This window comes from Manacus candei, unplaced genomic scaffold (genome assembly GCF_025592945.1).
Source record: "Manacus candei isolate 608988 ecotype Guabito, Panama unplaced genomic scaffold, ASM2559294v1 h1tg000008l, whole genome shotgun sequence".
Lineage (NCBI taxonomy): Eukaryota > Metazoa > Chordata > Aves > Passeriformes > Pipridae > Manacus > Manacus candei.
Genome location: NW_026138056.1, coordinates 6666071 through 7242786, shown reverse-complemented (window position 1 = coordinate 7242786; position 576716 = coordinate 6666071). Strand labels below are relative to the sequence as shown.

The 576716-nt window shown below is 37.7% G+C and overlaps 2 protein-coding genes across 10 annotated transcripts in view; both read left to right on the top strand.

Moving 5' to 3' along the window:
* Positions 1-1524, top strand: part of LRRC30 (leucine rich repeat containing 30) — a 3104-nt gene extending 1580 nt beyond the window's left edge. Inside the window, exon 1 of the mRNA XM_051773888.1 lies at positions 1-1524. This exon is cut by the window's left edge and continues 1580 nt beyond it. The gene's annotated coding sequence lies outside the window, so the exon portion shown is untranslated.
* A 97581-nt stretch (positions 1525-99105) lies between these two features.
* On the top strand, positions 99106-552395 carry PTPRM (protein tyrosine phosphatase receptor type M). 9 transcript variants are annotated; one of them, XM_051772685.1, is made up of 34 exons: positions 99106-99334; positions 201180-201302; positions 236297-236562; positions 248442-248520; positions 252085-252200; positions 265721-265895; positions 276148-276441; positions 332100-332408; positions 335140-335249; positions 339648-339849; positions 344256-344358; positions 372547-372820; positions 373952-373988; positions 379668-379742; positions 396755-396887; positions 403853-403882; positions 455253-455404; positions 457905-457979; positions 458207-458233; positions 463041-463228; positions 491978-492065; positions 498144-498220; positions 500992-501028; positions 518330-518427; positions 530942-531058; positions 535615-535769; positions 536085-536220; positions 536800-536949; positions 537422-537595; positions 539820-539951; positions 543018-543143; positions 544881-545044; positions 547065-547200; positions 551499-552395. In XM_051772685.1, exons 1-34 carry the CDS (start codon positions 99262-99264, stop codon positions 551550-551552), a joined length of 4485 nt encoding a protein of 1494 aa, XP_051628645.1. In that variant the 5' UTR covers positions 99106-99261; the 3' UTR covers positions 551553-552395. The 9 variants fall into 9 exon arrangements, with proteins under 9 accessions (XP_051628645.1, XP_051628676.1, XP_051628663.1 ...); XM_051772716.1 differs by lacking the exon at positions 379668-379742; XM_051772703.1 differs by lacking the exon at positions 403853-403882.
* Positions 552396-576716: the final 24321 nt, after the last annotated feature.

Below are 576716 nucleotides of genomic sequence, written 5' to 3'. Positions count from 1 at the left end.
TTACTATATGTGATTGCAATTGCATTTTTATTCCTGCTCACTTCTTCATACACAGGTAGACCACTACATAAACAAACACTGTCATCTAAGTGAATCTCAAGGAAAATGTTTGCTTTTGGCAGTGAATACATCCTGAGCTATATTAGCTCACAGACAATATATTACTGGTAATAATATTTGTTGCTTACCATTTGTTGTTTACCCCACAGCTGTGCTCTGGCCTCTATAAATTACAGGTAAAGATTGCTGTTGATGAGGTGATATTTCCCAGTTCTTTGGAAGAAGATGTCAAACTTCGCAAAGCAGAGAAAAGACGGTGGGCTCTTCCCTCAAACGAAGGATAGAGTTGCTCATTGCTAGATGTACAACTGCTCCCCATTCCCTTTTCCACCTCCCTTTAATCAGAGCTGTGGAGTAACTTTACTCAGGAGGCAGTACATCTCCTAAAGGTGAAATATTTCTTTCAGTAAAAGCAGCATCAAACCAGTCATCACCTTAAGTAAGAGCTTCAAAAACAAGTAGTTATTTCTGTGATTTTCCGTATAAGCCAGTACCATAAAGTCAGGTCTTATGTGGTTTCTCATATTGATCTTCTGTGAATGTCCTTCATCAAAGTTTTATCTGGTAATAAAGAGGTAGTATGAAAGAGTTGTTAACAATTTATGCAACCTGGGTTTTTTTGTTCCCTGACACCAGTGTAAAACAGAAGCAGCTCTGTTGAAATCAGTTGAGATAAATGTTTGTAATAGCAGCATAGAAGAGGAATGAGACTGTAATTCTTGAGCTAATTAAGAGTATTCAAAGCCATTTTTAAAGTGCTTCCTATGTCAAATCTCAGGATTCAATGATTACTTTCTAAAATATAATTTGCTTAAAATTATGGAAGGCTGTGAAAAGCTGATCCTGCTTCTAGTGAAGTTAAAGGACAAGCCCTGGCTGAGGGAAAAGCTCCTCAGCAGAGATAAGAACAGCCTGATAACAGCAGAAAATTATGTAATTCACAGGTCCATGCAAATAAACACAGCACCTTTGGCAATGCTAACATTATGGGTTGGATATTGAATGCTAGCAATGAAGAATGCTCACAGAATATTCCATTCGGGGTCTGCCTACCCTGATACTTTGTTGTGTTGGACTGTTTTTTGTATGGTCTGTCATTTTAATTGAGAATTTCAGTGTTAGGCTCAGGAATCACAGTATCCACATGTGCAGTCAAGAACAAATCTCATGTTTCTAGCACACATAAAACCTTTTTGAAGGGCACATTTGTTCAAGCATTAAGCAAACAAAGCAAGAAAACAAATACCGCAGCACAGTTATTTTATGACTTTTTATTTAATGTATGTTTCAAATGTAAAGATATTTTATGTGTAGCTTTACATGTATATATTTCACCCATGTGATGAGATTTAAAGCAAAGTTCCAAGTTCTTAGTGAACAATGCATTTAATAAATTAATATGTGATTTCACTAGCGACAAGAAATAAAGCTGCAATTATTTATAGAAATACCAACAGATAATTCTTGGAGAGGATTAGGCACAGATTATTAACTTTTCTAAATGTCCATTTCATATCCCTAAGTCTGGCATTCACATAAACACTGCGATATTGCTTTGCAGGAAAATGAGATGCCTATGGCATTAATCACCTGAAAAGATTTTCCACATATCAGTATCCAGGATTATATGACGCTAGATAGCCTCTGATGTGATCTGACTAGGAGAGGTATGCACAGTAATTTACATGGAAGATGTGAAGCTGGACTGTGTGTTCATTAGGATACCACTACAAGGGTGAGAAAGAGTACAGAGTGAGAAAGAAAATGGTCTCCAAACAGGGGATTAAAAGGCAAATTTGACATAATCAAATGCATCCGGAAAAGCAGTTATAATATGAAGTGCAATACCAACAATTTAAAATTCAATTATTCAATTGAATAATAATAACCTTTTACTCAAGCTAATTAACCTCTGTAAGCATACAAAACACATAAAAGTGACTGTCATTCTAAACAGAATAATAAAATTGATTGAATAAATGGTACTTTAATGTATAATTCAGATTTTACCATTAGGAAAATAATTTCTACTGATCTGGTTTAATTTTTCTTTCATTCCTCAATCAAGACTCTCATAAACACCTTTCTCAGAGATACAGAAAATGATCTCACAGGACTGAAGGTAGTGTTCTGAATTCTTCTTGTAAAAAGAAAAGACTGTGTATCACTGTTAAAGTATAGAAATACGCAAAAAAGGCAAATAAAGATATAGGTATTTGCATCTGAGAGGGATCAACATAGAAAAAGCAAGCAAGGGCACAAGAGGGGGATAAAATGCATTATGTCAAATGCTGGCTCTAGTTTTGAGCAGGGCATTAGAAAGGAATTGGTGGATCTCAGAGTTGTCATCTGCTATTAGTTGCGCAGATGACAGGGAAAAAAGGAACTGAAACACTGCAGGAACTGTGGTCATATCTCATAATATATGACAACAGTACCATTTCTATATATATCAAATTACATGAGTTTAATTTTATAATCTTTCAGAGAACTGTATGCCAAACATTACATTTGTTTCTAGTGCACACTGAAGTTGACTCATCCTAAGTCTTAGAGCAGCACAATTTTTGAGGCATCTATTATTTTTTTGGTGGTGGTACTCTTAGAGGAATGGAAAAAGTGGGATCCACTCATGGAAAGGATACTTTTTAGGCAGGGTGACTTTTCTATGGCTTTCACTCAGAGAAGCTCTGAAAGTGCTTAGAAAAAGTCTCGATGTGAATGAAACAAAGGGCAAAACCAAGAACAAACTAGAAAGAACACAGTCAGGGGTCAAATGGTTGGGATAAATGTAATACACAATAGGGCTATACGATTTGTTGCTCAGTTCTCATCAAATACACTGGTGGTACATTTGAAAAGAAAGCCTTTGAAAACTGGAAGGTCAGGCTTTTGGTCTAACCCAAGTTAGTGTTTCAACCTTTGACTGAAAGAAAAACATTTTCATCTGAAGTATTGCTGTAATACCTCAAAGGAAGTTAAAGCTGAAATGTGTTGTACCTACTTCTCTGGGGCTACTGGGCAACTCTGGCACATTGGCAAATTTCTTCATGCCACTTGTGACTGGTAACTTCCCCAAATCCATTGCCATGTCCCAGCAGCCCGGTGGGACACCTGAGGGCATGTAACTTGGCCAGGAACACCAGCCCATTACATGAACAAAGCATCAAGAACCTACAAAGACCAATTTCCAAGATATGGAAAATTTCCAAGATGTGAACTGAAGAGGCATTTCAAAACAGAGCTTTTCAGATTCCAGCTGAAACCTCTTGCAATTCAGATTTAAAAAGTTTATGATTATTAATTTGGTTGAAAAATATGTTTAATTTTTTTGCCAACTTGCCAATATTTTCTCCATACTTTTTTTTTAATTTTCATCAAAATTCTTCTGCTTTTTGTCAACCCCAAAAACAGTTTCTAGGGGTTTTTTACTGTAAGAATATACATTCTGCAATTTAAACTTTTTAGTATACAAATGAATAAATTTCCTATTACTACACTATAGCTTCAGGAAACCATGTCTTTCAGTTAATATTTTTAAGTCATCATTTCAGTGAAGGAGGATGGACCTAAAAAATATTGCATTGATTCTGGAGAGACTTGGATTAATTATTTACTTTGCTAGGCCAGCACATTACTTGAAAAAACATGCCACAGCACATAATTTCTGCAAGTAGAAAAATCATTGATGTTTCAGCTTATTTCTTTAAACAATGAAAAAAAAAAGCCTCAAAGGTCTTCACCACGTGAGAGATAAATAAAAGTAAATAAGGAGTGATAAAGAAAGCAAGCAAAGAAAATGAACTAATCATCTGCTCAGTATGGTTTCACTAAATTTCAAGGATAAATTTGCTGCACAGTCTTCAGACAGCAGTTCTTGAGTGATTCAAGGAGCGTTTCAGACTGCCTTGCACAGTTCTACAGAGTATAATTAATATGCATGAAAATAATTCTATGAAAATAACGATATATATAATAATTTGTAAAATGTTAAGAAAATAAGCATATTATTATGTCACATGTGCTTCTGCAGTTCTCACATGTGGGAGCTGATATCCTGAAATAGTTACAGCTGAAGGCAAACTTCTGGCTGTAGAAGGGCCTTCATTTATATGAGAATATATACTTTTCTCATTTTATATGTGGCAAAACCAAGATTTAAAAACTCAGTAGATGTTTAAATTTGCATAAGGCTTCAGATGTATTCGTACAGAGGTACACTTAAATACTCACATGTGGAGTAAGTCTGAAAATCTTTTTATAAAATTGCATGATTCTTCCTCTGTACAAGTAAGAGGTAGAATAACAATTATAAAAGATTCCCCTCCCCCACTGATTCCATGCATTTATCTGTGGTGTAACAAGAACCAACCAACCTTCAAAACCCATCCCTTATTGCTGGCTTCTGCAGCCCAGCAGTACCGACAGCATCCTGCACCAGTACAGCCACTTACAGTATGGGATTACTTTGCAGGGTTTAATGACAAAACCTAAAATTTGTACTCCAATATATGTGGAGTCACATCATGCATGGCTAAAAAGGTGGTTTCCAGTGAAGCAGGAAGTGTATCAACAGCTTCAGAAAAGGTCACTGCAAATTATGTTGCCTCATAAAGTAAGCTTATCCAGGCAGACTGAAAAGAAGACCAAAGGGCAGAGCTTTATGTTTTCCTAGGGCTCAAGGGAGTTTCAGATACCATAAATTCATTGGTGGATAGCCTGTTTTTAATTTCCACTTCCCAGACATTAAAAAAAAAAAAAAAAAAAGTTGCTCTTTTGATACAACCCTTTGAGGGAAATAGGTATTGCTCCATTTTCTTCCTGATCTTCCTGATCTCAGCCTTTGCTCCATCGACGTATCCACAGAAGTAACTAATCGCTTTTCTCCTTCTGCAAAGGCAGCGTTGCCAGGTGTGGGTGGGCATGAAAATTTATGGAGAGTCCTATCTCTCACCTTTCATGCAAGGAGTGCAGAACAGAGGAGGCTGGCAGGCTCCACAACTACTGGTCATAGGGTGAGTAACCTGCCCAAAACAGGTGTCGTGCTCACAACACCAGCTTTATGCACCTGCCTTGGAGGTATCAGACAGAGGTTAGTCCCAGGGTACTGTTTCCATGGTTGACAGAGATGGATGCAGTCCTCCTTAGAGGCACTGGGAAAGGAGAAGTACTTGCTGAAGTACCATGCTGTCCTGCAGTCTCTTCCCTCTGGCCTGAGAGAGCTCCAGGATATCTACAGGCTTATTTAGGCATCTGAAATAAGGTCAGCGAAGCTGTAGGGTACAAATGCCTTCCTTTGCCTGGCCTTCCTTCCCTCAGCAGCGTGTGTGCAGAGGGCACGAAGTATTATCTCTCAATACAGTGTAGCATTCAGATTTACTAAGATGTATCACAGAAACACCAACACACCTTCAATGCTCTGTGCCAAATGCTTCGGATGTCAGAAAACCCTTTCTCCCTCACTATTAAAATGTTCCACTTCAAAACAGGGGTAAGCAGGACACATTTAAAAGAAATCCCTGTATTTTTTTAGAAACAACATTCCAAAATCAGCTAAAAGAAATTACCAAGTGAGTAACAGCAAAACTATTACAGTAAAAAATTGCTTTGTCCTAGAAAACATGGTCATTTTCGTTATACTTTCCTTGCTTGTTCTTTGTCCTTTTTGTTCTTAAAAATGTAATGGAAGTGTCTGTATGTATATATGGGGTTTTGTATTGGTCCATGCATGTATACATATTTTCACTATTCATATAGGGAACAACAGACGCTATTAGTGGTTCCTAAACTGTTTGCCTGTGTAAGCAGAGAAGTCTCTCTGGCATAGAGTAATACAGTGCCCTGTCAATGGCACTGATAGAAGCGCTGAAGAATACAAAAGAATAAAACCTTCACTTTGGGAAATTTGTTCAATTGAGTGTGACTTGGTTAAGATAATGCCTTTCCACAGCCATTTCTGTGCACAAGGGTCTTGTATATCTTTCAGCATACTTACCTTCTCTTTCCAGTTGGAAAATAACACTGTGAAGAATGGCATTTGTGTGTTCTGTCTACATACAAATGAAGCCACAAAGATACTAACCTTGAATTCAATTCATTAAATAAAATGAACACGTGTGTGTGTGCACCTTTGCGTGTGTGTAATTTTGGAGTTTTGCAATGTAGTATCTGAGGAATATGTGTGAGCCAACTGAAAAGTAGCATCTTCTGCTGCAAATGAAATGCTGGTAATTTAGTGTCAAAACAGGACTTAAAACGTGTGATGGTAAATTATGTTGCTTTTGAATTACTTGTGTGTCAGTTCTTTTGCGTGTTTTTAGTGTTAGATATCACAAAGTTCTTTAGCATTTTTATCAGGCTATGTGGGGATTTAAAATATGGAAGAATTCACATTTGGTCTTTTTTTTATTGATCAATAATCATATCAGCAGACACATTCATTTTCTGTATGTGGAAAGTCACCAGAGACTCAGAAATCTCCCTGGTGTCTCAGGTGTCGATTAGAGAGGCTATTTAATGTTCTTTAGTAAGGCTAATATGTTGCAAAGCAGCGACATTTCAAGACTTCTCCATGAAGCTAATAGCTTTTCTCACTAAGTCATTTTCACATTTACATCAATTTAATATAGACTAGATTTGGATAAAGATAAGCACTGCTTTTCTCTTGCCAGTGTTGCCAGGGTGATAATCACCAAACTGTCCCAACAGTCTGCAACAGTCTGTCCTCTCATGTATGCCCCAAACCCACAGCTGGCTATTCTGGAGGACCTAGGCTTGTGAGCATATTCAATAAAAAATGCACAGTAGAAATGCCCCACAGTTGCCTTGATGCAGTTCATTCTAGCAACAGAATATTTTAAAATATCAGATAATTAGTAAATATAGGGTGGGACAAAGGGGAAAGGATTACTACTTAGAGGCTGCTGGCAGACATGTTGTCACTTTAGTAAGAAACCAGAACAACTGATGTACTTAAGTTTCTTCTATACTAGCTATCTGCATTTTCCCATTAATTCTGTTGCTTTTTCCTTTGATTTGTCCTTCATCCTTTTTTTATTATGCTCTCTCTTTCCTATTGCTAGCCACTCTCCTTCCTTCTTTTGTTTTAGTCTCTTTGTTGCTTATTAACAATTTTTTAACATTTTTAATTAAAGTTGACTGCTTCACTGATGCCAGTTCAACCCTCCTTTTCTGAATTTGCCATCCAAAACAAGTTAATCATTAGTAGAGGTCTCTCTTCATCAACTACACAGAAGGCTAGCAAAAAAAAAAAAAAAAAAGGCAGAAGAAAAAAACCAACTAGAATAAGTAAAAATTGGAGAACAAGCCTCAGAAAGCAGCATCTAGCCTGAGGAGCAGAATATACTTTGGACTTATCAGCATTTTTCTGTGTCCCTGTAGCTCATCAATCCTCCATTTCCAGTATGATTCCAGATGGACATTTATGTTAACCAGCTCCTGAAGGGCTATTGCAAATGTTAAAGACATAGGAAAGAGTTCCATGTGCCCGGTGTTCTCCAGAGATTCCCTCCTGTTTCCAGTGAAGCTCCACATAAACTCACTGCCTCTCTTATCTGTATTTTGGATGTGAGGGATTTTGGTCCCCTTGTTGTCATATTGGCACAGAAGGATTTAGAAACATATTTAGAAACACAGAACATAACATTCTATTGTCTAGCCCTAGATTTTTCCATGTGCTGTAGACAGTGAGATTTATGTCTAGTTCTCCTTTTCTGCTGTAAAAACAGGCTGCCTCGCTCCCTTTCACCTGTGTCTAATGCTCCTACTCTTTGGTGTTGGTCCTGTAAAAGGGAAGCTGCAGGTTGAAACAGGAGCAATGACGCGTAGCCACAACTACAGAGCAGTGGCAATTACATTGTTCACAGAGAGGCACTCCCTTTAATTTCAGGGCAGGAGGAAAAAATGTAGAATAAAGAAAGGGAAGGCAACAGGATCCAGTAAAGAAGCACAAACTTTCTTCTTGGTTTGGACAGACCTAGCTGATGTGCATGTGTGGTGTGAAGCTCAGCACTGCTCTGTCATGACTGTAAGGTGTTTTTTTCTTTCTGGGAGGGGGTCTCCTTTCATGAGGTACTCACCCCAGCAAAGCAGGACCAAGGGAATAGCTCCAACCAGCTTCACCCCCCGCTGAATACAGTGGGAGCTGTAGGCATACAGCAATGAAGAGAGATGGACCCTGAAGTCCTGGAATTCTTCCTAGTTCTGGAAGGAATCAGTCAGGGCTGAAAATAGTGTTCTTGCTTACTGCTGGGTGCCTGAAGGTGCATCCAGCTCCATGGAAGGTGGTGCTGCATCAGTTTTACATTTAAGGGAAGGACACAAAAACTCTTCTGCCTCCAAGGAGAACCTCCTGTTTCAGAACCCGTAGAAACTCAGAGACAGATCAGAACTGGCTATGACAATCAGTTTTAAAGTCCCTTTCAACCTGACACTGCAAAATATTAATCAAACCACTGTATGGTATCACTGAACAAATGCAGTTAGAGTCCTATCACATAAAAGCAGGCAAATAATATGACTAGAAGGACATTTTAATAGATTATACTTGTTACATGGTAGTTTGATGTCAAATACATGAAATATTAAGCAAAATATAATAATCCCTCTAGTAATGTAAAAATGTTCATTTTTAATCTAGAGATCTCACTGATAAGGCATGATTGTTCAACATCCTAGAAGGCAGCTTTCTAAATTATGCTACTCCCTGTGGCAAGTGCAGGACAGATCACAGACTTAATGGAAAGAGCATTTTCATTTTCCCTGTTGCACAATGGGATTTACATTTCAGCCCTCCAGCAAGCAGAGTTACTCATGATACCTTCTAAATTAGTACCACCTCGTAAGTTGCACCCAGGGTACCTCCTAAATTAACAAGCAGTGCATTTAGGAATCCCTGAAAGGCTTATTATCTCCTTATATATCATTAGCACTGTATATAATTTCTGACACAATGTGCCAACCCCCTTTTCTAGTGAAAGATTCCCATAGGTTAAATAGGGCATTGTAGAGGTCCATTTCTGGCTTCCCATTATACTTCTGTATCTGCAGAGGAATTAAGGCTAACTGCAAAAGAATCATTCCTCTGGCATTTCAGTCTATATGCTTTTATAGCTGCAGAACAACTGCAGAAGTGACGGTCCATTATGTTATCATTTTTATTTGGCAGTATAAAAGTAAATGCTATATTCATAACCCTATCTTCAGAGGAAAGAGAGCTGTCGTTCCAAGGTGAGGATATCTGCTTCCATATCCCAAGGCCTCCTGGCTGTTTTAGATACCTATGCTGCTGCAGTCATCTTTGAGCGGCCTGTGCACCTCTATGTTACCACTCATGATAGCAGCAGGAAACAACACAGGGAGAAGAAATGCTGATATAACAGTTCCCGTTGGGAAGTAGCTACTCATTAATATGTTCACAGGCTGTCACACTTTGAGATATTGGTCAAAGGTGTTTGCAAGAAATCAAGAAATATTCTTCCGCCTTGTCTGTGCTAAGAATTTAACTCATTGCTGACAGAACACAGCAGTTGGAGCAGGTCCCACGAGTGTAGCCAGAGCATGGAGAGATTGCTAACAGCATAATACATCCCCCCCAACCCTCATCTGAGTTCCTCCCACTGTTGCTTCTAACCCAGAGCATGCCTGTGGCACCGAGATCTGATTGCTTCAAAGGGCTTTGCTCACTAAACATCAGTGTCAGATGCCTTCATCCCACATAGAGGGTTGCCAGCAGCACAAAACTGTTTCTAGGCCAACTGGATCCCTGCAGACATGTGCTGTGACAAAGGCACCTGAGACTGGGCCTGGCTCTCCACGGCTTGCAGGAGTTATAACCATTCCTCGCTTCCCAGAGTTAGTTCCCACAGCCATGCCTTGCTGAAGTTCAGTTCTACTCTCCCCAGCAGATGTTAGGCAGAGCAAATGTTGAAATTCCTGACTTCAGAGGGAACATCCATCACTTTATTTAGATTTTATTGTGCTAGTTGGAATAACTTGCATCTGTGAACTTTTAATAATGTTCTTAATGTAGCTTATAAGCACTGACACAAAGATGTCCATCACCTTCTTGGAAACAGGCAGCCAAGAGTTTACACAATAGAAGGGTAGGGTTTTCTTCCGACTCACAAGAAGACGTGTTTCTTCCTCGAGAAATCTTCCAGCTGCCCAGTGAGGTAACAAAGAAATAAATCCATCTACAGACTCTCTGTTACTTCTTTTTGTGAATAGCCACCATTTGCATTATAAACATTTTAACAAAGACACATTGAGCTAATTTTAACCCTATGACTTTGATGAGTTTAGTCCATTGACTTTGTGGAGGAAAATACAGAGCTGAGTCTTGTTTTCGATTAAGCTCATTAGTACAAAGAACTCTCTCAAAAATTGCCACTGTGGGACCTCAGCCAGCAGAGGTCCATAACCAAATAATGGGAACTTGTTATCACCCTTTGATTATAAGTATCTGTTGGCTAAATATGCAAAAAATGAGTGTCTCTTATTTATAACAGATAACCTCGTTGCATCTATTTTTTGAAGAACGAAGTCTCTGTTCTCCATTTTTGAAGGTCTCGATAACTAACTTAAATATGGGATATTGGATTCCAGAATGAATAAATTTGATTTGCAACAAGAAACAGATCAAGAGATTTTTCTTATCTCAATGCAAATGTTGCTCATCTGTGTGAATTAGGAGTCTCAGTCAACTCTGTGTTGATTCTCACAAACTTCTAGAATTCAATTTCCTGAGCAGGAGACAATATAGATTAGTTTGATTTCTAATAAATTTCAACCCTCCCAAAGTAGCTACTGCCAGAAGTGCCTCCTTTTTCAGAGCTGTAGATCTTAAAATATAGGAGTCAGATACTGAGGTTAATAATTAATGTGAAGCCTCTAGATCTTATAGCTATTCCAATCTAAAGTAATCATATAAAGTTCTAAGAAGCCAAGGAAGAATCAGTCAGAAGAAATGCATCCTTGATGCAGCCTGTGTGTGCTGAGGCAGAGATTCAGGTACTTTAGCAATGGAGTATGTGTTCATTCATTACCATTAGAGACTGGGATTCATATTTGAACCCATGCATGAGCTGACTTCAGTTCTTGGAAGTCATCTCTCATTATAGCAAACGCTTCATCACAAGTTTTACCCCTTTCTGAAATTCAAATTTAAATCCTTGATTGTGAAGATCAGGTCTGAAACATGAAGCATCTCTGAGTTACCACAGAGCATCTGTTGCCCCAGAATCCCACACTGTCTAATTCCAAAAGCCTCGCCTCCACACGTCGTTAATGAGTCTAGGAACACCAGCAGAGGACATAGAGGACAGCTTGAAAGTCTGCAAATTAACAGAAAACTGAAGCTGAAAACCCACAGCAAATGAATTGCAGGGATTCTGCAGCACATGTACAAAAAGAATAGGTGCCTGAGAAATGGTCTAATGAGGAAAATTAGTAGATGTTGGAATATGTCAAGAATAGCCTTTTGCCTACAAACATTTTTGAAGCAGAATGGTCCTAGTAGGGGGGATTTTTTTAATGGAACCTCTTAAGTACAACACCTCCTAGGCTAATGAGGTTAGACTATCCATCCTGCAAAATGTCCTTAAGGAATAGGTTAAACATCCAGGAGGTCACACGTAAGGGAATCATTTTATCAAAACTCCATTCCTACTCTGTCCTGGATATGGTTTTGGGGAACTCTTTAAAAAAAGGAAGGACGTTGAGTAAAGGCTAAAAGATATATAAACATGATATATAAAAGATATATAAGGCTAAAAGATATATAAACATGAATATATGGATTACAGACTTAAATCCATCAGAACTGTGCATGGAGTGGCTACACCTGTATTTTATGAGTTCTGTCAGGTTTAATATTTAGCAATAAGTTTGTAGAGCTGTGATGCAAGGCATTATAAAAATTCATAATATTAACTTTTCTATTATAATTACTTCAGATAATTTAATATATAAAGGCATTTAGAGGTGTAATGAACACTGGGAAAAGGACTGTGTATAAAAATATGGATTGAAAGTGACACCACATTTGCAGAAGTAACTGAAAGCCCTTTTAGAAGGTGATAGAAATACATCATAGGAAAGGGATTGGACAGCAGCTGTTTGGTTGCTTACACATTCACAATGCATGTCTTGCTGATGGACAGCTTTATAGAGGGCTGATCCTTCAAAAGTGTCTGAGCATGGGGTCCTGCTATACTGAGAGAGAGAAAATCTTTTTTCTTTTTTTTTTTTTTCTAAATGGGCAATGTCTCTGACAAGGACAGTCCAGAAATGTTTTTTTTTCAGGAAGCCTGTATAAACAGTTGGGTACAAAGGCTGGGACAGAGGGAAGGATGGGTTTCATCTTGTCCCCCTCAGCTCGGTTCTACATGCGAGCTTTCAGATTTGCTGCCACCACTGCAGCAGAGCAGGAGAGCTAAAATCATCTGGCTTCCGTAAGGGAGTATGCAGCAGATGGCACTGTTGCTTTAGCAGTCCTGACTCAGTCTCTTTTTCCTTTTGTAGGAAGTCCCAGGTATGTTTTTCCTTCCTACTCTCTCTTTCTGTGGGATATTACCCCATTTTCTGTGATCAGGTCCATCCACACCCGAGTGCGATGCTGCAGCATTAGGATCCCTAGGTGGGAGCATCACCTCTTGGGCAGTCCCGTATCCATCCTGCTCATTGCTTGACACCCCACCAACTCTTAGGCTTTGCTTTATGAGAGAGAACCTTGCATTTGCATAATAATATCTTCCCACTGGTTGCCTTGCATGACCAATTTAATTAGTTTGTAGCATTTCGGTAGTTTTTTCTCTCAGACGGTAATAGCCTGTTGGGGACTCTGACCACATTTCTGCCATGTCTTTTCACTTGAAGTGCACATTGACTTTTATCTCTTTCCATAACTTTGTCTCAGTGATTTTTTTTTTCATTTGGTTTTTCATCCTAGATGGCTTGATGTTTATCTCCATTCCTTTTACAATTCTTATGCCAAACAATTTTTAAAACACTAATATTTCTGGGTTTTCCTTACCTCTTTATAACCTGTCATTTAGATGCTAAATTAGTTTAGACTTTCCTAGATGTGTTTTAATTAGATACATACTTGTTTATTTACCACTAGCTGCATATGCATGAGCTGGCTTTTTAATACAGTCCTATCCTGAAAGCTGCTGAAAGCTTCAATGAAAATCAACCAGCATCAAGGCAATGGAATCTTATTGAAGATAAAGTCATTAAAAAAAAAAGGAATTTCAACTACTTTATGCCTGCCCTGGCTAATGTTTACCCAAACAGGACTCTGTCCTATAAAAAACCATAGTCTTGGTACCAAAATGTGTATTCCTGAGGTGCCTGGCCACCTGTATGGAAACTGAAACCCACTAGTTCACACCATTCTTGTAGAAACAATGGTTTGATGTTTCAGATCAGGGAGATGAGCGTCCCACAAGGAGAATGGAAGGTACCTAGTGCAGCTTATAGGAAACCCTGGGCACAGAGGGGTGTCTGAATCACACTCCACAGCTCAGATTCTGTGTCCTGAACCAAAGCTGCAGGCAAGATCTGTTGTGTCCCTGGATACAACAGGTAGAACTACTGTCTGAGGGTAGTGACCCATATACCTTCTTTCTTTGAGCTGGACATAGAGCACTGTTTCATTTTGGAACAGGAGAGGAAACATGGGACGTGTGGGTACTGGCATACAGCTCTTATTTGTCTAAGTAGTAGGAAACCTGTTACCAGACTGAGATTTCTCATGCCTATTTTTACCTTTTCCTGTGGAAGTAGGGGAACAGTAAAGAAATAAAAGTGACCTTCATGGAAGATACAATTCAAAGCAAGCCTGACTTGAGATCTTGAATGTTAGCATTCCCTCAGGTGGTTGAGGTATTGCTTTTCTTTGCGCCTCAGCTTCCCAGCATGTCAGGCCACAAAGAAGGTACTCAGTAAAGGTGTCAGCAGGATTGACTTCTGAGTGCCAGGGAGGGCCACAGTTATAGTTTTGAAATTAGGCATGAATCCTCTTTTGGTAACCAAAGTTATATCTATGCTGTGAAAGTCACAAGTTCTTCCCACTTTCTGTTCTTGATGAAAACCATAATCATGCAGTGCTGCCAGTTTCAGAAAAATTATGCTGTCCATCATCCTTTTGAGGGTCCCTTTGTGCCCTGAGTTTCATGCAGGGTGATGCAGTGTAATTCAGCATATCGCAGCCTAGATCTGGTGGGCATGAGGATTACTGAAAGTACTACCTCCCTCATCACTTTTGCCTTGTAGACTTGATCTAGAAGCATAATTGAGCCCCAACAATTTAAGACAGATTTTTGTGTCTGTCTGAAGCCCACACATCTTCCAGAACTCTAAATCTCAATGAGCGTTAAGCCATGATAAAACCTTGAGGATGCACATGGGAGCAATGGACTGGCTGAATGGGGAACGCCCATGATTGTGAGCGCAGGAGCTTCCTGGCTGCTGGAACAATGGAAAGTATAGGAACTACTAATTTGGCATGAAATTCTAAAAGTCTGTGCTGCCCTTTTTGACTCCCTGTAAATGTTTGGTCCTTTTGTTTGTTACAGGAGTTAATTGACAGTAAGGGATTTAGAAAATGGAGACCTATGGTTAGTTCTTCCCTTCAGTTTCCCTGGAAGTCCAGGATTGTCCCTCACAGCATAGAAATGTTTATCCTCTTTAGGTAAAACGTTTTGCTCTTTAGGTTTGTTTCTAGCTGCATTTAGCTTAAAAAATAATCTTACTATAAAAGCAATCTCAAGAAAACACTGTATGTGTGTTTTCTAGGAGAATGAACATGGAAGAAAAATCAGGCAAAACAAAGTAAAATAGATGCAAAATCTGTAGATTGAATTATGTAATCCTTACTCACATGAATATTAACTGGAACTATCCACATGAGTAGATGTTGAAAAAGCAAATTAGTATCTCATAGGCTTTCTTTTGTTTGAAGACAGCTGGAAAACAATGTATTCTTTAATGACATATGCATGTTAATACAAATTGTATACTCTCCACTAATCTAATACTCATGCAATGAGCACATCCATCACGGAAATTAAAGTATAACTTCTTACTTGAACAAATTCTGCAATGAATAAGTAACAAAAATAATTAAGAATGAATGTCAATTGGTTAGAACTTTATAGTAAGAGAATGGTCTCCATTTGTGAGATTAAAAAAGCCCAAGACAAATCATGGACAGTTATAAAATCAAATCCCAGGCACAATTTAGCAAACTATGAGACATATTTTTTGACAATATTTTATTATATTGATATTGCTTTTATTAAATCAATTTATTGAAGGTTTCTTTAGACAGCTGAGTTATAATGGTCTTCTGTAACATTTTGGAAAATCCGGATCTTGATTAGCTAAAAGAACATTATTTTTCTTCTACCCAATAGTCAGCTCTATCAATAACATAATAATTTCTTATTAATGTGCTATATATATTTGAAAAGGAAGGCTATCCTATTTCTTTATATAGTTAATTAGACATTACAAGACATGCTTTGAATACATTACCACCCACTCATTTCTTCAGCAATGTCCATAAGAAAGGAATAAAAGAAGTATTTTCAAGCATCAAAAAACCTCTTGCTTATGTTTGATTTCAAATACATGAAGAGATAGGTTTGGTTCTTATTTAATCTCAAGCTTTTCCTTGGGGCAGAAAATATTGATATTTTCATTCCTCTTAGGTATACTGGATTTTGCCATATTTTCTTCATATTGGCTGCCTCATCTTCTGCATCGCAAAGACAGGCAATGTTCTGCAAAAATACAAAATGCCTAACAGCCTCTGGGAATCTGCTCAGAGCTGGAAGCCAGCATTTAACTCCCAATTCTGCCAAGACTTATGTATGTTTCCTAGTAGTTCCCAGCCTTTGTTTTAGACATGCAGCTGCCATTCTAGGAAGCTATCAGATTTTACAAATAATTTAAGACAGAAGTTGCACAGATTTACTTCACATAGAGATGGAGCCACAAATCTGCTTTCAAATTGTTGAAAGATCTGATGTGATCAGAAAGTCTAACACCATGTGGAAGTCAGAGTTCTGGCTATGAGAAACACAAGTTCATTTCTCTGCTGTATCCTGTGAAAATCAAGTTCTTGTTTTTCATATCACAGAAAATCCTGCTACATGTTCAATTTAAGCTGATTGCCTGAAGTAGCTAAGGAGAAGCAAAGCTGGAAAGCCTTAGCACTTCTTGGTGAAGACATTTCATGCTGAACAAGAGTTTTGCACACCTGTGAGAGCTATTAGCAAGAAACTTACTTACCTCACTTATAGATGACCATGTAGGTCTTCTGCCTCTATGGGTGGGATCTTTTGTGCTCACTTTTCATGCCCTCATTTCTTTTTATGTGTGGTGGAATTGCTTCAACAGCAAGTATATGGGTACCTTCCACCTCTGATTAGTTTATGAACTAGGTCAGTCATTCCTTTATAAGGGTCACAACAGAGGAGAAAACTGAACCTCAGTTTCTAATTTTCAAGGCAAGAGTTTCCAGCCTTAAGTATGTCATAGAATCGTAGAATATCCCCAGCTGGAAGGGACCCACAGGAATCATTGAATTCTAACTCCTGGGCCTGCACAGGACAGTCCTAAGAATCACACCATGTGGCTGAGAGTATTGTCCAAATGCTTCTTGAACTCTGGTAGGCTTGGTGCCATGACCACTTCCCTGAGGAGCCTGTTCCAGTGGCCAGCCACTCTCTGGGTGAAAAACCTTTTTCTAATAGCCAATCTAAACCTCCCCTGACACAGCTTTGAGATGTTCTCTTGGGTTCTGTCACTGGTCACCAGAGAGACCAGCACTTTCCTCTCCACTTCACCTCATGAGGAAGTTGTAGACTGTGATCAGGTCTCCCCTCAGTCTCCTCCAATGTCAGCTGCTCCTCATATGGCTTCCCCTCAAGACCCGTCACCATCTTCATAACCCTCCTTTCACAGAATTGCAGAATATGCTGGAAGGGACCAACAAGGATCATAGAGTCCAACTCTTAGCCCTGCACAGGCCCATCCCCAAGAGTCACACCGTGTGCCTGAGAGTATCACTCATCCAAACTCTTCTTGAACTCTGTCAGGCTTGGTGCTGTGACCGCTTTCCTGGGGAGCCTGTTCCAGTGCCCAGTGACCCTCTGGGTGAAGAGCCTTTTTCTAATATCCAACCTAAACCTCCCCTGGCACAACTTCAGGCCATTCCCTCAGATCCAGTCACCAACACTTTCTTATAGCTTTGTATCTTTCTTATATTGTGGTGCCCAAAATTGCGCACACTATTCAAGGTGAGGCTGCACCAGTGCAGAGCAGAGCAGGACAATCCCCTCCCTCAACTGGCTGGTGATGCTTTGCCTGATGCCCCCCAGGACACGGTTGGCCCTCCTGGCTTCCAGGGCACTGCTGACTCATATTCAACTTGCCATCGACCAGGACCCCCATATACCAAACACATACATATATATACGGTGGAAAGGAATTAGCATAATGTCTGTTAAGGAGAACTAGTGAGTACTCTAGGTTGTGTAGACAGGCAGCACTGGCTAATGACAACTGGTGCTTTCAGAGACCATCGACTGCATCAAGCTCCTCACACATGGGGAGCTGGTAGGAACAAGTCCCAGCAGCTTGCAGAGTTTTGATGTCTTGGAGATCTGACGAAGGTAAGGCCCTGCTAATTACTATCAGAACTTATATCCAAGATGCTTAGAACCAAGCTGAAGCAATTATTTCCTTCTCCAGACGTTGCAAATTGATGTTGCAATCTGATTGATGATATAAATGCCATTACCAATAAGGATTTTTGGTTTGAGTGGGTTTTTTTAGATAGCACTGACAGTTGTACACAATGAATTATTTGACTCATTATTTTTACTTTGACATTGTCATTAACTGTAGCTATAAAAAACGCATTTTACCTGTTTTAGACCTAACCTTGCTTTCATGTAAGATAATGGCTAAATTGCTATTGACTGTGGTGGGAAGAACTCTATGCCCTATATATTAAACTGCTGTAAAGTAGTTGCTTCACTGTATGGATCAGTGTTTGTAATACAGGATTTAAGTTAATAATCTTTTTTATATTGCTATATATGTGAAAAGCAAACTTATAATACAGAAATAATATAGTCAGTGTTGTCAATATGAAAGATTAAATCATAGAAGTTACATTTTCCATAATAAACATGCAGATTCTAACTAGAATTAGAACTAAAGTGAGCACTGTCTATGGATTTATCTTACTTCACAAGGATTATCTTCTGCTTTATCATATGAATGCAGATTTTGTACATTTAAAAGAAATAATGAACTTTCGGGTTGATTGAAGCTGACAGAGTAACTAGGGCAAGTTACAGCTTGAAACCCATTGGTGAAGCAGGTTTTACAAATATATTCTTGCTTAACTTACATTCTGCCTCTTTTGATAGACTTAGGGCTTCACCTCTGTGAAGAAAAAGATGTGGTACATCATGTTTTGAAGAACATAAGCAGATTTGCTAAAAGTCTGGAAATAAGGACCTACTTTCATGAAAATGCAAATTTAAGACTGCATGGATTTCACTCCTATCTCTTAAGCAAGCACTTTAGACCATTTTCTTTTGGAAAAAAAACCAAACTAATTGCAGGTAAGTTCACTGTTAGCAGTTTAGATTTTGAGTTTTCTTGAAGCAATAAATACTCACAAATTTCTAACAAGCATGTGAAATATTTGGTAATGTTGCACAAGGGGCAAATCAATATTATTTGTGTAGTCAGACCAAGCAGGTATTTGATATCACAAATCTGAGATAATTTATTATTGAGGTCATAGGGCATTAGTAGATGAAATGTGTGGTAACAGAGACAATATTTCTCTGTTTAGTTTCCTACATAAGTAAATATGTTGTAGATAAAGTAGAATGAGACTATAATTTAGTCAACACTGGAGCTAGGTATGTAGAAACTTACATATATAAAACTACCATTTCATGAGAAGGAACTAGCTCTGGTTTATGTTGCCACTGCCAAAATAGAAGACAGCCACACAACACTAAACTACTCATTTATATCATCAGCACAGGCAGCAGTTTCCCCAGCAGAGAAACTCTAGCACGTATTTACTAGGGAATATCAGGAGCTATTACTCCCACCCCTTTTCTGTAGCACAGTCACTACTTCCTTGTTCAATCAGTGCTGCAGTTTGCCTTGTGGTCTGCACTGGGGAATACACCTGAAGAAGCAACCATGAAGAAAAAATTTGGCTGTACTTGTGAAACGAATGACCTCCTCCTCTTGCCCCTCGTATAAATGAGAATGTGAAGGTGCCATGGGATCACGCAAGGATGAAGTTGATGAATCTGCAAAATGCTTCCTGCATACTTGAGCTTGGGGATGCTGGTTTCTGTGAACATCCTTCTTAAAAGTGAAACACATCTTTAATGCTCTTTGGCTTGCATATGTGTCCTTGAGTAAGTAATTACCCAGTCAAAAACTGACAAGAGCCACAGAACCAGCCTTTATTAGAAGTATGTATGTATAATTGCAAAACATAAGGCTCTGAGATGTGACCCAACTCTCTCCCTTTAAAATAAAAATAAATTATTGTATTCTCATCAGTTGAAGAGCTCTCAGAACAGAGTTGGGAATGCCTCCCTTTCAGTTCTCCACTCTCACCAATTAGCAAATGTCCTGAGATATAAGACACTCTTCAAGTTAGGGGGTGGGAGGGAGTGTATTGCTTTTGAGCAAACTTTTGCTTCCACAAAGAGGTCACTAACTGCTGCTAACATATAAAGAGACAAATCAGTATCCTCTGCCTTGCCTAGCTCTTTCAGAAACAAAGTCTGTCCATACCCACTTCCAGCTGCTGTCAGGCTGTAAACCCTGTGAGAAGAGAGGAATATGAGTGTTCTTTATCCACTTCTCCTGTCTCAAGAACCATAGACCAGAAAACTCTGCTTTGTCTCTTGGCATAGGCAGCTCTCTTCTCAGATCCCAGATTCACATGCTTATTCCACTGAGAGCCTAAAGGCAACTCCTCCCTGTATTTCAAAGACTAAGGTGGAATTAGGGCTCAAATTTTTCATGCCCCAAGTCAAACTGTCAGGATGCAAACCTGCACTCAGACACAGCATTTAATCAATCTCCAGAGACTGAAAGGGCAGAAAACACAGATGTTCCCTGTCTCCTGGTGCCTGGCCTGACCCACACCATACAGTTGCATTAAACTTCCTTTCTGGATCTGGATCATTATCTACTAGTCTTTGGGGTGCTTGCATTAGCTAAATTAGATATAGGGATACGATTAAGGAGTTTAGGGCAGTGATATAGAAACAGTTTTCTAATTCTAATTAGTCCTGCTCAGTTTTATAGGATTTTGTAAACTTTTGCTTTTCTTTCTTCCTGGTCAGATAAATTCCCCATGTAAATAAATAATTTCAAAGAAGTGTACTATCATAGAAAGGTTCTATCAGAAGGGACTTTTGGAGGTCAACCTGTCCAACTTCTTGCTACAAAGCAGAAGTGATTTCCAAGTCAGATTACGGTTGCTCAGGGCCTTTACCTGTCAAGCTTTAAAATCCTCAGTGGTGGAATTTCCACGAACTTACTTGGCTCCAAGACTTAAATATCTTTTCTGCAAAGAAAAATTTTTTTAATATCCAGTCCAAATTTCCCTGGATGCAACTTGTTATTCTATTTTCCTTTGTGCCTCTGAGAAGGGTTTGGTTTGCCTTCTCTGTAACTCCTCCTTAGGCAGTGGAAAGTAGTTATCTCTCCACTTCCTCTTCTGCAACAAAGCAACCCCAACTCCCCTTCCTCATGTATCGTGTCCTCAAGCTGTCAAGTATCTTGATGGCCCTTCTCTGAACTTGGTCCCACTTGTCCACCTCTCTCTTGAAGTAGATGGTTCTGGAATGAGTACAGTATTTCCTTTGCAGCCCCTCCAGTACCACGTAGAGGGGAATAATTATGTCTCCCAGCTTGCTGGCTATGCCTGTGCTGAAGTAGCCCAACAAGAGGTCCACCTGCACTGATGCAAGGGTACATTGCTGCCTCCTGTGCAATTTGCTGTCACCAAGGTCTCAAGACATTTTCTGCAGAAATGCCTTTTTGCCAGTCCCAAGCCTCTGCTACAGCACAGGAATCTTGGGGAAGGACTTTGCATCTTCCTTTGAACTTCAGGATGTTCCTCTCAACCTATTTCTCCTGCTTGTGTAGCCTTGTATGAGTGTATCAACCCCATCCTTCAGTGCATTGATGTGTCAGCAGCATATGCTTATGCACATTTTGGTGCCTTCCAAGAAAATAAGCATAAAAGTTCCCTCCTGACTAGAATGGAACATGAAGCATTTGTGGAGGAAAAGGCATTCAGTAGAGGTAGCTAAAATCTGACAACTCCTTTCCACCTGCCTTATCTATTGAGATTGCAGCAGTAGGGTTAGTTGTATACTGCATTTTTTTGTGTATTTCTAATTCATTCTGCAAGCACACATACATGCATGCATCCATACACGCAAGAGCACGTGTGCTCAGACTTCTTTCTCCTTGTCTCCCTCCCCCTATATTTTCTCCTTCTTCTAACAGCCTTTAAATATGCTGAATTGTAAAAATTATTCATTCGCTCTGTTCAATGGAAAACTACTTTTCACTTAGTCTTTCTAGTCCATTCAAACCTTTCAGGTATGGATACAGAGGGATTTTGAGTTTAGTTGATTTTTTTCAGTGTTTTGTTGGTTAGGAGGGAAAAAGTTTCTTAGAAGCTACCATTTTCAGCTATTAACTATATAAGAATAATAATAAAGTTTACTTATTAAAAATCAAAAGCCTAAAGCTTTCTTCTGATTTTGCATAAAATAAGCTTACTGCTTTCTTCTCCCTCACAAAGTACAATTGAAGGACTCCAAAAGTAAGCTCAGCTGATATTGTTCTTGTTTTCAGATTTCCTCATTGAAAACCATTTACATCTGCAGACTTCAGCATCTTTATCACCCACATTTCAGAAAATCTTACTGTTGTCTCTAGGGGTTGTCCCCATTCTCACTGTGTGAGAGTTAAAAGGTATTAGAAATCATACACCATTAGCAACAATGCAAACTCGTTTGCTGAACACTTAGATGACTGAGGAGGAGGAGGATGCTGCTCTCAGATGTTTCTGTAGATACCCAAAAGAAGAAGAGAATTGCTCAGTGCAGGCTGCGTTCTTTGTGCACTGATCACATTGAGTGTACTAGGGCAGTGTGCAAGGCTTCATTTCCCACTTTTTATCACTCTGTGCAATACATGGCTTAAGGGTTTGTTTGTTTATTTGTTTCCAGGAGCAGGTTCAAGATCTTTGCTAAACTGGTAAAGTCAACAAGATTTCTAGGCAAAGATCTCCAACAACAAGTCCTGAGTACTGGCTGCTGACTATAACTGTCTTGGAGCCTCAGAGTTCCTCAACAGCTGCCTCTTCCCAGTAGACGTGGATTCCTACTCTTTCCTAGTGCAGAAACGTGGCTTTTGCAACATTGAGAGAACTAAGTTACCCCTCCTCCTCTTGCCTCACTTAAGGGAATTTCACAATGACGTATTTGAAAGCTGAGTGACACTCTCGTAACCTAGTGAACTGATTTTTGTAGTGGTTTTAGTCTTTCAGATTGCTTTTGCAACGGAAAAGGCTGATGCTATTTTAGACTGAAAGATGAGACTTTCCAGTGTACCTTCAAACCGAGTGTGAGTGGTGTAGTCAGTGGGTTCAAGGGCATCATGAATGCTAGCAGTAAAAAGATGGCATGCAACAAGTTTTTATAACCTCCAAAATCCTACCTTCTTTTCTATTTGCGTTCAGTTTACTAAGAATGGAAAAACATTACTGCTGTTCTAGTAAACACACATCAGTCAAACCATAAGGGCAAAACATCATTAAGTTAAAATACATCAAATTAAAAATTAAATAAATTATGTTGCTCCCCTGAAGTCATAGCAAAGGTTGCACACTAAAAGAAACACCCCAAATGACAAAACACCCCTTTCCCAACAAACCAGCACTGTCCAAGCAAGTTTGCTGTTAGAACTGCTGTAGATACATGTGTTACTGCTCCATTTGACTTACACATGGGACTGCAGCAAATTGAAAGGAAAATCGCATCAGGTTATGCCAAGTCAACCAGAGAAATGTATTGTGTCTCCTTAAATGCATCCTTTCTCCCTATTTCAGTTGAATAGTACCACAGCTGTTCCTGTGCTGTTGGCAGTGCTATATATGTGTTATACTTTGACTTCTGCGAGGTGTGTTACCTCGGAGGAGCTGCCCTCAGCCATGCTGATCTGTTGCTAAATACCGAGCCCCTCAAGGCACTTCTAAGTGATTGCCCTGAAGGTGGGAGACAAAACTGCAATAAGTTCTGGAAATTCAGGGCAAGTATAGCACTGTCAAACTAGAGAGATTTGGCCAATTTAAAAGTATTAACTTGCCATATGTTTTGTGAGTGTATAAAGTAGTATCATTAGCACTAATAAAACTGTCATGGTTAAAACATTTGTGATTATTTGCTATATGTGGTATTCATTTATGTGCATTCTGGAGAGGTGTGGGAGTGTTTACAAAAGGATTCAGATATTACCAGCAGTGACAGTTACACTAAAAATTGTCTATTATCAGATCCAAGTTTTCATTTGCTTTTAACTCTTTGATATTTTCATGGGTTTTTATGCCTGAAGCTTGATTTTGGGGGTGGGAGGGAACAAATATCTTTGTTACTGAGCTCAGCTAATGACAAGGGAGATTTCTTTGCCCTAATTAAAGCAATTTTTAAAATGAGTTAATCTATTCAGAAAATAATAATTCTCTGGAGTATTCAAGGTTCAGACTGAGCAACACATAGGAGCATCAAATGAAGGGCTGGATAAGAAAGATGCATTGAATATTTATCCACTGGGTGGCCTTCCTTCAGCTGCCTTCACTGAGTCAAGGAACCAAAGGGAAATGAGAGAATGCTTTTGTTAAAAACCCCTACCATGACAAAGAAGAGTTGTGCTAAGCAGCAGTTTGCTCACAGACTATCAGGTAACGGAGAAGCCGGTGCATTGCTCCCCATATGCCATGAATATACAGTAGCCAACCATCAACATTGCAACAACAATCAGCAAGAGGAAGAAACAGGAGTTGTGTGGTTAATAAAAAATTAAATTCTCCATTGCTTTCAGACACACACACAGAGGAATCCCAAGTCCTTGAAATATCTTGGTCAATGATATGTCAAACAATCACTGCTTCCAGAGGAGGGAATTGGCAATTGTGTATTCTCTAAAAGATGTTGTCCTTTGCTCTTGGTCTCTTGCATTTTTCAGTGCTTTCTCTTTTTATGTTCCTTTCAGTGTGTTACTTGCCTAATAGCATTTCAGTCTTCAAAACTCAGTTGAAATATGACCCTACAAATGCCAGCATTTTCTGTAGTGACCTAAATGTCGTGTGTCCTTTTGTTGCCTTCTGATTGCAAGAGGTTAAGCTGTAATTAAATAACTATGCCTTCACAACATCTCCAGGTGGTTGCTTTTGTTTCCTCCGAGCCTCCACTGCAGTTGGAAGAATCTTCTCAAATCTTTTCTTAGCCCCATTAACTGGTGAGTGATAAAAAGCTATGCTCTGAAATATAATTTCTTACTTCATGAATGCTAAGTTCTTTCAGAAGCAGATGGAGGTTAGTTCTCTGGGGAAAAAAAATAAACAAAAAAACCCACCAGCAATTTTGTGATGCTCAATGTAACAATTCTTGGAAGAAGCCTCCTTTCATATTTAAAATCATTTGCTATTTAAACAAGCTCGTTCATTTAGAATCACCCAACCAATGATGAACCACTTATCTGGAGGTTCTGACTGCTTCTCAGACTGCCTGCTCCCTAAGCACACATAGCAGAGTCCTTGGCAAAATCTGTTAATATAAATTTACCTCTTTGCCAGAAAAAATGCTAATCCAGTCCTAGGAGCTCTATTAACTTTTGCTTCAGCTATAATATTGTCGATTTAAAAGGTGGTGGATTTTGGATCTCATAAGAAATCACATTGGATGGAGCATGAAATCTGGAAATCCAAGGATTTAAAAAAAATTGGTTATAAAAAATTCACTTTGCTTTTTTTCTAAGGTATGTTAGCCTTCTGGGCAGCTGACATGAGCAAAAAAGCAATCCGATAATGCTGTGAAAGGTAAAACTGTGTTCAAGTAGTAATGTTGCATTTTCTACACTTGGTACCCATTACTGTCCATGATACATATGTTTGCAATGTTTTCTGATTTCATTTACCCCAATGTAAACTCCAGAGTAAATGTGTTATGAACATGATTATTTTGGCTTTGTCCCAAAGTAAGTGAAAAAAGGATTTATCCTGCTATCTATTTTGCCCCTGTAACGACAACAAGGATTACTACTATAAAATGATGGAGTGCAATGTTCCTGATTATGCTAATAATAAACCCAAAAGAAATCCTTCAATCTTACATGCACATAAACAGCAGAACAAATTTTCTTGTATGCATGTTGAACAGCAGTTTACTCGCTTTCTTTTCCAGACAAGTTTAGAAGGTAAGCTGATACAAGAAAATGACAGCTGAATTAGTAAAATCTCTGACAAGGTTCTCATCTACTGCAGCAATAGGTACCTAGGATGTATTGCTGTGTTCTTAATATTGTTGGTTTCATTACTTATCCAGTATGAAAAACATGCTTAATACTCTCATAAAAAACAAACCAGGATGTGATTCCAGCCCAAATATAGATAACTTATAACTACATACTAGGGATGAACAAAATTCTTCTTTCATGTTCACGCAGGAACTATTCTTGCACAAGTAGCAATGAATGTGCTTTAAGCTGGTCATCTCAAATACTTTAACTAGCAATAATTTATTTTATACTGGATTTTAACACAGCGTACCACTGCTGGGCCATAGCATTCCCCATCACATTCCTCAGTCTTTGCATAAGCAATTACAAACATATCAGACAATGCTCTAATGATACGTTGTGCAGGAAGGACTAGTTATTCATATACCTTTCCTGTGTACAAATGTGATAGAACAAAATTAAATTCAATCCTGCAGTTAAATCTTAATGCAGCTTGGTTTTTTCCTCTTTTTTTTTTTTCACCCTTTAGGAATGATGCCTCAGGCAAAGCACATTTCGGTAAGGAAAAGGATTAACATTTTCTAAAATTTCCAGTGTTTTTATCTACTACCTTTTCCTAAATTGCTAATGCTTCTTCAACTATTAAAGCTGCAATGCCTTCTGTAAACCCACTTTCTGATTATGTGAGTTAAGCTATGCATTTGGGACCAAAAAATAAAAAAGCCTGAGTGAGTTATGTCACAAATTGCCTTTAATGCTTCAAATTTAGACTATCAAATACACAGGCACATTGTTAGGATTGTTCCAGCATTAAAATAAATAGTAGTCTGAGGCCTTTAGAGCTGTAAATGAATTACAATCTTTTTGCAGGTGAGATAAGATTTGTGAGTGCGAGCAGCATTTTTTATTAGACCAACCCCTATAGTCGGAAAAAGTAGACAGGAAGGGCTTGTACGCCAGGAAGATTATCTCCTTTTTCCCATTGTATTACTTTTTCCAGTAAAGACCTGCAAATTTTAGCTCATCCATGTCCTTTGACCGTCACAGTTAAAACCATAGCAACCTGCAAACTAAAAATAAATAAAAATAGAAAAAAAGCTAGAGGACATCTTCAGCCTGCAAAGTTTTTGAATTTTTTCAGCTTTGGTAGGTACACTGAGGTTACAGTAGGACTATTCAGAACAAGTCTTCATAAATTAAGGCCCATGTACTGCACTGCCAAGAACAAAAAAAAAGCACCTTTTTTCCAGGTTTTCTTCTTCTAGTAACACCAGAGGACAGGAGGGGAGAAAACTGGTCTCTGCAGAGCAGGCTTCTCTGAGGCTGCCTGCATACTTTTGCCCTGGATGGATGGATCTTTTTAGGAAAGCCAATGTTGGCAGACATTTATATACCCTTCATGCTTCTGTACAGGATTTAGAAAGTATTCATTGTTCGTACATGTCATGCACGGTATTTGACAATAAGGTTTTTCCATTACAAGTTAAGAAGCTGCACTATATCCTTAATTTCTTCTACATTGCTGTGTTCTTTCTTTAACTCTGTTTTTCTTTTTCTAGTCTCTCTCTCCAGTTTTCACAATTTTTGCTGCTTTCCCATGAGTAAAGTTGCTGCTGTATTGGTTAATATACCTTCAAAAGCGTCAGGGATTCTTGTCTCCAGGACCATCTTCTCATTTCTCCTGAATATATTTTGCCTTTTGTCCCAGAAGCATAGAAAGTAAAACAAAATTGAAGTGCAGTGGCATAATTAGGCCAAAATTTTATTAATAAAAACCATCTGGGAACAACTGTTAATAGCTTGTGCAGGATAGGTCACAGTCTCTTCCCTAATTGTTTTCACCTGCTGGAGGGCTGTTTCCTCCTTCCCTTCCATCCTACTCCCTGCCATCTCCCTGCCGCGCAGAGATCTCCTCCCTTGCTCCTTTCTATAGCTACTCCCCCACCCAGTGTTGGGGCTCTCTGATCATACAAGGACTGAGGCCTAGGAAAGGTAGATTTTTCTCTTTTATTGTTCTCTGACGTGATTTGGCTTTATCAAGCAAGGTATGAGGTTGTCATCAGACAAGTGCCTGAAGCAGCTTTCTGTTGCCTCCCGAAATGGGCCAGTCTGAATTTACTCTGAAGTAACTGAGCCAGGTTCCTGGGAAAAGCAGAAAAATTCACCTTGCCTCAATCAATCCAGTGATGGAGGAAAATTACCCAAGGCCTCAAGATGTGGTAATGATTGCAGCAGGCTAAAAACCTGTCTGGGTACAAATCCCAGTGTAACCTAGGCACGAGGGGCCTTCACAACTACGCTGTTTTCTACCTTCCTTGTAACTCTTCCACCACATTCCTGTTTGAGTTATGTCGGAGCCAAGTAAGCAGTGTTTTCTTGGAGTCAGGTGAGGGAACTCCCCTCTTGGTTGTGGTGAGGTAAGCCCAGGACAGGGAAGTAGCTTAGGGAGGAGTAGGCACCAGCTGCTGCCAGCAGCTCTTTCCAGCTGCCCAGCATCCCTGTCTACACACATCTTGCTGCAGCCACAGCTCTGTAGGAAAGAGGAAGTGGACTCAAACCCCAGAAAATTACTTTTTCTCAGAACAAAAATATACGGTTTCAGCAGCTGATGTTCTGAATCCTCATCCCTAAAAAAGCCCCAACAAGCCCCATGACAACATAGGACTGGTGAGGTTAATGAGAGAGAAAGCTTGCCTGGTTTTGTAAATATGCCCTTTCTTAGATGGAATTGCACTGTGCTACAGTCTGTGCAAATTAATATGGAAAGCTTGCAACTTAAGTAGCAAGAACAGGGGGAGAGAAATGTGAGAAAAAAGCAGTTTGACCAAAGTTGTGTAGGCAGCCAGTGGCAGAGCAAGAACTAATACCCTCAGAATCCTAATTCCCAGTCCTTTTCTCCTGTCATCTGAAAATGCTTTATTTCAGGCACTTGCTATTTGCTGGTCTCAATGGGTCAAATTGGACCAGAAAATTTCAATGAAAAACAATCATTTTTATGTTCCAAGAATCACACTGAACAATCTTGCAGCTGAGGTTTCTTAGGTAATATGTAGCTGTTATATGGAATGAAAGTTTGCTGTAAGTGCTTGCTGCTGAAATGTAAGAGTGAAAGATGACTTTGGAGAGCCTCAGGAGTAGCTCAGGCAATGTATGTCCTCCCACAGATAGAACAAGGAAATTACATAGTCAGGGACAAGGCAAAAATCATAACTGTTTTTTATTGGGCTCTCTCCTCTATTTGTTAGGATTATTGCCTTCACTGTCGTCAAACCGTAAATTTGTTTTTTCTCCTTTACACTGTAATTACAATCTTGTTTGGAGAAGTAATATTGTTGGGGCTGAAAAAATATCCTCAAACCCTCACAGTACCACTAGCTTAAAGGGAAGAGATACCTTCTTTAACTAACCTTAATAATATATTTTGCTCCTAATAATATAGCACAGCAGAACAATCTAAAATGTATGGCTGCAGTCTTTCTGTAATAAAAACAGGAGATTTAATTGAACATCTATCCTGGAGCATTCTTTCATTCTCTGATAGAACATTACATGTAAAAATACCAGGATGCTATTTCAATAACAAGATGATGTTTCATTCAGGCTGTGGGGTTTTCTCCATGCTGTATGTATTCCAAGGTCTGCAAATGCTGGCATGATTGTAAAACTATCATTATGATGAACAGATTGTGTTAACTGGTATTAAAGAATATTTATGCTGGATTGACTAAGTTAAAAACTGTAATTGGTCAGAGACACTTGGGTGATGACACCCAGGGAGTCCTATTAGCACTGAATTGATGGAGTAGCTTATCCTTGCAGTTGATAGCAATCCCCATAGTAAAGAAAGCTGAGAGATAAAACTCCCACTTTGGATTTATGATCCTAAGCAGTACAAGCCACACTCAATTCTGCATGGTCTGAATTACAGATCTCTATTTAACAGGACAACATAGACCTGCTGTTACAATTGTGTCTATGATTACAACGCTCTGGAGCGTGCATTGCATTGTAACGCAGTGATTTATGCCATACCTTTTTGCTTAAGGCAATAACAGATCAGTACATATATGAAAGTCAAAGGAAACTGTTGTGTATTATTACTTGAGAGAACTTTCCTTAAGAGATGCAAGTGAAACTCAGAGAAGTTTCTCTCTACAATCATTCAGTGGTAACTTGCATGCCAATCTTCAGAGAAGTTTTTCTTTGGGCAGAATGTGTTATTCCTGCACTAGGTAGTTCTGTGCTATTCAGTATCTCTGGAATCTTCAACCACGCTTAGGAGCACATAGCTTCAAACTGCACCAAGCAGCAGAGTAAATTGCATCTCACAGAGACTGGGTAGTGCAACCACCTTGAACACTGCTTCCTTCTTGGCACTCCTCTAGTCCAGGTTTATGTAGATCTGGGTTTATAAATACAGTCTCACACATGCTGAAGCACTACACATTCCATTAAGAGCCCTTTGCCCCTGTCCTTCCCTCAGATATGTCCAGCAGCAACAAGTGCTGGGGCTATGGAAGGGCTGTGGAGCGATAGAATTTTCAATATATTTCCGGAGTCTTTCCAGGGGAGACTTTTCAAAAGCAGAACACGTGCCCCACACTTTCTGAAAATAAATACATAAATGGCATCTGAGTCCTTTGGTTACCTTAGGAAAGTTACCATAAAAGTCAACTTACCCTTCCACAGCACTGAGTAACTTCCTTTACAGATGACCTCTACCATTATAAGCCAGGTGACACTGAAAGCTACAGGGCTCTCAGGACAGACGCTCAGCCACCATTTCCCACACTGTTTCTCTCAATACCTCAGCAGCTAAAAGCTGCTAGTTCGATATGACTGTTGGCAAGAATTATTTGTTCAGCCTCTGTTGTGCTGGCTTGCCTTTTGCTGAATACAAGACCAGACATCTTGGGAACACTACACCAATTCCCACCATTGGCAGTCATGTCGAAGCGTGGAAAGATTATTAGGCTGCACCAATCTAGGTTGGATGGACATTTGCAGGACATGAGGTGGCCCTACTACTGACACCTTAAATGAATACACTATACAGGATTGCCAAATTTCTCTGCAAGGTTATTCCATCTTGGTCACTACAGAAGTGTTTGGCAATATTTTGCTAAAATATAACAAAGGAAATTTTGTTTTAAAATTGCTTTATTCGCTGCTAATATCTCATTAACTCTGGCCAAAAGCAGAGTTCCTTGTTTCCTTGTTATATTTGACAAAAGCAGCTGCAGGATACCTCCTCAAGTCCACTCATGCTTATCATCACTGTTAGGACTATTAATTCACTGTAGAATACTTTAATGTACTATAACATTTAGAAATGGCATTTGGATGTGCAGTAATACTATTTTGCACAATTAACCTCTGCTTCCCTTCCATATAAGCCTGTTCTAAAGAAATATCAGTTATGCTGTGTTATTTTCAAATTACATTGGGTTTTGTGCCTTTTTCCTAATAGGTTGCCCTTTCCTTAGAGAGTAGTAGCACACATTGAATTGTAATAACACTTTATTGTCCTTGCAACAAAACAGTGTAAATCACAGAGATAAAAGGAGATGAACCCATTCCCCAGCCCTAGATCAGACGACTCCTGACCACAGTTTTTAAAATCCAGTTCTGGATCCACATATTAGTTTTGCAAAAAACAAAACAAGACAATATAAAGAAAGAAATATTTCTCCTTGAAAATGAAAAAAATTCTAAATAATTCCACCTTAAAACCTGTGCCAAAGACCAAATCATTCAATTCAGGGTCATTGTAAAACAGAACTATGTTTCATTTTTGTTGCTCAAGAAATGGGAACTAGAAGGTTCAGTCAGAGTGTAGAACAGAGGAAAAGTACGCAAGACATTTGATAAGTTTAATCTTGAGTTATTGAAAATTTTTCTAGAATAGATACTTTTCTAGAGACTTATAGGACTAGAAAAGTATGGGATGGTTTAAAAATCTTAGAGAAACAAGCTTTTTTAAATTTCATAAGAATAGAGACGTGTCACTAGAACAGTAAACTCCAGCTCCATTACAGAGGGGTGGAGGCCAGCACTTAAACGTAAGAAATTTTCAGAGGAGGAACATACCATTTTATTTTATTCAAGGTATGGTGGGTGAAAATTTTAATCTCATTTGCTAATCTCACTAGTATGGAGCAGCAACAGAGCCACATACCAATTTTAGCTGATCTCACAGATTCATCCTTCTGGTGGAGTCAACAAGAAAAAGTAGTTTTTGAGACCTCTTTGATGACTTACTGTTTTGTAGTCAAAATGCACAAAACACTTTACATAGGTAGGAATTTAATTTTTTTAACATAGATGTTAATGTTTCCTTTGAAGAGCCAGCACCCCATCAAGAAGGAGAAACTCTGTATTAGACTCTACAAAAAACAGCTCTAATTCTGCTCTTTTTTGCTAGCATATTTTTAAATTAGAATAACATAACTGGCTGTGCTATTATCTCAATTATAATAATGCATCTGTGATCAGAGTTTAGCCCAACTTATTTTTCCAATGTTTTATGCTACTAAAAAGTATGGATTTGGTTTAGTCAAATTATGCATTCTGTTGTTTCATGCACAGCTTCAACTGAAAACTGTCAGAGCTGTATTTGTGCATCTCATTGCAGAATTTGGCCCAAGGGTTTAGAGCTCCTAATATTTACAAAACAGACTATGTACAATTTGCTGACACAAATATATAGCTTTAATACTGCAAGGCTTTAAAAATTTATATTCATGCCTAGATGCAGGATAAGAGTGGAAATGAAATGAGTAAAATCTTTTTACGTTGCTTATTTTGTGGTAGAATGATAAAATTCGGCAAACTGGTCTCATCTGGTTACCTCATTGCCTTGACTTTCATCCAAAGTTATGAAGTTTTTCATGAGGCCATGGTCTTAATCCCCCCTGCTTCTTGCTAGATTTTCTAATCTTGGACTGTTATATTCAATCACATGTGAACACATTTCTCTGGCATTTGAGCTGCACAAAATCTTTTGTGTGTGGTTTCAAACAAGCTTTAATGCGCCGCCAAGTTGTTCAGCTTATTCAGTATTTCCAAATGGTGAAAAAGAAGTTTATGAAGCAAGGAAGAAGTGTTCCAAGGGGATCGTTTATAGCAAAAGACAGAGGTTCAAAAAATTATCAACAAAGTTTTGCCCTCTGATATACCTAGGAGAACATTTGGATTTGCCTCAAGTAACCAAGAGAAGAACCTGGGCTAATAAATTCAACCATGATTAAGAAAGCTGTCTAAGGTTTTGATTTTGCAGAGCACAGATGTGAACTGCTGCACAAAGGCAAGGTTAAAAGAAATGCATAGGATGGTCAACATGGGAGAACTCAGTCCAGTAGGAGAGGATGTATGCTGGATGGCTGCCATGCCCCTGTTGCCTAGCAGGAAAACTATGAGCACCTTTGTTATACTGACCAGCGGACTGGAGCTCACGTGGCATTATAAATACCCATTGCTTGCCCATTCATATGATTTCAGCCCTCAGTACTCCTGAATGAAAGCAACAGGGGATGGAAAGGCTTACTTTGTTTTCTCATGTGGGACATTGCACAGCAGCTCACTCGGGTCCTTCCGACCATCTGCTCACATGAAGACAGGGCAACTTTGTGCGCCACATGGCTCTGGGAGAGGAAGGCTGTTCTTGAGGTTCAGACTCAGAAATGGGGCTTGAGAAATTGGGTGAAGGCTGCACCATGGGCATGGTGGACAGCCTTGGGCAGGATACTTTGTGCAGTTATCTACTTCACCACAAAGCAGATATTGCCTGATGCTGAACCCCACAGGCAGTGTTTCACACTGATGCAGATGAGGACATGCAGTACAAGATGGCAGCAAGGGGAAACCCTAACTGCTTTGAGGCTTCAGTACCTGTTCTCTGTAATGGCATCATAAATTCACACAGATATGGAAAATAACATCCTAACAGCTGGATAATGTGAATTCCAGAGTAATATAGTCCATTCAAATAGATGCATTTTTTTTCTCTGGACTCATCCACAGGAAAAGAGAAAAAAAAAAAGTCTGGCATCTTTTCATTCCCTAAAACTCTCTTTGTATTAATTTTTTTTCCAAGGCTCATTAGAGCTACTTCTCTCTCTTATTCCCCTCCCCCCTTACTCACCCTTTTATCACCCACTCTACCCACCTATCTTGCTTTTCACATTCCTCTTCCATTTTCAGACATCCTCTCTTCCCGTGGCTTTGGCTATCACTTCTGAAGAGGCTGGAGTGTGTCCCTGGGGCTGGCTTCTGAGCAGTGAGCTCCAGTACTTCAGTAAAGTGACCTGCCAGTAGTTTTAGGCTTGATTGGAAAATGAGCAAGTAACATGAACATGATAAGATTTTTGCTTTGCACCTTTATACACACGCTCTGGGACTTGAATCCTTGGTGGTAATGCAACACAAATATTGAGTGCATGTGCAGAGGAAAACAGAGAATTTATCTTCAGATACATTAACCCACACAGAAGAAATAAACACAACTTTTGTGCTATTTTCTGGAAAAAAATAGACTGAAAAGAAAATCAACACAAAAGAGATGAGTTAGGCACAGAGAATAATCTGTGGACTTTGTTGCAACTATGGAGCTGAGCTCAGTTGGCTTATTGGAAAGAAAGAAGAAGGAAAAAAATAGAATTTGTTCTGGTATAGAAGAGTCTCTCATGCTGCTAATCAATTCGGTAGCCAAATTTGCTATTGTGATCTGATGGTTTAGCTCTGCCAACTCTTGTAATTATCTCTATTCCCAATCTCCATTAGTGGCCTTTTCAAAGGATATGAGTTTTCACAGTGTCAGACTATGCCATGCAGTGAATACCACACCATCAGTGCGTTACAAACATAGTACAGCATAAATGATTTACAAATATAGCCTCTTGCGACAGTAGGTGGAACACAGCGGCTATGTGTTCCTAGGCCTCGGGGTTGTGGTTTCCTAATGGGTGACCTTTCCTCCCTTCATACTGTCTCCCTTACAGATTATGGTGTGGCAGTTCCATTCTATCTCATTAGCTATGGGAAAATTAGAGCATACGAAAAGATGAGGAGGTCATTCAGAAATCTAGAGCTGACAGGTAGCACAAAAGTGCTGGAATAGCCAGGGGACTCCGGCCAAGCATTCACTACGCTTACTATTCCCTCAAACACCATTTCACAAGGTGCTGTTGCAGAGAAGGGCATCACAGCAGCCCACAAGCACACCACAGACTTTGGTATGGGTCTAACAAGTGCTACCACATAGGAGCAATATTTTCAGATGTAAACAAAACTTACAGAAGCTGCATGACAGGGCTGTTGAAAGAGCTGCTGTGGCTGAGGGTGAGCAGGTGCTATAATGATTGAAGGCAAAATGAATTGTCTGCTTTGACTAAAGGGATATGTGCTGTTTTCCCAGGAACTAAAATGTGGCTCGGAGACCTTTTAAGTGGATGCACACTTGCCAAGAACAGTGTTTAAGAAATGCAACATCACATATAATATTAAATAATTAAGCATAACATTTGAGAAAATAAGAAACACCACACTAAAAATTCAAAGCAACTTCTTTTTTAAAAAAAGAAACACAAGACTGAACGACCAGATGATACCCAAGAGAATCTGATGATTAAATGGCTAAATCAGGACATCTGCAGGATGTAAGAATAATAGAAGGAAGCGGGAGTTTTGGCTACCACTTTTATAATTAGCAATTGTAATGATCTTAGCGGTGTCCTCCTGAAAGAACTTGAATATTCATGTTGAGGCACAGCATTCTGTTTCAGCGCTTTTGGTAACTGTAGCCACTTGCACAGAGTCAAGCACACACTCAAATCAGGAAGTCAAAATAAGTGCTCCAAATACTTTCTGTCGGAAATTGTAAGGAAAGCTGTTATTTGCATGCAGTAAGATGGAGAAGAGAAGCATAGCATCCAAGAGCTCCCTTAGCATTTTCAGTTTCCTAAATAATCATTCTTTTTTTTCCTCCTGCAGATTAAATTCAGACTTGACCCAAGAAAATGCAAAATACATCTCAATCTGTAAAGTTATATTTGATAATGTCAGGCCAGACAGAAGCCAAAGGCACCCAAAGTAGCCGTTACTATCTATAGAAAGCCAGGCATCCATTCACTCTTCCTGAATGGGTGCTAAAATTTCATAACAACCTAAGCTGAGCCTGTAGGTCATACAGGGTTCTTTGCGGTCATACTTAATTAGTAGTTCAGTAGATACTCTGACTGCTTCTCAGTTTTATCACCTTCTTGAATAAATTAGATACATGCCTGACCAATTTCCTCTATTTTTTCTTTATGTTCATGACACAAAGGAACAAAGACGTATGAGATGCCTCATCTTTGCAGAGAACCATTTAGATCAGTCACCTCTCTGAGAAGTCGTAGAAATAGGGACCCCTATCTGTCCGCTGATTGATTTGGAACCCTCTAAAGATTGCATATGTCCAGGCAAATTGGGGTGATCTGAGGAGAAATCACTTTCTTTGCTTTGTTTAGTAACTGGGATATGAAAGCTCAAACAGGCTCGTGTCCATTTGAGTGTGTGCACCTGTGTGCTTTGACTGTGGGCACTAGGCAAAATGAGCAAACCCCAGTTAATGACTGACTCACACTAACAAGCATCATTACGCTTGTGAATTGCTCTTGGGCAACTGAACCATTTAGGTCTATCCAGGACAAGAAGGAATTAATTAGCAGACATCCAAAAGGCAGTGATCCAGGTGCATCCCACGTCCAGACAAGTGGGCTAGCAGCTGCAGTGTGGTATCTAGGGCAGAACCAGCTTGCTAGGCTGCCTCCTAGAGAGCTTTGTAGGCTGGTCAGGTCAGATCCAGGCTTTCTATCAGTCAGGGATTAAACTGATTTATCTTCCTGTGCTCAAGCAATACAGTGGCTACCCACAGAAAGGCTCTTATTATCATCAAAATCCTACATTGACAATGAATATATACTTTTTCTTTTCCTCTGCCTAATATGAAACTATGTGGGCATACAGCTTCTCCCGGGACTCCATTTTTCACTTCATCTATGGTTTTTGTTGGTTCCTTGCACATGAAATTGTTTCAGATAGAATGCATTCTTCAGATAGCACCATGCCATATGAGGTGCACTTTGAGGAGACAGGTCAGCTTTCAAACACAGCAAAGATTTCCATGGATGCATGTTTCCGTGGGTGCATGTTTCTTGTCCAAGCATCTGTTTGCCAGACTGGAAGTGGCACTGCTGATGGTTTGTCTTCACAAACAATTTGAGTTGTGACGCAGTTGGCTCCAGCCATGCTCTGAACTTTGGATAGCTGTTGCATTAATTTAACCGCTTGTCTCCGCTTCAGCTTTCAGTCTAGGGTTCATTTCCATCACTGTCAAGATGCTCCTCAAGTTCCATCAGTGTGAAGTTCAAGTACCTAGAGGTCCCACTCTTACCCTGGGCTGGCCTCCAAATCTTCCAGGTGCTGAAATGCTTTAATGCCAGTACACGACATGTCTTTTCAAAATTCCTCTATCCGGATCAAGGGAGTGCTTTAGTAGCACAGCAAATACCACTGATGGTCTTCTCTCATTTGTGCACCCAGCATATTATACTGGGTTCATTTAGCAGAGCATTTAAAATCAGCCTATGTAGCCAAATACACCCAAAGTAAAGAAAGCTTACCATGTATTCTAAAAAGTTAATATAAACAGGACAGAAGTACACTCAGTAAGTTCAAAAAATTAATGCTGTATTGAAGGCTTTCACATCACAAGCCACTGCAGACCATTCTTCATATCAAGATCACAAGAACCCTTTTGGGCCCTGGCATGTGTACCTGTATGTATGAAGTCTAGCTAAGGTGCCTTGCCTGGCAGGGAAAAGAGTCTTTGCTTTAGTTCCTTAATCTTTGGCATCAATGCTGTTGAATTTTGGACAAAACTTTTACAGATAATGACTCATTATCTACGTTTATTAGCTGTTTATGCTGCAACTCAACACTCAGCCTCAAAAATCTACTTTTTAAAGTCCAGACACATGTGCGAAGAGGAAATGTATGCAAAACAGACGAATGTCAGAGAAACTGCATGAAAATCCCTTTTCCAAGCATATTAAACCCCAAATTTTTATTTGCTCATATTTTCAGATGCACACTTTTCATTTTTTGTTTGTTGAAGACTTGGTTTTAATTATACAGTAAATGGAGTTTAATGTTTAGGTCTAACTTGTACATTTTGGACTGCATTCATCTACACATATTTGCAAACAGCAGCAGTTGGACTCCTGAATACTGATGTGCTGATAGTGGAAAAACTAGCTCAGGGACCACATTGCCAGTTCCTGTATTACATGACAGTCAATGAATAAACAAATTAGCACGAAGGGGGGTTGTTAGTTTTTTGGTTTTTGTTTTTATTTTTTTTGGCAGGGTGGAGTTTAGTTTTTTTGGGTTTGTTGTTATTTTTTTAAACTGAATATTTATGCAGAGAAGGAAATAATCCAGAATTTGCATGGATGGCAAAAAACCTATGAAATAGCCTACTTGCTTTTAGATGGACTATGAAGGCCATCTGAACAGCAACCACAATATTCACTGAGGCTTCTTGTCCCCAGACAGCTGCTGGCTTGGAGATCAGAGGGAAGGAAAAGGAGGAGCATCCTGTCTGCACACATTTCCCCAGAAGAGAAGGTTTGCTGGCAAAGCCAGGAAAGATGCTTTTCAGTGATAGCTCCAGTGTTTATTTTTTCGTACAATATGGCCAGGCTTCTGGAAAGCAATATCTAGGTAGAACGGTATTGTCTTACAGCAGTGGACAATGAATGGATCTGAGCTGACAAATGGCTTTTCCTTTGTGTAGGAAGATGAAATAATTCCCAGAATACGCTCCCCAATAACATCTTTATGCATTGAATACTTGCAAGAAGATTGTGTTATAAAGCTGCAACAAAGTGCCACCAGTCTCTCGGATTATTTAATTTGGGAATGCTGGGGATGTTCACAATTCCACACATGTAAAGAGGCAGCAAGCAAAGACTGATGTTTAGAAGGTAGCTCTCCAAATAATAAGGTACTATCAGTTTTTAGTACAGCACTTTGCTGCAGAATTTTTTTGTATAGCTATTTGTCTGCTCTCCTCTTAGCTCAAATATTACAAGACAAAAAAAGCAAGAGAAGTGACAGTAAAGACAGATTTTTGTAAGTGTTATGACACTGATTCATGAACAATCCTGATATCACACAGCTCATGGGAAGACATATAGGCAAGGGAGACATAAGCCCTGAATCTGAATTTCAATAGAGAGTTACTATTACATGTAAGGTATTGATAATGTAAAAAAGGAAAAAAAGCCAAGGGATATGATAGGATTACTATACTTATGCACCAAAAAGGATATGGGGTGACCCAAAATATAACAAGATTCCTCAACCCACTTACAGCTCATGGTGTAAAAAATATAAGCAAGCTGATCAAACAGTCCCTTATCTGAACAACTGCTCTCAGATCTCAAGGCACATAAAGTGAGCTTATCTCCTACTGCAGGGCCACCCGAATTACTGGGGACCTCTGCCTCAGCCCAGAGCTGCCATGAGGGTTAAGGTGAGGGTTCAGAGACCCAGAAAGGCTACAGCTCCTGGGACACTGGGGTAGCACAAGTCATGCCAAGGACAGCATGGCACTACACCAGCATTGTTCCATCCACACATAACTCATCTGGGCCAAAGATGGTTTCAGGGACACCAGCATATGTAGGGTAGGCTGGTACAGAGGACATCAGGTTTATGTTAGGACACAGGGACACTCCCTCGACACATTTCACATCTGGGTAAACCATGATACTGAGGATCTTAGCCTCAGAATTAAGGTGCCATTAGAGTTTGGGTTAGGGTTCAGAGACCCCCAAAGCCAGTTTCTCCAGATTTGGGGCTAAAAAAGGCATACCAAGGGGAGCATGGCACTGCACCAACATTACTGCCTCCACACCTTTCTAATCTGGGCCACCTGTGGTGCTGGGGACCTCAGCTGCAGCCCAGAGTTGCTATTAGGATTAGGATGAGGGTAAGAGAGCCACAAAGCCTACAGCTCCTGGGACACTGGCTCTATAAACACATGCTGAAGGGAATGCTGTACCAATGTTTTTCCTTCTGTACCATTCTCCTATGGGCCAAACCTGATGCTTGCTTGGCTTGCACTGCTTCCAGCCATGCCATTTGGTGTTCCATAATCCTGGAAATTACCATTCCTGTTGTAGAACACGGGATTTTTTTTTTGTTGTCTTCTTTTTTCTAAAAAAAACCCAAACATGATCTGAAGAGTTCTTTAAACCCCTTGCTGCTTGATGAATGCTTTTCCCCTTTCCTTGTATGTATAGTATCTTTCTCTGTGAGTCATCTCACCTATTCCAATGCCTGCTGGCATTTTGACCTCTTTAAGATACAGCTTTCTTGATTCTCTCACTATGATTCCTGTCTTTTACACCTGTTTCTCAGTCAGCACTGCCAAGCAGGGAAAGCAAATGACTTGCCTGATTGCCCAAAGCAGCCTGGCATCCCTTCCCTTATCTCACTAAAAGGTCTGCAGTGCTGGTCCCTTAGCCTCCTTTTCTCCAGGAGGACTTTTCTAGATTGTGTCTGCCTTGAGGTCACCAAGCATGAGCTGGCTCCTCTCCACTGCAGCTGGCAGATGGACTGGTGCTCCCCAGGACCTCCAGCAGTACACTCCCTTGCATCGTCTCGGGGAGCCTACCCAATTAAACAGTGTCTCTAAGTGCATATTAAATGGCCCAAACTGCATGACCAAGCTGCTGAACAACCTGCAAGGTTTCTTATTTCTTATACTGGACTTTCCCCTTCTCTCCCAGGAGAGGAATAAAGCAGTGCTGGCTCATCTGGGGATTGCCTTTTTTCCCACTGACTGTTTCATAAACCTTCTTCCGTAGGAAAAGACTGTTTTTTTCTTACTGGTGACCACTCTAGTAAATTGTATTGGGTTTGCGTGGCCAGGTTTTGGTAATGGCAGGGGCAGTCTACAGGGGTGGTTTCTCTGAGAAACTGCCAGAAACTTTCTCAATGTCCAGTAGAGCCTATGACAGCCAGCTCCAAGACAGACATGCTGATGGCCAAGGCTGGGCCAAACAGAAATGGTGGTAACATATTTAAGAAGGAAAAAAAAGTTACAGAGCAGAACAAGTGAGAACATGAGAGAGGAACAACCCTGCAGACCCCAAGGTCAGTGAAGAAGGAGGAGTAGGAGGGGTTCCAAGCCCTGGAGAAGAGACATTCCCCATGCCTCTGTATCACTGGCAGAGGAGAAGTTAGAGATTGGGAAGGAGGGAGGAGAGAAGGGAATGTGTTCTTAAGATTTATTTTACTTCTCTTATTAATAAATTCATTTAACACCTCAAGTTTGAGTCTGTTTTGCCTGCAACAGTATTTCATGAATGATCTCTCCTGGACCTTATCTCAACTCATGAACCATTGTTATATTTTCTCTCTCCTGCCCTACTGAGAAAGGGAGTGATAGAGTGGCTTTGGTGGGTGTCAGGTATTCAGGCAGGATCAACCCACTACGTACATACAGCTGCTTCCTTGTAATGTCTTGATAAAGGGTATTTTAACTCTGGGAATGTTCATTTACCGGAGCAGAAATACCAATAAGTCATCACCTTGGGTAATGATCATAGCAATATAGGTCAGTGGGTGAAGCAAGAATACTTCTGGATAATTTAACTCCCTATATGGGCATACTTTGGCCAGGTAGTGAAAGAGTACTTTAACTAAGGAGAGTCCATTGACTCTAAGGTAGTTTTCTGCACAGACAAGCAGAAGATTGACATGCCAGGGTCACTGGAATAATCTTTTGCTCCTCAAATTGGCATAATTTAAGAGCAAGGGAATGCTAAGGGAAAGCATCATGCTGACAGTAACTTATCTAAGAACACAGCTGGGACAATATATTTTTTCAATGCATTTCCTCTTTTCCATTTGGAAATTGTCTGTAAACAAGTCCATTTGTCATTCAGAATGATTTAGATTGAGTGAAACTTAAGTTTAGGCCCATTCACAGGCAGCTTATTGTAGGTTTTCAAAAAAAGAAATTCAGTCTGATCCAATTTAACACAGAGATCACAAGGCGTGTCTTCTTGTCTCAATTGGATAATTCTTTGATTTAGTTTTTTGATGTGAATATCAATTATTCATTTGAATATTAACATTCTAGTAGTATTTGATGCTATTATGGTAGTATATACTGTTTCTGCAAATATTTCTGTACTGATATTACTTGTGAGAAAATTTATGGTGTGAAAATTAAAACCAAGGAAATGCAGTGTTCCTTTCAAAATACAGATGAATATTCATATAAGCATTACAGTGTTTGCCTCTCTCTGATGTTTAGTGTTGTTCATTCATCCAGAGTTGGAAGGATATAAGCTGAGACATGATACTTCAAGTGAGCAGTTAAATGAGGAACTGGGGAGACTAAGTTATAAGATGATTGTAAAACTCCTGGACATTTTGGGGCCGCAAAGCCTTTTTCAAAACAGAGAATATACTACTGGGTGTAACGCAAGCAAAATGTAGAAAACTAACTCAAAAAACAGGACATTCAGATGCAAATTACTTAAAGATCCCTAGTCCAAAAGTGCCTTGCAAACAGCAGTATATGGAGCATACTGAGATAACAGAAATTTCAGTGAGCCTAATTTTTCATCAGCTGTGAGGGCCTACTTCTAAGGTGACAACATGCAGAAGTCTACATCGGAGTCTGATACAACAATGGATGGGCCAAATGCTTTATAGGTAAAAAAATTTTGGGGAGAAAACGATATGTCCAAATCTCCCAGTATACTGCTTTCACTTAGAGGTGATTAAGTTGACCAACCAGGAGCATAGTCCTAATGGCAAAGCCACTCAAGAATGTATTGACCTTAATGTTTTGAAGTATTTGGTGTTTTTCTGGTCGCTGATTTTTGTTTTGCTCTTCTTTGTTTTCTTCTGTCCAGGATAAATTGTTTGGGGCAGTCTCACAAATGCAAAGGGGTTATGTGAATCCCATAGAAAACTGAAGGGGTTTAACAAAGTCAAATGCAATAAGACTTTACCAGGGTTGCACTCTAGAATTGTCAGCATTTTGAACCCCAAGTGATAAAGGCGAAATAACTGTGTAATTAAACACTTCGTTAAACACCTTTGAAATCAGCAGCTAGACAAATGTCTAATCACAGTTCTCCACTTCCATATAGTTGCAAGAAAACCAGTGGGTGGCTCTGATTTCTCTTACATATGGGGGAATAGATACCATAGCATTTTCACCTCTACACCCTAAAGATGGAGCACAGGCGGGCAGGACCAGAGACGCCTCACCCCTTGTTCTGCTGGAAATTTTATGTATCTGCAGGAGAAACTGCTGCAAGGACAGAGATGCTCAAAAAAAGGAAGCAAACAACAGACTAACAAAGAATATATATGACAGGTATAGAAGGACGGGTAGAACAGCTTCAGAGAAAAAGCCCTGAGAACTTTTGTGTTGGGTGCTAGTTCAAAGAGATTAATTTCTCACTGCCCTGTGCCTTTTGTTGTTGTTGTTGTTTGAATCCTGCTGTAGCCAGGGAAAGTAGATTAGAATGCATAACAGCTATCTAGTTTCAACACGAATTTCCATTCCTACCAAACAGCACTTCAGTTGATCATTTGGATGAGCATGTAAGTTAACCTCTTTGGAAATTCAGGGAATTGCAACTGCTGTCTTCCACAGAAAAGAACCATAAGAAGCCATTACTCTCCTTTATGTAACCAGGCAGGTGATATGAAAATTTCCAGATGGTGTGTTTGGACTGCACTGAATTTAGGACGAAAGTGCCCCAGGCCTCTTGTTCACTCGGTGTTTCATCAGCTGACATTTTGCTAACTGCTTTTTCACCACACTGAGTTAAATTTTCAATAAACTAGTCATTCTTCAGGAGATCAGACACATTAAAAATAAAAATAAGGATCTTCTGAGATCCAAAGATGTAGGCATTTTTTTCATCCTATGGATTTGTACCTGCATCTCTTCTCTGTCCTTTTCCTGAGGTTTCTATTTCTCATCCCTCTATTTAAGTCTGAGGGGTGCAGGGAAAGCTACCTCTTCATATTGTCTCTTCACACAAAAAACACTGGATGAAGTTCATACTGCAAATGTTGGCAGTAGAAGCTCTCCCTCCCCTGCAAAAGAGATTAAAAGTGTCTCTTGGCACATCCCATCAGGGGACTTCTTTTATCTCTTGCATCAACAGAAGCTTTGGATCAAGTAAAAGAACGGAAGCAGGTGTCTCTTTTACCTCATGCCAATCTATTCTACTCTCCATCTCCAGAAAATTGTTCTTTAGCTCTCTGAAGGGTAGTCGGCACTTGGGTAACCATTTGTTTCTGCTTTATCTTGACAATACAAACCAGAATAACAACAACCCTGGGATGCAGAAGAACTCAAAACCACCTATGCTTTTATTATTATTATTTTCATATACATGATATATTGTATTAAAAATCCACATGCTATGTCATGTTATCAGATATGAAGCAGTACCTTTCTTCAAGGTTATGTTTAGCACCTCTAAAATGCAGCTTTTAATCAGAAAATTCTGGCTGTCCAGAAAAAAATACCTCTTTGGTAGATACTCTCTTATCTTTACAGAAGGTCTTTCTTCAACCATAGTTTCACACATACTCTAGGACTTGAAAGAGTGCTTTAACCTTCTGTCCCTTCCCACAGTTGCTCATTTACACTTGTTACACTTTCAAGCCTATGTTGGTAGGGCTGTTTGGGGATTTTTCACTGAACTAGAAAGCACACAACAGAACTGTTTTTTCATTAGCAGTGCTAACTGCTCAAATTGTACACGGGATTATGGCTACAGTATATTTCCTTGGGCTGACATAAAGACAAAATTGTAGCTTGCTCCTGCCACGCTCTAGTCTTATCTGACATGAATAAGCACTGCTCCAAACCCATATGTTGCTCCCACATTAATGTTATCCTGTTGAAAGACAGGATATGGGATCTGTACTGCTGCAGAGTGGGAGTAGTTCCTCTGGTTTTTGGGTTTTGTTTTTTTTTTTTTTTAAAAAACTTTTGTGGAGCAAAGCAGCAATTACCTGCCCTACTCTCCCAAAAGAGAGGCCTTTGAAGCAGCAAAGAGCTGGCTGTTGTCCCAGATTTGTGCTCTCCCCTTTTTTTTGTTTCTCTTTCACTTACGTGTTTTTCTTCCTGTTCCCTAACCTGTCATAACCTACTTCCACACTTCTGCAATCTCTTAAGAAAGAGCAATCACTCTCCCACTCCTACCCAGTGACTACCTCACCAACATGTTGCTGGAATCTCAAATCTTCAAGCATTAAAAGAGGAGAGGCTTTTTTGTCCCAGCTAAATTAACACCAATCTGCTCTTGTTAGCTTGATGTTCTCCTGAGAGCAGCCATACAACCTCTTCATTTCATTTCCCCTTCTCTTGCTGCTTAAGAAGTAGCACATCCTCACACCAGAGACACTTGCATGAATCAATTTACAGTGACCAGCTTAAATGTCTCCTGGGTCACTCAAGCTTCTTTCATTTGGAGCTGTACAGTGAAGAAGAAATAGCTACCCTGTAACGGCTGTAAAGGAAACCTGACAAGGGACAGAGGTGAAGTGCTTGTGTTGGTGTACCGTGCTTGCTCCTCAAGTCAGCTCCAACAGCCTCAGTGGGAGCATCAGCAGCTCTGCTAAGCATGTCTAAAACATTAGTCTTTTATATGATCCTTTCAGTTTTTGCAGTATTCGTTGGACATTTGGGCACTTGTGTAGAAAAGCGGTCTGATTCTTTCCCTCGGGATCAGTTTCATGCCAGTAATCCTTGTCAAACTTGACACAAGCAATGGGTGAAATCCTGGCCCAGCTAAAGTCGATAGCAAATCTCCCACGAGAGAGAGAGTCCAGATCATACTGTCAGCTTTTTGCACAAGAACCAGCCTTCGCATGCCTGCTTGTGTGTGGGGATGTCTGTCGAAAGAGATATTCCTCTCTCATGGAGAAGAAAGCTGGAAGGCAAGTAAAACAAGCCCCGCGTGGAGAGGATCTTAAATGTGATGTTAGGGCTTTTAAAGATGGTCTTTCTTGCTCTTTGAAAAGTGTGTTATAAACATAGCTGACAGGTGTGAAGCTTCCCCAGGTATTCTTATCACCCCTAGAATGACAAAAAATGCCGTAAAAAGCAATGCACGCATTTTCTCCCTCTGCCTTCTGTTCTGAAAATCACACCTACAGGGTAGGAGCTATCTAACCTCCTGGGTGATTATTCTTAAAAAAAAAAAAAAAAAAAAAAAAAGAAGCTTTTTTGGTTTTTTTAACTGCAGTGTTCATGGATAAAGCAGCTCCAGACTGACCTTACTGTCAAGCTGCTGCACCAGCAGCTATCAAATTACGCACTAAATGTCTGCAAATAGTTTGGTCTTTAGAGGTGATTTGCAGTAGGTTGCAGACTCCAAGTTACTACATCTTGCTGGAAAAATAAAGGTCTTTGTTACCATAGTTTTGCTGACTCTTTTCATCATTGAGTTTTGTCATTTCATTACACCCCAAAGATGCAAGTAAAACACAAAATAACATCTTCTAACTTTTAGTATCTTCTAGGCTCTAAAATATCCTGAGGGCAGGGGAAGGGGAACCTCAATTTAGTCACAGTAGCCTTGTCAGTATAGAAACTATGGCGGTTGTAAAAGCAATAAAGAAGGTCAATGCTGCTAGTAACATTGATCTTTACTTGCAGCTTTGAGTGAGCTGAAGACACTGTCCTATGGGTGGACAATCCTCTACATTCCCAGAGAAGTTAATAGGGAGCATGAGATTTCCTCATTCTGGTAGGAATAAACAGTAAGTAGCTGTTTCCTTGTTCTTTGTCTAGGCTATGCAATCACATCCAAAAAGCTTATACACTCTGCATTTGCTGTAATTTAAGCTTCTGGGGCTGCTGGTTTTGTTTGAAGCCACATATTCCCACTAACTGTAATCAGAAATATATCCGCTATCAAAGGCAGAATATTCCCCTCCATGTCCAGCAGATTGGTTTACTGCATGAAAACTACCTACACAAGCAAATATTCCAGACATGTCAGACTTCTAACAGAGCTATGAATTCTCGTAACAGTCAGAGGTAGAACATTAATAACCAGAACCATAAAACAAATCTAAAAAATGCAGAATAATAATAAAAGAGATATTTATAGAGGCAAAGCAGGAGATGCAACAGTAAAAGAGCCTCCCTTTGGATCATCAATTCATGAGTTCTGTGATCCTGAATAATGGGCATGCTTCCAAACGATAAAATAAAACACATCAACTATTCAAAAATCACTAACTTTCCTCTTGCGTTCCTTAAAGGTGAATTGCGGCAAATGTATAAATTTTAGTGTGCTGTAACTTGTGTGCCTTTTATTACCATAGGAAGTGAATTTCACAGTATTTATTGGAAATCATTATCCTCCTCTGCTTTTTAAAATTTAATTTAAAATTTGTCACAGCAGGAGCAAAGCTGACACAGCCTAATACTTGTGATAGTGATAGTCTCTGAAAGAACTCCATGGGAAGATCTGCCATGATTTGCCAATAACAGCATACACAATGATATTTGCTTATCAAAAATCAGTAGAGTGTCCAAAATAAAATAATTAAATATTTGTGTCTAAAAATTATTTATGGACAGGGATCATGAGATCATGACCAATAACAGAAGACCTTTAGCTGCTTTAAGCAGCAACATCAAAAAAATCAAGCCTCCTTGGAAGCAAAATACTCTGCCCTATTTAAGTCCTTATTGGTTAATTAATTCTTTAATTCTTTATAATAATTTCACTTGGGACTCTAAGAGCAGATGTAACCACTTGCTCAATTATGGAGTGTTTCACAGCTGCTCTACCCAGACAGAAGAGGCAAGCAAGTGAAAATCAAGCTTCTGCCTATTCTAATCAAAGCACTTTTTTGACAGAACGAGCGTTTTTTATTGTTCCAAAACACTCCTGCAGGCAAAAATCCATCACCATATTAAGTAATACATATGTAACTTAGTGTGGGGGAATCAAGCCTTTACTGTTAGAACTGCATCAAACACCTAAGGGTCACAACTGTAATGTATTATATATAAACTCAGGATGTAATTGATTAAAAGAAAACTAACAATAAAAAAGGAATGTAGTCAAATGCACATGAAATATAAATCTGAGGTTTTGGGTATGCACATGTGTTTACTCATTTCATTGTAGGTGGATAGGCAAATATCAAGTGTTTTTATTTGACCATCATTAACCAACAGATTTTCAGTAGATGTTGTGATAGAAATACTTATTAATAAGTTGAATACCATTTTCAGCCTGAGGAGTGGTGAGGTTTTTCTTTTCTGACCTCTTTCATATGATCTCATGCTGATTTGAGTAAATAGAATTTCACCATGAGTTTCATGAGGTCCCTAATATCTTTCTAGGGGCTTTCTGACGAGTGCTTCTTTTGATGTTATCAGATCTGTCTCCTGCAATCCACGTCTGGTTAGGGGTTAAGTTCACCAGGGAATTGATTATTACTTCATACATGCTTAATGAAAAGGGCTGGATTCAAACACTATGTATTTGCAGTGCCTTCAGATCAGGGTTTAGGACTGTGGACCTCTGACATAACTGCAAATAAAATTAAGGAAAAGCCAAAAAATAATGCTATTAAATGCAGGAAAACTTCAAAAACAGCAACATATGGTACATATGTAACTACTAAGTACCTACCAAGAAATCCTTGGTCTAGCACCATAAATCCTTAATCCAGAGATACCCCTGAAAGAGAGCCCCTAAATAACCTTGTAATAAGAACCACACACTAAGGACTGGGTTCTACAGTCTCTAATCCATTTGAAGCCTTTTTCAGTGTTCGCTTCTAGCTACCAGGAGCAGTAAGACACAGTTCCAAACTGTATATGCAACTGTTTAGCCTCTTAAAATCTTTAAGCGTTAATGGCACCACAATTAACAAATAGTGGCATTCAGCCTCAGATCCAGGCAGATAAGACTGAATGTGATCTAGTTTAGACAGCTTACTTGTATGTTCATATCCAATGTATAAGTATCCCCATCTATGATTTTCCACAAGAACGAGTAAAAGGCAAGCTATGTCTGCTGAGTTGTCATAGTTTGTGTTTTAAGGAAGTAGACATAGGTTAGACATCTAACAGAGGAAATGAAAGACTATTTATCATTTGATGTTTTATAAACTATTCTATAACAACCTGTAAAACTGTCAAACACAGAAAACCCTTCATTTGGCATTTCCTTGCTGTGCTCTTGTGAGGAATCCAACTCAGCAGGGGCTTAAGCCTGACACCTTTAGATCCCCCAAGTTTTGGCTCCCTCTATTACCACAAAAGAAGGAGCACAGCCAGTTAATGTAGAAAGTGTTGTCATTTTTTCAAACATCAGACCTTAAGAAAGAAAAGATCATAACAACCTCCCCCAGTTCCTAACTAGAACAGCAAAATATGTGAACCCCTTTGTGTGTTTCATGCAGGTTATTTCTTCAGGGCTCCAAAAGCTGTTTCCTTCCTTTGGTTTATTTAACATGAACACTACAATTTTGTAAGCAAGCGTTCATGTGTAAAATAAAAGGGTAGCACAGGCCCTTGCTTTGCTGCTGAAACTGGTGAGAAACAGTAATAGGAGTGTCAGATTCCATAACAAGTATCAAATGTATTTCACTACAAAAAAAAAAATATTGGCTTCCCTTTAATTGTGGGTGACCATAGAGCCTACATGATGGTGTCCCAAGAATTTCACCAAACACTTAAAGTCCCTAAAGCGCTCTACAGAGATGCGTTGGGTAGGGGTTTTGTTTATTGTGGGAAGGTTACAGAAGTAGTACACAAAGTTTTTTTGCAGATGGGTTCAAAGTAGCAAAGTGATTTCACTGCTGGAATGTTTTTTTCTGTGTATGTATCTTAAGTACCTCAACTTTCCTTTCAAAGACAGAATTTGTTTATTTCAGGCAAAAAACCAGAACTTCTTCAAGAAGAGTAAAAGATAAGAACATTAATTTTTTAAAATTGTGCTTTTACTTTTAGAAATTATGTCATCTGAAAGCAGCTGTCTGCTGCCTTGCTTTATATAAAGGTGCCTGTCCCACCCTTTAACTGATGTAAACTGGCTTTGAGTCAGACTACCACAAAGGGGTGTACAGAGAGACATTTTCAGAAGCAAAGATGGTCACAGGACATCTGTACCTGGGATGGAGAAACCCTGGATGTACGTACAGACTAGGGAATGACAGGCTGGAGAGTCGTGCCACGAAAAGGAACCTGGGGGTCCTGGTGAACAGTGTACTGAATATGAGTCAGCAGTGCCCTGGCAGCCAGGAGGGCCAACCATGTCCTGGGGGGCATCAGGCAAAGCATCGTCAGCCGGCTGAGGGAGATGATTGTCCCGCTCTGCTCTGCACTGGTGCGGCCTCACCTTGAGTCCTGTGTGCAGTTTTGGGCACCTCAGTGTAAGAAATACATAAAGTTATTAGAAAGCATCCAAAGGAGGGCAACGAAGACAGTGAATGGCTTGGAGGGGAAGGAGTGGCTGAGGTCACTTGTCTTGTTCAGCCTGGAGAAGAGGAGACCTTATCACAGTCTACAACTTCCTCATGAAGGGAAAGTGGAGAGGCAGGCACTGATCTCTTCTCTCAGGTGACCAGTGACAGGACTGGAGGGAACGGCATGAAACTGTGTCAGGGGAGGTTAAGTTTAGATATTAGGAAAAGGTTTTTCACCCAGAGGGTGGTTGAGTGCTAGAACAGGCTCCCCTGGGAAGTGGTCACGGCACCAAGCCTGCCAGAGTTCAAACAGCATTTGGACAATGCTCTTAGGCACATTGTTGGGGCTGTCCTGTGCAGGGCCAGGAGTTGGACTTAATGATTCTAGTGGGTCCCTTCCAACTCAGAATATTCTGTGATTTTCAAGCATGCCAAATTGGGTGGGAAATTATTTCCACTATGGCTGCCAGTTTCGTCTCATTCCACTCCTGACAGGAAACCCAAAAAGTGACATGGCCGATCTCCACAGCTTGTGAAAATGCAGGTACTTTCAATATGAGTCACCTGAATTGATGGCTCAAGCACTTCCAGCTGCTCAGCTGCTTAGTATGCCATTAGGCAGCTTATTACCCCAGCAGGCCCACCTAGAGAGCCTGCCTGCAGGCATTTTTGCAGGCTGCTCCTGAGATCTCCTGTCAAATGGGATGGGATAGGGACACATCAGTCTTCCAGCCCCTGTGGAGACTGCTGCCTTAAAAGCGAGGGTGGACTCAGACAACAATTCACATTGAGGGAAATGGAGGGAAAGCATCAAAAATACTTGTTGTCTTGCTATAATAAGAGAACCTTGAAAATTTGCCAGTTCTAGCCTAACAGTGCTGCTGTCAAGTCTACTGCATCTGTTGGCTAATGAAACACCATACTCCAATGGGAAACAAGGGATGCCAAACCAAACCTACTTACGTAGGTAACCTCTGCCTAAGGTTACTTTGAAATTTTCCCAGAGGACGGCTCTGGGTCTTATTTGCATCCTGTTTATTTTGGGTCATGGAAAGAAACGAGCTTAGAATTTGTTATTTGGATCTAGAAACCTGCCAAATGCTGCAGAGGAGAATCAGACCTCTGAAACAGTGCTGCAAACACCACAGGTATCAGGTACTAACTAGAACCTCAGTCTGAGCAGCAAAAGAATAGAGGAATAATAGGAATCCTATTTTGTTTTGTCCTCTTCCCCCAAAAAATTTAAAGAATAATTTTCAAAGGTTATCTGCCATGGAAATCACATGGCAATCCCCTGAGGGTTGGCTTGGGAGGCTACCCAGGATATGGTGATCATTAATTATCTGCATTTGAAGCTTACTAGAGTAAGGCTACACTAACACAAGCATGATGATGTGCAGCAACTAACCTTTTTCAATGTTTGGCTCTTGAATATCTAAGTTTCTCTACACTTTCCAACATCTTGATTCAGTTCTAGCTTTGGTCTTAGTCACTTCAATGTATACATAAATACAGCTGTTGAGCTATGACTCTAAGGAATTTAACTGAATTATGCAATATTGTTAACCAAGTTATGAAATTCCTTTCCAAAAGTTTGTGTGGTGTTAACCTCTCCTTTAGATGGTTATTCTCTATTAAAGCTGTGCCATGAACTAACTTTTATGATAGCCAGTTGTAAATACCGTAATGGATTCTTTTGTGAGCTTAGCAGCCCAAATACCCCAGAAATAAAACCAGAAGGCACTGCAGTTTGCTCTCACATAATTGTGTTTAACTAATTTTAAGTCTTGTATCTAATTAAATAATGCAAAGCAGTTATCCCAATAAATAACACTATCTCTCCTGTTCTACCCTACATGTATAGGGTACTTATACAGGATGAGGAGTAGAAACTCTTCTTGTAAAGACAGATACAGAACCTGACTGAGTAGCCCTGTATAAAATGAGGAATTTGATGCTACCTACTTGTCCTTCAGAGCACTGGATAAATGTATTAAACTGGACTTCAGCATCCTCCTTAATAGTATTCCTGTTGCTAGGAAACAGTTATCAGGACCCCATCCATAAGCCTTGTCTTTGGGACTGCTTTCATACTTTACTCAAAGCCCTAGCTCTGACATCCTTGAAATTGTGTTTTCATTTTTCATTGTCTTTTCTGATACTTTTCTCCATTTGTTTCTGCTTACAAAATCCAGTTGTGCAAATGTGCAGATACATATCATGTAACTAACCAGCTGTGTAAAACAGAGATCTCCTTCAAATTGTATCTTCTTGGTATACACCAAAACTATTCCTGGAGTAGCTTTACCCTCACTATTTGCCCCGGGATAAGTGTTAGTGTGGATGGGATTACTCATGGAAAATCATCACTTTACAAGTATTTACTGAAACTCTGTATTTCTGCATAAAATGCAAAGCTTTCTTTTCCTTCATTGGTGAGGTATTTATTGCACCCACCTACTGCAAGATTATGCTTAATTAGAAGTCTTGTTGTTTTGTTTGATGCTCCTTTATATGATTTCATTCTGCATATGAGGCTTCCCATGGATTTACTAGAAGGAAAGGGCACTAGGTCCTCCTGCTTATCAAGCTTATAAATAGGTTGCACAGTTTATCTTTCAAAAATCCTAGCAAAGCCAAAATGATAATTATAGCTGTATAATTATTAAAATGTGTTCCTAGCTGAGCTTGTTATCGCCTCTCAAGAATCAATGAAGGAAAAGATGCCATGGATTTGATGATAGGGTTGTTTTAGTGGTTCTTATTTTACAAAGCACAAATAAGGAGGTGGTGAAAAGGTCACAGAAGGTGGCAAAAAGGGTGAATTCAGCATTCTGCTACAGAAGGCACTCTTTAGTATCCTCCAAGGATGTTTCTAAAAAGCTAGTCTGAGATATAAAAAAGCCCAAAGCTTCTAGACTTACCCTATTTAACCTTTTACATATCCCTGATTCAACACAATCTTCAGATATACATTGCCAGGACACTTTCCCCTTAGTGTATCAAACTTCTGACCTTGCAGCTGTTGTAAGTCAGTCACAGCAACACGTCCTGCTTGTACCATGTTATAAATAAAGGTAACTTGCTCATCAAATGCCAAAGACCAGCCAGTGCTATACAGCCTGATCCTGCAGTTCTCACAAAGGCAAGACTGTCACTGAATTAAGACTGTATTTATACCACTGATGGCCTCAACTCCCTTTTATTCATAGAGGTATAAATACCTAAATTAAATTCTGGGTTTAGACAGGAAATCTAGTATGAGTGGAGTGCCAAAAGGACAAATTCCTGTATGCAGTAATCCTTCAGGGTTCAGTGCAATCCTTGAAACCTTGCTCCATGGAGAGCATGTCCCCCCCAGCTACCTGAACCCACTGGGAACCTTGTCTCTGTGGAAAGTTTTACTTCAAGGATACTGAGAATAATTTCTGAATAATTTTCAGTGCTCATTTCCTACACTGCCCTCTTATGGAGTTGGGTTGCTTTAGCCAGGCTGTAAGGTCTTCCTTTTGCTTCTCGCATACAGCAGTGTATTGCAAAGGCTCTCATTTAGCCCTGCTACTTTGAATTTCCAAACAGAAATTCAGCTGCAAAACAGAGAAAAAAAAAAAAGTTGGAGTTGGAGACAAGGTGCTGCAAGAATCATCTTGTTGTGCTGAAAGGGGGATTCTGATTTTCCCTTTTCTGGTTATGAGCCTCAGATTTGCCATTAATAATATGTTGGAACACTTGATTTATATCACTAATAAGTGATATAAAATTTGTCTTGCTGCCAATGCAGGCTGCTCAGAATGCAGGATACGAAATGATAAACACATACTGTAGATCACAGTGAGACCAGAAGAGAGACAACATTGTAAAACAAATCCTTCCTACATAGCACAGTCTTGCCATGCAAATCCCAGTATTGGCGATAACTACCCCTCAGTGAATTCAGAAATTGCCCAGTGAATCTCTAGCATCAAAAAGACACTGATAGTGTCCTTGGGTTTTACGTCCAAATCACAGCACCCACTGAAAGCCCTGATTTCAGAAAAACAAATTGTTCCAGTTTTAAGGCTGCCTTTGGATGAGGTTGTTGATAGGACAATATATTTATAGTCCAAACTAAATACAGGTTTAGCCAAAATCTTGTTTTAGTGTGGAAGACCTGATTACAGCTTCATCACTTGAATTTGCCTCACTGTCATTCATTAAAATATGAGTACCAGCTATTTCACTCCAGGCCCAGTGACAAGGCTAAATAGTGCTACAGTAAAGATATGCTCCAGCTGTCCCCTACAACTCCTCCATCCTAAATATATCTCTTCAGTGGTTTGGCTGGCTTAGTTTCCAGGAAGACTAGCAAAGGTTTAGCTTTACATATGGCTCAAAAGCTGAATGGGCAATAAATAAAACAGGGTTTCTGGGGAAAGGTTTGTTCTCACAATGCAACACAGAGTACAAGACTCAAAGAGTAGCTTTGCTGTCCCTGTGTTTTGTTTTAAAAAGAAATTTTGAAAAAGCATGATTATCTAGAATATGGTTCTTGTTTTATTTTGTATTATCCTCTTTCAAAACCTGAGTAAAGCTCTCCTTTTTCAACATACCTAAGAACAGCATCTATCACACCAATGGGGAAGGTCTTACTGCCTCCTTACACTCCCCTTCTCCATCTGCTGCCTAATACACAGCATTTATAGCTCTTGTGGTAGGGAGATGTCTCGCTGTTGTGGGTTTGAGCAGGAGGTGCTGGGGAGGAATAGCCTTCAGGAAGTCAAAACTGTACCTTTATCTGCTTTGGAAGACTGCAAGTAAGACTCTGAGAAAGAAAGCAAGCTGGACAGAGGGTGTTGGTCAGACACATGAGAAAATTGATTTGATTCCCTAGGGTATGTCAGGAATTATAAGACAACTTTGGGATCTCATCGTCTTCATAATGACGAAAGTCTTTGGGCTGATGGCTCTGAGGCCTCAGGCTTTAAGGACCCCTCTAGGCAGGAGAATTCAGACAACACCTGTCAGAGGAGACGTACACCTAAGCCATTTTCATAGTCATGGTGGATTGAAACTAGGGAGCTTAGCATGATTTGCATGTATTGCAACCCTGCCTCTCACTAAGATTTGCTATTATAAATTTTCCCACCCCCGGCACTTCCTTCTCACTTTGCAGAGGAGCTGGAGCAGGGCTGAGTCTGCTTTTCAGCCATTCCTGCAGGTGTTTGTGTGCCACTGTCAGCATAGCAGGGCCAAGGGAGTCTTGCCTGTGGATCTGCACCTCCCATCACTTTTGCATGCTGGTTTTTTGGACTTGATGTCCTGAGAAGCACAGTGTCTGCTGGGCACTTTGCCACAAATCCTCACTCATGAAAACACAGGTGGAAGGCAGCAATGAATTCTGCTCAGCAGAACACTCATTTAGGCAGCACGGCTGCTGGGATGATCACTGAAGAGGAGGGCACTTTTTTATGCTGTCCCTCGAGGCCAGAAAAGCCCCAAGTCATCTGTGATAGTCCTGAAGTAGATATGTTGAAATAGCTGGTTGAAAAAGATATTTTTTTTTTCCTGATTCCCTTCCCCTATTGAGCATTCAGGTCAACAAGGGGAAGCTCATTCAACTGTGGGAGCAGAGGTGGCCTCTGGACTCCTGTGAGCTTCTTCTGCCCAAATGAACTTGTTTAGTGAGACAGCTTCCCAAACCTGAAACTTATTCCCTTGAACTTCTGCACTTTGTTGGCTAGTAATTAAAGATATTAAAGGGAGAGGTTGAGGGAGGGCACAATTGCTTCATTTTGTTTGCTTGGTTGTTTGCTTGGAGTTCAGCCATTGGAAGTGTGACACCTCTGATGTTTAAAAGAAATAAGGCAATAAAATATCTTATTGCTTTTTTCTCTTGGCTTTCTCGGTTGCAAAGCATATTACTCAGCAGGAGAAAAGGAAGCCATGGCTTTTATCTTGGCATCTAGCTGCTGGCACTTATGCTTATGTAATCAGCCTTTAGGAGAGACTATTGCATTTTAACCATTTTCCCGATTGCTCAATTATCAATCTGTCATTTCATCCAAATTTCAGGGGGACTTGACCAGCTCTGTTTTCACCACAGATTCAAAGCTGATTACCTCTCTGGGATCCTTACAAACTCCATCTCTGAACCTAGTGTTTTCCTGCAGAATGGTCTTGGGTTTGTGTTTGTTTTTTTTTTTTTTTCTTGGAGGCCCTTTGTCTGTGGTTATTACTTTGGCTGCCTTAATAAGTAAGAGCCATCTGGAGGCATGGTTGACCGAGTTTGCACCTGCGTCTACATCTGCACTGTCTGGCCACGTCAGGTGGATGTTCACTTAAAAGATCCATCTCAGTGTGAGAAAAAGGAAAAGAAAAGGGAGGGAGGGTGTAAAACTGTTATTCCTGCCTCACTGTAACAGCAGGTGCACCAGATGGCTCACAAAGTAATTAGGGTGAAGAAACAGTGTCAAGACTTCATGTGGTGTGGTCTGTAAATGATCATCAAATCAAATTCTTTATCAAAGACGGCGTTTTCTCTCTCCCCATTGGCAAATCGATACACATTTGAACCAGCACATGTAATCTGCTTCCTTACATGCAGGCACCTGGAATGCAGACAGAGAAACCTGGTCAAGAGACCATTCTTGTTAAGCAGCCATCTGTCCTAGCAGACTGTCCCAAAGCATTCCCAGCCTGTTGAGTAGTTATGCTTTGCTTTATTTGAAGACAATCTTTCCTAAAAAATATTTTTCTTCACCTCCTTAAGTGGTCATCTAGAAGAAATTTTGCCAGGCAGTATGTAAGGTAAACAGCACAAAGCTTCCTGGTAGAGTTATGCTTTGGAAGCAGAACAAGGACCTTGCACTGGTCTCATCTACAGATATAATTATTTCTAAAGCTTCTTGTATTTTCCCCCTTTTCTTAACTTTTCACTGTGTTAGCTCTCTTACGCACAGGGAGATGCTGATTTCTGCCTGAGTCTGCTGGATAATTCTACTACAATTACGATTAGCATGTTGGATATCTATTAGCATATGATAACCTACTATCCCTGTGTCTCAGCTAGAGTGCCTCAGTAGAGGACCACTGCTTCCCTGCACAGTCTACCATTTTGAAAAGGGCTACTGCTGCACAGCTGTCTGCTGCCCTTCCCTTCACCTAGCCCCTTTCTAACTCATCTGAAATAACCACTCTAACTACCAGTGAGTTCTCTCCTATTTTTCATGTGTTTGTCCCCCATTTCAAATCCCTCATTGTGTCCATGGAACTCTGCACCATCCTGACACCCATGGGAGCAACACTGATAGAGACCACAACCATTGGTGAGCAGTTTAATGACAAACCTGTCATTAAATTAAAAGTAAATACTTTTACAAAGGTGTTTCTGTTTATGTTCTGAAACACATCTCTTTGTCACACACAGCATTTCATCAAATAATTGCAGTAAAGCAATACCACATGAAAAAGGAGAAACCTAATACTGAGCTTTCAGCTGGCTTCTCAGATAATCACAGAGCAGTGAGGGAGCAGCTGTACAAGGCTTAGATACTCCAGGATAAATTCTGTAGAAAAGCTTACACATAGAAAGAAGTTTTAACAATGTGCATAACACTAGCCTAGAATGCGAGTCTAAGAAAGGCTGCCTGTTGTCCTGCTGGTATTTACTACAAACTGATTTATTTTGATTTGACTGTCAGCATGTTTGGGATTTCTTTCCAAATTATATGCTTAAAATTGACAGATTTACCTTTCCAAATTTGATTTTTTTTTTTTTTTGAAAGCCAGCCGGTAGCTGAATGTTCTCTGTTAAAGGAAGTTATGACAGAATTAAAGGGACACAGAGTCCCTGTGGCAAACATGTGTCACATGCAGAAGAAACCTCATGCGGGTTGCAGTGCAGGGGATTGTAGTGGACTCCTGTACTGTAGTGGCTTGTAATCTGGCAGTACACTGCAAAACATGGGGTGCTGAACCCAAGGAAGCTCTCCACAACTGCATTTGCAGTGTTTACGTATATAAATCTGAAACTATGATTTTTTATTTTTTAAACACACTCAGCAGCTAGCCATCTAACTGGCTGAAAGCAGGTACCTGCTCAGGATTCTCTGGGCAAGCTGGGTGTTAGTTTCTCCTCAGTGAACTGAGTGTTTTCTGTTTTGGGCAGAGCAGGGCCTAATTTTTGGACTTACAAATATTTTTTACTTCTAACTCTCAGTAATATAGAGTTGGCAGTTCAGCTTTTTTGATTTCTGCACTCTGTTCAAACCTAGATAACAATCTATCCCTGTAATTACAGTGGTGAGCAGTGTGTCAGCACCCTAAATGTGCATTCTTGGTTACTCTTCTCCACACTTTTCTTCTCCACTCTAGCAAAAGAGAGCCAAATTTCCCCACTGGTATTGCTAAAATCACCTTTGCAACTCAAACCCAAGCAAATATAGCAGATCTTGTATATTCATTCTGACCTTACCTGTTTCCAGAGCAGATAAAGTATTCTGGATCACTTTAGCACAAATCTGGAGTTTACCCTATCAAATATGTCTTCACTGAAATGTGAAAAAAAAAACCAACCTGTTTGTAAAATGCCTAGGTCTTTATTTTCCTGTAAGAGGCAGTCTAGCAGCTGTCCACAGTTTGCATTTTCACCTTTGTTTCTGTAATATTTTCATATGTACCAGAAAATGCAGTTAATTTCCCTACTGCTTTTGATTACTCCTGATTGGCAAACAATGAAGATTAATTGTTTTCTGATGCAGCAGAAGCAAACATGACTCTTATTCATAAGTAACCTTGGCAGTGTCAAGAGGAGCACACACAGCTCTGGGAACAATGTTCTTAGCCAGCTGCACTTACAGAGGCACAAAGCAAGCTCATTTTGTTGCTATTGGTTAGACAGATAAAACTATGGCAGAAAACTAAGATACAATCCAAGTCTCATATTCAAATTAATAGGTAATTAAGATGAAATGCATTTTAAAATTTATTTCCCTGTGTTTTTTAAAATATATTTCCTTATTTCAAAGCTCTTAATTGTTCATGGAACATTTGAGGCTCTGCTTGTTTTCCTGTTGTATCACCTTAGCTTCCATATCTTGATGAAAGACCTGTGGCAGGAACATGAAAGCAGTGATGGGACTGCTCTTGGGGTAGGCTTGCATGGAAAAGAAGAATAGGAAGCAGCCCAGCCCTATCACAGTCTGGGTCCCAGCCCAGTTGCTGAGAGGGGAGGTTTTCTTTGTGTAGGTACAGTGCTGTGTTTTAGAACTTCCTTTGCTTCCACTTTTTTTAGTAGCAGGGCTCTGTATAGCAGTGTATGGACATAAAAACTGGAATGAAACCTACCTCAGGCATCATGCTGTATCCTTATGCCAAACACAAACATGCCTTTAGTGATGAGTAGAAGAGGGGGTATGTAAATCTTAAGGTAGATATCTTTTTTCACAGAAGTGTATAAGGAGTCAGAGTAATTTAAGTGCTTATAAAATGAAGTAAATGGATATATTTGCACTGGTAGATGATGGAATAAAAAAATGTTATCATTCTACAAATGGTATCTTTTATATCTTTGCAAACAGAGAAAGAAAATAAATAGCAAAATTATACCATTAATCTATTCATTTTGCTCTGTGTTAATGTTTCCTCAAATTAAATTATTCCATAATGACCTATTCAGTGTTTTGCATTATCTTTGAAACAAATAGTCTATTATTTTGGTACTTCTCTGGCCCTTAAAAATGTGTCTCAGCTCTTCAAACATTGATGTAGGAAAGTAATATTTATTTCTGATTCACGATTAGGAAACAGGTACTGTGATTGTAAAAATCTTAGTTACTAGTGGGAGTGGTCCCAATGAATTTCTGTGCATTGTTTTGCCATGGCAGAACCTAAGAGGGAACCAAGATCAAACAAAAATTAGGAGAAGACTCTGACTGAGGCTCAAGTCACATTGAGCTCACACTGCGATCACCTCACACTAAATTTGGACTATTCTTCCTTAGTTGCAGGAGTTTTGCCTAAATAAGAACTAGAAAATTAGGTCTCTGCATGTTAACAATTTAATAAAATTTCTGCTCATAAAAGTCAAATTTTCAGTGTGTACTAGTGTAATATACCTGTGGTCCACTTGAGTCCAAACAGCCTTTCAGTCACCTAATTCTGCACTGTGAGGATGCCATGCCAAAATATTGATCTTGTTCTGATCAAAAAGCCAACTGTGCTCAGTTCAAGTCTGTACTGAAAACATTCTAGGACTAAACCTTCTGTGGCAGCTATAACATTAGAATTAAGAGACACAGTAGAATATTTTACAGCTTTTCTAATTAAAATAATAATTATGTAGTGTCTATCAGCATGGAATTACAAATGTGAGCCTCAGGGTCCAATGGCTTAGAAAAATGAAATTCTGTTCCCCTCTGTAGGAAAAAAAAGCAGATGAGGCATTTCTGGGCAGTTCCATGTACATAAACTACAAATACTGTTTATTAATAATACCATCTACTGTGTTCTGCTCTTCATAAATCAAAAAAAATTATTTCTTATGCACCACAATAGCATGCACCTCTGAACTGGTACATAACTCTCATCAACAGGTAGTGATTTTATGTTTGATAATACAGTAGAGAGAGGTGGTTTAAAGGGTGAATGCTATTTTTATGTGCACAGATTGTGTTTGCTGGTCTGGTGTTCTTCAGTATGGCAGGTAAAGCTCATATAACCTGGTTAGTTTTGGGACTGAAGAGAACACATAGTCAATATAGTGAGGAGGCCTTTTTGGGAAGACAATATGAAACCTGCAGAAGTAGAATTGAAATCACAGAACTGAGCCCAGTTAGCTGCACATCAGAGTAGATGTTGGTGATTTTCCTTGAACTGAAGCTGCATGGTGGAGAATCAATCAATCAATTTATGAACACCTCGAGGGTAATAATAGTCTAGAGAATGTGAATTTGTCAAGGACAAATTGTATCAAACCAATCTAATTTCTTTCTTTGACAGGTTAAGTGAATAAGGGGGAAGCAGTAGATGTGATATATCTTGACTTGAGTAAGGCTCCTGAGTCTCCTACAGAGCCTTCTCGTAAGCAAATTAAGGTATATGATTAAATCACTGCAGAGAAGGCTCACGGCTGGTTGAGAAAACAAAATCAAAGAGAAACTATCACTGGTTTGTTGTCAAACTGGGAGGACATTTAAAATGGTGTATTTCTGAGCCCAGTTCTATTCAATCCTTTGCTGATCAATGATCTGGATGATGAAATTATGAGGATGCTTTTAAATTTTGAAGGAGTTCCAGAAACTAGAAAGGTGTTTAAAAATCAGCTGATGGAAATTTGATAGAGACACATGCAATTGCAATAGAAGTGCTTTGCGTATATAAAATGAGGAAAACAGAGTTAGGAAGCAGTACAAGGCAGAGAAGAAGTTAGGGGGACAACGACAGTGGCAACAGCGTGACACTATGTTAAAAAAGGTTCTTCTTTTTCTTGGATATATTAATTTTCATTTGTAAAGGGTAAGAGGATCTAGGTGGCTCTAAGTGACCTTGCTTGAGCAGGGAAGTTGAACCAGATGACCTCCAGAGGTTCTCTCCAGCCTCAACCCCTCCATGTTTGTCAATCAACCTAGCTATTGAGACCAGTGATACCTCAGTTAGAGTGCAGTTTCAGGCTTCAGACTATGGGAAAGACGTAAGCAAACACTGAAAGGGCAAAAGGAAGATAAGATAAATGATAGAGGCTTGAAAAACTTGACATCTGAAACAGGCTGAAATTGAAGCAGACCATCTCTGTGTCATATGTTGCACTGGGCAGCAAATGTTGTCCAACTTCTTAGTGTCATTAAAACACATAACTAACATTTGAAAGCTTGGGCTTCAACAGACTTTTAATGCATGCTTGATTTTGTGTCATTTTGTTGTGTATTTAAAAGAGTAGATGTTCTTTATTTCTTTCTCTCCAATTGAAAATCCTCATGTTTATCAAGTTTTTCTTGTTTGCCTTTTTGATGCTTTTTTTGTGTTTAGAAATATCCCTAGACAGATGAAACTCTGTTCTTGATGTTGGCAATCAAGGTTTACAGAAAAAATATAATTTCAGGTCTGTGTATTTAGGGCTTTGTAAATTTTATAGTATTATACCACTTTCTTCTGCATCTCTGTTGTACTGATTGGAGCAATACAGGTGAAGTAAATGAGTAATGTTAGTCAAGAAAACACTGTGGCTTTATAGAGTAACTATTCATGAAGAAAAAGCCTTGAAACATTTCCAGAACTGGAGGCAGAGAATTTATTGTTCCTCCTGGAACCCAGAGTAACTACTGCTTTGTGTCATCATTTTATAATCCTTGTCTGTCAATAAACATAACTGTAGCTAGCAATAAAAATGATACAGGCTCAGCCAGGCAACGCTACCCTGGTAAAACAAATTTATGAGCCAGTTAATATTTTTAATCCTGTTACAGAGATGACCTCAAAACCCAGACCATTTATCTAAGCCTCTATCCCCTAAAGGAGCACATGTGGATGTCAGATAAATGAAACCTGCTTTTGAATCATGTTGATCTTGGGCTGAGGTTGGGCAACAAGAGGGAGAAAGGGTGGAATGGTAGACATCTGTCTGCAAAAACAAACCAGTCCCATTAGTGTCTGTCTCCTGCCCAGTGCAGAGTTGGTCAAACACTCTTGCAGACTCAAATGAAGCCATTCATCTGATAATACAAAATTCAGTATGTTGTATTTTTCCCTTCTTCATATCAGTTACATGCCAGCGATTATTCCAGTTCTACCATTGATCCAAGATGACTTATCACAACAGGGAGTCGTTCTGTTTACACTGCTTCAGAAATCTCTAAGATGCTATTTGATCTACAGCATCCATTAGACACACAGAATACATTTCCTTCTCTATTGTTTCATCTTATTAGCAAGATATGGCAATGACACTGTCTGCTAATTGCTATCCAAGTAGTGCTTTCTGCCTTGTTAATTTTGACTAAGACTCTTTTCCTGCATAGCACAGTGCAGATATTAGCAACAGGAGAAAGACAGGTAGTGTCTTGAGTGTTACACAGACAAATGAAAAATTGACTGATAATCAGTTTTTCTCTGATAGAAGGGTCAGCTCTTGTCACTAGTTTCTACATTGTCCTTTCTCTCTATGCTGCAATGCATAGAGTTGTATGCTTGTAGTGGCTACCAGAAGAATATATGCTGCTGTCCATGACTTATAATGAATTAATATGAGGAATAGTCACTTTTTAAACCTTGGTCAGGTGAAAGTGAAAGCCAAGGAGAGTCCTAGATCCCAGTGTATTTTTGCACTGATTATCTGAATTTCCTGGAAAGTCTGCAACATACTGAGGCAAGACACCTGGTCTTAACTACACAGTTACAGGTTATATCCACCAAATATAAAGTGAGAGGGGCTATAAAGATATGCATAGTTCTTGTTCAGGGAAGTCAGATGAGTCAGCCTGGTAACAAAGGTTCTACTTCTAGTTCTAATCTGTCATATAAGGGAGGAATTTTTGATGGCTCCAGACAATGATCTTTTGAGTCCCAAAAGAAAATAAGTGAAAGTGCAAGGAAAAGATTCCTCTCTCACGCAAGCTGATTACAAATTCTCTTTTTTCTTGGACTCAGACTCAAACCCAAACCTTCTGCACTGCCTCATCAAAAATACAGGTTGATGTTTCACTTCCTATGTCTTGTGTATGCCAATGTTCTCTACTGCACACACAGACATATATTTCAAGCAAAACAAATGATGGCCTCTTGTAGAGTGTGAGCTAATTGTTGAGATAGGTGGACAGAAAAAACATTCAAATATAGTACAACAGGAGATAACAGAAGCTTTCTGGTCTGGTCTTGTAGAAAAGATGGATTGCATGTAAGTTACCTTTCTGCAAGTTGGTGGTTTGTAGAGAATTGGTGTTCTGCGGCCCACACTAAAGGCAGAACTGTGAGTATGCAGTATCTCTGAAATAATGCCAAAACTTTTATATATATATGCCTGCATTAAAGACAAATTCGGTAACCATGTGGAATGCTACATATCATATTCAGTGTCTGTCTATTCACTAAAAAAGGTTTACTTGTGAGAAAATGTTCTGGTTTCGCAGCTAATTTTATTCAAATTTCTGTATCTGAAGATCCGCGTTTAGACAAATAAGCAGTAGCAGTTGAAAACAAACCCTAGCAAGACTATAGCATCAATTAATTTCTTAGACATTGGAATGGCTCTCTGGATAACAATCAGAAGCTGCCAGACAAGAAAAATCAAGTAGCGAGTGCAACAGAAATGCCCACTAAATTTAATACAGACTGGTGACAGTCAAACTCTAGATATATCTTCCTACAGAACTGCAAGAAGGCTACAAGTGATATTAATCAGGTGCAATGATATGGATGAGCACAGATCAGCACAGCACCTTTGCACTCTTGATTCTGCCTAACGTGCCAGTGCTCCAGCACACAGAAGCAGATGAGTGCCAAATTCTCAACCACTGTCTGAATTTACAGACATTATCAATTTAAAAATAACACCCCCATTGGAAAATATTTTACCTATATTGTTATAATAAAACCCATGATTAGAGAGGGAGAAAAAGAAACCTATCTCTTCTCTCATGGTTTTGGTTTTTTGTGTATTTGAAAGCAATCTGTATGTTGTCTGTCTCAATGTTTGCTCAGTCTAATCACTCTATTCTGTTATTCTGGGGGCAGGGAGCTAAGGGAGGGGCTGGAGAAGGAGAGAGACAAACATCACATAGCAAAAAAAGAAATAGAATAATATGATTTTTAAATCTGAAAAAAAAGAAATTTACACAGGCTTTTGTGGATGCATCTAGAGAAGGATAGGGAAAGCGTATTAATTGACTAAATTTTGAGCTTGGAGAAAGGAAGGGCTGTGTCAATATTCTCCCTGCAGGGAAGGCAGAGAGAGCAGGGGAAGAAAAACAGTTGAGAATCCTCCACCCTCCTGTGGCTGCCATTCTGTGCCTGTTTTGAGATGTGCATGTGTTACACACAGCCTGGGCAAAAGGACTGATGTACTTCTCTCACAAGTCTGTCTATGAAAGAGCAAACATTCTCCCAATCAGTTCGCTTCTCCTCTGTGTCTCAGTGCAATTGTCAAGTTTGAAAATTAGAGACATTGCATGTGCTTAAGGAATTGCTAACTCACCCTCCTGATTTCCTCCTTCCCTTCTTTTCACTGGGTGGGCAGTTTTCATTTTTCACATTCAATATCACTCCTTGTTTTCTCCTTTCAAATCTAACAGTGACGCAGGAAGAAAAAATAAAGACGTCAATAATATAAAGAATATCTCATTAGTTTTGATTTATTACTTTTTCCCTTCCCTTGCAGAGAAAACTGTAGATTTAATTTGAGGAGGACCCAACTGGTAAACTGCAACTGAGCAGGAATTCAGCTGGAGAAAAATGCAACTCAACATGAGCGGTTTTGATAAGCTTACTTAAATCCCTTATACATGAGCTCTTTCTTTTCCTCTCCTACACAATGTGTGTCACATTGGCTCTTGTAATTCTGACTACCCTAAAAGGCCACCTTGAAATTAATTTCACAAAATATCATTTCCAAAACATGTTTTCAAAACTTTATTTATGATTAAAGAGGGGAGCTGAAAATTTAACCTTTGATCTAGACTAAATAACTTTTTGCCAGTTCACCCTGAACTGTCATTTCCACTGAATGGACTAAAAGAGGCAGAATATCTGAGAATCAAAAATCTGTTTTCTGAAAATGTAACGGTTCTGCCAGTGTCTCACAGAGAAATTGGAACTAGTCTATATGAAACTGCTTTAAAAAATATTTGTACAATTGCAATATTTCTTATTTGAAAATAGATAATTTAATGATGGATTTATAAGTGATGGAGGCTGCCACTCCCCCACTCCCTTTGCCACCATGTGCAGGAGCCTTTACCCATTGCTATATCTAGGCAGAAATGATTCCAGATATCTGTTTAGCCCTTGATATGGCCAAAGGGGTTTTCTACTCATCACGCAACCAGAGGGGACTGATCCCACAGTCTGCTGTTAATCCCCATTCCATTTGCAAAGGATTTGGGTCTTTTCAAAACTCAGATGCTGAGGCAAATTTTAGTTTCCTAAAACTAAATATGTGTTCTGATTTTCCAAGTGACTAGAGAGGTACAACAGTCCAGGGAAACAGGAACAGGGGGAAAGGAGGGAGAGGAAGGAGTGGCAGGTTTGGTCACTGTGTCTAAAATTGACACTGACATGTGGGATTGAGGCCTGGCTTGCCCTATATCTCTGTAAAGTGCTTAGTACCTTTTGGACCCTGAGAGATGTTGCATTAATAATGACCTTGGCTCACACATAACAAACAGCCTTAAGATCAGTCCAGTCAATATTTAACTTGGGTTGTGAGGGAAAAGAAGGTGGCACCCCAAGTACCATCCATCTGAGTTCCCAAGCTGCAAGGTAAAGCTCTCAGCTGTCAGGCAGATGTTCATATTATGTTCACGCCTGATGCTACTTTTTTTCATCAGCACTGAAATGGTTAACAGTGAAAATTATCTAAAATACTGTCTTTGGCTCCTGATCTTTTCTTCGTTGTTCTCTGTAGACCCAGGTCAATACCAAATTCTTGTTTATGGCAAGAGTATGGCATAAGTGTGGCAAAAAGGGACAGCACCTCTTTGTAACAGAGAAACTCAAGATCATTTGGGCCATATATGTCAAAACTATATGCTATTTAATGAGGTGCTGTTAATCTGACATACATTTCATTTAATGGAAGAAGTTATTCAAGAAAAATAATACCAAAAAAAGAATAAAATTAAGTCCAAAATAGTAATCTGTATTCTGGGCTTTTACACTGCTAACGTGAAGTCATAGGAAAAGGATATGATGATATACAGACTTTATGAGCCACCGGAAACAATGTGAAATGGTGCAATAATGCTAGCAAAAACAACTTGGGTCTTTGCAGTGTTCACTGCAAAAAGATCATAGAAAAAGAATGTTTTACAGTTTAACAATCAATGATCTCTAAAATGTAATACTCCTGAGAGAGTTTTTCCTGAGAGGATTTTACCCATGATGGCAGACAAGAAGGGAGAGAGAAATTCTCTGTATTAGTTTTACGTTTGTAAAGCAGTTTCCACTTTTCAAGGAAAATGCTACTGAAATTTAAAAAAAAAAGAGTAACATTTATTCACCATTTTGTAATTATTAAATACAGATGCATCATAAGAACAAAAAATCTTTAATTTCTAATTATAAAATGTATGAGTTATAAATATGTTAAGCTCCTTTGTTGTTATGGGTCAGCACTGACTAAAGAAACCTGATTGCTAAACAAGCTGTAGTCAATATTTACTTTTGTACTACCAAAATTTTTGGCCAATGATTACACATTTGTGAATATGCATTTTGAAATTTATTTCTGCTAGCAAATCCTGTTTCTACAAATAAAGATTATTTAGTTCCTCTTTAGAGAGAAAGTCCAGACAAATAGAGCCATGTAAGAAGGTTTGGGGAGCATTTGTTGGGGGGAGGCTGTGTTTGGAGAGGGGGAGTGAACGTGTAAGGCAGTTGTGAGTACCAACTAAAAGCAAAATGTTTCTAAAGAGACTTCATTTATGTTTTTTTTTTTCCTGTAGTGAGAAAACTTTCTAATGAAGGAAATGTCCTTTAAATTAAATGCTAAGTGATAGACTGAAGTGCGCATTATAGCACCAATTTATAAGACTAACAAGTCCTTTAACTTCTGTTAAAAGATAAACCACAATTTTTTTTTGTTTGAGAGTGGTGGTGTTAGTGGGTGCTTGTTTACAGTTGGAATCCTTAAGGAAAGAAAACTTTAACCTTGACACAATGATAGAAGCTGAAAAATAGGTGATTGGCTGAACAAGTCCATTTCCTTTCAAGGGCCCGGTGCAGCTGCACAAGACATCATCCGGTGTGATATGCATACCCTTTAACAATAGCACATGTGGAAAACTCTTTAATTTTTTAAAAATAGTTAGTGATGAATTTCTGGAACAATGAATGTTCAGATCTAACTTCCTTCAGCCTTCTCACTCCCTGCTCCTCATCACCTCAGTAAATTTATATAAGATCTTTATATCAGGTGGAGATTCAGCATTTATAAAATAAATTCATAATATGACGAATTAAGTGGCAATAGGAACATGAAGGGTTGGTGGGGAGGTTAGAGATTTTGTTTATTTCAAGTAATTTTGCTTAATGGCACAAACTAGTTGATGAAAATAAATCTCTAGTGTGTGCCTTTTCCTGGTAACAAAGTTTTGCAGAACAAGGAGAACTGAAACAGCTGAAGAACTGAGTCTTCTCTCTCTCTCCACCACCTCAGTCACCATAAAACTTATAGCTATAGTTTGGTGACAGAAAGTCCACCTATATTTTTGTTGTTGGTTGGGTTGTTTTTTCCCAGTAAGTTAACATGAGTCTGCAGCACTGCAGTAAAAGCTGAAGTTAGTGATAATTTCCTTGGGTCATATCCATTGCACGGTGTTTTCGAAGAGCATGGAAGTGATGTAGGGGCTCGGTTATGCTTTTCATTTTTACACAAACTGCTGCTGAAAACAATATTGAGTGAGGAAAGCAAGACTGTGCCCCAGAGCATGAAGAGCACATCCTACTTCCACTGACCACACGTAGATGACGAAGGAAACAGGATTTGACTGAAATGGCACAGCTAGTAACTACAGCAATACAAATACCTATAACAGCAGTATGGTTAACACATAAAGCCACGTTTTGGTACTACTGAGAGTGAAGGGCACTGGTCTCTTCTACTGTGCCTGCAGCAAGAGGACTGGAGGAAACGGCCTTATGCTGAGATAGGGAAGATTCAGATTAGATATTAGAAAATACTTTTTCACTGTCAGGGTGGTCAGGCATTGGAACAGGTTTTCCTGTGGAGGTGGTGCAGTCATCATCCCTGGTGGTTTTTGAGAGGTGTCTGGATCTGGGTGATATGGCGCTGGATGATGTGGTTTAGTGGTTACGGTGATAATGCTGGGTTGACAGCTGGACTTGATGATCTTAAAGGTCTCTTACAACCTTGATGATTTTATGATTTTAAGGATTTCCCAAACAGGAATATCAGCTGATCAACCTGAGAGCTACGTCAGTTCAATGTTCAGTGTTTTGCATGATTGCCTTAGTTTTTCATTTTAAAAGGAAAAGGAGTAAAACATTTCTTGTGGGCCATGTTTTTCTCTTAAACCATTCTAATAAAAATGCATGGAAATGTTTTTCCTTAAAGTCTAAGAACAGAAGAGCTGTTAGCTGAGGTTTTGCCTGTTTCCAGTTACACCTCCGTTTTTTGTGTTTCCTGCAATGGCTGTACCTCTTTAAGATTGTGTAGTGAAGCTAAAACGTTCCTTTGCAATTTGTGACCTCCACGACTTTTCTAAACAAGGGCATGGGATGCTTCAGAGGCAGCAAGTTTGGAGTTCCTGTATGTTAATTGACTCATTAGCTTTCACAAAAACAATGACCTCTAATAACATCTCCTTTAACATGGCCCTCTTCAAACTGAATTCTTCCTCTGACCTGACGGGTTACTTCATCCAGTGTACGTCAGTATGCTTCCTCCCTAATTACTTCTTTAATTCCCATTTGATGCTGAGCATGGACTAGATTTCTATTCAACTCTTTAGTCTGCTCTCTTCTGGTTTTCCAGGTCTTCTTGTTTGTTCTGGGCCATCTTTTGCTTTCTGTGCCTCTGCAGCTTCTGTTCTTTTTAGAAATATCACTGGAGTGACAGCGGTTAACACAAACACTTCACAGAAATTCTTGATGCCAGAATTATGAAAATCTCCTCTTGATGGTATTTTTCCATTATTCACTACACAAAGTGCTGAAGCAATACCTCAAGGAATGTTGTTTCTTTATTTTTCCTTGCATCATTCCCAGTTTCAGCTGATCATTGATTTCTTCTGAGCTGGGATTCAAATATGCTGGACTCTGTTCCTTCTGGCTCCTGCAGATCTTTTGACTGCCATCTGACCAGGGCCCCCATGGCTTTCATCTGTTTTCACTCCAAATCCTTCTTCTAAAATGTAAAATGATGGCCTCTAGCCAGCATGTTGCCTTTTACTTTTCCTGTGGTCCAGACCTCAGTTAAAGATTTAACAAAAGCAAAAAAGCTCTGTTTCAAGCCAAATAAAGGAATAAAATCTAAAAGTTTTTCCAGATGAGAATGTTCAACATTTCACAGGCCTCTCACATGCTCTTTTGCAACTAAAATCTAGCACAAGCTTTGCTCACATAATACAAAATGGGGGGAGGGTTATACAAACTATTTCTGGAGCTTCCAATTGTTGCCTTTTTCTTTTAATATCTCTTATTTTATAAAATCTACATGAAAGATGAATGCAAGTGAAACTTTGCATTTGTGGAGGCAGACTTCCAGGGTTATCTCCTCTGGTACTGTGCCAGAAGTGCAGGGCAACAACAGCTGCTTGTACTTCAGTGGCCATCATTCTATGCAGCTCCCATTTGCTGCAGGTAATCAGTCCCAAAAGAGTACACAGCACTGTCCTGAGTTTTTCCATACCTGTGGATGACCCCATTTTTGCAAGGACTGACAAGCCCAGTGGCTGAGTCTTGTAGATTATGAATATACCTGTAGAACAGCATTGGTCCTTGAACACCAACAGCAGAGCCCCCATTTTAGCAAAGCATTCTGACCAAACTCTGCTATGCTGAGGGGATCCTGCTATTTAAAATCCAGTGGAAGTGGGGGCATTGAAAGCTGATTATCTTCATGGTTATTGCACTGTGAGCTTTTGCTTGCTATTGAAATGACTTTACAAAGAGAAATGCAAATCAGGGTTGGGTTGGAGGAGAGGATAAACTCCTTCCTTCCCACTTTCCAAATGACAGGCCTGCTGCAATGGAGTTACACATCATATTATGCTAAGCTTTTTCACAATACAAAGTACTACTCAAACACAAAGTGTGATTACTAAATTTCCCCTCTTTGGTTCACATATATTATATCTGTAGGCATCTCTTAATTTGCTGTTTGTGTTTCTAAGTGCTGGACAGGATTTTTCCTGTGCCGTTTATGTTCCCAGCAGAATTTCTTGTTGCTGTTCAGTTCTCCTCAGTGCAGCAAGAGTGTATGTGTGGGTTGGGGCAACCCAAACAAGCTGGGCTGCTCTCAGCCTGCTGGGGAAGATAATCCTGGATGTACTACTGGAAGAGATGATTCAGAAAGATTCATGACATTAAAACACTTCCGACCAAATATATGACGTGTTTGGAATGTGTGACACTCAAAACCAATCCAGCTGGAGAGTGATTTTAAACAGAAGATGGTGAATCTTCTATTTCTCAGATGTTTTTGAGAGAGAGAATAGATTTTCTCCTCTCAAACCAGACTTGCTTTCCTTTCTCTTTAATTCTCAGAACATCTGACTCTGCATAGGTGTTTGTGAGACAGTGGTGCAAAACTAAGTTTAGCTCATGAAAACAAAATCCCAACAATTACTAGTTATATTTTAAGACTTAGTTTCACATAGCAAAGCAAATGCAGCAGGTTTTTTTTTTCCTGTTCCATACATTTTACCTTTAACTTATTACAATTAATGAAAAAAATATTATTTCTCTTTTTCTGGGGTGTTGTTTTGTAAGGGTTCTGGTAGGTAATTTGGAAGTCTTAGCACCAGCAGCATTAATGCACTGAATTTTATCAAAAAATTCTCTTGCTGTTCCAAGCACAGCTAGAGTCCTGAGGTTCCAAATACAAATATTTCCTGTGAACATAAAGGGTTGTCTTTAATTAAGCAGAAAAAAAGGCTGCCAGCTGCTGCTTGAAGCCTAATATTGCAATGGCAGGTAAGAAAGAAAGTGCATGTGCAGGTAGCTTTCAAAAGTGGTGGTGAGACAGAAGGGTGAAAAAGTGAGGGATGTAGAGATGAGCTAAAAGAGGGAGACAGGTAGAAATATAGAGGCACCAATGTGAAATATACAAGACAAAAGGATTAAGAGGAAGATGGAACCAAGAAAAAAATGAAAAGGCACTGTGAAAGAAGAATTCTTCTTACAAAGGAAGCATAGGTGATGTGGCATGCACAGCTTCGCCAAATGAAGACTGTGTGCATCTTGTTGTCTGCGTTTTTTTTGTAAGGATGCACACCAACAGGAGAAGAGAGTTTCTTAACTAAAGGGCTGAACTTACCTAAGAGGGAGAAAATTAATTATGGTTAAAATCAGAGTGGCAACTGGATTTCTGTTTCTAAGAAAAGGAGGTTTCCTAACAATTATACTCTGTGGGATCTCTTAGGTAAAGTCGCCACCTTTGTTAAAGGTGGTACTGGATGACTCGATGGAAGCAATTATATGGCATGAATCTTCCCAGGCCCCTGTTTCTACAATATATGAAATCTACACACACATAGGTATAGAACTAGATGAAACATGAAATGAGCAATCTGAAAGTTTATATGACCTTCATTGGTGTTATTGTGGAAACTGTGAGAGTACCACCACAGCAGTAAATGCTCATTTCATTTGCGTTAGGGGAATTCGTTTTTTGAAAACATTTATTGTCATAGTGTATTTCACCTAAGACATTTTCAATAAGAAACAAAATGTTCTCTAAGCAGAATGGCTTTAATAGAGCATTTCTCTCTGAAACTGAAACACCTTAGAAAAGATTGTTTCTATAGTAATGAGTTGCACAAGAAAAAATGGCCTGAGAATGTTGGGGGAAGAGGAAGCAGGAGTTGCTGTTAGGTTTCCTAGCCAAATTCACTGAGCGGCTGAGTGGTGTTGACATGGAAATTAATGGATTGAATATTGTTTTTTTACAAGATATATTCATAAATATGAGAAACTCTCTGCAAGTGGAAGTCTCTGGTCTCTACATATGCCAGTGACTGTCTCTTTTATGTTTCACTGAACGAATTAGAGATGCTTCCCCGGGTTTTGGAAACAATTCCAGAATTTTGGCAACTTCACCATTAGAACAGTGTAGCATGTTGGGACAAACAAAAACTAATTCAAATAATAAAGATTTCATTTGTACTGTGGTCAATTTACCTTCCTGCTCTTTATTTTTGTTCTCTTCATTCTCTGATTCATTATTCTGACATTACTCCTTTCCTCTATAAGACATTAATTTTCATTGTCTTGGAGACTAGCATATGCTGTCTTACTTTCTGCTCCAGCTCTGCTGTGTTATTCTTGTACAGCTTATTTAAAATTGGCTGCACTAAGAGGAGTCCTGAACTTAGTGAGGAGAGCAGGGGAAGCAGCAAACACTGTATAAAAAGGCCTTAACAACAACATTACTAATCTTTCCCTAACTTGGACAGCACATGAAACACATATAAAAAGTTTATGACAAGTAAAATGAAATAAAAAAAAAAAAACAACAAACAAAAACCAACAAAGAAACAGCAGCTTTAGAAAAAGAGGACTGCTTAGGACAGTCATGGCAAAATAAATGTAGTTTTAAAAACAGATACATTTTGTACTCATCAAGGGAAATGGTAAAATAAATACTTTTCAAAGTGTTTCAACAGTTTCTTACAGTTAGTCTTCCCAGTGTTTTAAAGCTTCTCTCTCCCCTCCACAGATAAGTAGAAAAGTATCTCTAATGCCTTGTCTTTGTGAACAAAAATTAATATGTCTTAGATAGCTAGACCTTTCAAATATCATGAATAAGCACTTAAAAATGTCTCACCAGCTGAGAAGAAAGAAAAGTAACCTAGATTAGGAATGGATCATTTTCAGAAGTTGTAGTGATTAACACCATAGTAAATCTTAAGAAAAACATCTGTGAGAAAGAGTCTGCCACCTTTATTCAAGATTAATAATAACTTACTCTAAAAAATCCCAACTGGAATTTAGTGAAGAAAGATACTTTGCAGAGTGTTTGAGTGTGTCCAAGCCTGAGCCAATAGTAGCAGAACTTCTGAGATGCTATTTTTGGCTATCTTAAATATTCATTCAGTTTGGAAGAGAACAATTTAATAAGCATGAGTCATCGTGGATTTGTGAAAGGTAAATCGTCTCAGACAAATTATAGTACTTAATGAAATAACTGTTGGTATAGACAGAGCCAGCAGCTTTAACATATTTGGATTTTCACAAACCTGTAGTTAACTTTAGACATGATGGATTATTGTGTCATGATCTTTTCATATATAGGACAGGTAATAAAGTAAAACAAAATAAAGTAGCTATGGAACATCAGGGAGGTGGAAAGCAAATGGCTGAGATTACAAAGGCCTTAGCATTTTCAGAAAAGCAAGGACCCAGAGGCATCTCTACTGAGATCACTGCCTTTTAATACTAGCTTACATAATATTTAAAAACTGATGTCTTCTCATGGAAGTTCATTAGATTTCTGCCAATAGCTTTAGGTTGTGTTCTGATCTCATAATCAATTTATAGAGTATATGAAATTACATCTTATCTGTTTTAGGATGATCTTACAGGTATGGCCAAACCAGAAAGAGATGAAAAGAAACTTAATGTGTAAAATTACGCATTTGGATAGAAATGAGGCATTTGAAGTAATATTCACATTTGCTAATATGATTGAGACAAAGGCTTCATGTTTGATAGCACAGCAAGTATTTCCAGGCATACATGTATACAAGAGCAGCTGCAACAGCCAAGAGGATTTGCTTTAGCCATCCATATGTGCACTGTCACTTTTCAGTGCTGTTACCTGTGCTTGAGGGTGTAAAGGCAATTCCTTTCAGAACTGTGAACAGAATGGTGGTGATGGAAAAGGCCCTTTGGAAGAAAACTAATTTACAACTTAAGTCTGAATATTTCTAAGACCTCCAGCATGAGGTTCACACTGTATATTTTTAGCTGCAGGTGACCTGAATGTCTGCTGACATCTGTAGTATAGAGATGCTGGACTGCTCTACTCAACATGCTCTGTACTGCATGAAATAGATAGTATGAACAACTCTTTAGACCATTCAATGTTGATTAGTAGGAAAATTAAGATTCCTAAAGTGATATGAAAGTAGAACATATATCCAGTAAATAAAATGAAATTTGATTGTAGAGATTTTTAGACAAATAAAAACTTGAGACAGTTTCTATAAATTCAGAAGAAAGACATGTAGAAAATACTTCCATGAGCTGTGGTATTTTACTATTGCTGATGCACTGAAATCAGGAAATTTTAGCATGCTTTAAAAGACATTATTTATTAATTGTAATACTTTAAAAATGTACTGATCAATCTATCATCTTGTAAATTTAATCATTAAGTTATTTTGCTTTGATTGATTTCAGTAGGTAAGTAATTAAATTGTCTGCATTTACATATCAAGTTCTTAGATTTTTTTTTCTTTAGGATAGTCACCACTTAACCTGTTTTTAACAATGAGGGTGGTAAAACACTGGAAAAGGTTGCCCAGAGGTGTGGTGGATGCCCCATCCCTGGAATCATTCAAGGTCAGGTTGGACAGGGCTCTGAGCAATGTAATCTAGTTGAAGATGTCTCTGCCCATGGCAGGAGAGTTGGACTAGGTGACCTTTAAAGGTTCCTTCCAACTCAATGACTCTGTGATATTTTGGCTGGTAGAAATTTGCTTTCTCTTGAAAAGTTTCATCTTTTAAAATTTGATGATGGCATATCATACAACAAGACTTATAGTATCACCTTACATTACAAACATTTAGGTATTGATGGTATTATACTGGTAAATTTTTTACAGGGTTCTTTCTTGGTTGTTTTTTTTTTTTTTCTTTAAGATTAAATACTGTTCTGCACAGTTCCACACCGACCTGTTCCACACAGCTCCCATGAACTTTTTACAGTTAATACGGCAGGATTCTGGATAGCACATCAGGCCCACAACTCAAAAAGGGAATGTGCATAATTAATGTATTTAACTCTGTTTACTAGGATAGGACAACAAGCATAAAACTCCATTTTTAAGTGTGGTATTTTGTTTAAATTCAAGATCTATAAAAACGTGTCTATCAAACACTGTTTGTGTGATATTTCACAGGAAATGTCAATAAACATCAACTTACGGGAATTTTCCTCAAAATCTTGCCTCTAGGAATCCCACAGTTACTACAGGGTAAAAGTCAGACTAAGTGGACAAGATCTGTGTATGCCTGAAGGAGAGCAAACTTGCACTTCGATCAATTTATAGCAGGGTCATCAACTATAAACACTCTTTCCTCTGCTGCAGATTCTGTGTATGGACTCCCCCATCAAAAGCAGGTATCTGAGCTGCAGTCCTGGCACACTGGGAGAGGCTGTGCTTTTCCTGCAGTTTTACTGTGGGGGCACTGAAGTTCCAGAGAGCAACATGCACTTCAAGCTGCCTAGCAAATAGTCAGGGCTGCCAGATGCTGACTCCTCCTGTGATCAGCGGACAACAGTTGTGATGCCTGTGTTAGCTATTTGTATGGTTTAAATATATTTGGGTTGCAGACAGGACACAAACAAGCTCTTTTCACACTCCAAGCTCTACTTCAAATCACACTTCGTGCAACTGTGCCTGATACAATTGTGCTGAGACTGTCCACAATGCCTGCTGATTTTCAGAGTCTGTAAAGAATTAATAATTGATAATGGGAGAACCTAAATCTATAAATGCTAGAAAAGTATAAATCCGTCTACTTATGTAAGTAGACAAAGTAGCTACAAAAATAAGTAATAAGCATCAGAGGTAGGCAACACTGAATATGAATTTTCTGCTAATTTCTGTCAGTATTTTACAATTGGACAATAACTCATTCAAGAAACATTCTACTACCACACTACTTCCTTTTGCTTTCTGCATTTATGTTTTCAAACTTACACTTGGAAACAGCTAATCATCATTTTTCACTGGTGTGTCTCTCTAAGGAAAACTTTCACTGTTTGCAGCAGTTAGCATTGATTCTTTGAGTCCTCTGGAGATTTGTATTCATTTCCCCAGTAAAACCTTATGCTGTCAATATTGCCCCTTGGTTCTTTAGAAAAATTCGCCTAGAATGTTCCTATTTGTTTATAGTGAATATTTGACTATGTTGTAATTTCCTAATATAGTCTTCTGCTAGGAATAAATCTGGGTTATATTGGCTCTATTTCTTATGATTTTGTGGGTAATATCTTTCCTACAGTCTAAGAAAACAAACCAAACCAAAACACAATTCATATTTTTCTTACAATTCTCTGAAATATTTTAGCCACTTCACACATATTTAATCTTTTACTCGTATTTTTTTGATTTCTTTTCTGAAATTAGTATATGGAGGATGAAAATTGTGATAAAGACAAGACAGATACTGGACTTACTTCAATTATTTTTGAGCACATTCAATGAATTTGTTTTATTCATTATCCTATATATGCTATAGAATTTGTTGGTGAGAACAGATGAGGAATATGGAACAACCACTTCAGATACATCCTCAAGCTACTTAAGGAAAGGTATAGTAAAAGAAACAAATGAAAAGAAAATTAATTCATATATTTGCAGGTACTAAAACACATTACTGCTTCAATTCTAATATATTGCTTTGCACATCTACTGCCTTTTTCTATATTTATATATAAAAAATGTTGCTAAGATGGTTTTCTTTAAAAAATAACAAAACTACTGTTTTATTTTTTGAAATATCTACATTCAGAGAAATAATCCATTAATCTAACTTCGGTGATGATTGAAATGCAGCACTGCTCCCTCTGCTTTGAACATAAAGCATGCTCATTATGGTGTAACCGCTTTTCAAATAGCTTTATCTCTTATTATACTTTGAATGAAATACACCAGTTTTAATTCACAAAAACATTTCATTATCTGATTATAGATCTTGCTGCTTCAGGGGAGAAATTGAGAGGTGCGCTTCTCTACAGCTCCACCATAGAGACTAGGCAACATTTCAAGTCTTACTCTTCCACGTGCAAGCCGCTCAGAGGAGAGGTACATTGCCACCTCTGTATTAAAGACAAGTTTTCTATCTAGTCCTTTTAAATGACGAAACTAACGGGATCTTAGCAGTTTACTCCCTGCCGTTGCGAAAAGTTGTACTCACATTTAGATTGCTAGGTAGATGCAAAACACCTACTCAGGTATACTCTCCAGGCAGCTGGTGAGCGCAGGCCTGCAGAGATGACTCTCAGTAGTCCTTTTGTAACGCCAAACAGAACACATGTTTAATTCCACAAGTTAGATCAGACATTCAGATCAGTGAACAAGAGATCAGAGGTAGCAGAACAGGGGCAGCCCCAAGAGGCCTTGAGTGTTACAGGTATCTCTTGATGATGCAGTTCTTACTCTGTAGACATGTACTGGCATGCAGTAGCTGAAGTCAATCACTGTCTCTCTGAATACTGGTACTGTCACACTTGCATCAAGGCAAGACTCAAAAAGCCTAGGCAGAAGTAGAGGAGATGTTGCCCTTTTCACTTCTCACCTAGATGATGTTCCCTAGATGCTACAGATCCTAGATCTGCCCTAGGAACCATATCCAACTTAAGCCATGTGTAGCATTCAGATCACTGCAGAGTCCAGCTTTCAGTATGATCTGTTGGTTAAGGAGCTGACAAAACTAGCTTAACACATCAGTGTCATGAAGAGAGTCAGGATTACTCTTGTTCATTTTCTGTTCCATGACTCCAGATGAGGATGCAACTTTAAGAGAAGAAACTGCAAGTAAAGGAGCAGATCTTTTAGTTTTGTGTAATCAAAGCTGATTTATAACACTGTTTAAAATTATCAGTTCTATTTAAAACTTCCTTCCTGATATACACTAAAAGCTGGAAGACGCTTGCTTACATAAATCCATTATGTCAGAGGAATTGTATCTGTTTGATGAGAGGAGAATATCATCTTTTGGTTATTTGGTATCTTAGTGAAATAAACTAGATGAAAATGCATGGGTTTTTTCCTCCCTCTTTTTTAGAGCCAAACCATTTTAAAAGTGGAATAAATTCTTGTTAGTTGCATCTTAGAGGCAGTCATGTTGAAGTAAATTGTTATGACCTTGAAAAAAGTTCAATGAAACCACAAGGAGTCAGACTATTCATTCTATTTCAGTTCCCAGAAAAACACCATCCAAATATTGCTGCACTAAACAAATGAAAAAAATAAATATTGAACAGAAGGCAAAACTTGAACTAGCCAAAAGTTAAGCACAGAGCTTATCCCATGCAAATAAGTACCAACTATTGTTTATTGAACCTGAATCAAATAAGGACTTCTTTTGTATGTCTCATGCCAAGAGTTAAATAGGATTCTCTCTGCCACAGGGTCCCATAGGCATAGTCCCACGGAAATGCTTTTGTTCACAAAAAAAGGGACAGTCTGGTTTAAACTCTGAATACATGATGAAAAGAAGCTCTTGGGGAAAAAAAGAATATACACAGAATAGACATTAGGCTTAACTTCTCTTAAACAAACTGTAGAATAAAATGCTAGTAATTAAGGATGGAGACCAGTGGTTACATATGATAAATTATGTGGCAGTCATTACTTGCTTTAAAATATATCCCCTTATGGGGAAATTTATTATTCTTGAAAGCTCATCTAGGAAAAAAGGGAAACTCTGGATGCAGTAAATGAAACAACTTGCTAAATGATTTACTATGTAAAACTTGTGTACAACTTTAAATGTGCACAGTTACATCAATTTTGCAAAGCAATTGCTCTGTGCCGTTTTTTTTTTCACTGTTACTTTTTAGTTATGACTAAATAATTTTAACTTCACCATTTCTATTTTTTAAAGCAGACTGACACTACATAGAGTGGAGGAATTTTTCATAATAACAAAAATAAGGAAAAAATCAGATTAATTTTTTGGCTACCTGTTAATGAAATTTGGCATGCTTTGGAACTAAGTCAGCATTGACACATGAAGCAGTCCAGTTAACTCATATTCAGCTGCCAAAATGGTCCACCTATTGAGCTGATACCTGGCATTCGTAACACACCAGAAGCACTTCTTTTTATCTAACAACAAACAGTATTCTACTTAAAAAAGCATATCAAAGGTTGCCTTTTTTATTGATATTGCAAAGAAAACTTGTAGAACTTGGGAATGAAAATTATCTAAAGTTCAGAACAACTTCTTAACAGACATAGCCCTACATTTTTTCCTTCCCTGCACCAATCCCACAATTCTTGAGAAAATTGTGTCACAGTGAGTGCAGAATCAGTCATTTGAAGAGAAATTATTTACTTGTTATTACTTAACATACAGAGGCTCAGACTAGCCTTTCCATAGGCCTTCTTGACTGACAGCAGCCTTGCTTGCACTCCTTCCATGATAGTTAGAGCAGAAGCCAGCTAAGCTAGTAGCTGGCTGAAGCAGGTACGGTAATCCTAAGATTTTAGGAAGAGAACAAAAAAGGATGTAACTCCATCTGCTATACTAAAAATAGTTAAATTAAAAAATATTTCTCCAGTGTTGTACTCCGTTCAAGACATGACACGGTTTTAACAGCAGAATGAAACCCAAATGGCTTTCAAATTATTTTACCATATCTGGGAATGCAGATGTTGCCTTAATTCTCCTCTGAAACACATTAGTGAGATCAACTTCCAAGCAAGCTCTCACAGGCTCTTAATAGCCCATGATTTCCTTCTTCATGTTTGCTTACCACAGAATGGTGGCAACACAGATCACTGAAAGTGTTTGTCTCTGTATATGTCTTTGGAATTTGAGTAAGTGTGAGCTGTAGATTTTGGGGGACAAGACATCCTACTTTTTTTTTCACAATAGGGGTTAATTTCCTTACTGAATAAAATTTTTACCATTTTCTCTCACCGTAAAATATTGTTTAGTGACAGGTCTGAACTCATATTCTCTAGGTCTGTTAAGGCTTCTTGCAAAACAAATATAAACTCCTAGAAATCTGAATTTGAAATCTGTGAGTCATTTCAAACATTCTGTTATTGACTGAAGTAAAAAGAATAATCTTCTACTCTCCTTCTGGAAGAAGAACAATAAGTGTTTATGATCTTTAAAATACAACAATGCAGCCATGCTGATTTTACAAGTAAGGAAGCTGTAGGGAAGAATTAAACACCAAAACAGTTTTTACTTAAAATAGTCTGTTTATGGAACAGACTTTTTTTTTTTTTTAAGGAAAACTAATGAATTGTTGAAATGTCTACTTTCAACTTTTTATAGAAGAAAAATCTCTAAATCCCTATGGTAAAATTGCTTGTAAAAAAGAGAGAGAAAATAGGAAAAGGATCATTTGATAAGCTAGTTATTAGGGTATTTTTTTAACCTACAGCAAATTTGGGTTCCAATCCTTTCTCCACAAAATGTCTAAAGATGAAATACTGATAAATATGGGAATTGCAGATGTCAGGATTCGCTTTTGCTGGCTCAATTTACTTGTTTCTCTAGATGACTATGTAAAGCTTTCTTTGAAGTCCCTTGAGAGGTTGTGTTTAAATCCAAAGATTAGTCTTGGCTCTGAGGGCAAGTTAATGTCCTCTTTATTTGTCTTTTCTTCATGTTATTTTAAAAAAAGTGAAAAAGCGAACCAATTGGCAGAATAGCATTAATGTCCATAAAAGTGCTTTAGATGCAAGTTCCTTAAATGCAGACATCTAATTAGCATATTATACATCCTATGATGATTCTTTTATTGGTTTTCCTCTCAGTAGCAGAAAAAGAAGAACAGCTGCTAATTATTTTTCCAATAGATGAAATAACCTGTTTCTTTGTTGGTTAAACTGGATTCTCCCCCAACTGCAGTGATATATTTATTTTTACAAAATATACATAAAAAGGGGTACATATCAAGTCACATGTTATAACTATGTACCTGTGTAACAATATACCAAGCAAAGTAAGTCTTTACTTAAGTCAAGACTTAGGTAAATGATGATACTTCTACAAAAGTGCAGAAAAACACCAGTATTTTAGGTCTTTCAATGTTCAGGATAATAGGTGGCTTCTGTCTTTTCTCTGTGGTTTTCTCTTACTTCCAAACCGTGACCAGCTTGCTGTGTAATGGGTAGTAACACACACTGTATACTAACAGAATATGACTATCCCATTAGCATTACACTTTAGGTGACCTTTTAAACTCCCACCTTGCATGTGTGTTCAGAAGAGGTTCAGAGGAGATGAATCTCAAGGAGTGTTAAAAATGTCAGCAGTGGCTTGCTGGCACTTGGGTTCTAAGCCAAATGGAGTTGAGCTCATTTAGGAAATAGTGGGATGCTATTAGAAACCTTTTCTTAGAGAAGACAGAATCACAGCTACAAGAAGTGAAGAGAGAGCAAAATGAGATGACAGGGTAAGGAGGAAAGAAAGCTAATGAAAAAGTCAAGTTAATATAATCTTAATGCTATAGCCTTAAAGAAAGTTAATATAGCCTTACATAAAGTAGCCTTTCGGACAAAAAGATGGAAAGTGAGTGGTCTTTCTGGTTATGTCTAAACTGCTGGTCTCATGAGCATGTGCATCATCCTGTTCTGTCATGTGAGCCCCAGTCATAATCACTCACTAGCTGTGCACTTTTCCTACCAAAATAAGAAAAGTTTGTATAGGCAGAAATGGCATTGTATCACACCCTGGTTTGCTGCTGAGGGACCAAGAGGCCAGAGCATGTCATGACCTCACTGTTCAGCAAGTTTTGTCCTATTACAAATTATACACACCTGGAGAGATAAAAGGTATTGCACATTCCTACACATTATTTATGTGGTGGCAGTAGACAGCAAGATAACCTACCCATCCCCACTATCAAAAAGTAATGTACTGCAACAGTACTAGAGATATTAAAAGAAAAATAGATCCAAAGACTGTTGATGTTGATTGAACTGGAAAACAAGCCCCAAAATGTAAAATCTTATTATCCCTATCACGAAGAGTGGTTCAGTGCTGTGAGTCATCATGACTCTAGAGCAATTCTTTTAACATTTCTGACAATGGTGTTTTGTCTCTGAAAGAGCAGAACGGGAGAAAATAAACTATTTTTAGTTTCTGACCTGAGAACAGTTGGGACAAAAAGAAGGTGCATCTCATAGAAGCCCTTTCGTGTTTTTTTTCCTACAGTTGGAGAGGTCAATCCTCTCTTAATGTGGCAGTGGTTCCCCTCCCTGACCAGCTATTCCTACAGGAATGTATGAAGCTCCTTTCAAGTGCTAGCATAGCGTACCAAGAGGCTAAAGACAGATTTCTTTATCTAAGGCTGGAGCTGAATGTTTAATCTGTGATCTTCAGGACTTCCCAAAACATAAGTTTTTATAAACATAGCTGTTAGAAAGCCCTTTGTACGTTGATTGGTTAAATAAAACACCAAGACTCCATTACTAAAAATGCCAAACAGAAAAAGGCTTAATCCTAACTTTTGCCCTGCTCCTAATAAAAACCAGCCAGTTCTGATCAGAGGATGATTCCTTGGTTCCCCTATTAATGCCCAATTTGGAGGGAGGGGAAGGAACCATGCTTCCAAAAGCACAGCAGAGAGCCAAGGGTGCAGCTGGAGGTAGACATGGGTGCAAGGTCTGCAAGAGACAAAACAGCCTGGCAGAGTACTACAGTCCAACAGGTACACGGAAATTTAGCAAATACTCAAATGGTCCAACTACTTTGGCCCTGTGAACCCTGACAAACAAAATAGCCAAAACACATCTAGAAAGAGTAAAGAAGCCCCCGGTTTCACAAGTGCCACTTTCATACTAGCAGAGGAGTGCATGTGAGATCCTGCCAGCCTGGTCCTGGGGATGAATATTGCTACTGGAGTTCCCACTCCTTTAGCAGTCAGATCCCCAACATCGTATCCTGCCTAGCGCCTCTGTAAAAACAGTGAGCTCCTTTCAGTGTACCACTGTTGCTAAATATTCAAGCTGTGACACACAATGAGCTTGTTCCACCAATCACACTGAAACAGACACTTGGCCTATGGAGCTGGGGGCTAGATGGCCATTTAAAGGAAAGTATGCATAATTAAATTCTCTCCCATTTTATGCCTTATCCTCCCTCTCCCCTTTTATCTTCAGCTACCATTAACAGGCTCCTTTTCATTTTCCCCTTCTTATCCTTTTTTCCTTCTTTCCCTTTCATCCTTGTTTATGTCTTTTTCATTTTCCCTTACTTTAATTTTTTTTCCAAATCCTTTTGATCATTTGCCTCCTCAGGTCCCCAGTTCTTTACCCAGTGTGTTCATGGGCTTTTCATTTATATCAGCTTCTCATTCTCTTTTTCTTACTATGTTCTTACTTCTTCAGTTGAATGAAACCTTACTCCAGCGAGCCCAGGACCTGATCTTCGGCATTGTGTGTAACAAATGTTAGTCACTGTTACTTAACAAGCAGATTTGGATGGAAAAAAAGCATATGGCTAGAAGGAACAACGTGAAAATGAGGTGATAAAATCAGCAGTATGAAAATGAATTTAATTACATTATTCTTATCACTGTATCATCCAAATGCTCATTTGCTTGACAATAATTTCTGTTCAGTATGTATGACATTTTAGCCATATATTTAATGTATAGCATTGTCTCTCATTTGTTATTAAAAAGCTGTGAAAGGTTTGTCTAAATGAAATTAGATCTGCATTCTACCAGCAGAAATGTAATCTTTGGAACAAATGATCTTTCCAAGAATGTCTGTGCAGGTCTTGCATATATATATCTATTTTAATTATTCCCATATAAATATGCTTGTTTTCTGTAGCCATACATAAACACATACACAGAGCAAGGTAGACCAGAACATGGTGTAAATTATCCAGTTACAAATTAACCCAATTATCCGTTAAACTGGTGCAAATAGAGTAACTCATTCACTTTCACATGCTTTCAGGCAAAGTGGCTCTGCTTCAAGTCCTCTTGTAGTTTCTCAGGTGTCTAGTTTGAAATTAACACTCTTGAACTAAAGATTTTTTTTGTCTAGCAGTCTAGCATCCCTTTTTTTTCTTTTTTGTTAAAAAAAAAGTGATTCTCCTCTGGTCTTTACTGCAGCATCTACACAGTCCTAAGCCCTCTGGTCATGCACTGTGACAGAATGATTTGCACAGCAAGTTGATATCCTTCAGACTCCACATGCCAGAAAAATCTGGAATTCAAGTTTGGGAAAGAAATCCCTTTGAGTTTACCTTAGGAGATTCTCTGAAATCTGCAGGTGCTTTGGTACACTTCCTCCTAAGCTAAACTGATCTCTTCTATAAATCTAGGTGCTTTTTGGTTTTGCTTCTGTTTGGTTGGTTTTTTGTTTTGGTTTTGGTTTTTTTGTCAGCAACTGAGGCTGATAAGTCTCCTCTTTCCTCCCCGATCTCTTCTTATGCAACAACGTCCTCTCTTCTGCAGAGCTGAATCCCACATGAACCTCTCTCAGTTCAATGATGATGAAAACATCACCACTCACACTAATCTATCATTCTTCCACTTAAACCTGTCCAGAACTGCTCCTTGAGGGTGAACCAGAAGTCCCATGTCAAGTAAAGTTATTAGTCAGAACTGGTGGTTCTTGGTACTGTTTTGTTTCTTAACTGCACCTTTCCTTTCTTTGTTTCTTTGCTATCCTTCGTCTCCTTTCCTTCCCCCGACTTTTGTGTTTTTCCTAGAGTCTCTGCTTTGAAACTGAATCACATGGAATAATTAAGAAAAGTGAGAAAAATTGTTCTTAAGGCCATCAGGAGCAGCCCAGAAATGTTTGCTTCTCAGTAAAGCCTAAGATATACAGTGAATATGAGAGACATTTTCACTTACATCTGCTATTAGTGAAGAAAATCTTGTGACCAAGTGAGCTGCAAAAGAAGTTGCAGCACGTTTATGTCAAAACGGTATTTATAAAGGTCAAAATATAACTTAGGGTGATTGGAGATTTAAGCACTGGTTTTGGAGAAAGTAACCTTAAGTGGGCAAAAATACTGTTATTACAAGAGGAATTCTATGTAATTCTTGGTTCTTTTTTTTTTTTTTTTTGCAACATGCAGAGTAACAGCTTTCTAACAATCATTATGAGCGTTACAAATCTGTGACATTGTTTACATTATCTTCTTGTGCAATCACCGTTTTTAATATTAACAGAAATATTGACATGCCACGGAAGTTAGATTAATGTCATTCGTCTTTACAATTTCAATCCCTCCCAACACCTGTAAGATTTAATTTTTAAATCAAATTTATTATTTTACCAGTGCACTTGGTGACTCTTAGCAGAACCAAACACACAAAGTTCAAAATTAGACCAAGAAAAACGCAAGAATAAAACCAGCTATTTCCTTCTGGCATCTTTAACAGCTACCTCTGTGCTATCGTGTAAGAGCATCTTCAGAGGCAGCCTTAAGGCCAAATGCACTGTAAAGACCACTCATGCTGAATAACTTCACATTTTCAGACTATTAACCCCCAAACTCGTGACAGAATAATGCAAAAAGCTTCCCAGAGAACATAGCTTCCAGATCATCCCCTAACAGAGAACATAATCCATGGTACGACAAATCCACTCTACTGCAGCTGCAGGAATACTGCTCACTCTACATTGATCCAAGTCTCCCCAGACATCCTCCTTGGGTCAAGGTTTACACAACCTGGCTTTGTATCATTAGCCAAAGCCAATAACAGCTTCAGTCCTGCCAGGCAGAGGACCTACTCTTGACAGGGACATGCCTTTGCCCATACCATCAAATACAAATTAATAAGAGAACTCTTCTGACGAACCCCTCTGGGGTTCAATTTAAGGTCCAGTTCTCTTCAATTTCTTAGTAAATGACTTGGACACAGGACTTGAGGGTATAATAAATAAGTTTAAAAATTATACAACATTTGGAGGAGGTATTGACTCCCTTGAAGGCAGGGAGGCCCTGCAGAGAGACCTCAACAAATTAGAGGACTGGCAATCATGAAACATATGAAGTTAAACAAAGACAAGTGCCAGATTCTGCACCTGGGAAGGGATACACTGGATGTACGTACAGACTGGGGAATGAGATGCTGGAAAGCAGTGCCACTGAAAGGGACCTGGGGGTCCTGGTGAACAGCATATTGAATATGATTCAGCAGTGCCCTGGCAGCCAGGAGGGCCAACCCTGTCCTGAGGGGCATCAGGTAAAGCATCACCAGCCAGCTGAGGGAGGGGATTGTCCCTCTCTGCTCTGCACTGGTGCAGCCTCACCTTGAATATTGTCTGCAGGTTTGGGCATCACAATGTAAGAAAAGATATTAAGCTATTAGAAAGTGACCAAAGGAGGGCAATGAAGATAGTGAAGGGCCTTGAGGGGAAGCCATATGAGGAATGGTTGAGGTAATTTGGCTTGTTCAGCCTGAAGAAAAGGTGATTGAGGGGGGTTAACACAGCAGTCTACCTCACAGCAGTCTACAGTTGCCTCATGAGGGGAAGTGGAGGGGCAGGCGCTGATCCCTTCCCTCTGGCAACCAGTCACAGGACCTGAAGGAATGGCATGATGTTGTGTCAGGGGAGGTTTAGGTTGGATATAACGAAAAGGTTCTTCACCCAGAGGGTGGCTGGGCACTGGAACTGGATCCACTGGGAAGCAGTCATGGCAACAAATCTGAGAGAGTTCAAGTGTTCAGACAACGCTATCAGGCACATGGTGTGATTCTCGGGGCTGTCCTGTGCAGGGCCAAGAGCTGGACTTTCAATAATCCCTTCAGGATATTCTATGATTCTATGAAGCCTTCATGGATGCTGCTGAAGGATGGGAAACAAGACCCAGAGAATTTCTTTCTTGGACTTCTATTCCAAAACAACCAGAATAGACCATAGCAAGGTATCTTCTGTGGTTCAGCTGCACAATTCTGAGGCTGAAGGGAGACAAAAGAAAGTAGAAATAAGAAGGTACAGGGGCTGCTGAAAGGGAGACCTATGACTATCACAGTAGCTAGCATGCACACTCCCTCACTTTAACCCTGTTCATTGCTGGAGACCACTTTTCACAACTATGTTTTCTTCTCAAAGTGACTCTAGAATAACAGAATCACCAGACATTTGCCCTGTGAATCTGCCTTGTGATCTTTTGCATTTAAGCCCAGGATGCTTCCAGCTGGACTTATCTGTGGACCAGTGGTCCAATGCAGTCTCCACTGCTTCCTCTAGTCTAACCTGTCTCCTAAGTCCTCTTTCTAGCACAGGGGAGGTCAGTAAAAAACAGGCGTTATTTCCTTGTCTTTTCAAGCTAGGGTGTAAAAATACAAAGCTAGGTCTATTTAAAAAAGCTTGGTGGTTTCTTTTTTTGAATATAACGCATTCCTGTCTGTCAGGATGGAACACCAATGGCTTCTTTCTCTCAAGCACCCTCTTTCCATACAGCGTCACCCCATACAGGCATGCTGCAGCATCTGCCAGCATCTGCTATGACACAGACATTTCCAGATTTGCTTTATAATTTTGCTGGGATTTCCTTCACATCCACAGCAAGTTCAGAGTGAGCACTACTGGGAACCAACTGGTTGAGATGGAGCTGTAAAGTGCCCAGGCAGTGCCGTTCATACTAGCAAATATTGTCCTAGGCACAATTATTCTGGGAGATTCTTAAGTGAGATCAAAGGAGAAACAGCTCTCCTAAAAGAAGTCCTGCTATTGGTAAAAGGTACACATGAAAAGTCACACAATGGCACTTTCTCAAAGTGACATGCTAGAAAATGCTTTTTCTCTAGTTAGGAGACAACACACACTACTCAGTAGGGAGTGTTTCTTCCCCTGTTCAAACTTGGTGGGAATAAAAATCCAGGACTAATGAATGTTTATCAAAATGGGAGACAGGAGAACAATTTTTCTGGAGATCGGTCAGGAACCTACAGCATTAACAAGCATATTCCTGGAATTGTGGCAACAAACAATCAAACAAAAACCATGGCCCTTCTAACAGTGAACTATGACACAAAGATATTTGAATGAATATTGCCACCATCATCCATTAGTGGATATCCATGGTTTGGGGAATGACCTTAGGACAGAGCCATGCCTTTTAGTGTTCATAACTGGGCAGCCTATTGCTCCATATTCACATCTGGATGTTCAACCAAAGCACACTGGTTATCTACTTCAGGTAGCTTCTTGGTCACCAAAGTGTGATGGTTCCCATGAGTCATGATGCTGAACTCACACATTCAGGAGTCCCATGTGTTCTCCATATGAAGAGAACAAATAGGCCTCACTCTTGCCTTTCACTGTTGTCTGAGCCTCATCTCTGCACAGCTGCATAGCAGAATCAGTATGGACAACGGGGAGCTGTCACAAGGATAGGATGGTGCTGTAGTATCTGAAGTGCAGCATAAGTACTGAGGGAGAGACTCTGCTACTACTGGTTTCACTGGGAACAGGACTGCTGTTCAAAAAGCAACAGCACTACTAGTGAGAGTGCAAAAGCAGATAAAATCAGCCACAAGCTTGTTCTTCTACTAGTGTGATCATGAAAATGCAGAAGTATTTCAATTTCTCCTTTTTTTTCCACAGTTACTCTGTTCCAGAAGGTGCATGTCCCTGGTTTTGAGGCATTTCAGAGATTTCAGTATTTAATTCCAATAACAGAAGAAGTTACTTTCAGTTATGATAGGGATTATTCCAAAGCATTTGGTGCTTAGAAGGGAGGAATTCTAATCCAGGAAACTTTTAGCACATATCTCCAATGCTTGTGACCACAAAGTTTACTGTACTTCATTCATTCAGAGCTCTGTCAATTCATTGTTTGTACCTGAACTTTTGATCTTGGAAGAGGTATAGCTCTGATGTTACAGAATTGTTTTAATCTAGGTGTTTTATAACTTGTTGTGCTTCATCTTAAGTAGTATTCCTTTAATATTTTTTGTTTGTACTGTAAAAATAATAGGGATTTTTGATGAAAACTTACTGCCTCTGATTTACATCTGCGTCTCCAGAAACAACACACCATTGGTTTATAGCTCCACACAATGTCTGATCAGTTCCTCAACATGAAAATTTTCCTCAGCAATGCTCACATCTGATCGTTTCGTAGGAGACGGGAGAGAACAACATTTCCTCATTTGCCACAGATTCACCTTTTTGAGACCTGTAACTGATACTACTGTGTAGCCCTTTGAATATGACTAGACTTTTTTTATATGGGTAATGGTTCTGCCCCAAACCACACCTGTAATTCCCATTAATAGTGGTGTGAGAGTAAAAAAAACCCCAGAACTTCCACAATGCAGCCTTCCTGTGCATATAATTCCCATTAACTTTAATCTAAGCTCTGCACAATAAGCAACAGCAGGATCAGTACTGATTTTGAAAGATTAAGTAATATGTAATGACTCACCACATCTGCAAAGCTTTTCTGACTTTTACTTATCATGCTTTTATTTTATTTTATCACTCTTGTCTCATCAGAATGGTTATTTAACTTGTGAGAGGAATCCATTTCAGCATTATGTTTTAGCACACATTTGTATCCATCATAATTCTTAATTTATATTTAATAAAATAATTTAACAGTATAAAATAAAATATTACAAAATTGATTTTTTAGCACAATACTGTATGAAGCAGGACAATGAATAGCATCCATGGCCACACCAAATTTCAAGTTATCATTCCCAATGCTTTTGACAAATCAACGGGTAGTTGAATTCCTACTCATTTTATTATGTGTAACATGCTAAAAAATTACACGGCATGCAAATAAAGTCATTCTTTGACTGAATACATTTCTGCTCTTATTCTCTTCTGTGCTTGCTCCCCACTTTGTCTCCTCAGGGCTACGCTATTTAAATAAGCTCCCATTATTTTCAGTGGAACGACTTCCTAAAGGGAAATATTTGTGTCCCTTCACTGGACATCTGCTGTTGGTATGAAAGCAACCAAGAGGAAAAAATGATGGTATGAAGCACATTTAACTTTCACGCCTCTTCATCATTCTGCACAAGTGAACACCAACAAGAATTCAATCATAAGTATATAAAAATATATTCCTCCCCTTTCTAAAAAAGCAGAAATATTTAAAAAAAGAAAATAAAGAATAAGAAAAAACTACTAAATAAGAATAGATTCTACACATGAACCTCTCTAATTTGTAGTACCACCCCTGCCCCTCTATTATCATTTAAAAAAAAAAAATTCAAATACTTCCAAATACACAAACACAAATATAAAATAAATTCTACAAATGACTAACACAAACGGTGTAGTTTACAGATATCATAATTATAACATATAATTTACTTATCAGCAACTTTTAAACATATTAAGGTAAAAACCTCCAGTCAGCACAGATGGTGGTGTGAGAGGTGGTACTTACATCTATGCTCATATGCTGCCTCTCTGATGGATTCTGCATCACTGACTACTGTGCCTGCCTGCTCAGAATTGCCTCTGATGAGAAGGGACCACAGTGTTTTGCAACACTATAAATTGTTGTTAAAGTAGATTTCAGAGGAAAAAAAAAATAAATTTGTTGTTGAAAGACAAGATTTAAGGTGCATGTCCTTCTGTTCAACTACAACTGTAGGAAAATAAGAATCTTAACTTCATGTTCCAATAGGATCCAATTTAATAACGTCTCATGCATCTCATGTGACAATTGCATGAAATAGTAGGGAGTTGTCTAGAGGTGCTGCTGACAACATGAATGCTACATTGCTAAATCAGAGTTAGTAATAAAGAGGTAGAAGGAACTCTAATTCCATCCATCAATGACTGTTTTTGCAAGAGCTACAAAAAGAAATAAAGAGGCTGCACAGTTCGCTTCCTCTGTTTCACAAACTCCTAATTAACTGTAAAAGAACTTTTGGAAAAGTTATCTTATGCCAAGGCACAGCTCCTCTTATCTGATGCTAATTCAGAGCCATTGAAGAAAAATGAGAAAAATATATGTGATTGAAGAAACTCAAGAGAAGTTCACAAGCAGAAAGAAAACTAACCTTATATTGAATGTGGGTTTTCAGTTGGCTTTTGCTTTTATGCATATTTGATGGAATGCACCCAAGAAGTCAGAAATACGTTTTCCTAACTGTAAACACCATCTGAAGGGCCCTCACAGATATGATTTGCCAGTGTTAGCACTGATGGCATCAGACATAGTATTTTAGTTGTCTGCTTCAGTTTTTCCTTTAAAGAAAACATCTGAAAACCAAACTTTTGTCAAGCATTTCTAGGGATTACTCCTAAAGGGAATGTTCCATCTAACGGGAGCCTGCAGAAAAACCACCCCTAGAAAAGGTTTTATCTGTGGAGAGGGGTGGACTAGAATATTTTTAGCAGAAAAAATAAAACGCTATAGCTCTGCTGGTGAAACTCAATGTATGTTCCTTCTATTATGTAATAAGGACTAATTTATTTTGGAACAATTACTCTGGCTTGGAAGACTAAGAAGTTAGCTTACTTCACAGTGCTCATCTAAATTTCAATTCTTTTGGTCTATCTCCTTGACACGGTTGATTATAGGAGTACTGAATAGAAAGAATAGCAACTTGAAGTTCAAATGAGTAGGGAGAGGTGGAACAGTACAGAACTTTGAAGACAATGAAATTAAGCCTAAATTTGTAATAGAAAAGGATGTTAGCCCAGATGAATGACAAGATCAAAGCAACGAGTGACAGAGATGATATTACAGTCTGTATTTGTACAGACTTTGAAGACTGAATATATGAATATTTGCAAGTATTTGCATTTGATCAATTCAGTGTTTCTGTTTCTTTCTGCTCCTGACCAATCCCATTCAACCTTACAAAAATCTGAAGGTTGTACACTCTCGGTAGGTGTTCGTTTAACAGTATTAGGCATTTGGACTATTTTGCTCTTGTCTCCCGTATGTACCTCCTGAAAATGTGGACAGAGACACAGCTAAGGACATACACATTTCAGGAAAAGCTAAGAACAAGTAGTAAAAGAAAATCAGTGTATATACTTTCCTTTACAAGGTATGGGAATTATTAAAAATTATTAAAAGCCATGTAATATATTTGAAGATGAAAAGGGGGAAGTGAGGTGATTTTGAGTTCAGTAATGACTCTAATCAGCCTCACTTAGGGCCCTCACCCACACCCTCTGCCCCACAAGCATCATAGTCCCATAAGTACCATTTCAGCTCACTCTGGGGCCTTCAGTCTCTGCTGGAGCTATGGTGTAGGAACACTGGTCTCCACATATCTGGTCACAGGCCCTGCTGACCCAGGCCCCAACCTGTGGGTTCACTTCTGGGCTTGATCTTGGACTTGTCTTATCACAGTGGAACAACAGAGTTTTTGATCATGAAGCCGCCTCCTGAGAGATGTTTTTCGGTTCTGGGCTTACCTGACCAAAAGAGTGCGTAACCAGCACCATGTTCTCTGAGGCTGCCTTCCTCGTGAAGACGAACTTCGCTGAGAGCAGCAATGTCGATGTTGAGACGTGACAGTTCATGGGCAACGAGGGCAGACCAGTGCTCAGGACGTCCACTATCTGCAGAATCGAGCATGGTTCTAATGTTCCAGCATGCTAGAGTTAATTTGGGTGCACCTTTGGAGGCAGGTGTATATGCCTTTGTCTTTTGATCTTTGTGTGACTGCATTTGTAGAAGATCAATATCGCAGTGGACCTGCTTGGTGATCACCAAACATGACCCTAATCCTGATCTGCAGATCGTCTTCCTGGCTTCCTCTCGGACCCACCTCATCACTGTGACCTTACTTCATGATTTGGAGCCTTGGCTGAATGTGGCCATGCTCTCTCAGACTGCCCTACTTACCTTGCTGGGGCTGGTAGATCAGATCCCTGGCCCCTCTCCTGCTGAAAGATGCTACTGCACTCAATTCTTGGCTCCCCATCCCTTAGGAAATAGCTGACCCTTTCCGTTCCCTGACAGAAAGCTCTAGTTTGAAGAGGCCTGCTTCTTACATATACTATAAGGAGCAATATACTTCTAAGAGTAGAGGTAAAAGCCACAAAGGTTTTAAGTCTTTGTTGATCGTTAAAAACAATAGTTTTCTGATAAAATGCTGACAATCAGAATGCAAGACAGAATTTGGATTGAAGACAAGACATGAAAATACACCGAACACAATCTGGCATGAAGCACATGCTCTTCCTTGTCCGTACAAACCACATGAGTGGTTGAAGGAGACTGTGTTGATCATGGCAATAAAAACTTTGCTTCCAGCAGAAGAGACAGCACTGTACATAGAGTTAAATTTTTTATGAGTTTACAAGCTTCTACCTGCCTAGGCAACACTCTCTTATACATCTTATGACAACAAATATCAGAATACCTTATGAAATAGATGTACTTCCACAATGAAGCTATTTTTTGTTCTTCGTCTTGAACTAGCAGTAACCATATCTGCTGTTTTTTTAATAGCTGAAAACAAAGAGGACTTTAGTTTTTATTACCACAAACTTCAGAGTGATCAAGTGAATAAGGCAAGATGTCCTTAGAAAAAATGCTTGCACAAATCATTAGTAATGAAAAAAAAAAAAGAAAAAAAAAGACCAAAACAGGCAGTCACATTACACATGACAATATCTGATAGGGAGCAGCTACAGTGATTAGAGCATCTCAGTGCCAAATGAATGATCAGGGATAAGTTCCAGTGCCAGCAAGCCCCAGCAGCAATAAGCAGGAAAGATGATGAGCCTCTACTAAAGATGGAACATTTTGTATGCAGCAACTTTTGCAGCTGCTTTAGACTGACCTTAGATTCCAAGGAGTTCTTTGTTGTTCCTTGGAGGCAAGGAAATATGGGGTATGGGGTGGATGTGATCTTTTAAGGACACTACTACATTCTCACTCTACCCCTCAACAAAAGGCAGAAGGATGCATACCTGACTTTTTGACTAAACACCAGAAGATTTATTCAGAACATTACATTCATCACTGAAATAGCTCTTCAGGAACAAATGAAACCTTTACAGCATCTATGGATACAGATATATTCAACATTATGAAAGAGAATATAATTGTGTATAATGTAATCAATAAATCCTGGCACATAGATAAGAACACCCTTTTTTAAAAAAGCTTTCGACAAAAATGAGCAGTGAAAAGGTGAAGAATATCAGTAAAAAACTAGGTGAGAAGAGAAAGCTACCTAAAGATAAGTGAACATTAGCAAAGGAGAAGAGGTTGCTCTGTATTTAAGAAGAGCCTTAAATGAAATAAAAAATCACCCATTTTTCAGTTGGGCATATTTCTCCTTGACCTACAGAAATGATGTGATTTTTCTTAGGTGGTCCGAATTTCACTGTAGCAGAGAAGCAGCTTTGATAAAAACAGAGAATGTGAATCATTGTCTTCTGACAAAGCACATCATACTTTCGCTTATTAGCTGTACTTAACTAAGAAAATGTGCCGCTGTCCTGTGAAGAAAATTAACTTTCATCATATTTAAACGGTAGTGTCATTGAAAGATTCATGAAGCTTGTCTGTCTGAGCTTTAAAACAAGATAGAGTGGGCTAGCAAAAATCACTTGTCTGACTATTTTACAGTGCAAAAAATAGCTTTGAGCTGTAAGTGATGTTATCTGCTACTGAACCAAAAGATCAGGTGACAGCCGTGTAGCCCACATTCTTGGCCACTTAATCAGCATTGTCACAGGCCAAAAAAAGGCAGGATGTTTGGGCCTTCCTCCAGTATTTGAATACTAGTCTTTGCTTTTCTATTTCTGCTGTAACATGAGCAGGAGAGTGTTCCTGCTCTGTATCATTATAGGAAGGGTGACTTCATGCTACAGATTATGCAGGATGGCCTCGATGCCTTATGGAATTTGAGATATGTTTACTTAATCTTGCACCAGCAACACAGAATTAACAGCACTGAGTATCATTAGCATCTTAAAGGAAAGCTAACAGCTAAATAGATAAACACAATACATAACTAATTCTTAAGCCCATATGTAGGTATTTTCTAAGAATTTATCCTTGACACAAGTCGTCTTGTTTCCACATGATGATAAGTACTTGGACCTCAGACCTCTCTAACCAGTAATACAGTTCTCAGTCAGTTTGAAATTTTCAAAAATCATTTGCCAGAAGTAGCTCAGAGATCTGGAATATTGGAAATTATTCAGCAAGAGAATGATTAGCAGGCAGAGAGCAGCTGTGCCAGAGAAGTTTCTGTAATAAACAGTGTAATTATTCATAATTTATCATCAAGTTGTTTAATTTCCCCCCAGTGGAACATATACAAATTCCATATTTTAAAATAAAAAAAAAAAAATCTTTGCAATGAAAGCTGTTTATGTGCATTTCCTATTGCTGTACATTAAAATTTAGAAATTAGTTATGACAATTCCAGATTTCCTCCTTATTCTACATGTCTTACTGTCTCATTCTTTGACTCTTTTCCGCAGGAATAATTTTATTTGTGATATTTATGACACGGCTAACAATTCCCGATCAGCCATGCATGACCTGTGTTTCCATTGTTCTTGTTGGTTTAGGTATTCCCTGGAGCTTAACTGTTTCTTACATTTGCCGTAAGTAAAGCGGAATATTTGTGTCTTTGAAGGTCACGCACTTAGTCCTACTGTAACTGACCAAACACTCTTACATGTTCTTCTGTAATCCTCAGAATTCAGTGACTTTCTATCTCATCTTCACTAAGCTAAGGCCAGATAGCTGTGGATATAGACACGGAATTTTTTATTTTCTGTGAAAAAGTTGGGGTTGAGAGTTACTCTGTTGGGATTGACAGTGGCTGACCAGACACACAATTTTATGTGTGTCTGGGAATCCTGAACCGAGAAAGGTCATCATTAGCATAAGCATTGGTGTAACTGTTCATTTTTTGATTTTTAGTACAGAGCTACTGGAAGACACATTTTAAAGTTTAATTTACTGCTAGTTATTTACGAGATTTGAATTTTTAAAGATTTTTAGTTACAAAGGTAGCACTTGCAAGACTAGCTAGAGTTTCTAATTTCTAGAAACTATAACCGCAGCTTTTAAAGAACATACAAAATACATAAGTTATGTAACAAGGAAAAAAATTAAAATTAAAATAAAAAAAAAACTTGTATTACAAAATACCCCTGGGTTACCAGGGCTTTGGGGAATTAAGGGAACTTTTTCGTGGGCCAAAAGGGAAGACTGTGAAGGTCCAGGCAAACAATAAACTAAGAGAAGCCTCACGATTCAAAATTCTGACGTCAGGAAACACAACAATTAATGCTATTCTGCCCCCTTGTGTTAACTTTTGAGGCAGCTGCCGTACCCTCACACATCTCAAAGTTCATGTCCCGTCGCAAAGATTGCGTCACGTAACAGATGCATTACCCAAAACATAATAGAACAGCGTCCCGAAAACAGCATGGTTGGGCGATCCCTGGAAATGACACAGCTGTGTGCGTAAGTTTGAAGATAATGTGTTGTATGTAAAAATAATATAAAATATGCAGAAATCATTAATATGCTGTAACTCGCACGACCATGCGGGGGATGGGTGGACTTTTGACTTCAAGTGAAGCAGGAATGAAGTACGCTAACTATATATAAAAGCAGCATGGAAAACAGAGGACTCGTGCTGGAGATAAATGAGAACCTAGAACATCAAACCCTTAATTCTAGCATTATCTAGATTCTTGGTTTTACTGTTTTATTAATAACCCACATGGAATAGGCAAGGTATTGAATTTGGCCACAGTTGCACTTGAAAGAAAAAGCTTTCATAGAAAGCGAGAGCCAACAAAAATATTTCCACCTCTAGAGCTACACTTTAGAAAGAAGTGGTTTAAAACCAGCAAACACATCCTTGCAGTGCCATGGACACCAGGAGCCAAAGCCCCAGTGTGAGGACGACTGTCAAGCGGCAGTGTTTCATACGTGATGTGGAGATCAATGCCAAAAGTCACACGCTGCAAATAATGAAAGATAACTGCCATTTTAATGTGATTTATTTCCATCGTTCACTCTCTAACCCTGCCAATTCCTGACGTTATTCTCACTTGCAGAAGCAGGAGCTGCCCCCGTGTCTTGAGCTGGGGGCGGGGGTGGGCGATCTCCAGAAGTCCCTTCCCGGAGCGCTCCGGAGAGGCCAAGGGTCGCTGTTACCGAGAGCTAAGCAAGGCGCTCAAGTTTTATGAGCAGCACCCGAATGCAAAGCATTTAATTTACAAGACACTGCCTCTCCTTTCCAGCCCGGAGAGCCCGTTTACATCTTAATTTTCTCTCGGCATTAGCCGAGCGCTGTGCGGGCAGGGCTCTTACGCTTGCGGTTCCCGCGGAAGGCTGAGCGGTGGCCTCCAACTAGTTCTTCAGACAGAGTCCAGACCGCCTGTACAAACAAACCGAAGCGGTGATGGAAAGCCAGCGCTCTCCCCCCCTCCTGCGTTTCCCGTTCCCTGTCCGGGTGCCCGGAGCAGCGCCAGAGCGGCGGGGCGGGGGCGAGGTCGCTGCCCCGGGGCCGCGCTGCTCGTCCCTTCGGGGCCCCGTCCCGGCGGGTCAAGTACCCACGGCGGTCACAACTCCAGCGTCGGCGGCTCCGGCCGGGGCCGGCCCGCGGCAAAGTTACCGAGACGCCTGGCTGAAATTTTTCTTTTCCTTTTTTTTTTTTTTCTGTTGTTCCCCTTTCCCTCTCCTCCCTCCGCTATCCACGAACTTTCGACATCGCCCTGCCCGGCACGGCGCCACCTCTGCACGGAGAGCCGCGCTCGGGGCAGCGGGGCGGGAAGGAGACCCAAGCGCTTCCCCCCTCGGGCGACGGCCGCCCCCGAGCTGCTGTCGGCGGCGGGTTCCGGCCGCCTCGCCCTCTAGCGGGAGAGAGCGGCGGCGCCGGCGGCTGGGCGTGACTTTCCGCGCTCCCTTCAGCCCGCCCGCCCGCCGCGGGGGACCGCGAGTCAGTCAGGGAGCCGAGCTGAACCGGGACTAGCGGCGGCGCCGGCCGAGGAGGCTCCGGGATTAAGGGTGCCCCCCCGGGCACCGGGGGAGGCGAGCGGCGCCCACCGGGGCAGCGGCGTGGCCGGAGGAAGGCAGACGGGCGGGCGGCCCGCGGCCACTTCGCACCCTCTTCCCCTGCCCTTAAGAGCGGACGGAGAGCAAGGAAGGGAAAGCAGCCCGCGAGGCACCAAGTGCGGGAGTCCGGCTGCCCCCTCCTCGCCTGCCCCACGGACTGGAGGGGGGCGAGAGGGGCGCCTCCTACTTTGGCAAACACTTTGGCACTTTGCTGGACCCGGAGCAGGAAGGGGTGGAAATATGGGGAAAGTTGGAACTTGCCTGGTTACTTTGGCCGGAGTTTTGCTGGCAGCGGGAGCGCAGACGTTCACAGGTAAGGAGTCGCCTTACCCCCAGGCAGCCCTCCCGCGGGCCAGGCGGCGAAGGGGCAGGGGGGAATCGCTGCCACTTCGCAGTCGGTGGGGGTCTGGTTTGGTTTTTTGTTTGCTTCTGCCTTTTTTTTTTTTTTTTCTCCCCCTCCTCCTGACGGGGTTGACACTTCGAAACCATTGCGTCCCTGGGGTGGAAAAAGTGTCCGGAGACGGCGGCGGTGCCGGGATGCCGTTCGGCTTGCGCCTCGATGGAAGGGCGACAGGCTGGCGGAGCTCGGGCAGCTCCAGGGCAGAGCTGGAGGGATGGGCGGGATTCGGGCTCTCCGGCGTTTCTCCGCCGTCGACTTCCCGAAAGTTTCCCGCTGCCCCGGCGCAGGGGGCGGAGGGGCGAGGTGAGCCGCCGCCGGCCCCCGGCGCTCCGTCCGCAGCCCTGGCTGGCCACGGGGGCAGGAGGGCTGGCGGTGCTCCCGGAGGGGCCGGCGGTGCCTGCCCTGCCTGCCCGCCGGTGCCTCCGCGCTGGCCCCCGGCGCTCCCCGCCCTCGGCGCTGCCCGGGGGTGCGGCCGTGAAACGCCGGCAGAGCCGGAGGTAGAGCCCTGGCCCCCCGCTTTCTGCAGCTCCCCCAGATCGTCACCTGAGAGGGCAGGGCAGAAGCTGCCCTCGCCTAAGCGGTACCGGGATGCACTACCCGGGGAAGAGCACGGCGAAGTGCCCCATCAGCAGCGTTCCTCTTGTTCCCCGAAGCCCCGGACCTGCAGATGGTTATGTTGGTCTCGAGCGCCTTGCCTACACCCCTGTCCTATTTATATGTTGGAGAAACGCGTAATTTTAGACAAAAATTTGGATTGTGAAATAGTTCTGTGCACTTCACTGCAAAGAGTAACTTCAGATTTTTTTGGTTTGTTTTGTTCCTAACATGAAGTTAGTGCAACTGAAAAGCACTTTAAATTGAAGACATCTGGTCTTCAGCTCATGTGAAGTGTGCTTTCATCTGGTGGGAAGTAATATTTCTGACTCCTTGTTGCTCAGGCTGCAGAGTAGTTTATATTTTGTACATTACATGTTGTTTCTATGCAGCACTGTAGCTAAACCAAGTTTTATGGGTAGGAATTGGTTGCCTGTTTTAAAACTTTTTAAAAAAATTAAAAATTCTGAGTTTTATTTGGTTCCAAGGACCTTTTGTGTACATAGCTGCATTTCCCCTAGTTTCTTGCCAAGATTTTTATTGCAGACGAGACAGAAGATCTCTGAGCAGAAAAATGTTTTGTTCCAAGGTGATATATAACAATGATGAAATATTTTCCAAACACTTCTGTTAGGATGAAGCTGTGCTCTGCAGTGAATTATGGAACTGGACTCAGTTATATTAGCCCTATAACTCATTAATGTTGGGAGTCTAGTGTCCAGACTTCAATGGGAGCTCTTGCTTTATTAAGATAAATCCGTAACTCATTGCTGACTTGAGTGAACTGTCTTTCTTCTTGTTTAAAGTTAAGCTGGGGCAGCTCTTCTGTTTCTGGATATTTAAATGGCTTGTGCATGTGATGTGCTGGTACTATACTAGAGTCAGCACTGAAGTGCTGTTCATGTTGCTGAAGAACAATCCCACGTTAGTGTTTGATTTGTATTCATTTCCTTGATACACACAGTGGAGAGAACTGTGCTGAAAACCACAAACAATTCACAGATGACTCGTGCATATAGGTTTTTCAAAGGTGCGATTCCAGACCTTCTGAAGTACTGTATAACAGAGGCTGCAATTCACACGAGGTTGCAAAGGGTGGCATGGGATGCAGAATCTGCCCTGTTTTCTCCCCATGTATGCATATGTACATGTATGTTAAATATTGAATGTGAAGATTATTGTGAAGATGCACGTAGAGAATTCTTTTTAAAAATATTTATTCTTGGCACTCAGAACAAAATTGATGAAATTTCCATTTTTATACTTTACCATATGAAGCGTGTGCCTGGGTGTCATTTTGGCTTGGGGGGAAAAAACGCTGTTCCTTTTGTTAAAACCTTGATGCAGCAGTGCCATAGAAATTAAATGACAGAAAAACCCAACCTTGAGTTGGGTAGTTATCTTTTGTAATAGCTGTCCCCTATTGCAGACAGGAGTTATATGACTACCCTATAAAAAAAGTTAAATAGCAAACAAAGAAAAAAGAAACAAAACCAACTCCACACATGTTCTAAGCAAAGAATAGCAGTGTGAGTTAGGTAATCTTTGGCATTTATAATTCCATTTTTATTTTTACCCTTTTCTAAACTGACGGATTTGTTTTACGAAGATTAGTTCTAACATTACATTCAGCTATTGTTTTATTTGAGTTTCTTATTTAGAAAATAATCTTACTGAAAGATCAGATCTTGGCTTTTTAAGGCCTGGGAGATTTCAAGTAATCTTTTGAAAGCAGCTTAACAGTAAATAACAATGAGATTTTCTCTGAGTCCTTAAATAAAGATTTTAAAATTCTGGATTCATCAGTTCAAGAAGCAAATGATCTCATGAATTTGAATTCAAGAGATGTTACTGAAAACATTGTCTTAAATGGACAATGATGCTTACCCTAAGTTTTTAAAAGTAGCTGGGATCTTTCTGCAAGATTTGTTTTGCGTTTGGGGTTTTTTACTATCTTTTAATTTCTTTCTGAGAAACTGTACCACACCTCATTTATCTGGTTTTTGTTTATAATTTTAGCATAAATGTTATTAAGTGGTTCTGTGTGAAGATTGAATGCTAATGTTACAGAAGTCTCTGAAATGTGGTATTCTGTCATAGAAGATGCCACCTGACTCCACAGTGTTCCTTCTTCCACCTACTTGGTAGATTATTCAGGCTAGGGGAAGCACTTCGCTCCTGGAAGGGATTTAGGTCAAACATAAAAATGTGGGAAGTTAGAAGGGACATTGTAAACTTAAATATTTGGCCTTGCATAAAATGAAGGGTCTGAATGGGATGAGTTCTGTCAAATACCAAAATGGGGAGCTGAAAATGAAGGCAAGGAAATGTGTCATAGAACTCAGACGCTGTGTTTATGAAGTCATCATGTTCAGATATAGATGTAAATTTGCACAGAGCCTGAATTGTGAAATTGGTGCTTCTTGCTTACAACCAAAATCTGACTCAGGGAGGACTATTATTAGTCTGTTATATTCTCTTTTGCCATGAAAAGCATTAAGGGTGTATATTATCTTTTTACAATAATGGTTTAAAAAGTTTTAGTTTTTCTTTGAGAAGGCATGAGTCCTGTTGCAATGAGAGGGATGGATGGACTGACTGAAAGTGCTTTTGTAATGAACTTTGCACCAGGACTAGGGGCAATTATGAAGAAAGGAACAGGAGGAAGAGTGCTGCACAAAACTTGAAAGTTACTTTTCTTAGTGTCTAGTAAAGGTTTTACATAGAGAATAGTAATTCTCAAGCTGTTTCATGGATTAAAATTAAAAATACGAAAACTTGCATTCTGAATAGAAGTTGTGCCTTAGATTCATCTGTTTCATTTTTGGGTGTAGGCACTCTAAAAAGAAGGATCACATTTTCCAGAAAAGAGATGTAAGGAGAAGTTTGACGTGCTGAAGTTGAAACTTACTGTGATCACATTGATGTTTGGTGACTGCAGAGAAGAAAAATGAAAAGAAAGAATATAGGTTAAGTCTTCATAGGTCCTATTGTAGCTGAAATGAAGCTCCTGCCAATGTCTAGGAAATAAGAAGTTTTTGGTATAATTAACTGTGTTTAAAGAGATTTCTCTGTTTGAAAGCCTTTAATAGCTATTCTGATCATTTCAGCAGCAAAGATCTCCAAGTGTTGTTATATCTCATTTTAACGAATTCTGCTTTTGTTTGCATCGTTTATTTCACCTGCTTTTCTTTCTTTCCACCCATCCATCAAGTCTGTATGCCTGCACTTCCTAAGGGGAGTAACATATGGTAGTGAAAATGCAGGTTTATTAGTGGCTGACGCAGTTGTCAGCTCATCCAGAAAACTGTTCCAGCTAAAGTTATAGCATGGACTTGGCCTTGCTAAACAGTGAGAGCTGTGGGAGAAGATTTTTAAACTAAACTTCCTGCTGTTAGAGATTTTTGCTGTTCTATTACAGCTGTTAGGTGAATAGGTGAATGGCATCTAAGACTATTCATATTCAAAATAGTCCAGCAAATTAATGGAAGCATTTTGAAGAGTCAGCTTCTAAATGTGGTGGGTTTTAACTTTTTACAGTTAAATGAAATGAAGTTTCTCTTCCTCTGTAAATTGGCATGTACTTTAGAATGCTTCAGGTAAAAATGAGTCTGGGCTTTGGAAGTGGCACAGTTTGTTGAAAAAGAAACTGTGTGGTGGGTATGTGGGTTGGTTTTCTAGATTTATTTTATTTAACTGTTCTGAATGTTAGTTATGAACAGCTAAATAAATAATAATGAAGTTAGTAATGAAACCTCATCAGAAATTAAAAATAAATCCTACAAAATATTGCAAGAATGTAATAACACAGGGGGAAAAAATGCCGTGGTGTTTATTTGGTCTCACAGTTTAGCAGTCATGAGAATTAATAAGGAAAACAAATCACAGTATCCTGAAACAATATAACAGCATATAATGTATGAAAAAATAATATATTTAGTGCTCACAGAAGTTGTTAGATTGACAGCTAGAGAGAACAAATCTTCAGGCAAATCACAAAATATGTTTGGATTTGGTGAGCAAGCTCCTGAACTCCATCTCACTAATGTCATTTGAGTCTGACCTGAAGATGTGTGGAGGTGGTTTGTTTCTCCTGTGCAGTGGTCAGTGAATATGTCAAACAGCCTCGTTGCTGGTGGCCAGGGAAGTTTTACATGTTACTGCTGAGACCATCTGTTCAATTTACATCGTTGGATTCAGCCGGTGGAAGATAATAGGTGTAGATTTGGTGGAACAAAGTCCAGTGATATTGTGGGGTCAGGACCTGTGAACTGAACCTGTATTTTACCTGTTGCAACTTTATGCTAAAGGAAGTGCTGTTTTGAGAGGGGTATCTCTTGTTTTTCAAACTTGTTAGTATCACTGTCAAACACTTCATGTGAGGTAGCTAAATCACTAAGTTTTGAAGATGTTCCCCCAGGAAATGACATGTAATTATGAACCTTTCAGCTCACATTTATGAATCTTGTGTAAAGAAGTAGTAGTTCTGAAAATTTTCACAACAGGAACAAACTGTTTGTAAATGTGTGAATGCAGCTGAATTCTGCTCATTTTTTTGGGGAAAAAAATGAGTCTCCTCTTTATTTAATTTGATTTTGCTGATAACTTCCAGTTCTGTATTTCTGATGTATAATGCTATAAATGTGTTAAAGAGGATTTCAAGAAAGCAAAACAAATTTTGAGCATATGGTTATATATTTAGGAAAAAAAATAAAAATCTAGCAGTAAATTTTCCTGTGTCACTCTGTTCACCCAACTGTGTTCAGAGACTTCTGCAGTGTTTTTCAGTTTTGCCTGCTGTGACCTGCTGCTGATCACTAGGTGTAGCTGCATCTCTAAATCCACTTCTTTAAGCATAGAAAGAGGAAGGACTATAAACTGGGCTTTGTAAGAATGTAGGTGTATTTGGAGCTGGGGAAGTGTGAAAATAGATGATGGATTTTTGTGACCTAGAGAATTTTAATCCATTGGTGGCTTGTTTGCATCAGTTTGATTATAATACAAATGAACTTTTAATTACTGGTAAAAAGGCTGATTTCAGTATTCATCAGAAAGACGAATGAATGCTCTAATATGGCAAAAGTACATAATAAAATGCAGAAAACTACAAAGATATTGTCAGTACTTCCCTAGTGTTTTAAATGCAAGGGTTATTGCTGCAGAGATCTGATAAGCTTTTTTTTAACGATCAATCAAGATGGTTAAGATACAACCTTAAATGTTGTGTTAGCCTTCTCACAACCTATTAAGAACCTTTCTGTTCCATTCAGAATAGTAATCTTCAGCTCTGATGTTGCTGTCAGTGGAATTCTCTTCTACTTTTGGCATAAGGTGTGTTGTTTTTTAAGCCATGTGGCTTCCATTAATGTTATGAGGAGGTACAGAGGGTAGGGTCCCACATATGCTTTAAAAATGTAGGAAAGACGTGTTTGTGCCCAGATTTCTGAGAGTAAAAATTAAGGTGTATTTATGCCTTTAACACATACTCATGCTCAATAGCCACAGGGAATAGGAAAGAAGCTCTCAGCCAGAAGGGTTTGACTCAACAGTGACCCTTTGCCGCATAAAATGAAATGGTAGGAGGGGAAAAAAAAGTAATGACCACAGTTGTTCAGACAAAACAGTGGCAGTATTAACAGGAAGGAGTTTTGAAAAAAGGTTAGATTTAGGTGTTGGGGGGGAAAGATGGGAAGGAAGGTATAACATTTGCTGGAAGAATGGAAGAGATGAACCTTACTGGAAAAAAACCCCAAAAAAGTAAAGTCAAAAATGAAGCTAAATTACATTTGGAAACCAAAAATGCATTTATAATTGTTCACATTTTCTTATTTTTTATCTTAAACACATTTGTTTTTAATAATATATTCAAGGCTCGAATATGCCTTCTGACAACTTTACATAGCAATAGTTGATTATCTTTACACATATGATTAAATGTAATGATGTTAATGACTCTAATTTTTTTCTGTGGAATGATGTAAACCCAAGATTTTGCTTATGAATGTGTTTGTTTTTCCCCTCCCCACCCCCCACATGTAATGTACCCTGATTTAGAGATCAGTAAGTTTTGGTTACAGTAGGGTTTTCTGTGGGGTAGATTAGCTTTTTTATACCTCCTCCCCCCCTTTTTCTTTTTAATCTTCTTCAATGTTAAGCTATTATAAATATCTCTTAAAACATTTTTTTGTTAATCACTAGAAATGTGTTTTTGCTCTGGAATAACTAACAGCTAATTACCTCTTTCATCACTTTAGCTCTTCATCTTCTAGGAGAATGAAATAGAGCATCACACGCCTGTATTAGAGCAGGGTTTTTATTTGACACCCTCCCCCCCGGTATTTGTTTGGGGTTGGTTGTTTATTGTTTTGTTATTTGAGTTTTTTTTTTAATGTTTAAGGCACAGTTATTTTGAGGAAGTTTTCAGGAAGATGGTGCTTTATTATCTTGAATCCTATCACATCTTTTATCCTTAACTTGAAAATCAAATATTGTTTAAACTCTCTAGAATATTTTGTCAGTGGCCCTTTAATTATGTAGAGCATAAAGGTAGGCTGATTAGGTGAAAAAACTGTTTAGTTGTGCTGATAAGATGCTAACATAAGATTGAGGAGGATACTACAGGACTTTCTGTGCATTTCCAGGTGGATGGATAGTGGACCAGTAACATAATGCTTAAGGTTTTCTTAATGGAGTTGTTATAGGTAAAAGAATAGGGTGGCTATTCACATTTGTTCTTCTGGTGAATATACACTAGACTGAGTAAATAATTTCCATCCATGATACCTGCTCCTGTGTACTTGTGTATATACCTGTAATCTATGCAGTTTGTATGTCTGTGTCTTAAAGTTGATGAATTAATTACCCATTAGCAGACTCTGGCATTTTTCCTGGTGTACTTGCACCATAGGTAGTTGCAGGGGAGGTACATTTTTTTTCCTTCTTTTCCCACTATGGTCAAACAATTCCTTATTTTGAGAGCTGATGCTTCATAATTCTGCCATGGCTGATACAGTAATTTGTGACCAAGACTTCTTGGTCATCTACATCCACTTTTTAAAGTTTTGGTTACCAAGTTTACATAGTTTCTGAGTGTAGAGTTTCTCTAGTTTCTGAGAAAAGGGATCCCCAGTTTTGAAAAAAAAAATGTTACCAGCTTCTGTCTCAAGCAAAGGCTGAGGTTTCCTAAAGGGAAATTATTTTCTCTCAGTGGATCTTTCTGAGCCTGGAGATTTTTCTGTTTCCACACTGGGATGACATAGCCTAACGTGAATCACGCCCCTGGAGCACAGCATGAAGACAAAGATATATATTTTAACTCCTGTTGTAATAGTTGCTTAGTGATCAGAACTCCCACAGAGGTGTGGGAGACCCAGATTTAAATCTGTGCTCTGGAATTTGACTGTGACATGGGTGAGGATCTTCGTGGCCAAACTTTCCTTTCTGTTCATTCTATGGGGTTTTTGTTTAGTTTGAACCGGTAGGAATTTCTTCCTCTCCTGCCCCCCCATAGCTGATAAATCTACTAAATTTCCATTTAAAAAAAAAAATAAAAAAAAAGGAGGCTGACAGTTCAGAACCCCCCGAAATAGTTAGAGAAAATCTACAACTGTCATTTGTCACCACCTGTAACTTCAGTTTTCCCTTGAAACTCAACGAAGTACTTAAATACTGTCACATGTTTAGGAGATGGAGACAGTTGTGGACATTTCCAGGAACCATAGGTCTCAGTGGGGTAGTTCTTATGTTAATGACTGAAAATTGCTATAGCCTTTTTTCCTTTAATGTTACCTTTTCTGAATTCTGCAGAGTAGATGATTATTTTACAAAGCATGGCATTTAACACTTTATTATAAGCACTTTACATAACACATCACTTAAGCTGTTTTTCTTTTTGACTTCTGCAGATACATCTTGATACTGAAGTAATTTCTCAGTTATGTAAGACAAATTGTTGTCCTGGTAATAATTCTAAGGCACTGTGCCACTGATGCCCTTTTTACCGTGTCTGAGAGATGTCGTCGTCTTGATTCAGTGCTAGCTCAGAAGAACAAGCAACTTTCTAAATAGGAAAGAAATCTTTTGGGGTTAGGTCTGTGAGTGTCACAGACCTTTGGTTGAGAAACCAACAAAACCAAAACACAATTAAAGTTAATATTTATTTAAAACCTTAGAGGTTGAAAATACCGGGTGGAAGCCTGTATGTTGCCCAACACTACTACCTCCTGTTTATAGTGACAGCAAAAGCACGTGGATTGAAGATCGCATATAAAGTTCATGAGGTGTGTTTTATTTATTTTTACTTCAGGAGTTGTTGTTAGAATTGCCTACATAAATCTAGGCTAGTAAGGGATTTATGTGAATTAGCCTAGAATTTTCATTTGAGGGTTTGGAAAACGCTGGGGTTTGTTAGGAGTGTTTGAGACAAGCACATGCAGTTTAGAGCAAATATGCATTGAAATTGCATAGGGCTTGGGAGCCTGAGACTAGTTGAAATGCACTCTTGACAGATAAAAACCTGACTTCTGCAGCAGCCATGCACCAACAGCAGATGTGGATTGGGGTTTTTAAATGAGTCTTGCAGAAGCTTCAGAGCTGGATGTACAATTGCTCTTCAGAAAGTTTGCTAAAATCTGTTACTTCTTTGCATCCTGAATATCGGGCAGTTAAATGTTACCCTTGTTAAAAACTTAACATGGCCACAAAAAGGTGTATACATAAAAAGCCTTAAAATGTTTGTTTAAATTGTAGCCCAGTATCTAGAATAAGATTATCCATGCAGGGAAATGACATGGAAATAACCACCTAAGAATAATATTGCTCAGCTACTTCTATTTTCAGTTGTAGATAAACATGCTGTGGTGCTTGTGGATTGATTGACTGGCAGATAATTGCTGAATGTGGAATTCAGCCTTATTCAGTACCTTCCTCTGTCCTATAGTGGACTTGGAGTGTTGAAGAGCAAATAGTAATTCTGGCTAGTAGGAGTGAAGCATATGTTCAGACTGAGAAGTTCAGATAAAGACCGTCTGGGCTTTATCTAGCTGAATGGCCAAGGTCACTTCAAGGGGAATGCAGGAATGTAAATAATGCATGCATGGTCTGCTGCATTTGAAATTTTTTCTCTGATTTTTACAGAGAAACAGGTACAGCCTTTGGAAGTCTAAATTTTTATTTTGGAAGATCTCTATAATGACTTGGTGACAAGTGGAAATGGAAAACAGAAGCAATGGAGTCATTATGGCTTCAGTCAGAAACTACTTTGGAGGTTCTTGTTACATGTGATGGATGCAGTTTAGACTGCAACATGGAAATTTGTGTTTTTAAAGATATAGCTTGCCTGTCACTTCCATTGCATTCACTGCAAAAAATGGAGTCAGTTTCTTATGTGTAGCCCAAACTCAAAGACTTTGCAATGAAAACTGTGTTTTTGAAGATTCCGATTTCAAAATGAATACAAACTGGTGGTTTCATGAATTGGTTCACAGTAAATCTCCTCGAGTCAAGGAGTATCTCACAGGCTTGTTTGCTTCAAATCAGTGCACTGCACATACTGGGTGGATCACAGTTTCACAAGCACAGTTTGGGAACCATTCACTCTCTGTGAGTGAGAAATCTCACTTTTCCGGAACTCACTCTGTTAAAGTCTTCACAAACTGCAGAGTGTCACACTAGGTTTGCAGCAGTGAAAAATTAATTCCTGCTTGTACGCCAGACTTAGATGATGTGTATTTCTGGACCTTTGGGAGCGGAACTGCAAAAAAATTGGATCTGTATGCTTCAAACTGGCATTGAGCAAATACGTGACATTCAGCAGCAGCCACATTTCCGTTGTTTCAGTGCTTTGACTCTGCCCAGTGGTCTAGCAATAGAAGAAAGAATTAGTCAATTATAGTAATTTGCTAGAGCTGTGTACTGTGGAATTTTGTGCAGAGGAAGAGGGAGGGTTCTTACCTGCTCACAATTATAAAATTGCACTTTAGTAGCATCTATTCCAGAGCAAATATCATACATATTTAACAAAGCTGATAACCACCAGGCCACCTTCAAAAATATATTGCTTACCTGCCACCTCCTGTGCTATCTCCACCTCCTTTTCTCTGTTGATTTCAGCTCCTCATCACTATGTTCCACAAATAGAATCATAGAATGGTGTGGGTTGGAAGAGGCCTTAAAGATCATCTTGTTCCAACCCCCCTGCCATGGACAGGGAGCCTTCCACTAGACCAGGTTGCTCAGAGCCCCATCCGACTTGGCCTTCCACCTACTCTTTCAGTTTGAATCCGTTCCCCCTTGTCCTGTCACTGCAGTTCCTTATGAAGAGTCCCTCTCTGGCATCCTTGTAGGCCCCATTCAGATACTGAAAAGCTCCTATGATGTCTCCATGCAACCTTCTCTTCTCCTCTCCTCAAATCATTTGTGTCTTCCTCTGCCAACTCCATCCTTTGGGCAGCTCAGACTGAGCTGAGGAGAGAGCTGAGCCTGCAGGCTGGTAGCTCTGATGTGGATATTCTGTGGATATAGGCCACTTGGCCTTACAGTTTGGAGACCTACTTGCATGTTTTGAGAAAGCCCTAGACCCTCTGGGGGGCTGTGGTAAAAGCTTGGGGATACAATTCCTGACTGCCTAAGTCAGGGCAAGTTAGGGGGTTTTGCCTCTTTTTTTTTTTTTTTTGATTGAGACAAATAAGACCAAAGTGGTCCCATGCACGGGCTAACACACATGCCAGCAAAGCATGTGCTTATGAGAAAGTTCTGGGAACGAGTGAAGTTCAAGTCTTGCTTTGCACTGAATGGATTCACACTGAACACTTGATAGGAACAGCAGGCAGTGCAGGTGGGGAATGAGATACAGCAGCCAGATCTAGATTTCAGACCAGATGGACATTGTTCATAATATTATTTGGGTGTGAATGGTTTTTACTAGAGTGTGAAGTAAACTGATGAAGATTTTGTTTGTTTGTTTTTCAGGCTAAAAAGAACTAGCAATGCTGGCCCTAATTATACAAACACAGGCTCAAACCGCAAGATGAATACAGTCCGTTTTGGGCATACTGTGAAAGTAATTACAAAAAGCTCCTGTTGACATAATAATTGCAAGTAAATCAGGTGTTAACACAAGTCAGCATGAACACACCAATATTGGCATTTTGTAGAAATGTAGTTACACATATAGTTTTCTGTAAGTTACAGCACTTTTCAGACACAGCAATTGAAATTTTAGCTCCTTGTAGTAAGTAGAGTGGGGCTTTTGCCTTTTTAGCCTACCTCTGAAAATTCATCTGGAATATTTTTTCTGTGTGAAAATGTGCCATTATGTAGTAGGCAAGAGATATCAGTTATTTTCTAAATTTTTTGGGCCCTTTTGTGGGAGAAGATGATGAAGTATCTTTTATTACATGTGTTCATTCTTAATAGATACAGAATAAATGTTGTATGCAAAGATTTGGATAACAGTTGTTTCTTTATTAAAATATTGCAGTTAAATGTTGTAATTTTAATATCCATAACTTGGGTTAACCTGTGTTTTGTCCATGCTGACATTTTAATTTTGGCCCTTGTTTTTATGTGCACATCTAATTCATATGCAGTCTATTCTGTACTATCAGTACATATTTTTACCAGCTAAAGTTATGCTTTAAGATGAACTCAATACAAATTATTATCATGGTTCCCATTGATGAAAATTCAGTATATGAGAGGGTGCTGACCATGCTCATATCATTCTGTACAGTGCAATATATGTTCACATTAGTAGAAGCTGAAGTGGTCTATTAAAACATTCAAGTTCTCGCTCTGTACTGAGAGTAGAAGATTCCTTCTTAATCCTCATATGGCTGATGTCTCTGCTGGAGTGTTAATATATAGTCTAATTTGTGAGCTAAATTACTAATTGTATTATGAGCCTAAACCTTATTAAGCCTTTTGTGTAGAATTAGATCACAGAGCTTTGGGAAGCTGAATGCTGGTTGGGTTTTGTCTCTTCTCTTTAATGACAGGAGCAAGTTTTACTGGTGTCTTTTCTTCAGTTACATAGCTCTGAGACTGCAGCTGATTTCTTTTGCTGGCTTCTACAGTATCAACAGAATCATAAGTTTGAAAAGCAGGATGACTTTGAGCGTAGGTCAAGGTTTCCAGTCACGGGCCCGGATATCTTAAAGAAGTAAGATTCTGTGTTTAGCTGAGGTGAGGCTGTGATTGGCGCTAGAAAAGGATTACCCTGATCTTGTGTACACACACTGTGCAGGTGTGGGAATTGTTGAAATGTTTCAAAAGCTTTAAAATGGCTCTAGTTATATAACAGGATAATGAATTTAGTAGAGGTGTGTTCCTGTAATGTGGATGAACTCTTAACTTCAACAAATCACTTGAGTTAGATTTTTATTTCCAAAGATGCTCACTACCCACCTAGAGATAGAGATACTTCCTTTATTACTCAGCTATATGATAGATTTCATGAGCACTCCTCAATTTGTTTCTGTCTGCAAATCTGTTTTTTTCAGGGGTGGTTTATGTTCCCCATTCTGACTTTGCACTGGAGTCAGCCTGCTAATGCATCCTGGTTAGGGATGGAGCTAATTGCCTCCAGCAATGGATCAGTAATAAACAAACAACATGGGACTTAATGGATTTTGACATCCCTTGCGATAAAATTTTATGTTAATGTGGAAGGTAACTGTAAACTACTGAACCTTGATACAGGAATATTGCACCCAGGGCAATTAATTTTCTTTAAGAGTAAATATTTACAGCTATTCCATACATTTTCCTGTGTATACATGAGATAAGAGTTGCAATGGCATCGAGTTTTACTCTATACACTTTACTCTGTGCACAATAGAACTCTAAGCTGTTGTGAGAAACTAGTCTGTTTTACACCTGAAACTATCAGAGCCCTCTATGTACTTAATGACTTTGTAAATTAATGCCATTTGAAAAGCATGGATAATAAATGAAAATAATAGGCTGTAAATCTTATCTTTTTAAAGAGCTTTTTCTGTTTCTATTTCTGCATCACATTTAGTAATGTGCTTTGTGGAGTATATTAATAAAAAAATTGATGTCTGTCCTAACAGAGAAAAATCAGAGGTTTCTGCGTTGTATTGTTCCATGTACGTTGGTTTTCTCAGCCTACATACTGTGTATTACGTTGTGGCAAGTAGAGCAACCAAAAGTCATTGCCAAAAGCTAATTGTCTTCAGGTGTGTTCTGTAGAAGCCTGAATTTGTTAGGCGTTTCTGTGTAGCTCCTGAATTTATTTGCTTATTGAAATATTTTGGTAGATGAATAGTTTTTGAGAGAGTTTTTGTATGTTTTACAAAAGAAAAAAAACCTAGCATTTACTTAATCAAATACAGTATATCTTGACACAAAGCTTAAGAGCACTAGATCCTAAATTTCTGCTGAAGAGGGGATATCAGGCTGAAACTCACAATTGACCTTACCTCCCTTTTGGTAGCAAATGCAACTTGCACTGACTTAGATTTGCAGGTGAAATAATTTTGGGATCCAGGAACTGGCAGAACTTCAAGGTTTTTGCATACTTTGTCAGAGGCATGGCTAGGAATACAGTGACTATACCAAATCAGGCTGCTGCTTCTGTAGAAGAGAATAATGCAGGTCATTGAGGCACACACTTTATCAGAAAGGCTGAACTAATGTTACAAACCCCAAAGGCCTAATCTGATGTATTTAGCAAGTGAATTCCTTCATCTCTAGACTCTGTACTTAAAAAGTACTTTATGAAGTGTGCCTTTTTATTCTGATTTTTGTGAAATAATCTTGGTAGTTTTCTTAGTCTGGTTTTGTTTTTTTCCTTAGGATGAAGAGTGGTAACTGAACATTGGTAACACTCTTGTGGTGGTTTTCTTTGTGTTGTTTTTGTACAAGAGGCTGGGATCATATAGAAAATAGTTTGGGTTTTGAATAGATTCTGTGAGGTTCTTTTTGTTTCCTTTATTTTCCCTGTAAATAAACTTTTCTGATTATGAGAGAGGGATGGGTAGATAGTTGTGAGATAACTACCTGCTTTACAGTGCTAATTATGGTATATATTACATATTAACAGGGAACTTTCTGCTGCCACAGGCAAAATCTCCCAGTGGGAGGTACAGGAGAAAGCTGTTTCAGAAGCAGAGAGCGATGGAGAAACCTGGCTCTGCTCTTGTGTGTGGCAGCACGGGAGTTTGTATTGTTCACTGAACCTGGGGGGGCTGCTCTGACAAACCTTTGCCATGGAAGAAGCTTGTGCTGTACTGGCTCAGAGAGAACTGTGCTCTGAGCTACACAATTTGTTCCAGAAGTTTTCAAGGGATTACTACCACTGTCACTGCGTGAAATGTAGGGACAGTTTGTGCATGGACACGAAGCTTTATGAAAGCATTGCAAACTAAGAGCTTTTCAAGGTACATTTAGTTGCAGTGCTTTTCTGCTTAGATTGTTTATGGTCTCCTATATTGCATTTATGCCGTGGGAGTTTGAGAGCTGTGGCCTTAGTGTTTATTCCTAAAGGAGGGAGCACTTGTATATTAAAAATAAAAGGGAAGAAAAAAGCATAACTGTGTGGTTGTTACGTTAAGTGAATTTTAAAGCTGGTGAGAAGAGGCATTCAGAGATGAGAATGCTTGGGGGAAGAAATGAAAGCACATTGAAGCTGTTTCCCCCCGAGGGCTTTAGGCAGGATTGAGAAGAAGTGGTGCATACTGAAACCTTGTTTATAGTCTTTCACTTACTGTTAATAAAACAGGGATGTTCTAAAAGGTTTCCATAATTAAAATGCAGTCCTTGAGTATAGTGCATTTTCAAAGTGGTCTAAAATCCTGATGCCTCTCAGACTGTTTAAATCATTCTTTATAAAAAACGCTGCAGTGGACTTAGTGTTTTGAAGTTGTTTTCAATCAGAATGATGTTAGAAATGTTGGGTATTGAATAAATGAAAATAGAACTTATGGGGAAGCTGATAAGTGTACAAATTGACTGGTTAGTAACTAATTACCAGTAAAGAGATTGTTTTTGCTTTTTTTTTTCTTATTTGGCTGAATGTTAATAAACCAGGTTTATTTCTGGAAAACAGCAAGTTTTAATGGTCTGGCAGAAATTAATAATAAAAAAGCTAAAGAATTAGCATAATAAATAATTATTGCTTCCAGGTTTTTTATTGTTAAGATAATAAAATGTTAAAAAGCAAACCACTTGAGTAGAAAGTAATTGCACTGACAAGCACCACACAGCTAGCATTCACAATAAAGTAAACCTTCTCTCAATGTCAACCTGATTTGCTATCCACATAAATGCTTCCTCACATTATGGAAATGTGCTTTTTCTATCAACAGAAAAGAATAAAACTCTAGGCATCTAATTAATCTTGTCTGACATTTGATTTCATACTCAGGTTAAAACATGAGGCAGGTGGGTCTATTTTTTCCCCCCCTCTATGTGCATGACCACAGGCAAATCTCTCCATTAATGTCATGCTGCATCTGTGTGTCTGTGCCTCTGCCACATGTCAGTCATTAATGCATTAGTGTTGTTTGGATTTGGTTCACATGCACCAGTATTCTTGTCTGGAGGGCTTGGTAATTAGGGAACTGCAAGGCTTCAGCTCTACATCACAAGCATTTCACCTTGACCCTCCCTGTAAAGGAAGAGGGACTCTACTGTGTGGGAGAAGGATTAGAAGTGGTAATTTGTAGCATTGGGAGTTTCTGAGTTGGTATGATCAAGAAGAAAGAAGAAAAACCGATTTGGCTTTGAGATTTTTATTGATTAAGCGTGCTCTTGTTAAAGACAAGGAACTTTTAATAATGCCTAAACGTATTACCTGCAGTAGTTTAGACTTGTTGATGGCAGGATTGTTTTTCTAAAGTGCACCAAAAAACTCAACAAAACTAGTTGGATGCATTATGGGTATTTTATTTTCTGAAGTTCCAGCTAATGGTTTCTGCCAGAGGCAATGTGCTGCACTTGAAAACGTGGTGGGTTTGACCTTGTGTGCTAAAACCTGTGTACCTCCGTTGTATTTTTACATACTTAGGCAGTACAAACATTTCAAAGGACAGTTAAGAACTTAGGTCCAAGTAGAAAACTCTGTTCTTAGAAATAAAAATGATAATAGGTGAGCCATTTCATAATTAAAAGAAAGTTAGTAAACTGAAAGATGTCTTTATTAACATAGTTTATGTATTAAAATATTTTCCTATAGTGTTTGCATGCAAAATCCCATGGCACTGGGAATTAACTATTTGCTTATGAAGTCAGAAAGTATTAGGAAAAATCAGTTTTGTTTTGCTGGCTAAATGCAAAAAGTAACAACGTCACTGGCGAAGAATGTCTGATTCTGTTTTTTTATTTGTATTTTTTGAAAGTTAAGTTTTAAGCTTGAGATTTTGTTTCTAATGTCTGTCTCCTACATAGTAAGTGTGAGTGAAGCGGTTTCTCTCTGTATCTGCTGGGCTGGATGCTGTTGGAAGAAGGAGTGTACTGCATCTCCTAGCCATAGCTGTATTAGCAGCCCATTTTCTAAATCACTTACTAAAGGTGCTGAAGAATCCTTAAAAAAAGTGTACTAGATCAAACAAAAATGTATATACATATACAACTTTGATGTTTATGCCAAATTGGTTTGTATGAATAGTGTGTTACCGGAAGTTACTAGACAAAAATTGCAAATGAGCTGTGTTGTCATTATGATGAGCATTGCATTGAGGAGATAGCTCTTTCACTCATCACCTGCTTTTGAGCAGTGACAGGTAGAATTTGACGCCAGAGGAATTAGCATTTAGACCTAAAAAGAGATTGACTTTTGGCAACTATGGCTTTCACTCTTTATTGTGTTTTGACTGTCTTCCTATAATCTTGAAAGGCAGCCTCACCAGATGGAGATAGAAGATGGAGCCAGAAAATGCCACTACCTGCTAAATGAGGCTTGACTGTGAGGTTTTTGCTGTCGGCTTTTTCCTGGATATTTCTTGACAGACTTTGCCTTCAAGAAGCAGGTCTAGAAACCAAGAGGAGGAGAAGTAACACAGCTTTGGTCCACACTTAATAGATTTCTCTACCTCAAAGAATGAATATTGCTGTTCTAAACAGCTTTCCAGAGACTGTGAAATGTAGATGTGGAGTTGGAGAAATGCCTTTCCACTCAATACCCTGCCTAGGTAGAAGCAGCAATTTTTTTTAAGCCATCAGTTGTAATACTTTCCATTTATGTGCAGCAGTTCCTTTTCAGTTGCTTTTGGAAGGGTTTGGAGTCAGAGAAAATGAAAACAGGAAGAGTCCTCTGTGGCTTGTCCAGCTCATCCCCTGCTGGGTGTTGCGAGAGTTAACTTCAAAGCTAAATAGTGTTGCTCAGGTTGTCCAGTTGAGTTCTGAGTTCTTCAAGGATGGAAGGAGGTTCTACAACCTTGTATTATATGAACTTGTAAAACAAAATATGAGCTCTAAAAATTTCTCAGTAAGTTAGAGTAGTGCTTTCGCACAAGGAAAAATATTCCGGCACATATTAAAACATAAAAGGTAAAAGTTACAGAATTTCTGTAGGCTTCTGAATGCACTGTATTTGAAATACATCTGTCAGGAATGTTTTTCTATATACTTTTCCATACTGTTGACAAATACTTGTAAGGGTGTCAGTAATATTAACTCCTGTTGTTTTCTGTCCTGGTTTGTTCAGAATGAATGTGGTTGTACCAGCTTCAGATTGTGTTATTTTTTCAAATAATAAAATGATGACCTATATCAAGTAAGAGAGTTGCTCCAGAAAACATTTTAATTTGGTTTCCAAATTCATGTAACTTAAAAGCATAGGCAGCTACTTTCATAGCAGAAATTTTCGTTGTATTGTACCAGCATTCCTGTTTAGTAACAGAGAATACTGGAGCTCTCCCTGATGGTATTTTTTCTCATTAAAAACTTCAGCAAAGAGAAAATACAGGACAATACTAAACAGAAAACAAATTGCAGAACCAACAAAATGAGTAAAATGTATTTGAAAAAAAATCCCAGTGGAGGGAAATTGGTAGTTGAGGATGAGAACTACAGATTGGTAACTGAGTTTTGTCCCAGATAACACTGGCAGGGAAAGAAATGTTGTTACTTGTAACCGTGAGACTCTGTGGGGAGTTTTAAAACAGTGGAAGGAAGAGTGAGTGATGCCTCTAGAGAAGTTAGTGAAAGAAACAACAAGCACAAACATGTTTTCCTGATGTAGAGGAACTAGAGGTTATTATACTATGTCCAAAGATTCTTTCCTTTACTTTTTTTATTTCTTAATTCATTTAACTATCACTGGCTGCCATTTCAGTAGGGTTCTGTTAATTCCAAGTGCTGTAGAAACCTGAATCTTTCATTTTGTTTGGAGAACAAATAAAAAAAAGACTCAGAGAAATGGGCCTGACTAGACATGCTTAGATCCCCTTAGATCCCAGGCATGCTGCTATCCACTGCTGTTGTTTTTCTTTATTTGTCCTTTCGACAATAAATTTTGTTCCTGCCAGAAATGTGCTAAGTAATGAGATGACACATAATGGTCATTTCCAGGGGATTAGAGTTCATGTGTTCAGAGAATTCTAGAGTTTATAGTCACAGTAAAAACATCTTGCTAGTAATCACTGAACAGCGATAAGGTTATAGGTTATTCCATGTTTAAATTAATTATGGTGTCAGACTTCTAATTAGGAGTTGGTGTATTATAGCTGAGGTTTCACAAATGACTAAAATAAATTTCTTTCTTTCTTTTTGTGTTTCAAGAATCTCCACAGGCTCTGAGTCAACATCAAATCTAGATTCCAGATGCAATTCTTACACTGTTTAAAATGCATAGTGGGTGTAGGACTTTTTTTAAGTTCTTTAAAACATTGCAAAGGCCTTCTTTGTTCTTTTTATTTGGTTACTGCTGGTTTAGGTAACAGCATGCTGATTTTGTCTTATCAGGGGATAAAACGCAGAAGACTAAGTAGCATGCTTCTGCATTTAGTCACGTAGCTGCTATTATTTGAATCTGTGTGTCCATGCATATGGACACATAAATGCCAATTTTAAGAACTGTCAGTTCAAAGCAAGACAAATATAAATAGTTAAAAAAACCCCACCACTTTACACTTGCAGATCAATAGACTTGTGAATATTGGAGTTAGTGTACATAAAAGATATCTGTGAACATTTCTCCAGAGCAAACATTTGACTTAGACCAACAGGGAAATAAAAAAACCCCACAAACAAACCTCTGAAATGTAGATTTTCTTTTTTTTTTTCATTTGCCATCTCATTATTTGGCACTACCAGAACACAACATGCTACTTTTAGTCTCTTTTTTTCAGCACTGATATACCATCATTTTACTCTAGTAGTAATTGTGGCTGTTTGTTTAAGTATTGCTTGCTGTTGGGAGGAGGGCATTTTGAACAGCAGCTAATGCTGCCGCAACTTGAAGCTTCAAATTCTGGCTAATTTTACAGTGGCTTTTTTATGCCACTGACTGTTACTTGTTGTAAGAGTGACTTTTACCCCTGCATGGGAGAAACAGAGTGAGCAATGAATGGTGGTTTGCATTTCCATTTTACTTTTCCTTTTGTTTCATGTCAGTAGTTGACGACTGGAACATCTTCACAGAAATCTCGGTACAGTGGTTTGTGCATGTGGTAACGACCTTGGTTTTTTGGTACTCGGTAGAGAAGTAAGCTTTAGACTGGGGAAAACTGTTACCAGCACAGATGCATGACTCTCTCCAGTCGTTGTCAACAGCAGTTCCACGTATTTGTGGCTATACTTATCTTGTATTAGAATATTTTAAATGAATTTGTCTGATTATCATGGTGTGGTGCTGTATTTGAAACGTGGAGAGAGGTGGAGGGTATGAACAGAACCAGAAAAAGAAAGGGAATGGAAAAACACGGGTAGAGAATTCTGCAAAGCTGAAGAGCAAGAAATTATTGGGTACAGAGGCAGAGAAAAGAGAAAGGCAAAAAAAATGAGTGAGGGATGTGGAACATACGGAAGTATTTATTTCATGTGTAGGGAAGGGAAGAATGAAATGAAACGAAAGCCAGCAACAAACTCAAAGCTTTCAGTTTATTTAATGAGAACTAGTTACAGTATGTTGTAGCTAAACAAATTACATATTGTCTGAAGAGCTTGCTTTTTTTTGTGTGTACCTGATGGCACATGCATTTTTCACTCCTGCAGGTAGATTTGGTTCCGTAACAGATGTCAAGTTATTTTTTCAAGTTCTTGTATGCATTTCAGCCATAAGTATGTATTGAGTTGTTTCTTTCTTTGCAATGATAGTTTGCCCTTACAAAAATCTTTAAAATTAGAAAACTTTAAAAAAAAAAAAGTTTCCACACTCTTCTCAGTCTGGGCAACCCACTGTGTTTTTAATTGAGCATGAAATTAAAATAGATCTGTTTACTGACTTAGTTGGTTTTATCCGACCTGTCAATACTCACAAAACTGCATTGGGGCAAAGTTTGAGGCTAATGTGTTGCTCTTCATTTCTTTTTGACATCCTTTGGAAGGCATAGTCTTTATAACTTAAAAACCAAAGCAAACAAAACCCAAATGAATAAACACACCCCACATGGTCAGTTAAAAAAATATAATTATTTGATGCTCAATCCATTTATAAGGCAAGCTGATCGCACGAAGCAAATAACTGATGTTTTGAAATAGTCTGGTAGATCTGTGTATGGGATTATGTGGGTCGTCACTTATAAAACACATGATATATATATATATATAATGAAAGATATACTATTGAACTTAAGCTAATATGTTCTCATACCTATTTTATTGAATTATAACATGTATATACGTTATTAAACTGAATTGCTACAGCTATAATTAGGTGTTTGAGTTCATCAGGCAAACGTGGGAGAATGCTTTGATCTTGCACAACTGTCACTTCATCAGTGAAAAATATTTCTATGGTATATGTAAGTTTAGTGATTGAAATGCGATTTTGGATTTTATCTGCGTAATTGTACAACGTAACTTGTTTAATCACTCTTTTGGGTTTTTATTATTATTACTTCTGATTGAACAGGTGGTTTTCCGCTGGTGTTGCACATAGTCTTTTATGGGTACATTTATGTGGAATGAATTATTTAAAATAAAATTGTGCCTTTTGCAGAAAATGCCCCTATATATGATGACTAAATTATCTTTTGACTTTAAATATTTATTAAGTAAGTAGTGGAATTCCAGTAGTTAATTGGTTTTACTGCAAATGCGTAACATAATGTGTTTTAAGGCTAGATGGAACTGTTAGATCATGATCTCCCCTGATCTCTGGGGCATAGATCAAGAACTGCTGCTGAATGAAGAATAAGTAATGCCACACCTATGAGCATCAGAAGAGGAGTGCTCAGGAATTAGTGTGTGAGGTCAGATGGCACTAATTCCCTTTTGAATAGACATTGACAATGTGGCTAACAATTTGAAAAACACGGTAAATTATCTTGCTTTTAGGATTTGCGTACCGGTAAATTTACTGTGCACCAGGTTAAGGTGTGGATTTACATTGTACTGGCAGTTCTTTACTACCTGTGGAGAGGGAGTTCTCTAGAGGCTCTGCATGCAAAATAGTGGCATAAACCACCAGTGCTTGCAAAGCAGAGCTGGCAGCCCAGCTTGAAGGTATTCCAGCTGCACTATGAAAAGTATCTATGTAATCGTTATAGTGCTTTATACTGTAAATTCCTTTTCTTGGGATTTTTTTTTGTGTGTAACTTGTGTCATATTTTAATGGAAGAAAGTTCTGATTTCATTCTGCTCCATGTTTATTACATTCGATTCCACTCTTATTTCTTCTGGAGTAGTTTCAAAGGAATCTTTTGAGTTGGTCAAAAGATGATGATTATTGTAAAAGATCTCCCCCTCCTCCTCTGTGTTTGTTACTGGGTGGCTTGCAGTAGCTGTTCCTGAAGCTGGCATCTTACTAACTTGAAGAAACAAGAATAAAAGCCCGAGAGACAGTGTAAGAGACATAAACACGGAGATGGGAATTTGTTACTGTTGGTGTGAGTTTACATTGCCACAGCTGTTCAAAGTTAGATAAGCGTGCAAAAATACGACAGCTATTGTGACTGTTTAATTTTTTCTATTTTTTTTAATTAAACATTAAAAAAAAAATTCACCTTCAGTGATTATTTTTCCCTCTTTGGGGTATTATACAGTCCACTTCTGCTTAGGGCTGTAATAGGTACTCTTACAATGATTTATTCTCACTTCGCACCAAGGGGTTTCTGAAGAGTGAATTGATGAGTAATACAGAAGTGAGGCAGTGTTCTTTATTTACTTGTTCAACAGATCTCAAAGCAAAAATACTAACTGTACCACATCATCTACCTCTATTCAAAGCTTGTGTCTAAATTGTAAATAGAGCTCAGACTTTTTGTCCCCAAATAGTAGTGTAATACCAATCCATACGGTTATGATTGTGTATATTTTAAATAGAGTCTATAACATTCACCCCTCTTTTTATTTTGTGTTCTCAGACATTTCAAAAACTTAGATTAATTAGATCTCACATAATTTTCTCTTGTGCAGTTGCTGCTTCATGGGCATAGTGCTTGTTGTATGCTTCATTGCTGGTATAATTGAAATATTTCTTTATTCCTTCTAAAGTTATGCTGGTTGCAGTGGGAAAACCAGGTTCTCAGTCAGGGTGATATGGGAAAAATAGAATCACCTTAGGGATGGCTACAAATACTGGTTTGTAATGTTTAGAGAAACAAGTTTTAATTATATTGACTTCGCTAATACCTGCAACTGAACTGCTGCTTTCTGAACGTTTCTTAAATTATGACAATAATCTAAGACGGGAAGAATGATGTCCTGGTGATTTTCCCAGTTTTCAGATGTTTTAGTCATATTGTTCTAGTTTAGACAGAATTCTGTATGCACGTGCAAAATATTTATAACTTTAATATAGAAAAGCTTTGGAATAAGCAAATACTACACAGTATAGATTAGAGTGCTTATCTGCTGTGTGTAGATGGGAGTGATCTTGGGAGATAGCAGAAAAAATTAGCTTAATTTTTGTTTTAATTAGAAAAAGACATATCAGTTATGAAGCTCCTTATGCAAATAATGTTCTGCTTAAGTATATTTTACCAGTCTCATTTAAACTATCATGTTCAATATCACTGTCTTGTAATGCAACTACTGTGACTTACTAATTTGCCACTAATTCTTTATTAACATAATAGCAGGAACTTATAATAAAATCAGTTGAGCTGATATTAATAATTTGCTACGGTTTGGTACTCTGTGTTGGGTATAGAAAGTTGTGCTCACTTTCTGATACACAGCTTTCTGAGCGTATGTTTTCAGTTTTCCAAAAACTGTGTACAGATAAACTCAGCCACTTCTTTGGAAATAATTTCTAGAAAGTTTAGTTAAGTGACTCACAGTTGGTTTTAATTATAATTGGGTTATATGTAGAGATTTCTATGCCAGACTGGTAATGTGTTTTAGCAAAGTTTTATCCGTGATCTGCTTCAGAATAAAAACTCTTTGTTATTTTTACTCTTCGTCTGAAAGTGTTTCAGCTAGGTAAAAACAGTAAACAAACCTCACTTATTTCTATGCAAAAAAGTCTTCAAAATTCTTGCTGTTGTGAGTACTTGTGTTGACTTAAAGAGGGACAGAGATAGGAGTGTACTGAAACTACCCAAAGATGGGAATACCTGCAATGCAGTTAACCTAGATGAAGCATGATGGTTTGCAGTGAAACTGGTTATGAAACGGTTTTGACGCAACTGGTTTTGGGTTGGTGTTTTTCTTTCCTGTAGAAGTCTGTGTGAGTTGACACATAACCCATGAGTCGCTACTGCGCTTTCAAAAAATAATTGTTGTAAATGTTCTAAAAACTGGAAAATATTTGGTCTCTTTACTGTATGGACCTTTATTTTACTTTAAGTTTTCATAACAAATAAAGATTTCAATTCTTTTTTTAGCTGTGGCAGCCTTAATGGAGAAGCAGCGTAATTATTGATAATTTACAAGGGTGGTACACTGGCTAAATTTCACCCATGTAAATCTACTGCTGCCTTAGCAACAGCTACAGTGTATCATTTAGTGCTTAGGCTGTTTGTGGACTGTACAATATCATAATTATAGAAAGGAATATACAGATGTAGGGGCGTGAATATAGATGAGTTGTGCCTTGTTGAGTTTTTTAGGAGCAATACATGTGATGTATAGTGCATCTAACCCTCAAGATTCTTGTCCCCTAAGTCAGTAGTGTAAAGGAGCAGTTGGTTATTATTTAGGAATACTAAACCACAATACACAAAAAAAGGAGCATGGAAGCAGATATAAAGCAAGATATTGTGAGTAGCAGGATGGTTCTTCAGAACCAAATGGGCATCATGGCCAGCACTGTGTAAGCAGAGGAGTAGATGCTTTTGGCCCAGGAGAAACCTACAAGCTGCAGATAAGGGACAAGGTCGACAATGCAGAGAACAAAACATTGATCACGGCAGCTTTATTAGAACAATTTCTTAAGAAAACAACTATCTAGCTAAGATTCTGGTTAGCTTTATCCCCTATTTGTAAGGTGGCAGATATCTCTGTCTAGCAGTAACCTTTGTAAAATTATGAGTGACACATAAAAGTGTGTCAAGACTGATGCTATTAAGTGGCTGGTTGTTTACCAAGAGACTTTTTGTTTGCTTTTGTACTCTGTACTTGACTACTGTGTGTGAAATTTTTATTAAACTTTGTGATGTTTTTAATGAAGCTAAATAGAGATGGTAAAGTATGGAACAAATGTACAAAACCTTGCCAATCTACCTAAGAAATATCATTAAGATAATTCACTCTCCATCATGACCTTCGTTTTCCATCTCCATTTGAATGAAGGAGTTTACTGTACACATTTATTGTTTTTATTGTGCACTTAGTTTACCACTCTTTTCCATTAGAATAGAGTTTTGCTAACAAGCAAGCTCCTCAGCAGAGCAGCTTTTCTCAGGAAGAATAACAAGAAACTTGAAATATGCTAAATAGGTTGAAGTTTCAAAATATTTACTTTAGCATCGGTCCACCTAGGTCCTCATTTGAGCTTCTTTATGCACATGGATGAGATGACATATTATTAGTTATATTTTGTTCTCTTCAAAAGATAGTAATTTAGTGCACTACTGTATTCAAATATCATTGTAGGGGAATCGTAGGTTAGAACAGAGCCATGAGTTAGAAAGGAAAAAGAATGATGTTTTTAATGCCAAATTGTTTTTAGATGTTTCTAAAGAGTTGATGTAAAAGAAAAGTAACAACTATTAAGATACTGCCTTTTAATCTGCTGCTCCAGTCATAATGCTTTCAGCAGTGCTTTAGTATTGCGTTAAGCACAACCAAGGCATCTGTAGAGACTTGACATGGCAAAAAAGCGTAGAAGTAATATAAAGGCTGTACTGTGCCCATTTCCTTAAGCAGTACAGAGCAGAAAAGGGAATTTATTATTTAAATGTTTATGAAAAGAACAAGAAGTTTTAATGTGTGAATGTGCAGGAAAAAGAAGAAAGCCTAATTGAATGGTGGGGAAAGCTGCAGCTTTCAAAGCTAGTAGTGGCTTTTTCTTGCTGCTTAAATTAAGCTAGGAAGTCTTTCTTTTCCGTTAAATAGCGTAGGTAGCCTTACAGTAACTGTCTGGGTGTCTTCAAGGCTCATGTTTGTTTTCATGACCTCCTTGTTTACTTGCAGGAAGTATTATTAAAATGAATAACGGGCTTTGCTCACTAAGGTGTGTGTGATAAACCCACTAGAAAGTGGAGTATGATAAATGATGCATGGTATAAAAATGGTTTGGGAGTTTTGTTTTTGACTTCTAGCTTAAGCATTAAAGTTCAAGGTTCTGATTTTTAGGTTTAGCTTTCCCAGTGATTAGTTGTCCCCTGTCAGTTAAATATATGAATCTTGTTTTTGCTTCTTGGTAATAAAGGGCTAATTGTCAAAAAAGTCCTCTGACATATAGGGCCCCCTATGGAGGGGCATCAGGCAAAGCATCACCAGCTGGTTGAGGGAGGTGATTGTCCTGCTCTACTCTGCACTGTTGTGGCCTCACTTTGAACATTGTGTGCAGTTTTGGACACCACAGTATAAAAAAGACATTAAGCTATTAGAGAGTGTTCAGTGGAGGGGCAGCAAGGATGGTGAAGGGCCTTGAGGGGAAGCTGTATGAGGAGCGGCTGAGGTCACTTGGTCTGTTGAGCCTGGAGAGGAGGAGGCTGAGGGGTGACCTCATTGCAGTCCACAACTTCCTGAGGGGAAGAGGAGGGAAGATGCTGATCTCTTCTCTGGTGACCAGTGAAAGGACCTGAGGTAATGGTCTGAAGTTGTGTCAAGGGAGGTTTAGATTGGATATTAGAAAAAGGTTCTTCACCCAGAGGGTGGCTGAGCACTGGAACAGGCTTCCCAGGGAAGTGGCCACAGCACTAAGCCTGACAGAGTTCAAGATGCGTTTGAACAATGCTCTCAGGCACATGGTGTGACTTGGAGTTGTCCTATGCAGGGCTAAGATTCGATAGTCCTTATGGATCCCTTCCAAATCAGCTTATTTTGTGATTCCGTGATTGTGTGAACTGTATAAATTATTTTGGACTTATCTGTTGTACTATATGTAAGTGTAACTTTTGCCCTACTGTATATTAAGTCCAAATCCATGAAATTTAATGAGAGATCTGGATTTAATCTTTGGTTTCTAATGTCTAATGAATTGTCCACGGCTTTCATTTTAAAGTATGAATTTCTTTTGTCCGTTTAAATGAAAATTCCTCCTCTATTTAATATTAGCCCTTGTTTTGTCTCCAAATGAGATTGCAGTCTGACTAAATGCTTGTGAAAGGTTGTCTGCTCTTTGCAGGTCTTTATTGTTTGGGTTTTTTCGTCCCAATTTAAAAAAATATTAATTGGGATAATACACTGACTTCTCTATAATCCTTCTGTCGCTTACATTCTTAGGGAACACTTACGTTTATGTTATATTTTGAGTCAGGTATGTACCTCCGAAATGAACTCTGGAATTGCCTGGGTTTTTGCATCTGAGTTTGCACTGTCACACTATTTTGGAGCTTGCAAATTTGCATTCTTTTTGAGTGAAACTCAAGTGGGAGATGTAGTGCAGGAGCTGCATCGTCTGCTGATGCTAATGGGTGTCCACTCCTCGAGACTGCATTGCAGTTAATCTCAAGTCAAGAGCAGTGTGGGATATGGCTGAGCTTGGTTGTCCTGCTCGACAGGGCCCTCCCAGCACACAGCACCATTTTGTTTTGAAGCCCTTATGGCTGGGATGACCAGAAGTCCATGGCTTCTAGTGCGAGGACTGTGGCAGCTGTCTGCAGGAGTTGCTGCTGCTTTGTGATGTCTTTTTGTCAGTTGGTGACTCTGGCAACAGAGCGTAACTGTGTGTTTATTTTCATTCAGTCGTTAGTCTCTATCCATAATGGTTCATGCTTTATCATAAAGAAGGAGGATTGCGCGGTGACCGCGTGGGTGAGAGCGCTGTACATCGCTAAGAAAGTAACAAAGTGTTGGACTCATTGAAAAACTTTGAAGTTTTTTAATTTCTGAATTAAACTTGACCAAAGGCTTAAAGTTTTCGTATTACTCTATTCCTGAGTGTATCTAAGAAGCTTTCCTCGATATTCTAGTGTTTGATTAACATACATATTACTAACTCAAAAGAAGCCTATGGAAATACGTGTATGTACTAAAACTAGAGTTGTTGTACTCCATAATAGATCAGTTTTGTTTCTTTTAAATGAAAAGAAAAATACTTATTGGCAGATCGAATGAATTAACAACTATTCTGGTTTATCTGAAAAATCCTGACTTGAAAAAAAAAATTCCCAAACTCCTTGCATTATTAAAGTTACCTTTGCAAAATCTCTAGTGTGCGTTATAGGAAATAGAGTTGTTTGCTAACCAACTCTACAGCCCTTATTAAGCTTTTTGCATTCTGTAAAGGCAATAGCTCTGAAATACAGAAGAGATTGCATTAAATCCTTGGCTGGCAATTTTGTGTGGGATTGAGTATTGAAATGCAGCAAAGCAAATAATGAAGGCATATGTTTACCTATAATTCTTTTTACCTTGGGAGAAGAATTAAATAGGAACAGTTTGGTTGTTGTCAAATTCTTAACAGTTGCTTTCAAGCATGAAACAGTCCCCGGGCTCTCAGAGGATTTACTTAGCAGTTTGAATAGAGAGGTCTTTACTGCTAATGGAACTGAGATGGCAGGCTTAAGCAATGGGGTGCTTTATAGCCTCTTTAGCCACTTGAGAAGATGTAACATCAAATAGCTGAAATCGTCTTGGTCTCCATTGGTGTTTGGGAAGTTGCACAAAGATTGATGAATAAATAATTCAGAGTTGTATGAACGTCTTGATGCCAGAGTGTTGCAAGTATCTAAAAGCTTGACTCACAGAAGGTTTAGTACCAGGAGACATTCTGTAGTTTTTGTGTGAGCTTTGCCCCAGGGAACATTTACTGATGATTCAAAAAAAGAGAAAAAAATCTATTGGGATTGTCTGAGGTTTGTACAGAATGTTTAAGATTCAAAAATGTTCTTCATAAAAAGAAAGATGTTACATTTGTGAGGATGGCTTACAATTATTGAACTATTTAATAGTTGGGATTTCTTATAATTTGAGATGTTTGCTGTTAAATTCCTTTATGATGATTTTTTCATAAACAAGTTGTATTTAATAAGGTCTTTATTAAAACATTTAGGAAGTGTGCATTGACAGTGTGATTGTGGATAAACACCCATCCTGCCTATAAATCAGGTTTCCAGTTTTGTTTTGACCTTAGGTTTTTTTCCTTTTTTTTGTTTGTCTAAGATTTACTTAATATGTGGAGTAGATCTTTTCTTTGAAAGGAGGAGGCAGCAGAAATGCTACTAGCACTGGAAGAATATTAGGTTTACACAGCCTAGGATTTCCTTTGTTTTCTGCCAAGTGGAATAACATTATTGAGGATTCCAAATTTAAAAAGTACAAAACCTTCCCCTCCAATACTTTCTTTCCCCTCTTTAAATTTCTTATTAAACCTGCTAATGAGCTATCTTGTATTTAGAAGCTTTACTACGGGGATCAAAATGTAATGTGAGAAACTCTTCTAGTTGAATACACAGAAACCAGGGATAATTTTCAGTGCTTTGAAAAGGGTCTTGCCTATTCAGTTCATCTAATTTCTACCCATGCTAATTACTTCTTTATTGCCTACACAGGCTTTCCCATTACATTTTGCACTTTTTTTTGGACATGTATCTGGAAGGGTATTGATACAGGGGTCTGTCTGATGGCTCAAACCCCCAATCCTGTGGTAAGGGGTTTCAGTGGTAAACTACTGTCACTCAGAGAATTTAAATGAATGCTCGTTTCTAATTTGAGTTTGGTTAAGCTTTGAGGTTCTGCTCTGTTGTATTTCATTATGCATTTTTTTCTGGATAAAGTTCCCTATTATCAGAAATCTTATTGTTCATTAAATTCTTTAGATTATAAGTAAACTGACTCTCAAACCTTTCTGAAATAGTTATTTGGATGTTATAGGTCTATTATTAAATGGCAGATTTTCCAGACCTTCATTAATGGATGCATTTCTTCTGATGATTCTTTGATTTATTCTGGCAATATTGTCTTTTGTACATTGAAGTCTGCTAAGTTATCTAGCAAAAAAAAAAAAAAAAAGTGATAGTGTATTTTATTGTTGAGTATTTTGATTGTAATATCGGTAGTAGAAGGCTTTTGACCTTGGCTTCATGTTTTTAATTCTTGAGGTTGTTATTTCTCTTGGGTTAGTTTTCCTCCCCCCCATCCCTTAAATAATAGCATCCAAAGACTTCAGAAGCTAAAGTTCTTGTCTGACAAAAAGGCTGAACTACTACAACTGCTACTACTACAACTGCATCATGAAAGCCAGTACCCTGTACCCAGTACACTGGTCCCTTCAGATAGTTGATAAATACTCTCTCACCTAATGCATTGCTCTTAATCTCCAGTGGAGTCAGAATCAGTCTGATTAGATTCCCTTGCAGGTAAAAAGAACATCCACTCTTATTTGGTCTTGTCTTGCTGTCTTCTGCAACAATTTGCCTGTGGAATTTGATGGCAAATGGAAAGTATATTGAAGGCTACTGCCAGGATAAGAGGGCACTGTGATGTTGAGCAGACCTTGCTTCCAAGCAGGCTGAAACCAAAGCAGAATATGTAACAGTTGAAATAATTTGCTTATTTCTAAGAAAGAGCCATGTTAATGAGTGGCACCACAAAGAAAAGCTGTAAATCTTCCTCAGAAGACTTTCAGGTAATATCTGAAGTGTCCATCCGGACATGTGTTCTCTTCTGTAAGGATTCTGTCAAAATGATAGATGAATTCACAGTTCCCATGGGGGAACAGGAAAATGTTGTACATCTCCAACAGTCTCTGAAAGCTATGTGGTGTCTTTTAGTCACTCACCTGCTTCTTATTTTTTCCTTTTTTTTTTTTTTGGTCAGGACTTCCTTTGGTTGACAGTCCATTTAGTGACCTATTGCTGTGGAAGTAAGGGCACTTTTGTTCAGGTCAGCAGACCTCATCCTGAGATACTGTTACATTTACTTGCCTTTTTAAAAATGATCATCTCTTCAGGGACTTCGTTAGCTAAACTCTGAAATGTTCTTGGCAACCTAAAGACTGGTCACCTCCTGTTATCTGAGAAATAGCATGCTTACAATTCTGTTCATGTTTTCAGGGCATAGTCAGCTTTTACAAGTTTCTCTTCCCATTTTAAGGAAAGTCAGTGCCATTTTCCAGGTCAAGAACTCTTTTCTCAATTGTGAAGTGAGGCACAAGACTTCTGAAATGAGGAATATGAAATGGGACAGGTTTGTTCTCCTTAATCTTTTGGGAACCAATGAAGTAAGGCATTTTATAGCTATTTGCTAGTATCTCTGCAAAGTGTTTGGGATGAATTCTGTGTGGAATCAACTGGAAAGTAAAGTAGTTGCTCAGGTGGCTGATCCTCACCTGTAAGCTCATAGGCAAAGTACAATTTCAGCAATTCTGTCACGTGGACTTGCGAAGGGCTGAAAAATCATGTGATTGGCACTGATGGAATAACTGGACTAACTCTGAGAAGATGCTGGCAAAAACGTGTTTTAGTTGCTGTGAGAGTGCATGCGTGCTAGAGAACTAATTTCCTAAAGAAATGCAGACTTCTGAAATGTAAATCTTTCAAGAACAGCACTCTGTGTCCTCACATTAGATTGGGCAATTTAATGATCTGATCATTACAAGCCCCTGATGTTTAGTGTCTGCCTCTCCACAGTGTACTTGTAAAAGAGGAGGGCGGGAATCAGAAATCCTGTGGTAACATTCCAGCTGTATATACAGAGGTCATTGCAGTGTGGGTTGAAATCTTCCATAAGCAAATCATGGCAACTAGTGGTGCTGAAAGGAACTCAGTTAATTCAAATATAATAGCTATTTTGAGAAATAGGATAGGTGGATACTCTACAGTGTTAAATAATTCATAAAAGAGCGAGTATTAATTGAATTAAAACAACTTAATTGCTCTTTATTCTGGAAATGTAAAATGCTAGTATATGCAGGCTAGTATGCACGCTCTTGCAAATACTGGCAACTCTCTGGCAAATCCATGGCGCACTCTGTTTCTCTAAAATACAGCAATAGAATTCCTGAGTCTACTGGTATTTAGCAATTCGTGTGAAAACTTTGTTTACCAGTCTTGAGGTGGTTTAGGGCAGACTGAGTCTGTGGGGGAGCTTTTCTAAGAATAAATCTGCTCTTGATGGCTCTCTTGTAAAGAAGTCTTCTGGGCCTCCTGCATTATGTTTGTGTAACAGGAAATGTTGAGCTCAGGGTCACCCAAGCTAAGAGGCAATCCAGCTTGACAAGCTCGCAGCTCTCTTTTTGTTGCTTTTTGTTTTGTCAATTTATAGTCTTATTAGTGCTGGATTTAAGGAATAAATTTTCACCTTTGAGAGAATGCAGCCTTGCTTTTGTTGCTCTGTTGTTTCTGCTAATGTTTTGCGTACATTTATCAGTTACTTTATTTAAAGAGTGTAAGGGAAGAATGTTTCAAGAATGTATTTTGTCTTTGATTTCTACACATTGGTGTTACCTGACTCATCTCTGCTCAGCATTTAAATATTACTTGAGTAAGTTCTTAGCTTAAAATTAGGATCATATTCCAACCCTCAGCCTCCAATAATATTATAAAATAATATGAAATAAAAAGTCCACTTTGGTACTATTGAAGTCATGTTATGAATATTAACAGTGCTTAGAAACGCAGAAGGGGGTGCTGCTTTCTCTAATAGCCATTACTCCTTCACTCCAAAACCAGTGAATTTCCATACCTCTTTGCCTTTGAAACTGCTGATGATTAGAAGAAAATGTATGTAACTGTTTTGGCGAGGCAGAAATTTGTGTATGTATGTTAGCACATACTTTGTGTTTAGTTTCTGTACAATACAGTGGTATGTGCAGTGAAGCTGCTAGAGTTCATGAAAAATTCCAGAGGTTACTAATTATAGTCCTGCAAGTTGAATATCTGTAACCTCAAGGGTTGCCCCTTCTTGTAGTTTTTAGTATTTCTGTGTTTTGTTGCTTTAATAGTATCCACCTGACCTCTGCATCCTGTATTAGAGCTGTACTGAAATTCTAGTAGTCTTTATCCTTTGCTGTGGAGATCTGGTGGAGATTTCTTTTTATTCAGAAAATCATCGTAGTTTGCTGTTGTGAAAAGTTGATTTTAATAGAAAAGAACTTCTCTTTTTTTGGAGCCTAAGAGTCATTTGGTACTGAAAAGTATTTTTGAACAAAAAAAAAAAAAGGAAAGGCTAGGAGATTACTAATTGTCTGTTAGAGGCCAGTTTCCGTCTTTTGTTTCTCTTTCCTTTTAAAGGAAGCTAATCTGGTTTTGGGTTTATGGAAATTTTTACATGATTATAATACCAGAACTGAGGTGGGGTTGGTATTTGTGGATTGGTTGGTTTGTCTGCCTCCATAGTCTAGGCTGTAGCAACTTCCATAGTTACATACTCTTTGTACCTAGCATTTAGTGTCCAGGTAGTTCATGTGTGTTTCTTTGCCCCCAGCATTCTATGAAGAACCCACATTTGGTAAAACGTCTGGGTTTTGTTTGGGTTGGAATGTTTGCTTTTAAATGCTTTTATTTTCCATCTTTTCTTGCAGTCTTTCCTTCCTGGCATGGAGGCGCTCGTTCTCCATACTCATTCTTTCCTTCTAGACATAGGTTTTTGTATGTGTTTGTCAATATGATTATATATTAGTCTTTGTCTCACTGAATGTTACTGAGGTTGCTGTGTAATGCTCTTCATTATTTAATGTTTCTTCCTCAGTCTTTGTCATCTTCAAACTCAGTTTGGGGATGGTGCAGCTTTCTTTAAGGTTGTTAACACTGTCCTATTGAACATTTTTGTTAAGACCTCCCTCTGCACACCAACTTTATGTTTTGTGTTTTCTTTTTCCAGGTAGTTATTGTATATCTTTGACTAGGTTTTATTTAAATTAAGAAATATAATTTTTTTGTAGTATTCTGATTTTTCTGATACATTATTGTAAAGTCCTCATGAAAAAAATGCATTGAAACTAATATTTTAAAAAATTGGCTTTTAAGCACACACTTCAGGTTTTTTAAGGCAATCTCCATTAACTGGTGTTAATTTATGGTAGTTTAACTGAACTTTGTAACAGCTGTTCTCTCACTGGGGATTGTTCCAGGATCCAGGGAGAGTTCAAGAGGTTTCTTGTTCTTGTCTTTTTTTCCTGTCATTACAGCTTTATCTTCTGATTACAGCTTTATTTCCTGAAATTTACTGCTATTCCAGGACTTCAATTCTTGCATAGTTATTTCCTGAAATAACTATGCATGGTTCAGAAATTGCTGAAGTCATCTGTCTTGGAAAATCTAAACTACATGATCTTACAAGAGCTGCCCAGGGGATGTTAGTCATTGATTGATATCCTCCTTTACTAAAAAAGTGCTATGTTTTTGCATTGTATGAGAAGAATTCCTCCTCTGTCTTCTGACACAGGTAACATGTCTGCAGCCTTGGATGCTTTACCTAGTGTTTCTCATGTACAGAGGCTAAAGCGAGTCTAAAATTGAACCTTATTTACATCTTTATTTAATGAATTAGGTGACTTGACAGAATTTTCTGAGTTTGAGTTCCTCAGCCCTAAAAAGCAGACAGACACTGACCAGGTTAATCAGGCCATGCTTGTTGGTTAGTAATACAGCTGGGCAATTTTAGCCAACTTCATCTGAATTTGACCAGGGAACTGCATTGGAAGCAAATGGAGGTGTGTGGGATTATACCTGTGTGATTGATAGTGATAGTGAAAACCGGCTTGTAATCTTGCACCTTACTGTCACCAAGTGTGCTGTTTGAACATGAAGGTCAGGGAATTTCAGGCATAAGTAAGTATGGATTATCTTGGCCATACATACTTTTTATGTAAACCTCGAGTCAGAAACCAAAGCTTTAGCTTTGCCAGATGCGTTATATCTGCAGCTTACTGTCCTAAGTGCTGTGTGACCACTGTGCTTCTTGCTCTGTCAATCCCTTGTTGCAACATTGGAACCTGCTTCTCTGCTTTTATAAGCTGAAAAAAATCTCAGAAGAAGAGGTAATTAGTTCCTGTTAGTTTTGTGTAAATTTGTGAGTGAGTAAAGGAGGAAGATTTGAGTTAGTGTGTGCAAGGGGAGCGATTGCTGCAGTGCTCCTGGCCAGCTGCTTTGCCCACCTGGAACTGTCACAGCGGGGTTCTGTCACAGCTCATGGGAGGCAGAAAGAGCATCAGGGTATTGAGGGAAATGTGAGGATGCCACTTTGGGGAATTTGTGATAAAATATATTAATTTGTGGCAGGAAATCCTGGTCAAAAATATTTCCTAGAATTCATATTAATTCCATTATGAAAGAAGATGAAGTGCTGATTTTCTTCCTCTAACTTTGATAAAACATAAATATGCAAGTTAAAATTCACTTTTAAGTGGCGTGCAGTGGAGAGGGCTTCTGAGAAAGATATTTTGCCTCTTCATTACTGTATTTTCTTTCAAGGCTATTTTTAGTGTATTTAACATTCTGCTGTGTCCTCAGGACGGGTTTTTAAGGTTCTGAATATTAACATTACTGAATTAATTATTACTTCTATTTGGATTTGATGAAGATTATGTTTTGCAGTGTTTAAGGTCACTTGCCTGAGGTTGTAAGTTGAAGAATATGATTAGCTGGTTGGTCTGTCACTGCTTTTGTGATCTTGGCCTAAACACAGATAGGAGATCTGCATGACAAAGCATGGATTATGTATTTCTATGGTAGCTAAAAAACCTAACCAAAAAACCTGATAGAGGATAGAAGAAGAATAATTATGAAGGCTGCTTTCATTCCTGTCAAATTGCATTTCTTTCTAAGAGTGCTGCATTTAGTGAGATTGCTTCCCTCTCCACCCTGACGGAAGAGAAAATTAGAAATGCTAAGGTCTGTACCTTTTTTGTTATCAATTGAACTAATTTGGTATGAGACAGGAGTGGCAAAGGGCAGCTAAACTTATTTTCAGAAGTCTGTTGTTGCCCTGAAGTTAGATAGGTGGATGGTATCTAAGCCAAAGTTTTCATACAAGTCTCAGTTGATAATTATGTGACTGGAACACAGTAAAACATTGAGTAAAAGAAAACATCAGCAACTTGGATACTGTTTAAAAACTAAGAAAATAAAGCAAGGTTTCATGGAAAAGTAGCGGTGCTGCTTTCAGCATGGTTAAACTTAAATATTAGATGAATGTTCTGTTAAGTTTTTCTGAGTGACATAAAGTGGAAGAATTGTACTACGTATTGACAGCAAGAGTGCCATGGAAGCCCTTTGCCCTGATGCAGGTTGCCGACAAGAATGCCAGCTCATCATTTTTGTTGATGGACTGAATAGCAGCTAACGGGGGTTCTGTGTGGGAGCTGAATTGTGTTGTAGGAATTTCTGGCTAGCTTGTGTTTTTGTACATCCCTGTACTGAAAAAATGCTCAAAAATACAAGGGGCTCTGAAGTCAGACTTTTACAAAGAAGGACAGCAAGTTAAGATAGTTGAAATAAAGTACTATGGCAAAATATTTACCAGACTAGCAATAGAAATACGCTATTAACCTAGTGTAAGAAACAAAAATATTACATTAACAGCGGTCTTCAGGAAAGCTACAGGCCATCCTGATCTGCTTGTTCCTTACTAGCCATCCTCTACTTGAAAAATTCTGAGAGAACTGGAACATTTTGCATCTTTTCATGAAGGTCAGTGTTGTGTAGTTTTGCAGAATCAACCAATTTCAGAGTTAGGCGTCCCTTGCTGAAAAGCCCTGCCAGAGTATAATACAAAAAGAAACATATTTTCCGAAGTAGCTGACTCAAATTTCATTTCAGTGCTGCCAATCCCCACACCTCCACCCCTCTTCCCCTCACAAATACCTCACTGAACCCTTGGCAATCAGCTGCTGCATAGGGAAAATCAGAGACAATCTGAGTAAACAGATGTGTCACTTTGTGGTCTGTACAACATCAGGATTTTCACAAGAGCTGCACTATAACATGGAGAAGAAGCAACTGAAAATAAAGCATGTGAATGAGGTTCTGGCTGTGAGAACATCACTCACAAAGGTGACAAAGAACAAAGGAACAAAAACCAATATTGAATGTAATGACCTTGGTAAGAGTACCGGTTATGAAAGTGTTGTTTAATGCTTGCTGCTATTATGAATATACTTTTGTTCTTGTTACAGAAGCAAATGCCCTGTCTTTAAGAAAAGCATGAGAAAAAAATGAAAAACTAAAAAAGTAATTGAAGGCTGCCTACCAACTAAAAAAGGAAGGAAAAATCCAGCAAGGAACCAATAATTAAAAGCACTAATTGGGGACACTAAGCCCATTCATTAATAAAACTGCATCAACAAAGTAATCAGCAGATTAAAGTCCAAATAATGAAAACATTAGGACTGCAATACTAATATAAAGAACTAAATTAAGCAGAGGAGACATTACTGTTGTCTCTGAAGATTCACTCTGTGTATATGTCCTCAAAAATTAAATTAAATTTTTAAATAATTAAATAGCTTTTACTGTCCTGGAGGGGAAAAAAAAAGTTTAATATACATATCTTGTGGTTCAGTTTTACTGAATAATACTGGGTTGGTTGTATTCCACAAACTTTTAAAATCAAAATCCAACCATTCTAGTCAGGAGTAAATACAATATCACAAGTAATTACTCTGAATATTAGTAGATGATGTGGTTGCTTTATCAGAACAGTAGTAAAATAAGAAGAAATAATACCTTTTCAGTGGTTCACAGGCAGATTTCAACTAATAAATGTTACCCAGTAGAAAAAGTATTTCTACCATTGTTTGACCTGAAAAAGCCTGAAAGAGAATTATAGCAAATAATGGATATTATTTGTCTCGAAAAAACCCTTGAAAATCTGATCTTTGCAAAATGACAAATTTGCCATTTTTCCAATGATAATTTCAGTTAAAATTACTGTTACTGCTTTATTAGATGGAAAGATTAGCTGAAGTGCAATGACACATTATGAGTGTTCTACTAATTTATCTGTTGAATAAAAAAAAAAGAGATGGGGAGAGTTTTTAAAGCAGTAAAATATGTAATCTTATTTAAGTATTATAAATTACAACTAGTTTAAGCCTTTTTTTAATAGTTTAAATGACATTGCACAGTGTCCCTTTTCTATGTTTTTCCCTTTTTTTTTTCTTTTGTCTTGAAGATTTTTTACATGACTGTAAGTTTTACTCCCAGCTATCACCTTCTACATGTTCAGTCATTCACTGTTCTAATTGTTTATGCCACTATGGCCACAGCAACATGCATAGAAAATAATTGCTGCTAAAAGCAGTTGAAATGTAATCGGGCAAAGCAGTCCCAGTTCATCGGAAGTGGTTATTTAGGTAATTGGTAATGTTTGGACGTAGGCTAGAAAGTGAATTAGAAAATTGCTAAAGTTTCTGCAATTTTTTTAATGCTACATGTGATGAGGTTATCTGTTGCTATCTTTGATATATCTAAAATACTTTCAGTAGGTTTCTGTTCTTAGCTCTTAAGTTATTGAAGATATGCATCTACCAGAAGTTCATTATGGGACAAGGGTAAAAATCCTATTACTTCAGTATTCTAAATGTCATAGATCTGGTAAAGAACATCATAATATGATGAAACTACTTCCATAGCTTGTATAACTGCATTTGCAATCTTTCTGTTCTACCTAGTGCCCAGACACATAGTGCCTGGTTAAACTTGGGGACAGTTCTGGTTGCTGGCTCGTAGGTGATCTGCTAAGATCAGAATCACATACTGAGAGCAGTGGTTGATGTCTCCGAGTTGCTTAGTAACTTGTCTACGTGGGTTGTCTTTCTGCAGTTCCATGATGCATGTGTGTGTAATAACAGCCTCACTCAGATGTTCCAGCACCTGCTGGCTCTCGTATTTCCACCACAGGAAGACTGCAGAGTAGTCATTAAAGCAAAGGCTTGGTGTGAGATATCTCTGCCATGGTTGACATAGCTACAGCCAAAGGGTAACTAGAACCCCCAAACTGTAATGCATATTTAGGATGACTGAATTAGCTTACTGTCTGAAGCAAAATGCATTTTGCTTGCCCTTAACAGAATACATGTGTCCGTCCTGGTTTCTGCTATTGGGATGCACAAGCTGCTAAAGTGCAGCAATTCCTATGACATAACATTGGTCAGAACTGCAGCATATGCTGAAGGCTACTGGATGTTTTCTCAATACTCTTTTAGTACCAGAGCACCAGGGGAATTATTTCAGGTGATTAAAAAAAAGGAAGGAAAAAGATCCCTTTTAAATTCAACCCCTTTTTTTTTTGGTGTAAATTCAATGTACCAGTTCATTGTTGTCCAGTCTTACTTTCAATTGTCTTCCATTTTCCAACAGTCCTTTTTCACTTTCTAACTTGCTTGTTCTTGGAAGTGACAGCCAGAAGTTGTGTGACTCGGATGTTACTCACCTCTGGCAAAAGACTACATACTGTAATATTGCTGGGAATCTTGACATTTGGAGGTGGCCTCTACTGCATTAGCTACTTCTAAGTGTTAAATTTTTCATAAATATCTAGTTTTAAAAAAGCAATACGGTATATTTAATCATGTGAAACTTATGCTAGTATGCTTGTAATGATATTTAATTTCAGGCTTTCAGAATTTTTTTTTCAGCCTGTTGTTGTGTGTATTCAAAAATGTTACAGAACAGCAAGTCTTTCTACTTTGACTCTTTCTTTTCCTAGAGAAAAGCATCTTAATCCTTTTTTTAATCTCCAGATAATATCAGATATTGCAATAGATGATTTTGATAATTTTTCATATTGATTTCTAAGATGGATAGAGTTCAATTTTTGATGAACAGTAAAAAATATGAAAAAATAATGTGTCAAGAGCATGTGAATAATAGTAGAGATATGTAATGGTAAGAGAAATAAATCAGAATTTCAACATTCTTCTTTGTGTGTTGCATTATTCACCTCCTTGTTTTTATTTTGTGAAACAGTTAAATTAGCAAATACTTTTTATGGCCTGTTCCACTTAGGAAAGTTCTTCAAAACACTGACAAGAAGCACCATTAGCTGTGTAATATCAGTAAGAGGTAGCAGATCTCTTTAATATCACTTTTTCTGGAGTTTTAACACTCAGACTAGATGCTCTTTGAGATAAAATAGAAATGCTCTCTCAGGATGTCTGTTGCTGAATTAAAATTCTGAAGTTCATGGGAATGAGTTTTATGGGCAGTAATCTTCTGGTGATGGGGAATAATTCCAACCACTTTTGATCATGGTAGCAAACCACAGTAAAGGCACTGATAACGGTTGTGGGATACCCAGGCGTTAAACGCTGTAGTGTTTGTGGTTACCTCACTTTGAATATGTGAAAGAGGTCTTGTGAAGTTAAAAATGCAGGTCAGTTCTGTGCCCAGGCTGCGGGAAGGTGGGATGGTGTGGCACAGGCTGAACGCACTTTCCTGCTTGCTTTGGAAATGCTGCCTCTTGCTGCTGCTGCAGCACTTGACCTCCACATGTTGGCAGTTCGAGAGGTTTCTGAATTTTGGAAATCCTAAACTGGATATGGTGCTGAAAAATGGTGTTACGGTGTTGCATAGCTTTTCATTAATTGAAATTTAGGAGTGGATGTCTGTATGCTGAGATAATTGCATAAAATCATGAGGAATTAGTTGATATGTTTATTTAATTAATTGGTGTTATTTGTCTTAATTTAGAAGTAAGACACATAAATGTTTTGGGTTTTTTTTTCTGGTCAACTCTCTTTAAATTTTATCTTTGTGTTGCCTTATCCTGCCATGCCAGGGTCCTGTCTTCTCATTGCGCAGGCAAAGGTAGAGAAGTTTTTTAAGCATGTTTTCTCATTATCATTGAATAGCAGTTTGGTTTAGTGCTTTGCCTTTTTCCAAGGGTGGCAGGCCATCTTTTCTGTTCACCTGTGTGACGGTTTTTTGTTTGGTTTTGTGCTTTTGTTTCTATAATTTGTGATATAGCAAGTGAACATGCCTATTAGTGTTTGGTGGGTGACAGAGAATGACCAGTATTTTTTCTTTAAGTAGAAAGAAAATCTATTGTATACTTCCCCGTAAACTGCATATTTGCCATATTTCCATCAGGTTTTGTTTTTTCTTTTTCTTTTTTTTTTTTTTTTTAATGGTGGAGCTTTTTAAAGGGACTTTGGAACCAGTTTGATAAAAATTTACAGAACTTACTAAACTTTTATGTTGTTACTGGATAACTTGGTGACAGTGTGGAAGAGCTCAGTGGTGAGCTCAGTACACTGATCATCAGCAGTTCAGGTGTCTGTGTATTTAGGGACTTTTTCTGGTCATTGACTCAAAACAAAACAAAGCACCTCCACTTCCTTTACAGGTATTCACAGTGAACGCACACTGTTCAACAAAAAAACTGTGATTTCTTCTGAGTGAAATTGTCTGTCTACCTGTCTTGTTGTTTAATACCAGTCTTAGATTTTTATGTCACTAAAAGTAAGGCTGATCAGTGTACTCTTGCAAATGCTCCAGCACTTCTTCCTAGGGATCAGGTGCCAAGTTTTATATCATTTAAGAGTTTTCTCATTTTCCTTAGCATATTCCTTCATTATGTACAGTTTTACAGGAATTCAGTGCACATACTTTTCTTTATCTTTTGCTCTGTGTCAGTGTTTAGTATCTTTGGTTGTTGGTTGTACAGCTGCTAAGCCAAAGAACATTTAATATGGAAAAGACTTGATTTGTTTGGGACCAAGCGATAAAGCATATTTTTAGTGATCTTTCACAATAGGACATTTTGTGATTGATTAATGTACTACAGAGGAAAGGCTAGGAAGCCTCTCTCTCCTTTACTTTTTTTTTTTAATTATTATTTTTATTCCTGTGCTTGCCTCAGTGCCCTGAATACTCCTGTGTCAGCAATTAGCAGGAACAGTGTTTCATTAATCCATCAGATCTCTGATGTGGCACATTCTAAGGCCAAGAGATAATAGGGAATCATTTGTTTAAACCTCAGGATTAGCCTCTGATGGATCAGACTGCAGTGTGTCATTAACAGCAATGGTGGTAGAACTGTAAACTAAAGCAGATACACGGTGTGTGGTTGATACTCTTAAAATCAAGTGACAGCTCTGTTGTGTCGTACCTTTAAGCTGGTAAACAGCTATTGCAGCTTACATAAATTTGAGAAATAGCTGTGTTATTTTCATTAGTATGTATAGTCTCCTGTTGTATGAATCACTTACTATGTAGCCATAACACCTCTGATACCAAATTCATACCGAAAGGAGCCTGGGCAGGTTTTTTATATTATTAATCTAGATGCATTTAACTATTATTATTAATGCAAAAGTGCATCTGAAATGTCTGATCCTTATGAAGCACAGCAATTCCACTAAACCAGAGGAGTTTTTATATTCCTTGTAGGCTTTTAGAACAAGCTGCTTCATTTCTGTGCTGAAGCACGAGCTTTTAAAAATGAGAACTCTTCAAAATGCTAGCAGTTGATTTAATTTGTAACTTATGCAGTATATTGAACTCGCAGATTATGTGCCCTTATATTATGGAGATAAAAGAGGATTTATAGGTGGTTTCTCCTTTTGATTGAGTAGTACTTTCACAAGAACACTGTAAGTGCTGTAATGGCTGAAGTGATAAACCTTGCCAATCCTATTTGGCTCACATGCAGAGACAGGAAGGGTAGAGACACATCATGTAGGACTGAATGGCAGATAGCAACTTGTCTTTAATCATAGCCAGGCATGAAGGAGCTCTGATTCCTCTGTATTGACAATATTAGTTCTGTTATCAAGAAATACCAAAGTCGTTTGTAAGGGTTGTGTTGCACTGGGTTAAGAAAGGTTGTCCACTGTGGCCTCATAGTTTCTGCCTACATTTTCTAAAGCTTGAGGTACATCTGGCTGCTTCTTGTTGCAAGTCAGCCACTGTCTTTGCTTCCACGTCCACTAGCCTCTTTAGTATATTTTGCTTTCTAGGTCAGTTAATTGGCTTTTGAACTCCACAGAAAATGAGGAGCTGAGGGTTTCCTCCTTATTCTGCTGCCAAAACAACTCAGCCTCTAGGTCAATCATGACCTATATATATAAATCCACTTGCCAAAATGTACTCTTGCCTTATCCCCCATTACTGAAAGGGTTGTGGGGATTTAATTGAGGGCAGTCGTATTCTTGTCCTTGCTAGGGCCAAACAGATCCCTGCTTGGATGCAATATGGAGGCAGGTGGGAGATAAGCAAATATATTTGTTTTCCTTTCTTGTCTTGAAATGTATCACCTAATGTGAAGCCAAAGCCAGGTGGAATTCTGTTTGTGTTTATTTTAGTGCATTGGCTTGTTACATACTCTGTATTCTTAATTGGAAATTAGCAACAACTGCTTGAACAAACATTTTATTATTAGACTACGTTATCCGTGGAGTTCATTGACATCTTGTGGTGGTCATCTGCACTTTTGAATAGTTAGACTGGATATAATGGCATTACTTCTGCAAAATGGTTATTGACAGAGGCGTAATTTTTTAATGGTAGACCTAAAGATCTTTCAAATCAGAACCCTACTGGAATAAACATAGTCATTAAAAACTTCAACAACATAAAAAACTCAATACACCTTAAGATAAATGAATGAAAGCAGTTGGCAGTCTGAGATGAATGAGAGAGGTCTGTTCAGCAAACACATATTTGCTAATTTTTAGTTACATGCTCATGGTGTAAAAGTTGACCATTTATATGAACTTATTGCCAGTGGTAAAAAGTGCTCAGAAGTAATTTTATTTTGAAAATGTTTTGGGTCTTCTGTGTTTGTGAACATTTAGCAACCTTGCAATATGCCTAGAACATTAGAAAACACGATGTTAATTGTTCATCCTTTCAGTACTGGAGCTCTAGCTGTAGTATCATATTTGTCACAGCTGCAGTAGTGTGACTAAAGTCTCTTTTGCAGAAATGAGAGCTTTCAGATAAATAAGGGTCAATCTACTTTGGCATTGCATTAGTGCCATAGGTGGCCTGTGTAGCTGCATTTTCTGGTGTACAGGCTGCGGAGTTCTGCACAGAGTTTAAAGTGATTTCTTATTGTGGGCTACATTTCAGCATCAGCTGTCTAATATGGAGGAGAGACAGGTATGGATGCTTGTTCCTGTGTTCACTATGTTCCCTATTGAAAGAAACATGAGTAGTGTAATTTGGCCGTGACCACGTGAAGCACAAAGCAGACTTGCATGTAGTTCCTGTGTTGCCTTTCTAACTTTGGTTTTAAATGTTTTGTGTTTTAACAGTTTCTTTTTGTTGTATGTAGATTTTTTTTTTCTTCCCCTCAGTGGAAGGACTGAGGGAAAAAATACAGTCAGTATAAGCTGGAGTGGATCAGAAACGTGCTAGCTATGGTGCCCAGTTCATAGATTCCATAATTTTGAATGACCACCTCCTGTTACCAATATTATATATAAAGATGAAAGTGTAGTAGATCAGTTTTCTTCATTCTGCAAAAAGTAACAACTTTGCCTTCTAATTCATTTTTCTTCTTGTAATTTCCTTCTGTAATTTCTTCAGAGGGCAATTATAGTCTTCCTGATGTGCAGTGTTTTCATATAACACTCTAGTTTGTTTTATTCAGTGAGAATTTTCTGTCTGGAAGTGATTATTTTATTGTGCTGAACTGCTTATCTTCCAAATTACCATTTTTTAATGATTGTAGTTGAATTGTGTGTGCTTTCAGTCCTTGTCCTCTCCAAGTCTCTCATCTCTCCTGACTTGGTGAAACATTAGGTGATTAGTGTACACTACGAGCAGGTGGAAGACTGAGGAAAAGCGAGGTTCATTCTGCAGTTTCATGTGAGGGCACTGAGAGCAGACTGTCATAGCCTTCAGTAGCTCTGTCTGTCTTCCTAAACCTATGCAGTGGGCTCATCTTTACTGTCACCTTGGGGACCAAGAAGGTTTGGATTCTCACAGATGCCTGCCCCTAGCCCGAAAGCTGTTCTCTTCCATTCTGTGTTATGGCATTTTCAGAGGAACTGGCAACAGCCCTGGGGATTTCTCTGACATTAAAAAATAAAGTAAAAAAAATGGTACAGAGTGACCTTTTATTAACTCGAACCTTAAGCAACTTACCAGAGCTACTGGAGTAAAAGCAACACCATGGTGGATTCAACTTTTAAATTGGTACGGTTGCATTTTCAGTTTTGTGTCTGTTAGTGTATCCCCTAATGCACTGACTGGCTCTAGTTTTCCTAATACGAACCCATAGCTAAGGCTTTGAAGAGACTGTCCAATCTTGGAGAATAGCTGACCAATAATAATTTATTTACAAAAAAATTCAGTAAGAAACCCAGCAGAATATTTTTATGATCAGAATCTGCATATGCTGGAAAAACCATCAGGATTGTTTTCCACTGAGCTGAATAAAAAAGCTGCATTTCCTCTTTTGGCTCTTTGGAGGCCCCTCTTGGCTTTGCTGATTGGCATTTTGGGGTGAGAGTCCCTTTTTCATTTAGGAAACCCGGGCTGTCTGGAGAGCAAGCCGCTCTTTTTGCAGTTAAAGACTGAGCAGTTTGCCGTTTACTTGTATCTTATGGGGCTTTCTCTTCACTTCAAATTAAATTATTTTTATATCATAAGATCATTGCAAATTCACTTGACCTGAGATAATCTGACCTGTGGTCGATGACGATCATACTGTCAAGACAGATATATAGTTATGGTGGGATGAGGGTGAAGCTGAATTACTTTTATATTTGGGGTGTTATTTCTGCACCTGGGAACAAGCCACTAAATAAGAAGCAGTCTTATTACATGTATCCAGCAGAACTCTAAATACAAAGCTATTCCGTTTAAAAACAAAAATGTAAAATTTGTCTCTGATGGACAGTGAATCAATAATCTCCTGCTGTATATGAAGTGTTCCATAAAGAAGATCCATCTTACTAGAGTAAATGGAGATTAGTTCTGCTAGGAGAGAAATCTTGTGTCATAAGTCATTGAGGTTGCTTCTTTCTTCTTCTTCCTCTATAGCCCCATGCCTGTTTCTCTCTGTTCTTTCCCATAGAGAAGACTGTGCTGTTGAGGCAGAATGGCAAATCTTACAGAGTTACTTCTTTTACTCTTGTTTTGTGGAAGTGAATATAGAGACACTGTTGTGCAATTCCTTAAAAATTATTTTGTCTTTAGAAGTCCTTTCCCCTGCTATCTCCCCCTGAATGTTATCAGTGAGCCTAACACTGCATATTTTGCCATATCTGCTTGTCCAAAGAATCCTGGGAGGAAAGTGAGACTGTGAGAGGTAGAGGGACTACTGAAAGGTAGAAAATCCAGCCTGTGAAGATTCAGAGACTGGGGAGCTTAGAAGGGGAAAGGAAAGCAAGCTGGGAGTCAGCAGGGAGAAGGGGGATGAAAGGTCTTCAGTCAACTGTCTGGTCTTCTGCTAGGGTTTATTTTCCAAGGTAGTGTAAGGTGGGTAATTTAATTTTAATTTTTTTTTTTTTGGGGGGGGGACATAAAGGGATGGGGTGGAAGGGGGAGAATGATGTGTTGATGGTGTTACTTGGTATCACACCAAATTATTGAGTCATGAGTATGGAGATAGCTAGATAGATAGATCCCCACACTGCGTTTATCTTACAGGCTCTGTGTGTCTGTAAGTGGAAAAGGCTACAATTCAAGATATTTGGACAATTTTACATTTAAAAACAAAACCAGCAACAACAACAACCAAAGACACAATTTGCAGTGCTGTCTCCTGATGGGATCAAATAATAGGAGTAAGTGCAAAATCAAAATCAGTGTGTAAATAGTCCCTTCTTTAAATTACTCTCAATTTAAGCAATTTTTGCATCTGTCAATACCTTTAAATAGATTGCAAAATTCTTGCAGTAATACATATGTTGATGATCGAAGCTTTATGGGTTTTTTCATGCTTGTACTATACAACACCATTAGAGGAATCCAGACCAGATACTCATGCTGCGTGACAGTCTTCCACCAACTGTTTTATTTGCTGTTTATATATGGATATTAGGTTGGAAGCAGTGCTCATCATGTAGGGGAGAAGGTGAAAACATGGCCTGACTTGGCACAGAACCCCGTCAGAATTATACAGTCAGCTTCTAGTCTGTATCAGCTTTCAAGCATGCCCCTTTGCCAAGGTGTAACCTATGCCAGCAACTACTTAAGGTTCTGGAGTCTATTCAAAAAAATCTTGTTGATTCTGATGCAGCTACCCTAAAGACAGTAACTGTGCTGGGTGCAGGTTGTCTGGATTCCTGCTTAAAGCATCTGGCAAATTGGGCATGAATTGCAAGAGCTAGTGTGTTCATGCCCGTGTTTTCCGCATCCTACCTATACTGTCTGTTTGTAAATTACCAGCATATGTTTCTCTGGGCTTTGGTGTTTTGTTATGAAAAGAGGGTGCTAGTTTTGCTCGAGAGTAGCAGTAGGCTTTGCTGCAGCACAACATCTAGTCCTAAGTATACTGCATGTAAAACCCAACATTCATCCTTGTCATGTAGATATCCTTGTGGATGCAGAGTTTGGGTCTCAGATTTAAACTATGACCTAACTGTACTGCCATTTAATTGGATGGTATCTGGGCTGTGGGGTTCAGAAAAAAACCAAAAGTAGATCTAGGTTGCTTCTGAATATAAAAATAATAAAATTTTGTGTTGTTGATTTTTATGACTGTAGAAGTTATATAACATTGTTTTTCAAGTTGTAAACTGACTGTAAGTGAAAGTCTTTATTGGAGATCTTACACAAAATGTGTTTGGTTTAATTAATTTACTGTGTACTCAGCGAGAACACTCTATAATAAAAATTTCCAGTGTAAAAGTCCGGTGTGGCTTAGACTTTATTAAAGGATTGTGAACTTTAGATTTCTTAGTAAAATACTGTCAGATCTGTGCTTTGACTTTATGTCTGTGCCTGATCAAGGGATGAACATCCATGGTTTCTGATAATATTGTAAACATTCTGGAATATTTAATCTTAGTAATGTGCCTTCATTTATAAAATATTCTTAGAAAATGTGAAAATAACTCCTTAAAAATCTCCAGTTATAAGGAAGATTTAATAAAATAAACTCTAAATTGCTGTTCAGTGATGAAATGGGATATAACCCTCTTAGTAAGTTTTTGTGCTGTAAAAGGGAAGCAGTCATTCTGAATTTAGCACTCATAGAGACCTCTTCTGTTTGTAATATGCTCAAACACCCAGCATCATATGAAAAAATAAAAACACTTCAAAAAACCCAAACAAATAAAAAAAAAGGCAAAATAGAACTATGATAAACTCAGATGTACCTACCATGTTCATGATGCTGTTGTTCGTAGAGGTAGGTGACCTGTGGTCTTTCAATCAGAATTGTAGCTCATCTCTGAGAACAATGGTGAGTATGCTACCTGTTACCTTGCCTCCTGTTTGTCATCTCATTGCTTATTATGAAACAGGAGAGGTGAAATGATCTGTAGAAACTTAAGCATGTTTCTGTATCTTTTCTCATTTTTAACTGTTTTGATCAACTTTCTTGTGTTATTCCAGTCCTTTCTTACTGACAATAATGACAGTGCGGCTTCTTTCTGTTTTACATTTCCATTAGGACTTCCTTTTGAATTTTAGCCCATATTTCTCTTTCATGGTCAGATGGTCATTTGGGCCAGCTGCTCCCAGTCAGTCTCTTATCTCAGCATCAGTCTTCGTGAAAAACAAGGCAAGTTGGTACACTGGAATGTGTGTCCCATCCCATGTTGTGACTCCCTCCCATGAACATGCCTGTAATCATTGCTCTATCATTTTTTTGGGCGGAAAAAAAAGTATAGTCTTTATTTTTGAAGGCTATAAGTCACATCGGATTTCAATTTCTGAATTTTACATTGACAGGAGGCAGATTGCAGTGAAGACCATAAACTGACAGTTTAGGGCAAGCATGCTATTGCCTGAGGCAGTCAAAGATGTAGCCCACTCCATCCTTCTGACTTTGGACATTCATCCCTCCTGAGGTTCCTTGTCCTTTCTGATGATAGATTGAGAAAGACAAGCAGCACATGGGTAGACAAACACCTCACCCAGGCACTTGGTGCCATTTAACAGTTTCTTCCTGCATTTGACATTTTCATTTCCCTTCTTCACCTCACTCATCACTAACTGTTTGGGTCTTGTTTTCTGTATGCAACACTAATAGAGAATGACAGAATACAAATACAAGCTCCATTACTCATTTTATATGCTGTATATTCTAGCAAAATTATATAGGGATCCTCAACAGCTGAACCATGAATGGAACACTTAAGATTTAATTGACGTTGACCTTATACAACTATCATTCAGGATAAAGTGTTGGGGTTTTTTTTCGGTTTTGTTGGTTTGGTTTGGTTTGGGGTTTTTTGTTTACTTGCTTGGGACTTTTTCATTGTTTTTTTAATGAAGCATTGATACTAAAGAATGTGCAGGTATTCAGTTTAGTACTCTGTAACTATTTTCTGAGTTTACTACAGTCACAGTACCACTATCAAAAATACTAAACCCATTACAAATCTATGGTCAAGTATTGTATTCCATGGTTTGAGTGTGGGTTTATGATTGAAGTACTAATCTGGAAAGGGAAAAAAATAGTCTTTTGGAATAGGAAATAATGTTTATCTACTCAAACCCACTGGAAATACAAATGGCAGTGGTAAGGGTGAATTAAAATGAGACTTCCGGTCGTCTGCTGTTTCTTCCTTCAGATGCTCCTGTGTGTGGTGTAGAACAGTTTATGGAGCTGTGGTAGTTCACACTTTTTTAATGAATTTCAGAGACTTTAAATCAAATTCTAGAGGATTATTTAAGCTGAGGGGGCCCACCTGCAAACTGGAGACCAGACAAACTGTAGCCTGCTCAGTTGTAAAGTGTGTGTGAGCTTTTGTATTATTTTGTATGGTTGAAAATAGAAAGCTCTTCAGCTGTGGATCGCATTTGTTGAAGAACTTAGCAATGTATGCTTATTTACTCAAGGATCATGAAGAGCTATACCGACTGTGTGTCTCTTGCCTTCTATCATTGCAGCCCTCCTGACTCTAACATTGTCAGGTCTTAAGAAATAATGTGATAAAAAAAATTAAACTTTTTTTGTTTTCCCAATTCTCCTTTTGTATACAACACAATTAAGGTCAAAATTTTTGAAGGGAAGTTGTTCTGGGACAAAATATATTAGGTCTTCATTTATGCCGTTTAATCCTATTGCACAAGAGCTACCATGGGACAAATTATGAGGACAGAGAAAGGTTTGATCTTTGTTTCCAAAATAAAGGCGTGTACATTGTTCATTTATCTCTAATCCACCATTCTTGAAAATGCAAAAATTCTCATAGTGTCCGTTATTACATAGAGATATTCATTACACAGGATTATGAAGCTCTGCTGACTGCTGTGACTGATTTGTTTGTCCAACTTTATTTTATGGATAGAAACTACATGTAAAATCATATCTGTTCCTAAAAGGATGCTGCTACTGCATATTTAGTGTTAATACAGAAAAGCTGCTAGTTGAAAATATAAAAACGAATATCATGAGTATTTGTAGATGCTTCACTGTGAGTTGAAAAAGAAGAGTATGCAAGATTCGTTCAAGAAAAAAATGAAAAGGTTAATTTTTTATAATCATCTATAATGTTACTCATAAATTTTCCAATTTCTCTGCTACTGAGCTACAATACATTATTTAGAACTTAAAAGATATTAATTTGAAAGACTGATCTCCAGAGATAAGCCAGCTTTCCTTTTTAATAGACCATTTAAAGTACAGTGTGCCTGGCAAGAGTTTTGCAGATAATATTTCCGATTGCATTAAAATAATTACTTAAGTTATATTATTCCAGACATTTGTACTCTGAGGAGGAGTACATGATAGCACTTAGACTTCATATGTGATGATATAGCACCAGGTTCCCATGTGAAAAATCTAGATTTCTTCTGGTAAGTTATTTGGTTTAGTTCTTAGCATTTACATAGTAAAATATTGCATGCCATAAATGTGCAAACCTTCTTTGTGTTGACTGCCTCTTGGTTTAACATATGTTGCTCCTCAAGCATTTCTTCTTTATTTCCTTACAAACATGAATTAAAAAATAATTTCTTGTCTACTAGCTATTTTTCCTCTGCTTTAAGGCATGTTTATCCTTAAATGTATGTGGAGATGAGGGCAGGATATTATATTGCTTAATCATAGATGCTTCAATCAGACATGCATGATTCTCTTGCACTTGTGCACTTGTGTTTAACTCCAGAATACAGAGACTTCCAAAAATCACCCTCTTAAATAAGGCCTGGACAAGAAAGCAAAACCAGTCTATGTCAAATGATAATTCTGAAAAAAGAAAGTTTTTCAAGTATGGTGTTTTTCTGTAGGCACGTGAATTTTGGTACACCATGCAAATAAAACTTCTGTGAAGCCTTCAATTACCAAAAGTTTGCTAAATTGATTTACTCTGTAACTGCCCTCATAAATAGTTCCCTGTTTGGAGGACATGGATTATATGCAGTTATTAAAGCAGCTTCCATCTTATTTTTGCTTGGTATTACCATGCTTCAGATCCAAAAACCTGCTAGAGTTTGCTTGCCCACTTGTGTCTCATTTGAGGAGCAGACTTGTCTTTCCTGACTCTGCTTGCCCAATGACTGGCACTTAACTGGGTCTTCAGTATCCAGTGGACCTCTGTGCGTTCTGAAATCTGTCTGCTTTCATATGTCTTCTAACATAGGTAGTTGAAACCTGGCCAATACTTTTGTCAGGGGAGAAGATAATAGAAAACAAAGATCCAGTTTACTGGAGTTTTTCATGTGAAATAACCATGTGGGTTAAGATTAACTAATATCTTGAATGGCTACTTATTCAGTAAATATGAAAAATCAGTATTCTGTAAGAAATTAGACACTGTTTTGGTGCCGTTCATGTCTTATGAAACAGAAAATGTTTGGCATCATATGTTATTTTTCTCATTTCAACTGCAAGTGATAGAGGAGGAGATTGTGTTGTGCTTCTTTTTAAACTATACAACAGAATGGGCATTCACATAAAGTAAAACTAAATTTCTCTGAATCATTTTTGCATTTAATGCTCTTTTTATACTGGCATTTGCTAGGATATGGCTGAACATGGCTTTTTTTGGTCTTGTCATCTTTCTTCTTGACATGCCCTTTCTGCTAGAAGGGTTTGAAATTGGCTAAGGTATCCTATCAAGAGAATCATTACATGAACAGCATTGATGATTTAGATGAGGGGATTGAGTCCATCATCAGCAAATTTGCAGATGACACTAAGCTGGGGGGGAGTGTCGATCAGCTGGAAGGCAGGAGGGCTCTGCAGAGGGACCTGGATAGGTTGGAGAGTTGGGCTGATTCTAACGAGATGAGGTTCAACAAGGCCAAGTTGCACTTTGACCACAACAACCCCATGCAGTGCTACAGGCTGGGGACAGAGTGGCTGGAGAGCAACCAGACAGAGAGGGACCTGGGAGTTTGGATTGACAAGAAGCTGAACATAAGCCAGCAGTGTGCCCAGGTGGCCAAGAAGGCCAATGGCATCCTGGCCTGTATCAGGAACAGTGTGGCCAGCAGGTCCAAGGAAGTGACTCTCCCCCTGTACTCAGCACTGGTGAGGCCACACCTTGAGTACTGTGTCCAGTTCTGGACCCCTCAGTTCAGGAAGGATATTGAGGTGCTAGAACAGATCCAGAGAAGAGCAACAAGGCTGGTGAAGGGACTCAAACACAAGTCCTATGAGGAGAGGCTGAGGGAGCTGGGGCTGTTCAACCTGGAAAAGAGGAGGCTCAGGGGAGACCTCATCACTCTCTACAACTCCCTGAAAGGAGGTTGTAGCCAGGTGGGAGCTGGTCTCTTTTCTCAGGCAACCATCAGCAAGACAAGAGGGCATGGTCTCAAGTTGTGCCAGGGGAGGTTTAGGTTAGATATTAGAAAGAATTTCTTTCCAGAGAGGGTGATCAGACATTGGAATGGGCTGCCCAGGGAAGTAGTGGATTCTCCGTCCCTAGAGATTTTTAAAAAGAGACTGGATGTGGCACTTAGTGCCATGGCCTAGTAACCGCAGTGGTAGTGGATCAAGGGTTGGACTTGATGATCTCGGAGGTCCCTTCCAACCCGGCTGATTCTATGATTCTATGATTCTTTCTCTCTCTTTCTCATGCAGTAAAAGTCTTATGCAGGGTTATCTGGCCCACAGAAATTTTTTCTAGTTATTATAGGTGTATTACTAATTTTGATGAAATTTTCTTGTGGTGTGCCATTGGCAATAGATAGCAGGAAAGGGTGGGTCAATGTGAATACTTGCATTGCTGATTCAGAATTAAAATAGAATGTTTTTTGCTGCTTTTCTCCCTGTTCAAAATTAACTTGTTTTTCCTTGTATCACGAGTAAGTGCTGTGTAGCTGTGTAGTTTCTCCCCTTCACTTGCATGAATGGGTCTCTAAATTAAGAATCTTAAATGTTTGTTTCATTTACAATGAAGAGGATACTAGAGCTTCGATGTTGAAACTAGCTTGTGTACTTCAGTGTTATAAACAATTTAAGCATATGCTTGAATATGGTGTAACATATGTTATGGAAGGAAAATTTTATGTGTAATCACTCTTGCAGCAAAATGGAAAACAATAAAGTCAAGAAAGGGCATCTGGAATCATGTTCTTTGACCAATGACCTTTAGTTTTTCATAAAGGAAGTAGACTAACTTCTCAGATATATCAACTGCTTCCAAGTAGGGTAGGTATTGCTCAATACCCTTTCCAGGCAGGGCTAAGGGTTACTAAGTTTTGTTATTGGTAGAGTACCAACTGTGTTTATAAAAATCAGTATTTTTGGTATGTGCTCAGTAATTTTAAGTGCTAGTAGGATGAGAGTTGCTCTGGATGAAGGTAGGCAAGATGCTTGGTGTTACTGGAAGATCTCGAAAGCGAGAAGATATAAGAGATAAAGTAGTCCAAGCTCAAAAGGTCATGTTTTTGGTGGAGAGAAGTAAAAACACGAAGTAGCAAGAGACGGAGGATCTTAAGACAAGGAAAGTTATTTTTAGAGGAAACCTTTGAGTCTTTTTTTCCCCTATGTTACTTTGAATAGGCTGTTTTTCTTTTCTTCTCACATCTTTTATTCTGACATAAAATTTGTGTGCAGAACAACCTTTTTATGCACAGTAGTACACATAGTAGTTCTTGGCATAGAGTGGCTTCAGCGCAAGTTTGAAGCACGTCATCTTTACATACGATTGGATTGGGTTTTGGTTTTTGCTACAAAATTTAGCAACTCTCCATTCTCCTCCCTCATGGGTTTCCCTTGCTTACTCATGTTACTTTTTCCCTTACCTCTTTTGCCTGGCATACTGATGGTGTCATCTGCTTTCTTCTCTACCTTATGAAAACTGAGCTGTTGAGATATAATTAGCAAAGTGTAGTGGGTAGAAGATGGAGCTGTGTCAGTGCTTTGGATAGAACGTATTTCTTTTTTTTTTTTTTAATTTCTAAGGAACATTATAGTTTATTGTGAAGATAGGTTCAGAAGTACAAGTGAAATATGGATGAAACAACAAACTCCAGCCTGTGAATTTAAAGTACAGAGGAACACAATAGACATATTTTGGAGATACACATTTTAAGCAGAGAGGAATTCATAAATAAACTTACAGGCTTTGCAATATACAGTGTCTGTTGGTGGACCATTATTTCCACTGCATCTTGAAAAGAAAAGAATAAAATGTACTATGAAAACAGTAAATGTGTTAGAAACAAAGAAAACCAAAAAAATTTTACTTTAAAGGCCAAAATTTATTAAAAGGTGCCAGTATTGTAAATGGCTAATTTATGCATAAAGAATGAATTGTGTTTTGCAGAATGTCTTTTGTTCTAGTTTATCTCTTCATGCAGTGGTCCTCTCATCATTAAGTATAGTTTACTTCTTCTGGAAGACAAAGTACTGTGTGTTTACAAATCTGCACAGTAATCTTGAGAGAAAAGAATGTGTAGTCTTATTGTATTTTTGCAAGTGGCTGTTTCGTCTTTGGTCAAGACTAAAATTCACTGTAGACAAAAAAAGGTTTTTGCATATTCTTGGGGTTTTTTTAGTATCTGTACAATAAACTGTTTCTTGGCAAACGGGACTTTCAATAGAATGGTATGTAATTGTTTTAAATGTTTCCCATATATTGCACTGTGTCAGAAAATAGAACATTGGGATTGAGTTGGTTTTTTGTTCTTGACACAATGTTGTACTTCTAAAACTAGAGCAGGGTACTCAGAATGGTTTGGGTTTGGGCTGCACGACATAATTTGTATGCTGCTGGGAAAAAGGGGATCTTGCCCTTACCAGAATTTAGTCTCAAGTGTCTTAAAAATTTAATCACTGTAAAGATCAATATATAAAGTAGTTAGTCAATATTTCGCAAAGCTTAAAGGAAGTTTGGAGTTACAAGATTTTAATGAATTATTGAATGCCACTTGTGGGAGAGAGATTTAAATAACTAAAAATACCCTTTTTTTTTTTTTTTTTTTTTTTTATGGTGTGCCTTGCTCCGTTAACAGAAGCTTAAAGTATCCTAAGGCTGAAAGACTATTTGTGCGGAAGTCACTTACCAGGCATGGTTTGCCCCAGAATTATTTGGAATGATCGTATTATAAATGCATAGACTTTCAAGGCTACATGTAAACTGCATGCCATCTCATAAATTATTCATAATAGCCCACAGGTATAATTATTCAGAGAAGTGAAAATGAAGGAAATTACTTCCTATTAATGTTTGCTTATTCAGATAATTATTTTACTTATTTTATTCAGTTTTTAATCCTAAATTATCGGAGTCCAGCTCACACAATATATGTGTACTTTGCAAGCATTGTCTTTGTGATACAAAACCCATGAAAGATGTATGAATCTTATGTATTTCTATTTCTTCACTAAATTATATACTTTATTTCACTGTTCTGTGTTGTGTTTTCAAACAACAACTTCCTCCTTTATCTCAAGTGCAGAATACAGATTTGCTGTGCTCTGACACGAGCTTCAGTGCAACAGAGGATTTCAAAAAGGTGCCGAGGCTGATGAAAGTGGGGCTCTCCAAGCTGCCATGTATAAAATATGAGTGTTGTATGTGGAAAATAAAAGGCCTCTGCCTGAAAGAATGTCAAGGAGAACAAAATTGCTTTAGGTCTTACTCTGCAAACAGGCAAATATACAAATAGTTTTGCTAATGTGAGTAGTCTCATTAAATAAAATTAATCATGTTTAGTGTTTAAGATAAGGACTCAATCTTCCAACCTATCTGAAACAAGTGCAAAATTTATTAGAGCTCTTTCTCTGCTTTGCAGTAGCTGGAGTGGGCAATATCCATGTTGCCTCTCAGCTGTTTTAAAAAGCACTACAGAAAACCAGGAAAATTATCTATATATATATATATTTAAAAATTAATTTTTGCCACTCTGTGATTTTTATAGCATTTCTGTGAATGACATCAGCCTTGAGTTGTCATTTTTTTCAAGTGTGACAAAGAGCTAAAAATAAATCAATTTCATTTGCTGCTTTTTGCTTCTTTTGAAGCATTGTCTTCTATTTGTAGTTGAAGATCATGGAAAGTAAGTTCTTCAGTTAACATAAAATTAAGCACCCCAACTCAATCAAGCAAACAATGGGATTGAAATATTTTTTCTGACTTCATGTGTTGAAGTCAGACATCTTGTGTAAGTTTAGTTGTTTTAGCTTCTCCAGTTGACAGTGGCAAGAGACTTCTTGTAGGGTCACACATCTCATTTTTCTTGGCTGCCTTTCTTAGTAGGGGATGAATTAGCTTATACAATGTCTGTCTAATCTTTATTATAGAGAGGTTGTAAATGACTGATTTAAACGATGACTTGTAGAGAGATGAAATACAGTGAGTGGTTTCATTGGTATTTTTATTGGTATTTTGGGAATCCTCTTCAGATATGGTGCTGCAGCTGCACGGTATCAGCATCAATTCTGTCATTACTGGGCCCTGTAAAGCAGAAATAAATGGGCACTCTTTGCTTTTTCTTGATCTGTCCCTGACCCCTCCATAACTTGAATTAACATGCATGTCATTCTGTATTAGTACCTTTTGATGAAAAAGCTTTTCTTTACATGTTAGTATCTACACAGACTAGTAAATAATACAGTAACTCTGGAGGGTCTCAGTATCAAAGATATCAAATTAATAATGTTACAGAATGGTCTTGGAAAATAGAACAAGGGATAATGACTTTAAACTGAAAGAGTGTCGGTTTAGATTGGATATTAGGAAGAAATTCTTTACTGTTAGGGTGTTGAGGCAGGTTCCCTAGAGAAACTGTGCATGCCCATCCCTGGAAGTGTTCAAGGTTTTACAGGGCTCTGAGCAATCTGGTCTAATGGACGGTATCCCTGCCCTTTGCAGGGGGGGGTTGGAACGAGATGATCGTTAAGGTCCCTTCCAATCCAGACCTTTCTATGACAATTAGATTTTGTTGTTCAGTTTGTAGTTGATAAATGTTGGTCCATAAAAATGGTTACCTGTGAATTTCAAAATTCGGAAGCGGTTCAGTAATTTTAAAGTTAATCAAAAGCTTAAAATTAAAAAAAAAAACAGATTGATATTCAAAACAGAATTGGTCATCTTTCTGTAGTCCTTGTTTCTTTGTGTACTGTAACAGTATTGGTTCTACAGCAGAGGTAGAATTGCATCTCCTTTCTTGGGAATAGGCTGTGCTGAGCCCTCCGTGGCAGTTGCAGTAGGAGGACTCCCAGATGTAATGGCACATTTCTGCCACAATGGGTATGAGGTAGGGTAGCACTGCATCACTGAAACCAGCAACTCCCACATACTTTAACAGAAGAGAACATAATGAGGATGAAAAAAGACGGTGTGATAGAAATCCATCTGGCTCTTACATCTTTACCTCATCAATTATAAAGTCTTTGTGTTTGTGTTCAGGGACCTTAACAGCCCTTATGATACATCTCCACCCTGTGCTGTCGTCTCTCATTCACATAGACGAGCTGGTGCCAGCTTCCATCATCAGATGAGTAAAACTGTGGATGTCAGTTTGTGTGACAGTTTATCCATCTATGTTCACTCCCTAAGCCTAATTGTCAGTAGATGGCTGTCATCAAACTTGGATATGAAAATGTGGATGTAAATGAATGGAAGAGTCACAGAATTTCCTGCTGGCAGTGAGATTCAGAGACTTCTGTAGAAAAACCTTCAGACTCCTGAATCCCTAAATCAGTTGACTCAGATTCATTAAATTTTGCCAACGTGAACCTCTGGGGAGCAGGCAGCCTGTTCGAGTCTGGAATACCACTGAGGACTTTCCACAGTGTCTTTACATTTCACTTCTATGAATCCAAAACAAAAAAATTACCATTAACACCTTGAACAGGGTTGTGCTTGCACTCTGTGTTATTACCAGACATATGTGCAGAAGGAGCATGGAGCCACAGCTCACACTGGAGAATGTCTGATTCTCAGCTCCGCTATCCCTGAACAGTCTTTGTGAAATGGTACAGGATTTCTACCTTCTTGTCTTGTTTTATGACCTTTAGCTGATTTTTTTCTTCTTTCCTCTCTGTATTGCTCTAGTCCCAGCCCCATCTCCTTTTTCCACTCTCTGCTTTATCATTTTCTATATTTTGGGGAAGGCTTGATCTTAGCAGAGTTTGGTTAATGGTGTCTGCATTTGAATTGCATTGAGTTTCAGCATTTGAGAGCTGTTCACATATCTCATGGAGGCAGAGATTGAAGAAGGATACGGAGTCAGCCTGGAATAATCAGGTACTTGATATATTTTGGGGTTTTTTTACCTACTTAAGGATTTGTCAAGTTGTCCCTTTTGATAAGTATTTTGAAGAATTCCCAGTATTAAAGAGACTTGATCTGCTGTTGAGGATGGTGGTTCTTGAACAGGGACTCCATGACTATTCTTATTCTTTTGCTGATACTGTGAAGGATATTAGTAAACTGATTTTTCTTGAGTAAATGAGATCTTATGTTTCTGGTACTGTTTCCTGAAGTCCGTTTTAATCAAATGTGTTGGTTGCTTTTGTATGATTTCTTTCCTGGGTTTCCCAGCAGCATTTTACAAACTTCTCTGTAAAACCTCAGAAATTTAAAATGTGCAACTGTGTTAGGACATAAAGAACAACATATACATGCAACTTGAAAAAAAATAATATTCAGGAACTTTGATTGGAACACATTCCTAATTTTAGGAAAATAAAGAAAGTAGTTTCTCAATTCTTTCCCTTAAATGGAAACCTTTAGGGAAAAACAAAAGATATTTTAAAAATGCAAGTCGTGAGAACAGTTTTTTAGATGTTTCTAAACTTTAATGAAATGTGAAAGTTCATCCTTAGGCATTACAATCTTATTGTGCCGTGGTCCAGTATCTCTCATTTGTCCACTTCTTTTGCTTTCCTCTTCACTTTAACAAGTGATCACGTGCACCAGCTAAATGTCTGATAAATCTCCAGGCGAAGCTGGGTTGACTTGTGTGGAACTGACTTTAAAAATATTTGATGGAACATTGCTTCAGTCTCTGAATACTTGTCAGCTTAGATTTATTACAGCTGCTCCCACTACAGAGATGTGCACTTTGGTCCTTAGGGATCTTCCTCTCTCTTTTGCTGTGTAGTCCCAGCTATTGCGGTGTCACAGTCGATCAATTATTCATTTCGACACTTTTGAGTCCATTGGTAGAGTAATCACCATAACTTCTGGGTTACTTTTCTCATGTTTTTAGGAATATATCGGGGCTTTTGAGTGAAAACACTTGTTCATTGGCAGGTGTGGGATGGTTGTTCGCTTGTTTGTTGTTTTTTTTAAGTGAATGGATGAATGTTACATTTTATTAATTTGGGAAAAAAATGTTCCAGTGTCTTCTGAAGGTTCCCATAGGGTGTATCTGTGAAATAAATGCATTGAGTGTCAACAAATTTCCTTAATATGTATCTTTTTTACATCTGATTATATTTTATGTAGTTCATGGCCCAAGTTTCTCAATGGTGGATAGCTGTATGCAGTTGCTGTGGGAATAGAAATGATAAGAGATTATTTTGGAAGATCTTACATAAATATTTCAATCTTACGAAAGTATTGTCTTAGGGATAACGTGTTCTTTATTTTCAGCACTTCCAACAAGAAATTCAGAGTTCATAAAAAATTATAGCTGGCATGACATATTGCTATGTAACCATAATTTGTAAATTAGATATTCTTAAACATGCTTTTTGAACTTCTGAAAAAACCGGTGATTCAGTGCGCTCTGATATCAGCAGGAATCAATAATTTTACTCAAATAGGTGAAGCACGTTCTTTCAATAGTATAAGCAAAATTGATGACTTAGTTACACATCTGCTGTTGATCATAACACTATGAATAAATTGTTGGTTAAAAAAAACCCAAACAAAACCTAAAAAATCCCCACACAAAACCCAAACCAAAACAACAAAAAAGACCCCCACAAAAAACCCCCCTAACAAAACCCCACCAAACTTCTTAAAAAAATCAGTGCTGCCGACATATAGAGACAAGTCAGTTGGAACTGATAATAAATTAACAACCATTTTAATTAAATTGGAAACCTTTGAACAGTTTGACCAGGAAAAGAATTTATAGCCTCTGTATTACTGTATTTGTGTCTCAGGTGATTTGAGAAAAACTCGAGTAGTCAAGGTTAAACATGCAGTAAGTGTATTTATTGCTCTTAGTAACATAAAAAAGGGTATTCTCTAGCGTCTTAAGTAGAGGTATCATTTAAGATTTCAGTCAGCATCTCTTTCCTGCCCTCAGGATAAAATCCTTCCCCCTCCCTTTCTCTGCATCTATAAGGAAAAGTATGGGTCAAAACTGAAGAACCTTTTAGTGTTAGTGGTCAGCTGTGCTATTTAAAGTTTTTCTAAGTGGAGCCCTGTAGAGCTGGTCATTTATCACTTTAGAGTGGACTGAGTTAGCACTGTGAGGTCAGTTTAATGTTCCTTCAAGAATTTTCTTCTTTTCTCAGCCTTGAGGTAAAAGAATAAAAGTTGACTTGTTACCAGCCCTTGTCAGAGAAACTACAGTTGACAAACTTGAAACCAGTTATGATCCTGACACACAACAGTGAACCATCCTCTGCTTCATGAACAATTGAGATTTAGATTGACCCACTTTTCCTTTATCTAACAAATTCCAGGTTTACTTTGTTCAGACAGAACTAACTGAAAATTCAGTTTCCAGGAGAAACTAGGTGAATTTATTCTGGAGGCAAATTATTTTAATTGAAATATGTTTTGTATATTTTCCTCAAGGTATTTACTCAATGCTCTAGACTTTTCCCCTATGAATAAAAGGATGAATAAGCAAAAAATATATAGTAAAAGACTTTTGTCCTTGATTTTACTGAATTAATATCTTTAGCAAATATGACAAATGAAAGGATTGCAGCCCACAGAGTAAGGCTGAGGTGAGGTGGAGGAGAAGGAATTAGATCTTGTATGTAATCTGTGAAGTTGCAAGAGGAAAACTTTAATGAGGAATGGAAATGAAGGAAAAAGTACCAGTATCAACAGCCTTATACAGTAAACTTTGTCATATGAGTTCTCAGTTCTGTGAGGAGAGGGGAATTCTTACTAGAACACATACGTTGCCTCTGAGGAACCTGGTGTGAGGAGGGTGGGTGATCTGTAAGGTCTATTTGAGTATTTTTTTTAAAAAACACTAATAAACTGAATTTCACCTGAAAAGGTAATGGCTACCTTAGTTTGAGTTTCTATGGTGTGAAACTCTGCTTTTTAAGCAACTGCAGCATCCTATGCAAAGTCCAGTTTCACTGTTGACTCAGAGTACTGAGCGTGCTCTGGACTGGATCAGTCATTTTGGCAGGGGTGCCCAGCATAAACCTGGGAACTGCTGACATACACCCTGGGAAGTGGTCACTGGGCTGTTTAGTGTTAGTGTGTGAGCTAATAATTTCCACCATATTTTCACCTGCTTCCTTCAGCTCACACTATTTGAGATAAGTATTAAATCAAACCCACTGTAGCTCTGAGAAGGCAGCGTGGGATTTAGTCCATTCCCAGGCTTCATTGCTTCTGTGCTGTGTAAACTGATTCGTTGTCCTTGGGTTCTGCCATGTCACATTTACATTTTACTGCTCTTTCACTTCTTCCACTAAGATTTTAATTGAAGCTTACATGCTCACAAGATTATTTTAATCTATTTAATATTTTAGTAGACTTTTAATTTTGGCAATGTAAAGTTGGGCTTTAAAGTTGATTAATTTTATTCTCTTGACTGAGTTCAGGTTCCTGTTCAGGAGCAGGCTTCCAACCACCTGATAGCATCTGCAGAGAGAAGGATACTTCCTGTGGAGTTCTGTATACATATTATTGGGCTGGAAGTTCTGAACTGGATTCAATTATTTTTTTATTTCTAAAAAACTCCAACTTGCAATATAATGTCCCTAAATGTTGGCTGTTTGCTTTTTTCCCCAGCTTTTGTTTTTCAATTCTCTCTAAACTACCTTTGAGAGCTAAATGTCAGGCTTAGCTTCAACTACAAATGGTTTGTGACCCAGCTAGGGAGCAAAGGAAAGAAAGAAAATATTCTTGTCTAAATAGGTTGTTCCTAAGGACAAGCATTTCTTATTTTTTGAAGACTACAATATAGATTTGATGGTGTCCAAAAATTTAGTGGATGAAGTGCGTCAAGTTTGAATTTCTTCAGAATACGTTTACCTTTTTAAGGATCTGGGACTACGAAGTTCTTCTTGATTTACTATTTCAAGCCATCAAGGGGCTTTTATAGGTCTCGGTAGTACTATTAACTAACATCAACTTATTTCAGTTGCGCAGATGAAGTTAGGAGTCAGCTAAGAGGAATGATGACAGAAATTTTGGGAGAGTGGTGTGTTTGTCAGTAGATAGCATTATGAAGGCAAAATTTTGCTGTGAGAAGCAGATGCTAAGGGCTTCTTTGGATATGGTTTCAAGGCAAGCTTAATTAAATAATAATTCCTCTGCTATTTGTGTAACACAAAGTATCCCATAGACACCTGTGCTGGTATTATCTGTAAAGAGTTTGTTTACTGTTCATTGTTACACCTGTACTGTAAGTTTCAAGTGCTTCATGCCTAGTTTAAAATGATAATTAGGTAAATCAGTTTTGGATTTCACATACAGGCTGAGCCAGTGTTCAGAGACAAGTGCTGTCTGAATGCTGCTTGGTTAATCGAAGTGACTGAGTACATTGTTGTTAGCTTTCACTTTGAACCTCATATCTAATTTACCCTTTTCAATTAACACCCCACACTCCCCCACAATAAATAACAGTATATGTGAGGTCTTGACTAAACAATTTCTTTTAAAAAGAGTGAGCCATTTCTCATTCCGTAGAGTTCCAGTAGTTGAGGGCCTCCCCTCAGCTTTCAGCAGGATGCCTGTTGAAGAGCAGATGCTGAAGTATTAAAGCCCTCTTTCCTAGATGCTGGAGGGCTCCATCCGTGTGATCATGCTAGTTATCACATTTAGGGGTGGAATCCCTTCTACCTTTGTCTCTCCATCATCTTCCAGTGGCTACTTCCCCCTGTACTTTGCACTGGTGAAGCTAGACCTCAAGTGCTGTGTCCAGTTCTGAGCTCCTCAGTTCAGGAAAGACATTGAGTTGCTGGAGTGAGTCCAGAAAAGGGCAACAGAGCTGGTGAAGGGTCTGGAGCACATGTCCTATGGAACTGCTGAGAGAGCTGAGGTTGTTTAGCCTGGAGAAGAGGAGGCTCAGTGTGGACCTTATTGCTTTCCACAACTCCCTGAAACGAGGTTGTAGCCAGGTTGGGGTCAGTCCCTTCTCCCTGGCAGCTAGTGATAGGACAAGAGGACATAGCCTCAAGCTGCACCAGGGGAGGTTCAAATTGGACATTAGAAGGAATTTCTTCAAGAAGGGGTTATCAGTCATTGGAATGGGCTGCCCAGAGAGGTGGTGGACTCACCATCCCTGGAGGTGTTTAAGAAAAGATTGGACATGGCACTTAGTGCCATGGTGTAGTTGACATGGTGGTGTTTGCTTAAAGGTTGGATTCAACAATCTCAGAGGTCTTTTCCCAACTTACTGATTCTGTGATTCTGTAATAATTGGTGAGTATTGTTGGGATATGTTACTTTGCTAACTTTTGTACCTTATTTGGCAATATGCTCCTTATTCAGTTCCATGCCTTGCTTGTTACATGTTGACTGTATGTTGTCTATCATCTCTTGAATACGCAGTATGAAGGCTGGTCTAATACACAGCCACTCATCAGGGAGACGGGTGTCTTTTATGTAGCTCAGATTTTAAATAAATATTCAGAATTAATTATCTGAAGTATTTAAGGAAGACAAGGAATGTAAAAATGATGGACTGCTTGACATCTTCCCCTTTGACCTGTGCATGTAAAGTAGGTGAAAAGTATTCATTCTGCCAAGGAAAAATCTCTTGTGGATGGGTGGAACAGCAATTTTGTACTTGCATATTCAGCTTGTTTAAAAATGGAAAGTGAGCTGAAGAGCTTTTTGGAGTTACTGCATGGTCAGTGGTGGACACTTAGGGAAAGGAGAGTGATTGTGTACTTAGCAGGAAAGTAGTGATACTTCAGATCTCTGTAAGGACATCTACTCTTCATTCTCTCTGATTATCTGCCATATTTTGTAATATTTAATGTCTTTCAGTCCTCTAGAATATTTTCAGGGGAAGTGTTTCTGCTGTTAGTTTTTTCTAATCTGAAGGGATAAACTCAAAATGTTTTCAAAGGTAATAGTGTCATCCAGAAAAGTGAGATATGGGTATTAGCATATTTCAAAATATGAATAACTATACATTATGTAGGCTGCTAATTCTGCAGTGCAGAAGTCCAGTGAATATACAGTTACACTGGAACAAAAACACTTTTGCTGACGGTTAATTTCCCTTTCTGAGTGGATATATATGTCAGGGCTTTTGCATTCAGAGCTACTCCAGCAAAGCTTTCGTCTCTGGTTTTCATGGAGAGCTTGTGGAAAGAATAGTACAGTGTGCCATGATGAGCTGCAGGTTCCCAAGGCCCCAGTTGCATCCATTTGTGTATTTATTCTCTGTACCCTTTAGAAATTCAGGAACAAGTGAGAAATTATGTTGATTATACTGAAATAAAGATGTGCTTTATCCCTGCAAATGAGTTGCAAAAACTAGCTTATATGTTTAGTCGGCTAAGGATTCTTTGTGTACTTAAGTTCTTGCACATCTTTCACCTCTTTCCAAGACCCAAATTTAAATCCAGCACTCAGGGATATCACGCGGATTTGTACACTTGCTGGTGGATTGTGGTTCCATAAAGCAATGAAAAGATTATGCTTATCCATGTTTATTCCATCTGTAACAGATGTAATATTAATAATATATTTTTTTTACTTAAGTCTCTCAGCTGTAATCCAGTGCAAATTAACTGAAGTTAGAAATAGTCTTTATCTTAGTATTTCAGAGTACTTCAGGCAAGAGAACACATCATCTGAGTGGTTATTGGTTGTAGAAGAAACTGAGATAAGTACATTCTTTTTCGCATGTAATGTGATTTTCAATGAAACGAAATCATGGTGCAACATGTTCTTTCCACAAAGACAGGCTTGCTGTCACATTGACTGAAATGTACCTTTGGTGGCTTTCTTTATTTTTTGTTATGCAGAATTTGGGGCTTTAAATGAATAATAGTAAGTAGTGATAGATGTTGAGATGCTATGGAAAATTCCCTCAACTGTGGAGATATTTCAGTAGCTAAATTGTTAGCAGTGTTGTCTCTTACAGCTTCCTACACCATTCTGCACTTTATGGAATAGAAAACATGTTGGAAAGGGAAATGACAGTGATATTGCTGTTATTCCCAACTGAGGACCTGGTCCAGGTTAACCCTGGCTACCATCTGACACGTACTTTAGATTTCTAAGGTTTTCTCAGGTTTTTGTGATTGAAAAACCTGGGGTACTGTACTTGTACTCTGCTAGATCAGCAGGGTCAGCTGAAATTGCTAATTTTTTAAAGAATTGAGGTATGTATTATCACTGAAGAATCACCTGTGAGTTTCTGTTTTGAAGTATGTGTGAAAGGAAGTGTTGTCCACAAATACACAAAATTTCTCCTCTGTTGTTGCATCCATTTGTTTAGACAGATCTTAGACATTAGTACAGACACACTCTACTATGGTTAGCATAAACCATTTAATTAATTACTGTCCTAAATTTCCAAATTGGTCTGTAGATGAATGTTTCATTTCATCAGCAGCTGAAGTGAGGTAAAATGAAAGACTGATGCCACAGCAACAGATATTTGTTACTCTGCAACAGTAGAATGCTTCCCTTGATTTAACATTTCCTTAAGAGCATTTCCTTTGTAAGTAAGAATTTAGGTATTATTTTGAATATGTCTCAAAAGAATAATGGTACACTGCATAAAAACGGCAAACAGCATTCCCAATGTCTGTGTGCTGTGCTGACAATATCGGTATGTTACTGTCTGCTTCTTGTAATAGGATTTTGTATATGTTTGGTGAATGCTTTAAAATAATCCTTTTTTATTATTTTACAATATGATATTTCTTTTTAAATGAACAGCATGTATGTTTAATGTGCATTTTTCAAGAGTCAACAATTTCTGTGAAAGCTATCATGGTGTAATAGCATTGTATGAAAAGCTCCTTTTCTTCATAAACCCTTATATTTAATCCCTCAAAGCGGCAAGCAACATGCTGGCCAGAGAATTAACTTCAGATTGAAGATAAAGAAGAGGCCAAAGTTAATGACAGCTACAGAAAGCCGAAGGATGTAATTTGAGTAGGAGAGTAACAGCTTACCAAAAAGGTTGTGATATTTGCTTTATGACAAATAACTACTGCAAAAGAAAGTGTATTTTCTGTGTCTACAGAAAATCACATTTTCTGGTAAATAGATTCTTAAACTAATATTCCTGTGAATATGCAGGAAATAAGATATATTTGGCATGATACTGGCTAGCCATTTGACTTTAGAATATAAATGGTAATGCTACGTAATATTAATTACACTGGTCAGACTTCAAGTTTTTGTATCATGTTATGAGATATTGATATAGAAAGGAAAAAATTTTAAAAGGGACAATGAATAAATTGTATCTGATGTTAAAACTTAGAATAACATATACCATATGATTAAAAGTAAAAAAAAAAAAAAATTCATTACTTTAACCATGTTCCAACATAAACAGATAGTAAATGTTCTGTAAGATACAAGTGTTTACCAATTATTTTCGGTCATACTCCAATAGGTGCTTTAGTTATGTATGAACTTCTGAGTTTCTAAAAATTGTTGTGCTGCCTCAAAATACAGTAGAAGTTAAAGAAGGTAAGTCAGACAGGGATTCACAACTTTCTTGAAAATATGAATTTCTTCCTACAATCATTTAATTTAATCTGATTGGGGTAATATAAAATACTATATGCATCTCCTAGCAGTCAAAACTTGAAGGAATTGGTCAGGTTTATAATGGACACTTGAAAATAAGTGTTCCTGCCATTTGGGTGTAACAGGCAATTCCTGGATCAGACATTATTTTTGATCTCTACATAATTCACAAAATTTCAAAATGACTGGGGTTGGAAGGGGCCTCTGGATGTCATCTCGTCCAACCCCCCTGCTCAAGCAAGGGCACCTACAGCAGGTTACCCAGGGCTATGTCCAGATGACTTTTAAATATCTGCAAGGAGGGAAACTCCACATCCTCCCTGGGCAACCTGTGCCAGTGCTTGGTCATCCTCATAGGAGAAGTGTGTTTCCTGATGTTCATAAGGGAACCTCCTGTGTTTCAGGCCTCCTTGCAGTGGGCATCACTGAAAATGCTTGGCTCCATCCTCCTTGCACCCTTCCTTTAGATGTTTGTGCATGTTGATAAGACCCCCCTGAGACTTTTCCTCTCCAGGCCAAACAGCTCCAGCTCTCTCAGCTTTTCCTCATAGGAAAAATGCTCCAGTTGTTCATCATCTTTGTGACCCATCACTGGATTCTCTCCTGCGCTTCCGTCTCTCTTGTACCGGGGAGCACAGAACTGAGCATAATCTGGTGTTAATAGTTGGAGATAAAGGGGGGAAAATGGTGATTTCCAATCTGTTAGTGACGCAGTAACACAAAAAACTATGGGGAAGAATCTGAGGTTATGAGACCTTTCCTCTGCCCCAGCTCAACTCTTCTGTCACAGACTTGCAACCTGAGAAGATTCAGGAGCTTGTTCTGTTTACCTTTCACTTGTGCTGTGACTCAGTGCTGCAGGAGGCTGCTTTGTTACAGAAGGTGTCTGCACTTTTGTCCTTACTTGAAGATGCAGTCTTATTGGCATAGTACTGCCATGTACCCATTCCTCTGAGACTGGGTTTGATCATGTTCTGCACACTTCGTGTGTGTGGGGAAATATTGCAAAGCCCCCTGCAGTCATTGTTCCTTAAAACATAGTACAAGCACATAGTAACAGTGTTCAGCTGACCTGGATACGGCACTGCTAGGATTCAAATAAAATAAGAATTTTATTTGGAAAACATACTCAAAACCTGCTGGAACCATATGATCATGTAAACACATAACAATATTCAAGCAGTGCAGCTGTCAAGATATTTTCACCTGCAGAAAGACACTCATAATAATTCGCTGTGTCACATTTTTTGTGTACAGGAACTTTGTTCAACATACTACTTATTCCATTGAGAATATAAACAGGGCTTTTATATCTTCATAGTTTGCATAGGATATCTGTGTAGTTTGCTGAAAATACGTAATAAATTAATGCTTCCTTTAAAAATAATAATTAGGAGTAATCTGAAAATTACATATTTTAATCAGAGTCATCAGAACCTCTTGGAGAATGAAGCCAATACAGCCTTGGGAGTTTAGTAGGGCAGTTTATTAAAGCAAATGGAAGTGATCAATTCCAAGCTTTCCCAATCTCAACCAGTATACTAGAGCAGGAATAAGCACTGCATAAGAGAACGCTTTAATGACAGAATCCTCTTATCTCAAAAACCAAGTAATAAAAGTGGTTATTATTTTCTGGATGCAGCTAGCTTAGGCTTGGCATTAAGTACCACAAATAGGAGTCTGCCTTTTCAAAGAATGACCGGCTGGTTCAGCACCACATAGGCCAGGAGGGAGAAGGCTGCAGCTTTGTTTTGTGCACGCCCTTCTACATGGTTCAAAATTTATAAGGCAGTAATGATGCTTTTTAAGAGTTAATATTTCTTCTAGAAACTTTTAACGTGAGTTTACTTGATGCTTGTACTTGTAAAAATAGTTGAGAAGATGATACCTGGTAATGGAAGACTGGTATGGTCTTGTGTTTTTAGAAGATTCAGGAACAGGTTTGAGGAAGAAGATTGAGGAACAGGTTTGCTGCATATTGTATGAGAGTACATAAAACTAGTCTTTGAATTCATAATGTTTTGATACTGTGAAAAACCCTTGTTTGGAAATACATCCAGGCATGGCATAAGCTACCTATTTCTTTCTCATGGGCTTCAGACTGGTGTTGGCTTCTCTCTAAAGAACCCTCTTAAACTGAGGTGTTCAAGCTCTATTATTAAGCCATTTTGAAAGGAATCACAGATCAAAGGTTTTTTAATAGGATCTTCTGGCTGTAGAAATTGATGTCTCGCATAGCAGTCAGTTTGCCTTAGAAAATGTGATGGAGTTCATGTTTTTTCTCTCATTACTTCAGCCTTTAGATATCAATTAAGCAAAGTAGTCTAGCACAAGCATATTGTTCTGTAGGCAGACCTGTCAAAATAATGATGCTCTTTGGATCCTAAGTAAGTACATTTTTATATACTGTGTTAGTGCTATGGAACGCTTTACTTGAAGAACAGAGAGATCAAGAGGTAGTTCTTTAACTGGAGGTGGTTGTCCTCTCAGAGAAGACACAGACAATAACGCTGTAGAGCTATTTAAAGTGATTTTATCTACTCTGCATAATAAAATATTCCAAACGCGTAGTTTATTGTTTTTCACAAAGAGTAGTCGTTACTGTTTTATCTTCCCCTGGCTCTTCTTTTCTTTTCATGTAGTCAGTATATAAGATTTAACATTTTTATTTTACATTGCGTGAATATATAAAAACATAGGTTGATGGCCTAGGCTACAGGAAGACAGAGCTCTGTGCCTCTGATGTGCTACTTTGCACTACTGCTTCTAAGAGATTCAATTTATCACTCTCCATGGTATAACTTCAAGATGGGCCATGTGCATGGACAAGGAAAGTTTGCCTTTGAATTTAATTTACCAGCGTGTCAGCTTTGTCCTAGGTCGTGAAATCATTCATCTGAGTCTTAGAAAAGCCCGTACTAATGCTCTGTTGGTCTTTCTGTCCTCTCTGTAAGGAGCTGACTCTTTCTGTAAGTTCAGATGTACTCATGCAGGGTGTAATCCACAGTGTCAACTCTTTCCTGTTGATTGGTTCTAGGCTTCAGCTAGACTTTTCTAGAAGAAAACACAGGGAGTTTAATGAATCTGCACAATTAAAATATGCAGCTTTTTGAAAAATTTTATTTCTGAGCTTGATGATTCTCTGTTTAAAGTCAGATATAGCAGTGATGACTTAAAATCTCAAGTGTCTGTAGCACTATCTACTTGAGCTTTCTGAATCATCTGAAGCATTTGGTATATTTCTCCTAATGTGTCCCCTTCAAAATCCAACGCTGATATTCTGCTGACATCATTCCCTTCCAAGTCTGCTGAGCTTTTCTTAGTCCTTTTCTTTCATCCTACCAGGAAAAAAATAACCTGCAAAGTAATTAGCACAGTCTAGGTTAAATAAAATCATCTTATTATCAAGACATTTCATATACCTTGTTATGAATGACAGCATTGGCACCAATTCAATTCTTCCACTTAACTGTTGTTGTTAACAGAGTTCATGTGATGGGAAAACTGAGATGTTCAGAATTGCATATAACAGTCCTCTAAATTCTTTTTACCTTTCTTCTCTCATTTGATGGGGTAAGCCCTAATTCTTTCTTCTGAGATATTGAAGTGGGTTTTCTTGTAATATAGAATCCCTTTGAAACATAGACTTCCATATTTCTTACAAAACATAACTATTGCTTCAGTAGTAAACTCTAGTCATGAGGTTTTGTCATGGGTGGCCAGCTAACTGGTTTTCTTGTTTGATCATTAACTGAATGTTGTAGTTAGAGAAACATTTTGCTGACTTAAATGCCTCAAAATACTTGGAGAAGTCCAAAACCATTAACTGTATTGGATGACCTTGAATTTACAAAAGCACATCCAGTGTACTGCATGTGCTTTTGTAAGAGTCTCTGGGATTTTTGTGTTGGGAATTGGCAGCTGTATGTGCATGCACGTATTTCTGTTCAAAACATTTACTCATGCTTATGTAAACAAAATATTCAGTGATGGGACATCCTTATGGCAAATGTGTCTTTTTATGAATGATTTTCAGTTATGGTATGAAGTGGCAGAATAACAATATGAACAGTCATAATACTATTTGGGAAACAGCCCATTTCTCATACTGCATGTAGCCTGTGGGGAAGTTCTTTCATTGCTTTATGTGCTGAAGCTTTTGGTTTATGTGATGAAAATGGTGGAGTTGCATATTACAGTTAATATGAGTGGCTTCCTGATTTTTTATTAAGGAGACTTCAAATTAGCATTCACTTAAGTTTTTACTGATTTAAGTTACTTTGGTTTAGTTTCAGTCCTCCCGAAGTCAGTAGTTGAAGTGACTTTTACATTCTTACTTTAAAAAAACCCCAAACATTGTTTTGTGCTAATAGATTCTAAAAGTTGCTTCTTAATGATGGGTTTTAATGGTGCTGGGCAGTCATAGTAATTAATATGTTTGTGTAATATGTCTGGTTTTATTGTGTGTAATATTTAGAAAAGCTTTTATCACTAAGAAGTTGTCAACGCTATTTGATAATTTATCTGACGTAAAATAATGTTAACAGAAGTATTAGCATGGCACTTCTTACAGCTTAAGACTGTAAGAAATATTTATTTTTAACTTATATTTATTTCTAAAAATCAGCTTCTGCTTAAATTCCCTTCTGTGTGTACCATACAACATTGACAGAACTACTAATATTTGAAATTTTGGGCATCAGAAGTAGCTGTGTACTGATTTAATTACTTTATTGTTAGTGTTGACATTAAATGTGGTAATTTAAAAACCCCAAGAGAACTATATGAGCCTATGAGGACTTCTTGAGCAGGCTTATTTAGCAATGTAGAAACTGTACATGCTTCATAATATACCTTCCAGAATCTGCATTCTCTAAGATCTAATCTGCAAAATTCAAGCTTTTTGGATGCAAATTATTTAGCTACATTTTTGCCTAAGCACTTTTAATGTTCAGTTTAGCTGATGTGGTAATATCATAGGCAAAGTATTGAATCTTGACTTCTCAGGTTAGAAATTCCCCTGTGCATCTTTCTTCTCATACCTTGTTGGCAACAGATCTGTTGTGTGAAGCTGAATTCTGATTCTTTGAAGCAAGAAAGAGGTTGTATCTTATATGGTGTTACGTGATATTGATAACAGTCGTAATTTTGTCTTTCATGTAGTTCATACATATGTATATATAATGTTTTAAAGGGCACCTTTGTTAAGCAGAAGAGTGAAGTATACTGTATAACTGATAGTTTTCTCATAGAATACTTTATTTCCATATTTATCCTGTTTATGCTAATCATGTGGTTGCTGTGTATTCATTTTAGCAGATTTTCATTCTGTGCTCGTCGATGTGGCTGTTTTAACTCTGTAGTTTTTATGTCTGAAAATGATCCATAGAAATACAAACAAGGAATTGTATCAGCAGTATTTCATTACCAAAGCTGAGAGATGTCAGACATAATTACTGAGACTAACATCTGGAGTGGTTTATTGAAGGAAAACCTGCCAGGATTGTTAGCACATACAAAGGAGCATTATCCATATGTATGAAGCTTTCTAACTGGAGCAAGTTGGGCAAGTACTGCAAGCGAAAGGTATGAAACACAACAAAGATAATTTATGAATGTGCCTGCTATGGTGATGTAAAGTACCCAAAGAAGCTGCATCTTTGAACTTTCTAATGTAGTGAGTACTGCCCATCTGTAGAAAATGTTGCAATATCCTTGGGATGCAGATTATTTGAGCTTGTACTTAAGACTGGGGATAAATGACATGTGGGACTCTTCAGCAGAGAAAGGGGTCCAAGGCAGGGTCTGGCCGCAGAATGAGCGGTTCAATTTTGTGCCCTTTTGTCAGGCCATTGTTAAGTTCTGTTAATGGTTACTGTGCAAGACAGCTTTGGAGTGCTGGGGGTCTTACTACTGATTTTTCTCATGCCAGGAGCTTGACAGAATGTTTTGGGAAAAGTGTGACTTGTCTGTATGCTCCAACTTGTGTCTCTTAATAGTTTCTCCCTACCAACAGAATGGAGGGCATACTTGATAATTTTAATGGGCATAAAGCCTCTCACATTGACGAATGAAAGGTGCATAGGAAATACTGAGGTGGAAATCGAGAAATCATGTTCTCAGTTGCTTGGAATTTTCCTACCAACTTCTTAGACATTTTCTCCATGAAGGTTCCAGTAACAAGACAGGATTTTGTGCAACTGCTGTGCAACACAAGGATTTAATAGTGGATTAATGTATTATAAATGCAAGCAAAATTATGTACATATTGCATCTGTGTTTGGAGGTTTATATTGTGTTTTTTTCTGATTATGGTTTACGCTAGTGGCACCTAGTAACATTAATAAAATTATTACTGTAAATCCTCTGTACCCATCCATGGTTACTTAGCAATATTTCTTTCCAGTGGGTGTATTAGGATAACAGGTTAAAAGACTATTGAAGGGATAAAATTGATATTTAAATAATGTTCCCATGTTCTCTCAGTATTGTTTGTAAAGCTTTTTTTTTATCTGGGTTTCTCTTACATTTCATTATTCTCTTGCATGTTCACTTTCTGGCCTTTTTTCCCATTGTTATCTGTAAGATAGTGATTGGCAAAAAGACTTAAAATGTTGGTGTCAAATGCCTCCTAACTGGGATATCAAACACATACTTATGTTTTTGATTTCTGGATCTTTTCAGTTATTACATAATTTGTGAATATATTTTACATGAACTATTTTAAAATAGGTTTGTAAAAAAAATCTGGTCACAAAGTCTTCAGCTAATTCCTGTACCAGTTTTGGTAGGTACTATGACATATACTATAAGGTGTAGAAGAAATACTTTACTGTAAAATGTTTGCTTGTGTGAACTTGCAAAATAACCTGCTTTTGGAAAGTGATAAACTCTCAATTGATTTTTTTCATTGAACTGCATAATATATGAACAGGATTTGTTATGTGTAAAATGAAATACATTTACTGAGTACAGTCCCAATATTTGAGCTTAAATCCAAGTGTTACCTTAAAAGTTACCTTACCCAGAGAGGTGGTAGATACCCCATCACTGGAAACATTCAAGATCGAGTTGAAGATGCTTTAGTTGAAAATGTCCCTGCTCATTGCAGGGGGATTGGACTAGATGGCCTTTGAAGGCCCCTTCCAACCCAAACCATTTTGTGATTCTGAGTTGCTAGTAATTGCTGGTTGCAGAATAGACAGACTGCCCTGTTTTCTTAGATAGCTGCGGTAAATACTTGTTTACAGATCTGCCCTCTGCAAGAGTTTCAATTTATGCTTAATTTTTAAGAACAAATGAGTCCCCAAGGAGATGTCATGTATTTCATTATATTTGCAAAGAGCTAGAGTGCTGTTTCAATTACTTCACTCATTTCTTTCTATAGCAACTATACTCGATACTGTGAGAACATGAGTATTTTGTTTAGAATTAAGAAATGTTTGATTTTAATTTTTTCCTTATTTTTTACAGTCTTAAGAAATAAGATAATTCTCAAGGAAGCTTTAATTGTTAAATGTACAGCTGCTTTAGAAGAAAATAATAGCCCATTAGTCTAATACTTTATATGTCTGAGATAAGTATTTTATATGTAATAAAGTCACTTTAACTACACTGAAGTCAATAAAACCATAGTGGGTATGGTGCACCCAGTGCTTTTTAAATAATCACTGTAACTCCAAACCATATAGAGGATTTCCCCCTTGGGAGACAGTTATATATTCTTAATGATGGAATTTTCTTTTTGGGGATGGGCTGAAACCTGACGATTTGAGATGTATGAGAAAGCTCCAAGTTCTTTATAAAAGGTGTTTGCTCAAATGATCAGTTGCATTTACTTTCAATAGCAAGTGAAATAAGATGCCACAGTGGATTTAATCTTGGTGAACTGTAAACTCTGTGACACTCATGCATAATGTATATGGATGACATGAGTAAATTAACAGTAGTCACATATTTATTTTAGAAGTAATAAACAGTGTAATTCATTACACCAATACATCATATTTTCATTTAGATCCATATTTCCATAGGAAAAAATACTGAAAATATGGTGCTTGACAGTCTTATGGATAAAAATGCAATATATAATGTACCAGTTTGGAACTGAAACTCTGTTTAATGAAGCTATGCCAGTGCAACAGATTTATGTTGCAAACAAATCTTTCTTCTGCATTTGAGGACCAAGTTCAGCACTCATTTCCGTACATATTACTGGTTTGTTTTTGCTCAAAAGACAGTAAGTAGAGCATTTATTACTAAAGCTAAAACACAACCTAAAAACAAACTTATCATGTTTCCAAACAGAATGATGATCATTATTTAAAAGAGCGTGCATCCTGCTCCCTCCCTCCCCAGCCCCTTTAATAACCTTCATGTAATCCTTTAATCCTGTAAGCTTTTATCTGGGGCTTTGTGTATATTACCAGAGCAACTTACTTTCATTACAGCATCATCAAAGAATGGATTTCTGATGTTCTGTAGTGCACAGGGAGAATTAAGAATTTTTAAAAAACAATTCCTTTCTGTCAGTGCCTTTCCTTTTGGATATAACGGTTATTTTCCCTCTGCTTCTCAATATATATTTGAAAGGCTAAGCATTTGCAGTTTGGAGGTGTAGTTATAAAATCTTGCAATTTAATGTTTTTTCTGCAAAACTTCTTAGTAGGGAATAACTTTAGGGTTGATGAAGAATGTCATGTAACTCAGTTCAATAATTTAAGGTCTAAGAATTCTTTCCATAGTGTATAACAAGCTGACCTTTTGCAAATTGCCAAAACAGGGGGAATAAATGGCATTATTACATCGAAAAATATGTCTAAAGTGAGTGTTGCATTTTTAGTTTTGGAGGCTGAAGGTCTGGTCATGTTATTTTCAAACTTTATTAGTGGTTGTTACAAACTTAATGTTTGATTAATTTTCTGAAAAGCTTAATTACTAAGAGAAAAGTTCCATTAAAAAAAAAGTTACCATTTATTTGTCTATTCTAATTATTGTCAAGGACATATCTGTAAGTTATTCAAGCAGTTGTAATTATTTTAAATGTAACGTATACATTTAATTTTTATTGATTGCACTGAAGTTAGCAGTAATGTCCAGTTGTTGTCACTGAATAAGCTGCAAAGTCCTGTATTTGTTTTGTGCTTCATAGCCAGAAAGTGTATAGACTTTGTATAAGCTGCCTCAGTAGACTCTTGATATGGGGAAAATCCAGCATTTTATTAAACATTAGAGCATGAATTATTCTTTTATGGAAACCTATACATTTCGTAGTTCACTCCAGTAAATAAAACTACTGGGGGAATGTCTGTAGGTAGAAGGATTGGAAATGCCTTTTCCTGTATTGTTCTCACTGTCATCCCTTGACAGTAGGCAGAAGGCATGGAGGAGCATTGCTGCTTCTCACCTTGTGTCTTTCATCTTGGGAAAGACTAGTTCTGACTTTTTTAACAGCCTCTCTCAAGAACACCTATAAAAGTTTGTCACCTGTCCACATACAAGGTGCTTCTACATGATTTTTTGGGGAAGAAAATAGCTGAATTAAGAGAAAATACGGCTTTCTAAGCTAAATTTGAGACATATTTTATGGTGGTGATTTATGTGAAACATAACTATCAGTAATTGTGAAAAAATTTGGTCTCCAGTTTCTTTATATTGAATTAACCTGGTCTGAAGGACTGCAAATTATAATCAGGCCTCCTTTGTAGAATCTGCTGGAGATTATATTTTTAAGGGAGCAATTTATTTGCTGAAAACATTTTCTGTTATTTACTTACTGTGTTCTTTTCATCATTTTACTGAAAAATTGTATCCTAGTGTTTGTCACTGCAAGTGTTCGGCTTATAAACTGTTGCAGGAAAATGTAATAAGTATTGAAATAGGCCTAGGTTATTCACAATGGGATGAAATTAATTCTTTTGTCTCCAGCTTTTGGGAGGAAGGAAAAATGTCATGTTGACTGTACATACAAAAGAGAAAGAATTTTTATTAGGTCTTAATAAAATGTCTTAATAAAATTCACATAATACACTTTGTTGATAGAACTTCAACTTTAGTTCAGGTTTAAAATAATGGACTGGTTAGTTATGTTGGTGCATTTCAGTGATTGGTCATTGCAGATGGAAAAGGTATTTGCGGGTTTAACCCCACCCATATTCTCTTCTTTCAAGAGCTCTATTTCAAACCTGCATAAAATAAATTTATCTAGTGCTTTATGGTTGGAAGTTGGAAAGGAACAAGATGAATAAAAAATTTTATTATCTAATAATAATTATGATTTTCTCTGTCTTCAGTCTGTGTGGTAGGTTTCACAAATTTCTGTATTTATTTTAATTTCTTCCAACTATTGTTTTAAGTATCCTGCTGGACCAACTGTCCAGCACATAGCTGGATAAACACATGCACTGCATGAGCAGTTGGCTCATGGGTCAAGCACAGAGGTTAATAGTGAATGGGGTGACATCAGACTGGTGACCTGTCGTGGGGTTCCACAGGGCTCCATCTTGGGCCCTGTGCTCTTCAGCATCTTCATAAATGACTTGGATGCAGGACTGGAAGGGATACTAAGCAAGTTTGCAGACAACACAAAACTGGGAGGAGCTGTTGACTCCCTCGAAGGCAGGGACGTCCTCCAGAGAGACCTCCACAAATCAGAGGACTGGGCAATCACCAACCGTATGAAGTTCAACAAGGGAAGGTGCCGGATTCTGTGCTTGGGATGGGGCAACTCCAGATGTACCTACAGAACATACAGGGGAATGAGATGATAGAAAGCAGTGCTGTGGAAAGGGACCTGGGGGTCCTGGTCAACAGCAAGTTGAATCTGAGTCAGCAGTGCCCTGGCAGCCAGGTGGGCCAACCGTGTCCTGAGGGGCATCAGGCACATCATCCCCAGCCAGTTGAGGGAAGCGATTGTCCCACTCTGCTCTGCAGAGGTGAAGCCCTATGAGGAGCAGCTGAGGTAATTTGGTCTGTTTAGCCTTGAGGAGGCTGAGGGGAGACCTCATTGCAGTCTACAACCTCCTCGTAAGGGGAAGTGGAGGGACAGGCACTGATCTCTGTGGTGACCAGTGACAGAACCCGAGGGAATGGCCTGAAGCTGTGTCAGGAAAGGTTTAGATTAGATATTTGGAAGATGTTCTTCACTCAGAGGGTGGTTGATCACTGGAACAGGCTTCCCAGGGAAGTGGGCACAGCACCAAGCCAGACAGAGTTCAAGAAGTGTTTGGATGATGCTCTCAGGCACATTGTGTGGCTCTTGGGGATGATTCTGTGCAGGGTTAAGAACTGGACTCTGATCCTTGTAGGTCCCTTCCAACTCAACATATTCTGTGAAAATTTGCTGAATAATCGTTTTTCATGGCTCTTTTGATCTCTTTGCATTCTTAATTTTCCTTCAAAGAAAGGAAGGATCTGAGGACTTACCATCAATTTCTATTTTTAAAGCCATTAGTGGTTTTTAAGCAGTCTCAAAATAAACTTACTTATTAAGATCACTAGCTCTCACTTCCGCTATGCCAAAAGGACCTCCCACTTATTTATCTATGGATCTATCTATCTATCTATTTATTTATCTATTTATTTATTTATTTATTTATTTATTTGAGACATATTTCCGTTTCACTCTCTCCTGTTCTTCAGAATAAATTCCTAATAAGTTGACATTTAGGGACCTCAGCTACAGAAATCAGGGATAGTTGCTGTCTGTGTTGGTTAGGGAAAAGGAAGAAATAGAGTCTGCTCCCCAGATACATAAATAAGTAAATCCAAGAGAGTTTACTATTTTTATATCAATAAAAATTCAGCACATTCACTTGTTACATGCAGCCCAGGGACCAATTTCAGTAACTAAATCTGGTAAAATGTGGAAGTTGAATAACAAAATCTAAATTTTCATGATCTTGCATGTGTTGTGTGATAAATTGCCATGTCTGTTGGATTAAATACTATGTAGATGTGGTAGGATGGAAAGAATGACGGATGATTTTTCTGTCCTTCTGTCCTTCAATCAGCTTAACAATTAAAAAGGCAGTCTTGGTAAGGAAACAGTTATGACATATATTGGGAAGAATTTTAATATGACTAAATAGACATTGTTTGCTTATTGACTGGTAATTCCTGAAGATGACTGCTAGTGGGAGTAAAAAAGCTATTTTTTTGTATAAAACTGACAACATCCTGCACTGTGAAACTTTGTAAGTGAATAAACACTTGAGAAAGCTGAGAAGAAGCTACAGAACTGAGAAGTTGTTGAATATTAAAAAGTGATGAAGAAGTAAGAAAAGGAGAAAACTGTTGCTGTTTGTATTCCTGTACTGTAGACTACTGCGAAAAGGGGCTGGCAAAAACTGTTTAGTCTGTCTTGATTGTTACCAGAAATCTGCTGAAATCGGGCAGAGTAAGCAGTGAACACAATTTATCAATGGGCCATGATCTTCCTGATTTTCAGGGCCTGAAGTGAGAAGCATTGGGTACAAATCTAGTAAAAATACTTAAAGAGCTTAGTTGTCATACCATGGAGCTTTTTGGTTATTGCAGTGAAATGCTGGATTGTTGTTGGGCATGCGGGGTCTTCCTAATACGTTTGAGTTATTCTCTGTGAAACAAGGAGAAAGACAGGTATTCCAGGATGGTTGGCAGAGTAGGCAGGCAGATTCATTAGCTCACCTTGTCAAGCCTGCTTAGATCTAACCAGCAGGGAAATGATGAGGACAGCTCAATGCTCAAAAGCTTTCAGTGGGTCTTCTGGTGGATGCATCTTCCCAACAATCCATAACTTGCTCTTTAATGCAATTGTTTGCTTCCCCCCTTTTTTTAGGTTTTTTTTCCTCTTCTCATGTTGTGTAATAATTTAGAGTTTTTCATCCACAGGGTTAAGTTCTCTTTATTGTGAAATTGTAGTGTCATCATCCTTCTGTATCCTCACCTTTGGGCTGGTGAGTTTTGCATCGTTTTCTGCACAGCAGGATGGTTTTATGCTGGCCAGTAAACTTAGATCTAGTCTGTTGCTTTAAAAAAAGGAACAGGGCAACCCACTTCTGTTGCTTTTTGTAAGGTGTCTGCTGCTGTGTTGTGTGGCGCTCCTTCTCTGGGATGTATGCTAGGCATGGGCTGTGTTACAAATAGCATCTCAGGAGTCTGCAGTTAGAAGCTGTCTCACTTTTAGATCTCAGTAGGGGTGATAGCATTTGGCACAAGTTAGACTTGTGGAGAAAGACTGGCAGGGCTCAGCTCATAGCTGATTATTCAGCTGAGCTTTCAAAAATAATCAGACTTATGCAAGGAGTCAAATGCAAGCATTTCATGCAGCCTTTTTGGGTTCATCATAACCTTAGCTCTAGGGAATGCAGAGTGAAGTTCTGTCACTCATTGAGTTTAGGCAGTCCGGGATTATGGGACAACTAAGTAGGGACAACAAATAACAACTGATGTTACAGTCTTCTCCAAATTGTACTAGAAATAATTCAGGGGCTTTTTAAACATTTCAGAGTGTCCACATTGCTATCATAACCTGCTTTTAGCTACATGCATAGCTTTTGTCATCCATGTAGGACCTAGTGTGACAAGAATGAATGATTTTCATTAATTGTTCTTCTGTGATGTCTATGTATAGCAATTTTTTATCTTTTCTCTTTGAATATAACATCTCCAAGGAACAGGATTGGCTTGTTTAGCCAATCAAAATTGGAATTGTGAAGGAGGCCTATGTCAAAAAAGAGTGCTTCTCTCTGCCCTGTGTCAGGTATGCCTTAAAGGAAGGGTACTGAGAAAGTTGCAAGAAACTGAAAATAGTGTTTTAGACTGAAATAGTGTTTTTCAACCTTAAATATATGGCATCACTGAGGCTGTACTCTGTAATTACATTGTCAATTGAGAATTGCTTAACAATTTTGATGCTTTAAACTATGACAGGCTAATTCTGAGAAATGTTATTTTAGTTCTGTGGCACTTGCAGTGGTGCACAGCTGCTTGAGATTTCTGAATGTACATTGCTTTCTGCTTGAAATTGGAGACAAAAAGGAACCTCTGAAATGAACTGTCAAGCTTCCTTTAAGGAAGATGATTCAGGTCTAACCTTCCACAGTAGGTGGTATCACTAGGGATGAATGAAGAATTCTGCAAGATGTAATACCATTTTGCCAGCAGGAAAACACTTCATATTTAAGATAAAAATGGTTTTTGAAAGCTCCTGGCAGACACAAAGTGACAAGGTAGTTCCTAGGCATTAGGTCTGTATCTGGATAGGAGACATAAGAAGAACAACCCTGGGACAATATATTCAAAGAAAGCTAGGTTGAAATGAAGGTAAATACAGATTGAATTTGTCCCTGAGGTTTTTTTGCTCAGAAATCTTATAAATGTCACATTTTAGTTTTTGCAAACTTAAAATAAGATTCCTTGTGCTGTAGCGTGTGTAACTGTCAGGATGTGTTTGTGAAGCTGTATACCTGTCAGTCAGACCAGATTGCTGAGATTTGACAGAGCTACTGCTTGAAAAGTACATTTCTGTACTTTCATAAACTTTTCATAAGTCTTCTCATCAAAGACGGAGAAACTTGCTAGTGAAGTTAATAGTCTTATTTTTTCTTCTTCTTTTTTTTTTTTTTCTACCCCTTTTATACTTTGGAGTAACCATTCTAAGTTGAGTCCTTCTATGTATTTTTGACAAAAACCTACTGTGGAAGGTACCTTAGTCTCGTAGCGTGAATCATATACATAATGCTGTCCTTCAGCTGTCTTAAATTATACCTCACCAACAGTTAAAGTAAATACCTGTAATCTTTGAAATGTGTGGCACTTTGTCAAATCAAATCCTTCTTGTTTTCTTGGTTTTGTTTCCTTTTTCATAAGTCTTGAGGGACACATTTAAAGCTTGACTAGGTTCTCTTGCAGACTTGTCTTTCCTTGATGCATTTCCGTAGATTTCTCAGACGTGCTCCTGGTGCGCATCAGCACATCTAAAATCAGAAGTGGTTTCTATTAATCTTCCAGTACATCTGTCAGACATTTTGAGTTGTGGTAGTTTGTGAGTATATACAGAGCTATACATGGAGACATACACTGTCCTCTTCTGAAGGGAATCCATATCAGTAATTTTCACTTTATAATTTCCTCTCAGTGGAGGAACTTCAGATGCTGTAAGTCTGTGATTAAAGAAAGACCAATCCAGTTGAAGGAATAATTCCAAATAAATGTCCTCTTCAAGTGCCGCACTGGTTAAGCATGGATACCGGAGATGGCTAGAAGTCAGATGCAGTCACATGAAACAATTATTGCAGGATAAAAACCCTTTGAAAAAGCAGATGGTATGGATTTTCTTTTTCAATTCTTAGTGCCCTGGGATTTCTTTAAAGTGAAAAACTGTACATCCAAGGACTCTTTGTGAGGGTGTTGTCAAAGACCAGGTAATGACTTAATGGCTGCTCAAGTGAAGTTTTTCTTAGAAAATATTCTATTATATTTAGCAATGTATTTTTTACTTTTCTTTTTTGAAAGAATTGTTTTTACACAGTTATTGGTGTGACTTCGATACCATTGTTAACTAATTGCTAGAGACAAAAACCCAAGTCTGTGTCTTTTGGGGGATTGATTCGTTATAGTCTTCCGTCCCCCAGAGTTCTTATAAAGTGCTAATAACAAGATTTTTACCAGATACAGGTTGAGTTACTTTGTTTTAAAAAGATATAGTAGCAAGTGTTAGTTACCTTAAATGCATACATCTATTGGTGCTCTTGATGTCAAGGGACTTATTCTGAAACATTTTTGTCCTTCAACTTCTTTATTGTAATTGTAGAACATTGCATGGAGATGGATCTAGACTATTTATTGACTGGATGTTTTTCATGAAACAGGCGTGGTGAACAGAAAGAATACATTGAAATTCAATAATGTGCATAATTCATCTATCATAATTTAACAAATGAAAAAGATTAAGACATGCTGCTATCCATCACAATTATTTTCCTGTACTCCAGGGTATGATAAATTGTATTAAACAACTTTTGGCTTAGCAGATTCAGAGAACAGTACTGAGCAAATTGCATCTTCTTTATCAGCTTACTGCTACTGTTCAGTGACTTGCAATTTTGACCTGTATTACGAAACATTTAATTTGAACTGGAGATTTTTTGAAGCTGTTTAAAAAACTAACTTGTATAGAGACATAAATAGCAGCAATCAAACCTAAATAGGAACCCATACTACATGTGTCCTTTAGAAGTACCTCCTTGTTCACTGGATTAGATGGTGGGGGGCCAGGACCTCCGGGGAACTATATTCTTGTTTAGGCTGTTGTGTCCAAAGTAAACGGGAGGTGAATCCTATTGCAGCCCTGAGACTCTTTAACTCTTAGGTTTAGCAGGTGCCTCAGTTTATTTCTTCCCTTGTTAAGATGAATAAACTATTGTATGTTGCTTTGTATGATAGTTTAGCCAAACTAAACTTTCTCCCCATTAGTAAGAAATAAGCTAAATAAAGAGGAAAATCCAGTTAACCAAGTAGTTTCTTTGTAATTTTTTTACATATGTGACAATTAGCCATTTAATGAGATCTGCGTGCTGTGCGAGGTGAGAAGAAGTTTATACTTGTCTTATGGAGTTGTGATATTCCACTTTCATGGAAAAGAAATTATGGCATGCTAACTCTGAATTCCAGGTCTTGGCACGTGATGATTTAGAGTGAGCATTTGCTTCTGGACCATGTCACTGCCTGTGAAGGAGAGTAGCAAAAGTGGGTAGAAATTACTGAGAGGATGCGGTAACAGCAATGCCTGGTCACGATCCACAGGGCAGGATGTACTGGCTGTTGGACACTGCCCAGGTGTGAAGGTTACGGTTTGACGTGTTGCAACACCGTTGCCAACTGTGGAGTTAAATCTTCATCCTCTACCTGAAATACCATGAATTGAAGGGCTATCAGGGTTCCTTCTTTAAACTGTTGGAATGTGGCTTCCGTCAGACCCATAGCCTCAGCTTGGAGTTTCTGGCTGTACTGTAAATCCACATCCTTGGCTGCTGGTTGGTATAACAGCACAGATACGAGGTCTGTTCTTTGCGGAAGAGTGTCAAAATTATTCCATTCCTATTCCAGTCCTTTTCCTCTTTCCTGCATTACCTCCTTTACTCTCTAATGCATATAATTACACTGAGGTAGTTGCGTCAGTGCTGGCTGAATTGGGGGGCAGTTAACTACTCTTAAGTGTTGTTCTCTACACTTTTCTTCTTTCTCCTCTTACCCATGCTCCTTGGTTAATTACTCATAATTTTTTTGGGGGGGTACATGTCTGGTGCTTGCTTTTCTGTCACACGTGCATACCATCTCCAAATATTTTCATATGTTCCTTAAATGAGATGTGTTCTTTTCTTGCCTTTGCAGAAGACACTTCTGTATGCCTTCCTCTCCTCCTCCATCAGTTATTGCAGCATTTGCTGGTGTTCCCATATGACCCATTGGTAATCCAAAGTCGCATTCCCTACTGTCATGCTAGAATGAGTGTTCAGACTGCAGTCTTTCCCTTGACTTGCCTTCTTCACTAAAAGCTTCCTGCTGTCAGCCTTTGTGGATTATCATGTTTGTAAATTTGGTGTTGGCTGTAATTGCATCCTTCTTCCCCCCTTCCTTCCCTTAAGCAAGGCTGGATAGCTTTACCTACCTGCTACTCAGGGTCATTTCAAAGCTGTCTACAGGCTATCTTCCATGCCCTCTAGTTAGGGGAATTCTTCCACATGCTTATCTTCATTCAAAAAACATCTTCTAACCTGACTCTGAGATTATGTGCAGGTAATTAGTCAACTGATTAGGTTGAGGAGCAGTGAAAGGCAGCCTAAGATGATACTAATTAGGGGCTTTTGGCAATGGAGTGAAAGATGAACAAAGATGATTACAGAGAGATGGGCCTTAAAGGCGCGGATTTACAGTTTTTAGTAAAGGATTTACAGCACAGAAGCTGTTGTTGATTTACCATCTGTGAGAACTGCTGCAGCAGTGTTAATTTCAGATGTTATCTTGAAACTTTCTTCACACATAACTTGGCCTGATAGTGGTGTGTCCTTTTTAAAATAGTGAAGCCATCTTTGTGGCTTCATTGTCTGTTAGTCTGATGAGGATGGACCTTCACAGGGGCTACTCTTTGCTTTCCCAGAAAAGACCTCAAGTTTCCTTTCTTGTCAGATTTGGTGAATGTCACATGGCTCCACATAATGCTGAGGATATTGTAACACAGGGATTAGTTCCCTGGAAAGAAAATGCCAGATTCTGGGCATTGCATGTAGGTAAGTCATGAGATAACAGCAAACAAGCACACAAGGAGACTCTAGTGCCTAGGAAGAATGTGATCAGCGGGCAGCTGAGTGAATGTGCAATATCCTCATTACCCTCCTGTCCTGTATCTACCTGGCTCTGAAGTATGGCTGGTTAAAAGCACAGACTGTGAGTAGGCCATTTCTTTTGTTTTAATATGCTTATTTTGTGAAAGAAATCATAAAAAAACACCCACACCACCCCCCAAAAAGGTACAAGGGGTGGAGTATGGGTGAATACCACTAGTCCTTTGGGACCAAAGAACAGATCTACTGCTGCAAATCAGTGTCGGAGGAAAATTACGATAGGATTAGTATACCATTCACCTTAAATAAGTCTACAGTATGCATGAAGCTAGACTAAAATACTATCCTAAAAAATTGGAAGGTAAATGAGAAATACAAATTTTATCTCACTGTGATTGCTTTAGGTTAATTCTTAGTTGCTCTCAGGCTTACCTGAGCTTACAGAGAGAAAGAGAAAAAAATGCTTAAGAACGTGGGAAAATATGTCTAAATGTAATGTGTGCATAAAATGTGGGACACTTGTCTTGTAAATGAGGCAATTTTCTGAAGAAAGGAGATCCATTATTTTGTAGTACTTTCACAATTGTGGAGAAACAGAGGTGCATTTTGTCAGCCATGGTTTAAATTTTACATCAATAAAATAACCTTGTAAGGAAAAGAAACTATTGCAAACAATAAAACTGACCATTCATCTTGCAACTAGTAACCTAATTTTAAAGAACAAAACCTTATAAATTTTTCTCCAGAAAGTTCTCATGTACAGAATTTCCTGTCTCCATGAATGTTTGTTCAGTCCTTTATTTACTTTGGTTGAGCTCTATTTCTGTATCCCTATTGTTTGCAAATCAATGCCTTTCTAAATAAAATGCCATATTTCCCAGAACACTGCTAATCAATTCATGCTACAGGTGAGTTATATAATAATTTTTTTACCATTGTGAATAAAAAGAATTGTGTGAAAAGGCATGTGTGTATGTCCATGTTCCTAAAAGTTTCAATCCATCTTAGTGGAACTATTTGAAAGTACAGTGACTTCACTGATGGTGAGGATATTTTCTGGTGTAGATGGTTGTTTTGCACCTCTGCTCTGAGTGTTTGGCTTCATATGCTATTTTCATGAAACATTTTGGACTGGTAGGTTCTGTAAAAATATATATGTTGCTGTTTTTATGTTTAAGTCTTGGTTGGGTTTTTTTAGGGTTTGGATTAGATGGGGTTTTTTTCTTTTTTTTTTTTTTTTTTTTTTTTTGTTTTGTTTTGTTTTTGTTTTTGTTTTGTTTTGTTTTGTTTAAAGGAAGGATAGACCTGCTAAAGAATTTCTCTGATTCACAATTCAGCACTTGTTTTTAGATTAGGAATTAACCTAGTACTGTCTCTACCTCTGCTGTTGGCAATTTACTTACTAGCATCATTAAACGACATTAGCTGTATTGGTGTGCTTGTTTATCATGAAGATAAGACATTTCTTTCTAACAGTCCATAGGTACTTATTCTGGAACCTGAAGTAATGTGGATTTGGAAGTAGTAGAAGAGATAGTCAAATTTATATGCAGAATATTACTAGTTGGAATCATAGAATTGTTTGGTTTATCATTGTTAAGAAGGGACAGAAAGTAAGTTATAAATGTGAAGAGGAAGTGGGGGAAAGAGGAGAAGGAGAAATGGATGTGTATTAAAAAAGATGCTAGGAATTGTTTAAAATTGGTAAAACAAAGCACTAAAAGGTTGAATAGTAAGTCAAACAGACATTAATCTGGCACAAAGTAGCATGGCTGCCTGGGTGTCAACTGTGTTACGCATCTGTAATTCTTCATTAGGTAATTTTACTCAGCACAAAGTTGTGGAAAGTACTTTTCTCAGGAAAATGTGATGTTTTGAGAGAACAAGTTTGACTTTGCAGAGATATGTGACATTTAATATTTGTAAAATGTTTGATTTGATGCCATGGGATATGTTGATTTAGAAATTGTAATGGTACAGAATCATCAGGGTACATCAAGCGTGTTTTAAGAAAATGGTTAATAGGTAATCAGTGTGGAGTATGTGGAGGTCCTATGAGGATTAATTTTAAATCTGATGGTGTTTAACCTTTCTATTAGTGATGAAGGAGAAATATGGAGTCATTACTGATAAAAGCATGCAGATGACAACAGGGCTAGTGCCATGGTAAGTAGTGATCAGAGGAACACTAAGTGATCTTGCAAGCTGGAGTGCAGGAAAGCACTGTATGTTCTGATACAGAAATGAAGATGTGCCTCCAGCCTCAAGAAACACTATCAAGGAAACAGTGATTGAAAAAGAGTGAGAAACCATGCTTTTTGATGTGTGATCAAATGTATTTGAAATAGGAGGAATACTTGACATTATTGTTATGTTATTGGAATACTTGATCTAGCTCATGTGGCATCACAACTCATGAAGGACTACAAACTCAGGGGAACTCAGAAGAAGAACTGTGTTGGACCACTGTGTATTTGGAAGCACACCTTAAAAATTCCTTAAAGCTGCCACTAGAATCTATTCAGTAATTCAGATTTACAATTTTTGATCTGGGTTTGCAAGCATGAGGTAGAGAACTGCTGTTTAATAATTGAGGCAGACCACTAGTAGAACAGGCCTGAGTGACTAAAAAGATTTAGACTGAGAATTAAGTGAATTAATTTTTGGAAAAACTGAGTTTTTCCAAAGTGGTTGTTCATTTGGTAACTGTGATCCGAAAGGGATGCATGAGAGTGAGCTGGCTGATGACGTTATGAGGCCATTCTTCATAACCTTTGAATGATCATGAAAATTTGGAGAGAGGAGAGCTGGAGGAAAACAAATGTGACTCCTGGTTTTAAAAAGAGCGACTGAGGGGATCCAGGAAATGACAGGCAGGTCAGTGTCACCTCAGAAGGTGATGGAACAACACCCTCAGCAAGTTTGAAGATGACACAAAACTAGGAGGGGTGGCTGATACACTAAAGGGTTGTTCAGCAAGGGGCACGTCTTCAGGATGAAGGACCACCGCCTCCCTAAGATCCTGCTTTATGGTGAACTTGCCACCGGCTGCCGCAAGAGAGGAGCCCCAGAGAAAAGATACAAGGACTCCCTGAAACAACATCTCAGCCTTGGCCATATTGATCACCATAACTGGTCTACTCTGGCCTCAAATCGCGAGGTCTGGAGACACACAATCTATAATGCTGCTGATGCTTTTGAGAAAGGACGCAGGATCACCCTTGAGGAGAAAAGACAACGCAGAAAGATTCGTACCTTGCAGAATATACCACCTGAGGGGTCTTTCTGCTGTGCCTTTTTCAACCGGACATACCTGTCTCGTATTGGCCTTTTTAGCCACCAACGCGCTTGCAACAAACGTGGGTAGAACCCTTCCCAAATCTTCGTTTGCGAAGCCCAGCCATGATGATGATGAGTGTGGCACTTTCAGATAATTGAGCCAAAAACCTCTGAGCTAGTCTAATCTATCATAAATCAATGATGCTGTCTTAATCTATATTGTTTGGAGACATGAGCATACACTTAGCTTTTATTAGACTGTCCTATCCTGAAGCAAACTTTGGCAACTGAGAGTGTAAGACCTTCCCAGTGTAACATACTGGGGTCCCAGGAATATCATACCCTTTTCACAAAGGATCAGAGATGCTTATCCCAGTGTTATGACCTGGACAAAACATCCCTTGCATCAGGCATGGAGCAGGAATTAATGGAAAGCAAAAAATTATTTGAATCAACCTGACAGTCTTCAGATTTGTTTGTACCTAGATGATTACAGTCCCTCACACACAGACCTGAAATAGTTTCTACAAAGTTAGGAAGTGTGAAGCTCTGTGTGGCCTCCATTTCTCTTTTTTTTTTTTTTTTTTTTTAACAGTACAACATTTAAGCAAGTTTACTACTGACTTAATCCTCTTATAGGCAAGAAACTAATTATTTTATCTGGGTAGTGTAGTGATAGTGCCCTGTTCTTCTATGTGGGAGGTTCAAGAGTTCACTCCTTGGGTCGTATATGCTGGGGCATGTCAGTGTTGCAGTGGTAATGTTTTCAGTAGTATCAAGTGTGGTTCTCTCTTATAGTTGATGAGACCTTGTCAGAGGTTTCTCAAATTAATTAATTCTTTTCTTTCTGAAAGGAAGTTATAGATGTGTTGAATGAAATAAAGTATAATTTACTGCAAGAGATAGTGGCTAAAACAGAAGGAAGAAAAGCAGTAGCTAACTACATTAAAAATAGAAATTTGTTTATACCTGTAGCACAGTTAAAGCCTGTTGTGCTGACTGAATTTAGCAAGCAGACCTGGGATTCAGCCTTAGTGCTGCTAATGACTGGAGGCATTATTGATGTAGTGAACTAATTACCCGTGTGATGAAGTTGCCTGCTGGAGGTTTTTGACTGCTTCATCACTGTGGCACCTCCTACAGGTTAATTCATTGAGCAGCACAGGTAAAACCTCCAAATGGGGAGGTCCTGCTCTCCTTTCATCTGGGCACAGAGTTGTACTGACAGCAGTAACTAAAACGAGATGAATATTTTCCTGAATTATTGATTGAGTAGGTAGAGCTGTATCAGAGAACTAAATGGTTGGGGATGCATCTGTAGCAGTTCATACTCACTGCATGGGAAAATGCATATATAGTACCGTTAAAAAGCAAACCAAAAAGAGTAACAGCCTTTGTTGCCTGAAGGAAAATCCACGGGTTAAAAAAAAAAGAAAGGCTGGGAGAATTCTTGGATTAGCAGGCAGGAGAGGGGCTGCATGGGCTTTAATATCTGTTTGAATTCTTTCTATATATAAAATACTTTTATGGCATTTGTTCTCAGATGTCTCAGTAGACACATTAGAACTCAAAACATAAAGAGCTCATTTAATTAGATGATAAACTATTTCACTTAGAGTTTATAGGGAAAAATACCACTTATAAGGCAGTCTGATAAGGAGAGGAATGAATACATGCGTGTCCTGTTTTTTCTTTTGCTCTACCCATTGAAGAAGTAGAATATAAACTTCTGATCTGTTGGGCAGAAGAATTATAAAATTCATCTTAATGTTACTAGTTTTTAATAAATATTTTGATGCTGTGAAATCCTTTATAAAAAATTTGTGTGTGTGTGTGTTTTTTCTGTTTTTAATTGTGGCATAGCTGAAAAGCCTCTTGAGACTAGCAAAGCTAATGCTGCCTTTGTTCTTTACTTAAAGCTAGAACTGTGTTGTAAATAGTCTGTATTTCTCATCCAAGCTTAATATGTTGTTATCTAAGAGGATGCATTAAGTGTTCTCTAACAACTGCAGAACTCATCAAGCAAATGGGAAGATTACTCCTGAAATCAAGCTTCAAACTTTTATTTTCTCACAATCAATAGACAAGTAATGCATGTTGGATTTATAATGATATTGAGATTGACTGCTTAAATCCTTTTTAAAGTTCAAAGCTGGAAACAGATTGTGTGTACAAGCAATCCACAGCAGAGTTTCTAAGTAGGGGCTTTGTGATAAATAAGTGAAATTGGGTTTGACTGAAATGGCCCATCAGTCCCATATGGGTTTAGCAGGAAGATTTCAGGCTCAAAAAAGACAGAGGTTTGGAGAAGCATCAAGCATTGGTTTCACGTCACCTGAGATTGCTTTGTGGAGTCTGCTGGGAGAGGTAAAGACAAGAGGCTCGTTAAAAATGAGCAGCACCAGGGAGAATGATTTAGCTTGAAGTACACTTTTGTTTTTTAGCTTGAAGAGTTTAAAGGCGAAGATACATTTTAAAAGCTCAACTGGCAGATGAGAAGAATGCCGTCAGGTTTCTCAATGAAATCCCTTTATATAGAGATAAATGGCATGTTTTAGTAGTTTTTTGATGTCATCAGGAAAAAAAATAAAACAACCGAACCCAAAAAACTTACTCAGCTCAGAATGTCCTGATAGTAGGATGAAATGATAGTTAATATCTCAGCTATCAGAATTGGATTTTGATAAAACACATTGTCTTCAGTCCCGATGTCTGATAACTTCAGAGGCAGTATTAACTGCCTGTAAAAGTCATGGAAGCTGGGCAAGAAGGGAGAATATCCCTTTGAGGATGTTCTTCCTGTGCCAGCAGTTGAGCTGTGGTATCCTAAAGTTTATGTTGGGCCCATCGTCTTAGAGCTGGCTTCTACCTAATCAAGACTGAACTGTTTTGCACTGTTGTACTTATTGACTTTAGTAAACGTGATACTAAACTTTAAAAATCAGTATGTAGCTCTTACTTGCTTTTTATTCAGATATAATCTGTGCTGTTAACAGATACAGTTATAGTCGTTACACAGTAGTTAGTTAAAGTCATTTAAAATATCATAGGTTTTGATTAGGCTATGAGAGTTTAGGGATTACTTGTTAATGTCTGTCCATTTACCTAATGCTTTAAGGCAAGGAGTGAACAAAGAGACATTGACCTAGGAAGTAACACTTTGGTTTGGTTTGTTCAGTGAGAACAAGTGTTCTTTATCTCAATCTGAATTGTAAATTTATGTGATGTGTTGAAGCAACATAGTCTTCTTTTCATGGTATCATATCCAGAAATGCAGCTCATAGCTGTTTGTTTTGTGAAAACTTGTATGACTCCTGTCACACCCATAGACAAAAGAAGTGACTGCTTGCTTATTGTTTACGTATTGTTTATTTTTGCCTTCATTCACATCCATTCATTCATGCATATACATTACATGGGGAATAGGGAAAAAGTTTGGGGGGAGAGTAGTTGAATAGCACAATTTCTAACCAAGAATTAACATGTTGGATTTTACTAATTTTAAGAAAAAAGTTCTATTTTTCGAAGTTAATAAAAAGTACCTTAGTGAAAATCAGAATCCAGTGGGATCAGGAATTTAATGGCTTTGTGAATTGAATGGCTGGCAGTGCCAGTGGAAAAGGTGGTTTGACTGTCTGTTATTAGGCTGTATTTCCCCAGATCCCTAGGATGGATGTAGCATGAAAAGGTTTGTCCTCATGACAAACTGAAAGTCTAATACAGTGTTTCCCGAACAGATGTTAGAGAAATGGTCTGGTGTGGTCTAATAATGGCAGTCTTGATGATTGTATGTTTCTTAGGTTGCACTGTGATTTAAATAAAGTGTTGAGGTGAACGGACCCTTTATTATGATAAATATTGGCTGCAAGGCGTGCACTTCAATCTCTTCCTCCCAGCTGGGTTGGGGGGGTGAAGAGTAGATCTCCCCACCCTGTTTTTTCCTTCCTTCTGAATTGCATTTTATTCACTTCAGATTTCCCATTATAATAAGGTTCTTTCTTGAACATAATCTGTGCAGTTCTGTATTTTTCCACTTGTACAGTTTTGTGTGGCTTCCCAAATGTCTTCCCCTGCTCTTCCCTTCCCTGGACGAATCTTTCTGGGACTCTGCTGTGCTGTATTTTAGTGAGTTACAAAGGTGCTGGGGTACTCTGGTGAGGTGAAATGAAAAGGACTAAGCAGTTTTTAGGATAATCAGTTAAAAAACTGGAATGAATATGAAAATACTGAAAGCAGACAGCTGTCTTCTTTTCTTGGAATTTGTTTATCTTCAACAGATCAGCACAATTGCTTACATCCCTAGTAAATACCAGATTAACAGTGAGTGATTCTTGAGCTTATGCTTTTTCAGGGCAGCACTTCACCTAAGGAAACAATTTAGGATTTTGCCTTTAGACCTTGGTAGCTTTATAGGAGTAAATTAAACCAGGAAAAAAAGAAATGAAATTAGTAATTACTTAGTGTGTTTAGATATTTTCTTTTTCATTGCAGCTGCACATGCTTGGGCATATTTTGGTGATAGATCTCGTCAGTGAACTGAAAGGAGGTAAAATTGCTATAAAATCCAAGTGAGGAAAGGATAGAGGTATTCTACATAATAATTAAATTAATAGGGGCAGCATCTATTACCAATATAAGAAATCACAAATAGATGCTGAATGGAAAAGAGATACCTATGGTATGTGTTTTGTCCCTCAGCTGATAGAACGGTGAAGTGCTGCAGACTGCTGCTGCTTCGAAGTCACAATTGGGGTAGGGGTGTGTGTGGTCCAGGAGCTGGGCTGAAAATCACCCCTCTTTCTTTTCTTCCCTAGGAAAGAGTACAGAAAACATTGTCATGTGTTTTACTGTAGTTTTTCAAAACAGAGGCGTCATTTCAAGTCCTTTAAGAGATACTGCATGGTGTCAAAAGAAAGTATGCCTAATTGTTACCTTCTGTATATATTAATGCCCTGCGTACATCCCAACCTCCTGGTTATGTCCTTACTAATCTCCACTTCAAGTAAATGGGGAAAAAATAATGTCTCCCATATCTCTGTTCCATAGCAACTGCTTTCTTTGCCAGCCAGGATGACTGAATGCTTTTACATATTTAATAAAGTGGCTTTGTGCATTCCTGGGTGGTAGCTAGGAAAATAAATTAAGTAAATCCTATGATATAAACTACGTGAAATAGGTGTGCAGTTGCATTTTTGTTTTTCTCAGTAGGCTTATTCCACTGCCAGAATATCGTTTGAATTTTTAATTCTGTTTTAAGTATGTGAAAAGACGGTTCCTTTTTTTAGTTGTCTACAGGTCAAAGCTTTATGTCAAAACGTTTCAGAAAGTTTATAAAAGAGATTTGTGCATTTGGAAGAACATTTTTGTCATGTATTTGTGATAAACAAGATGCAAAACATATGGCAAATCTCCTTTTTATTTATTCATTTTTGTAGTGGTTTTGACCATGGTCCAGAATTTCATCAGGTTCACTCAGCTGCAATAAAAACGTAAATCACCTGCCTCCCTTTTGCAACCGTTATGTCCAATGTGATCTTTTTAATAAGATATGTACACCTGTATGGGTTAAATAGGTGTTACAAACTGGACTTCTAGTTTTTCTTGGAAAGTCATTCCAAAGTACTTCTCATATAAAAAAGTCTTTTTTATAAGGCATTTTTTAAAGAAAGTTATTGTAACATACATTTCTAAAGTCAATTCCCTAATCTCAAACTCAATTTAGGCATTAAATTAATAATTGAAAAAGACATCAGTATTTATACCAAAAAAGAAATTAAAACTGAAAAAAAAAAATCCGAACAATCCCTCAACCACTAAAATTTATCCATAGCAGCTATTTGTACAAGAAATGTCTCTTAGTATTCACTTCTGTTGAACTGGAAGACCAGCTAGTAGTTTTAACACCTAGCATGATATCCTGCCCTAAAGCATGAAATTTGGTGACTTCTGCAAGTATGCTTGTTTTAATGTTACCTTTCAAAATAGGGTTTCCTGACTCAATTTCTGTGTAATCCTGTAGGTTCTTTATTGGTTTGAACACCCAGATATTTCTCTTGGTAGATATCCTAGCTAATGATGATATTATCTATCACTAATATTGCAAAGTCAAACACCCTGGCATTAAAAAAATGCCAGAAATAAGTTTGCTCATGGAATATGCACCCATTTTTCCATAGACGTCATAAATATTCACTGATACAAAAATGACACAAATGTGTGGATATTGTTTGCTTACATAAGATGAATGATATTTATTTTAAGGACCCTTATTCAGTGTCTTGGCTTGGTGAGTGGTCTCTGTTCTCGTGTCTGTCCCATAGCTCAAAGGACTTTAAATGCACATTTTGAGAGGAAACGTTTTTCAGGGTTTTACACTAATGTCCAGAAACCCAAATTTTGAATTCTTCTCAGTATTTATTAGGCAAATGTAATTGTTTAGAAAGTATTTTATTTGCCTAAATGTGAGGGAAAGTTAGAACTGGCAGATATGTAAATTCAGCTTTGCTACAGTGTCCTGTGTCACAAAAACTGAAACATTTTTGACCACATTTATGTTGATTCAGTTTCTGTCAGATAAGTGGAGGGAGAACAGAGAGAACAACTGTAAATGTTTTATGAACATGTGGTGAGCTTTTGAAGTCTCATAAAAAACAACTTTAAATGTTTATCTGAAATTATTTTTTTTCTGTATACTGTCATCACCTGTGATACTGCTGAAATTGTGTCCATGAATTCATAACTCTCTAGCATTCTCATACCGCCTTTTCAGCATGTCTTAGTACATTTTTGTATAATTTTTTTTATCTCTTGTTCTCCCTCATGGACAGAATTAATATCTGGCCTTTCTTAATTGTAAAGCATACTTTTACCTCATCATCTTTGCTCTAGCACATGAGATTTTTTCCAGACAGTTCTTCCATCCTCTGCCGTTTTCAAAACCCTTTCTGAGCACAACCACCATCAGAGAAGTTATCTAATTGTAAAATCTGTTTCCTTTTGCTCTTCTTTCTCACCCCCGTGCATATGTAGACATGACAAAATGTAGATACTGTTTTAAATTTGATCAACTTTATGCAGCACATGGGTTTTCAGACTCCCTGACCAGTAATATAGATTACAAGATTTAATTTAGAGCTCTGAACACTCACCTTTAGTAGAAATGAAAAACTTGGTATATTTTGAGAGAAAATAAATGTTCCATTTTAAAACAGACTACCCACTGTTGAAAGCTTACTTGTAAAGCCTGGATAAGAATATTTGGTGCATGTATGTCACTGAAGATACGTGGCAGCTCTGTGTGTACTTTGGAAGCACACAGAGAAGAGTTTCTTTTACTAACTATCTCTGAGCTTGCATGTCTGGAAAGCCCTTTAAACATGCAATGCTATAACAACTTTGAAAGGGCAGGTAGAGCCTTTTTTTGCTGAGAATCTACACAGAAAGCAGATCCAGGCAGACCACTATGTCCAGTTTCTAATATGCTCCTTAAACCGTCCTTTTATGTACCTCCAGTTTGTTTACTCAAGTAAAAATTGAATTTTATTTCAGCTTTATTAGCTCAACAATTTATTGATTTCAGGGAAGCAAACAGTTTTGTATTAGGCAATTCCTGTCATCACCCAATCTATATAAAGTTATTCAGCAGACCAGACCTGTGGCACAAGTTTAAAGGCAGGATTTTAATTTTTTTTTAATGTTAAAAATTGTCCATTAATTCCCACTGTTGTTTTCTCCATTATTGAGTTTATAATTGGGCTTGATTTTTTGTTTTTCACTTTATGACTGCTTATCTGCCCCCAAAGGCGTAGTTGTTTGTTCTCTGATGGGATAGTTTGTCAACTTAGAGGCTCAGGATCCCATTTTCCTAATGCTGTGTTTCTAAGATCACTTTCTAATTGTCATGAGAGTGCCTAGATAGGGTGATTGTCCAGAGCAGTAACCCTTGGGGATAAGCTGACTCATTCATGGTTTAAGCAAGCTTAGCAATTGTAGTTTGTCACAGTTTTTCAGTTATTTTAGTTTTCATTTACCTTGGTATGTTGTCCTGGCGATGTGCTCGGTCCATTGCTTTTGGATGCAGTGGTGTTCATGAGCACAGGAGGGAATGCTGTTGGCTGAGGAAGGGTGTATTGTTGGTTTGGGCAAAGGCTTTTTTTTTTGTTATAGACAGAAAGGAAAGATCCATTGCCTAACAGGACACAAATCTTTCACTGCATTATCCAAACTCCCTAATATGTCATGTTGTCTAGATGTCCAGCTTTCAGATCAGATATAAAAATCTTTATTTCTGTTTCTAAGAGTTGCTACATTATATTTACACAAGAGTTAATTGACATAAACATATTCTCAGTATGAAACAAAATATAGAGATAGCAGAATTCAGAATACTTTTTAAATAAGATAAAGGAGAATACTAGTAAAATGGGGAATTCAGTAAACTCATCTTCTGGGTTCACATATTCTACAATAGGATTCATGGTACTATGGCAAACCATAAACCATAGGGCTTTGCTGTAAAGAAAAAATTGATTTTATCCTGAAGCAGGGCCATTGCATCAGTTCTGGTATGCACATACCCCCCTTGCCAGTGCTAGCACTAACACAACAAGTATTAGCACTTGTACACTTGGCAGCAAATTTTTTGATGGAAAGTACATATTGATCTGAGATCTTTGAAGTATATAAACCCAACAAAAATAAAGCAGTGTGCAGTGTAACTTGAACTTTTTTCTATATTATTTTTTGTGACTTAATGGATTTTGTCTTTTACTATCCTAGTATTTGTTAAGATATTCTTTGAGAATGCTTCATAACAAACATCATAGTTGTAAAACACAAAATAGTTTGAATAAAACTTTATTCACAATAGGAAAAATATAGTGTATTCTTTATCCCTTTTACTGTAATTGGTTGCTTTCACCTTAAATTATATTCCTTATTTAAACTCATAAATTTTTCAATATCTAGAGTAATTTAACCAAATAAAAATAGAAGCATCAAAAAAGGACTACATTTAGACAATGACATGGTTATATTGAACTGGATTCATGATGCTTAAATGGATAATTGCAGTTGAAAGAATCACAGGCTGTAATAGACTGTGTTGCAGCTTTCGCATTTGTCAATTCATGTCCTCTTAGGAATCCAAAAATATCTATAAAATGCACCATAAACCAAAGAATCTAAGTGGGGTATGGATCTCCTGTTTTACTTATAAATATTTCAGTCAGCACAGAATTCATCCTTTAAAATACAGTTTGGCTATCCAAACTGTGATATCAGTATAACAGGCAGGGAAGTTGCTTTGCTTGATTAAACTGTGTAACACACAATATGTATTATTGTTATTTTCAATTCTAATAGCAAAAAATGAGCAGAATTTCTCAAGTGTTCTACTTGATTATAAACAACTGCCTGTCTTGGCAGTGGCTCGTGTTTCAAAATGGTGTGACGATGGGAGACATTAAAGACCGCTGGTAATTGCTCAGATTTTAGCAGTGCTTGTTGATACCATGTGTCCATAACGTTTTATGAACTGGGACCTTGTACAGTCAGGGCATCGTGATTGGAAAATAGACGAAGCGCAGAAGAAGGCAGTAGGGCTTCAGAAGTGGCAAATGTAGAGGTTTGTCAAATGTTATGAACTGTTTCTAAAGAACTTCATCTTATTTGTGGTAGAGTCAGATGTGAGGGTCAGAACTTTAGGGAGAGAGCATAAGCCATTAGGCCCGTTGATGACTCTTGATTTACAGTAATTATATCTTGGCTAATTTAGCTAAACTTTCTTTTTGTGTTTTGTTTTTTTCCATTAAGATGTTCAGTCTGTAAGCTTGCCTCCACTTCCAACCGCTATATATGCCATTTTAATCTCCAAAAAGACTTTACAAGAAGTCATGGCTGTGTAAAGCCTTCATTAGTGTTCATCTTATCCTTCATGGCTGGCTGTAAAAAGAAACATGGCTTGGCATCTGTGCTGTTAAAGATCTTCTGTATGCTGGTCGATTCTCTGGATAGGTGACTGTACAGCTTGATTACTCATAGTAATACTTGCTGCACTTTCCTTATTAGTTGTGGGTGGAAAGGGCTTAGGAATAGGAGTTAAGAAGTTCCTTTAAAACTCTTCCTATAGCAGATGTGAAGGTTAGATACTCATTTTGAGGAAATTGTAGTAATAGTAAACTTGCAAAAGTTTGAAGGATGTTAATGGCAAAAGGACATAAAGGACAAAAAAAATAGCTATAGACTTGCAAGAGAAATGAAGAAAAACAAGCGGTGAGACAGACAAGAGGTCTAGACAAGTAGAACAGTCATTCTATTTATTTACATTTTTTACATCTTCCTAATTCATGAGAAGCGAAAGAGCCTTTACTGACAATCTGGAATCACAACTCATGCCATTTTTCCAGTATTGGATATTTTGCAGTGCTTGGCTTCTGGGTTTGAGCGAGAAGACACCTTAAACTCTTCCGTCTTAACACTAGAGGTATATATGATGTAATGAGGTGTGGGAACTATTCCATACATTCATTGGTCCTAGTTTGGATTGTAAACCCTGATTTATGCCAGATTTTACTTGGGTGTGTAGTTTTTGCCAAACTTGACTACATTGTACGCTGCATAATTTGGTATTTGAATTTATGTCCTATTATCATTTGTAGTACTTATGCAAGGAAACTACCTTTTGCTTCACCTGTGGGTTTTTTATTGTTATTCCTTATAAAAGACACAGCCTGTGAAAGTTGATGTTTAGTGTTTATGTCTGAAACTTAGCTTGTGACATATTTTATGAAGTCTGGAGTAATATTTATGCAAGTAATGCAAGTACTAGAACAAATGCATAAATGACTGCCTAAATTTCTAAGCTTTCCCTTTGGAAATGTTGCAGATGTTATTTAATATACTTTATAAAAATCTCTTGTATTTCTCAATTTGTTTAACTTCAGGAGAGAGAGAGTTTATATATATTGTTATCATTGAGGTGAAATGTTAGCGTTTGGAGTTGTCAGTTTTTTAATGGGTTTTCTGTTCCCACTGGATTATTTAATTGAATCTTTTGCACTTTAATTTGTACAGAAAGAAGCAGTGGCCAGAGATGCCAATTTCCCTCATACTATTAGATCTTAACAGATACTTCCTATAGAAAGATATTTTAGAACAGAGACTAATACAGGATGACCTGTGTCTGAGGGCAGGCCAAACATGGTGTGTCTGGAAAGGCCAATGTAATGCTCTCACCGTTAAGAGAATAAAAAATTAAATTATTCGGCAACTGCATATAAAAATAATTTCTGTTGAAGATTATATGCTTGCAAAGTTCTTGCCATGAATCTCAAATATACAGCTGGACTAACCATTAGGAAGGCTGGACTTCAGTTAGGTGAAGTTTGTCAAGTATAATGAAATTTTACCTTCTATTCTGCATTTTGTTAAGGTATTCTGTAATGCCATTTTCTATGAAAATTTAGATTTTTGAAGTAATTTTTAAAGCTACATTTTGTCTGTTTCCTATTTTAATACAGCTTGGCAAGGCTAAGCCTACTGTGCCTATGGAGAGATAGCAAAGATGATGAATAGCCCTAAAGTTTAGTTTTGTTTGAACAGCTGCAGAATTTCCTTTAATATGGACAGAAATATCTGTGACTGGGGTTATATTTATTTTCCCAAATAGGAAAGATGTCATTCTTCACTGGAGTGAAACATCAAATAAAACAGAATTTTGTAACCCCATGTTAGTCTCCTGTTGGCTGATAACGATGTAAAAAAGCTGGAGAAGTTTCCTCTGTATCACAGGATAAAAAGCAAACCTTTTCCGTTTTCTTGTGGATGATGTCAGAATCTATTCTAAATTCAGGACGTTAGTTTTTTCCCTACCTCAACCTGGGATAGAATGGGCTTTTATAACATGTTATTCTTTTCTAATTTACTTAGGAGAGAGTGAGGAAAAAAAAGAGGAAATAATACTGTTTTCTTTCTAAGAGCTTGAGACTAAGCATAGGTTGACATTTTGCGGCAGATGTGCTGTATTGTATCAGAGGCCTTGATCCCACCCCTTGTTTGCATTGCAGCACACCTGGGAGCACCTAGGCCTTCCCTTACTTGGAAACCAAGGTACAGTAATATGAGCTGATGTTCCCACCTTTATGGTTTTCTTCTAAAATTTAGGTCCTCAGGCATGAAATAGTTTGTTTATCCCAAGGAATGCTAATATTGCAATCTTGTAATATTCTGAGTTTTGCTGTTTTTTATTTTGCTGTTTACTTTTTGATATCTGATGATTACCTCATAAGAGAAAATTTGTCTGCAGTCCTAAATCTGCTTTTTTACCTTTGGGATTTTGTTTTCACGACAAGAAGGTTTTATGCCCTCTCAGAAAGTGATAATTAATAAATAGATAAATGTTTGTATTAAAAGATGCTTAAAAAGGACACAGCCTGCACTGAATGATGTTTCAGTGGCTAGGATTAGCTATTCATAATCTGTTATCCGCATACCTTGTTTAATTTTTCTTTTTGTGTTTCTTTAACAGGATGCTGTACTTTTGATGAGCCTCTCAGTTCCTGTGGCTATAGTCAGTCAGATGATGATGATCTTAACTGGGATCAGGTGAACGCACCGATAAAGCCATCCTCAGGTCAAGGGATGCCATCAGGTTGGTCTTTATTTTGCTTCGTTTCTCTTTGACGTTAGCTTATGTGTTTATTCAGCATTTCTTGACAGTACTGTTGTTGAAGTGCTGCTTCATCTAAATCTGTTTGTTAATTGCAATCCTCAGATCTTTCAAGTGATTTTTATGAGGGGTATTTTGCAAATCAAAGGTTTTCTTTTGTTATGTGGGGAATATAAAGGTTAGAAAATAGAAGTAGAAACTTGGTGTCATCAGGGAAGGTAGAAAGAAAACAGAATGGTGTCATGAAAATGAATCTGAAGTAGTACTAGAAACGGGCAGACGGGACTACTGAGATTCAAAGGAAGAAGGACTAATAAGAGATAAAACAAAGATGGCCTTAGGCATTTTCATTGAAAGAGATATTAATCAAAATCTGCTATGAAAAGAAAGAGGAAAAGAAGTGAGAGAAAAAGCAGAGATATCCCAAAACAAAGGGTCTCAATGATAATGTGCTTGTTGCGTTTAAAAGATGTTTGTGATACTATTAGTTAATGTTTTTTGTGCAGTGCATACAGTAGGACCTTGTTCCATAGCAACAACCCTTGCATTCTGCTGAACTATAAACTTACTCTGTTAATGCAATCATTCCTTTAGGGCTTCACCCACACAAATTTGTAGAATCTGTCCATTGGTTTTAAACTATTCACTAGCCTAAAATTTACCAGTTGTTCTTTTTTTCTGGTTTTTACTAGACATGTTAAGAGTTCCCCCCATGTACTGATTTCCATCTCCTGGGAGATGACTGCCTTAAGCCCAGCTCAGCATCTGCTTTGGCTTTACAGACTGAGCCTCCTGTGACTATTGTCACCTGAAAGTTGGCGAAACGAAAAGACCACTACATAAAATCACTGATTGTAGCATTGAGAGACTTCTGCATTAGCCTTGTAACAGTATAAATATATCCATAACACTTAGAACTAGTTTTTGAATAAGGCAATTAGGAGATAAACAATGTGAATGTTCAGAAGTGACTGTAAAAACAAAACCTTAACATATGCACTCATCAGTAGTGTACTAATAAATGTACTAGTATACGATGTGTGCCAATTGGCCTTGGGTATCCTTCACTTACAAAAATGCTTCCAGTGGTCTTCACTATAGATTTATCAATACTGCCCTGTGTTGTGGACATCTTATCTGAGGTTCATTGCTGAACTAAAATACCTTTTCCTTCAGCATCTTGTTTCCTCTGGCAAAGGCAGGACTCCCAACTTCAAGATGTTCAGTTTATCTGGCACTTGGATCATCCTTCTAGGATAAGTTCATTGTCCCAGATAAAGGAGGTTCTTTCAAATTCCTTTCTAAACTGGCTTTTGTCCAGTGGTCTTGGCGTATACTGCTAAACATTTTCTGAACTATTTCATTACTGCTTAATACTGTTTCTCAAGTTGGAGCTAACACACATAGCTTATCAGTCATCTTGGCTTTCAGTACAAGGTATACATTCTTTTTCTCAATCACTGGAAATTCTCTTTCTATTCCGAATTTCATTAATTACCACACTTCAGTTTTGTGAAGGCAGTTGTTGGTACGTGATGTTCAGTCTTCTTGGCAGATAGAAGAGGTCCAAATCAATGTTCTCTTCTGCGATGACCACAGGCTTGAAGATGTTTTGGTTTGTTTTCCCAGTGGCAAGAGTCCAGACTAGGGACTGGTGTTTCTATAGAGGGAAAATGATACATAGAATTTTATTTATCTGATATCATAAAGCTTGTTTCTTTTTTCTGTTCCTGCCTTTTTATCAGAACTGAAATAATGTTCTGATGATCAAGTAAAAAGGTATTAAATTTGGTAACAAGTTGTATTTACGGTTTGGGGAGTTTTATTTCTGCCCATAAAGGAAGTGAAATATGCTTTGGGAGCCTTGGGTCAGAAGATGAACGAGTTAGTCTGAGGAGGGTTGAGGATACTGGTGCCTTAAAAGGTCAAAAACCCCTTGGAGAGGGAAAGAAATGCTCATTTTTTGCAAATGAGAAACAGTTGTCTAAGGGCACAATTCAGTCAAGTGGTATCTAATTTTTCCTCATAATTTCATCTAAGCAGTTTTTTCCTGTTCTTGTTCAAATCATCATCTTAATGATTTTAATTAGTTTTCAGTTAGCCTTAGCCAGAGGGTTATGTGATACACTTAGAAAATGGTTTCAAGTAGTTTGTCAGCAGTTTCTGAGCTACATATTTTAGAAGAAATAACTTCAGATGATAATGAATAGAACATCTTAGATTAATGGTTTGTGGGGAATTCTTGGCTTGAAAGCAAAATGCTTTGTGCAACAATGTTGTAATACTAGACTGAAACAAGAACTCTCAGTTCAGTGCTCCCTTGTCAGTAGAAAAAAATTAATGCACGTAACATTCCTAATTTCAGGCAACATGCTTCAGTAAGTGAGTTGATGTCGATATATAATATTTTGTATAATTTGGTGGCAGTCAGGAGGGGAAACACACTAGTTATGGCATTTGATTTATTTTAATCCACATGAGACTGTTGAGAGCATAGCTGCACTTCAGATAGATAAATATTTTGGCTTGATATGTTATTTCAGTGGGACAAAAGAAATGTCATATAAGATTTGTGCATATGTGTGCATGCTTTAATGTGCACATTATCTGTTTACATGTTTGTGAATATTAATAGTTCTTTGAGAGATTTTGGTTTAGATAAAAATTGGAGAGATATATCAAAGATAATAATAAAAACTTTCTAAAAGTGTTTCTTACCGTGCAAGTCGGATTGTTACTGTAGCAGAGAAATATGAAGTTACTACTGAAGTAAATAGGGTGCTAGTACTCTAATTTTCTTGATAAATAAAAGCATGGCCTTTAGTGAGTTAGTACTGATCTGAAATTGTGTTAAATAGACCCAAAAAGTAATGACATGTATGTATTTCTGTATATATTTGTATGAATTAAATGAGAGTGGTTAATTCATTGCTCTTCTGTTTCAAGTGTCCTGTGAGTCAGATGGAGTAAATGCTGTAGGAAGAGCAGCTCTTCCCTTTTCTCAGCCTCTGTCTTTCTCATTGTCTTTCTGTTCCAAGAATGTGTTTATAACAGTGTTCACAACTATAATTATAGAAACACTTAGTCATTATTAATGCCATCTTGCATTATCCAACAGAACAGTTACAGCGGTTTGATATTAATGTGTTTATATAATACACATTCACAATTACAGTTGACTGTAAGTCCTCTAGTTGTAGTCCAATAAAGATGTCTTCAGAAAAATATGCCCAAACAGTACATTATGCTATTGGCAAGGTGTGGGCTGCAGGAGTGGCCTCTGCAAGAAGAGGCCAGTGACCGCCCTGTGTTGGACACATCTGATTCCAGCTGTCTTCAGTGGATCCACCACTGGCCACAGCTGAGGTCCTGGTGGCACCTCTGGGATAGCATGTTTAAGAAAGGGTAAAAAACACTGGGCAGCAGTTGCCAGAGAGAGGAGTAAGAATATGTGAGAGCACCAGGCCTGCAGGCACCAAGATAGTGAAGAAGGAGGGGGAGGAGGTGCTCCAGGTACTGGAGCAGAAATTCCCCTGCAGCCTGCGTTGAAGACCATGGTGATGCAGGCTGTCCCTCTGCAGTCCCTGGAGGCCCATGGTGCAGCAGAGATCCACCTGCAGCCCGTGAAGGACCCCACGCCAGAACAGGTGTGGATGCCCTGAAGGAAGCTGCAGCCCATGGAGAGGAGCCCAAACAGGGGCAGGATTTCTTGCAGGACCTGTGGCCTGTGGGCTACCCACACCACAGCAGTATATTCCTGAAGGACTGTATGCCATGGAAAGAGATTTTTTTTTTTTTGAGATATTTAAGTGCATTGTATTAATTCTGCTGCAGGAAGTCATCACTGACAGCGATGCAATTAGAATGTTATGGATTACTGTTAAAAAATACAAATATTGTCAAGAGTCTGCTCTGTTTGTCATTTGCTGGATATAATTTTATTCATGTCCATGTATTTTTTTTACAAAACACTGTGTTCAGTTGTGTAAAATCTTTCCACAGTGTTTCGCAGTTCCAGCTGATTTCTAAAGGACAGTAGCATAATTTTTATTCAAGGCAGTGGTTGGTTTGATATCTCTAAGGGGATGTCACTGCATTTGCAATGAGTCACTGGCATCGGCCTTTCATTCATTTTAAAACAGTTCAAATCCAAATAAAAATCAAATCTTCACAGGCTGCCTTTCAGTGCGTTGAAAGGATGTTTCCTGCAATGAAACCTTCTGTGTTTAATATAGTGCTGGTCGTAGCCAGGATGAGGATTCTGTTTGTGCTATTTGAGGTGAAAATAGATGATTTTCATGGCTATATGTGATTTTTTTGAATGGCCTAGTATGCTTATTTGTATTCTGAATATCTAATGTTGCATAATGTTTAGCAATGCCTATGCAACGTCTGCAGAAAATGCTTATATTAATTATTGTTTTAAATGACCTAGTAACCAGACATGCATAACTAGCAGATGTCCTATAAACTAGACAGTGATTCAGAGGAGTATTTTATATTGTAGAATGTGAAGTAGTTGTGTGAAAAATGTACATTGTTGTTTAATTGTGCATAGAAGAGTTGTGATCCATTTTAAAAAGACAGATAAAGTGATCAGTTGGCAAATGTGCGGTTCAAGCCAACTCTAGTGTCTTACCATGTGAAGTTGTAGTTCGTTTGATTTTCCATTTGTCATTAAATATTTTTTAGCGTGGCATTGCATTTATGTTTTATGTTAGCGGGGCTGCTTTTCTTCTGTTTTCATTCATATTGAAGATAATCCAGTACATTTCTTATTCAGTCCTGTTTCCCCCAGATTACTTTAAATAGCTGTATTTTTAATTCATTTGAACGCTATCAAGAAATAACATAAAGTACTATCAAGGTGTGGGAGTTGCAGCTTGCTCACTGTGTTAAATTTTTTCATAGAATTTTCTAGACCTGGAACACTAGCATGTTTAGCATTTTATTGCACATCCAGGTAATAGCTGCAGCCATTAAGGACATGCCTTTTGGCAAAGCAGCTCCAGTTCATGTTGACACATTCAAGCCAGTTTCCAATTAACTGTGTAAATTAATACCAGTTGCTGCCAATGTGGAGCAACACGGAGATCAGACCGAGCAAACTGCCAGAATAGGGACCCAGCTACTTCTGTGCTGTCATGCAAGTACTGGAGGGGTTAGCTACTTTAAAAACACACCTAAAGACTTAGTGAGTAGGACACTTAACATGTTTGTTCAAAAACCAGAATAATGCCACCAGCTATGTCTGAGGTATTGCTTGTTGTTATAACTTACAGGAATCTTACAGTCATTTTTGTAACTTCTGATCTGACTTACAGATTTCAAAACCTGGCACAAATTCTGTGTTTATTACAAACATTGAGCATCCAATATTCTTGCAGAGGGAAGTAAAAGATTAATTAACATCAGAAACCCATTTTCTGAATCAATGACAGACAATGTTCTTGGCTTCCTTAACCCTAAAATAGACAATTTATTTTAACGTATTTTACCTACAAATAAAGACTAATACAAAAAGCCTAGTAGCTTTCAAACAAATTAGTGCTAATGATTTCCTTACTCTTTTGTTATAGATGTTCTCTACATATGACTTTTTAGTTTACACTTTTTTCTTCTTTTATAGAACAAAATATTTTGAATATGAACAGTGTGGCTCATGAGGTAGTACTTAACATAGATTACTGACTTTCAAATTTTCATTTGAAGCAGTGGGGTTTCTGTAGTGTTCATAACTAACTTTGGGATATCAGTTTTCTTGTTTGCTTACGGGTTGCATCAGCCCTCTCATATTTGAGTACATAATTGCAGAACATTCTGCAACTCACGGAATTAAGTGGGAGACACTGTATTAGAACCACCAATAGATGATAAAGATTTGTTAAAGATGATATAATAAATTATGGCATTTTTTTAATATTTGAGGAACTCTCCTCTTCTGTTGAAGACAGACAGAGGCTATATGAAAGATCTGGGAAGTCACTTCTCATTAAAACAGTATTCTCAAAGTAACCTGAAAGATAAAGTTGACTGCTGAGGGTAATTCTGTGTAACACCGTGTAGTGCTGCAGAGTGCTAAGCAAGTCCTCTAGCCTAATTCATTTACCTTGCTGTGATTACATGTCTCCTGCTGAGGTTATATCTAACACCTGCCATCATATATGCTGAGAAGCAGCTACCATAATAAACTAGACACTGGAACTGAGTTTACGATGGATTTCTTGACAACAAAAATGTTTAGGATTAGAAAGTTTTACTGTTTTGTATTGGAAACCCAGTATCCCTCACCATCTTCCACCCATAGTGCCAGACACTATCCTGCTGGTTAAGTGCATCAGAATATAGTCTCATATTTCCCTGCTAAATTAAAAGTAGAACTACACTGAATAAGTGGGCTTTTGTTTGTGTGTTTGTTTTCCCTTTCTGGAGTATTCATGAGGAGTTCCTTCAGATGAGGTAGGAGTACCCCAACAGGAGAGAGGAAGCTGAGGTAAGAGAATCCCAACAGGAGAGAGACAAAGTGCTTCATGCTGTAAAGCCAGTAAAAAATATTTTTTTTTTTTCATTACATTCTGGTGAATTGGCATTTTTCAAGTGGAATATTGGTCTGGAAAAGAAAAATGAATTTACTTTTGGTAGGGGCTCTTGGTTCAGGAAAGACCATGAGAAGAATGTAAACTTTCTGTCCTGGCTATATGCCCAAGACATATAAATGTACTTCAGGAAGCTTTAATCTAGGTAGTTTGAAACTCTCTAAAAGTATAAATGAAGTAGCACATGCTTTAGTGGAGGGTTCCCTAGGTACTCAGTGCTGAAGGCGTGTTAGTGCACTGTGCCATGGCTGTCTCTACTGAAACTGCTACAGTTTCTGCTCTAGTTTTAGCAGACTTGTGTTAAGTAGCAATACAATTTTTGTGCTTTTTGCCTGGCTTTTCTCTTCCGTTGAAAAATGAAAATACCAATTCCTGCAAAGCTGTGACCAGTAAAAAGCCTGTGAGGAATGCAGATAAACAGTGAGTCTGAAGATCCTCCTCTAGGAGCTGCACTCACTACATTGCAGGATCAGGAGAAAAGAGAATAACCAGAGTATTCCTAAATAAGCTTTTTCTTGTTTAGTAATTAATCTACTGAGAAAAAAAAAGCCTCTTAATTTCTTGCAGTCTTCAGGGCTTTTCTTTCAGTCTCATACTTATCCCATTAGATTTCTTCTCATCCATCCTGCCCTTTAGAAACTAATAAAGTGTGGATCAAAACCTTTCCTTATATCTACAGGCTTTAAAGTGGGGAACGTGACTGCCTCCATTTCAGAGCCTAAGTCAGTTGTTTCCCGAGTTGGAAGTCAGTGGCAGTGAGCTGGAGATGGATTCCATCGCTCCTCTTTAGGAGCACAAACATTAGGTTTTTTGCTGAAATTTAAGAGGGATTTCTTGTCTCAATTATATTTATGGGAGGTTTTTTCATCCCTTCTTACAACACTTAATTTGTTGGCAAGCATTTATGACTGATGGTATGTTGTTAGCAGGTCTAGCTGTGACTGTAGTAAGAGTGGCCAAAAAATCATTGATTTGAGGCAGAGGTCATTAAATGCTGTATCAGAAAGTTATTTGGCAAGCCTGTTGTTCGCAGAATACTGGTTCTTTAGGTTGAATTTGAAATTACTCTGAAGCACAAGATAGTGGTAAAGCAAGCTTCTTCCTCATCAGTGTCAAAAACCAGGCCTGTATGCTGATATTTTCATCACAGTTAAAAAACAACGTGTTTTACCATCTCCTGTTGTCTTTCTTCTTTTACCAGAGAATTATGTAGTTTAAACTACTTCATTAACCTTAATCAAACCTCATAGGAAGTGCTTTTTGTAGTATTTTAAAATCTGATACACAGTAGAAGTGTACTGGAAAATGGCTAAAATTTTGCAGACACTTAGTGTCTGGGCATATAAACAACGTTTTTCCAATGAAAGGAATTGGTTCAGCCAAAAGGAGCACACTTAGGAGACTATGTATTGCCACCTAGAATTTCTGCTTCCAATGTGTCTTCAAGTGCTCACAGATTTCTACACTTTTAGGACTTTGCTCCCAAGTTGGGGAGAGTTATACGGCAGTTTGTCACGTGGCAAACGTGGCAGCAGAGCTCAGTTATTGCAGAAGCAAAATGGTTGGGTTGTATTTAAGTCCTCTGTTATTTCCCAACATATCAGACACAGTCTTAATCCTTTATATATACTTACAGAACTCAGAGTCAGAGAAGAAGCAATTAAAAGGTTTTCATGGAACTTCATGAGCTGAATTAAAGAGCTCGATACTTTTGTTCTCAGTGTTAAAGCAATATAGTTATTTCCCTCACCAGCTGACATGATGCTTTCTGCATCTAGAAGTCACATTTCCAATCAGCTGTATTTCAGTAGCATGACGGAAAAAAAATCCTATCTGGACCTCATTGAAAATGTAATGATGTACACAGCCATTTAATGAGAAAAGAGGTGCAGGTAATTATCCAAGTGATAATGTTGCAGCAGCTAATAACATCAGATATTTGTGATAATTGCATGCAAACAGTTGATCATAGTTCTGTGCTTCTCACGTTACAGATTTGCAGAACACCTTTCAGTACACATGTATTCATATTAGAACATGGAAGCCACAGATGCAGTTTTCTCTCCAGTATCTTCATATACTACGATTTTGCATTAAGTTTAAATATGACTGTGTTGTTACTTAAATTTTTACTAGTTTGTTTTTCCGCGTGCTTTAGAGGGGAGAAATGTGCTTCTGCCAAATTTGAGTTCCTGATTTCCCCATACTCTTACAGCATTTACCTCTTCCAGATGTCATAGTGAAATCTTGTGCCATTCTGGTTTCTTCTGAAGGATGACATTGGTTGCTGTGTTGCAGCATTCAGCTCTTCCCAACACCCCAAACACTTTCACATCAGAAAAAGGTGAGCGTGACACCTGGATTCATAAAGGCACATAGAAACCAACAGTAGGATAAGAGTAAAATTGAGGTGCACAGGTTCAAAACAGTGATGATGGAAACTCATTGATAGATAGATTGGAGCATTGTCACCTGGTCCTGAAAGCACCTAAGCACCTATGTAAGTCACACTGTAATGAAGGGGAGTTCTCCAAGTGCCTGATGCATGTGCAGCTGAGCATGGTGGCACCATCCTGAACTCTGGAGTCAGAGGTTGTTCTTCCCAACATGTCTGTCTCCTGCAGTTGCACAAGAAACAGATTAAAGACATAGCAACGATGGGCTGATCCCTAATGTATTCTCTTAGTTACGTGTTGAGAGCTACAAAAGAAGGGAAAGGAATGAAAATTTGCTAAAGAGGCAAATTTCTTTCCGTGCAAGGCCTGCGCAATAAGACCACTGCTCAAAGGAATTGGAGATGCTTCTTTCTGAAGCTTTTTTACATTCATTTCTTACAGTTGCAAGGAAATGGCTTTTCCCAAGATGAGAACCTAAGCTGGTCGTTTGCCCTCTTTCTGCACATGGACATGTTGTAGGGAAGAAATCAATGAGAAAGCAATCTATAGAAGAGAAATTAAGATTTGTCAGGCATTTGAGAAGGCTCTGGAAGGAAAATAGAAGGTGAAGAGAAGCAGGTCTCTGGTCCAGTCTTTTGCCCCTACAGTATTTCAGGAATTTTCAGTTAATAGAAATCCAAATGCTGTTTGAGTGGCAGACAGCACTTACCCTGGGTTCTCACATCTTAGGAAAGGGATCCTACCACTGTACTGTTACTTGAAAGGACAGTGTCACTATCTCTTACAAGTGATATCCCAAGAAAAAACTGAAAGAGAGGACAGGCTTTTGGAGGAGGATTCTGGACTCTTCTGTATCCCAAATAAGGAAGTGTGCTTTTGTAGAAGCTAGCAGGGTACCTGAAGAATGGGATGTAAAACTTGTCACTTTTCTTGGCATTTCTTTATGAGGTTTCCTTATTAAGCAACCACACTTTTGAAAATTCCAGGGTAATAGTTGATGAGGATCCTGTTCCAAGGAGATGGGTTGGATATTGTGCACCAACTCTTGAGCTAACGCCCCTCAGAACTGATTAATCTAGAAAGCATCAGGCAGGACAAGGTGAAGATGTTACCTGAGTTCTGGAAACTCACTGTGTAGCAGCAATAGTAATGATTAGGTGACAGAAACAAAAAAGTCATCATATTCTAGAGTAGACTTGATTAGCAACAGCATTAAGTTTCCTTCATGAGTGCACCCTGTGCTATGTGAAACTTTTAAGGCAGCCTGTGGCCTTCAAATTTTAGTGGAATAAATTGATGTACCAATTATAAAAATAAGTGGTATTTTTCAGCAATCACATTTAGATGTTACGTTGGCTATGATGTTCTTGCCGTGTTTAATTTTAGTGTGAGGCACATTGGCGAAGGCAGAAAGTTGTTTAGAGAAATGTCAATTCAGACACTTTACTTACATGGCTTGCAAAATGCAAGCAGCTTTACTGGCAGATTTTTTTTTCCTACTTTTTAGTGTAGAAGTACTAACAACTATATAATTAGTAAGAATTTAATTATTATTTTAGTTACAACAAGGAAAAGCTATATTTTGCAAGGATATATTATAGCGCCTGTTGAATTTAAATTATCCATGTTGTAGATTGTATACGTTGAGTTGTACTTTTAAGGTAACGGAAAGTATTAAACAGATCATTTTAGCTCCCGTACAAGTCTATAAAGAAGCAAATTTCAATTAAAAAAAGAAAAAAGAAAAAGCCCGTGGAATACACATTGGATATGTTCTGTATGTACCAATGAAGTCTGGATTTTTACATGTAAAAAGTGAATTTATATTAGATGTGGTCTTCACAGCTGCATAGCACCAGCAGTATGACAGTATTTCTCTGGTGGTACACATCTGTTTTAATTAACCTTGTCCAGCCTCCCCTGTAGCTTCGTCATTCTTGTCTCCGTCTTCTCTTGAAGCCTAAATGTATGGGAAATGCCTCCAACTCTTGATTTGACATTCTCTATAGGTTCAGTATAAGGTTCAGTATAAATACATCCTTTTCTATCAGGTTATTCCCCTTTATAGATGGTAGATGTCATTTTCACTAAACTTCAGTATGTTCTGACTCAACAGCCAATAGATCGTAAAGAAATCTTCACCAAAGTGTTTTATTTCTGGAATCTAAAATCTACAATTGTTATGATATACTGAAAGATACTTAGCAATGCACATGTGAAATTACCCAGACAGAAATAAAAAGTTTTGTATGTTTGCTTCCAATTAATGAATTTACCTTTAAAGTTCCAGAAAAGGGCTCCTCTGAGATCTTTTATTAACCCATATTACTGTCATTCAAATAAAAATACTCCTTTGGAAAAGCTACTAAAGCTACTTTGCCACCTGTAATATGGAAATAAAAATGGATACTGCAGTGATGCTGCTATTTATCTTTTGTGTTTGGCGAATAAAACCTATTCTGTGTAATATAGCATAAAGAATATAGAAAATCCTCTAGTATAATCTCAGGTTGTCTAGTTTCTTTCACTGGTGAATTTTATTCATATTGAGAAGAAAAGCATTTGAAATTATGTAACCCGAGGCCGCTATTTTGTGTGTAAATAGGTAGGCTGCTTTTACGATGAAGGTGTGAATTTCCTTTATTTTACCATTAAAGAACCTTTCAATACTACTGTAAAGCTGAAGCCTAAAAGAAGTTCTAATTTTTGTGCTGCATTTGTTAAATGACAGATCTTTGCAATGAAAGCAAACTTTAATTGCCAAAACATTTATTCATTTTTGTTACTTTGAGATTCTGGGGTTTTGTTACTTCAAGATTCTTTTCTTTTTCCTATTCTGCACGGTTCATGTGCTGTTCTCCCTTCCTGGGAGAATATATTTATGTACAAGAAGAATTTAATTCTCTTATCCTTCTGCTTTAAGCTCAGTATGTTCATGAGATTTCTGTGTACAGAAAGTATTCATATCGCCTCTCTAAATTGTGCTGAATCCTCTAAGCACACACAGACTTTACATTTTACATCAGCTGTCATGTTTGTTTATCATGTGCCAAATTTCTCTTTGCCACCTCTAAACTCGAGGTGGTTTTTCTGAGCATTTTTATTTTTCAACAGATTCATTTCCTAGAGAAAGCTTTGTTGGTGTACCGCGTTTAAACATGTCAATGATGCAGAGTCTAGGGAAGCAGAAACTGTTAAATTCTCTAAAGGATTCTGAGATATCCTTTTTTACCTAATAGTTGCCTGAGCTTTGCTTTGCTTTGCCTGTTAAAATGTGTTCCTTTATGTTATTCCTCATTTAAAGAAAATTTGATGGAACATTTGAAGATAGGTCTAGAAAAGCACACACATTAATATTTATGGCTGCGTGTATTTCGACTCCAGAAGGCCTGACTAGCAATTGGATATAACCACGTTGATGATTTTCAGTACATCTGCTGAGCCACAGGATATTCTGAGCAAGGTAGTTGCCTTTACTTTGAAATGAACACATGAAGAGATTTGGTTTCACTTGGCTTCTGCAGGCACAGATGCATTACTTATATTCAAGATAAATAATATTAGTCTGCTTTTTTCCAAGGCATTCTTCAATACCTTAATACTTAATACACAGCCGTGTAACACCTGCTTCTTTCCATGTCAAGATTAAATTGTGAAAAAACATGGTATTATAAACTGATAAAAATTTTCTGCAACTTTTTGGTTGCTAATTAAGTGCAAATAGCAGATGACACTAAGTTTTGCCCTCATCTGATATTCTTTGTCTACAATTCTGAAGTTTGTTATACATGACATGTTAATTATAGCATTGTAACAAAAATTTTAATTACTGTTTTTCTTTGTTCAGTACATTCTTTCTTACAGCGTCAAAAAGTATTTTACATCAAGTATTCTTATGGTCTTTTACAAGACCCATACCTCATTGTTAGAAATTTCTAAGTAATTTTTTTTTAATATAAATGTTTTATTATAATAAGACAAAAGTTCCTTATGGAAGTTATGAGGAGAGCATACTTGAAATTTAAACAAGATGTTTATTTTCAGTAATGTAAGGACTGAAAAAACGGACATTGTATCCAACTGGGGGCTGAAGCTGAATTACAGTTACCATGTCTATCAGTGCCATTGGCTTCATCTGAACCCTTTTTTCTTTTCTTAGGCTAGATATATCCAAATACTCACAACTCAGTTGTAGTGCACTGTATTTTGGGAGTATAGATTGCTTGTAATTCAAAATAATGATAAACTTTTAAGCAGAGAACATGATCGAATAATTTTTCTGTTTCATTCTTTCCTCTCCTGCTCTCGTACTGCTCGTCCCTCTGCCTTCACATCCTTTTTCAGGAACGAGAAAGAGTAGCTTGTTCTGTATAATTGTTTTACCTTAATTTGGGGTATTATACTGATAATTCTTTTACATTGAGGAAATATAACTGTAGTTTTACTTTGCAGTTCCAAATGGTTTGTAAGAATCCCTGAAATATTTTCAATTTGAAACTCAAATGGGAATGTACTCTAATTTTATTGAAGTTCCTTTGGGAGAAGGATTTATTTTTGGTTTTTTGTTTCTTTACAACATGTCTTAGTATTCTATATAGTCAAACAGCAGCACTTTTCAAATATATGTATTACTTCTGGTCAATGAGAGTGGAATATTAGGTTTCTTAAAAAACCCCCAAAAAACTCTTAAAAAAACCCAAGCTCCAGTAAACCAAAACCACTGCAGTTTTTGAAACAATAAATCAACTACTTTCATACAAGCAACTGTATAATGAAGTAGCATAATATTTAAATATTGATGTGCTAAATGTAGAGCAGATATTAAAAGCTACCACACAAATAGCTAAAGGAAGAAATTTGCTGTGTGGACCATATGGCTGCATCATATTGTAGCATGCATTTTCCCTAAGCTGGGAGCATTAGCTTCTCTTGCCTCTATAAAACTTTTTTTTTCTTTTTTTTTGACTACTAGAGGTCAGGAAAAGACTGACATGGCATCCAGATTGTCTCAGCCCACCCTGCTTTATGGTTCATAGCCCCTATCTCCAAAGGGCTGCTTTTGGTTTTGGGCCCAGTCAAGATGCCAACTGCTTGAATAGATTGGCATCAGATCCAACCTAGTATTACCACAGTTGAGGTTCTTGCAGTTCCCCTCAGTATTTTGCAATACCTCTCAACAGAGACAAGAGAGGAACTGAAATGTTACTCAGACTTAGTGCTCAAAGGTAGGTTTCTCTTGGAGTTTTAGACTTATTTCATTAGTTACATCATATTGTGAAACTACACTTGGCTGTGCAGGAAACCTTTAAATGACCAAATAAGCATTTTCTGAAAACTGTTTTTAAGTGTGAGAAATTAAATCAGAAGCAAGACAAGGGAGTACACATACAGAGTTAGATTGGCTGGGGGGAAAGAGCAAATAAAATAAACAACTGGAAAAGGGTGCTTAGAAAATAAGAAAATAGGAAAAGTACATACTTATTTTATGGTCTTGTGGTAGATACTGTCTGTCAACAATCATCCTTGAAGTCTAGTTCAAGACACCATCCAATTAATAAATGTTGTCCCTTTTTTCATCTTGTGATGGGAGTCAGAAGAATCTGTGCTAGATAAGCAGACAAAGATCATGTTGTGGTTGGAGTGGGGCAAGTTGGTAAATCATGATCTGTGGTCAGTAAAATTGGTAGCTTGTGGAACAGAATTTGGAAGGCAGGAGGCATTTAAAAAATAAAATATCCAATAGGATGTTGGAAAATTGTGTGTTAAGATTCATTCAAGTCTAATGCATACTAAAACTCCCAAAGGAGTTGTTTTGGGTATTTTTCGGTAGTTTCTTTTTGTACTAAAGCAATATAAAGTTGAAATGAGGCCTTTCTGGGTTCTGTCAAATGAATCTACCTTTCTTATCCTGAAACACCTTTCTTCAACATTTTGAAAGGGAATGGAATAGCTCCTGCTTTTAGAAGCCTTTCACGATCATGCTGTGCATTCAACTCCTATTTTCCTGCAGTACAAAATCATCCTTTGGAAGAAATGTGATAGGCCACACTGCTGTTACTTTCTGTGTTGGAGGTAGACACTGTCAGCTCATCCCTGTCAGTTTTCCTGGTCTGTCATTAGCATGAGAACTGGGAGGGCCATAATGTCTTTTCTTAAAATAGATTAAGGATCAAGCAGTTATTAGGGTAGGGATAGATTTCTTGCATAAGTTTTCTCACTGAAATTAATGAAGTACCTCTCTAGCTGTTAGACTGCAAACATTTAAAATGTGATGGAACTGTTTAACTTTGCTGTAACTGCTTTTGCAGGAGACCTGAAGCAATACTCTTTGTTTTGGTAAGTGCTATCTCACATAACAAACAGGATTGTTTAAATATCAGAATTGCTTAGGATTTCATTTTTACTGAGGTTTGTACAACTGGAGAGGCAATACAGACATTATTTTTATTTCCTATGGATTAACTTTGCCTAGTTTTTAGGCAGTAATTTCACATGTGGTTATATCAACTTGATCAACACCTTCCTTTTTCTATTGATGAGCAGCAAGGGTGTGCCCTCACAGACGAGGTGCAGTTCTACAGTATCTAAATGCAGCTGGCAGAGCCAGTAACAGGAATAACGTCATGCCACTGGGATCCAAGGGAAGTCCCAGGTCCAGAGTCCAACTGAAGGCCTGGGGCAGGAGCCGAAGGAGAAGGAGTCAGAGTCAGTGGTTGATACAGAAACTGATGGCCCAGGACTGCACTGAAATGCCCTGTACCATGGGCAAGGTACAGGGCGGGACAGTATGGCCTGATAGTACCCCTTGAGGATCCGACACCACCGTCTCACACATTCCAGCACTAAAAAATCCCCAACAACAGAGAAAATAGAAAATCAGTTGAGTCCTTGGTTTGGTTTACTGTGCAGCCTCATAAGACAGAAAAATAGGAAGTCACGGTAGAAATGTGTGAATCACTTTCAGTAGCAGTATGAGTCTATAGGGCTTAAAGAGCAGTTTTGGCTACATAGGTAGGCTTTGAAGTGATTCATAGACTAGCTTCTGAGTGTCTAGCTGATATGTAAGAGATGGTGTATCAATAACAGTTCAAACAGTTCTTTGCCCGTTTGAAATACAATTGCATTTGAATTCAACAAAATTTCATGTTGTACCTAGAGAAGCTAAAGGTTATTGAAGGTAAGGTAATGGAAGGTTATGCATTTAAGAAATGTCTCCTGAGAAAAGACCTTTTCTTTCTTCTGTCAGCTTGATCTGTTTTCTGTTTGTTTAGCAAAACTGAAAAATAGTTTAGTCCTGTTTTAATTAAAATAAGGGGGAAAAAAACCCAGAAGAAGGTGTTTGTAACAAGATATTTCCTGTGGGTCAACCAAGCAAAGTGTATTCCCTTACTCAAAGTTGATGACCTTGGTATCTCTTAAGCCTGATAAATCCAAATATTGCTTTTTACTATGTAGTAACTAGTCTTTCTGTTTCCGCCTTCTGCTAGTACTAATAAAACAGTAAACCCCATATAAACAGCTTCAATGGGCTTGACTAACATAACTGACAAATAAATAATAGTACATTGTAAACTAAGTGTTTGTACTCAGTACTACTTACGCAGTTTGGTTCTACTTTTCAGGAAACAAGAAAATTAATCAAGGACATAGTAATAATCACTAAAACGTTACTATTTGTTTTAATTTCCAGAACAAAATGAACTCTGTATCTCATTTTTGTGGATGCGATGTGCCCATTTCTGTTTCAGTTCTGTGTGAACTGACAGTTATTGTCCTTGTTTCATGCCAGTTTTCTTGCATGGTAATGTAAAAGCTTGCAAATACGAAAAACAGGGCAGGGATTGAGAAAAGTGACATTGATCACTGATGACTATTTGTGAGAATCATTTATCATGCAAAAATAACTGCAAACAGCACATAGTATGGCCCTCATAAGCTAATTTCCCATTAGCTGGCAGTAATAAATTTATGCTCTTATTTATCCAAGAATGTCAAGCGTTTTTTTCCAGAAATGAGTAACACCTCATATCAACCATGAGGCTGTGGGGTGTCCTGCATAATTTACAGACAATCTAATTGACCTATGCAGGTTAAGTGACTCACTTGAGATAATGAATCAGTGGCAGAGTGTGAAATAAAGATGATAAATACTTAAACTAGTTTATGATTCCTAACAGGACGCCTGCTTTGCTTTCCACTCCAGAGTACCAATGCTGACTTAAAATCTGCAATCACCTTTATCACAAGCTTTCATTGAAATATAGAAAGTCTTAATAAAAGAGGCATTGGTAAAATATCGAGTTTTTATAATGAATATTTGCACTCAGCACTGGGTGATTACAAAGAAAAGCACTAGGAGCAGTGCAGGTATCCCCACATAATATGACAGACGTTGCTTCAAAAGTTGCGTATCTTTCTCACTGCAGTGAGCTTCAACTCACAGATGATTCAGGTGAAGCATCTCTTTACACTAGTACAAAGTTGGTAAAAGTCCTTCTTATTCTTTAGGGAATTTTGTTTCAGAAAGCCTGAGCTAAACCTCTTCAGCCTCTATTCAGCGACAGAATGTTGTATAAGTGCTCCAAATGTGAAATTTTCTCTCCAGATAATTTTACTTTACACTCATTTATAAACAGTAATATTCTGTTATTACTTGCCAACAGTACTAAATATCTTTTTTAAATTTCTCAGTGTTATCAGGTGACACAGATTTGTGATGCAGATTGCTTTTAAAGAGCTAGAGTGTTTCTTTGGCAATTGAAATTTCTAAGTCTCCCGTTGCCAAGGCTTTCATTTTAGAGACCAAGTCATCATGCAGGTCTAGATGGTCACTAGTCATGTTTTTCAGCATCTTTGATGATTATTTGAAGGTCTTGAGAATCCCTTTTTACCCAGGATCAATTTGACCGTTTTGAGACTAAAACTTGTAACATGTTTGTGTGAAGATCTATGGAAAAACAAAGCAGAAGGGTAAGGAAAAGTATATAAATACAGAGCTTTTAGTAGACTGTTCAAAATTATTTCCACTGGGTTTTTTATTAAAACACCAACTATATTTTAAAAATAGTGAGTGTTTATATTGCTCTTTTATTATATTAGCTGAGCTTTCATGACACATCCAACCCTAAAATACTACTTATCTGTGCTACTGAGGTATCAGAGTCATTGTTAAGTAATTACAGTACTAAGTATCCATTTCTTCTTATCAGACAACTAAAAAAAATAAAGAAGAAAGGAAGGATTGGAAAGATCTTTCTAGGTCTTAGTAACCTAACTACTGAAGTTGCATAATGTAAAAGGACAAACAGCTAGTTTTGCTGTCCTAGCTGAGACAGATGAAAAATCATAAATATGATTTTATGCTAGAAATTTGTAAGCAAAGGTAAGCTACAGGGAAATATGAGTTTAAATCTCCCTGTGGATAAAAGCTAAATATTAGAGAATTTTAGTTATTTCTGGGGATACAATCTCTCTTGAAGTATAAATAATGCTTCTAACTATTTAAGCATGTGTTATGTTGTTATAGGGAATAAAATACTTTCTACTTTCCTCCTCATGCTTGATTAAGAAGTAATTTCCTGGTAATGATTTTCTTGGGCATTTGAGAACCTTTAAACAACATTTTTAGTAGCGTCTCAGAAAATCTTTTTCAGATTTTTTTTTAATGGACTGAGCTAGTGTTTCACTCTTTAAAAAGAAAAGAAAAAAAAGAGATCTTTTTAGCTGCTATGAAATAAAAAGAATGCTACAGAGAATAATTGAAGTGCTTGTATTTTGGCTCAGTCACTGGTTTTCCATCTGTTAGAAAATCATTTGAGATTTTAAAGGTATGAAATACTATTTTTGTTGTTTAATGCAGAATTAAAATCAGTTCATCTAAAGAATGGTTTTCACACATAGTTTAGAACACATAATGGGTAGATAGATAACTGAGGGATGTAAGGATGCGAATACTTCCTATAGCTTTAAGACCCTCTTTGTGTGTTTAGATCACATTATGTTGCTATTCGTATAATTTTATATATTTCTGATGAAGTTCAAAGGCTTCATCTACCATGTAGCAAGCTTCCTGGTACCTGTGAAGTTGGGACAAGCCAGGCAATATAAATACTTATATACACAATCCAGTTACAGCTTTAGAAATTATGGTGTCTGTTTCCCTCATTAACAGAAATCAAGGAATCGTGATTCAAGGAATCCTCCTTTCAAGAGGAATCTGCAAAGTTAAAAAATCATCTTCTTTAGTCTGTTAACATATTGAGTGCACTTTCAAACTTATTTAGTTGAAGAATGAAAGGGGGTTGGGCTGTTGAATATTCAGTGTAAGGAAGGTATGCATGAGATGGTCAGGAGGAAGCCAAAGAGATTGATGAGGTTGGCATCCTCATGGAGGAAAGAAGCTAAGTAGAGTGTGGCAGGACAAGAAACTTCAGAAAATGAAAGAAAGAATTAGACATATAAACTGTGACAATCTTAGACTAGTGCGAAATAAATGCCAGTACTTGTTAATAATAACACAGGGAACCTAGCTACAATCAGAAAAAAACCAACCTCTCCTCTCAGGAATCCTAGCTTTACATAAATATAATTTTTTTTAAAGCAACTCTTTTTTTAAAAGGAATTAGGTTTTGTAGGATTTTATTTTTTTTCCTAAACCTTTGTTTCCTTATTTGCTTTTTATTCTGAAGGATAGGATAGCAATTGTTTAATGAAGGGCAAAGACTTTTAAATAACTGAAACAAGCTATAAATTGTAAACATTTAAGTTAGTTTTAGTGCTAATCTTGTTTTAAAATATTTGTCTGGGGAAAAAAAGAGCTTTCTAGAGAAAACAGAAGTTCAAGATTATTCCAGTCTACTTGCTTGAGGAGAAGTTTTGCCCCTTACTTCTGAGAAAACCAAGAGATTCATAACGTATTCTTCTCATCTGCCAAACCAGGCTGAATGTTAAATTATTTCATGTTAGCAATATTGCTAGCCCATACACGTCGAGGAAGTTCTGAATGAAGTTTTTATTTTAAAAAGGCAGTAAGAGCTTGTCTATCATTGACCCTTTTCAGTCACTACTTTTTCACTTTCCTGGTATGACCTCTCTGAATTTTATTACTGAAATACATGAAAAGGTGGCAGTCTGTTACAAAAAGATGAGAGGAAGCAGTATATTTGTAAGACTGGACTGATTAATTCTCACTGACCTCCATTACAATAATGATATCAACCAATCCACCTACTGAAGTGATAATGAAGTAGAAGTAATTAGAGTTTAATAAAAAATCTCCCTTACATTATTTTTTCAGGAAATTAACTTACATTCTGTTAAAGCTTAGTGAGTCTTGCCTCCTATCTCATGAAAAGCCTTATCAAAATGATGAGCAAAGAGTAGGAATAGCCTAGATGCGTTTATCTAGTAATTGTTCATCGTATTGCAAAGCCTGTCGAGTTACAATCTGCACAAAAAATCAGGTTTGAGTGTTATGAAATGAGTGATGTCCCTGCCTAACTGAGAAGTTTTTTTCTTTTAAAAATAAGTACATTTTGAATGATGAAAAAAGCCCACTATCTCTAGAGACTTACGTAAGAGAGTAAAAAGAGGATTTATTTTCAACAGACTTCTTTAGCTAAAAAAGTTAGTGCAAACTTTAAACAAAATGCAAACAGTGGTGCACAGCTTCTTGAGAATGACAGATAATTCATGCTGTGCATAAACAGCATTCAGTACATATCTGTTGTGCTCCACATAGCAACTTCTGTGTCTGAGCAGGCATTTCAGAATATTTATTTAATATATCCTCACACTTCAAGAAATATGTTTACAAGAATTTTTATTCATGTGTTTTCAGTGTGTTCTTAAATTTTTATCTCTCAACTTGTAGATCCGTAATTGTGCAACATGTGAAATAGATTGCTGACGTCTGCTAAGTGTGCATTCACTTTCCAGTAGACTGTTCTCAATTTTCTGCTTGTCTTTAGCAGATGATAAGAAGGAATTGAAGAATATGACATGTGTAATAAACAGAGAGTGAGCGAGTGACTGAGTGAGTGAGTAGTGCTCAGTGTTCAGATTAACACAGCAGACTTAGCAAACAATCCATTTTGCCTGAGGATCTGGGCTTTTCAGAGAGTGTTTTCTGAGATGTAGTTTTGTTTATAGTTTATTTTCTACCTTTTCTGAAGAAGAGACTTAAGACTCTTAAAGAAGCTGGAAGAGTTGACTTCTATTTCAAAACAAGTCAACTTCCAAAGTAGCTTTAAATGTGTTTAAGGAACCATATCTACCACTAGTTTTTTTCTTCTATTTTTCCATTCCATCTCCAGCTTGGAATCTCAATGCTTCTGTATAGGAAGTATTGTCTAACACACACACCAAGTACACTGAAAAATGGGGACTATATTTTTTTTAATCTTGACTAAGTACTAGAGTTGTAGGTAATGCTTGTAATAATAGCTGATTAAAAAAATACCTGGGCTAGAAGTGGAGTTTCTAGTTTGAGTATGTTCTACCACTAATATGATTTCCTTGGCAAATTATTTCTGGTCTGATCACAGGTAAGTCTTTAGCATTTGGTTCAATGTTTTGTTTAGTTCAAACTTCATCTCTAAAACACTTGAAAATATTCACAAAATTAAGTTATCTGGGCTTCAAAGGATCACAGAAAAAATTCCAGGAAAACAAACTGTGGTTGTTGCAAGCTTAGTTTTAGTAAATAAAACCAAAATAACATCAGGTTAAATAACTATACTAGGCAGCATAAAAAGGCAACAAGTGAGGTGAGAGAAGAGAAAATAAATGCTACAGTTTCTCTAGTAAAGCCAAGTTGCTTGCCTAAAAATAAATTTATATTGCTATGTTTTACTTTTCCCCTTTTTCACCAAGTTGTAGTCTTAATGAAACACATAGTATTTATTATACTCTAAAGTATAATTGAGTCTACAAGTTATTCACTATAAAATTTTCACTTTTCCTTAGTATTTGAATGTAATCTGTTTCATTATGATAATGTTTTATAATAGAAGATTTTTGTCCCATAAAATGCTGTTGAGGTATAGCTTATTTGGTTATATGAAACAGGGTTTGAATGTAACAACAACAAAAGGTGTGTAGTACTTCAGCACTCCGGGCAGCTCACCCAGTTCTTTTGGGGAATACGGCCCTGTCCTCTGGGAGCCTCCTCTGTCCTCCCAGCAGCCAGGCACAGCTTGGCAGGGGCAGGCACAGCGGGGCGAGGATGGAGCAGTGGCTCAAATGGCAGCCTAGGTCTCGCTGGGGAGACGCCCCTGAAAGCTTAAGTGGGGAGTGACACACCTCCGAAGGGGGGAACTGAGAAGCATAATGCATCATGAGGGTGCCAGGCTAAACTTATTGCAGAAAAGGGCGAGGTGATAAAAAAAAAATAAATGTTGTTTCAGTTCCCTAGTTTTTGTTTGACTGATACACAGTTATATCCAGGGGATTCTGCTACTCTCTCCATGTTTCGGCCTAAAAGCTTTTAAAGGTAAGACAAAGTCAATGAAGAAAAAAAGGGTAGAGCATCTGTCATCTTTTAGTTTGGTTTCTGTTTGATTCTGCTTTATCCTGCAGCATATTTTAAATATATGTAAATATACATTCCCCTTTCACAGCAGTGAAAGCACTTATTTATCCCTCTTTCCCAATGAGAATCACTCACATGCCCAAATATTTAATTTCTGGATTAAATTCAGGGCTAAAAAAAAAAATTTCAAGGGTTTATGTCAGTGTTGTCCAAACTTTTTTGGCTTAAGCACAGATACAAAGCCTTAACTTTTCTTACAGACCACCAGCCACCCTTAATATAAGATTTATCTGAAAGCACAATACTGAATGGTGCTGAATATGGTTCTTCGTGGTTTGTGTTCCCTATATAATTTGGGAATTCCAAGACTATTGATAAATGCCTGAATATTGTTCAAAAATAAGTAGTTTCAGGGTTTTTAAGAGTTACTGAATTGATTAGCACTTCCTTCTCTGGGCAAGGGTTAGTTCAGATGTACTACTACTATGCATAGTGCATATATCTGCCAATATAATTTTACAGCTTGCACTTCCTAAGTAGCTGTTTTTAGCTGCTGTTCTTTGTTGACAAATTAGCTCTCATAAAATCAACTCTGGGATTTCTGTATTACTTGTTTGTTTTTTTTAAAAAATTGTGCGTGTCAATACAATGTCATCACAATTAACAATTTTTAAAATAAGCTGTGAAATGTCAGGTTCCTGCAATAGCAGGATATCAGAACTCCAGAAGGCATCATGTAGAAACATTATGCATATACCTTCTCAATTTTAAATCCTATTGAAGCCAAATTAAGTAAGTGTCTAAGTGCTTTCCTGAATGGTACTTAAGCACATCATTAAACCCTTGTGTTAATTAGTCTTAAGCTTTCCTTTTTGAAAAAAAACAAACCTTGATCCTGTTGTTCTCTTTAATGACAATCTTAGTTCCTGGGATTGTGAGTCATGGAAACTGGAAGGCTTGTTTCAGGGATGAATCAAGTCCAAATTAATGTTTTTAATGCCTCTCTAGCAGACTAGAACTTGAAAATAAGTACATCAAACAGTATTCTCCGTGGGACTGCACAGGAAAAATGCACTATATAGTTCCATGTGGTAAATATGTTAACTTTATTATGTATACCAGTTAAATACTTTAGGAATGTTTTCTGCTGTATTTAAGGAGGCTACAAGTGGAGACTAACTAGGACATTGCAAATAGCCATAGTAATACAAGACTTAAAACCAATTCCATCTGTGGCTTGGAAAAAGTCTCTTTAAAAGAATGAAAAGCGAAATTCCCATTTTATCAGTGTGCAGATGGCTTTGGGAAGTCTGCCGGTTGCCACAGTGAAGGAAATTATTGTGTGAATAAACACAGATAAATTGGCAACCTGCACAGTATTCATTCTTTGTGATGTAGTTTGTGATGTAATCCTTTTTAGATAACAGCTTTTAAAGATAGATTGTACTGTAGTGGTTAATGTGTGAAAAATAAAATAACTAACAGTAAGTATTTTTTCTTCCTGCCAAAAAGGCATTTTTTCGCAAAAAGAGTTTTATTTTAGAGGTGATATTTCAAATATATCGAATCAATAGTTTAATATGTTCTTTAAGGAAGACAATCTTTATGCCTTAAGTATTTTTTTTTCATTTGTCATTCTTCTCTTTGTCATTGCTAAGTGTAACAGGATCCCTAAGAGGAGAAAACCAATGTGGAATATGGCTTTATATACCAATTTGTAGAAAATCATGTCAGCTGCTTTTGTGACAAAAGCATAAATACATTACAAAAAAAAAAAAGAGAAAAAGAAGTCCAGAAATGGAGGTGTAATGGGTCTCTAATTCCTGTACAAAATCCAATTAAGGCAATATTCCAAGCTGATGAATGCGCATACATGCATATATAAATCTTGGTGTAGACTAGTATTAAATTCCATTTTAAACGCAGATTTTGAATTCATGTTAGTGGGGTTTTTGTTTGTTTTGTGGTTTCCTTAAGATTGAAGTAACAGCCCCAATTGCATATGCTATTTTATCAGTTTTAAAGCTTTCATATTGTTATAATTTAGGTTGACTAAAGTGTATAACTTAGCCTGTGGAAAGTGCAGTAGTTAATCCATTAAGGCTAAAACTGTCTTGTACTTGCCATGGGGTGCACGCGTGCCTCTGTGCTGGTATAATGACACTTTCCTGTGGGACATGAGCTCAGGAGTAAAGGTCCTGAGCCATCCTGTTGCTCATCAGTGAAACCCAGGCCCTGATGTGCTTAAAATTTTACTCAGCAAGTCTTGTCTAAGGTCTCTGAAGTGTGTCTGTGTAAGAAAAATGCTGTGAATACTAATCTGAAGTAATTTGTAGTTCAACTAGGGAGGAAAGCCCACTACTTGTATTTTGGAGTTTCAATGAGTGATTCGGTTTAGAAAAACAAAGCATAAAAGTATATTTTAGAGAAGACACTGTGATTGTAATTATACTGGTGAACTTCTAATTTCTGAGCAAGATTTTTTCATGTGGAAGTAGAAGAATTGAGCGATACATGGCCCATGCTAAGGGAACTTTCAGATGAATGTATTAAACAGATGAGACAAAGATGGCTGCTTCGATTCGGAAGAGTAGGTTAAACATTACATTGTCACCTACTGTAGATATGTGGAGTTGTTTTTGTTTTGTTGGATAGATACTTTGATGGATAATGTAGATTTCTTATGAGTTGTCTTTCTTCACACTCATGAAACCAGGAGTAGATTACTCCAGTAACAGAAAGGCCCTTGAGGCTAATATGCTTCTAAAATTACTGATACGTCAAACAAGATTTTAGAAGGCTCTATATTGCCATAGGCAATATAGTAATTTTTTGTTTTATGCCTTACAGGTCTGTGGAAGACTGTCAGACATTTGAGTGTAATTCAAAAGATGGATGTTATTTGCATGTGCTTTGTTACTGCAGATACTCATCTGTACAACATCTTAGTTGCAGTATATACACCTGATAGTATTATGATAACAATTTGCTTTTACCAGTAGTTAGGAAATTAGTAATTGGCGAGGTGGCAGAATGATTTCCAGGAAATACTGTATGCAGCAAGTACAATGACAGTGAGCTTTTAAATTAAAAGTAACTTATTGCTGAGGTGTTCTAAAATTTGGAAGAGTATACATAGGTATGATTGTTAGTCTAACATTAACCTAGCAACCTGAAGCTGAAAGAAAATAGAATTTCTATAAATGTTGTAAAGCTCACTGTCTTTGGGCCTTCAGAAGCTTTTTATATTAACCTCTGTGTTTAACAGACCTTTCAGCCTGTCATTGGGAAGAGAGAAGAGCACCAGTAGCACTTAACCCTGTTCTCGGAGATGGCCCTTTTCAGATAAGGCTAACATGCAGGACCAAGCCATGTTCCCCCCCTCCCTCCTTTCTTATATTTACTTCCCCAAAGCTTTTATCTGAAAGCTAACTGGTTTGCCCTAGGAGCTCCCCTGAAACCTGTTAAAGCTGATTTGTGCTTATCTCCTGAGTATTGTTTCTTAAATGCTGAATTGCGTGGTTGAATGGTTTATGAAAATAATGACTAATGTTATTGGTGGTGCAGCAAAGAGAATGTGCTTAGAACAGAAGGGAGACTTTCTGGGCAGCAGCAGTAATTGTTAGCATGTGCTGGTTAGTTTTAAAGATACTTATCTTCATTGACAGAACAACTGTCTCATGCTTTGAATGCCAAGTTATAATAAAATGCAAGTTGATAGGGTAAGCGACTCACTGGAAAACACAGCTTGCCATTTTGTTTGCTGCTCTCACTGCATTTGCAGCTGTTAATGTGGGGACCAAAGGCAGGAGTAAAGTTGGTTTGGGAAGGGGCAAGCTTGGGAGAAATAGAGGGACAAAGGGATAAAAGAGTCTTATCACGTGTATGTGTCTGACCGCTCAGTATGCTGGTGCATACATCAGTATGCCTGATGCTTGATCACCGCAATCTGTCCTGAGTTCTTATTAAATCCTATTTCTCACCATCTTGTGCGTGGATGTGCTCTGATCTTCGGTGTGTGTGTGAATGCTGATAAACTTCAAACCAGGCTAACCAGGGAATAGTAGAAGGGATTTGAGTGCCAGCAGCTGGTGTGAGACCGTGGAAGTTGCAGCCTTTTGGGTGTGGGGGCCAGCTCGTGGGGAGGAGCAGAGTGTGGGTTCCTCTAGCAGGGTCAGATTCCCCTTGCCTGGAGAGGAGATACAGGGTGGGGCTGTCCATGCTGTTTGTGTGAGTGCTCTGTGGGTTTAGACGAATGCTGGTAAAGGCACTTTTTTCTGTCTATATTTGATCTGTGAGGCCATCTCCCTCTCTGTCTGTCTGCCTTTGTTGGGAAGCCTTACCACCAGATGGATCTGGGGACAATGGAACTGCAGCAGCCCTGTGCCCATCAGGATGGAAGACTCATCCTGGACTCTGAGGGTTGCCTTAATTTGGCTGCTCAGACACTTAGTGGGTTTTTTGCCAGTGTTTGTATAATTCAGTTTTTACTTAGAGAAAATTTTACATCTGTTTTTATGTCCTTGTTAAAGAAGCTACATAGCGTCTGATTTAACAGTGATGCAAAGAATCCTACTTGTAGAGCCTCATCCCATGTTTCCTGGAATTTCTTCATTAACAGTTGTTTCAGTTACTCAGGTTTTAATATGATGTGTTCTGTTATGCTGCTCAGTTTGTTTACTGTGTTAAGCACTTCACAGAAGTCTTTTATATCTTTAGCTGCTGTCTTTTTCAGTAGTACTTGCAGTCCCCTCCAGGTGTAAACGCAAGGGTTGGTTTGGGTTTTTTTTTTTTAGCAAGGCCCATTTGTTTGTTACAATGTTGATTGTTACTATTTCTGTTCCTATCCTTTAATCCTTTGTATACCCTATCCTGTATTTTGACTTCCCTTATTTTTGTTCAGGGTAGGCTTAGCAGATGTGTCTGGCAGACCTCTTCAATCTCACTGCAGGTATGCAGTCTAAACAATCAACTAGTGGAGCTGTGCCCTGTTAGGAACAAACAAGGCAAGGAAACATCTGTGAGCGTAGCCTCAGAGGCAGGGAGAGAGCCTTTGTGCTGAACAAGTTTTATTCTGTTGGTGATGTTGGAAACTTCATCTCATTTCCTTGAAAACAGAAGGAATACGCAAAAAATTTTTCATGCACATGCTATCATTCTGTGTGTGACAATGAGGTAATGTTTCAAGGTGTCTTTTAAAATTATTTTTTTATGTATGTTATATGCTGTCATAAGTCCATGGTTGGTAACTGCATGCTTTTTGGTTAGGGGAAGTTCTCAGGAGAGAAGAGCATTCCTTCTTTGAGAGCACCTGGCCATGGGAGAAGTTTTTCCATGGAAGAACAGGGCAGGCAGAAATATATGTGCTGACTGGAGAGCTCACACCTGGGAGGTTTTCTGAAAGTAATAGAGAAGAGACACAAAACTAGGCCAGAGATGATGAGAAGAGGGAAGATTTTTCTGTTGACCCAGAGGAGAACAAGTAGTTTGTTGAATCCAAAAAGGCTATTGAAGGTTGCTACTGTACAGAGCAGGTCTGGAGGAAAAGGGTCCTTGTTGCAAAGCTGTGGGCAGAAAAGGTATTTGTTTTCAAATGGCTGTATTTTACCACTCTCTCTCAAAAGAATCTGGGTTTTCAGACGGAAAACAGTTTGTTCAAGTTATGTTCCAATAAAACATCACTTCTTCAAAGCCCTTTCAGTATTTTTGGTTCACTTTAAAGGAAAAGTGCAGACAGATCTGTCTCAAAGCTGTGGCATGTTTGAGATCCAGTCATAGCATAAAACTTAAAAAATGTTATATCTGGGGAAATATATTAGGTCACCTTTAAAGAAGTCCAGCTGACTGCATCATGAGGAGTCTTGAGAGATTTGAAGAAAACTTGCAACCTTCTGTGGGAAGCTCTCTGTTGTGAGTGAACTGATAAATCAGTTCACAGTTTTAGCATTTTGTAGCACAGTTCTTACTGGCTGTAGAAGATAGTGGTAGAGCTGCCAGAGCATATTGGGATAGGCCAAATGTGGGATGACAGAAATTAAAGTGAAGAAGAAAGTTGTCCTGCACCAAACTTGTCTCTTTGAAGCCCAGAAGGAGCACAGTTCTTTTAAAAGTGAAAAACTCTCCCAAGAAGGTGTACACCTTGACTGATTATCTGCCTGTGGATTTTCTGAGTACAACTCCTTGGAGATTTCATAGCCCACACTGCACATGACCCACCTTATCAGACAGAGGGAGAGTTACTTTGTAGCTGCATTAACCTTGAATTCAGGCTAGTCAGGTTTCCTGTTACCAAAAAAAAACCCACCAAAAACCAAACAAAAATTAAAATCTTTCCAGTCATGTTTATGAGTGGAACTGCAGTTCAAATGTGATCCCTTTTCCCCACCCTTCAGCATTAACTAATCTTTGTTCCAAATCAACATTCTAGTCTTTTTCCAGCCTAAACGATTCTATGATACTAGGACTTCGGAAAGATCCACATTGTCTTCTGATTTTAATTACTTTCAATTAATTTCAGTTAATTGTTTCCAGTATATACCTGCTCCCTGCAGGTATATATTCTACTTAAGTAGAATACTCAACCTGAATTTGACTGTTCCACCCCTGGGGAGATGCTTCTGGAAGCTTTGTGTTTAAAAGTCTCCCTGGGTCTGGGTCTGCCTGTTCTGAAGTCTTTTCTCACTTTGATTTCTGTTTTTCCTAAAATGCAATGATTGCATGAGAATTTGAATCTGAAACCTGAGAAAAATCTCTCAGAATTTATGCACATGCAGTTGTTTTCTCTAAGAGCTTGTGAACTTGCGTCTGTCTGTGTGGACCTACTATACATTGCTTGCTTTTGTAAAGAGGTAATATTAGTTATATAAGAAGTAGCCTTCAAAATGTCAGTACAGTGTTTGTAAACATAATAGTCATGATGAAAACACTAAAAAGATTACGGGGTGAGTAGTCAAAATCATTAAATATTGAAAAGGCTTGAAAAAACAAGCAGTATTCATCAGAAAGCAGTGTTTTTATTACTGGCTATTACTGGAAAATATGTGATTTCATGTTTGAGCTTGATCAAAGCAATATCTAACAAAAAATGGGAGATGTATCTATGCATATGAGATGAGGAAAAATTTTAAGAATTGAATTTGGTAAAAGGATTATTAGGCTTATTAGTCTTATTAGTTCTGGTAAAACAATGATGGCATTATGAGTAGAAGTGAATTAATCTTTTCAAACGATATGCAGGACTTATGACGGAATAGTTTAATGGGTTTTTTTTTTCAAGAATTTGAATAGTTGCAAATTTGGAAGATAAACAACTTGAAAGTTGAGATTAATGATGGTTTTAGGATGGGTAATAAGTAATGATTAAACTTATCACATTAAATTTAATATGAGTAAATATTACTCAAAAGAAGACTAAAAATTCACCTGAGACAATACTGATTTGTAAGCTAATGAGCAGAACTGATGGATGTTAGCTGAGGCACTGAAGGGAAGACTCTCAACTGGCACATCTCATTATGCCAATTCAGGGATGTAAGCGGCACTGATGTTTGTGTGCACATACCTGTTGGGTGATGTCATTTGAATGAAAGTTCCAGCTTCTTTAGGTAGTGGTAGTCATGCTTTGAGAGCTTTCTCAAATTACAGCAGCCCCATGATTTGCAAATTTTACCTGAAAATATATTTTCTTTTATTTATAAAATCAGTAAATAGTATGAAAAAATACTGCAGACAAAAATTCTTCTGTTCCAAGCTTTGGGAGTTGAAGTGCAAGGTGGGCTGATATTGAATTCAGGTCTTCTGCTTTCTGCAATACTTGCAAAGTGGTCTGTACACGTGTTTATGAAATACAATAAATAAAAGAACATACATATTGACTTTCCCTTGTCTGAAAGTGGTGACCATTACATTTGAGCCTGACAATTCATCTGCTTATGCACAGCGGTTCCAGAGTCTTTAACAGTCCCATACTTAGTCTTGGACACTCACAGTAGTCACAATCCCTTGTGAGTGATGGCAGTAGTATTGGCTGGCATTTAGGGAATGAGGTTTTGTTAATAAAAGGTAACTCTCTGTATATACCTTCCAACTCAAGCCTTTCTATGATTCTATGAACTGTCCAGTCACAGCATTTTTGATACCTTTCTGCACCCTAAGGGTGCTCTCTCAGTAAAGTAATACATAGAATATCTGTTCTTAAAATCAGACTTTCTGCATTCCATCATTTAGCACATTTTTCAAATATTTAGAGTCAAAAACAACCAGTCCTGATACCTAAATAAGTTAAATATCAGTAATTTTTTACTTATATTTATTAGTAAAACTAATCATTTTTCCTCAACCATGTATGAGTAGTGAAAAATCAACAAAGTAGCTCTCTTTGCTCACTAGTGACATTTTCTTCATGCATGAAAAATTATACTGCATTCAATTTCATTGCATTTGACATTCCCAATATAAAAAGTGTATCTTAGCAAGGTGAAAACTTGCAGAAGTGACTGGAAAAATCTCTCTTGTGCCATTCCCATCATTTTTTGTAGGCCATTACGTTGCTTTTCCACTTCTCAGATTTTCTTTTTTAAACAATTTTTTTTTTCAGTTCTTTTGTCATGCTTCTGTCTTTTTGGCATCTGTTTGTGTCTAATATTTCATTTTCCTTTATGCTTACTTCGCAGAAAATTTCCATTTATGCTGAAGAGAATAACCAGGATATTTTATTGCCCATTTACTCTGGAGTAACTCTATATTTTAATTTTTCAAGTATTGCATCTTCTTAAAATTAATATTTTAATGAACTAAATATTCGCAAAATTAGTGCTGAAACATTTTGCAATAAAGAGTTGTAAACAACAACAGCAACTTTAGGAAATTCATTGCTTTCTTGATTTAAACCCCTTGGCAAAAATTATGACATATGGGTGATTCAGCAAGTTTGTGGACTAAAGAAGCCTAAATTTAATGGATGTTGAGCACCATCAGCTACCTTAGGTGTTATCCTCGGTTAGATTTCAGTGTTAATTTCAAACTATCAAGATGCATGTAATGCCTAAACATAGACCTAAGCACTGAACCAAAATAAAACCCATTTAAACATTTTGACTGAAGAAATTATCATAATCCCTATGTTTAAACATGAAAGTACATCTAAGGAAACTAGTAATTTTAAAAAGGAAGATGTTTATAGTAGTATGTGCACTTGTTCTCCTTATGAATGACTATAATTTTATGTGTGTTGCAGTTATTTTTTTGTGTGTATTTGTTATGTCCTCAAATATGTGATATGCAATTCTGGAGAACTGATCCACTGTGAGAAAGTATGCCATGGATTTTTTTGTTGGTTTTTGGTTTTTGTGTTTTTTTTCATGGCCAAGAACTGTTCCCCCCCCCCTTTTTTTGTGTCAAAATTTAGTGTTTATCTGTGTACTGAGTTTATCCATATGCTTTTGATGTATATAATCCTCTCTCATAGTAGTATTCAGTAATCTAACAGAGGATAGAAGTGAAGTTGAAAATTTCAACATGGCTTAACACTGAAGATAAGTTGTCTTGGTTTGAAAAAAATTGTAAGAAAGATTTTACTGCATTCAATTCACTTTTTGTGACTCACACTGTATAGCTTTAAGTAATATATATGTATATATAATGATTAGAACTAGATGATCTTTAAGGTGCCTTCTAACCCAAGCCATTCTTTGATTATATGATGGTGATTATGGCATTTAATTTTAATACACATTAGTTTTTGGGGTATTTTTCTTGTGGGAAGATCCATAGTTAAAGCTAGGTGTAGAAGCTAAGTTGATCTTTATCAGAATTCACATACTGGGAAAAACTGGTACTGTCAAATCAAGTACTGAATTATATCATGTGGCAGCCTTTCAAAGATAAGAGTTAAGGCATCAGCTGGGGGCTTCCATGAAATTTATTATCCATGTTCTCTTTTTGCTTGACCTCAGTGAAACCCACACAGTGTTGATGGCTTACACTTGAAATTAGATTTGCCCATATACTGATCGTGGTGTGTACCTGGGACTTCTTGTGTGCATGTTTCATGTTCATCTGGTCCACTGGAAGAAGACACCTAAGCATGTATATTCAAAAAAGCGCTGCTAGCCATTCTAGGTAGAGCACATTCTTGTACCTGCAGCAAAGGATGCAATTTAAAAAATGAGTAATGTTGCAGATGTATCTATAATCAGTTTTTGGTTATTGGTTAGCTTGAAATGTCTCTGCATTAAGCAGACTGATTTTACATAGCTTAATCTACAGACACTTCAGGATTTCATTGTCACGCACACAAGGTGTGACCCTTGTTTGGTGCTCTCTTATGAAGCCAGAAGCAGGCTCTTACAGTACAATGTTCCTGGATCCATCATTTAGATTCCTACTTGCTCCAGGAAAGTTTTCCTTAAATTTTGTCTGGAAGATATGTTTAGGCCACAGTAGAAGTTACTATGTTTGATACAGCAAGATATTACAAGTTATTTAATCAACTCTAGGTTTAGAAGGCCACACTAGATGGCTGAATGTCCTTTGGTTTTCAACTTTAAAAGTTCTACGGGTGAAGCTGCTGCTCCACTTGCACCGGAACAGAGGAGACTTCAGCTTCTGAAAGCATTAGTTGGTGAGACTTGCACAAGTGGGAAATCAAATTGCCCCAAAAAACCTAAGTGATGTGATTTACCTGTCATGACACTGCCAAGTGTCTTATTTCCTGAGATTCAGATGATAGTTCAGTCAAACAATTAAGAGGATCTATTTACATCCTACTCCTCTCATGAACTAGGAAGAGCTTACCAGATACATTTTAGCAGAAACATTAAAACAGCACATCTCAGTGACACATTGAAAATCATGTTATATTTTTGTAATGTCTATATAGCCATTCAAATTCTTTAGTTTCACATCTGTTCTGTAATATGATTATTTTGAAGGTACACTTCAATGAAATGCATTAATAGGCATTGAAAAACAGAGCATAAATTGACTAGCTGCTCATGTGAGGGTTGCTTGTATGTAATTTTATGTGAATACTTTTACATTTCTTGTTGTTTGTTGTTTTAAGCTGTGCCGATAATATAAAATTCACACCAACATGCCTTTTTTTAAGCTGTAAAGCTTGCTGGTTTGCTTGTATTTTAATTGGTTCATTCTGTTGTCAGCTTTTGAGTATGGGAGACAATTGTCACACTTAGTCAAGTAGCTAGAGCAAGCTGTGATTAGCTAGAGTAAGGCTAAGAAATTGAGAAGGTTTTGGATAGACTCCGTCTGTGTCATACACTGCATCCCACCATCTGAACACATATCATTCTCTTAAATTTCATTACATCTCTTGTGGTGGATTGACCCTGGCTGGATGCCAAGTGCCCTCCCTTTCATCCTGGTCTCAACTTCATTCCTGATTTTCTCTCTCTCCTCCCTCCCGGCAGTGCAGGGGGACAGGAAATGGAGTCTGTGATAAGTTCATCACACATTGTCACTGCCACTCCTTCCTCCTCAGAAGGAGGACTCCTCACAGTCTACTCCTACTCCGGAGTGGGGTCCCTCCCACAGGGTGCAGTCCTACAGGCACAGACAGCTCCAGCATGGGTCCCCCACTGGTTCCAAGTCCTGCTAGTAAACCTGCTCCAGTGTGGACTTCCCATGAATTCACAGCCTCCTTCAGGCATCCAGCTGCTCTGGTGTGGGATCCTCCATGGGCTGCAGGTGGATATCTACTCCATCCATAGACTTCTTAGGCTGCCTCACCATGGTCTGCACTGTGGGCTGCTGAGGGATTTCTGCTCTGGTGCCTGAAGCACCAGCTCCCTCCCTCTCCTTCTTCGCTGACCTTGGTGTCTGCAGGGTTGTTTCTCTTACGTATTCTCACTCCTTTCTTTAGCTGCAATTCTGCAGTTTTCTTTTTTCCCACCTAATGATGTTATTGCAGAGGCACTACTGCCATCACTGGTGGCTCACCTTTAGCCAGCGGTGATCCATCTTGGAGCCAACTGGCATTGGTTCTGCCGGACATGGAGGGAGGCTTCTCACAGCTTCTCAGAGAAGCCACCTCTGTAGTTCCCCCTCACCAAAACCTTGCCAGGCAAACCCAATAAAGACTCGCATATAGAAACACTCAGGTAGTTAAGACCTACAGTTGATTCTGTACTAACATCTCTAGATTTAGCACAGTGCAGATCACTTCAGTGTTTGGGTTTTTCTGTCTCTTCCTTTCTATAACTGTAGGATAAGGATTGCAATATCTACTAGCTTTGCAAAAGAATCTTGAGATGCTCCAAAAGTAATTTGAGATTAAATACCTACAGAATACAAATTACTGTTATGTTAATAGAAACAAAGCAAAATAGATGAATTATTATTATTATTTTACTAATGGTGCTTTAGTTAGAGATCACCATATTAGGAAGAGAAAAATAAAATAACGAAATAATTGAACCAGTGACTTTGTTTTTGCAGGTTCTTTCATGTTGGTTAATACATCTGGGAGATTTGCGGGACAGAAAGCTCAGCTCCTGATGCCCCATCTGAAAGAAAATGATACACATTGTATTGATTTCCACTATTATGTTTCAAGCAAGAGTGGATCTAGCCCTGGCACTTTGAATATATATGTGAAAGTTAATGATGGTCCTATTGGTAACCCGGTCTGGAACACATCTATCGCTGGTGCTTGGAACAGAACAGAACTGGCAATTAGCACTTTCTGGCCCAATTATTATCAGGTATGTTTTACTGTTTATGAAATTTTGTTTTTCATAATAGTCACCTGGTTCTTAATCATAATTTTGACTTTAAATCAAAATACCTTTCAGTATGTCTAGTTGATATTTATCTTAATTACTTTTTTGTACATGATGCTAAATGTTTTTACATACATATGGCTGTGTTTATATGTTTATATATATATTTATAGATGTGTATGAAATGCATGCACACTCATGTGCTTTAAATGTGGATGAACTAATTATGTTGAAACAATTTAGAAATTTTGCCATTGATTTCAGTCAATTACCTCTGTTTCTCTGTGATAAATTCACTCATTCTTTCAGTTCATTAGGGATGCTGGAATTGAATGCCAATAATTTTATTACAGTAGAATCTTCAAGTTTGATTCAGATCAGCAATATTTGTTTCTTTAAAACCAGTCGAATCCTTTGAATTTTCAGTTTAAGTCTTTGCTCTGAATGTAATATCCATTTATTCTGTCCAGTAGTAAACGTAAATATAATAGTAGCTGTCATAGGAATGGAGTTCTGATTGCATCCTAGAGATTTAGGGAGAATTTCTCTTGACAGTTCCTTAGGGTGCTGCTTTTCTGTAGGAAGGTTTACAGAATATACTGATATTTACTGTTGTGTAGTAGTTCAACAGTTTTTCTCCTTCTTCCCATGAAAGTATAGTCTGTATCTGCACAAACAAGTAATGTGGTGTAATAAGAGCAGACCAGTAAAACACAGATGTTATTGAGGCTCCTCCATCTTTGTTTGCAGTTTGGAAAGTTTTGTTTGGATTTTATTTGGTCCCTTATACTGAACATTGTCACCATAATTATGGCGTGAAGATTTCTGAAGAAAAGCTGTCCCAAAGATATGGGTTCTTTGACTGTAGACCTCCCTAGGAAGTACAATATTGCTCTTCCACCATGTTTTTCCAGGGGGGGTCATCTTAATTCCTACATCAGTGCCCTGATTATCAGTGTCATGTGTGGCAGAGTCTTGCTTCTGTTCCTGCATGTGTGGTTCCAGGTGACTAGGTTTCTCATGATGAGTTTGTCAGTGTCCACTCTGAGGTACTCTAGGAGGTTATAGTGGACTTCTTTCTGTAGCTGCAGCAACTGATATATGAGGATGTGTCTCAAGTGAACTGAACTCATTCCTTTTGAACCCTTTTTCTTCTAAGGAAAAAAAAGAAACTGAAGGACTTCCCAGAGTTTTTAGCGCTGTGATTGTTTCACCTGCAATGAAACAGAAAGTTCTGGTCCAAAAGATGAGTTTGGAGTGGCAGGATCATATTACTCTTGGAACTTGGGATACCTGTCAGTGGATGCAATACTTGAAGACCCAGGAGAACACACTCATTAATATTCCCTTGCCTTCTGTCGTGTGTGGCTATGTTGTAGAGGGGTTATTCACAGGGTCCACATTTGTATCCAGTGTTCTGCCCAAGATTGCTAGGAATTGCTACAGCTGCATTGTTGGGGCTTCCTGGAGAGGATTCAGGGTAAGCTTATGAACATCTCATCAAACTTCATGATATTGATCTCCTATACTTGGCTGCAGGCTCGACAAGATAATACTAGTGCCTTTTCCTGGAGGGCAGGCATATTAGCAGAGCTGAGGTTCACTGCAGCCATGTGGGACAAGCTGTATCCTACCTGACTCTGGAGCATGAGGCTATATCCTGATGACAGAGTCCAAGCGTGGTTTAGCCATACCTTTACATCTCTCAGGCTGAAAGATTTTGTTGCCTGTCTGAATTTAAGGAGTGTTTAGATGATGCTCTTAGTCATATGGTTTGGTTTCAGATAGTATTGTGAGGAGCAGGGAGTTGGAATTGATGATCTTTAAGTATCTTTTCCAACTCAAGATACTCCACGATTCTCTGGCCTTACAGCAAGACCTCACATCACCAATTTGATGTCAGTGTTGAGAACACCCTCCAGTGATGCTAAAAAACCTTTCTATGTTGCCTGAAGTAGTGAGGACGAGCCTGTGTGGTTAGCCTCAGTGGATGGTGGGAGAAGAGTATAGAGCATCCCACAGACAATTTCGTGGCAGACATTGGATATAACTTTGAGCTGTTTGTAACATGGAATCTACTGGAGGGTTTTATGAACATGCTGGGTCATTCAGGAGCACTGAATACTGGGCAAATGTGTGAATGTGTCACTAATGCCCAAGTCTGGACCATAATGTCCCCATCTGTGGAGTGAATTAGTGGAGGAGCTTTCAGTTTCCTTCTTCTGAAAAGAGTCTGGTTTTTATGCAACAGAATTGCTCTGCAAATCATCAGTCAGTAAAGAGGAGGGTTGTGCTGCAAAGCCTCACTGTAACTCTTAACCAAAAGGCTATGTGGACTGGGGAATTTTAATAGAAGCAGCATTGACTCTGACTATTAATTTTAAGGTAAATTAACATATTCATAAAAATACATGCAAGCTCCGACAGTTTCAGATGTTATTACTAATGTTATTAGTAATAATCTATATCAGATTTCTAACAGTGTGATACATCTAACTGATGTCTGAGTAATATGGGCACTTGGCCACAGAAATAGAAAGATAACCTTTCTCGTCCTCTTCCTCCTTGAAACCTGCCATCTGAACTGTTCGTCCTTATTTGTAGGTGAACCCTTATATGCTTGGATGGGGTACTGCAGGTTGGCAAATTACAATGCATTATCTGATATGTAATAGGTGCTGAACCTGCCAGTCGTGGGTTCCATGTGCTCTCTTTACCTCTGGAAATGTAGAAATTCTTGCATTATCTTTCTTTCACTGAGGAGTACAGTAAGTCGTTTTCTTTGCATTTGCTGCATCTAATCTGAAATAATACCTGGTTAGGTACTGCAATTTAGCTGATGTGCCAAAACATCTTATGCTATGTTAATATCCATGGTGATGCAAGGAATCACTGTTAAATACTGTTTAACTTCACTGGTTTTATTGTAGATAAGCTAATTTACTCTTGAGGAAGTGCTGTCACTACTTTGACAGCTTATGGTCAATTGTCTCCATTTTGGTTGCCTGCATCCTTTCAGAAATCTGTGATGCAATTTCCTCACTCACCTGCTGACACTTAGGATTTTTCATTGTTTCTGAACTCTTCCTCCATGTTCACAGAGTCAGTTGTGGGGGGAGGCAGCTGTGCAAGCAGCTGGGAGAAGGGCAGGAAGAGGAGAGTATATGTGCATCTTGTGAGAGTGTGCCTCCAAGTTGGGTGACAACTCAGATGACTGCATGAATGGTGGGAGAAGGCAGAGGACCCATCTGACAGGTGTACAGTACCCAGTCTGTTTCCTAAGCTGCTATTCATTTGATTCCTAAACTCCAACCTCTTTTGGCACAAATCCATGTTTTCTTCACAAAACCTCCAAAATGTACAAGGCTTCCTCCCAGTGATTTTCGAAGGTTGTCTGGCCTTATTGAACAAAATTAGGAGAAGTCCACTAAGAAAATTTGTAAGGACCTTTTAGCTTCTTTTATATGAAGGATGATAAGTTCATGATGAGTAATCTTCAGGAGAAGACGTGGCATTAGTAGATGAAGGGACAAAGCAATGTAATCATTCTTTGTTGTGTTTTAAATCTCATAATCCATGTATCCATCTGCATGTCTGTGAATGCCTTATAATTCCATTCCATTAATGGAGCACATACAAGATGTCTAGCTGCAAATGAAACCAAAATGTACTACAGAACTCTGAGGACCAGTTATATATGATAACATTTCAGAGTTATTTATACAGTTGAGAATTTTTAAAACACAGTGTGATGTGTCTGTTTTGCTGTTGGTTTATGAAAAACATAGGCGAAATAACTCCCGCTAATGGTAGCTGACTACAAATCAGATTAGGTAGTATGGAGTGAGTTTTAATCCAACTTCTAAAGATTTATTTGTTTAAACCATGTATTATGAACGCGTACATGCAAAGCATTCAAAAGATTTAATAATTAACAGTACTTTATTATTGTATCGCCAGTTGTCCAAGCTTTTTAATACCTTTCAGGTTGGGTTTACATTTAGAATTGACTTTGTAGAATTAAAGTCTTTGAAAAAAGTAATTACTTTCTTTTAGTGTACCCTTTTCTTTTTGCTAGATATTATTTGTGTGTGTTTCACCCTGTGTGAAAGATGTATTATATATATAAATCACAATTATAACCTGCAGGTAAGAACATTAATTGTTCTTTACTTACGGATTATTTAAACTTAAATTGTCAAGTATTCTGATGATTAAGGATATATTTAATTCCATAATTAATGGTCTTCTAAGTACCACTGCTTAACATCTGCCACTGATATGTCTGTGTTGCAGTCCAGTTAGTGATTACAGTATAGTTACACTAACATGGATTCAAGCTTCCAAACACCTTCTGAGGGTCAAAGATAATCAGCACAGCTTGTTCTTTTCTGCTGTGCCTCCTGGTCTCTGAACTATTTGTTTCGAAGCGGCTATATTTCTACAGGAACTAGTCTTACTTTTGTATTATAAAATCGCTTTTAGGAGTGCTCCCCTGAGGGAGCATTGCCTTCCTCTTTTTATCATTGGTCATGGGAGAAATTGTTTGCTTTACTGAGCTATTGTCTGCTTGGTGCATCTTAAGCAAGAGCATCATGGACTATATTATACCTTTAGAGACAGCCTGCAAACAAAACAAGGTTTCACATAATTGCTAAGACCTTCACCCTCCTCCTTACTTGCATAGAATTAGAATGTATACAGAAAAAGAGGACTAAACGTGATGTAGATTTCTATGGTTAGTGGTGAGATTGCTTTTAGATTTTTGGGGAGCAGTGTTAGCAGGCTGAGAGGTTCTAAAATTACGCTTTGACAAATAAATCCTGAAAAGGCAGCTCCTCTAGTCAGGAGAGGGTGGGAGTATTTGAGGCTTTTTTGGTGTATGTTTTTATTTTCTTCTAGGTTTTGATTTCTTTTTCTCATTAATTTCTTAACAGGAATCTGTTGATTAGCAAATCTGTTCATTTCAGGGTTATTTTCTTGTTTTGTTTGTATGGGGTGAAGGAGTAATTATTTTTTTTATTTTTCCCTAGATTAGTTAATGATTCTCAGACCAATTAGTAGTATTTAAAATATATTTTATGTTTTCGAAGTATTGCCATTTTGGAACATTACAATATGCAAAATGCGACTACTGGGTTGATTCTGGTGAGTGGCTTTGTGTTCCCTGCTTCTAACCCTGCAAGCAAGCAATTTAGCACAGCACCGTTAGAAGCTACACACCATCCTCCTATCAGTTTTTGTATTTTGAATTATTTGCTTTGTACTTTGCTGGGAGTCAGTCATCGCAGCAGTGAACTGAAACAAATCTTGATTAAATAAAACAACAAACTCTGCAGACTTAAAATCCAGAGATGGAATTGAAAGGATTAAAAATAACTTCCAGTGGAGTAACGTAACTGTCTATGCCACTGCACCATCTTTAGACATAAATTCCTATGAAGGTAGAATGAAAAAATGGGATAAGAGCCTGGCAGTAATTCCTGATCTTTTTTAGTAAGGACACAAAGGAGTTACATGGTTTCACTTCACACAGAGATGAGATTTACCCTTTACCATTCTGACACTTTACACTGTAAATTAGGAGTTCAGGGAATAAGAAGCAGTAGATCCAACCTACCTTTTCAAATCTGGACTTTTAAACTTTCGTTTGTTTCATAACCTGCTTTGTACATGCTTTGCTTGGAGTTTTGCTCATGCAATGTACTTAAGTCATCAACCAGGACAGAGAATTAAGCTTCTTGTGCAGTAAAGGTCAGGCTCACATTCTCATATGTTTTGTATGTTGCATTCAACTGCACTCATACAGTTCCTGAACTGCACTTGGAACTCCAGAGAAACTTTGAAATGCATATTGCATTTGGAATCAAAAACCTGTGTTAGGCATCTTAAACAGCTCTTCTTCATTGACTTGGGTGCTTTGGAAATAATTATTTTGGGAAAGATGCACCAGGGCAAACCACATATCTAAATTTAAAACCCCAGCAGTCTAAAAATGGCCAAGAATCAGCAGGCATGTGCTTTCTGTCATATACACAAGGCTCTGTTATTTTCTCCTGTCCCTTATTCCTAAACCAGGAAAGCTTCTTGGTCTTCAGAAGAGAAATGTTAAGACAACAACTGGTTTAAAAACAAAAAGAGAAGAATAAGATTTAGTAAACCTTAATGTCAGGAGCTCAATTTTCAGTCCTTCTTGCTTATAAGAGATTACTTTGTAGTCTCAGATTGGCAGCAGCCACTAAAATTTTGTTTGGTGTGCTTGGGTGCACATGTGAATGCCAAGTGTCAGTTGTGTAGGAGTGAGAGGTGGGGAGGGAAACGGCATGAAGCGAACTCCTAGCCAGGGAGGCCTGAACACATTTTAGGCAGCCCAAGTCAATAAGTTGTGATGGGCTTTTGTGGGGCCTGGGAAGGACCAGGTCAGGAGTCTCCTTTCACGTGGCTTTGATGAGGAAAGACCTGCTGTGATTGTGGTGATAAAGCAGTTATGAGTCAGAAAGGGAAGAAGAACTCAACCCACAGGGTGCAAGTCAGTGCCAATTTTCTGGAGAGGAACTGTTCCCAACACCTTGTAAAATACAGTCAAAGAAAGCAGAGCAGGCAAAGAGGAAGCGTGGTGATGCGGGCAGCGTGTGATACAGCACCGCCTGCTTGCTGGGGATGCAGCGGGGCGGGATTGCAGCCTGACGTTAAGCAGCTTTCTTAATACTCCTTTCTCTTTCTTGTTTTTGCAAAGTTCTATTTTTAAGTCTTGTGAAGTAGAGAGTGTTTATATTAGGTACAATCCACCTTTTGACTAAAAGCGTTGTAATTTTGCAACAACAAAGGCAGGAATTTACTGAGTGAGGTTGTGTGGCAACAAAACCTGTTTATTTCTATTGTTCTTTGGAGCAGACGGGTTATCTTGAGTCGCACATTTTCAGCAGTAAGCATTTATGTTGGTGAACAGACCTCCTTTCTTTGTTCATATGTAGCAAGGGGAAATGGCAGGAATGAAAAGCTAATTTTGCTCTTCACTGAAGCAGGGAGGATCAGGGACAGTGCAGTGCTAAGCTGCTTCCCTGGTTCCTGTTTGGCAGGCCTGCAGCAGGGAGAACGGTGTTATACAGCTTTGAGGGCAGTGTTCAGCGGAGTTTTTCCTGAGCAAATGAATTCAGTGTTTTAACCAGTTGTTTCCGGACTGATAAGGTGGTGGAATAATAGGCAAAAAATCCAAGGGCCACCCAGTCTGACGTTGCTGGAGTGTTGTCTCTATTTTGACTGGAGCCTTTTACATTGCCTGCGGGAGTTGTGTCATCCAGGAGAAAAGGCAAAGTTTGGAGGGACAAGTAAAAATGTTAACATTTAGCAGGCAAACTACTTTTCAAATGTGAAATGATGGAGAGAACTGGATGTGAAATAAGTTTCTATGTTTCATTTCTGGTGGAATTACTAGTAAAACTGATCCAGATTTTTGAAGAGTCTTGATATCCCTAATATAAGGTTTTCAGTGAATAAATGAGCTGTTGGAAGTGTTTCTAGGTCCCTTCCTGAGCACACTCTTACAGTGTGCAGCCCACTTGCTAGGACTTTCAGAAACATGTCATGCATATGATCAAATTCTTTTTTTAGTGTAAAAAGAGAAAATGCTTAGATAAGGAGATATTTGAGTCCATAATCTTCATTTATCAATTTAAATAAAACAAAATACCAGATTTGTATACAACAGCTGATAGTATTTCACAGCCTGTGAACAGAAGAGGGATTATATTACTATACTTAGAATAGCTGACATGTTCATAGGATCATAGAATGGTTAAAGTTGGAAGGGACCTTAAAGATCATCTCATTCCAACCCCCCTGCCACGGGCAGTGGCACCTTTCACTAAACCAGGTTGTTCGAAGCCCCATCCAGCCTGGCCTTGAACATTTCCAGGAATGGGGCACAACTTTGTGCCTCACCACCCTTACAGTAAAGAGTTTCTTCCTTAACATCTAATCTAAATCTACCCTCTTTCAGTTTAAAGCCAGCACACTTTGTCCTATCACTCCATGCCCTTGTCAAAAGTCCCTCTCCAGCTCTCTTTTAGATACTGGATGGCCGTAGTGAGATCTCCTTTATATATATATGGGCATAGTGTACCTGTAATGTGGTATCCCATAATGAAGCCAAGTTGGATGAGGCTCTCTGAGCAATCTGGTCTAGTGAAAGGTGTCCCTGCCTGTGGCAGGGAATTGGAACTAGATGATCTTTAAGGTCCCTTCCAACCCAAACCATTCTATGATTCTATGATCCCTGAAGTCTTCTCTTCTCCAGGCTGAACAACCCCAACTCTCTCAACCTGTCTTCATATGAGATGTGCTCCAGCCCTCTGATCATATTCATGACCCTCCTCTGGACTTGCTACAATAGGTTTCACGTCCCTTTATGTCGGGGGGTCCCACAGCTGGATGCAGTGCTCCAGATGGGGTCTTACCAAAGTGGAGTAGAGAGGGAGAATTGATCTATTGACCATCCTCTTCTGATGCAACCCAGAATGCAGCTGGCTTTCTGGGCTATAAGTGCATATGGCTGGGTCATACTGACTTTCTCATCCAGCAACACCCACAAGTCCTTCTCATCAGGGCTGCTCTCATTCCATTCTCTGCCTAGTCTGTATTTGTGTATATTTGTTCTTTTGTATCTGAAGTAAAAGGTACATCAGCAATGTCCCTTGGACCATGATGCATCACTATTGGCTGTAGTGCCTCTTTCCATTTACTAAAAATGGCACATTTCATGTCAGAAGAGACTAAAAGTTACCATTATTAAAGTCGATATTAGCTTGGCTATTGCTTTTAATGGAGGCATGGTTAAACTGACAGTATTTCAATTTCTAATACTTTTCTTTGGAACATACTCATAATGTCAATAATTGTAATTCAGTTGTATGTCCATCTGGCAGTTTCTCGATACATTGTCTGATTTATTTGTGACAGTGACATTTTTGGTATGTTGTCTAGAGATACAGCAGGGTATTTTAGACCAATCTTTGAGTCTTTCTCTGCTGTTGTCATAAGGAGTTCTAATTCAGTTGTTTCAAGGTTGTAGTTTCTACCTGTGGACTGAAGGAATGGCTTTGTGTTTAGAATTTACAAGCTGCTTTTTGTCCGTGAGTGTATTGCAATACTGAAATACTTCAGACCTGTTGGAGAGCTTGTAGTTAAGCTCTCCTTTTATGAATTACAGAAATTATATTGAAATCTACTCAGGTATTGCATATGTTTTCTTTCCTAAAGCTCAGGTTATTGGTCTTGCTGGAAGTTCTTTAGAAAAGACACTATTATGCAACATTTTAAAAAATAGTAAAGTCCTTGTTATCTGGCAGTAATATTTTTTGCAGAAAACTGAAGACTGGTTTGGCTGGCTGCTCCACAGGTGTGCATGTGCCGGTTCCTCATGGGTGTTTTTTTAGAACTTTGTCTATAAGTGGAGAACCTGAAAAGACCTACTTTGCTCTGCAGTAATGGCATCATGGATCTGGTAGGCCTTTCAGATGGCTTTGCACAGATCTTCCTATACTGAGCATTTCATAAGAAAGAGAGGTTTTATTTTTTTAAAAAAGTTATATTTCAATAAAAAACAGAAATTTAATTATTGGGGTATTTTTCTTCCTAACAGAGAAAACTCAAAGCCACTAGAGAATACAGAAAACAAATCAGTAACTGTCCCTAGCCCTCTGTTTTTACAGGCAGGTCTTTGCTTTCACGACTGGATTTGGTTATCTCAGGGACTTTCTTTATGGCAGTGTATTTCCCTGGGAAACTTTCCACCATTTCTGAGACCCGTCTGTCTGCTCTCTGTTCTTCACTACTGTGTTGTAACATCTCTGCACTAAGTGCAGGTTCCCAGAGCTATGCCATGGTTCTCATACCCTATGGTCTTTCAGATGTTCTCTATTTTGAATAGGCTTGGTAGCTCTTCTGGTAACAGAACAATCTCTACCTTCTTCCAAGGGCACCAGCATAATTACTTTTTTTCAGAGATCGTAACACAAATGGAGAACGTGCAACTTGGTCCCATTTGCTAATAGAGAGAAATGCTTGTTCTTTGTTCAAAGTTCAGTGAGTGAAAACAGGAACTGCATTCTGGGTCTCGGACTGCCATCAAAACTTGGGGTTACTTTGTGTACATCACCTCTCTGTATTTTCATTTCAAAGAAGTTAAGAGAGCAGTTAAGAGAGAAAGGTTACTGAATTCAAGTTATTCTTTATGCATCTCTGCTTTTTTTTCTTCTTAGGAACTTCTGTTTCCCAAGATAGTTCTTAAGACCAGTTTCACCAGGAGATGTTTTTGCTTTGTAGGAAAGAAATCTTTTGAAATTTTGAATAGTCTTGGTTTGGATCCTCTACCGAATGCTGGAAGCCAAATCCATACCCCATTCAACATGTTACTGTAGATCAGTAATACCAACTTTAAACACCAGTAAAGTGCCATCCGGCATTTAGAGGGTCACAGGCTGAGGGTTGTGACTGAGCAATCCCTTTCTGGCAGAACTTACTTCTGAAAAATTTGTTTGGTGACATTTGGACTTTGCTCATTGCCGCCTTTTGTTTTCCTTGTTACCGCGTGATTCACCTCTGGGCAACATTGGCACCGTAGGTTGAAATACTGATGTGGACAGGAGGCAGAACTAGAATGAAAAGTATTTTTGATATGTGGAGTTAAAGTCATATTTACAGCAATTTCACTCCAGGGAGACTGGGACAGAGAAATGTACACAGTTTAGGAAGTTGATATCTGGGAGAGAACAACAGGATCGGTGTCCACAGGTAAAGCAATGAGAAAGAAGTGAGAAGGAAGAGGCAAGAGGGCACGAAGATTTTTCTCACCTCAAGGTTTTTTTAAAAATCCGAATCAGTTCTCTGACTGTTTATTCAACATCAGGAAATTGTGATAAATTATGGAGCTGTATATTATCCTTGTAATATGTTTGCATTCTGTATCATTCTCTTTCTGCTGAAAGAACATAGTGTCTACATCTGCTCCAAGGTCAAGTACAGCATGTGTGTGAAAAATAGTTTCTAAACTTTGTCCTCCTCAGTGTGCTTCCTGCGATTAGGTACAAGAAGCAATTGGAGTTAACTTCCCAAGAAATAGGGGAGTATTAAAAAAAAAAAAAGAAGAAATCACAATCTGGATTTTAGCATGAACTTCTTGAGCAATGGTTTAGAAATGTACCTGCTCACATTACTGACATATTTTCTTCTATTCCATATAAACATTCTTGGTATGTTCAAAGATAAGGCTGCCAAAGTTTGGAGAGGTTTACTTTAGAGTGTGCTTAATTCAAATGACAAGAACGGTCCATTTATTTTGTGACCTATTTATAGCCGTTAAACAAACCGTGGCAAATGGATCTGCTTTACTTAATTCTCTACATTTGGTGGAAGATTAACAGCATGGAAAATACATTCCTGAAAATAGGTATGTTTGTGTCTGATACTCTGCAAATCTCTGTATACTACAGAACCATAATTTTTAACATAAAAGCAGTTTATTCTGCAAGACAGAGAACGGAAAATAAAAATACCAGTCTTAATACTTAAAGTGATTATTAGATAACTACTTTGGCAGACTAGATATTGGGGAGATTTTGTTATATCCACTGTGAGCTATATATGATCCCAGTTGTAAATCTCTAAAAGTGAGGTAAACATGAAAAAATGTTCTGGTTAATTTTAATGATATGAACAACACATTTTGAGGGTTTTATGATTGTATTTTGTTTTCAGGGTGTTCTCAACACGTTAAAAGTGTTGATGTATTTTTATATAATGGAATAGTTTTATATTCCTTGTGTTACAAAGCAACTAACTGAAATTCTCTTTTTACCTCTCAGGTTGTTTTTGAAGTGATTACTTCAGGTCACCCAGGATATGTGGCTATTGATGAAGTGAAAGTTTTAGGACATCCATGTAGTAAGTACCTATCTTCTGTTGTAAAGCCAGACCCCTAAAATGAACATGCCACTATGTTTCAATAAATGTGGAGCAAAAGATAAGGAAAATGTGAGAAAGCAATGTCGCTGCTGTAAATGTAGGCTGAGTATGTACAAAGTGTTGCATACACTAACATAGCATCATTACACCCTATTGGCTTTAAAGACATCTGTCTGTATGCACCTTGTACAGCACCTTGCATGAATCCCAGACCCCAACTGGACCATATAGCAACTCCTTTAGAACAAAATCACCAAGTCATCATGATTCTGTGATTCGAAGATTTGTGAACGAGTTTTCTGTCTGCATCAAAAATTCAGTACAGGCACAAGCTGAGACACTAGTGAGAACAGATGAGCAACACAAGAGCTGAATATATGTACAATTGTTGTTTCCAGGGCTTGGAAGGAAGAAAACTTAGTTGGTTGAGGGCTGAGACTGCTTAGGGTACTTCCGAGGTTCATGGCTCAATTTCTGCACTGTTTTACTTCCTAAAGTACATTTTCTTTTTCCATTATTAAGGATATATAATACTTAACTATTCTAAATTCTCTTAAAAATGATGTCAAAACCAAACCTTGTAAATCAAACTTTAATATAATAATCCAGATGTAATTGAACAGACTACTTAAATAACTTATTAATTCATATATATTGGTTAAATAAGGTTGATATGGTTTGAAGCTGGCTCCCTGCCAAGTCTCCAAACCTTACCACAAAAGGTCCCCCCCCCCGCAAACCTCAGGGAGAAGAGGGAGAAAAACAACCAAGAAAACCTGAAACAAGAGAGACAGCTAAAGCAATATATATATAAATATATTTACACCTATGTTACAGGTATATACAATTGAAATATATGTACAATTTCACAAGGGAACGGGAAGGGGGAAGGGAAAAGGAACAAAACCAAAATAAAATATATATATATATATGTCCCGATTAGTGGCCCAGTATCTAACAACTAAAAGAGTTAGCAAAGAAATATCTCACTACTCTCCTTGGGACAACTGAGAGTCGCTCTGGAACAATCGCCAGCAACCTCTGTCTCCCAAGGTTGGCAAAGCCTAACCAGGCCTCGCTCCCCAACACGGCAGACTCAACAACAGGGAACCTGCACCTCCAAGCCGCCAGAAGGAAAAAGCGAAGGCCTCTCCTCCTTTCTTCTTATAGTCTGGCTTACGTAAAAATCGCAGGGAATACTGGGTAAATCTGGGCCCTTCCTTGGTTACAAACTGGTCACCAAGGAAGACCTAGACCAAACTACCACAAAGGTGTATTAAGATCATACATGGAATAGTAGGTTGTAGTCTTATTGACCAAATGACTGAGTGGAAGAAGACATCAACTTCTCTGTAATTGTTCTTATATAATTTTGATCTTGTATGCATTTATTGTGGCTATAAGTAAGAGCTGTGATTCCAAATAAAAAGTAGTGTATAACACTCATAAAAATGGGTTTAGTGTTAGTGGCAAGAAGACACACACATTTCTTCAGGTACAAGAGACAGTTATGCAGAATCAGCAGCTGTTATTTCTGAATCACTTAGTTCTAATAAACACAGCAGGCTCTCATGTTGTTAGACAATATATGTGCTTCTGCATTTTGAATTTATATTTTTGGTTCAGGTAGGGTAAGTCTAAAGCAGCATTTTAGCAGCTTACTATTTTTTGTATACAGATTTTGAGAGGTTTGGTCTGTGCATTTGTACCAATCCATTCTCAAAAACTGCAAGTAGCTCTTGTTATTGTGGAGATTGAGTTATAGCCCCTAGTATGTAGAGTTCTAACGTGGTAGTGTTGAAATGCAAAAGCTTTAATGAAAAGTTCTTTGATGAAGTAATTAAAACGTTAGAAATTAAGACATCAAACCAGTTAAATTGTCTACAAGAAAATTGAAAAAGTGTGAAAATTGGAATAGAACTACTCTGTGTCTAAAACTCGGCAAAGTTCACAATGCTGTTTCTGTATATTGCCAGAAAAAATACTTTTGGAATTATTAACTCTTTAAACAAAGAATTTAAATGCAAAAAATGTTGGATAGGCAATTCCTTGTGTAGTACAAAGACAAGGCAGAATTCAAGTTGTGAGCACTTAAAAATGAAAGGGATGGGTTGTGGTGGGTGGGTAGGTTTTTTCTTGTGTTGTTTATTTGTTTTTAAAACCTAATGCCCTTCTCCACTTAGACCATACCTGGTAATTCAATAAAGTTAGTTTTCCAGAGTTTAAGAAGACCCAGAAAAAAGTAAAATCGAGTGGGGTAAAAGCAGAAGTTAAAAAAAAAAAGTGCCTGAGACAGGGGGAATATACTGAAGAATTTTACTGCAGAGTATGACATTAATAGTTTGATAGAGAAGAGGATGACTCTGGCCTAAAGAGTCTGTCTGTCCTAACTGGGAAGTGTTTAAGAAAAAAAACCCCAGTATTTGTAATCAATTTGCCATAAGGATCATTATCATGAAAATATTTCATACTTAGATATTAATTTGGGCTATTTTATTCCATTTCCTCCTTCTTATGCTGCCTTGCACTGGATATTTATCAACTTTTTCTTGGATTATGGCAGCTGGTTATTTATAAATTCCTTAAAAATGCAATTTGTCCCAGTAATAAGGTCTTTTAAAAAATATCAACACTTTAAATGGTTGTGATGCTCTGCTAGAAAATAGATGTTTAGTTTGCTAGTCTAATGCTAGTACTAAGATTTTCAGGTCAAAAGGCAATGTTCAGAGCCTGGCTTATCTGTTAGTATAGACAGTGCAAGCAGTCTGCCTGTCTGCAGTAGGATTTGAATGTTTGGGGAATACTGTGTTTTAAAGGATAAGTTTCTGTATCAAGTATCTATGTTTTTCTGTGTCATGTAGTTGACTCCTTATAGTAAAACAAAAATACACACACTCTCTTTCCTCCTTCAGTGGACATAGTTGTTGTTTGAAGATCAGTTTCATTTTTTAGGTTATTTATAGGTATATTTCCTTAACTTTTACTGGGATTGTTTTCTCTTTCTAAATGAAAGATAAGCATTTGTATGGAGAATGTATTGTGCTTTGTTTTTTTTCTACAGTGTTGTTGAAAAGAATTGCATTTAAAGAATACAGGTGTAGTTGGTGTTCTGTTAGTATTTTAGCTGTTTGTTGTGCTACATTTCTGCATTTTCTAATCTCTTCTGTAGACGCTGTGCTTGGTTGAAAAGAAAAACCTGTTCCCTTGATAACATCACTTAACCTCTTACGGTCTTTTCTAGTTGGTAGTGTAAGCATATAACAGGTTTTCCTTGAAAACATTGTTAGTTTCCATTATGATTTTTATTAATAGTATGTTATTAGAAAAGGGATGCTGAGCTAAGATAATTTACACAGCAGGAACAATTAAACAGCACCCTTCTATTCTGCTCTTTCACGGGTACAGAAGTAAACCAACCTAGAATCTAATGTGTAGTAAGTGAGCTGAATCTTTTAAAGCACAACTGTTTCATTTGCTTGGTGTATTTTTCATAGCCAGTACTTTTGTCTTGCATAACTTCAATACTTTTATCTTTTCCAACAGCAAAAACTCCCCATTTCTTGCGTCTTCAGAGTGTGGAAGTCAATGCAGGACAGTTTGCTACTTTTCAATGCACTGCCAATGGTGGAACAGACTCAGGTGACAGACTCTGGTTACAGGTAATTTCTTTCTTTCCTGATGCACTTAGATCTAGAGAGAGGAGAGACTCTTGAGAGGAACGTAAAACATGAAAAATTATAGGACTGTCCTTTTCATCAATATTAGATTTTATAGTGCCTTTGAACTGCTGCATAGTAGGTATTCTGTTGTAGAAAATTATTCTGGAAGATTTTTCGCTCTTGTTTCAGTGGAATGCCTTATTAAAAATAAAGGTACTGTTTTTCTTACATGTGGCAATCATGAGTAAAGGCGAAATCCCCAAGGAAGAGCACATGACTTTCTTACAAGGTCTGTGCTGGCCAACTGCCGTATTACACATAATGATTTTTTTTAATTTACCTCTATCTCTGCTTAGTATTTTCAGCTAAAATTGCATTGTTACTCTTTAAGTCTAGAGAAGACCAGTATGACAGTCAAATCTGACCTTCTCTATTATAGAGCCAAAGAATCTTACTTATATTCATTGAGTCCATTATTTATTACTTAATCAGTAAAGTAGCTTCTAGATAGGTGTCAGATCCTGGTTTAAAGTATTGCTCCAACTCATTTTCTTTCAGTAAAGACATTCTCCCTTACCCAGACGTGTAGTCTTCTATCAAAAATATGCCTTTTTTGCTTGATCTCTTTTAGTAATGGGCATGCAGGTTTAACTGCTGTCTTGCTGCCATCATTACAGAGTTGTTCCCTACAGCAAACAATTAGTCAGTATTTGAACTTAGCATTAGGTATATACCTACCTCCAGATCCCAGTGATTTCCATACGTGGAAAACAACATGCTAGAACTAAGACATTGTCTATGAGAAGGAAATGAGGGCAATTAAAATAAATAAAACAGTACCTAAGGAGATCAGTCAGATGAAGCTGCAGTTAGTGGAGAAGGAGGAATAAGAGAATTTGAAGCAATGGTAACAGGTGGGACTTAGAAATGAAATTCTCTATTTTTGATGTTTAAACAATTTTAGGCTTTTACTATAGTTTTCCTTTAACATTGCATTTGTATTTCATAAATTATTCATGTAAGTGTGACAGGTTAAACAGCTGAGTACTTATATGTAATCTAGCACGCACAAAAAATAAGTAAAACCACTTGAAAAGCAAAGACATATTTATCTGTATATGAATGATGAACTGTTATGTCTATTCAGAAAGAGCCTGATCAAACACAGTAGAAGGCAATGAAAATCTGCTTTGGCCTTATTTGGGTTTTATTTTCAACCTCTGTGCTGATATAAGGCTGATATTTCTCTAGCACCTTTAAAGACAATATTACACTTTTGAATTGGTAGAATTAGACTCCTGTGTTTCCTAAGCCACCAAGATTTTTTTAAAGAATGATTTTTCCACTCATGAAAAGGGTTTAGCATGTATGAGAAAATAATGGGTTTCTATTTCATCAATGATATCCTTTGTAGAACCTTTGAACTTTTGCATAATCCTCTATTGTGAAATTGAAGGTAGAATTCAACATAGGGATGTCCTTGTTCCATTCAATTTTTCCATGTGTTTCGGGACAGTATAATTTCAGCTTTAATTTTTTTTCGTGGAGTTTAGGACATACATAAATTCTTTACAAGGCTGGAATGTAATGTCTTTATTGTAGAAATTAAATAGCCTTCTAGGTTTTATGTAATGTAAAACAATTTTCTTAACAGCAGTAGCAATGCCCAAATATCTTTGCTGAGCTTAGTTAATTCAATTCCTTGTTTATGCATGATTAGGAGATTTCTTTTTTATATGGAGGATAAGAAAATAGTGACAGATTGACTTTTTGAGGAATTTTATCTTCCTGCAGGGACACTGTGTATTTATTCTCCCTATACAATTAGAGGTCCCTCTGGTAGTCAGTCCAAGGTTGTGCATATTCCAGGTGTGCCTTTGCATAAGAACATTTTAGAAGTTGACAGGATCTCCTGGATAGCTTGGATTTATTTTTGTACTTCTTTGCCAGTTTCCACAGATGTCTGCTGCAACTTACAGTAAGACTGAACAAACAGCTCTGTGTGTGGGATGCTGCAAATCAAGGCTATGAGATACAGTTCCTGAAAGGATTAGCTTTATTTTAGCGTACTAGGTCATTATGACCTATATTTTATGTATATGGCTCCTTTCCAACTCAGCATATTCAGTGATACTGTGGTTATCAGGTAACAGATCCTCAGACCTTGCAATTCTCCATCAGTCAGTTGACTGACTGTCTGGTTTCATGTTGTGATATTGAGGAATTTTTTATATGCCTGTGTATGACATCTCATGATGCTGCCAGAGGGCCATGAGTACAATGCAGCTGTCTGTAATAGCTGTCAAAGAACATGGCATCTTCTACATCACATGACTGGTCAAATGGACATTAAAGATACTTTCGCTCCTGGTAGCGCTAGAACCAGTATGAAACTACAGAACATCCCAGTGAAAGAAATTCTTATATGCACTAGAGCCAGAATAAAATGAACACCATTCTCTGGAAACATTTCCAGTAGCACTCAGGTCATAGGGATTCAGATTTTAGTGGTACTATGAACAAATCATGCAATCTCTCTGGTATGTCTAGTTTGTTCACCAGTAATACTAAGCCTTTTCTACTATCCTTTTGGTGGTTTGTTTAATTACATTTATAAAACCTTAAGGGGAAATAATAGTAAATAAATAAATACAGTTGAGTGATTTTATCAGGGGCTTCTCAGGATTTCTTCCGTGTGAGTCAGATTATCAGGATGCTTAATTTGTCTGGATGTGGCAATTCCAGAATACTGTGAGATAATTTGCTCCCAAATGACTTCCGGTACCTGTCTTTTTTTTTTTTCAGATTGACATTGTTAGTCTGAAGTACAGGCAAGGGTGAAATCACAAACTCACTGAATTCAATGATATTTCTGCTCTTTCCACTGGTGGCAGGATTTTGCTCCTTTACTTCTATCTCTTTTATATAGTACCTCTCCATTTCTATGCACCAGACTTCAAGTTTAGTAGGACACATTTTTCTGGTGAACAAATGTTTTACTTTTTACAGTCTGTTAGACTGTGAGTGACATATGTTCCTTAAAACAAATGAATAGTTTTAAGTTGATTGGTTATTTTAGTATCCTTGTCTTTGGCGAGTAGTTTTGAAAATAGATGTTCTTGGTTTAATAATGCCAAGGGCTTGAAGCAGTTCTAAATGAAATCCGTAGATCATATTTTTTGCACTCCCCCCCCCCGCCTTTTCAAACCTATCCCACTCTTATTCCCTAGGGAATATGAAATCTGTTAATTTCTGGAGTATTATGAAAGTTTTTGAAATTGCAAGGGTGATGAGGGAATCACAGTTAGTACAATAGCTGCCCAAATTAGACCACTGAGGCATGAAATTTGTTTCGTGATGCTGTGATCAGTATTTACTCTTTCGAGAAGGGGAAGAAAGCAAGCTGTTTGCCCATTGCATAGTGTAGTGTTTTGTAAGAAAAACATTGTTCTTCACTCCACTAGACAGACATGCACCCTGGTGCACGAGCTACGATTGCAAGCTTGTCAGATAATTTGAAAACAAGCTGTGGGTATTTTCAGTGATACCATTTCAGGTTAAAGTAAAATGAAAGAACACAACACAGTATCATACAACTTTGTTATTTTGGGGTTTTTTGGTATTTTGTTGATTTTGTTATTGTAATGAGGGTCCAGTTAATAAGGTCATTTGTTAGACTGTCTGTTTATGAATTCACATCCCTATTAGCTAATGTTCTAAACATAAAAATACCTTAAAAATAAATCTGAATGTCTATAATTAATAGATGCATCCTATCTGCTTTGATTTTTTCATATTTGTGGGCAATAATGGTTATTACCAGTATGGGATGACTCTTCTATTGAATGATTGAGCAAAAATGTCATTCCTGTGCTCTTTCCTTTGCTCCCACGGTGGAAAGAAATGAACAGATGGAACACAGAAAAGTTAATGGTCAAATGAAAGCAGCTGAGACAATGTCTTCTGAAAAGCCTGTGTTAGTATTTAGTAAATTGTGGAAACACAAATCTGTGTTATAGGAGAGAGGGAGTAGAATTCTTTTTTGGAAGTAACATGTTTTTGGTGCAACCTATGGGCTGCAAACAATTGGCTTGTTTTTCCTTAGCTGCTCAGGCCTGGCTCCTTCTCTTCATTTTCCTATCTTCATCTGCTACTTCTCCTGATTTGCAGTGGGCTCATTCAGTTCCCTCAGTATGCTACTTGTTCTTACAACAATCTAGAGTGTGACTTCAGGGAAATTGCTGTCACATGATACCCCGGTATTATGAAATTCCATTTTAATATCTTTCCCAACACAATCTTTTTACATTAGTTTCTAAAGATTTATTGTAGTGTCACTAAACGTGGCATTTTTTAGATGTGCCTTGACTCAGTGTGGGTAGCCTTTCTTGGGAGAGGTTCCCAAAACAATGGAAAGCTGCAGTTGATGAGAAAGAGAGGTCATCACTTCACTGAAGTTATTTATTTTTTCTAGCTTCATTCTAAAATATGGTTGAAATGTAAACAACTATTTTAAAATGTAATTCTCAAACATATAACTTTTATTGCAAAAATAGAGACCTAGGAGTAAAAATTTGTTGGAGGGAAGCGAATAGCAATAGGATCTCAGGATATGTCTGACAGCTGTAGTAAGGGTCTCATCAGATTTACCAATAGCAAGGGACTAATGGTTGTTCTCTGATAGAAGGGGAGAGGGTGAAATCTGTCATACCTGTGGTTTATGCATGCAGAACACGTACTGCGTTATTTGCAGCCAAGAAACTAAGAACAGTATCACTCCTGCGGCCAATCTCTCCTCTACCCCATGTAAAGAGTTTATTACCTGTTAATCCAGGATTTGGCTTTTCTTCTTGTCTTTCCTGAAAGCTGTCTTTCACCTTATTCACTGTATCTTTTTTTGTATCTTCAGTAATCTTTTGCTGAAGGTATGAAGGGTATCAAAGATTTTATTCATCTGTATTACAAAACTACCTGTATGCATTATTTATTATTTTTTCAAAGGAAGAGATATAGTCCTGTGTCAGAGGGAGTTCTGGAAAGCAAATTGTTTTCCTCAGGAATACACACATACACAAATGAGAGGTATCAAACACATCCTTGTAAGAATGTAGAACCATCCTGACAGATGATGAAAATAAAATATATTGAGAAGATATACAAAATAGTTTGTGTGTGTGCGCGCGCGCGTTTGTTTGCGTAAATTGCATAAAATATCCTAGAATGTGAACCAAAAGTCCTGGAGTTTCATAAGAATTTTTTTGTTGCGCTGTAAACTCTCTGAGACTGTCGCATAATTACTATTTTTGTTGCCAAGTTTTGAAGTACTTGAGGAAAAAAATGTTTCAGCCATTTTTGAGTACTAAGATAATGAAACACTACCTGTTAGATTAAATCATATGCATATGTAACAACTTGGTAACACAAACAGGTGGAACTATTAAAGTAAACTGTACGATGGGATGGGATAGAAGACATTCTTTTGGATATTAAAATGTTTGGGGTTTGATCAGTAGGTGTATCTGTGTACTACAGGAATGCACAAGAACATTCTTCCTCCTGCTCTTAAATAGCACAGTCTTCTGAGTCTGGCCAAGCCATCTTGTGCTCAGCAAATTGTCTTGAGTCCATTGCCTTGAGAAGAGCTTTAATGACATCAGTCGACTAAAAATTTTGCCAAGATTACATGCATTACATGCACATACATTAATGTGCATCGTGATGTGTTTTTTTGTAGATAAGCTGAGATGATATTGCTTTGGAAGGATAATTAATGGACACTAACTATTACTGCATAGGTGAAAGTTAAACTTTTTTTTTAAATTCTGGTGACCATTTAATAATATTTCCAGGTTTTGGTATGTTAATTTCTTTGTGTCCCCATCTCCACTTCAGTATATATTTAGTGGCTTTCTTGCAGTATATATTCTGTATTTTCTATTAATTGATGTTAATCTGTTCTAATTGTTTTTCAGTAATTGCATAGTAATCTTACTATATGGCATAAAAACTTCCATGAAGAACAGAATATAGGAGGCTTGTGATCTGTATCATATTCATGTTAGCCAATGTCTAAGGAGCTGTGATATTTGATGAAAAATTTTGCTTCATTATCTGTCTTAAATATGAATAATCTGATGCCTACTGGGAGAAATTAATTCATAGTGGACTGTTAAGGATAAATCCCAGTGAACATATGCAAGAAATAAAAAGTCATCTTAAAATCAATCTATCTTATCTGTGAAGTGTTTTGACTTCAGTGGTGTTTTAGAGCTGACCAGCAGAAACACCAGCCTGGTGTTTTTATTAGTAAACCACGGGCAACAGCATTTACAGAATGTGTTTGGAGTGCAGTGGGAATGTACGTTAAGAGTAACTTTCCTTCTTGGACATGGTCTTTTCCATTATAAGTTAGCTTCAGCGGCACTAAGTGGTACATCAGGTGCTGTGTACTCTTATCTCACTTATACTGTGACCAGTGAGATGCACAGCTGAAAAACTCAAATGCCTGGTGGTTCCATAGCTACTCTGGGTCTGTATTCTAGCCTTACATGACTTGTATGAGATGGTGCCACTGTAATAGTGGAAGCAAAAAGAAGCCTTATATTCTTCTGCTCAGAAACACTGCAAAAGCCTGGCCAGCAAAGCTGCTCTGGGGAGTAAGCCTCCCAGTCCACCCAGACTGCAATGCCTGGTACAAAAGTCAAATGACGGTAACCACAAAGAATTGTCAGTGAGTTTTGTTATTCATACTAAAATAATGCAGATGAGGGTAAATGGAAGAATAAATGTCACTCCTATCCTCATGTACCAGCTCCACCATTCCTAAATGGTGTGAAAGCAAGCGTTATCCAAAATAGTTTAAGTATGGTGAAAATACCTGACAGAAGCATCTGTGAAGTTTTATGACATTACTCAAAACCTGTAAACTCTTCCACGAGCACAACAGACCTCATTGGTAGTGATGCCAAAGAAGAAACTAAGAACAAATTGTGAGCAAATTTGATTATTTCATTTCAAAGATTATTTTTTTTCAAGAAAAGTTAAGCAAGCCTTGATTCAGTAGGAAAAAAGTACTGTGGATGGAGAAGTGTTTATTTCTATAGTGGTACCAGTCATCCATCAAGTCGCCAGGAGTGATAATGGGTGGTGTTCTTCAAAGGCCTTCTTTCAGCACCTGTCTAGCAGAAGAGGAGTCTGCTCTGCCAAGAGGGTGCTTGTGACACTAAAATACGCATTTGGTTTTCAGCTACTATACCAACTGATCCTGCTTTTGATGATATTTAGAGACTGAAAACCTTTAATAGAGGGATTAACATTTTTGTCTTGAAAAAGCCTTTTTATCACAAAAATACTACTCTTAATCCTCTATTTCTTTGGTAATCTCCTATGACCAAAAGAGGTTTTGGGGAAAAAATAAATCCAAAAAATTAATGAACTTTAGAAATTTTTCTTTTAGAAGTAAACTGGAAACTCTATTAAATCCACTAGGACCTTGGTTATGGACAACAGTGAAAAACCTCAAGAGACCTGGAGACTACTTGGCAAAGTTTGTTTGCAAGTAACCTGAAAAATTAGTAGATTTTGATCTTCCACATTTACTGAGAATGCTCTGTTGCACGTTATACCTATAAAGAGTGTCAGAAGTATTACTGCTGTAGTTGTCTTTATTCACAAATTACAATCTCACTGTTGAAAGTTTACTACAGCTGGCTTAACCATAGGCCTGCCTCTCTTCTCACCATTCATTCTTCCCGTTCAGAAGCATCTTTTCAGGAGGCCGCAGCTGAGTCCTTAAGAGGGCATGGTTTCTCATCATCAAATATATGTGTTCTTTCATAGCTGCTTCTTCCTTACCTGCTTTGTAGGACTCAGTATCACTTTGACTGTTATTCTGATTGTTTTACATTTTGGAATAGACTTCAGGTTGTCCCCAGAACTTGCATATTGTAGTTTCTTCATCCCAATGCTGCTTTTCTTCCCAAGAAAACACTTTCCCAGTGATGGCAATATGGGACATGAGCACACTGTTTTTTAAGTCTCCTGTTATGTAGTTGCATAGAAAAGGCAAATACCTGAATTACTATACTTTGTGTTGTGTGTAGGAATGAAAATTATGCTAATGAACTGTACTTTCTCATTTTCTCCTCCTCACTCTGATCCTTCCCAGCCCCCCATAAGCCTGGCATCTGCAGAACACCAAGGCAGAGTATTTAAAATTCTGTGTATGTTCTCTTCAGTTTTTAGCAAGGTGTTCATCCTAATTCTTGGAATTTAAATATAAATAAAAGGATGATAAGAGGTACTAAGTGTTGCATACTTTAAAGAATTAAGATACAGTATTAGATTAAGTGACTATAAGTAGGGCTACAAGTTCAAGAAAATGCTTAGCAGACGCGTGGATCAGTGCCACAATTTCTATCCAAAGTATTAAACTCCCAGTTAAGAGAGATTTCCTGATGCTCTGTGTTTTCCAGATGTTTCTGAGGATTTAGTTTCCTACAGGTCGTTTTGTATTCTACTGTGTGCTATTAAAGATGAATCCAAAAAAGATTTGGAATTTTGCATACTTTGTGAGCACTGACAAATTGTTAGAGAATATTAACTCTGCTGAGCTTCTCTGAATTTAATGTAAAAATAAAAAATAGATTGAACAGGGGTTTGGTTTTTGGCTTTGTTTTGTTTTTTTCCTTTTATAAGTACAGAGTAACTGTTTTGGGTAAATTACACTGAGTTTGATGACTCCAGAAAATTCATTGTCTTTGTTTACTTTCTGTGTATTTAAATATGTCTTCAAATAGATGTCAGTGCTTAATATTTGATAATGTGACTACTCGGATGTGTAACTTCAGTAGTATTTTACAGTATTACCTGACAGCTCCAGCCACTATTTAGGTTTAGTCATAATAAACAGGGACTTCTGGAGAGCTGTGTGATTTGAAGAAAAGGTTCAGTTATCAAACATTAAAATACTGAAAGCTGAAATCTTTCTTGAAAGGTAAAATAATAACAGTTTGCTTGCATGCCCATTAGTTCCACATGCAGAGTGCAATTCTGGCTCATAGCAGAATAATTTCAAATAGGACAATAATAATCTTTTTCCAGCATGGCCTCATTATTTGAATGAAATATACTTGTTAACTTACACAGATGGAATAAATACAAGATAATCACAGGATCTGTGATGGCTCTAATCTAGATTGACAAACGGTTGTCTTGGTTATGAAAGCAATTCTAGAAATTCAGAGGTAGAGCCAACTGTCTTAGTTACTGGAATTATATGAACTCTGCAAAGCAATTTTCTTGAGGTATTAATTACTATTTGATTTAGATTTTATGCATATTTTAAACAAAATTACTTCTGGCCTTGCTGATGTTATTTGAGATCCCACTGGTATAACTCTAATCACAATTTTATAAATGTGCCTATTTGAAAGTGGGCTAATACCAACCCTTTCTTTTATTGAATGTATGAAAAGCCGCTTAATCTACCTGTATGGACAGAGGGTGACTGATGTTTCCTTTTAACTCTCTTCTTGCAAAACTGTTAATATATGCCTTGAGAGTGATTAATGCAGTGGTAGTGTTGGATATAACATCCCAGAAGTTCAATTCCTTTGAATTAGTGCTAAATTTTTGTTAAAAGTATTTCTGAAAGTTTAATATATAGATTGTTGTGATGACATTGCTGTTCATTTAAAAGACTTAGAGTTAGTTTATTGCCTAAAAGAGCCTGTAAGTCTAATTTAAATAACCATCAACCTATTTCTTTTCATTCTAACTTGCCCAAGATGGAAAAATAATGTGCATTTTAAAGTACTTTAAGCTGTCTCTGTATGCATTTAATATGCTGGTACTAGGAATATGGATTTTGAAGCTGTGTATATCCTGAGGTTTAATTAAGATTATTTTTTATATCCCTATATATTAAATAGCTCACTGTTTAATAGAAAAATTATTCTTACAACTGATTTACCAGTTAAATATTTTCATAAGTTGGCTTAAGTAGCATTTTCAAATATGTGTATTAGGTATTTTTTTAAAAACTTTCTCTGAGCATTTGAAAACTCACAAGTTGCTCAGCAGCCCAATGGAATCTGTTATTTTCATTTTTGGATCACTGCATTTTGTAATATTTATTTTGTGGTCATAATTCTGCTCTAAGAAGGTTAGATAGCTCTCCCCTGGGGACATGGCCTTTGCAGTCAAAACAGGTCTAGAATTAAATTATTTCGGCAGTCTCCTCTTTCCAAAGCATGAAGTTCACACAGTTCTCCGAGTCCCAGAGGCAGGAAAAGCTAACAGCTTTAATCAGTAGTAAAGCCCCAACCTTTCATGTGGCAAATCAGGGCTAAAGTAAAGAAAGTAAAAGAACCATATTTATTTTTGAATTGTATTTAAAACAAAGAAATAGACCCCACCCAGAAAACAAGATACTACAAATTTGCTCCAACAAGCTGTTCTAATGGGTCTTAATATGAACACCATAGTGTTGCATTGTAATTCATGAATTTTATACTGTTTTCTGGAATTGGATTAATAAATTACAGACTTGTCATTCTTTTGTTTAATTTTCAATAAAATACGATGTATTTGTGAAGACTCAGGCTTTCACATACAAAGTGGGAGTTTGCAAGACCTACTGGTAAATTTCAGAATCTCTTAAGAAACCTGAGATTAAAGTTTTAATGACCATAATCAGTAAAACAGTATATCATAAGTGAACTCTTATTTATGAGATTTCCGATTGTTGCATTAATGAGTGCTAAAAACTTTTTTTTTGGATGCTACTAAAAATAATTCTTTGTTAAAAAAAATTGTAGCGGGATGTGCTAATATGTTTAATAAACAAATGTTCACTTGATATGTTATTTTTGGCCATTCTAAATGAAATAGCTGTTGACAATAAGCGCTGAGAGCTTGTAATTTATCATACAATGAGCTTAAATGGACCTGTTAAATACTGGAAAAGAAAATATTATTGCATTCTCATCCAAATTTCAGATAGTTAACTAACCCATAAAAGTAACCACTGATATACCTGAGTAGCTTACTGAAGTCACTGCAGTGTCGGAGAGAAAAAAACGTGAATCACAAATAAGAGCAGCAAAGCTTGACATGTGGCTGTAGTTACAACAGAAACAATTCTGTGTTCATGTTATCAAATTATAAATAACTTTTTTCAGATGAGAAATAGTCTTTTGCTATTCCATTGCTGAAATAAGAGTTTGGGAGAGGTTGTAGCTGTGGGATTTATTTTTTTTTTTTTCTGTGCAGCCTTTTTAACTCCCTCCTTCCATGCTTATGGATTGAACTTTTCTTATACTTGAATTCATTACCTTCCTTACTGTTGCTTTATGCTTAGGCTTAAATCAATTAGGCAGCTCTCCTACTCATTTGCTGTTGTCCCAAAAGAAAGGGAAGACTTGTTCTCTTGGGCTGTATTTTTTCTGGTGGAAAAAGCAATGATGTTTCTTAGTCTTTGTCTGTTCTAGACACTATGTTGTCCTTGAAAATATTTTTCCCAAAGAGACTAAAGAAAAAAATTGGGGCTTTTTCTTCATTGAGTTCTAGTAGAAAATGTCATGCTGGTGATTTCTGTGGGACTGTTTGAGTTCTAAGATATAATTAGCCACTCTACACTTTGCTTCTGTGAGTTTGTAAGGTTCAAGAAAAGTCAGTCAAGATAATCTTTATTCATAATAATCTCATATATATTTTACAGGTGTGTTATAGTAATAATAATAAAGGCTTTTTATTCCAGAGCTTGGTCATGAATTTTGAAGCCATCATTAATAATCTTTTCTCATCTGGATTTTGGCAGAGGATAAAAATGCTCAAATCCTCTGTAGAGCCAAGCTGAGTTACATTTAAGGCTCATGTACCTTCTTCATTTGAGCAAATTGTGTGCCTCTGAAATGTGCTTTGGCTTCTCTTTTTTTCAGCTAAAATTGTTGATATGTGAATGGATAGCATGTGTCACAAAGCCAATTATTTGATCAAACTGAGACTTCCTGTTATAGAACAGCAGTTAAAATATTTGAAATCAGGCGATCAGTGTGTTCGAGAATCAGCAGGTGAAAAAGGTTATGGGACCCAAGTGAGACAGTAATTTATTGTAAATGCTGCAATGCATTGATTAGCTACAATTTTCATTCTACAAAGGCACGAAGAAGGTGGGAAATAATTCCCTATGGGGCTAGCTGTTGAGTGGTTCCCTTTCAGCATTGCTGGTGCTTTATATGAAGACCAAGACTGTGTAGTTTAAGTCTGAGGGGCATGGTGTGGTAGTAGAAATTGTTGTTAAAGTATTTACATGGTTCTTCAATTTGTTGTAATTCATGAGAGTCCTAGTAAATTCTGGATGCAGGTGCCCTGTGTGGAAGGGTGGATGTGCTGTGCAGGCTGGAGCGCAGAGGAGTTTGTTCACACTCTAAATGAGCTGAGCTAGTTTAGGTACTAGAATTAATCAGTATGTGGCAGTATGTTATTCCCTAGAGAATAACTTAGCCTATTTCTTGGCAGGATGAAATAGCCTGTGTAAAGCTTCCTGATGTCGTGACTAGAAAAAAGGAAAAACTAGTGTGGTTGGATGTAATGTGAGCACATGACTTGAGTAAATGTTATTAGATTTTGGTGGTGGTTGTTTGTTTTTTTTTTCCATCCAACTCTCATAATTCGATGATTACACATTTTCTAGGGGTTTTTGAGTGTTCATAGTGCACATATCCTATTTCATGGCCAGGCGGAGCATGAGTTCTGATGAGGATCTGAGAGCCAAGTCTCTTTGCCCTCAAAGAACATGGCAAATTGTCATCACTGCACTCTTCTGTCTTCTGCCCTCTCTTTTTCACTCTTTGTTCTCCTCCGCTGTTACATGGCTCATTTTCTTGTGCCATAAGTGTAGTATGTTGAATAGAGAGCAAGACACTGCACTGGAGTAGAAACTGCCTGGTTCCCAGTACCATGCTGAGAAAGTGAGACGTAGAGACAGCTTCAGCCTTGCTGGTTATTTGCCTGGTAAATCTGTACCTAATTTCTTCTACCTGAGTTGCTTCTTCTACCTCATGTGCGTGCTGCCATGAGAAACATCCACTGATGTATCTGTGCACTGCATATGTGCAAAATGCATATGCCGAGTAGCAGATGCAGGGAGGGAAGAGAAAGCAGAGACTGACTATGCAGAGCTTCTTATTTCTTTAAAAGAAATTAATTTAAATATTTGTGTAAGACAAGCTAAGCAAGTAAATATTATATTGCTCTTAAATCTTTCTATTAGTTAACCTATGAAGAGTTGAAAGCAGCTGTTCCAGATGAATAGTTGCCCACTCATGATGAATGGTTTAACTTATATGGGAAGGCAGTAAAGTCTCACACAGCATAAATATCTGTATAAGTAACATACAGACTTGTGCTTTTACCTCGCCTCCCCTCTTGGGGAACTTGGGAGAAATAATACTGGTTGTCAGTACTTTTTTTTAAATATGACTAACAATATTCTTTATTTTTGTTTCGTTGCCTAGGGAATTTATGTAAGGGATGCACCTTTGAAGGACATAAAAGTGTTCAATGCTCGACGATTTGTAGCTCTTTTTAGTGTGGTAAATGCCACGAAGAGGGACGCCGGCAACTATCGCTGCATGATTCGGACAGAAGGAGGAGTTGGTGTATCAAACTATGCAGAACTGATAGTGAAAGGTATTTCATGATACAAATCAGTATTTGCATGCTCAGTGTGTGGAATAAGGATCTGCAATGGCTAATGCAGTAATAATGTCACCCATAGCCTGATAAACTCAATCAGAGGTTCAACAAATAGATTTTGTTTATGTAAAACTTAAGAGTCTAGCCAACTGTAACGCGGGAACGACAGAAGCATCCCGGGCTAATTAACTAGTTACTTGTTGATTGTTGTTTTAAAGATTTCCCTCAAATGCACTGTTTAGAACTATACATCTTTCCAAGCTTTTATTTAAAGTATGAATATAATAATGGCTCTTTGCCTCCTTTGTGGAGATTGTATTCTAAATATATACTTACTGCAAAATATGAAACATTCACATTAAAATGAACACATAAAAAACACACATTCTGGTATATGGAGGGGTGTTTTAGAAACTTTGGGAAACACTTAAATGTAAATAGAATACATAGAGAACTCCACATCCTTATTATGGAAAACTGCACTAGAGCAATTTTTTAACATTCATTATATTTAAATTGCATTTTGATTACTTCTTAGTTTTATACTAGTATTTTGGAGGCACAGGATTTTATTTTTGTTGTATCAGAGACAGAACCAGATTCTTTAGCATCTAAGATGTGAAGCCATGTTGTTGTGTTACAGAATCATAGAATATGTTGAGTTGAAAGGGACCCATCAGGATCATTGTATCCAACTCCTGGTCCTGCAAAGGACACCCCAACGATCACACCATGTGCCTGAGAGTGTCGTCAAAATGCTTCTGGAACTCAGACAGGCTTGGTGCTGTGACCATTTCCCTGGGGAGCCCATTCCAGTGCTCAAGCACCTTCTGGGTGAAAAACCTTATTCTGATATCCAGCCTCCCCTGACTCAGCTTCATGCCATTTGCTCAAGTCCTCTCACTGGTCACAAGAGGGAGAAGATCAGTGCCTGCCCTGCCACTTCCCCTCATGAGGAAGTTCAAGACTGCAATGATATCTCCCCTCAATCTCCTTTCCTCCAGGTTGTCTGCTCTTCTCCATGCTGAACAGACCAACTGACCTCAGCCAATCCTCATACAGCTTCCCCTCAAGGCTCTTCACTGTCTTTTTTGCCCTCCTTTGAATGCTCTCCAGAAGCTTAATGTCTGTTCTTATATAGTGTTGCCCAAAACTGCACATACTTTGCTGAAGTCCAGAAGCATTCACCTGCTGGCTTTCCTAGATCAGCTAGGTGGGTTATCCTGTTGTAGACGGAAATCAGGTTTGACAAGCAGGACTTTAGCCTCATGAAGCCATGCTGGCTGTAAATGATGACTGTGTTGTCCTCCAGGAGTTTTTCAATACCTCCCAGAATAATCTTTTCCATGACTTTACCAGGCACTGAGGTGAAACTGAGGGACCTGTAGTTGCTGAGGTCCTCCTTTTTGCCCTACTTGAAAACCAGGACAACATTAGACAGCTTCCAATCAGCTGGAACCTCTCCAGTTAGACTGGGAAATAATCCATCACCAATAGAAGAAGATGCAAGAGAGCCATAATGAAGGATAGACCATTTTCGAAAACCAAGAATATGGTTTTAGTGAATGTGTTGTAGAGAAAATGAAGAGGAACAAGACAGGACAAGATAACCAGGGTATGAAGATAAAAGGACAAAACAAATTGTAGTATGAAAACTTAGATGAGCTATTTGAATGGACAGATGAAGAAAGAAACAAATAGAATGGGTGAGATGAGAATATAATTACAAGGCATGGTGGAAAAAATGAGGTCATTTGAGTCCAAGAATGAAAACGAAATAAAGGGGTAGGCCAAAAATAGGTATGTATGAAAGTCAGCAAAGAAAGGAAGCATGGACTATAACCCCAGTAGGAATGATGAAGCATCTTTCAGACCTAACATGAGTGAAAACAAGGAAGAAAAGAGACTGCCTGAAGGAGGCAGATGGAGGAGTTACTGCATCAGTGACAGGAGGTACAGGGAGCCGAAGGAATTAGCTTTTTTTCAGTTTCTTTGATTCAGGGTGTTTTATTTTATTAGTGCTCTTTTTGAGGTACGGTAGATGAAATTATGAAACGTATCATTAAAGCATTTGTACTTACCCAGATTCTTTCAGAAAATTTGCATTGGGCACTGTGAGCAAATCAATAACCTTAGGGTGTAATCCCATTAACTACTTGTAAAGTGGCAAAGTAATTATGGTAATCCCTATTGGCTGTGTTGGAGCTTTTATGAGACCACCTGCAGGTCATTCCTTCTGACCTAAAAAGACCCATTTTGAACATTGTGCTCTAAAACCTTAGATGACTATGCTGAAATAACAGCATTAGGGGCTAATTAGTAAATATGCTTTCTTATTGATGGCATATAATTCAGAAATTGTATTTCCTAATTTTTAGCAGCTTTTTCAAAGATAGTGGATTGATTTCAGTGCAGCTATATATATTTTTAAATCCATTACTATCAACAAATCATGAAAAATGTACATATACCCACACTGCATGTAATGCTTAGTATACTTGGGAATTACTGATGGCTTAATAATAGTATGTGTAGAAACAGTGGTGTAATTACTCCCCACTCTTTGTTACAAACAATGAATTTAATTCTCTTCTCATTTTACGCTGGTGTAACTAAACTGACTTAAGAGGAATTTCGCTGTATTTACACTGCTAGGATGACAGGAGAGTCAAACTGAGCATTTGTAAGTTAAAGAGAATCAGTTCTTCGCATTTATCATGCTCTGTTTCGTTCTGGTTACTGAACTTCTAACTCAAGTTTCAAAAAGTAAGTCCCGCACTGCAGTAGAGCTTTTTTCAAAATATATTTGCTTTCGAGTAGAGACTTTGCACAGTAGAATGGGTTACAACTCCATACAACACTCATTCTACTTCATTGTAGAGATAGTTTCACTAAATAAGAACTTATTTTAAGTAGATTCCGATTATGTATGTAAACTTCTTTAAGGTTTGTAGTTCTGCTGTGGCATGATGTTATGTAGCACTGGGTACCAGGTACTAGAACCTTTGAAATGAGCTGAAGGTTTTCTAGTGTCAGGTGCTGCAAACCAAACCTGAAATCACAAAGGAATAGGAATGAAATCTTTCAAATGAAATATATGTCAGAAATTATCAGATGTGATTTTTTTCTTCTTTTTTTTTCTTCTTTTTTTTTTACCTGAGCAGGCACATTATAGCAAGCTTTCATCAGTATGGAGGGAGAAAAAAGCTCAATTAAAGAGCTGTCAGTTAATCCCATGTTCTCTTATTAAAGAATTGTAAACATGAATATTGTCTAGTTAATGAGAAAAGGGCTGTCAGTGAACAATTAGTCTGGCCTTAAACAAGGGAGAAAAGGGGATTTTTTTTTTTAAACTTTTTTGTGTTATATGCCTTTTAGAGGATGGTGAAATAAAGTATTGATTGCTCTATTTAAATAAATCCTTAAGGGAAGGTTTTCAATTTACCCAAGTGTTTGTTCTGATAGGAAAGGCTGAAAAGACAAGTGCCTTGTCATTGTGTGTGCTCAAACTGCACAGTATCCTCATCTAAGTTTGTCAGAGAATTGGATTGAAATGTCACTTTATCTAATGGGAGACATGAAATTGGCCTTGTCAGATCACCCACTTATTGTAAAAAATGGCAGTTCGTATCTAATAGATGACATAAAAGTAATCAAACATTGAGCAAAAGGAAAATAGTAGGGTGGAATTGATTAAATGTATTTGGTGAAGTAAATTAGAGTTCTACATATGGTCCCTAGGTTGAATTTTTATAATAGTGGGCAGATCCAACACAGATTAGATTTAGGAGAACAGAATGAGCCTGTCTGAGCAGACATCAGATTATTACAGAGTTCAGACTGCTTATTGAGTTCAAACAAGGCAAACCTAGGTGTCAAATTGGTTAAAAGGAGTTTGGTTAGGTTTTTAAGCAAGGGCATAGAAAGGTAGCCATCTGTAATGCTGGCAGCTTAAATGTCTACATTTTCCAAATGAAAAATTTAACACCGGGAACAGAACCAAACCCCTTCAGGACCTCTAGAGCAAAGAATTTATTCTGGAGGGCAAAGTCATTTTGATATCGAGACACAGTAGGAAAATATTAACAATTGCTTATCTGTGGTATCAGTTATTCTCATAAATTAAAAATACACAGATATTTGACATTTGTTTTTGCTCTCTGCCAACTAACCTTTCATGCTGGATCCGTCAGTCTGTACGGCTTTTTTACAAATGGTGCTGGTATTAGGACTTATTTTTATGGTTGCCTAACAATTCCTATCATGAAGTTCAGCTTTCAGATGCTCCTATTTTGGCAAATTGACTTGAGAGTTGTATTTTTCAGTGTAGATGTGTGCCTCAGCCTGAAGATTTTGAAAAACCTACAGCCAAAGTAGCTGATACAGTTCATCCATTTTAGCAAACTTGCCACAGGAAAGCCCTGAAGACTCTGAAGCAGTAACATTTTTTCAGAATGGTACTAGTTGTGTCAAGAATGCTGTTTTTCTGTTCTTGTGAAAGTCTGTTCTCAAGTATAGTCAGTTTACAAGCTACTAAATAAAACCCACCAAGACCCTGAGACTTCTTGGAGTTAATCTCTCAGATTGCCCCCAAATTCTAGATACAATGAACGGAAGTTAAAGGCAAGCAGTGATCTGAGCTCTTCTGGAACAGGCTGGATCCAGGCACAGGAATCAAAACCTGTGAGCTTACCATTTCTGTGCTTTTAGTATGCAGTCCTCCATTTTGCTGAACCCTTGAACTGTGAGGGTAAAATGGTGAGATGCATGATGTGGATAGCGCAGAATGCAAGAGCAAGAAGCTGCATACCCAGATGAAATTATTAGTCTTGAGACTGAAAGGTATTGGCGTACTAGGAGGTGTTTTGAAATAAAAGGGAAGGTAGGTGAAAATTTGGACTACATAAACACTAAAAACTGGGGAGAAAAACATGGGGGTGCTGGTCGACAGCCAGCTGAACATGAGCCAGCAGTGTGCCCAGGTGGCCAAGAAGGCCAATGGCATCCTGGCCTGTATCAGAAAATAGAGTGGCCACCAGGACCAGGGCAGTGATTCCTCCTCTGTACTCAGCACTGGTGAGGCTGCACCTCAAGTTGTGTCCAGTTCTGGGCTCCTCACTGCAAGGAAGACATTGAGGTGCTGAAGCATGTCCAGAGAAGGACAATAAAGCTGGTGAACGGTCTGGAGAGTAAGTCATATGAGGAGCAGCTGAGGGAGCTGGGGTTGTTTAGCGTGGAGAAAAGGAGGCTCAGGGGTGACATTACTGCTTTCGACAACTACCTGAAAGGAGGTTGTATCAGCATGGGGGTCGGTCTCTTCTCCCAGGCAGCTAGCAACAGGACAAGAGGAAATGGCCTCAAACTGTGCCGTGGAGGTTCAGGTTGGACATCAGGAAAAATTTTTTCACGGAAAGAATGGTTAAGCATTGAAGCAAACTGCCCAGGGAGGTCGTGGAGTCACCATCCCTGATTCTATGATTCTGTGACAATGAGTGGAAGATAAACATATATACAAACATGCATATGCAAAAAATGGGGGCAGGAAAAAGGAACTATCTGGAAAGGATAACTTGCTATTGCAGGAGGGGAAAGGAAAAGCAGATGCTAGGAGAGGCATGGTTAGAACAGCAGCAGACTGGATGGCAAGGAGAGGAGCAGGCACAGAGCTTATTGATAAAGCCTGAGGTAAAAAATAACACAAACAAACCTGGAGTGGAAATTTAGTGGTATTTGTAATATGGAGGTGGTGACCATAGTGTGGGGAGAAAAAAACTGATCAAAGCTGAGAAGAAGAAAGGTGGATGGGTTTAGACCACTGAAGTAAGGAGATGAGGATGGAGCGAGTGCAGTGCAGGCTGAGACACCTCTGTCTTAAAAGGGAGGTGGCATGTCTGGAATACACAAGTCGGAGCAATTGAGTTTGGGAGGAATCCTGTTTGGGAAAGGAAACTGTGCTAAGTTAGGGATGAGTGGTAAAAGTACTACTACTGCTACAGAGCTTAGCAGGATATTTACTAATGTGTCCAGCTAATTAGATTGTACCTGCATAGGCTTATAAGTGTACAGTACAAGGACCCTTGGGATTTTTTTTAAATTTTAAAATATGTATAAAATAGAACAATGACATTTTCTTAAATGATGAATTTACAAGTAATTTTAGGAACATTAGGATACTGAGTCACATGAAGTTTTCATCCTGAGCAGTTTCAGTAAAGGAACAGTGTAAAGTTAGCTCACATATTATCCATGATACTGTTTAGAGATATTGTTTAATTAAATAATTAAATAGTTTGGCAGGAATTATTTCAAGACTTTTAAAAAAAATTGCATGAAGAACTGTGGTGTTTCAAAATCATAGTCATGTCTTTTGTTATCAGTGAGGTTATTTGTTGCCCTTTATCCAAAGTTAAATGTTGCAAAAAGGCACTGTTCTCCATAGTTTTCAAAGGGATGGAAAAATTTGCATGCTCAAAAGAGGGGCACAATAATACATATGCATAAAAAAATAGAGAGAAAAATGGGAAAAAAATAGTCTTAATGCAGTTCAGTTGATTTCAACAGTATAAATTTGTAATTATTTGATTAGTTTTATAGTAATTAAGATATTATTAATGTGGACATAGCATCAGAGATGATTGATCCCTCATTTTTTTCACTTCAGCTGCTCATGATGTGGTGAACAGTATCACATGAGAATATCATGGTGTTGTCTTTCTAATAGTTACTATTTAGTAAGGTGAATCAGCTTGCAGGACAAATATTTCTTCCGTGTTCCTCCGCAAATGTAACATGGCTCCATCTCCCACTCTGTACAGACTCAAAAGAAAAGTCGAAAATGCTATTTTTACTATTGAAGTAGGGTTTTGTCATTTTTCAGGTTAGTGGTTCTGAGCCACAGAGAAGTAATGTCTATTATTTTGGTCTTCTTTAACTCAAATCTTAGAGATTTACATTATCCACATTATATCCACTGGCATCTCTGTGTGATGCCTTTCCCCTCCCAATTAAAATTGTAAAAGAACTGCAAAGCATAAAGATGTTAAGATATTGTAGAAAATGTTTGGAAATTCTGTGTAATTTAAGTACAAAGCAATTTAAGTGAAGGAGTTGTAGTTTCAAGTATGTTTTCAATTAATATAGCAGTGCATAAGAATAAGTAGTTTGCATGCATGTATGGCTACATTTGTTTTTATCCTCCACGTAAGACAAGGGTTGCTCCTTATCATAAGGGTTGTCTTTTTCTCTTACTTAATATAAATGATCCATTTGTGTGGGGTGACAGAGTATCTGCCTGAAGCATCTAGCTTTGTAAGGCAGCCGTTATTTTCTTTCCATAAAGGGTTGTGCCCATCATAATTTGTCATAGAATTCAGGAAGAGGTCGCATGTCTGTCCAAAATCTAAAAAGTGTAAAAGTTGTAAATATGGGTAAACTTACCTTGGTTTTTTTAATTAATATTCTATTTTAAAAACCATTTTTGGAGGGTTTTACAGTACTGAATAGCTTTGTTTACTTGCTTCAGGAGAGATCTGCAAGGAAGAACTCCTATTTAAGCTAGGTCATTGTACTAAATAGCCACTGCTACAAACTTATTTCTGCTGTCAGTTCCAATTCCTTCCCTGACCATACACAGCTGTAAGATCTCAGGTTTATTGTGCCATTTTATAAAGGTATTAATTTGCATGGTAGTTGATTGAGATTGCCCCACTGGCAACCATAAAACTGATTTTGGTGAAAGACAGTAGTGCTGCAGTGTGGTACTGACCTAAGTGATTCAAACTCCTCAGTATCCTGAAAAAATTAAATTATTCTGTCTAAAGAAAGCATAAATGAAAAAGACAGTCATGAAATTGGCTCATCATATTTCGATATGTAGTGCTTGTATTAAAGAATCTGTTTACCTGAGTCTTATATTTTTAACAGTCTCTCAATATAGACATCATGTTTGTAATGAAAGGTTGATTTTATGTAGTCTTGATCTCTGGTAAGAAGACAACTTTTAATATTAAACTATGCTAATGGTATTAAACTGCTATGGTATTAAACTGTGCTAATGGTATTATTTCAGTGGGTTTTGCTGAAATAATGCAGCTTGCATTACCCTTTGGCATTGTGGCCATAGAGAAATGAATAATATGCCCTGAGGTATAAGAAGACAATAAAATACTGTCTATTCCAAGTACTTGTAATACTTGGAATGAATTGGTGTAACCACTAACCTTAGTGACCCAACTCCTGAGTTTGCATTTTGAATGGCACTTCAACAGCCTTTAGTAGCATTTGAAACTTGAAAGTAATTAACTGTTCTTTCAGCATGGCTAAGTAAATGCCTTAGGATGCTCTATAAAAGTTCCATTTCATGTCTTGGTTCACAAAACAGCCTAATGATCTAAATTGATTCTAAATCATTTTGAGTCAAGTCAGAACTATTTCCAGACATGCTATATCACTGTATGAAACCAGAGTTTATATACTTCAGGAAGAATAGTTTCAATATAACTGCAGTATGTTTCTAACCCAATGATAACATCAGTTTGTCATATAGTGCTAATGCAATGTTTTCCCTACTGATTTGAAAATGTAAACAATAGTCCTTATATGCTGGAATCTACCACATATTATAAGCTATTTTTATATCTGTTCCCATTAGTTTGTATTAGTAGACATCTTTGAACACATGCTGGTTTATTGCCCTTGTATCATGTTCTTCATTATAATAATCAATTAGTTTCTTAAGATGAGAATATATAGTGATGATGCCTATGTTTGCTGTTTTGTAATGTCATATTCAGCAATTGCTAATAGATTATACAGATCGAAGTTTGCATACAAGTGTATGGTGCTAATTAGAAACACCATCTATCTGAGGCATAGCCATCAATGCACTTAGTGCTCTGAGTTACTCTTTCTGTAAATTAAAAAAAGCATACTGTAGGATAATTACATGTTTGTTAAAATAGCAATTCTGTTATTTCTCAGGAAATATTGAATTATTTCCAGAGTTCTTTTTTCCCTTTTGTTTCATTCTTTTATGTTTCTTGCTTTAACTGTGACTTTGAAGTCCTTGAGAAAATGATGAAATATATAAATTCAGCTTCTTGTCTGTTTGACTACCTATATCTCAACACATAGGGAAATGGTTAGCAGAAGAGGATAAATCTGAATCTAAAGCTTAGCAAAGACATGTCCCTCGTTCATTACATATTCTGTGTATCCTTAAGAAGGTGGCAGTGTTTGCTGATAGATATGTTAAGAATATTGGATCAAACAGTGCCTTATTACAGTGGCCTGGTTTCATTCTACTTGAATATATTTAACCAGTGGGAAGGTGAATTTTTTGCAGATGTGATGCACGGAACAGCAGAGTAATTTAACCAGTAGGGAAAACCCCAATTTGTTATTTACCTTTAAAAAGAGATTATATTTGTCAATTATTTTTGCAGTCTAATTTAAAATGAGATGCCCATCACATAATAAATAAAAGTGGTTTTAAAATTTTGCTCACTTCAAAATCTTTGGAGTCCAAACTATCAGGGTATCACACGCATGCTTGCTCTGTGATAGAGTACTGCTTCTATGTGGTCGTTAGTGAAAATAAACCATGACATAAAGTAGAATCAGGCTTGTAGTAAAAACTTCAGAAAATCCCCCAGCTTTCCTCTAGAAACTCTTTCATTTTAACCAGAGTATAAAACTTGAAAAATGACTATACTTATTCTGCTTGCAGAGAAGTCTGTAAACGTGAAATCTGAGTAGTTAAGTACATGAAAAGTGATGAATAAAAAATTCATTTTGTTTTCATTAAGAAATTACTGTTCTGATTATGTCTAAGGATAGACTACAACATCAATTTTACCTTAAAAATGTTAGTTTTGAGTAGGAATACTATTAACATCCAGGAAGAACTGTATTTGAACAGGAAAAACCTGAGATAATCTTTCTTTTTAAATTGGAAGTTAAGTTGCCTTGTAATATCTAATGAATAGAATTCCACTTGCACCTTGTTTGAAGTTATGTGATATAAACCAAAAGCTTCATGTTAAAATCTCCAAGTGCAAAAGCAGAAGAGTGTGTGTATTGCAGTTTAATGAAAATAAGTCAATCTGTTGTGGTGATTCCTTTATATCCATATTTTTATGCAGTCTTCAGCTCTAATATGGTACAAAACACATCGCTTATTTGAATGTTTTTAGAAGCAGAAAACTTGCAAGTATAATCATTGCTTGTTTTTGTAACTGTCCTTCAGAGCCACCAGTCCCCATTGCTCCACCTCAGCTGTCCTCAGTCGGTGCAACTTACCTGTGGATACAGTTGAATGCCAATTCCATCAATGGGGATGGACCAATTATTCAAAGAGAAGTTGAGTATCGCACTTCAAGCGGGAGCTGGTATGACATACAACCCGTGGACTCCACAAGCTATAAGATTGGGCACCTGGATCCTGATACAGAATATGAAATCAGTGTATTACTTACAAGACCAGGTGAAGGAGGAACAGGATCTCCTGGCCCAGCTCTCAAAACAAGAACAAAATGTGCTGGTGAGTACTTAAGTTGTAAGCATCTTTCTAGGGCTGAAAACATAAGTTATTTCGCTAGCAGTTTTTACTGTCTGTCTTAAAACCTGCAGGAATTAAGACTGAATGTTTTTAAGTATAAGCTATTAACATTTTCCAACTGTCATGACCTTGAAACCAACCTTCAGTGCCACTGCAGTTTGTAGATGAAATCATGCTTTACTGTCTGGTATGCACTGAGCTCTCTCCATTTCATTACACCCATCTCTTGCCAGTGTGTGTTTGAGTTTCAGGTTAGTTCATTCTTTTTATTTTTTTTCCCCGACTAGTTTCCCAAGCTTGATTAAAATTTTGTTTGTTTTGGCTAAAGTTACTTTTTCCCTTTTTTCAATGTCAGTTATATCAAACAATAAAAAGTGGAAGAAGATCCTTTGTAACAGCAAAAGCATTCACTGTTAAGTCTCAATTAGCAGATGAGGTTTAGCAAAGGACTGCTTTCTTGAGTGACTGACAGCATGTCTTTTTATTAAATGAGAAAGTGTAATTGCTGGTGCGTTGTAGCAATCTTGGCTTCTGTTTTGGATGCTATAATTAATAGACCTGACCTCTGATTGTAAAAACACACAAAGCAGAATAATTTTCAGTAAGAGTGGCAGTGATATTACTTTGGGATTCAGCTGCTTAAAAAATAATATTACTTGGAGATTCAGCTGCTCAAAAATAATAGAGGATACTGTGACCTGGATTTTTTTGGTCATTAGTATTTTCCCCCAATATTTTGAATCTTCTTTCTGCTGCTGTAAAATTAGTGGAAGACAGGCAGGAGTGTACCTAGAGGAAATGGGAGTAAGCAAGTAGTATTAGCTTATTGTTCTTAGTATTTTAAAGAATGGCTTGGTGTTATTTGTCCTTTGAACAGGAAAAATGACATACTTTAACAGAAATAATTGTGTATTTCCATTGCATATGAAAGTACAGTTACTTGTTGTGAAGTCACTTGGCCACCTGTCAGTAACTAAATGGCATTTCAGTTAAATTGAATTAGTGTGATGTCAAACACAAAATGAAATACAGCAGCTTTCAAAATCCCAGTTTTGTGTTTCAGAGATGCAAGCTTATACAAGTACTCACTCGTTAATTTTTTTCTTTTTCTTCCTCTCGTTACTGAAAAGAAGTATTTAATGGAAAATACCAAAAGCACTACATCTAAGTTATAATAATGTTTAAGTATTTAGTATTTGTAGGGTTTTCTGCACTAGACTAAGGTAACTTCAAGTTTGTCAACAGTGAAACATAAAAATTATTTATAGTTCCCTTCAGGAGGATTTCAGGGTCACTATTCCCTTCCTAGTAACATAAAATATCTGTCTTGACAAGGTAAGTATGTGTTTAATACACAAGCACTTCAGTTATTTTAAAATTAAAACAGTTTTTCTTGTGGTTTGATCATCTGCTTATATGACCAGTTAATGGATGCTAAGTGAGCTTGTCTGTACTAAAGGGTTAGAAAGTGTGGTGAGGTGACACCAGCCAGCAGCCAAGTATGCACAGGGCTGCTTACTTGGTCACTTCTGCCATGGGACCGGGAGAAAATGAAAGGCAAAAAGACTCATGGATTGAGATGAAGACAGTGTAATAGGTGAAGGAAAAGCTGCACTTGTAAGGAAAACAAAATAGGGAACTTATTCACTATTTCTCATTGGCAGGCAGATGTTTAGCCACTTCCTGGGAAATAGTGCCTTGGCACACATACTGGTCACTTGACAAGTGCCATAACAGTTGACGTCCCCCCTTCCTCCTCCTTTCCTTGAGCTTTGATTTCTGACTGTGGCATCATATGATATGGAGCATCCGTTTGGTCAGGTGAAGTCAGCAGTTCCTGCTGTGTCCCTACCAGCTTCTTGTCCACCTCCAGTATATTTGCTGGGGGAGTGGAGTGGGAAAAAGAAAGCCTTGAGGCTGTGAAATCACATTTAAAACATGGTATGTTATCAAGCTTGTTTTTAGTCACAAATCCAAAACACAGCGCCATATAGGCTGTATAAAGGAAATTAACTCCATCTCAACCAGACCTAGTAGAGAGTGAAATCCAAAATTTTACTTATATTTAAGAACATCATATGCTTTCTGGTCTTTCCAATGGTACATACTGTTGAGTAATAAAACATACATTCAGTTTCATAAACCACTTTGTACTGGAAGTATTTTACTACCTGGTAACATCTTGTAATATATCAGAATTATTTGTGTTTTCATTAAGCTAAACAGTAACCTTCTTAAATTAAAAGCAGAAAATGAAGTGACTGAAAAATGTAAATTGAATGATGATATTAAATCTGTCTTTACAAACTGGCTTTTTTATAGAAGAATATCCTGCTTTGAAGGTGTAGTGGTTATTGGTTAACTGTTAGCAAGTGACATGCTAATAACCGGCCCAGGGGTTTGAAAAGAGATGCTGATAAACTAATGACGGTATAATTAAGCTGGGTAGGAGTAAAATAAAGCCAGTCTCCAAAGCATACCATAGAATTAATAAAACAGGAGTCTTTAAGAGAAGAATCATTGCACCTTTTTAATTACTGTGATAATTGTATGCTGCTTGCCTGTTCCCTAGGGGAAGATAGTGAACCACTTGGAGACTTGAAGCAGTATGCTAGGCATTCAGTAATCTTAATAGTTCTCCAAAGCATTTGAAATATGTTTTCATTTTAGCAAAATGAGATTTCAGAGGCTTGTAATAGACAAGTCTTATCTGTAACTTTACTAAATAAAAGCATCTATAATTAGAATGCAAAGAAAAAAATATCTCTGCAAACTTGGTTGCATCACGCTCAGTGGAGCAGTTACTACTTTTGGAAGTGCTTTGCTTCCTTTTGGTGAAATATAATGTAAATGTAAGTGTTATTTCAGTGTAATGTTCAGGAAGGCTCAGGAATTACATTCAGGTCTGGATTAGATTTAACCAAGAATGTGGAGTTCAGGTTTGAAAAAGAGGAGTTTAATGGATTTTGACCATTGTGAACCACATTTGAGTCAGACTTAGAAAAAAGGGGTTTTCTCATTTCAGGGTATGAAATGGAGGCCTCCCCGGGTTGTCTGGAATTTGAGTCACCAGTTACTGTGCTCAGAGCTCCCTCTTCCCACAGGCATCTCATATGGTTGAACCTAGGAGACTGCTGCCATTTAAAATAAAAGGGGGGGTGGGGGCAGATGGGAAGAAAATTCATTAGGAGATAGGTACATGGCAGGACATTACCATTATACAGTATATCTCAAATTACTTGGAAATACATTTTTAGGCTGGTATAAACTATTCTAGAATAGTCACCCACAATTAGAGCTATTTAGGGGTAGGTTATCAGAATGCTTCACACTTCAGGCACCGTTATCTGAGGAACAAGACTCTTAGCCAGGTGTGAGGCTCGTAATGTCAATCACTGCTGTAGAGAGCTTGGGTGAGCTGTTGCTACCAGAGAAATAGCTGCACAAGTATTTGAACCAAAGAAGTCACTTTGTATGTAGGCATATAACAGTACTTAGAGCAACTCTGCCATACGGGATATAAGAAGTTTGAAGATCTGAAAATCAGTACTTATTAAAAAAATCACCCTGTTATCTCTCACTGAAATAGATTGGGAATCCTCTGGTGCCTGAAAAAGTCCAGAATCAAATCTTCTCTAAATCACAGAATCATGGAATGCTTTGGATTGGAAGGGACCTTAAAATTTGTTTAGTTCCACCCACCCTGCCATGGGCAGAGACACCTTCCACTAGACCAGGTTGCTCAAAGCCCCATCCAGCTTGGCCCTGAAACAGTGCCTTCTCTGCCACAGCTTCTCTGGGCAGCCTGTTCCAGTGCTTCACCCCCCTCACAGTAAAGAATTTCTTCCTAACATCTAATGTAAACCTACTTTCTTTCAGTTCAAAGACATTCCCTTTTGTCCTGTCCCTACAGTTGTTGATGAGACCCAGTCTGACCCATAACCAATAGAACTGTGCATAGTAAAACTTAAGTGGGTATGTTGAAGGATTAACATTAGACTATTCTGTAATTTCTTCTTACCTGTATCAATATTTTTGTGGGTAGAAAATTATTTATTTCAGTTTTGTCTTTGACATGCTTTGCAGGATACAAATCTTGATCTAGTATGTGTCCCTCCACTCTGACGGTGAGACAGTACCCCAGTTAAAACACTCCTGAAAAATCCAGCCAAATGAGCTCCTGCAAAATTTTTTTTTTTGCTATGGTTTCTCTAGTAGTAGACTATTTTTAAGCAATGTTGTTCCTTGAATCTGCTGGTGAACAGATACATCTTAAAGACAGCTACCTTAGGAAGAAAAGCTAAAAAAAAATCCTCTCTCCTGCTAAGGGAGGGAATTTTTAAGGCCTCCTAGGGAAAATCATTGCTTTTTTCTCATAATTTTTCTTTTTTCACTGTGACATTTTGAATAATTCCTGAAAATTAGCATATTTTTATTTGCTGAACCAGAAAATCTATTGGAAATTAAGAAAATAAAAAGTATAAGACTGCAATGTAAGTAACTTCTGATGAATTATCCCCAAACTGTGGGGTTTTTTTAACAGTCAGAACTCTACTTCTCTGTGCCGAGAAACAATTATTGCCATGGAGTATTTGCAAAAACAGTCACTGTCAATTTAACCAACAGTTTTCATACAATGAAGTAACAGGAATGTTTTAATTAACATAGTTGAATTTGTTGTCTCTTCTACTCCATCTCCTGATCTTGTCAGGAGGAAAGCTGTTACTCCCAGTACAACTGAGGTCTTGAAACACTGCTGCAGGTTTGTTGTAAAGTGTCTGGTACTCCTAGAAGGCTTGTTACAACCCGTAAGAGCAGAGCAGAGGAACTCTTTAAATCCCCACTCTTGAAAAAGAATAGTCTTTATTTTACTCATTTTGCTTACTGCCCTGGCTTCATCTGGATAACCTTCCGAAGGTGTACAAATCACTTCGCCAGTTCTGTGCTGTGGACTGGCATCCACTGGCACTGTGAAAAAAAAATCTACATGTGCCAGAATACACTGATGGAATGAGTATCCTCTTCCCTCTTATCACTTAAGACCTGCATCAGGTTGCCACAGATAGAAGTATCTTTAGGCAAGTGGTACAGACCAGCAACTGTGTTGAACCCTGCATGTAAATTCAGTGTGCTCAGGTATGCTAGACAGCACTCCATGGCACCACTTTCCTCCTGCCCCATGACATGGAGCACTTGCTAGGTCCTACAAGAAAGACTGTCTGCAGCCCCTAGTGTACAACATTCTGAATACAAAGTGACTTTTGCAGTTGGTCTTTCCTGATTTTTACCCTCTCATCTTCTTTTGTTATTAATTCTGTAGTTAGTCTCCTCCTTTGTCAGTGTCCATGCCCTAGCCTCTCTTGAATCTCAGTGGTACTTACTGCTTATTTCCATGCCCTTCCCCATTCTATATCACTATTAGGAAAGATGAGTTCCTTCCTAAGAACTTCTCTAGGTTGAAATGGCAGCTGCCTTTCTTTGTCCTTGAAGGCTTCTTTGGATCTTTTAACTTTTTTGTCTCAAGAAAAGAGGAAGGATCTTATTGTTACTGGGAATTAAGTTATTCCATCTCATTGCTTTACCTTGGAGGACTGCCTGTGAAGAGTTTCAAGTTTTTTTTCAGGCAGATAACAAAGTCTTAACATGGCTTCGTTTTGTGATCATAAGAAAATGTCAACTTCAAGCTGTACTGCAGGTTCTTTTCCACAGCTCTTTCTCAGAACTTAGCAATTTTCTCAGAAGTTTAAACCAAGGTTTTATAGCTGTGTTGTATTAGAGCTAGACCTCAGGTCACAGGCACCTGAATCCTGAGGAGGAGGGTTGCATTTTATTTTCCATGGAAAAGTTCCATGATATTTCTAAAGTCCCCATTAATAACCTGAAACTGTAATAAACTTTAGTGGGAAGTTACATTGATTTATCAGTGCTAGAAGTCCACAGTGAAGTTACATTCATTTATGGTTTTATTGTGAAGGTAATTGCCTACTGTATTGTCCCTTCTCCTAATGCCTTTCTGATACACAAACCATTCTCGTATAAGGTCTATTTTCTCATAAGAGTAAAAGCTAGTATTGAATTTTCTGCACTGTAGCAGGTGAGTTTCAGCTTTTGGACATGCAGAAGGTAAACTGATGGACTTTAATAGAATTCCAAGAAAATATTACAAAGTGCATGTCCATGTCTCTGTGTCACTTGTCACTTACTTCTGATGAAGAAACAAAAAATTGCATCTTCTTGTAAAGGGCCCTACAGAAAACACAAACGATGTTCAACTGTGACTAGTATATTAAAGTTCTTCTTTGGCAACCACTTGTCTGGAAACAAGTCCCCATGCTTTTCCTTACTAAGATGATTTCTCTGATGATATCTTACAAAACAGCCTTCCCTTGTGTTACTGGAAATCTCGGGTCAAGAAAAGCCCAAATAATCCAAATTCCTCCCATAAAAGATCTCTTTAAATTCAGTTCTCCTCTTCTTTGTCTCACAGTCTAAAATTCCTGTGTGGGAGTCCTTTAAGTCTCTAAAAGGATAAAAAAAATAAATGCAGTAAGTGACAGTGACTGCAACTGCAACAAATGCCACTCCTGTCCTCAAGAAGGGCAAAAGGGAAGAGCTGGGGAACTACAGGCTGAACAGCCTCACCATAATCCCTGGGCAGGTGATAGAACAACAAGTCTTGGAAACCATTTCCAGGCGCATAAAGGACAAAAATGTAATCAGGAGAAGTCAGCATGGATTCACAGAAGGGAAGTCATGCTTGATGAATGTGATAGCCTTATGTGATAAAATGGTTTGGTGGGTGAGGAGAGAGAAGAGATACTCAAAAGGTATCTGGACAACATACCAGATGCTCTAGTTGAGCAAGGCTGGTGGAGAGGGCAGTTGGACCAGATGAACCAGACCCTTCCTGTCTCAGCCTTTCTGTGGTTCTGAGTTTCTGTCAAATTCTAGGAAGAGGAGCTGTGACCATGGTGTCTGTTAAATTCTCCTAGACTCTGCTTTCACAAGCAGGGATGTATCACGATCACTGTATTCCTGTCATTCCCTGAAGCTGTGTAAACAGTGAGGTACAGTGGGATGGGAAGACTTTATTGCAGACAAAAGTTTTGAGTTCCACCACATTATTCTGGATACTTCTTCAGATTTGTGGTTGCCAATGAGAGGGAAAAATAAACATTTTCTCTTAGAAAGTAGAACATTATCAGGGTATTTGCCCTTTCATTCCAATTGTGTCTTTCTTTTGCAGGGGAAATCACATAAAAATACTTTCCTAATTTCAGCAACCAAGCGAGCTGGTGCTATGTAGAAATTACTAATACCTATACTTTTGTGTCTCCATCAGTCCCTAAATACATATTTTTGGGTTAGTTACAGCATCCAGAGATCTCACTTGAGAAACAGAATACTTTCCCTTCCCACCAGCTGACAAGGAGGGCAAAAAGAGGACAGGAAAACTGCAAATACCTAGGTCTGTTGGCCCGCTCTCTGACACGTGTGCTGAAGTATGTAGGAATAGATACACATTCTAGTGATGGTAAAGACACAGATTATGGAACCTGACTGTAAGATTAGTTTGTTTTGAGGAGCTCCACATGAAAATAAGGAGAAGTATTTGGGATTCTTTCCTGACAGCTACATCTGTGTTAATACAGGAGTGGAAACTGAGTGTGTGCAAAAAGAACTGCCAGAAGGACTGTCTTTGGTCATGTGAAAAGCAATCATGTAAATGGAGACTTAGTTCTTCACTTCATTAGATTCCCATTTCAAAACATTTGCAGAGGAGGAAATTAACCTGCTCTTTGAGACAAATGAACCTTCACCAACTTACAGCAAACCTGAGGGGCAAAATTATTAATTTCACATCTGCCAGGTAGAGGGAATGTGAAGAAAACATAATGACCCTTGAGAAAAAGTAGATAATATGATTTCTGCTACGACATATCTCAATCTCCAGAATTGTTGCAGTTTTTTATTAATTATAAAGATAAGCTCCAAAAAACACACACTCAAAACAATTATTTTACCCAACTTAAATTCAGGAAGAATTTCTCATTATGAAGTGAGAAAAACCCAGCAAGTTGGGAGTGTACTTGTTATAAACAAAAGACTGGTATGCAGGCACCTTTAATAGAAATGATAAATTAGATACACTTGTGAAAAGTACTGATAGGGCATTCCTTAGTATTACTGTGTTGAGAACAAATTGAATATGAACTGTTTCACAGTTGCTTTGGATCTCTCTTTTCAAAAGTGTTATTACTGCAGATTTAAATAAATGTATTGGTACTCTATTATTAAAAGCAATTAGAAATAATGGGAAAGGGCATGCTTTGGGTATAGGTGCTTTCCCTGTGAAGTTCCGTGAGTGCCTTGAATTTTTTTGTAACAACTTTCTGCTGAGCACTTTCTCCCCTCTCCTGAGGCCAATTTTTGCATCAGCTATTCCAGTTTCCACATACAGTTATGCCCTACTGCCTTTCAGTTATAGGCAAACTTCACTATTAATAAATGCTGATCCTTTGGCAAAAACATTAGGAAATAAGACAGGAAAGTATGGCTTTTCCTCTGACTTAGTCAATGGAGAAGGTCTTATCCAAAACCAAAGCAAAATCTTTTATACATTTGAAGTTTCCAAAGTATATTTACTTAAATTCATGTCTAAAAGAATAACTAATTGTGTGTGCCCAACTGTGTATGTGTATATACAGACACTTGCACACACATATGTATCTCCATCTCTTTTCCTTCATATATATGTATGAGTGTATCACCTCTATGATTTAGAGGGGATTTAGGCTCTAAAGGATAGGTTTTCTAATTAAAAAAAAAAAAAAAGGTTGCATGAACTTCTGAGCCTTCTGTTTGAGGAGTCAGGAAAATAAGATGTCCCATAGACAACAGAAGCCTAATTTCTGAAAGATTTGTCTACTAAATATCACCACATTATGAGGGTAATCCCATTTTCCCTTACAACAGACCTGCAAGGCAAGAAGCAGCACCCAACTAACCACAAATCTGGTATTGAATGGAGTATTTGACTTGCCTTTGCCTGCTCTGAACCTCCTGAATGAGGGCCCTACTATGGCTCTCTCTCATCTTGTGGAATTAAATTCTGGCACCACCGTGTCAAATAAGTTTAAATTTTAAACAAGTTATTTGGATGAAGTTTGCCAACGGTTTTAATAGGTGTTGAAAGATGGAAATGGATGAACAGGCAGGCATGCTCCTTGGTTTTGATATTTTAAGGCTTGCTCTTTTGTTTGAGACTGTTAGACCATGCGCTGTCTTGCCCAGCAGCTTTGGCCAGCTGTAAAAACACATAACTATATTCTGTTGAAGTATCTGTGAAGCGTGAAACATCCAGGAACTATATGGAAACACAGAGATACTTCAGTTTTTTAAACCTTTTAGTAGTTTGAGGTTTTTTTAAATTGCTTACAAAAAAGTAATATCAAAGGTTTGTAGAATGAATGGTATATTAATTTTACCTCACTTCAAAGGAAAATGAACAATGACACCACAGGTTTTTTCAGTGTCTGGGAGGCATATTGGCTTTGCAGACCTATTTGTTTTACAAATGTAGAGCTGTACACAGAATTCAGTCCAGCTTCCTGAAGATTTCGAGGAAGAAGAGCTGGTGGTGTGATTTCTGACTTTTCTGGTACTACTTTTTGCTATAAAGTGCAATTGCAACTTTATAACCTAGACTGCATACTATGTGCCTAGTTTGAGACCTGAAATCAGGGCAGATCCGGAAAAAGTATCCTGACTTTGGAGAAACAAAAAATTCTCTCTTTTTCTTCAGGGCACTGTCACTGCAGTACTGTAAACAGATAATGCTGTCCTACAGTCCAGGCATCTCTCCTGGTGAGCAAATGTGCATCTCGTTTCTGTTTACAACTACAGAAAAGCAAAGTTGAGACAGTTCACAGAGTGCTAGACCTCAACTTCTATAGATGTAAAAAAGTGGTTTTGTTTGGCAATCTGTCTAATTGCTCCTGAGTGTGTTGGTTAGGCAGGGAGGGGCATCCCTGTGGAACTGAGATTCTTCCAAACTGTTGTAGAACACAAACATCTGAGGGAGGAAAGTTTCTCTGTTTTCTTTTTTTTTTGCTACTCTGTACCTACATGATTAGATGAATTCTGACCCAAAGTAAATAAAACATTTGACCATGAAAGCACTGAGTAAGCAAATACTTACTTAAATATCTAAAAAGAAATAAGAAATAAAATGGGGAAATGCATTGCATAGCATTATCATGAGGTACTGTATTAAAAGAAGAATAGTGAAGATTAAAACAAAACTGCCCATGAAGTTAATGTTTTGGGGGTCTTGCATTTCAGTATGCCCAACCATCTAAAATACTTGTAACAATTTTGTTTTCAAATTTATATAGCTGATGTCTGCATTTAACTGTCTTTCAATGTATACCATCATTTAAGCACCCTTGTTATTATTTTAAATCTATTAACAACTATCTGTTTATTTAGTTCATGCCGTCTCATTCTGTGAAACTTGATCCACTTCCTGGAAGGAGAAAAGAGGATTTTCTTTTGGGAAGGAGAGAGTTTAGTTTTATTCATTAATTCATGATTCAGAACTTTCAGAAAGCTCTCTGAAGGTATTTTGGTGCAGAAATGTTGCAGTAGAAAATTATGTTTATAGTGGACTCTTAGAACTATACATATAGGAAATGCACGTAAAGCAAAAAGGCAATAATAAGTGTTACTCTTGACATGCAGTAGTGCCTTTTCATTTCTAAAAATTTATGTTCTTTGGAAAAAAAAAATTGTCAGTTATTCTTTGTTTTGACTGTTTTTGCAGATGTTTTGTTTGCAATTAGCTTAAAAAATAAAAAAGAATTCAATAATTTACTTAATTACTGTTGTATAGTGTTGAATTTGAGAGGATGAACCAATGTGTAACTGGCATGTTTGGCCAAGTAAATGAAAAAAATAAATTTAATGACCTGAGCATAATTATAGATGACTTTGGAATGACAACTGGCAAAAACTGTACTATAATTAAATTTCCATTATAAAAGTTTCATCTTTTTTTGTCTGACATGTGAGACTAGATTGTGAAGAGTATTCATTTATAAGAGGAAGAATTAGAGAGCTATAATTTATAATTCAGGATAATCAATGAAAGCATTTCTTTTGTCAAAAAACCTTTCACTGCCAAACAGCATTGCATTGTTAGTTGTTCTAAAAAGAAACTAAAAATTCTTTTGTTGTTTTTTCACTTACTGTAAAAGGAGCTGAAAAATTCTGGTGGTTGAATCAAGTCTTGCAGTAATTCAGGGTAATATGCAGATAGACCTTCTCAGACTGTTTCTCTTCATTGATATTGACTTAGGTTTTAAGACTGTCATGAAGAAGTATGATCTTTCTAAGGCCATTTTATCAATATTCTGTTAAATCTTGAACAGAATTGTTTCTGATAGAAGAAGTGACAACATATTCTGATTTACAAATTTTCCAATTATCGACTGAGATGAATCCTTTGCTTTCTGGTACTGGAGTCTCAAAGGCAGTGAACAAAAACATTATGAGGCTACCCTGTCAATTTCTACAAAATCTTTCAAAGGGAACGCCAGCAAAGATTAGTATTTTAAAGAGATTGGGCACCAAATTTTCACAGGCAACAGCAAAGATCAGAATCACTCTGATTTAATGATTAGATAAATAATTCTTCTTCCATACACTCATTTGAGCTCCGTGTTTACAGAAGTGTTTTATGTGCTTTCGTTATCACTGTTAATTAGACACAAGTCTAATTGCACACTGATTACTCTTACTATACTATCTGTTCATTATTTAAACAAAGTGTATGTGCCATTCATCTTAAAATATGATTCTTACATTCACAGAAAAGTTGGACTCTTGACTGATTATAAATGCCTTTTATCTTACCTATGAGTCTGTTAAAACAAGGAACTATTTGTACTCTGATAACATCACAGAACAGTTTGGCATGAATCTTCCAAAACTAATTTAGTTTATTCTGTGTTGCAAAAGGACAATCGCTGCTAAGCAGTTAGCATACAATATTGTACTGAGTTCCTAAAACAAGTGACTTAAAAATAGATTATTTTCATAATGATAATTTGAAATTCAGAGTCTACTAAAATTCGAAGTGATTATTTACTTTTCTATGTACTATTACTTTACTGTTAATCTTTCCACTTACAGACCATACTTATGAAAACAGTCAGTGTTAATATCTTAGAATCTGGCAGAAGAGTACTCTTCTTGCAGTGCAATAGCTGCTTCCTGGATGTTACTGCAAGCTGCTGAGACCAGTTTGTATGTCTCTTTCTTTAATCCTTGGAAAGTGATTCATGCACTGATTGTTAAAACTACCTAATTTGCAATTAGATAACATCTTAAGGTTTTATTCTGCATTTGGAGCTTTATAGATGCACAGTTCTGCAGTGGACCAGACAAGAGGTTTTTTCCTTAAGATTTTTGAGCTGTCTTCTGTTATTGAGAAGTTTTAAGTGGCATAGCCCTAGATGTCTTCTCTAAGAATTATAATCTAATATCAGTTGATTCTGCTGTATAATTGTATTGCCACTATGCTGTTATATCGGGTTATTTTATTTAGGCAAAAGTAAATATCAACCAGTAAGACTAGGCTAATTTTGCCTCCTGTGATCAAACTTGGAAAGGTTTTATCAATATTTTCATAATAACCTTTCTGTTGATTTTGCCCCAGAATTGCTAAGAGTAATTTAAGGAATTAGACAGCTTAGTGCCTATGGAAACAGTAAATATTACTCCCATAAACTTATTTTTTAAGATTCGGCAGAAGTATGGGTTTCTAATTAAGAATTGCCTCCAGCTTTTACATACGCTATCAGTGTATCTTTCATAACTTCTGTAGTCAGCATGGAAGGACAGGCTTTGTAAAAGGTTGATTCAAAGCAGGATCTAAACAAGATGTTCTTACTCATCTTTTAAATGAGTAAAAGAACGTCTTTTTATATTTCCTATTTTGCATTAATCTTTTAAATGTTCTTATGTTTCCACTAATGATAAAATGCTTCGGGGGGGGCTAACATCTTTGCATCTTTGTAAGTACCCACAAGTCTCTTTGGGGATAAAGCATTCTAGGATGAAGGCAAGATTAGTTGCTCCTATAAAATATGTAAAGACCTGCCTGGGTTGTTGAAACAATGATAGTGTCAGTTCTAATGTCCATTGATGAAGGGCTCAAAACAGTTATTTTCCTAAAATAAAGATGTTATTTAAAGCCTCACTGCTAGGACATTGTTGATTAAGTTCTGTGATGTATTGTGAAATGGTGCTTTGACTTTCTGAATCTGAGCAGAATGTGTTCTTACTCTGAATAGAGAAGACAAATGTCTCCTTAATCTTCCCAACTGTATCCATTAATATTGAGATGGGCCATTGCCAAGGTTGAAGTATAACACACTGACTCTGCTCGTTTTCAATAACTGTTTCAAGGATGATACTATTTGTTATGTCAGTGGAGTTAGAAGTTGTCCAAAGATCTGATATAAACAAGGAAATTTCCATACCAGATAAAAAGACCAAATTCTGAAGTCCATTGTTGTGGATTTTATGCAACTGATTTGAAATACTGTGAGAGATGCCAGGGTGCTGTGCTGCTTAAGAATAAGCTGACAACAGTGTAGTGTTACCGGCAGAGTTTCATATTCTAGAAGAAAGGAAAAATAATTCTATGGTTTTGTCAGAAGGATTGGATATTTTTAAGAGTTCTTGATGTAAGAGGAGAGGCTGTCTGGAGGGTCTTTTTTCGTCAAATTTCACATAATAACAGAATCATCAAGGTTCAAAGAGACCTGCAAGATCATCTAGTCCAGTTGTCAGACTAGCACAACCATAGTCACCCCTAAACCATATCCTCAAGTGCCACATTCAGACACTTGAAGACTTGCAGAGATGGTGATTCCACCATCTCTCTGGACAATATATTCCAATGCTTAACCACACTTTCAGTGGAAATTTTTTTTTTTTTTTTGGTAATATCTAATCTGAATCTCTCCTGGCACAACCTAAGGTCATTTTTTCTCATATTTTCATTTGAGACTTGGCAGACAGCATTCTCCACCTCCCTACACCCTTTACTCAAGTTGTTGTAGGGTGATGAGGTCCCCCTGAGCCTCCTTTTTCTCCACACTAAACACCCTCAACTGCTCCTCATAAGATTTATGCTCCAGACCCTTCACCAGCTCTGCTGCCCTGCTCTGGTCATGCTCCAGCACTTCATTGTCCTTTTGAAGTGAGGGGCCCAGAACTGGACACAGCACTTGAGGTGTGCCCTCACTAGTGCTGAGTACAGGGAGACAATCACTGCCCTACTCCTGCTGGCCACACTATTCCTGATACAGGCCAGGGTGCTGTAAGATTCCAGCCCTGGAGCTGCAGGCTCATGGGCTCAGCTAGGAGTTTTACTTTAAAGTATAGGTATAGGGTTCTTTAATATCTCGAGATAGCATCAAGAGAATAATCCACAGACTTGTTCCCAAGAGATTTCTTTTCTAATTTAGGGGAGAAGATAAGGGAACTTGGCAAAGGTTCAAAAAGGGCACTGCACAAGCTAGACAAAATGTTCCACCACAATACCAACCCAGCACATATCAATCCTCAACACTTGTGTCAAAATCCAATCCCTCCAGCTCCAAGCCACCCCAAAACATCAAGAAAGGAGCAAAGAAAGAGAAGCAGAGGGAACAAGAAGAGAGGAGGAGAAAGAAGAAGAGATAGCTACCCCTGAAACTTTGTAGAGACCAGCTCTCACACGTCCAGGTGGCAGGGCCATGACACGAGGCAAACACATGCCTTTGGTTTTATCTGCCCTGGTCCCTGTGGCCAGCCCCTTCAGGTAGGACCTCTGACCCACCAGCCACTCTGGGGTTCCAGGCCAGGGTGAGGGGCAGTGTCCTCATTGTCCCTGCCATTCTGACCCTGGCTTAGGGGCTCCGGGAGGTGTGATGTCTCATAGTTTTCCTGGGCTATTTGTGACTGACAGCTACTCCAGAGCTTCCCTGTGTGGGCTCCAGGGACTTGCCACCCACCTCTGTGAGGTTTGACCATCCCTTCCCCCTCCACACACACACACACTCCCCACAAGGTGGTTCTGACCCGACCCTATAATTACTGATCTGGTGTCTAACAGAAGTCATTGGCCTTCTTGGCCACCTGGGCACACTGCTGGCTTGCATTCAGCCGACCAGCACCCCAAAGTCCCTTTCTGCTGAGCAGCTTTCCAATGACTCTGCCCCCAGCCTGTAGCACTGCCTGAGGTTGTTGTGACCTGAGTGCAGAACCTGGCACTTGGCCTTGTTGAATCTCATCCAATTGGCCTCAGCCCATCTATCCAACCTGTTTGGATCCCTCTGCAGGGTCTTCCTGCCCTCCAGCAGATTAACACTCTCACCTAACTCGGTGTCATCTGCGAACTTGCTTAGGGTGCACTTGCTCCCCTCATCCAGGTCATTGACAAAGATATTAAACAGGACCAACCCCAATACTGAGCCCTGGGGAACACCACTTGCGACCGGACACCAGCTGGATTTAGTTCCATTCACCACCACTCTCTGCACATGGCCATCCAGTCAGTTTTTCACCCAGCAAAGAGTACAGCCATCCATGCCGTGAGCAGCCAGTTGGTCCAGGAGGATGTTGTGGAGATTGTGTCAAACACATTACTGAAATCTAGGTAGACAACATCCATGGACTTTCCCTCGTCTGCTAAGCAGGTCACTTTTGTCATAAAAGCAGACAGGTTGGTCAAGCAGGAGCTGTCTTTCCTAAACACATACTGACTGGGTGCAATACCCTAGTTGGCCTGCACATGGTGTGCGATGTCACTCAGGATGATCTGCTCCATGACCTTCCCTGGTAGCAAGGTCAGGCTGACAGGCTTGTAGTTCCGCCCCTTCTTGTAAATGGGCATTACATTTTCTAATTTCCAGTCAACAGTTAAAAAAAGACTAAATTATATTCCTAAAAATATACGTCATACATTGCTTTAGGTAAATCAGTATAGGAGATATAGATTACCTGTATGCCTGCTTTTGGGTTTTTTTTCTTTTTTTAATGTTCCAGCATAGGTTTTGCGTTTTGGGCATTTGTACACAGTACGGATTATTCTTAGAATGTCATCCTGTGCTGCCTGCTTTTTCACTTTATTTCACTTAGTTTATTCTTTTGATGACTTCTTTTGTCTAGAATCTTTACTTCTTACTCTTTTTCCTCTGCTGTGTATTTTGCTTCTGGTTTAGACAAGCCCTCCCTCAAAAGCATAGCATTTAGGATCGCATTACACTTAAGTCCCAGTGACATAAATATGCCCACCTGAAAGAATGTGGTAATTTTTTGCTATTCCATTTTGCTCTGCTTGGTGTGGTAAGACTGAATGGAGTGAAAATAGGAAAATATACCTAGTTTTAAGATGCAGACTGTATGTGTCTTTACTTTTAGTATCCTGTCCACCAGAAATGGAAATGCTAGAAAGAAATCAACTAAGGGATTATGATCTAAGGGAAAATATCTTTTTTTTTTCTCCAACTTTTTATAGGTTTTAACAAAAAATCTAATACGTATGGGATTTAAAGTTTTTCAAAGTACTAGAAATGATCAAAAGAATTCTTTAAAAATTTAAAGCTATGGGCACATTATTTGAAATAAGACATTGTAATGCTTTGTTTGTAAAAGGATGAAACTTTTTTTTTAATGCTTTTAGAAAGAGATGTGAATTGTCACAGGATAGAAGAGGTTTGGCCATAGCAATGACCACAAAAATGTTCTCAGCCTTGCGTACCTGACAGTTAAGCTAGGATAGATTGTGCTCTGAGCCCTTCCATTTCTCCTTAGTTCCACTTTTGGGGCTAGAAACTTCTGTGAAGCTTTGGCTGAGTGTTTCTTTCAGTCGTGATCTGTTGTCCTTGGCCAGCCAAGGTCTGCTGAAGTATCCAAAGGGAATGCCAATAAGGGAGAAGAAGCTCTTTTCTGTCCTGTGGAGGAATTATATTTGGCATGGGCCCTCTTCAGGTGCTTCAAGCAGAACCGCCTTGTGAAACAGATCAGAGAAATCCCAAAGGGAATAATGTCAAAGGAATCAAAGAAGTGTGAATGTCCTGCATCATCTGGTTAATCTTCCTTGTAAAATAAAGAGCTACTTCAGAGCTGAATTTGATCCAAGAAACTCTTGACAGTTTCTTTGATGTTTTTTCAGACCAGGGAGGAGATTTTTTTTACCTAAAGTTTCAGCATGGAAAAGACATTTATAGTTGATCCATATGTGCCATTTGGCTTCTCTATGATCCCAAGAATTAGTAAAGCATTTTTGAAACTTGTGGTGATGAACTTTTTTCTTTAGTTGAATGACAGTTTTATCAAGCCATCATCCAAAGAGAAAAGTCACTTAGAATATAACCACAGTGAATTGTGAACTCAGCACTCATTGATTTGCAGTAAATCTAAAGCAGTCTCATCTTCAGTGGACCACTGACTCCTCCAGGGATTCAAACACCGAAAGAGACAGACCTGCTCTTTCAGAAATCAGATTTAGAAAAATGAAAGCTGCATTTCTGCACAGATTTCCAGAGATACATCATGTTTTGGATTATTCAGAGTTAATGATTTTTTTCCCCACAGAGATACTGAACCTGCTCAAAAAGTGCTAACTTCAGCACAGAACCATTCCTGGATGCAAAGGAGTAGCTGGGATCCAGTTAGTAATATTTTAGTTGACACGAACGTGTGTAACCCTGAGTGCAAGGAGGGTCTGCTGGCAGACGGCATCATTCTGGAATTCAGAGCACATTCAGAAAAAGAGTAAGGTTAGGAATTTGAACATTAGTCAGAAAGCAGCACAGCCTTAGCATCTTGGAATATGAGAGTGTTAAATTGTTGAGGAAAGTCCCTAGTAATGAGAAGTCTTTTAGGAAATAGTTCTTGGACTAGTTTCAAATAGTATTTTTGCAGAAAGACATAAGGAGGAGTATTGGCTTCCCAAAGGTTTGGATTCCAGCCCCAGCACATATGCTTTCCCGTAATTTTTGCACCAGTTTCGTGGTTTCTCTGGAAATGTAGAGCTAAAAATTATCATGTGGATAACCAAATGTCCAAGTAGATTTAGCCACAGATTTTTTTTTTCCATTAGATACACACAAGCCATGATACTTACTTGGAGGCCTTTTGGTTTTTCACAGACCAGTTTCATTTTCTCACTGTTTTGCTTTTGAAAGTCAAATTTTGAGAGAACTCAGAGATACTGAGAGAAAGCTATTTTTGGTGCCTAGTCTTCTAAGAAAGAATCATGAAATCAGTATTTTAAAAAGGGATGAAAAGAGATTTACAGCCTATATAAATCCTATTACCATACAGATAGATATATAGTGAAATTTTTCCTATATCATGGGTTGGAAGATCTTTAGAAAATACAGAAATGATACCTTATTCTTTCCTGGAAAAAGCCAATTTATTCAGCCTCTTTTATAGAAGCAGATTGTTCTATAATAAGTAGCAGGATCGTCATCAGGTAGGAACAGCACTTGCAGATTTTAAATGTCATGGATTATACCTTAAATGTTGATTTGTGTAGAGATCTGCTGTCAAGATACGATTATACAGAATATAGCTATTGCTTGGAAAAGTGTTAATAGCAGAAGGAAAGAAATAGGAGGAAATATGTAATGATCCTTTCAACAAGCTGTAAGTCATAATATTTCATGTTGCAAAATCAACTTTCTTTTCCATGCATGCAAGCAGCAAATAAAAAATGGGCAGAGCAAAGTAGATGGAAAAAGTTTTTTTGTTTTCTTTATGAACTTCAATCTGGGGGAAGCTTGACATATGAAAATGGCAGTCTGAAATATTTCTTCCAAGTACATTCTAACCAGAAGAATATTTTCCACATCTTGTGTTGATACAACTGCATTGGTACTAAACTTTCTGAAGTCCATTTGTTGAGATGGAAGGAACATATGATTAAATTCAGATGTTAGTATGTTTTCCCTGATGGCTAGTCTGTGTTTTGTAGAGCTGTAAATGTTTCTCTCCTCATAAAAGAAGCAATTCCTTAACTTTAATGATACCTGTAGTTAAGTGTGGTTCCAAAACACGTCGCGGTAATGATGTGAAACTAATTACACCACCTGACTTTCACTGTAATAAGTCATGTAAAATCAGCCTGTGACATGGTTCATGTATTTTTCATGCTTTTATTTTGATTTATTTTGATTTGATTTGATTGTGCCTGATTCTGTTACCAGTTATTGATTTCATTTTTACGACTGGGTGTCTGAAAAGTCTGTATTGTGTGGTCCTTTCCAGGCTTTTTCGTGACTGTACTCAATTAGTGCTGAACTGACTCTGCTAAACTGCAGGCAAAAAGTCCAGATTTTGGGGCTTTGTTTTCTCTGCAGGAGCTTTGCTGTTGCCAGAGTAACTAGCGTCACTGTGACTGTGAGAAGTCTCAGGCCCTCATCTTCAGAGGGATCAAAACTGCCTGGTCTTGGATGCAGATAATGGTAACAACCATCTCTTATGTAAAATTGCAGGCAGAGAGGTAATTTCACTAGTGCTTTGTTTTTAATTGATATTTCCCCGAGAAATGGCTTGCAACCTCGTGAAATCTTTAATTTCAGAATTACTCTTGGAGACATGGTGGTTACAGCTCTTAATTTGTACCTTCATTGTGTTGATAAATCAGATAGCTTTAAGTTTAGGTAGCACAGTTTGATGAGTATTCTGGGGTTTTTTTTTTCCACCTGTCCTTCATTTGTAGATCTCCATAAAAATTTTAACAGCTGTACAGCTGTGCCATTACTGCATACAGCACTCTGGATAATGCATATAATCTTATTGACTAGAAGTCTGTTCAGTTACCTGCTGAGATTCACATAGAAATAATTGATGGAGCCCCAGAAATCTCCACTGAGAAACACCAATCCTGGTGATTTATAGAAGAGTTTATGGTAAACTGTGTCATCTAGACTAAATTGGATAGGTACACTTTGGGAATTACAAATATTGTACATCCACATGATCGTTACTCAGTTGCTTAGGGTGTGTTTTCTAGCAGATGGTTCAGACCTGTGCTAAATTCTCCATAAATCCTGACACATCTCCATGCTTGTAACCTTTTAGTACAACACGAAACTCCTCAGACTTTTTCATTTGATCAACGCTGAAAGCTCAGTTCAGAACAGTGTGGGTTAAAGGTATTTGCTGACTCAGGAATAATGGGAGAGAGAGAAAATAGAATTTTCTAGGAGTGGTGGGAATAGATAAGATCTCTGTTAACCCAAATTAGGTCTGTATAAGTGTTGCTAGGAGAATGACTCTAGGTGTGAGCAGGGCTAAAACTTCTCTTTGCCTTGTTCCTCTTCCTGTGGTTAGAAGCATAACGTGTTTTTTGTAAAGAGCTACATCACAGTCCTGTTTTGCACTCCTATTGTAGCACCTCAGGTGAAGCATAGAAGAGGTTTTGGAGCTCAGACAGGCCTGCTCTGAAGGCTCATACCCACGGGAAACCCAGCAGTGCCCACAGAAGCATGAAACAGGGGCTAGGACTTTTCGTCTGAGGGCCTCAGTTTTGCACCACTGTGATAAGATCGGAGATAAGCAATAATAGTGATACAAATGTTAGGCCGTATTTACCCTATTTGCTCCAAGGCATTTATAATAGTAAGTTTATTGTATGTAAAACAGCTCAACATAAAAAGTTTCCTCAGCTGAATGTCGTAAGAGTTTCCTAAACTTCACATAAACAGTGCATGCCCTAACTGTTCCTCATAATTGATATTGATTGTTCAGTACACAAAAAAATCCGTTCCATATGGTAAAGTTTTGATTAGCAAGAAGCATCCAGATACACTTCCATTGTGAAGTTTTTTAGTTGTTCTTCAGGCAATTTTTGGTCTATACCAAAACAGAGATTATATTGGGCATAGAATAAGGCAGTGTTGTTATTGTGGTGTGCTTTATTTACATACGGTTTTAAACAAGTTTTATTTTAGTGACAGTAGAAAGAAGTGTTTTCAAAGATCAAATTCATGTGTCTTGTTTCTAGGTATTAGTAAGGAATATCAGATAACTGTGAATGATTTTAAGAAAAGAAAAAAATAAACCGTAAAAGGTTCAGTCAAGGAAAAAGAGAAACTACCTGTGAAAATACAGGTGAGAATTTGGAAAATGCACTTTTACTTGTTTGTGCTTTGTGAAGCTTACCTGCTAAGTCAAGTTTCTGTATTAGAAGGAATGAATCCTGAAAATGCTCAGTGCTTGCACAATGCCCTTAAACATTAGACAATAACTTTTGGACATTTAAGTTCTTGGAATCCAGTCATCCTAAAAACTTGTATAGTCAGCTTTTTCTAAAATATATGTTCCCAAATAATGAATACAGGTCAAGCTTTGTTTATGCACCGGTGTCTTACCATGTTAATCTGTTCTTCCTAGACAAATAATTTATAGTTTAAAGAATATTTCTAATTAGGGATGCAGTATTCTATTCTGTTCTAGTTTATCAATAGACATCGAACCTATGCTGGAAGGGTTCAGATTCTTTCATACAGGCAGAACATTCTTGAGACTGTACACAACTTAAGCAATTCAAGTAGAGAAAATTACATGTGCTTATTTTCTTATCTTTTGGGTTTTGTTTGTTTGTTTTGCCCTCTCTACCTTTCAAAAACAAATCCCATACATAACCCAGTAACCAATAACTCACTGCAAAGGCTAAGGAAGAAAATAAGTTTCTAAAGGTAGTGTTATCCCTAAACAGTAATTATATGGGTTATGAAAGTAGTAGCTACATTATAGAAAATATATTTTCTATAATATGATACTTAAACTGTATTATTACCTATTATTATATTTCTAACTATATATTATAGCCATATCACATAAAATTAGTAGCTATATTATATACATTGAAGGAAATGTGTGACATGTAGACTAGAGAGAAATTCCAGGTGAAACCCACAACGCTAAATATTTATTTTACATTTACTGGCTTGCGTTGCTTATTTCTCAGCTACTATTTTTCTAGCAACAGCAATTCTAATTATCATGATCTACCATCACAAAGTACATTGCCAGGAAATTGAGCCACACTCAGCCCACGGTTATCCAGGGTAGGTTGTGCCACCAGTGCAGAGACCTGAGCTGGCTGCCAGTGAGCTAACTGGGGTCTGGAAGCTGCATGGCTGTGTTTGCATGAGATTGTGCATTGCACCCCTCAGGATGAATAGGCATTTCCTCCTGAGCCTTCTCCACAGGCTGGATTTTTTCTGTTATTCCCATGCTGTACATTCCATTTCAACTTTGCAGTGACCTGATTTATACAAATGTGTTACATCTCAGTTATCTCATCTTACCACTACTCTGTGCAATAGATAATTGATTGTATCTTCATTTAGCTGCTCACAGCCATGCAAACCTGGCTGACTCTGTAGTTTATGATGTATGCCTGTAAGGCTGTAGTGGTTTAATTTGAGTCCTGGCCTTATACTGGTTTTTGAGGCATGAGCTACAAGTTGACCAAATGATAATCAGATAAATTCCAGATACTGTATAGCTTTCTTGACCTGGCATAATATTTAACCTAAATGTCTTAAAAAGGTCCTCTTGGTCCAGTTTTTTGTATATGAACCTGATGTAGCCTGAGTAAAATGTGTATGCACTCTCTAAATTTTCAGGTAATGTTAAGGTAGCTAGAAACTTGTTTGGGCTAAATAAGGCATTCTCAAACAAATTTGAACAAAGGGCTGGAGTGTTTTATCTGAACTGGTTTAAGATTTTCATCTTACCACTTCTCATCTGTTTATTGTGAGGATTTTTTGTTCTTGATAGTTACAAATATGCTCCAGTCTTCTTCAGCAGCTTGTGGCTGTGCTTCCTGCCTTCTCAGCCAGCCATGGTGAGAAGAAAATCTAACGCATATAGTTTCCACCACCTTAGTCTGCAGTGGTCTGGTGGAGTGTTATGTGTGTGGACACTTGAATATGGCCCATGAAACCCAAATTATACTTCTGTTAAAACTGTTATAAAGCAGTAGAACAAAATCTGAGGTTTTATGTGGTTTCATGTGAGCTGTGAAATCCTACTCATGAGTTTGAATTTAGTCCTGCAAAGAAGGAACAAGTCTCCAGGGATATTTAAAGTTTTAAAAGCTTATTGTCCTGAGGAAGCGCCATATTCACAAATTTTCTGTTTTCAAAAATGGCTTCTTTGGTTAAAAAAGAGCTTTGGCAAATCTCTTGCCTCCTGAGCAGTAGGTTTTAAATGGTGGCAGGAAGTATGATATGCTGGGATTGTAGCTTCTGCTCTGAGCAGAAGCTTTAGGTTTGCCAGACTTGTTAACTTACCATAAAGCCAGATGTGTAGTATTTAGTTGTGGGTCTGTTCTTCCATCATGTAGGCAGATTTACCTCCTGTCTAGAGGTATTTGCTTAAGAAATCAAGAAAGGTACAAAATAAAAATAAAACTGAGTTCTGTAATCATTATGTCCTGCTTAAAACCACAGTAGCTGTGTTGAAGAGCAAAGTTAGATAATGCCCAAAAACAATTTTTATAGCTTCTGAAGTAATAGGGACATGCTGTGACTCTGGGACATATTAACAAACTAACATCCTTACTTGGATGAACCTGTTTAATACTAACTCAAATGTGATGCAAATTTTGTAAGGAAATAAAGCATTTTAATTTTTAATGCTGTCAGATATCTTAGGAACATTAGGAAAAGACAGAAGTTCAGTGCTGTTCTGGAATATTTTTGCAAAATGATGAAGCATGCCTGGTTAATGTATATTACAAAATTTTAGATGTCATATGCCCTGAAAGGCCCCCACAGAGGATCATCAAGTATTTGGGTATGGAGATGAATTGTAAAATGTAGGTGAATAGTTTTCAGCCTGTTATTTCCTGATTGGAATATGTGGTAAATTAGCAGAGGAATATTACGTAACAAGTCTTTGCCTACTTAGGAAGGTGTATTATTGCTGTCATGTTAACTACCACTATCAGATCACCCTCCTACATAGCATGGAAATTGCAGACTATCAGATGTGTACAGGAGGAGGTTAACAGTGTCCTGTACAATGCAAAAGAGATGTTGAAAGTCAGTAAACAGCTACTCTGACACACTATGGGATAATTAATGGGTGAGGAAGAAAGGTGGTGAAATGTTTCATTATTAAACTTAAAATAAATTTTTTTAGAAAACCCCACACCTCTTCTTTTTATCTGTATATATTGTTTTTAGAACAGATCAGTAAAGAAAAAGATAATCATCTTCATACAGCACTATGAACGTATTAAGAAACAAATATTTTTAAATTTTTTGAAGTGTGTAACAAAGCACATGATTTTCTTTTCCAAGGCAGAAGACTGTCTTTTCCTTGGAGTAATAGTAACAGGAATAGCTTCTGGTTCTTTTCATAGCTTCAGTCCTTTTGTTGGAAATGGGTGTTATCCATAAGACAAACAAGGAAAATCTTCTTTGCTTGTTCCACTTTACAAAACTACTAATGCACCTATCCGTGGCTTTATGTTGCACAAGAGCTTGGAAAACTTGAATGTGGATATTAGTTTTACCTCAGTGAAGGTATATGGCTCAGAAAGCAAATGGTGCTCTCGGACTCAGTTTACAGAGCACGACTCAGCTTGTTACCCAAACACATGGGACATCTCTGAGTCCTGCAGGTTCAACTGGAGAAGCATTTCTAAGCTCCAGCATGGAAGGCTGAGAGCAGACTTTTGTCCTGTGGCCTCATATCATACTAACGTCAGCATCCAAAATGCAAAATTAAGAGGTGATGGGTTCTTTTTAAGTGTTGTTGGAAATAGCTAAAGGGTGGCTGGTGAAAAAACCCACAACTAGAGCAGCAAGGCAGGTTTTGTTGATTCATTTTAGTGCTACTTTTCAAGCAGGTAAACACATTAATAACCTGCAAAGGGCAAATGTGTATCTTCCCTAATGTCATTTCCTCCAGCAATCCAGCAATGTGGAATTCATGTTGTGATTGGAATAAAAATTTTTCTTTGCTCAAGAAGCTTAATATTGATGATATCAGTGTAAAATTGCACAGAATAATGAGAAAGAGCTTCATAATCAGTTACTTCTAAGACCTTCCCTTTTCTTAATTCCCTGCCACTTCTGAAACACAAAGCTAACTTTTAATAGTCTGTGTCTCAATAGGTGTGAATTCGTTTCACACCTTTGAATTTTTTCTAGCTACAGGCAGGTAGCATTACACTTTTCTGAAACAGAACTAGCACTTGAAGGACTTCTTTTCCATCGTTGTGAAGTTAATTTTGTTATTTGTATTTCTGACTTCATGATGAATGAAAAAAGAAGTACAGCAGTAGTGGGTAAAGAAAGAAGTCATGAAGTCATGTGTAGAACAAAACGTTATTTAAAAGGTACTAAGTAATCATGTTTACTTTGTTTTCCTTAAAATTGTAAGGCTCAGTTCAGATCCCTAAACACAATCAACTTGTGAGTATCTTCGGAGATTCCTTGTAGTGTCCCTCCTGGTCTCTCTGCCAGTCCAGAAGGACAGACGATCTCCCACAGAGCCCATCATGTCTGAAATCTTTCTACGGATCAGTCAGATATGCTGGAACATTTCAGGTAGAAGGCAACTAAACTGCACTGAAAAGCACTTTATTTTGTGGATGAATTTGTTGTTCATGCATTTATATTTTCAGATTTTGCTATTTGTTTGCGTGGGTGAAATCTTGAGAGATTAGTACAGAAGCATCTTCGTTCTCATACTGCTTCTGCAGAAGGCAAGCATTTGTATTCTGTTACTCCTAAAGTGCAGAAATATTACATAGCAATTAGCACTGTGAGGATAATTGCCTCTTGCGAGTACATTATGCCTCAGTTGTTTACTGCTAAGTGAAATGTGAAAAGTTGATATCAAAGTAGGCAATAATGGAGGGGAGAGCTTGACAGAGAAGGGAACCCATTCCTTGCTTTGGGGTTCTGAGTGAGGAACACTTTTTTCATGTATGAGGAGCGGGAGTCTGCAATCAGCTAAGTCTGTAGATCTTGTCAAAAAAACCCTTCTACTGTGGAAAATATGCACTATTCCCTGTGACTGTTAGGCATTTACGTTGCATCCCAGTAATGTATTGCTATAAATCCAGAGAAAAATTGTCAATTACAAGTATCCTCTTGTATGCTCTGGTAGCCAGCCAGAACCTTGAAGAAAAAGACTTTGCTCATCTCTGTCCTTCACATTTCATTTCTAAAAATGTTGTGCAGTTTCATCTGCAAACTCTTTCTGATAAGCTCACTGAACTGCTGAAATTGTCTCCTTTCAATAAATCTGCAGTTACGTGTTATTTAGAGCATCCACTGCAGACTAAATCACAGTATGAAAGGGCATAAACTGTGTATGTAATCACAAGTACAATGTGTACAGTTCTTTTCTACACTGACCCTAATCACTGCTTTGAAAGAATGCCTTTCACAACATTCACCACACATACTAGACAAAATAATACAGGGTTATTCACAATTTCTGCTATTTTCCTTATTTCATTCTTAATAGTAAAAGGGAAGTCAACTTATTTCTTAAAGCTTCTTCTGAAGCATCCTAAATTAAGATCTCACCTTTTCCACCTTGCTCTCCAAAGGAACTTCTGGAGTATGAATTTCTGTGAAACGTAAAAACATGCAGTCGAGCAGTGAAAGACAAATTTTGTTTCTGTGTCCATGACTTTTGGTGAAAAATAGAAGAAACACATTTTGGTTTGCTAAATGTTGTAATATGTGAAAAGGGAAATGAAGGAATGTAACCTACATACAGACTGTGGAGGACAGAATTAGGTGGGGGGCGTTGTGCCTTTCAGGCTTGTGCTATTTCATATATTCCCTTGTGCTCACCTGAGATCACAGCGTATGCAAGAGTCCTGCATAAGTACTGCAGAGAATGTTTTGGTTCAAAATTAACTAAAGAATCCAGCCCGCCACACTAGGGACGTTTTATTCCAAAAACAAGAATATGGGAGGAGTATTTTTTAAACTGCATTCTGTAAAATACTAAGTATTTTTAATGGACTATCCAGAATGAAAAGCAAGATGATCAGAATCTCTTCACATCTAATTCTGTAATATCCTTCATCCACTATGGGAAAAGAAACGAGATGCAGATAAGATGGAGTTATCAAAGAGATTTGCCAGAGATATGTAGAGGTAGACTTTTTCCAGAGTTTTAAAATACAGATTGTAGAAATTTTCCCTCCCCAACATCAAGTACATGTTGTATATGTAATGAATATTATCTGATTTTTCACTTATTCTCTGCCATTCCTGTATGTGAATCAGTTCTGTGGTCTCTGATTTTGCTAAGATTGCAAACAGGGAACAGGTACTCTTATTTAATTTTGTATGTATTTAGCTACTAGGTCAATGAAATATTGAATAATTATATAATCTAGACCCACTGGTAATATGTGATTATTACCATTATTTGTGTTAGATTAGGCACTACTGGTAGAGTATTGTCTGCTTTGTTGATAATTTAATGTTACAACATTATTATTTTTAATATATTTAAAGCGTCATATGGGTTTTTAGTAGGCTGATGTTGAAAACTATATTCATGTAGTATCTAAAGCATCTGTTCCCTTTCAAAAGATTATTTTTTCCCCCCAAGAAGCTTCTATCACTTGAGCTGCCTTGTTGCTTTGTTTTACATTTCTGTTTGTGCACTAGTCCATTATCCTCTCTGGGAAACCAATGTTGCATTTTAAACCAGTCAAGTGAGCCAACTGGATTTTACAGTGTACATGTGTGGAGGGCTTGAAAGGAATGATACAACTGATTCCTTGTATTTAGCTCCATCATGCTCCAGTTTTTGTAGATGGCCATTCAAGAGATAAGTAGTGGGTCAAGACTTTAATAAAATCAAGAGCTAACTATTAAGTGTATTAAAGGTCACTGTGGTGGTTTTTAATACCCAGTCTTGAACGAGAAATTATTACTGTCATTCTAATGCAATATAAGCAGAGGTGTACAACTTAAATAATACAGTAAACCCACATTTTTAAAGTAGACTGTATTGAAAAAGTGTTGCCTTTTTTTAATTTCTTCTTGTTTGTAACACACTATTAAACATCCTTTCCTCCAGGCTAAACTAGACATCTGCTACTTTGGCCTACTTATCAAAAGAAATGAAACTTTTATTGGCATGACATCATTACGTTTAAGCTTCTTTAGGAGATGAAGAAAATACCAACTGGATGAATCTAGGATGCCATTTAATATCTAGATGAACTCCCTTCTTTTAGCAGAGAGAAGGGCTAATTTGTAAATGACCACTTAAGTTCATGCACCTCTGTGTTCATTCTCCTGCACACACAGACAAGCCCCCAGAAATATTATATCCTGAATTTTAACATCAGAGTAGCCACTGCCTCTGCCTTTGGAGCAAGAGAGAATAACCAGCCAGCAAGAGCAAGTAGTTAATGATGTTGATGTGTAGACAGATTTTAGAACTAAGCGTGTCTTGACAGCAGAGTTAGATTTTAGGTCTCCTGAAGCTATCATTTTAAATTACTGGTAGATTAAAGAAGAATGTCTAATATATGGTCTATTGTCATCATTGTGATTGCAGTCAAATGCAAGATGGCTTGGGGTTTTTTGTAGAATTTTTTTTGTGCTATTTTTTGGTTTGGTTTGGTTTGGATTTTTAAACTAAAATCAGAATTTAGTTTCTGGAGCACAGTACTGCACATACTCTGAGATTATCTCAGTTGGTTAGAGCAGAGTGCTAATAACTCAAAAGTCGTGGGTTTGATCCCCATATGGGCCATTCACTTAAGAATTGGACCTGACGATGCTTGTGAGTCCCTTCCAACTCAGAATATGCTGTTATTCTGTGAGATACAGTTCTGAAACTACAGTCACAAAATATAGAAGAGGCTGCTGCATTCTACCTGTCAACCTGGAGCTCTCAGTTTTCTCTATTCATCACATACTGCTGTCTCTAAGGAGTCCGTAACATTTTATTTCTAATGCTGATGTATTGCCAGTGGGGAAGCTAAATTTTCCTTTGTCTAGATTTTTTGAAGCTTTAGATATTTAGTCCATTCATAGCATTGCATTTCAAAAGGTAAGCATGGGTGGGTACAATTAATGGGAAACTTCTGCTTGGAAAGAAAGCAGCTATCTATGTTCTTTTTTTAATTTCTCCTGGTTTTTACTAAGAAACTTTATTCAAGGAAACAATGTCAAATTGATTTTCCTAGAGGCTTGCCCAAAGCAAACCACATTAGTAACTGAGAGCTACATTTCAAAATAATGGTGCAATAATAATATTTGAATATTTCTTACTAAGAGCTATGAACAAAAAAACAAAGCCAAGCCAAACCCTAAATAAATTGTTTAGTATTTTCTTCTATTTCTGTGTGTCACCATCGTTTGCTTTTCATAGGGTCCTAGAATGGAAAAACTCTCTTGAGGCCTTCTGTGTTCCTTCCCTATCCTGAAATATTCTGTATAGCATATCAGCTATATTTCTGTTGTTTGTGACATCTTTTTGAGTAGCTTTCTGAAAGTTCTCAAAGAAATCAGGTTTTGTAATTTCTTCATCCCACCTATTCCAGAAGTTCATGGTATTAGAAATTTTTCTAATCTCTAAGATCAGTCTTCTTTGCTGCAGTGCAAATCTGTTATTTTTCAGCTATAGACACAGAGAAAATATTATTGTCTTCCTGGCATTCTGATTGAGTCCTAAGTAGTTCCAACAGCATCACCTTTTTCGCATGTGATATTGCTAAATAAAAATAACAAAAAAAGTTTGTGCAGTTTGTTGTTCCTGCCTCATTGTAATAGCTTGCAACTTTAACTTACTAATAGTGTCCTCATGGTTTGTGATACAGTGGGATTATTCCTCTCTTCTTTTCAGATTTGGTGGCCAAGATCATCTCAACTTTGCCATTGCACACACCATTAGTGAAAATTTTGAATAGCTACAGATCCTAGACAGATCCTTTTAGCTTTTCACTTTGACAGGGTACCAGATCACTACATTTTCAGTGAGGTTTTCCAGTGGGATTTTTCTTTTAGTCCACAGTGTAATATCTTCATTTAGGCTAATCCTCTTTAGCTTCTTTAAGTAAGGAGGCTGACCAACATGCCTAGAGATGTAAAAATATCCAACTTAGATCTGAGTACCCTTCAACATACTTCTTCCTTCCCTACTGTAGGCTTTAGTAGGCTTTACTGTAGAGTATTATGTACTTCAGTTGTCTTGATGTCTATACTGAATGCTTTTCCTTTTTGTTCAATAGCAAACCTCTTATCTCTTTGGTATTCTTTTTACCACAGTTGTTTTTACAGTTACACAGTTTTGCTGCACCCTTCTGATTCTGTCTCTGTGGCCAGGCATCTGTACTTAGTGATTTCACCAACTTTGTCATATGTTTCTTTCTCATCTACAAGGCTTGAAAGTACATAGAATGGTTCTCTAAACTTGGATAACTCCTTAACCATCATCACCTTTGCTCTAAAGAAGGTAACATCTACTTTTCAAGATGTAGCTGCCAATGAGAATTTCATAGGTTATAAGTACCAGAGATGCATAAAGCCCTCCAATCTCTGTATAGAGAAACTGATAGCGGATTAGACCTGGTTGCATAGGTATCTGTATTACTTAGTGGTCTCTTGGGACTTGTTTATTATGCAGAGTCCAAGTAAACTTTTTCTGCAAGTCCCCCAAAGCATCCTTTCCTCTGTCTCCCTCCTGTGTTGGACTGCTGACTCTGCATTATTCAGAAGTAAAATGTCACTCTGACCAACCATAAACTATGTTAACACAACAGCAGAATAAACGAGCATAATGTTTTTACAGTTTGCAAAGTTTGTATTATGCACTGTAAATTGAAGGAGTAATGACCTGCCTCTCTGGTTTTAGGCACAGCTCTGTCAGTCACAACAAACACTGCATTTTTCTCTCCCTGAAATGCATATCAACATTAGCAATGTAAATGCCTTGCATATAATTTGAAAAATGTATATGTATTTGTTTCCCTAGAAACCTCTGTAGTACCTGAATTTGATGCTGTTTGCTGTTTGAGCATGTAAATCTCATCTGTTATGTCTTGATTTCCAGGGAGATTTTGAGTATGTCCATATAGACATAAATGAAGAGCCAAGATGTAGCATTTCTTCTTACAGTCATTTTGTCTCTCTCACATTTGTCAGTCATAATATGTGGTTAATTAATGAAGGATGAGTTGCTCTATTTACACTGTCAACGGTGTAGTGTATATATGGGATTTTCATTCCTAGCTGTATCATTGGCAGTATAGCTGAAGACAACACAAGTTTTTTGAATAAATCACATACATTTACTTTAGATTGATATTTTCAATGTAAAAGCACTTCTTTTGAGAAAATAAAATAACTTCTTTACTTAAGGAATAATGAAGAAGAAATATAAAATTATATGTTACAGGGAGAAGACAGAGAAAGAGGCTTCTGGGATTACATAGAACCATGAGTTAGAAAAGACCTTTAGGATCATTGAGTCCAACCATTAACCCAGCACTGCCAAGCCCACCATTAAACCAAGTCCCTAGGTGTCACATCTATGTCTTCTAAATACCTCCAGGGATGGTAACTTTTCTGGGCAGCCTTTTTCAGTGTTTGAAAGCCCTTTCCATGAAAAATTTTTTCCTAATATCTGATCTAAACGTCCCTTGGAGTAACTTGAGACCATTTCCTCTCTTCCAGTTACTTGGGAGAAGTGACTGACCTCCACCATGCTACAACCTTCTTTTCTTCAGGCTAAACAGCCCCTGTTTCCTCAGCTGTTCCTCACAAAGCTTGTGTCCTAGACCCTTCACCAACTCTGTTGCCCTTCTCTGGACATGTTCCAGCACCGCAGTGTCTTGTGGTGAGGGGCCCAAAACTGAACACAGGATTTGAGGTGCAGCCTCACCAGTGCCAAATACAGGGTTATGATCCTGTCTTTGTCCTGCTGGCCACACTATTTCCTATACAAGCCAAGGTGCCATTGGCCTTCTTGGCTATCTGGGCACACACTGGCTCATGTTCAGCCACTGTTGACTAGCACCTCAGGTCCTTTTCTGCTGGGACACTTTCCCACCACTCTTCCCTCAGCCTGTAGCATTGCATGGGATCGTTGTGACTCAAGTACAGGGCCTGGCACTTTGGCTTGTTGAACCTCATACAATTGACCTCGGCCCATCTATCCAGCCTGTTGAGATCCCTCTGTAGAGCCTTTGTGCCCTCCAGCTGGATGTATCTCCATTCACCACCACTCTCTGGGCCTGGCCATCCAGCCAGTGTTTTATCCAGTAGTGTACCCATCCAAGCCATGAGCAACCAGTTTCTCCAGGGAAACGCTGTGGGAAACAGTATCAGAAACTTTAGAAAAGCTTAGGCAGATGACATCCACAGTCTTTCCCTCATCCACTAAGTGGGTAATACATCATGCATTATCAGAAATGTTCTTGGCCTTGAGGTATTGAGACTTCATAATCTTCTGGAATATATGTTTTCATGAAATAATTTCATAAGGTTCACACGACTAATATGTACCTTCACATGCATTTCTTTGTTTAGCTATAACTTGCAAAAACAGGTTTGTGTGAAAAATGTCAAATTTCTGATCCTTAATTTAGTCCCTTAAATGCATTTTGAATCAATTAAATCAGAACAGTGTAATTTCTAGAAATACACTGTTTAAATAACCAAATTTACTTTTTGTTCCCTATGAAAATGCCTCATTTGTTCTTCCAATGTACAGATGGTGATGATTTGGTAACTGAAGGAGCAAAAAAGGTATTTTTTAACAGTAGTAAGAAAAAAGAGTACCCTTGATCTCCCAGAGGTCTTGTTCGTCTCAGAGGTGCACTGTATGTTGGAAAGTGTCCTCATGTGTTTCTAAGGCTCAGAAGAGCTACATTCATAGGCTGCTTTGACAAATCACTCTGCATTTTAAAAAAGCTACTTCTCACCCTCCCCTCTTCTTCTATGATCATAAATAAGGTTATAGGTCCAAGATTTCAATTTGAACATACAAAATAAGGCACCTGGCAAAATGATGGAGCACAATGCTTGTTGCAGAACCTTTTACAAGAGAGCATTGTGAAGTGTTTCTACAGTAGCTAACTAGCATCATCATGGCCCTGAAGAATAACAAGGAAAGAGAGTTAAGGGGCAGAACATGAAAAAGTCGCAAAAAAGACTCAGAGGAGAAAACATGGATTCACACAAAGAACAGTTAAGGGCCAAGGGGGAGGAACTGATATGACGAAAATAATTAGTGCAAGCTTAGTGAAAGAGAAGGGAATCAGGAGGATCTCAACTGTGGAAATATGTAGGGAAAATTAATATCCTCCCATGATGAGGAAGTTAAATATAATGAAACAGTGCATACCAAACTGAAAACAGCATATATCAGGATATAGGAACAAATGGCAGAAGGTGGTTCTGCTATTTCAGGTGGAATATGAGAAATGTGGAGTCCAGAGAGAGCTTCATTTATGCAGGATAACTCAGCCAAGGAGGCTTTCAGGAACCAGGGTCTGCAGACAAGTTGTGTTTTGATAGTACCACAGGGACAGAGAGAACTGGCCTTGGTAATAGGTTGAATGTAGAGAGACTTAGATAGGGTTGATGTTGGAGAGCTTTAACCTCTTTCATGCTCTGCAGCTACAAGAATTATGCTCTTTCCTTGTAGACTTTTGCCTGTGTTATTACTTATCTATAAGGTCTGTAGCTTATAATTCTGAGTTTCTGTTGTATGTCCCTAAACAGGTGCTTGTTCATTGTTTTCTTTCTCTCCAATTACATAGAAGTAATTATTTATTCATTGTTTTCGTTAAACTTTAATAAATACATGGGAGACTAGCTCACATTTTGCTTCAAACATGTTAATGACTCCATTACATCTTCATCTGCTTGAGGGTAACTGATGAAACCTACTGAAAATTAAGGCTATAAATTTACAGGTAGGAATTGCAGTCTAATCAATATTTTAGTGATAATGATAATTTTATCTTATGAAATACCTTGGCTGTAAGAAGGAGAATCAACAGTTGGACATAAAAAACAGGTGTCAAGTTTGACAGGGAGATTACTGTCACAGTATCTGGAGGACAGTGGATTACATCAGCAAGCAGAGCAATAATTCTGTCAAATACAGTATATGAGAAACTAATGAAAAAGTTAGAAACAGTGGTTCTCACTTGTGAACTTGAGTCCTTCAATAATACGTTCATCTACTTTTGGTTTTATCTCACATCCCTTCTCCCTGTCTTTTTGTTCAAACTCCAATTAAAAATACAAAAAATATGGTCTCTACTTCAGCCAGTCTCTTCTTTGTTATGTTCTGAGATCTGATTTTGTTTAATTATGGCATAAGGAAAGCAGTGCATTTTGTTTCAATGTTCCTAACAGCTACTACTTGAAAGAGAACCAGAGCTATGCTATGTGGTCACACAAACAAATACTGTAAGATTAAAAAAACTGTGAGAGACAGAGAAGTGGAGCACAGAGAGGAAAGTTTAAACACATTTGTTCATCAGATGTACAGACACTAACAGGAAAAAAGAGTTCTAAACATGTAATTTGCAATCAAAGATACAAACTATATCTTTGTATTAAAATAAGAAGTAGGAAGCTTTCCTCCAGTGTATCAGAAAGCTCTGATTCTACAGTCTTTTTTCCTATACTACTTCAATTTTACCTATCTACCAGGAGGCAGTTTAACAGAAAGGAAGAGGCCGAATAAAACGTCTTTGTTATTAGTTATATTTCTAAGCTTTGGAAATGGTTCAGATAACATGCTGAAAGCACACTGGCTGAGGAAAAATGTCATTTATACTTATGCTAATATAGAAATAATGGCATCATTTTGGAAAGGGGTCTCCAGACTCTGTGTTTGCAGCTCTAGTAATGTGAAGATTTCAGGTGTGGCACCTAATAAAAGTGGTCATTCCAGGTCAGCTGCTCATGTTACACTGGGAGTTGCTCATCTTTGGAGCTATCTTTCCATCATTTGAGAAGTCTCACTTCCTCCCTCCTTTTGTGACAACAGGAGCCACTCCATCACTACCAGCTCCCAGTACTGCCAGATGCATCAGCAGCTGCTACAACTCTCATCTACAAATTGTGGGAAATACCAACACCGTGTTGTTTCTCTGTGAATAGTATGATGTCAGTCAGATGCTCACAGCTTACAAACAACATGTCTGTACACTTGCAGAGCTTTGCAGCGGACACACTTGACCTTTAATTATACTCTTACAGTGACAAAGCTACAAAGTCTGGATATTTTAGCACAATTCTTGCAAAAGCAAAGCAAGATGTGAAATATGTGCAGAGCTGCTCTCTCCATGAGACTCCATGTGTCACCTGAGAATAAGATGGGACCAGGACTTATAGTATTCCTGTCATTTAAATGAATCTGAAACTATTGGCCATTTTCCTTATCAAAACTGCAAATAAATGAGAAACTTTTGCTAAGGATGCCATGTCTTTGTACAGACCTCCCATTAGGCCTCCGATTCACCTTACGTTGTAGTAGTACCTTAGACAGCGGAAAACAAAGCCGTGAGGCTTTTAGGCAATTCTCACCTTATATTTGTAGATATCATTACCTAGTCGTTGGACTGCTGGGGGAAGCTCTGCAATGCACTGAGAAGAGGGAATATGCTCTTACTTCCATACCTTCTAGAAAGAGAAATCAGTGTATTCCAGAAATTGTGTTTTCCTGATATCTGCCTGCAAAGCAAAGATAGTGCATAGGGAATGAATACTGCATTCAGTTATTGTGACTTTATGGCATTAGCTTCAAGCGGTGATAATGTCCTTTCAATATCCCAGTTAGGATCTTACACTCCCTGGAAACCTTGACATCCATCATAAAATCTCAGGCTTCAACATTCTTTGTTCATTGCTGTTTCGTTTTCCAGTAGGGTGGTCTGAAAAGTTAACGTCTTGTCTTTCATCACATGCGGAAGCCATATGATTCACATAGATTGAATCTTTTGCCCAGTGGATAAACGTGTATCTGATAATTCATCTCAGAGTGGATATTAGTAGCTGACCAAATGTACTCTTCTTTGCCAGCCTTCTACCTTGAAGGGAAATTATCAAGGAAAACTGTCTTGTTCACAGAAATTGAAGTGCTCTGTGAAAATGTCATGACAGATTGCAAGACTATATTTGTCATTTGTCTGGTAGAGCAGCCTCATTGCTTGACAATCACAACAGTTTAGTCATCATATGGATTTTTGAGGCCAGTGGTGCACTCATTCCAAACCCTTGAGTTATGGTTGGTTTCCTGACAAACTTACCAAAACATGGCACCGGAGCATATACAAGCCAAGAGTTATCATTAGCATCAGATCTACTGTGAATCCATTTGCTAAGAATCACAAACTTGCAGAGCTATGTTGCCAAAGAAACAAAGTCAGCAAGGCTTGTGAGCACTGGAGATAATGTTTTCCCAGGCAGAGATGTCTCCAGATTGAATTTACAGACTAAATCAACTGCCAACATTATTTCTTCACAGAGGCTTCTCTCTACTCCTAGAGATAAGCACTGTAGTAAATGCTTTCATTTGATAGGTAATGCCTTCATGACTTTTGTTAACAAAATAGACCAATGATGCATAATAGCACAGACAAGTTGTATTGCTCCTAAAAACATTGAAATTAGTGGATAAAAACAAAACTGTGCAGTCAAGCCTTTGGTTGCTACATATTAAATGCTCGTGCCTTATTTTGAACTAAAGCATTTCTCAGATATAATGCAGACTAGCTGTTCTGCATCACAGTGTATGCCTAAGTTTTAAGGCATAAGCACTTCTTTGTGTACTTTTAGGACTTTACAAAACATCCAAAACCTACTTAGGAACTTTTCACCTTGTGAGAGCTAAGTAATTAGCTCAAATATTTAATGAAAGTGGATGCCGACTGTTTAATCACGCTAGAAATTGGTATGAAAGATTAAAGAACCATCATATGGAGTAAAGAAGAACCATTAAGTGAAAATATTCTTTTAAGAATAAAAGAGTAATGATTTGAAAACTGTTTCAAATTATTGTTTGGGTTTTTTTAAGATTCAAGGGCCTCAGGTCTGATGTACCATTGTAGCACAAGGACCTCTAGTCCTCTGTCTTCTTACTTTACAACTAGTAGATGAACAGTCTGCAAGCACTTTGCAGATACCCTAGGCAATGTGCTTGGCTTAGCTTTGTAACATTGTAATTTGTCTTTTGTCAAAGGGATGGATTTATTTCCTTTGCACTCACATGGCCAATTCTGCCCCCAAGATGTGTACATTAGGTATCAGGCTGCCTGACCCAAAATGACAGAGTGTGTTTTACTGTAGGCAATGTTTTACTATAATACAAGATTGAGATGTTAGCCTGTGGTCACAAGGTGAGCCATTTGCCATCTGATGAAGTTGTTTTTATTTTGGATGCAAGTGAAACAGATGCATTTTAGAAAGTAGAGTCAGTTGCAAAAGGAAAGAAAACCATAAAAATTACCAATTTCACTTTGCCATATGCCTTAAGCCATGAATGTTTGATTTATACAAATGACTTCTGCTCTTCTTCAACCTCAGATATTGCGTTTTAAAAGTTAAGTTTTCTATTTCCCCAACATTGCTGAAAAGAAAAGAATAGCGAACTCAAAAGTGAAATGCAATGGCTATTCACAGCATAACAAGTGTATGGATTGGACTATCCATATACTTCTCTGATTGGAATAATTGCTAGGTAAAGGTGGTAATTAAAGTTCTTTTTTCCTTCCTTTTTCTTCTCATTTTTCATGGTCCTTCTGTATAGAAAACTTCTTTCTCCGATGGAATCTCTCCAGTATCTTCCACTCCTTAAACTTTGGCTTTGTCATTGCTGCTGTTTAAATTCTGCTCACCAGTAAGGATGCTCTCCTGTGAGTGCTCAAAGCAGTGTTATCTGCCCTTTCCTCCCCAGCACTTGGGAATGTCTCTTCCTGCCATTGCAGCGTTTCTGAGCAGTTGTGCCTGGACCGCCAACCTGTGTGTGATCTGCAATGACTTAGGACAGTTCTGTGGCACTATACCAGCTGTCACATGAAGAGCTCAGTTTTTGTCAGTACACATGCTTGTCAGTAAACATCTTATATGAGATCACAACCGTAAACTTAATGGCAGTCAAGAACAAAAATCCTGTATTTTGTGAAATTGTGCTTTTAATAAAAATAGTGTTTTGCTGTGCTAACCCAAGTTCCAATAGTACTCTCTCTTTGCTCTTCTCCAGCTTGCATCTTCATGCAGTTTGTGATTTTTCTTTACTTTCTTTCCATTTCTATTTCAACTAAAAAGCCAGCTATTTACAAGCTATTTTGTCTATTCTCAGGAAAGCAAATGATACTAGATTTTTAAGTATGGATTTTTTTTAATATGACGTAATAAGACGGTCCAAGATAAAAATTCATGTACTGACATTGCCTTACTTAAATTTTGGATATGTAGATATATTTTAAATGGAAACAGTTAGTGTTACCATATGGACTGCCAGACTTAAATGCACATAAAAATATATTTACACGGAAGTGAGATATTTGCAGATAACTGCTAAATTTCTCTCCTGGTAAGACAAACAGCTATACCTACCTCTAGATGTAGTACTAAAGCCATACACAAGATAACCACAAGAGAACTGAAATGCATACCAGCATTGTGCACTTCTGCAGCTTTATTGAGAAACAATAAAATTCTTTAATTTTTTTTAATTACTAAAGCAACTTGGGACTTTCAGTGATGTCTGTGATACTGTCTGGCCTTTTTGTGACTGTTGATCATGTTTTTATGGTGGCATTTGTATGTAAAGTGATCTTTATAATTACTACTGGGTGTTATATGGGGAACTATATATTAGTGATTTTGGTAAATTACTCTCAGAATGTTTCAGGTGCTCTTTTTCAATCTTTGTTAAAAGAAATGGAGAAAGTTCAAACCAGCTATTAGGAATTTTCTTTCAGGACATTCCAGACAGTGTCTTAGTCAAGAGTAAAGTATTTTCATGTAGATATAGGAAAGCCTTCATGCACGTATTTCTTTTGTCTCCACAGTATTGCTATATTTGTTTTGTTGTCCCTATGTTTCCCTCTTGACTTAAGAGATAGTTCTAAGTTATGACCAGGAAAACTATTTCTACTTTAAAATTTGAAATGGATTGCAAATTCTGTTGGAGCAAATGGGTTTATCTGCTGTAATTTTTAATAGCTTTTCAGTTGTACTGAGAGCAAAATTGTTTCAACAACTGTCATAGTTTGAAATTGGCCCCCCTCCGGGGGGGGAGAGGGGAGCCCTGCGACCCCCTGGCCTTGTCCACCTACACGCAGCAGACAGCAACAGCAAAACAACCAAGACAGAACTGCCAACCATTTCTGGTGCTGTGATATATGATTTTGAGCAGAAGCGAACCACATGGATGGTGATTGGCCCTCCAGGGGACACTGCCCTGGAACCCAATCACCCTGAGCCCCCCCAGCCTCTCAGGGGGGCCAATTTCAAACTATGACAACAACATACAGTTGTGTAGGTAATCTTGTGGTCTGCTGAACATACTGTAAAAAATAATGTGTCTGTAGTTGTAAACTTTAAGCTTTACCTTTATCGAGAGGTTCTAGCAACATCATAAACAACAGGATTGAATCTTGAGTCATTTGTTCATGTCATTGGAACTTTAGATGGAATTATTGCCTTATTTAATGTGAATTCCTGGGGAATACTTTTGTATGGACCATGATTAATGCCTGTGAAGCTGCCAGAAGCCTCCTAGGGTTTGTTCTGCCATTTGCAACTAACTTCTTCTATGTGTTTTTAATCTTGTTACTGCGAATTTATCTAAAGAAATTTTGAATAGGTGATTTGGCATGAACTTGTGAAAATAGATGATTTAGACTTCTCTCTGCTAGAAAGCAAAATCACCATAATAATAGGTTCAGCTTTTTAAGCTTTTTGTTTGTGCTTTTAAAGCCCTCTTATAAATACATGAGGTAGCATTGCACAGCATGCCAAAACACTACATGGTTTGGTCTTTCACCTATGGCATTGACATGTAGTGCTTCCCTCTAGTGACAGATGACATTCTGAGCCAAAGCATAATTTAAATAATCACCTTTTGTCTTTATTCAGCTGTTTTTTCATATGCCCTGAATCTGCTAAGCTGAACAATCAACTAGTACCAAGTAAAGGCTTTCTGATTAGGCTTTTGGGACTTCTGCTTCTTATTGGGCAGTCTAGTTAACTTGGAGCTTTCACTAAGAATCTCTGCATGGCCACATAGAAATAACCAAAGGTTTCCAGCATCCTTGAGCTCCCTCATTATCCAATTGCATGTCTGTGGTGGGTCCCCTATGATTCCTGTAGGAAACTGAAAATAGCTGAAGCCTTTGTTCCCCTCTCCACTTCTTTCTGCATTTTGCCAGGAGCAGCGGAGAGAAATGAAGAAAACCAAAAATGTGTTTTCCTGTTTATGTGAGCCAGCAGCTTTTACTACACCTGTCACTCAGGAAAGGCAGCAAGTTCTTGGGATGCATCCAGAGCACAGGACATTTCATAGTATTGAGCCCATGCATTGAGGGATGCATGATAGTACTGTGGTGGACATCTCTCCTAGGGCATTTGCATGTTTAAATACAAGTGGGAAGGATGAGAAGTCCCCTGAATATGACAGGAGGTTAACCTTAAATGCCACAGTCTCCTAGTGTTAATAACCATGTTGTATTTTGACTTCTGGTTACAATTTTGTATTTGATGGGAAACTTGGGAACGTGTGAGACTTGTTTATCTTACATCTTTCACCTATCAGTAGTTTGTCACTCACATTCCTGTTCAATTAAGGCAAAACTTGCCGTTGCTAACTTACTTTCACTAATGGTCTTCAGGTAATGTCTGGGAACTTTTAAGGTCCCATTGCTGTAGGTGGAAAGCCTCTACAGGGATCCTATGCACCATATGACCCTTGTGGGAAATTGCTGTTCTGCAGCATGTTGGAAAGGGAAAAGGATACCTGTCTTCTTAACTTGCAAATCTTTCTTCAGTGTAATGGGCTACAGAACATTTTCTATGACAACCACATGTATGGCTATGCAGTGGCTGAATTCACTCATGAATTCAGGGAGGAAACAACTACATTTGGGCTTGCAGAAGCATTTTTCTTATTTTAGTTCATAATCAAAACCAGATTTTCTCCAGGGATAGCTGTTTTGCCTTATTGAACAACTGTAATGCTTCCAAGAATGTATCTTTTTTTGTTATTGGCAGTAGCCAGTGTTAGAAGAAGTTTCAGATCAGTGAGTTAAATCAAAAATGCTTTTGTGTCATATAAACACTGTTATATAAATCAGTATTAAAGTTTCCTACTGAGTTTTTTCATCTGTCATAAGCAAGGACTACATTGTGAGGGACCAGTCCCTCAACCTCTATTCACTTGTATTCTTAATGGTAGTACTAGACGTTCAGTTCAGTAAAAGGACTGAAGTGGACTTATATGCTTCTGAGCTGTCATGGGAGCACCTTCTGTTTTAACTCTTAAAAGGACAGATTTTTTATGGTTTTGGTGGTGAATTTTTTTTTTTTACGGTTGAGAACCGCTCCTGTATTAGAATACTTGCAAATATACGTTAAGGTAGTGAAATCTTCGTATAAATACAGAGAAAGAAAATTCTAATCAAAATACTCAGACATCTAACAGTAATGTGCTTTAAGGCTTCTTGAAAGTTCTGTCCATGCAAACTCCCTCTTTCATTTAATTCTTAATTAAAATCATTATTCTGTGGCATATCTAACTAATTGTTTAGCAGGAGTAAAAAATGTCTGTCTTTAATAATTTTCCAGACTTAACAGATTGTAGTAATCAGAAGAAAGATATTCCTTCTTGGATATTTCCTTTTTATATGTCTTGAGTAGTCTTTTGTAATTTTAAAAAATAATATTGTTTTAATTACCATGGTTACATGCTGCTAGTGCTGATAGAATTTAAAAGGATTGCTTTCTCCTCCAATACTTAATACAGTGTGAATTCATCAAAAATTAAAAAAAAATCAGTATAAAAAATTTCTTGTCTATTTTAAGCTGCTATATATGGAGGCTTTGATACCGTGTTCTTCATTCAGGGAACTAGTACCTGAATGCAACTAAAAAGGTTCAAAATATCAAATCAGTTTGTGGCTGGCTCTGGCTGCCAGTCACTTATTCAGTTGCTTTCTCTCTCCCTCTCCTCAACAGGATGGGGGACAAAATAAGATGGAAAAGGTCATTGGTCAAGGTAAAGAGAGGGAGATCACTTACCAATTACCGTCAGAGGCAAAACAGACTCGACTTGGGGAAAATGAATGTGAATTTCTGTGAATTGAAATAGACTTGGGTAGTGAGAAACAAAGACAAATTGAAAATACAAGATTACCCATCCTCTCAACCATGTCCTGCAATGTGTTGGTTGGAGCCAGCTGGAGCTGTCTGTGTGTGGCACAGGACAACCTCGGCCTCTCCTCACAGAGGCCACCCTGCAGCCCCTCTGCCAGTGCCTGGGTAGCTGCACCAGGACACCATCCTAGTGCACCTGTTTGTCTTGAATTAAGCATTTGCCTTTCCTGACATCAGTTTGTCATCGTTTCTGATGTCATGTATCAGTAAAACAGAGTGCCACATGTGTAGCTTCGATGCAGTTGTATGAATTGCTGAGGGCTCTCATATTGCTTTTCTTTCCACTTTCAGAGCATACTGAAAAAATGATAAGATCTGCTTCCAATTCAACACCAATGAAGATGGTGAAGGGTCTAGACCACAAGTCTCATGGGGAGCAGCTGAGGGAACTGGGGTTGTTTAGCCTGCAGAAAAGGAGGCTCAGTGAAGACATTATCTATCTCTACACCTACCTGAAAGGATCTTGTAGGAAAGCAGGTGTCAAGTCTCTTCTCCCAAGTAACAAGTGATTGGGTGAGAAAAAATGGCCTCAAGTTTCTCCAAGAGAGGTTTAGATTGAGTAATAGGAAAAAATTCTTCATGGAAAAGATTGTCAACTACTGGAAAAAGCTGTCTAGGGAAGCGATGGAGGTATTTAGAAGACATGTAGGTGTGACACTTAGGGACATGGTTTAACGGTGGGCTTGGCAGTGCTGGGTTAATTGTTGGACTACATGATCATAAAGGTCTTTTCCGACCTTAGCGATTCTTTGATTCTATTCTGTGATTCTATAAATATCAAAGTGCTTTACAAACTGAGGATTTAGTTATGCAAATTGCAGGTAGTGAGCAGGATTTTTATGATCTTACAGTGACAAGCACCTAATCCAGAAATTGAGCTGAGGTTTCAAATTCTCCAGTACAGGGATCTTTCCACTAAGCCCTAACACCTGTGTGAGTAATACTGATCCACGCAGACTTTAGCTGATAGGTTGTGGGTCTCTTCCAACTCAGAACATTCTGTGATTCTGTGATCTAGTACAACAATATCAATTAATGTTTATAATACCTTATTAATGGCTATGTTCCGTTTTTGCAGATTAACTGTTGGAAATGGAGTCCTTAATATCATAGTCCTATTTACAAGTCAATGAATTTACTTGTTCCAACAAATATAACGTAGTTTAAAATGCAGTTGTGCTGCTGACAGGCTTGCATAAACACAAAGCAATTGTTCAGTTGTCAAGAAACTTTTAGCTGAAGTTGGTTATACATTATATGAATATTTCTACATCCTGTGTGCATCTGTATACTAAATCTAGAAACTACTGAGAAAAAAATAAGCATCGTCATAATTCAGGATTAAAATAGATGACCCCTACACCTTTCTGCAAATGCAAAAGCATCAGCTCTTCTATTGTCACCTTCTCATTTGTTTCAGTTGTGATTTGCCATAATAGCTTGCATTTTCTCTCATGTAAATGCAAATTTTGATACATAAAATGTATCATGTAAAATGTATGGTTTATGTCTTTCTGAATATTTCCTGTTTTCTAAAATTCAACTTCTTTAAAACTTTAGTAGCATTTTCAAATAAGGACACCTCTGTGGCTATTCACTGATATAAAACTCTGGGAACTGTTCATTTTGAGCACTTATAGGCTCTTGTTGCTTTTTGTGCACTTGGGTTTTGGCGAATTTTTTTGTCCTTTTTACTCTCTTCCCAATTTTGTTAGGAAAGGCATCTGTAAACATTAAAACATTCCACTTGAGCACTCCACAAACTCTTATTAATTTACTATACTGAATTTTTCAGTTTCCTGATTGTGATAAAGACAGAGGAAAGCCTGCAAAGAGAAATGTCTGTGTTTGGAAGAAAACTGCATGATTTGAAGCATATGTCAGCAGTTTATAAATTCAAATTAGAGTAACATATAAACAGAGATGGTATAATACTTGCTTTTCTTATTGCTCTGAGACCTTTTTCAGCATTCCCATTAGTTCAGTTCAACTGGAAAAAACCAATGACTAATGGACTTTGAATCCCAAGTCATTGGTGATAGAATTAGAGAGTTTTCAGATTTATGTATGTGCTGCCATATGTAATTCTGTAATTTGTCACACCAGCTTATATCTGGTGGAGTTCTACTAGTCACCTCTTCTGTGTTTTCCTTGAGTTGTGTGGTAAAACTGGGATCTGACGCTCGTGAGTGACCTGCAGAGCTGATTTATGTCTCAAGAGTAAAGCAACTGCCTGTCTTTGACCAGCGGAACTATAATCTAATCCTGGCCCCTCTCCTTTGCTCAGGAGCACAGGTACTTCAGCAACCTCCCATAACCCCCGCTTTCCTGAATATTTGATGTCTGCTTTGTGTTCTTCCATGTCAGTTATGGTTCTGGCATAAATGCACACATTCTTTAATCCATTTGACAGGACCAAGTTTAGAAAAGGAGAAGGAAGCAAAAGGACATAACCAAATGCAAAGTGACCTGTAGTGATTAAAGCAGGGGATGCTGGAGGCAACAGAGGGAAATGTAGTCCTGATAAATGATTAATCTTTATGACTAGAGAAAGGAAATAAACAACAGAAGCTCAAGATCATGTGTGGAAATAAAGCATGGCTTAAAGGAAATAAACAATGCAGGCTTAACTAATCTGTTACTCAAAAGCTTGTTTATTTTCTTATTTTCTTCCTTATTCCATGCTTGTATTCATTTGTCTCTTCTCTTCTTGTCAGGAGATCATATATGTCTGTATTGGGGCAGATATCAAATTCCCAGGTATATACATTTTTGTGGGAATCTTATGACTCTTTTCAACCTTACTGGAAAAAAGAATTAACTTTGAAACAGTTTACCATCCAGTACATCCATTTTTTCCAGCCCTTCTCCTTTCTCCCCCACTGGCAATTTCTCTCCTTGTTAAATTGTGTCAGAAACAAGGATGGTCTTGTTTCCTCTGTGTTTTGTGGTACAGTGTTAACAGTATAAATTCCCTTCATCAGCAAGCATAGTTTCTTATGTTTGCTTTTTGCAGGGAATGGCATAGCATAGAAGAGTGGTGGCAAATAACTTCTTGATCTGTCGCAGGGAAATCCAAAAAAATCTACCAGAGAGGGAGGAATCTGAGGGAGTTCTTGAAGAATTTTTCTAGATACTGTGATATAACAGGAAAAAAAAAAGGCTGAATATATTCAATCAGTAAGTCAACAGTGTGTACTCTTAATATAAGTGCTTTTCAAATACTTTAATATGTAAAGATTCCATGCATAGTTGAATGTTGCAACTGATATTGAAGCCAAATTTATTAGTTGCTGACAGTATCAAAGACAAAGATGGTAGTTTACATTGCGACCAAAAAAACACCTTCATTTACTCAGTAGTTAGTACCTCCTCAGGTTTGTGTGGAGCTCCTGGGAAAGTCTGTGGATGACCTAACATGAGGAAAGTTAAAGACTGTGTTGAGACTGAGTGGCAATTACATAGGAGATTCTTTCAGGAAGTGAGTCTTGTCACAAATTAAACAGATGATTGTCTCAATTTTATAGTACTTACCTCTCATTTAATATTGTACTTACATGTTAACAGTGGTTAGCACATAATAGTGAGTAGGAAGACAGAATATTCTGTTCCCCTTTGACAAGTATGTAAGTTCAGTGTTTCTTTTACCAGTTGCTACAGAGAATCTGATTCATTTATCAGGTTTATGCATTTGAGAGTTGTTTGTCAAAACTGATCTCACTCTGCATCATCTGGTTAAGGTTGATTGCACATGTCAGATTAGAAAGAATGGTAAATACTCTTTTTCGATGAATAACATTGATTGGTGGCATTTTCTCTGTTACGTAGATTTATATGACCATGTTGTCCTGTCATCTTGGTTCAGTAAAGGCCTGTTTTCAATCCCCAATTTAACTACCACTGCTGTACATAACAGCTCTGAATTAATGTGATTTGTCAGTGGCAATAGCCCACAGTGATAACCAGAACACGCTGCTACATCTTATTCTGACTGATCTATGAAACAGCACTGCCCATTTATTCTTTCGTGCAACATAATAAACAGTCTCTGGGCTTGTTTTTCAGGGCAGGTATTGAACAGCTGAAACCTTCACTAATTTACACAATGGTTTATCTTTTCTCCAGTTGACTTCAGGGGTAACTCAAGCAACTGTGCCATAAAATGTAATGAGTTTGAGTATGCTGATGTTTCACACAACAGAGCAACAGTTTTGCCATTAATATTAGTCACAATCAGGAGGTGATAGAGACACTTACTGTAAAAAATACATGTACTGTATTAGTGTATAAAAAAAATGGTTTTCCATACTGCAACACCATAGATGTATTCCAACCATGTCCAGGAAAATGGGCTAGAATGGATTTTTCCTTCACACTAGAACTTTTAAACATTTATACTATTCTCCTGGGTTCCCAATTTTTGACTAGTGAGTAGAAAAGTGTATGTTACATTAATGCCATTTCCCCTGTTCATGGTGTATGGTCAAATTATGTCTGTTGTTCTCGTGATATGCTTAATTATGAGCCAGCAACCCGCACCATTCCTTAGTACCTCTGAAAGTTTATGTCTTGACCCTGTATTACCAGACGGTTTCATGTTCAGTTACCACAAGTCTATGGTGTGATAACTGTGTGGAGGAGGTGTGTCACGTGACCACAGAAGCAGGTCCTCAGACCTTCCTTTGTTCCCTGCGTCTACTCAAATATGAGCAGTGTCTGGTCTGCATGCTGTATAAATGGTCTGAAAGTCTATGCCAGGTTCTGAGGGGTGCCACAGGTGTGGAGGTACATGTCTGCCTAAATGCATCTCTGTGTCAGATCAAGAGATAATGGCATGTGCTTTGTTAACATATGATGGAGAAGTGATCATCACGGACAATAATGACACTGTAAAGCAGTCATGTGGTAACTCAGTAAAAGGGTTAAATACCTGTGTTAGAATCAGTCAAGAGGGACAGTATATGCAACGTAGGTCATTTGATCTTAATTTTCCTCAAAGATCGTTCTAGTCCAAGTACCTACCAAAGGTAGAGCTACCAAAGGTAACATCTGCCACAAATAGGCACTTTATTTGCTGTCTTAACATAGTAATTCTTCTGAGAGTTATTTGTCACCACCTTTTAATTCTTGTTGGTTTACATATTCATGGAAGTTTCTGGGGTGAAGTTGGGATAAGTTGTCACTGGCACATGTGTGAAATGAAAAGTATATGTCTGCACTCTTTATTTTTCATTTCTCAGTTAGATATGTGCTTCCTTCATGCAAAAGAAAGAAATCCTTAAGAACACATGCTTGTCTGTCTTCCAAACTCTGTAGAATTAGCTTGTCATGAAATATAAAACTAATGTGTAGTTGTAAAACCCACTGCCAGCATTTTCCTCACTATTGGCTGATGGCTAAGAAGATTTAGAAATGAAAGGGGTTATTATAAAGTGATTACTGAATAGCTAGGTATGTCATTTTAAACAAGCAACTAAAATCTCTGTTGCAGATTTGGAATGTAATCTTGTTTGTATCATTCATACTTAAAATCTGATTTTGATTGTGGAGGAGTAATCATATAATGTAGGTAATTTGACAAAAATATATCGAATGATGTTTTTCTTTCGTTCCTTATTTAAATGTATTAGAATTTAAATGACATACCATTCCTATAAAATGACAACATAAAGAAATATTAGATTTAATTTGTATTGATTCAGATTTAAATTTTACTATAAAATGAAAAGTTCATATCAACCCTCTAATGAAAGAAAATAGTGTCTAGAAACCAATAGTTAAAAATGCTACTAACTTTAAAAGGATGTAATAGATGATTAAAAGGCTGTTATTGATGATTAGACCTATAGATTTTGCAACGGTGAATGTCAGCCTGAAGACATAGGCCTCATGGAATATATGAAGACATGAATTGGAGGAGATAAAAAGTTAAGGAAACTATCTTGTTCAGGATTATATCACTCATTCATGTTTCCGTATCCAGTGCTTGTAATAATGCATTACTAAATTCTTAAATCCAATACCTGATCTGCTTTCAAGCAACAACTACACTTATTTTTTTAAGTAGTGAGCTCATACCTTGGGTGCTTATTAGAATTTGCTTTCAATCAATCTTCTATAATTAGCTAAATATTATGGTTCTCTCCCAAGAATTCCTATATTTTAGCTTGTGTTTCATCTCGAAATATCACAGAAAAAAAATCTCCTAATGATAAGCTGATATTAGTACTTATAATCCTTCCTGGAAAAAGGCGACCTCTACTACCTCTCACATTTTAATTTGTGAAGTGACTGAGAGTTCCAGGTGGCTTGTTTTAAGAACTCATCCTGTTCATTTTACTGTTGTGAGTGTGTATTTTATTGTTTTCTGAGCTCCTACATTTTGGAACTAGCCATTTCTGGCTACAAAGTACGAAAACGACTCTCTTAGTGCTGTGTTCTGATGTTTTAGAAATTAGACTGAGAATTGTGTTCCACGGCTTTTGCTAATGCTTTGTAACCTTCAGCAGATAATTAGTTTCTTTTGAGCTTCAGTTTCTCTGGCTATAAACTAGCAGATATGCTGTTTTCATACCCGATGTAGATATAAGGTTTAACTACACAGTATTTCCGAAGTATATGATAAAACAAGCAGTCTTGCATCTGGTTCCATGCTGCAGAAGAATGATGTTAGCTATAAACTTAAGAGCAGGGTGGTTTGGGAGATGCTAGCTTTTCTCTTTTGCCCATAGGCTGCTGGCATCTTGGCCAGTAAATGGAGCCTGAGTATGACCACATGTTCTAAGTGTGAATCTTCCAGTTGTCAGATGCTGGGGAGTAGTTTAGTCAAGAGACAGAAAACTCTCTGTGATGGGCTTGCCCTGAGATGGGGGTTTTTTTTCACTTCAGTCTTGTCCTGTTAACACGTTCTCTCCATTGTGACGCTGTGGATGCTGATCATGGTACTAAAGGTGCTGGGGGAAATGTGTGTAGGAGGCCAATTCCTGCTTCTCAATGCTCTTAAGTCTGCAATAACTTGGAAGAGTGCAGAAGGGCTCCCCACTGGCTGCTGCTTAAAGCTAGCATGCCAACTTTAGGGCATATACACCCTTCTGTTCATCTTCTTTCACTGGCATTTTGACTGTGGAAAAAAAATTATTTTAATTAAAAGAGTATAATTAAAAAGAATAATTAAAAAAATACAATTAAAAGGAAGCCATTTTACCCCAGAATTTACTCAAAGAAAAACAAGCATAATCCAGCTTTCAGCACTCTCTCTCTCTCTCTCTCTCTCTCTCTCTCTGTGTGTGTATATATATATATATATATATGTATATATAAAACAAATTATTCCTTCCTCTGTGGTATTGCAGGTGACTACCATTTCAGTTTTGCTGTCTCATAGTTATTTCTCTCATTAGTGCTGAAGCTCTGCAGGGCTTGCATCCCACTATTTTTTCAAGTGTCAGGGAGTACATTTAGAAGACAGATAGAAGTGCTGCTTTTCTGTGGGAGGCATCTAGTTTTGCAGAATTAGGGACATATTCTTTTAGAAATGCTATTAGTTAGTAATATGAAAGGGTGCTAAGAATTTTGAACACCATAATTTGGAATCTTTTCCGGGAGGTGCTGTGTATCTTTTTTGGTCTTTTACCTGAATATTCTTAATAACTCCATGACAGGAAGTAGAGATATTTTATATGAAACTAGGGTTCCACAAATTTACAATTGTTCTTTGCTACTTTTTAACATTTTTACTTGCTGCCTCAACGTGCTGTGTTCTTAGATGAGTAAGATGACCAACCTTTAATGTGTCCCTCTTGGAACTCCAGGGGTTGTTTCTGGATCTTTAACAGTTTCGTGCACACTGGCAGCTTAGTCTTTGTTTTCACTTTAAAATAATTGGACTCGGCAGTACAATCCAACCTCTTATTAGGATTCTGATTTTGCTCATGAACCATTTGTCCCTTTGTTTCTTTGTTTGCCTTCTCTTTGTTGGATTCCCTTCTTTTATAACCCAAATAATGGACAGTATGAAAAATCATATGGGTAAAGTGTAAAGTTTTCCTTTTCTTCCTCTAATCCTAACTACAAAGCAGTTCTTTATATTAACAAATCTGACTGAAATAAAAATGTGTTAAAAAGCTGTGAAATTGCGCCAACAAAAATCTTGGCCCTTGTTTCTTTCCTCACTGCATTCTGCAGCTTTTGGTAAACTGAAATTCAAAAAACCCTGACCTGTTATCAGATCTGGTAGATCATGTGGTATTTTGAAGAAAGAGCTCTTTTTGAACTTCAATCTGTTGTTGAAGAACTCAGATGAAGAATAATTACAGTATAAAAATCACTCCACCACAGTTGAATGTGGTCTTTTACAAAAGTGTCTGACCAAGTTTGCAAAAAATCTCAAATTGTTAGCAGTCGTGTAGATTGGGTATCAAATCAAATCAATTCAAATAAAGACAAGACAAACAAGTAAATTGTTTTGCCTATTTTCCTGTTTGCTGTTAACTATAGATGTATACAAATCTGTAGATTTGTTTTCTAGAAGCAAACCATATAGCACCTTTGATAGCACCTGACTCACAAGACCTATTTTTGTTGCCCTATAGATGGTCTCCATCACTGTAGTATACAAGTTCCTTGCAGGTGTTCATGAAATTATATGAGATAGTTGGATACTGATGCTAGAGTACTATGGCTCCCACTTTACTCAGAGTGAATTGATGTGAAAAGATGTTAAGTGATTTGAAAAAGACTGCTTAGGCAATCTGCAAAAATGTCTTTACATTTCATTAAGATTAATTAAATATTGTGTTTAAAAGAGCTATAGTGGATAATAATGTAAATCTCAAATCATTCAGTTTCATCTTAAATTTGTATATTTTCTTGTTCTGTTTATGTCTTGCATCCTGTGGAAGGACAGTAGAGTTCAATCTGGAATTCAAGTCCCAAGAGTTGTTACATAGCTAAACCACTAATAGTTTGCCTAGACAAGAAGTAAATTCTTAATTCCTATTATTTGTGTGTCTTTCAAATAGTATCTAACACATACCAGATGTCTGTAACTCCTGAAGTATCATGGAGTGGCAGAAAATCACCATGCCATTACTTTCTTCATCTCTTATTTCAATAGGTCTGTGCAGTCTTTGACAAAAAGACAAAACTTCAGTCTGAGTGTTAATTCTAAACCCAGGTTTTGATGATCAATGACAGGATGCTAAAAATACACCTAAATGTCTCTGTGATTCTGAAATTGAGTTTCTGAAAAAGCATTGCACTTGTGGTAAGAAGTAAAGTGTGAAGTTCCAGAGAAATGAGCTGTGAATTGCAACTGCAATGGAAATTGATCCTGTCTGTCAGTCTCTGCTCCATATTCTCGGGAAAACTGTGGAGCAGAGAAGGAGCCAAGATCACGGATTAAATGGGATGCTGAAGTGCCAGGGGCTAGAGCCAGTCTTGCTGGTCCCTCAGGTCAGAGCTGCAACTGTCAGAATTCACTGCTTGATACCCTGCTGAAGCTGGCAGAAGGAGAGCAGTATGAAAAATGCTGCAGGCACCAGCAGGGGAATTGGTAAGAACTACCTGGCTAAGCTTCAGGCGTGACAGGCAGTGTGCTCCTTTGGGAAGAAAACCTCTTCTCTTACGAATTGGTAGACCTTATTTTCCCCATTCGCCTCACCAGTGAGGCATAAGAAAATAGCTAGAATACTGAGGAGCAGCAGAGGCTCGGTTCATTTAGAAAACTGCAGTGGGTGGAGAGATCTGGCTGTATGACCTCTCTGCAGGTAGGCGTTCACTAAGGAGAGAGCAAAGATTCAGCAAATAGCTTTTGTGGTTTGAAGTGCGTATGTTGTATGTAGTACAATAGGTGTGGTATGTTAACCTCCTTATTCATCATCTTCTAAATATATGATTTCAGTTGTGATTAGTGCTGTGAAATGACACTTCTTTATGTAGCTATCACTTACTTTACCCGATTCAAGTTACCAACAGCAGACCATTGCTAGGATGACAACCCTCCACTAATGCATGAATAGGTAGTACAAGTCTCGTAAGCACAATAGCAGCATCTCTACAAAATGCCCACTTTTTCACCTAAAGTTGGGAACTCGCTGTGGGAAAGTGATAAAAAGATCCTGTAGAAAATAAAAATCAACTAAATGAAGTCATCATGCTGTAGTAATTGATTCAGCTTTCCCTTTTAAATCATAGTCATTAGCTGTCATTCTTTTTATGCAGTTTTCTTTCCCCAAGTATCCTGCGTCCTTCCTGATGAAAAGCATATACCTTCCAGTGTATTGGAAATGATGTACTGTGCTCTCAGAACTGTATTACGTTAAAGATAGATAGATAGATAGATAGGCATTAGAAAAATCTTTTCACTGTTAGAGTGTTCAGGCATTGGAATAGGTTGCCCGGGGAAGTGATGGAGTCACCATCCCTGGAAGTGCTTAAGAGGCATCTGGATCTGGCACTGGGTGATAGTTTAGTGGTTTAGAGGTTACAGTGGCAATGCTGGCTGGCAGTGGCAATGCTGGGGCTTGGTGATCTTAAAGGTCTCTTTCAACCTTGATTGTTCTATGATTCTATTCTATGAAATATTTCCTCTGGGGTATACACTGATACCTTCAGAGAAGTTCAGTGCTAACTTGATCAAATGGAAACTTCTTTTTCTGTCTTTTGTTGCAATAATTGCTATTTTTCATGACTGTTTTGAGCCCCATGTTTTTTAAATCCCCAAATTCTTTTGTTACCTTAGCTTTTTTTTTATGGTTAAAAGTAGTGACCTTAAAACATTCATTTGCAACAGGGGTCATCAGACCCTATTAGTTGCATTATCTCTGAATGAATGGTAAGAAAAATAGATATGAGCCGTGTACCTATCTGATGCTATAGATTACAGAATCAAAAGTCAGGAACAAAAGCAACCAGGACATCTACCTTGTCTGATGAGCTTTATCCTGTGAATATCAACTGAAGCTGTATTGTCTCCATCTTTTACAATCTAATCTCTTTTTTCCTTTGTCTGTTTTGTTTGAAGTGAAAATGTATGTCATTCTCATAGCAATGACTTCAAGATTTAACTAGAGAGCTACCTTGTACTTCTTATTAAGGTAACATGACATAGGAGTATCTTTCTCCTGGGCACAAATCTTGCATAGGTTTTGATCCAGTTATTTTGTACAGCCACTCAATTTCAGTTTTAAAATGCTATGAATTAGTTTTATGTCTCTAATAAAATGATTTCTCAGGTCCCTTGTGAATTTTCCGATGTACCTACTATGGAACTAAGCAGGCTGTTCCATATTGTTGCAGCTAGGAGCTTTGTTCAATTGCTTAATGTTCTATGTCAGGGTCACCTCAATTTTGTTGGTTTTCTAGTCCTACTTAGCCCATTCAGATAGCACTGCAGTTACACAATACCTGTCAAATGTCCTTTGCTATTCATCATCTCACTTAAATGAAGAAATTCTTAGAAGCTGAAAAGAAACAAAAAGAAAAAAAGGAAAACTCCTTTTCCATGAAATTTATGTCTGAACTACACAGAAGTAAATGTTTAGGGTTATATGAAACTCTTAAGACTTTCCAGTCCTTGAGATTTGCTTCTTATTAATTTTATTTGCTGTAGCAGTAGAAAATATTGCAAACCCCCCAAACATTGTGATTCTCAGCTGGGATACCTGAGCATGGAAGCAGGTAAATGACTCTACAGTGATTTATCCTTATTGGAGACATTTTTACCTCTCAGTTGAGTCACTAGAAAGGAGACCAGGATTAGAATTTGTTTTGTTTTGCCATTTTTTCACCAATTGCCAAATATTCTGTACTGGTGATCAACATTGTTTGATAGTGAAAATTAATTAAAAAAAAAAAAAGCTGGATGATTTGAAAGGGGGGAAAAAATACCCTGCTTTGTAGATGTTAGAACAAGCAATTTCTTAACACCTTTTCTTCAAGGAGTTAAGATGAATAACATCTTTGAACAAATATTTCAAGCATGCAGAGACTATATTAAAAAATAAAAAGATGAAATCCTGTGTAAATTGTTTAGAACATTCCTAGTGAAGACATGTTGATTAATAAACATAAAAGAGGGAAGATGCATATTAATTTGTTTATATATAAGAGGCTTCTAACTCATTAAAAGTCTTCTAAGTGTTTAACTAGTGAAGCAGTGGATAAAACCTGACATTGTCTTTAATCTTGTGGAGGACTCAAATATGAAAAAAACCCAGATTATTGCTAAATATGTATAATAGCTCTATTAATGGCAGTGTTTTGAAAACATGGGGGGAGTGTCAGCTCAGTGGTTCTGCTTGTAATATGGTGGAAATTTTAATTCAATTTTTTATCTCAGTTGCTGGGATCAGTAGGATTGAAGAGAACTTAACTTCATCAACCACAATCTTTGGTGCTTGTTATTTTTGGTAGATGTGATTGATGGCTCGTTATCAACCGGAATATCGCTAGGAAAGCACAGATGCAGTAGAATAGGAGCTGATGTGTCTCCTGTCTTATTTCTTTAGATTCTTTGCTAAACCACTATGACAAGCTGAGGTATTTGCACTATTAACAACTAATGTTTTTGTAGGAAAAAATGCCTATGAACTATTTTAAGGGGATTGTATTATTAACTTAATGTCCTTGGCAAATAGAGATCAAGTAATTGCATTCAGTCTAACTTAAAAACACATGAATATGAAATAGCTGAAGAACCATCTAGCCTTTGTATAAACAGGCCTTCAAGAAAATCACTGTGTATTTGCTAGTTTTCTCTGAAATTACATTTTCTTTTTAGATACTTGTTTTCGCAGGTTTTTGCTCTAAAAGTGTTAACGCAAATTAATTTGTAAAAAGAAATTGGACTTAATTTTTACAAGCAACAGATAGGTAAAAAAGTAAGTGTCATTTCAACTGTATCATGCAATTTGAGTTTAAGAACTTTTTAGTGTTTTGTTTGCTCTTTGTTTTTCATCAAAGGCACTTCTCTCTTTTCACTTTTTTTTGTGTTTTTCAGAAGCCTATACCTCTATTACACTGTGATTCTATAAAGCAATGGATTACTATTTCTTCTTATATGTCATATTTATAGAACTATATGACTCCTTATTTCTTATGTTACTTACTATTATAATATGAATAAATAATCATACTAGAATTATGTCGGTAATTTTTCAGATCCAATGCGTGGACCACGAAAACTAGAAGTTGTGGAGATCAAATCCAGACAAATCACTATTTGCTGGGAACCATTTGGATATAATGTCACACGTTGCCATCGGTACAACCTCACAGTCCATTACCGTTACCAGGCTGGAGGTCAAGAGCAAGTGAGAGAAGAAGTAAGCTGGGATACAGAAAGTTCACATCCCCAGCACACAATTACTAATCTGTCACCATACACAAATGTTAGCATCAAATTAGTATTAATGAATCCCGAAGGACGAAAAGAAAGCCAAGAACTTGTAGTGCAAACTGATGAGGATGGTGAGTTTTTCTATTTACATATACATTGTGCATGACCTGTTGCTTATTTAAACAATTCCATATACAGACATTGAAGTATACAGATATTCCCTTCCTTTTAATAATTTTCAACTCACAAGGGGTTTTCATATCTCTTTTTTAAAAATTTTATTTTATTTCGAGCACAATGTAATTTGCAAATGTCTTTTTTGAAGCAGGGACAGCAGAATTGGCTACTGTGTCTTTTTAGTGCTCTTAAAAATATTGCATGAAAAGGTTATACCATCCTCCTAAGTCCTCTGTGATATTACTTTGATTACACATGCAGAGAGTTTACTGGAGCTCTGTTAGCTACAATACCAAAATGGGACTTCCCTGTTGAATTGGTCATGCACCAGGAACATTCTGTGCTGATATATAGTCTATTAGTGCCCTCTACAAGTGTACCTTAGTTTTTTTGACCTTGCTATTAGCTATTTTAAATGCATATATTTCAAAGAAACCTTATCAAATGACTGGCATTGCTTTGTATAACAGATCTGTCCTCCTTCCAGTCTTATCATCTGCAATCTGAACAGGAATGGCTTTGTATTTACTTCCAGATCAATTATAGGTTTACTGCAAACATGTTGGAAATATTTCTAGTAAAAACTTCAGCAGTAATGAGTTCCTTTTATAATAAATACTTGAAGTCTGTCATTTAAACCTATTAAATTATTTAATGTATGCTGCATTGGTTTTATGTAGTACTAATTTCTAATCAAAATATATGAGGGAATAAATTAAACAATTTAGGAATATACAGTTACTAATGCAATGGATTCAACAAAGCGTAGCTAACAAAAAAAGTGTTTAATTAGAATTAATTTTGGTGTCATCCTCTAACTTCGATTCAGTTCAATTGTAGGATGACAAAGCTAAAGAGCTTATTGTTATCAGGGATGTTTATGTATTTTATCTAAATTGTCTTATTCATGGCCCTCTGGAACTTTATATTAGTCTAAGACCTATTAAAACCCAGCATCAGAGGGTGAAAGAGTACCTTGGACAAAAATTACGAGGTTTTAGTATACCATACACATTCATTAAGGTGTATAAATCTGAATTTAACACAACAGAGCATACCAACCCAAATAATCATCTTAATTTTTCAAATCACACAGTCATGTTTGTTGCAAGGGACTTCCAGAGCTCACTTAGTCTAGCCTTTTGCTCAGAGAAGGTTAAGTGAGAGCAGATTGCTCAAGGACTTGTGCAGTTGAGTTTGAATACATGTCTGGGTGACCTCTGCCAGTGTTTGACCCCCCCCTTATGGCATAACTGCTCAGAGTTTATGACCTTCAGATAATTTTAGAGGGTTACTACAGAGGTTTGCTATACTTTCAGTTTTCTTATGCTATGTTTAATTTCTCTTCCTCTATGCATAAGTCATTAACCCCATGATTCCAAATTAGTTTTGCCAGTTCTCTCCTACTTGGAAGCAAGATTTAGTGCCCAGAATTAAAGCTGCCCTATAGACTTTGTTTTACTGGTCCATAGAGGACTGGTAGGCCAGTTCAGAAACCACCACTTGTGTCCTTGGATCTTCCCCTTGGTAGAACAGGGAACTCTGTGAAGAGCTATGGACCTTGTAAACTCCCATACCAACAGCATGGAGCAGTAGGAGAAGGATAGTGCTCTACCAAAAGTGTCAACAGGAAGGAGTCACCAAATATCTTGCTTGCAGATCTTTCTCTTCCTTAACCATTCAGGGAAATCTCAGTAAGGGATATGAGAAGTTATTTCAACCAATGCAGAAAGTAGTTTCTGCCTTCTTTCTGTAGCAAGTGGAAAATGTTAAGTGTATCTTCTTGTTGGATTTTCACATGCAGTTTGTGGAAAGATGCTAACACCCCAATGCCTTTTGCCTCACAACAGTCCTGTGTGCATTTTGGGGGATTTTCTTTCCACGTTCCTTTGACAGTGGTGTTACAAAATAAAATCACAGGTGCATGTCCACGTGCTGTTTACATGTCTCCTTCTCTGAAAAGTGCATTGAGATTGGCTTGGGGGTAAGGTAATGATTGCAGAACAAAAGGGAAACATAATTAGATACCTGAGGGTGGTTAACATACATTTTATCAGAACCTTCTGACCTCCATGATTCTTCAGAGGTCTTTCTCATACATTAAGAGACTTTAAGAAAAATTATTGTCAGATTTTTAGTTTGACTGTTTCATAATTTTCTTATGTTCATCCTGTTGTAGGTCTTCAGGCCTAATGTCAGTGAGCATTGCTGTTCAATGCAACATGTGACTCGTCTTTCCAAGTTAACCTTTCTAGTTCAGTCTCCTGAAACTATACCTTGTTACTTCAGTGCTTGTCCATTTTCATATATGAATGTTTAATGTGTTTGCCATTTTGGGACAGTAACACTGTTGATAAGTAGGTATCACAAGTAGATTTTATTTGCAAAAATTGTTATTTGAGATATTGCCTAATTCCTTATAAAAAGCTGATTTGTCCTTTTATCATCCATAAAGTTTTACAGGAAATGTGTGATGCTCACAAATTCCTTCTTACACTGAAGGTGACACATAACGGCACTGTCTTGTTAAATAAATCATTCTCCTTCTGAGCTACCCTGGCTTTTGCTTCAGTCTTGGAGAAATAATAGTGGGATGGTTTTTATGCCTCAGCAGTGCAAATATTAAACAGAGTGTGTCCTTCTGAATTTTTTCTTAAATTCTTTTTTTCTTTTTTTATCTCTTAGTCCCGAGTGCTGTACCACTTGAATCCATTCAAGGGAGTACCTTTGAAGAGAAGATTTTTCTTCAGTGGAGAGAACCAGTGCAAACATATGGTGTTATTACTTTGTATGAGGTATCTAGAAATTTGCCACTTTTTAACTTTTATGTATAGTTCTGATTTTCAAAAGTGCATAATTAGTATGCAAATTAATATTTTTTTTACAGTTTATTTAAAATTAACTTCCGTTTGAAAAGTAAATATATATAATGTAGGAGTGAATTATGCAGGACCCAGAATGTCCTTGAGTTACCAGCTTTAAGACAACTGCTGTTTTTACAACCATGTGATATAGGATTCTATCTAGTAATCTGGATGAAATATTTAAAAGATTGAAAGACAGATCTTAGTGAATTTCTTAAAAAAATAGGAGACATAACACAGCAGCGACAGTCAACGTCACATTTAGATAGGACTCATTACACGAAGCCTATTGTAATAGAAACAAGCAGGCATAATTCAGAAAAAATCTAGCATTTTTTAAATGCAAATTCAACAAAATTGTATGTTGTTAGATGTCTAAAAATCACTGCTTTTTCTCATGTGGAACCTCTGCCTGAATACCTCTTAGAAAATTTGACAAAAGACTGCGCAGATTAAGCTGTCAGACAGTAATCACTGTTAAGCTTCTTACCTGACCTTACTACAAAATTGTTGTTGAAATGTTTTGTTTAAAAAACCCCACCTAAATGAGATATAGTGTAAAAGAAAAGTTAAATTGAATGGTAACCTATTGATACTGTTTTGAAAACTACTTTATTGTAGAAGGATAAAATGTTATGAAAAAGTATGAATTGATAGTTTATAAAGCTAAAAACTTTGTATCTAGTTCATCAGTTGTCTGTCTTCAGGGATCAAAATGTTTTAGTTAAGTGTTAAATGTTATTATTGATGTTAGACCTTATGTGTATAGAAACGCACAGTGGTGAATCCTCTTTGTACTTAGGAACATACATGAGTGTGTAATTACTGAGGAGTATACACACATATACGGGCAGTTCATTCCTGAATGTATACATGAATCTAACTCCGTCAGCTGTACTGGGACTTGTGCAGGTGTATTCAGAGATGGGAAAGGACCAGACTTCCTAAGGTGGTCCAGACAGTGCACATTTCTGAACATCAAAAGAACCTAGCATTCCAACAGTGAAGAGGATTTTGGAAAGAAAACCACCTTATACTGTTTAATACATCTCAAAACAGAGGTGGGAGGAGCAGGGCCATCAGTTAAATCAGAAACATAATTTAATTAATTTTTAAGTGAAAGATACCAACAGACTGATGCAATCATGTTGTCCCTTGTTTTAAAGATGTTAGCTCAGTCCAGTCAGGTGGCTGAATATGAACAGGCACCTGGTTGCTGGAAGCTTGTTTGTCAGTAGTTTTTCTGCCCTGATGTTTGCTTATAAGCCTAAAATGTATTCACAAAGTTTTTATGGATATGACTGATAAACTACCTGGGGGCCAACAAATATACAGTGTGGCATATTACCTGTTTTAAATGTATACTTCTGGTGAAGTATAAAAGTATACTTCGGTTATATTTTAGCTAACTGAACAGGATCAGATCCAGACAAGACAGATGAAATTTAGGTACCAATGTTTTATAGGTTGATTTAGACTATCTGTGATATCTCAGTAGGCACCTCAGGCTGATAGTTATGCTTTCAAGGTAATGCATCCAGCACAGCTCCAGATCACCCAAGCTTGAGGAATGAGGAGTCAAGCTCCTGTCTGCACCCTGTTGTAAGCCAAAGCTTAGACAGAGACATCTAAGCCTTGGCTGTGTATGCATCCACAATTCGGATCTGAAAAGCATAGCCATTAAAGCTGCTTTTATACAAACATAAGCCATGTTTGGTATGTTCACGAAAACTACTCTCATGGCATTCAACTTTCAGAGATTGGTCTAGCAGACAAGCACTAAGCTAGTAAGGGGAAGGCCTGGGTAGGAGACATTTCAGCCTGAGAGATTCCCCAGTTCATTCTGATCTGCCTGCAGGGGAACGATTCAGGCACAGAGCCACAGCAAGGGTTGAATGCTCCTTCCATTGGCCTGTCACCTGCCACTGGGCTGTACACAACCAGGGGTGAAAGAATTGAAGTGCCAGGAGGAAAAGAAGTATGAGAGTGCCGAGTACTTTAGAGTAGAAGACCACAACTTGGGTAATGCAAAACTGCATGTAAGCCTGAGTTAGACCTAGAAGCATGGTTGCTCTTTCCAGGGAAAACTCTTTAGCTGGTAGCTATTTTTTGTAAGGGCAGCCTTAGGATTAGAGCAGCAGACATTTTTCAGCAGGAGGTCCCAGGGTCTCGATCCCAGCAGACAGATAAACTTAATGTGCAGTCTTGAGTCTCCATCCCTGTTCCCAGAGAGAAAGCTCAATCTCAACTCTGTGTCTAGCATTTTTTACTCAGAGGACCTAAGTCTCTGTGTTGTTAAAAATCTCATAACTTAGTCTGTTTTCTGGGGGCAACTATTTGTTTTTAGTACTTGAAGAAGACAGTCTTTTCATATGTGTGGTGAGAAAAACATAATAACAGATTATTCCATTTTGCTTCATTGTCGCCGGTACAGGTCCACAATTGTTGGAATAAAGGTATTAGTCCTTTGGGCAAGGTTTCATCTAAATTTAATAAAAATAGTCAACATCCAGTGAGAAAATGACCCTCATACCCCTTTTTTTCATCACTTTAGAGCTGAGCTGACATTAGCAAAAGTTTGAAAAAAACCCCAAACATAGAAACCATCCTTCAAGTAGGAGTGAAATATAGAAACAGTTCAAGTTTATTTTAAAGGAAAAACACTTATTTTTTTCATGAGTTCTTCATGAACCATGGAAGAACATGTTTCATTGTGGAACATCAACCATTTAGCTATCTAATAGCTAACCACTGCAAAAATTTTGTAAGAATCTAACATATACTGCTGAGTCTCTGATAGCCTGGTATCATTTTGAATAAAACTTAAATGAGATTTTGGAAAATCGAGTTAAGAATCATAGAAATATAGAAAACAGAATTAAAGGGAGATGCAGGAGGTCATTTAGTTCACATATCTGTGGCAAACAGGATCACCTGTATTTCAAGCTTAATTGTGATGTAGTTGTTTAACTTGTATTTTAAAATCTCAGAAAAAAGTCATGACCCACTCTCCCAAAAGCAGACATAAAAACACTTAGCATGAGATAGGAAGATTCAGTTAAGCAATATATAACCTCAATTTCTCTACTGATAGAAGTTCAGATAGTTGGTAATGTAATCTTCTGTCATCTGTAAGAATTAGAAGGGTTAGTTGAATCATTTTTAAGGCACTTTTAGTTCAGTTTACGGATGAGGAGTTATAGAGGATCTACCTATATCTACTGAAATGTCGGGGTTTATTTAAATGGTATCAAAGTTTTTATTACTAATTACCAGCACTTTATTGATGTTATACTATATGGGTCATATAAAAATCAGTTTTCATTAAGTCAAAGGTTTTAGGAAACTGCAAGTTTTTGAGGTGTGTAATGCCAACACTTGGATATTCTATGTATTGTATTATATGTCTTCTTAATTATAATGATATGGAGTAAACATAGCAAAAAGAATGTCGATTATCACTTTATATAATGAGGGTGCTGGAATTATTCGCATAAAAATGAAACTTTAAAAGTAAAAAGGAGGGATGAATAATTTTTACTTTTTAATTTTTTTATGGTTTTCTTATTTTTAAATTCTCATTACAGTGCAAAGAAATCAGTAATTGATAGAAGAAATCTGGATCAAGTTTTACTGTGAACTTATATTAACATTTCTAATGAAAGCTAAAAATACTGTTTGAATCAAACTGAGGATACAGTATACACTCTGCATATATTACTTAACATTTTATCTCTTTTCCTCCAAATGAGAATCTGACCTAGGTACAATATAATAACCTGAAAAATTCCAAATTAGCAAATGTAATAGCTAAGCTTCAGACTAAAATAGAAGCTTTACCCAGTTTCTGAAAAATTTGCCTAAAGCTGCACTTATTATCTTTTATGGACTTCCTTATTCAGGGCAAAGTGTAATTACAGTTAAGTCAGCTGGAACGGGGGGGGGGAGGGGGGGCTACACCCCATGTTGTTCACTTCTCAGTTTTTACCTGGTTGTTTTGGCTTTGTTACTGTTGCTGATCAAAACCAACAGTAAGATGAATTCAAAATATGACACAGTTAAAGCTAACATCTTGAAGGAATTAATGTAAGCCTGAACCCATCGTTTAGAGTTGTAATCTAGCTGCCTCTAAGTCTCTGTATCTATAGAAGTAATAACTCATACCAGTTAGGACTTTTCTGTGTCCCTTCGTGGGATTTGGGATTTGAAGAGTATAAGAGAGTAAGATAGCTTATCACAAAATGTCTGACAGCGCATACATCATAAGGGTTTACTGGATAAAGATGCAATCTTCTCAAGGCAGTTTATAACTTTCTTATTCTTTTGCAGATCACCTACAAAGCAGTGAGTTCCTTTGACCCAGAAATAGATTTATCCAATCAAAGTGGACGAGTCTCAAAGCTAGGAAATGAAACGCACTATCTCTTTTTTGGACTGTATCCTGGCACTACCTACTCTTTTACCATCAGAGCCAGCACAGCCAAAGGGTTTGGACCTCCAATAACAAATCAGTTCACCACTAAAATATCAGGTACTTGATCAAAGAATATCTTATTTTCTTATGATAATGAGTTGGGTAATTCTTTTGTTGTTTATGTCCTCTTTATCATTTAACAAACAGCAAACTGAAAAAGTAAAAAACATGTTCATCCCTGAAGATGTCAAAGTGACATGTATTACCGTATTTGAAGAACTTCCAAGTGTTTCAATATTAGCTAATACTTTGAAATTCCTGTTCACAACTGTAACATATCACTCAAGAAACCGTATGAATTATGTGATGCAGCCACTGCCAGCTGCAGTTGCAACATTTAACATAGGGTTTTTTGGACCTGAAGATGAGGGTTTCATTCAGAGCTTAGTCAGCCTTGACATGATTCTAAATTAGTACAGTAACAGTGCTGGAAAATCTCTTTAATGAGCCATGAACAATTGAGAGTAGAGTAGAAATACTATACATCTAGTGCTCGCTTAGAAAGTGTAGTTAACTGCCAGTCTGCATATGTTCCTAGCAGGCGTGTGGACTGAAGTGGATATGAAACTGTATTAGACAAGAACATCAGGACTGGTGGTTTTCAAATAACAGCAGTGTGACTCTGTCACTTCTGCAGATCCTTGAGCAATATTTTAAAGCCCTCCCAGAGGTAGAGGAACACTTCATTTCTCTGGTTGTTGGGATGCAATACTATTACATCCTCTAAAATGCTTATGTAATTGAGGACAAAATGTTTTCCAAAGTTATAGTTGAAATCCCTTTCTTCTTCACTTCACTACAGTTCTGCTTTGGAATTAAACTGGCAGTTGAACTATAGCTCCTTGATAATATTTATAGAAAATTGCCTTATCTATCTGTGGTCAACTGTGCTTTTCAGAAAGGATAAAGGAAAGCTTTTGGGTCCAAAGTTGTCTGTGTCTTTTACTCTCATTCTGTGTACTTTTCCCCATCCCTCATTTTCCACCCTCATTGGAATGAAAAAAACTAACAAATGTTAATCAGAAATAGGGTGATTTCTTCTTTCTTATTATAGGAAAGGGCAGTTAATGCAAAGTGGAAGTTACTGCCAATACTGGTGTTCGTGGAGAAAAAAAAAAAGATGTTAATTTTCAACTGAGACACTTACTCTTTATGGGACATCTAAACAGAATTAACACTGATTAGTAAAAATGGAGTTCATTTTCCATCCCCTTTCCTATACTGAGCAAAAGGTTTCTCTGTCAGAAATCAATTTCTGACACAGCAACACTTTATATGAGTTGGGATGGCAGGATCAGCTCTTATTAGAATGAGGAATGAAGGAGATATTGAGCATGGATAAGAATCTGGATAATTGGGAATAGTACCAGATCTTAAATTGTGTTTATCTAAAATTATATGTCAAAAAAAAAAAAAAATCATTAGTAGGAATAGACATTGCAGGCATACAGGGAGTGAGGCTAACCTCCAAGTCGCCATGTGGCAAGGTTCTGCAAACTGTCTTGTCTGCACTCCACTCTCTCATTGCTTCCTGTTAGTTACTGTACTAACAAGGAATGTTTGTGACTTGTCCACAGGTAGTTAAAACCAATCTCTTGATGAATTTAGAATAGAAACAGAATGCATATATTTTTTTAATATAATTGAAAAATGAACAACTGACATTTTAGCTGTTGAATATGGTACCCTCTTTGCAGCGCTGTTGGTCTGTAATTTCACTGTCTCACTGGAAGGCTTTTAGGCACTTTCATGTGACCAGTGCTCTCCATTTTGGACAGATGTGAGAGAAAACTGCTTCAACTGCTTAATATCAACAGTGCATTGTGATCAATTTCTGCATTTTACTTTGTCTAACTCTAGATGGTATTTTCTTCTGAATAAAAATCTCTACATTTCCTGTCTTAAGTTATTTCAGTAGTGCTGTTCTGTACTGTAAGTCATTGCTGTGTTTTATTCTACAGTTGTGCGATTGGCACTGATGGATGAAGTAATCTTCATCTACATATTACCAAAGGCAGAACTTGTAGCAGTACATGCTATCAAAATTGATGGGCACTCTATTAGAAGACTGTTTTCTGTTGTGTGTAACTTTGTGAAAAGTCAGCTGTGGATACTGAAATTTTGTATGCTGCCTTTCGTTCTGAGAAGAATTTCATCCATTTCGGGGACACGGCTGACATAATTAAAAACTCTGAGGACCAATAAGTTACTGAAGTGCTTTCAAGTGGGGATTTAAATATTTAGCAAGAGAGACATTACTCTCAGCCATCACTCTGAAAATCTGTTCAGTTCAGGCAACTTGTAAATGTTGCAGTTTGCGCACAATGGTGGAAACTCAACAGAATTGAGCAGCGTACGTCACTATAGCTGCCATATTCACTAAACATATTGAAGTTCTCCAACTTTTAGAGCCTTGCCTCTGTGTTCATCAACTCATTGTGACCAAACACACGTAGTCTACCTTTGAGTACTTCTGAGCTTTCTGCTGCTGAAGACCAGGGTGTGCAGTTGCAAAAACTGTGTACAGGAAGAGTATCTCCTGTTTTCTCTGTTTATTGATACGTTCCTTCTTTACATGTGGGCAGTGTGGAGAAGGAAGAGTCATAACCTAGACAGGAGAAAATGGAGAAGAGAAAAAGTAGCCAGGACTAAAGGGTGTGACTGGGAGAACCAAAAATCCTATCTGGCACAAGAAGACAGTTTTGGTCTTGATAGGGACACTGAAATTAGAAAAGAGAGCAAATAGGGACTTAGAAGTCATAAATTAGGAAAATTAAAAGACTTGTTAAGGTGTGGGCAGGAGACCAAGGGCAAGAAGTGACGGGTATTCCAATAATGTTCAGAGTTCATACTCTGAACTTCAGCTTTTTGGAGATGCAGTTATGTCCATCCTTATTTTCGGGATGGCCAGGTTGAGATTGGGGCCTTACATGAACAAGTTCTGATGTTCAAAACTGCAAAACTGTAAACTGTCTCTTAATCTTTAAAATACTGTGTAATACTATGCCTTTAAGTGAGTTTCCAAATTACTTAAAATGGTTAATTTAAATGATTGTACCTTATATCCAGGGTTGTAAACAGAATAAAACCTGCTCAGCTTACAAGGAGGTTTTTGAAGAATTAATTTTTTTTATCTGTGAAGTATTTCAAAACTGATAAATATCAGTGAAAAGCAATGAAGATGTTAATGTTTTCACAACTCGCTGAGGAGTTCCACAATAAAGTATTAATGCAGTCCTTACTTGCATATGTAGGGCAATATGGATAAGGAGAGAGAAGTTAATTTACCTTTCAAGTAGATGCAGGTACTACTGGGAAGGTGAAAATGATTGGAAAATACACTTGAAAGAAAGATCCACATTGTTGGAGCTATTTAATTTGCTGGAGGAGCCTAGAGGTTGATATTATCTGTATGTGGAGCATAATACACTCTTGAGTATCTTCATTGTTATGGTACACACAAGGTATCCAGTGACTGGAAGAAGAAACTAGATGAATTGAGATGTCAAATGGGTCTCCACATTCAACCTGTGGAATATAATTAGCCTTTGGAAGAATCTGCTGAGGAAAAGATGTTCTCCCCCACCAAATGTATTTTCTCTTTCAAGTGGGAATTAGTTTAGGGAAGTTCATTGCCCTGCATTATTCCTGTGGTCAGAAAAGGCCATTGCAATGACCACTTTTTGCTTCTGTAGCCTTTAAATCTGTTCAATGTGCATTATCATTAACAACTGAACAATAAGGATACGACAGGCTGTCAAACAACCAATTAACTGAGTAGCCATCCATCCAATGTAGTGATAAAAATGGGACTAGAGGATAGCACTGAAGAAAGTAGCAACAGTAAAAGACAATAACTGAGGCATCATTTGTTTTAATCACAACTGTAATTCTTTAATGAAGACACTGTTTGCAAAAGTGCTGAGTGTGGCTTGAAACTAAGATAAGATGTCATGGTGATAATTCTGCTTCATCATTGTAAATGATGTCTGTGGTGGACAATAGACCCAAGACAGTTATAGCACTAGTTAAAATTCCAGGAATGAGAAATTCTGAGAGTGCATCCTGATACAACTGACATATTGAGAAAGCTGGGCTCTGTTTCAAAAGCTGTAGTCACTGCATGCTCATTTGCAGATGCTCTTCTCAAGATAACTTTTCATTTCCAAGTCATGGATTCTCAATACCTTCTGCAAACTTAGTCCTACTAGTCTCTGTTTCCTGTCTTGAAATTGGCAGTGAACCGGCATTTCTTTGTTTGGGATTTGTTTGTTATTTTTTTCCTGAAGTTATTTAACAGTTGTCTCACAGTTGCACTTTAACACAAAGTATCTTAGACTTACAGTGTGGTCTTTGTATTTGAAGAAACCTTTAAAATTACATATTCAAATAAAGATACAGATCTTGAAAGAGGAAACACAGGAATAATGATTTTATTTGCTTCTTTTCTTTTCTTATTCTAGCACCCTCTATGCCACCATATGAACTTGAAACACCTTTGAATCAAACTGACAGCACTGTGACAGTCTTGCTGAAACCTGCACAGAGCAGAGGCGCTCCTGTCAGGTACTGGGGGAAAAAATCTTTATAAAATTAAAACCAAATTGATTAATTTCTTGAACATGTTTTCTGGGGATTTTCTACACAGCAATCAGTGTCTAAATTCGTGTCTGTATTAGCTCTAATTAAATTAAATAACTGAAGAAAATGCAAGTGCTTTGATGTTGAGTGTTCGTGTATTGTTTAAAGGATTTGATCCAGATGCAAGTGGCTTGTTCTTTGAAGATAAGGAACAAAGCCATAGTTCTGTTGTGTGGGTGGCTTCTTTAAGGTAATTGCTTACTGCAGTGTTATAAGTTCAAGGGCATATCACATTTTTTATGCTGAGCTACTGTCTTTAATATTCAGTTTTCTTGTTTACTTCACAGATTTAAGATAGTCAACTCTTAGCAAGTTAGCCAGTTTTAACAGTATGTCACATTCATAAAGTATTTACATGTATTTGACCATGATAGCAGAAATAATAATTTTAAAAAATAACCTGGAAAACCAGTAGCTTGTATTCTTTAGTTTTATATAGCACCCATTAATGAATTTCCAATTTTCAGAAATTTATTTCCCTGCCAGATACATGGTACTGTGTAAGTTCTTCATTGGCTAGAATAAAAGATGCCTGCTTTTCAGTGAAGAAAACAGAGGAATGGTTAGATTATTTTGAATGAGAACCAGAAATTAGCTCTTTATTTAGATGAGAGACTTTTCAGAGCTTTAGGATGTTTTTTCGTTTGACTCATTGTGTATCCTTGTTAATTCTTTTATTATTGTAGGAAGAGTTTCCATCTATACTGAGTGACTATCAAGTATTTTCATCCTGATGATAAGGTTTTTGATAGTTTCTGTCTGGGAAATACAGATCTGGTATTCTCATATATGCATGAATGAAAATAATGTTGTTTGGGTTTCCTAAAAATATTCAGCCTTTCATATAATTCTTTTTTTTACTATTAGCTATATATATTATATTTTCATAGGTATGCATTTAGGAAATGCTATCCAGTTGGTCATTCAGACAGCTTTTTAAAAAGAAAATGTAACACTTTGGGGAAGTCCAAACCACCTGATGAAAAAAGCAGAAAACATTAGAGCACATTTAATGAAAATGATTTAGCAGGTTATAGTAGAAACGGAATTACTTGATGTTTGTCTTATGTTATCTCAAAAAGCTTAGTGTACTCCTGAATTCAAGAATCCTGAATTCAAGAATCAAAATAATACAAGTTGGAGTAGTTGTTTAAACATGAACGTATTAGGCTATTAATAAAAAAATGGTTTCATTCCTTTTATCTGCATCATGAACTAAAGATGATTGACTCCTATAGCAGTAGTGACACATCAGAAACTTCAGTGACAATAGAAAGGAGCTCATTAGGAGATTAAAGTGTGCCAAATAAGTGGATGAGTGATTAGGAAAATAGGAGGAGAGATTTAAAGTGACATGAAGCTATAGAACTGACAGATGAACACACAGCAGCAAATTTACTGAGGTCCTTTGCAACAGGTCTTAAAATGAATGCTGACTGCAAAGCTGACTGCCAACATTCTGCATGTGGATTTTATCATGTTAATCTGTATTCATTGGATGCTAAAAGTTTAGTCATACTTCATTTATCGACACCACTAAGCAAGATGCCTTGTCTATTGATTCTGCTACAGCTACCGGCTTGGTTAATGCAGATTTTTGAAACTGCACTAAACTCGCGGTGTAAGTGATTGTTGTTGTTTTATTGATCAACACATCACCCATGATACATAAAATTCTTTAATTGCTGAGATGAATAAGGAGAGCACAAATTCTACCCTTCAAGTCAACAAAGCTGATACCTTAGGTCATTCAGAATTCCAGCTTTTTGTTGTGATTAGATTCTTTTTCTCTGCTTAAATATGAAAAATCCTGATACCTTATGCCGTTTAGAATCTACACACAACCACCACAGCATAAAAGGAGAGAAGGGGCAATGCTGATTGTTTAAATGTTGATTCAAAAGGACTTTATAGAAATGTTCAAAAAGCTCTGCTTACAATGATAAAGTACACATTAATCATGAAGGCCAAATGGCATTCCAGGTTGTTTGAGAATTCATAAGACTGGACATGATTAAAATGTATTTTGTCAGATTTGTAATACAACAAATACTGCTTGCTTTGTCTTCAATTTCGGGTCCAGCATGTTTTATGGCTCTTGCTGTGTTTATTTCAAGGAGATTATTTTGGAATTATATATGTTTAAAGCAGTAATGCATTCAGTAATGATGAATGTATGTACTTCTTTAACAACTGGCTAAGCTATTTTGATTTTTAGAGTGATTGTAATTTGCAAGACTTAAATTAAACAAAAAAAGTTTAATTTAAGGTGATGACTCTGTGGAAATTGTGTAGTATATGTCTTATTGTAGATATTCTCTTTTTTCAGATATATATGTAGGAGTCAGTGAAGTTTTAAAGAATTTGTATAAAAATCATACAAATGCAAATATTTTTTTCTATGAGGGCTCTTCAACATCTGTTAAGGGGTGAGTCACTCTTCCAAGGCAGTGACATTTGTATCTTTTACTTCTTCAGGGCAAATCAGCCTAAAGTAGAAGACTCAGGGGCCAAATTGTCTGCAAATGTATATCCATATACTTCAACTATAGAATGCTAATTTGTTGCAAAGATGTGGCTTATACACAGAAATGAGAGCTGTAATGCTCAGTGACTGCATGTATTTCGTGTTATTTATATATTCATCTGTGTTAGGAAAAGCTTTAGGTTGTTTGCCATGTTCCATTATAAAAGGTTCTTATGACCTTCTCTGAAAAAGTTTTCCTGCGAGTTTTTAGCTTCAGTGGGGAGAAGCAAGTTTTCTTTGTTGCACCTATTTCTATTCAGTCTTGCCATGATAAAGGTCAAGTGTTTCCACTCCTTTTATCTGTTTACATAAGCAGCAAAATGTTGTCCCCATACCACCTCCTCCTGCTGTTCTGTGCAACATCCTCAAAAAACTTTAACAGTAAACATCCCAAAGATTTTGGCCCAGATAACACCGGAACCACCTGTCAATAGCAAGCACTCTGGGAGCAGCAGGCTGGGGAAAGGAGCAAAATGAATACAAGAGAATGCGAGAACATCCAGGCTCTACTCTGCCTCCTGATCTCTTTTTCATATTACATTACAGAGTTTGGCTCAGCTGGATTTGCCCCATTAAACCCTTCTGACCAGCTAATAGCCCACTCAGCCAACCTTTCTGCTCTTAGAGATACCAAAGGCAGTTGGTACTTTCCTCTTCCAGTCTATAGCAAGAGAACAGGATGACCAAATATGTCAGCTAGAAAAGCCCTGTGGATGTAATACTTTGAGATGCCAGAGTACTTCTGCTCTGAGTATGTGGGGTCAGTCCAGCAGCACTGAGAACTGCAAAACTCAGATAGAAGAGGGAGAACTTTAGCAATTGCTGACTAGTATAATTTAAAAGTACCTTAAAGAAACATGCAGAAGGAAGTAAATAAGCTTTGAATTATGTGAGTTGAAAGCTGACTGTTCTAGAGTTAAGGCAATCTGTGTACTCTCCATGCATGCCCTTTGTCATCTTTGTCTTCTTCAATATGCATAAATAAGAACTCTACTGGGAAAATATAGCAAATATCACTTCACTTGAAGTGCTTAATTTTGAAACGTACTTTTAATCTCTCTACCCTGAAGAAATAATGTGTATTTCAGCTCAGAAAGCAATAATAAGCTATTAAGTATTTTGCATTACAACTGAAAATAAACGTAGAAATTTCAAACTACATGTTATTTGAAGTGATAAGCACTCCTTTCTACTACTTCATTAGAGGAAGTCTTCATTAGATGTTCAGATTGCTTAAATTCCACAGAGATTTAGACTTCTTATTGGCCTTATGCAGACCTCTAGAGGCACCCTTTAAATACTTCGTTCATTGTCTCAGGTGGAATGAAGGCCTTCTGCACACAGTCCCTGGAATAGGAACAGCACAATTCAAAGGAAGATGCATTGTGTAAAAAAACCTTTGTCAACCTAAGTCCAAGGACTACTTCATTCCGTATGTGGTTTAGCCATTTCATCAGCACTCATAGTGTAATAATTTTTAGTTGAATGACAGAAGACACCCAATTCCTACCCACTGACTAGCAGTAAGTTAAACTGAGGGCATCACCTTTGAAATGCAAAGACTCGTATGTGATGCAGCATTTCCTGCCAGAACCACCATGCACTACACACAAAACAGAGGTCACAATTGTCTTCCTACCACACACATTACAAGGCAGGAGAATATGTCTTAGGGCCTCATCTCTTTCCTTCAGTATGACTGGTGCTATGAGGATCAACCTTCCTCATGGCTGGTCATCATCTCTGCTTTGTCACTGTTTCTACTCCTTTCCCCTTCTTCTGGCAGCAGGTGTTTTCACTACCTGTGCCACATCATGCTTCTGTATGAAGAAATGGGATCATCTGAAGCCTAAGAGTGATTTTTCAGGATTCTCCAATCTGACAGACAGCCTTCCAGAGAAGACACTGCCTATTTTCATTCTTGAAGTGTACCGTCTTTACAAAAAACACCCAACTGGTCAGGAGATCAGCAGATTAATTTGTTTCCCTGGCAATCAGGAAATAAAAAAAAACTCCCAAAAACTAGCAAGCTAGACAGGGTGTTTGGAAACTCATGGCAGATACCACTGGAACTCAGAAAGTAGCAGGGTTTCAAACACTCAGAATAAAAAAGTTTTAGGGTATTTTCCATAACTTCAAAAATAACACAAACCACTTGCATTGGTATTGTGAGCACATGGCAGCCACAGGCCTGGGCCTCAAAGTTGCAGTCCTCTTCTCAAAGAAGAGGTACTGGTATCTCAGTCTGAGTTTCTGTGTTGCATGGTAAGAGTGCAACATTGATTCTCAGGTGTGAATTATGGAGACAGATATCATGGGTATGATTATAAATTCAAGATGCATGAAGAAGTGAGTTTTGAAATGGAAGAATGCTGATTTGCACAGTAAGAGATGTGTTAGTGTTCTGTGTGGGCAGAAAGATGGCAACAGCACATGGAAATAAAGGCCTTACAATATCTGTACTTTTAGCTTTGTCCTCTCACAATTCCTACCTTGCACATTATGTAATGCTAGCATGTTACTGTAATTTCCTTCTATTTCCAGTGACTTTACATAGTAATGCAATAATAAGAGATAAAAAAAAGGCTTATGTAGACACACCTGAGAGAGAAATATCAGAACTGTAGATTAACCAGTGGAAAGCTTCCCAATAAAATGAACAGTGAACTCTGGCTTTTCCAGAGCTCTGGATATTTGGTCTGGATATTTGGTGGATTTATGATAAAGAAATGGTTATGTTGAAATAATGTAACTATACGTGTTCAAGTAGCATTACTAACTCACTAGTATTCTGAAATGCTGTGTTCAAAATAGAGCCTTTTTAAATACTGTGAGACCACAAGGTCTAAAGAGCGTGAAGGGAACTTACTGTCCATTCCTTCATTTGCTTGCCACAAACATCATTTCAATTGCTTGAGGGTTGGATAAAGGCTTGAATTGTGTGTTGTAGGATCAGCTCTTTCCAAATCATAGTTTTAAAACCTGTGAGGCAACCAGTAAACTTGTTTGAGGATATCAGTGGTACAAAGGGGACTGGGTTTTATTAATGTCCCTAATTGTCACTTCTTTGTAGTAACAAGTATCATTATTTACAACAGAAAGGTCAGTTTCAGTTTCATTGAGATAACAGTGTGATAATTGTTTATGCTGTAAAAATGCTATAATTCTTTTTTGTTATTCAATAGAACCTGTTCTTGGCTTTTTGCTGTGACCTGAGTTAGAATTTATGGTATGTGTTGCTTGGGCATGCATGGTGCAGCTTCACATGTCCTGCTGGCTTGTTCAGAAATTTCCATGGTCCTTTTCCTGTGACTTCTCACATGGTCCCTGGGTAAAGGACTACTGATCCATGATTTCTTTAAGTACTAATTTGTGTCACCAAGAACCCAGAACATATTACTGTCTGTCATTTAACAATTAATAGAAATTAATCCATGATAAATAAAGCAAGCTAGAGCAATTCAAGAATGAAAGAGAAAATAGATTATTCCATATCTCTGAAGAGGTTATTTTTCAGTTTTGTAACTTGCTAATCATTGCTCACAGATTTGGGTTATAATTAACAACTGAAAAATTTGCTGCACTGTTATGAGGTACTGCTCTTTTTTTTTTTTTTAACCTTCCTTCTACATGCTGGCCTTAAGTAGGTTGCAGTGGAGACTATATGTTTGCATAATTCCTAATGATAGTCCTCCCTACTGCATACCTCTCATTCTGACAGCACAGTAGGCTAGTTCAGCTAGGCTAGTTCTCTCTTAAGATCATTTAGTCCGCTGGGTTTTTCTAATCTGCCTGGTGAAGGCTGAAGTCCAGCAGCATTTCAACCAGTGAATCATAAGCTCTTGGAACTCATACCTGTTTTGCTGGCTCTGGGCTGCCAACATCAGTCAGCATTGATAAAAAATGCTTTTTATTAAATCTATTCACTAAAATGAACAGCTTGATTTCTGAGTATGAAAGGAACAGAACAAGGTCATTTTGTCATGATCTCTTTCTAAGGAATGGCTGCTCAGTTCTCAGATTAACCTACTTGAGTTCTGACTTAAAGTGTGTGCATTTACTAGTGAAATTTGTATGCCCAGTACCATTCTCTTGTACTGAGGCCAACTGGCTAAAAACAGTCCATATTCATACTGCAGAGCTCCCAGACACTGGGACTTCTTACAGATTACTAGTTGGGAATGGGCCCTGATTCATGTCTAGAAATTTTGGGAAGAGTGGTAGCTGGCTGGTGCCACAGCCCTGCTGGCGACCTTTCAAACCATCTAACAGGAAGAGAATGTTGCACATATAGTTTAGATGGATTTTAGGCAGCTCAGTGTTAGCAAGTCTAAGCCATCAACTTGTTCTCATATATCATCATGTTCTCAGTAAACAAGTAGAAACCTCTAACTAGAAGTACAAAATTCCTAAAGCTCCTCCTAGGCAAACAAGAGACCTGAAGTCCATGTTCCTTTCTCATATGACTTTTAATGTGTTATATTTTAGATGGTATTTAAATAAAACCATAAATAATGGACAGAATAAGGAGAATCTCCATTTGATTAGACAGGTTTCTTCTTGAATGCTTTCCTGATTCTCTGATTCTTCTTGTATTTTTGTTTTCATGCTAGACCAGTCTCAGGATAGACCACAGTAGTGCTGTACAGATGGCTGGGGTGTGGGAGCAGTATGGTGAAAGCCTCTCAGGTTGAAAACAGCGGTGAACCCTAGACTCCAATTTCTGAGAACATGCTAGAGTTGTTGGGTTATTGTGGAAGAAACTGGCATGACTGTCACATCTCTCATGAGAGCGCTCAGACATCTGTATCTTAAGCAGATACAGACCTATACAGTAAAGCCCCAAATAAGGTGCCTTTTAGGTCTTTCAATGTAAGCATCTACTTCTGGCTGAATTTAGGAAGTTCCTCAGTTAAAGGACCCATTGATCAACCCATAGAGACAGTATAAGAGGTCATATCCTACCATCATGTCAGAGTAGTCCTCTGGAGTTGCAAAGAGACACGTTTCTCCTGCTGAGAGGGGCTCAAATGTATTTGAGTGTTTGCCTTGAGAGAAAGAGGTGTTTAATGGAGGGACCATAATGAAAGAGTTATGAACATTAATGTAAATTACTGCATTGCATGATTTTTGAAAGGGTACTCAGTTTATACATACCCAAGATCAAACGCAGAACAACCAGAGCACTTCTTGAATATGTAAGAGATGCTGTTGCTCTGTGCTTACTGAAGTGTGCCAGGGATTTGTTTTAATTTTACTCTATGCTGTGGAAGGATTGAAGAGGGAATATATGAGTCAGCTACATTTCCCTGAATGGTTGTTGAACAGGATTATGTGGGGACCTACTTTCTGGAGACATTTTAAAGTCATTTTCTGACAGTGTGTATCACAGTAGCTGTATGTTGGTCTGTAGCCACAGTGCCGAGTGACCCATTGTAAATTCCTGTAAAACTCTGGTTATGAATTGTCAGGCACATATAACCCATAGCTTTCACTGTTGATCTTACTGTGTGTTCTGTATGTGCACTTCTCATATCCTATGTGTAATTATATTTTCCACACTGGCTTATCATCTTACCTCAGTTCTTTGGTTTTTGTGAAGGTTTGAATCCCATTGGTATTTTTACTCTTTGAGTGGTAGGTGCCCAAGTGAGGTGTCCCAAGTGAACTTTGGTTCACTCATTGGACTCAATAAGCACTGAAGCCAGGTTTGCAGGTCATACTGGAAGCCATATCTTCTTGGGCCCTGTTAGGACTGAAGCCTTGGCAATGTTGCACAACAGTCTTTCTGTGCTCTAGCTATGTCATGCACTTCATATTTTCTGTGGTTCTTGAGATTCAGCTCCTTTTCTTTCATAAGTATTTAAATCAGCTATGTATTTTTAAGTGGTTCACAAGAACTCTAAACCAGTGACCATGATATAAGTACAAGTTCACTGTGCTGTATTGTGAAGTACTGAATTATCAACTGAGAGGTGACCCAATGACATTCTGAGTGTTTTGTTTATAGATATAAAATATAAATATTACACATTATAATTCATTTAACAGTAATCCTGCCTGCAGCATTGGATTGGAATGTTGCACAGAAAATATTGAATAGCCGTCAGGATGAGATGCAAAGATTGCATTTTATGAGCTAATAACAAAGATGCATGTTGTAAGATAGAGGCTCATTTTTGGAAATAACATAGGAGAAAAAAGTGTGTACGGATGGCTTTCAGTGTGACTGTGAATCATCAAAACATGGCATGACTGTGAAACAGGCAAAGCAGCTACACACCGTGTGGGGTTTCCAGCAAAGGTGACAAGCAATGAACACCATTGTACAAGACACTGGTAGGACCTCAAGTGAACTCCTGTGCCTAGTGCTGAGCTACGAATACCAGTTTACTGGCACTACAGCAGTGGAGTGTTATGGCATAAATTGTCAGGGAAAACCTGTGTTTACATATGGAGGTACCAAGAGAACCCTACTTGTTTGAGCTAGCCTGTTAAGTCCAAGAGAAGATGTGGTTATTTTTTAAAAATACATCAGGGGAACAAACTTCAGAGGGGAAGGAAAGCAGTTTCAGTTCAGTGAGCATATATATATAAACAGCTCAAATATAAATTTTCTACCCAGTGGTGGATTGGAACAGGTAGATATACATGTGAGGAAGGTGGTGCTAGTTAAGTTTGTATAAATAATTATGAGATGTGGTGCTGTGTGAGGGTTAGTCACACAGCACGGTGGTGCCAAGAGTCTTTTTTTTTTTTAGTTTTCTGTACATGACAACCCCCCAAAGAAGCACAAGGTTTTGTCAAGATTCTCATATGGACCTGAGTTGTCCAAGTGACAGGGAACCAAAATTCCATGAGGCTTTTCTCATATGCAGGAAAGCAACACAATATCATAATCACAACTTCTGGAACATAGAAGTAAGTGGTACCATTTTAATTGCCTTTTCCATAGATTCTTTGACAGTGGTACATTTTCATACTGCCATTGACTTTAGGATTTTTTTCTTCCAGTATTGTGCATTTTGAGCAAGTTTGTGCAAGTCCTTTATTCACTAGCGAAGACTAAATGGCTGCATTTAAAAAGATTTTGTTACTAATACATAAATGTATGGCTGGAGGACTGTGGTTTCCAGGACAAAGTAATTTGGGGCAATTTCTAACTCTCAATATAAGTAATATTTGATTCAACCATTCTGTGTGTACTACAGCGTTTTGATGATGCATTGCAAGCAAACTTACTTAATATTAAGTAATGTTAAAGGAAACAAAAAGCTAAAGAGGAATGCTACATGGAAAGAGGAAGAAAAGCTATAGATGCACTGAGTGAAATGCTGTCATTTCCCACACTGGATGCTGAAGGAGTACTCATTTTACTGAACATTAACATGAAAACTTTCTGTTTTACTGTTCATTTAAGTAGGAAAGGAAATCACTGGCATTTACAACAAGCATCATGACTCTAAAGCATTGCTAAGTAAAAGCTAATCTGCTCAACTGGATTACATTAAATGACATAAAGAAACATTAGAGTCACTTACTGGGCTCTACAACTGAAAGCAGCAACTCTTTAGTCAGGAGCAGTATAAATGCCTCAGCCTAAAACAGTCTCAGAGAGCAGTAGGATAGATGTCTAAGGTATTATAAAAATGTTGAATTTAGGAAGAAATTACCGTGGGGAAATCAGATGAGGATGGATGAATTAGCTGCATTCTCACATCTAGAGTTGAAGCTGTTTTCAAGATTAGCCTCGAAGGGTAGTAGAAGCACAAGACCAAAATCTCATCTGTATTTAACAGTTGTGCTAATCCTGAACTGTGCAGAATCTTTTATCTACGGCCAGATTTCCTGTGGGAAGAGCTGTACCAGTGTCATGCTGCCAAGGTTTCTATGCCACCTAATCCTAGAAGAGTCATTCCCAGTGCAGGGAGGAGGAAGAGTTATACCTTCACTGACAGAATAGAAGGTCAGCCTTGTATTTATCCACAGAAGTCCTGAGAGTCTGGGGACAATGCCACAAAAACTGACTTGTTATTTGTGTCTGCCTGCATCATTCTGTACTGCTGATTAAAATGCCCTGCAGAGCCTTTTTGTAGGGAAGAAAGCATGAAAATGAACACAGTAATCTCCGTTTCCAAATTGCTGGACCGGAACCCACTGCATTTAAGTTGTGGAAAGAGACGATAGCATTGAGAGGCAAGAATTTTGTTGTGGTTATTTTTGCTGTGGTCCTGCTCTCCTGCAGCAGAGTCAGCAGGAAAAATGTGTCTGTGCCTTGGGTTGCTTAAGTGATAACGCCAACCTTTGCAGTTGCAACTGAAGCACAGGCGCATGCTGCTTTCCACCAATCTCCCATGAAACAAAGCATCTGGCAATAGCAAACAGACAAATGAGACAACATCTTAAATGACCGTAGTAGATCTGTTAGAGCTAGTGTCTCTGTGCTCCATGTTGTGTCCCCTCATTGAATAGATTAAAAACTTCATATCCTCTTTGAGTGCTTTAATGAGCAGTAAACAGTTTTCAAGCTCTGAATCAAAAAAACCTGTTGAAATTGGCTTGTGTATTCATTCAGCTGCCTCAGCAAATATTTTTCTTTCTGTGCTGCACACAAACCAGCAGATTGCAGAGCATCCCTGAAAAAAGGGAGAAAACAAGCGTTCTCCCTCTACTTATAAACCACTCATTTTAATACATCTATTTGCTTAATTCCCTAGCACAATTCAGTAGTGAATTTCCAGCACACAGCTTTGTAGAATAATATAAAGATCTTATTCTTTTATGTTAACAGTGTCATTAATCCATTAGCTCATCTTCTGCTCTAAATACTACTTCTAAATTTCTTTGTAACATTCAGGCTCCTTCATCAATATGCATGTGCATATTGTTTTACGTTTGTAAATAAAAACTGTGCAACTGGCTGTAGTTATGCATGTGAACATTGTTAAATTTGCAGTGTCCACACCTCATGGACACTCTTCAGAGCATAGTCACAGAATTTCAGTGGTTTGTGGTTTACTAGAAAATATTGAAGTAGTATATCACTTACCTGTAATCTGTTTCTCTTAATAGAAATCTTTTCTTTTTACTTTGTAAATCCCCGAAGATGTTGCAGTGTATGTGCAGATCTTTATGTTGTGATTTTAAATCTATAAGCTCTAAGTATATTTTTCTTACCTTTTACAAACTACATCTGTAGAAATTTATGGAGAACTGAATGAAAACCACTGCTCTAGGATGCACCATCACACATAATAAACAGAAATTGGGAGTTGAATACAGCAGAATGAGCAATAGTGTCAGTCATCATGGCTAGGCTTTGTGAACGAAGATTTGGGAAGAGCAATACCCACGTTTGTTGCAAGCGCGTTGGTGGCTAAAAAGGCCAATACAAGATAGACACGTCCGATTGCAAAAGGCACAGCAGAAGGACTCCTTAGGAGGTATATTCTGCAAGGCACGATTCTTTCTGCTTTGTCTTTTCTCCTCAAGAGTGATCCTATGTGCTTTCTCAAAGGCATCATCAGCATTATAGATGGTGTGTCGCATTTATATCTGAGGAAATGTTCCTATTCCTTAGGAATATCGCATTATTCCTTAAAGTATTTTTTCCCATTATTCTTATAGTTTAACTTTGTGTAGCTACTGATCTTGTTCATGGCTATTGAGGAAGAAACCTCTGGTTTGCAAGGGGCCCTGGACTTCTTTGAAAGTAGAAATTGCTTGGGCAGGCTCTTGCATGAAGACTGCCACTTTTTTTCCATTACTCTATTCCTTTTAATTCCAGTACAGCATTTTATCCTATTATATACAACTACTCTGAAGATTGTAGAATGATAGCAACATCGTACAGTATTTATTTCAAAACAAATACTTGAATCTGAAAATTATTTAATGCAAATTACACAACACATTCATCCCATGTAGACTTAAAGAACTAGGACTGGCCCTGTCAAGTGGGAGTTGGCCTTCCTATTTCCTTGGGGATACAAGTAAACTGGTCATTTAAACCTTGCTAGATCTATTCTTACCCAGTTTGGGAAGACTTGGTAATAGCTGTTTGTCATATTCTTTAATAAGAAAAATAACTAATTTCTGCTTCTTTGCACCCTGGTTTACACAACAGGATGGAACCAGGTGGAATCTGATGGTTCAGGTGCCATCAACAACTTTGTTGGAGCTGAAAGTGGGTTGTAATGAATCTTTGCACTCAAGTCAGAAGCAGACCTACAGTTTTCAAGCAGTAGTGAGCTTTCTTTCAGTATCAGAAAGTCAGGCATACACTTTCAGAAATGCTACTTCTGATTCTGATAAGATGGGCTGTGTAATCTCACAGATTGTTGCATATTGGTTTGTATGTGTTTAGACCCCTGGAATTTCCTTTTGTTTCTTCCTCATTGATCTGTACTTCAGTACCATTGTACATCAGTATTTTCTTTCTCTGTGACAGATTGAAAAGAAAGGATCAGTCAGCCCTGCCATGGCTTTCAATTTTGAATATTTCTTTTAGATCCCCTCTAACTTCGTTCTTTTCTAGACTAAATCATTTTAGACAGTTTTGCTTTCTTTAATTTCTTTTAATCTGTGACAAGACTTTACTCCTTTTCTCATGCTTTCCTGTTGTTCTATAAATTGGCCTTGGCAACCTGAAAACTGGTGAGTTAAATGGTGTAATATTGGCTTATAAAAGCACCTCTCTTGCCGTACCAAGATACTTTTATCTTCTACTTATGAACTTATCATTTTTCTGTGTTCTTTTTAAAAAGAAATTAAGCAAAGAACATAAAGCTGATTAAGAAGCTTTGAAATAGTCTTTGGATTGTTCCAAGTATCATAAATGTAAATTCATTGGAAGTCTGTTTTCTGGCTCGATACCAAAATATATTGCCAGAGTTTCAGCAACATTTGTTGAAATAGAAAACATTGTTAATAGAGAACATGGTTCTTCAGACAATGAAAATCTTATTTTATGATCTAATGGCATGTTTTAGCCTGCAGTAATAGATAAGATGGCTCAGTTCTTATGATTCACTACTGTGCATGTGATTTCAAGGTCATATTATTTGATTTGGACTAACTTTGGCTCACGGTTGTGTTTGTTTACAGTCTGGTCTCATTCTGTTAAGTCTTTGGTAATGCATCTGAATTCACACTCAGGTAAATTGAACAGATTAACAAAAATGTATCTTTTAAGAATGTATCTTAAAATAATTTATATTCCACTGCCGGCATTTTTTGAAAAACAAAACAAACTGAAAAAAGGCTTTCGAAGATGGTAGAACCACTTCTGCTACAGTTTGGTGCAGAGAAACTGCCAGTGTGACTGAAACAAAGGCTCTTGGAATATACTGCTAATTCTTGTCACCGTGTAAGGTGATCATTTTGCATACTGTGTATGATATCTAACTTTTAATTACAATTGATGTTTCCTTGTGCTTGTTACAAATTTCTAATTACTGAATTGCAATGACATCAAAGAAAAAATGCTCAGATAAAGAAATCTTTAAATTAGTTAAGTCAAAAAAATCAGGAGCAAAAATCTTTCATCTTGACCTAATTTAGTTGAATGTCTATGCCTGATGTGAAGATTAATAACAGGTGGCCTTTTAGGGAGCACTCAGCTTGAGTCTAATGTTCTAGTTGTTCTTTTATTATCCCAAACTTCTATAACTAAAGGATTTTTTTCACTCTACCCTTTGTTCACAATATGGGACTGTAATTGAGTTCATATTTCTCGCCCAACCTTTCAGCTGTAATTAATATTTTATTATATCAGATTTTATCACTAAATAGCCTAGCAGCAGGGTATTGAGCCACACATGCACTCCCACACATGCGTGCACACACAGAAGCGATAGTGACTTATTGATGCCAAGCAAGTTCCATGCAATGAGTTGTGGTTGAGAGAATACAAAATACGTGCATGGTACTCAGCTGATATTTCACAGCAATTTAGGGCTGATCCTATTTTGATCAAGCCAGGACAAAGAGAAATTAAAGTTACAAGACTGAAATGCTCAGTGTTGTGTTATTGTATCAGACATGTGGTATGGTGGTGGGGGGAAACAGTTTTCCACTTGCAGTTATAAAATGGTAAAACCCCAGGGGGTGGTGACCCTTGAAGTTTTGAGGTTCTACCCAATGAGCGCTTCTGCAAAATGTAAACATATCATAAGCAGAACGGAAGAGAAGGTTAGTTGTAGTTGTTGTAGGAGAAGTAGCCATGTTGTGAAGCCACCAGGAGAAACAGCAGGAGCCCCCACTGGGGGCTGGGCCCCCCCAGCCACCGGCAGGGAGGCTACAGAGACTTGGAACAGTGTTAAACTGGACTGTGTATCTGTAGCTATGAGCTGGGGGATGTTTCTCCACTGTGAGCCGCAGCAAGAGATACTGAAAAGCAGCGGCAGAGACAGCATTGAACAGAGGCTATGGCTAAAAGCCAACAGATAAGAACTGAACCAGAGAAGCAGCAGCAAACATCATGCAACCAAAGAAGACACAGAGTTGTATGAGAGAGCCGAGAGAGAGAGAGAGAGCAGCAGCAGAGAGAGAGGAAGTTGGGGTAAGAACTGAAATAAAACCCCATACCCCTCTGAGACCTCCAAGAAAGGAGGAAGATGATAAACTCTTACTTGAAAGAGCCTTGAAGTGCTACAACACTGCAGAAAGAGCTGTAAAGCTCAGAAGGAATGCAGAGGGGGTGACCTTGCCCCCCCCGCTGCTTGAGACAGAGCACAGAGCTCTGTAGGGAACTTGAATCCCCTGAAGATAAGGACCGTCACGAAGACCCCTGTGCTTCGTGATATGACGTGGTGATAGCGCCCTTTGTCCTGGGAAACGCAGCCCACGGAAGAAGACCCTCTTTTGAAGACGAGTGGCCAAGGGGCTTGGATACCCCTCGTGTGTACTGGCAGAGATCCAGCTGCTGCATGAGAAGAAGAACGAAACAAATAGACCTGCTACCCTAGAGATATTGCTCCTCTGAAAGTGGAAAGGGATCTTTCCTTCTTCCCTCCTGGACTTTTATTTGGAGGGGAGAAGAGATTTGATCCATTGTAAATACTTTTATGTCATGGTAGAGATAGTTAAGATTGTATATAATGTATTGTAGTATTTATTTGTACAGTCATTGTAATATATATTCCCTTTCCCCCATTTTGAATCTCATGTGGTGTCTGGAAACCATCTCACACTGGGTTGAGATGTGGGAGGGGGTTTGGACTAGGGAATTAGATTTTGAGGCTCTCAGACCATGACAGGTATCTAACAAATATGGTTTGTGCAAGACCAGCTATTAACTGTTTTCATTATTGTATTTCATGAGCAAGACCAGTTTAGGTCATATGCTTTTTGTACTAAGAGTTACACACTGTTCCCTGAGCTGTACTAAGCACAAACACCTCCACAGCATGACAGATGTAAAAATGAGAGCATTTAAGTTGATTTGCTATTTGTTCTTTAAACTGGAATAAACCTAAATGCTTTCCTTTCACTGCACTGTTTACCGAGGTGGGGTGGGAGTGGGAGAGTTGTTACTCTAAGCTATTCTGATGGAAATAAGGTGTTTTTAATAAAAATTTTGAAAGATGGAGGAAGTCTTATCATATAAATAACTATAAACAAGATTGGAGAGAAATGTTTCATAAACCTAGATAACTTTGATGATCGGTGGTTTTCATTATGAAAGCTTCCCACGTAATTTGTGACTAGCTGGCATTCCTGTTCTTGACAGGATTTTACAGAAGTTTTCCTCCCCCTCTCCCTCTCTCCTTTTTTAACTCTGCTTCCTTCTCTCTCCCCACCTTCCTCTCACCCTCTTCCTCTTTCCCTCACTGTTTTGCATAGATGATTGCTGAAAAAAGTACTCAGATTAAGGCAGATCACCTGCGGGGTAGTGTAGAAGTCCTGTACTTGAAGTGGTTTATTAATTCTTTGATATCAGCAGAAATAACCTCTTGAAATCTACAACTGCAACTTTTCTTTTTTTTTTTAATAATTTTTATTTGTTTGTACACAACGAAGACGGTTAGGAAATGAGTGGACCCCTCTTAGCAGAGGGAGAGCTCTATTGCAGAGATGAAGAGGAGGGAAGACTTTCAGATGGTCAGGAGAGGAACTGCAGTGTGTTTCTGGTTACAGAAAACCCATAATCTTGCAGTGGTGGAAGGATGGCCTAGAAGATACAACACTGGGGTTCGATGCAGATGGGAGCACAGTTTTATTTCTGATGCAGATAGGGACAGTCCGTGCAACTTTTTGCAAATCAATATATCATACTTTCTCCATTCCTATCTCTGCAGTTAAAATAAATGGAAATAGCCTTTTCCTCTTTAAAGAAAAAAGAGGAAAACATATCTATGTATGATTGTGACCAACTTCTCAATGGTGAGGAGTGCCATAATAAGCAACTATCTGTATAGCTGACTCTCTAAAGACAATTTTTTTTTTAATTCAGTTTTTCCATGTTGACCACTGGAAGATCTGAGAATAGTGGCTTTGTGGACTATTTTGTGGAATTAGTATCCTCACAATCTGTCCGTGATTTGCATTCATTTTAAAGCCATGTTGTGAGCAGACTATAAAGAAAGCAGGAGGCATCCCTATTTTATGCTTCTCTGTAGTGAAGTCAGTCTCAAATCCCTGGCGAATCTGAAGCTTTAGGTTAGTTCAGTTTAGACCAGCATCATTTAAGTTAGTGATATTGCTGCTTGGGTTTAAATTAAGAGCATAAAGCCTTGTGGAGTAAGATCAATAGTATCTGCTGCCTAGAGGGACTGAGTCCTTACTCAGTAGGAATAAAACTTTTCAGTGGTAAAATGAAGAAAGGGAGTGCTGTTTCACTTGTGTGTGCTATATTACATATCTAGGAGCAGAATTAAACTTTCTGGAACATAACTAAGTTAAAGTTTACACCTGATTCCTGGTTTCCTAAGAAAGAAAGTCTTAAGTATCACCCTGTTCAACTGCCTGTATGTTCCTTTCTTCCCTTATTAACATTGGACCTCTTAGAAATTTTCAAGCACATATGAAATAATTGAATGTTGCATAAATAGTAAGTTTCTCATGTATTTTGGAATCTCTATGAAAGACCCAGATTAGCATCTGAAGGATGGGCTATGTTAGTTAGTTAGTTGGTTCAGTTCATTTGGTCCCCTTGTAGAGAGCTACAATTCACATACCAGCAAGCCTGTATGTAGCCCAGAAACAGCCGCAGCGTGTGTTGCCTCTTTCCCAGCGAGTTTTTGGGAGATATTAAAAGGAGCTGAGCGTACTGAGGGTGGGAGCTGGGTATCACAGATGACGTGTGGAATATAAAATGAGATTAACGGCATGTTCTTGGGTACACATTCTGAACTTCTTCCTGTAAAGCTTGTAGCGGCTTAGTCTATTTATAAGGCTTTGAAGCATCTTCCGTTTCAAATGGCATTTAAAAAACCCAGTACATGATCAATGTAAGTGGGATGGTGTCCCATATACATGAAAGAGTTGTCAGCAGAGACATTTTATGTTTGCCAAAAATGTACTGGTGGCATACCTATCGGAAAGACTGTAAGCTTATGTTTACCAGATTTATTTATGGAAGAAGCCAAATATCAGTTGATAGTACAATTTAAAAAAATACTGACTAGACCACAGTGAGTGTAAAGAGATCTTGTAGCAGTCATTCTTGGATAATAATGCCAATCTTACAAAAGTATATAACATGATTTCACAACCATATTATGAAATAAAGTAATTTAATAAATTATGCACAATTTGTTTGTAAAAGGTGTTTTATTTTGTAATATTGCTGTGAAATCAAGCACCTTTTACAAGTATGTTGCATCTAATTTATAAAAAACAGCTGACTGTAAGTTGTTAAAAAATGCTTTGTTTAAAGTGTAACTATGTTAGATAGACTTCATTTTTATTTTATCTTACCTACTATTACTTTTTATTTCACTTCTTGATTACCAAACATGATGATACATCTCCAGCTGTTTTCAGTACATTATGTGTTCTTTTATTTTCCTTTTATTTTCTTCTCTTCTCTACATTCCTACCTTGTGTGGTCTTTCATATTCTTGAGTGTTTCAATCGTTTTCTAGTTCTGTTTGCTCTATTTTTTTCTCTTTTCAGATGCACAGTTACTTACTGCAAACTAAAACTGTGTCCTTACAACACCTTCATTGTAAACATTTCTTTTTTTTTTCTGAAACAAGCAAACAAACAAAACAAAACAAAAAACTCAGCCAAAAAACACTGCCAAATCTCTAGTGCCTTTCTTAGCTTGTCACTTGCAGTCTGTATTTAGTAGATCTCACTGGTACAGTATGGAGCACATTGGGGAAGATCTGTAGTCAAAGATGTCTTTTGCTTGTCCAGATAACACACAATTAATACCTGAAAGAATTTCTGAATATAGAGCCAAATGCTCTCTTGTATTATATTACTGACATCTCTAGAAAGCTTCTTTGAACTCAGTGTGAAACAATACTGTTATAAGTAGGTTTATTTTTTTTTTCTTTTTTTACTCACTTTGTTCCATGCAGGTCTACAGAGTATTTACAAAAATTTTATGTTTTCTTGACATTTTTGAGTTTGACAAAAATAGAACCAAATACATAAATTAATAATATTAAGTATGGAGAGCAGAAGCCACAGAGAAGTTAAAAATATTCAGAAAAAGTATGTATCTTATCATAGGGGTTTTTTGTGGCCTGCAGTATTTTAGAACAATTATTTTTTCAGCAGAAGAAACAATAATTAAAAACCTTCAAAATGACAAAGGGATGTATATAGAAAAAAAGAGAGATAGAATTATGTGGTTATTTCTAAGTACGCAGAGTTGCTAATACATTGTGTCTGATCAAATTGATCATATCACTGTAGAGTAGTACTCAGTCCCTTGGAAAATGAGTGTTCAGGATTAAGGAATTTCAGGTGTAGAAGTGTATTTAACAGTTGTGAAGACATAGTTGCATCTTTTTTGTTTATGGCAATTAAGGCAGTCACTTAACACTTGTAAACCAGTGTGGTAATACCACAGCCAAGGCTTAACTGGGCACTGGTATTTAAATAAGTAGAAATAATTTAATAATGGGGCTGTATAACGAGGGAGAAAAAAAATACAATTTCTTCAAAATTTATCAAGGATTAGAGGGGTTGGGAGTGTTGAGAGAACAGTTTTGATGCCCTTGCCAGTTCACAAATCTCAGTTAACAACAGAGTAGCCTCTTGTGCTACAGTTACTGTTGGCATTATGTTTAACCACCACTTATATATGTGTTGGGCAAATGGTTCTTATAAATTTTAATATGCTGTTTCAATGATAAATTAATACTTCTTTTGAATAAGGGTAGGTTAGCAAATGTATTGAATTTATTGATTTTTTGCAAAGGACTGGCCAGAGTTAAAACTGCAGTCCATCAGTACACTATACGCTGTAAAACAGAATACAGATTATCTACTACTACTTACACGTTGGAAATCTTTTATTGTCCTGCTAAATAGCAAAGTATCAAAGTAATTTTTAAAAGGATTTTTTACTCTCTCTCTCCTTCTCTGATTCACTCACTAACAAAACAAAACTGTATTTTGAATTATCATTTGAATCTAAAAGCAGAGACATTTCAGAAACATTTTGTGAATGGTGTGTGGTTGTCTGCAATTACAAGGCTCTGCCTCTGGCCACTGGACTGTGCATCATTGTCTCCTTTTCCTTGCAGTTTTTCTTCTAAGAATTTTTGGAGCCAAGGCTCTGATGTGTCCCTTAGTTCCTAGAGAGTCTAGATTTGCATTAAGAGAAGTTTATCAGTTCTTCTGTGTTTGGAAAAAGCATTTGAATCTATGATGAACTTATAGTGGGTGTTGAATTACCACTTTCAGACCTTATTTGACTTTTCTAAAATTAAGGTATTATGTAGCAAATGTTTTTTGTCTCAAGGGAACTGAACCTGGCTTTGTATCCTCCTGTAGTAACTGTCCTTGGAGAAAAGAACAAGCATAATATCTTTAACTTCCAGTGAAATAATGCTTCCCATTTGAAAAATCGTTCAGGATTTCTTGTATAAATCTATAGGAATGGTAAGGAGAGGTTTGCTTGGATGTGTTTTTCCCAGAAAATCCCCTTTGTAAATACTGACTTTTAAGGTTTTGAGACTGTCCATACAAAGGAGTTGGGCAGTCACAGAGCAGCTTGGGACTTTTACATTAAAAACCAGATACTGTTCCCCGATGGACTTGGGTCTGTGAAGATAAAGCTTATTATGACACCTGAGAGTTTACATTTGGCAGTACCTCTAGAGACTGAACCTAGGCTGTCTTATCTCCTCCTTTACAGCTGTTTAAGTATTTCTACTTTGATTGATCTGAGAAATACAGCTTCTTGCATGACAATGGAGGTGCTGTATAATACTAGTCTCTCTTGTGTTCACTCCAGGTCTGATTCAGAAAAATTTCTTCAGTTTGACTTTTCCCCATGGGCTGGAAATTTCAGATGCCAGTAATAGTGTTTCCTTAGAATAAAGACAGACCCTGCCTTGGAAAATCTAACCAGACTTATCTCTTGACCTGCAAAGCTAGTAAATAAAACCAGGTGTGGAAGTAGAATCATTCCACTCAAGTTTCAACAAGCTGATAGCACAAAGTATTTTATTAGTCCCTTTCCTACATTTGTAGGAAACAACTGTCCTGCAGAGTTAGAAACCTGCCAAAGATTGTGGAGCTTTTGTTTACATAAAACCTCCCGATGCCAAGTAAAGATGCAAAGAAAAAGTTAAAAGCATTTAAGACTCCCTTCACTCACACAAAGAAATAGGCAGTACACTTCTAAACACCGGTATGTCAAGTGCTTAAATGTGAACAGTTGGACAAATTTTGATTACTTCTGTGTTGTGCTAATATTATTTATAGCATAACCTAGTTCCCCTTTTTCCCTCTTTATAAATTACATAGTAATATATTACTTTAATAATGCTTATATTGTTGTTGTCCTCGGTATAGCAGCATTAATTTGGAGGTTTTGTTTGGTCTGCTTGGTTTTCTTTACTGTAAACTCTATATTTTCATTTCTGAACATTATGTTCCTACAAGGGATTTTTTTTAGGCTTCTTCACTTTTTTATCATTTTAGCAGTTATAGTGTGCAATGCTGTATTTTGCAAAAAACCCAGAATATCTCTGATCTCCCAGATAAAATGTTCCTGAAATAGAGGGAGCTACCTTGATCAGCGTTCTCCATCATTAGTGGGCGTACTCACTTGTCCTACTGCTAATCAAAACTCCCTGGTCTTACTTCTGCTCCATAGCTGAACAGTGTGTGCTTCCCTCTCTGATAAAATATGCAAAATTCTGCAGTGGTCACAGGGACAGGACAGCCATTCAGCTGGTTCTCTGGCTTCACATCTGTACTGGAAATGACTGTACACAGAGTATATTTAATTCACTATATATTAGGTGTTGCTAGAACTCCTGACCACTGGAAAAACCTGTGTAGCTGTGATGGTGATACACCTGATAAATGAGGGATTGTTTATCACTTTTATTTAATGCCCCCTATAATAAATACACAGACTCTTGCACAGTAGGAGGAGAGTTAGTGGTAATTTCTTGTAGCCTTCTTCTATTTGCCTGCTAACTGTAAATTATTAATATTTGTCCTTTAAAGAGTAATTTCCCTCTTCCATTTCAAGATGTGATTTACATATAATTTCTAGTACTATAAAATTGTAAGTTATAGGATGAATTACAAGAATCTAGTGAAATATAAGGGCAGGAAGAAGTAGATCAAAATCTCCAATCTTAATTCATATAAATATGTTACGACTGTCTCAGAGTCAACTGATGACAGAGATGAAGAGGAAGTTATGTTGCATATTGTATAGAAAAAAATTTCTGAAGATTATATTCTTTTCCAGAAGCAGTGTTAGGTAATAAACCTGCATCACACTTGATGAGCAAAGATGTATGAAGCTTTAGAAGCAAAACATTGACAAAACAATATATATTTTAAAAGAACTTATGTCTTAAATGGCAGTACCACAGACGAATTTTCAGGGTCTACAGAAGTATTGCTGAAACGGTGGGGACCCTATAGACTGTTATGGTTTGAGCAATTATGGACATGAACCTGAGATAACAGGGTGGGGTTTGGGTTTTTTAATTTACCTTTTATTGGAACTAGTATTTTAATAGAAGAATGCAGTAAAGTGATTTTAGCATACAGATAAATAGGATTATGAGAATGAGTAACTGAAATAATGGTCAAGTTGTAGATTAAAGGTCATTCTATTGTTTGAATCTGTTAGCATAAAACAAAGCAAGCATGCAAGTCAAGATACAGAAATAAATCTATAAAAAGTACGAGTTATATATATTTATAATAAAGCATGAGAATAAGAAGATACTTACTGCAATGAGCAGAAAACTTCAAATTAGGCTCAAGTGTCACCGTAACAGTCTGCAAAACAGTTTACACAGCTGACCAGGGCACTCTTAGTGGAGCTTAAGAGCTTTGCAGGCTTTGTACATTTCCTAGGGGAAAAAAAACACCTTTTTTCAAGGAAAATAAGAGAGAAGGTCTTGAAAAGTTTTTAGTTTTGAACAGTTGAAGCAGGCCAGAGGGAATAAGAAAGTTTCCTATTCTCATTTTACAGCTAGAGATCTGAGGCCCAAAATACTGAATTGACTGGCCTAGGATCACACACAGCAGTTGTATTAAGACTAGTAAATAACTTCAGATCGTCTTAGTCTATATTCAGTTCTTTCTGTAAAAGAAATTTTAAAAAATTCTCTATTGCTTCAGTTGTGTGAAGCATCAAGACTGTTTTAGAGAGACAAAATTTAACTGACATTTCAACTATTAAGTAATCAAGCTTGTTTTCCTTTTGCTTATGATTTGGAATTACTTTTGGTGGAGGTATAATTATAGATTCCTAAATTTCAAGAAATAAATGCGTAGATTGTACATGTTAAGGACTCCTCTATGAAGAATCTTGAAGTCCATGCTTGTATCCAGTGGGTCCTCCTTGGAAAGTTTTTTTGTAACTTTGGATGAGACTTTGATTAATTAAAATTTGATTTACTGCATTCCAGTAACATGGAATAATTTCCAGATTCAGGAATTTACTGAAATCCATCCTTTTGTGTACTTCAGAATAGATATATGCTTAAATCTTCTTTTAAATTTTTTGAATGGTTTGGTTCATTTGTCTAAATATTCTGAGCATCTGTTATTACTGTGTTAACATGTTTTCTTCTTTCATGTCACTTTTTAACTCTGAAAAAAATAGTATATTTATCAGACATTGGCATACCATTTCAATTTAAGCAATCCAATTTTAATAAGTATTTTAGAAGCCTGCTATGTCTAATTTCTAACAAAACTTAAAGCTATTATAGTCAGATCTGTATCTCTGCGTAATCATTTACATTTGGAACTGGTTTGGAATTCTTAAAATAAAAAGTAGCTTAAATATTACATAATTTTTTTTCCTTTTCCCCTACACCATTTTAATCCTCAAATTTGAGATATTTGAATCCTAGGTTAAAAATAATTCCCATATGTTCCCTTCTCAAAGCAACAATAAATTTCAGTCAATATAAAAATAGAAATTGTATTTTTTTCCAAGGCATGGAAATTCTATAGTAGAACTGCATAATGTGAATTATACTTAAATTACATTTCTCTCCTTCAGAAAGATCAGTCTAAATTCTACCAATAGGCAATATGCTTTTGGCACCTTTCACTACACTGTAGATTTTCTTTTTTGGATTACAGATAGGAAAACGTTATTCTCTGAATTGCAGAGGTGTGGAAAAGGAATAATGCAACTTCAAACAAGCAGGAAATCTGACTAATACCTAAGAGGAATAATAGAATCTTGGTGCAGTGCTAGCTCAATTCACTAAGTTTGAATCCTTTTCAGAGGATGCAGTTCAGCTCCTACATATTAAAGAAAGCAATGTTAATAGTAAGAATTATAAAAAGCTTTTGGATTATAATTGTAATTGGGGTAATTTTTTAAAATTCATTAGCAAGATGATCTCATTTTTACAAATGTAAAAAGTATCACTCATAAAATTCTGTCAGGTTTCCATTGACCCAGGTGCTCATAATGTGTTCATTTACATGAGGGAAACAGCAGTGTGTGGAAATTGGCCAGCAGATAGGATTTAGTTATTTTTCATTAGCACTTGGACTTTGATGAAGGGGAACAGAAAAGAGCTGTTTGACCTTTCAGTGCTTAAATTATTAAAGAGCAAATAGATTTGAGGTCTAGATGCTTGCAAATCTAATTTGTCTGTGGAGTAAGGATTAAAAGACATTTTGAGTTTGAAATTGCTCCATTCAACTTACTTCTTTCTTTAAAGTATCTGAGAATGAATAGATGGCAGGCATTTAAAATGTATACAAAGAGTAGTGCATGTAGTATAACTAAACACAGATTTCCCACAGGAAAAGGAGCATTTTAATGACATATTTGTTTCTAAAGTATCTACAATCTTTTGCTTTATTCACTGAGTGAAAAATGAATAGAATCCTCGTTTCAACCAGTACAGAAACAGATCATATTACCTCATCTGGTCTGAGGTCCCTTTTGTATTCAATCCTGGTACAATAGAAAGGTAACAGTGCTCTCCTAAGGTGGCAGCCAGGTAACTTAGCTTAGTATCCATCATGCTTTAGTGAAACTGAGGGATTCTTATATTTGCTGCCGTATTAGGCGAGTGTATCCAGCTTGACTGCCTTGCAAGAATAAATGTTTACATCACCTTCTACTTTTTTTTTCCAATACTCCATTTAAATTCTCAATTGGTATTTATTGTAGATTCACTGTAAATTAGTAGTTAGAGGAGGCAACATGCTGTCTTCAAAGTAGTTTGGAATCCCAGTTCTAAGCAACTGTTTTGTTCTAGAAAATTAATTTCTAAAATCATGTTAAATATTGATTTGGAAGAGAAAAACAAGATTGTGATATAGATATTTCATGACTAGTTTTTTTACAAATCAGTTCTCACAGGATCAAAGAAAGGTTGCTGTGTGTTGACCTTCATTTACTACTCAGCATGGAATTAATCAACTAATGAAAATCTTTCTGCTTGATATGAAGAATTCATTGCACAGAGCTGCAAAATGTACAGACAGTGGCCTTAAAGTGGACCCTCAAGACATTTCTCTGTCTCCCTGGCTATACTAAATTTATGCATTGTTAGATTTCTGAGTGGAATTCAGTATCAGATTTAAACATTTAAGTTTAGGTGCCCACTTACAGATGTCTACATGTGAGCTGAGCATTTAGTTATTATAGTCAGTGGAGCCTGGGAAGCAATTAAGTTGACCTAAAAGTAGACACCTTCTGCCTGCTCAGTTCTTTAGGATATGTAGATCTGTATATGTGTAGGTATCTTCATGAAGACAGTTAGATTTGAGTGTGTTAACATTAAACTAAAGCTCCACTGTGGTGAAAGTCTGCATCAGACAGAAGAAGAGGTATTTAAACATTCTTAGTGTTAACTTTCTGGGCATTTTTTGTCAGCATAGAAGGCAGCATCTCCTCCTGCAGATGTTAGATCTCAAAATCATAGTTAACAGGGGCTGTGGCACAGGGTCACTAAGTCTGGTAAAAAGACAGTGAGATGGAGAGATTTTCTGCCTGTTTGTGATATTAACTATGAAGACTCTGCAAACCCAGCATTGTGGTGTCAGAGAACCATAGAATGGTTTGCACTGGAAAGGACCTTTAAAGATCATCTAGTCTGACCCCCTGGTGTGGGCAGGGACACCTTCCACTAGACCACATTACTTAGTCCCATTGATGGGACATCATTCAAGCACACAGCATTATCTAAACATGCAAAGGCAGCTCCAGTGTAGGAGCAGTATGTTAGTCTGGTTGGGTGCTAAGTGAGTAAGGCTCGGGAGAGTGCAAAAGCTGGAGAGCTCTATGCTAGCACCCAAAGGAGCTTGAGTCTAGCACTGCCCCAGCAGGTGCAGGAGCTCACTAGTTGTGAGGTGGGTTGGTGACTGCACAAAGTCATCTCTTATTTCTAAACAAGATTTGCCTTTAGAAGGGGAATAGCCATAGCTGTGCAGTGATATGACTAAGCCATATCACTGGGACAAGACTGAGACAGACATGCAGAGGCTCAGCCCAAGTGTCTCTGTACTTTGGGCAGAGTCTTCTGCCTCAAGCTGCACCAGGGGTGGTTTAGGTTGGACATAGGAAGAAATTCTTCACAGAAGGGGTGATTAGATATTGGAATGGGCTGCCCAGGGAGGTGATGGAGTCACTGTCCCTGGTGGTGTTTAAGGAAAGGCTGGACTGTTTAGGAAAAGGCTGGCTGTGGCACTCAGTGCCATGGTCTAGTTGACATGGTGGTGTTTGATCATAGGTTGGACTCAATGAGCTCAGAAGTCTTTTCCAACCTAATTGAGTCTGTGATTCTATAAACACAATCCTCTACCTACAGATGATGGAATGGGAACATGTCAGAAGACTGTGTGGATATTTCGTCTTTAAGAAACTTAACCTACCCAGAGATTGTACCTTTTCTGAACTATCGACTTCAAAGATCATAAATTGTTATTGGATTTGGATGATATGCAAAACTGTGGACACATTGCCACTTTAACATCAATTATCTAGACTAACTTGCTTACTGGGATTCAAGATTCCAGAAGACAAATACTGATTAAGAATCACTGGTCCCCAGTGAAGCAATAAACTTGCAAGCCAGCCCTCTTTGGAGACATGGACTTCCCACTTCGCAAATTTAAAAGCACCGACTCAGTCTTTTTCAGCAACTGCAAGGGTATAATGATTACAGTTTGCATATACAGCAGAAATTGCAATTTCTTTGTTCCTGCTTCAATGTCCATAGCACCTTTACAGTGGAGAGAGATGGACCATTCTCTCTGGGTCCCAGTACAGCGAAGACTGCAAGCGCAAACTGAATTGCTTTGCAGAATACAGAAACACTTAAAAATATGGTTATCTGTAGGAGTGTGTAAAAGTTATTCTCTGAGTGAGAATAACTTCCATCAAAAAGTGTTCTATTCTTGCTCAGCAATAGTCAACATACTAGTGAAACTTTACTCTGTGTGTGCTTTTATAAATAGTTATAATGTCAACGGTTAAGCAAATGCTGTTCCCTGTGTCTTTGTAATTTATTTATTCATTTTTACTTAGTACTAACTTCATTTCATTTAGATAGGATAAAAAGGGTGGAGAATGGAATCTATAGCTTTATACTTACTTTGGAGAACAAAATAATATTTAATTCCACATTTTAGCACTAATTAAGCACACGTTTTCTGTACAAGAGGTTGAACAAGAAAATGTTCTGTCATCCATTGTATGAAAAGCTGTGGTGTGTATGGCTAATTTTGTTTTTCCAAAACAAACTGAATTTGTTTGCAAGTATATATCTATTCCAGAAATGTATACACCTCAATATCAAAATGACACTTTCTTCTTGCGTTCTTTGCTTTTAACAGTTCTTTTTTTCCCATAAATGTTGTATTATGGTTTCAGAATGAATTGATTACCCATGTCTTAAAATAACCAGTGTGTTTCTTTTGTTCTTTCCTCTCTACATTCTTAGTGTCTATCAAATAGTTGTTGAAGAAGAACGCCCACGGAGGACCAAAAAGACAACTGAAATCCTCAAGTGCTACCCAGTGCCCATTCATTTCCAGAATGCCTCACTCTTGAATTCCCAGTACTACTTTGCTGCGGAGATTCCAGCCAATGGTTTACAAGCTGCTCAACCTTTTACTATTGGTGATAACAAAACCTACAGTGGTTTCTGGAACACTCCTCTTCTTCCTCATAAGAGCTACAGCATCTATTTTCAAGCTGCTAGCAGAGCCAATGGGGTAAGTCTTGTGACAGGCGTGATTTTATTCAGTATTTGTGTGTAAATAAATGATTGGCACCAACTAGCAAGATTCCCAATTTAGTTGCTAATGAGAAAATGAAGTAACCGTGAAATTTAACGCAGAGTTTAAAAAATAGCGGTTTTCCTAACACAGCATTGCTTAATGATTAAAAGTTATAGGAAAGAGGAGGGGAAAACAGCACATTTTGTCAGTAGTGAGCAGGCAAAGTAGTATGTTAACATTCTGTCTTATTATCTAAAAGCTGTCCAGTGACCATGTTTGACTGGCGTTTTTTCTTCCTTTTTGTTTGTTTTTGGTTTTTTTTACTTTGAACAAGAGAATGTTGTGATTTTTTTTTTAAGTTTAAGCCAAACTTGATTGTGGGTTTTAGCACATCTGTCTTGGCATGTCCAGTCCTATTACCTTAATTTCTAATGCCTTGAACTCTCATTTTCTCGTTTGGTTGCCCTGATTGAATTAGAATCCACTTCTTTTGTCCCTTTCTCCAAACGGTAAAAGAAAAAGGGGTAGATGGAACTGAAAAGAAAAGTGTGTAAAAAGATCTTCACAGATCATGTTTCTTCTGACTAATTCTTCCTGGAATTGTTTTTCATTTCCTGGACAGACCTACTCAGAACCCTTCAACTCTTGATAAGCTTTGGCTGTCTGTGCTGACAGCCTGGAAATGTTTTCTGCCAGAAACCATAATGGTCCCTCTTTCACAGTGCACTGACAGTGCAGAAATGTGAAACACCATTGATTATTTTTTCTTTCCAAAATTGTCTCGCATGATGCCTCAAAATATACTATCTGTAAGAAAAAGAAAAATTTCTCAAAGTCATTACGTTACCAAAGTTAAAAGCTGAACACTTGCCTGTGCTGTTGTGAATATCTTTCACGTATTTTCTACTTTTAGAGGAATATTAAGTGAAATGTTTGTGTACCATACCCCAAGCAGTGTTTCTCCCTATTATGAACACACTTTGGAGTTACCTAATAAGCAGTTAAATATGTAATGAGGCACATTCTTCTCTGACATTTTATCGGTACTTTTAAGAATAGAATCGTGGATGATTTTCTCTGCTTAGAAACACAAGGTGTGACCTTTTTCCTCTTTATTTGACACAGGAAACCAAAATCGACTGCGTCAGGGTAGCCACAAAAGGTATGTTCGTATTATGTCATGTGTTCTGTACTTCAGCTTGCTGACCTTCTCCTCACATGGTCCTTGCAACCTTCCAGAAGAGTTTATATTGCTCAAAGGCATCACTAAACCTATTACAGAATTTTCAAAGAATCATTTGCGTTTCTAGCTGGGATTTAGGAAATTTGTTTGTTTGTTTGTTTTAATAATAAATGCGTTACTTATTTTTGAACACAGAGTTTTTAGAATATATTCTGTGGGTTTTTATATGATCTCACAATAAATATTTTGGACTTAATTATATATATAGTAGAGTTGTAAAGTTGCCAATTTCAGAGTGCATACTAGCTGCTTATCTGTCCATGGTGAAAAATTGCCCCTTGTTCATAAGCAATTGTGTTATCTTAATTGCTTTATAAAAGAAAAGCGGAGAATACATGTTCTTCATTTTCATGGTACAGATCATCTATATTTATTTGACTGTCAGCACATGATACTACCATTTGTGAAATAAGTTTGTATAACTGGGACAGTGCTAGTTATAGTTTTTATCCCTAAACAAGGAAAGATAAACATAGTGCTGATCTGTTTATCCATGGGGTCTAGATCTGTCTGTGATTATCTTTGTAGTCTCACCTTTTTAGTACTTCTAGCTGGTGGCGACTTCAAAATTTGAAAGAGAAGTGATGGCGTAGTGCCATTATTTGGAGATTGTAATAGAGGAAAAGGGAAGAAGGTGCTGCTGTGAGTAGGAACAGGTAATATCACCTCGCAGTTTGGGCACCTGGCCAAGAGTATGTAACAAAAAATGCTTCCTCCCTATACCACTGTATCATACCACTGTATCTTGCAGGAGATCATGCTTGTCTCACTGACTATCCCTGATGCAACCGATCCCACTATGATTTCCTTTACATGCAGACTCCACAATTCCACCACCACCACTAAGTCTAAATGGGATGGATGAGAATGTCATTAGTTAAAAGTATCAGAAATGTTAGCGTGAAGTTGTTCCTGTTGAAAGGCTGGATCCTCCCTGATGTGACAAATACATTTTCATGCCTCTTTGAACGAATTCCTTTTTTTCAAACCAAAGGAAGTAGTTGTAATTTTAATTTACCAACTGACTGTTTACTAAAGCATAGAAAATACCTGAACTAAAACCCAATATAATATAGATGAGAGATTAATTCCAGATTCAAGTGAAATCCTATGTTGTTATTTTTGAGTAGTTTTAGAGATACCAGGAGTGGACTTCGTTGCCTCAGAAATCACAGTAGGTGATTAGAGGAATGGATTTTAAATTATTTGAAGATTTGTATTCATAATCACTAATGGATGTTCAACTATTCAAATTACTTAACTGACTGAAAATTCTTACTCTCTCATTTGAGAAGCGAGGGTAACTTCGTGGATTGGAATAGCTCCCATAGCAACAAGCTACTTTGAGCTAACCCATTCGGCAATGGAGATGTAAGAAATGCAGCTTTTATTTTAAACAGATCTCCCTACATTTCTGTTTTGAAAGCACGTTTCATAATCTTTCATAATACCTTTGCAAAGCCTGTAAAATAATGGGAGAGGTTGTTGTGAGGACTTTGAAACCAGGTCCCTGGTGCAAAACTGTCTTGGGGGGCTTCTGTAAAGCACTGATTTCCCTGCTCATCAACTGAATGTTTATATTGTATTTTTAATCTGTATTAATAAAAAAAAAAAAAAATGGAGACCATGACATATTTTTTTCATGGCCAGTCTTCGCGAACAAAGATCTGGAAAAGGTCTCCACCCACATTCGTTACAAGCACGCTGGTGATACAGGGCTTTGCAAATGCGGGTAAGGCCTTCGAGCCTGCGCGATGGATTTTTTAGGTGAGACACGGTGTGCGCTGAACTGAGCCCACCCTTTAATCCTAAGGTTCGTCTGCCGGGGCCGAGCGAGCTTGGACGGTGGCAGTGAGGTTCTCAGGACGTAGGTTTGTTTAGAGTGACCTTCTCTTAGATGGATGGCCTTACAGGGCTGAACAAGCTCCATCTGCCCGGGTTTAGAGTTGTCCTTCTCTTCTGTGTTTTCTGGGGCTCCCCTCTCATCTCCCACGATGGCACTGTCCGCACAGGTGAAGCTCCCATTCTCTCGCTCCTTTCCGCACCCAGGGCTGGGCCCCAGTGCCCGGGGCCGGGCCGCGCCGCACGTGTCCAGGGCCAGCCCGGGCCCGCGCTGCCCATGACATATTTTAATATGTTATTAATAATACCTATGTGGGCAGATGTGTTTTCCCTTTAGATCTAACAGAAATACTTAGGAGAAAAGCAGAATTCTGTGCCCTCTTTGGACTTCCCACATTTGGACTAGAAAAAGATAGTGAAAATGCTTTATGTCTGTAGGTCAGAAGTCACCACACCTGCATCAGAACAAGACAGAAGATTGTCTTCTCCCATTCACCTCTCTTTCTCTCCCCCCCCCCACCCAAACAGCTAAGTGCAGCATTCATATTGTCTGTTACCCAGTAAGCAAATGCTGCTCTGATGGCTTTCTGTGTCAGATTTCTTACAGACTTGCACCATTTTCCACCCAGCTTTGTGACTACAGTGTAGCTAGTAGACAGTAAGCTACTTAAGCTCTATGTGTTTGTTATGTCCCTCTATATATGCACTGTAGTGCTTCTTACAAATAAGATTGTGAACGCTCTCCAGTACAACATCTGGTTTTCATATATTAGTAGCATTTCTGAAAGGTTTATGTTCTGGGCTTCTCTTATCTTCAGAAGTTCAAGTCTGATGGTTTTTAAAGCTAGAGGAAGTGCTTTAGGCCATTCATGTATAAAACTGGTGAAATCTTCTTTTAAATGAAGGTCTGATCCTGAAATTATCTACAGCCTTGTGTAGGCCATTGGAATTAGTAGGTGTGCTCTAAAATTTAATACGAATGTTGAAAATCTTAAGCTTTTAGGCCTTAATCAAATCAGTTATGTACCTAATTTGGAGCACAAAAGAATAATCTTACTGACTACACTGCAACTATTCTGTCTTGAAGTAGATATGTAACTAGACATATCCAGTATTTTACTGGATAAAGGCCTGTGCCATAAAATATGAGCTGCAAAATAAACATGGTAGTGTAGCTAACTGTGTGCTTTTTTCTTGAAGTTTTCTGCAATTCCATTCCTGTGGAATTTGATGATTGCACCAAGTGCATTGGCAGCCCTTCCTGAGATCAAGGTCACCTAAGACAACCTCAGAGCTGCTCCACTGAGCCAGCTGAGACTGGCCAAGCCACCTCATTGTCTGTACTAAGGATATGTGGTTAGCCTGTTTGAAGTCTGCCCTCAGGACCAATATGGCAGTTCAGAACATGTCATGAGCATAACTGTGTCACTTGCTAGCTGTATTTCCTTTAATTTTCTCACCTCGAGATGATAAAGTTGTTGGTGCCCTTAAGACCTTCGTAAGATCATTGAGATTCAGTTTTATCACTGAGTCGTGCAGTGTTCATCCTATGGCCCACCACACACTTTTTTTTTTGTTAAAATAAAAATGAATAAGTGTAGTACAGAGATAGAGTGGTTTTGCCCTAGATCCAGAAGAACTGTTCTGTACCCTGAGTACACTTTTCCCTCAAGTTGATGTCAACAGAAATAATGCATCTGGTTTACTGTGAAGCACACGCTCAACTGGTGGCGTTAAACCGTGTTGCTGTATCAGAGACAAAGTGCACCAGACATCAATTATCATATTGACAGGCTTCTTAGAAGAGTACAGCCTATCTCTAAAAAAGTACAGCTTAATTCTACTGGATCAAATGCATGCCTAGGGTCAGTAGCTAGATAATACTTTCTCATTCCATCAAGTATATTTTAAGCAATCTCAATTTGTACCCTTTTAAAAAATGCTCTTGTTTTATGACCATTACATCTTTGCAAATGAAACCTCTGTTAAATGTGTTCTTTTAGAGATCATATAAAAATCCTAATTGCAATGACTGCAAGTGTAATGTAGGATGAGAATATTGGGATTTGTAGAGCTGAAAGTTCTCCTTCTGCTTCTGCTTAAGTCAAAGGAAACCTTTGCCACTGACTTTGTTAGGAGAAGGATCAGACAGCATATTCTTGTGATGTGGAGTCTCTTGATCTTAGTTTTCTATAGAGAAAGGCATTTAGGACCTTTGAGACTATTTGGTGTATATACAAATGTGGAGACTGCAGAGTTTCCACTCCCATTATTTTTGACAAGATAATTAAACAAACAAACAAACAAAAATCAGGAAGAGCTTTTTGTACCAGTGGTAATAAAGGTTGTCATATATTGCTTGAAATATGGCTTTCATATACCTACTCTTTTTTCGAGCTAAATGACTGTAAAATCTCAGCAGACAAAGTTAAAAACATTCCAAAACTCCTCCAAGTTTATTAATATCAACTTTGGGGTGGTTTGTGATTTATATTAAGACTGTATTTCCTGATATGACTTACAACACTGTCTGGATAGAAACATCTTGGTTATCTCCTAGGAATCCAGTTCTCAAGAGGGAGACATCATTGTTCTAATTTTGCAATATTGGAAGCCTTTCATTAATTATGAGAGAGAAAAGGATATTATAATATTTTAAATCTAATAGCAACAGTACTCTAGAAGCTACTATCAACACTGCATTTCAGTGTTGCAGAGGGATATTTCAAAATATTATGCAGCAGCAGTTTTGAGTTTAATTGTCTGCAGATGGTAGATGATCTATTTTCCTCACTCGTTGCCACATTTCTAATAGCACCCAGGCTGTTCTATGTAAATGAGTGATCTTTCATATAATTTTGTCCTTAATTTTCCAATATTTTTTCTTTGCATCATTCTCCAGCTGCATCATGTTGGATCTGACCTTTTAATTTTTTTTATATTCCTTAATATATATGTATCACAGTGTGCTTAACCATTTAGAGGCAATCATAGAACTGCTGGAAAATGAACAAATAACAGATTTTATTAGTGTGAGCTATGGTAATAGTTATCTGTAGCAAACAGTGATTGTTACAGCTCTATCAGAAAAGTCTGAATACTTCAGACACATAAACAGTTCAGGGTTTTCAGCTTTTTCTTGTCTTAGTGGTAAAACTCAGGCCTCAGACAATTACATACACACCTAATTAAAAGCTTGCCACCTCTAAGTGGTCATTCTCTGTGTGCTGAATGTTAAGTATATGTGTAGTGTGTGCACTTTCTGAACAACAACCCAAGTGGGTATAGGAAAAATTAATCTTAACTAGCTCAAAAATACTTTACATAAAAATTATCTTTAAAAAATTGTAGGAAAAATGTACTATTCTGAAATAGGAAAATAAAAAGTGAAACTAGTTCAAGTTACCTGGAGAAATTCATACTAGAGTAATCTAGTAATAAGCAGTTAGCTTTCACTTGGAAAACCCAGCACTACGACTAGCAGACTCAAAGTGTCTCCAGTTTTCTCAAATGCATTTTATGTAAATAATGTGCTTTGAGTCCTCTTCCTTAATGAAAGTCACATAAAAAAGCTTATTAATTTGCAGAATAACCAAACTAACAACTGAAGATGAAAACTTGTGGGAATTTTTTTGTTTTTATTTGTAAGAAGTTCAGACAATTAACTACTGACCAAGATTCTTCTTGCTGGCATAGCTTCAGTCTGGCTTTTTTTTCCCTCATGCATGCTGACCTGGAAATCTTCCTTTGCCTTAGCTGCGATAATCGTGACTCAGCTTACAACACCATACATTCGCATCGCCCCTGCTGCAGGCGACGACCAACTAACAGGTCAGATGTTCAAGTATAGACAAGTCATCATGCGCATTTTGTCTCATTTTCTTTGGCTCCCTTTCCCTGACAGTTTCTTATTTCTCTGCTCATAAACAGTTTTCTATGTTAAAAGTTTCTTTTCGTTTACAAATTTTTCCTCAGCTCCATTGAATAAAATGGTTCGCTTGGCACCAAGACTTACACACACATCCCTGTACATACAACTCCGCTGCATGTGCCCATTGTGTGTGTGACCTGTGGAATGTTCCTTTAAGCCTGATGTTGTAAAGAGATCTAGTCTTACTCCATCCAGAAATTAAATGACAGTTTGAATATAGATATATATCTGTGTACCTGTTTATTTTTTTCTGTGTAGTTAGATCAAGACACTAGAATTTCTAAAGAATTTAGGCTCAAGAGTTATGTGCAAGTTAAGATAAAGATCTAGTATTAGTGGATTAGGAGTTTTTTCTGTGTGATGTTGGGAAGATCATATTTTCTGGCAACATTTCAATATGGAAGAAATTAAAATAAATAAAATAGATTCCTTTTTAATTATGTCACACATGAGTTCTAGAATTAAAATAAAATAAACTAGCATGTGACATACGAGAATGAACAATACTTAAGGATTTAAAATCTAATTGTCAAAGTAAACTCAATACGCAAGGGAAACCATTATTAGCCTGTATGTGACTTGAAGGATGATTCAGAATATACCAGGAAATCTTTGTAAACTTGGGAAAAATATTCATTTTTTCAGAAAATAAACACATGCATAAAACTTTTCAGGGATTTGCAAATGTTTTTATTTTCAAACAGAAGCCAAGAGCATTAAAAACTCTAGAATCTGAGGTGAATGTGATGAAATGTGTAACAGGGGAAGTTAGACCTAGTCCATCAGCATTTAGCATCTGATAAAATAATTGCCTTTTTCAAGAATGCTGGCATAGTTCCTCTGGAAACTCGTGTATGTTGCTACTGGGGTGTCTAGGAGATCAGGACGAGTTCAGATGCCTAGCATCTGGATACTACTGTAGTCAATAAGAGGCAGTTAAATGATTCAGCTTAAGAGGATTAGTGGCATGTCTGCTGTAGCTTTTAATTCGGGAGTATGTAGTATCATAACAAAGTTGACTGATCCATAATGCCTTAGTTGCCTCATCAATCAAGACAGAATTGTTGCATGTATATTTGTATTATGTAATAACATAGGAACTAACCAGAATAACATATTTGGATGATGCCAGGAAGTACTAGCTTGCTCTTGTTAGAGCTGCTGTGTCAGAAGCTGTGTCCACATACATTACTGTACCTCAATTTTAATTTTTTACTTGACAATTTGAATAAAGCAATGAAGAGACAAGATCTCTTCCATATTCTTGAACTTCAACAAGTTTGATTTCTTCATCACAGGGTTCAGATGAGCTTATGTATTTTACCATGTGGAGAATGAAATATTTTTCTTCTTCCGTTTTGTTGTTTTATTTGTTTCAATGCAAAACTGGGTACCTGTAGGAAACACTGGAGATGTACCTGTTCCACAAGAAGGAGATGGCTAGCATAGTTAACAGTGAGAGATATAGCTAGCATAGGATAGCTGGCAAAGTATTTATTTGGTTGTTTTGGTCAGTGGTGGCTTTGGCAGTCTGTGACTTTTGCTCACTTTTTATTAAAAATAAGAAAAAAACAGAAGTTCTACTAGAATTTAATTTTATAGTGAAAAAGAAAGTATCAGATGATACCTGTGAACAGCATTTATGGCTATCCATGAAATGTATTAGAAAGCCTTTGAAATCCCCATGATTTCCCACCCCATTTTCATGTTTGAAAGACTGTGTGCTCGAAAGGAAAGAAGCATCTTCCTCCTTTTCCTTTGCCACAGCTGCAATAAGGACTGAAGAAACCTCACCCAGCCCACATTGTTGTCCCATAACAGCAACAAGGCAGGCTTTTCAGCTTCAGGGCTGTACAGCAGTAATGGGATCTGCAGTATCCATGAGAAACCCAAAGGTTTTCTAGAAGGAGGTTTACAGAAGCTGAACTGCACATAAGGGAGCAGGGAGCGATGCACATTCTCCCCACATTTTTCTCCTACAAATTCCAAGACTGTGGAAAGGATCTGCTTTATGCAGAAAGGACAGGATTGTTGCTAACTCTAGTTACCACAAGCCCTACAGCTGTAACTGTTAGATAGTATCACTTAGCATTATCTGTTCAGTGCCTTTTCCTCATTTCTTTGCTTAGAATCAAAGTAATTACATTTGAGATCAAGAAATTACTTTTGTCTTTTAGCATTTGAGAAGATACATAACTGGCAGTGGGGAGGTCAAAGTTGGCATTTTCAGGTTTTTTTAGGTGGGAAGTTGATGTTTCTTGCATAATGAAAATTTAAAATCTTGGCTGCATTCCTGAATATCGTTACTAATTTTGAAAGGTCTTCCTCTTCAGAAATATCATGATAATACAGCTCAGCTTTCAAGCCAATTCTTCTTGCACTCATTTCCTCCACCCTCATCATCAACTTGTCTCTTAAGGATGCAGTTTATAAACAATGCATTATTAATTTCTGTTTGTCTGTCCTTTCTCTTTCCTTTTTCATATAAAAATAATATGTCTTCCATTTATAGGATTACCTGCTAGTTGCCCTAAATATCTTGACAGCCACCCATTGCTTTGCTACAGCCTTTGCAGCCTGTAGCAAATGGAACTTTTCCTTGCAGGTGCACTTAAATACTTACAATGTAGTTGTCCTGGAGTTACAGCATAAGATAACATGCTTAAAGGCAGCTGTGTGATTTTTACTCTTACAAGCCAAAATAGGAAAATTAGTGTTGTTACTATTAGTGAATACATTATTATCACTGATTCAATAACTTAGTAACTAAGGAATTCAAATTTGGGGGATAGTGTTTAGCTTTCAGTGTTATCCTTTCAAAAAGCAACTAACTTGAAATCCGCTCAATTGATCCTGTCCTCTAACAGACAGGGAGAATATCAAACTGTCTAACACCTGTCAGACAGGAAAAAACACTGTATACGTGAAGCATAATAGTCCTCATGATACTGTCTCCATGTTTTCATAAACAAATATGGTTTAACAGTACAGTTGAAATCATGTAGAAGGTTATCAAAAAGCTTATCACATGCATATGTCACTGTATGATTTTAACTTTAAAGTTGAATAACGAAACCATGTTTTTGAGAAAGACTGAAGTCCTTTGCAGTTTGCTTCACTGTTTTGTAAGAGACACTTCATGTAATAGGTTTAAATTGGCCATATTTGGTATTCACTTGGCCCTCATGTATTTTGTCTGCATTCTAATAAAATAGCATGCTTGGAATTATGATTAGGGTGTTCATTCTTTCACACATTTTCTTAATTGTTGAAATATGTCTGAGCTACTTATATTTAAATTAAAGTATTTCCATTTGTGATTTAGTGGAGCAGCCAGTACTCTACTAGATATTATTAAGACTGATTTCTACAGAATGCCCTTTTTACTACCCATTGTTAATTGTACATGCAGCTGGAAGAGAGAGTTCTGTATTGTACAGTCTTTGTAGATTAAATTCGTGGTACAAATCAGATGCAACAAGATATGTCAGAAGTTTTGTAGAATAACTGATACTTAAGAATTAGGAAGATTTTTTTTTTAACAGATAGTGGCAAAAACTTAAAACTTAAATAATTTTTACCCTGCAAACTTTAAAGTCTAAATGAGAAGCATATCTTATAAACATGTTAAAGGCAGTGATAAAATAATCCCAGTTGACTTATTCTCCCTTATGAAGTTAGCAACATAATTAAATATACAGATTTCTTTAGATGTGTATTCAATATATAGCAAGATTTATTGCTGTATTCTGGGTCGGATTCTGTTCTCGGTCATTTCACTGTAAAAGTGAAAAAAATTAACTGAAATCATTGATTGATTAAATCACAACGTCATGGAATTTTTTTACGTCAAGGAATTTACTCCGGGTTTATACTGTATTATTGAAAACACAATTTGTTTATTGACACAAGACCCAACAGCATGAATTTGAGAAGGAGCGTTTTGCTATTTATGTGTTTTGTTGTACTTTACAGTGCATCTGAGGTATAACAACATGGGCTGGACAGGCACTAACATTCATTTTTCCTCCATCCTGAACCATGTAACATTGATTTATATGTATTCTAATATGCTGAAACTTAAAGTACTATTTTGGGTAATGTAGAACCCACTGTTTCCTAGTTGAGAATACAGTGGTGTCTGTAATAACAAAGCTATGTGCAGATGTGTCAGTCTGCAGGTTGAATACGCCATTTTAGGAGTTTATTCTTCTCTTATACTTTTGAACAACATTTATATCAGTGGGAGTTGTGGATAATTATCCAGCGGAGAATGAACACCTGTGTGCTGTAGTGTCAAAGCCATATTACAATGCTGTGACAAGGCCAAGTGACAAGGAAAGCAGAATGAGAATGGATCTGACTCTCCAAAGTGAAATTCAAAGCCTGTTTTTATGTGGTGGTTGCAATGATTGTTGTACCGGTTGTTCAAGGATTCTGGTCCTCTTGCTCAGCTGGGCAGAATGCAAAACAAGGAAATGTTAATACTTTCTGCAGCACTGGCTGAATGCATTTCAATGGGCTGGAGTGTCACTTGTGATTTATTGCCCATTTCTGTTCTTTTATGTGTTACATTTGTCATTTTTGCAGTGACAGTTTCATGTATAAAACAGTATAGTTACAAGAAAATGTTAAGAGGATACAGGAGTGCCACGGGAGCTGCTGTTTCCTTTTCTCCTTTTTTTTTCCCCCTAGTACATTACAGAGTCAAATGTCAGGTCTTCTGTAAGACAGTGCAGTCAGAGCATCTAAGATTTTAAGCATAAGTACATTTTCCACAGAGCACCTGTAGAAGAGCTCAAGTTAATAAGACCTAAGAGCTCCCAAAAATAATGCTGATAACAATTCACAAATGGTGAAATAACCCATAATATAAATACAAGCCCTTTCCAGCTGCAGAGAGTAGAGAACCTGAGCTGATTAGAAGTCAGTTACCAGTGGGATTCTATTAGTGATGTTAAGTACTCCACTTCATGTTTTACAGTAATAATAATTCCTTTAAGGTTTTCTGAAAATGAATTAACAGCCTGACTTTTGAATGCATTCCAAGTAACTACAGAAAAGCCAGAGGCTCTGAACAGGGCTTCAGGACCTCCTCCCATTCGGCTTCTCTTACTCTGAACAGGTAGGGTTGGAGACAGTGGGACCTTTGCAACTCTCCTTCGTAAGTAGGGGAGTAGAGAAGATAAAGTGCAATGGGTCATATCCACGGTTTTACTCTGGCCATTGGTGCTTATGGTTGGCCAAGAAGGTATGGGTTCTCCAGCTACCCTGGCACTTTATCACCAGAGCCAGTGGTGTTACAGACCTGGGATAGGAATAATTGGAGAAGATCACATGACCTAGAAGAAAGTATCAGTCTTTTCTTACCCTTTAGGAAGGACAAGTAGCCTAATTAGGTATGTTTTGCATTGAAGCAACGTTTTTTCTTTGAGTCAGATTAGTTAAAAAGTTGGTTGCCACAGAGGTTATAGTCAGTCATTGCAGCAGTTGTGTTATGTCCCTCAAGTACAAAACCAGTTTGGAAATTTGAGCATTCCAGTCTGTAGCTGAGAGAAAAATATGATTTCAAGTATCAGTGTCTAATATCTCTTTCATTAAGAGAGTGAGCTGAATCTAACTTAGACCACTAAAGATGGGTCTGTATGGTTCATCCTAGCTTGAAAAATAATCTATTTTCTTAGTAATGTGTAATCTTAATGTCAGGATATCTCTGAGGCTGTTTGAGGTTGGGCTGGGGAGAAAGGCCACTTTCCTTAATCTCATTACAGAGGATGGAAACACAAAACTCAGTCATGAGAGTAACACTATGAATGAAATCACCAGGATAAATTATTAACAAACTGAAGGAATCTCTGCTGTCTGGATAGTACTAGCACTGTTCAGTATCACACCTAACCCAAAATATTTCAACACCAGCATGTACAGAGAAGCAAAAAACAGAAAACGAAGGAAAAATATCAGTAGGTAATTTTGGAGCGTGGCTGTGTGTCATATATTGTGTTATTTCATTTCTGTATTAAAAAAACTATGCCTCTGATTTTTACATTCGAAGCAGAACATGTTTTGCATGTACCACAATGAAAAATTAAGGAGATATAAGGGAAAAGAGGAAAACTCAGAGATATAATAAGTAACTAAAAAACTCCTATGAATTTCACTGTTTCCCATCTGTAGTTATTGACTGTATTCATAAAATGCTAAACAGTTAGAATTCTAATTCCAAATAAAATGTCAGACCACTTGTGAGTAAAATAATCTGTAGTTCTTAGAAACTGCAAATCTGATATTTGTATCACTGGAGAGTTTTAAGAAATGTGTAATGCAATATTACGTAGATTACCTCTGTGTTAATGTATGGATGAACATTCAAATGTGTTACAGTTAAATAGAGTAGCGCAGTAAAGAGGAGAGTAGTACTGCCAACTTTAATCAAGAGTTACATAACATACTACCTTTGGCAAAATAATGTTTCAGCGATTCACTCAATTTAGATTCCTTGAAATAACTGAAATCTTAATAAATATCTAAGCTGCACTTGTCTGCTGAACACAGTGCAAGCCTTGACTGTAGTTATTGGTGGGTTCTAAACACCTTCTTCCTCAGACAATATATTGAAAATGTCCTTTTCTGCAGTAATGGGAGTTTGACTGCAAGAACTGATGATTTTAGAGCTCTGGGAAATGCATTCAAGTATATCTGTGCATTTCCAAGTCTTTATTTTTCCAAATATGGAATTTTCCTTTCCTTCTCTTAACCTATTTTCTGTTACTGCTGACCACTAAGAAGTTTTTGTTTATGTAGCAAACTCCCATGCAAATGAAACTTGAATCACAGTTTTGCATAAAAGTGAACAGAAGTTGATGTCTTATATGGTTTCAAGCTGTCAAGAGGGGAAATAAATATTTTCAGGTTCTCTTTCATCTTTTGAGTTCATATCAGAAACACAAAGGGAAAGGGAGGAAGAATGGTAAATTGTCATTGTTCAGAAGCAAATGAAGTATTCTTTAAACTTTTTTGTAGCAAAATAGTTGCACTTTTTAGTGTGCTGTCATTGAATTAGACCACTTCTGGTTATGAGTAAATGTGTCAATAACTAAAAGTGAAAAGAACTGATGATAAAAATGACTGTTTAAGGCATTCTTAATAAAATAGGGCAGATGAAGGTTTTCCTTTAACCCCTAAAACCTACAGGAAATATATGAGAAATGAAACATAAATCAGTGAAAACTTTTCAGGGGAGGTCTAGTCTATTCTTGTCCCCATACTAGAATATTAGTGCATTCAACATTGTTGCACTCTGGACAGGTTTTTTTATTGGCAATACTGTAAACGGTTCTGAAATGTGAACAGAAGAGCTGGTACACTGTATCGGCACAAAGACAGATTTAGAATTCTGTGGAATTATTTTTCCTTTGTTGTGCCAATTCCCCTTTCCAGTTCCTCTAGCCAACCTTCCTGCCCAAAAACAGTGTTGGCTCTGAAAAGCTTTAAAAGAAAAAAAGTTTGTGTCTTTTTTTCCTGTTTTTTTTTAATTTATCACAAATGTATTTTCATATATTTCTTCATGTGTCATTATATATATAGTTCCATTTATTTTTGAGTAGAATGGACTGTGTTATGCCTTCTTCCAAGAAAATACGTAGATAGTGAGTAATGATAGGTAAATTCCTAGAGTGTGATTGTCTTTGAAGGATTTCTGAAGAACCCTTCATAAGGGTTACAGAGTGAAGGGAGGGTGGTAGTGGAAATCACCAGGAATGTCAGCCTCATCTATGAGCCAACGGCAGCACAGGCCAAAAAATCCTTGGATGTACATACCTTCCCTGGGGATTCCTATACTGCATCGTCCTTCTGCCCTCATCTTCCTAATGGCAAAGTAACCATGCCTTCACTGACTTTCCATTGGGAACTGTTCATTAGTGTTCTACTTAAGTTCTCAGTTGGCAGCAAGATCAGAAGAGGGTACCTCACTCCACTACTCCACTACTTCCTACCCATAGCTTCAGGTTACTTTATTCCCATGCTGGATGTGATCCCTTGCATTCATGAATGGAAAATAAAACAGCTGTGTTTGTCCAGGCTAAGAACATTTAGTTCTGTAGCTGAGTTTCACCCTGAGTAGGTCAGCTCCAGAAACATTACTGTGATCTGGCTTCATGTCTTCCCTGCTTGGTGAAGGCCAACTGAGTATTAGAAAACAATATTTTACCTCCCCTAAAGAGGACGGAGTCCTCTTCAGGCTTCATATCCACACCTTTTCAGTTTCCAGAAGATAGCTGAAATAAACTTTCAGTGATACCTGATACTTCTTGAAACATCTCAATATACTTTCAGGTGTAGATCTGGTGTTAAAAGCAGGAGGTCTCCTTAGGCAAATGTCCTTGGTGTGGGTGATGATAAATAGTCCCCTGCTTCTATAGGGATGGCCTGAAAGTGATGCTGACTTGCTTAAAAAATGCATTGTGTATGGACAGGATCAGTCTTGACTGACTGCTTTCGGTTGCTCAGAGCTTTGAGAGTTACTCTTCTACTCTGAGTACTGTTTGAGATTATGTAGAGAACCATAAAATCAAATATTTTAGGTCTAAAGGCTCCCCTTGTTGGATATTATACCTCTATGACTTCTTGTTCACAGAAGTCAGCTTTGTAGGATGCAGTTGCACTTCCAGTGGCTGCAAGTGGGACCTCTTTCACACAGCATCAGCTGGTAACAAGCCCTATATTTCAAAGTACTGTGACACCTGAAGTTTCAGCCCTTGCTGGTGCCTCTTTCTCAGACCTCCTCATCCTTATTCAGAATGAAACCTATGTGTATACAGCTAATTTGATTCAAGTATGTTCTCATTACTCCTCAGTCAACCTTGGTCAGAAATTTGTGTCTTATGACATCATATTGACCTTTGTTGTGTTTAGGTAGTCAGAGAGTAGTTTGGTAAAGTTTGACCCATTTTCTTCTCTCCATATTAGTCAGGAGGATTTTATCTTTCACTTCAGTGGTGAGGTCTGTCTTTCAGATATGCTGCCATGACTTTTTCCTTTGTTGACATAGAAATCTGTGATGGGCACCATTGTGGCTACTTCTTTGGCCACACATAGTGCGTACTTATAAATATGTAACAACCAGTTTTTGCTCAAAAAGTATTCTAAAGTGTGTGGGAGTACTCTTTAGGGGTATTTGAAAGCTTAAGGTTCCAAAGACTTTATATTTTTTTCCTTAGTAAATTATTTATTTCCAAGAAGGACATGCAACGGGTCTGTATATTTGACACTTGTTAATAATTTCTGGTTGCGGTGTAGCTACTGAGTAATCTTTAAACATCCCTTAATGATGTCGGTGCTATTAAAGTCTGAGGGCTTACACTTTTTTCCAGAATGAATGAGGGCTTCCAACTCCTTGGGTGCCTACCAGAGAGGAAAATTTTTATGAATTTTAATTACTTAAATTTCTTTGATTAAAAGAAAAGAGAAAAGAAGAGTTAGCAGAAAGGTTGGTGGTTTTGTTACAAAGGAGCAAATGAGCTGTTTATCAAGACTTGCTTGCTTTTAAGTCTTTTTTTAAAAAACACAGTCTCCAGAAAAATCCAGTCTAAAGTCTGGATTAAAATCCTTTTAAAAAATGTGTCAAATGTGACCTATGTGTAAAACTGGAAACTTTATTTGTTTTAAGCATAGTTTGTAAAGAATGTTATTATTCCTGACAATCGGAGACACAGATGTTTAACCGAAAATGTCTTTCTACTCACATGCATCAACATGAATCATTCACCAGTGAGAGATACAATTCATGTGATAGTCAGTTAAATGAGTCCTATTCGTGCAGTTCTTTGTCACCTATATTTGCATTTTCCTAAAGCATATCACAAACAAAATTAATAATTCATAATTATTGTTACACAGCAGAGCCTTATTTTGATAGTCCCTTACCACAGACCTAACAAGTCTGTTTCTTCCTGCATTTGAAAAATACCAAATAAAAAATGTCCAAATCAATATGGTTGTCCTGTGGAAGTACAGAAAACCTTTTTTAGGAAAAGAAGAGCCATATGTATTGTACTGATGATCATAAATTGCAAAGGAAATACTGTCCTGCTAAAGTCTAAGTGCTGCTTGTCCTTTTTCCCAGACATTAAAAAAATAGATTGGTGAGCACTAACATGTCACAGGAGGGAAAATTGGACTACATTGATTTCAACGCTTAACTCCTGTGCCTAGCAAAACAGAAGCAGAACATAATCTCTGCCATGTAGAAAGAACAGTTTATACATGAGCATTTCCAAAAGAAACCAGAATAGAAAGGAAAAAGTATTGTAAAAGGAGAAATAAACAGAACTTACTCTGAGACATTGACAAAATTAATATATTCAAGACATGGAGTAGAGAGAACAAACTGAAAAAATACTGATCAAAACCACCTTCTGGCAAAAAGTATACCCTGCCCAACAACACTTTGTAACTTCTACCATATGGACAGAAACCCTGCAGTTTTGAAGGAGAATGAGGAACACTGATTGGAAAGTTAACAATGAGAATGGCAAGGGAAAAGTCTCCCTTAGCTGGAGTTCTACCAGGAGTAATAAAACAAAGACTTTGTCAAGCAGAATACATGCTGGCTGGCAGATGAGGACTGAATGCCAGTCACTTACAGTATAAACAGAATATCCAGGGTGGTAATTCATTTCATCTAGAAATCTCTATGTATTTTGGGTCTTCTCCAAGACAGCCTCAAATCCTGGCATCTGGAGTGAACTCGAAACTCAAATAAAAAGCATGTTGGACGGGTTTGTCTTTTCACAACATTGGTAATGCTGCTACAGATTTAAAAATGAGGGTACCATTTTCTGCAGCCATGGGTGAGATGAGAGTAGGAATGCTGAGCAAATTTATGGAGGAAACCAGTCAGTTTGCACTACTGCCCCATTCACTTTTGCAGTTTGTGGTATAAGATTGGGTTTCCTGTTGGTCATTTGACATTTATAAGAAGGACCTACCTCTGTGGAGCACCTCTTTTCATATCAGTAACCTTGTCATACTGCCCTTTATCCCAGCCCTTTACTTACGGCACGTCTGCTTTTCCTGCCTTTATTTTTATGAACTTTTATGTTGCTTCCTTCCTTGAAACACCCCAACCAACATCATCCATAAATACATTATTCTGTCTCTCAAATCCCACTTGAAGATCTGTTTCTACTATGGTACCAGCTGGAAATGCTGAGTGATACCAGCTAGCTAGATGAGCGGGAAGGATAAAACTGTTCATTTATTTGGGTGTTGTAAATGCATTTTCTTAGGGAGTTTTGCCTCCGCCTTCCACCTGTGATTGCCACACCTGCCTGTTACAGTGTAGCTCAGATAGGGAGTATGCTTTTAGTGGTAAAGATGTGTGCCTGCACTGTTCTTAGCACAGTCGAGCTCCAGTCTGATTTACAGCTTCTAGAGCCTACTATCATACAAATAATAGAGAGCAGTAATGATAGTAGCCTTTGTGATACATGTTGTCCTTGGAGAGCATGGGCAAATCCAAATTCTCTGATCTTTCAGTCTTCTTACTTTGTGGCAGGGACAATAGCATCCCAGTGATGGGTGTTCCAAGGAAGCATCACACCTCTCTGCCTTGCTTCTGCCTTGTACCATTTTGCATGATTTCTGCCACCTAATCATAGTGCAACTGTCACACGGGGGTATAATATTTCATTTTCCTGACTCACTCTGTGAAATAACTCAGAAGTAGGTGCTGAGACATGATAGTTGAATTGCACTGCCTGCATAAAAAAATCACGGTCAAGTTACTAACTCATAAAGTTAGTTTCAAGTTTGACTGGAAACTAGGATGATCTGAGCTAACTGTATTATTACTTTAAAGCCTTGTAAAGTTAGCCATTACATCAGTCACTGGAACACCTGTGGATGAAATGCAGTTGGGAAAGGCTTGCAAGTGACTTATCAAGCATGTACCTTTTGAGAACTTAAAGCTGCAGAAAGGAATAAAAAAGTCAGCAACTATGGTTAGCCTTGAGTGGGAGAAATAAAATGAGACCAGTCTGCTTAATTAGTTGAAGGGATTATTTTTTTTTTACTCAAATAGGAGAAGAAACGTGTATTTTTAAAAGATTGCTTTAGACAAAGAAACCTACAGCTAGTTTTTAATAGTAACAGCTTTATTCTTTTGTTTGAAAGTATAACCAGCAGCTCCTAGACTTTTGAGCCAGGGTTATTTTGTTGGTCAATCTGTTCTATACAGCAGTAAGTAATTTCTAAGTCCATTTTTTGGAAGGGACTGAGACACACTGAGAAGCAAGTCCAGACTTTGTTCATTTACAAAGAGAAAAGGGAAGACTTTTTATTCAATTTGGTAGAGGCCCATTTCTTTTACTAAAGAACATTTTCATTGGTTTTGGAAAATAAGATAATGCTTGCATCTAAGTCAAAAGAATGACATTTTGCTTGACTAGTTCAGTCAACAAATAGTCTTAGCTTCTATTTAATGAGAAATAGTTCTTCTCCAACTTTTCTATCCATAAACTACCTACTGGAGATTATTCTTTATGAAGTCTTGAGGTTGATCAGTAACATACTTGTGCCTTCTGAGTGAGAAAGGAAAGGGAAATTTTCCGCCCAAGGAAGTGGCAGAACTAGAATTTCTTCAAAGAGAGTTGATCTTTTTTAACCCAATCTTCTAACCCATGGTGCAGAAAAAGAAATTTAACTGCACAAAGTAATTTTAGGAATTCAAAGTATGGCAGACACTGAATATTACCAACTAGAATATAATTCAGTTCTCAATCTGAAGAGAAGATAAGGTATCATGAAGTGGCTGAACAATCACTAAATGTCAGAGAATAGGATTCCAGTATTAAGGAAAAGTTAATGGAATAGGTCTTGTGAGTAAAAACTAAGTGAAATACTATCTTCAGGTGTTTCATGGGTACTACTTAGAAATATTATCACTGGAGGTTGCAAAGTACTGAACAAAATGGGACCCATGAGGAAAAGTCATAAATCAGGCCAGCTGAATGTCATTCTTCCTAAGTGAAGAAAAAAAGATATTTCACATTTTAAATGCTGCTGTAGAGAGAGCCACAAAGAATGGGAAAGAAATAAGTAGAAGGGAAATTAGAATTGCTTAGATTAATTAGAAAAGTAAATATCTAAGTGTGTAGAACTAAGCAATGTTACTGTCTTCCACTTCATTCAGTGCAGGAAGCCTGGGGAAATACTTTGCTGGGTTTTGTGGCACCTTAGGGGTTATCTATAAGTGTATCTCTGTTTTTCACTTCTGGCAGGAAGCACTCTGGTTTGTTTTCATCAAGTAAAGACTTTCCAAAGTCAGCACCTTAATCCTTTTTAAACTGGCAGGAAACATTTCCTTGTCCTTTCATTTTCTAAGCAGCTCCCTTGAGCTATCCTGCACTCACTGCTCTTTACTGACCTATTGTCTTTCTAGAGGTGCACCACAGTGTATGTGTCAATTTGGCCTTGATTATTCTGGCTCCACTAGCCCAGACAGTCTCAGTAAGAAAAGAGAAGTGAGATTATTTTGCAAGGTTTAAAGTCAGTCTTCTGTATGCAAGAGTAGAATCAAAACCTTAAAAGTAAAACAAACAAAAGAAATCCAAATAAGTAATTAGGTCCAGTATTGTGAGGGAGATGCATAGTTCAGCTGTTGGCATCAATATGCATTGCTGTAATTAAAAACAGATATTTTACTGGAGATACAGGATTAGTCTTGTAGCAATGTATCCTTAAAGGCTCTAGGGTGATCAAGGAAATTAAAAATTACTGTGTTAGAAAAAGTGATTGAAACAATAAAAATAAATAAACCTCCAAGATTGTAGCATCATGATACAGTAGTGCATAGGTGGTAACACTGTTTCTGTAACAAAAGATGACATTTGACTCAATTTTTTAGCATATGTCAGTACAGCACAGTAAAAGAGAAACCACGGCATCTTTTTTTAGACTTACAACAGTACTTTTCCCAATCTCTCTTGAAAAATACAAATAAAACTCAATGCACAAATTGACATTGCAGTTTATCATGAGGCAGAATAAATTTCAGAACTACTGCCCCTGGCTGCCTCAATCCCCTTAGGCACAGCCCACCCTTCTCTCCATGGTGCCAATGCAATTGCCCGGGTGGCTATAGTTTTAAAGTCAGTTAAGAAGTAATTATGAGGGGAGAGGCAAATATCACCCTGGAACAACATCTCCCTATCAGACAGAAACCAGAGAGAAGTAAAATGACACTGCTTATCATAGCTAATGCACTTTAGGATTTAATATTAAATGCAGTACAGTCTGTTTATTAAATGTGTGGAAGAGTCACTGTTGGGGCAGCATCTCTTTATTATGATGCCAAATGATATGGGTTAGCAGGATTCACACAGGACTGTGAAGAATTTCAGCAGGACAAAAGCAAACTGAATGAAGAGGTAGTACAAACTCGAATTGCAGTCTTGATAAATGCTATGTAGTGTTCACCAGAGTAAAATTTAAATGACTTCTAATTTATAAAGGATTCAAAACTGAGCACTGCACTGAAGAAAGCGATGCAGGTTTCATTGTAAACAATGCACCGGTGACGTGTTTAATGTCCATCTGATGTTGAAATAAAACCATTCAGAATGCTAAAGGAGATAAAGAGTAGGTTTGAGGTATGTTAAAAGAATAAACAGTATTGAATAAGATGAGGAAAGTTAATCCCAAATTTCTGATATCAGAAGACTCAAGGGATGTTCAAGAAAGGTGAAAGGTGGCAAATTTGGTTTGTTTACCCAAGTAGGTTTTGGAAACCACTGACACCAAGAAAGGAGCAACATTCTGTCAGAGAGTGATTGAGTTGCTGAATGGAAATAAAGGAGAGCTGAGATAATCCCAGTATTTACGGGGTTTATAATAATAATTAGTGATAGGAGTTTTTAAAAGGCTTGTCAAACATCATGTTTCCAGTTTAAGACGTTCTCTATTCTGAGTCAGGCTGAATCCATAAGTGTGAGAAACTCTATGCTATTTTTAATTTGGAGTGACATTACGTGTCTTTTCATAGAAAATTGGGATGATCTTTCAATTGGATAATCAATAGATGATTCAGCATGGGAGTTTGAGTGTCCTGATTCACTGTTTGCCAAGTTCAGCTCAACAGCTCCTTTTTGCATGAAAATGGTCTAGACGTCTACTGCACTTCTGAGTGCTGTGAAGATTACAGCAATATAGAGTTTAACAAAATTATGTATATATTTATCTATTATATATATAAAATATATATATTTATATTTTATTTATTAACAAATTTATTTATATATGATACAGGAAAATAAAAATAGAACTGTTTATATTGGAATTTTAAGCATCCATATTGAAGAAAATAAAGAGCCAGATTTTGTTATCTTTATTCATACAAAGTCAGGATTGTGCTAATTTGTAACAGTATGTATGTATATCTGTCAAACTAATACTCTGTTGGGACTGGGCACAGAGAGAGGCAACCAGTCTTCTTCTCTGATTTAGCACTCATTCTGAGTACCGTAGCCAGAATTTTCCAAAGAACCAAGTTCCTGCAGTTAGCTTTAGATATGTTTTGATTGATGGTTATCACTTTTCTGGCAAGTTTTCCTGGCATTCCTCCTAGCAAGGAGTTTTGAAGATGTAGTCCAAAAGTGTAGCTGTGGGCACTCAGAAGTGCTCTCCATCTTAAAATATCCTGGTTAGAACTGAGAAGAGACATTGGAAATGTTTTCGTTGTACTTTTCAGAATATATCTATGCATGTAAGTTGATCATTAATTTTCTTTCTCTCCAGAAAAAGGAAATGCAGAAACAAGTAAAATATAGTTGGTGCTTTCAAAATCCTCTCTGAAAGAGCAGATCTTATCTCAGACAGCGAGATAAGAATGTGGTCTTAAAATATTACACTTTACTTAGGCTTTACTCTTCCTTCTCCCTTCCCAAAAAAAACCACAGCAGGAAAGCGATTCATAAATCTCTGTGTCCATTTTATGGCATGGTGCCTCAAATGATGAATGCTGTCACGTTTTGATTAAAAAAAAATGGAAGTCCTTAAAAAAAATAAAATCAGCTTAGTGAATTGAATGTTGCTTCCCTAATGTTTTTCATCCTGAACTCATTTAGCAGGGGAAATGGATATTTCATCAGACATGGATTTGACGTTCCATCACATTATACAGTAAACAGTACAAACGATGTTATTTTCTTTAAATGGAGAAGCTGGAAGAGCTAAGACAGTAGCTGCTGTAAGGCACTGGTTATCTCATTTAAACAGATATTAAATGTAGGTGCCAGTGGTGTGATCATCAGCTGCTTCCCACTTTGTGAATAAATTGCTTAGAAGGAGTCTTTTTTCCTACCAGATGTGACCTAGATTTAGATTTCCAAAGGCAAAAAAAAGTCTATTGTGTAAAAAACAATTGCGGGTAAAATGCATGGTAAATGAGCTTATCTCACTTTTCCAGGTGTTTAAGCTAATATGTTATGGAATTACAGCTTCATTTATGAAAAATAATTGAGGAAAATGTTCCAGCAAATAAAATTTGGATAAAGGCTTAGTATGGTTATTGTATTGTTAGCAAGTTTCTAAATAGCAGAAAGAAAAGGGAGCCAGCACAGATAATAAAAATATAGAAATTTGTGAATCTGTGAAGAGGCTCCTGTAAAAGGGTTAGGTCTGGCAGTGGTATCCACCTGTGTTGTGGTCTTGGAAATGTCTTGGAACAATATAAAGAATTCTATTCCCGACAATGCATATGAAAGCAGGACTTTTTCTTAAAAGACCAAGTACTGATATCTGTTGGCCCTGGATAAGACTAATAATACTGGTAGGTTAAGTATACAAACATCAAAAGAATAACACCTTTATTCTTTTTCTTTTTCCTCTTTCTCTTTTAATGATTCCATAGGGGCTGCCACTCGAAAACCGGACCCAGAGCCTGAGAAACAGACCGACCATACTGTTAAAATTGCTGGAGTCATTGCAGGCATCTTGCTGTTCGTCATTATATTTCTGGGGGTCGTGCTGGTAATGAAGAAAAGGTGAGCAATGAGTGGATGTTTTCCATGTACACAGTCATATTGCATCTCCTACGGCAGTTCTCAATTTGATAATGGTAGAAGTGTCCAACCACCTTCATGTCCACAGAGAATTAATGTTTCTTTCTTCGTTATATATATATATATATATACATATATATATATATGTATACCAACTAATGATTCTAGCATTTTTTATATCACTACTGCATGATGGGCTCTAATAATAGAAGAATATCTCTGTCCTGTAAGTGTGAGTCTCCACCCTATTCAACAGAACAGCTGAAAGTTAGATGTAGTTTCATTCTTTCATGTAAAAGAAATTCTTAGTCAAAGAGGCACTAGAGCTAAGGTAGTTTATGCAGAATAATATACTCCCCATTCTTAGCACAAACTTCATTCTGTGAAAACAAAGAAAAATGTCACAGTGGTGCTGTATGTTTCCAAATGCTGGTTCAACACACACATTGAGATTGTTTTATTTCAAATATCATTTGAAAACTGCTACATTATTAGAAGCGTGAGGCTTTCAAAACTGTTTTCCTTTCTCAACACTGTAAAAGGAAAAATAGTAATGGGAAAAATATCTCGTATCTAGGGAGGAGGCATAGATAAGAAAAAGACCCCCATGTGATATTAGAAGCTAAGTCTAGATTGGGAGAAATTAATTAGCAAATAGAATTAAGGTTTTAGGTTGTATCCTGAGCAATGTGAGATTTGCAGCTGTCAGAGGTGGGGTTGGGAGTATGCAGGTGCTGTGTAACGGTGCTGAGTCACAAATTCTCCTTCCACTTCTGCCACAGTCTCCTTATTGTCCTGTAACCCCTCACCTCCTTGCTATGCACTTTGTATTATCTCCTTTTCTTCCTTTGAGAGCAATCCTGGCCTGATTTTACTCATTCCAACACTATGTGATTTAATTGTATGTTAACTAGTTTGGCAGGTCTGAGATAGTCCAAACCCCTGAGCTGCCTGAATTTCTTCCAGAATTTGAACAGTGGAGGTGCACAGCAAAGGAGGCAGCTGTCTGACATTGCCTGAGGGCAAGCAACAGAAGTAGATGCTTTTCAGTCTCCTTGAAGACAGAAGCAGGGCCATGAGTTAAAAGGTCTCTGTGAAGAGAAATGTGAGCTGTGGCCAGGGCTGGGGGCTAGGTCGTGACAAGAGGTGGGTGAAGCGGTCTAAAGCTGCCACACAGAAGAGCCTGAGACTTAAACGCCAGGGTAGGTCTGACTGGGGCAATGAAACTGACCCAGTAACCAAATCTGCTCCATAAAGTACAGTGTATCAGGGTTTTGTTCTGACTTTGCAGTACTTTCTTCTTCTCACTCTGATTTCTTGCATCATTCATACCTTCTGTTTTAACAGTTTTAACAGTTGAACTCCCAAACTCCTCCCTAGGGCCAGACACAGAACTTGGCATGCAGGAAGGAAGGCTTCTTGCATTGTCTGGCCAATACTTCCTGACCAGCATTCATCATTCTCTCTCTTCCAGTTCTGAGCCTCTCCTTAAGTGTTTCTGCCAAAGGTAGAATGTATTCACCCAAGGGAGACAAGTTCTTAATTTTGAAGGGAGAGCATTGCAAAATGATACAAATAGTTTCAAAGTGAATAAGGTGTCAGGGTCTCTGGCTAAATGGATGCTATGCCAGCTCCTGCTTAATTCTCCAGAGAAAAACTCTTTGATAATCTAATTGTTAGAGGCGGGAGGTCTCAGATCCTAAGTGTTTGCATTAATGCAGAAGGATACTTGATTCCTTCTGTCTACCACAGCAGAGTAATTACTATTCATAGCAATTCTGTTGCTAGAAGAAAAGTGTATTATGTGAGCTTCTTTGGGGTTTTGAATAAATCTGCTTGTGACAGAGATGAAACTGTTGAAAGTAAAAGTCCGGGAACTCTGTTACCAAATACATACAGTTTCATTGGGTAGTACAGAAATAACGATACCAATAACACAAACATATCCCAGAATGATGCTGCAGTCTTGAGCAAAACAAACTGAAATAAGTTGAAGTGAATATTAAAAAGTAAGAATGGTTCATTTGTGTAACAGGATGTGACCGGGGTAAATGAGAGTTTCAGGAGGTGGGTATATTGTGACCCAGGCCTCTAAAGCATCTGCTGTAGCATAGAATATCTTGAATACGATTACACTCATGACTTAAGCAAAAGATGAACCGATTATTCAGTAGATTGTTATTGGTGCATTAATTCACTGGGCTGCTGAGAGGCCTTGTGGTTTCACCTTGGTTCAGTTACTGTATATACATTATGCATTTGAAGAAAATGTATAAATCATACCACAAGCTTAGTATAACTGTAGTGGTTTTGCAGTTTTATGATACTTAAGGTGCTAATTTGGGAAACAATCTTATCAAGTTAGTGGGTTGTTTGACTACTGCACTTGATCATTTTATTTCATTTACTTTATCAGGAGCTTCACTGGCGTAAAGATCTGAGTAAAAAATAAAGTAACACCTTGTAGTTCAGTGTCACCTTTCCTCTGAGAACCACTTTGTTCTCTGCACTATTATGTGCAGACTCACTGGGCGACAATGCTAGGTTTCACCACAGTGAGCTACATGTTCTGAAACTTGTCTTGCTTGGAATTGGCTTCAACAGTGTCCCATTCACATTCCACTATTCCAAGGCATATGCCAAGGCATGTACTTCGTGTTATTCTTTCACAGAAAAGATTCTTGTAGAATTGATCTCCAGATCACACTAGTAGATTAAACTTACTCTGTCTCTGGGGCTTCACAGTGCTTAATTAACTTAATTTCAAACCATTTCTTTCCCTTATCAAGAGATCTGGAAAGCAGTTTTACTTAAGTGAAACTAACCATGATAACCATGATTTTGTCCAATGCATTCCTTTAATAGCTACCTCATTTCACTCAAAAACCATTCTTTGCTTGGTTGGTGCCATGCACCACAGATTATTACAGACCAGTCTCTTGAACTTTTAATTCAGTAGCCAGGTAGAAGAAGACCAATATTCAAGCAGTTTTCAGTGCCGTGCAGACGTGCTTTGGATATGATGGCCACTATCAAAGCAATAGGTAGAGAAGTTCTGCAAATATCAATAGTAATTAGGCAGCATTATTAGTTTCACTGTATAATGGTCTGCTGAAGTAGTTATATTATAAACCAGGTCACAGAGAGATTAGCTGGCCTAGTGATTCAGTGTGTGGTATGGAGTCAAGAGTGAGGGTAGAAACATCATGGACACATTTTCTGTATGGGCACTCAGGTTGTGATTGAAGTAAACCAAATCTGTAAACTTGTCGCCTGGGTCAGGGGAAGACTTAGTGCTTTCCTCTTTTTCTCTCTACTTGGTTGTTCAGAGTTATTTATCTATTCTGTTCTATCTTTTCTTTATCCATTTGCATTCCTGCATAAAGGTGTCATGTAACATAGCCTAGGAACCTGCAAGCTATTCGTATAGCAAAAGGGTAGTACCAATGCAGTGATTCTTCTCTTAAGTCAGAATAATGCCAATAAGCTTTCCTTCCTCAGCTGTGCTCTGTATCTCCCATATAAGAGTTAACACAAAATCAGATGAGAACAATACTTGTGTTTCCACAATATTGGTCCACAATAAAGTGAATTTTGAATCTCATCCTGAATATTAAATCTCACTTGAGGCCCTTGATTTCTTCCAGTCTTTGATATACCTGCATAGGACTTTATAAAAAAAAATAAAAAATAAAGAATGCAGCAAGTTCCCCTTTTGATCAACTTTAAGTGGAGCAGTGAAAATGAGAGTACTGTTCCCACAGCTTTGGAAAAGTAATAACAATTAAATCAAGACTTGCATAAATCAGACACTTACAGCTTTTTCTCCTTTCCTTTTTTTCTTTACCTTTGTATTCTATATAAGTTAAGTTTTAAAAAAATACATAAGTTGATAAGTTGTGGGTCCAACATTTGCTTAAAAGCATATATGTCTTTGGGGCAGCTGTTTCTTTCAGGGCTGCCATCTTCTTGCTGCAGTGGGAGTGCAGTAAGGAAGCTGTTATTAAAATTTTATTACACTGGCTTCTGCTGCCATTGTAGAATGGAGTTTTTCTGATCATCACGTTTCTCCATAAAAAGGTTACTTTGTTTTGCCTGTCTTTAGTTTCTGTTTTCAGCTGTCTCTATGCCTGAGCCTTCCAGTAGTTTCTAATATATGCAGTTGTGGCATCTGTTTAAGTCAGAGACCCTGGTTCTTGGCAGTGGATAAGCAGGGCTTTTGCTCTCAGTGGAGCTGTGCTGGGAATGCATTGTTCCCATTCCCTGGTAGCAAATCAGGCTGTTCAGTTATACGTACACCTTTGCCAACAATTTCAAGCAGTTAGGATAGAAATTGAAGAAAATAAGGCTGAAGGAAAATTCCAGCCTCCTCTCCCTGAACCTTATTTTTCCCTCTAGGCCAACTACAAAAGAGAGGTGATGAAAGAAAACACTGTGGTAATGACACAGTTCCAGAAGTTTCTCTTCCAATGGGACAATCCTCCTGCAGCCAGCAGTGCTGATTTTGGTAAATTTTATAGTGGGGCCTTGTTCTACAAGTGGTATTCATGAAATTAATTTATGTCTTCAGTCCTAAAGGATATAAAAATGCTTTATATTGCCACTATATGCAGAAACAGTTTATTGATATAAAATAACCTGACTACTGGGAAGTGACTGAAGAGCCATGCTCATAAGAAAATTTGGCCTAGGTTAGCTAGAATCTTTGCATCAGTCTTTTTAACAGAGAAAGGCTTTTCATGCATAGACAAAGACCTAAGTTCATACTCATTATGTAGGAAGTAAAATGGAACTTGTCCATATTTATTAAAAAGCTAAATCCATTCACTTATGAATGGTGCTTTAGCATGAGGCCTGAGGACTTACAAGTGTAAAACTTTCTGGTTTTGTAGGATTTCGATTTGTTCTTTTTACCTGTTTCTTTCAGTGTACAGTATTCTTGATAGTCAACAACCACAGTGCTCTTTTTCAAGGACTTTTATATGGAAAATCTCACAACTGTAGCAATATAAAAATAACTGGAGCTTGAGACTTCCAATTTTTCTCATCTTACACAAATTCTTAATGGAACATTTACACAATTAAAGCTCCTGGATTTTCAGCATTTTTTTCATAAGGAATAATTTATCTCTATTACATATCTGGCAGAATTATGCACACAAGTACCATCAGTGCTTCAGTGATTAATTGTATTTATTGTTGTTTCTCAAATTATTATACATCTTTTAGAAGTAGGAGAATATTTGTACTAATTACATTAAATCTCTCTCATGGCAACATATGGCAAGAAACAGGGTTGGCAGTGTTGATTCTAAATCAAAGTGAGGGAAAAAGTAATTTTGAAAAGAAAGGCAGGGGGAATTATAATTATGACTGAACCAGAAAACAACCCCTTGCTAATAGCACAGGTAAGTGGATCTGCTTTCACAGGACTTGATCCTGTGCTCCTTACTGAATGCAATGGGGTATGTGCTGGTGGAAGAAGTATGTAACTGTTTTGCAACTTACCCCTTACTCTATTCTTAGATATCTTTTAAAACTCAACTTTAACAGGTATGCATTTTCCAGATGTGCCACGTGATTAAATATTCAGTATGTAGCCTCTTGTGTTTGAACAATACTGTTTGCATCAGAAAAATGGGAATAAAAACTGGGAAATATTTCTAACGGCATCTTCACACAAGGAAGATGAGAGAGAAAATTTGATGAAAGCCTAGTTTTCAAAGAGATGCCTGAAGCATGTAGCCAGAGGCAAGTTAACGTTGGTTATAGTCCTTTGCAAGGCCTGTTTACATGTTTCCTCTGTAGTCAAAGGGCTGTATGCATGTGCTCCAAAAATTACAAATGCCTACATGGTTCCTTTCAGTCTTTTATCTTACCAACATGTGAATGCTACTTGACATTATGCTCAGAGATGTTTTAAGATCTCCAGCTTTTTTTTTAATTGCAGTCAATATATGGAAATCATTTAGGATGAAACTTATCCCTTTTGGAGAGCTGCAGTCCTGCTTGTAGTGGGCTTATAACTGAGGGAGGAAAAGATGTGAAGCAGAAGAGCATAGCTGGGGGCTGCTATACTTTGTGCTCACACAGAGCATGTCTGGGTGGAGGATCTGACTGTGCAAGACATTGTGCAAGACTGACTGAGCCCATATTCCTCAAGCTGGTGGTGGAAGGTCTCTAAAGTTGTTTTTTGTGACATTCGCATGGGCAGAAGTAATGTGGATACAGGATTAGTTCTCATTTTTATCTCTACCACATGGGGAAATACCACCAATGTAATTTTAGCCAGCAAAGAAAGCCTTTTTATTTGCATGACAATAAGTATCTTTTTCTTCCAAATTTAAAAGGCTATTAAAAAGCTGAGATATTAAAAAAGCCATGGCCATTGATTTTTCTGCTCTGGAAACAAGTTCAGCTCCTGTCAATGACAAAACTGATTTCTTTAAGTAAAGAAAGGGATAGCCTAAGATTCTACAGTGCTGTGACAGGAAGGGAAGCTACTTCATATGTGTTCTGAAATTCTGTATTGCTAACCTTGTAACACCATGCTAGAAGTTCCATATCCTTGTTCCTAATGCAGCTGAGGTGTAATCAGAGGTGTTTTAGCACTTTAATTGGGACTGTTTGTGTGTAATATATGCAGATATAAATAAACGTTAAATACTTAACATTACTTAGTAGGTGTACTTTAGGATGGTTTGATTTAACAGTTGGATATGCATTATATATTGTATTGCTCAAAGTTTTATGAAGATTGGATATGTCATCTGTCTATTCCAGACACATTGCATGATATGCTCAGATATGCATTCTTGCTACCTTTCATTTGTGTCACCAGTTCAGGTCTCAGTTTCATCTTGGTTTTTCATACATTAATATTTGACTTTTCTTTCCTTCCATTTCATCTTTTCCACCACTGCCTAATCCTTCCACCATCATGGCAGAAGAAGCTATCACTCCTACACTTACTACCTGTAAGTAACTTCTTTGTCATCAGAGACACACTTTCTGCCATGTTGTTCCATGCCTAAGTAGTGAATGCTAATATTGAAAGTTCCTGTATAAAAACATAGTTTGTAAAAGTTTTACCAAGATAAAAACAACATGGTCAATAATGTAATGAAATATTTAACTTTTAGCTTTATAACAGTTTCTTATGCCTCATACTGTGCATTAGAGTCCTTTGAATATCATTATGTAAGAAATTTTCTTAATTGAGAAGTAGTAGGTATAAATACCACTACCATGTCGATGACAAATCTTCATGCTTAAATAACTATTTTCAGAATTTATTTAGCAGTTTCTTTCTTATTTGTTCTGTTGAAAATATAGCACTGGTTAGACGTGTACAAGCATTTCCATTTGTTGCTATGTACATATTACTACTTTTTCATGAATAATGATAATGCATAAACATCATGAGTTACCATTTCTGAAGTGAATTTCAAAGGAGTGAGCACTAAAAAATGAGGGCAGGATGAAGCATAACTTTGAGTAAGTAACAACCTTTTGTTTTGATACAGTCCTTAGTAATACCATTATATGCTTCTTTATTTACCCAAAGCCTTCGTTTCATTCCCTGCTGCCAGGTGATGAATAAGAAGGGTCCTTCTGTGAATTTAGCAAATCCCTTTCTGCAGCTATTCACCTTTACTTGCTTTCCAGGTACAAGGAGTACATAATAGTTTTTGGATTAACAAAATATTAGAAGTCTTGCTTAGTTGCGAAATGAGACTCATTTAATCTTGTTTAATCTTGTTGGCCAGCAGCAAAAATCAGCTGTCCAGTAGATACCTGTTTTCTCTAAACCTCAGATTTAAAAGTCATGGGAACCTATGAGATATTTTTATGTAGTTAGAGAAGTTTGGGTGTTACTTGCATGAGACAAATATTAGTACTTGTTTTCAAGTACATATGGTAGTAGCACGCTCTTGAAAGGAACACATTTCGGTAATGTTTTTATTTAAAAGCAATATGAAGTTTCTCATGTTCCTTTCTAGTTGCTCTTCGAACTTTTTAAACATATTTTTTCAATTGATATTTTGAAAAAGGATCAAAAATTCATTTATCGGATTTATGGAAAGATTAGTAAATATTTTCTAGCTTGAAAACTTGGTAAGCAGAACCATGCTTCCAATGAATGAAAGCAACTAAAATTTAAACCTCTTAGTTGAAATTCCATAAGACTTCTGAATATATTGAAAGTGCTCATTTGCTTGGTAATGCAGATTTCATGTTACATTATTTTGACACTCTACATGTAGTGCAATTTTTAAAACTGTTCTTTAAAGCAGTGTATTAATATGAAGGTCAGAAAAAATTATCTCTGCCACAGATACAGTATTTCAAAATTTATTTCTGTTCCAGAGATAAAAAGACCATATCTTCATAGGCATTAAAAAAATAAATTCAGTTTGGGATCATTTAAATGTAGTTCTTTAAAATGTCAAAAGAATGTAATACAGTAAGTCATATAGTATGTTGTTGCCATAATAATATTTAAATAAATATTTTAATATGATTCATGTCTCAAGGCTAAGTCAAAACCAAAATTGAAACAAATGGAACATTAAATGAAACACTGTTTCATTATTCAAAGAAATTGTATTATATATTTTTTCTCTTTTTCCACTGACAGAGGAAAATATCTAAATTGAAATGCGCTTTTTAAGTTTTACGAACATGTTTTATCCCCAGTTTTGAAATCATAGAGACTGTTAACAGTGGATGGAGGAGAGTGTCTCTGGATTATTTGAAATACTCTCCCAGTGGCTTCAAGAAAAGATCTGTCTTTTTGTTAGTGTGATACAAATGCAGTAACTTTGTAGCTGGGTCCACTAAGTCTTCAAAAAGAAATTGTGGGATCTTGACCTTGTGCTCTTTTGTTCCCTGTCTGGCAAAAGAAGCAAAGTCAGAGCCCTGAAAAGAGCTGTCAAAATTGTCTGTCAGTAGGAGGAAGTATTTTGGACCAAATTCTCCACCTGTTTACACACTACGCAATTTCACTGAAATTGATGGAAATCTTAGACGAATGCAGAATTCATTACAGTTTTATTTTTAGCTGAGAAAGTTGGTGTGGATTATAAAATGTTATATATTTTGAGAAACATGATTTCAAGTACTCTACCATTGCTAATTTACCACTTCTATACTGAGTATCATATTCAAATTTACTGATTAGTCATTGTAAATGCAAGCTGTAACATCCAAGCAAGCATCTATGCACTGAAATAGTTACTATTGTCTTGTGTGCTGCTTTCCTTGTGTGCTGTGGCCTCCTTTTCCCTGCAATCTCTGCCACTTCTAGATCCATCCTAAATTAAAAAAGAAAAAATTGGCAGATGCCAGGAGCTGCTGATGAATCATCAGAGGTGGACCTACAGCTGTGCATATTTGGCAGAGAATTATTTCTATTTTATCTTGTGTTTACTAGTTAGCCAGTCAAGAGACATTAGAGAAAAGAATTTGAGTGCTGCTATTGAGAATTCTTTTTAATGGGCTTAAGTGCCTCTGCCAGTCTTTCCTCCCACTCCTGCGTTCCTGAAAACTGGTGCATTTTTTACCTTTCACCTCAGTCAGGCAGCAGATTTTTTTTTTTGTTTGGCTGTAGTTAGTCCTCTGTAAGTTCTTTTGTTCTTAAAATTTAAGCAAATTTAATAGTGCTCATTAACTCTGCAGCAGGTCTTTTGACTTGGCAGTCGATTCCAGGTGGGAAAAAAGAAGAATGGAGATAGTGTCGTTAGTTACACTTGGAACAACTGGTGTTCCCAGCATGGCAGGCAGCATTGGTATGACTGCTTACTCCTGACACATTTTCTGATGGCAAAACCACTGCACCATGGGCTGAAGAGAGGAAAATGCATTCTTTTTCTTTTTTTTGTAATTATGGTTAAATAAACTAGGCAAGCCTGTTGTTAAGGTGACAACAAGTACCACTGTGGTGAATGTTGACCTTTAACTTTTATATTCGAGATTTTAATTTTTATAAAGATTCTCTCCTTGGAGACTGTTATTCATTAGGCAGGAGCTAACAGCTAGATTCATGCAGATTCAAGTATCAGACAAAGTGAGTGCTTGGACCGCTGGAGTTTACTCGAGACTTCGTTATGTTTCTGTGAGTAGGACGTACACCAAATTAAAATACAAAGTTGTGAAGGCAGCTTTTGGTGCTGTTCTTCAGTTTAAGCTTGAAATCAAAATTGTAAGTCGTGATTATTATTGAAATTAAGTACTTATGCAACAACAGGGCTGCACAGCAGTTAGGTGCATAATTTTGTTCTATTTTTGTGCCTTTTCGCAAGTCAGTTCAATAGTAGACAATTATTGCCTAATATTCTTATAAAATCCTAATTATGTTGAGTTCTTCACAGTATGAAATCTACTGTTGTCTGTCCCAGCACTGATAATTTAGTTAGGTGATCTAGAATAGAAATGCATCAAGGTTCATCCTCTGTATGGAAATCTCAATCCCAAAGCCCAGCACTGTGTAGGACTAGAGGTTCTGTTGCCTGGTACATATGACTCAGATGACAGAATTCCTGCTGCAAGAGAATTAATTCCACAAACATTGAGCTTTTTCATATAAATGTCAGCCCTTTTCCCAAGAATTTGGTAGTTTGAGGCCCAGTTGAAATATGCTTTTCTTGTATATCTGACTTGAGCTCAGGAGCCTGGGAGTCTGTTCTCAGTTTAGTTATGTGTGTGTCTCTTGCATCACTAGCAGGTACTCAGTGCTGGCTTCTGGATCTCTGTTCAGAGACTTAATTTGTGGCTCATTTTCCTAGTCCCATTGCCATTGACCTAATACTTATGGCAGAAGGCACAAGGTTAGTAGATTTACAAAATGACCCTAATAATTGGAGTAATCAAATTTTTAAAAAATCAATGGTATCAAATCTCTCAACATTTCTGGGTAATTCCAGGGAATATGCAGTCATCACATTTAAAACTTCTGCAGAAAATAGTGAAAGAGGTTAGAAACAGTCCTGTATTCTCAACTGCAACTGCCCCTGGAACCAGAATAAGATCATTAGTTTGCATCTTGTGCCTGGGGGGGAATACTGAACAGAAAAACATGAATGTGCTTGAACTGTTTGATTCTGTTAGACCTGTGATCTCTTCTGAATCTTTAAATATGCGTAGGTACATAGACTTGTATCATAGAATTGTGTAATCAAAAATAAACATGGATTCCTGTAATTGTCTTGTAAGCTAGACTAAAATGATTTGAGGATGTCTCATGAGTTTTGTTGCATCTTGCAAAGTCTACAATGCCAACATATTAAAATCTTTGGATAAAACTTAGTCCCAAAATAGCAAGAAGGGTGTTCTACTAAATTGCCATTGCAGAAAAACACATTTTTGTGCTATGTGTCATATGCTTTGTGTACAGAGGTATATGCTTTGTATGCAGAGATACCGAGCAGTCTCAGAATTGGGATTTTATTTTTAATTAAAATATGCTACATAATTTTAAAAAAATCTATCTAAAGTTGTTATTTTTTATACTGATTCCTTGTATCTTCTGATTCTTTTGAATCTGATTGTAGTGCTTTACAACCAAGGCTTACATTCCCATTTCTCTGTAGAAAAATTGTAAATAATGCTTAACACACAGACCACCAGTAAGTATTTTTTTTTTTAATTTTGTCAACTCTTTCTGAAGTGTGTGAGCCTCCCAGGGCAGTGATCTGACTATATGAAATAGCTTCCTTGAAGTGCAGCAGAGATCAGATCATTCATGTGGAGAAATACCTCTGCTTTAGTTCATCTTTTCTGGACATGTTTAGATATTCACTCCAGGTTACTTTTCCAATACCCGTGCTGGAAACCCGTGGTCATTTCTGAACTTACCCAGACTTTTTAAAACCACGGTATCCCAGATGTACTGAATTAGAAACCATAACCTGTAAAGTGCTGCAAGTTTGGGTTCTTCAAATAAATAAGTATGACAGAGAGAGGTGAAGTATCAGAAATTATTGATTGCTGTGTTGGTCACACAATCTGTTCTGGTTCCAGCCAGAACAGGGTTAATTTTTGCAGTAGCCAGGAGGCAGCACTGCCAGGACTTGAAGTTTATTCTGTACCACCTCACATCATTTGCTGGCCTCAGGGGAAAGGACTCTGTTACAGGTCCCATAGCATGGCAGAGAGAGCAGTCCGATATTACCTGTTGGGGGAAGTTTCCACATGAATCATTTGTCTCCTCCTTGTACCCTTTGTTATTGGTATTGTTGCTGTTACTTCGCCTTTACATTTCCTTTCTTATTTACAGTACACCTCTAGCTCCCCTGAAGTGTAGACTGCCAGATCCCTGGAGGGAACAACAGTGGCCGTTTGCTTTCTGGAATGGCTAGCTGACCAAAATCATCATTCATTTCCAAATTTTCTTTCTGTCAGTTTTCCTGCAATAAATTACCTATTTCTGATATGAGAGAATAAAGAGCCGTATCTCTTGCTTTCTTCTGCCACTCTTGATCACTGACCTTCTGTTTCCATTTGTGAGAATCCGCACGAGAATTCTATCTGACCAGGGTCCTTCCTAATTTCAGGGCAAGTTGTATCTGGGAAGATTGCACCAGGTTTGAAACCAAGCATAACAAAAACTAATCAAGCAAGGAACCAGAAGAACGACTGTGCTGTGTGCTAACATATCCAGCAAAACGTGCCTGGTATTTCTTCAATCCTAGATAACCTGTTGCAAAAGAACATCTTTTATGAGACTTATCATAGTATATTAGAATCATGACTTCTTTTCATTTACTAGTGTGCAGGAAAGGTTTGTTATTACTGCTATTATTATTATTAGACTGTAACATTTAGTGTATGCTCTGGAGAGAAATCTGTAGGACTGTCAGGAAAGTCTTGCATAATTCCATCTGTTCCTGTGCCAACCAGACAACAGAGTGATCCAAATAAAAAGAAGTAGTAGTTAGAGCAGAGCAGAGTTTTGTAGAGCTTGTGCAGTGACATACCTGCTCCTGTGAGTACTGAGCTAGTGAACATAAAGAAGTACATTTATTTTTCTCCTCAGCGGCTGAAGCTCAGGAGTGCTTCTGCATTTGATCTGAGATCCCTCGGTGAGATATTGAACCAAACGTCCAGGGCTATCTCGATTATACTCCGTTCACCTGCAGAGAGAGATAGCTTCTTTCCTTCTTTCCCATTCCCTGATCCTTCTGATCATGAAGACACAAGTTAGAGCTACCAGAGGCATCTGTCTTGTCTGAAGGAAAGGGAAAGCAAAGCATTCCCTTTGTGAAATGCCAACCTGTGCATTTCACAATCATACAGGAATGAGAGAATCAGCTATTTCAGAGCGATTATGACACTCCACATCCCCTATTGCAAAGTGATAGTGTTCTTTCCTCCCATGTGGTGACATCAGTAGCCAAAAATAAAATCTTCTGGTATGGATTTCACCAGCATGTTCATATTCATCATAATAACACAATATGCAATATTTTTTGCAGCAAATAACAGTTTTAGGTGGGCTAGGTAGTGTTCAGTTATGCTTTAGATATAATGGCATGTATTTTGCCATTTATGGTCCTATTTGGAAATTATCAATGGAAAGGTCATTTCATCTCAACTAAGTTCATGGCTTACAGTGTATTTTCAAAAGCAGATGAAATACTGAATGCTTTGTATTTACTGGCATTTTTCAGGTAAGTTCTACTTCCACGTGTTACTGGAAGTAGAACTTTTCTTTCTGCTTACTGAGTAGGGAGGAGTCATGTCGCTTTAATACGATTAAGATTATATAAGATATTTTAAACTAACAAAAGAAGAGAAGCACATAAGGGTGTTACTAAACTAAAGGGATTACCTACAATATGCTTTAAAGAAAATGAAATGGAGAACAGGGTGCCTTGGTCCTAATACAAGCTCCCAGCAAGAACAGGTTTATTTTTTTATGAATAGATTAATGCAGTTTCAGCTGCCTTTTGTTGGAATCCAAAGCCCTGTAAACTATTTCACTATTTTGAGGCAAGAGTACTGAGCATTCGTGGAAGTGTCTTTGCCCAGTTCTCTGCCGAAAAAAGGGTTTTTACTCCATAGATCTTAACTGTTGTTGTCTTCTTTCCAGCTACTTTTTCTCTTTCAAAACTATTGTAGTTAGTTTTGAAACTAATGCAGCTCTTAAGGTTGGCTCCCTGTTCTTCTTATGGTTTACTTTTTCTGTTGTTTCTCTTCTTCCTCTACTCATCTTTTTACTTACTCCTAACTTTCTTTATCCCCTTTTCCCTCCCCACCCACCGCAGATACTATATTGTCTGTCATATCCTGGAAAATATTTCCTTAAGATTACCTTATTTTCATTTCCTATGTTCTGCTTTATCTCCCAATACTGAATGCAGACTGCCTATCGTTTGTTCTTGCTCCATGTCACAGAATCATAGAATCACAGAATGGTTTGGGTGGGAAGGGACCTTAAAGATCCCCTTTTTCCAAAACCCCTGCTGTGGGGGATTCACTAGATTAGATCAAGCTCCATCCAGCCTGGCCTTGAACAATTCCAGGGATGAGGCATTCACAGTTTCTCTGGGCAACTTGTTCCAGTTTCTCACCACCCTTACAGTAAAGAATTTCTTCCTAACATCTAATCTAAATCTCTCATCTTTTAGTTTAAAGCCCTTTTCCTTTCACTATCTGCTTGTATAGGAAGTCACTCTGACCCTTTTATATAAGCTCCCTTTAAGTACTGAAGGGGCACAGTGATGTCTCCCTGGAGCCTTCTCTTCTCCAATGTCAACAACCCCAACTCTCTCAACCTTTCCTCATAGGAGAGATGCTCCAGCCCTCTGATCATCTTTGTGGCCTCCTCTGGGCTCTTTCCAATACGTCCATGTCTTTCTTGCCACAGCTTCTGGCTGCATCCATCCAGTCAACTTCTTATCCCCAAAATAGTACCCACTTCAAATACGTCTTTCCAATTTGGAAATAAGGATGTTGGGTAGGACCATATCAAAGGCCTTACAGAAGTCCTACCAGCTCTCTCCTCAGAATCTGTAGAAGGAAGAGAGAGAACATCAGAATATCCTTTTTAATTCTTTTTATTCTTGATAGTTACTAACAGATTATTGCTTAGATAGACTGACTGTGGGAGCATTTCGCACAGTAAAACTAAGGAAATACTGAGTTACGCATCTACAATTTTTTGAATTGGGGTTTGTTTCTTTAGTTTCCTGGGGAAACAATACGCTGGTTTTATTTGCTTATTTTTTATTATCTAAAAATTGATTTTGCTAAGGCTTTTAAAATATTCACCTCCAGGTTGAAACTTAGTATGCAATATTTTGTGTTCAAAAAGAAAAAAATTATCTTAGGCAACGGAAAATGATTTCACAGTGGAAGCTGCAATATAGCATTAATTTTTAGAAGTGTATATAAATACTGCATATTCACTTATGTCGAAACAAGGTAATGCTTGCTGTATTAAGCATAGCTTTTCATTTTATGATCTCTTGTTCTTCTTTGAATCTTAACCTTCACTCGTTTCTTTAATTTAGGGGAAAGAGCCATTAAACGTAGATACTTCCTGAAAGTGTATGCTGCATGAAAGCTTTAATTAAATCTACAAGTAAAGCTTTAAAAGAACAAGAATCAAATTAATTGCAACAAGGACCATGCATTTATTTCTGTGACAGGCCCTTGCACATTAGAGAAAAGGCAATCTGTGTACCCTTATCTGAATTAGCAAACTCAATATCACTTTTCATTAGCATGGTAGGTCATTGCCATGCGTCTTCAGTATGACACTGTTTACATGTTAATGACCTCACAAATAGAGTCTGTTCCAAATGGTTTGCAGTAGTAGAAAGTTGTAAATCCATGAAGTGGAATAAACTGTACTCTGCTTTCTGCATCATTGCTTCTTGTGAGTTCCCCTCTAGACTGAGTTTCATAATTAGGCAGAAGTATAATTAAGGCAAATTCAGTAAATGCAAACAGGGCAAAAGGATTTATGTCTGATTATGGTTGTTATAGCATACCAGAAATAAATTAATTTCTAAGCATCCATTATTAGTTGACTTTTCAATGACATGGAGTCTAGAAGTAGAAAATATTGTTCACCAAAAATGTTCATAGCTTAAGTTAGTGTGAGTCCATTATAATGTATTCAGATTTAAAAAGTGTTGACATACTCATGAAAAAAAAACAGTGAAAGATTCAATAGAACATACTGCTTTAGTTGTTTGATATGTGATTGCTTTGTATTAGATGAGATTTTTAAGATTATAAATATATTTTTCCCCCACTGTATAATGTCATGAAATCAGCATGCTCCCTAAAATCATGTCCTTAAAGAAAATGTCGTACATAATATCTGGTAATTTAACTAGACAGTGGAAAGTTTCACTGAATTAAAATCTTGGAATGATAAAGCCAACATCAAATGAGTAAAACAAACTCATCATAACCACTTAAATTTGATTGCCTAAAATATCTAAAATAAGGTCCATTCTGATATCCTGCTGTGCAAATTCATTTAAGTACTGAATGCCCTCAATTCCCATTGACTTCAGCACTATACAGAGTCTGGTCCTGTATTTGGATGTCTCAGCCCTGCCATAACAAATAGCCTATTTTTCACCGGTCATATGCACCTGGCATTGCAAGGCTCTGTGGTTCTGCCTGCAACAACCTTGGGAGTTGCTTTGCGGACAGAGAGTAATGGTTTCTGCTTTAGTCACTCACCTAATATGCAAAGCGAGTTTAATTATATGCTGTCCAACCCTCTGTGCTACATATTTTTCCAGTTGCTGGTTCTGAGTGAAATACATACTTTCTACGTGCAGTGGTTACTAGTAAGTGTACAGTGCCCCTAGAAGCGTTTATGGCTAATCTTCCCCTCAGCATATGTAATGTAGCTAAATAGTAATTAAAGGTTAAAGAATAGGTATCCATCTTTTCTGTGCCTGATGACTAGAGGATTGTGTTCTGCATGGAGTCAGATGCTACACTGAACTGGATGGAATTGCTAGGGTGTTGCAAAACCTAACTATTTGAGACTAAAATTCGAGAGACTCCAGATTTTCTCACAGCACAACAAAAGACTAATAAATCACTGTCTTGTGTTCTGTAATGAATTAGCTGGTTTACTGTGTTTCATATAAATATGTGATGCTATAAGGCATACGTGGGTAGAATGTAGATTTGATCTCATGAGGGACATTTTTTTTTGTTCTACGTATTGACTTCTGAAAATTATCTGTGGCCCAGTTGTACATTTTTGTATTAAAAACAGAGATATAGTTTTAGTAAGGCAATAAAGCCACCATGAACATTATAACCATCTCTCAGATCCAAATAATAGCTGATTAAAGCAGGTTTTGATGATTTTTAAATATAACCATGACTGCTGCCATGCAATATAAAAGAAATTAACTGAGGAGTGATGGAGCAGTGGTGGCAGAGAAAAAAATTGGCTATTCAGTGGAAGTTTGTAGGGCTGCAATTTCTCCACAATTTCCATTGGTTTTGTAATTTTAATTCTTTTGCAGAACGTTTCACATCAGTATGGTCCATAGGTTTGCAGTCCTTTGAAGTCATCCTCTCAGAAATTCTGGTGTTCTCTTCTTTCCTGTAGGCTTCTTCGTGGCATAAAAATCTAATAATAGCAATTGATTTTTAAAAAAGCTTCCAAGTAGGTTATGGAAAGAGTGTGGGAATCAAGAGGTCTAGTTTCTGCCACCGGCTTGCTGATGGAAGTTTTTAAGCTGTATTCTCCACGTTAATTAAATTTTGATTTCTATTAACTGCTGCAAAGCAACGGTATCATTGCTATCAGAGGTCCAATAGTCAGGGAGTCAGAGTACTTCATTCTTCCTTTATCATCAGTTGGATTTGAGAAAATTTGTTCTTTGTGTTTCTAAAGAATATATGTTGTTGGAATATTACTACCTGAAAATTAGTGATGGAGACATCACCAGCTAAGTCAGGGTTAGCCACGTATACTTGCAGATACACATGTTCTTTTATGTGTAACCCTTGCAAAAGTACCAGGGGAGGTGTAAAGTGTTTTCTCTGACACTACTTGCTTTGACACTTCAGTGACTGCAGCGCTGCCTCTTTTCCCACAGTAGGAATAATCAGCATCCAAGCTTTACTGCTTGAACTCTTGCACACATGGGTTACTCTTTTGACAAAAAAAAATTAATCCTTATTTAAAGCCCAGATACTGCCATAGTAGGTTCCTTTCAATAAAGGTATGAAAACAATAAGACAGCATAATATAATAATTTAGCATCTCATAATTTTCAGAAATGTATAAATAAAATAACTGAGCATACTGTACCACTTACAGTCTCATAATTTGCTGTCTGATTAGAAGTCATACAGCCACAGGGTGAAAATAAGATGGAAAAGGTCATATTAAATTAGCTGCATTCAGACAGGCATTACTTACAAAAGGTTTTTTCTATGATTAAAGAAGATCAACAGTACCTCGAGCAAATATGATCAAGTTAGTGACCCTCAGAAATAGAAATTAACCTCAATGATAAATGAAAGGTTACCGTCCACTATGTGCACTCCAAGATATGCTGCTGTTGGTTAATCCCATCTTTCTCTTCTGGCTATGAACTCTGCGTATAACTACCATTCTGATTATTTACAGAGGAATGCACAGGATCCAAATACTAAAACTTATTTTCCCCTTCTTTTTATCTCACACCGTTTTTAAGTAACACAAGAAATGCCTGTGGTCATACTGCTCATCCCATTAATAGTCTATCAAATTTGTTGCTCTATTTTGTATTTTGTTGTAAACAGATTCATTCAAGCAGTGCTGTTTTCCACATCACTTAATATCTTGTGTTTCCTATCACCACATTATTGCCTGGTGGGTTAAAAATACTGACAACAGGTTAACATTTTCATCACATATTTCTCCCTCTTTAATGTTAGGTCTATTTTCCTTTTGTGGACATTCTTAGGAGCCTAGTTTTTCCTGCCAGTGTCTAGTGAAAATCTAGGCTAAATTTTATAGTGTAGGATTTTCATAATATATCTTTTACATCTGACTAGCAGTGGAGAATCTAGACTTTTATACTAAAATCAATTCTCTTTCCTAAAGTTTTTTAATATGGGTGAGAAAGTTCAATGGTTAAAAAAGTTATAAAACCCTAAAAAAAGTCACTTTATGTTATTTTGATACTTGTGAATTTGCTGTGAATGAAAAAACATCTCCATTTTGCAGTATTTGAGAGCAAAGAAAAGCATATAAATTGGAGTGACTAACCAGGAATGAAAACTCAGCAGGAAAGGCCACTGTCCTGGTTCATGATTACTGATTAGTCACCAGAAGTTCGTAGCTAAATTGGCCTGGCTTCATCTTCCCCATATCTCACTTACCTCCGGAGTACCTGTAGTCGAGGTAGTGTTGGACTTGATGATCCAAGAGGTCTTTTCCAACTTTAACCATTCTGTGGTTCTCCATAAATATTTGTGAAGATCTTGTCTGTTTGTGACAAAAGGGATCTTCATGCATATTAGCCATTTGTTGTCATTTTAGTAAGTTCTGTGTGCTTGGTTTCTCTTTGGTATTGAGAAATGTCCACTTTGCAGATTTTGTGCTGGACTCTGGCAGAATGGCTTTACCTTTTTGAGGACAGACAGTGAAGGGCTGTCTTTTTTTGTTGCTTGTTTTGCTGTTGGATGTTTATCAGAAAGTAAATCAAAACAGCTATTTTTAAAACATGTACAGGCCAAACAGATTAATTTGCATATTCAAGAGAGTGGCATAGTTACAAGGAAACAAGAAGTAGTTAAATGGTTACTCAGAGTTTTGGCATTTTGAAATGACATCATCCACTCAATATTGAGTAATCCTTGAGAAACTCAATTGAGATACTAAGTAAACTTATGTCACATGCTATTTCTTTGGTATCGACTAACAAAATACTAATGCCATAGTTCCTCCTTCTCTGCAGACTCGTTTTATTGCCTTAAGTACTCTGATGATACTACCATCTTTACAGAAAAAAATCTTTCCTTATCTGTCCAAGGTCACTAAGTAGGAGGAGAATGTTTGTGTCATGTGCATGCAAATCGTTACTCAGGATTAAAATGTTAAAGAGAGGTTGAATAGACCAGCAAATGTCCCAGAAGTTTAGGTATGGTTAGTTTGCCCTTGCTTTAGCTAGTGAGAGTGATTTGACAGCTGTACTTTGTAGTTTCTTCCTTCTGGAGCATGTGATCATGCTTTGATAGCAACCCTTAATCTATTATTAATGTAGTTGTATGTAGATCAAAACTGAAGATCCTTAGTCATGTCAGAAAGTAAGTTAGTCTATTTTTATATCATTTGAGGATGTATCTGAAGTGAAGGAAATGATGTGCCAGAGTACTAACTTCTGGTATTTCATACCTCTGTTTCTCTATGCAGGTTGTAATTTGGAGCTCTGTAGATGTGCGTGTACATGTGCCCTGCACAGTAAACCTTCTCAGGTTTTTGTCCCAGTAACTATTAAATAAGTGGCTCCATTGAGTCTTTTCCATTGGTTGATTTTGAGCTGTGACTTTTTATCAAGCTTTAAAGACAAGACTTTGACTTCTTTGGATGAAGTCTTATTAACATCTAGTTGCCAACATTTTGATGATAATCCGTGTACACCAGTTTTCAAAATTAAAGGGACTAGTGTAGTCCTGTGTCTTTCTGTAATAATGTCATTATTGCAGGCTGTTGGAGAAGTAGTGCATTATGGGTTATGTTCACTCTGTTATCCTGAAATGGGCTTTCTGTGGGTTTAAGATGATGCAACAAGCTATAAAACTTCACTGCAGAAGAGCACGTGGCCTGCCATGACCTCATCTTCAAACAAGCTTTCCACTTCCATTTTGTTCACACTCCTTTTCTAAAAAATCAGGCAGTGTGTGCATGGATGGTCTTTAAAAAGCAAGGCATTCAGCTCTTTATATTGCTCTCTTGTAACTCAACAAAACTTTTCGAGAAGAAAATTTGGAAGCCTGTGCTAGGGTGCTTCAGGGTATTTAACTGTGTTTTTTAAAAGTCTCAAGACATAAGGCAATTACAGCTTCACATCTTTACTGCAGGAGACAACTGAAGCAACCCATAGACATCAGATAGTAAGATGTGAGACAAATGACTGTGAAGTTGGTAACAGCCAATGGGCTATGTCATCCCACTGATGACTTTCCTGAAAGTCCAGTGCATCCTCAGCCACTAAGTCCATCCTTCAGGAACTCCATTGCAAGACAAGTGGACACCACTATACATGTTAGTTTCTTGAGTATGTTGGTTAACTTGGATCTGCCAGGAAACCAAACAGTCTGGATTTTGGTATGATCATTCTCAGTTTCATCTGAGAGCCAGGATGAAGTCAGAGCGTGCACCAGGCTGCTGGAACTAATGAGCGCTCCTGGTTTCCTCAGTTTAACCATAAGCTGTGACACAGCTGTATGCTCTGTCAAGGAACAAAAGTGACCCAAAAAGGAACAGGTAAGGAAAAGAAATGTCCCAGGAGGCAACCAGACAAGGAAAATATCTGTGAGACTTCGGTAGCACTTTCAGTAAAAGGAAAAGCATTGAAAATCCTCAACTGACAGTGCCTCAGATGCTGACAAATTTCTTAGAGCATAACATGCACAGGTAACCATTCAACCAGAGAAATAATTAGTTGGTACCACTTGGACTGTAATTCTTGGTCATAAAATAGCAAAGGTATTCTGTGGGAGGAGAAGTAACCGTGATCCTTCTCCTCTTTGACCCGATACCCACACACCTTGTCACAACATTGTGCCAGGCACTCACCCTTCGAGTGTTGCTGAAGTGGAGACAGGTACAGCAGGAACCTGAGACTTGTCACTTGTTGCGGCTTGCAGTGGTACTGTATCTAACTCCGTATGACATAAAAAACTTTGAAGAAAGAGGTGGCTGAGGTCCACAGAAGCTTCAGGATGGCCTGAATTTGAAGTTACAGCTCTCAGTGGTTTAGTCTGTAACAGAATACAACAAGAGATTCTGTTATTAAATTCTGCTGTTGCAAATCTAAGGGAACAGGACAGTGTTATGTTTCCTTCACCATCTATCTAGTCAGCTCCACTACAAGACAGTACCATATCTTTTATTACAGATACTGGAAAATTTCCTACAGTAGCTAATTTCCCAGTGAAATATAGACATTTAAACATGTCAGCTGCATTTTTTTCTTCCTATATGCTGCTTGGAGTTTATATACAGATGGCATTTTTATGCTTATATCTAATAGCTATTAAAATTTTCCTATGCCTTATTTCTTTTGAATGTCTCTTTACCAAGCCTGTCAGCTTTTCATCTCTGAAGCTAAAAATAAATGTTTATACAGAAATCAGAGGAGATTGAAATTATGGGTTGATTCACAAATAGAAAAAAGAAATTACACAGCTTTCATTAATTATTGCATGGATAGTTTTGTTTGTGGGAGTGGTGCATTGAGCATCTGTTTTTTTCAATCCTGAAGAAAGTTAAGTAGCTGAAAACATGAGATTAGAGAGAAACAAGCCAAAGTTGCACATTTAATTTAGTCATAGGAAATATCACTTTTTGTATTACACTGAAAGAGGGATTGCATATCCACAGCTGGAATTTTTGCTATCCTTTATTGTAGCAGCAGCAGCTGCCATTTTTCTATTCCATAGCATTAAACCAACCCATAATTTTGCAACAAATTCTGCCAGAAATGTGCATGTGAATACTGATACTCTATACTGAACTAGGCCTCTAAATCTTTTTTTCTTTCTGGGCAACATGTAGAATGTTAAAGAAAATGGCATTTTCATGTTGACATGGAAAAATAATGGTAAAAAAAAAAATCACATTCTTCTGGCATTTTCAGATGTTAAATGACTTAACAAGGAGCAAGAAGGATGAGTAGTTCCCAAGTAAATAACACCACAGCTGTAAGAAAAGCAAAGAGTACTCTACTTTAGTCTTCAGTGGTCCTGGAGTTGAAGATGATGTTAATTTTCAGAAAATGCATTTCTCTTATAATTACTTAGTTACACATGATCATATGGTTAAAAGTGTGATAGATGACTAAGCTTCCAGAGGTAAAGTTGATGTAGCAGTATAGAAGGGTGCATTTCTGGAACAAATTCCATTGAAGATTTTAAAAAGAATGGTGTTTCACAAAGAACATTAGAAGCAAAGCTTCTGTATCTCAGTCTGCTTTTCACATAAAAAAAATATTTGAACCAGAAGTGTCCCTTTTTTCATGTATGTGTGGCTTGCACATGGTGCAGTTCGTATATTCATTGACTCCAAGGAAAGAGAATTCTTGACTGTCAGTACTGTACCTCATTTATGACGGTACAGTATTTTGCTCCAAATAGAGGCAGCACTGTTTCAGGCATCTAATGATTACTCTCCCATATGCAATTATGCCAAATGGATCGAAGATGAACAAATCGTAACTGCAAAGCAACCTCTCTTTCAGCCAGCTCTTCAGTAGGTTACTTCTAGCAAAGAAACAGACCATCTTTCTGAAGAGACATGTTAAATTGCAGAAAAGCTGAATCCAACTAGCACAAGTTATTAAGAAAAGCAGCCTACCATGTCAATTCTGTAGTACCGGATTGTTTTGACACAACTGTTTTGCTCTCAATAACTGTCAGTGAATTCATGTTCACTTGTTATTTACTCTCATTATACAGTTGGCAGTTAAAAGGCTATTTCTAAAGTCGGGTGACTGTATCTCATCTTTCAGCAAGACTTAGTCCTCAGTCTTCGTTCTTTTTGTTTGCTAAACACTTCACTTTACTTTGCAGACATTCATAACATTTTATGATATGGTGATATGGTAAGGCTGCAGTGTGTTTTCACAGAGATTATTTTTTCTATTGCTTGGAAACTGCTTGGAAAACAGTTAATTTTTTTGAAGACCAGTTGCACAAATTATGTTTTCATATCAAATGTGTTCATAAATTTATGTCAGCCAAGTGGAAACTGATTTTTTAATGCAGTATCTTATTGTGGGGTTGAATGTCAGCAGATGTATAGCAAAAAGAAGAAGACTTCAAAATAAATCAATTTATGATGTTTCATAAACTTATGTAATGCCACAGTCAACACCTGTCCTACTAGCAGGTAACAAAGCAAAGAGTAGGATGCTTTCCGTCTGTTCTATTGCGAACTACAAGGGCATAATATGATGGAAAAAATACACACAAACTGCTTTGTGAACGGGAACACCTTGACTTGTCTAAAGTAGCAATGGTTATTTATTAGGCTTTGTTTATTTGCTGTGATTGCAGCAGAGGAATTGTTTCTTGCCTACTCAGTCTGAAAATGGCATAGGCAAGACAAAGGACTGGTGCAGCCTCTTCGATCTGATGACAGTCAGTGTGTATTTCCAGTTCATGGATGGCAGAACCTTTGGGTACTTTATTTAAAATGTTTATTTTGTGGAAATAGTGCTCTTCTTACACTCTACCATTTTGGTGACATTACTTACAGTGATGCAGTGCAGCGTGCAACCATAACCAAATTGTTTTATATAGTTTGTAATATTTGAGAAACAAAGGATTCCAGGCTAGTCATGCTGACATAGGTGCTAAAAGGAATTGTCAGTTTATTTTTTCTGCACAATCTGTATTGTGATTGTGAATAGACAATGATCCCAGTTTTGAAGGAAAAAAATTCCTTGCTAGAGTTCCTGCTTGTTTAACTACATTAACAATACTTGACTTGAGCACAGTCAGAACAAGAAAGAATTTCATAGTAGCATGTATGTAGTTAACAGAAAAGCAAGTGGAATTTTTTTTCTGAGTTTTTTCTCCCCTGTGTCTGAGGTACAATCTACGTACAAATTCCTACCATATACTCAGATCACTTGAGAGGAGCAGTGAAATGCATGTTAAGCCTTGTTATAATTCTTCATTTAGTTGTAGCCTTTTCTTTGATGAGCTTGGGCTGTTCTGAACATCAGAAGTATCAGTAGATAAGCAGATACATGCTTACAGAATAATTTAAGTTGGATGGGACCTTGTGAGGACATCTGGTCTGATGACACTTATCCCCTGTCACATCATCATATGCAAGTCATTGAATTCGTTCTAGCAAAATGTCCTGTATATTCAGAAATGCCTTTGATAGAGCAATCACAGGTGTTTAGAATCTGGTACAGTAAATCATGATGACAAAAGGTAGGAGCAGATCTGATATGTATTTTGTAAGCAGATTATCCTGATATTTAGAAATAAATAAAGTAGGAAATAACCTCAGCAACTTTTTTATCATTCAGAATGACCTTTCAAAAAAAAAACTGAAGGTTATCCCTCACAATCATGCTTTTAATCTTTACTTCTTCTGTTTTGTTTATTGGATGGTGAACTGTATTGTCAGTTGAAAGCTGAGCTACATAAAGCTTTTTCACTAAATGAAATGTGAAAAGTCTTAACAGTTGTGTTGCAATTATTCAGCAAGCCCTCTATATGTTTTCAAGGAAGCTCTTGTGAAAGTGTGCTGAAAAAAACTTCTTTACATCCCCACAATTCTGGGCTGGCTGTATCCTGAATCTGAGGTTTCCTCCAGAATAAACCATACTGGCAATGTGTAAGCCCCAGACACAGATCTTTTCATGTTTCCTGTCCATGAAACCAGGTCATTAAGGGTAAACAAAGTTAGACTGGTGCAATTCAGTATTTCATGGTATGCACAAGGAGCCAGGACTCAAAGACTGTTTCCAAGTCTCCTATTTTATCTGTAGTTGTTAGCAATTCTAAATGGAAGAGCATCATAGATGCTATATGGTCACCTAGTGCTAAACTAAAATAAGGGCAAGACAAAACTTATGTGCTTTACATTGTGTCAGACCCTCTGACACTGGCAAATTTATCTCACAACTGGCTGGGCTGCCTGAATGTTTCTAGAAACACTGAGCATGGTTGTTCCCAATGCAGTAATCCCATTGCATCATAGCTAGTATGTGTGTGCAAAACAAGTGGTGTGTTTATCGTATCCATTGTCAGACCTACCGAATATCATTGGTCAGAGCTTGGGGCCTTTTGTATATGTGGGCCTGCTCAAGTGGGTCTATGCTCAAAGGCAGGCTAAATGTCAGCTTTTCGGTGACCCAGTCTCAAAACAGGTATGTTTGGCACAGAGGCTCTTCGATTCAAAAAATAGTGAAAAAATTAGTGAAAATCATTTTAGAGCAAGAAAGATTTATTTTATTTTTGTGTTGAGCTGTATTGAAAATATTGTATCAAGATTACATCAGGCATGATCTAAGATCCCAGACACATACATTTTATTCCTTCTCGGCCTTTGATTTCATACTGTTTCCCATCGTCTCGATATTTCAGTTATATCCAGTGTAAAGTCAGAAAGTAATATTAGGCAGTACCAATCCCATGGGCAATATTAGAAATCATATGATTCAACCATGGCAGGCAGGATGTCTTTCTTTGTTTCTTTTAGAGTGTAACAATCATTTGAGTGGTACATGTATTTATTGGCATGCTTTCTTTTGGTGATTGACCACACACCATCAACACAGAGAAATAAATTCAAGGTGTTCCCCTCTTGCCATCTGACTAGTTGCATGTTAAAATGAGCAACATGTGTACATGGTAAATGTTGAATTCCATATGTCTTGAGAGAGGGTTGTATAGAAAATAATTCTTTGTACATAGATTCTCTTTTTTAATATTTGTAATCATAGACTTTGTCTGAAACTGGAGATAGAATTTTGAAGCATCCATTTGTGGCAACTGAAAGTAATATGACCAAATTATTTCTTGTTGAGCCTGAAGGTGCTACCGACCATTGCTCTGAAACCTTTGTTTTTATTTGTAGAAGAAAATTACACTCAAGAGGTGCTCCAGGGCATATTTTACTCTGCATTGGATGTTGATATGCTCATAAATGTGTAATCTACATTGTGATCTAGTAATATGTTAATGCTGAGTTCATAAGATTAATCAGACCACATACTGTCTTGCGATTCTGCTAATACAGAGTATTTTGAGTAGCCTCAGCATTTTCATGCTTTCAGTTTGCAAATGACCCTTGCATAGCAATACATTATGTAAGTAGACATCTCACAAGATGTTTTCAGGGTCCATCGTCCGGACCGTGCTGCAAATTTCCTGTATCTTGACCTGCCTCTGCAGTTTGCCCCCAGTTGCTACAAACGTATTAAAAATTGCAGTATTTAAAATCAAATACATAAATCAAGCAACTTTTAAAGTAAATCCTCTTTTAAGGGATATTTTTGACCATCTCTTTAGTTACACATATGAGAAACTATTTTCCATTTTATATCTGAACCCCTAGACTTCATAATCCAGCACTTGATATTCTGTTCAATAATAAATTGCAGAATCTGGGAAAAAAAGCTGCTTACTACTGCAGTAGGTATAAAGAGGTGGAAAAAAATGAAAATAATGAATTAAAAAAAAAAAGATACTTTTTGTACATATTAACTATATAAAATATAAATGTTGTTATTTTATTGGGGGAAAAAAAGGTTTCGTTGGAGAAATTGCATTTTATTTGATGTTTTTTATTTTTTTAAGATCCCAAAATCCAATTCAACATCATAAATTTATCCCAAAATACTTTGAGAGACTTGAGGTTAAAAGCAAATACACTTCAAGCATAGGAAAACCTCATTAAAATGTTGCTATTAAAGACAAAATGAAACTGCAAAGGCCAGATTCACTACTATGCTCCAACTGCTTTGCGATACTTTAGAGATTCAAACCAGCCATTAACTGGACTTAACTACCCAGTTAAGTCAACTTTATGTCTGTTTTCCACTGCGAAAGCAGAAAAATACATCCGGAATGTATTGATCCAGCTGTTTTAAATGAGATATCTTAGAGGTAAAGCTTTTACAACCAGCCTCAACTGTGATTCTCTTTGTCCACTGAAAAAGCAATGGAAAGACAATTAGGTTCTGTTTCTAATATACTTTTATTCTACTCCTGAGGAGCAAGAAGGGAATATTCTCCTTGATTCCTGGGAAAAAGTAGCCAGCTTAGTCATGAAGGCCTAAATCACATCTTTATATACATCCCAAATTCACTTTAGCTCTTCAGTACAGTCACGACACTCTGTAAGTTGAACCAAACACCAAAGCTTCAGCTTTAGGAAGCACATCATTGAGCTTCACTCTGTTCATTTACAGCTGGATGCAGTTCTGGGTTTCCATTTTACAGTATTACTAAATCACCAAACTCCTTTCCCATGCTATCTCAGGCAGCAGCAGCGCAAGAGAGCTGAGGGTGTGTAACTCTCAGTGAAAGCCATAATTGTAAATCTGTAGTTCTGAGCTTTATGCACTTCATGGCAGGGGGGAAGGGGGAAGGTTTTTTTTAAAATTAATAATAGACTAGATTATATTCTACTGTGATTCAGTATGGTCATTCTAAGAATAGAGACTCTTTTCCTGCCATTTCAGGCAAGCCACTTATGAGATGCAGGATTTCATAACACGTCCGTTGATGTACCACATTAAAGTACCTCCTTATGTAGGAAACTGGACTGAATTCAAGCTTTACATGTGATCAGCATTGCTTGACTCATACCTTGTTTATGTCTGCTACTTTTTTTAGCACTCATGTCTGTCTACAGATCAGCCATGTTTCTGCTGAAATCTGTCACAGAGGGTTGTACTCACTAACTTCTTAGTACAGGTCTTCCGTTAGGAATAAATCAGACAAGGCAAGTACAGAGTAAAACTGTAGGACAAGATGCCCTTGCTTCATAAAGGTACTCCACTTAATCAAGATGGGCAGCTCCATTTAACCCTCTTCATTTAGTTTCTACATTTAAATCAATTCAATTGTAAAAAATTGTTGACAATGAGTGAAATCTAAGTCACAAGCTAAAGGTTTAACATGTTATCTGTATTCTGTCTTCTTTGTACTCTCATTGACTACCTTTTTATTAATGATGGAGTAGCAAGGTTTGGCCCATCTTGGGTGGTTTTTTTCCTTACTGATCTGTCAAGAAAATAACTTGTAATAGTGTAAAAACTTAAAGTACTTTAGATTTGCGTGGTTGCTTAGTAGCCAGATACTGGTCCCCACTGACATTCCAACAGATACGATTTATCCAGCTACAAAAAATTCATGTACAGAAAATTGCACCTGCTGTCACAATATGGGTATTTTACTTTGCCAAGTTGCATAAATCAATAAAAACCCATGTGCACAATGTCATGTATGAAAATTTTGCTTTGTTATTTTGATTATCACAGCACATAAATTTCTAAGAATGTAGGATACTCAGATTAGAAGGATCATCAAAACTAATCACTTTCTCAATAATGATGTAATAAAATTGCTTTCATAAATTTATACTTACTGAGAAGCTTCCTCTGTCTTGAAGGTTGGTCCACTTATTGACAATTTGGTCCATATTTTACTACTTCCAGCACATACACTTTATAGACATTTTTTTTTATTTTATGCCAGCACTGTCCTCTAATTTGTGTGGTTCTCTTTATCTCCAAGCTATTAGTTGTCAAAGGCAGACATATAGTTCTTCCTACCTGTATATAGTCTTCATGTGTCTGTCCACATATCTGTATGTGTCCAATGTGGAAGTCATTTCTTCAGTATGTGCTTTTTGACAATTCTCCTCTGTTAAATAAAGTCTCCATTCTAGATAATCCAGAACCCCTACTTCATAGCTGATCCAATTTGAGTTCTTTTTTTTTTTTTTTCCTGTCTGGAGGAGTCCAGATAAGGTATTGCTGGTGCCTCATACCCTGACAACCCTGACATTAATACTTCTCTGTCTCTGGAAAAGTCTGTCCTGTTACACTTGAGAACTGGATTTCCTTATTTAAGGCTGCACTATATTGATGGTTTATAATGATCTGCTGATAAATAACATACCCAGGTCTTTTACCTCTTCCTTCATTTTACTTTAGTGTGTTCTCAGCTTTTACCAGAAATCCTTGATGCTAGAAATAAGTGTGTGACTTTATACTAAATTATAGGACATACAATAGGAAGATAGGATTATTTCTAAATTGTATCCCAAGACTGCGTTAAAATTTCTGTCACTATCAAAATCTTTCTGCACATCCTGGGACATGTCAAAATTTCTATTTCTCTCTGGAATAGAGCAATGTGATATTTTTCATCAGAGCACCAGTGGAAATATATTTTCTTTGCTTCTCAGCAGTACTCAGACACAGGGATGATTGAAACCACAAAATCAACATAATTTTAGTATTCCTCAAGTAATTTCCTATAGCTGTGAGTTCAGGTTATTACCATAAGGTTCAGTTATAACATAACTTAACCAAGCAAATCATCAAAGATGTCAGCATTCAAAGATTTGAGCCATTCAACATAATACCTGTTCTCTGTTCATGATTTATCTTTCTTATGCTGTTTCTTCCCGGTCTTCATGCTGAAAAGTGTTTCTTAAACAAAGACTATGTTTATATTTTATCATCATGTTAAACATGGGGATAAATGCCTGTAGGGAGAATGACTGACATGAATAAAGGTATAGAAATGGAAATCACCCCTGTATGGTGGAAGCAAAACTCAGTACTCTCGATGCCCCAAGCTGGAGGAAGCAAATGATGCTCCTTCTCAAATTCCAAGGAAAGTGTCAGATGAAGTGACAGGCCCACTAGAAAAGTTTTTAATAGAGGTATTGCATCAGAGTGGTTCTGTCTGACTGGAAGATATTAAGAAAAAAACTACATGGGTGACTGTTGTCTCAGATAATCCGACTTTTATTCAAGACTTTAGAATTTTTTTTAATAAAATAATTTGGAAATGAGATTAAAGGTAAATTGTACGAAAGAAGATTTACCAGGGTAGGTAGGATATTTTTTTGTAATAGTATAAATGATCTTCTCACAGCAGGAATGTAGTTGGTTGGTCTGTCTGGTATTCAGTGCAATACCATTGGGATGTGTATTATTTAAACTACGCAGGATGGCAATTATTACACAAATAGAAGCATACAAAGTGATCAAAGGAGAGATGCTTGATTATGTGTGGTCGGTTGACCTTGGCTGGACACCAGGTGCCCACCCAGCCTCTCTATCCCTCCCCTTCCCAGCTGGACAGGGGAGAGAGTAAGGTGGAAAAAACAACTCATGGGTTGGGATAAGGCAGTTTATTTAAAGCAAAAAGTAAAACAAAGCTTGCGCGCACAGAAGCGAAAGATGGCGGGGTTTATTCTCTACTTCCCATGAGCAGCGATGGTCGGCCACTCCCGAGAAGCAGGGCTTCAGCACATGTGATGGTTCCTCAGCAGGCAGCCATTGGAGACAATGAATGCCCACCCTCCTGCTCCTTGCCTCAGCTTTTGTATCTGAGCTGATGTCATATGGTATGGAATATCCCTTTGGTCAGTTGGGGTCAGCTGGCCTACTTTTGTCCCCTTCCAGGATCTTGCCCTCAACTGAGGAAGGAATGTTACAGTGCTGATGTTGTGCCTGCCCTGCTCAGCAGTATCCAAAACACCGATGTGTTATCAACTCCCTTTCAGCTACCAATGCAAAGCACAGCACTGTGAGGGCTACTGTGGGGAAATGAACTCCAGCTCAGCCAGACCCAATACATTATGTTGGTGGCAAAACCTCCTTTTTGACATAGGAGCTTCTTAAGTGTCAATCTTAAGACTGATCTTTTATGATTTGCCATTACTTGTCATGTCACAAAAAAAAATAGAAGTGTGCTAATGAAATTTACTGATGAGTTAGCAAACATTATAAATATATAGGACAGGGAAAGGAGGGTGAACTGGGGACTGAGGACAAAAGTGCTGGCGAGAGGATGGTGGAGTTTAATAGCAGAAAGTATGTAATCTTATGATGAATGACTTTTAGCACTTTTACCATAGTATGCATTTTAATTGCTAGCTAGGAGACTGAGGAGGTGGCATAGTATGCTGCTTGGCAGTGTTGTCCTTTGATCCCTGGGTTCTCAGGGATTATAATCAATCACTGTTCCTGCAGTCCTAGGTCTTTAGTTGGACAAGAAGGTTTCACGGTGATGAGGACAGTTAGGCATAACTGGTTCATTGAAGCAAGTTGCACTGATTCCATCTTTGTTAATTTAGCTGACATGCAGTCTTCCTCCACACAGTCTCTTCTGTTTCTCCTGGCTGTACATGCAATCTTGTGCTAATCTAAAGCTAAGTTAAAGGTAGATATTTTGACAGCAGAAAATAATAGTGCATCTCTGTGTGCTTTGCAGTATTTAGATTACTCCTTTGAACTGCCTGGAGTCATTACAACACAATGCAAACAAGAATAGAATAAATCCCTGAGTGGTACAGTATATGTACTGAAAACATGTTGTGCGATCAAAATACCTTTGCATTAAAGCAGAAGAGGGTTTTGCTAGCATTTTTGATATGATAAATAAGCAACTAATTAAATATTGCAAATTATGTAGAGCATACCTTTAGTAGCTGAAAGGCAGTTCTCCAATGTTTAGTTCCTTGCAGACTGTTGAAAATTATGCTTTCAAGACCAATCTTCATTATATATCTAGGAGTGATTTATTCTTTCTTGGCTTGTGTCTGTGAATTTGTTCTTAGTAAACATAATGTCATGAAAATGGGAGAAAAAAGACAAGAGGAATTCTAGTGGCTGGTATTGAAGTTGAAAGTGTCCTCCTTAAATTATTTTGCAATCACCTCCTTAGAATAGAGGCATTCTTCCAAGACAGAAGAAAAGGGGGAGAAAAACCCTTGAAAAATCTTCAAAACAGTCTCTCTACTTACTTAAACTGCCATTGCTATTTTCGTAGGAACAGAACACAGACAGATGCTATCACTGTATTCTGGATGCTAACAGAGACAACAGTGAACTCATTTCTGTTGCTTTAGTGTCAGTTAATATTTATTCTGGATACACAGATTACAGTCTTAATTATCACATTTTTTTTCTCCCGCTCTCAGGGGTGTGTGCATGTATAATTTTTGTTGGTTCCCACTTCTTCCTGTTCTTCCCCCAGGTTTATCAATAGCTCTCTACCTAAATGTGACATTTTTGATTGGTAGTTACTCACTACACTTTGGGATATATTTTATCCCTTCTTTGTGTGTGTTGAATAGTGTGGTAGGGTGAATTGAATCTTGACATTTTGAAGTGAAATAGGCTTGTTTTCTTTTCAAATCCCTGAAGTTGTTTAGTGAAATGCTGCAGTCTAGGCTTTCTTTTTTATTGATATATAAATAGAAAGAAGATTAGTTTTGAAAGCACAATGGCTGCTTACAGACTACAAAACAGTGGAAAAAAGGGACAAACATACCTTGATGTCAGTAACAGATTTCTTGGGTGGGGGTTGGTATGGAGGAGGAGAAAAGGAGGGAGAGAAAGATTCAGAGATGAAAGGAGTTGGCTTTCATCCTGATATCTGCATCAGGGAAGTGTGCTGAATGGAAGGTGGTGTCGTAAGAAAGGTCAGTCTTCTGCAGTTCACTTAAAACTTACCTGAAGTTGTATTTCCCCCTGATACAGAGCTGTGATTGGATTGGATGTTCCATACCAATACATCATCTCCAGCCTATTATTCCATGTGCTGATTTATTCTTTTCAACTTTCTTTCATCCTAAGTTACTTTTGTTCCTTTGAATTCCCTCAGTTCTTTGTGATCTGTAATGCTCAGGTCTAGTAATGGAGATAGTTATGGTATTCAAAAAGATTATATGAAAACTTCAAAAGATACTTAATTTCTAGTTGCTTGTACCTGTACTGCTTGTAACTTTGCTGCTGCTTTTATGGAGTGGTTATTGATCCAAACGCTGCCAAGTTAAATACTGAGAGCTTATTGAATTTGCTTGTCAATTAGATAAGTATTCTAGCCAAAAGAATAAAATCATAGCATCATAGAATGGTTTGGGTTGGAAGAGACCCTGAAGATCATCTAGTTCCAACCCCTTGGGCAGGGACACCTATCACTAGACCACATTGCTCAAAGCCACATGCAGCCTGACCTTGAACACTTCCAGATATGGGGCATCCACAGCTTCTCTGGGCAACCTGTTCCGGTCCTCCACCCTTCACCCTTACAGTGAAGAATTTCTTCCTACCATCTAATCCAAGCTTACCTTCCTTCAGTTTGAAGCCATTACCCCTTGTCTTATCACTACATACCCTCTACAGTCCCTCTTGCAGACCCCTTTTAGGTACTGGAAGGCTACTATAACGTCCCCCTGGAGCCTTCTCTTCTCCAGGCTGAACAATCCCAACTCTCCCAGCCCATCCGACTAGGAGAGTTGCTCCAGCCCTCTGATCATTTCTATGGCCTCCTCTGGACTCACAGGTCCTTCTTATGTTGGAAGCCCCAGATCTGGGGACACCAGGATGGTGCCCTGTTGCTGGGTTATGGGGACTTCAAGTCTCTTGACCAGTGTGTTCTCAAATGTTGAGAGTGTTGAAGCATTCACAGAACTGAAACATCCATTTAAGACTGAAATCTGGCAAAAGTCTTGTATACCAAACCATTACAGTCATAATCATTTATAAAGGAAATACATTTTGGTACCATCTGAAATGGGCAAAATTAATTTTTTAAACACAACAGTTCTCTACTGTTCAATTAGCTTTATCTACCTAATGATTCATTCATCACAGACATATAAACATTCACACAGTATATACACAACCTAAACACAGCATGCATGAGTAGAACCTTACTGGCAAGGGGTTTTGGCAAATTTTCCAGCTTTTAATTAGCTGCCAGGTACTTTAGAAAACTGCAGAATCCCAGGAACATTAGAAACAACTAGAAATCAAAAAAAAGCTGGTGACACTAGAAGAGGCCTCTGATGAAGAACTTTATCTGTGTCACTCTCTACTGCAGATCTATGGCCAATCCAATCAGCACAGCTTCAATTCACACTCTTCTTGGGATAATGCAGTGAACTGATATACGGTACAAATCCATGTTCTGGAAAAATCAAGATATTTTTGCTTATGTTTGTATTGACACAAATCCACTCTGAAAATATTAAAACAATACCATGGCTGTGATTCTGCCGTTCCTTGATGTATTGATATAACCAATTAAATCATAGGGTTTCCAACAATTCTGAAAAATAAGTAGATACTTTTGACTTATCTGTTGCAGTGATAAATGCCTAAATTAGGCTTTCAGGAATGTAAACATTCCCTTCAGAGCTTTCTATGCATTTCACACCAATACTTTGGATTTTTAAGTCACATGTTCTAAAAGGAATATGAGAGAGTGTGTGGAGAGTTTTGTTCAATTCCTAAAAACTCTTAAAGGAATTGGTAAGTGGGCTGAATTAAAACTTCAGTGTTGTAAGAAAAGTTCAAGAAATGACAGCTACTACAACAGCATATTTTCTCATAAAGGATTTGAGGTACAGACTCTTGAGATGTGACAAGCATTTACACACATAGCTCCCACTCACATAGATACCAGTGCAAGATTTTCACTCATTATCCCAAAATGTCAATGGCAGAGCAGATTCGAAAATTTTTAATAGACTTTTGTGAAGGAAAAAAAACAATTCACAATACGGTAATGTCCTAGAGCACATTTAAGTTTATGGAATGAATTAGTTCACTGGGAAAGATTTTAAAAAGAAGCCCTAAGCATCATCAAATTAAACATATAATGGTAAAGTCAGTTAACTGTCTATTTGCATATAATGTGAGTTTATAGTTGGAAAAGGTTGTTTAAGAGGTTATATAACAGAAATACAGAAAGTCTTGTTATGTTATATTGCCCTGTACCATTAGTCTGGTAATGCAGAAAGATGCATGTACACTTATCTGTATTATACATACATATGAAAATAATTTGACAGATCAGAAAAAAAGACATTTTTAGCTGTGATCTAGACTGCCAAAAATACCTCTGTTTATTCAGTTAGCTTTCATATTTAATTGCCTACCTAGTCATCTGTGGACATAATGTTGGCATACTCTGTATAATATGATAGAGTCTCATTTTAGGTGTATAATGAACTTCAGTTTCCTAAGTGGAGTTTATATTAGGTGACATTTTCCATGTTGAGAAAATTGCTTTTCTTTGAGAAGAAGCTTTATGGCAAAAGATTAGAAATCTAAGTTAGTTCTGTCAGTTTCAGCAAAACATTTGCAATGGCTCACAGTTAGAAAGTAAGCTGAATGTTTTGCTGGTAGATTCCCCCAGAAGAGGCTGAAAAGGCACTATCAGTAAAAATGCTGTTTGTCAATTGTACCTCAAAGGAGCGGCACAGGTAGAGTCAAGAGCTTCTTGAATGACTCGGGAAGTAAGACATGCTTTTGTTGAGCTGTTTAAATTAGACCAAAAAAAAAATCCCAGAAGTTTGTGTTAATTAGAATCCACCAGACTGTTCTTCATAAATTTCATCTCAGCATTTAGAGTAGAAATGTTGAAATGAACCTTCGACATGATTCAAAGATAGGAGCATTTCAAGTGGAACCTTCAAACTGGATGTTTTATTCACTGTTGCCTTTGTCTCTTCTGAAGACCATTCTCACAGAAGTTAAAGGTCTCTTGATTAGAGTGTGTCACTTAGAAGAGCATGAAAATGCCAAGAATTTAATTATTGGTGTTCCATTGCCATAGCAATTGTTGTATATTTAATTTCTCTCTTAAAAGTAGGGCAAGAGGAAAAAACAAGTAAGTGCATCCCATGTGTTTTTTCCTTCTCTTTTTCTCATGAAGTTACATAAAAGTCCTGACTGAGTAATGTTGGTTTCTCTAGCTTTTTGTAGCATGATCAGAGGGAGGAAGTTTGTGGAGAGGGAGGGCCATGCAAAGCCCAAATAATTGCAGGTGATTTTTGTGATTCAGAGCAAAACTCACAACAGAATCCCAGAGACTCTAATGAGAACGTTGCTAGTTTTCATATTTGGTCCTAGGGGCCAAGTCAGATAGCAAACAGACAAAAGCAGCTCTGAACAGGTTACAGAAAACCTTGTGATCTCCATGTCCACCACAGATATAAACCAGATTTTTTAAACCCCTGACACTTTCCCTGTATGGTTATTAGCTTTTCAAATGAAAGTCAGGCTTTCTCATTTTCCCCTGTCTATGGAAAATCTGGTGTCCTGAGAATTTAATGGATTTTATATCATTCTAGATACTCCCAAGGGAAGAAGTCCCTCCCTCTTCTTTTTATGGTAGTGCTGACCCAGTGGAGCACACTAATTACATGTGAAGGCTACCAAAATGTGCTTGTGCCTCTTTGATTTTCCTTGAAGGCCATCTTGTCTTTCCATTTACCTGGAAGAGGAAAAGTTAACCGTGTCAAGTCAGGTGTTGCTACTCGGAATTTGGAAAGAAATAAATTTTCCTGTCGTGCAAGTTTCTCTCTTAATTTGTCTTACAAAATCCACTGTTTGTTGTTAGGCGGTTCAGAATCACAAAAGGCTTTCAGGTGGTTTCTCAAGAGTCTCTGTTGCAATCAATCTCATAACAAAAAGTGGAAGAATTGAGTTTAGAGTAAAGTAGTGAAAGAATTCAACATTGAAGGGGTAGGTGAGCATTAGAGTTGTACAATTCTAAGCTGCTCTTAATTTGATCCATCTTCATCCAAAAAAGAATATTGAAGGGGGAGAGAAATTTCAAAGTCAGTCGCAGAAAGAAGGTACATGAGCAGGTACTGAAACATTGGGTGTTGACCATTTAAGGAAAAACATAAAAATAGGCACAGTAAAAGTAAATAAATTAGTAAACTGTAGATCCTACCAGGAATTTTTATTCTCCATAAGTCTGCTAATACAACCATAAAGGGAACAGTTTTTTAATTAACTTGCATTTCAAATAGAAGGGAAATCTTTACTATAATGCACAATTACAATGTGAAACTGATTGCTACCAGGTGCTACTTGAGCTAAGATTATAGTGAGATTCAAAGGTGGACGTCTCTGTGGATTTGAAAAATATGCAGAAGTAAAATGGTTAAATTTCACGTGTAAATACTGCTAAAAAAGCATTTTGGAAGGCATGTAAAGCTTGATGTTTCAGAATTTGGAGCAATCTCTTGCCATTAAGGAATTGAAAACAGGTTTTTTCCACATCTGCATTTCATGTTATCTCTTATAATTTCCCTAAAACTTCCAGGACTTCATGAAGGCAGGACCAGTTGGGCTCAGGTCTAATCCAACATGGCAATTCTTACATTATGATTAATGAGGTTCCTTTTATCAACAGCTGTGATTCTGACCTTTCTGACTCTGCTACTTATCACCTGATTTATACATCCTCATAACCTGCATCTCATTTTGAATAAAATAAAAATCTAAGTAACTTCCATTCGGTTGCTATAACCTTTTCAAATATTTGCTCATTCAAATAATTTATTCACAGAATCTCAGATTGTACATCAGTAGCACTCTTCTAAAGCATACTACTACTATTTTTTTGCGTGCAGGCATTCCTTATGACATTTAAGAGAGAAATAACATGCTGACACTAACCTCTCTGCATCTAAAACTTGAATTCTTGCTTTGGAGACCCAGTTTTAGAAATGTGCATCTCTCTTATTTAGCATTGTGACAGGGTTAGATACATTCAGAGATTTCTTTCCTGGCTTGTGATGCTAGTGTGATTCAGGACATGTTCAATTGATGTGTTATAAAATGAGCCAGTTTATCTTTAGTTTAGCCTGTGATCAGTGGGGGAGAGTGCTTTTCCTTTGGGAGCTGAATGCAAAATAACTGAAGCAGATTGAAGTTGGCAGGGACTAATGAAGTCTTGTGAAGGAGTCAGGAGTCAGTGGGTTACTACATAGGATGGATTGAGAAGAGAGTAACAGCAGCCTCTTTGTTGAGTTTATGTTGTCTGGTTTGGGGGTTTTGGGGTTTTTTTTTTGCATAATCAGTGCTTCTGTGAAGAAAATCTAAAAAAAAAAAATTGAAAAATTCCTGATGTATATCTCTGAAGCACACACATTCGCACACACATTTGTTACAGAGGAGATAATTCTAGGCTTCCATGTTTAATGAGCCAGCGTGGTTGCCTAAAGGTGTTCTACATGTTAATAATTTTAATCAGTCACACAGAATTTATGGAGCTAGAATTTGAATTGAAATTAGCATGAGTTAAAACCGCAGTCATTTATTTCTCTGAGAGCTCCCCCTACTTTGCCAGTTTGATAATATGCCCCGTTGTCACAGAGTCTGGCACAAATAAATCAGTTGTTCCGCAGGCACCACTGAGCAGCCTGCAATGGGACTTGTACACAGAGCACAGCAACTGTGAGTAGAAAACACTGCAATTGGTTTTGCATTTGTTATACATGTAAAATCTATGGGCATGGAGCAAAGACTGAAGGAGCCTGAGGCGGAGGAGGAGTATGCCAGCCTAGCCTCAAAGGTACTGGGAAAGGGGCAGAGACAATGTCAGCCAAGCCCCTGCCTCCAGCCTGAGAGCTGACCCAGGTCAAGAATCACTGCAAACTGCTTCTGTCTTAAGTCCATGATTAAGTGATTTGAATAACTGCCTAACCTCAGCTGTGTGTAAAGCAGGGTGAAGGAGGTCAGATGCTGAGGAGGAAAGCATGCCCTCCTTTTGCAATCTTTGGAGAATTTATCTGGGCTTCATGCTATGAGTAGCACTGATGCAAAGTTACAGCTCAGACTATGATTATTGGAAGTTTTTCAGCAATCATACAGCAGTTCAGAAAACTGTTGTGGTGTTACACTGTTTTTGTTCCTGAAGTTCTTGTTGAAGCCTTTTGTTAAACAAAGTCTTTAAGATGTTTTCTGGTTTTAGACTTTTTCTTTTTTAGACTCACAATAATTTGGGGATTTTGACTGAAACATGACTGAAACATTGTGAGGCAAACTGATTCAGGCTCTCTGCAATCTAACTGTCCCAGCCTGTGCACACAGAGTGCAACAAGATTTGTGTTTTCCGCCTCATTAAACTGACAGCAGAAATTAGTTTGTGGTATTAAAAACTAAAAAGTTAAATTACAGCTACACGTGTCCTTTATGCAATGGGGTGTGTGAAAGATGTTTAATTTTAATGTTTGCTATAATGGAGACTTTAAATTGCAATGTTTGTCAAATCTCTAATCTTTGTTTCAGAGTGGAATATTAATTATGCTTTTAACTACGAGAGGTAAATAAAATGAGCATCCACTGCCTGCCTAAGGGTAAATTGCAGATTACTGACAACGTGACATGGCGTACTAAATGTCAGTTTTGTCAAACAAATTTAGAGGAACAGTTAAACTATTAGCTTCCTGTTGTTACAGGGGGTTTTTTTGCAATGAATGACTTTTCCTAGCAGCAGGGGCACTGTACCATATGGAACACTAACAGAGCTAAATCGAATAAGCGAGATGAATGAGGAGATAGCACTACAGACGCACTCAATTAGTTTATAACTGTCTATTAACTTCTGTTGGTGGTTTTGAATAAACAATAGATTAACCATTACACCCCTTCTTTTTCTTTGTGAAACCAATAGAAAGACGGTGTGATGAGGGCACACAGTTAAGAAGAAACTGAGCAGTTTCTTTCTTTTTATTTTTGCCTCCTGCTTCTTAATAACTCAACTTGTGTTGTATTGACTGTACCTGCAAATCACAAAATGCATTAGTTCCAAGAAGCAAATCAAAATATTTCAGATGTGGTTATGCATGCAAAGTAGTTCTTCGCATTACCAGGAGTTACTCTCCCTTATTCTTTTTTTTAGGACCTCGTTTAGTATCAGGGAAGCACTAGTATGTGCACATAGGCCAGTCACTGCGATTTATTTGGTAGTTAAAGGACAAGTGCTGTGATCAGTGCCAAAATAAAAATATTATGGATATATCTGCCTCTCTCTCTGTGCCCCAAACCAGTTTTAGACCTGAACTACTTTTAGCAGGTAAGAGCTGATGCATTAGTGTGGCCTTGACTAGGAAAACTTAAAACGTGTTTGATTTTGTGTACCAGATCATGTTCTGCTAGAGTCATTAGAGTCAGATTATTTCCCTCTAATTTAAATACTAACTAAATAAACATAATACAATGTATTACTATCCCTGGCTTCCATTTTAAAACATTGGAGAGAGATGAGGACCTCCAGAGGGCACTGAGATTACCTCATATTATATTGTGATATTTTTGCTTGTTGTTATTTAATTTAAAATTGCTAGTAAAAAAATATCTAAATACTTCACTCAAGCTATTCCATGTCACACTTTCACGTTAAGTGTTCAAACACCTAATCAGTGAAGGTCTTACCACTGCTGAACCTGAAATCCAAAACATAAGACAGAAAAAGTAGGTAAAGTAAATTAAGAGAGGGGCATTAGATGTAGGAGATAAAATAATAAATGTAGCAAGACATGCTTAGCTCCCAGTCTGTCAGTAAGTGGTCCATAACTGCCTCGTCATCATGTGATTGCTTGGAGCTCAGTACTTGTAGAGACAATCCTACATCGAGCTGAAGTTATAGTCTTCTCTTTAAATTCTTATCTAAGTTGAAATCCACAAGTTTGTTTTGAATCATTGTCCCAGTACAGTGCTGAGGGGCACTCTGCCCATCCATTGTATCATATTAAATGGAGGAATTTACAGATATTTGGAGACACTTAAATTTTTTTCCTTTTTTTAGCCTTGTTGCTGTTTAGCAATTAGTGCCACTTAGTTCATTATACAAATAGGAGAGGTAGCTGGGAGATGTTGGAGAGCGGGTGCTGGGAATCAAGAGGAGGTCTGGGAAAACAATACTTAGGGAACACAGGACATTAATTCATAGAAAGCTTGAATCCATTAGTTGTACTGCTCATAAATAAAGTTGTTTGAAAATGCAAAGCTTCCATTTTCTAAACTAACCCTGTTTTTAGGTAAAAACACTGATCCTACTGAAATCCTTTCATCTGTCAACTGAATGCAGTAGTCTTCTCCATCTTCTGTGTAAAGACTAACACTGCTGTCAGCCTACTGCTAACTTCCTTACAAGATCCATGTTACTAATGAGTGAAGTGGTTTTTGTCTGTCCCCTTACCATACATATTTCACAGAGAGTGATGTTAAGTTTTAATTAGTAAAACTCTATGAAATATTTAAACCTCCTCAGGTAAAAGGAGTGATATTAGTAAAGTGGAAGAATAGCATATGAGAGTCTTATATTGTGTACAAACACAAACTTCACAGATCATAGTGGAAAAAAAATTTAAAAATTGGCAGAGACAAACTCAGGTTGGGACTGCAGAGGGGAGATAAGTTGTTCTTATCAGATGCAGGCCACAATATTAATACATTCCTATCTGTAGGCTATTTTGACATGTAAAACAGATTTTCCAGTTTATGCAAACATTTCTGTCTGCCTCTGGCAGAGTAAGCCATTTTTTTCGGTTTTATGTGCACATGGAATTCTTTCTATGTGCACGTAAAACTGAAAAAAAAAATAAATAAAAAGACAACGCAGAAAGAATCGTGCCTTGCAGAATGTACCACCTAAGGAGTCTTTCTGCTGTGCCTTTTGCAACTGGACGTGCCTGTCTCATATTGGCCTTTTTAGCCACCAGCGTGCTTCTAACAAATGTGGGTAGAGCCTTTCCCAAATCTTCGTTCGTGAAGCCTAACCATGATGGTGATGACGTGCACATGGCAATAATTCATAAACTTTGCCTAATTTCTGAAATCAGCTGTTATAGTAGAGGAAATACTGTTTTACTACCATTTAAAATTCTACCCAGACTTATGTCCAAGTGTCTGATCCAGGTGCCCAGTATCTCCTTCAGCCTGCATTTCTGAGTCTGGATTTTGGGAAAATTCTTTGTTACTTAGCTTCTTGTTACCATAACTTCTCATCTAAAGTCAACTAGAGTCTCCTCACCTGTAATTCACCTATGCCAAAATACTATTAGAATGTCACTGCCCACTCTTAGTTAGTTAGTTAGTTATAGTGTTGCAGCATTTTAAAAGAAGATGCTATTTAAATAGTGAACGTGTGTCCCTGATCAATCACACAGATGTCCACTCATCTGTTTTCAAGTTACTTCTTTCCTAGCTGTTAAAGAAACTATCACAGTACTATTTTTTATTCAATGTTTGTAAGTTTAAAGATTATTGATGGCTGGTAAAAATTACCCCCTGATGGAGGGTAATGTTGTTCCATGCAGTGACTTGTATGAAACAACATTACCCTCAGTCAAGGGGTAATTTTTAAATGCTGTAATGCTCTTGTAAGTACCCATGGTGCAGCACTTAGGTCATCTTTGCACTAAGAGGATTCCATTACTAAGTTTACTAAGCGACTGGGTTTAATGGATATGCCAGAGATCCTGCTTTTACGTTTGGTCTCACACAAGTAAAAGTTAGCAAATGGAAGCCTGTTAGCTCCTTGAAAGAGCACTCCTTTCTCCAAGGGCAGGAGTGGAATGTTCTGTTCTGAATTCCTTGTTCACTTAACTCTCCGCTGAAGTCAACTTTAAGGAGTCTTGTAATTTCCTTTGAAACACACTCCTTTTTAACAAATTGTCTAGATAGGCTAGGAAATGTCAGTCTAGTCAAAACATTTTTTTACCATCTGATCCTAAAGTAGTTATAATTTGAATCAAACAGTATGTTAAACAGAAATTGTTATGATCTATTTTATGGATGTGATATATTTGCAATTGTGCATTCATATTTCTTTAGGTTTAGAAAACAATCACAAAACTATAGATATTTTCAGGTGCTTTCCTATAGTTAAATAGCCCTAATGAATATAGTATGGATTACTTACCCTGTTTTATCAGAAAACATACCAACACTTGTGCCGAAACTTAAAAAGAACCTGTTTCACAGTAAGTACTACACTACTTAAGAAGCATTCCTACTCACTTTTTTTTTTAAGTGCAGAAAAAATTTCGGCAGATTCTCTGGGAGGATTAAATATCCACATATTCCCAAATGTTATTGACTGGTACTATTGTCTTGCAATTTAATCTCCTGCTAACATCTCTCTCTCTGATTTCTGCTAATGGGACTCCTACCCAGATCTGTCTCTTGACCTAATCTACAGTTTATTACAGACATTAAGATGCTCCCTCCTAAATACGATCTCTCAAACCATATAGAGCTTTAACAGAGAATTCTGTCCTAGATATGTTATTCAGTAAATTCATAGAAAGGATATGATTAACCATTACATACAGGGGTGCAGAATCATTTTGATGGAACTCTTTTAAGTTTTGCTACAGAGATACTGCTTCCTTTGTTATTAAATTATGCTGGGGGGGGGTTGTGGGTTTTTTTAATACAGAGCAAGTAGTTTGCAGCTGTCACAGTTTATATCCTTCCTGTAAATGATGAGTTGGAGAGTTAATTTTAACACTAACACATTGTATCTTAGAAATCACCATTGTCTGTTTTTATTGCAAAGGAATAGTTTGCTATTTTTAACACAAAAGCCTGTTAGTTCTGTTTCTGACGTCATTGCCTCCTCCCTTCAGGCAGGTCTGTGTATCTCTATAAATCTCAGTGTACTTACTGTATTACATCACTACCTTAAACTTAAAATTTCAATATATTTGAACTACTGGACTGTGTATTGTAAAAACAGCAGCTGTCATTACTGTTAAACTTGCAAATTCTAACTGGCTGATTTTTTAATGATACAATAGTATTTTAGTTGTTTGAGGTTGTTGCCATCTGAACAGCACAGTGCCTAGCAGCTCATTTTAATACACATAATATTCTTGTAATGAATGATTTCATCAGGGGAAGGACTGTGACATTATTTATAGCTTTTACTCTGTTGTTCAAAAGGAATTTTACTGTGCAAGCTCTGTTTAGAAGTTTCAGATTTTTCCTTTTCTGAGGATAAAAGATGTCTTTCTGTCTTTAAAAGTGTATTTTCACAGAAATTAGGATTAGATTTGAGCACAAATACAAGGCATTCATTTTTTTGTATGCGTTTCTGTGACAGAGGTAGTGCCTACTACTTTAAGGTAGTGCCATGCAAAAATTTTGATTCCTCAGTCTTTGGATTATCCTTCTGCTTGTGGGTGGCAAAGCTCTGAGTGAAAATCCCATATTATATGCAGTCATTAATTAAATTTTTTTTCAAATGATAATGTTATTGTGTCTATAAAACTGATTTTATTTTTCAGATGAAACTGTATTAGGAAGATTTAGAGAAGCTTTCCTTGACACCTTTCTTACATCTTTTAATTAAAAAGTCTTTGGTGTTAATAGGTTCAACTTTACCAGAATTAGAAATGAAGGGATCTAAACATATGTGTTTGAACTGTTCTTACCTAAAGCCACTATGGTATGCAGCTATTTCAGCTGCCCTTTCCACCATGGTATAAAGAGCCCCTAAAGCGGATTAATCAACCTTCCTTGCCAAACAAGCCTCATATTAATATCTTCCTTATGAGCCATTGGATACAGTACCCCAACACACACACACACCTGCTAAGAGAGAAATAGGGGCTGGAAAGCTTCATTAGCAGTTTATACAGGGAACAGATGACAGCTTCTCCCAGAAGCCGCATTCTGCTGTGTGGGATTAAATTGGATTGAGCGTGCAGCTGCATTTTAGACTGACCAAATAGTATCAGCCGCACAAGGCCTCAGCTGGACCGCTTCCTCCTCTAGTCATGTCTTTGGATTACCAGCAGTCCATCTGCCACTGCGCTTCCACTGCCAATTAATGATATACTCATGGCCTGGGAGAGCACTTGAATGGTTTACAAGCTACATCCTGCTAAAGGACCACTGTTCAGCACCTTCCCTCCCCCAGTGAGCACAGAGCACTATTACATTAGTGCACTATGCTCCAGGTGTATCTTCATGCATCTCACTAGTTATTCTACCCACCCTAAGGGGATGGCCCAATTTCAGCAGCCCCCTAGGAAAAATGATTTTCTTTCTTACATGACTGAGTATTGCCTATTCTGGGCTTTTAGTCAGTGACTTTTGTTGAGACAGATTACTTCTTGTGGTTGAAAAGGAAGATAGAATCCTCTAAAAGACTGATTAAAACTCTATGCAGTTGGATATTTTGAACTGCTGAGGTGTATTGAATATTATGGAAGTCTTGAAGGAGAGAATTGCTTGAAAAAGTGAAAGGCACATGATGAAGTGTATGTAGTGCAGAAAAAAACATGTGCAAGTTTGTGAATGCTCAATACCAGGACTAGCAAATATGTTGTACAGGCTGCTGCTTGTATTAGGATACAAAGAGGCAAAAATTATCTATTCAAGTGAGGACTGTAGATCAAAAGCCTACATGAACAAGGAACTCTGTCTTTCATAGCAGGCAATATACCCAGGAACCAAAAAAGTACCTGCCACTGCAGGACTTATGCAGGAGCTAGGTCAGGATGCTTATCTCTTTACCAGAACTTCCGTACTAACACAGTGGGGTTTTTTGTCAGCAAAAAACCTTTTCCTCTTTTGTATTCTACTGCTGGGGAACAGTAAGGCAGTGAATGAGCCATATTAGATTAAACCTATCAAAACCTTTCCTTTTGGTTCTGCACTACACCACTACATATATCTAATTGTATGTTTGCATATATACAGGCATGCATATAATGTATGCAATACATACAATACATATACATATTTAAATAGATAATATGCTAAAGATAATTCCTTTAAGGAAAGTTTCAGAAAACTTTAAACAATTTATTTTGCAACATTTTATGTCCTTATACTGATAAAACTAAATCATAGAATGGCTTGAGTTGGAAGGGATCTTAAAGACCTCTAATTCGAAACCCCCTTTGACTAGATCAGGTTACTCAAAGCCCTGTTAAACCTGGCCTCACAGGACTATGCCGATCACAAGCTTGCTTCTTTTGATGTATACCCAGCAGATCCATTGGCCCTCAAATGCCGGTGAGAGAGATATCTATGTAGAGACCTAAATACCTTGAGGGAAAACTATTTCCTGTATTTAAAACTGTCCCAGTTACTATTGCTTTCTATCAACTTGAGCCTATGCAAGCCTTAGAACAAACTTGTTAGATGCTGTAGAGATCTGGGGATCTGTTTTCTCCACTGGGTCTTGGAAGGCAAACCTTCTAACCCCATAGTGAAAGTAACAAGGTATTTCACATAAAAGATACCTGTCCTGCACCCAGGTGAGCCTCAGATAGCGATGCACTGTGGGGCTAGGAATTTTCTGTTTGTGGAAGGAACTGCTCCTGTGGCAGATTTACTTTTAATGAAAAACATTTACCTGGCCATGCTTAAGGACTCATAATATCATAGCAAATCTGAGACAGAAGCTAGTGGGAAGAGAGGATGTGAGATTACCACATAATAGATACATCTGCCGTACAGCTTGCAATTCCTCATGCTGAGTGAGAACACCTCTGAAAATATGGTGAAAATTTGGCGTGGGCAAAACCATCCCAACGCAAATTTGCATTAGTTTAACGCTGCCTCTTGTCTTCGTTTGTGAAAGCAGAGGGATTTTGGGCACCTACAGTGCACACCATCCCCAGGAGTTTGAGGCTCTACTTAAAACTGACAGCTATGGGATAAGAAGGTATTTTCTTTCATCATTAGCCAACCTTTTCTAAAATGATAATTAGTTTCTGGAAGAGAATTTCAAAATCTGTCGTGGATGTATTCCTGTGAAAAGCTTTCATGTTCATGTTGTCTGGCACTGCACATCACGCAACTACCTCCTCCTGAGTAGGCCCCAGTGTTGTCTGTTTAGTTCTTTATTCAGATCATAGGGTAATATGATGGGGGAAAGAGGAAAAAGAAAAACTGTTGAGACAAAGGAGAAGGATTGCAATGTCAAATGCAAAATATATGTTTTACAACATATTATGAGTAGGGTATTCTTCTACCATTTACAGGATCTTTAATATCCACATACACAGTACTATGGATGAAATATATCTCTCTGTGAGCCCAATATGACATAGACATCTTTTCTTCATCTAAGTAGTTTCTTTCCAAGTTTTGGCTTTTAAAACAAAATGAGGTATGTATATGCATTTTCATACAAAAGAACCTAGGTACTCTTCTTAAATATAGATCTGGATTTGTTTAGCCTGGAGAAAAGGAGGCTCAAGAGAGACCTTATTGCTCTCTACAACCACCTGAAAGCAGGTTGTAGCAAGGTGGGAGTCCGTCTCTTTCCCTGGGCAACCAGTGATTGGACAAGAGGAAATGGCCTCAAATTGTGCCAGAGGAGGTTCAGGTTGGACATGGGAAAGAATTTCTTCACTGAAAAGGTGGTTAAGCATTGGAACAGACTCCCCAGGGAAGTGATGGCGTTACCATCCCTGGAAGTGTTCAAGAAACTACTGGATATGGCACTTAGTGCTGTGGTTTAATTGACAGGGTCAGTCAAAGGTTGAACTTGATGATCTTGGAGGTATTTTCCAATCTTAATGATTTTGTAATTCTAAGTAAAATGGCATATATGCTAAAAAAAGAGAAAGTGGAGGTTCTGTGTGGATTTTCATTTACTGTTCCTCAAACAGAGTTAGTAAAGAGAAAGGCAAAGGAAAGGTCAGGTGTGGAACTTTCCTGTGACCATATATTTCAGAAAAGGATTTCTTCAGAGTCTTCAAATACTTCATTTCAATAAAATTGAAATAGTGTAATAAAAGCATGTAAAGTAGTGTAATGTCATTTTACATTTACGTACAATTAATGTACCAGAAATTAATACAAATGAAGCATAATGGAAAACTGAACATTTAATTTTCATTAAAATAAGAACATGTTATTATTAATACCATTTTAGAAAATCAAAACACAATTTGTCTTTTTTCACTGAAAATTTTTACATTCACATTATGCAGTTCAATGTGACTATAACTAGCTCGCTGATGAAAAGGCTTTATTGATAAAAATATTTACACAAGCTTTGCTCCTTAAGTTAGAAGGGTGGTTTAGTACATGTGGCAGAAAATGATGATTAAAAATGATATAATTAAATAGGAAGAGTCTGTATCTATCATCATATTTAATTATTTGACTGTAATTTTACTAGTATTATCCTGTATTGGTTCTGACTGAATCTCACATGTAGGACTCTTCCAAGAAAAGGCACAATTAAGGATTGTGTTCAAATCTGTAATGCTTTAAATCCCCATATCTTCCTTTTTATGAAAAAAAAACCCTATTACCAGAACATTTAGTGGGTGTCCTAGAATAATTTGTATCCAAAGAGACCTTTAGAGATCATCTTTTCTAACCTGCTGCTCAAAGCAGATTTAAACTAAATCAAGTTACTCAGGACATTGTCCATCAGGGTTTTGAGTATCTCCCAGGATTGAGATCCCACCCCTCTGAGAACCTGTTCCGCTGTTTGACTACCCCAGTGGTGACAAAAACTTTACTAAGATCTAATAGGAATTTCCTGAATTGCAATTTGTGTCTAGTGTATCTTGTCCTTTCTCCTTGTTCATAGAGTCTAGCTCTGTCTCCTCTATACTCTCCCATTAGGTAGTTAAAAACAGCACGAAGATCCTCTCTGAACTTTCTCTTCTCCAGGCTGAACAAGCACAACTCTCTCCGTCTCTCCTTGTCCAGGATTTGTCTGTTGAGAGAGATCCAGGCTGAACTCCCTGTTCAACCACACAATACTTGAAAGTCCATTTCCTTTTCTATCAGAACGTCCTAACTCATTGGTTGGTTGGTTTCGTGGTTGGTTGGTTTCGTGGTTGGTTATACATGGTTTTTAATGGGAAGAAATCTCCAAAACCTTTAAAAATATGCTTCTTTGAAGAAAGTAATTCAAGGTGGAATGGATCAGAAAGTGTGACTTCCTGGTTTAATGAGCAGGGCCATCAACCATAAGAGAGGCTTCAGTGCTGATCTGCTCCTGTGTCAAATACTATAGTGATATTTTTTGGTGAAATGCAGTCGTTTCACCCGTCATCTCCATATCCTGATTTAGCTGCTCCCAGCTGCACCAGGTCCCTGCAATTCTCACCATAACAGCCCTCTCAGATGCCTGGCTGTCATCTTCTTTTACTAGGAAGAGAGGACAAGCACACAGTTTGTTGTCACTCCGTGATTTTTTGGCCTTCAAGTGTTCCAGCTGGGCTACTGGGTTCCTCCCTGTGCTTGTAAAGGATTTGTCATACTTTGGCCTCCCCCATATTCCAAGTGGCACCCTGATCCACATCCTGCAAGTAGTTCCACACGGCTGTTCTAATCACTTAAGTAAATAAGTCTTTAGTGAAATTAACATATTCATAAGCATTTACCTTGTATTAATTTTGAGGGGAAAAAAGTTTTAATATTCTGTGTATTTTTCTTACATGCCCTTATAATTCAGGAGGACCTATAGGTCAATTAAACATTGTATTCACTTTTTTCTTGGTTAAATTGAGGATTGTAAGAATCAAAACACAGATCAAAATTCATGTTGCAAAACTTAAATTTTGAAACAAATTCAGAGAATTTGTGCTTTTCATTTTTCTTTCCTTAGTTTAATTGAGTAGAATGGGCATTTTAGTGTCTGATTCATTACTTACAATATTCAAGGTCATGGTCAAAATTAGATAATGGTAAATTACAAAAAATACTGCTGCTTATGTCTCATTACTGTTTTATTCTCCTATTGGGGAGGCAGAAGGGTGTTGAATTTTTTTTTTTAAGGTGTGTGAGCACATTTTTATGTAGACCAAGACCAGTGACTAACTTGAGCCAAAAATAGTGCAGCCAGAAGTTTTGCAGATATAGAGTTCTGCCAAAGCTTCTCAAATTCCTTTTTACTGCCATAGCCTAGAGCCTTCCCTGAAGAACCTGTCAATCATACTAAAATATACTGAGGTCTTCTTAGATGGACAAATAAAAACTAAACTGTAACCACGAAATTAACTTCCTCTGAGAGCTAAGACAAAAGTCAGCTCATTTCAAATAAATGTTGTTACATTAATCTGATGCACCACATAGCTCCATTTTTTTCACAATCGGTCAGTCATAGGTGTTCCCCCTCTGCATCAGCCACTGCATCAGCAAAGAAATTCTGTCAGCCTTCTTTGACCTGAGGTGTTCTTCAGTTCGATGCTATAACCCTCACTTGCAGAAACTCAGATAACCTGATATAGGATTTCCTATAAAGCAGAAACTAAGAAACAAATAAGCAGAGTTTTTAATTATGTAACTATAAGCAAATCTCAAAGCAGGTGCTCTATACTTGAATTCAAGAACACTTAGCAGCAAAAGTAGGTGAGCTGCATATCTGTGACTGCAGCTCTGTACCTTACTTTTCCATCATCTTTTCCTTCTCATTTTCCGTTCACCTCCATATTCTCTTTCTCTTTTCTGATCCACTGTTTCTTAAGTTTTGCCATACTTCTGCCTGTGAGCTTACACTGGTATTGGGATGTTGCCAAATAACTTTTCTTTTTGCTTTGATTTCTTGTGATGCTACTGAACCAATCTATTAGTAACAAAAAAGACCATTAAAGTTCTTATATGCAGTGAGTAAAAAGGCAAGTTAAATACCACAAAAATCAAAACTGGTTTTGTTTATGGTAGTAAGAATCAAAACCATTTTCATTAACCTTCACCTTCATGTAAAAAGTTTGCACTCTTTTTACACTCAAATCTTGTAACTCTGTGAGTTAAAGGAATCCTTCCCCCCACCCCTTTACTTGTATTCTTTTCTCGTTCTCCCTTTCTAGACAGTCCTGCTAGTATTGGGATGTCCTCTTTGTCTCCCAGTACTAGTTTTGGTGTCACTGGAAGTGCATCTAAAGTCTGTGAAAAAAAATGAAAGTCACAGTGATGAAAAGGGAGGAAATTAAATCCTTTAGTGTCAGGAATGCTGTTCCCAAAATTTGAGCGTCATCACAGCATTTTTTAAAAAGTTAATTCTTTTTTCTTTATCAGAGAATGCAAGAGCATGATAAAAATGAAATGAATAATGTTAGCATTTGCTTTGAAGCAGGAAGTTGATAATTACAACAAAGAGAAGGCACCTGAAAGAAATTATAATAAACCACCCCTTTGTAAGTCAGGTAAAAAGGCTTATGCACCCTTGGCTATAGTAAAATATTCATAATCTCTACATCAGTCTTCCATGCTGTTGTAGCTCTACTTTGTTCTGATGTCAATACAAAATATATATTGAACTTCTTAGGACAAAGAATAATTTTGTAATCTACTACAGGTTTGCATACTAAGGGAACATAAGCAAGAAACAACAGAATTCAGTGATATCCTGCCTACCTTTTGCCTTTTTTTTTAGTTCTCCTGACAACTGCTTTCCCTGTGGTTGTTCTCTAGAAATGCTATTTCCTGAAGTGGGAACCACTTTTGAAGTGTTTTATTACGTGCTTGCTAGTTCTTGCTGCAAAATGTAGTGCCTTTAAAAATAATTCTCCTAACTTTATTTCCTGTCTGATAGAATATTGACAGAACACAGTTCAATGTCACTGTGAAATTGCAGTCTTGAACATATGGCATTTCAATATAAAGCGTATAAATGTGAAATTGAATGACAGAAGTTCATGGTGAGCAGAACTTCACTATCACTGATGCCTTACTACTTATATTTGACTTCCTTACTTGATTTCAATTGCTTCATATTTGTGTTTCAGTCCATTTGTGGGAGATAGAAAGGGTTCTGTGCGAAGTGGTGCTGTTTTGATAAGAAATGTAAACCAGACTAAAATATTAATTACTTGTAATAGTATTTATTTAATAACAACTAAAGAACTTTACCATTTTGATTGAATTGGATTAGATATTCAGGTTCCTAAAACTTGTTCTCTATGAGGACTTTTTAACAATAAAAAGCAGTATAAAGAATACAAATGAGGCATTGGAGATTCAAGGTATGGCTAAAACAATTTTATAAAAAAATGGAAAATAGTATTTTTCATTTTCTAATGCAGGTTAGAATAATACCCAATGTTACCAAATGCATACTATTGCAAACCAGAGAGGATAGACTAAATCTAAACTCCCATCACACACATGTAATTCTCACAATGACATGTGATGTGTGGTTTTGTCTCTGCCTTAGAGGACCCATTGTTGAACACAAGAAAGCACTCACATTTATTGAGAAGGATGTTTTGTTGTTAAAAGAAAAAGTAATTGCAACATAAGTTGGAAAAAAGTATAAAAACTCCACAAATAAGGAATAAGTCAGTTATATTCGCAGACTTTCTTACATGGTTCTTGTGGAGAACTGTTATAAAATTACGTCTTCGTACTGAATGTCGCTGAATCAGTTATGCTCATTGAATTGTTTCAGGTTAAAGCATGTTCCTCAAAATTAGCTGAGTCTTCTTTTAGCATATTCTACAAAACCAAATTAGATGGGCAAAATAATTATTTTGTGAGTTAGTTAATACTGCTGGTGTCATAAGTAGCCTAAAGAATGAAAAAAAAATGCATATTTCTGAGTGTTAGAAAAGCAAATAATGTACTTACATCCCGTTTCTGCATAATCTTTGCAGGGATTGTAAATAGAATAAAAAATGGCATCAAATTTTGAAATAAAAGTACACATCATGTCTCTGATAGTGGCCAGTGACAAACCTTTACATAAATACAGAAACAGAGTAAAGATAAGGTAATGCATTCACTGTCTTCCACTCAGCCCTTAATCAGTTCTTCTTTTACCAATATTAACTCTTGATATCTCTAGAGTCCTGTGGTGATATGTTGCATAATTCTCATATAATCATAGAACATGCTGAGTTGGAAGGGACCCATCAGGATCATTGCGTCCAACTCCTGGCCCTGTACAGGATACCTGAAAAATCACACTGTGTGCCTGGGAGCGTTGTCCAAGCGCTTTTTGAACTGTGTCAGGCTTGGTGCTGTGACCACTACCCTGAGGAGCCTGTTCCAGTGCCCAGCCATCCTCTGGGTGAAAAACTTTTCCTCATAACCAACCTAAACCTCCCCTGACACAACTTCAGGCCATTCCCTCGGGTCCTGTCCCTGGTCACAAGAGTGAAGAGATCAGTGCCTGTCCCTCCTCTTCCTCTCACAAGGAAGTTGTAACTGCAATGAGGTCTCCCCTCAGTGTACTGACCAAGGGGCGTCAGCTGCTCCTTATACAGCTTCCTCTCCAGGTCCTTCACCATCCTCATGGCCCTCCTTTGGATGCTCTCTAATAGCTTAATGTCTTTTTTATATTGTAGTGCCTAAAACTGCACACAGTACTCAAGGTGAGGCTATACCAGTGCAGAATAGAGCATTTTCTGAGTTTTGTGAAAGTATTTACTTTTGTATTTAAAAAATTTTTATACTCTCTGATTCTGGTTCTAACATGGTTGAGAAACAGTAATTCTTTCTTAATTTCTTCGTTTTCTCCTTTTTTTAATATACTTTTGTCATATTCTCAGTTCAACTGCCTCTTTTTTAAACTAGGGACTCCTTATCTATTTAAGGACCTCTGCTCCTCTGGTAGGATCTGCTCCTTTGATCTTCCCATTATTTCTCTGTATATCTTCTCTAGTTTGAGAAAGTCTTTTTTGGATAGGCATGTGGCAGAACTGCATGCAGTGTTCAAAATGCGAAAGCTCCATGGATTAATACATTTGCTTAATGACATTTTCCATTTTGTTCTCTATTCCTTACCTAGTCATTTCTGATGACTTCATGCCTTTTTGACTATAGATAGCACTGAACTTTTGTCTTCAGGAAGTCAGTAACTACCAGATTTCTTTCTTCTGTAGTTTATGAAGTCACTTATATGCAATATTGTGTCTGTATAATTAGGATTATTTTTCCCATCTGCATGACTTTATATCTGTCAACACTGAATTTTGTCTCAAGTGAATATCTTCCTCATTGGAAAGGAGGAATACTGATACAAAAAGGACAGTACTACTCAGTTTGGAATGGGGAAGCAGGAAGTGAGTGCTTTTGTTTGATTCAAAATCATATGCTTTTCTCACTGTTCCTAAATTAAAATGGAAGGCACATTTTTTCCAGGGCCTCAGTTGATTCCAGTTAACAACCTCAGTCAGCATTTTTTTTTTACATTTATTTTTGATAACTATGGTGGTGTTCCATTGTGCCCTGTTCTTTGTGCCCAGTGCTTTATAAACACAAAGGGAAAAGGCAAGCTAGGTTCAAAAGTGTCTGTTAATGAAGTCAAGACAGGACAGAGAAATGAATACAGGAAAATAGATGGAAAATGAAGCAAACAGAGGCTGACAATATAGAAACTTAGCAGTTATTGGAGTTGATTTGTTGGAGGTGTTTGGGGGAGAACTTACAGAGAAGAAAGATTTTGAGAAAGGTATTGAGTTACGCTTGCAAAAGTTTTACAGGGTGATCCTTTCACCTAGAGGGGACTTTACGGGAGAAAAGCATTCGAGAGTTTCACAGTGGTATATAAAATGGGGACAGATTGTGATGAAGTGTTTAGCTTATGATTTTCCTAGGCTTTTTTGATTAGGATTTGTAACAGAACAGAATAAATGATACTCTAAATTCCGCACAATTTTGCAGCAGAAGTCTGTATGTTTGTCTGCTCTGCATTTTACCGTATTTTTACCACTATGCTAGTTGACTTCTTGCTATTTCTTGTGCAGTAAAATTCCAACAGTTCCTAGCTAGTCTTGAGATTTTTCTGAATATCAGGCTCTCTTTTCTGAGATGTACATTTCTGAGATGTAGTACATTCTCTTTCCTCATATAGTGATGGTAACACTATTTGTGTGGTAAACTGATAATTTTTGCTTTCCCTACAAAATAATTTCATCCTAGGTAATCATCTGGGAGCTTCCATCTGTGTTATTCTTTTCCTTTGGTTGTAGATCTCTTTTCGTTTAAGAAGGAGGAAACATCAGAGAGTAGCCTTTGATCATCTTTTCTGTGAGTGAAGATGATCAAATATTTAAGCCTTTTTTCCCCCCAAAATTTACTTCAAATCTAAGTGCATGAGTGGTGATAGTGATGTAAGGCACCTTGGTTTTACAAGTGTCTTAAATCTCATATAGCTAGAGCCCCCTGGGGATTGAGAGATCCAAGGAATGGATGAGTTGCAGAGACTGCAAATCTGCAACACTTTCAGCAATATCTGAAAACTGCAGATGTTAAAAGTGTTATATTCAGATAAAGTTTACTTGACTAAGTCCAGTGGGTGTTTTTGTTCACAGTACAGAAGTCTGGCTGGTATCACTCTCTTCCTATAACAGTTCTTTCAGATTTGAACTTTTCCCACAAGACCTGTTTCCAGAATTAGATTCAGATTTAGAAGTACTGTACAGTTGTTACTGTCATAAAAAAAAACCTATTTTGAGTGATTATGGGGCCAAAACTAAGAATTAAGGAAAGAAGAAAATGTTAGTGTAATTTCTTTAAGAAAACTATCTGACTTGTATAAAATTTGGTGCAATAAGCAAGAACTCTGGCTTTCCTTGTGAAGGATACAATTTTTACTGTAAAACAGAGGACATTCCCTGTAATAGCAGATGCTCAAGATGTACACTCTAGTGAGACTGGGTTTTTTTGTAATCCCACTTAGTTGCTGGTATCATGTATTTTACCACATTGTGGATTTTCAGATATGGATTAGTATCAATATACTTCTGCTCAGGGTGATTCTCCTAATAACTTTTCTTTGTCTGTTCACCAGTACATTATTCAGATGCAAAGGTTCTTGGATAAAGTGATGAACTAGCAAGATTAACAGCGATTAAAGGTTTTGTGAATAGAGATAGTACTCACAGGTCCACTGAAGGACCTACAGGGGAAGGCCACTGTATACTGCAGTTTCCTGGCTTTAGTGAGTATGCAGGGTTTAGGTAGCTAATTGGATTGACAGTTGGTTAAAAAGAAGCTGTTACTTCCAGCCTGAAGAAAGGGAAAGCTCATGAAGAAAAGCTCCTTCTGCATGCTTTCCTGAAGCATTGCTCTAGGGCTGGATTGTCCTGAAGTACTTTCCTAAGGTCTGCACAGCCATGAAATAAAATAAGCATGGTAACGTGACTTAGAGATGAAGTTTCAGTGACCACACTGTGGATGTTGTCATTGTCACTGTTCAGGTTCTGGTTTCACAACCCTGATAAGCTGGGAATTGCTCAGTTGTTGGTAGGTGTTGGGAGTAGCTGTATGTAACTTCAGCTTAAGGGTAAAGAGGATTGGAAGGGGAACCATGCGTGACAACAGGTAAATGGGGGACATGAACAAGACTCAGAGGCATTACTGCTCAACATAGTGAGCAGTAATATCAGGACTTTGCAAAGTGTGTCTACAGGCAGTAATTTGAAGCAAAATAATGAGATACGAGTAGGGAGGGTTACAATAAGCCCCTCCTGTGCAGAATGAGTGGAGACAAATGTGCTTCTTTGAAAATGAAGGGGAGGCTGGTATAAAATTTTTGTCTGTGGTGGGAATCATCTCTTCATGATGAATGAGAGTTAATGAAGAGAAAGACTTTGAAAGTTGGCAGAAGTTGGTTATGCTTGATGCAGTTGGCCTCTAGAAGTGGAAGAAAACCTAGATGAGATAATAAGCTCCTGTAACTTCTGTTGAAGATATGTAAAAGATATTCCTGGCAGATGAATGAGGTAGCTCATTCTGTTTTCCACAGAAGAAAAGTCATTGAATTAACAGAAGGAATCTGAACAATTTAAATTAATGCTGTAGGTAAGAACTGGGAGAAAGGCGCAGTCTAAGACAAAGTTGCAGGCCAGGGAAATAAGCCAAGTGGTTATGGGATCCACTGTCATCAGGATCACAGATGTTTCACAGAGCTTGAAGGAAAAAACAGGAGTTTCAGACATCTTATTTTATGATGTAGTTCAACATAACTCGGGGGGAGATGGTCAGACTTTAGTTTAGACTGAAACAGACAGATATGAAAAAAAAAAGTTGTGTGCATCCAAAGCAGTTCTATGATACTGTAGTATCAGATTTTGTCTCTGATAGGTCACTCCACTGAGAAGCAACTAATTCATGTAACTAGTTTTCCTGAAATCAGGAGTGACAGAAAACAGTCTTTAGGAATGCAAGTCAATTTAAAACGTCACTTGAGTGTGCAATGTGTATTAAGTGCTTAAATATGTACTATACAGTGTTACGTAAATAACAGATAGCTGTGTTATATGGTGTCTCAGTGAAACAACTCCAGACAGTTCTACACATGTGAAGTGAGCATTGTTACTGATTTGTCAGTTCCAGTGAAATCTTCTCTCCTGTCATTTTTATTTACATATTTAAACAGATCTAACCTCATATATAGGTGGTCACATCACCTTCATATCCAAGTAGTCCCCTTTAATTCAGTGGTGGTCCCCAAGGATTAAGATGTGGACCATAAGTCAGAGCACTGGCAACTATCCTTTGATTATCAGATTGAAAGACATGAGAGTAAAATTTAAGGTTTCAGAAATGCAGAAACAAATGTAAATGTTACTTAATAATGTGGATACAAACTACAATACTGATATAAATAACATGAAGACTATGTCTGCTTACTGAGAGTTGTTTTTTTTTCTTTTTTTTTTCTCATCATTCATTTCTTAAGAAAATTGGCTAAAAAGCGGAAAGAGACATTGAGTAGTACACGGCAGGAAATGACAGTGATGGTGAATTCAATGGATAAAAGCTACACCGAGCAAGGCACCAACTGTGACGAAGCTTTCTCTTTCATGGACACTCACAATCTAAATGGGAGATGTAAGTTTTTTTTCTTTTCTTTTCTTTTCTTTTTGAAGGTGAAAGAAAGGTGCAAATGGTTTTTAAAATATTCCTCATTACTCAGTCATGGAAAATCCATGGGACCCAGAGTTTCCCACTGTGCAGAGCATTACAGTGTCTATTCAAATGAGCAAGACAGTCAGACATCAAGAATAGACTTCTTTAAAAATAATAAGGATAATTGAGCTTTTTTCTGTCCATCCTTTTCTTCTGCAGAAGGGCAATGACATCGCTGAAACAGTAGTTCTACCTTTCTCCAATCTCTATTATATTAGAAATTTTGTATTCCTCACGCTGTCCCAAGTCATCCAAATGCTTCCCCTGCTCACTTCTTTTTTCTAAGATAAATTTATTTTTGAGTGTCATAACTTAATAATGATGATCTGATTGTCTTATTATTTCCAGTTTTAGATGATACTTGTGCAAAGGAAAAACTCAGTGGAATTATCTGTTCTGCAATTTCATAAGAGATTCTATATCCTGGGTCTTCTTGGATCTATCCCAAAATAAATAAAATTTGTGATATAAAATTTCCTGCATTAGAATTTTAGTCAACTCTCACTCCTATCAGAGAGTTAGCACTAAGCAAAGACTAAAAAAACAGGGGTTTATAACTGTTAGAAAGAATGACTCTGTTCAAAAAATTTCTTAATTCTGTAGTTCATAAGGAACCTCAGGTTTTTTTACCAGTGGTTTTTAACATCTTCAAAATTTGTCAAAGATTAAATTTTGTTTCAAGTACTAACAATCTGCAAGGTCCAACTCCCACTCTTCAACCATATGCTTAAGAATTTCTCTTTGACGAGCTCAATTGTACAAACACTCTGTGAGGTTTATACAGTGAGACTTTTCTCAGCAGTGTTAGGCTCAGAATTTGCAATGTTAGTTTGCATTTGAGTTATTTTTGAAATTGATTTGAAGTAGGTCTTTCAAATCAGACTTGCCTTTCTGGTGAGAATATACCCTTGAAGTTAATAAGATTGCTCACTCCTGTGAGAAAATCCAGAGGTTTGACTTCATATTCCATCATGATGATGTAGTTTTCCAGTAGTGTTACTGAATGGTCATAACTACAAAAGAAGCTGCAGTGAGTTCCTAAGACTCAATCCTCTTTATGTAAACCACCTCAAACCTGTTTGCAATTACTGGCATAGCAAGTTTTTTATACCACTCGAGGGCTAGAACCTCTAATTAGACTTTCCATAAGAAGCATAGTCACCAGAATAAGCAGTCTGACAGTGTTTAGGAATAATATTTGTGTAAGGCACTGTAGTCAAGAGATTTAGAACACTCCTACTTCCTGTGAAACTTCATTATTCTACCTGCATTCTTTATCGAGCAAGTTTTATTAGCTTCTGCAGCCTTGACCTCAACTAATCTCTGCATCCAAGTGTACCCAAAAGGAATACCATTCTTTCCATCAAGAAAACGTAATCTCCTCATTTGGGAGATGTAATCAAAGGAAGGTGGTCTAAGATATACTAATTTATAGGATAAATGGTAACTGCCAGAATTATTTAAGCCAGTTTTGAGATAGCCCCATCTTAACAAGGGCTGGTAACTCTATGCCTTAGAAGATCAACCAAAAAAAAAAGATGGATGAAAGCCAGCAGGAGTAATCTCAGTCCTCATCCAGCAGATCCTACATTTCTCAACTCTGTTTTTCACACATTCCTGTTAGCTCATTTACAAGTATCTGGAATGTGCTTACATTCACTGATGGAACTGAATTTGATCTGTGTAAACAAGCAACTAAGGCTGAATTTGGAAGGAGCTTTGCTTAAAAGCCTTTGATGACTCATTTGCTGAACATTCTGTAAAATGTTGAGATTAACTCCCACCTGTTGAATGTATCTGTGTTTACCACCATAATTTGCATGATCTTTGTATGCCGGGGGCAAACTGAACTTAATTTGATCCATTGGGCTTTCCCATTGGCTTTACAAATGGCTAAATGATTAAATACCAATGTAAGCATTGGTCTGTTTGTTACTCCCTGAAAACCAGTCTTAAACAAAGAGTAATATTCAGGATCTATTAGTATCTCTGTGCATGTTATCCACCTGGCTGAACAAACCGCATAAAAAGAAAGGAGAGGTAAGAATAAACCCTAGTATAATAATTGCATACAGTATTTACAGTATTATTAAGAAAACTTCCTAAAGATCAGCTTCTGTCAAAAACACCTGTTGTCATTGTGAGGTCTTTTTTCAAGCATCAGTATTCAGTCTAATCTTGTGATGTAAGAAGTATGTTTGCCATCATCGATCAAAATGAGTTCTCCAACGACATTTCTTTTTAGAGAACTGATCAAATTCGATGAGCGATTTCAATCACTAGACATGCCTGGTTTTCCCTATGTCCTGATTCCAGTGCAAGTAACACAACAGGATGAACTCTAAGCCAGGTCAATCACATATGCTGTATCACTCAGCTTATCACTTTTGCTGTCTCTAACCAGCTTTGTTTCTCTTTACAGCTGTATCTTCACCATCTTCATTTACAATGAAAACTAACACATTGAGCACAACAGTGCCTAATTCTTACTATCCAGGTAACCGATTTTTTTCTTGGTTTCCACCCTGTATAGACCTTTTCATAATAAAATTGTACATATTCATGTTATTATATTTCTTGCCATCAAAATTTAATACATATATAAGCAGCATACTGGTTGCTTACAGTCGCTTTCTGAAAGAAAACTCAGGAACATATATCAATCATTTACTGTTCTCTCTCTTTTTACCTTTTCTGCATTGACCTGCTTATGATGTATGACAGATCCATTTGTGCCAACTGCAATTTTAGGTGAGAACATTTCCCTTTATCAAAGTTTATTGCTGAAGTAATTTCAGAAGTTGCAGTTCTCGGGGTACAGACAATAGTATGCAAAATGCTGGAGTTTTAAGCTAAGGGAAGGGGTGGTAGACTTGGCTACACTGAGGTGCTAAGGACAGTTATCAGGCTTGATTACTACTGTCATGGTGCAAGTCAGGGGAGAAAAGAGAGAAATAATTTTAACAAGTGAATTTGCAAGGAAATGTTTATGCATGTATTTGGAGTGACACAAAAGAATTTGATTATCGCAGCAATTCAAATAGTTTCCCTCATTTTTTTTCTGTTTTATCTCAGGACTGAAGATGTCACTTCTTAAAAATAACTTTTTTTCCCTAATTAGACTATTCAGGGTACAGAAAATCAGACAAAATACAGTTTTAGCCATCTACCAGCCATCATGTCATCTCACAATACTGCAGAGTTTCTGATGTGCTTGTCAAAGTGAAGTTTTAGAGGGAAGATGGTATTTTGAACAGCAAAATGATAACATGACATTTAAAGTATATACTTTATTATGCATCAGGTGTCACAGGAATGAAATAAAACAGAAGAACTGTAGGTTAACAACATACAGTCAGAGTGTAAAGCATTTCCACTGGAAATTTAGGATAACCTGCTATTGTCCAATGTCAAAATGAGGAAGGTTTCTGCACAGTGATAAATAATAAGCATGAAGCGCTATTGCATTTTCAGTGCTTAAGTAACTCTAACTGCTTTGTGGCTTGTATTCATTTACACCTTCCCATGCTAATTTACTAAACAGGGGCATTTTTTTTTATAATAAGTCAAAATATAACATTGCACTGAACCAAGAATTCAAATTTCAATGTCAAGCCTATTTCCTCATTTTTCAATTTATAATTTCACAACAAATATCGTAGTTTTTCTTAAATCACTGTAAAAAACATAAGACCTCTTAACAGATTCCTGCCTTTAAACTGTAAGTTAAACAGGTTTATGTAAAAGTAGAGTGAAGGATATAAGAGGCAGAAGTTTAGGAAGGTGATCTTGTGCAGTGCATTTCACTGTGATAACTTTGAGAAGGAACTTTGCTAGTTTTATACATTATGTAAATCTGGGAGAAGGTAATGGTAGTGACTGTAACAATGTAATAATCTGCATGCAAATGAAATTTGTGGTGCCTTTTAACTGCCTGAGATGTTAGATTTTTTTTTTGTGTGCTTTAGCATTCATTCAACGCTTCATCCAGTAGATGTTCTTTCTGACCTTGTGGGTGGGGAAGGAGAAAAGTACTATTATCAGGAGAAAAACTTTGAGATTTCCTTTCTGTATTATTAAGTTTTAGTTAATGGTTTCTCTGATTGTTTTTGTGATCCTTTTCTGTATAATAGCAATGGTGAAATTATGGTAGGTTTTTTCCCCACAAGAAATAATCTCTAAGCAAGTAATTCAGATATCAGGCAAACACACACTGGGAAAAATAAATTCTCTGATTTTACTAAGTCTGTAAAATTTTTAATTAGTTAGACGTGCATTTTATGGTCTACTACAGCAAACCTGTGCTTACTCATCTCAGAAACTGCTCCAGTTATTTCACTGCATAAAAGAAATATTTTTGTAACCTTACATGTGAAAAATATCACACCATTTTAAGAAGGGTACTCAATTCAGATCAGATCTCTCTACCAATATGTGTTTATGACTGTCTGAATAGAATAATGTTTTATCTGAGGTAAATCAAATTAGCTATGCTTGAATTGGTAGGGGAATATAGTATGCTGGGTTTTAATTGCAACTAATATTGGCTCTTGCTGTCTTCCAATGTCAAAAGAAGTTGTGTTAAACTGCAGGGTTGAGCCTGTAGTTAGAACTAAATGAACTTTTCAGTGTGACCTCCTGGGAAGGCTTACACATGTGGTGAATGGCTGAGTTCAGTTTTCAAAATTTGCTGGAAAAGCCACACAACACACTTACTGTTTCCAAAATTATGTACAACAAGATCTTTGGACTATTTACGTGAATTAGGAACTGGTAATTAGTGATGAGCTCTTTAAATGATGCAAAAGACAACAGTCTGGCTACTTAGTTTCAGATGAGGAAAGTTTCTTCTATTTGGAGGAAAACTTTCATTATTGGCCTAATAACCTAAGCGAAACCCTGAAATTAAAAAAAAAAAGAAAAAAACAAACCAAACAACTTTGCATAATAGTGACCAAGTTTATAGTGTCTGAGCTTGACTGTAGGTCATGTTTATCTAGTATCGGTGATGTGCATATTTCTAAAATTGGAAAATGAAATGAGTCTCAGCCCAGATCTGCATTTCCAGATACTTTCCATGTTGGGAGTTCATCTAACTAGTAAATAAGTATATTATTTAACAAGTGTTGTACACCTCTATGGGAATGAGTAAGTGGAGAATGCAGCTATAGGAGTATTTAAACTGAACAAACTTTCCATTGCATATGAACACTTCATCTGGAGAAGCTCACCCTTAGAAAACCTCATAGCCTGAAAAGCTCATGCTGCAGTGCTGAGGCAAAGTAAAAATATATGTAGCTCCTAATGTACCATATAGATCAAGGATTGAAAGAACTTTATTTAGAACAACTTAAAAGATAACTCCCAAAAAGAGAAAAATAGTAATAATGAAGATAGATTAACAAATGGAGAGAGGAAAATTACTCTAAAACTAGGAAGCTCACAGGAAAGAGATTAATAAGTATTAAACTGCTGCTTTCATAGTACAAGACCCTGCTATCTGATAACTTTGCCTTCATCTTAGTTACTAACAGTCTGGGTTACAAAAAATTTTGCAGTTTGCAAAAAAAAAGTCAATCCCCAAGTTTTCTTACTTGTTTCTGAAATTTAAATAAGCAACCCAAAAAATCATGATCAACTTTCTACACTTTTTTTGTCTTTTGTGTCTTAGCCACCTTGTAGTTTTCAGGTGCCATTTCAGCAGCAACATACTGTACCTACACTTGTATACCACGCTTCATGCCATGCATCCTGAGGTGCTTTGCAGTACAATTTTATATCACTTTACAAGTATGTTGTAAAATTTTATTACTAAAAGGTAAATCCCTTTCCTCTGTGTTAGATCAGGTTAGCAGACTGGCAGAAAAGGGAGTGAAATGCCCATACACGTACCCATAAATTTTTCTCTGCTATTTTTGGTTTAGCTGTAAATGCTCAGTTCATATTGACTGAGGACCAGATTTTATGTGTCTTAGTGGGAATAAAGAAAACTTCAAATCATCCTTGAAATATGATTCCTTGAGCTTTCTGGCTTTATCATCAATTTTCAGTTGTATAACCAAAACCAGAATCTCACCTTTAACAAGGTGTGTTAGTATTTTTGGGTTGTACATGAGAATCTGGGACCTTTTCATACAGAGTATTTGTGGAACTTTCTGCTATAATATATCTAACTTATGAATGTGGACGTATTATTCTAATGCTTCCCTTTTATACAGCTTATTTTAGAAAGTAACATTTTTTGATAAATACCATATTTTATGAACATTATACAGATTTCGTATTTTTATTTAGTCTGTAGCCAGTGAGGAGTAGCTTGATTAAGTCAAAGCACCGCATTTAAATTTTGTTTAAAATTCAAAACTCTAATATATATAAAATATTATTTGGGTAAACAGATAAAATATTTATGATGATACTTGGACCACAGAATTTGGGTTGGGGTTTTTTCTTTTGTCAAGTCTGAAAAATTTTTTAGAATTCCATCTAAGCAGGAAGAAAGCTGTATTGCTTCCTTAGGTATAGTGCACATCTATCTGTTTACTGCTAAGTGTAGGTTTTGATCTCAGTTCCATCTGTGTGAATTGACTCACAGTAAGATACCTTGGTTTCAGTAAATCTAATTTATACTGTGAAACTGGGATCAGAATCTGACTCATTTAGGTAATCATTCTGTAAAGACTAAATTACAAACATAAAATTACCTGTAATTATTAATGTAGTACTGTTGCTTATGCCCTGTTTCCTTTTTCTCCTCCTCTTTTTTTCTCCTGATATGTATCTTCTTAAAAGTGCCAATCAATGGTAAGTTGCCCATTTGCCCCATGCAAGAAATGTGGAGGGTTGGGAGAGTATGTGTCTCATAAAAATTTTAACCAGCCCACGGGGGTCTCCTGTTTGCTGGCTTGCATGTCAGTTGACATATAACATTCCATGCCTAGTGTGGTGGCTCATGATATACCGTGGTCCTAAAGCATGTTCAGTAGTCAGTCAAGACATTTTTCCTTATCAGATGATCCTTTGCATTTGTCCTCTTGTAGTGTGTCTCCAAATGTTGTTTTCAGATCTACATTTCCATTGCAGTCCTAGCTTGATGAAACCATAAGCCATTTTTTGTATCTTTTTATTTTGCTCACTCCAAACATTTGCTCTAAATTTGCAGTGTAAGACATAGCACTTCAGTAATCTCTGAAGAATACAAGTCCTATTTCATTCCATGGAGCTTGTTGAAGTTTCAGAATGAAACTTCTCTGCAGTTTAAAACCAAATGCCCATTTTCAAATGTAATCAGCTAGTGATATTTAAAGCAATATTAGAGTTTGGACTGCTCTGCAATGCTTCCATTGTAGAACTATGGACTTTGCATCTTTCCAATCGGTCTTACAATTTCCCTGTGCAAACTGCTCCATGGATTTACTGTTCTTCTGGTGTAGCCCTCACAGACAGAAGCAATGCTGATGGTGTCAGATTTCTGCCACTCCTCTAGAAATCTGTATAGTTTCTGTTTCTTTTAATAAGTGAAAATAAGCCAGTACATTGTGAGATACTCTTTTTCTAGATGAAACCCATACAATGGTCAGTGACACAAGCAGCCTGGTCCAATCCCATACCTACAAGAAGAGAGATCCAGTGGATGTGCCCTACCAGACCGGACAGCTCCATCCAGCCATCCGTGTGGCTGACTTGCTACAGCACATCACCCAGATGAAGTGTGCAGAAGGCTACGGATTTAAAGAGGAGTATGAAGTAAGTGTCAGATCTAATGAACTGATTTTTTTTGTCTTCTGCACTGTTGGCTATGTCTGTCTGCTACCTGTACCACAGAACAGGAAAAATAATTGCTCAACCAAGTGAACCAGCTTCTTGTGTGAGGGAACATACTGAATGTAAAGGATCACCTCTACAATGAGCAAATTTTCTGGTTGTAGCCAGTCAGGATGAGGAGTGAGACGTAACGACCTTCCTTGGAAATCTCTGTTTAATTCTAATTTCATGAAACTGCGTATTCAAAAAAACAGGTCCAGTAGCGTTGTCCGAGAACTTCTCATATTTTCCTTTTACTACTGAAGAATGAAGCTTTTTTTCAACATTCTGTATAGCAGATTGTCTAATTGCAGTTACCCTGTAACAATATATTAGCTTAGAAATCAAGTTCGACAAGCAGTATTTCTTGGGATAACAGTATTCATCATGGAGAGGAAGTGCAAAAATCTTTAGAGAGTCCCACAGGGCTATAAAATTTGTTTTGTGGTGTTTGAACCATTTTGGACTAGCTGGAGGCTCTCTCTAATCCTCATTATTTTTCATATGAATTTATAGTCTGGTTTTTTTCCTTTTTTTTTTTTAATTCAAGTTCTGTTTCTTCATTTCATGCTAGATTAACCTATTCCGCCCTGTCATCATCATTGTTTTAAATGTCATGACCACTACATCCTAGCAAATACTATAGGAATTCAGCATACTGCACTGTGGATCCTGACTTCCTTGTGAGATGAGTCACTTTGCGAAGTGAAAAAAGCAAAAAACTAACAAAACTTGTTCTGGTGCCAAAAATTAAGGGTAATATTATGCCTGATTTCAAAAATTCAGCCTTGCTAAAGAGTTTCAAGAATGCATCATTCCTCATCCAGATCATATATTTGAATGAGCAGAGACTTATCAACCTGCATTTCTTGCCTAATGTGAGGGAGGATTTGAGACCCTTTAAAAATCTGCTTAGGTCAAATATTTTAATTGCTAGGGGATAGCAATAAATGTCTTTTGCCCACTTTTCTCTGCCTTTTAGCTCAGCTTTTAAGTAGTTTATTCTAGTGAATCTATAGTGAATGATTCTCACATACAGAAACACTAATATGGGTTGATAAGATGTCTACAGCAAGTAATTCCTTGCAGATTACAATGCAGTGGATTTGGACCCACAAAACAAAGTAGCACAAATATATTACTTCACAGGGGAAAGGTACATAAGATTGATTGTCAGGTTTGGACTATAAATTGTCAAAATTGTCAAAGAATGTATAAGAATTTTTGAGATAATTCTGATCGATCAGGTAGGAAGATGCATAAGAACTTGTGGGGTCTGATCTGTAGGCAGACTTGAAGCTGTCACCTTTGAAATACTCTGTTGACTTCTAATACTTGATGTGGACTATGACCCAAGATGGTGTGATTAGAATTAAAAAAACACTTGTTCCCTGCTGTGTGCTCCACAAAGCAAACACTGATCACCAGCAGTTCACTCCCCTGTTTCTGGGAGCAGGCTACACCTGACAAAGCCTGTGTCGGCCTCTGTATGTGTTAGTGTCTATTTGTCCAGTTGAGGAACCTGTCCAAATTACACTGCATGTCCTACCCCAGTATACAGCCCTAAGTTTCTTTTCCATGGAAACTAGAATGTAAGAAATCAGAGAGTATAAATGGGTGATACTGTGATGTGACTCTGACATAGCCAGCAAGAAGGAGAATGATACAGATTCACTTTTAATTCTGTCTTCTCAAAGTATAAACCAGTTAAAAAAAAAAAATCTCGTTTTCTTTATGTGATGGAAAGAGAGGGGGGACGACAAACAGCAAAAGTCATTTAAATTACTTCCATCCTGTTGGGCAAGAGACAATTTCTCTTTGGGCATACATGGGTATGCACTGCTCTAGAGGTTCAATATACCATACTTAAGTTTTAAAGGTAGGAACTAATGTATTCACATTGCAGGTCCTTCAAAACGACTAACACAATTACTTGTATATTGCTGAGTTTTTACAAATGTGCATACTGCTTGCATTTTACAAGAGATGGCTTTTTTTTAACTTCACGCTTTGTCATGCCAACTTCATGATATAAGAATTGCTTAAATACATAATTGTTTAAACTGGTATTTGTAGAATTAGATTTCCAAAACTCATGCTTCAGGCCACTTCCAAAGTCACTGAAGACATTTTTTCCCCTAAAACATAGATAACAATTCATTCCCAGAAGGAGCTAATCACTTGTCAACTTTCATTTGTGTAGCTGACTTAAACAAGTTTCTTCCTGTGAGGTTTTTTATGCCACTGTTATTTAAAAATGATAGAATTGAAAATTCTTGTCTTTGGAAAAGACTTGCTCATCAGCCAAAACCTTTTATACCAGCATTAAGCCTAGAGGAAAACTACAATTAATTTACAAAAAAAAAATGAAGACTGTAAAATGGAATTTATAGTGCAACCAACAACATAGCTTTTTAACTACAGCGGATCAAATGATGCTGCTGAGAAACAATTTCCAGGAAAATCACTTAATTCTGAGCTTACCAAGGTGATGAATGGCATCCCATTACAAACAGTAGGTGTAGTCGTGACTAATTACCAGTAGATGCAAGACATTAGGGTGCAGTTTGTTATTAGTGGCAGGGAAGGGGAACTTGAAATAGTGCAACTGCATCTGAAAAAGTCCTCTTTATATATGGAAATTTTTATAATCAGAATAAACTATAAGTAGCCATATCTTTGAGGGCGTTTTTCCCATTGAAATAGTACTGTACTGCTGGTTTTCCTCCATATGCAATGAACAACTGCCCAATATATTCTAGCACTGCTAAGATTGCAAATCTCTTTGTTTACACTGCTGTCAGACTGATTCTGTCCTCTTTACAAATTTGAACTGGACAACAAAAGAATTTTTTGCTTATATATTATCAGGAGGATAAATGTCCAAATGAAAAGGAAGAAATAGTTTGACAGGGGATTTGTTTTGAATGAAGTCTCATAGATGGTTTTTGCTCTAACAAGACAACAGGATTATATAGTCTCACCAGGGAGAGAGTTTGATTCAGGAGGAATTCACCCAGGATTCACTCTGAAAATATATCTGTTGAACTCAAGAGAAAGTAAAGTAGCACATTACCCATTAGGAACACTTCAGAGGACTGCAAGGATATAGAGCACTTACTGTCATGCATAGTTTTAAGTACTTTAAAATAAAACCTAATAATTAGGGCCACTATTCTCAATAATTAGGCTATAGTTCACCCTCTAAGCACACGTATGTAGTTTTTAAGTCCTATTGGTGTCATGTATAAGTTTTGGTGTAAAATAACTAGCACAAAAGATAAAGGTTGAAAAATCATCTTTAAGCAGCGGCAGGCTGGTACTTAATGCTCAATTCTGCAGTAGGATTTACTTGGGATACTGAGTGTCTGTTGCTCCCAGTGCATGGGGGCTTGAAGGAACATCCTGCTTTGCAGGATTGTGCCCTTTTGTTCTCCTTCTGGGAGGAACAGAGATGCTTTTGCTCATCACTGAAAAGACTTTGGTTGAGTATCAGCAGGAAAACATTGCACAGACTGACCCTGTTTCTGCGATGGCATGTGCGAAGTCTTTTGTTCCCTCAAGCAGGATCAAGCCCCGCCTCTTGGCTGGAGTGGTGCAGCATCCCATCTTGTGCCTACTCTGCCTGTAGAACCAGAGCAAATGCAGACGTGTCCTTAGCAGCACACCAGAAACAAGTTCACTGCCTGCTTCTCTTGAGTTTCTCAGGTGTCGAAAAAATGTGGATGCATTTCTCTAAGTTGTGGACTCAAATGCAGGCCTTCATTTGCAGCCTAGTGGAATGTGAATGATTGGGATTGCACAGAAATCCTTGAACTTGGGGAAATTTCCACACAGCTAATTTGCAGTGGATCTTTAAAATCCTTTCTATCTCCTGCCAGAGCCATAAGAAAGGAGAGATTTCAGCTCAGTTCCAGCAGTTTTAGACTTACAGGATAATGTTGGCCTGATTTCCCGTGCACCCCTACTCTAATTGTGGGTTATTTAAGCTGTTCCCCAATACTACAACATGGGAAAGCTTTTACTGACCATGAAGAAGGCTTATTGCTCATCTTTTTTCTGCATTAAAGAAAGAAAATACATAGAAAAGAAGAGAAAAATGATCTTCACAATCTGTCACTTCTTCTTCCTTACACTTTTCACCTTTTGGTTTTAGACTCCCATGTTATCACAGTGCTTTACACTGTATTCTTTCTCAAGAACGTTTGTCTGTCAAAAGGCCAGAAATCCGTAGAATCCAATCTCCTTCCTAAACACATGGACTATGCTACTAGAGGCCAGCATAGCTTGGCATAGCTAGGGCAGAAACAGAGAAATTCAACAAAATCTTATAATTTCAGATATGTTTTATTTTTAACCCTATTTTTGGATGAACTTAAATCAGTGCCTCCTCAGTGTAAATTGGTTCTTTGCCAAATTAAAGCTAGTTGACATAAGACAGTTTCAAATCGATTTCAGAGTGTCCACACAGGAGCTCGGACTGGTTTAACAGAATTGATTTTAAACCACACCTTTAATTAAACCAGTGCAACTTTGTGTAGATAGAGCCTTGCAAAATCAATTTCACATTATGTTCCATGACAGGGAGTTCTGAGCTTCCATTATCTCAAAACAAGAGGTTTCTTTGAAAATCAAGGATTTGCAAAGGGTATCCTGCTCAGATCAGCCTCACTTACTGTCACTAACAGGACTGGGTCAATATCAGGGTTTAATAAAAAGGTTTCTCCATGTGGCTTTATCTTTAGGGCCTTCCCTCCACTGTCTCTCTTGTCTTCCTTCTGCTTCTGTGAAACACATCCTTTCTCAAGTTTTCTGGCAGTTAACTGTTTCAGTCAGGAAATTATATTACACTTATATCATTAAACAAGTAGTGTTTCTAATACAGTAAAGTTAAAACTGCACTCATTTTGTCCCTTTTGTGCTGTATGGTCTCCATTTTGATGTCTTGCACCAATGTAACTTTATTAATGTCATAATCATCGCAGTTAAATAGATTAATACAGGCTCAGAGCGCCTGTCAAGGTCAGGAACATGAAATGTATTATCTAATGTGTGTTAAAGAATTCGTTTCAGTTTAGGACTTCTTAGTACCTATTATAGATTGGTAGAACTATTTAAAAATAGTTTATCTGGTCATGGTCATTGTTCAGTTTTACTTTGGGGGATTGTGGTCAAAGGTGATCATAAAAAATGGATAATTCAAAGAGTATTTGGAGGTGAGTGTTGAGAATAAGTGGAGGTATGAAAGAAATTCTGTCTTCACAGCAGTATATTCATTGAAATGGAGCTTCAGAAGTTATGGTAATGTAGATATGCTAAGGTGGATGTGTAATAGTCAAAAGAAACCAAGTTTTTCACCGGCCAGTGGAACATCTGGGGTGAATACAAAATGGTTTTAAGAAGCAAAATAGGGCAAAAAAAACCTCTCTAAAATCAGGAGAAATACAGATCCTTGTTTTGGGGAACAGAAAGTATTGCAGGCAAGCCAGAGATTTTTTATGGAGGAAGTTTGCCCCATAGGTGCTTACTTAAGGTTTTGTTTTCTCCAGACCACTGTTAGATTGATGTCTGACTTAGGAAAGAATTATGATATAATTTCCATTTTCTGCTGTCATGCAAAACCATAACAGACTAGAATCCTGTCACTCAAACCCAGTCTCCAGTCGCATCTTTTCTTTCTTTTTGGTTTCAACTGGAAGACAAATTTGCTGCCACATGACACTTCTGAGCCCTGTGCTTCAGGGGCCGTGTTCTGAAATCTTGAAAATAGTAGAAAAAATGGGTATTTTTTTTATGTTATGTTAATATAGCTACTGATAGGACTCAGCTGGTGCTGTTTTTTCCTGCATATTCCTTGTGACTGCAACTAACCTTCCTCGCTTCCAACCTGTACATTTTTATCACACCTTTTTCTCTGATTTTGATATTCTGCAACACCAGCTGAGACAGTCAATACCACAATCAATGCAGGTTATTTCCTATCCCACAAGACACAAATTACACAGAAAACAGAAAGACTCTGAAACATTGGGTGGGAATGGGGTCATTAGTCCACAGTTGTAAGTACAGGAAGGACAGCATCTGTGTCCTCAAGAACCAAGAGCAGGTCATGGTTTCTCTATTGTCGTAAAAACTATGTGGAAAATTGTTAGAAATATTCAACTATAGAAATCATCACTATTATTATTTCTTAAGTTTCATCTGTTTAGATGGGACTCAGAACAAGTTTCATCTGTTTAGGTGGAGCTGGGAACCCAAACCGAATGCCCAGTTGAATCGTCAATCTTTAATACTGGAAAGTTGCACTAATTTGATTTATAGTCATATGTTACTTTGTCAGTATTCTCTGAATGGAGGGTAACTCCAACTGATGGGGATATGAAGGTCTTTTATGTGAGGTAGATATTCCTCCGTTATCAAAGGAGGACATATCCAGTTTCTTCAGATTGCTCTGGGATCTACAACAGCCTTCCAGTAATCCCAGGTAATTTTTTCCTGCTTGGGATTATCCCAGACTCTTGGACACTGGAAGACTTGGCATTGAGGAGATCATATCTAGGGAGGTTGAAAGAAATAGTAAAAATGAGCAACTGCCATATCCACAAAGCATGTTTTGGTTTGGACATCCTGAGGTACTCCAGATCAATACCAGGTTGTTGAAATAAAGTAATCCCAAACCTGAAACTACATTTACTAGTAAACAACCGATGTTAGTGGCACAGCTTCCCAGTGCATGCAATATCCATTTAATTCTTTAATAAGTCTCAGAGAAGAATGGGTGACTTCCCATTGTTGATCAGCAAGAATCAGTTGTCCACAATTTTAACTGTATGACAGTTAATGGGAATTTATTTGGGACTTTTTTTTGGTTCAGAGGAGGGACACTTAGTTTGTTGAATGGCTGTTGGTGTGTCAGCAAGTTTTATGCAATTCTAAACCTATCCTTAATAGCCCTGAATTTCTCTTCTTACCAGATTTCCAATGTATGAGAAGTGCTGTCACAGTGCTTAATATCATTCACATGACACTGCCTTGTGCCACAGTGTGGTTAGCTGCCTAGTGGTCAAGGTGTCCCAGGATTTTCTAAATCACACTGTTTCCCTTTCCCAGTCTTCCTAAATGCACTCTCCAACAATTTAAATAGAAGTGCATGTATATGCAGAAACAACTCTCTAATTTGTTTTGTTTAAGCAGGTTTAATTAGAATTTATTCTTATCACAGGAAATAGATTTAGACAGGTCATGGCTTCATTAGAAAGGCTTTATGCTTTTATCTGTTTGAATAGTAAAATTGCAGAAGTGTATAGGACTAGAACGCTTCCAGTATCCTTAGGATTATTCTCAGTGGGGTATAGGCAGCTGTTTGCTCATACTGTGATTCAGCTATTTTTGGTAGTGATCAGTCTATGATTTACTTGGGTACGAACTTGTTTTCTTCTTCTCAGTAGCCTAAACAATCTGAACTGTCTATGGATCTTAGGCAGCAAGGATGCCTAAAAAGAACAAGGATGACTAATTCAGCCCAATGTTTTTCTTCATATAAGTCTACCAGTCTCAGTCTTGGATGTGAAGTTTAAACTGTGTCCTGAGGAAAGCCTGGTAGCTTTTAAGTGTGTTTTTCATGACCATTGTATCCCTCTAAGCAGTTAAAATAGACTCTGGTGGTGTCGATCCACTCAGGACAATGTTGGCCCACTCAAAAGTCATGAGATATAGATTCTTAAGCTAATCAATTGAATGGATAAACCAAGTGCAGGTTGTTTTTATGTAGAAACTCTGTCAGCTATTTCAGTCATTCTCTGCATCTACTGAGTCTGGTAGTCCTGGTGCATGCAGTGGCAAACATACTAATGAGTACAAAATATATCAGGAATAAAAAATGTGCTGTCATTTCTCATCGTCCTGAAGATGCCCTGGGAGTCTTTTCCATGTACAGATATTTAGCAGACATTCATTTCATATTTCAGTATAGCTGGATTGAAAACCTAAAAGTAATTTAAAGCATAATAAGCACCTCTTGATTATTCCTGATCCTTAACAAGTGCGTCTGCTTAAGCATTTAAAATGGAATCATTTTAACTGTTGCATGCAGTTCTGTGGATATTCCTCTGGCCCTTAATTATCCCATGGTAATAAAGTTTCAATTTACTTTAGGAAGTTGTTTCCCCTCTTGGGTCCAGCCACCACAGCAAGCTTTCAAAACTTAATCTTGCTCCCCTTTTTCCTGACCTATGACTCGATCATTAGTATCTTTATTCTCTAAAGACATTGTAAAATCTTTCTCAATTTATTCTGGAAAGATTTGTGGGCATGTGCAATGTAAAATTGGAGCAATAAAAGACATAGCTTCCAAGTTTCAGTGGTTGTTCTCAACTTGGTACTAAGCAGATCTTTGGAAATTCTGTATCCACATCTGATAAGTGCAAGTAATTAACACAGGGGTTATATAATTTTAATGAGAAGAATTAACCTTTTCCATCTTGCTGCTTCCTCATGTTTGGATGTACACAGCAGTATATTCTTATTCTTTCAATAATCAACATGGACACATCGCTATTTTAGCATGTGGAATCTGTTGCACCATTATTCTCCAGCTTTTCTTGTGTTCATCCCCTTTGGCAGCCACAGGTTGAGAAACAGTCAAACTGTACTGAGCAGACTTCTCAGAGTATAAATTGACTCTGGTTGTCTGTTAGTCAAGTCACTTCTTCTGACCGATCTTGCTACTATGTTTTTGCTAGTATGAAATCTGTGCTCTCTCTGTACCTATTGAAATTAGGGTTTAGTTTCATATTTAGCCAATCTATGCATCATTATGGGCTATTGGAAAACCACAGCGGGAAACTAAATGGGGCCACTGAACTTCATTTTGGTCATAATGTGAGTTTCCAGAGGGAAATCTGCAAGAATGGCTTTAATGCTCACAGCAGTAGGGTAATAGGTTAAACATTCTAAATGCTAGTGACAGGTATGATTTGAAAGAAAGAAGTTTTTGAAACATTGCAGGCTATATGCTGCATATTTGCACCAGCCTGACTTATTAATTATTCAAATAAGACATTGAATATTTGATCAGAATCTGTAATCCCTTCTTCAGTTAACGTATTATTTACTTTTAAAAACTGCTGATGTACTGTACTTTTCCCATTGCACCTGAAAAAATGAATTGGTCCAATTTATGTGCACAGAATAATATATTGTGCTTTAATGTTCAAGATATTATTCATTACTTTCTACTCATATAAGCCTCCTTACCTTCTTCATATTTTATTAGTGCCCTTTAAAAAGACATAAAAAATCAGTCATGTAGTTATTCCATTTTAAATTATGCAAATGATGCTAAATGCAATTATAATCTATTATTAATTATATATGCACCCTATGTGTTTTCTATAGGTTGCATTTATTCACTACAAATAATTAGGCATTTTAATTCAATGCTGGTCTTGTGACCAGAGCATTATTCCTAGCGGTTTGTAAAGTGAGAGGAACCCTTTTCAAATCAAATTAGCATAATTTAGCTATTGGGTTTACATTTAGCATCAGTTTATCTACAGAATACATAAAATACACAATATTTACTATAATGTATTTGTTTTAAATAAGTTAAAGTAATAAATTTTAAATATTATAAATTTTTCAGGAACTGAAAATTTGTATTCTCATGTAGCCTGTGGCTCAGTGTACCTTTTAAGAAGTTTTCTAACTGGAATACAAGATTTCAAGACGACTTCTTACATGTTTTCTGTAGTACTTTAGTAATTGTCCTGTCAGTGGAACAGATGATCATCATTTTCTAGCAGGAATGATTTCTTTTTGTTACAACATTCTGATTTGATGGGCCCAAAAGAGTCTGTGGGAAGTGTTAAGTTCACTGAAAATCTGCCAGGTCATCACTGGGATGACAAGAGGTCTGGCAAGCTTCTATTCTCTCTTGCTGGTTTCCTGCCATTGCCTCTGCCTCAGTGTGATATCTGCTCCCCAGATACCCTTCACACAGGATCTCAGTCATGCCACTGCCTGCTCTATTGTGAGGCCGTGATGTCTTCTAACTGCTTGGCTCTGTATCTGTCCTATTAATTAGCAGTTAAGTTGCCCTGAGTCCTCAGCAAGTCATCTAAGAGGTGTAGAGGACATATCCTGCCAAGCAGCCATGAGAAAATGCAGGCATCTTGCTCAGGCAAAGACTAGCAGGATAACTATGGGGAGAAAATTGGCCTCCAGGCCAAAGCTGATGGGAAGTCTGGACAACCCACGGAAACAAAGCAACAAAGGAGGTGAGAAGAAGGAAAAGCAGGCTGGCTTTTCGGACTTGTGAAATACTGTTAGTGAGTGTCAGGATTTCAGAAATTACATGATGGCAGCATCAACCATGTAAAATTATTGGAGTTACTGCAGCTCAGTTCAAGACTGATGAAAAGTCATAATATTGACAACTTCTTCACAAGACAGAAACAACAGATTGGAGTCACTCAACGTAAATCCACACACAAGAGCTGAAAGGTTTAGGTTTACAACACAATTTGGAGGCCAAGGCAGGGAAGACCTTAAGCATGTTTTTAAGTCAAGTCGGTTTTAAAGGGATTTAAGGGATTGTTTTGAAGCTGCTTTTAATATACGTTCTTTCTTATTTTACATTTTACCATTCACATAAATGGAAGCAGCACCAGGGACATAAGACACATGATAGTTTAGACATTTTCATGTAATGGTGATGAAGCTTGAATATCTGTACACAAAAATGATGAGGTTTCTTCCCCTTAACATCTTAAAAATAATCATGACTGACAGTGCTCTGCTTTGGTCTGTTGAAAAAATAAGTGGCATATGTTTCTCTAAAGTTAAAATCAGCTGAGCTTAGTTATTACTCATTTAGCTTTAAGGTGCTTGCCTGTTCAATAATAACTATTCTTAATATATAACAGAAAAGAAGCTCTTATATCTACAAGAGATGTCTGAGTCTCTAAGAGACAGGCTGTCTCTGCTCCTACACCACACACCAAAGGGAATAAAAAGAAGTGAGGACCTTCCCTGATGCACAGGCTTGGGCTGTTCAGAAGCAGATATAGCTGTGGCTGCCTTCAGCTAACAAAGGGAGCCTGCAGTAAAGGGGCAATAAGCTCTTTTTAGTGAAATTGTAGATTTTTGTCTCTGTGCTATGCATACAGCGACAACAGTCTCTTCTGAATAGAATGTCTCCTGCAGCTTGCTCTGGGGTGGTGGAGGCTCCCATGCAGTGCAGTATTGGTTCCTGAAGTAAGCATAAAGTTTTAGTTTGTTATTAGTCTGGGAGAAAACAACAGGAGTTCTTTGCCTTTGATGCTTAAATACTTGGCTGTATCACAGAGCTTAGAGTTTTAATGTGAGATGGTATTATAATTCACATTGTTAACAGTAAATACCTTCACATGAGCAATCTCTGTGCTTTTCCTTACAAGAAGAATGGACAAACAACAAACTTCCAGTATGACATAACGAATGTTAGAAAGATAGGTCAGATCCTGTGTCCTCTGCTCATGAAAGAACAGTAAAAGCAGCCACCTCCAACCCCGTACGAATAGGTAGGAAAGCACAGAGGAAACTTAAATAGATGGAGAAAAGCTTGTAGTGTAAAGCTCTTTCTAGATTTTTCACATCCTTCCGAGATCCTCTGAACCTAAGCATGACTGTCGAGACACATACTTCTTTTATCTTCAGATAGACTGTGTGCAACAGTTCTTCAGCCTTTTGTGATCCCTGTATTGCTCTTCCATATGCTGTCAACCATTAGTCATTGCCAGAACACTTTATTGTATTCTTAGCTTGAAGAGTATTTCAGAACATTGTCCACTGCATTAGGCCAAGCTTTTGTTCACTTAGCCTTAATTTTTATCTTTGACTGTTTCTATTTGTTGGTGGTGTCTCTGGTCAAGCTGGACAAAAAAACTACAGTAAAACTGCACTTTCAGTTTGTAGTCTTGCTCATTCACCCATTCATACTTCAGCTCCAGGTTTTATGCTCTGCGTAATGCTGCTGTACACAGCTTCTCTAAGGTTGGCATAAACTTTACATAAACTCTGTAAAGATTATATAAGGAAATCCTTGAAGTGACACAGCTGATACCTTTTATCAGCTCCAGTACCAAGTCTCTGCCTGCTTTCCAGGGTAATGAAATATCACTCATTCCTGGCTGCTGTAATATCCCACTAGGAAATTCTGAGCTGTGCCAGAGATCAGTGTTACTTCTGCCACGCTAACAGCAATTATTTATTATTCCTTATATTACAGGGAATCGGGAGCACCCAGCAAAGCTATTAAGCAGCAGGTTTGACGTGAACAAAAGGAAATATTTTTCACACAGCACATAATTACATCGTGGAACTCATTGCCTCAAGATGCTGTGAAGCCAGAATTATAAATGGGTTAAAAAATGGGCTAGACAAATTCATTATTAAACACAATGACTGTGTGCAGTCTCTGGCTGAGGAAGACGTTGCTCAGGAAAGCCATTGATTGCTAGAAGCTAAAAGGGTATGCTGGGGAAAGATTCACTCTCTGTTTGCTCTGTTCTTCATACTTTTTTGTCAACATCTACTACTAGTTCTGGTGTAGAAAAACTGATCGGTTGTATGGACCTCTGTTTTGACCCAGTATGGCTGTTAACACACATAAAGAGGAAGAAAATAAATCAATGCTCCTGTATATACAAAGCAAACAATGTGATGTGAAATGGTAATTCTTTTTTTTTCCCCATACTGGTAGTCAGTTTTATAGAACTAACATCAGTTTATAAAGAACAAAAATTATTCTTTAGGTCAGTTAGCATTCTCAGTGGTTTTTAGTTCTTTTACTTTAGTTGCTGTTTTCTTGGCCCACTGTCTTGCTTGTTGGACTATAGGACTGCTGTGGACTGGGGCTGCAGCTTAATGATGCTCTAAAGGGAAAGAGAAAAAAAGAAATCCAGTTGCAAAATATTTTTATTCAAAGTGCGTGTAGTTGTTATGCTAAAGCCTAATCCTTTAGCTTTTATTCTGAGTAGTGCTTTATTCTACAAAGAACCTTGTTTCCATTAATTAGACCCTTTCAAGAGAGTTGTATTATTTACAGTACATTGAGGTAGTGGAATTAAACTCCTAGTGTGAGCAGTAAACCACTTCTTGTGTTTTGGGGAGCAAAAGGGATACAGTTGTATGAATTTTGAAATTAAGCAGGTTAAGCTTCCAAACCACACCAAAGCATTTGTTTTGGTTTTGCACTGAGAAAAACATTTCAAATCTAAACAAATTTGGTGTCTTGATGCTTTTCTGGTATTTTTGTACACACTTCAGTTTTACCAGTGACTTTTTAATTGTCTCTTCTTTTACAACATCACCAGCTTGAATTTTGCATTTTGATAGTTACATTGTGAATCAAGTCTATAGAACCAACAGTACATAACAAACATACAAAAATGTTTGAATCCAAAAAAGACCACATAAATTGCTCATGGTTTTTATGTGTTTAATTGTAGATCTGGTTTCAGATTGACATATTTTCCCTCCATTTGTCAGTTTTTTGCATAGTATTTTTGTTTATTTTACTGATATTTACTAAGCATATGTGTGTCTGGCACACAAAGAAAGCTAAAAAAGCCATGCTATCTGCAGCATGTAGGGCTTCTCTGAAGTTTAACTGTTTTGTGGATTGCTTTTTATTTCTTGTTACTGGGATTATGTGTTTGTGATTTTTTGGTGGCATTTTTTAAAAACACTGTAATCATGCCATCAGTCAATATTTGATCTTTGCTGAGATAGAAGGACAGCCTAGTAAGGAAGCAAATGTCTTTCCTTTTGACATAACTTTTAGCTAAAGTGCACAACAGTGGAATTGCCTTGAATATCTTATAGGGGATCTGATTGAATCTTTTTAAAATATTCCTTTTCTAAGGCCACTGCCACCTCCTTCTTCTGAGCATAGCAAGCAGTACAGTGGATGGGGGTCCTCCTCCCCAACACCAGGGAAAGTGAGGGGCAGGAGGTGGACTACATTCCTGCTTTACTTCTTTCAGCTATAAGTAATCTCCTTTTTCCTCCAGAGAAACAGCAGAGAAGATGTCCTGACTGTGGAGGTCAGGGTGTGGAAACAACTGTGGAAAGGAGTTATACTAAGGTAGTGATTCTGTGCTTCTGGGATTGAGGGAGGAACAGACCATGTTTTTGTGTGTCCTCTTTCCCCTGATTTGCCGTTTAGCAAGTACCAGAGTCCCTGGAAACCTGACTAGTCTGTAAGTGATTTTTTTGGTGTAATGAAATATTTGCATAGTGCTACCAATATGACTGTTTTAGTGTGGAAGAGCACTGTGTTGTAGCGCTCAAGCTTAGTAGTGCAATAATATAAAAAAATGAAAAAATTTGCTCCCCTCTCTATTTTCATGCAGAAAAAGGAAAAAAAAATACACTACAGAAAGTATTATTTTGGTGTTGCTAATACACACCACATTTTAAAAAGCTGCATGCACATGAAATGCATGTGCATAAAGCAGTGAAGTACTCCATTCACCATGCAGTTCTGCCCACACCTGGAAAAGTTTCATCATCTTCTAATGAAAAACAGAAAAATTACCTGGGTTTATGCTAGAATTCAGGTTTTTCCTGGTATCATAACAAGTATTTGTATTTTAACTGATAGGACAAGTTTAGTTGCCAGCAGTTATGACTACAATGAAGTTATAGAGAACGGTAACTTTCAAATTCAGCTACCTAATATGAAAAAAGCAAACCATACTTTTTTGGGATGTTGTCTCAGATACACTTTTAAATATATTTTTATGGAACTAAAATTCAACTTACAGAGGCTGACTTAGGGCAAGGTAAGAAACCAGAGTGGGACATGGGACCACCACGTTATGTTGACAGATTTGCACTAAATCCAGGTATTTTACAGACAGTAAAAGGGTCCTCATGCAAACTAAATTGTTATTAGCAATGGATATTTCTTGGACATTTGTGGACATTTTGCATGGATGCTCTCTACAACTACCTGAAAGGAGGTTGTGGCAAGGTGGGGGCTGATCTCTTCTCCCAGATAACAAGTAACAGGACAAGAGGAAACAGCCTTAAGTTGTGCCAGGGGAGGTTTAGGTTGGGTATCAGGAAAAATTTCTTCACCAAAAGGGTTGTTGAGCATTGGAGCGAGCTGCCCAGGGAAGAGGTGAAGTTGCCAGGTATTTAAAAGGGTAGTCAGGACACTTAGGGACACGGTTTAGTGGTGGACTCGGCAGTGCTGGGTTAATGGTTGGACTCAATGATCTTAAGGGTCTTTCCCAACCTAAATGATTCTGTGGTTGGTGAGAGTGCGCTCTGCCCTATCATCCAGGTCACTAAGGAATTTCTTGAACACTCCAGCTGACCTCCCTAACACTCCAGCTGTTTACTCCTTAATATATGTTCCCCCTTGTACTCCTGCTCTGGTCCCTACTGAGCTGACATCTCCAAGTCTCGTAGCAGTAAGCCTCCCCTTGTTATTTAAGTGGGTGTTTCTCAAAGTTAGAACTTCCACCAAATGTCAGGACTGGAACATTTCATTGTCAAGTCACTCTTGTCCATCTAGCTCACTCTTCATCATTTTATCTTGTTCCATTTGCAGCATTTGGCACATAGAGTTTAAAAATACTTTTAATAAGAAACATAATAAATATGGACTTTATTGGATTATTTTAAACAACTAGTAATTGGCTTAATGAGAGACAGATGCCTGGAATCTTTGTATTGTCTTGTAAGGGAAATATTTATATAGTGATTCAAATTTTTAAAAGTTTTGTTTTATAGAGAGATGCAGAGAATAAAGGCATCTGCTGCTATTCAACAGAGCTTTTACAGTGTTGGCTTGCCTCAATTAATCTAGCTTCAGTGCAGTGTTCTAATGAAAGGAATAAAAATGTAGAGCTGCAATGTATATAAATCTTGAAATGTCCACAGAGAGCTGATAAATTGCTGTATTTTGCTCAGTTAATCCAAAAGAGAAAATGAAGAAGCAGATTGCAAAAACCAGAATTATACATTAAGTCGTTAAACCTCAGTCTTCATTACTGAAGAATTGTTTTGATACTCAGCACAATCAGAATCTGAACAAAGGAGTATCTAGGTGACATGTTCACAAGGATGCTGTACACCAGGAAAAAATCCACAGAATAATGTCATGGGTGCAGTACTATGATTACTCCTTTTCTGTTCTTAAAACTGTGAGTATAAACAGTATTTTACACCATTTTTTCCTTTGTAACTAACCTTTTATTTGTTAAGTTTCTTATTTCATAGTCCACTTGTGTTAACGTAGACTTCATAACTTTTAAGTTAGCTCCCTTACTCATAAACAACTCACCTTCGTGTCCTCACCATGTTGTCCTTTAGAATAAAGACTAATCTGTCAAACAATAGCACTTTTCTTTCCTTTTTTTACCAGAGTCTGTTCTCTGTGAGTATTACATTTGGGTCATTGTTTTACTAAACTGTACTGTTACTTGTACACAGTGATTGTAAAACACCACGAAATTAGAGTAGAAGAGACATCTGTGTTGCAGTTCTGCCCAGTAGGTAACTGATGACACTCAAATTCCCATTTCCGTCACTATGGATGGAGATGGTTTTTTTTCTTTTAGTTAGTCCAATACTTACTTCACTTGCAGCATATATTCTCTGAGTGTAGCTGTGTGAGTGATATAAAAAGGAAGAGACATTTTCACTTCGATATCCAGAGATCTCCATTGTATTGCACAAGGTCAGTACAAGTTCAGAAGATTTCTCAAGGCTCTTTGAAGATTTCGTTCTCAGGCATCAGGAATATACTAGCTGATTACAGGGAAAGGGAGCTGGACAGTCTGAATGTCCATTGATAAGCTCCTGTACATGCCGTAGTGAAGCTGTCACTTGTGTATTGTATTTTTCTGTTGGGAAAATCTTAGTACTACATATCTGATGTTAGATTAATGATGCAGAAGTGGTCTTCAAATGGCAGCATTTAGGGACAGAAACTCCTTTTGCCTGTCCCTCATTATTAGCTTCCACAGAGTACTTCGTCTACACATGACCCATTAGCTGAGCCTAGGTCATTTGAGGAGCCTTGATTCCATATATTATATACTCAAATAAACTGTCTGGTTTTAAGCTTGGTTGATAAACTGCTGCAGGGATGCCTCTCTGAATGAGAAAGTGCTGTATATACATTTCAAACATCAAAATAAGGCAATTCAGATTGGTAAGCTGCTGCTCTTTGCTAGTGTGCCTAAGCAGACACTCTTTGTTCTAACAAGTAGTCTTGGAGCTGTATTGAATTGCTGCTGGCTGTCAGTATACAGTGAGCAAACTAAAAATAATTAGGTTAACAATTGACAGCAATACTTGTCATAATTGTCAATCCCATTACTACCTCTACTGTTTTTATGCTGATTATCTTTCTTTGCTCTTAAATACTCAGTATTGTTCTTTCAATGGTTTTTCAGAGAGATGGGAAATCATCTAGGACCAACACCAATTTTTTTTTAAAGTTTTTACCCACCCACTCCTTCCCAGTAAGTGTGCAGTTGTCCAAAGGGAAGATTATTGACAGGAAGCAATTATAGAGTGAGAGCCTGCAGAGGGGTGTCTGGGAAAAGGAAACATAACTTTAAAAACTGGAGCCAGGAGTTTTGAATAGTGGAGTAGCAGGAGCTCCTGTTGCTGTGGAAGTACTCAGTGGCTCTACTGTCATACATTACTGCTCTCCCCCAAGCAGAACAGTGTAGCAAATAATAGGCTCAGGGACTGGATACTAGCCAGGAAAAGTGATAAGTAGACATGCAGCTTTAGATAGGAGATCATTTTCTTTAGAACAAGGAAAATACTGGGCTAAAAGTCAAACCCAGAGGAATGACTAATTGACTTCATATATGCTAGCAAATAGTGTTATTTGCAAACAAGCAAAGCAGACATTGAGGCACCAAAGTTTCTTGTGAAGATCAAAAAATGTAATGAACCAGCACAATGAAGTGCTGTCCTTTTTTTGAAAGGGCACTGGAAGTAGACCCTTATCTATTTTAGCATACCCTACTATGAGAAATAAAAATACGGTTTTTTTTAATAATAGGCGTATCGTGAAGTTGTAAGATATCCAAGTTCCAAGACCTGAACTTGGGTATCAGGGTCTCTTTCGGCGGGATAAGGGAAATGAGAAAATTCTTAAAAATTAAATCTTTTAGGGCCATTTTGTACACAAGGTTTGTTTTCTCTTTGGGCTAAGAACAAAGGAAGATCCATCACTTTTGACAGGGAATGTCTTGCAGCCAAATGGGATAAAGGGAAAGCCCCTTTTCAGAGAGAAGAAACCTTTTTAGGTAAAAAGGAATACATTAGAACTTATCTGAAAAGGGTGGGATTTTGGAAAACTATAAAATGTATAAGTTGTACACCCACAGGGTCTTTCTCCCCAAAAAACTCGGTGAGAGAAGGACCTGGCGCGCCAAATAAATTCTTTGTTCCTTTGTTCCCTGAATTATGCTGTCTTTCTAAATTTAAAAGAGGGATATTTTCCACACTACTTCTCTTACTTCCTTTGAAAAGTACTCTGTTATACACACTGGGAAAAACAACAGTGTGCAAAATATTTGTGTTCCATCTGTGCACGCTAGTGTACTCTGGCTTTTATCTTGTAGTTGAATGTGATGTCAGTGTCGCCCTGTAGCAGAATTAAAATCTTATTATGTGAGCTTTGTTTCTTTATCTTCTATTCAAATTATATTAACTAGAGCAGCCTAGATACACTCATGAAAACCCTTGAGGCTCACTTAGTGAGCCAAATCTGAGGGGTGTTTTATCACTTCTGAAAGGTTAGATCAGCTGTGTGTACATTACAACTTGGATGAAGATAGGGGAGGGGTTTGTTCACTTTTCAAATTCAACATTTGTTTGCTTTTGTTTCGTTTTTCCACATGCCATTTTTTGTTGCTTCAGGGAATTTTATTACATTCAAGGTTTTTCCAAATTGTGTGGTTCTAAATCACAAACAGCTTGTCTTTACGGGGGATTTGAAGATCGTATCAGGTTTTCTGTGCTTGGGTGAGCTGATAATTTAGAGTCAGGCAGTTCTTGTGAATTCTGAGCTCAGAGCACTGTCTCAATTACAGTGATGTATTCAAATTAAATCAGATCAAAATATTACTGGATTAGTTAGAAATGTGTCAGAAGTCACCTTTCTTATCAGTGTATGTGTCCACCAGTTTAATGCTGATCACCTTTCATTAGAAATAATCTTCAGTAAGCAGAAGTGCACAGCTGTTAAATAAATAGTACCTCTTCAAATAATATAGTTGCTGAAAGAATAATGTCACAGGTTTACAATGTCAATCAAGTCATGGAAAGTAAGTATTTTGCCATGGAAAGTAAGTATTTCCCACTTACTTCAGAAGGAGTTTCTTGGAAACCTTAAGCCTTGTTTTGTGCATTTTGTAACATATGCAGGCAATGAGTGAAGCAGCACTCATCAATCACTGTGTAAAACATGAGTGAACAGAGAAAATTGTAATGACTACAGCACAAAGCTTACCACTTCAGCTAAATACAGATTATTTCTTAGAATGACTAAATTTTTTTGTATTTTCTACTTCTCTTCCCTCTCTCTCTCTCGCTCTCTCAATTTTTCGTTTTAATTTCCTCTTCCTTCCTTTTGTTTTCTTTTTTCGTTATATTTTAAACCAATTGCAAACTCTTCTCTTTACTGTATAAAGAACAAATCTGTAGTTCTTGCCTACTTCTTTCATAGCACATTGTATTTTTATGCTTTGCTTTAATAACATTTCATTACTCTTTGAAACCATTCTCTGGGGCAAGCTTTTATTATTTGTAAAGTAAATCAAATATCAAAGTGCTAATCTTTAGGAGGAAAAATGGGCTAGACTCAGGAAAAAATATTTAAATCTTCTGTTAGTTTTTTGAATTAAAACTTAAAGTGCACAAAAAGATTCCAAATAATATTCTCAAAGCTCTAAGGTACCTAAAAACAGTTTTTAGAATCCATCTGCCTGCTAACATTCTGAGTGCAACAGAGAAAATCTAGGGGTGATGTACTTCTGAGTTTTAAGTAGTATTGTGGAAGGAATGCTTTGCTTGGCAGAAAGGGACTGAAAAAAGAATTTCTTGAATAAAAATTGGAAACAAAAAACAAGAGGAGACAACTCCATGGTTTTCCAAATTCTGATAGAGTAGCAATGCACAAGCATACAGATATCCTTATGTAGATGTAACTCCAAACAGAGGGAAAGGAGATGAGAAACTGTGTTGCAGCCAAGGAGGAAAGAAGAGGAAACTGCTACTAGGGTAAAACAGGGATGTTATTTCCTTTCTTCTGCAATGCTTACTCAACAGGAAGACTCAAGGAGTCTTAGCAAACAGTGCAGATCCCTGATGCAAATAATCAAAGCCTGTGGCACCCTTAACAGCAACATTGCAGCTTGCTCAGTCTGAAAGTTCCAGGGGCCTGTCCTTGTGGCTACTTGTAAAACAACTGCAACAAAAAAGCAGCACAAGTTGCACTGTGACATTGGAAAAAGGAGTCATTTACACTGATAATTTGGCAGCCAAGAGCTACTTTGGATAACACATCCTCTAATACAGGAAAGTGAGGCAAGTTTTCAAAGGTGGGGGCAAAAGGGGCCCATTATCACCAAAATCATGATCAATAATAACAGTAATATTAGTAGTAGTAGTGGTAGTAGTAGTAGTAGTAAACTAGTAAATGATTGAAATGGTACCTTGGCTACCAGCATTAGCTCAGAGCTGGTGTCCCTGGTGTCACACAATATCTTAAGATACCTCTCCCCTTTGGCCTCATTCAAACCATGTCATAGTGATCAGACTGAATATTTTCCTTCCATCTGAGTCATTTGAGGTATTTACATGTTAGCCTTTCAAAGATGGTATAAAAAAGCCAATCTAGAATTTACCTACACATTCAAAGCACTGTATGTAACTTTGAGTCCTCCCCCTTTTGTGTAAATCATGGAATCACAGAATGGTTTGGGCTGGAAGAGACCTTAAAGATAATCTAGTCCCATCCCTCCTGCCATGGACAGGGAGACCTTTCACTAGTTGCTCAGAGCCCCATCCAACCTGGCCTTGAACACCTCAAGGGTTGAGGCATCCACAACTTCTCTGTTCCAGTGCGACGCCATCCTTGTAGTGAAAATTACCTGCATCTTGGTAAGTAGGAATTCCCATTAAGAAATAAATGACTGCACCACTCGTGTGTACAACTGATGTGTAATTAGAGCCTTTGGAACAACACAGGGAGATGACAGAGTTACTGAATAATGAAGCAGATAATTTTGTTCACAAAAGGATGGATAGTGCCTCTGTGGTGATCAATGTCTTCCTGTAGTTCCCCAAAAGAGGTTTCCTATCAAAGCACAGAACTAGTTGGTATTCAGAGTAGCCTGTATTCATTCACTTCATGTTTAGAGACGTTACGGTCACAAGTGTTGCTGAAGTTTACTCTGTTCTTGAAAATATACAAGATATGATAGTTGTGAACAAAACTTTTAATTACGTGCTGTGTGGAAAAGAAAACATGGGAAAAGAATGGGGAGATAAGAAAATCCCACAGGCTGTACATGAAAAGTATTTGTTAAATCCTCCAAAAGCAGAACATTTATTTTCATAAGAGGAAATAAGCACTGCTTGAGACCAACTTTATTTCCTTTTACCCAGAAGTTAAAAATAATATGTCCTGCATATTAGTTACAGTGCAAGTGTGTATATTGTACCCAGAGGGTCCTTTCTATAAAAAAGGATCATAAAATCCTATCAACATAGTATATTTTTCTGCTGGAGATAAATCAGGAAGATTAATGAGGTTAAGTTATTGCCGTCTAGTATGCCAGGGAATAAGTTTCTAAATTAGAATTTTAATTGTATGTTCTATTGCAGTCCTCTTACTAATTCACATTTCACCATATTTCTAAAAATCTTTCCTTTTACAAGAGTCTTAAAGAATTTTAAAGGAATGAAAGTAACAGAGTTTTTAAAACTTATGTGGGCAAAATGGAAATAGCTCTGAAAGCCTATCAAAACTATGTTATCTATCAAATTTTTAGACCACCCTGCAGAATCTATAAAGATTTCTATTCCTGCTTTGAATCTTACAGGTGTTATCTTCAATGTTGGATGACGAGATAAGCAGTTACATCAACAGATCTCATAAATAGGTTGGATTAAAAATATATAGAAAGTAACTTTTTATCAGTTGTTACAGAAGTGCACCATGGCACTCTTTTTTGCAGTATTGTCAAGGTTTAAGACCAAATGACAATTGGTTATTGGAGACTAAATGTACTAAGCTACCAAAATATTTCAATCACTGATATATGCAATTTTACAAATTGCACAACTTTCCTATTCCACAGGAGAGAGGACACACTCCAGGAAAGAAGTCATGTGGGTCTGTGGGGTGGTTCCAGCCATGCTATGTGGTCTCCTACAGTGTCTCTCAGAGGGCCTCATCCTCTGGGTCCTGTCCCCAAGCAACCCTACGGATTCTCAGATACAATGCTCAGTAGGAAAAAAATACCTAATTCTTGGTTTTGTTCAAATGCACTTGGCACCTAAAAACTAGCCTTCACCATGGCTGGTACTCACAACCTGCTATTCCCAAAGGTGTACAAACCTTCACAACTTTCACAGTGACTAAAGTCACTTTTCACTGAAGTTACTTCTCTATTCTTGTAACTGAGCTACCTTCTTGTCCTGTGGCGTTAAATGAATTTCCGCTATATTTGCTAATGCTATTGTCAACTAGATCTAATTCACGCTGACTGCTGCAAGTATCTATATCATTCATAGCACCACACTGAAGCACTTTGATCATTTTAGTATGTTTTCCTTATGCAGCTATAGGTTGACTAGACTGGCCAGCTATCCAGGGAGTGCCAAAACCTGGGACTTTAAAAATACAAATGTATTAGCAAATACACTAATTGAAAGCACTGCTTCTTCTCATGTGTAATACAGACTAACCTAAATGCACCTGAGAAGGAAAATACTCTGCTTCCTACCTCTGGCTATGCAAGCCTTTATAAGTGGAGGTTTCTGGGGTTTTTTACATCAGTTCAAGGAGGCACATAAATGAGCATCAGTAACAATATTAGAGAGATGCTGTATGTCAGACTATAACTGTGTGTGTGCTTTAAGACTGATCTGCATCTTTTACCTTACACACAGAAAACTTTATGTAAACTACCAACCTAATTTTACCAGAAAATTCTAAACAGAAAAGGGTAGTTTTAGCAGTAACATGAATATATTCTATTTGCTACAGTCTTTATTGTTGGGGTTTTTTTCCTTCTGTGTTCAGACCTAGGCTACAGTAACACACTGGTAAGTGCTTTATAACTGCTGAAGGCAGTTTACATTGATTAGATAGATTTTCACATTGGCTCTTGCAACAGACAGTTTTCAAGGGTAGGCATAGTAAAATGTTTTTTTTAAATCCCATTATTTGAAAACTGGAAATAATTCTTGGTGATTGAAGCTGACAGGGAAGGAAAAGCTGATAGTGAATATATTCTCTAGTGGCATGCTGTCATCCACAAATGCTTTCAGTGACCAAAGCAATGACTGAAGTATGAGGAGTTGCTTGCATACAGTGGGTTGCAATCAGTGAAATCATTTACCACTGCTCACAAACACTTGGGGTGATCTATTACTTACAGGTAATGCATTTTCAATGATAAAATCTTCCCTCAAAGTGACTAGAAGATTAAAAATGTTGCTTCATAGCTTGGACCTCCCTGCAGATTTCTTTTAACGTAACTATCAATGACTCTTCTTAATTCCTTAATAATCTAAATACTCAGTTATCAACAAACTGAACGTGATTATTTCAATTTTCTGTTAAAAAAAACCAAAACGGTTAATGTTGCTAAGTCACAAGAACAGCTTCACGTATCAGATACTTAGCAGATTCTGAATACTGAAAAACCAATGAACTGACAGGTTTACTGTACTCATAAATCTTGTGCTGTTCATTAAATGAACCTGAAGATCCTTGTCCTCCAAACATTTTTGAACTTGCTTAAAATGCAATGCATATTTACTAGGGTTTGTAAATACAAAGAAGAGTCTTATGTGGCCCTAGGATATTAACTTAGACTGTAATGGATGCATTTTTTCCTATCTGTAATCTCTACATATAAAATGGACATAACATTAGTGAAAGGTGGTATATCTAGGTAAAACTAACAGTGAATCTTCACTATCTAATTCAGGGCATTTTATGCATCTAATTTAGCTGCAATTCAAATGATGACAGTAGAAATATAAGTTTCTTCTGTAGCTAATTGAGTTTAGACAGGGACCTCCATTAGGATCACTGTTTGTTGTCCGGTCTGGCCTAAATTAGACACTCTCCATAACTCTCTGCCTAAAAACAAATCCAGAGGTATTTATAACTGAATAGGTCAAATTGATAATTTTGCCAAAATATATTTTAATCTGGTTATCTAGAAATAGCAATGGAAAATGAATGTTATCAGTGGAGAAACTCAGAGTCAGTAGAGAAAAACAGATATCCTAAAGAGTCATACATTTAAAAACAAATCCACAGATCAAACTTAAGACTGTTACACAGTGCAATATGCATTTTTTTGTACCTATGAATAATATTCTTGCTTATTAAGTAGGCAGAGCAAGATTTATGATGCCCTTAACTTCTCATTTCTTTGCTTGTAAGAGCTTGCGTTTTGTAAATGACATTGTAGGAGTCTGCACTGTTGTCACCTAGCAACTATGAAGTATTTTTTGAAAAAGTTGCTGCTTGGCTTTTAATTAACAATAAAAATAGTAATTTCACTGAAGAGTTTACATTTTTAGATCTTAAAGCGCTCACAAAGATGTATTATTTTTATTATCCTTACTTGGAAGCATGAAAATCTAGGATAGACAGTGTGTTGCCAAAAATGACAATCAACAGAGTTATAAGTTGTATTCTGAAGATCTTACCCTATTCTCCACATTCTAGCCTCTTCAAATTGTAGTTTTATATAGGTCCCTTCCAATATTTTTTGCCTTATGACTTTTAAATGAGGAAAGGGAATAATTTTAAAAATCTGTATTTGCGATTATTATGTCCCTCTTCATTTGAGATATGGCAGTTATTTTCTAGTCTGAGGGTCACAGTGAATTAGCCCTTGTCAAATATTTAATTTCTAATGGAAAACCACCGCAGTATTGAGTTAAAGCATGCAAAAATATCACATTCATCCTAAGATGGTTCAGCTGCTGCATCACTGACCAGTTTTCATGTTGCATATAAAGCAGTTCTCTGTAATTCATTTTTCTTCAGAAAGTGTTTTATTCTGATCATTGAAATGTTTTCTACTACAGAATGACAGTTGACACTGTGTACTGAAATGTCTGCTGTAACAACAGCTGGCTTAAAAAGTGTTTCATTTTTCAAGAAGATAATGGAGGCTGGGTAACCATGGTTCTGTGTGATTTGAGTTAAAGAAATGCTTATTTTAAATTATATGAGAAATGTCGTACACTCATTTTCAGTTCTCCATTGCCCTTGCCAAGCATTTGGTGGAGTTAAGCTGTTTGGGGGCATATTTCTTCCTAATGGCCCACAATTTTAAGAAACTTCTGAGGATGAATTAGAATGAATAGCCAAAAAGATAATGTGTGGGCTGCTATGCAGCAGTTTCCCTGGAGAGTGATATGTCAGAAAGAGATTAGAAAAATTTCTGTAATGAAACATATATTTCTCACAAGTAAGGAAAGATCTTGACAGATCATCTGTTATGAGATATCTGCTCTGTTCTTTACTTGTGGGACAAATGAGATTTCTCCCTATAATACGTTGTGGATTATCGTTCTGTTGCGGTTTGCGTAATGGCAGCACGTGGGGAATTTAGGAAATGACACTCCAGCTGTCTTTTACAATAACTGTTTCTTTTTATGCTTTTGCACTGTAATACCTCTTCCTTCAAATTATCTTTTCTGTACACTTCTCACTGAAATACCAATGTGTATCCCAAAATGAATTAAAAAGAAAAATGAATCTACATGTCTTATTTTCCCTATGTGATATGTTTTATTTCATTAACTAATTTATTGATAAAAACCCAAAGAAAAATATATATGTGGAGTTCATTTTCTATACATTTTTAATAAAGAAAGTGAAGTTAATATGCAGTAGCTGGAAATGTAAATCTGTCTCTTTGTTTTCACTATTGTGTGAGGTTTGATATATAAGTGTTCTAAAGCAGAGAATTATCTATGTTGCAGACATATTGTTAGGAGATGTTTTATCTGTAAGGCTCATTAAGCTTATCATTGTTTTCAGAAGATCCAGACAGGTGGGAGAAATTGAACCCGTTCATTAGCACATGAGATGTAGATGAGCTGCCCAAAGCAGTACATTGCCTATTATATATCTTCCCTGAATTCAATACCATGTAAATCTTTCCCAGTTGTCTCCAGAGATTGCTTTATTTGATTGGTTTTGTAAAAGTTCATTAATGGGACAGAGAGAAGCAAGGTGTCCCTATGAGTATATTTGGGTCTTCCATTTTGCTTGCTGTAGGCTCAGAAGCTGTACCAGCAGGACTTTCTCTGTAGCAGCACATGTAATGCTTAGTGAATTAAACTGAAAATCACTTGCTGGGTAATATCTTATGGATCAATTCTGTGAACTAGTCTCTGTCAGAGACTATAAGAAAGCTAGAATTTTCAATAGTCTGTGTAGACGTCTGAAATGCAAAATCCTGAAATCCACATCAGATTTTAGATCAGATGAATGATTAGTTTGTTCTATCTTTGGAGCTTTGTTGTTGAACATTTCCATCTCTATTTTGCCTTTAACTGTATTCAATTGTGCAGTATCCAGTGTTTTCTGAGAATGTGAACTTTGCAAGAAATTGAGACATAGATCTTTGCCCACAGAAAGTCATTCCTTACGCAGTTCAGTTGGGCTTATTACAAAAGTATTTTTCATCCAGCCTGAGTGGAGAGTGCTCTAGAGTGGGAGGGCTTGCTTGCTTTAGATGCCATTGGCAAATCTATAATCAGATAACAATTGATGCTTTTTTGGCAAACAGCCCCAAAGCTATAAATCATCTTAGAATTTACAGGGTTTTGCTTATCTATCCTAGTAACAATCTGCATTTCTCAGAGCTGTACCCAATGATGGTATGCCATGATAAAAGAGAAATTTATTAGTATTAATGGGTTTTAACCATTTCAATTTGCAAACCATTAAAAATTTTCTAAGGAAAATGTGGAGAGATGAAGGACAAACAGATTGAAGTCATTGACAATCCTTCTGTTTTTCTTGAGTTGTTATTTACAAACTTTTTAGAAATAATCAACGTATTCCCAAGAATTTCTATATCATAATTTGGAAACCAGCACTCTAGTGAACTTATTAAAGAAATATCCATTTTAGACACTGAATGCCCTTGTGTCCCTTTGACTTCAGCAAGGGATCTAGGGTTTATTTTGACTTTTTTGCTTTTTGCTATTGGAAATCATTGAGATTTGAACAACATTTTTTCAAGTATGAGGGCAAAGGATACTAATGGTAGTCTATTTAATGGGTGTTATCTGTTTTAAACCACTCAGAATGTACTGAGGTCTTGCAAGAGATAAAAACTTCCAAAGGTTTTCCCTATTTAGGTTAGTGCTTAATCATTTTGAGCTTCTGTTACCAGAAAAGTTAATCATGTACCTTCATGTCCCTCCTGAATCAAAATATTTAATATACTGATCATTCTAGTAAAAAAGATAAAAACATGAATTAAGACCAGTCATCATCATGATAGAATTCCACTGATTTGCCTGGCAACTAAATATTTTTAACACAAGATTAATATTTCAATACAAAATGATAAAATGCATCTACTTGATATGACTTATGGATACAGTGCATAAATTAAGAAATTGTGCAAATTCTCTTTTAGACCACAGAAAGCACAGAATGGATAGGGCATAACAACTTGCTTGCTGCCCTTTTGGCAGCTTCTGTGTTTTATTCATGTAAAAATATACTTTCAGCACTTTCAACTTCCCTATTTGCATGAACTTCGTTAGCTAGAGCATAGAGGTTGGGTGAATAAGATCGCATGTTTCACAAAATGACATTATTGTCTGAGAAAACAATCATCATGGCAGTATTGTAAATTGTGTTTAAGAAAAAAAAGATACATGTATGCTCATTGAATCCACATTTTCCAAATGCCTACATATGTTTAGACCCATGAGGTCATCTACTAAGAAGTAAATGAAACTTGATATGTCAAAAATAAAACGTGTCAGTGCAGTGTGTAATTCTGCACTCGAATACTGGAGCAACTCCAACATGATGATGAAGCTCCTTCAGCTTCATATGTGTGTATGAGAACTATGTGGGGAATCTGGATAGCAGAAATGAAGGACTCTCAGTGTTGCAAGCATGCAAATTTGGGGAGGTTTAATAGCACTTCACTCGCAAATAATTCTTCTTGCTATTACACAGATAATCTCATGTCAAATTTTAAGTAACGTCTGAAGCTATGCATAAATACCATTTAAACAGGAGACTCAATAAAAGAATCAGTTAAATGATACTTTAACAACAATACCCACAAGTACAGTTTGCCTTTCTCCTTTGTTTACCTACAAGGTAACTATTGAGGCTTGCTTTTCTTAATGTCACTTTCTTTCCTTTTTTAGAGTTTCTTTGAAGGACAGTCTGCACCGTGGGATTCGGCTAAGAAAGATGAGAACAGAATGAAAAATAGATATGGGAATATCATTGCATGTAAGTGTTGACAACATAATTGTGCACTTTGTTAACTTCCCTTCAGAACTGGATAAGAATGACCACCAGCCTTGTGCTCACATCAGGTTTCCCTTTCTCTAATTAAGAATAGAAAAGTGAGGGAAGATGTAACTATATTTTTTTTTGAGAAAACTGTCAGATTTAATGCATTTTCTGAACTAACCTTCTATATACCTTTCATCCTGTGATCAGCGTTTGGCTAATGAGAATGACACCTTTAACCAGAACTCGGCTCTTAACAGCTCTGAAAGTACTCCTGTCAGTTTGGTGCAAGAGTACCCATGATCACGTCGGTACCTTGGGTTTAGGTTCTGGATACTGTAGGAGCAGACAATACTGCTGCTTAAGTGTTCCTCAATAACAGTGACAACTATCCCGACTTACCCTTCTAATGCTAGGCAAACTCTAAGAAAAAAAATATAATCTGTATGTTTTACTTAAAAAGGCCAAGCTTGATAAAGATTAGATATACTAATAATCAAATAACTTGAGGAGATGGTAGCATGGTTTGGCAAGTGACACCTAAATCTGGCATTATGAGATTGCAGGGCGTTGTGATGAGATGCTGCACATGAACATGGGGGCAGAAAATTTATCAAGTTCACCACAAATATATTATTTACACACTGGTATTGTTACACTTAAAGAGTAAGTTCTCAGTGTGTCTGTAGGAGATGATCCCTTCCCTGATTTTTCCTTTAAAATCTAAATTTAAGATATGGAGCGTATTTGTTTCTACCAGCCAGCCAGATAAGCATGAGGCAGGTGTAAACAGAGAAATATGCAGCCGTCACAGCATGTCAGAAGTTTTGTAAGCATGAAGGATGGTCTTTAAGGAGGGATCATTGAGTGATACTGCTGCAGTTTAGAAATCATTTATAACCTTAAGTACGTGGGACAGCATAGAAAAGCCGTGCAAATTGTCTGAGCATTTAGACAACCTGTGGAAGGAGCATGTAGTGTATATTTACAGTGACTTAACTTCAGCACCTAATATAGGCACTTGTCCAGGGACAGATCTACCTAGGTTTCCTCATCAATATACCACATGAACTTAACAGAGAGAAGGACAGGTCTTCTAGAGAAATGATTCAGAAATAGAACCCATTTGAATACTTTTGAATCACCACCTCTGGTAGTCCTCTCTGCAGTGCATGTGTAACAAGTCTAGAGAGAACATCTCCTAACTTCGTGACTTACAGTAGGTGGTATGAATAGGCCCAGCTAGGCTGAGATGGTCTATAGAGAGAAAACAGCTCTGTAACTTGCTGCAAATGCTTGCGGAGGCAGAGGCAAATTAAGCAAGAGGTGCTTGTCAAGCAAGAGGTGATCTGCCACATCATTTTGAGTGGACATGATAGTATTGCTGTGTATTTTGGATGTATATGGTTCTACATACTGAAAAAGGAAATGAAATCTTCTAGAGAAATGTGGATATCATGATGGGCTGGTGCATAAACAAAAGGAGCTAAGTTAGCTGAATGTGGTTTTGCTTGTTTTCCTCCAGCAATATTTAATGTGTAACAAACTTGTTATTTGGTGAGGATGTAGCAATACATTAGCTGAGTAATGACTAATCATTTAAGTAGAAATAAGAATACCAGGAAGTTTTATGCTTATCCTTACTTTGTGGAGATTTATTTTCAGCCCAAGTCTATTAAAATAGATCTCCTCTTTTCGTCAGGTTTAGTGTTGTCAGTCCCCTCTTTAATGTCATGTTAGCCATTTTCTTACATCTTGACACTCTTTGGTTGAAGAAAACTAAAAGACTTACTAGTGCCTTATGTCTGAGGTAATGAAGTGATGAGTAGCCAAGGGAAAACAAGATATTAGATTCACAAATCAATGGAATTACAAGTGATACTGAAGGCTTTCTGAGAGGCCAGATATAACTCAGAGCATTTAGACCTCAATTTACTTGAAATGTCCTCAGTGTTTAGCAAAGGGAAGGAGTTGGATGGAGTTGTTATCAAAAACACTTCCTGTTTATGTGGCTGTGAGAACAAAGATAACACAAGTTAAAATTAATATCTATTAGAATTAAATGCAGTATCTTAAAAGAGAAGCTGAAACTGCCTAAACAGTTTGTCGTCCATTAAATACATGCATGCAAATAAGGTAGTTAACTGTTTAATTTCATGTGTTTTTCTGGATCAGTGATCTGCTGGATAAATGTGCTGCTGGATAAATGATCCTTTTTTCTTTCAGAGCCTGAAAGTACAATTTCAGTGCTCCACTTTTTAAAATTTGTCCCAGATAGCTGATTAAAGTATATGCTTTAGCTTAAAAGCATTTTAATAAATTGCCTTTTTATGCTGTATTCAAACATTTAAAAATACTGGGGTTCAGATGCCACTGCCTTGGTACATGATTATAATGAAATGTATATTTTTTGCTAAGCGTTTAATATAATCTTTTTCTCTCTGTTTAACCTCTTTGTTTAAATTTTTCCCAAGATACTACTGTTACATTATTGCTTGTAGTCATTACTGTTCTCAGAGGGAACTAAAACAATAGCACCAAGTGGCCAGCATTGCAGGAGCTTGTCAAAATTACAGTATGCTTTATGTTACCCAAGTGATGTGCATTTAATTGGCTACAAGCGTGCCCTACCCACTGTATGAGTGGCTACAACTTGTGAGCCACTGCATCAAAAAGTTGAATCATGATCACAGTCCAGTCACCCACAGAAAACATGCTCCTTCTTTAGTGAATGCAAAAACCTTTGTGTTTACTTATTAGGAACTAAAACCATCATGAATCTGCTAAATGAATCTTTCTTTACATAAGAAAGATTCTGTTTCTGCCGTAATTGTATAGGGTTATTCTTGGATTTTGGTAAAATCTATTGGATTTTCCTCAGGAGAGATCTTGAGGTAATTTGGGAATGGATGTGGGGGTTCTGTATTTATTTTTACCTAACTCAATATTGACTAAATGAGAAGAGAATATTGATCACAGCTTTTAAAAGCAGCTAAAGATTTTAGGTGAGACATTTATAAAAGGTTTGATTTGCAAAGAATCAGCAAGGCACGTCCCAAGAAAGGGTCATTGGCAAGGCATGCTAATCAACCAGGTGCTCAAGGGACTTGTTAGAGATCACAGTCTGAAGGGTGGCATATTCATGTTGTGGGTAACGTGAGGAGAGTAAGAATATAATGCTTATATTTATTATCTATTACCATTTTCTATGAAGACAAATTGATTCTATCATAACTAATTTTGAAAGCTTAAGTGATCAGTGGAAAGTTAAATTTGATCTCCTAATGGAAAGGTATCAAAATAACAATGAGATGGAAAAGAGAGTATTTAAAATCTATAAAAGTTGTCAAGAGCAGCTGAAGTATAAAGGAAAAAATACCCTAGAAATCTAGACAGTTAACCTAGAGGCTATTTCAGAATCAACCTTCATGTTGAAGACTATATGGCTTGTGTACCTCTTAGGCCTAAATCTGCCTGACATAAACACAGCAAAGACACAGTAACATTTCTTTTTGTTGACTGAAGGATCTTTTTTCAAATTGAGAAGTGTTGCCATGAAGTAAGGAGTCAACTAGAGTTTTCAAAGCAATAAAATAAGGGAGTCACTCCAGTTTCACCACAAATAAATGGGTATTGAACAGTCCATTACCTCAAAAATTCACAGAACTCTATCTGAGAATTCAGTACTAGAAAAGATGCACATAGGAAGAAAAAAGGGCAAATGATGATATTAAGATATAGATGTACAGTAACTTCTTTAGTTTTGCTCTATCTGAAACGAGTTACGGCAAGGAAAGAATGACGTAAGCAAAGAAAGGAACAAAATACAGGAAATCTAAAGAAAAGATGCTACTGCATATTATTCAGTTGTATAAATCAGAAAGAAATAACAGGAAGTTATATTTTTAAGATATTTCTTAGTGGGAAATTTAAGCTTGTTCTGCCCAATATGGAACTCACTTGTGTGTAAGTCATTAAATACGGGGTTCAGTTGGCTAAACATAGACTTGTAGTGACCTGGGGCATCTGCACAGGACCAACAAATGTGACACAGAGAGACATGAGAGACATGTTATTTCCATAGTGGCAGCTGAAAGCTAGGCAGTATGTCCTGATGGCTATATAAAGTGGTATGAGATGTTTGTGCTTAGACAACTGAACCCTGTCCTAAATACATCTAGGAATATAAAACTGAAGATCTTTGCTAGCCTGAGTTGTCCTGGTGAGAATGTTTATAAGGCAATGATGCAGGAAATTATGAAAATATGAAGACATACAATGAGTCCAAGCAAGCTTGACTTCTGAGTCTGCTGACTTTAGCAGAAGTTCTGTCAGGTCCCAAAACTGTAAAAGCAGCAGCCATGGCTGGAGCTTAGAAAGTTTCTTAGTATCTTTCTTAAGTAAGATGGATTTTTAGAATTAAGGTCCTGTGAGCCGAGCCTCTGTTCTAAAGAAACTGATAAATAGCTTAATTAAGCAGAGAATAGTACAGCACTTGGATAAGCATAGCATGGTAGGATCAGACCAGCAAGGGTTATGTAATGGAGAGTCACATCTCTCTAAATTTTTATTCTCAGAAAAGTGAATAAAGAGGCTGAAAAGGCTAACCTGATTAACATAATTGATTTGAATATTCCAGCATGTTTGGAAAAACTCTTTCTTGACGACTGTTAAATGAAATAATCACAAGAAAATAGCAAAGTAAGACCTGTGTGGAACTTAGAGGTGGAATTTTAATTCATTCTGATTTACTATATTTGGCTTTAAACTGTACCCTTTCTCTCTTCCACGGGAATCCTAGGGAAATAAATGAGGCTCTGAGATCTCTAGTTCCTGAGACTTGGAGCATAAAAGAGGATGAAGTAAAGGATTTACGTCTTCCTTTCCTTCTCAGCCATTTGAAAATCTCTTGACTTGTAGTTCTAAAACAATGTTATCCTAAGAACAACTTCCCCCATTCTCCCTCCACCATAATGTGGGCAAATATTATCCTACTTCTGATTGAGTTTTTAAGCCATTTCATGTTCTTTCATTCATTTGTTATCTTTTAGGAATTTTAAAGCTGAAAAAAATAGCTGTTCAGAACATGGGTGGCAAGTTTCAGGTGTTTTAATGCTTATTTACATTTACAACAAAATAATGACAGTCATGAAGGTCTATCATCAGCTGCAAGTAATATTAGCTCAGCAGGCGAGCAGCAAAAACAATAATACACATGTATCTAATTAGCAAAAGTAACTCCTAAACAAAGCAGCAGTAAAGTGGCTCTTAAGCATCTCTCCATCCTTGAGATATACCCTCAAATTGTTTTAGCAACAACTTGCGCAGCATTCTGGAAAAAACGTTGTGCTTTGTTGTTTTTGAACTGAGAGAATCAAGAGGAGCTTATGAAGTCTCAGAGAAGAAAAAGTCCTGCCAGCATACAGATGTTGTTGTGCAGGGTGGGGAACTAGCCTCTAGCAGTGTTACTACATCATAAAGAAAATGAGGCAGCCGACATAAAACAAATTCATGCCATTGGTGTTTTGGATTTGAATTTGGAAAATAGAGTTGGAAATGTTTGTACGTTCCTGGATAGATATAGATGACCACAGTAGAGGAAAATTCAGTGACAAAACAATTGTCTGGCTGCTTGGGTTTTGTCATTATTTTGCTTTCTGCCCTACTGAAAACATAATGAGTTTCCTTCAAAAACTGTGAGGTGGCAGTATGTCTTGTAGAATAACTTCGGCTTCTTTTGAGTACTGGTAGAAGCATTTCCAAGTGATTAAACTTTTGACAACTTAATGTTATTTTCTTGGCAAAAGCAGGGAGTGTCAAGGCAAAAATCATAATTTTAGTGGGTTGCACATTAGAATATTTAAGATGTTCATACTGAAAATCAGAGGGGATTTAGAAAGCCTATGAATGACTGAAATGAGGTTTAAATGTAGATACAGTGTTTTCATGGACAGCCAAACAAGACCGAACTTGCAATTGCTGAGGTTTTAGTTTGACTTGAAAGGAATTTTGAAGGCTTTTTTACTGAATGTATTTTTAATTACTTTTTTTTCCTCTCCATTGTTCCCATTTCAGATGATCATTCTCGAGTGAGATTGCAGCCTATTGAAGGAGAAACAAGTTCCGATTACATCAATGGAAATTATATTGATGTGCGTATACTGATGTAGTCAACAAGCTTAATGTTGTGTTCAGTCAAGGAACTCTTATTATTCTCACATTATTCATAATTTGTAATAGATATCACAGCTAATATCAGATGCTAACATTGCTTAGCATTGGCAAGTGCTATCTTTGGAAGCTAGGTGTACACTGGAGGAAAAAAAAAGCCTCAAAGGTTTTGTTGATGAGTGAATGAAATTAGTCATTTCCTCCAACTGCCACTGGACTGAAACCTTGCCAGCAACACTGTATGGCTACTTTGCCTGCTGGTGCTTATGTGGGCTAGCAAAATGTTATTTTCACTTTCTGTCAACAGCTTGGCATCATTCCACATTTAAAAGAAAGCTGTTTGCATATTAATGTGACAAAACTCTGTAATGCCTAATGCAGAGATTTGCAGTCTCTTGTCATCTCTGCACTTTTAAGTCGCCTTCAAAGTATATTCTGCAGCTGTTAACCAGTACTTCTAATGCAAGCAAGACATTTCATTAAATATGTAGGCTGTTTAATTATTGAGAGTGGCTTCTTTGTTCATTCTGCATCATGTTAACTTAATGTTTTACATTAGAATGAATTCTTTAGGAGACAAGGTGTTTTTGGTTGAAAGAATGAGCTCAAAACTAGAATTGAAAATCATTAGAAAGTCAATATTATCTAAAGCCAGAAATCTATAGATAGCAAAGATAATAATTTTACTGTTTACACGGAGCGCTAGATGTAAGGCTAAGTAAAACAAGTGTTGCTTCACGGGAAACTTAGTCTGCTGAAGACTTCTTGTTCATCAGTGGCATCTTTGAAAAATGATGTCACAGTTTGCAGTTCAAATTTAATTAGTGGTATGAAACAGGAACGTAACAGATGTTTTTTCTCAAAATGTGGAGGAACTAGAGCTATACAAGAAAAGTAGGTGCTTAAGTTGTAACAATCTGAAGTCTGACTCTGACAGAACTTTATGAAGATACCTCCTTCTGTTGATGTCTATAAGCATGTTCAAGAATCACTAAGCTAAGCTCAGATTTCTGCTCATTCCCTTCCTGTTTGAAAGAATAGCACAGTCACCAAGCAGTAAAGACACGTACGGAAATATATTTAGTTAGATGCCTCACTAAACTCTGAAGGGAGTAATCTGTCATGAAAGGAAAGAGTTCACACTAGGGACTTAGATTTGAATTCACTTTCACATTTTCTCCAACATTTAGAATTGTTCTCATTTTATGCTAGTAGAATCTTCTTCTGTGAGATTTTGATCTAACTCTAAAATATTTCAAGATGTGAAGAATAAAGATTTATATCATACAGTCTCATATAAAATGCTGATAGATAGTTGCATAGCAACCTTTTTTTTTTTTGCTTACAAAGAGTACAAGAGGATGGAGAGAATGTGGTCCTAAAAGCAACAACACTTGAGCACCAAAAAAGTCCCTCATCCTCAGCAGATGGCTTCATTGCAAAGCTTGTAGGACTGCAGGCATCTTCCAAAGACAGCTCTACCACAAAACACAGCATGTTTGTTTATAATCTTGCTACTCAGGTTTCCATGGGAAATGCTGCTTTTTCTACTACAGAAGCAGCTTTAATTTTGCTGTTGCATGCAGTTATTAGTAGAGTTGTCGTGTTGTCAGAATAAACATGATAATAAGGGAATGACACCATCATAGACACAATGGTTATGTTGTATTTCTTCCCTTTTTTTTCTTTTTCACTGGGAAATAGAAGTGTCTGATCCCAGCCACTAAGGATTAGGTAACATGCAGCAGAAAAAAAAATCCGCTCTGTACCTCTGAACACTTCTCAGTTCAGATTTCCATATTTTGCTTCAATGTCATGTAAAGAAATCAATTCTGTAATTCATGTTATTATTTCTGTAATATTCAAAGTATCTTCGGTTGTTTTGAGTCTTTCCCACCTTGTATCACTATACTTCCCCTTGCTCTTTTAGAAAGAAATTGCAATGGCATGCATGCTACAGCCTTAAGTTCTTCCTGTTGATGACTCACAATGCATCATTACCATTATTCAAATATTAACACTCCTACAACTGAATTTACCAACATCTAAACATTTGGTGATGCTCCCATCACATCAGAAACTCAAATACTATAAAAATGCTATCATTACATTTTGGCAATGTTGCAAAGAAGACATAGAGTATTAATCTTTATTGCTTGACCAACTTGTGATTAAGTTGCTCTCATCGTCAGAGAAACAGAATTTTTTATGTACTTCCTATTTAGATCAGAAAAAGTGTATTCGTACCAAACCATTTAGTCAAAGAATTTACCTTACTTTTTACTATTCAGAAATAAAACATAAACAGCTCACCATGGGCACAGTGAACATCATCCTCCCTCTCCCTTCACCAGGTTGAATGTAAATCTGACATTCCTTAACTGTTAAAAAGGGGATAGACTTTGCAGTCAATAGCAATAGGTGAAGGTATATCTTAGACTCCAAGAACATCTGATGCCATTAGCTGCAAGTGCTAGAGAGGATTTCATGCTGTTCATTTTCAGCAGAGCCAACAAGGGACTGAAAGAACATATTACTTCTGGCCCTGAATGTACAAGTCTGCAACTTAGGTATCTTGCACAAAACACATTTGTTTCTTGTTTCCCTTCTCACTTGCCCTTCCTCAATTGGAAAGAACTTTTGTATCTGATACCTGTACTGATGTTTCCTGAATATGATTCTAAATGAAATTTCATTCATAGGAACACAGCCAAAGTGCATATTGCTGATTTTTTTTTCCAATTTTTTTTAGGGTTATCATAGACCAAATCACTACATTGCTACGCAAGGTAAGTTTATCATCCTTTCTTTTTGGTTATGTGAGGCTAAGAGATTTTGGTACTTGGATTGTGAATTATTCTGTCTAATATGCATTCTTGCCACAGTCAATATCCAGGATAGAGCAGGCTCAATCACTTGGGTAGAAGCAAAGAAACTGAATTATTATCAAATTTTCAAGTATTTTAAGTAAGCAGTCCTTTACCTTTGTGTTAAAATAGGTTTTGATTAAAAAAAAGGAAAATGCATCCTTTTTGGAAGAAGTTACTCAGCATGTTGTAACTCATGGAAAAAGAAATTAGTCATGGTAGAAACATTCAGTAAACTTTTCAGAGAGACAACAGTGTCATGAAAGTGTATATTCTCTTAACTTTTGAGTGATAGCTAGGCTTCAGGTCCATAAAATACAAAACTTTTCAGCCAGCAAGTTTTGGTAGAGGACCCAAAGACATTTAATCACTGTCAGGGGGATTCGTCACAGGGCTCTACAGAGACAGTTTTACAGGCCATCATTTAAAAGCTTGCTTGTGAACAAGAACCTATTCTTTTGTCGACACACAAATTAATTTTGAATTTGTACTTGTCTTGAAAGACATAATTTGCACATTCTGTTGCAGTCCTTATTTATTTTTTGGTCAAGTTCAGAGCTGGAACAAATGGGAAAGACGAGTCTTCTGTGAATGCTTAATCACAATATTGAACAATATGCCAATCTCCTGCTTATGCTTGGATAGCATACATGTGAAAATTTGATTGCTCCTCCACTGCTTGGAGGGAATGGTTTCCGTAATAGGTAGTCTGTGCCAGAGCTTCCTGCATTTTCTCATGGATCTGAAGGACCTGAGCTACACCCATGGATCTTATTTCAACCTTTTAAGGGACCCAACTGGAGTACTGGGTGTAATACGCTCAGAATAATCTTAACGTGTGTTGGATTTAGAGGTTACATATACTTTATAATGACTTTTTATCAAAGCAGATAAAATGTTGGGCATGTCAAATAAGAGCTCTTGCTGAGATTTCTGTTGTTTCTTAAGTATCCCAGAGTCTGCAGCCTCCAGTCCCCACTTCCACTAGTGGGAGGCTTGGTATCTTTACGTTGCTGTACCTTAGCTCTTCTCAGTCTCAATTGCAGCAGTACTTCATGTCAGATGACAGTGGGGCAGGACACGGACCTTATTTCTAGAACCACTTCACTAGTGTCAATATTACACTTTTAGACCAGAATTTTACTCTTTTAGAATTTGTGATCTTAGAATATGAGCTACCCTCCCACTTTGTTCCTTAGTCCACAGTCTCTGCACACAAGCCAATGTCCTGGTTTCAGCCAGACAGAAAAGCAGGGACAAAAATGCAACATTTGTTTAATTCTCTTTGGGCTTTTACACCTCCTCTTCTAAGAAGTAACAGTTTGATCCATTTAACCTTTAGCTAACAATGCTGCTGGTTTTCACCTTTAATTGAAACCAAAAATAAAAAGATAAACAGTTGGCATTTAGCTTGTAGTTTGTAATACAGTTTTTATCAGGAAGTTCACCAGAAGATCTCCTAGACAGTTTTCTTATAGACATATGAGATCCCAACCTGAAGCAAGTTTAAATGCAATTTAATCATAATCTTTATCAGAATCATCATAATACTTGAGTAGCAAATACCAAGCTTGAGGTTTTGTACTTTCAGATCCTAAAACCAAGTATGTAATTATGTATGAATAATATATTGAAGGTCCGTGTACCACATTCACCAGCAAGTCCCAACAGTTTCTTTGCCACACTTTTTTCTTGATATGATGTCAAGAACAGAAGTATAAACTAATCTTCTTCCAAGATGTAAAGGATATATAACTGTTCCAACTATCAATTTTTGGGGCAGGTCCCATAAGTGTCTACTGTGTAGGTGCAGGTAAGTGCACACAGGGATGCATCTCAAGGATGGAGAGATGGTAAATAGCCACACATGCCTCCCATGGTGCAGTAAGTGAGAAACTAATTCTTCGAAGAATATAAAATTCATTTTAAAATGGGCATACGATTTACAGCAAGTTCAAAATTATCTGGCTGGATACATCCTTAGCCTCTTACTTTTTAAGGCCAGTTGGAAAGCAGATTTGTATATCTAGTTTGGAGGAATGAAGAGCACTGATCTCAGAAGGTTTATGTGTTCTGTGGCCTGATGAAGAAACATGAGAAAGTTTCTTTTCCTTCCTCTCTCTCACCTTTCACATCATCAGAATAGGGTTAAAAACATTCATCTGCTTTTTATAGTTCTCTGCAATGTCCCAATAGATGCAGCTAAAGGCTAGTTAGTGTTATCTCCAGTATCCCAGTTTTCTGACAAAGCCTTTGCACAATAGTAATGCTTCCATTAAGATGCCATCTCTGTCTTTTGCAAAGGTGGTAATGTAAGGGGGAATAATCTCCTAAACTTCTTTAAGGCTCTGAAAGGAAAGACGTTTGTCCCACAGGTTAAACAGACTATGCCTCCAAATGTCCCAGAGTGATGGTCACAGCACCAAGCCACAGTTCAAGAAGTGTTTGGACAATGCTCTCAGGCACATGGTGCAGTTCTTGGGGCTGTCCTGTGCAGGGCCAGGAGCTGGACTATGATAAATTGGACTTCAGGATATTCTATGATTCTATTCTTTGTCTTCCTTACTAGTAAGCCTGTCACGTGCCACAGCCTGCAGTACAGCCAACCATGTGTATGCTCTGTTTTAGAACACACTTTCATATAGATATGTATGAACACATCAGTGCAGCACAACAGTTAAGCTGTGTGTTTAATTCCCTCGATGTCTATTTTTCATCAGTCTTTAAATAACTTTTCCCATTCTCCCTTTTCTCCTCCACAGCAGCTTTCACAGGTGCACTTGCCTATTGTTCTTTGAAGGAAAGTATCATTATGTGAGTCAGTTTTAAATCTCTGAGGAGTTAGAATGATTGATATTTAATTTTCCCATATTCTTCTTAAGCTGCATTCAACATATCAAGTGTTAATGAGCAAATATAATTGTTTGAAGTGAAGAAGTGGCAAATTTAATCAGTTTGTAATAGACTACCAATCTGCTTTTAACAGAGCTGGGAGTTGCCTAATCACCTGTTTATTAAAGTGTTACTGCTTTCCATACTAACCAGAGTTTGACATACAGACTGGTAGATTTCCACCTTGGCATTTATAGCATCCTTCTGCTAATATGATTTAGGGGTGAAACATTTTTTAAAAGACTTTCCTAATTGAAGGCTTTTTCACCTAAGAATCAAAAAAGATTTTACTTCCATTTTTAAGAGTAACACATTCAGAGTGTGCAATTTCAATTATAAAATTAATGTCAATTTTCCTTTATGTGGTAAGTATAATGTGAGGGGTAGACTGAATTTACAGCTAATAAAGGCTTTTGGTTATCTGCTGTATCTGGCATCAACAGATGGGATCTGCACCTGAGTCACCATGATTAAAAAGAATCCCTTGTCAAAAGCCAGCGTATTGGGTCATGCAGAACCAGCAAGCTGGTGCAATTTAAAACTCATTATTTTGCTTTATATATCCCTTGTTCCCATGGATATATTTTTTTTTTTATAGCAAAATATCGAGCTCTTGTATGATCTGTTCAATTTACTGGCAGCTAGGGGTTTTTTTTAACAGGAGTTGGGTAATCAATGAATTTTAACCAGGTCTGTCAGTGAGAGCATTGGGTTGAATATCCGTACAGTACTTATACACACTGCTGGATATTCTGACTACTGTATGACTGTTGATCTTGCATGTCTCACCTTGATTACTAAGCAGGAAAAAAAATAATTGGTTTTGAATTCACTTGTTCCTTGTGTCCTGAAATTCGGGTAGTTAACTGAGCTATCACTTAGCTTCTTTTAGCAAGCCTCTGTCAAAGGTTTTGTGTGCTTCCTCCACCACAGCACCAGCAACTAAATTGTGAGTGACAAACGAATATTAATATAGTTCTACAGCATCACTCATTGCCATTTCCACCAGGGCTGTTTTTCAAGCAGATCAATCACATGCGAAACAGCAGACACTCACATGCAACCTGCGTGTCTTTGTATATACAGTACATTCATTTGTGCATCTCAGACTTTGGAATACTCCCCACAGTTCAGATTGTCTCTGCTTGCTGCAGCATGCAGAGGAACCGGATCTAAGATAATTTGTGAAAGTACTTCAGAGCATATCTTAATGACTCTAAAAATAATGACTCTTGAAAATAAAGCCATTTTAGAAACAATGGCCTAGTGTAGCCTTTCAATGTCTTTTTTTTTTGTTTGTATCCAATTCTAAAGCAGATGCTAAACTGCTGCCTGTATTGCTTATTATGTAGCGAGACATCAAGTTAAGTTTCAGTCAGAAAGAGTTTTTTAAGGAATAAGTTATAAACTTTTGAAAATAAATATTTACAATGGAAATGTTTACAGTCTTGACTACAACAGAATAAACTTGCCACTGTAATAACCCCTTTCATATTCCTTCTCTTTTCTGCAAAATACTTGTCTTTCTTCCACACATGACTGTATATGTTTAGTGAACATTTTATTAAGGGTTTTCAGAAACAAAAATACAATTTCTTTCAAACTGAAAGTTCTCTTTTAGGCATCTGAAGCAGAAATACTGCATTGAATAATAATACTCTTAACTTCCTTGGCATGTGTTTTGTTTTTATGTTGCAAAAGTTGTCAAAACTATAGCAGTGTGGAAGCTCAACACTTCTCTTTACAAAGAAACTTTTGCTTCTATGATTTTAGCCTCCAGGTGAATATTAACATTTGAAATTACTTCAGGGAGAAATGAATAACAGAAAAGCAAAATAGTTCTACACAATTTTTCAGCTTTATAGGTGCTGTCATTTTTTGCAGGATGTAGGACTAAGCCCAGGCAGGCTGTTTTTCTGATATATATATGAAGTGATCGAATTCTATGTGCCTGTATTAATCTTGAAGATTCAACTGTGTTTGATGCTATTCTTTACTTCTTTAAAATGTTAAAAAGGTGGTTGAAGCAATCCGTCTTTAGTGAGGGATATGAACCCGTTCTTAAGCACCCCTTTTAATGAGTGAGGCTTCCTGAAGCACGTCCTTCATCTGTTTTGCAATAGTGGTGACAAATGCCAAAGTTACTTTTTGCCCCAACCCAAACACATATAGGAGTAATAGACCCTTTACATATGGAAGTATATTTCAAGGTTATATTGTAAAGCCATATGGCAAATTCACATTAGCTGCCGTGGTACCATTTCCCAACAAAGGCTGATGAAAACGATTACAAAATTAGAGCTTCTTTTAAAAGTTGATACTTGAGTACAAAAAGAGACAGTGTGTACTAGAAACTAGTAAATATCAAACACTTTTTAACAGTTGCCACTTTATGGTACATGAGAATACCAGAGTTTCTCTTCCTCTTTTTTTATAATAGGAGATTTTAGGGATACCTGTCAGAACACTTTATCTTTCACCATTTTTGTCATTTCTGTATTTTTCTGTCTGTCTTAATCAGCTCTGTGTTAGTTTTGTTTGTACAGGGAATGAGACACCTCTGTTGCTTACCATTCAGCTTAGAAGGCTGTAAATGCAGAGCCAGCATAGTTTACTATGATACGAGGTTGACTTAGGCTTTGTTGCAGTGTGTCGTTTCTCTGAATCTTTGTGTATAGACCAAGTGAAATGGGAGCATTGTTACAAAACTGCTGATAGATTCGTTACTGGATGGAGGCATTTCTTCACATATTTGGCTACATTTTGCATAGAATACATGCCCGCCTTTCATAAACCTTTGGAAATTCTTTGAAAGTACAAACAAGCTCTAGATATGTTATAAATAATTACTTAATATTTATTTGCCCATAAAAGTTCCCAAATCCCATGCAGGCTGTTCTTTCACTTGCTTGTTAATGCAGCTTGTGAAACAACAGTTTGAGAAACTGATGATTTTTCTGTAGTTCATTGTCAAAGCCACAGAGGAAGGAAAAGCAATTCTTCCTATCCTCTCCCCCACAAAGTCTGAGCAGCAGTAAATCAGACATAAAGGTCTTCAGAGCATATATAGATCTCTTTCTGAAAGACAAGATATTGCTTTGATTTCTCTGTTGTGAAATGAGTCTAGAATAGTTACAACAGACCTTTGCATATCAGAAGTAAGAAGTAAGAGAAATGAGAGATTTCTGTAAATAAGTTGACAGAGGTTAATCAGGCAAAAGGAAATGTTTCAAGGTTATAATATAAAAAATACAAGACTGTGTAAAAAGTAATATCTTTATGCTCTTTAAAAAAATGTGACTATAAAATATATTCTGCAAACCAGGAAGTTAGGCTCTTCCTGACACTCAACAGCTGAGCAAACTGTCTTGTGAGCCAAACACTTTCAGAAAAGAACATTATGGAGGTGGCCATCTATTAATGCTGCTCAGACTCTTAATTACCTATATTATGAACTGGAATCCAGGTTTTTTGCCCAGACAAAAAAAATATGATGTATACAACATCAGCCTTATAAATTAACTTGCATGTCTGTATTTTGGGCAATGCAAATTATGAAGAGTTGATTTTTGATGATAAGTTTTTCATCCTTGATAAAGAATCAGTCATAAATTGGACTTGATGAGGAGGGTATCTAGCACCCTTGACAGAGTAGTGTTTAAAGGCCTGTTAATCAGTGAAGCCTAATGCTAAAGCAGAAGGAGCAGAAAAATTTAGTTTGTCAGGAAAATCACAAAGCATCCTTTTTTTCTGTAAAGTTTACTTTCCAGCTGGTCTTCAGCAGCCTGAAGGAAGAAGGCTTTTTGTCTTCTCATTTGCTGGGGAAAAAAAAGGGTGTAGCAAATTTACAAACAGAATGTATTTCAGAAACAAATGTATCAAGAAACAAATAAGGCAGCTCTTGTCACCATATCCAAATCTTTGAAACCTGTCATCTTTTCTCTATTATGTATCCTTTGATGGCAACTGAAGTCTCTGTGTTGATATGGCCACCAATGAACATGACAGTTTGGTTGATTTTTAAGCACTGGCTTTGGAAAAAAGAAAATATACAGGCTTATTGGATTAATTTCTTTCCCTGTCCATCTGTATTCTTCCATGCAGATGCATATTCAGATGTAGACTGTGGAGATTCCCTCTGCTGCTGCTAATCTCCTTCTGTTGCAAGCATGCTCATGTTACTGTGTCTGTACTAAGCACAAATACACTCGGCATGTTGGAATGGTTTTCCTTGTTTACAGTGTACTTCAAATACTGCAGTCTCCCATAAAATATGATGAAAAATAGAATTAAAAGGTTAGCATTTCCCTTTCCTGCTTGAAAATAACAAGTGAACATCTCCCTGGTGAAAATAACCAGTGTGCTCCCCAAAAAATAACAACAAATAATAGTGCTGAGAGAATTTGTTGTCGTGCAGATTTAATTTTTACCATCATTATCTCAATATTAAAAGGAAAAATATCCAATACACATTTGTTTTTAATGACTTTCATACGTGTCTTGATCTGGATAACAGTTGTTTGCTACTGACTATTTCTATGACTGAGAAATGAATGTACCAATGATCTCTAGCCTTAAATAGAAAAATATATTGTGAGTGATACATCTCACTCATGAGATATCTATGAGGACAATAAATTGAGACCATTTTTTTTCTAACATTTTTACTTAGGCTTTAATATAGACTAAATTATCTTGTTTGTTCATGTAGGTAAAACGTTCTCGTTAATGCACTTAAACTCCCAGTACAAGTTTAAAAAATACAGCATCTGAATATCTTACTCACATGCATGAGCAATATTCCTTCACAATAAGGTCCTTGGGGAAAAATAAAAGAAACAAGTAGCCAAAATGAACTCATATTTTTGAACTAGAGAATAGTGATGATTTTATTACATCCTGATGCTTATTATTGACTCAACATGAAAGTAGAAAGTAGAAATGCAAAAGACTAATTAGGTTTTTTTGTCCATTCCCTAAGGAACTTTCTACTGAAGGGGATAAAATGATCTTAAACTTCTTATCCATCATCGGAATTCATTCTGCATTACAAGTTGATGTGAAGAACCCAGTCCAACAAGTCAATTACCTAAGATTTTTGTTTTGGAGAGACAGCATGGTTTTTTACAAAATAAATTCTCTATTTGTTAGTCTTCCCAAGCTCAGATGAGCTATTTAGAATGAGTGATTAATAGGTATTCATATTTCCGTGATGCAAATCACACTTATTGAGAAGTATGCACAAATTAGAAATAAAAACAGCTTTCTTAGTGGAAAACACTGATTCAGCTAAACTGAAACTTTCTGTTGGACTGCTTTCACAGAGAGAGTTCAGGTTTGAACCATGGTCTCAAGGCTCTTGGAATAAGCCTTCAGTCAGAGCTGTGACCTCAGACAATACCTCATGTTGCTATTTGATCTGTATCTCAGTTTCCCAGATGAGTCACCTGTCATTCTCCCAACATACTTGGCTGTAGTGAAACAATTACAGTAGTAATTGTAGTACATAGAGAGAAAGAAGGTCCATGTGGGAGTGAGACATGTTTCTCTATAGCCAGTACACTCCACCAGAAAATACATCAAGGCCTCTGTAATTACAGTTATTCAAAGTATTCCAGTTTCATAGAAGAAGAAACTGAAACATGCTCCCTGCAAGCCATTGTCTAGCAGTGCTGTCTTAAAAGCTGCGAGGTAAAGATTCAAGGCTCCAGCCTTATTCAGGTATTCCACAGCCCTCACTAGGGAATTCCTAACCCCCAGGAGTGCTACGTGTAATTCAAAATTTGAAAGATACTGGATTTATCCAGTGTCAGAAAATGTTAATGAGGAACAGACCATTCAACATCCCTGCTGTGTGGCAAGCAAAATTGTGTGAAAGAAAGAGTTCTTCGGTGATAATAGATGAACTACATTAAACTACAACTACACTGATTTGATGGGGTTTTTTTAGTTTCCTGCAGTTAAGATAGAAAAAGCCACTTTCTTGAATGGCATAAGGATGCATACATGGGTGTTAGTACTATGTACACAGCTTTTATTGCATTCAGCTTTGCCTAATCTCAGGCTAACTGTATAAATCTGGACCATTTCTGTTGCTGCCAGTTCCTCTGTTCCCAGTCTGCAGTACTTCTGTGAATAGTCAAACGGTGTTATGGAAATGTGCTATTTATTCTTTGGGAAACCATATGACATTTTCATTTTATTTTGTTCGTATAGAACAAACTGAGCTAGTATTGGAAATTTAGCTGTGGAGAAATGTCAATCAATAAGTGTGTAACACTTTATTAGATGGAAAATTAGCTGGCAGCATTCGCTGCAGTGTTATAAAAAAGTCTTAAACAGCACCTGTCAAGAGTACACAAATAAAGTGTGGTCTCAGACTTAAAAATAAGTACAGCAATGACTTGTTTCTGAACATGGTGGAAATACTAATGTGGAACAGGAACACATAAGATTAGTCAGGAATGGTAGAGGCTGGCATGTTGTGGTTTCTGTATATTATACCAAGACTGTTCAGTTCATTCAAACCCTACTTTGCTTCTGTTGTCTTCCAAGGTATGTTTGACTTGTGACTGTGAGGGGCATGAACACCTTTTGTGTATTCATGGGCATTTAATATGTAATGCACTTCTGCTACAGTGGAGCTCCAGTCCCGGACTGGAATTTCTAGATGGTACCATAATGCAGACAAAATAATGCATTGAGATGTGCACTGTTCCAGCCCAGTTAGATCTATATCAATAAAGAAAAGAAAATACCATGTGGTATTCCAGAAAATAAATACCACATTCTCCCATCTGACTACCCTCAGAGTCACTGCAGAATCGGATCAGAGGAAATACCAGCAAGAGAAATTATCCAGCTCTAGCCAACAGTTGATGTGTATGTGTATATAGATACTCTTATAAAAAATGTATTTTCAAACTGATTATCTAGCTTTACAAAATGAGCAATTTTAAAGAGGAAGAAATCCTCTGGAATAATCAGTTTTGTCATTACTCAAAGGATATATATTTTTAAGCATCTCTATATTAAACTGGGAATTTAGAATGGAGGGTTTTTTTATTTTAGCTGTCTGTGAGATACTTGCCTGTAATTCGTAAAACAGTGGGACTCTGGCTTATCACTACTGTACATTGTAAATAGCAACATTTTTATTTTCTTTTCATATTTGATAAGAGATGGAGAATTTACAGAATGGTCTTCTGCTTTTCTTCTTCCTGGAAGAGGTCTATAGTGCTGACTCCTTAAATATAGGAGGAGGTGGTATAGAAAGCCAGCCAAAGCACTGGCCAGTCTCATGGGAGCTATAGATAGAATTTCTACATGCTCCTCAGTCACTTAGTAATGTAAGCCTCGTTGAAAGCTAATGGGACTTGAAAGCGCTTTGAACATTTCATTTTGTGAAAGCCAATTTTCACATATAGCAATGTGCAGGCGGCAGGGTTTGCTGACTGGCTGGCTCAAAGCAGGTAGGATTTAGTTTGTGCTTGAAAATCAGCCAATTACTATTCACTCTGCTGTCCCTTGGCTGGTAATGAGAGAAAGCTGTGTTTTTCCAGAGCAAAGGATACAGTAGAAAACCTCTGTGTTGCCAGTAGCTGCACTGGGCAGGATTAGTCCCGATAAAGTATTTCAGCTTATAAGCAGTGTTTTCCTGAAATGTCAAGCTAACAAGATTCAGTCAGATCTACTTCTTATTGACAATCCATCTAAGTAAGGAAATAATGAAAAACACATTTTAAATTCATATCTCAGTCCTGATTAACTCACTTGAGTATAGCTGAGGTGACTTACTGTAGAACAGTGCTGCTGCGTACTGTTTTCTTGGGGGTCTTGCAGTATAGGGTGGTAGCATTGCAAAAGGCAAAAAAAAAGAAATGGTAGACTGGCTACCACTCAAATATAGATTCTGCATATATTTTATATGCATGGTATATTTTGAAACCTGGGTTAAAACTAGTGTTAGGAGAAAGAGAACAATTTTATTTGCTTGGGAATTAAGTTCTACTAGAATTTTTTCTTACAAAATGGTTTCTTTTCTTACCTGACTATGAGTTAATTACTGCCTCTGCAAACGAGTGCCTTCTCTGTGTGCGATCTCTGAATTTACTACGATCAAGAAATTGTTTAAAATAAGTCTAAAACTGAGGGGCAGATTTTTTCCGTACCTCACATGAGAATAGCCATAGCCTCAGCCCTCCTTACTGGCTTAACATACCTATAGGGACCCAACCTCACTGGTAGTCCATCCACTTCTTTGTTTATTTATATTTTTTTCAAGACAAGAGCAATTTCTAAGAAAGTTTTATCAGGAAATCCAGCATAGCTGTATAATTACAATATACCCCTGATGAAGATTGTGTAACACTTAAAATTTGTAAGCCCAAAGTTGGAAGGTGCTTCTCAAATGCCACCACAGTCAACACTGTAACTCAAAGGAAATAAAGGGATAAAAGCAAGTATGTATTTTTTCAGCTCATTACACATTGAGATTTTTTAGTGCATAAAATGTGTGGGGCTGGAATCCACAGAAGCAACAAATAATAAGGAATACTGACGTATGACAGCTAGAAACCAGCAATTAATAAATAACACTGAAGCATTTATGGCCAAGTTTTGCCAGTAAAAGTGTCTGTTGCCTTTTACTGTGCTAATTGTGGCAGTGATAGGCCTGCAGGAGACTTCAGTAAAAGTGAACAGGTGGCTGGCACTGGGGTATGTTTTACCCTGGATGCTGTTTTAGTTTCTGGAAAAGACTTGGGAGGGCTTTAATTAAAGCATTAGAAGACATCCAGGTTATATGACCTGATTTTCTTTCATCATTACATTCTTGAGAACTAAAAATGCAAAAGACTGATCTGTATGCATTTGGATAGCTATTGGTGAGCAGCAGGCCCATATGGTTTATGATATCTTGACCACAGTTTTATCCCAGATTTCAAAATTATTCACATAATAGGAACATACATACTGTGCCTATGAAAACACTCCTGTGTAAGCATTTAAAGTGTATACATTATGGTAGAAAATAAATGTCTAAACCGGTTTTGAGACAAGTTAGGGCAGAAGGACTGTGTGAGTTTTTTAAGTTCTTATAGCACAGCTTTGTTCTGGACTTTGCTGGCTTCCATGGAGGCACTAAACCCTTAAGAACTCCTGGAAGTGTGAGTGAAAGGTAAATGCATGCTCTATCATAACTGTTCAACAAGCATATGGTGAGGACTGCTCTTGACAAATCAAATTATTGACAGTTGGTCAGATCTTCAAAGTACCTTCCATTCAGAAACCAACTCAACAAGAGCTGTACTGCTGTGTGGCCATGCAGTTACAAAAAAACACTGGACCAGCAGTTTATCTTGCTAGTTGGCAAAGTCAGCACATCTGGGATCTACACGTTTTCTTTATAGTAAGCTGATTATTTTAGAAAGATGAAGGTGGTTTACTTCATGAAAAAGTAGAATCCAATCTTATACTCCTTAGCCTACACCTGGTCACAGAAAGAGGTGTCCAGGTTTGCAGAGCTGCTGACCAGTTATGAGCTTTCCATGAGATAACTGGGAGGCTAACAGAACAGAACACTCATGAAAACCTGATCACATAATGATGCACCTGCAAATTCCTGTTGATAAAATCTTGGGCACATTGCCTTATTGAGTAGGGAAAAAATGTATTTCAGTTACGGGATATGTTCTCTTGCCTGCAGTCTGTGAAATACTCTTTCAGTTATCCTACTAACAGCTATATCTGTCCCAGATAAGAGGTTTATTAGGAAAATGAGAGTTCTTGAATTCTTTAATCTATTATCTTTTAGTCTCCTCTCGCAATATTTTTTCCCTCTCTGGTTTTATGCTTTCATATGTATTTTAGACAATTTCTGCTATGTAATGGGGTTGGGATTTTTTGACAGTGTAGTTGCAAAGGGAATCATTGCTTTTGGGCTTCTTGTTGTTGTTGCCATGCAGCCGTATCTCTTAATAAGAAAACATTTGCTGTGTCTCAAGTTCATTTTGAATGGAACATACATAGTAAAGATTGAGGGCTAAAATGCAACTCCCTCTAGGTAGGCATATATGCTAGTTGTCCTTCAGTAGTCAAGTTGTAAGCAGTCACAGTAGCAAGCAGTAGGTTTGGCTTCAGCAAAAAGTGAAGACGGTTGTCATTGCTACTAGAGACTGCAGTAACCATTAGGTGAAGGGACCATTTTATAATCACCTCTTCTTGCGGTGTGGTTGCATCTACTCACTGGGAGGAGGTTTTTTGCACTCTTCTCGAGATGGATTTTAACTGCTGCAGATATAAGTCTTGCATCTTGTCAGTCCACTGCCTCTATCAGCACATACTTATGGCTCCCAGTGCCCGTGCACTGTCCCTGGGGAGCCTTTGGAGCTTAAGGGTATCTATTCATTTTCTGCACATTTCTAGTTTTAATATCTATCATTGAACTTGGTGGACCAAATGTTGGCTTGTGGATTTGACATTCTATGCTAGAAAAAATGTTTTAGAAGCTATTCGTTCCTTGTGTAAGATGCTTTTCTAGAAATTGAAAAATTACAAGTCCTGTGTCTGAGTAAGTATCAAGTACATTTCAAGATTCAGGTTTTACTTGCTTCTTGGTGTGCTTGCTTTCTTTCCTGTATTCTGCGCTGGTTCATCACTTTCAAATTGATCACATACCCCAGTAGCAATACTGGTTGTTCAAACTGGGTCTCACGATAGCAAGCAGAAACAGAGGCTCTAGAAATCTTTGTGTACAAAAGCAGTTTCTTAAGAGTTTAAACCATTCTTAAAAGCTGTGTGATGTTCCATTTCCTAATCTTTGCATTCCCAGAGCAGCAACTAACAACTGCTGGCAATACAACTAGTGGTAGTGATATATACAACCAATTGTTTCTGTTGAGTTTTTTTCAATAATGCATTTAATTAGCTAGGGGTTTGGAGGTTTGACTTCTTTTTCTTCTTTTCCTTTGTTTTTCATCTTCTGGTTGCAGTATGTTTCTGATTTCTTTTTTTTCACAGCTGAGATCTTTGATACCGAGTACTATTATGTGGGCCTAATGGGGTACGCTACAGGCTGACTGTTAGGTAGCACAGTACCTTCTCTTCAGACCTTCTCCTTCTGCAAGGGGGCAACTGCTGCAAATAACCTTTCTACCTGTTGTGCACACATCTGTTAAGTTGATGCTTAGAACAATTAGAGTCTCTTTCTCTCCCTGCCATGAGTGCATGGAATCAGATTGTTCAGGACAATAAATCCTCCAACCCTACCTGGTCTCTAATGTTTTTCAGTTCTCACTGGAGACAAGTAATAATTTATGCATATGTCAGAAAATAATTTTTAAAATGTCAAGAAGAAAAGAAAAATGGGGTATAGAAGAATTACTTTCTGAAACTTTAAGGTAGGTTTTGGGGTGGGATTTTTTTCTTTTAGTGTTCTGAACATGAAAGAAGTTTGGAGGCTACATGTAAGAATTGGAGAGGAAAAGCAAGAAGACACATGAGAATACATGAGGAGAGCCGGAAATCCTGTCACGCACTTTTAATTATGATTTTTCTTATCATTTGGACAATAAGACTGAGAAGAGCATACTCAGCACTGCAGAATAGGACATTTCTCCTAGAAGTACTTTGAGAGTCGAACTTGAGAGACTTGTCAGAACTCAACTCTTTCTCTGGCCTGAAAAAAAGCTGCTACTTTATCCAAAGATTTATTTTTCTTATAACTTATTATCTTTTTCTTTATAGAGAATGATAAATTCAAGTTCTACTGGAATAAATTAATGTTTAGGATCTCTTCCCAGTTGTAATGTATGATTTCAGGATTTGAAATGTAGGAATATTTAAATCATGACAAAATTATGCTGTCTGTAAGGAAAAAAAAATTAAATCAGGAATAAATTGTTGCAGGTTATCCCAGAGCTGTCAAAAAGAAATGACTGTTACAAACTGGGGCCCAACTGTCTTGTACCTCAAGTGAATCTGTGGGAAAGAAAACTGTATTAATGCATAGAGAAACTTGCTACATTGCCCCTCAGTTTCTCAAAGATTCTGGCTTCTCACAAGGGGAAAAGAAAACTGTGTGGACAGAAGATCTTTTCTTAGTTTTCCTGCAGCGTTACCAAAAATAGATGAAATTTCTTGAAATGTCTCGTAGTCCCATGGAGACAGAATGCAGTGGAGCCATTTAGATTTTCTCCATTAAACCAGGATTCTTGAAGCAATAGTATTGTTATTTTTTGTCCTTGATCAAACTTAAATAATAGTAATAAGGGGTCATGAATTTGCAGACTGTTTCCAGGACACTACTCTGTGTAAAACCCTAATCCTGTTTTTAGCAGTGGTCCTTACAAGATGATAGCAATAGTGGTTTTGCTCAATACTTGTTTGAAATCTGAGAGAAAGGAAGACGCTATACAGAGATAGTATTTTCCTGCAGTGAGTAGAATAGTCTCCTTCCTTTCATCAGTAGGAGAGGCTGCCACAAACCTTTCAATGTTGTTGTGACTGACACACACACACAAGCTAAACTCTCACTATAATGTGTATTAATTATATTACTGTGACATTCAAAATTGCACTTGGACCATGACTGTATTACATATCCGGGACACTTTGGTAGAAGTAAAATACTTACTGTAAATTTCCATATGATAGAGAGTGATTTAATTCTTGTCATAATTCAGAAGAAATCTCACAAAAGTATCACCTGTTCTTGCTGTTAATTAAAAGAAAAAAAGAAAGATGTCCAGTTTTGCAGCTACAGCATCATTTTGAATTTAGTAATTTCAGAAACTGTAATTTTAGACTTTCCTGTTATTTCTGCTTTAAGACCTTCTGACATTTCTCATGTTCTAACCATCATAGCTTCCTGTTGTTTTAAATGGTTTTTTCTCCTGTTACATGAACAACCAAAACAATTAAAGAGAAGTTAGGTGACTATGAGAAGACTTGTGAAACTTATGTGCAGCATTTTTGAAGACAGATTAAATAAGGGAGAGAATGCATAAGTTCTTTAAGTGATCTATGCAAATTATAGATGATAACATTATCATTTGGAATTTTAAAGTGTTCAGAGTTTTAGACTATTATCCTTTTTCTTAAATTTGAGTTCTAAGTAAGTTATGTCATAACTGTGGTGCTACTTGCCTCATGAGTTGGTTTTGGCTTGCCTATAATATCACAGCATCACAAAGTCATAGAATGATTTGGGTTGGAAGGGCCTTCAAATATCATCTAGTCCAACCCCCCTGCCATCATAATATAGTAATAATGTATAACTACATTGTCCACAAAATACTTTATTTCACGAGTGAAGATTTTATTTTCAAAGGGAGCTCAAAGTACCAAAACATGGGTGCAAACTACCGAAATCTGTCAATTTGTTTTGTAATGCTTTAAGAGTTTTTACTTCTTTACTAAAGGAACATTTAGGTCAATACATTATCCATTTGTTCTCCAATTAGCTGATTTAAGTCATTGCTCTAAATAAACCCCTAATTGCTTACTCTAGTGTGACAGTTTGGTAATGGATTCAGTATGGATGTTAAGTTTATAGTTTATATTGTTTATTCTTACTGGCTCAGTGATTTTACAGCAGTGGTTTAAAATTGGAGTGGTACTCCAAACACAAAGGGTGGGGCATGTAGGCCAGAAACAGGCAGGACCAGGCATATGCAAAGTGGCGTGGTGGTTCTCAACATTTTACCTTTCTTTAGCATTTCCTGTGGGCTGGTACCCAGCTTCATCACAATGCTGGAGGAAGCCCAGTGTGTTCATCTACCAAAGTGCACAGGTTGTTCGGGAAAGCACTGCAGAGGACATGCTGCCATGGCATGTCAGGTTTCTTTGCCACTTTCCCCACTGTTTTGCAAAGTGATATACTGCAGCAGAAAAACTGTTTCACTTCAGGAACTACAGTTTAGGAGCCGGGCTAATTTGATGGATACTAAGAAAAATATTAGAAACCAGGAAAGGCCACAGAGTCCATTGAGGCTCATTTCATTCCAAATACACCTTCCCTAGGTTATCATCCAGTTGTTAAAAAGAAAGAGTAATGCTATCCATTTTTTATAATTGCACTTCTGGGTATTATGGAGATAAATACCTAAGCACTGGAGAAGTAACTTTCTTTCAGAACACTATTTCAGGAGGAAAATACTTAAATGCAGATAGGTGGGATGACAGAAAAGAAATTAACCGACCCTAAATGAAAAAATGATGATAGTGATATGAATATATGTGTATAGTCATGGCCTCTCAAAGTTCCCCAGAGACAAGCTTCCAATCATGAGACTTTCTGATTGTAACCTTTCATTTGATTTATTGTTTCAGGACCAATGCAGGAGACAATATATGACTTCTGGAGAATGGTATGGCATGAAAACACAGCCAGCATAATCATGGTTACTAATCTCGTAGAAGTGGGAAGGGTAAGTGATTTTTGTACTTAAAAAGATGAAAGACATCCAGGGTGTTTGCTTATGGAAATTAAATAAAAGACCAACAAGATGCTTATATACTAAGTATAGCACATAAAATATTTATGACTGCCTGTGTTAAGAGGTTCATTATCAATTGTTTTTAAATGTGCCTTGGATGCTTGGCTTTGATAACATTTGCACAATAAAAAAGTAACTGATAAAGCTGCATTATGTACAGCAGAGTCTGCAAAGACTGCCAAAGAAAGAAGGCGCCATATCTTTGTACATATCTCAGATATACCATTTCAGTTAAGGAAATCGGGGAATTTGATGCAGAACAAAGTATGGAATCATCTTTTTTTTTAAGGGAGGCTAAGGGGATTAATTCTGAAACAGATGTCTGGGAAAAGTAGTTGGAAGTATGAAATTGCTTCATAGTATATTAGTCTAAATCAATCTGGTTTGTTTGGGTTTTACTTCCTGTAAGCCTTCTGGACTAAACCAGAAAAAATTAGTTTTACTCATTTGTACTCTAAATTTGTTTATCAGGAGGTTATCTTCAGGAGCTGCGTAGTAAAGGAAAGCTTGAGTTACCTGGTTGATACTGTGTACTTCTCTTTCTTTGCTTGATAACTTCTAAAGTAAGCCTCCTACACAAATCTTTATAGCTAATTTTGTTTTCAACAAGTATTGAATGGAATCTTGTTCTTTGTTTCCCACAACTGTCAATAACTGAGTCTTTTCATTTACTGCTTTGTCTATGCACTGGTGTCTTAGTTCTCATCTGGGATGTTTTTTCAAGAAAATTTGCCTGAGAACTTGGCATACAGCTTTCATTTGGAATGAAAAAAACCACTGCTTTTATGGGAACTACTGCAATTATTGTAAATCGAAGTGTTGAAATAAGAAGTCAAGTGCACACATCTCAGTGTGAGCTGCATGGTTTTAAGAGATGTTTTTAATTTCATGCTGGTGGAGTGTCTGATACCCCCTCTGCCCTGTGGCATTTGCATGAGGAGAGAGAGCACTGTTTGTGTGGTGTAAGTTTAAGTCCTTTTCAGCAAGTCCAGTTTTACAACCTCAGTTTATTCTTCCATAGGTCCTTTGTCAACTGATAATATAAATGCTAACATTTAAGCTATCTGTGTGCTCAAGCACATATCAGGTGCCAGTATTATTTTTAGATATAAAAAAGATGGGGGTTTTGACTGCAATTAACACCTGCTGCAGGAACACATGTACAACTAATTGCAGAGACAGAAAAGGATCATGGAGGCTGCTTCCTCCTCAGTCCCTTGAGCAAAGAAAAAGGTAGAAATAGCGGGATGGTCACATATCAGTTCAAAATGGATGGATTTGCAAGAATAGGAGACTCTCCAGCAAACCTCTTTGTTAAAGCTTTAATACACATTCATAAGTACCCAAGTGGACAACTTAAAAAGGGATGTTTTCAGGGTATGAATAAACAAGTCTGAGAACAAAAATAGCATACTGCATGAAACCACATACTGTTTTCCTAAAGTCAGGATTTGAAAGCGCCAATTAGAGTGAACTGTCGGGTGCCAGCAAGGGAGATGCCAGTCTTGGTGCCAGTGTTGGCAGCCTCCATTCTCAGCATTTAGGTACACAGCACATTCCTTTAGGAGCAAATAATGGTTTGTGCCACTGTGGAGATTTCTTCAGGGTGCAAGAGTCCTAGTGGGATACAGATCTGTGGCTTTGTTGTTTCTGGCAGTGGTAGAAATGACTTTGTTCTCACTTTCTCTGGAGGCCAGCATAGGTGAGATTAGAGAGCAGAAATTGAAATGAGTTTTTAATGGAAATGAAATTGTATGAGCCACAGAACAATGCAGTCACTCCTCCATTGGTGTTTTTGTGCCACTCCCAGAGCTGGACCCATCAGTAACAAGGAGGCAAATTACAAACACACCATCTGTCCCACAACCCCTAACACAAGCTCGGTGCCACCTTGATTAGTAATGATTTTAATGGACCTTTTGGTAGCATTCCTGTAGGGCAAACTTTATAACCTTCCCAAATTTGAGGGTTTCTATTTCAATTGCTATTGCTGGTGTAAGATTTATAGGAGTCTATTATTTTTATTTTTTCACCCTGTTGACCCATTGTAAGCTGAGGAGGAAAATTCCCTTGTATTTTCAGGAAAGAGGGATATCTATTTAACATGTTTGCCACACAGCATACAGCCTTCATGAATTAATCATTGAGGGGGCTTATGTGTATTTGTTTACCAGGACTAGCTGGATAGTCATTAAATCGGTGCTAGGAACTTGCTTCTTGCCCTGGAGCATTATGCATCAGGACTGTTTTAATTGCGGGCAGAGGAATCACCATGAGGCTGTCCCTAATGCAAGCACCTGCTGCAAATGACTCAGTCCCCACATTACCCTCCAGCAGGGTCCAGGTACATCAGCCAATATCTGTCATTATCTGAGGCACACTTGTCAAAACCACACATCCCTTTAAGCTCTTGTGTGTTCCAGCAAGGGACCCTTGTCAGTGTTTCTGGCACCTGCAGACTGCTGTGCACCTGGTATTTAAATGGCACCGAAATGTGTTTTGATTGTTTTCTCTCTTTAATGAACCCACCTCAGGGACATTTAGCTCTTTATCAAGTAGCCTGTTACCCAGTCACTCACATTTACACTGCTTGTGTGGAAATTCAGAACTCACTTGCGCTGTTACACTAATCCATCTGCCAGAAGTCTTATCACAAAATCTGCAGGGCTCCCTAAGGAGACTTTTGTACTGATAATTTAAGCTAATGATTTCTAAACATATTTAGTCAGTTTTACGAAGACCTCATTAGAATGTGACTGTTTATTAAAAATCTAAATGAGGTCTCACAGTCATTTAGGAAAATCATTGCTGAGTTGCATGAACAGTTCTCTGATAACAGATGATGAAGCCAGTTGAGATTGGCCTAGGCTAACATAAGAACTTTTACAAAAAAACTCTAAACAAATAAACAGCCCTTGAAGCAGCCTCAAAAAAAAGTCCCTGTCTTCTTCATACTGGGGTCAACAACTTTCCACTCACAATAAAGTTTACAAAAAGGAAATTACAAGTAATTAATGGTATAATATACCTACATTTTGTCCAAGAATTTTCCAAACCACACACTAACGAGTAAAAAGCATAACCGAGAATCAAGACTCATAAAATTACATCAGTGTGACAACAAGCTTTTTCAAAATAATGTATTTTGGATTATATTAATGCAAGAGGCCTCCATGCCCATGTTTGTAAGTGAAAAAGCAACTGAAGATAGTAGTGTAATTTCAGGGAACGTCTTTTCCTGAGCAATTTAGCATAATCTGGTGGATTATTCTAGAATAAACAAAACTTTTTATCCCACCAGTGTTGGGGTAATCAGAAAATAGACACAGGAGAACATCTTGGTTACTCCAAGAGACTGTTCTGGAGTACAAGCTCCAAAAGACACAACTGGATCCTTCTGTGGAAAGCAATGGGAATGGATCAAGGAGTTTATGTACTGGCCAAAGTCTAAGGTTGCTTCTTGCTTTGTTTCAGTGTTTGCACACACTGAAGCATTTTTTCCTCCTTAAAGAGTCATGTGGGGAAGATTTAGAATATATTCAATTGTGCCATCTAGCTGTCACCTCCATCTTTGCTTATGTTGGGCTGGTACTAATTCTTTGTTGGCAGAATCAAACTTGGCGTGTCACATTATTTGTCATTTGTCAGTAGTCGCTTTCCCACTTGCTTGAGGCAGAAGAAATTAAGTAGTATCTGATTAATAAATGGTGAAGGGCACTGATGAAATTTAGTGGAGGTAGTTGTTAAATAAATGCAGTGCAAGGGCTCATGATTGTCTACATGCTCTTTTATATTAAAAGTATTCACAAACAAAATCACTAGAAATAATTATAAAAAATAAAACCTCACCCCAGGAGCATAGTAATTACAGTAATTAGAGTTTCTCAATTATTATCCAGAATTAGAAAGCAGCCAGGGCTAATAGTGTTAATAAGCACACAAAAGACCCATTTTTTGAAAGGAAGCGAGGTTGACCACAACAGAAGGAATGTGACACAAACAGGAGAATGAAGGTCAGCTGTAAACTAGTAAATAGCCCCTGTGCCTGCATGCACACCTTAGTGCTACCAAAACAGCCTCTCACTGCCAGCTTATCTCTCAGGAGTGGTGTGCTTTCCTGATAGCCATTTCACACTCCTCCTGGGTGACAATTCCCTCCCAGCAGCCAAGAATGGCTTGTCTGCATAGGGCAAAAGAAGGAATACAGTGGTGGTTTCGCTTTTCCTTTGCTTGTTTTACCAGACGTGCGGCTGACATGTGGCACTTATCTGCATTGCTACAAAAATGTGGATAACTCTGACTTTTCGTGCATAAAAGAGTATTGGATTCCACGTGACAGCGAGGAGATCCATACGATGGTCTTGTGACAGAGAGGGAGTATCTCCTTGATGCTGGCTGGCTAAAAAGCATTCCCTGTTGTAAGATAAATGCTGTCAGAAGAGAGTTATTTTTCTCAGGAAAGCCTATCAGTGGGCCCAGCCCTGAGCAGTCTTATGTTCATGTCTTGGGTGCTCAGGATGTGCAACCTTGGTCAGCATTCAACAGACATTTCTAAAACAGATAAAAATATGTTTCCTCAACAAAAAAATACAGAAATCTTTATGATGAACTAGATCTTCAGATCTACCTGATGGTCCATTTCTGTTTTAGGCAGACATTAGATATCCAAGAAAAACTGCTAAATAAAGCCCTGCCCAAAGACTTCTTACTTAAAACAGGTTGCAAGAGGAAACCAAAAACTTCATTGGAAATTCTAACAACGTAAAATCTATGTGAAATTTCCAATGGATTTGCTACCTACACTTAGAATGAAAACAGAATCTTTTAACACAAATCTATTATGAAGCTTGCACTTATGCATTTTACAACTTTTGAGAAACTTCCATGCAGAAGAACTTTATAATAAACAAAGATGAACTTAAATTGTATTTAAGATTCAGATCACCCAATACAGTGATCTTGCAGAGGTGAAACACAGTGGCTCTTCAGCACGTCTCACAAACAGCACATTTGTATTTAGTATAAATGGAGGAACACTCTGTCTAATTGAAACTGCCTCTAAATGTAATAAGCCAAATTACCTACATTGGAATTAATTCCGGATACTGGTGTTAGTGCTCCTTAGGAGATGTGCCAAAGAGTTTTTGTGCATACTGGTGACTAAGATTTCATTTTAACTTTTCTACTGAAAGAAAGAAACCACATTTTGTAAATAAGAGAGGAAAAGGTTGCTATATGAATCCCTTACCTACCTCTAGGTAACTCTACTCTCAGCTTCTTAAATCTATAGTTTCCTTTCCCATATATAGAAAACTTTTTCTTAAAAATGTTTACCCCCCCAAAAAAGGGACTTGTTCTTATGGTACATAAGCACATGGTTTTATATTCTGTTGTTATATTTTCAGTTTCACTCTAATTCCAGTATCTCTTATCAGATAAACTACCGTTTATACTTTTACAGAGTATCAATGAGAAAAACAGAAAAAAAAAATCAAACTTTCAAGTCGGTGAACCCTTCCAGTCATCAAAACAGATTTCAGCTTTCTAGACTTCTAACCAGAAATAACAAGTTTACATTACTGCATTATATATAGTAAGGGAGGAGCCCTTTGGGAAAAGTTGGACATTGTTCTTCAGGAAAGAGAAGGAAGGACTCTTTGCAATCATATAATAAAGATGTCCCCAGATTAGCAATCATCAGACAGAGCATCAAGCTACAAGCGTTCAGCACTGTCCCATGTCGCTCAAAGCAGATGTAGTTTCAGCTCTCAGTGTTTTGATGCATTCTCTTCTCCAGTAAAAGCTATGTTTCAAAGAATGTTAATCAACAGAGATTAATATCTTAATGCTTACTAATCCAATTGAGATAATTCACTTTGAGAAATAAACAAAAGAGGTTTAAGGATACACAAATGCAGTGACCCCCTTGTTGGCCTAGCTGAAGTGCTGCCAAGGTGTAGGATGTAACTTTAAGTGCATTTTGCAAAGAGGTAGGGCCTCAGGTTCTTTGAGATGTCAGGGCTAGCAAAATGGCTTCATAACTGCAGGTTTCCTCACCTTAGCAGTCTAGTGAAATTGTCTCTCTGTAAGGGAAGAAGTATCCTGGAGGCACTGACACAGTTTTACTTTACACAGTAAAGAAACATGGAGAGCTTTCTAACCTAGCATCAGCTGATCAGGTTTTAGAGCCAGATACAATCCACTAACTAGGTGGTGCTCTGTACTCAGCTAATGGCATGATTTTGTTCTTGGAATGGAAGCATGGCTCAGAGCACAGGCTGTTCTGCTCAATGCAGGCACATCAGGTCTTTGGAGCACAGGATCTGAGTAATATACTCATGATTTCACAGTTGTATCAGGAATTAAGAGAGGCTGTGAGGAGCTTCAGCTAATCCTGTAACCATCATTCATCTTGGCATGGGACCACCCTTCTCATGTGTTCTGTGCTCAACCTTTTTTCCTCCAGGGCTGTACTAAGGTGCACAAAATTGCCTAAACATAAGCAATGAAGTGGAAACCATTCATATTTTTTTGTTGGTATTAACAATGGAGACAGGAACACTAGAACAGCTTTACCTTGGTCTACCTTTACCCTAAAGCAATTCTTCTAGAATAATTCTTCTTTATGGCCAAAGACCACACCATGAGTTTGGCTTGTCAGTTTAATTTCATCTAACCCAAGCGACCAGGTTGATGGCATGCTAACAGTATCCCTGATTCTTAAGAAGAAAGGGATCACACTCATTTTCTCAGGTGAAAAGCGTTAATGTATGGCTACTACTGGACGTGTCCAGAAAGCCAGCTATTCTGGGTTGAAGTTGATATGAGAGTACATTCAGTAGGTGACTTAGGGTTGCACTGCTGAGGCAACATAGAGCACCAGAAGGTGGAGAATTATGTCTGCTCTGAGCCATCCCTGGAAGAAGTCAGACTGAGCTAGTAAAATTCATGGAGACACCTCCCCTCCTCTGGAAGCTATGAACAACATAAAGACTTCTGGCTGACTCTATAGAGACCCGTTCATCTGATGGCACCAAACAGTATCTCAAAAGTTGTAATTCTTAGTACTCTTCCCTACCTTTTAGAAACCTGTAAAAAGAGGTATAAAACAATTAACTGACTTGCTTGAAAGCAAACAAAAGAAAATGAAAAAAAGAAAGACTGGGGTTTATCTTCTGTCAAAGGTTGTTTTATAACATATAAAACATTCTTAAATCATAATACATTTTTTGTTTGAAAAGTATTTAGATAAAAATACTTTCAATTACTGGATGTCCTTTTATTTCAAGTCAGCCAAATAAAAGTATATGATGTTATCCTAGGTACATCTGTAAGATCTGTTAAAAATTTTCATCAGTGAGCTTGGTTGGCTATTTCATTTTATATCCAAGAGGTTTCAAAATTTATGTCTGCATTATCGTCATTACTTAGTTCAGGATTAATTTTAAATTAGAATATATAATACTGCTCTTCACTAATGACAATCCATGCAGGGCATAGTCAGTTAAATCACCTTCTTGGTAAGAGTATTTCAGAATCAAAGGAAATTGGAAACTTTGAATAATCAGTGTTATTTAAAGTGTTCTGTACAGACTACGACGTATATTTCACAACCCGCTCACATATTAAGTCTGTAATATTACTCTATTCCAAACCTCTAAGTAAATGAATTACTGTCCTGGCTTTCATACTGCCTTTAGCTAGATGTGTCACATTGCCAAATTGCTCAATATACAGCTTCAGAAGTCACAATTTGGGTTTGTTAGCCATCCACTGCCTACATTGTTTGTTGTATTTAGAACTACCAACAACAACTTTCCACCTTCATTTTTAATTCTGAGTTTGTCATATTAAACTGTTTTAGTTTAATGGAATGAGAGGGTGGATGTAGATAATCCTCTTCTCCAAATTTCTAAAATTATTAGTAAAATAAATATGTTTGAAACAATTGGACAGTGTACCTTGGGATGAATAGATTAAACCAGAGCATTTTCATTGTGTCTCTGGCAGTCACCCCTTTATCCCATCTTGTGATGAACATCTGTATTTTTTGGCATGTGGTTAGTATATAAATGTGGGGCGTATCTGAACAAACTCTCAATTATAATTCTGCTCAGATGAGAATTCAAAATTATGTTTTCTGCTTTGAGGACGATATTTACTGTTATGGTAGCAACTGTGTGGAGAAAAAAAAGTAATGCATTTAATATTCAGTTCTGGAATCATGTATCAATTATTTAGCTAAACCTTCTGTTAGTAGGCTTTTTTTTGTAAAACATGTACCAAATGTTTATAAAATGGAAAAGAGATTCATCAAGTTACGATAGCTAAAGCTATGCTAAAAAGAAAAAATGAGCATATGTTACCAACAGTGTTTCTCATATTTAATGAGTAAAACCATATTCTATTTTGTTGCAATTGTCTTTCCTTGTGCAAATAAAGGCCCTGATCCAAAAAGCATTTATAAATGTGATTTTGATTTGCACTATTTAATCTACTTCTGTCTTTAAGACATCTTTGCATTTATTTGAGTGGTCCTGGAGACAATGGGAGATGGATCTTTAAGCATTTACTTAACTTCTGGCTAACTGGGTGTCCATGGAGTTCCCAGGTCCTGAGCTCAGCATGTGCAGAGCATTGCAGAACAAGAGCCAAAAGTAGGAAAAACGCCTGAATTAAAATAAAGTTGAGTTTGGGTGGTGGTTTTTTTTCCCTTCCAGTGAGTGAATCATCAGTTGGTCTGTGGCTCTGACTGCGGCTCTGGCACCGTTCCCATGGCTTTTACAGCCCCTATTCCACTTGGGAGAGTTTTCAGGAAATTGTGTTGTCATGGATCCTTCTGCTCAACTCCAGTCTGCTCTGTGCTCAAAATCCCCTGTGCAGCTGAGTAAGAAATCCCTGGTGGGCCCAAGTTGCATGAGGCACAAAAGGCTGTAACTTCTGTGCAACATCCCCCAATGCTTCCCTAATTATTCCACTGTATCATCTTAAATAAGGTTCAAAAAAAGAGTGGAAGCAAATCCAACAGTCGAGGCATAATAAGATGGGGACTGTGCTCTTCTAAATTGGTCTTTCTGAATGTCCCTAGTTTTTAGTCATAATCCAGACTGTCTAAACTTAGCAAGTTAGAAACGGGCATGTTTTCCTTCAAGGTTGAGCAATTTAGTTCAGCCAGGGTTGCTTTTTTTTCCCCCTGATTGTTTATTTTCCTAAACTAGAGCTGTTTTGAGGATGGCAGGTGCCCGTCAGAAAAAAACAAAGCTAAAGGTAGCAACAAAGAGACGTGCTGATCCGTAGTGCTGTGCAGGGTCACCACTGCAGCTGCTCCCTTCCTACGTGTGCTGGCTGTCTTTGTGTAGTTCAGGTTCCACCTATGGAACGGATATGTGAACAGGCAGGAAAAGGGAATCGACTCCAGAGAAGGGGTTGTCAGTGTGTTGCTCCAGCCCAGAGGCAGTGTAAAATGCCTTATTCTTCATGAAGAGACAAAAATCATCTTAGCCATACATAGGAAAACCCTGTTTCAAAGAGTTCATGGCAATGATTATAGAAGGGTCAGTTTGCTGGCCCTGAGGGATTTGAACAGTGTGAATTTTCTGGATTATTTTAACAATACAGACAAAACAATGAGCTTTCAATGTTTTTCACTTAACTTCTACCAGAGGATTTTTGGAAATACATTCAAACAAGATAAGATCTGAATAAATATCAAGTAGATGCAACAATAGATAGCAGTAGTAACTACTAAACTGCTTGCAGCAATGTTTAATGCTTCTGAAATGGTTGTTCGTTGCTTACAGCGGATAGATATGCTTTAAAGATAAATACAGGTTTGTCAGACATCCTGTCATTTAGGCATCCTGGCAATGACCCCCAGCTTGGCCCTTGGCTAGTGGAAACCTTCTCATCCCCACTGACACCCTGTCAGCTTGCTGGCTGTTGAGCGTGGGGGGGGAGCAGTCTTGCTACCCTTTTCCCTGGTACAGGAGTGCTGAGCGCTGTAAGGACTGTCCAGTATCCCAACTCCAAGCCTCTTGCTATGGAAGGGAGCTTTATAGACTGGTGTTTGCTACTTGTCCAGAAACCACCCTTAATACGAGATGAAATGTGAAGACTATCAAGAATTTTTCTTAGCTAATACTAATGCAGTTACTGGGTCTGAAGACAAGCATAGAAAAATAAATAAAAACCTGCTTATAAAACTACCTGAACTTCAGCTTTGCTCTAGGAGCTTTCCATCAGCTGTGTAAGCAGGAATAAGCTGTTAAGATGTTTGTTTAATTTTGTGGCTGAGAGCCAGGGCTTCTGACCAGGCTACTCTTTTTCTCTGAAGAGGATCCTGATGTGGGGCTGTGTTTTTCCAGCCCTTCAACTCAGTTCTATTCAGATTTAAGTTTTATCCTGCTAATGAGTCAGAAAAAGGGTCATAACTACTGACCCTGCCTGAACAAACTTTTTATTTTATCAACCAATGTCACTACTATAATGTGGCAAGAACTCTCTTCTATTCATACAGTAAAGAGGAGTTGCACATGATTATAACCTACATCCTTGAAATAAATTCTGAGAAAAGTATTTTCTTCTGCCTGACAGGACAAGTATATAATCCTTTATATACTGAACCTGGACGTTGTATAAATAAATCATTTAAATCATGCATTACAGTTTTCACTGTATGCTTATACATGCTTCCATCTTTTGCTCAAGACTAGACATGATAGTAATCCAAATATTTTGGCATGAAAATGGATTTCAGAAATACTCATATCTGTTGCGAAGTTTAATTTTTTAATTTTTTTTCTAACAGTTTTCTTTTGAATATTTGAAGTGTTTGGGGTTTTTACACAACTCGTTTAGGTGCATATTTAAGTAAGCCACATTTACATGTATTAAAAGATCCATTTTAAATTTTCCCTTTGGTAGGAAAAAGACAGAAACCATTCCATGCAGCAGATGTGTAACAGATGCCACTCCTAGCACGTACCGCACTACTGGATGATGCCCAGATGCAGTGGTGATAGCATAACTACTGACATAATAAAGCAGAGTAAGAGAAAGACATATAAGTAATGTGTCAGCTTCCCTGCCCACCACTTTGTCCACACAAATCGGAAGGAGGAGAAAATTCTTAAGTCTGTCAGCTATCTACATTGTCACATACAGTCCCCACAGCGACCCACTTTAAAAAAATAGCAGAACAGTGCATGTTGTATACAGTAAGTACTGTGAAGTCTATCCCATCTAGATCACACCAGGGCCTAGAAAATCTGAAATACAGTTCAAAAAATACACCTCCTTTCCATCTCCCAAGATGAATTTGCCAAGAACACAAAACCCCAAAAGCCTAGCGATAGCAGTATGGGAGAAAGAGGAGTTCATCTCACCTAACCTCAGCCATTAAAAAGCCAAACAGCTAGGTGAAGGCAATCATCTAACCTTTTTTCATAGTTAACAAAAATAAATGCACCTCTAGAAGGCATTGGTCCTACTCATTTTAGGTTAAGCTAAGAGTGATGAATCCTAACCATAGTGGTTGGGGTTGTCTAGTAAATTAATGTTAAAGCCTGGACATAAAACTCACCTCCTGACTTCAGTCATCGAGTTTTGCTATTTGACCTCTCATCAGTTCCTTTGGAAAGTTAATCTGAGAAAACAGGTGCTTTTCTAACAGTAGAGAATCATAAAATATCCTGAGTTGGAAGGAACACACAAGGATCATGAAATTCCAACTCCTGGCCCTGCACAGGACAGCCCCAAGAGTCACACCATGTGCCTGAGATCAATGTCCAAACGCTTCTTGAACTCTGTCAGGCTGTGACCACTTCCCTGGGGAACCTATTGCAGTGCCCAATCACCCTCTGGGTGAAGAACCTTTTGCTAATATCCAACCTAAATGTCCCCTGACACAACTTCAGGCCATTCCCTCGTGTCCCGTCACTGGTCACCACAGAGAAGAGATCGGTGCCTGCCCCTCCTCTTCTCCTCATGAGGAAATAGTAAACTGCAATGAGGTGTCCTTCTGTCTGCAAAACACTTTCATTATAGAAGGGAGTAAGATATTTTTGAGACAAATCACCACCTAGAGGTTGAGGAAAAAAACCTTCTGGTGGTAGTTGTTCCTCTGGGCACACTTTGCTTTGGAAAGCACAGGAAATGAACTGTTACTGTAACTGAGTTGTGCAGGGTATAAATATCCCTTGTGCTTCATACAAATTTGCCTTACTTCACTAACCACAACACAAAGCTTACCTGCAACTCTGAAAACTGTCTTAAAAAAAAGAAGAGGCAATGTTCCTTAAACATTAATCATTTCCATGTGCAGAAAATGTGACTGTTCTGTGCATGATTGCATTTTAAATCAGAAATCATTGCACAAAATACAGAATGGATTCAGTGTGAACCTTCTAAAATAAATGAACCTTAATTTATTTTGTATTTTTTAAAGGTCAAATGCTGCAAATACTGGCCAGATGACACAGAGATATATAAAGACATTAAAGTTACCCTAATAGAAACAGAGCTCCTGGCTGAATATGTGATTCGAACATTTGCTGTAGAAAAGGTAAGTTTCCAAATCCAGTTTTCTTAAATACAGTGATGTCTGCTGAAGTAACTTATATAGAGATTCGACGAGGGAAAGTTAAATCTTTCGACTGACATGCCGGGTTTGTAGTTTTTTTTGGGTAAACGACTACCGCCCTCTTACGGTAAACTGTGTTTTTCTTTAAATGCAGCAACTTCTATGTGCTTTTCATCACTTTTGGCCCCTGCCTGAGTTAGAAAAAGTGTTCCAAGTTAATTCCTTGCCTAGGAGAAATCAAAGCCTCCCTCCCAACAATCAGTTGAAAAACACATTCGTGCTGCTTTCCCATCTTATGTTCCCTGCAATCATTTTCTGTCTGTACCAGAGGCTGCATGCAACATTATTCAGAAGTGGTGGAGAATACTGCTATCTGTTGGGCCAGTGTGTGTTCCTGCTCTGCAGAGATATATTTGTAACAAACTACTTTTCTTCTGAAGGCAATTTACCTTTTCATGTGGACTCTGTCTTTATATGGAGAATTCCAATCAGTGTGTTGCATTATTGTTTATTAGAATAATACCATGAATTTGTTTGATGCTTACTAGAACTTGTAGCTCTCCCTAACAGCTTACAATATATGGAAAACATACAATTAACAAAGAAGGTACTTACTGAAGTGAGCAGGGTCAGTCAACGCTGTCACGCATTTTGTGTCAATTCAGCAGTTTCATTCAGACTTCAGTAAAGAACAGAAATGTTTTAATTGTACACATCAGGACTCATCTGAGTTGCAGAACACCAAGGAAACAGCCTCTCTGGAAGACTAGATATTCCTAATGGCACAACGATGTTATGTTCCCTCAGTATCACCATGAGTAGATTTTCCACTAATTAGCTTAGAAAGCTCCTTTTGATTTAGTTGCAGTTCTTGTGAAATGCTGGTTCTCTGTAATGATGAAATAGTATTCAATTACGGTTTTGAAGAACAGAATCTTTAGCATCAAAGAATTCTGCACCCAGGTAGATGAAACTGCCAAAAAGATGACCCAACAGGGTCTCTGTACCTACATTCAGAGTAACAAAGGAATTAGTTTTTTTTCCTGTTTTATTCTTCAGTCTAATACTTAAATATGCATCAAAACAGGAACCTGAGGCTAATGATAATAGAATTATGTGGTTTGAATGAACTGAAATATTGTATCATGTTTACCACTATACATATTGTACATTGAATTCATTCAAACCTGTTGTTTCCTTCCATTTAGGTATTTTTAATAAACAGATGAGAAACGGTGGCTACACTTTGAAGTAGCTGAAGCACTGGTTGATTTCTATTCTGCAAATTTTAAGCTTATGCTTTGATGTTAGCTTTTCACTTCTTAGCTGGGACTGAAAAAAAGACCTAGAGGATTTTACAGTTGAACATAACCAAACTGTCTTGAATAAGTGCATTAGAACAGATAGAGATAAAAGGCACTAAACATTTTATTTCTTTTAAAAAATCTCCATTTGAAAAGATTTTATTTAGACACTGCTTTTTAATAGTTGGTAGTTTTTCAGTAAGCCTCTAAAAGCAGTGTCAGTGTAGTTTGAGTAAAGTACATTTGTTTTTACCCTATTTTCCATATTTTTTAACTCTTCCAGTGGTACTGGAAGGTCAAATCCATACATCTCTTCCACCAGAATTCTCAAGTTTATATTTTTGATGTACTGGGACTGATGCTTTTCAAGTTCTCAAAGTCAAGCTGCATGATGAGACAGAAAGCACCCTAAGCAAACATGCAGATAATACCAAGTGAAAGATGGTGTTGGAACACTTATCATTGGAACCTCAATTCCAAAAGACTTGAAGATTTGGCTAACAGGAACTTTTGTAATTCAGCAAGAAAAAAACGCAAAGTTCTGTGCCTTATATGGCCTAAACCCCAGTGTCAGTACAGACTGACATCCGGTGACATCATCTGAAATCCAGAATAATTATGGATTTAGCACATATGAACTGCAAAGAAGAGGGTTAAGGGAACTAGCCTTGTTTGGTGTGGTAGAGATGAGGAGGAGGAGTAAGGAAGATCTAATTTCAGCCTGCAACGACCTCAAATATGTTTAGAAAAGTAGAGGCACCAAATTCTCCACTTTTGTCTCAGTGGTAGTAGGTGACAAAGAAAGAGTCCGTGGCCAAGAAGTTGCAGTATGGAAAACTTGCACTGGAAACACTCCTTCAGGAGGAGAGCAGTGCAGTGCTGGAGTAGGTTATCCAAAAAAATTGTGGAATCTCCATTCTTGGAGGTCATCAGGGCTCAGCTAGGCAGATTTAGTGTTGCCCACAGACCCACTCTGAGTCGGAAGTTGGACTGCAGACCTCCAAAGGTCCCTTCTGACCATCTTTTTTGTTTCTCACATGCTCCTGAAGTACAGTTTAGAAGTTGATTTGTTTGAAGATAAATTGATCACTTATTTTAATTTTTTTTAAATGGATATTGAGTAGTAGGGGGATAATGCTAAGAAAATTAAACCCAAAAGTGCAGCCTGATTCTGAAGACCACTTCCTAGATACGCTTTGCATTGTGTGAATGAGCAGTTCCTTTGGAGCAGTTCCTTAACAGCACAATAGTTAACTCAGATGAATTAGTCATATAGTAACACAGAGCAGCAGCATAAGCATTTGTAGCATTTTTTAACATCCTAGGGTTTGTTAGCAATGTACACCATTCGTTTCAGTGGAAAGAAAAAGTAAAAAATACAGTCTTTCCAAACTGAGCATATGCTTTATGATTCATACAGTTGTGGTGCTATTTTGGGTTTAGAAACCAGCAGGAAACTACAGACATGAAAATCGTTCTTTCGGAGGTATAATAAGGAAACTCATTATAAATAAGTACCCTATATGCAAAACCCTCTCTAAGTAGCTGTTATCAACAATAGACAAAAAGGCAGTCAGCATGACAGACAGCCTTTTCAAAACTAATGCACAAGATACACAGGACATAACCTAATCTGTGCAACAGCTGGGCACATTGTTTTGGAGGGGCAGTTTGCTTTTTGTAAATTGTTTGAAAATTTGGGCTGCATACAGCATGAAGTATTTGCATGGAACACTCACTTCGGTCCTCAGCTTATATAGTCATGGCATTGCTATTTTGTATGGGATCTTTGTTTCTTAAGGGATGGTGAGCAGTTGTTATAAGCAATATAAAAGTGTTTGAGACATGGATACCCTACCTACACACAGCTATTTAAGTTGAAGGCCTTGTTTACAGTAGCAAAGAGATGTGTTAACTAACACACTCTGAAATCCTCAGAGTACAGAGACCAAATTGCATTCGAATGTGTTTGCTAGACTGTCTTAAAATGCAAATTGTTTTGTCTATTCCTGGGTTTCAATATGCTTTAAAATTGATTTTTAGGAGATAAGGTCATTTCTATTGCAAGGATGTGATCTCCTCAGTCTACACCACTGTTGCATGTGCACTCAATCCTGTCCCTTGCCTGTCTTTTTGTGTCACAGTTTCCAAGGGAGATGAGATATTCCTCTGAGCAAATGCCCTGTTTCCACATACCCCCAGCCTGAGCTGTCAGACTATCAAAGACTCCAAGATACACCAAACTATCCCCGGTCACATAGCCCTGGCATGGCCAAAATTTCTCAACCATCGAAAATCCCAGACTATGCATACTAGTAATAAATTAGGAAGCTTATGTTACTTATTATGCAAACAGAGTAAGACCTTTTATATGCAAACCAGCTCAAGACAGGAAATATGTCTTTAAGAAGAAAAACTGTAAACTATAAACTATTAATATTGTAGACATTTAGTCCAGCCTAAACATGATATGCCATAATTTTGCTGTTTGCTGATGAAGTATGTATGATGGCCTCCAGACTGTGGATTTCTCCCAAGAATAAAATATTGGCAGCTACATTTTTAGAGGGGGAAGGGAAAATACAAGCACTAAGAAAATAAAACTTAGCATACACACTTCTAATATCCAGACTGCTCCCGAAAGTCACATGGGAAATTACTTACACAATCAGCTTCTCATTCATACCTGTCTCACTGTATCTGTGTCCTTGTGGACTGTGGCAAATCATCTGAAGGTTTAGCATGTGCAGGGCTACAAATGCAGCCCCTATGATTGGAGTTGCAAAAAGGTTTCTTACTATTCAGCTGTTTCTTTCAGACCAATGAAGGAGACAAATGATAAGGAAAATCATGCTGAAGCTGTAGTTCCCCGAAGTCAGCAGCAAAGCTCCTGTGGAGAGCAGTGGGGAAAAAAGTCATCTGTACTCTATGTTCAGCCTTGCTGCTGACCTATTCTGTGATCATGGCATGCATCTTAGGGCCACAGTTTGCAAAGCAACCTAGTGCTTAAATATAGAGATGAGCATCTATCTTGTTGCTAAAGGTTTCTAGCCAATCTAGTGCTTACTTAATTTGGTTGTAAGGCTTTAAAACCAGTTGATAGCTAAACTTTGAACTTGCTCTCCTGCTATGAGAAAGCTCTCCAACAGTCTGTACAGACTGTGTTGGTAGGGGGTGGATGCTTTTCAGCAAGGCTCAGGCTTTTGAAGTTTTCGACCCTTGCCTTTTCAACAGAGAGGTGCCCATGAGATTCGAGAAATACGTCAGTTTCACTTCACTGGCTGGCCAGACCACGGGGTACCCTACCATGCGACAGGCCTGCTGGGATTTGTGCGGCAGGTCAAATCCAAGAGCCCACCAAATGCTGGCCCTCTGGTTGTTCACTGCAGGTTGGTAACATAGAAATCTCTCTGTTGTGTTTTGTGCTAAACCCAGGACCTACTTTTGCTTCTCCTGTACTGTGTCATCCCCACACAGGTTGCTGAAGCCACTGGAGCTCTACCCACTATAAGTATAAACAAGAATACGTATATATGAAATATGCAATATATAAACAAGAGTAAATATCAAGTCTGAAGTCCTGCAAATGCCTAGCTCAATTTCAGTAATCATCCAACTGATCGAGTACCTGTGAGATGAACCATTACACCTCACATTTCCAGTACACACTGCCAAACATTAACTATGCTTTTCTTTTACTTCAGTGCTGGTGCTGGCAGAACTGGATGCTTCATTGTTATTGACATCATGCTAGATATGGCAGAAAGAGAAGGTGTTGTAGACATATACAATTGCGTGAGAGAGCTTCGATCCCGGAGAGTTAACATGGTGCAGACCGAGGTATTGTTAAATCTACTGGAATACTGCTTTGCAAAAACAATATTCTTCTAGCCCATAAAGATAGAGCTTTGTAGTTGGCACCCTCCAGAAAGTAGTTTATTTAATCATATGCAGAAAATAATCCCCGCAAAAACCCGAAGAATTCCTGCCCAAACAACTGCACAGTTACACTGCATTGAAGGTTCACTGTGGGGTTTTTTACAAAAAGGAAAACCACAAGTGTTTCCTCTCTGGGAAAGATTCATTCTGGAGTACATCTAGTTGAGGCTCAGTTATGTGATAGCACCTACAGATCTGCATAGAGGAATGAGAATACCAGAAACATGCTGAATTTTATTATGGAATGTTACTGCACTTCTCTAACTACTTGTAGTTAGTTTAAGTCAGTCTTTCTATACTAATTTCTAAATGAGTGGGATAACATTTTATTAGCTGTGGTTATTCCTTCTGGTCTTGCTTCAGTGCTGTTAAACTCAAGAGAGAAGTAGAAACCATATTAGTTGTTATTTTTTATTTACAAAAATACTAATACCCTAAGCTCTCTCTGTCAGTAACTATATATATTAATTACTTTACCAGGAACAGTATGTATTCATCCATGATGCTATCCTGGAGGCCTGCCTTTGTGGAGACACATCTATTCCAGCTTCTCAAGTTAGGTCTGCTTACTATGAAATGAATAAACTGGATCCTCAAACTAACTCCAGCCAAATCAAAGAGGAATTCAGGGTAAGTAGTGGCTAACATTGCCTAGAAACCATAGTTTATCTATACTAAAGACTTCTGCTTAATTGCTTGTTCATAACCATATGAATTGTGGACCAGACCTAGGAGGGAAAGACTGCAAAAAGGGAAAAATAACATGTCTGTCACTGCTCTTGACTGATGCTGAATCATGAAAGAATGCAATGGGGTAGTAGTAAAATATTCTTTTTACTCAAGGGAAATATGTTGATTCTTTCTACTGTCCTTTCTCTAGAAGGCAGGCTACTCTGCAGCTCTCTTTGAGGTTATTTTTCAGATCTGTTTGCTTCCAGGATTTTTTTTTCTTCCAAACCCTGCTGACTGTGATGTGTTTTCATTTCTCTGCATATTGATTCCCACTGAAACTGAATGCTGAGCTGATCTATTCTTAAATATTTTGGGTTGGTTTCACTGCTGTGGTAATTTTTTCGGTTGTGTTGTTTACTCTTTTTGAAAGACTTTAAACATGGTGACTCCGACACTGCGTGTAGAAGACTGCAGCATAGCGCTTTTACCACGAAATCATGAAAAGAATCGTTGTATGGATGTTCTGCCTCCAGACAGATGCCTGCCTTTCCTCATAACGATAGATGGGGAGAGCAGTAACTACATCAATGCTGCACTGATGGATGTAAGTCTCTACTATGTCATTAATAATAAAAAGGGAATAAGCAGCCCTACAAACTGAGCAATGCCAGAAAATGGAAGTCAGCATAAGAAGACTGAAATCCTTCTAGCTTGTTTTGTTTTCCAAAAGCATGGCACAAAATCTTTAAACCTCCAAGTACATTTAGGATCACACATATGTTATGTCACAGCCAAGGTTCCAAAGCCATGCGCAGAGAGCAATTTAGGGAGTTTTGATAAATTAAATCTGTCTGGATTTCTCCCTAGTGCTTGAATTTTTAACCATCTGGCCTAGGAAAACAAGAGTTACCTATTAAGAGATTAAGGCAGTTAAATAGAATAATAAGGTTTGCAGCAATATTTCAGTTCCCTTTGTTTATAATTTAAACAGTAATTAACAAAAAAGTAATTGTCTGTCAACACAAGATAGTACACAAGCCATTACTTCAGTCTTTCCATTTATTTCTGTTTGAATGAATGGTTCCTCTTCATGTGTGCGTGGATTTTTTTTCCAAGCGCACCTATGGTAATTCTAATCTACTAATAGAGTAACAGTAAAAAGACACTTAAACTGCCTTTACAGTCTGTAGATATTTGTAGTCTATTTTTGATGATTTAGAGCTGTAGTCATTACAGTTGTCAAACACATAAACAACAAGAAAACAGAGGTTAGCAAAGAACTAACACATTGTAAATGGCCTTTTTAAAAAGTGAAGCTAGGGTAATAACAGTTTATAGCAGTTTTTGAATTTCTTTCCTTCCAAGTTCTCAAAGCCTTTTGCAAAAATAAGCCTAAGTTCAAAACACTCCTGTGAAAAGGTAGGAGTAGTATCTTTATGTTTGTCTATGCAGAGAAACTGAGAACAAAAGTTTAAGTGACTTCTATAGATTCTCAGAGTAGGTCAATGACATTTCATATTAGAACAGAGCTTTCTTAATCGGCAATTTTCCAACCATGCCCTTACATTGTCTTCTTTCCTGGAGAGTTCAGCACCATTTGTTCTGTGAATTAAGTAATGCTCAGAAAGAGCCGTCCCTTAATATTTGCTTTGAAGATTCTTCCCTCTTTCACTGTTGAAACATCATCTCTGAAAGAGAGATCATAGAATCATAAAATATCCTGAGTTGGAAGGGACCCATAAGGATCATAGGATCACAGAATTTTTAGGGTTGGAAGGGACCTTTTGAGATCATCTAGTCCAACCCCCCTGCCAAGGCAAGGTCACCTAGAGCAGGTTACACAGGAACACCTCCAGGTGGGTTTTGAATGTCTACAGAGAGAGAGAGACTCCACGAGTTCCTTGGGCAGCCTGTTCCAGTGCTCTGCCACCCTCAATGTAATGAAATTCTTCCTCATGTTCAGGTTGGAACTTCTTGTGTTTTTGTTTATGGCCATTGTTCCTTGTTGTGTTGCTGAGCACCACTGAAAAGAGCCTGGCACCATCTTCTTGGCATCCAGCGGGTCAAAGTCCAAATCCTGGCCCTGCACAGGACAGCCCCAAGAATAACAACACGTGTCTGCAAATAGCTGATCAGATTGTATCTCTGTTGTGGTACAAATGCTTCAGTTCAAGGCCTGTAGAGACTTCCCCCCCTCCTTAATGAAGGCAGGGGCCCCCCATCCCAACCATGGCTCCAGTATGGCCACGCTAACCTTCTACTCAGGAGGATGTAAGTGAAAATGCTAGTTTGAGATCCGCAGTGGAAAAGTTCCAACAAACAGCTCAGTCAATGACATATTCTGGTACTAAAAGAAACAAAGAGCACTAAAATTTATCCCCTGGGTATCCTCAGTGCTGTCAGATAGACCAGAATTTCAATAATATTTCTGAAAAATAACTAGATATTTCCTTTCACAGGCATCATTCAAATTTAGAGCTAAATGCAAACATCGAAGATTAATCTGTCCATTAGCAGCTCAAAACAAACCCGTTGCTCAAAATTTTGTATGAGTTGAATTGGAAGCAACTCTATGATTTTACTCTATGCCTGTGGCATGAAATACATTTTAGAAATATAACATCTGCAGAAGTTATATTCTGCCCAAACGCGATTTATTAACTTTGAAGCATATAAGATCTCAAGAAAGAGCTGAAAACAATATATTAATTATATAGGAAATAGCAATAGTGCTTTTAGTCCCAAAGTTTTGGGGCTATGACTGACATTCTGCTAAATGAATTTTTACCTCTTACCATTCTTCTCATTGTCTCGTTACTTCTTTGCAGAGCTACAAGCAACCATCAGCTTTTATAGTTACACAGCATCCTTTACCAAATACCGTCAAAGATTTCTGGAGACTGGTCCTAGATTATCACTGCACTTCAATAGTTATGCTGAATGATGTAGATCCTGCACAAGTAAGTCCAGAAAACTGCTTCATTTAAAAGAGTAGAGCTAGTGCTTCAGCATTTCCCAAGAGCTTTAGGATGTAATTAGTTTTATAAAACAACATTAAATACTTACATGCTAAAAAATTGATCTGTAGCTTGCGGATACACTTAGGGAAAGGGGAATAAATCAGACCATCAGCAGCTTCTCCACCAAAATCTTAATGCACACACACATAAGTGCATGCGCCTGTAATTTATTCTAAGAGAACATGGTTTGGGAAGAGCTGCTAAAACCCAAAAATGATGACTGTGAAATTCTGACTCGTCTGAAACGTACTAACGATAGCCAAAAGTCACAAACAGAAGCCAACAGCTATTCATTAGCCTGCCTGATACAGGTCAATGACCTTGGTCTGCTAACCAGGGAAATAGATGTTCCCAGTGTGAAAATCTCTGTTGTGTTTTGCACAAAATTATGTTGTCATTAGCAAGGAGATAGGATCTAAACAAGATTGGAGACTAAGCTTCCTTCCTAAGAGAAAACAGGGCAATGGAACATGTGGGGGAATGTAATTACCTTACAAAAGGGTTGTACAATGCTGTAGATGTTGTTCAGAAAATTGGAAAACCGAACCTACTGGTTTGGCAGTTTAATCACTAGGATTAATCACTAAGCGTCCTAGAGCCTGGGTCGCAACTGTGCAATTCCAAGTTCTTACACAGATATAATTTCCTTAGTTCCAAAAGATCGCACCAACCCTTTGCTGGAATAATGTGATGGTAATCTGGATTCCTAATATGTAGATATTTGTTAATTATTGGTTAAGAGCAATTATAGATTTTTTATAGAAGACTGCATGTCATTTTTATTTGTGATATGATCAAAAATCTTTTTAGCTTTGTTCAGTATTGCACACACTTAGAAAAAAATTTTAACATGTAGAATTTGTTTTTAAAAGATACTAATCTTCCGTTTGGTCTTTCAAAGGAACTTGTAGGAATTCCACACGCTATTTTAAAGACCGAATTTCTGATTTCAAGCCCTTCGCTGTCTACAGGGAGAAAAAATAGAAATGAAAGACAAAACTTTTATTCATGAATCTAAGATTATTTTCTGAGTGAATAAGGAAAGACTCAAGGGAGTCAGGCTGTTAGGGACTGCTGAACAGAGTTTTTTTAATTTGTCAGATGTGTTTTGAATTTACAATAGGGCATGGCTATTTCAAGCATTTATTACCCTCACAGGATTTAAAAGCTATTGGGATATGCAGTTAATGCACCTGCCTCTGCAGTATGTTAAACCTTTTACCTCTAATGTGAGTAACAATCTTTTCATTAGGAATAAATCTCAAAACCCTCAGAGCAAACAGAAGTGGAGAGAGGGCACAGCTTATTAAAAACACGCATTACATTCAGATTTATTAATAATTACTCTTATCATTATTATTTATGTATATATGAAGTGTTTAAAGTTCTGTTTCGATATTACCATTTATGTGGATTGTTATGCTCTATTGGGAAATGAAATTCAACCCTCCACAGTGACTCTGGCTTAAAGAGAGTTGCTAGTATCACTTGCATGCAAAATGTGCAGACCTAAATGCTTTTGGTTTCTTTAGAAATTGAAAATCTTGGCTTCCTAAAACAGCTCCAGCAAACATCTTTGCTTTTTATCATTTAAGTATTTTTCAAATATCTGCAAAGCAGTATTCCTGTGTATTTGGAACATGTGTCCTAAATTGTGCACATGTTAAATGATCTGAGCACTGGAATTTGCACCGCTTGTATGCATTTTATTTTGTTATCCTGTACACTAGCATGTTTCATAAAAAAAATTTGTGAAAGATTTAGACAGTATTTGGAAAGCAGTTTGCTCAGCAGACCAAATCATAGAGGGGGGTTAAAATAAATGAAAATATGTTTTTCTACTTGAAATTCCTGGTTTTAACTTGTTAAAGTGATCTCCTGCAAATCAGACCCTGTTTTCATTTTAATTGATGTAGTAAATGATTATGTTTTCCTAAAATGTAGCCATCTCTAAACAGCTTTGTTGAGGACTAAGTGTTATAAGAAATGCAAAACAACATCTGGAGTAAATGTGATTTGTCAGCTCTGCTCTGGATCACCAACAGCAATGCAGCAGAATGAAGACCACAGCTGTTTTACTGAATGAAAATAAAAAGTTCCAAATCTGACATCAATGCTTCTGCAAGCAAACAAAATTTCATGAGTTCATATTTAATTTTGGTGAATGCTTACAAAAGCTATATGCTTGAACTGCTCTAAATATCCCTGGCAAAAAAAAAAATCATTAGGATTTTCATGAAAAAAAAATGGACAGGCAGAGTCTGTCTTCAAAAACCTCCTTTCAAAGTGTTGATTTAATCTTTAAAGTATTAACATAGATGATAATTGGTTCCTGGATTAAGCCATCATATATTATTAGAAACTAAAACTGTGCAAGATAATGGTAATATTACTTTGTGATCTTTAGGTACCTAGAACTAGTGGCTTCTGAGCACTGAAGAAAGCATGATTATATTTTCAGGTGTCATTCACAGAAGAAATTAGGCAGTTGTTGAAAATTTAAAGGAATGCTGATATTAGACGATATCATTGGTCACAGGTGAAACAGATGTGAAAGTCCTCAGTTTTGAGAATTGATGAACCCTTCATAGTATAAGTCACACATTCTAATGTAGCTTGAATTAATAGTAACCTTTCAGGGCAGTTGGAGATACCAGGCCTTTGGTCTTTAGGCTCCACACTGTCTCTGAGATATGGTAATACTTGTCAGTATCTCCTGTCTTGTCAAAATGCATTGCAGAATTAACATTGAGTGTCAGAAGTGGTTTACTACAAATACCAGAGAACAGCAAGTGCAGCAGCAAGAAATAGTATGTTCAGTTACGTGAAAAGGCATTGTAAAAGCAGAGTGCTCAAAACTGGTGGAAGATTTTGTATTTTATAACGATATTGTACTGGAATTTCAGTAATACATGCATCACAAATTAAAATACAAAAAAGTATGTTGAGGCAGCATGAAATTCAAAATGATTAACTGTATTCTTTTTTGTTCGTGGTCTTCTATAGCTATGCCCTCAGTACTGGCCAGAAAATGGAGTACACCGGCACGGTCCTATTCAGGTGGAGTTTGTATCAGCTGATTTAGAAGAAGACATAATCAGCCGGATATTTCGAATTTATAATGCAGCCAGAGTAAGGATGTTATTTGCAAAACAATTCTGTATCAGTAGATGAATTGACTCTACTCAAATCAAAAAAATGAAAGTTAAACTCACATAGAACCATTTTCATTTTTCAGCTTACTTATTTGAAAGCAATGGTGCAATACTGAGTCACACCATAATGAATGAGAAAAAAATCCTTCTATGTATAAGCAAAAAATATTTTAATGCATATCATAAGTGTGTTAAATGCAAATGAAATAAATGCAGTATTCAGACTGTATGGTAGCCAGGAAATGCTGAAACTGGTGCTGTTTTCAGCAGTTTGAAATGGGCCATCTTGCATATTTGTATCTTGTGTCATGTGAAGAAAGCTGTGCAGCAATACCAGGCATGTTTTTCAGTAGTAGTCCCAAAGTTAGTGTACATCCTGTCCCACTAAACACACTTCATAAAATATGTAAGAGCTTCAGAGGGGCAAGTGGGTTCTCATATTGAGCTTTTATGCTCCCATAAAGGTGATAGAAGACTAAACGAGGCATGTCTTTCAAGCTGAGAGGAAAAAAGATTTCACTGCAGACCAGGCAGCTCTTCTCATCCAGGGAGCCTTTGCATTGGGCAGGTATCGATCACAAAAGAGATCTGGTACCTCTCAGTACAGTGAAAGACTCCAAAAGCACACCCAAAAATATGCTAATATCCAAACAGGGAAACAGATTATAAACTTCAAGATACTTCTTTAATACTATGAAGGCCTGGTATTCTCAGTAATTGTGGCAATATGAAAACACAACCTCCAGCGTCGTTAATGTGAGCTTCAGCAGGCGCTGGGCCTGGCTGCTGTGCTTTGGGAAGAGGGGCCATCAGCTGAAAGCAACTGGACAGGAAATCAGTAAATTCCAAATTTTGACATAAAGCAGACAAAACTGGTTGGAGAACATACCTAATGCTGCATCCAGTTTGGTTTATTCCTGTATCTTGTTAATCTTACATGCTCTCTATTAACTCTTACTCTAGAGAATAAAATGTAATGTCAGCATTTCTGTGTGTTGTTCATTTTAAGAGTGGCACTAAAATGCCCTCACTTTGGACAAAAGTGGCAAATTGTAGACTACAAAACCAGTTTTCACATGCATGTTTATTATGCCCTTTTCAAAGGACTAGTTTTCTGCCACTAACACTTGTTCTATGCTCCTTTTTTTTTTAAATCACCATAAAGCAACTGTTCAGTAACATTTCACCAAAGGGGTTCTGACTGCTGCAATAGAACACAATAGAACAAAATATAGGCAGATATATGTTATAAGCCAGAAACATCTGAGGGTTCTGTTTGGTTTTTTTAATGTTTCCTGCTTCAAAATATCTTGAAAGCTTTTGACCTTTCTTACAAAAAAAGACAGAAACACATAAACGTTCTTAAAATTGCTGAAGCATGTATGTGAAAAGGGTATATAACTGAAGTTGTGTTGCAGCTCCATCTTTGCTACCAAGTTCCTGCTATAATATTAATTAATTATTTGCTTGATCATGCAGCTGTACTATTGCTCTATTCCAGACTATTTGTATAGCACCGTATTTAAAAATTCTTGTTCTAATAACTTAGTTGGAAATTAGAAGTCATAAGTCCTCAAGAGCAGTTGAAATTACATTAGCAGTTTGTTAGCAATCATCTGCTTGAACAACTTTCCTTGTTGATTCAAATATCTAAATTATTTCCCCCCCCCAAAAATGCTGTTATTTTTCCTGCTTTTTTTCTGAATCTCTACAGCCCCAAGACGGCTATCGGATGGTGCAGCAGTTCCAGTTCCTGGGATGGCCCATGTACAGAGACACTCCAGTTTCTAAGCGCTCCTTCTTGAAGCTGATCCGTCAAGTGGATAAGTGGCAGGAAGAATACAATGGGGGAGAGGGACGCACAGTTGTACATTGCTTGTAAGTACTGGAAAAGGAAGAGAGAAAGTAGGGGAATACTGTTACAGAATTTATGCCAGATTTTAAAAGATTAGTGAAGAGATGAAGAGGCATCTATCTATTCTGGAACTGCATAATACAGTATTGCATAATTCCCTCTCTGTCCTTTGTTAGACCCCTGTGAGAAGATGATGGGTACAAGTCAACTCTATTTTATATAAAAATGTCCAGGGACTTTTGCAAATGGAAAAGTTGCATATTTATTCAGAGTAAATCAGAATTGTACCTTCAGAACAATGTACCTTTTATTTCTAGAGATAAGAACTGTAGAAATAGGTAGCATTGAAGGGTGATTTCTCTTCCACTCATAAAGCACGGAAGCAAAAGTGGTGTGATAGACCAGTTACGATGATGCTGTAATTGCCTTACCTTTCTCTAATACTGTTATATATTTTTGTCCTCCTGTGATTTTGTGATCCACTGATGCAGACTCTCATCCACTCTGCCACCATCCTCCTTTTGATGTGGTTTAATACCTGTACATGCTGTTTGCTCTCGGCAGTAGCCGATCTTCTGAGACGAAGTCTTCAGTGCTTGAAGTTATATTTGTCTTCCTCCAAACATCTGTTTAAAGGTGCTGCCATGATGGAGAAGGGTCATGGTAATAGGAAAACCATGTTCAAAAGTTGGGACCCCATGTTAGAATGATGGAGGAAAATCTAAGAATATAATAATAATTCCCAGTATCACTGACCTTGAACAAGTCATTGCTCTTCAGTTTCTCCATCTGTAGAATGGGGATAATAATACTTTCATCAAAGAAGCATTGTGCAGTGTGATTAATTAATGTTTTGAGATCTTTAGCTGAAAAGATCCTTTTGAAGTGCAAATTACTGTTATCTCTGAGGTGGCTGATGATATTAAATAGTTGTACAACATCACACATGCGTCACTTCCAGGCAGTAAAGAAAGAAAAAGCTCTAATATAATCCTTTTAAATTACTTTATTTTAATTAAAATTCTCAGAGTCCCACAATATCAGGCAATGTTTTGGCAGCAGAGAGCATTCTTTTCATACTGCCTGGATGTGACAGATGTGCAATGTTGTATCTTCCTTTGAAAATCAACCATTTGCGAAGCTGGTTTGAAAGACCTGCTACCTAACTAGTCTGCACTCTGGTAATTATTAAGGTTTATTATTTTCGGTGAAGCGCAGCCTGAAAATTCTGATTAGAATTGCGGTAGAAATAATGGGGTTTCCAGAAAGAAAGAGATTCTCTTGAAGATTAAAAATAACCACGGATAAAGTGTTATTAAATGCTGTATTTGATCATGCGTATGAGCATTTGTGCCTGGCTCCTTTGTTAGCAAGTCACTTTGGGTTCTCATCCTCTGATACTGTGGGTGGAGGGGAACTAGATACACTTTTTAAAAGCAGTCCTTTCGAAAAAAGTTATCCCCTCTGCCTGCTGCCAGTGGGTGAGAGCATCAGCCAGGGGAACATGGCAGCAGCAGCCAGTGCCATACCAAGTGTGCAGCCACCAGACAGACTCCCACAGATGAAATTTCTGGTGCTTTTGCTGTTCCTCTGAAATGCCCTTGCATCCAGAAGCAAAGCACTAGGATCCGGAATAAAAGAACTCAGAGATTCGCTTTCTCTATAACATTTCCAGGCCTGATGCTCATTGCAACCATGTGTGTTTACAGTGCAAAACAGCGTTGAACTGAATCTAAAAGGACTTTGTCCCTATTTTAGCATCGCTGTCTCTAGTGTTCACTAAAGAGTGGTGTAAAACTCAGCCATTCAATTCCCTTCAGGCTGTCAGCCTGCTGAATTCTGAATCACAGCTTTGAGATCTTTCATCACATTAATTTCAATTAAAATGTGTGTTTTGCCTAGAGTTCAGTAGCCTTTGAGGCCAGGAATGCTCTGTGGCTTCTCCCTGCTGGAACTCATGCGTTCTGTAGCCATCCCTGTTGCTGTACAAACTTGTAACATAGACTCAATTGTAACCGAGCCATTTTATCGCTTTTATTGTAGGAATGGAGGTGGCCGCAGTGGGACATTTTGTGCAATCAGTATTGTTTGTGAAATGCTTCGACATCAGAGGGCTGTTGACGTATTCCATGCTGTGAAAACACTGAGGAACAATAAGCCTAACATGGTGGACCTTCTGGTATGAGCTTTTTAACTGCACCACTAAATAGAAAATGTTCCTTTTTCTCAGAAGACTCAGTAAGATTTCCAGGATTTGAAATGGGAGTTGTTCACAAAGCAAGCAAGTCATTTTCAAAGGGGATAATGAAGTCACTTCACTTGTAAGAGTATTTTTACACTGCTTTTTTCCCAAGGAGACTTTGTCTCCATTCGTTTGAATTTTTTAAGAGTTTTAAACTTTCAGATGAACATCCTTATTAATTTTCTTTTCTAGCAGACTGAGCCAAGTGGAGAGCAGCCCTTGCATGGTAGAAATAATAGTTATGTAAAATGAAATGCCAGATTTTCAAATTATATATTTTATAAATAGCTTAATCGCCTAATATTTATCAAAGCCATGAATTTCAGTTTGACATCCAGAATATTGCATTTAATTATGGTTGCTCTATCTCATAGAAAGATTAAAGAAGTTCAGAAACAGGGGGCCATGTGCAATTATTTTCCTAGAGAGTGTTTTATGAGCTTTTTTTTTGAAAGGAGAATTGCTGAAGTGCCAGCTGCTATGCCAGAAGAACTGCAGAACAGCTTAAACCAGCAGGTTCTTACACTCCAGTGTGTAGTTTTGTACTTGGGGATGGGTGTAGTGTAATAACCTGTTCTGAAACCTGGGCTATAAAAGACACTGTTTTACAACATCCTGCTGCAGAGGTGGCTGCTTAAGAGGCAGCTGTATTTGATTTAACGTCATAGTCAGGAGGAAGCAGCATCTGGGTGCTTTCAGGGATGCTAACCCAATCCGATCCAATTTTGCAAGTGCTGGTTAAACAAGTTTGGGTCATTTTAGCAACTTTTCTACAGCATGCCCAGGGTGAGGCAGGAGGCATCTCCCTAAGATGACCCAAGCTCTTGTAATTTTAGGGGAGATCCCCCCTCAGGTGAGCTAACAATGTCCAAGTGCAAAACACACTGGAGAATGGGCAGAAAGACTGAGGTTTTCAGGTGCATGTGGAGATGGGCAGGGATATCCACCTCCCCACCACATGTATCACTGTGCCCCATCTCTCACGTGGAAGAAGAGATGTAGCTGCCACCACATCCCCCATCTCAGTGCTCCCTTCCAGCCTGCCTGTGAAGTCCGAGACCCTCCCCTGGCCCTGCTCTGGCCAGGCACATGGAAAAAGACCAGATTTTGTCAGCTATGCAAAGCAAGGAGCGGGAATTACAAGCAGTACCATAGGACCATGAGCCAGCAATGTGGAACTGTGAATCTTGAATCAGCGAGAAACTACCAAGCTTTCACTAGGGAGGGAGCAGCTTAGTTTGCTTCTTTTCCTCTAGTTTATATTCTCAGGAGGAGAATCATCATGCTGAGAACCATACATTTTTATTTCCTAGATATTAAGAAAAATGTCCTACATCTTCATTCAAGTAGTATAGTTTGGACAGAGACTTGGCAGGCCTGCTGTTCCCCATTCTCCCAGAGCTCAAGTCCACAGAACACACTGATATCTTATTCATTTATTTTATAGAAATAAAAAAGAAAATTACCTGTGTGAAGATGTACAGTTGAAGAAAATGCTCTCTATAAATTCCCATTTGTGACAGTTCTCCAGCTATGGATTTGTCAGGCAGTTGTCTCCATTTTGCAGAAGAGAATTTTTTTAATCAAAAGCTAAGTGTTTTATTTTAGAATATAAAAGTACCTTTTAGTAAATTGAGAGTGTTATTGAGAATATCTGGAAGGCATTGAAAGGCCTTGTAGGGACTTTTTTTTTTTGAAATTTCAAAGCACTTGTGAAGGAGATCAGTATTGTCTTTCTTATTTTACAGACAGCGAAATGGAGGCAGGGGACAATCAGAATTTTCCCCATTATCACGTAATGCACTGACTGAGCAGAGTTAGAATGACATCTCTTCAGTCTTGGTCTGCTACCTTGTAGGAACAAATATTTGAATTAGCAAGGTTTTGATTTTCAAGTAGATTGCTTCATGGTATAAGGGAATTGCGACACATGATTTTTTTTTCCTACTCCTGTTACTGAATTTATCCTTTATGACCTTTCTTACATTAATCTGTCTTTGCCTCAGTTTCCATATCTGAAAAGTGAGAACAATAATATTCATTTACCTTGTAAAATTTTATGGTAAAAGATTAAATGCTCAGAATCATGACAGTATTTCACAAAAATAGTTTTAAGACTGCTCTATCAATACCTGTTGGACACTTTCTGACAAGCTAAAAGGCCATCTTTACATCCATACTTAGAGATTCATCTCTTATTTCATTGAAACCTTTGGTTTTCCTCCAAGTGTAAAAATTTGAATACCACATCCATACAATATGGAAATCTGTGAAATTTTTCAGCCATCATACAAGGTAACACTTGGTATTACAAAATCTCTATTATGGAATGCCCAGAGCATTTTGTGATAAATGTTGTTCTACTTACCTGTAGTTGTCCTAGAAAAAAATTTTAAATATACCTCTTTTAATATCCACTGTCAAGTGAATAATAAAAATGTACAAAAGACACTCATGAGTGAAGACAATGGGAAATAATATATGTTTGCTCTTTAAGACAGGTATCCTGTTTACTAAAAATGACATTTATTCAGCTGGATCAGTAAATCAGCATAAAATGAGCATGGACGATTGGAAGTGGATGAGTGGCTGATCTCTTGTTTTGATCTGTTTTATAGTTACAGAATAATTTCCATTTATTTAGAAACATATATGCAATAAAAGCAGAAAAGGGATTTACATAATACTCCTTTCCTTTCTACTTTTTTTTATTCTTTTCTCATTCTGAAGAAGGCACAAGCAGTTTATGGAACCTTGCAGCATCTTAAAACCTCACATACAACTCATTTATGACTTAGGTTATATGTAAACCTTAGTTTCTTTTAAAGTCAAACCTCTCAACAAAAGAACTTGGAAATGGTCCATGCTTGTTGATGGCTTTTTGATTATCGTAATAGCACGTGGTCTTCCACATGTTAAGGTGGACTCTATTCTCAGCTAAAATGTGACCCAAAGACACAAGTACAGGCCAAAAGACTTAATCCTCTAAAATATTTACTTCAATGAAAAGAGTAATTGTCATCTTCCTACTTGTGATGTGGGGATGGGGAAGGCTGAGTGCTGTCAGCTAGTTAAGTCTGTTGTTGTTCCTAGATGACAGTATGTGCCTAGTTATCTTTTCATTAATTGATTAAAGTGCATAAGTGAAAGAGGCATTTCAGTATCAGAAATAGTCATAAAACTGGCAGGTGTTTCCAAATTGAATTTTCAAAAGCCAGAGCCCTTGGATTCTGGGAATCTGCACCTACTGTTTCTTTCAGGTTTTTTGTTTCATTTGAATGTTTATAGTATTGTGAGTAGCAAGAATGAAAACATAAGAAGGATATTTGTGCATATACAAAACTGTGAAGGCATCAGTGACTGCATCATTTAAAAGTTGCATCATTAAATTTGCAGAGTGGGCAAAGGTCAGTCAAAAGCATTTGGCTTCTCTGTTCTGCTGAAGATGTGAAGAGGGCCAAGGCATGACCATTTGTCCCTGAAGGATGCAGACTGGGTTTGCATCCTTCAGGAAGGGGATTTCCCTAGGATTTACTCTCTTTCCACACAGTTGCAAGTAAAAACAGCAGGTCTGTGTTTGGAGCACAGGGATGGCCCCGGAAAACTTACTCTGGGTAAAAGAGAGCTGTTAAGAACCTAACTTGTGCATCATGGTTAATTGTTAAAAATAAACTGGAATGAATTCAAGTAATTTAGCTCAGGCTTGATCTCACAAGCCTGTTGTACTGGATAGGGGACAGACTTTCAGATTGGGTCCAGGCTGCATGTAGAGGACCAGCAGTAAGTGGCTCTTGCCCTGAAATGTAGCAAGTGTATGAGTGACATTAAAATAAAAGTTACAATCTGGGAACCACTAAACACGGGATCTATTTTAAGATAAACATTTCCAGGGAGGAATTTCAATAGCTCCAATTCTGGTAAAGGGCTACATGAGCATTTTGACAGATGACAGAAGGGTTGCAAGTCAATGTGCTTACATACAGCCAGTTTTTCTCATGCAAGTGTATTAGAGCAGCTGAATACACATCTAGCATAAGCAGTACTGTAAATTACCATGTGTAGTGTCTATTGTCTGGTTAATATAAAGATTTTCTTATCTGAATATAAATTGGATTTGCAAACTGGTTCCCATTAACGACAGCTGATAGTAAATAATTTCAACAGAAGAGAAATATTGATCCCCTTAATTAAGTTTCTTCAGTAACTGACTTTGTGGTTTTCTTTTGATTTTTCAGGATCAATACAAATTCTGCTATGAAGTGGCTTTGGAATACTTGAATTCTGGCTGATTGTATAAACAGCACAGACAAAGTTCCTCCTTTCACCACCACAAACAAAGCAAGTCGCTTCATGATATCTTTGTAAATGAGATGAAGACTTCTCAGTGTTATGCTTATACTGCTTTGTATAATTGGCTCTTTTTAAGAGCCCAAAAACATGTTTATAAAACCGCTTGCACTGCCCGTTTCCCACCATAATGCCGCTGCTTGACACCCATATGAACGTACACCAAACCACATGGCAGTTGTTGAACACCGTATTCATACATAGCCATTGATGTGGTGAAGCAGCATAGTCCTCTGGTAAATAAGAGAGCACAATTATATTCTTATGAAGGAATTTGTACTTTTCTGTTATATTTCGTCGCCTGTGATTCTCAGTTATTGTCACAGCCTAGTGTACATTTCTGTTCTGTGGAGAATGCTGTCTGGCATTTTGATAATATATTATTTTAGTTATATTTGTATTCTAACACGTGCATAATAAATTAATCATATGTAGCTTATCTGAACTAACAGAAAGAAATGTACCAAATCATGTTAACTTTGTTGAGTTGTAATTTCTATCCACTTTGTCCCATTTCAGAGAGAGAATCTTGAGTGAAATACAGTTAGGAAATGCAAAATACAGGATGTTCAGATTAATATATCCAAAGCTTTTTCATTTGTTTATATTGTAAATATTTTTTGATTTCATCAAATTATTTATTCATTAAAATGATTTTTTTGTGAAGCACAGTGAGTGACAATCATTTTTATTAAGCCCTGGAAATGCTTACTGTATGATAGTGTAAACATTTGTTTACCTTGTATGGATTCTCAGCTCAATAAATAATTACATACATGATAAAATCTCGTTTAATTTAGTATCTCTTGGCATCTGAGAGCCTTCAACTAAGCCTCTTTTCAGATTAAATCTAGTAAATACTGAGCTACCTCCAGAGCGTGTTTATTATGTTATCCAGTGTTGATCCAGCCAATAGCAAGGTCATAGAATCATAGAATCACGGAATAATAGAATGGCAAAGACCTTAAAGATCATCTAGTCAACCCCCCTGCCATGAGCAGGGACATCTTCCACTAGGCTAGGTTACTCAGAGCCACATCCACCCTGGCCTTGAACACTTCCAGGGATGGGGCATCCACAACTTCCCTGGGCAACCTGTTCCACCCTCACAGTAAAGCACTTCTTCCTAATACCTAATCTAAACCTACTCTCTTTCAGTTTGAAGCCATTCCCTCTTGTCCTCTCACTACATGCTCTTGTAAAAGTCCTTCTCCATCTTTCTCCTAGGCTCCCTTCAGGTACCGGGAGGTCGCAATTAAGTCACCCTGAAGCCTTCTCTTTTCGAGGCTGAATAAACCCAATTCTCTTAGCCCTTCCTCATAGGAGAGGTGCTCAGTTTGTGTAATCAACTTGGTAGCCCTCCTCTGGACTTGGTCCTACAGGTTGATGTCCTTCCTGTGCTGGGGACCCTGCAAGCCAAATGCAGCACTCCAGGTGGGGTCTCACCAGAGCAAAGTTGTGCCATGCCAGTATATAAAAGAGATGGAACATATGTTTCAAGATGCACGTGCACAAATGAAGAACCTGAAAGATGCCCTGCTCTGAAGAAGAGATGATGTTGGGCTAGTGGTGCTCAGTCTTGTCACAGCATCCCTCTGCAGCCCTGGGCATTCCCTGCCATTCGCTCTGTGTCTGCTGCTGCTGCTGCGAAAGGGGTGACGGTGCACTTGTTCTTGGTAAGAATGACTGCAATTCCTCTTCTTAAAGATGTTAAAGATACCAATACTAGAGTGACTGGGGGGGGGGGGGGAAGTTGTTAAAAATTTCATGAAACTACTGTTACTAGAGTTGTTGTCAGTACTGCCACTGGACAAGTTAAAGCATTAAAGCTCTTGCCTGTCCTACGAATAGCTTTGCTGACCTTCCACTGCATTTGAATGGTTCCCCTTCAGACACGCACAGGTGTCTGAACATGCTGGGAATTACCTGGTGTTTATGGATGCAGGAGGTGCAGCAACAAAGCAGCAAAAGGGAGAAATGAGCCAGAAATGGTTTGTTCCACCATCTGCTGGAACTGCAGAACTTCGTCTCATCCAGAAGTGTCAAGGAGACATTGCAGGCAGAGCAACTGCTCAATACTGAAGCCTTCCAAAGCTATATGGGAAACCAAATTCAAGGAAGTGTCAGACTGCACAGTATTTCAGCTCTTAAAATGATCCTTTTAACGTGCTAGCCATCTGGAATGGGGGCAGTAGCTATATAAATGTATCAGTCAACATGTTTTGAGAACCTCTGAATCTAACAGATCCAGCTTGGACAGAATGACTCACAGCTTGTCAACTCCCAGTTCAAAACCACTCCCAAAATTCAGATCTGAAGACACGAGGATAGGTTTCCTCTGCAGCTGGAAAGCATCTCTTTTAAAATTGCTTTAAAATGTAGCTGGCACATACTGGCCATTGCTATAAATTGCACAGAGGTACTGAAGAACTTAGCAAAACCAACCCCAGTCCTGAGAAGAATGATGGCCCTTGGATAAACCTTCAGCCTGTTGCAGAATGTGCTCTGATTCATTTTAGAAGCCTAGTGTTAGGAAACAAAATCAAAACCTCTAACATCATATTCCTCACTACCATCTTGACAGACCAGGTATGCCAGCCAAGCATGCTTCTTTGTAATAATTATGGTACCATAAAAAGTTGGGATCTGTGATGTATCCATTGAAATACATGTGGGCATGTCTAGTGTTTCAAAAAGTATAAGACAGATAGTGTGCCAAAGGAACCCTTGAACAGAAGGTGATGCCAGCAATGTGATCCCAAATGTGAATGAGATTGAAATGGAGCAAGAGTTGTGGGTATCTCTCCTGAAGACAGAAACTGCCCATGTCAGGCAGACATTATTCTACCTGCTGTACTCTTGCAGACATTCCTTGCACAGGTAAGTCTTTGGTAGTGAGGGATGGAAGGAGATGAGGAGAAAAGAGTTTTGCAGTGTTTCTTATTGTTTCACTGATATTTCTTTTTTTTCCCTAATTCTTTCCACATAGGCATAAGTCAGAAGTTATAGGGTATATGTTACAGTCTGTCTGATGTGGTTCGAAAAGGCGTTCTGTGAACTACAATGCCATAAAACTGGAGCCAGCTAAAGAAAGCACAGCAAGCAGCTTTGTGTCTTCATTCTCACACTACAGCTATCAATCAGTACAAATGATAGAGAAATCCAGGCTTAGGTAAAACAATATTTTGGCAAGAAGAAAAAACAGGTGAAGATGATGAGACATCTGGAGCACCTCTCCTATGAAAAAAGGCTGAGAGAGATGGGGTTGTTCAGGCTGGAGAAGAGAAGACTCCAGGGAGACCTTACTGCAGCCGTTCAGTATTTAAAGGGGGCTTACAGGAAAGATGGTGACAGACTTTGTAGCAGGGCCTGTTACAATAGGATGAGGGGTAATGGTTTTAAACTAAAAGGGTGTCAATTTAGATTAGATATTAGGAAGAAATTTTTTCAAATGGAGGTGGCAAAACTGGAACGGGTTGCCCAAAGAGGTGGTAGGTGCCTGGAAACATTCAAGGGTTCAGGTTGCACGAGGTTCCGAGTAACTTGATCTAGTGGAAAGTGTCCCTGCCCATGGCAGTGGGTTTGGACTACTGTATTCCAGTGTAAACCATTCTATAATTCAGGAGTTAGGAACAGAGAAAATATAAGGAATCAGAAGGGAGGAGAAAGACAATATCAACATGGGGGGTTGGTATTCAAGAACTTTGAAAGTCATCTGGAATGTGCCATTTTAGACGAGACAACAAAAGTGGCAGCCACTGTAAGTGTTAATAAACCAAATTCCCTTTTCAGAAGAAAGTTACACAAATGCAAGCCCAGTAGAGCTGCAGAACTTAGGGAGACGTCAGTCTGAGTCTGGAACAGAGGAAGAGATGTTTTCTTCAATGCCCAATATATAAGATGTATATAACTGAATAAAAAAAAATACTTTAAATGGTCACCCAACTCGTCATCTCTCTAGGACTTGAGGTAGATGATTTTTGTTAAGCTATTCTGAAAGAACAGCAGTGGGGATGGTGAGAGAAGTGATCACATGCAGGTAAGCTGTATCTTTGTAACATCAAGGCTCCTGACAGATTCCTGGGATTCTTTATCAGCAAAATGAGTTTGTCACTGGCAGGTACCTTCATGGAGTACTAACTAGCTTAAGGACTACATCTAGTAAGGTTAAAAATTAAAACAGAAAAAACTTCTTAACCAGCTGTACGCAGTGTTTCTCAAAAGGGTGTCTGTGCCACAAAGAGTTGATCTGAAGGTACTATGCAGCATCAAGACCATCTTCATTTTGGGTTTCTCCTTCATCTGGTTAGGGCTCATCTTTAATCTCTCTGAATTTTTTTTCTTTTTATTTCACTGTATATAGGTCTTCCCCCAGGTCCAGCTGCTTACTGTGCATGCTCCTTCTCAGTCCTTTAATGGCATGTAGCGAAGACATAACAGACTTGGTTTTGACATGTGGCAATGAAGATAAATTGACACTTCCAGCAGCAGGTATTCCAGGCATTTTCCTTTGGAGAGGCCTGTAGAGGCTGTAATGGCAGTAGCAAACCTAAAGCCCCTTGGCATTACTCACTCCAAAACACTCACAGCAAGATCAGCTCCTAAGTGTCCTTTCATTGTTGTATTGTGTCTCATCTCTTCTCCCCCTGCCCTCTCCATCATATCAAGGATGACTAAAGGAAAGTAAGTTTCAAAGTTTACTTGAGTTTTTATAGCCTCATTAGCTTTCTGATTCAAAGGCAATTTGGTTGCTCTACCTCCCAAAGTAACTTCAAGAAGTTGTGCATTTGCTTTCAGAATCACTGTAACAGAATGATTTGTCAGATTATTTTACATTTATTGTTGGGTTTGCATTTTTTTTATCAACTTGGATCCTTGAACTACAAAATCTCATGCAGCCCATATCTCACGTGAGACATGAAGCTTTATTAAAAGAAAAATAAATTAGGAATGGAAGAAAATTTTACAGCTTACGTCTATTGTGTGATGCTTATTAAGGAAGACAATGACCACTGTCAATTTTAGGGGCACAGTACCAGTAAAACCCAACAGATCATGTGAAAAATAATGTTCTTTCTAATGCATCTCATTTGTTTGGTTGATTTTTGTAGACCTTGTCTATATGGTGAAACTGATGGGTGCATTTGCATTGCCTCAGCCAGTCGCATGCTCTGCCTACAGGAGCTTTCTGTACACCACTGGCATGAAGGGGCTTGTTCTGCACACCCCCACTCAGCTGGCGACAGTCCCCTTCAGCATCCCAGCCCACATTAATGGAGGAACCTCTCCAAAGCCTTGTCAACCCTTTGCAAACTGCAATAAACAGCAACAGCAAAATGCCTTCCTCACTTCTGCTGGGTATTTCCAAGCAGACTTTTCCGCCAAAGGCTGAAAAGGCAACTCCTGCATTGCTTATTTCTCCAAACTCACCTGATCTGCTCCAATCCTGAAAGCCATCCTCTGCTGTCCCCACTTCCTCCAGTCTGTCTTTCCAGCTCCTCACCCACTCTCAGAGCAAGGCTGTCCCATCTCCACCTCCAAGGGCCTTCCTGGAAGATTCATTGCCCTCTAGTGCTCCCTCTTCCTTCCCAGTCCTGTCACCAGAGCATGTGATGCTCTTTCTGAGTAATATGCCTTGAGATAGATAGAAGGGTGATTTGAGTCTGGAAGAGGTTGAGGTCTACAAACACTCTATCATGTTTTTTTTTAATATTGCTGATAGTATTCAATGTACAAAGGCACAGGAAAAATAGGCTTCGACAATGAAGAGTGAGAGTGATGCTTGTTGTAGCTTGTCTGAGGGAATGTGTCAGGGGAGATTAATATCTCATGTTCACTGGCAGTCTTTCCAAGCAATGGTATTTTTACTCCTGAAACTCTTGTATTGATGTGTTTTTAGTAGCAACTTGAAGATTTTTAATTGTATCTCTACAGTTGTGATATTTCTAGCAATTGTTTTTTTGTGATGATGTGCTCAGGGGCCATAATTAAAGCCTAAGTCTCATTCATGCTAGACATACATTAATACTGCTGCCAGGCCTGAGTAAATTCAATCAGAATGCCTAGTCCTACAAATGTTCACAGTAATACCCTCTTGTCTAGTCCAAGTTGCACAAAAAAATCAGTCTGATACTCACACAGATTTTGCATATGAGTTCATCAGTCCTTGTGCATGTCCTGTCATGATGCTATATCGAGTCTGGATGAGATTAAGTTAATTTTTGTCATAGCAGCCCATATGTTGCTGCGTTTTCTATTTGTGACTAAAACAGTGTTGATAGCACACCAGCATTTTAGCTATTGCCAATCAGTGTTTGCACAGCGTCAAGGCCTTCTCTGCTTCTCTCTCTGCCTTTACCCCAGCAAGTAGCCTGCAGATGGTCAAGATCAGCTAGAGGGGGAGGGAACACAGCTGGGACAGATGAGTTCCACTGACCAAAGACAGAATATCCCCTACTGTACATCATCCCCATCAGCAACAAAATGGAGGCGGAGGGGGGAAAAGCAATTTCTAGGAGGCTGGCTCGGCATTGGTCTGTCTGTGGGAGAAGGTGGGTGAATTTTTTAATGCTTTTGCATAAATTGTTTGTGGGTTTTTTTCCCACTTTCTCCTTCCACTTTCCTTCGCTTATTAAACTCTCTTTATCTTGACCCACAAATTACCATGCTTTTGCTCTTCCTATTCTCTCCCCATCCCATCAAGGGTGGAAGGACTGTGCAAGTGTAGCTGTGGAGATTTAGCTGCTGGCTGGCGTCAGTCCACCAGAGCACTGAAGTGTTTGTAGGTCTACATCCATCAGTCAACAATATGCTTCAAGAAAAATTTTTAAATAGGAGCTCACTTGTCATAAAATGAATAGGATTGCCTAGGTGCTTAAAATTAAGCCCATGATGTATGTTATTAAAACTACCTTTTAAAAATGAACCTAAATAGATGGAACAGATTGACTCACTCACTCAAAGTGATAAAAACATTTAATTTAATTGTATGTGGCAGAAAATTTGGGGCAGACACTTGGCCTTCTCTGTATCTGTACAGTATTCAATTCATTTTAAGTAATGTCTATAACCAGCAGTTACTGCAGCAAAAAAAACCTCTGCTAGAGCTTTTGCTATGCCATGAATGAATGTTACAGGTGCAGCAGAACCCTGCCTGAGAGCTCTGGGCCTGCACAGCTGCAGATACTTTTCAAGGGGGTGGCATTTGACCCCACTGAGTTGCTCTCCCAGAAACTAACAATTTAAGATTACTCAGAGGGCAGAGCACCACAATGGATCACATACTTAACACTCCTTTTACACATCAGGCTAGTAATGACAGCCTCTAAAGAGACACTGGTATGTATGCCATCTTGTTACTCTCTGTATTTGTAACCTTTAGAAGCTGAGCTGAATGCATAGAGAACTAGCCTGTTGTTGTGTCCCCTTGAAATTCTGATTTATACAGTATATAACAATCAGGCTATAATATAAAGCCTTTTGGGGATGGAAAGTCTTTTCAGTGAAATACAGTTACTGTCTTGCCATGTGAGAAGTGGGATGGAATTTGCTGTTGGTCCTCAAAGGCTTCATTATCTGTTCATTTCCATGTTCTCCAGTCTGCACAGTTTGGTGGGAAACTGCACACCTGGGAAACTCTTGCACACCCTTTGTTGGCCATGTACAGGAATTTAATCAATATTACACACCACATAAAACAAAATGTAGCTTTGCTGTTACAGGGGATCAGCACACATTCAGCCGCGCTGAATTGCAGCTCTGGATTGCAGTGGATTGCAGCCCTGCGTTTTGGAACGATTACAGTCTTCATCTGAAAACAACCAGCTTTTGAGCAAATCCATGGAGATAGCACTGTTAAAAAACCATCTGCCAGTGGCTTGCAATTCTTTTGCTTCATTTTATTCAAATTAGTTTTTTTCTTGATAGGATATGAGCAAAATACGAGCCATCACCCAAACTAGATACTCCACTCTTCACAGGTTCTTCTAGCCTGCCTGTACCAACCTCTGTGAAGTCCTAGCAAGAAGATGGCATATGCACAAATCTGTATCTCTTTCAATTACAATAAACGAATTAACTGCTATCAGTCTGTCTTCTGCCTTCTTTAGGCTGCCTTGCGTGGAGCTACACCTCGGCCTGACAGCCAAAAGGGCACATAAGCGAGTGCTGCTGTAGTTGATTTGAATAAAAGCTTTTGATACATTAAATGAAAGCTTTTGGTACATTAAACTGTACTGTCTTTTTATCAGATGATAAAGCCTGCTGGTCAAATCGAGCTTCTTTCTCCTTCTGTTGGCACTCATCCCTTCCTTCCTCCCTTCCTGCTGCCAACCTCTCCTTTTGCCAAATCACTATGACCCACATTCTGAATGTCTGACTACACTTGAAGGATCAGTCTGTGGTCATCCTGTGTCTGTTTTGACAGGCAGCTTTGCCAACCATTTGTTCTGCAGCAAAGGTTCTCATTCATGCTGACAGCATTGCTCTCCTGCCTGCCATCCCAGCACATCTGTCAGCAGTGCAGCCTGGGGCAGAATATCATCTCCTGAAGGTGGGCAGTTTTACTGGTTTGGGTGGTATTTACCTTCCATCTTTTTAAAAAGAGCATTCTCTCCCCTCCCAAAACCTCTGCTGAGAATGCTCTCTTTCAATACATGTTGCATGAGATTTCTATTTAGCTGAGACTCTTAGGAAGAATCGTACACCCTCCCCTAACTGGTACTGCTTAGTACAACTGCAAATTCATCTGTTACACTTCTTCTGGACAACGAAGATATAATTTAGTCCAACCTTGCATATAAACCTACTAAATAGTTCTTGTAACCAAGCAGTCAGAACAATATTGCAATGTAATTTTCCACAACCAGCTGTGTCAAATGTACTGAGATTATGGTGGTTACTTTCTAGAAGCGGTCAGACAAGAGCGGTGTCTTCCCAGTACAGCTGATAAATGGCTACATGATTTGGCACCAGATTATTCAAGCAGACAAATTAACTTCAAATATTAATACATTCAGCAACCAGTCAGACAAATTGCTTGTTCGACAAGTGCCAGAGTGGTCATGGGGGGATTTTCCTTCTGCTTTCAGGAAACCTAACCTTCAGAGCAGTGCTCAGCCAGGCCAGCAAGCCTATCAATCAACTAACGAAGTTGGCAGCAGTTAAACAGACCTTCATTTCTCTCTGGAAAGGAGGTAGGAAAGAATAAAAATCTTGTCCAATTTGGCCAGTGTCTACCAGAATTGTCAGAAATCTGTATTTCAAAAAAAATGCATGCTCCAAGGCTCTGAATCATCATGGCCATCTGACTGAGGACCCTGCTAGGAGTCTGCCTACTCCAAAACTGTTTTTCCATGGCCACGGGGTGACACATCTTGAAGAGGTTTGTCTGCCTCCACAGACTGATGATGATGATGTACATGTAACAAGGGGCACCATGGCCACTCTCTCCTCTCTTCTTGCATATTTTACACTTAAATCCTTTCAGAAAGGACAAACTTACTGTTTAAAGTAACTTGCTCTATGATAATATAACATAAACAATTGCGGAAATGCAGTTTATATATGTGTGTGTGTGTGTGTGTGTGTGTGTGTCAGATTATATCAGGAGGGTTTAAAATTGAAATGCTTTCATCAATTAGTGAGAATGAAAAATCCCTGGATCACTTTAACTCTCCAGCTTTCGAGCTTTTGCATATTTATGTATTTTATGAACAGCAATGTTCTCATGGAACTTATTGTAACTGAGTTGAATATGGACTTGGAAGCCAGTCTCTCAGTGTAACATATCACTAGATCAAATAAACTGAGAGGAAGAAAGGCATTACCACACATGACATGATACTTGCAGTGTGGAGTCATTCTTGTGCTCTTTGTACTCACTTAATTGTCTAGTTGTAGAGCTTCAAGAAATGCTTCTAGTGAGGGAATATTTGAAGAAAGCCTTTAGGGGTGAAAACAAAAGCCAAGCTGACTGTTGCAACATAACCAAGATAAGATTACAAATATAAATTCTGTGTTCAACAAGCAGAAAATGCGTTTATAATTTTATCATTGTACTCAAGGCTTCCTTACAATTTACATCTTCACTGAGTATAAATACATTTTGTATATAACATATGGCACTGAACCGAGCCAATCAGGAGGTGCCATTTGTGCTCTGAGCGCTAAAGCAATTCCATAAATTATGCAATATATTTTGTCAGTAAGTGTATAGAGGGGAAAGTCATTAACATCACAAATCACACCTTATTGCTGTATATGTTAGCATATTTTTTTATTATAACTCACAGGTGTGAAGTTCTAAATACACTTCACGTGGTGATGAGGTATCCAACTTACTTGACTTGGATTCCAGAAGACATTTAACAGTATTGACCCATGGGGAGGGGTTTGTTCCACCACTGGACTTGGAATAGGTCACATTGCTGCTCCAGGCCCAGCAGTAAGCTGAAGCAAGACACACTCTGCTACCCATAGGATGTGTTTGCATTGCTAGCTGAGAGGGGCTCAGCAGTATCAGCACATCGTAGGCATGAATATGCTTATACAGACCCTGAGCCTCCCACATCTATCCCTAGACTGAATAAATATGGCTCAGTCCTTTGGGAAGAGATGTGTGTAACTACTCCAGACTTGGTTTCCACGCTTTAATTTAGATGTGAACAGCAATAACTTAGTCTTAATTTAAACAAAGGATTTTTGTATCCCTAACAGCAGGGATATAGTGCAGAAGACTGTTTATCAGTATCACATACGCAATGTGCATATTTAACTTGATTAAGAGTTTGTCTTCTCTCAGAAGAGACCCCAACAAGATAAAACCTCCATTAGTTGTTCTGATTACTTGATATCAAAGAGCAGTCTTGGTGTCTCATGTAAGCATGTGTATCTCTGAGATTTCACAGCTCTTTTACTCTCCCCATGAAAAGCCCAGGATCCCACTGGGAGAAGGCTATCCAGAAGGACACACAGAGGGAAACCAGTGCAAACAGGAACTGGCAAACACCTCCAGCCTTGACGAAGTTTGCTCCTGAAGTATTAGGACTGTAGCCTTTTCAGGATAATTTTCCAAACAGTTCTGTCTGTGGCTTAGTCTATTACAGCCCTTCCATCAGCCAGCACTGCCCTGCAGGCTAAGGCACAGCGGGCACAGGACATGGTGTTCTGCTCCGCAGGCATCTCCCTGAGCCCAGGGCTGTGGCCCTGGCACAGGCCCTTGCTGGAACAGCGGGGCTGTAAAACAGGCAGCAGAATGTCAAGAGAAGCTGCAGGTCCTCTGGAGGCTGTTCACAGTTAATGGGAGGAGGCTCCCAACAGCCAGGCCAGCAGATGAAACCCGCCTTTTGCCCTCTGACCCCGGGCTGTGCTGCTGGCCCGAGCAAAGCCAGCAGCAGAGAGGGAAAGCCAAGCTGTGCTGCACGCAGTTGGTGGTCTTTGTTTTCCCTCTGCAGGGTTCATGCCATTCACTGCTGTTCTTCTTGGCTCCTTCCCAACTTGTTTTCCCAGCAGCTATGTGTATGTTTTACAGAAAGAAAGGGTAGCGTCCAAATAAAACTCTCTCTCTTCAAGGTACCACAAATCACCCTCATCTTTGTGTTTTTGCTAGACCATTTTTGCGTTCTTTAAATGCAGTTATTTTTCTCTCAGCACATCCACATATCTGTTTTGATATGAACTTTTTGCTTATGGAAAAGGGCAAATGCTTATAAGCAGTTTAATTCATTTGTATTACTTGGTGCCTAGATAACTCTTCATAGATTTGTTCAACAAACAATTTGTTGTGACTTCAAATATTTCTTCAAGAGGAAATTACTTTTTCAGTAGAATATCTCCACTCTACATTCCCTGATCTCAAATTATTCCAGTCCATGAACAAGTCTTTATTTCTTGTTAGGAAAGAGAACCCACCACCATTTTACAAACAATGAAAATGGTTCAACATTTGGCCTGAAAGGAAAGGCACTGGGAGAAAATCCACTAAAAAATTTCACAGGAAAAGAGAGTACAGGCACCCCATTTTTTCTGCAGTTACCAGACCTAGGACAAGCTCACATTTCTGATTTCTCTTCCAGGGAGCTTGTGTTAAGCAGCAGCATCACCTTGCTCTTTAATGTAAAACGCAATCTCATCAATATTTTTCCAACAGATATATAGTTTTCAAGAGACAACAATCTTCAAAGCCCAGCTTCCATCACTGAAAAGCTTTTACAGAAGTAGCCTCTTTGCTGATTCCCTCTCTCATGGGTTAAGCAGCTTTGAGCCTTGAGTCAGGGGACAGGAAGAGGGAGGCCAAAACCACCCAACTTCATAAGGGCACTTTCCCTCCTTGTATGGCAGAACATTTGAAGTTGATGCCAGCCTACTCAGCTGGAACAGCATCACTGATGCATCATACTCCTGTTTGTAAGGACTTCTCACAGTACCTGACATCAGCAAAGCAGCTGCCTCTTCATTGCTGCCCCACTGGCGGAAGGCGCCTGCACTATGCCATTGGGAACCAAACAGCAGGACCTGTGGACCAGTCTCCCAGCCTAAAGCAGCTGTGGAGGTACATGGTGCAAAACGCAGCACTGCAACACAAGTGTCCTGGGTTAACGACTTCACTAATGATGCACCCTTCTGGAGAGCTTCTGCTGCTGGCACCCACTGCCCACTGTGCCTCATCCTGTGCTGCAGGACAATGGAAAAAGATTCCCCTCTCATATGCAGTCATGCAGGAAACAATTCTGCCTCTCTGAAGGATGACTCTGAATGATAAACGGCATAAGCCAGGAATTTTGGCAAATTAAAAAGTTTAATTTATTATGCCGCATAATTCTAGCTGCTTAGCAGGTGTGACATTACTTGCTTATTTGAAAGCCAAAAGAGGTAAATTAGATGAAAATGTGTTTTGTAAGAGGTTGTTAATCAGAAAGGACTGCTGGCTCCTTCAAACCACAGGTGTTTTTACCCAGTGGACTGTGCCACCAGCAAAGACCTCCCAATCCCGTGGGTTCACAGTTGCCCATGAGGGCTGTTCGCCTTGTTGGTTTTGGCAGCAGCTGACAGGTCTTTAGCAAGGCAGCTTTCTCTCAGAAGGGCTCAGCTCCTACTGCCTTTTCCCCTAGCACAAGAGCTCATCACTGATTCTCAGCAGGAACTGGCACAGTTCCTTGGCTTTTTCAGTATCCTACAAATAGCTGCTGAGCAAAGCGGTTCTGGAGAAAGAGAGAAAATAAAAAAATCTGGAGCCATTCCTGCCCAGTGTCAGAGCAAAGGTCATCAGCCAGGAGATATCTTTTTTATCCAAAAAGAATAACATTAATCTCTGCAACAGAAGAAAATTAGTCTCTCTGTGTGGCAAAGTTTTACCATCACTCAGGTTTGCTACTTCACTTGCTCAAAAATCTGAAAACACCTGAAAAAAATGAGTCACAGAAGGTCTAAGGCCTTCAGAATAGAAATTGCTGCAACACATATAATGGAATAAAAGGCACTTTCCAGATCTAAAAGTGGTTTCAGACAATGACATTTGGGAGTAAATATTAAGAGTGATGGAGAGAAATAAATTTATAAGAAGTTAGAGAAAAATTATGTTGGCACTCAGTTGTAAGGCATCAGGGGCTCAGGGGTTTGTCCTAGGCTATGTCACAGACCCATGCTGACCCTTCAGCCTGATTGTGTCACCTCCAATTCTCCACGTAGGACACGAAGATAAAAAAGACCATACCCACCCCATTATTTAGAAATTCCTTGGAAGTTGGTAGTATAGATGTCATGTGCACGGCCATGAGACATTTTTAAGTCAAGTGAATACAGGAGAGGGCAAATCAAAGAACTTTTATGCAGTGAGGCACAGAAATTATTCCTTCTTCCCTTTCCTTGGCACCAAGCAGGGCAGGGCACTGCCATTTTGCTGGGCTTATCTGAGGATATGGGTTATCTGTCTGCTTATTTTCAAGAAGTAATATTTTCAAAAGGTGCAGCTTACCTGAGAAGTGGAGAGAAATTACTAGTTATTATTGAAGAGACATAGAAATGGCAATAAAAATCAGTATAGCAAAGCTGAAGCCTAGTTCCATCATCACTGTGCAGACAGGAGCTTCCCATGACATGATATGAAGCATTCCTGTATACTCCTTAAAATAATCTTTTTCTGTGCCACATGAGTAGGATTGCCAGTTTTCTCTTTTTTGCAATTCCCATCTCTGTATGTCTCTGCTGAATTCTCAGCCTTCCAAGCAGAGCACATCTGTCAGGCCAAGCAAGCTGTGAAAGAGAACCAAAACCCACAGCCTGGAGGGTCTTCAGTTGGATAACATGGGCTGAACCAGACATCAGCCGGTCAAAAGGTCTCCACTCATTCTCTGCACCAGGGTCTGTGCCGACCTCACCATGCCACTCCTTCCAGGCGCACCTTTCAGTCCTGCTGGTTTTCCCTCTCCTTCTCCCAGTATATTAGGTTCGATTGGATGTTTTTTGGGGGGGCTCCAGAGTGTGTGTATGGGTGTGAATGATGTTGAGTGAATCTGAGGCTGAGGGGAAATTCATCTTTCTACTAATTTCTGCTTGTATTTCCAACTCAGGTGAGTCTCCTAATTTATTGTCACCTCCATCTTTCACAACAGCTCCCTAATGGGGCATGAAATACCAGTGAAATGAACACTGGATTTTGGAGAGCCCAGAGCAAATATGTCCTTCTGGTTTGTCATTGTCATTTATTTTTTGAGCTTTATTTCCCTCCTCTTAAGTCCTTGATTCAATCCATGACAATTTCTTTCCAGCTCAGATGGCTACTCATTTTTCACACCAGATTTTGTGACACACTATATCAAATACCTTACTGAAAGCTCAGAACGGCTTAATCGATTTCATTCCCATCATTCATTAATTTAGTAATTCTATCAAAAATAATCTAGCTTGGGTGGTACAATTTGTTCTTTGCAAACATGCACAGATTTTTTCCTTGGGGTTTTCTATCTCCCAGATGTGTATGGAGTTCTTTTCCACTTAGTATTCCATTACTGAACTACAGTCTGATATTAGACTCACCAGAAGACACTCTGACAGCCGTAGCAGGTAGGGAGAGGAGAGGTTGCAGGATCCTTCCAGTCATTTCACTGCAGTATTATGGGAATAAGTGAGCTAGATTTCAAGACAAGTGACATCCTACAGCACACAGGGAATCTGGTGGTTTTAGTCCTATCATTGTAAGATTCCTTATTACTACTTTCCCTCACAATTGCTTTACATCTGAAGTCCCCCATATGTTTTCATCATGTCCTGAAATCCCAGGATTTGGTTCACAGTGCATTTTAGAGTCTTTGCTTTTAATCCCAAAGGGTAGCACTCAACATTCCCAAACAGCAAAGACTTTTTGTATCTCAATCAAACTATCAGCAGACACCTGGTTTTGAGAGAAACCGTTTTAAGAGGCATTGTTTCTCATTTCCTTCCACTGAGACCTGGAGTGTACTGGGACAGGACAAACACAGTAAATTCGCAAACAAATTATTCTTACACATCTTGGTCAAGCAATTTCTTCAGGTTTATCTTCTTGATGAGAAAAGCACTTTGAAGCCTGACGGGACAACTCAGCAATGAACTACTCGAAGGCTGTCATTTTCAGTTCATCAGTCAGGAACCTTTTCTGATCCTTGGCCTTTCATTTCTCAGGCAAGGCATTAAGCAGGTGGAATGTTTCACATTCGAGCTTTAACTGGTGTTCATCTTTTGTGATTGCATGTACTGTCCCTCAGTGCTGACCACTGGGGAACTTAACCTGCAGTGGCTGGTTGCTGAGCACAGACAAATATTTCTTTTATTCCAGGAGACCACAAAGAAGCCAGAGTGGATTAATAATTTTAAAGCCCAATTTTTCAAGTGGTAGGTTTGCAATGCAGTTGTTGAAGGGTGAGTGTTGTGTTTTACACTGGCATTAAAATACAGGAGTCAATCTCGACCTTTGTGTGGAAAAAGAAAATAAGCCTAGGGCTTGGATCTTGCTCTGACCTCTGCTGGGCAAGGGATGAGTAAACTGAGGGACCCTGTGAAGTTTCCTTTATTTTTGTCAAATAAGAAGATTAGAACAACTTGGTACTACATTAACCCAACCAATCGGAAAAGGACATGACTATTAAGGGTCCTTTACTGAACTCAGTCTTAAGACAGGACAGAATCCAGGAGATTGTGACTTTGTTCCTCATGAAATGCAGGAAGGAAGGAGGTCCTGCAGCTTCTTTGGAGTCACTACCTTTGGAACATTTTTCAGCAGACTGTTTGAGGGGTAGGTAAGTAACCCACTCCTAGAGAAAGATTTCTACAGCTCTTCCTTATCTGAAAGCAGGTTCTACAGGGCTAAGTGTGGACTTACTAGCTTAAATCAGTGTTAGCATGGGGACCACCATGCTCCACTCTTAAGGGTTTTATTGGTCTTATTTCCCTTCCCATTATTTTTTTCACTCAATATTCCAATAGTCTAATTGCCATATGGTTTGTGTTAGCTATATTTTGCTTTACACAAGCCATCTTAAGTCTCTGTTAATGTGGATAATCAAGATCTGATTGCATGATGCTGTGGGGGACAGAAAAGTTTGGAAACAAATGGTCTGTAACACATACTTATCCCCTCCTTTCCATTCGCTTTGTTTCTGGTACCAGTCCAGAAGTTTTTTCCTAAATGTTGTTTGGAACCAGTAAGCTCTAAGAGCACCTCATGCACAACAGACAGAGCCTGGCAGAGCTTGAAGATCTTGGAGAAATGAGAGCTGAAAGAGGGAGGAAGAGGAAGAAGAAAATACCTGTCTTTCTCAACTCTTATAACTGAAAGATGGGCAAAATGGTAGAAACTTGACTTCAAAATCTCTCTTGTTTTTTCCAAAGGAAATTTTTTTTCTACATCTTATTATTACAGGATAAGAGATGATTCATGGGTACTGCAGAGTCTGTGGTCCCAAAACACACTCACGATGAAAAAACATTTTGATTTCTATCTGCTGTCTCCTTGTCATACAGAGACACTATCAACACCTTTAGACCTACCATAGACCTCAGCTCAGCAGGACTTCCAGAGGTATTAACAAATCTCATTTAACCTCCCCAGTCTCTGCTAGGAAGCTGTGATTTCCAGTGTAAATAACAAAATGGCCTGTATATACTATTTCTGAAATCTGAGGACAGTGAGACCTCAGAAGTGCCTGATGCCTGGCCTGATATTTGCTATGACTTTCTGTAAAACATCCTCATTCGAAGAGAGATTGAGGGCCTTCTTCCTGGGAGCGAGCAATCACAAACAACACACTTGCTTGAGAAGCCAGCTTCTCAAAGCTTACTTTCTGAAGCTCTTGAATAGCACCTCTCTGCTTAATTGCACAGCCCATCATACCTGGAGGGACTATATATCATTTTTCCCTCTGATTCCCCTGCACCTCCCCAGTTAGGTTAAAGCATGCCTGAAGGGCCACAGAAGCATTCTCCTGGGACAAAGAACATTTCCAGGCTAGGCTAAACTGACTTTGCTGTTTCTTCTGGCCCTTCTTTCCCAGGTCGTGGCCTCCGCTGGGCTTTGCGCCCAAAGACAGTTTTTCTCAGGAAGGTGCAGACAGCAATGCCTGGATTTTCCCTTTTTATGTCAGAAAGGCTGAGGGCTTGAAATGATTAAAGGTGATTAGTCTGACCACTGAGGCATTTATCACAAGCTTGCCAACTGGATCTCATCTGATTTTCCTCAAGGAAAACAAAGCAAACCGCCATTTCAATAACTGAGAATGAGGTGCTGATTTATATTTATTTCAGGAGAAAATTTAAGCCTTTATGAAGAGGATAAAGTTCCACTGAGACTGACTGACAGATCCTAACATAAGAAGCTTTAGCATTTTATTCATTTATAAGAGTGTATTTGTATTCACTGTAATGCGTGACAATTCCAAATAACCATCTTTTTTTTTTTAATGTGCTTCCATTGAAATATGTTAACAGAAGCCTGTGTTCAGAAATCCAGTATTTGCAACATATTTTATGCAAATAGCTATCCTTCAAGGTTAATGTCTGTTCTTCAAAGGTGGGGAGAGAGCTCTTACAGTCTTGCTAGAGTGAGGCACTGAATCTGCAACCAGCAGAAAAAGGGGGGTTAAGTCCTGATTTCACCTTGGTCTAACTGATAAAGCACCTTGACTTCAGTACTGACAGCCTAATTCAGATTTAACTAGGTCTGCTGGCGTAAATAAGTTTTTCCTTCACAGCTGTACTAACATTACCCATGCCTCCTGCTCAAGTCCCACTCTATGTTTCCTTCTGTTTCTCTGGTAGCTGTGCTGTGGTTTATGACTGAGTAAATATAAGGGACAAGTACGAAAGGCTAAAAGCTTTCATCCGGCTCTTCAAAGGTGAAGAGCTAATGTACTAACCAGCCTCTCCCTGGAGCAGAGGCATCTTGAGAAAAATGAACAGAAAACAGGAGGAAACCAACATGTTGAAAAATGACCCATAACTTCAAAAGAACATTAATCTCCCTACAGATAAATGTACTGAGGTTAGAGAACTCTGGGAATGTTTAATGATTAAGTGGGAGAACTTTTCAAAGGCAAAAATAGGAGTAATTGTCTTCTTGACATTCATATTTATTGTTATCGTTTTTCTTCTTATTATTATTGAGTATTTGTGTTTCAAAATTTCCTCTGCAGTACCTAAAGGGGATGATGACAGACACTACAGTAAAGCTTAAAATAGATATTTTAACTGTAAGGATGTAAAAGAAATAGAAGTCAATTTCAGAAAAACAGCTACATCATCTTTTTCTTTTGGTTTTTTGTTTGTTTGTTTTTGTTTGGTTTGGTGTGGGGTGGGTTTTTTTTGTATGTGTGTGTGTGTGTCCCCTAAATGCTGAGTTAGACCTCCAAACTAAATGCCTCCAAAAGTTGACCGGAGGATGACATTTCTAGTTTGTGGCAGCTCTTCAGGTTGTGACATTTATTGTTGCTGCTGTGCTTTTTTCTCTGTACATGGATAAAAACAACCTGTTTCCGCTGTTTGCACAAAACAGAGCAAACAGATACCGGTTTTCACTCTCCGATGCCTGCGCCTGTGACCCCTGGCGATGGTAGGGCTGCCATGGGACACAGGGCTCTACTCTCTTGCTTTTCAAACCTTCAGAAAAAGCCCTTGCTGAAATGGATACCTTCCTGTAAAAAAGCGTCTGACTGGTGAAGCAGCCTATTTCCTGTATGATAAATGAACAGCACGTACTAACCAGTTCTAATGGGCAGGATATGGGTGAGTGGCTCGAAATTGGTATAAGAATAGGAACAAATGGAATGGACTGAGGGACAGGAAAAATGCCCATTTGCAGTGCATTTCTTGTCACAAGAATAGAGATGGATTTCTCTAAGCGCTATGATATCCCCTCTTGTCCCAGTGGTAGCATTTTTGAAGAGGATGCTGCCACTGCAGTCTCTGACTCAATGGGAGGGACTGGAGCGAAAATGACACCAAGCTTATTTAAAATTCGCATCCCAAATATTTTTTCTTTGCATATTTACACTGTTGATTGGCATTAGCATGAAGTCTGGTACCAGATGAAAGCACAGACTAAGTTCATCAAAGATAACAAGTAATTCTGAGTAATGACTAAATGGCTTTCCCACATATCTACTCTTAAAAAAGAAAATGAATAGCTCTGGTTGTAATTACCAACTCAGCTTCCATATACTAAGCTAGCATTTATGAATATCGAACTAGGCTTTAATTGACTATGTTAGGTATGTGTCAGTTTACTTTTCTAATGCAAAAAAAAAGTTTAGTTGTTATCACTAGAACTGTTTGTTAATGTTGAAAGCAGATCAATAATTAATAGGGATGTCATTTATTCATTATGGTTAAAATATATATATCCACTTGTCACTTGGATGAATCTAGTTTCTTTTCTCATCTCAGCTTATTGACATCACAGATGAAAAGAGTTTCTTTACTGCATTCCTGTTGGAGCTTAAAGCCTTTACAATGGTTTATTGATGAAATGGTATTTTGAAAATCAAGACTGCTGAGGCTTAAGATTGTAGTGACAATTACATGGTGTTTTGCTGCAAAGCTAACAATTTGCATGGGATTGATGATAGCTTGACATTAAGCAAATAAAGTATTATTATTGTAATTTAGTACAGAATTTTGTAGAAAACACTGCCTTGGACCAATGCACAGACAATCTACTATAGTGCTATGGTATCTCTTTCATGCAAAAATTTAACCACTTAAGTGCCATTCAACTTGGCATTTGTAACTGCACAATGCAAATACAGAACTGCTGAGCCCTGCACACACACAGGCATATGAGTATCTTTTTCCAGGGGATTAGTTCTGCTACAGATTATTTATCTATATTAAGGAACTCATGCACCCCATGCTCAGAGGACTAACCCTGAAAGACCCGTGTGTATGTGGTAGCATACGAGCCTGAAAAATACTCTTGCTAGGTGAACAGCTTTTTCATCTTTTTTTAACCTATTTATTGCTGCCTCTGCTAATAGCTACATCCTCACTAGAAAAAACTAAATACAGTCATTATACTGAATATGTTTTGATATGGCACTGATTTTTATAGGACATCTGAAAAGCTTGGTACAACGAGAACCAGGCAAGATGCTTTTCCTGGCATACTCAGACCAGGTGTCAGGAACTACTTTAGGACAATGAAACACTACATGTGCCTGTCCTTAAATTTACAGATAGGAAAACAATAGTATTCAATACACAAAATATTGTGTGCCAAAGCAGGCTAAAACCTGGAAATTTTGAACCTCAGCTCTTAAACTGGCAGCTCTTTCACCAGTAAGGAATTTATGGTGTACAGTGGAAAACATTTACTCTTTCCCAGGAGATGAACTTTGGGATTTGGTGCTACAGCCTCTTGACTTTTTATATATATTCTTCAAAGTGATATTAGCAACCTCGCTCAGGGCTAATCTTTATTTCTCCTAGCTAGATGAGTGTAAGAGAAAACCAGGAGGGCATTGCCCATTCCGCTGCTACTCGCTCAGGAGCAGCCTGATGCTGATATGCATCTTCTTGGAACATGTGCTTTGATGGCTCAACACTGTGTTGGCAGCCCGACCTTCAGTATTTCAGCTTCTAACTGAAAATTAATAATTCTGATGTCTGATCAGATTCAATCATGTGAGGACACACAGGCACCCTTGATTCCTGGAAAGTTAAATTGTCCATTCAGTGTATCCCTTGAGCCAAAATCTTCATCAACATTAGCTCTGAATTACACCTTTCAGTTAAAACTGGCCATGTGCTGGTGGCACACTCAGCTTTAATAATGAGAAAATAAAAGTCTCTGGTGTCCTGTCAGCTGTCTAGGAACATAAACTTCCCACATGGAGGGGAAAAATATTTTGCCTCTTCTAATGCTGATTAGTGGTGTGACATCTTCCCAGAGACTGCCAGATCTAAGAAAATATTTGCACTTTGATAAACCACATGCACCTACTTAACCTAGCATTGCACTGGGGGCATGTATGGATTAATGATACAGATCTCACAAGATGAAATATGTTGGTTGATGCTTTAATACACGAAGAATACTATTCATTGCTGACTAAGTCAATAGAATTTTTTTAATGAAGTATTTTTCTCAAACAGGTATCTTCCTCTCCTATTCTCTCCTACCCTAACCCTAACCCTATCCCCACATTGTCTCTGAAAGCAGGGAGGGCATAACCATAATTTTCTTTCCTTTTGTTCCCTGTTGTGGAGTGCATATTGATGCAATTTCTGTGTTCTGTATGAGTTACTGTTTTGTGCTTTATTGCTTCAGACTTTCAAGTATCATTACTTGAGTCACAGATTGCAAATTTCACAATAGAGAAGTGATATATTTGAACACCACAGATGAAATTTATTGTGCTTTATTTTCATTTGTACCGAATTTACTGAAATTGCTAACTTTTGAGAACGCACAGAGTATACTATTATACTTCTATTTACAAAGCATTGCTATTGTTTGTGTTATTAATGTTCTATAGTTTAATCCTAACAAAATAAAAAATACATTTTTCCTTCCTTTAAATCTGTAAAGATTTGTGAATTTTAACCTACAACAAGATCAAGAGATTTCTACTGTGTTGTCTATTTTTCCAGTTGTCTCCGTGGTACACTAACTGCAATGATGATTTGTCCTGTGCATCCCAAAACATCACTTGCCAAAGACCAATACAGCAGATTGCATGTTCCAACTGGCCAAGTCACTTTTGTCAGTTTAAGTTTCAATAACAAATTGTTAAACAGAAATAAATGAAACAACATATGCAATATATTTATTATGTTCTTTATCATTAACCTTTATTTATTAAAAAATACATTGTTCTTGTAAATATATACCAAGAGACAAAAAAGTCCATGTTAGGATTTACCAAATAGAAACATGGGAGAGGAAAGTAACATCCAATGGCAATGCCCAGTACAACGACTCTGCTGCAGATCACAAGATGCTGCTGCAGCGACTGTGCTTCCTTCTTTTCCCACTGTGGCACTGGGGCCTGGAAGCCCTTGCTGCACAACCTGTGCTGCACATTGGGTAGATCCAGCTGGTTGCAAAGTGCTCCACTGGGTTTTCTGCAGAAATGAGTGTACATTGTATTTTGCCTTATCCCCACCAGAGTCTTGATTTTATTCACGCTCTGACAGCTCTCTTCCTGGCGCTGCTGGGAGGGCTGGCCTTGCTAGATCAGCAGTGTTTTCATCTCTGTAACACCTAGTTCAGTTTTAAGCCAGGTAAGTAGGAATAGAACCTTATTCCCCAATATTTTCCATTACAGCACAGTGACAATGCATCTTCTGGGGCAGAAGTTGCTGGCAGCAGTTAGGTGCTAAAGCCATGACGAGCCCATATGAAGGGAGAAGCTGACAAACTCAGCATAGTCTGTCTTGCAAAGGACTGGTGGAGAATGAAGAAGCTTTTTGCTTTGCTCCATGTTTGCTGAAGTATTTTCAGCAGGTACATGGCTATGACAGATAAGTGTACAAAGGGTGGAATCAGAGGCAGGTAACCCAGGAGTATAGAGTCTGACATATATAGGCTGACTTGGAGTTAAATCTGGGAAGGGATGTGAAGGACAAGAAGTAACTATTCTACAAGTTCATAAATAGCAAAAGGAAGACCATAGAAAACATGGCCCCACTGTCAACTGCATCAAGGGAGCCGGTGACAAATGACACAGAGAAGTCTGAGGTACCTGGTGCCTTCTTTGCCTCATCCTTCAGGAACCCCAGGCACCTAAGACCAGAGGGAAAGTCTGGGGCCAGGAAGACTTACCCCGCTAAAGGAGGAACAGTTCAGGGAGCACTTAAACCAACAGGCAGGCTGTGCTCATGAGTGCTGAGGGAGCTGGCTGAGCTTGACTAACTTTGAACAATCATAGCAACTGGGAGAGATTACTGAAGACTGAAAGAGGGAAAATATCACTTCGATCTTCAATAAGGCAAGAACAAATATGCAGGGAACTACAGGCCAGCCAGTCTCACCTCAGCCTCTGTGAAGACAACAAAGAAAATCTTCCTGGAAAGCATTTCCAACTACATGAAGGACAAGAAGGTTGTGTGGAGGAGTCAGCAGGGATTTACAAAGGGGAGAACATGTTTGACTGACCTGATAGCCTTCTACAGTGATATATGACTAGCTTAGTGGACAAAAGGAGAGCAGTGGACACTGTTTTCCATCAGTAAAGACTTCAAGATTAACTTCTGTAACATCACCATAGACAAGCTGACAAAATATGGGTTAGAAAAGTGGACAGTGAGGTGGATTAAGAGCTAGCTGAATGACCAGGTCCAGAGTGTTGTGATCTGTGGCCCAAAGTCCAGCTGGAGGCAAGTCACTAGTGGCACAAATCACAGGGCTCCATTACGGGGGCAACGTCTTCATTAACAACCTCAAGAATGCAGCAGAATTATATCCTCAGCAAGTTCACGGAAAATACAAAAGAGAGAGGAGTGGTTGATACACCAGATCGTTGTGCCACTGTTGAGAGACTGGCAGGAGAGCTGGGCAGAAAGGAATCTCATGAAGTTCAACAAGGGGAAGTGCAGAGGGAGTAATAATAGCAGGCAGCAGCACGCCCTGAGAGCAATGGGTTGGAAAGCTTTGCCAAGAAAGACCTTGGAGTCCTGCTGGATAACAAACTGACTCTGAGCCAGCAATGCACTCCTGTGGTAAAAAAACAAAGGCCAACAGTCTCCTGAGCTGCATGAGGAGGAGTGTTGTGAGGAGGTAAGTAATTCTCCTGTGTATTCAGCACACCTGGTGTGCTGAATTCACTTCTGGGCTCCCTAGTACAAGACAGATTTTGACTTACTGGAGCAAATCCAGCTAAGGGCCATTAAGATGATAAAGAGACTGCAGCATGAGGAAAGGCTGAGAGAGATGGAACTGCTCAGACTGGAGACAACTTACCAGTTTATATATATAACTGATGGAAGGAGTGAAGAAGACAGAGTCTGGTTCCTGTCAGTGGTGCCCAGTTAAAGGAGAAGAGTCAAAGGACAGAAATTAAACCACATGAAATTCCATCTGAACATGATAAAACACTTCTTTACCATAAAGGTGCCCAAACACTGGATCAGGTTGCCCAGAAAGGTTGTGGAGTCTCCATCTGCGGAGCTCTTCAAAATCTGACTAGACATGGTTCTGGGCCCTGCTTGAGCAGTGAGGTTCAACCAGAAGGTCAAAGAATCATGGAGTGGCTTGGGTTGGAAGGGACTTTGAACATCAACTAGTTGCAACCCCCCTACCATGGGCAGAGACGTCACTCACTAGATCAGGTTGCTCAGGCCAACCTGGCCTTGAATACTTCCAGGGATAGTCTCTTCTAACCTCAACTATCTTGTGATTCTGTAACAATGGATATAATCCACACGGTCCATTCCACAGATCTAGGGATCCTTTTTTGTTCCATTACCACCTAAAATGGGTCATTTTCATCAGATTAAATTTTGCAACAGATCATAACTGGAGGTTACTCTTCCAATGAAGAGAATGATCAGGATGATAGTAGACTAGGGAGAAGTCAGCCATGACTTCCAGTTTAATTCAGCCATTTCAGTGTCTAATGCATCATCTCACTTGGTGTCAG

Bases quoted from the DNA above. Each gene is read 5' to 3' on its own strand.
- PTPRM (XM_051772685.1), top strand. From the start codon at position 99,262: ATGGGGAAAGTTGGAACTTGCCTGGTTACTTTGGCCGGAGTTTTGCTG. The intron at 99,335-201,179 runs GTAAGGAGTCGC...TTTCTTTAACAG, and splicing joins GGGAGCGCAGACGTTCACAG to GATGCTGTACTTTTGATGAG. The intron at 396,888-403,852 runs GTGAGCAATGAG...CCATCATGGCAG, and splicing joins GTGCTGGTAATGAAGAAAAG to AAGAAGCTATCACTCCTACA.